Source organism: Cydia fagiglandana, chromosome 5, assembly GCF_963556715.1.
Source record: "Cydia fagiglandana chromosome 5, ilCydFagi1.1, whole genome shotgun sequence".
Classification (NCBI taxonomy): domain Eukaryota; kingdom Metazoa; phylum Arthropoda; class Insecta; order Lepidoptera; family Tortricidae; genus Cydia; species Cydia fagiglandana.
Window position 1 is genome coordinate 4,254,403 of NC_085936.1, and position 509,550 is coordinate 4,763,952.

General features: G+C 38.4%; 10 protein-coding genes and 1 long non-coding RNA gene across 13 annotated transcripts; 8 read left to right on the forward strand and 3 right to left on the reverse strand.

The window, feature by feature from the left end:
• The first annotated feature begins 4,181 nt into the window (after window positions 1-4,181).
• Window positions 4,182-8,669, forward strand: LOC134664789 (uncharacterized). Its single transcript, XM_063521529.1, has 6 exons — window positions 4,182-4,256; window positions 4,602-4,653; window positions 5,574-5,689; window positions 6,224-6,319; window positions 7,084-7,184; window positions 7,555-8,669. The coding sequence occupies exons 1-6, from the start codon at window positions 4,230-4,232 to the stop codon at window positions 7,754-7,756; spliced, it is 594 nt and encodes a 197-aa protein (XP_063377599.1). The 5' UTR covers window positions 4,182-4,229; the 3' UTR covers window positions 7,757-8,669.
• Window positions 8,670-9,868: 1,199 nt separating this feature from the next.
• On the forward strand, window positions 9,869-14,694 carry LOC134664717 (uncharacterized). Its single transcript, XM_063521463.1, has 5 exons — window positions 9,869-9,892; window positions 11,256-11,372; window positions 11,823-11,879; window positions 13,237-13,331; window positions 14,507-14,694. The coding sequence occupies exons 1-5, from the start codon at window positions 9,869-9,871 to the stop codon at window positions 14,664-14,666; spliced, it is 453 nt and encodes a 150-aa protein (XP_063377533.1). The 3' UTR covers window positions 14,667-14,694.
• A 1,031-nt stretch (window positions 14,695-15,725) lies between these two features.
• Window positions 15,726-28,151, reverse strand: LOC134664790 (uncharacterized). The gene is made up of 6 exons (XM_063521530.1): window positions 28,072-28,151; window positions 26,085-26,124; window positions 25,346-25,449; window positions 24,803-24,904; window positions 23,532-23,650; window positions 15,726-16,558 (listed from the first exon to the last, which is right to left on the reverse strand). The coding sequence occupies exons 1-6, from the start codon at window positions 28,099-28,101 to the stop codon at window positions 16,384-16,386; spliced, it is 570 nt and encodes a 189-aa protein (XP_063377600.1). The 5' UTR covers window positions 28,102-28,151; the 3' UTR covers window positions 15,726-16,383.
• A 5,136-nt stretch (window positions 28,152-33,287) lies between these two features.
• Window positions 33,288-37,521, forward strand: LOC134664791 (uncharacterized). Its single transcript, XM_063521531.1, has 6 exons — window positions 33,288-33,379; window positions 34,139-34,181; window positions 34,453-34,553; window positions 35,089-35,169; window positions 35,568-35,668; window positions 37,202-37,521. The coding sequence occupies exons 1-6, from the start codon at window positions 33,350-33,352 to the stop codon at window positions 37,386-37,388; spliced, it is 543 nt and encodes a 180-aa protein (XP_063377601.1). The 5' UTR covers window positions 33,288-33,349; the 3' UTR covers window positions 37,389-37,521.
• A 7,989-nt stretch (window positions 37,522-45,510) lies between these two features.
• LOC134664792 (uncharacterized) lies at window positions 45,511-48,761 on the forward strand. Its single transcript, XM_063521532.1, has 5 exons — window positions 45,511-45,608; window positions 46,061-46,213; window positions 47,297-47,377; window positions 47,677-47,783; window positions 48,585-48,761. Exons 1-5 carry the CDS (start codon window positions 45,579-45,581, stop codon window positions 48,748-48,750), a joined length of 537 nt encoding a protein of 178 aa, XP_063377602.1. The 5' UTR covers window positions 45,511-45,578; the 3' UTR covers window positions 48,751-48,761.
• Window positions 48,762-80,858: 32,097 nt separating this feature from the next.
• On the forward strand, window positions 80,859-202,097 carry LOC134664270 (uncharacterized). 3 transcript variants are annotated; one of them, XM_063520818.1, is made up of 5 exons: window positions 80,859-81,011; window positions 136,329-136,421; window positions 196,662-196,958; window positions 197,299-197,418; window positions 197,647-202,097. In XM_063520818.1, the coding sequence occupies exons 1-5, from the start codon at window positions 80,859-80,861 to the stop codon at window positions 201,835-201,837; spliced, it is 4,854 nt and encodes a 1,617-aa protein (XP_063376888.1). In that variant the 3' UTR covers window positions 201,838-202,097. The 3 variants fall into 3 exon arrangements, with proteins under 3 accessions (XP_063376888.1, XP_063376890.1, XP_063376889.1); XM_063520820.1 differs by lacking the exon at window positions 80,859-81,011 and adding an exon at window positions 121,317-121,470; XM_063520819.1 differs by lacking the exons at window positions 80,859-81,011; window positions 136,329-136,421 and adding an exon at window positions 168,994-169,258.
• A 5,050-nt stretch (window positions 202,098-207,147) lies between these two features.
• LOC134664318 (mannosyl-oligosaccharide alpha-1,2-mannosidase IA) lies at window positions 207,148-350,010 on the forward strand. Its single transcript, XM_063520888.1, has 10 exons — window positions 207,148-207,885; window positions 331,262-331,480; window positions 337,842-338,021; window positions 342,376-342,478; window positions 343,550-343,657; window positions 345,188-345,415; window positions 346,169-346,307; window positions 347,348-347,492; window positions 348,221-348,337; window positions 349,132-350,010. Exons 1-10 carry the CDS (start codon window positions 207,277-207,279, stop codon window positions 349,279-349,281), a joined length of 1,998 nt encoding a protein of 665 aa, XP_063376958.1. The 5' UTR covers window positions 207,148-207,276; the 3' UTR covers window positions 349,282-350,010.
• Window positions 350,011-358,730: 8,720 nt separating this feature from the next.
• On the forward strand, window positions 358,731-424,830 carry LOC134664718 (xaa-Pro aminopeptidase 1). The gene is made up of 12 exons (XM_063521464.1): window positions 358,731-358,973; window positions 403,309-403,538; window positions 404,349-404,555; window positions 406,761-406,977; window positions 407,391-407,559; window positions 407,992-408,090; window positions 409,828-410,089; window positions 418,679-418,883; window positions 419,884-420,117; window positions 422,692-422,763; window positions 423,625-423,779; window positions 424,609-424,830. Exons 1-12 carry the CDS (start codon window positions 358,928-358,930, stop codon window positions 424,828-424,830), a joined length of 2,118 nt encoding a protein of 705 aa, XP_063377534.1. The 5' UTR covers window positions 358,731-358,927.
• Window positions 424,831-437,103: 12,273 nt separating this feature from the next.
• On the reverse strand, window positions 437,104-447,516 carry LOC134664271 (STAM-binding protein-like A). Its single transcript, XM_063520821.1, has 9 exons — window positions 447,260-447,516; window positions 445,293-445,560; window positions 444,452-444,568; window positions 443,710-443,843; window positions 443,142-443,289; window positions 442,547-442,684; window positions 438,992-439,104; window positions 438,147-438,249; window positions 437,104-437,362 (listed from the first exon to the last, which is right to left on the reverse strand). The coding sequence occupies exons 1-9, from the start codon at window positions 447,382-447,384 to the stop codon at window positions 437,300-437,302; spliced, it is 1,209 nt and encodes a 402-aa protein (XP_063376891.1). The 5' UTR covers window positions 447,385-447,516; the 3' UTR covers window positions 437,104-437,299.
• Window positions 447,517-495,997: 48,481 nt separating this feature from the next.
• LOC134664793 (uncharacterized) lies at window positions 495,998-497,406 on the reverse strand. The gene is made up of 2 exons (XM_063521533.1): window positions 497,294-497,406; window positions 495,998-497,244 (listed from the first exon to the last, which is right to left on the reverse strand). Coding segments are annotated over exons 1-2 (1,074 nt in total). The 5' UTR covers window positions 497,296-497,406; the 3' UTR covers window positions 495,998-496,172.
• Window positions 497,407-503,854: 6,448 nt separating this feature from the next.
• On the forward strand, window positions 503,855-504,627 carry LOC134664794 (uncharacterized). Its single transcript, XR_010098285.1, has 2 exons — window positions 503,855-504,116; window positions 504,434-504,627. It is a non-coding gene; the product is annotated as an uncharacterized LOC134664794 (long non-coding RNA).
• Window positions 504,628-509,550: the final 4,923 nt, after the last annotated feature.

Here is a 509,550-nt window from a genome sequence, read left to right on the forward strand (position 1 = left end):
CTTTCTCATAGTCCACAAACGCTAAGCATAATGGCAAGTTATACTCTTCGGTCTTCTGTATAACTTGCCGCAGCGTATGGATGTGGTCTATGGTACTATAGCCTTTTCGGAAACCGGCTTGTTCGGGAGGCTGGAATTCATCAAGTCTGTGTTCGAGACGGTTCGTGATGACCCTTGAAAACAGCTTATAGACATGGCTCAGAAGCGTGATGGGTCTGTAGTTCTTCAATAGGTTGTTATCACCTTTTTTGAAGAACAGCACCACCTCGCCTCTATTCTGAAAAATATGCCTCCAGGCCAGGATAGGGAGTGAGCTGATGACACCAAGGAAACACGTCCGTTCGGCATAGGATTTATTAAAAGAGAGAAAAATAAACCTACCCACATTCAGTCGGCGCCTGATTACTTAATCTACCCACATATGTCACACCCCCCCACTAAATCTATATTTACAGTTATGCGTACATAGCTTAATAGGGATTAAATCATTAAACACTAATCGAAGTCGAACCCGTACCTTTTAACGGGTTTCCTACTGCGGATCGGTTTGGGGCCCTCCACGGGAACCGGCAATGTAGGGGGCGCGGCCGGTGCAACCGGCAACGGTGGAGCATTCACGGCCCTTAACTCCGAATTGCTTGTTACCGGTTCTGGTACCCCTCCCGCCGTCGTACCTGTAGGGAATTCGTTTGGTGGTTCTACCGCAATCGGAGAGTTTGGTACTGACACATCAATCGTGCTAGCCCACTTAGTTTTGAGCTGATCGATATGTCGTTTGATGGGTGGACCATTTTCCCTACCTACAATATAGTTGCGAGATCCTACTTTTTGTTCAATTTTCCCTCCTATCCATTTTTCCCCTCCTGTATAATTACGTGCCCACACCTTCTCTCCGATATCGAACTGTCTAGACGTACCTCCCGCATACTCGACTTGTTTACGTTGACTCTGAATAACCTTCTCTTCTACTTGCCTCCTACATTTCAATAGATCAAGACGAGACCTTAATGTCCTACGCTGTAAAAGAACCGCTGGTGACGTACCGGTTGTACTGTGGTCTACATTTCGGTAAGACAATATATATGACTGTAACGCTGCGTCTACAACAACGCCGTCGCGCAAAGCTTTCCGAACTACTCGTTTGCACAGTTTAACTGCCCCCTCTGCGGCCCCATTCGACGAGGGATGGTATACTGGTGCAAATGTCATTTTAACACCGTTAAAAGTCATAAAACGCTCATACTCCTTACTAGAAAACGGGGGCCCGTTATCTGATACAATCTCTTTTGGTAGCCCAAAACGCGCAAATGTTTCCCGTAACACGCGAATAACTTCAGCGGCAGTAGTTTTATACATTTTAAAAACTTCAATCCATTTCGAGGTCGAATCAATTAACACCAAAAATGAGGCACCTTGAATAGGACCCATGAAATCGAGATGAAGTCGTGACCAAACCTCTGACTCGTATGGCCAGGGTTGTGGCACCGCCCTAGCCGGAGACGTACTCTCTGCTGTACACGCGGTACACGCTTTACAGACGCTTTCAATTGCCGCATCGATGTCCGGCCACCACACAATGCTCCGCGCGATACTCTTCATCTTAACTATCCCCATGTGTCCGCTGTGCACCTCTTTCAACAACGAATCCTGCAATTTTTTTGGAATAACTAATCTATAACCCCATACTATACATCCTGCATCGATGTATAATTCGTTGCGTCGTGAAAAATAAGGTTTAATCTGTTCATCGTTACAAACTGTTGGCCAACCGGATTGTATAAACAACATTACTTTCCTAAGAACGTCGTCCTTACTAATTTCTTGACACAAAGTCTTCCTTGTAATTGGCATGAAATTTTGAACAAAATTCAAGTAAGTGATTTCGCGTGTATTACCTTTATCGTTTTCCTGTTCGGAACGTAATCCTACTGGCAAACGAGATAGTGCGTCGGCCGCGTTTTTCTCGCTACGCACCTATTCGATGTCATAATCGTAACCCGCGAGGATGACCGCCCAACGCTGCATCCTACTCGCTGCCATTACCGGTATGCCTGACTTATCGCCAAAAATGGAGACTAAAGGTTTATGATCAGTTCTTAATGTGAACCTTCTACCATAGAGATATTGATGGAATTTTTTAATACCATATATTATTGACAAAGCTTCGCGTTCAATCTGGGAATACGCCTTCTCCGCCGAATTCAATACCCGTGATGCATACGCAATCGGCCGCTCGCCCTCTGGCGTCAAATGGGAGATAACCGCGCCTACCCCTACGCTGCTAGCATCTGTGGTAAGAACTATGCCCAAATGTGGCGAGTAATGAGCTAAAATGGGACTTGAAATTAACATTTGTTTGATTTTGTTGAACGCTGACCTACAATTTTCGTCCCATGCAAAATTAACATTTTTTTGTAAAAGCCTGTATAGTGGTGCTAAAATAGTACTCACGTTAGGTACAAATTTGGCATAATACATAATGAGACCTAAAAACGAGCGAAGTTCCGACACATTACTTGGTTCACATTTCTTGGTTGGGTCTTGGTTATAGATTTAGTGGGGGGGTGTGACATATGTGGGTAGATTAAGTAATCAGGCGCCGACTGAATGTGGGTAGGTTTATTTTTCTCTCTTTTAATTACATACAGATCTAATTCTTTGTTTACTTTACCATATTGTACATTCACGCATAATTTACCTACGGGTATTACCCTTTCCCCGGTATAATATCGCATTGAGACATCACTCGGCTGTAATTTAAAATTTCCTAAAGTTTTTATGTACTCCCTATCCCATCCTCGTCGCCACTGAAAAATATGCCTCCAGGCCAGGATAGGGAGTGAGCTGATGACACCAAGGAAACACGTCCGTTCGGCATAGGATTTATTAAAAGAGAGAAAAATAAACCTACCCACATTCAGTCGGCGCCTGATTACTTAATCTACCCACATATGTCACATATTCCATGTTTCAGGCGTTATGCCCTCGGACAAGACGGAATTAAAGAGCTTCTGGAGGACTTTAAGTACCGGTGTTCCACCCGCTCTCAGAAGGTCTGAAGTGATTCCGTCTTTGCCCGGCGCCTTGTTGTTCTTAAGCTGCTTCAGGGCCATCCTAATCTCGTACAGACTGATGTCCGGGATATCTTCGGTATAATGTCGGGACAGCTTGGCTCTTGGATCTCCTACCAAGCTGTCAACGGGCTTTGCGATCGAAGTGTATAACTGTCCATAGAACCTCTCGATCTCACCTAAAACCTCCGCTTTGCTCGACGCTATGCTGCCATCTTCCCGTTTCAGCTTTGTCAGCTGGCTTTGCCCAATAGACTTGTCCTTTGCGAACACTTTGGAGCCTTGGTTTCGCTCAATAGTCTCTTTAATACGGTTAGTATTAAAGAGACGCAGATCATGTCGCAAGGACTTAGATATACGTCTATTGAGCTGCCTAAGTATATGACTCCGCGTCATCGGGAGACTGCAACTGTAGCGAGCGTCGTTCAGCCATGAGGTTTAAGGTTTGCTCGGTCAGTTTCTGAGGTCTATCTTTACGGCGGGGTCTAAAAAAACTTATACCCTACTGTGTGGACAGTTTCCACTAGCCCGTCGTTGATTTCGTCCACTGAAGCCAAGTTCTCTAGGCAAGCAAAGCGGTTTCATGCCAACCAGTAGAATAATAGTAAGCCAAAGGTTGGACCTTAAGCATTGACCATGACATTATTTCCGGTGATATAACGTAATGCAATTTAAATAATTGTACTAAAAAACAAAATACTTTCCATTTTTACCATGACGACCGGTCTCGCATAGTGAAGCCGACGGTCCTGGGTTCGAATCCCGGTAAGGGCATTTATTTGTGTGATGAACACAAATATTTGTTTCTGAGTCGTGGGTGTTTTCTAAGTAGGTATATTCTATAAGTAAGTATTTATCTATATAAGTATGTATATCGTCGCCTAGTAGCCATAGTACAAGCTTTGCCTAGTTTGGGGCAGGGTTGGTCTGTGTAAGATGTCCCCAGATTTATTTATTTTAATGACGATATCTCAATAACGTAATATTCAATTTAATTGCGTAATGTTACATGAGCGTTATCACGGTACCTTTATCCTGTGACGCACTGTATAGGGAAAACTGTGCGCCTATATAAGATTAGTTAACTCGTCTGGTCGGCATCAGTTACCGTTTGTAACTCATTAACTGCACTGAAGAACTAATTATTTTACAAAAAAAATGGCTCCAGTGATATTCCTGTTCGCGGTAAGTTTATTTCTTATAATTTCATCTTTTACGTGTTTTTTAATGTTTAGCTACCATATTTATCTACCATATTTATCTACCTTTGGATTAATTATTTGAGCGTTGATTCCAAACCATTTTCATTGTTATTTTTATCAAAATGGCTGTAGATTTGGAACTGACATGAAGAAGAGTGGGCAATAGTGGGCACAACTGAAATAAGCGGTCGCGCTCCCATACAAAATTTGTATTAGCGCTTATGTGTGGAGTCTTCGATTGTCTTATGTAATTTATGGACAGTGACGACAACTTTATCACCATCGTTTATATATTTAACGAATTAATATTTTGTATCGTTAATTTTAGCTTGCCGTTCTGACGAAACTTTCTGAAGCCTACTCTCTCCCATACCTTCCTGGTAAGTAACTATTATTTTAAGGTGTAGTCTTAATTTGTAATCAGACTTTGTAATTACAAAGTGTGGTAGTGTCAGGACAAATGACGTTTATTTTAGCACTTCCATATTTTGTCGAAGAGTTAAGGTGGGCTCTAAAAAGAACACAGAGAATTTAATAACGGTGCACTATATTTTTTCTATAGATTTTATAGCCTTTTATTAGGGTTCCGTACCCAAAGGGTGAAACGGGACCCTATTACTAAGACTTCGCTGTCCGTCCGTCCGTCTGTCACCAGGCTGTATCTCACGAACCGTGATAGCTAGACAGTTGAAATTTTCACAGATGATGTATTTCTGTTGCCGCTATAACAACAAATACTAAAAACAGAATAAAATAAAGATTTAAATGGGGCTCCCATACAACAAACGTGATTTTTGACCAAAGTTAAGCAACGTCGGGAGTGGTCAGTACTTGGATGGGTGACCGTTTTTTTTTTTGCTTTTTTTTCGTTTTTTTTTTGCATTATGGTACGGAACCCTTCATGCGCGAGTCCGACTCGCACTTGCCCGGTTTTTCACTTTTGTTAGTAATAACACTAATAACATGTAATCCAATCTTATAGCATTCCACGAATTTGTCCTGTACAAACGTGATTTTCTGAAGTTTTGCACAATTTGCAAAACTAGTTAGTAGGAGTTATTATATTTAGAAATAAAACGTGTTTGTACGGGACAGCCCATAGAATGCTTCTATTGCAAGTATAACTTACTTCAGCTTGAATCTTTAATGGCTCAGCGATCAAATTTAGCTTGGATCCTAAAGTGATTAAAGCCCGTGACTATACTACCAACTATTACTATCTTAGTTATTAATTATGATTTTACTACTATATGGAATTATACAAATGCCAATCGTTTCTCACGAAATTGTTGTTAAACAGGTAATGAAATTGAAGATTCCTGGCCACATGATTGCGAGGGCAGAAATTACTGTTGGATAAAAACCGACGCTTACCGAAAACAACAAAATATATTCGACAAGGTTTTGAGTGGACAGGTAAGTTTGTTTAAAAACCTACAATATTTAGAGTAAGGGCACTTGCGCATTCCAGGGTTACCCAACTAACTTAATTATGTTACTTCTTTTTGTTTATCAGATTAGGGCCCGAGCCGCAAAAGATCATCTCAATAAATTCATATTTTTTAACGAGCCTATAAGGTGTCCCACTGCTGGACTAAGGCCTCCCCCTAGAATTCCAACCCTCCCGATTAACCGCAGCATCCGTCCAGTTGTTGAGAAATATGTCCAGGTCGTCCCGCCATTTCCTCTTAGGCCGACCCTGCCGGCGTTCACATTGTGGAACCCACACCGTGGCTAGTTTAGCCCACCTCTGTAGGTGCATACGTCGTACAAGGTGGAACAACCAATTGGGTCCCACATCAAACCCGGGGTCGCGGCTAACTTCGACGGCGTTGGCCTTTGATAGGAACTGGTGGGAAACGGGTCAAGACCGGGATATGTGGAAAGGGAGGAGGGAGGCCTTTCCCCAGCAGTGGGACAATGTAGGCTCATATAAATAATGTATTTCAGGTCATGAACTACAGGCTAGGTGAGGAAGTGAGCAACCGAGACGGCGAAGGTAGTGAGGTGAAAGATATTGGCAACTGCGGGCCATCCACAACCGAGGTGAGATGTTGGAACTTTATGAACCAATTCCTAAGTGTCACTCAAAAAACGACCTTAAAAGTTCATGTTTAGAATTGAATTTTCATGGTGGATGACCCAATCACGCAATACTAAGTCGGGAGTAAACGAGGGATAGTGGCATAGGCATGTATCAGTTGTTATTGCATCATCGAATCCTTGATGATGATACTCATAGTTCCTCTTTATATCGGCTTTTCAATGTTCAAGCTATCTCTGGTTCATTTTAGTAATCTTTTGAGATGTTTAGTTGAATTAGTCTGTGAACAGCTTGAGCTTGAAATAAAGTAAACATTCATTTTGGAACTGGAAAATTTGAATTCCCATACAAATATTATATAATGATTTTGAATTTTTTCGTAGCGTGGAATTTTGGAAACATTCCGACGGCATTGATGACGATCCTGCCGGCCGATTTCGACAAAGGCCGGAAGGATCAGGATCATCATCAGTGCCGTATGAAAGAATGTTTCCATGTGGGAAATTTTGTAAACTTTTCGACGGCACAATAGTACCGATCAAAACGAAACAATTCACAGCTCTTGACATTATAAATGTAATATTTATTCTAAGAATCACATTCCGGCTGATGTGATTTCCGTGGAACAGTCAATTTGTTTTCGCGATGTCGGCATTAGTCCCATAGAAAAAAATATTCAGTATAACCTACGCTGAGTATGGCTGGTGAATAAAGTTTCATCCTGGATAACAATTAGTACTAATTTAATATTTATTTGTAATTTCAGCTCAAAACGATATACATGATCAAAGATGAGGAAGGCACGGTCTGGTACGTCCCACAAACCACCAATTACACCATTCGGGTCCAAATCGAGGAATGCGGCAAGTAAGTTTTCATTACTTTTCATTATCTATGTATATAATAATCACCTGCAATAATATGTTACCAGAAATATAATTAATAAGAACCTCCCTCTCCTTCTGAGTCCCAGAGGCCCTTATAAAGGCTTTATTTCAAAACGTAATTTTAACTTTGATCAAATAAGTCAAGGTTCTAAATTCAAAAACGAAACTAACGATTTTTGGAATTAGGAGGCTATTTTGAAACTGTTCTAAAAACTGGATCGACATAAAATCTATTTAATCCTTGATCGTGCTTACAAAATTTCACGAGAATCGGTTGAGCAATGTGATCTGTAGGACTGCCATTGACGCTTGGTCATTTGGTCAATACTTATGTTTTTATAACTTTTCAGGAAGCTTGGCCCCATAACGGAATCTGAACACACTGGTTTGGAAAGATTTTTCTTGAAAGAATATCAAGTGCACTGCGTCGAGCAAAGAGTCGAGTTTACATTCCCTGTACTGCACCAGAACGGCAACAAATACTACATCAAGTTAATGTCACCTGCGAAAGGGCTTCCCCTGAGTTGCTCAGCTAAAATACTTAAACAATAACTTCACTCTCCCTTGTCACTGGTGATTGATCATACCGTGAGTCTGCGCGCGTACTACCACGGTACTATTATGGTAACATTCTATTTCCAACGACAGCTGCACTACTGTCAATTTTACTATGGATATTGACAATGACAGCGACGCCTTCAGTACTACGATTGCAGCTGCGGTTAGAAATGGAATGTTACCATTAGGCTCCGACAGAATACCAGCGCTGCGGCAGCAATCCTGCAGCTGCAGCACATAGTACTGAGTCAGCGCCTTTTCGCGAGTACACGGTCGTCACAAAATAAAATCCTAGTAGTTAGTAATTAAGTTTAGTATAGTACTTAGACCTAAGTTTTATTTTTATTATAAGTTCTTTATTTTTCTTTGTCACGATAATGTTTTGCAATAAAGTTTTTATTGAAGTATCTATCACTGTAGATGAAATAATGGAATATCTTTTGGACGCTATGATAAAAGCGCGCAAAAAACTCGTACTTAAGAGATTACCAGTTTAAGATCCGAATGTAAACTTTAGGCACAGACTATATACAAACAGACATCACATTGGTCCGCGTTCATTGCTACTAACCAAGAATTTCCACATTGCACGGTTGTGCGCTGGTTTCATACTATATCTTGACCTGTAGCCTTACCACGACTGCCTTAAGTAGCAGTGTCAAATACACATATTCGCTCGCACTAAATGCGAGTACAAGCGAGATGCGTAGAAAGTAAGTTACGCACACGCTATAGTAAATTATGTATGTCAGTGTCAAGCTGGTGTTACCTTACTATGTACTTACATGTAAAAATTCTCACATCTGGCATATAGAGTTGTGCTTTAAGTACTTTTTGTGTATGTGTTTTTATATATAGTTACCTATTATTTTATACTGAAGATGTAACGTTGTGTTTAAAATATGTACAAGCTTGTGAAAATAAATATGAAATAAAGTACCTAAAGGTATGAGATAAAAATCGCAGTGTATCAATTAAATTTACCCATCCCCCTTCTTACCATCTCTTTGGAAAAATTTGGGTCTCTTTGAAATTTTTTTAGTGCCATATCATAGAAATTGTTTCAGCAAAGCATAGGTATGAAGTTTAAAGCCAGACGATCCAAAGAAACATAAATCATTTAACATATTTGGTTGAGGTCTGGCAATCTTACCGGCAGGAACGCATTACACAACACATAAAATATAACATATAAAATAAATATATTAAGTATTTGAATTGCAATTAAGTATTATCATTACTTTGTAACTAAATGTAATGATTTAATCCTAACCTTATGTATAGGTAACTCTGTTACAGGTATTACAAAACCACATGACACATAAGTATACGGCTACCACCAGTTTTGACATTGACAGATACGCTCGCGTCTACGTAAATTACTTTCTATACATCTCGCTTGCACTAATATGCGAGTACGAGCAAGATGCATAGAAAGCAAGTTACTTAGACGCGCGAGCGTATTTGTCAATGTCAAAACTGGTGGTAGTGGTTCTAGACAAGAATGATTTAATACCTAATGTAACGGCCAATCCAACCCTATCGTCAAATAAGCGCGTGAATATGGCTTCAAGTCGTACTGATTGATTGTAATTGTTGCCATTTTGTAATTGTATACTTATACTTATTACCCATTATCAGTGACATCTTAACTGGCAGGTCACTAGTAGTATCGCCTCAATTCGTTGGTATAATGTGCGTTTTTATATACATTTGTGTGTGTGAGGAATGTAGCGATTAAATGGGCTAGTAAGGCATTTCCAAAATGAGATGAAACTAATATCAAATCGTTAAAACAGAATCAGCCCCCCCCCCCTTAAATTGTCTATCGAAATAGAAAAAATCTTAACTGTCTATAGATCGACATGCCACTGGCAAATTAATCCATAAAAAATCTTAACTTTGCTCGCAGTTAAGGTGCATCATACCGCAGTCAACTTTAGTTACTGTTGCACAGTTTCGCTTCACAAGAGCTTGACATTGTGGTGTGGATGCACCTTTAGAGTCATGCGCTATCACTACTACTCGTAATTATGAATGGATTATTCGCTAAAAATCAGTTTGCTTCTTCAGTTTCTTGAGATCAGTGGTGTGTGCTGTGTTACCATGTATTTGTTTCAATTGTTAATGGTAAGTTTTTATTTTGTTATCGTCTCATAAAACTACATAATTAATATAGGTATATGCTATAATAGTTATTTACGATACACATGAAAAGTGCTCTTTCCGGCACTAGTGCGGGAAAGTAGGACCATATATTATGTACTGTACAAGTACTTTATAAACTATGCCTACGGTGACTGCTTAACATCAGGCGGGCCGTATGTAAACGTTAAACGTAATAAACTGGATTTTTATAGTTGACGTATTTTTTACGATAAATGTTTTATTTGTAGATAGTTGTGATAACTTCCTGCAGCAACGCCTCTCTATCAGGTAAATACTTTAAATAATTAGCTTCATTCACAATATGTGGCTGAAGCCAAAAATCGCAAAAAAAAACGATCAAAATTTTATTGTAGCTAGTAACACACAGATATAAGTATAAGCTACTTGAATTTTCATATCAAATCATGTTATATCAGCCGGCGTATTAAGGATAGCATTATCCACGCGACAAAATAATTGTCACTTTTTAACACTGTGAACAAGTGACGGACACCGTTTTATCACGCTGTCACGTAGACAAGAACGACCATCATATCCGTACTGACCAGAAAGTCGTTTTAAATGTGGTGATCGATGAGTCATGCTGATATTTATAAGCTAAAGTTTAGACATTCCCTTGTATCATATCACGCTTATCAGCTGTGTTGGACAGGGTATTATATGATCTGTGGACAGGGTTAATAGGTCTCTCAAACAAGAATCATAACTGGAAAAAGTTATCTGTGTTTACATTTTAATAGATCGAATAAAACAGAAAAATAACTAAAGTTAGACCAAGAAAAGTCTGCATCGATTTGTGTATTTTATTTTGTTTAATTAAGTTGTGCGATAGGTGGCTCTGCTAGTTGAGGAATTCACTCAATAATTATGGCTTTGTTACAAGGGTGTTATCTCATAATTATGTGCTTTAAGCGGAGGCACCTATGAAATTTATGTTTTCTCTTTTTTGTTGATTGTTTTGTAACCTAACGCCGATTACGATTAGAAAGAAGATGGTTTTTCAAAAAAAAATGTAAACAGTAACCTCTTGTCTGTGTATGGCAAGGATCCTGACCGAATTTTTAGTCATATAAAAAAAAATATGATGATATTTTTCTGCTCTAAGCAACAAAACCACTTTCTTCTCATGACCAACACACACATATGAAAGGTCACACACATGTGAAAGGAAAATAGAAACATTAATGGCTCCTCTACAGACACGATGGGCCAGCGCCGGCCACTCCAAGGGACGCAGCCATGCGGTAGAATGAGATAGCAATATCACTTGCTCTAACGCATAAATGCGTCCCTTGGAGTGGCCGGCGTTGGCCCAATCATGTAGAGGCGAGCCATAACAAGTGAAGCATTTATTCCTCTTACAGAATCCAAATATAAATGCGAAGGAAATATTCCCTGCGATATTGAAAGCCCTGACCCCCAGGAAGAGATCAACAATTCGGTGAGATAAGGATGAATCACGCTAGACCGGACCGTGCCCGGGCCGTAGCGTCCGACATGTTATTTTCTGTGACGGATGATCGGTGATCACGTGGTGCTTTCCATAGAAAATGTACCGTCGGAAGCTGCGGCCCGGCCCCGGCACGGTCTAGCGTGATTCATCCTTAATTATTAAGTAGGTATTATACATATTCATAAACGTTTACTAAAGTTGACAAGCCGATAATAATCGTTTGTCCCTTTCCGACGTATTGGTATGATGGAAAGGGGCGAACGATTATTATCGGCTTGTTAACTTTAGTAAATGTTTATGAATAAGGGGGTTAATAATTAAGGATGAATGGTTGGGGAAGACCTGAATTATTATAAAGTTTTTTTTATTTTCATTTGACTTGTTGTTTTCGTTTTTTTTTTTGTTTATGTTTAGTTATTTATTATGTTTTTATTTCAGCATTATCAACGTACGCGACGGTCTTCTGAAACTGATCCCTGTGTTTCCATTACCGAGGTTTGGCCTTAAATTAAGTACCTATTTATTTACCCTTATGTTAATACTAATATATAATTGTAACTTAATGTATGTATTTCGAAATATAAAACATAATATGGTCACTAAACTTTGCTTATAAGTATCTGTTAGGTACCTACCATAAAATCCCGTTTTCAGTGAAAACGCGTTTTCCCTAGTTAAAATTAGTTTTCCGTATCGCTTCAGAGACACGCGTTTTCACTGGTTAAAACTTATTTTCGCAAGGTGCCCCGGTGTAAAGCTAGTTTCAAGTAGGATTTTTCAGTCAAAATAGTTTTCACAAAGTGCCTAGATGAAAACTAGTTTTGACTAAAAGATACACAATATACACATATCGCAAATAAGATTTTTTTCTTAATTGATATTATAAAATATTTATATTGAGTCACGGTCAACGTCGCTTCGCTCGTCGTCGCATCTATCATTTAACTCTGGTAGAATATCGTCAAAACTAGCGATGGGCGAGTCGAGTTATCTGATTCGAATAATCCGAATCAACCTACAGATGAGTTGATTCGAATCAAGACTATTGGCAATCCGAATCAACTCGGCCACTAAACTGACTGGTAACTTGGTATCCGATCCGCTGACTCGGCGAATGAATCGCCAATTCACCAACTCTCCGAGCCGAGTCAACGCTACGCTAAGGCCATTCAAAAATAAATCTTAATTCGATAGCCCGAAGGTTCTTTTTACAACAACTGCCGCTTGATTCGCCGTTTCAATCCGAGTTGACTGGTACTGTGACCATTCAAAAATAAACCTTAATTCCGTAGCTCGAAGGTTCTTTTTACAACAACTGCCGCTTGATTCGCCATCCCGAGTCGAGTTCACTGGTAGTATGGCCATTGAAAAATAAACCTTAATTCGGTGTCCTGAAGGTTCTGTTTACAACAACTGCCGCTTGACTCGTTTGCGGCTCCGCGGCCCGTGACCTTGTCGCGAACCACGCAAACCGTCGAGTCGAGTCAGTTCGAATTTCAACTCGGATCAGTGGCCGAATCGATTCGAATGATTCGAATCGAAAAAAAGTGGACTCGTCACATCGCTAGTCAAAACTATTATTATATAATTATACATATAATTAGCGCTCTTTCACGGACATTTACCTATTTTATTTATAGATTTTTTTTAAAGTGTAATGCTCTTACGGTATATATCGCTAAAGTTTCTTTCCACCATATGGGGTAGATGGTGGAAAGATTGGGTATAGTTATAGACGAGGTCTTGGTGACTCAGATGGCAGAGCGCTTGAGTATCGAATCAGAGGCCGTGAGTTCAAGTCTCACCCAAGACAATTTTTTCCACTTTTATATTTATTTTTTAACTATTATAGGAGGAGCCACTTACATACGAGGTTCCTGGTGCCCCGAAAACCCTTCTGAATGAGATCCTTACTCAGAAAATAAAGCAGACTCGTTGCTCGAATGAGTAAGTTTTTAAATCATACGGCATGATTCGAACTTCAAGATACATCTAAAATTTGCCTTTAACAAATTTTTGAGATATCTTTAATTTCGAATCAGGCCAAGCTTTAGGTATTGTATTGACTGAATCAAAAAATATTTCCTCAAACTGATATCGATTTATTCTTATTCCTGTTTTTAAACATCAGGGGACCTAGCAAAGACAGAACAAAGATGACAATCGTACATTGACACAAGCTAAACGAAAAGAAAAAACCGGGCAAGTGCGAGTCGGACTCGCGCACGAAGGGTTCCGTACCATAATGCAAAAAAAAAAAACAAAAAAAAGCAAAAAGAAAACGGTCACCCATCCAAGTACTGACCCCTCCCGACGTTGCTTAACTTTGCTCAAAAATCACGTTTGTTGTATGGGAGCCCCATTTAAATCTTTATTTTATTCTGTTTTTAGTATTTGTTGTTATAGCGGCAACAGAAATACATCATCTGTGAAAATTTCAACTATCGCGGTTCGTGAGATACAGCCTGGTGACAGACGGACGGACGGACGGAAGTCTTAGTAATAGGGTCCCGTTTTACCCTTTGGGTACGGAACCCTAAAAATATATCGGGTTGACAGATGCTATAAAAAGTCAAAGTATTTCCATATACCTATCATCTAGTGCAGTGGTCGGCAACCAGCGGCCCGCGGGCCGCATGCGGCCCGCCAACCTCTCGCTTGCGGCCCGCGAGCCTCCCTGGCTATTTTGTATGCAGTACTGACGATCGACAATATCTTCTAAAGTCACAAATATTACCAAAGCGCGGCCCGCGTCTTCTTCGTTAACTACTATGTGGCCCTTGGCTGCTAAAAGGTTGCCGACCGCTGATCTAGTGCATAATTATGTGTCTTGTCTATTTTAGTCAGTCTCGGTACAAAAAGTAAGTACTGCGGTAGACTGAAATATCATGACAAATACGAACGTTTCCGAGAACATACGAAGGAAAACAATTATGCACTAGATCTGTATTTAAGTTTTAATTGACCTCTTAAATCAACAATTGTCATCTTAGCTAGGCCCCCATCTTATTTAGAGTGCAGACAGATTCAAGCGCTTTTGTAACGCGCTGAAAAAGATCTAGTGGTTAAGGGCCCTAAAATCAACGTGATGTACATAAAAACGACTTTTTTCTTTTATTCAGAGGAGCAAAATGTCAAGAAACGTGGTCCATTCTAATGGGATATTCCTACATCTGCGAGACTAAAACTTCTTCAACTGCGTTGAATTTCAAGACTGACACAAATGAGTCTATTGCAATTACAGTTCCCATAAATGTAGCTTGTGAATGTGTTAGACAATGAAAACATCGTTATTTTTCACAATACATATGTATAATATGTAATTATCCATAAACTGATAATAAAGTTGCATTTTAATTTCATCCACAGTCCACCGCAAGAGTAGCAAAATAGGTTGATGCGAAATTTTGAGTGGTTTCCATGTTGACTGATAAAATTGATTCTTTTTAATGTTGATTTTGAATGATAAATAAGTATTTACAGTACTGCAATTGACATCCGAATTTCACCTTTTCGGTAGATGTTGCTATGCGCCTCCCTAAAATGCGCCTTGTAAATCTTGTAAAATGTGGTATCGTATCTTTAGAGTTAGGGCCGCCATACATGGACTGCTTTGAGCAGTTAGTGCCAACAGCTTCAAGCGGTCGCCGTTGGGTGATCTGCAGTTTCAATACAAAAACATCATTCGCAATACACGAACCGCTCAAGCAGTTGCAACTGCTTCGGGCGGTTGCTTGCGCGGTGAAATTTTATCATGCGGTCAAGATGCAAAAGCAGTCCGTGTATGTTGATCACTGGGTTACTGCTCGAGCAGTCCGTGTATGGCGGCTCTTAGACCAAGAAAAGTCTGTAGCGACTTTGATAGCCCATGCAGCGCAACTATTATTTATACGTCATAATTTCATAGAAGTTTGACATTTAAAATAACACTTGCACTGCGTGGGCTATCAAAATCGCTGCAGACTTTTCTCTGTCTAACTATAGCAAATTTTTGACATAAAGTTCTAATCAGAAGGCTAATTATGGTCGCCTTTTTATCAACTGTCACCATGCCTGTCACGTTCTAACAAGTATGAAACGAAAGAGTAGATGACATGACAAGTGATGAAAACGCGACCATGTTACTATCCGTGCAGGTCGAAGGAATGGAATCAATAAATGGTGGTCGCGAAGGAGAAAACCGGGATTGTTATAAAATCCGAGTAATAATAAAATTACACCTGAATTCAGTAATGAAATGCTTTATTAATACAGAGGTGGGTACAGTCACCAGTAATAATATGTTATACAATGAAGGCCGCAAAAATATCTGACACGATCTTATTTGTAGAGCCATAAGAACGCGTCACATATTTTTGCGGCCTTCGAAGAGTAACATATTATTGCAGGTGACTGTACAATGATCATAATAGTATTAAAGTCACTCCACACTAGCGTCTCCCGAGCGTCTGCTCGACGCTTTGTCGGTGTTTTTGTTAGGTTTATAAATAAATAATAAAATAATTTCGGATATCAATTCATAAACATACTTGAACAAAGATATATGAAATAAATAAATGTTTAAGGATACTCTTACACTTCGACCTAGCCCCAAACTAAGCAAAGCTTATATTATAATGGGTACTACTACTAAGCGACGACATACTTACATACATATTTATTAGTATTTATTACAAAGAGTTTATTTTGGACCAGAGTTAGGAGATTTTGGACTTTTATCCACTTTCCATCATAAGGTAAACGTACTGGTGCTCGACGCGGTCCCAGTAAGGTTTACTCGGGTAATTCCGAATGTCGAAAACTGTCGGATAATTCCGAAAAGAGACTTTTATTATGATGGAATTAAGGCTGATTTTCATCTGAATTATCCGACATTCGGTATTACCCGAATACACCTTACATGTCGTCTTGAAACTTTAGTCATTGTCAATAGAAGTGACAGTAAGGTGTCATCTATTAGGCATTAGCATGTCGAGCACTAGTAGGTGCGTTTACCTTACTAGTACGCATCAGTAGCATCACAGATGCAATCAACGTTAATTATTCCATCAATTTCTTCCATTTTCTGTTTTTCACGATCATATACGACGAGCCTATGCTTGCGGGTTTTTTGTATGCACTGGGTCCTCTTGTTATTTTGTACTAAGGCGCCGAAGCACTGATTCTCGTTTTTTCTGCAAAAATAAAACACTTATTATTGAAAGGACTGAAAGGTGGTAGGTAATTTGATTTTTCTTAACATGTTTAGCATTATGCTGAGACGGAAGTATTTATACTCTGTATATTTAGGTACCTATTTCGATATAAGTAAACAAATTTGTACATTTTCGGGTAGTTATAATATAACATTTATTGGTTAACCAACCAAATACAAAAGCGCATGGATCTGCCACTGGACGACCTGACTTTAAGGGCCCCCCCACATCTAGCGTCTTTCGAGCATCGGGTCTACAACTCTATGGCCGCTGCTCGACGCAACGTCGACGCAACTGCGCAGCGACGTCATTTTCCATAGCGCTGACCAGACGCCGACGCTCGAAAGACGCTAGATATGGGGAGGGCCCTAACCTACATTATCGGATCATGTAATGTTTTCATCTACCCTCAACTGGCTTAAGGAGCCATTTGATGGTAGATTATGTTTACTTTTATTTGAATAGGTACCTAAAAATACAGACGTGGTAGTTGTCTGTGGAAAGAAAAGTACAATCATTGATAAAAGCTGGTATCAAAAATAAATGTTCTTTGCAATTTTTTTTCAAATAGGTAATGACATATTATATGACATCTTATCTTATCTTAAGGTGGATGTCTAGGGATGGGATGCCGATTATCAGCCAAAAGATGGCGTCACTGTGCACGAATTGTGGATTTTCACTATTTCTCCCAAAATACAAAGTTTCATAAGATGTGTTGATATGTCCGAAAACTATAAAAAAATACTACATCCAAATCGAGACATGTTCAACTCAATATTGTCTCATTTCGTTATTATCGGAATCCAACTGCAAAATATTGCAATTTCTTGCATTCACGCACACTTACGTACTTAAAGTCACCTTAAAGTCAGTGTCAAATGTCAGCAGATTCGTAATGTTACAGTAAAGTAACCTAGAGGGCGCAGCGGATGAAATGTTTATTGTTGAAAAAAGATTGGAAATTAAATAATAAATTCTTGTTTGAGCAACGATGAAGAATTACAAGGCATTCAGAAGCAACTAATGTTTTCGACCATCAACTGTCATGTGCTCGTGGCACCCGTAGCCTCTATTTTGAAAAAAATCTGATTGTAGCTAAGATACATGGTTCAAACCCCGACATAGCCAATTTTTTTTCATATTATAATTTTAGCATTCTCTTTTGAATCATTTTAAGCGTATGTTATTCTTCGAAACTAAACTTACGTGAGTAAAATATTCTCAGTATTTTAATTATTTTTTAAAAATATTATGGGAATATTTATAGAAAAAATTATTTTCCGGTTTTCAAAGGATATAAATACTGATTAAAATTATTTAAAAAAAGTCATGCATGAGGCTAATTAGGATCGCAGAATATGTACATAAGAAGTCAACTATCGACGAAGTATAGCTGGTCAAGCAGATCTTGTCAGTAGAAAAAGGCGGCAAATTTGAAAAATGTAGGCGCGAAGGGATATCGTTCATAGAACATTTGGATTTCGCGCCTTTTTTTACTGACAAGATTTGCTTGACCAGGTATAAAATAAAAGTTTCCAAAATTTTATTGAAATGATATACCTACATGAAATAATCAAATACAACACATTTACTTAAAATAACTTTTAAAATAAGGCATATAAAATTACCAAAAAGATGAAATAAAATAAATAAATAAATACAAAAAGAAACGAGTCTTTGTTCGTGGTTTGAACCCTGTCATGCTGTTCAACTTGTTAGACTTATACTCAATAGCTAAAAGCCACTAGACCATTTGACCATAGTAGACCCGGGCGAAAAATGCCTTCTTATTTAAGTAACCCATTACTGTCAAAAATATCAAGTTTGAATTGATTTGAAATATAATTTTTCATTGTCGACTTATTGACATCCAAACGTTGCGAGCATGTTGTACTTTAAACCATTTGGCAACGTCGCACGGGGAAATCTTCTGAAAATGTATGTCCTTTTATATTTTGATATTTATGGATATATGAGGATTCTTCTACTTATGTTGCAAATTGATTAAATTATCGAGAGAAAAATGCTAATGCAAAGAAAACAAGAAATATCCGTTTCATTTCTCATGCTATTGATTCGGTTAAATTGTGTTCTAATGTATGGGGAAGACAAACTAATTATAGCCAGCCTTTTATGAATGTAGTATGATACCTTAGGGAATGGTGCTTTACGCACACTAGCGTCCCTTCCCCTCCCCCTGACGCAACCCCCCCTTTTTGCATGAAATATGTCCCGGTTCACAGTTTTGTACATTTTTTGAGGAAAGTATACATTTAAGGAAAAAGTGCCAATGAAAGAAATAATCCTTAATAAATTCTTAATAAAAAAGGTCATATTCATTTTTTTTTACATGATGCACCATATTCATGTATTAGCTTGTTAAAATTCGAAATAACATAGTTTTTACTTAGGATTCGAAACTCATTAATTATACACGGTGTAACACGAGGAAACCGAATAATTATGACAGCGTATTCCTGATCATATTTAGAGACAAAAATGTCCTATAAACTTTTTTGAAATGCGGCTAGTTTCAGAGTTAATACCAATAAAAAATAAATCAAGTTTCTATTGTTATATAGTTCAAAACGCCTTTTTGATGGCAATGTTGTTACTATGGGATTTAGTCTAAATGTGACGTTGCACGGCAAAAGGCGGATGGCGCTTACGTCGCATATCGCCGCAATAATTATTGGAGCAACGTTAATAATAGCGTAAGCGCCAACCGCCGTAAGGTACCTTTACCCGTAGGACGTCACAAATATCTTTATTGATATGTCAAAAAGTGACAATTAAGTAACACGTTGCAAAAACTATGTTTTACGAAAAAAAAGTAAAAATCCATGTTAACTGACAAGTTTACCAATAACATTTACTTTTTATGTACATACATATATATTCAAAAAATTAAAAAAAAGCGGCCAAGTGCGAGGCGGACTCGCGTTCCAAGGGTTCCGTATATAACACAATTTTTAACAATGTATTTTTTATTTGATTTATTTATTTATTTATTTAGATATTTAATTCAGGGAACAAGGCCCATATTACAAATACCTTACAGACTAACATACATATGTATTTTATAAACTTAAAACTAAACATTATTTATGCAAAACGTGAGTGAAATCTTTAAAAAATCCGTAGGAGTCGGATCAAAAACTGTAATTAAGTCCGACTCACGCTTGACTGTACATTTCTAATAGGTTTTCCTGTCATCTATAGGTATAGACCTATTTTATGTATTTTTTCAAAATTTTAAACCTTGTAGTTTCGGAGATAAAGGGGGGGGGGAATAGTCATTTTTTGCCTATTTTCTTGAATAACTTCTAAACTGTTTATTCGAAAATTATAAAAAATATATATTTGAGATCCTTACAATAAGCTCTTTCATTTGAAATGTAACATGATATAGTTTGAAAATTTTTATTTTTGAATTTTTTCATTTACCCCCCAAAAGTGGCCCCCATGTTTAAAATTCATTTGTTTACAAACTTACATATGTGTATCAGATTTCAACTTGATTGGTCCAGTAGTTCCGGAGAAAATAGGCTGTGACAGACGGACAGACAGACGCACGAGTGATCCTATAAGGGTTCCGTTTTTTCCTTTTGAGGTACGGAACCCTAAAAACAATAAAAAAAATTGTTTTCGGCGAAATTGACCTAAACTCATACATACATTTTTTCCTTCTTTTGACCTCAGAAATAAAATCTTTCGCATTTCTTGAGGACACCTTGTATAATAAGTGTTATAAAATGAATATTTTTTACTAAGAATTTAATAAGGAACTATTTCTTTCATTGACACTTTTATCCTAAAATGTATATATGAGGTCAAAAAAAGGAAAAGATGTAATATGTGTTTAGGTAAATTTCGCCAAAAAAAAATTTTTGTTTGGTTTTTTATTTTATTTTATGAATGAATTTGTACATAAAAATTAAATGATATTGGTAAACTTGTCACTTAAAATGTTTTTTTTCGTAATACTTAGTTTTTGCAAAGTGTTACTTGTCACTTTTTGACATATCAATAAGGATATTTAGACTAAATCCCATAGTAGCAACATCGCCATCAAAAAGGCGTTTTGAACTATGTAACAATAGAAACTTGTTTTTTTTTAATTAGTATTAACTCTGAAACTAGGCGAATTTCAAAAAGTTTATAGGACATTTTTGTCTCTAAATGTGATCAGGAATACGCTGTTAAAATTATTCGGTTTCCTCATGTTACACCGTGTATAATAAATGAGTTTCGAACCCTAAGTAAAAACTATGTTATTTCGAATTTTTACAAGCTAATACATGAATTAGGTGCATCATATAAAAAAAATGAATATGACCTTTTTTATTAAGAATTTATTAAGGATTATTTGGGGTCATCCATTAATTACGTCACGCCAATTTCTAGGTTTTTTGACCCCCCCCCCCCCCCCCCCCCCCTTGTCACACATGGTCACATTTGGCAAACCCCTCCCCCCCTAGTGTGACGTCACATTTTTTCTACGAAATCGCCAAATCGAATTAAGTAAGTAGGTACCTAAGTATTATTAATATTTTATCAAAATATTTTTGACGATATAAATATTAGTAATTTTATAACCCAAAACTGCTTAGGAAAGAAAATTAAACGATTAAAAACTATTTTCGTTTTAAAAACTTGTTATTTAAATGTACAGCGAACTAAATAATTTAAATAAATTTTCGGTTACTGATGAAGTTAAAGTGACGTCACAAAGTTTGTGTCTCCCCCCTCCCCCATGTCACAATATGTCACATTTTCTTGACCCCCTCCCTCCACCTAAACGTGTGACGTAATTAATGGATGACCCCTTTCTTTCATTGACACTTTTTTTCCTAAAATGAATACTTTCCTCAAAAAATGTAAAAAACTGTGAACCGGGACATATTTCATGCAAAAAGGGGGGGTTGCGTCAGGGGGAGGGGAAGGGACGCTAGTGTGCGTAAAGCACCATACCCTAAGGTATCATACTACATTCATAAAAGGCTGGCTATAATTAGTTTTTCAAAAAGCACAATTTGACCGAATATATTAAAGAGGGTCATTGTTGTTGTAAAAGGTGTGCAGGAAATGATACGTTTCTGCACTAGAGCAGTTTAGGTTCCAATTCCAAGTACGATTTTATTATTCTTTTTACAATAAGCAATTGAAATTTGGGTATAAATGGATTTGTTATACAATTTCCATTCTGATATTTGACTCCCCATTCCATAAATAACGATACTTATGGCCAAATTGGTAATTGAAAATACCTACTCTCAAAAATACCTACTATAAAAATGTATTTAAAAAAACACATGCATTTTACTTTCCTCGTATGCGAAATGAAAAGTAGAGTGTTTTAACTCGGGTGAAAGGCAGCATTTTTGAAAAAAACCAGGCAAGTGCGAGTCGGACTCGCGCACGAAGGGTTCCGTACCATAATGCAAAAAAAAAAACAAAAAAAAAGCAAAAAAAAAACGGTCACCCATCCAAGTACTGACCACTCCCGACGTTGCTTAACTTTGGTCATAAATCACGTTTGTTGTATGGGAGCCCCATTTAAATCTTTATTTTATTCTGTTTTTAGTATTTGTTGTTATAGCGGCAACAGAAATACATCATCTGTGAAAATTTCAACTGTCTAGCTCTCATGGTTCGTGAGATACAGCCTGGTGACAGACAGACGGACAGACGGACGGACAGCGAAGTCTTAGTAATAGGGTCCCATTTTACCCTTTGGGTACGGAACCCTAAAAATATCATCTACTAATGTTATTGTTATGCACAAGCAGAAGATATTATAGAATCTAGATGACATTTTTCTCCACATACCTATATATTTTTGAGAAAAATATAGCTAGGTATTTTAGTTTAAAATTCATTGTTACAATAAATATAGGCTTTTCCAGAGAACATTTATATTTCTACCGAAACGAAGGAGAATTCACAAGGGTTTTCGGTGGACGACCGTAACGCGAATGATTGTTTGGACTGACCTTTCTATAAATATATAAATGTATTTTATTGTGTAATAATCATAATAATTATTAAGTTATATTAAATCTGGGAATGAACTTATATCAGAAAGGAGATTCTTAAATGAGTAGGTATACTCGTAACATGCTTTGTGCATTAAATATACCTCCATCTATTGAGTGAAAATAAAACAAAATACACAGGTAATCTGTGTTGCGGTTTTAAAGTGCCATCTGTTACACCTTTGACAAATTAAAAATGATTGCTTGTCAAATGAAGTCGCCATGTTAGAATTACACCGATACTATAAGCATCACTCACACAAACAAGCAATGAGGCAAAATTTTACCAATATTCAAAGGCTTTTTCCTTAATAATTTTAATCAAAATCTAGTATTTTTTACGTTAAGCGAAGACAGAAATATATATACTACCCAAACATTACATATACAAGTGAAGAAACCCTATATAATAGGAGCTAGGGTGCCAAGAAAGTTGTATGAAAATCGAGCAAGGAGAACCACCTTAAGAGCTAGCAGGAGTGGTCATTTCTTCATACAAACGTACTCGACTGTTTCCTCCGTGGGTTTTGATGCTAGAGCAATGATTTTTTCAACACAGATTAATATTGTCAATATCTGTATCGGACGGCTATAACCCTTCAAAAATGGCCAAAATGGCCTAATTGACTATGCCGCAATGAGAGGAGTAGTATTCAAAACTGATATCAATTAGCCAAAAAAGCAAAACGGTCCGACACAGATAATTTCATAATCATTTAGATTTCCAAGTTTAGTTAGGATTGGTCAAGTTTTGAAGGAGGAAACAGTCGAGAACGAAACCTCTATTTTTGAGATTTTCACGCAGGATTTTTCGCCTTGTCCTTAGACTCAGCACCTGTTTCGCCTTAAGTAAGTAGTAGGCTGTTATGTTATGACTAGTAGAGTAGAATACAAGGAGTGGAGATACTTACTTAACATTCGAAGATGTAACGCATGTTACTTGTTGTATTTTCTGTTGGTAATACTGAGATTGCACGATTACTCTGGGAAGCTTGCTTGGATCAGTGACCTTCTGGTATGGTGTAGTAAACTGTAAGTAAAAGGAAATATTGCCGTATTCGAACTTCAAGATATTCACAAGAGACGACATGTTCTAGATCCATTCTAGATACGTTATGGTTTAGATATCAACTCTTTTGCAGCGCAATTCGGGCAACCAATGTCACTTTTATTATAGATAGAGTAAGATATCTATTAGATGTGAATTCATATCCCGTGGAAATCGTTCAAGAGTATCTCCAGAACCGCAAATGTCAAATTTGACAGGTTAGATCTTAAACATATCGTTATCGTATCTTGGTGATGTCTAATAGATGTCTATTTCAAAATCCAAATCGGGCCCATAGAATTTGTTACGTTTTATAAAGTTGGGGCCCTAAAGGTGACGGATGAAAAGAAATCGCACGTGGCGGAGATGAGAATGTTGAGATAGATGTGTGGCGTGACGAGAATGGATAAAATAAGAATGGATAATGGATGAGTCATGGGTGTTTTCTATGTATTTAAGTATTTGCATATTATATATATCGTTGTCTGAGTACCCACAACACAAGCCTTCTTGAGCTTAGGTACTGTGGGACTTAGTCAATCTGTGTAAGAATGTCCTATAATATTTATTTATTTTATTTATAAGGAATGAATATACTCGTACTAGTGGCTCTATGAGCTAGAGCTCGCGAGTATAGCTTAAAACTTAATTTATATGGCTCTACCGCACCGTTGAGAAAAAAACCGGTCAAGTGCGAGTTGGACTCGCGCGCGAAGGATTCCCTACCATTACGCAGAAAACGCCAAAAAAATCACGTTTGTTGTATGGGAGCCCCACTTAAATATTTATTATATTCTGTTTATAGTCAAGAAATACTAAAAACAGAATATAATAAATTATAGTGGCAACAGAAATACGTCATTTGTAAAAATTTCAACTGCCTAGCTATCACGATTCATGAGATACAGCCTGGTGACAGACAGACAGAGAGCAGACAAACAGACGGACAGACAGACCGACAGCGGAGTCTTAATACTAGGGTCCCGTTTTTACCCTTTGGGTACGGAACCCTAAAAACGATAAACTGAATTGACAAAATGCCGGACAAGTGCGAGTCGGACTCGCCCACCGAGGGTTCCGTACTTTTTAGTAGGTATTTAATGTTATAGTGGCTACAGAAGGTTTTATACGTACCGTCACATTTGTTTTACAGTTCCCTTTAGTGCTTCCCTCAGCAAGCGACACCGCGTTAAGATTTTTACCAAGGAACTCCCTCTTTAGCCGTTTATGGAAATCCTAGAAAAAGATAGTTGGTAAAAAATTCACGGTTTCGAAAATAATAACTTCTATATTAGTGTATTTACATAAAGTTACACCTAAAAACAAATTAGGACTAACAATTTTTTTTTAAATTATGAATGGGCTTACTCATGGCCACAGACTAGCCGAGGCGTAGACGAGGCCTACGATGGAGCGAGCTCGCCCAGACGACTAAAACCACGAACTAAGAACTAAACAGACTAAACTAAAACTACCTAAAATTAATAGGTACTACAAATAGAAAATAGGCACCAGGTCTGTGCCGCCCGGTAGGGAGCCCAGAAAGCTGGCAGCGTTATTATACCGCGCTGAATGGCAACGCCAATACGTATTGATAGATCTTAAAGTAACAGGTGAAAACGATGAACTAAAATGTTGGACTAAGGAATAAAATATTAGTCAGGTTAGTATAATTACCGGGTTATTGATCAAGTAACTATCGATCTCCTCCTGCGGGTAATCAGCTGGTTTAATGTCACAGAGCGTCTCTCCCTCACATCCTGGCGGAATTATAGGGCCGTCTGAAATATATTATTTTCAGAAATATTAACTGTTTTATATTAACATGTCGCTAAGCTTAGGTAAATGTGACTGAGCTGCACACTTCTGCCGTATGCCAAACGAGTTGTGGGCAAACCCTTTTCAACCGTTTTCAGTGAACCGCAACATTGATATAGCAGAGATATATATAACTCCGTATAAGATAAATAAAGTCTAAGAAAAAAACGTTCCTCGGAAATCAAGAAAAAGTCATTCTCGAATAGATGGCGCACACACCTTTCGCTTATATCGCGTTCACGACACCGTTTGATAGGTATTTAACAATTTTAACACATATCAGTGAAAGAACATGGGTCAGTATGGAACAATAAAAATTAAAAATCATTTATCCGTAAACATATTTTGATTAATTTCTACATTTTCAATTTTATTTTAAGTTTTAATCGTGTGTCGATAGATGGCAATAAATGTACCGTGACTATAAAATTTACTTTGGCAATAGCCCTCTATACTGTCTATTCTCTTTGGATATAGTCTGTGCGGAAAGAAAAGAATTATAGAATGTATTGGTTCCCTTACATTTCACGACTATTTTTCACATATAATCTACTCTAACGGGGTGTGATTCTAAATATAATTATAAGTAATTAGGTACCTGTAGACATTTCTTTCCCGTGGACTGCAAGTGTTGACAACTGAAATAAAACGAAGCCTTACGTAATTGATTGTGAACCCACACATAGTATACTAGGTACCTACTACCGTATTCGAACTTCAAGATATTCACAAGATACGACACGTACTAGATCCATTCTAGATACGTTATAGTTTAGATATCATGCAACTATATAGTTCTCTTTTGCAGCGCAATTCGGGCAACCAATGTCACTTTTACGTTAGATAGAGTAAGATATCTATTATTAGATGCGAGTTAGATCTCTAAGTCATATCCTGTGGAAATCGTTCAAGAGTATCGAGCAAATGTCAAATTTGACAGGTTAGATCTTAAACATATCGTTATCGTATCATGGTGATGTCTAAAAGATGTCTAATAGATGTCTATTTCAAAATCCGAATCGGGCCCCTATTATCTATTAGGGAAGCCCAAGACCATTGTTCGTAGTAATTCGAGCATATCGAATTAAGTTTTAAGTACGAGTATCATAAATATTGCTACTCCAGGAGAATAATAGCTTTGCCACTTTTAGCCATTCATATTGGTGGGCTAGTTGGTGGCAGTTAAAAAATCTTTAAGTAGATTGTGGGTTTTGTCATTTTGGTCCAAGTTAATGCTATAATTTGTGCTATTACTTAATGTGACAATTATTTGTAAGCATTTTTTTAATCTGATGAATAGATAAAGTAAAAAAAAGTAGTGAGAGAACAATTGAATAGATAAATATTGATGATTGAGACCTATACAGAGTGTTTGGTACATCGTTTGCCAAATTAAAATGGCAGATAGGTTGAGTCATTTGCTATCTTCTCAGGCCTAGAAATTTTTAAATTGGTGCAAAAAAAATTTTTCACTTCTATAACAATTTTTCGTAAATTTCAAATTTTTACTTGCGTAGTAGTAAAAAAAACCATGGCCAATTTTGTTTTTCTAGGCATGAGAAGATAGCAAATGACTCAAGCTATCTGCCGTTTTAATTTGGCAAACGATATACCAAACACCCTGTATTATTAGATTTATTAGGTAGGTAGATACTGGCTATTTATTATTAGGGGATTTATTAGGTAGATAGATTTAAGTCGTGAGCCATACTAACATTTCACGTGAATGGCTAAAAAGTTGCACTGCAAAATTAATACGAGTACTATACAAGAATTTTTAGAAATGTTTTTCTTACTTACACGACTTTTAAATTAGATATCTTGAAAATATTGTCTTTTAGCTTTGATTATTTGATACATAAACACAAACGTTTGGTAAAGTTATCAAAAAAATGCTGAAGTAAAAAAAATCCAACGTAGATATTTTAAGGCCACTCGGTATTACTGATATGATCGATTATTTTCATTATTTCTTAGCGATGGGCGAGTCGAGTTATCTGATTCGAATAATCCGAATCAACCTACAGATGAGTTGATTCGAATCAAGACTATTGGCAATCCGAATCAACTCGGCCACTAAACTGACTGGTAACTTGCTATCCGATCCGCTGACTCGGCGAATGAATCGCCAATTCACCAACTCTCCGAGCCGAGTCAACGCTACGCTAAGGCCATTCAAAAATAAACCTTAATTCCGTAGCCCGAAGGTTCTTTTTACAACAACTGCCGCTTGATTCGGCATCCCGAGTCGAGTTCACTGGTAGTATGGCCATTGAAAAATAAACCTTAATTCGGTGTCCTGAAGGTTCTGTTTACAACAACTGCCGCTTGACTCGTTTGCGGCTCCGCGGCCCGTGACCTTGTCGCGAACCACGCAAACCGTCGAGTCGAGTCAGTTCGAATTTCAACTCGGATCAGTGGCCGAATCGATTCGAATGATTCGAATCGAAAAAAAGTGGACTCGTCACATCGCTATTATTTCTCCGTCTAATAAAAAATCTTAAACTGTCAAAGTACCTACAAAAATTACTAAATAAAATTAAAAAAATCTTTGTCAAACTACAAAAAAAAAGTTTTATAGTTACCGTGAGAAGCACCAGAGCTGCGGACACCATATTTGGTTTTTGCACGGCTCCTGTCACACTTGGCCACTCCTGAAGGAGACCCGTCCCCGAATGCACAGCGGGTGGCCGGGCGACACTTATATATCGCTAACTTACGTCAATGGTCTCCATATTAGGCTTAACAACCTTATCATGGCCTGAATTTTCAGTATAAATCTAATCCAAATCCAATTCCATTAGGGAAAATTATTATATCAAGCATAACTCTGTGTAGGCGTGCTACTAGCATAAACAGAGAGCCTACCGCGAAACACGAAAATAGAAAGGTAGAGAACAAAATTTTGGTGTGCCCTCTGTAAACAAACCTTAATGCAATGTCATATTTATTTAGTTCATATTATCAGTGAAAACTTTTGAAAAAACTGTTGGGCATACCGCCCGATTCGAACATTAAGATTTTCTTCTTGATCGGGACACTCTTTACAGAGCGGTCGTGGTCATCATTGGAAGTCTTCCTTTGTGACACATTTGACGGCTCGCCTCCACTCCTCCCTGACGGCTCGGCTGCGCGTTTAGCGCATTCGTGCAAGGGGCCGTCCATTGCTGCCTTTATTTGGTCCGTCCACCTCATGGGCGACCTTCCTCGCGCTCGGGTACCTTCTATACTCTGATCTGAACTTTAAGATACGTCAATTAATAGATCTAGAAACGATAATATGGATTAGGTATGTGGGTGTCAAATGTGACGTTTCTTCAAACAAAAACGTCGTCTATGTCGTCTAAACATCTAATCCATATCGTTTCTAGATCTATTAATTGGCGTATCTTAAAGTTCGTCTCGGGCAGATAAATAAATAAATAAATAATAATAAATAAATATTATAGGACATTCTTACACAGATTGACTAAGTCCCACAGTAAGCTCAAGAAGGCTTGTGTTGTGGGTACTCAGACAACGATATATATAATACACAAATACTTAAATACATAGAAAACAACCATGACTCAGGAACAAATATCTGTATCATCATACAAATAAATGCCCTTACTGGGATTCGAACCCAGGACCATCGGCTTCGCAGGCAGGGTCACTAGGCCAGACCGGTCGTCAAAAGTATAGTATGTATAAGTTACTGGTTTACGATAAGTGCTAGTGCTGCACTCTGGCGGCAGCGGCAGAACATTGCAGTAACATCCCCTATTCAATAAACCATACTTTTCATACAAATGGGTGAGACATTGTAGAAAAAGTGCACTTCTATGGGCAAATAAAACACAATACAAGGTGTAAAAAAAATGGGGGAATGGTAATTTTTTGGCTAAAAAGGCTGTGACAGACGGACAGACAGACGCATGAGTGATCCTATAAGGGTTCCGTTTTTTTTTCTTTTGAGTTATGTGTTGAAAGATGTGATTGCGCACGACTAAAACGATTTCAATTTAATACGAGTACACAATAATGTTACATTATATTTTTTTGAATTTTCCTTATGTGCCCGAGTTAATTAGTACCTAAATGACAGGAAACTCTGACGGAAATGGCGATAACTGTAAGTATTATCGGTCAAGAAAAAAATGATTTAGTTATTGCAACATTGTTTGCATAATGAAATAAAAATAAATGTCTGGGGACTTCTTACACAGATCAACCTAGCCCCAAACTAAGCAAAGCTTGTACTATGGCTGCTAGGCGACGATATACATACTTATTTGTATAGATAAATAGGTACATACTTATATACGTAGAAAACACCCATGACTCAGGAACAAATTATTTATTTATTAGTAGGTATTTGCATTATTTTTCAAAGATCATCTGGAAGAGGTCGCTTTTTAGTCGCTATAGTTATAATTTTCTTTATTAATCTTTGTAATTTTACATGTAAAATGTAATTAAATGTTAGTGGTGCAAAGATATTACCTATAGTTGGTCAAACCAAATTGTCAGTAAATAAGAACAAAAAAACTATCCTCCTAAGGCCTAAGGTCCTACCTATAGTAGGTACTTCTTTAGTTCGATGAAGTCTAAATCATATTCAATTGGAACAGAGTCGCTTTTGCTTTGTTTCGTTCAATTTCCAAACAACGCAAAATCAACTCTATGTCCTACAGTATACGTTCAAATTTCAGTGGCAAATTTCGAATTTTTCATTTGTATGGCTGGGCCTTAGGAGGCTATACTCATCCTTTTCTTTTGGGTGCTAGTAGGTACTAGTGTAAGACAGATATTATAATTCTCTCATCTATGTTTAAAATGAGACTGTCCTTTGACAAACTATTATAGTTCCTAGTTCGGTATAACTGCACTCGACGCACTTCTTGAACATATTGGAATTGGGCTTGTTATTGCCTTGTATAGTCCGTTTTTTAGCATTAGAAAGAACTTTGCAGAAGTAAGCTTGTGGTTCCAAATCCGGCACTTTTAGCGGTAATAATTTGAAGTAAATTATATGTATTGACCATGCTAATGCTACATTAGATAATTCAATAATTATTAACAAATAACGAGGCTGATAAAAACTGCACGCTTACTTCTGTGGAGTTCTTTCTAATGCTAAAAAAACGAACTATACTTAAGTCGTTTACCGTTTTTGCATGCTACCCTCTCCTATTGAGATTGAAGCAAAATGATTGTTTTGTCAGTAAGTGATTTATGTAAATCTTTCGAGAAATGAATGTTTTATACCATAAACCATATTACTTACAGGCAGTAAGAAAGAAATGTTATATGAGGCTTTCTTATTTACTGATCGAAGTGTGCATACTTTTAAAACTATCCATTGCCATCATCATTGATTCATTGATGATCATCAATCATCATCATTATAATTGATTTGGTGAAAAAATTTGTGTTTGTGTCATTTGTGATCAAAGTTTCTTTGAAACCCTCGCAATACTTAAGATACCCCTTCCAAACCACTCACTACGCTTGTGGTTCAATTTTGGCATATTTCACATGCTCGGATATCAATATTAGCAGTATTAGCACAAGGGGATAAACAATAACTTTCTGTCTGTTTCTGTTCTGCCTGTCAATATAATTATGCACTATATTATGCTTCAGTTCAATTGCTCATGTATATTTTACAGGCGTTTCTTACCTAGTTGTTTTATAAGAACGTGGTTTTTCAAGAATAGGGTATTCTGCTACTAGTTAAATCAGCTTATTTTTTAGAACTGTCAAAAGGATCTTATATGGAATTTAAATGAAACATTACATATTGACGTCACGGTCAACTTACCTACTTTTTTATTTCTATCCGGTTTATTATAAGAACTTATAAACTTCATTAAAACCTTGCAATCTGTTTCCAAAAACAGTACTACTTATATTATAATAAATAACAACTTTTAAAATAAAATAATTGACTAGGTACATAATTCAAAGTATTGCATAACAGGCAAATATTACTTAATTAAAACAGTGGAATTCATGTAAAACTAACCACAAAATCCATATTTGTATTATCCTGTTGACGTAAAACACTGTCTGTGCGTAAAGGAACTTCTAAGTGCATTACGAACGTAAGCGACACTTGAAAACGTGCTCAATTGTGGACCGTATTGTCATGCAATAAGTTCCAAATTTGAACTGGTTTTCTGATGTCAGTTAAGGTGGTGGAGCAAAAGGTCGACCGTCAGTTACTACTGAAATTCTGATGTAATACTGAAGCTTTTGTGAGTCATGTATTATTTCATACTTAGTTGCTAAGCAAGGTTTTATCGGTTTTTTAACCAACTTAAAAAAGAAAAAGATAGCTAGACGGATTTGGAAAATCCTTTTTTTTTCTACTATGTAAAATATTCTTTATTGGTTAAAAAATACACATTAAGCGACATACGAGTACCTACAAGCTTATGACTAGGTAACAACAGGCTAGGCTAGGTAACTTTACAGTTGGTCACATTGTACATCTTCAAATATTATAGGTACGCCTATTAGGGATTAGTTGCCTAAGCGATTCCATGGCTCCGATTAGCTGTGGCAAAAAGCTGGGATGAGCGTAAGTAGAAAGGTTTTAAATAGGGTTGATATGTAGGTCATACTGAACAACTCTTACGAGAGATCGAAAAAAAATCTGCGGTCTCAAACATTTTGGTGAATCACATGTCAATGCTTTGTGTGGAATAGCTGAATTTTTTTGCGATATCAGGGTTGGCCCCATAGTTTATTTATTTAGTCGTATGGCCCAAGTTAGTACATAAAATATAGGCAGTCTATTAACAATTAAAATTACAACATAATAATTATAAAGTCAGTGTGTTAAGCCATGCGGCTGCATGGGTTGTGAGATGAAGGAGGTCTTCCGGTGGTCCAGAGTATAAATGCAGAGGACAGTTAGGCCCCCAGTAGGTAGTTGGCCCCATAGTAAAAGTTGTTCAGTATGACCCACATATTCAGTATATTCACCTCACAGCGTATGGTCAAACATAACAATTTAACCCTGTACTGTAAGTATTTTCTCTCAAAAAGCGCCATCTTCTGAAGTGGAACATACACATCTAATTCGAATTTAACAATTAGTTTTTGTTTTGATACGATCATGACGATCATAATTATTAATGGCGCGCCTCTTGCGCACGACTAAGGGCTCATTTAGACGGCCGGCTCCTCAGTCAGCAGTTACGTCAACCAGTTAGACGCTTCAAGATTTCTGCGGACAACTTATGCGCTGGGACCCCATGGACCTAGAGTTTAAATCTGATTTATACCGGGTGTAACATGAGCAAAAAATTAAATTGTAGGCTGTACTCCTCATACTAACCAACATTTGTTCAGCAACTTTTAAAAATAACTTGTGGTTTGATTTTTAATACACTTTAAAGTTTAATCTAAGACGCAATGTATTGCGAATTTTGTTATGTTTAAGGCATGACAAGCAACGTCAGTCACAAATGATATGGCATGGCGATGGCGTCCATTGAAAATAATATTTATTTTGTATGAAAAATAGGAAGTCTAAATACTTCATAATTTTAAACCGTTGTTTAACAAAAGTTTCAACGTTTGAGGAGTATAATCTATGTTTTAATTATTTGCTTATGTTACAGGCCACACCCGGTATGTGTGTATATGTAGATACAAAAGAGTAAAAATTAGTAAAAACACGTCAAAACTTCCCCGTGTCCGTTCTGACGCAGGTTATGACACCAAACAATACGTAATTCTTTCGGGGAAAATCATGAAATAATAGTAAGTATAAATATTCCTCGGTATTAATTACAGCAAGTAGTACAGGTGATCTAAGAAACCGAAGTGCTTGTGTTTTAAATCAATTATTATTATTAAATACTCAAAATGGTTTCTGTCAACTTTTTCATTGCTGTGGTATATGTTTTACATTTTTAATATTTTAAATATTAAGTTATTTTTCAACTGGGGAACCTTTAAGAGTTGGTCAAACGAGTTTGGGTTTTGAAATTACATCACGAAAATATGAAAAATAACCGGACAAGTGCGAGTCGGACTCGCCCACCGAGAGTTCCGTACTTTTTAGTGTTTGTTGTTATAGCGGCAAGAGAAATACATCATCTATGAAAATGTCAACAGTCTAGCTATCACGGTTCATTGAGATACAGCCTGGTGACAGACGGAAAGTGGAGTCATAGTAATTAAAATAAAAAAAATTAAATTACTTAAATAATTATTTAATTCAGGCAAGACCCATATAAGTGTTAGTAACAGAACTTAAATACTTACTAATGTTAGAGTACAATTAACGGGTAGGTAGTAATAGGGTCCCGTTTTTAGCCTTTGGGTACGGAACCCTAAAAATGACTTTTCCAAAAGCTATTACGGCTGTTATGCCGGGTGAAAGACTCTTAACTCTAACTTGACTAAATATACAAAGATTGAAATACAATTAAAACATAAATAACAATCCGAACGTTAATTGGAAATAACAATGACGGAAGGAAGGAAAATCTAGAAATTAATTTTAGGCGCGGGGCAAATCCTGATGTCATTGTAGAAGTCATTTAATTAGACCGTGTAAGGTAAAAATAAATTCAACACATAAAACTAATTTATCTATTTTACCAATATGTACCTACACATATGTAACTTTTGAAAAACTAAAATTTTCAGATGTTGTTTCTGATGGGACTGGCAATAAACCACGCATATCCAAGTAAGTTAATATATTTAACTACATATTAAAGTTAAACTGTATATAGCATAGCCGAAATTCCTTTACAGGTCGCAATTCTTAACCGAATCTCTTACGAACCTTATCTTGTTGATTATCACCTACTGTACCCTGTACCTTAACATCCTGTACTTCATGTTGTTTTAAGTATCCTAGCAAATAAAATAATTCTGATTCTGATTCTGTGAAATTTCGTGACCAGATTTTAACTTATGCTTAAATAGTATTTTCAAATCATTTGTTTTGTTTTCAGCTAAAGAAGCCTGGCCCGAACAGTGTAAAGGGAGGTCCTACTGCCACGTGCAACCAGATTACTACCCAAAGGAGACGTTTGCGAAAATTTTGGATGGAGTGGTAAGCTTACGGAATGGTTTTAGGTCATGTGGTCCTTTTTGTAACCAAGGAATTATTAATATGTACTTCAAATTACTTTTACATTATGAAAATGTTATACCGTAGCAGTACAGTCACCTGCAATAGTATGTTACTCTTCGAAGGCCGCAAAAATATGTGACACGCTCTTACGGCTCTACAAATAAGATCGTGTCAGATATTTTTGCGGCCTTCGTTGTGTAATATATGATTGCAGGTGACTGTACCAACAAAACATGCACTATCAAAATATAACTATTGCTAATAATTATGTGACGAAATAATAATAATAAAATAAAAAACAAATTCACCATAAGGGGACTGCTGTGTACAAGTCTTAATGTCGCGAAGTAGCGACATCTACTGTGATATTTGACAACTATAAAACTAAACACATTTAACACACGCCTTAGTTAATCTTTGAAGTCCATTTGTTTTAAGATATCCACTCAATAATAAAGTTTGTCCCAAATATTAATAATATTAAATTTATATTATTGTTTTATTTATTTCTCAGAAACTGCAGTTCCAGCAAGGGGGAGAGATCGCCAACCGCAGCAGTGAAGATGACGTCGCCAGCTGCAGTACTATTAAACTGGTAAGTTTACACTTATTTCAATACTAATCACATGAAAAACCGGCCAAGTGCGAGTCGAACTCGCGCACGAAGGGTTCCGTACCATTACGCAAAAAACGGCATAAAAATCACGTTACTTGTATAGCCCCACTTAAATATTTAATTTATTCTGTTTTTAGTATTTGACGACAACGGCATAAAGTTAGAACAAGAAAAGTCTGCATCGATTTTGATAGCCCACGCAGTGCAAGTATTTATAACGTCATATAATTTAATTTAATAGAAGTGTGACGTTTAAAAATAACACAACTCTATTTGCGGTGTTTGAAGCTTTCGGCCGAGAATGTTGCAGTACACTTGCTTATTGATCCATGCTCTTCTGTCTATATGTATATTTAAAAATGTTATATTATTTCCAGTTTGACAAAATTTACCTGATCTTGGACGATAGCGACACGATCCGGTTCGTCGCCCAGAATGATGATATTTTCTCATTCACGATTCAAATCGAAGAATGCAGGTAAAGCATTAATTTATTTAGATTAAAACATTTCTAATTTATATATAAATATACTAAAAAATATAATAGGGGGCGTGCATGAACAAGAGAACAACATAGGAGCCGTCAGATATTTTGGCGCGAGGCGTAAATGTGACGTTTATGCTTCCGATGTAGCCCACATTCAAAATGTCAGAACCTACTATGCTCAAGGAAACCTACCAACGAGAACGATAGATTGTAGCACTTGCTTTGGCAATGTACATTGTACAATATGCGCATGTTTCCGATTCAACCTACAAGATGCCAGACCCTATTTTAACTAAAATACTCTTAGTTTGAACGCCTAATATACATTTGAATACTATTTTACCACGCTATTGCTAGAGTCCAATACATAGGAGAAAAATATGAATAAATCAGTTTTGCATTGCAACTTTCGGTTAATTATTTATGTTTTACTTATTGAAAGGAAGTAATAAAAATTAGGAGAATATGCGACTTGAATAGATATAGATGTAGATCATAATTGTTTTCCATCGTACATTCTCGGAAACGTTCGTATTTATCATATTACTTCAGTCAACGTCAGTACTTTTTGTACCGAGACTGACTGAAATAGCAACAAATGAACACACGTTCGTACGTTTCCGTGAAAATACGATGGAAAATAATGATGCACTACAACTCTACAGCAAAATCCTTTGAACACCAAACCTATCGTGTGCTGCGTCATCGTAAACTAAACTTTGTTTGAATGCACGAAGGTTGATGTTGGTCTGTAGACGCGAACGGCAGTTGAGGTGTTAGGGAGTTCAAAGGTTAATCAGATAATAGACAACCATATTAACTTCTCACGAACCTTCTGAGGTAAGTGGTAAAAGCACAGAATAATAGGTAAGTACTACCGTACAGAAAAACCACTTGCTACAAAATCGAAGTTTGACAGCGATTCAGGGACGAATCATGGTGTCCCTTTCTAAGTGTATCGCACTATCCCTTTCGGCTATTTAGGGTTGTCAAAATTAAAGTCATTGTCTTTTGTAGTGTGTTTTCTGTAACAGGAGCAATAAATTAAACTGTAGACTCCTCAAACTGACCAACATTTGTTCAGCAACTTTTGAAAATAACACATGGTTTGATTTTTATTACACTTTAAAGTTTATTCTAAGACGCAATGTAAGTATTGCAAATTTTGTTATGTTAAAAGCGTGACAAGTAACGTCAAACACACCGATATCAGCGTACATTGAAGGCAATATTTATTTTGTATGAAAAGGAGGAAGTCTAAAGGATTCATAATTTTTAAAAGTTACTGAACAAATGTTGGTCAGTTTGAGGAGTACAACCTTTAGTTAGTTTAATTTACTGCTCCTTTTACAGGAAGCACCCTGTATATTATGTGGTTTTGCACGAAAAGGGACGTCAAGTTGTGTCAACCCTAATAATTTCTCGTAGCAATGCTGCGCCGAACTGAGCCGAGAATGCCCGAAAGGAGGATGTTACCACTGGTAAAAGTAAGATTAATGTGAATGTGTATTACCTTTATTCTAGTTCTCCTGGCCAAACACATTCTTCTGCGTTAGACGAAGATCACCTTCGAGAACAGAGAGTAGACTGCTACGAGACCAGACTACCTTTCATGTTCCCCGTGCTCTCGCTAGATGGCGCTAAACTGGAATCTGTGGCGCCTAAGGGCGGAGTTCCTGTAAGCTGTTCTGCCAAAGTGATAGCGACGTAGTTAATATTATTTTTAAGAGTATATTTTTGTTTATGTAATTTTAAAATTATATTATAAACTGTAAATAATAGGATTGAATTGATTGATTGTCAAAGACGTGTAGAAATAAGTTTGAAAATTGTGACCTGTAATACCTACCTTATTCTTATTACCAATAAATGATGTCTATGTCTATCATTTTTTTTTACAGATTGTAGTCTACATTCCAAACAAACCGATAGTTATAATTTTTTTAACAAATGTATTTGTCGTTTGATATTAGGTACCTACTAAGGGTTTTTCATAGTTTTTTATTTAGCAAGCTGTTTCTTTATATATGAAAAGTAATATGAAATAGATAAAGATAAGCATAATTTTTAAGAAAAAAAAACCGACTTCTTTGGGGGCTGGTGAAAAATTATTGTAGATAGTACACTATGTAGAAACGGAGGTAAAACCACCCACTTTTCTACTAGCATTTCGCTTCTGTAATGGCTCCTCTACAGGATGGGCCAACGCCGGCCACTCCAAGGGACGCAGCCTTGCGGTAGAATGAGATAGCAATATTACTTGCTCCCTCTAACGCATAAATGCGTCCCTTGGAGTGGCCGGCGTTGGCCCATCGTGTAGAGGAGCCATAAGGGTCGTAGTTCTAGCCTAACCTAACCCACTTCTCAGATAGCAGTTCGGTTCTGTGAGGATCGCAGTTCGAACCTAATCAAACCCACTTTTCAAGTAGCATTCCGTTTCTGTAAGGCTCGCAGTTTCAACCTAACCTAACCCTTGTTAGGTTCTGTGAGGATCGCAGTTCAAACCTAACCTAACCCACTTAATGGCGCATGCGGTGCGGTTTACGGGGTTTTAAGCGGGAGGGGTTAGTAAGATTGGCATCATCATACTTTATACCTACATTTTATGGTAAGTAATCATAGTGGTTTATTTAGTTAAGGTATCATAGTGGTTTTCCGGGCCAAGGTCCGGGTCCGAGTCCGGGTCCGAGTCCGAGTCCGAGTCCGAGTCCGAGTCCGAGTCCGAGTCCGAGTCCGAGTCCGAGTCCGAGTCCGAGTCCGAGTCCGAGTCCGGGTCCGAGCCCGGGTCCGGGTCCGAGTCCAGGTCCGAGTCCGGGTCCGAGTTCGGGTCCGAGTCCGGGTCCGAGTCCGGGTCCGAGTCTGGGTCCGAGTCCGGGTCCGAGGCCGGGTCCGTGTCCGGATCCCAGACCGGATCCGAGTCCGGTTCCGAGTCAGGATCCGACTCCGGGTCCGAGTCCGGGTCAGAATCTGGATCCGTGTCCAGGTCCGGGTCCGGGTATGAGTCCGAGTCCGGGTCCCAGTCCAAGTCAAAATCGAAATTCGTTATCACCAGACGTGTACCATGCGTCGTTGAAGAGTTCTGTTCTGGTCACCATCAGCAGTTCCACTTCATCAAATGCGACAGTTTTTAATGTAAATGCTTGATTTTATGATGAAAATACAGAAAATTCTATACGTATGCCTTTAAGATTTGAGGAGTTCCCTCGATTCCTTATGGATCCCATCATCAGAACTCGAGCTTGACAAAAGTGTGGCTTAAAAACTTAACTTGCTTAACGAACATAACGAAGAGGAAAAATCGCCAAACGTGAACTATGCGTCGTTGAAGAGTTCTGTTCTGATCATCATCAGCAGTTCCACTTCATCAAATGCGACAGTTTTTAATGAAAATGCTTGATTTTCTGATGTAAATACAAAAATCTCTATACGCATGCCTTTAAGATTTGAGGAGTTCCCTTGATTCCTCATGGATCCCATCATCAGAACTCGAGCTTGACAAAAATGTGGCTTAAAAACGTAACTTGCTTAACAAACATAACGAAGAGGACAAATCGCCAACCGTGAACTATGCGTCGTTGAAGAGTTCCGTTCTGATCATCATCAGCAGTTCCACTTCATCAAATGTCACTTTTTTGGATGTATATGCTTGATTCGTTGATAAAAATCCAAAAATCACTATGTGTATGTCTTTAAGATTTGAGGAGTTCCCTCGATTCCTCATGGATCCCATCATCAGAACTGGATTTTGACAAAAACGGGACCAATCTGTATGCATATACATTCAATCAAAAAAAGAATTTTCAAAATCGGTCCAGTAATGACGGAGTTATGGAGTAACAAACATAAAAAAAAATAAAAATAAAAAAAATAAAAAAAAAAACATACAACCGAATTGATAACCTCCTTCTTTGAGATTTGGAAGTCGGTTAAAAATAGACATATTATATAACTAATTATCTTGTGTCATTCTATATAACCTAACCACATAAGCCACATAGGCTTTTTATTTTAAGTTTATTTAGTTTAGAGATAGTTTGTATTATTATTTGTAAGCTAATTTAATGTTTTATATTTACTTAATTATTTGTGAATTAAAATTTTTAAATGTTTTAAATAAATACCAATATAAAGCCACTGATAAAGATGTAATGTATTTGTTGTCTGAAAACAATTGGTCGTACAGTATTACCATAAAAGGAGTGATTATATAATTATAATATATAGCATATATTATGTACGTTTCGTCGTCCAGAAATAAAATAATGAGCAATGTTTTTCCCCAACTTCAGCTATTCCAGAGCTACTTGACAGACCGGAAACAATGTGTTAAGATAGGTGATCGCACAAGTAGTGAGCTGGTAATCGAATACGGGGTACCTCAAGGGAGTATTCTTGGACCGACTCTCTTTTTGTTGTATGTTAATGATATGTGTAATATCGATCTACCTAACGGAAAAATAGTGGCTTTTGCAGATGACACGGCACTTGTTTTTTCAAGTCATTCATGGGAAGATACATTCCGCAAAGCACAGTCAGGCTTTGATAAAGTGAACTCTTGGCTCTTAAATAATTCGTTATCTCTCAATGTTGACAAAACAAAATACCTGGCTTTTTCTATAACGGCAAGTGGTGTCAAATGCCTTAATGACCATACTATTACCGCACACAATCACCAAACGGACATTGAACAGAAATGCAACTGTCCTACGCTCAGTCGAACTGATACTGTGAAGTACTTAGGCATAATATTAGATGATAGATTAAACTTTAAACCGCACATAGACGTCCTATCTGGCAGAGTACGAAAATTAATTTTCATTTTTAAACACCTACGACATGTTGCTGGCCCCAAAATTATAAAAATGCTCTATTTTGCCTTAGCACAATCATTGATAGGATACTGCATACTCACGTGGGGAGGTGCTGCCAAGAGCCACCTTATCAAACTGGAGCGTGCTCAAAGAGCCTTGTTAAAGGTAGCTTATTGTAAACCTTTTCGTTATTCCATCGTGGAACTGTATAAAACATGTGAGGTACTCACAGTCCGGCAACTATTTGTACTCCAAATAGTATTGAAGAAACACTCCGAATCTTTTTCTTCCACAGTTACCAATATCCACAGAACACATCGAGGTAGGCGAAAAGAAATGATTCCACGACATGCTATTTGTAGAACAGCATTTAGTAAGAGATTTTATTATTTTCTAGGTAGCTTCTTGTATAATAAGTTTAATTCGTCCCTAAACATTTATGGCCTTAATAAATACACCTGCAAACAGACATTGACAGAATATTTATTGAACAAATCATACATAGACACTGAAATTCTTTTGCATCCTATGACATAACTATTACTGTTTCAATTTAGTGTACTTTAAAAAAGACACGCACACACACACTCACGCACGCACACACACACACACACACACACACACACACACACATACACACATTTTGGAGCTCTTGAAAAAACTTTTTCTTTTTTTTTAATAATTCTTTTTGCTATCTTTATAGATAACTTCTAATATTTCCTCATTGTTATAGATTTTGTTATAGATTTTGCATAAGTTTCTTAACAGTATGTAGCTAGTTATAAATAATACTCGCCTGTACAATATACATGTAAATTACATAGAGACAAATGGAAGGTAGCTGGTACTTATAGCACAGGTTTATACCTAATTTAAGTACCAACGAAAGAGATTAGACAAATATACCTATGTAACATAACTTATGAAATTATGTATGAATGTAACCTTTTGAGCTTAATAAACTTTATCTTTATCTTATCTTATCTTAATGTTTTTCTTATATTGTTAATATTCTCCAACACTTTTTTCAAATTTTTCTGTCAATTTCCAATAAAATTTCAATGAACTGCACAGATTTGAAAATAGATTTACTATGGCGTACTTGATCTTAAAAAAGCGGACAGACTATACACAAACAAACAAATGCCCTTAGTGGAATTCGAATCCAGCTTCGTACAGGCCTCCTTTATGCGCTATAGTCCCCACGCTAGCCCAATGCGGATTGGGGACTTCACATATACCTTTGATTTCTTCGCAGATGTATGCAGGTTTCCTCACGATGTTTTCCTTCACCCAAAAGCTAGTGGTAAATATCAAATGATATTCCGTACTTACATAAGTTCCGAAAAACTCATTGGTACGCGGGTTCAAACCCTTATTGAGATTAGTGTTTGAACCCGCGACCTTCGGATTGAAAGTCGAACGTCATATCCACTCTGCCACCACCGCTTCTCATGATAGAAATTAGGGGCCCGAATGGGATTATGAAATAGACATCTATTAGACATCTTTTAGACATCACCAAGATACGATAACGATATGTTTAAGAGCTAACCTGTCAAATTTGACATTTGCGCGATTCTGGCGATACTCTTGAACGATTTCCACAGGATATGACTAAGAGATCTAATTCACATCTAATAGATATCTTACTCTATCTAACGTAAAAGTGACATTGGTTGCCCGAATTGCGCTGCAAAAGAGAACTAGTTGATGAACGATTTCCACAGGATATGACTAAGAGATCTAATTCACATCTAATAGATATCTTACTCTATCTAACGTAAAAGTGACATTGGTTGCCCGAATTGCGCTGCAAAAGAGAACTAGTTGATATCTAAACTATAACGTATCTAGAATGGATCTAGTACGTGTCGTCTCTTGTCTAAAGTCTCTCGAATATCTTGAAGTTCGAATACGGCAGTATGTAGTAATTACCTGTGACTTACACGTATACCTCACAGAGTATGGCCAGATACCGGACGACCTACCAGGTATGATTTAGGAGGAAATATAAATAATGTATAATTAATCATCTGTAGTTTAATACTAAATGACATAAAATTAATTAAGATAATTTAATTGCCCATTAGTAAACATTTACGGGAAATAAACACGATGGTAGGTTTTTGTCTGTGGGTAATTAAATTATTTAATTTTCCGTATTGCAATTGCGTAACATTTTGGACTAATGTGTGTCCTTATAATGCAATCCGACTTTTGTGTTTCTTATAAGTTTACGCCGGGAAATATTTCATGTTAGAATTTTATACGACTTTCAATATGCTCATTTGATAACAAAGTTATACTTGCCAGGCTTCGAGTATTAGCATATAATGAAGCTTACGTATATCTGTATCTTTAGGTATTTAAATAAAAGTAAACAAACAATTTACTACCGGGCACCGGGTATTAGTTATAACATTTATTGGTTAACCAACCAAATACAAAATCAAAATCACCTGGATCAGTCACTGGATGACTTGACTTTAACCTACATTATTTTATCATTTCACACATTACCTACATTATTATTTAATCATGTAATGTTTTCATCTACCCTCAACTGGCTTAAGGAGCCATTTGAGGGTAGAATTTGTTTTATTTTATTTAAATAGGCACCTAAAGATAAAGAGTGTACTAAGGTACCTCTACTACTTTACTTACTATACCTAAAGTCAAAAGTTAAAAATTTCCACCATTACAGAGAGATGGCAGGGGCGCTTCCAGGAGCACTGGAACCGTTTGCATTGCTCACTAGGTTATGTATGATTGTGTTTTGTCTGTGATAATAATTTAGTTATGTGTGTATTAATTAATTGTACTAACGCTAGCTCTAAGTTATTTTTTGTTACTAACAACTATGGACATAAATTATTCCGAAATAAATTATTTGAATTGAACTGAATTGAATTGAATTGAATTGAATTGAATAAGCTTTAATTGATCTCCTAGAATAGTGCTCTCTCATGTATGAGAAGTCTGGGGTTTCCCAACTTTTCCCAGTGCGGGCGAGGGACTTCACAGAAGCATCTAGGATTCTAGGAATGTCTTTGCTGAATGTGTGCTGTGATGATTCCACGCACTGTGTTTCTTTATAAGTAATTATATGAGTAGTTTTTGTCTTTCTGCTAAGATTTGAAATCTAATAGCGTTATATTTCGTTTTGTGGCACTATTCTTGATAAGCAATACAGGTATAATTTAAATCCTTTTATACCTGTGCTGCGCGAAACTTGTACGGTCAACTATAAAAATATGGGTGTAGCCAACTTATTCAAAAATATGTCCCATAGTTCACTGACATAAGAGCTATGAGACATATTTTTGAGATGACTTGTGCACCCATATTTATACAGTTGACTGTACCTTGTACCCCTTTTCACTGGTGCCACAAGCATACGTTAGTAAGGTCAATGTGGCTAATACCGTCATAGGGACTATTCCGTCCACAAGCATATATTTCTTTTATTTTCAATCGTAGGAAATAAACCATTTGCTTTTGATTGCTGAAACCAAAAAGAATAGTATAGAGGGGTCCTGTCATAGTAAATGTTGTAGTCACTGTAAATTTATTGCCATCTATCGACACACGACTATTACTCAAAATAAACACGTATAAAATTATCAAAAAATGAATATATGTATATGGATAAATGATTTTATTATTTTTATATCATTTTTACCCATGTTCATTCACTGATGTCTATGTGTTAAAATTGTTAAATATGAAACGGTGTCGTCGCGCCATCTAGCCGAGAATAACCTAAAGGTGTGTGCGCCATCTATCCGAGAATGACTTTTTCTTAATCCGAGGCACGTTTTTTTCTTAGACTTTATTCATCTTATACGAAGTTACATATGTCCTTGCTGAAACTAAAAGCAATCGCTGCTTCGTCGATGAAATTTTCAATTTCGTTCGGAAGGGGAGAGAATAGTAACGTATGACGGAATTTAGCACATGCTGGACCTTACCGTAGGTTATAACTTTTTCCATTCATTCAATTCGTCATAAAATAACAATAACATAAGGAAGTCCATAGTTTAAAAGAGTGAAGTCTTCAATGGGTGCTTCCCATTCGTTTTACGCGCTTGGAAAACGCTTAGAAATATAATTTATGTTCAGATTGTCTCTTCCACAAAGCTTCTTGTACAAGCAAGTATCGCGATTTGTACTTTATATTTGAATCTCAGAAGTCAATAGATTAGTAATTTTAGGTCAATTTTTATACCAATGTCATTACTTTTGTAAAATATAATAATTATATAAATAGTGTTTAAATAGTGTTTAGTTTTATAAGTTTATAAAAATGCATATACATGTTAGTCTGTAAGGTATTTGTAATATGGGACTTGTTGCCTGATTTAAAATGTTGAATAAATAAAACATATGAATAAATTACTTTTTTATCTCTCCTGTTCGGAAAGTCCACTTTTCATAGGCTGATAACCGGGTGGAAAATTGCATTTCCCACCCTAGGGTGGAAAGTATTTTTTTTTAATTTTTAGTTCTAGCAATGGCTAACAGCCATATATGCCATATTATTCAGTTAAAAGCTTTCATATTAGCTTCCGCGTGACTGAAATTGGCGCCGTTTACATTTTAAAGTGATTCGAGTGACTTATAGTTATGTGGTTTACCTATGTATGTATCTGTTAATAATTTGTTCTAAAGAAATATACTTACCAATAATAAACCTACATTTCACGTGTTTGACTTTCCTCATAGTCGAAATGAAAAGTAGAGTGTTTAACTCGGGTAAAAGTAACCATCTCACCCTCGAACTATTGGCGCTCCCTCTTCGTTCGAGCGCCAAAATATCTCGGGTGAAATGGTTCACTTTCCACCCTTGATTAACAATCTACTATTGCCTGGATATGTTACATCAAAAATAGTCGATCTTTCATATTATTTGCATGTGGGTAAATAACCGCAATGCATGCGTCAATTGGCATATGTAGCCGTCTATTGGAAGCTAGCAGGAAAAAGGTTACCTACTATAAAAGGGCCACATTTGTAACCGAACCACATTGTCTAGACATCCGTCCGCGGTACACCACCACCACCAACCTGAACAATAACCGTATAAAATGGACTTCGTGCCATTTACGTTATTATTCGTAAGTAAAATTGTATACTTTTAAACGAGCAATTCTTGTATATTTATATATATATTTCTTTGAATTTTTTATGTTTTAGGTCTCCCATAATATCATAATATTATTATTAAAACTACACGACAGCTTCTACAATCGTAGTCCCAATTTTCCTCACTGGATCTTGACAACATAGAAAAATTTTTTTACAATTTATTGTATATGAAACATAGCTATGCTCCTCCGTTTTATTTTTTTCGAATTTCTTGATGGTTGTTATTGTTACAATAGGTACGTAGCGTTTTTTGCCAGCTCCTAACTATTACAATGATTCAAAAATAAATAAAAAATACTTACGAAGATTAAGAAAACATTGTATTATTTATTTATGATTTATATTTATTTCTTTGTACGTATATAAATAAAATCTCCCCAACAAAAAAATGCATTGACCTGACTGTAACTTTTATTTTCAGATGGTTTCTCTGCTGAGCTTCCAATTAAGTGTTGGAAAACCAGCGATTACGAGAGAAAGCAATATATGGCCTGAAAACTGCACAGGGAAAGCCATTTGCGAAGTGAGACCCGACGACTACCCCCCGCTAGATAAATTGATACAGCTGTTTAACGTAAGTTATCTATCTTGAGCCGAGTAAGTAGATTTACAGATTTTTTAAGACATTTTTTGACTTGAACAAAAAATACCATTTTTAGCGTTCCGTACCCAAAGGGTAAAACGGGACCCTATTACTAAGACTTCGCTGTCCGTCCGTCCATCCGTCCGTCCGTCCGTCCGTCCGTCTGTCTGTCACCAGGCTGTATCTCACGAACCGTGATAGCTAGACAGTTGAAATTTTCACAGATGATGTATTTCTGTTGCCGCTATAACAACAAATACTAAAAACAGAATAAAAATAAAGATTTAATTGGGGCTCCCATACAGCAAACGTGATTTTTGACCAAAGTTAAGCAACGTCGGGCGTGGTCAGTACTTGGATGGGTGACCGTTTTCTTTTTGCATTTTTTCCGTTTTTTTTTTCTTTATGGTACGGAACCCTTCGTGCGCGAGTCCGACTCGCACTTCCCCGGTTTTTTTTTCAATGGTGCCACTGCCATCCAACCCAGGGAAAAAACTATAACTATGCTCCACTTCTGTAAAGTGATTTAACTTCGCAATCAAATATTTTACTAATATCAGCTAATATTATACGAGTACTAACAGTGCACTAATTTCTCTTTTGGCGTGCGTCAATTTACTTGACAACTTTGCGCCACAAACCGTCGGTAGGAATAAAGATACCCCAAACAATGGGTATCATTCGCTTGTTCATTACTTCAGATATTTCATATTTCATAATGTCGATTTTCCGATAAAAATATTTTATATATTGTTTTTCATAATATCAATACAATAAGTATTCATATAAATTGGAGCAACCATTGGAGGACCATTTTAAAGTACTAGAATTAGTAGTAGTAGTAGTAGTAGTAATCACTTTATTGTACACAACACAGGTTTACAAAAATAAATTACAGTAATGGAAGTACAAAGGCGAACTTATCCCTATAAGGAGAATTAGCATTAACCAACCTACTTACCCGTCTTGCTCACTGTTTGTTTTCGTGTTTTACGTTTTTTCCGGATATTTGATATTATATATTAGATAAACTCTATAAAAACCCAGCTTAAAACGTCGAAACACTTTTTTCAGATTTATAAAGATAAGGCTCCGAAATTGAATCAAACCAGTGATCGTAGTGGAAGTGATTGTTCCCCTTTCTTTGATTATACGGTAAGTGATAAACCTCTATATAATATAATTAATAATTATGTAGGTACAATTAAGGCTCAGACACATACGCGCCGCGACGTGAAATTTGTAAAATGTCAAAAAGTATCGCCATCTAGTCGAGGATAGGCCAAAGGTATAGTGTCATCTTTTCGAGCGATGGCACCATGCCTTTGGCCAAACGTTAACGCTTCTTGTGTATTTGAGTGTCAAAGCCGAAAACTAATATTTTCTATAATAAAACGTAGCCAAGAATTATAGGTAAGTACATACATATATTAAATTCCCTTTTTTGTTGACAGGTGGAAGAGTACTACATGATCATTGACGAGAATAAAGAAATAAGATACGCTCTCTATATTCCTGGACACTATTCTTTTCCACTGAATATCGTACGATGCAATCCAAAGTAAGTATTATTGCCAAAAGTGAGCCAAAAACTACAATTACAAATCATCAGAGCGCCGTCATGGTGTCCAAAAATTACCCTAATCAGAATGACTAAACCCGTTTTGACGACCGGTCTGATTTAGTCAGCACCAAAAGCCGGCAGTAACCCTGCATGAGCCGATTGGTCCTGGGTGCGAATCCCGGTAAGGGAATAAAATTTATTTGTGTGATAAGCACAGTTTTATTTGTTCCTGAGTCATGGGTGGTTTGTAATGGTTTGTATGTAGGTACCAGTGTTTATAATAATGTAATTATTTATATAGCTGACCACATAGTAAATGTCGTGGCACTTTCTCCTTGTGTTATGTTTTATTATTTACTTTGTGTAGGTACTTATTTATTAGGATATTTTTCTTAGTTGTTAATACAAGGTGTCCAGAAAGGGTATCGGGTATTTGTTTTAGCGCCATATTCGAAACGGGGCCACGAAAGGGAGCGGGGAGGGGTTCGTGGCGTGCGCCATTTAGTGGAGTTTTAGCCACGATGGAACAGTACTCGGGGACGCATCGCGCATTTTGCGTACGAGCGTATTATCGTAACGGCGATTCAATAGTGACTGCTCAACGTCTGTATCGTGCGGAATATCATACACGCCACGCGCCAAGTGACGATAGCATTAGGAAACGGATCAGGATGTTCGAGAATACAGGTGCGACGATTAAAATTCAAAACTGTATTCTCGAACATCCTGATCCATTTCGTTATATTATTTGAAAAATTACATTTGTTCTAAAACGCGTTTAATTTTAATTCATTTCAGTACGCCAGAAAAATACGAGCTAAAATTGACGAACAGAAGATGTGAAACAGGTTACACGGATCGTAGTTTCTTCGTGCTGACCCACGATCTGGAGGGACTGGAAACAGTAAAGTCAGCCACAGAAATACCTTCAAGTTGTACCGCTGTTCCATATGAAGACTATTAAAAACAATGATTATCAGTAATGTGTTTTACCTTTGGATAACCCTGCGGATTTCCTGATAAAGAAGACTGAAGTTGTATATTCTTCGTTCACAATTTAATCATAGATGTATAGTTTGCTTAATCTTAGGAACTTAAGGGGCCCACTGATTAACAGTCCGCCGGACGGTATCGGCCTGTCAGTTGTTCGGAACTGTCAAAATTTTGATCTGACAGGCAGTTACCATCCGGCGGACTGTTAATCAGTGGGCCCCTTTAGAAAAGAGTGATACTAATTAAATTTGGTACTAGGTCGCTCGCAAGTTTTAAGGACGTGAATATTGTGGAAAAAGGGAAATATTGTTTTTTTTATAACAAAATAGTGTAACTTTATAAAAAAAAATACATTGAAAGCAAATCTCGGTGCATCGATATTGTGTGAAGGTAACGCCTTCTATTACCCTGATTCACATCATATCTTCCGCTATGTAATGACAAAGACTTTTCCATCAGGCGTCATGTAAATTTAATAATATGTGAATAAAAATATAGAATTATTACTGCAACCACAGCAAATTATATTATGATAGTAAGTAGGAATTATGTATAAACTCAATGTTGTGTTCAATCATGTTGTTGTACAGTCGCCATCAGATATATCGGAGCGGTCAAGGTGCTCACAAATATCTGAACACGCCTCTATTGTCAGGGCGTTAGAGTGCGTGTTCAGATATTGTGAACACCTTGGCCGCTCCGATATATTTGATGGTGACTGTAGTAGCGAGTTCGTAGTTCCATCATTATTATAAGTAAGCCAAGGCGTAATGATTATTTATACAACAGCTCACTAGATGGCGTTGCGATGCCGAATTTAGCTTGATTCAGTATTACGGGCGGTAGGTGCAGTAGCTGCGAAATTGCATGGAGAAATTAATAATTATTTATGAATTCATTGGTAACATGCAGTTTTACGGTTATTGGTACTAGTTATTGTTTGTTTATTTGTTTAAAAAAATACGCAGCAGAGTAGGTAAATAGGATAGACTGAGACCAATTGGATCACACCTGATTCGCCCTCTGAATCCTGTGATCATCACAGGATTCAGAGGGCGAATCAGATCACGATAAAAATCCGATGATGTCTGAAATATTGCATTGACAAAAATATCACCTTACATCTCTTCTCTTAGCCTGCGACGTCAGTCGTAAGAAATATTTTAACCCACTAGGTAATGCACTGTGAATTTAATAAAAGAGTACAGAAAAATACGTTGAGAAATAACTTTTAGGTGACGAGATTGTGAAGTAATGAAGGTAAATTAGATTGTTTACATTATTTACCTTCTTATTTACATTATTTCTATGGAACTCTTGTTTACATTATTTCTATTGAACTCTACTTTAGGGGCCCTGTCAATTACATTTTATTACCTATTTATTATCAACAGGAATATTTTGACGCACAACGACGCACCGCTACTGAAAGCTACCTCCAAATTGTAAAACAATGTGAATATAACTCTATAGGTACATCCTCTGTCGTTAACTAGACACTAAAATTCATCTAAAGACAACAATACCGAATTAATTATCATCCTAATTACTCCCCGTGTCGAAATGAGAAAAAAACTCATGTCATAGACCCTTGACGATCGAGATTGCGGCCAACAGTCCAGCTTTATTTTTTTAATGCACCTTGGACAAAGGGTTGGCTTTGAAATCCTTTTTTTTAATTTTCTTGCGGCCACTTGTAAGGCTCGCGAGCGCGCGTTGGAAACAAAACAACATCGAGCAGCGTCTAACCGGCTCCGGTCGAGGTAAGACGCGTTTCGTTGCTCTGTGTTACCGGTGTTTAGAATAAAACCGTTGGCGGGCAAACTTTTTTAAATGAACTCTCTGATTTATTGTGTGAAATAAGTGTTTTAGTAGATTTGTTGTAGAATAAGTTTTAAGTGAAGTGGACAAAGGATTGTTTTGGACCTTAGTGCTTTTAGTTAACGTTGTGGTGTGGAAGGTGTAAACTTGAGACGAAGACTGGAACGGCTCTGTTTTTAATTTGGATGGAATAAAACAATACAGGAACTGCTGATTAGTATTAAATTTACGGTAAGTAGAAAAAAATAGACATGCTTCATGTATATGTATTTTAATAGATAGTAGGACTGTACTACTATAGGTTACCTACTATAGGTACCTGCAGTCCTACACATTAATCGTAGCTTAACAGAGGTATCTATAGATGTAGATATACTAATCTTTATTTTTCGATACAGGGCTATAACCGCAAAAATCGAAGTTCGCAAATTGCGGGGATTTTTCTCTATCACTCTAATTAGGCCTTCATTGGAGTAAAAGAGAAAGATCCCCGCAATTTGCGAATTTCGGTTTTCGCGGTAGCCGCTCAGGTTGGCCCATAACTACTGTTTTTACTGCGGCATAATATTGTTCATGTTTAACAAACGTTTGCGCTTAGTTTAAAACTTAGCTTAATAAGTAAATAAATGCTAAAAACCTAGTGTTGATTTATAGTTTTATCAATTCTTAACTGGGTGACTTAATAATTGTAAACCGTGGTGAACTGCATGAAAACATTAAGAAATAGTCACAGCACGCGCGTATGGTGTGAGCTATTCTTATCGGTAGCGAAGTAATCACCAATTTGCACGGATTTGAAACAGCAGCCTGGCTTGGATTTTGCTCGTTATTTCAGCGTTTATAGAATAATTAAATAAAACAAAATAAATATTATAGGAAAATTTTACACACATCCCTGGGATTAGGTCGATGTGTGTAAATAAGGCTGTAAGCTCAATAAGGCTTGTGATGTGGGTACTAGACGACGATAGGTACATGTATTGCTTAATGTATAACATATGGTAAACATAAAAAAATATCCATAACTCAAGAACAAATATAAAGGCCCTTATCAGGATTCAAACCCAGGACCTTTTGCTACTAGGCAGGGTCACTATTGACTAACCACCTTATTCATAAACGCGCTACAAACCTCAATTAGCTAATAATCGTTTGTCTTTATCTGTCATTTTGAGTTATGTATTTGTAAGAAAGGGATAAAACATAATTTAACAAAATCAGGCCCGTAAAGTTATATGAATAAGGGGGTAAGTTAAGTAGGAGGCCGTCAAGAATATGATATTAAAGACTGCCGTATTCGAACTTCAAGATATTCACAAGAGACGACAAGTACTAGATCCATTCTAGATACGTTATAGTTTAGATATCAACTAGTTCTCTTTTGTCGCGCAATTCGGGCAACCAATGTCACTTTTACGTTAGATAGAGTAAGATATCTATTAGATGTGAATTGGATCTCTAAGTCGTATCCTGTGGAAATCGTTCAAGAGTATCTCCAGAATCGCGCAAATGTCAAATTTGACAGGTTAGATCTTAAACATATCGTTATCGTATCTTGGTGATGTCTAAAAGATATCTATTTCAAAATCCGAATCGGGCCCAGAGACGAATGCCACCAACTTTTTCAGACAGGACAGGAGTAACTCAATCATTTCAAATCAACCTACATAGATGGGGCCTTTCTGCGACTATGTGAACATTCTCTCATGGCCCACATTTTTTATGTGTCTCGTACAGAGATCTTGATCATGTTGCTGTAGTTGAAATTATTTGTGATTTTGTACCTGGGTCATACACATTTTTTAGCAAACTCGTTCGCATCTTTCCTGTAGACATCGTTAAGGGAACCTAAAGCTTTATTATTACGCGGCACCTTTATAGGGATAAGTACATTTTTTCAGTACTTGAGACTCAAATAAGAAAAACGGGATATCTATGTACCAGAGTCGTTAACTTTTATTGTATTGTCGACAGAAGTGACTTTTTTCTAAAATGTGTTTGACCCTCCTAACAACTGTAAGCAGTACTCTATGTAGACAATTTGGTTTAATCATAAATCATTTATTTTGCTTAAAACGTGGTACAATAGATAGTCAACAATTATAACTACTTATTATAAGTGAACACACACACAATTCACCAGTAGCTGGCATGCAAAATTTATACTTACAATATCTGAAACTAACAAAGTCATAACAAAAAATTAGAATCAATGGAATCGCATAAAAATAATAAAATACATTAGTAATAAATATTACACATTAGTCACAACACATAAAACGCAGTACGAGTACCTAGTAGGGATTAATTTCAATAATTAAGAGATTCGAAAAATGTTAAGAATATAAAAGAACTTAAAGCTACATACCAATTTAACAATTATATTATAATAATCTAAACGTTATGTTTTGCAATAACGTTTACCAATTGTCAGTTAACAGTGTCAAGTGTCAACTACGGTTTCTGTATGCAAACCGAACGACAATAGAGGTCAAATAAGTAGTTTATTTGCTGTCGCCGTCGACTAATGTTTTCCCTATGTTTCACACCTAACAGAAATCCTACACACACGCCCCCATACTATCAAATAGAAAAGTATGTTGTGTCCGGTAGAATGGCAGCTTATTCGCCCAAAAAGGGCGATGAAGTAATACTTCCCACATATGTTTAGATTTAGGCCTATTGGGTGTTAGTTTATTTTTTACTGTGGATGTACACAATACGCAATATGTAGTCAATAGTTCAACAAATGCCATGGGAAAGATGAGTCAGAAAAGATGTTGACTCGGTCAGATATATTACTTACATATATCGGGTGGGGCACACCCCACACATAACAGGAGCAATAAACTAAATTGTAGGCTGTAATCCTCAAACTGACCAGTAAGATTTTCCTTTTTTATCGTCTGTTATCGTTGCCATCGTTTTAAGTACAACTATCATACTCATACTGTTTCTAATGATACTCTACTTAAATAAGACTTCAAGTAGGTCACTTCTGGTTTGCTTCCATCTCCTTCAAAGCCTATTATTAGAGTGCTTCTAAGTAATAACAGGTTAGTTGATTGTTATACCGTTGGACAAAAAATAATGGTGTAGTAGGCACGAGCGCATGAGACGCTATTTATGAAACAGACAGGTGAATTCAGGGGATATTACAATGTTTATATTGTGCTTTGCCTCAGTCCAACCAGCCTTGCGTGCTATTTGACTAAGCGGTATTATTGAGTAATGAAAATATGCATTTTGCACGGAGAACTATATAAAGTGTACCTTTTCAATTTCTCTTGAGTGTAAAGACTACACCGAACCAATCAACGAGGCCATTATTTGAGAAAAGTGCAGAAATGGTTATTGTTATGACTCTTGGAGAGAAGTTATTATTCAGCAACGGGTGTCTTTCGACTGATAAGTATGAGGATAATGTTGTTGGCGATCCAGAGCAGGCAAAAATCACAAATGAATCTTAGCTCCACTTGCACTGCAGCTGCGTGCATCTTCCTACAAACCCGGGGTTAACCGGTTAAACCTAGAGTTATCATAGTTACCAGTGCAATTGGACATTACGGTTAAACCTAGAGTTACCATAGTTACCAGTGCAATTGGACATTAGACACTGGGTTAACGGTTTAACGGGTTAGTGAGATGGTGCAAGTGGGGGTAATTAATGAGCAACCTATATGTTTGGTACAGCATCAAACAGTAAACGAGATATGTAATATTTCTCCACTTTGACTATCACTCAATCACTGTTGCTTTGTCTACTATGATCTATTCAGGTGAGACTAAATAAGATTATGAGATCAATGCACAAATGGCCAATGGCGCTTTCGAAATGTAATAGTGCATTGTGAATACACGCGCACGTGCCAGAGTCAGGTGGGTCGTTCTTTTTCTGTTTGACGTATAATTATCTCAATGCAGATTAATGGTATTCGTGCAGCCCTGCATGTGAAACTAGTACATGAGTTTAACAAGTACGTAACATTATAGGCAAGAACTTGTTTATGCTTCTTACCTTATTTCAGTCGTTTTGTATACATTGTAATCCGAGTTTAAAGCTGTAAGTGAACATATTCAGTTCGCGTATGATAGTAGGTATATGTGAATCCAGGGATTCGGAGGAAGCGGAGCGGAGGGGGCAAAGTAAAGTAATAAGCCTTAACAAAACAAACATTTCGATTAAATTCGATATTTTCTGTGACAGTCAATCTAACCCTCAACTGTGCGTTTCTCAAGGAACTTCCTGCCTTGCACTGCTAAACTGTGTGTGTATTTAGCTGTGATATTTCCAGACCGATATGACCTTCAAACCTTCAACAAAAGAGCATACTTCCATCTTCAATGCGAGGAACGCACTGGCAATCCTTCTGGTGTTGCAGGTGACCATGGGCGACGGTTGCTTACCATTTGGAGATTAGTTTGCTTGTTTGCCTCTTATATCATAAAAAAGTTCGTGATTTCGGGTTTGGTCCCATAGAACATTAGGTGTATACTTAATCGTAGTTCTAGTGACTCTTAACCATACTATAGAAGATAATTAGGTATTTAGGTACACATTGACCTGGCAAGTCATGTGAAGTCCCCAATCCGCATTGGGCTAGCGTGGGGACTATAGCCCAAGCCCTCTCGCGCATGAGAGGAGGCCTGTGCTCAGCAGTGGGACGTATATAGGCTGAAATGATGATGATGATGATGACCTGGCAAGCGTTAAAACATCCTGTATTATGGTCATAACTCATGACAGACACATAGTATTTTTAAAGCTTCCACACTTCAAGACACGCTAAAATGCTACTAGGCCATAACACGATTCTCACACAACCCGTCTTATTGCCTAGGTCCATTACCCGGTAGGTTAAACATAGCTTCACGCGGAATTCCAATGTGTTGCGGCCAATATTTACTAGCTTATTGGCACTAATCGGTCTCTACAACTCTTGCGCAGCGGACGCGTCACCGTTACTTAAATATGTAGTTAATTGACGCTGACATTGGGTATGTGAACGTATTAACTGTTATTTGTTACAGATAGAACATATAATTAGTTACCGATTTTCAACGGTCAGAAGGTAAGGTAAAGTAAGCTTAGCAAAGTAGGTACTGAGATGTTAAATCATGGCGTGAGCATTTGAGCAACGGATATTATGACCCTAAAACTCCTGTCATTTCCTGGATAGTAATTTATTTCAATAACTCGCCCCCAAATTCTAATAACTTTCGTGGGCTGTTAACTCCCCACAATACGCTGTAGCTACAGTATAACCATCCCTTTCCTCTGTCCAACTCAAATTTTAGCTAGCTTCAATTGGTTTGTTAAGGTTTCTAAAAACCTTACACTCTCCAAGTCGGGGGGACTTGGAGATAGCAATCCTGACAAAAGACCAAAAATTCTGACATATGTCAGGACAAATCTTGACATATGGCAACCCTCACAGATGTGAGAAGCAACAAGATATTCTTATTGATATTGCAATAAAGTACCCAGAATCCTTCGATAATATCTGGCACAGTTTTAAACGTCATCTTAAAACAGTACGTGTGACAAAGTGTCCCAGCAATAATCGTGATTGCTTTCATCGAGATACGGTCCACATCACGAGCCAGTAATCTAACAATCTACTTATGGAGACAACGAGAGAAATATAGCCTTATGAGATTTAGAATTTTGGATGATGATGATGATGTTTCAATCAGGGTCTGTAAATGGTACAGTACATATAAGAGAAATATGTATTATCGAGGAAAGCATATATTTTTTTAAAATATAACAGTTAATTCTGATTAAAATATTTGTGATGACCTTAGTGTATATGTATAAAGGTCATATTGCCTTATACGGGCATGATCACGGATCTTATAAAGTACTTAGGAATTTCCTTTAGGAATCCTCTGTCCTTTAGGAATTTCCAATTCATGCAGCAATTAGGCACAAAAATATATATAGACTAATAATATGATCGGTAAGGCTTACGGCTTCTAAATCTGAGGTCATGGATTCAAACCCTGGCTGGCAACTAAGGGCCACTTGCACCATTTACTAACCCGGGGTTACCCAGTTAAATCTGGAGTTATGGTTACCAGCACAATTTGGCACTGGGTTAACGGCTTAACCGGTTAACCTCAGTTTAGTGGGATGGTGCAAGTGGCGCTCAGATTTCTTCGTACTTAGGTATGGACTAATGTATATTATTTAATGTGTTATCCTGTAAAAATGGTACCGAATGGCTAAAATTAACATATTTTGCTCATCCAGTGAGACCAGTGTCCAGTAGACGTATATTTTAATATTGGTGATGATGATTATCCATAACCACGAAAGCGTCAATTTTACACGTCAAAGGTTGTCGCCATAAGGCTTTAGAGCTTATCGGTTTAAACTTGCGTCACCGTGACCTCTGAAAGGCTCCATTGTGAGGCTGGACGTCGCTCGGACCTTTGTCGTCTCGACATTGACGGATGACCGCCATTAATGAGAAGTAAACTGTCATATTGTCACCAGTGCGCTCGTAATGTTGTCATATACAGGATGATGAAGGTCAAGGGAAGAGAAATCTGGAACTATAAAAGATGGACTTTGTTCTAAGGTTAAGGTCATCAAACTACGGCTCAATAAGAGTGCCAAAATCCATATAATCCTTTTGAAAAAAGTCTGAAATTCATTATTTTTATTTTATTTATTTATTTATAATCCGGGCTGAGAAGAAAATAGAAGGTTGGGAAAAACTGAAAGGCCCTTGGTAAAAAAATTTGGACATCAGGACATCACTTGGAACCAAATTTATTTAAGATATTATATATTTTTTTAGAAATAAACTACTAAGCGCGACTTGCCACCATCACCATAACCCGGGGTTAACCGGTTGAGCCTTTAATGCAGTGTCAAATTGTACTGGTAACCAAAGTACTCGTATTTAAAAAAAATTGTGAATGGGCTTACTCATGGCCACAGACTAGCCGAGGCGTATGGTATGGCCAGGCGTGGCTCACTCCGCGATTTCGTCGCGTCGCTACAAGTACATGCGGCCTACACCAATTTTGGTGTCTAGCCATATTAGTTGCCGCGCCCCGCTACGGAACGGACGCCTGCTCGCGCTTGCGCCACCTAGCGCTCATATCTGTCGTAATAGACGCGTTTTGTTAGAGAGTGAACCTTCTGTACCTAGTACTATTAGAGTGGCATTCCATTTCCAACTGCAGCTGCAATACTGTTCATTTTACTATGGAAATTGACAATGACAGCGACGCGTTTCCATAGTAAAATGAACAGTATTGCAGCTGCAGTTGGAAATGGAATGTCACTTTTATTTATTCTGTAGTATAGCGCAGTAATTTTAACGCCAGTTAGCCACGCTTACTTTACTACGGTGAATTCAATTTCCAGTCCGAGATGTGCCCAATTTGATGTATAGCGTGATCGTTGGTGGTCCCGTGCCTAGGGGAAAGGTTTTGTTTATTTATTTATGCTTCTATTAATCGATGCTATAAAACACACTTGTCTATGATGCCTTCGTTAAATTAGTTTACGGTAACATTATTGGTAGTCGCAGAAGTTTAAACTTTTTCTAGGCAAAAAAAAAGTTCAAGCCTCTCAGGAGCCTGGGTAGGAGATCAAAAAACAGCTCTTTAAAAAATACGAGAGGGTGTATAATTATGTAACTTTAAGATACATTGCCAAGAAAAGGGTCATTTTTAGAGTTCCGTACCCAAAGGGTAAAACGGGACCCTATTACTAAGACTTCGCTGTCCGTCCGTCCGTCCGTCTGTCTGTCACCAGGCTGTATCTCACGAACCGTGATAGCTAGACAGTTGAAATTTTCACAGATGATGTATTTCTGTTGCCGCTATAACAACAAATACTAAAAACAGAATAAATAAAGATTTATTTAGGCTCCCAGACAGCAAACGTGATTTTTGACCAAAGTTAAGCAACGTCGGGCGTGGTCAGTACTTGGATGGGTGACCGTCTTTTTGCATTTTTTTCCATTTTTTTTTGCTTTATGGTACGGAACCCTTCGTGCGCGAGTCCGACTCGCACTTGCCCGGTTTTTTAATTTGGTAAAATACATTTATTTACCTACAAAGATATATACTCGTACAGTGGTATTACTAAAAAAAATTATAACTAGCTTAATTCTAAAATAGACCCTTGCTTGAGGCATCATACCAAGGAAGCTGGCGGCATTTCCTCGCTGTAAGGGTTAATGTTATTTCATTGTTTCTAACGCTATACTCCCTGTGATTATCCTATAAAAAGAATGAGAGAAAATTGCGCTTTTCATTATGCTCAACTTATCTCATAATATCGCACGAACACACTTCGTGATGGTCTCGTGTGTCAAGTAGTTGTATGGTAGTTAGGTACGGTACCATTGTGTCGCACGATGTTGCCTAACATGTCAAGCAATGTCTAGCGATTTCATCAGACATCGGCTGTCTCCTGGAGTGGGTACCTAGTATTTTGCTCCTTTAGTGAATTGGACTATGGGTTTGAGTCAGTTTAGTTAAGTGTAAGAATACCTAAGACAGAAAGGAACCACTGGAGGAACATAATTAGAACAAGTATAAATATTATATTATTAATAGGAATTCCGATGCTGCAATAAAATTATCGGAGATTCCAAAGTCACAGTGAATCCGAAAGATTGTTGTAGAAAGCGTAAATATACAGACAATAAAAAATAAATAAATAATTTATACCTACACTACATACTTTAGAATCCTAGTGGCTAGTGGCCTAAATTGCGCTACCTACATACACTTAAGACACAAAGATAGCTACCTACATACACTTAAGGCACAAAGATACCTACCTACATACACTTAAGGCACAAAGATACCTACCTACATACACTTAAGGCACAAAGATACCTACCTACATACACTTAAGGCACAAAGATACCTACCTACATACAATTAAGGCACAAAGATACCTACCTACATACACTTAAGGCACATAGATACCTACCTACATACACTTAAGGCACAAAGATACCTACCTACCTACATACACTTAAGGCACAAAGATACCTACCTACATACACTTAAGGCACAAAGATACCTACCTACATACACTTAAGGCACAAAGATACCTATAATACTTACCTATAGGTTATTACATTTATCCTTTCGCCGGACACTTTCTGCTATCTCGTCGCTGATGCCATGGATGACAGTGACACAACATGTACATATAATATACAGGGTGGAAAGATAAGTCGGGCCCTGAAGCGAAACTACCTTAAATCCTTAAGCTAGCTCATTTTACTTAAAGGAGACATTCCTTTATTTTTAAAAAGAAACAATACTGCATTCAAAGATTTTCTAAAACTCGCTTGCCTCGCCCGGGTCTCGAACCGACCAAAAATTTCGAAAAATAATAACTCGCAATTTTATTCTACTAGTCGATACAGTTAATGTTAATGATAATATTTCTCCAAGAAACATTAGGTCTTACACTCGTCTGTCGTACAAAATATCCATAAAATCGAATATTTAGTACTTAAGATTTTTTTTAGACAAGCCAAATTGAAAAAAAAAAGAAAAATACTTTGAATGCAGTTTTGTTTCTTTTTAAAAATAAAGGAATGTCTCCTTTATGTAAAATGAGCCAGCTTAAAGATTTAACGTAGTTTCCCTCCAGGGCCCGACTTATCTTTCCACCCTGTATATATTAGCTGAAAGTGTCCTGAAAACGGTATATAATAACCCCTTGTATCCTTAGTGCTTGGATGTTAACGCAGTAGGTCTGACTCGTGCCGTCGGGTCGCCGCACGCGCAGCCTCCGCTATGCTCCTTTTGTGACACGTACGTAACACACTGTATATGGCCACAGCAGGAGCGATTTACAAATTGGTCTCGCAAGTCGCAAGGCATTTCTCTCAGATTTACGAGTCTCGCAAACCTTGACCCCTATTCGACAAGCGACGTTTGACGTATCGTGTTGATCTCCCGTTGATGTGGGAAAAATCATTAGTTCTCGAATACGTACAATGTCAAAATTTGACATTAACAATCCACAGTTAGGGTGACAAGCAAACCAAACCGAACCACCCTTAGTTTAGAGTTGAGTTTAGGTTGTACCAAATGATATTATCCACCGTTGATGGAATCAACACTCAGTATGCAATAAAATCAACTGTTGATTTGACGTGGATGCGAAATCTGACAGTTATACATGTCGAATTTGGCCCTTTGTCACCGCCAATACAATCGATGTTACGCTGTCATATTAAAACGACATTCTAAAATAACATGAATATTCAAGTACCATATGTCTATGTATGGTACTAGTTTTCGTTGCCATAAATTGTAATACATACAAATAAATTAGAGCGAGTAGAAATTTACATATAAAACTTCTATTACATGACGGTATTTTTTTAACTTCTGACAAACATTCTAAGAAGCCGACATCGACATTACGAGTAGGCATGCATAAATATCATGATAACGTTTGATAAATTAGCTTTAAATTCAACGCTATAGTAGGTCTAGGTCTAACGCTAAGTAGATCTTTTTGTGGAATACCCTAAAAGAAAAATTCGGAAAAAATATTAAATAAGTAGAGATAGATTATGTTCTTGTTGATATTTTTTTCGCATTGTATTGTTTGTATACACTTTGTACTCGTTCGGTCTAAGGCGTCAATTCTGACCGCACCTACTGTTACCTTTATCTTCTGTGCATACAATCAACATCGTGCCATTCACACACGTGCGTTTCTTTTCTTAGTGTTGCACACTTACACGGATTTGCCCATGTGTGCGGCTTAAAGTTGCCATGTGTGCACGGACTACGTAAGTACATTTATAAGGCTATAGTTATGGCTGCTAGTTAAAAATAGAAAAACAGTAAGTACCTGAGTAAGAAATGATGTTAGAGCTTTAGAGAAGTTGCGTAGGTGTTTAAAATTAACCTGTTAAATTTGCTTAAGTATGTAGCTGTTGAATAAGATGCTCACTTTTATTATATTTAAGATGTTGTTGCAATCCTACCGATGTTTATAAACATACCTACGTAACAAAATTAGATAAATATCATCAAAGTGACTAAAGAAATTGACTTTTTAGTGTTTTGCTGAGACTAAGCATCAACATCGATAACAAAAGATGTCCTTATGGCCAGGATGTCCGTCATTAACAACGTCCTTAAGCCCAAATAGATGCTAGACCTCTCGACGACCCAGAACAAATAAATACGCCTCGCAACGAATGACGAGGAGAGCCGACTCCAAATGATTTGAGAAAAGGCTAGGTTAATGGCTCCTCTACACGATGGGCCAACGCCAGCCACTCCAAGGGACGCAGCCATGCGGTAGAATGAGATAGCAATATCACTTGTTCCCTCTAACGCATAAATGCGTCCCTTGGAGTGGCCGGCGTTGGCCCATCGTGTAGAGGAGCCATAAGAGGAGTGGTTTACCTACTGAGGATTTTACGATCAAAACATAAACTGAAGGCTGACCGCGAACCACGTTCGACGTGTTGCCTCTCTGTCTCACTTGTAAATTCATACGTAAGTGTGACAGGGAGGCGACCAGTCGAACGTGGTTCGCGGTATGCCTTCTGGAACATAGCAAGACCGGCAGACACTCCTGACTTCGGGCAAACTCGGCTCCGTTCGGCTCAGCATTGCTCCGAGCAATTATTAGGGTTGACACCACTTGACGTCCCTTTGCGTGCACGACCACAGAGAAAATAATGACTTGAATTTTGACAACCCTAAATAGTGCCATAAGTTAGAAAGGAACAGCATGATTCGACGCTAAATCGCTGTCAAACTTCGGTTTTGTAGGAAGTGTCCATTCTGTACGGTACCTACTGTACCTAGTATTATTATTGTGTGGCAAGGCTACGAGTATAGTTCGTTTTTTTAGCATTAGAAAGAACTTCAAAGAAGGTAAGCGATCTTGACATGTCTTTTAATGGAAAAACGCTTTTTAAAAATCAATAACTATTACTTATTATATTTAATATGTAACAATTATGAATCTAATACGATCATTTATATTCTTCTGCTTTCACAAGTAATAGTTATTAATTTCTAAAAAGCGTTTTTCCATTAAAAGACATGTCAAGATCGCTTACTCTTTTTAAAAATAAGTTACGGCAAAATTTGCTGTAACTTATTTTTGAAATGTGTTTTTCAATTCAATTCAATTCAATTCAATACTTTATTTCCAAGAATATGGTACATACAATGTTGGTTAGTAAAAGGTGTTAGGTCAGCATATTCTGCCGGCATGCATCGGCGTAGAAATATTTACATAGCTATGTACATGAGGAGTAAAATTAAATACAAAATTAAAATTCAGTCAGTATAAGATAAGCAAAATTAATTAACAATTTATAATGTCATTTAAAAAATTCATCTAAGAGTAAAAACAGTTTCCAAGTAACCACTGAAACATTTTTTTTTCAAATTTACATATCGGTAGAGTTTTGAGGTCATCTGGCACTCTATTAAATATTTTTACAGCCATATTACAGACATTTGACTGGGACACTTTCAGCTTCTGCGCAGGTTGATGTAGCTGCAGTGGCTTCCTGCTAGGCCTTTGCTTATTGACCACTTCATCGTGAAGTGGAAAAAGCTGAGGCTGTTTTTTGACAAATTTAGTAATTTCTAAAATGTACTGACAAGGCAATGGTAGAATTTTAAGTTCTTGGAATATTGGTTTACAGTGGGCGAAATATTCACTTCCGCTTACAGCTCTGATGCAAGCTTTTTGGGTCACAAATGCTCTTTGGATATCCGTACTATTACCCCAAATGATAAGCCCGTAACGCAAGATTGAGGCGACATAACCATGATAGGCCGACATTGCAGCTTCTCTTGATGCTATAGATCTAAGCCGCCGCAATGCAAAAACAAATCTATCCAATCTGGAACACACATTTTCAACGTGTGCTTTCCAATTTAAATTTTCATCTAGAGTAATACCAAGAAACGTGGTTGAATCAACAAGTTCTACATTAGAATTGTTACAGTTAACATTTAGGTTAGTATTAGTAGAGTTACGAGTTTTAAACTTAATAATTTTAGTCTTAGCCAAATTTAATTTAAGACAATTATTTTCCAACCATCTAGTCGTATTATGCAGTTCATTAATTGCTTCGTTTTCTAGGTCACTATTATTGCTAGACTTTATGATTAGGGTAGCATCATCAGCAAACAAAATGCATGTATGTTTTAGTATGTTTGGCAGGTCATTAATATATGTTAAAAATAACAGAGGACCGAGTATGCTTCCCTGTGGGACGCCACAATTACTTGTTTTTGATAAAGACTTGTAGGTAATTTTCTTTTTCTGGACTATTTTAGTAATTTCTGTGTATTGTTTTCGCTCAGACAGATAGCTTTTGAGCCAGTCATTAGCCTTTCCCCTAATGCCATATTTTTCTAGTTTTGTTAATAAAATTTTGTGGCAGACGCTATCGAAGGCTTTGCTCATATCTAGGAAAACTGCTAAGATAGGTTGGTTGTCATTAAGCGATTGGGTAATATGTCTAACTAAAGCAAAGCAAGCATGAGATGTAGAAGTACCCTTTCTAAAGCCAAACTGATTTGGATGGATAACATTAGCCCTGTCGAAGAAATTATTAATTTTATTGTACAAAGCTTTTTCGAAGACCTTAGATAGTACCGGTATTAGTGCGATTGGGCGATAGTTATTTATCAGACTCGGGTCACCCTTTTTGAAAAGGGGTTTTATAATGGTTAATTTTAAGCGATCAGGAAAGCAGCCTTGCTCCAAAGATAAGTTAATCAAGTAGCTGAGAGGTGATGCTATTTGGACTGCACATTGTTTTAATAACTTAGTTGGAATTTCATCATAACCGGTTGAGTTAGTGTCATTTAAAGATTTAATAATTTTTATTACGTCATACTGATCTAAGGGAGAAAGAAAAATGCTATTATTAACAGTTTTTATGTCTAGAATTTCATTATAAGAATTTGCATTTACATAGGAATTATTGATGTAAAAGTCGTTAAATATCTCACACATTTCCAAAGGGTCATCTAATACTTTGTCATCAATTTTAATGTTTATAATGTCAGATTTGTTAATATTTAAGTTAAGATTATCTTTTATTACATTCCATGCTGCTTTACCCTTATTTTTGGAGTTATTTATATAAGAAATATTATTAAGTTGCTGGGCCTTGTGAATGCACTTTTTTAGTAACTTCGAATATGCTAAATATTTGTGTTTGTTATACTTTTTGTTTGTGTGCTCTTTATGGTATTTAAAGTATAAATTTCTTTTTTTAACACATGATTGCTTTAGCCCTTTCGTAATCCATTTATTTTTTATAGGTTTATTTTTTACTACTTTATTTATAATTGGAAAGCATAAGTTGAAAAACAAGATGATTAAGTCATGAAATTCAATTAAAAGCTACATCAAGATTGTTTACCTTATTTCTAATGCTAAAAAAACGAACTATAGCAAGCAATGCTTCATACCGTTAATGTGAATGCAGATTCAATTAACTTATAATAGTGGGCCTGGTTTTTTGTACTGGTATTTTTAGCAATCATATTTTGGCCTGAGGCTTCGGTTGATCGCAAGTTGAATGTTAGTCATTCCATTACTTAGCGGTAGCTTGAGCCAAGTATTTGTACCATCTTCTGTACAATTTAACTATAGTTCGTTTTTTTAGCATTAGAAAGAACTTCGCAGAAGTAAAAGCTTGTGGTTCCAAATCCGGCACTTTTAGCGGTAATAATTTGAAGTAAATTATACGTATTGACCGTGCTACATTAGATAATTCAATAATTATTAACAATTAAAGAGCCTGATAAAAACTGCACAATTGCTTCTGTGGAGTTCTTTCTAATGCTAAAAAAAACGAACATAAGTGTAGGTATAGGTAGTAGGGTTTCTGGTTTCTCGACCTTTTTAATTTCTCGAGGCACGGGAATTCTCGAGTTTCTCGAGTATCTCGAGAAATTTTGAAAGCTCCAAAAAACACCATGTTATTTTTTTTTTTGCTTTTTTACAAATCAGACTCGTAGGAATCGTAGGTGAGATCAATAATCAAACATATGGTACATTTTTAGTTACCATAAATTGCACTTAATAATCTAAAATACAACAAAAAAAACTATAGGTGCAGGCATGCGCACCGGCGATGTGTTATGCTATAGTGTATTACTTTAGGTATTCAACAAAATGTAAACAAACCACAATATGGTATTTTATTAGGCAGCAATATTCAAGTCAATCAATTTAACTCGATGTGACAAAACTTACAGAAGTTTTACTAGGTAATTTTAATTACTCGTACTTACTCAACGTAACAATAAAGCTGCTAAAATTGTAATATTTTGCTAATAGGAATATATCGGGATGATTTGATTTATCAATAGCAATTTAGTTTTGTTAGTACACTTATTACATGGTCCTGTAATTCGTTACAGTTTTTTTTAAAGCGTTTTTCAATTAAAAGACACTACATGAATGTCATGAATCATGGTAGGTCAAAAGTTTCAAAACATGGAAATCGGTTAAAGCTAGAACGATAGGGGACGGATCAAGGTAGTTTTTTATTTGGTTGGTAATAAATGTTTTAAGTAGGTTCCTGCCTGAAAATGTAAAAAAAAACATTGTTCATATTTATTTAAGTACCTAAAGAAATACATTATAGACACATCATGTGTTATACGCGTGTTTTCTTTTTACTTATCACAAGAGATTTATTTCTCGAGTTCTCGAGGCATTGAATATTTTTTTCCCGTCTCGACTTAGGACAAATTTCTCGAGATTTCTCGCCTCGGGAATTCTCGAGCAGAAACCCTAGTAGGTAGTAGTAGTATAGTAGTAGTATAGTAGTAAAATACTTTATTGTACAAAAATCGAAACAAAACAGGAAAAATAACATTCGCCCTAACGCGTTAATACAAAGTACACCCAGTACCCAGTAGTAGTAGTGTAGTAGCAGGCGTGGCTCACTCCGCGATTTGGTCGCTTTGCTACAGGTATCTAAAAGTACATCCGTTCGACCCCAATTTTGGGGTTTTCCATAAGCCGCGCGTGGCGCTGTTGCCATCTAGCGGCCATATCTGTGCTGATCGTGACAGACACGTTTTGTTAGAGAGAGAGTCTTCTGTACATAGTTAGTACTATTATTTATTCTGTGGTGTAGCTAGGTAGTACCTATAAACTGACGCAAAATCCGTCGCATGCGTCTGCGCCAGCTACGATGATAATTCAAAAAATACGAAGATGTGATATTACATATTCATTTACTGCCCATAACGGGTCCAATAGCTCATACATTTATAAGATTTGGAAAGAAAAGCTGAACCGCTTTGACGGCAGATAATGAAGTCTTTATGTTGAAACACTACTTCGAACTTTCGCTCTAAAACGTGCACTATGAATAACACTGTGTAAACCCTTCAGTCTTACTCCTTTGTAATACAGATCATTATCGATTGGCAGAAGCGTCACGTTGGGATAACCACTTGAACCGTCGCCATAGACCTTTTACGGTTATCAGTCTACATTATTTATTACTAATGGAACTCTTGAACTTGAAGCACTTCTTTTTAGGGTTCCGTACCCAAAGGGTAAAACGGGACCCTATTACTAAGACTTCGCTGTCCGTCCGTCCGTCCGTCCGTCCGTCCGTCCGTCTGTCACCAGGCTGTATCTCACGAACCGTGATAGCTAGACAGTTGAAATTTTCACAGATGATGTATTTCTGTTGCCGCTATAACAACAAATACTAAAAACAGAATAAAATAAAGATTTAAATGGGGCTCCCATACAACAAACGTGATTTTTGACCAAAGTTAAGCAACGTCGGGAGGGGTCAGTACTTGGATGGGTGACCGTTTTTTTTTTGCTTTTTGTTCGTTTTTTTTTTTAATTATGGTACGGAACCCTTCGTGCGCGAGTCCGACTCGCACTTGCCCGGTTTTTTTTAATGGTCGAGAGTAACCTTTCTATTTCCCATACCAATATGGAACCACTTGACATTAGTGGGATAGTTTTTTGCAAGTATTTGAGGGTGACAGTGTTAACGATTGGGAGTTTGTGTGGTCGGTAAATTTAATATTTACGTTGTCAGGTTTTGCAATAATGGTATATTAAGAATAGGTTTATTTACTGGTTAAAAGGTTAATTACTGGTTAAGGTAGCTCAAATTCATTGGTAGCCATAGCCGCTAACAAGGTAGGCATGTGTAATCTCTGCCTTGTTTGCCACCCACTGGGTATAAATATGCATGCGTACAGTACAATACTTAATACTAAACGGCGTCCTAGCCTATGACCAGGAGGTCCTGGGTTCGAATCCTGCGAAGGATATTTATTACATGTTGATTACAGATATTTGTTTCCGATTTATAGATGTTTTCTGTGTTAAATACGCGTATTTATCTATATTTATTTATTAAATAGGCCGTAGGCCCGACGTGAGGTTGTCAAGACACTTTTACTATATCGTCGTCTAATACCCGAAAGGCCGAAACACTAGCCTTAGGGCTGATTAAGACGGCGCGCTATCTCGCATGCGATTTTAGTTACATTGCGGACTCTTGATTACGTTCTAATTCAACCGACCGTGCGATGCAAGTTCTCGCATCGTCTAAATCAGCCCTTATTGAAGCTTTCTGTGGGACTAAGTCGACTCGTGTAAGATTGTCCCATAAACAAGTGCGAGTCGGACTCGCGCACGAAGGGTTCCGTACCAAAATGCAAAAAAAAAAAAACAAAAAAAAAGCAAAAAAAAAAACGGTCACCCATCCAAGTACTGACCACTCCCGACGTTGCTTAACTTTGGTCAAAAATCACGTTTGTTGTATGGGAGCCCCATTTAAATCTTTATTTTATTCAGTTTTTAGTATTTGTTGTTATGGCGGCAACAGAAATACATCATCTGTGAAAATTTCAACTGTCTAGCTATCACGGTTCGTGAGATACAGCCTGGTGACAGACGGACGGACGGACAGCGAAGTCTTAGTAATAGAGTCCCGTTTTACCCTTTGGGTACGGAACCCTAAAAAAAGTACCTAACCCGAAAATTTAACCATTTAACCCCGTCAATCGATGTGCCGTGTACCCCGTAATCATCCATCATGACCATCATAGCTACAAACAACATTATAGGATTAAAACTTACAAGTCACGTCACCCATGACGATGACTAGCGTTAAATAAATAGCCCATCTTTCTATTGCCGTCCAAACACGGCTATTAAGCTTTTATAAAACGTTTAGAGTAGTGACAAAACACGTCACGATTTGTGTCTTTTTAATCCTAATTCACCAATCATATTTTATTATTGATAACTATTAGTTAGTCTTCATCGTTTCGTTATTTTGACGTTTTGTTATTTAATTATAATCTGATTGAATGTTTGTTTTATTATTAACAAAGTTTATTTTACTCAGCTTATAAGCAGGTTAATGTACCCGCGGTAGAAAATTTATCTCGTAATGACTGTAACACTTATGATAAATCATTGCTTAGTTTGTAATCTTTGGTTTTTAATTAGTGCGTTACATCACATTGAAACTATCATTATCATATATTATCAGCACAAAATGACTACAGGGCATGGGAGTTACTCAAGGAGCTCCACTAAGGCTGCCTTTCCATTGAAGCGGAGATGGGAGGAGAACATTTGAGAATCAACCAATAGCATTGATTAATCCATATCTCTTCTCCGATCCGCTGGATTGCAAGCAATGGAATTAGTTCAGTCAGTGGAAAGGCAGCCTAACACCGACATACAAGGCAAACAGGAACCATGTAGTGAATTACGTACATCACGATGCACCAATACCAATGTAACGCTACGGGACAGTTGCTTTAAGGTCCTTTTTTGTACGAAGCACACAAATCTGTATCCTTAAAACGAAACGAGAGCGTGACGAGGAATGCGGAGACGCTACCCGATTATTTCGGTCATTATGATGATATTATTATTGCCAGATTATGATACTCACTAACTTCGACACACTACAAGTGCACTAATAAATCATCTTCAATCTCATATGTTAAACCAAAGAGTAAAGTAAGTACCTATTGTTAAATAGTCGCCCGTGTTTAGTACAGGTCGACTTGGAAAACATTAAAATTTTATCAGCAAAAAATATGAAACATTTGAATATGATAGAATTTCGAAGTTTGTCCTATTTTTTTTTAATTACTTAGCTATATTGATTTAATTTAACACCACTGACTTGAAAAAAACACCCTTGAAATTAATATGTGCTCCTAGTTTTGGTTGCCACTAAAAAGAGCTAATACAAAGCTGACTAAAGTTTTGTGGCTCTAAAACTCATGAGTTTTATCAAAAGGAACCAAAAGTGAATTCTTAAAAGGATGAAACCTTCCTAATAAAGAAAGCTTGTAAAATTGTAATCGGTCTGTAGATAAATGACAAAGTTCTTTATGGTTTTTTGTCTAAGTCGTTTAACAGAAATCGATAAACAAAAAAATTACGGCTACCGGACTGTGTTGGTCACAGGGACTACTGTATATCGCATTTGCAGACTACCTCGTATAGATAACGCATTATGGAGCGTTCACGAATCTCGTTTCGCCCTCATCACAAATCGTAGGCCATGAAGCATTTACGAATCACGCTTCTCCCTCCTCCGAAATCGTAGGCAATAAAACCTAGGTTAACACTTTTAATTAGTGGTTTGTTTTGTAGGCGCATAACGCACATAGCTAGTCGTAGTACTCGTCTATGCGTAAAATACCTGCATCGTCTCATGCTTACCATTCAGATGCAAACTACAGAATGTTTTACAACAACCTATGTTTGAATTCACTTATTTATTGTTGAAACATTTATGACAAACATATATGCATAATTTCTTTTTTAATCTCATCCTTATAATTCGGATATAAACTCCATCTAGTAGGTAGGTAGGCGATCTGTGACCATGTGTAATCAAGGAAACGTATAAATCACACTTTAGACCCCTTTACGAGTTTTAAGCCGATTTGTGACGACGAGGACATACCAAAGATTAAACCAAGGATTTCTAAGTTAACATAATAATCGTGTGACTGACAAATCCTGAATAATAGTAAATTATTAAGAAGCCACATCTGAGGCAGTAAAAACTTAAATATTATCTAGTTGCTTGTAGCCTACTACCAATTTCAGTAGACGGCGCTTATCCTGCTAGGACTTAACAAACGCGGACGCGTAACTAGGACGCGACAAAAATGTGCTGCGATCATAGTTTAATCTGCATACTAATGTAAATTCCTACTCTTTTAATGAGAATGTTTATTAGGCATGCTCAATTATCCCGTGGGCATACAGGAACTGATTTAAATTTAAAAGCTTTGATGAGGTTTTCACCCTAACCAGATTCTGATATTCCTGATCAGTATCGAATATCAAACAACGCATATTAGCTTCTAACAAACCACTGTAATGAGATCTCTGAATCAGCGCAGTTGTTACACAGATAGAGTAACTGGGTTTTTTTAAGACTAATGCTGAATAAATGCACACGGAACTGTTTCTGGCTAATAATGTAAGATTATATAATATTTATAATCAAATTGATTATATCGCCGATAAATTGACCAATTTGATCCCAAGATAAATGCTTCCCTTACGTAATCATAGTTTACAAAAAATAGGATGCTGAGGTTTTGGGTTGGCATAATCAGCCTCGTCCAGGTCAAAGCGTCAATTATATTATTATGCTGTTTTTTGGAAATATGTAGAATAAAAAGAAGCTGCTTGTATTTAGCCGGTAAAAAAATAGGTGCATGTTAGGTAAGTACATGGCTATACTTTTTTTTTGTATATTGTATAACTACTCAATACTATTTTATTTTGTCCCAACAAAATGGCGTATATATTATTCATACATGATAGACTGTATATATTTACATATCCGAAATGTTTTTTTCTAAATTTAAAAATTTTTAATAAATCACCCAATTAAGACAATCAAGTGTAGGGGTGCCCAAACCATCCTTAGTCCATCATATTAATAAAAATCATATTAAACAGAATCGGAAATAAATGATTAGCACATAAATAATCGATTAATAAAGCCTTTGACTCCAATAAGAAAGACATACGATGATGTAAAGTCGATCGCCCGTAACACCATTATAATTAAAACACAAATACAGGTAATTAATGAAGCTGTATACGTTACAGTTACGTTAGATCTCGGGGTTAGACCGCGGTAACACAAGACGGTGGGAAATTATAACTAGATACGCTCGCGTCACCCTCGTGTGATTGCTGGAGCCTGTAGAACAACTTCATACAAACGTCTATTACTTAACTTAGTCCACTTTAGCACTTTTTTAGCAAGGTGCATGACGTGGGTTTCGTCATTGTGAAACTAAAATGGAATTGGGCAGGACATGTTGCTAGGCAGAGTGATGGCAGGTGGATTAAAATGTTAACAGAAGAGTGGCCGCTTTCAAATGAAAGAAGCGCCTGGCGTCCGTTCTCTTATGAATGGTGTCTTTGGTTTTGGTAATCCTTGGTATTTTCGTGCATCTATCAATTCCTAATCATCCAAAATGAAACCTTTGCATCATAAAATCAGTTTCCCTCTCGCTGTTCGCACACAGTCAACATTATGGGACAAATTAGCTCTATAAACTTACACATAGTATATACATAGTAGCGTCTAATATGAAATTTATTCTGTTTGTCAAATTTTTTCGACAATATATAAATAATATAAACGATTTCAATAAAGTAGAAACCTCAAATGCGGTCAGCATTACATGCGTTGTAATTTAATTCTAAATAACGAGCGGTTATTTCAGTCCGCCATTTCCGATCCGATCGATAATTTAACAAAATCGGGTTAATTCCTGGATCGGTTGCGCAAACGCACATTTATTCTGAATCGTTGTTACTATAGCTTAGCGAGCGAGCGAAAAATGTTTTTTCCATACTTGTAAGTATACATATTTTGGCTGATCAGATTCTGATGTATGTTTTCTATGGGATATCTTCGGGATATACATATTACACTACGGTGGCCGCAAAAATATCTGACACGATCTTATTTGTAGAGCTATAAGAGCGTGTCACATATTTTTCGGTTTTCGAAGAGTAACATAATTATTATTGCAGGTGACTGTACCTACATATTCATTATGAGAAAAGAATATGAGGTCTTACGAACAACGTTATACGTTTACTAAGGGTTCCCCCAAATATGTCAACGCTGAATCGGCAAAATCCGATGGAAAAAAGCTTTATGTCTGCGCAATAAGAGCGAAAAAGTCGTCGTTCGGCTCGGCTCGAATCGGCCGGCGGCGCCGGCCGACGCGTCGTCGGCTTCTTCGCTCTTATTGCGTGGACATAAAGCTTTTTCCTATCGGCTTTTGCCGAATGCGCGTCGATATATCTGGGGAGACCCTGATAGGCCTCAGCCCAACCCTGAATCGTAAGAATTGTCAGCCTCACATTGTAAGTGAGCCTTCAGCCATAGCTATAATTCGTTTTTTTTGCATTAGAAATTAGGTAAACAATCTTGATGTGTCTTTTAATAGAAAAACACATTTTAAAAATAAGTTACCTACGGCAAATATGTAACAATTATGAATCTAATACGATCATTTATATTCTTCTGCTTTCATAAGTAATAGTTTTATATTTTTATAAAGCGTTTTTCAATTAAATGACATGTCAAGATCGCTTACCTTCTTGCAAGTTCTTTCTAATGCTAAAAAAACGAACTAGAACTATAGATGTTGAAAACCCATTCAGTACCTATTTATTCTATACCATAGGTACCTCCTCAATACGAGTCTTGAAACTACTTTTCTGCGTTAAGATATTAAATATGGCTTATTTTATATCCCTGCATCTGTACAGGTGTAGTCAGCAAATAATTAATAGGTAATTTGAAATTACCAATAATTATGTTAAATATTTCGACCACAATTTTTAACGAGTTCTAGAATACGGGCGTAGTTTGACAGCTCGTTTGTTTTGCCGACTGTACCACGTGTTTACGGTAACGGGAAATGTTTATTATACACTTGTACAGTCGAAGCATAAATAGAAAGGCACGTGCGTGTACTACATTTTTTGGACTGAAAAATGTATAATGGAATTTAAAACGTGCACTACTGAGCAGAACCATTAAATAGTCGCGGTTTTACGTTTGACGATATTTGACAACATTATACCGGGTGTGGCCTGTAACATGAGTAAATAATTAAAACATAGATTGTACTCCTCAAACGGTGACACTTTTGTTCAACAACTTTTAAAAATTATGATGTATTTAGATACCAAATAAATACAAAATTTCATACAAAATAAATATTATCTTCAATGGACGCCATCGCCACGCCATATCATTGTGATTGACGTTGCTTGTCACGCCTTAAACATAACAAAATTCGCAATACATTGCGTCTTAGAATAAACTTTAAAGTGTATTAAAAATCAAACAAGTTATTTATAAAAGTTGCTGAACAAATGTTGGGCAGTATGAGGAGTACAGCCTACAGTTTAGTTTTTTGCTCGTATTACAGGCCACACCCGGTATAGGTAGTTACCTACCTAGGAAGATTTTTTTATTTGCATTGGAATGAAAAACTCCACGTAGAAATTACTTTTGTTAAATACAAAACGAAATATGTAATTGAGCAAATAGAGCTCTAGAATACCACTATTTTTATGTATACGTAATTATAATTATTAATTATGAGTATAGTGCGACATAAAATAGTAGAAATTAAATAAAATGGAACTAGAGTTAGACCAAGAGAAGTCTGCAACGATTTTGAAAGCACACGCAGTGCAAGTGTTATTTGAAACGTCAAAATTAAATTCTATGAAATTACGATGTAAGTAATAACACTTGCACTGCGTGTGCTATCAAAACCATTGCAGACTTCTCTTGGCCTAACGCTAAAAACATTCCATACTAAATTGTTGCCATGTTTCAGAATTTTACGTCAAAAATGTGACAGTTACATTAGGAAGTGGCGCCCTCAATAATTTTCTGCAATTTCTTATCGGACTATACCAATTATAACCATTACATCATTGCGTGCGTTTTGCATATTACTGCATTATTGCATATAACGCCACGTCTACGCCTCGGCTAGTCTGTGGCCATGAGCAAGCCCATTCATAATAAAAAAAAAAAAAACGGCTCTCCCACTATCATATTTTCCCATCTATCCATCATATTCATATCATATTTTAAAAAAATGTGTGAACCGACAGCGTATATCAATACACAACGTTCGTTTGACTTACTGCCATTTCTGGGTACAACGCCTTGAGACCGCAATTTCACGCCTGTAAAGTAAAGGTCAAATGTTTTAAGTGCCATAATGCCACAGTAGTCCCATAAATCATTACTGAGAAGTCATTTTTAAGCTCCAGTCCCGTGGCTTTAAAAATATATTGCTTCTGATAAATTCCACCAATGCAAACCATGAGGATATTTTATTAGGGTTCCGTACCCAAAGGGTAAAACGGGACCCTATTACTAAGACTTCGCTGTCCGTCCGTCCGTCCGTCCGTCCGTCCGTCCGTCTGTCACCAGGCTGTATCTCACGAACCGTGATAGCTAGATAGTTGAAATTTTCACAGATGATGTATTTCTGTTGCCGCTATAACAACAAATACTAAAAACAGAATAAAATAAAGATTTAAATGGAGCTCCCATACAACAAACGTGATTTTTGACCAAAGTTAAGCAACGTCGGGAGTGGTCAGTAGTTGGATGGGTGACCGTTTATTTTTTGCTTTTTTTTTGCATTATGGTACGGAACCCTTCGTGCGCGAGTCCGACTCGCACTTGCCCGGTTTTTTTACAAACATGTTAAAGTATGTAAATGTAAAGTACTTTTTTTAAGATGTCCGAGTGTTACTAATAAAATAATAATAACTCTTTATACATTGCAGACATCTTAGTCTGCTGAAAACTTTCCTTGGGGTCACTCGCACCATTCACTAACCCGGGGTTATTACCAGTACATTTTGATACTGGGTTAACGGATTAACCGATTAACCCCGGGTTAGTGGGATGATGCTAGTATTAAAGTATGTAAATGTAAAGTACTTTTTTTAAGATGTCCGAGTGTTACTAATCCCACCAAAAACATAAATGTAAAAAAGGAGAGCCAAGTTCAATACAAAAATTGTGCTTGGCTGTGGGGCTCGCCGCAAAAAGAATGGAGATCTAAATGAGTGCCACTGCCAAGTTCTATGCAAAATCCAAATATGTATTTATAGGAACAAAATAACATTATAAACAAGTATTAAACTCTATTTCTTTGCTTTATTGGATACCTATAAGAATTGCTGTTATTTAAAAAAATGTGAGATCTTAAAGTAGGTTAGATTTGACTTGGCCAGTTTTCATTATATCAATCATTTTATATATATTGTAATTCTGATAAAACCTGGCCAAGCCAAATCTAACCTACTTTAAGATCTCACATTTTTTTAAATAACAGCAATTCTTATAGGTATCCAATAAAGCAAAGAAATAGAGTTTAATACTTGTTTATAATGTTATTTTGTTCCTATAAATACATATTTGGATTTTGCATAGAACTTGGCAGTGGCACTCATTTAGATCTCCATTCTTTTTGCGGCGAGCCCCACAGCCAAGCACAATTTTTGTATTGAACTTGGCTCTCCTTTTTTACATTTATGTTTTTGGTGGGATATCAATACTTTTTGTAAAGAAAACTAGGCAGGTATTGAGATTTAATGTTTTTTCTTGTGTTTCCGCTGTATGGTTTTTACTTCTGTTCTTTGTATAATTATGTGGTGCCGCGCGCCGCCGACGACACACCATTGGCCGGTTGTTTAGAGCGTATTACAAGTTTTTTGTATGGGGACACCACTTATTTTTTGACTAAACTTTATTTTAATATAGCAAATATAATAATACATATATTGGGGTAGTTTCAAATATCTGCTTGTAACGGTTCCAACGCTACAATAAAAAAATATTTTTTTGTATGGGGACCCCCCCTATTTTTTAACTTTTTTTTATTTTTAGATTTTTTCCTACGCTTACACACAATAACCGAGCTGGATTCCAAATTTCATCCTTCTAGGTCATCTGGAAGTAGGTTAGGTTTAGGTACTTATATGTCAGTCCCAATAAAAAATGGTTTTTTTGTATGGGGACCCCCCCTATTTTTAAACTTTATTTTATTTTTAGATTTTTTCCTACGGTTACACACAATAACCGAGCTGGATTCCAAATTTCATCCTTCTAGGTCATCTGGAAGTAGGTTAGGTTTAGGTACTTATATGTCAGTCCCAATAAAAAGTGGTTTTTTTGTATGGGGACCCCCCCTATTTTTTAACTTTATTTTATTTTTAGATTTTTTCCTACGGTTACACACAATAACCAAGCTGGATTCCAAATTTCATCCTTCTAGGTCATCTGGAAGTAGGTTAGGTTTAGGTACTATAAGTCATAAGTCAGTCTTAAAATTTACGACTTTTTGACCTTCATACCTTTATAACCGTTTGAGCTAGCTTCATGAAATTTGGGCTTCTAGATATCCTTATGGATATAATTAAACACACGTAGTTTTATGTGTTTACGTCAAAGATGTTTTGAGTTATAGAAGGGTCAAAAGTGGCACCAAGTGGTTCGTGTAATATTACACTCGGCGCTGGCTAGCCAGTTCCTTTGCTTGAACTTGGCTTGACACGCTGCCGCGTGTCTAGATAATAATAACTCTTTCTACATTGCAGACATCTTAGTCTGCTGAAAACTTTCCTTGGGGTCACTCGCACCATTCCCTAACCCGGGGTTATTACCAGTACATTTTGATACTGGGTTAATGGATTAACCGGTTAACCCCGGGTTAGTGGGATGATGCCAGTGGCCCCTAGTGACTTTGTCCGTAACATAAGTATTTAAAATAAGTAGTGGATAAAAATGTCAAAATCAAAAAAAGATTCAAGTATTTGACAAAGTCCTGGTCTGGTGGGCTTTGGAGGTAGGCATCTTGAATTTAACAAGAGTATTTCATCTCTGCATATTATGTAATATATAAAAACCGACAGAGTACTAATTAAATGGGTCAACTATAAAAATCCTAACTATATAGGTACCTACAGCAGCTTTTGTATTATATGGAAATTAATTACCTAATCTTATATTACTTACGTGTTATGCATTTAGGTCAATGTAGCCCGTTTGTACGTTATGAGAGGTGACAGTAACATAATATTTCTAATGAAGCAATGACTTTCATATTATTTTCAAATTGTCATGTGTCAGGGACAAGAGACCCAGCCTAAAGTTCATATTGGTTGTCTGTACAGTCACCTGCAATAATATGTTACTCTTTGAAGGCCGCAAAAATATCTGACACGATCTTATTTGTAGAGCAATAAAAGCGTGTCACATATTTCTGCGGCCTTCGAAGAGTGACGTATTATTGCAGGTTGCAGGTGACTGTACAGTTTCCAATTATCATAATCATCACACATCGTAACTTTTACAGCATTTTTGGTGCAGCGGAATGGTGTTAACGGAATTGGTATAGATAATTCCAACTGAAATGGTAAATTAAGGTTAATATTAACGTAATTAATGATAATTAATCATTAGGGTTGAAATTGTTTATACCTTTTTTTTTTAATTGTTTATACCTACTTTAACCCTTGTTTTACCTACCTTGTTTAATTTTTAATTGTTTATTGTTTGTTGTTTTAATTGTTTGTACTATTGTACCTACTTATTTTGCAAATAAATACTTATACTTATATACCGATTCCGTTAACACCACTCCGCTGCACCAAAAATGCTGTAAAAATTGCGATGTTTGATTATCATACATAGGTAATTAGGTATGTACTATGTATTAATCAAAGCATTAAACATCTTCCCATTAGTTTAGCGACGTGTTATTTAATAACAAGAGGCATGTCACTGACGTGCCGGGTGGAATGTAGCCCTAGCATGTCATTAACTCATTATAACAACTTAGAGGTATGTAACTTTTGCTTCCTTACCTCTTCCTACGTTTTACTGGATTCTTAGACAGTTATTTTTGTATTACCGTAATAACAGTAGAAATAACTGGATTTTTCGAAGGTTGTCTACATGTGTTAGATGAAGTAGGTTTGTTATTACATATCACATAGTTATGTTATACGAATTATTATGAATAAATATATGAAGTATGAGAAAATAAACAGTTATTTAGGTACCTACTACTTAAGTTACTTACTTATTTCTAAATCACTAGGTATTTTTATTTGAACCCAACATGCTATAAGAATAATAAAATTATCTGCTAAAGTACAGCAAAAATATAACATCAGATCAGATTGCTTAACCTTGTGACCGCTGTAGTCTTACAATATCCATATACAAGACTTACAATATCCAGCTAATTTCGCCGCAGTCGGATAAATAACAGAAAACTTCGTGTTGGTTATATTATACCGACACAGAATAAAGCACACCATAAGTGTTGTGGGCCCCATGTAAGACTTCTAGCGACGCGATGAAATCGCGGAGTGAGCCACGCCTGGTACTGTCGGCGACACGGACACGAAAACTTCTAAATATTCTTCGTCGAAAAATTCTAAGCGGTTAAAAGGTTAATGGAATGTTGATTTTCTATGAATTCTATGATTCTCCAGCAATGTCAGGAACTGTCGTTCCACTGATCAGTGCACTCGTAACAACGAATCGATTATCCACTTAGCTTAAAACAAGCTATGAATTCTATGATTCTCCAGCAATGTCAGGAACTGTCGTTCCACTGATCAGTGCACTCGTAGCAACGAATCGATTATCCACTTAGCTTAAAACAAGCTATGCCTATAGCTATGTCTCCATTGTGGAACTAGACAAAACAGTTCATTGTTTAACTTTGTCGCAATCCTATCACAATGCTTGAGCAGTGAAAGGAATCTACTAATGAATCATTGTGTTAATATGAAATCTTAGTAATGAAATTATAAGGAAATTGGATAATTGATACTGTTTCCGTTCGCTGGTTTTAGTTGTTGTTTCCGTTTGGCGTAAGAAATTTATTGCTTTTAACGCCAATGCGATAATGATTATCTAATCGTTCATTCAATACTTTCAATAGTAGCGTAATTGTTGAAGCCTGAAATATTGCAATTCCACAGACAGACATGTACAATGATTATAGGGCCCGATTCGGATGTTGAAATAGACATATTAGATATCTTTTAGACATCACTAAGATACGATAACGATATGTTTAAGATCTAACCTGTCAAATTTGACATTTGCGCGATTCTGGAGATATTCTTGAACGATTTCCACAGGATACGACTTAGAGATCCAATTCACATCTAATAGATATCTTACTCTATCTAACGTAAAAGTGACATTGGTTGCCCGAATTGCGCTGGAAAAGTGAACTAGTTGATATCTAAACTATAACGTATCTAGAATGGATCTAGTACGTGTCGTCTCTTGTGAATATCTTGTAAACGCTATGTTGTGCTGTGATATGATGGTAAACGATCTGATCCTTTTGACTGCCAATAAGAAGGTCAAGCACTTTTTTAGTCTTACTGTATGGATGTGATGGTCGTTCTTGTATACGTGACAGCGTGATAAAACGGTGTCCGTCACTTTCTATCCCACGGTGTTAAAAAGTGACAGTTATTTTATCACGTGGATGCAAATGGATAAAGCTATATATAATAAGCCGGCTGGATCCATATAGGCACGTTCATACCTTCTACTTCTTTGATCTTATCAAAATGTGGCGAAATTGTTTAATTTTGTGACCACAAAGAAAACCACCAGTTTCCCTGTATTCACCCATAATTGCTCTACAAAAAATGTAAAACAAACTCACTTAAATTTTTTGTCGCTATTGGCGACATGTTTCGGGTCCTTCAGGGTCCTTCCTCAGGCTCGAGTGCTCACGACTGTTACACTGCAAAACATGTCGCCAATAGCGACTAAAAATTCAAGTGAGTGAAACCGTTGTCGTCTAAATAGTTTAAAATATGTCTGACGAAAGTTTAATTTCGATTAAATCAAACTACTGAAGAGCTGGCGGCTACTTTGCACAACGTATCAGCATTGCGATACAGCGAGGAAATGCCGCCGGCATCCTTGGTACAATGCCTCAGGAGCCTATTTTAGATTTAAGCTTGTTATTTAATTTCGTTTAGTTAGTACCACTGTATATATATAACATTGTATGTAAATACATGTTTTTAACAAACTACTTAATTTCAGTGACCATGAAGACACGTGACTGCTGCCACGACTTAAGCGCCCGGTGATGGCGACCGCCGGGATGGCGGCCGTATACCACGAGGAGTTGCGGCCGCAGCACTCGCGAGATAACTCCCGCGACTCTGGCATCTTCCACACCACCAAGGGGCTGTGGAACGCTCCGGGGGAGAACAACTGCTTCTTGAATAGTGCTGTGCAGGTGAGTGTCTGAAAGTAATGTTCTGGCACAGAATAAATAATAGTACTGCCGTTCAGAAAAGAAACTCCCTATAAAACCGAAGTTTGACAGCGGTTCAGGGTCGAATTATGATGTCCCTATCTAAATGGCACTGTCCCTTTCGGCTATTTAGGGTTGTCAAAATTCAAGCCATTATCTTATCTGTGGTCGTGTACGCAAAGGGACGTCAAGTTATGTCAACCCTAATAATAGCTCGGAGCAATGGTGAGCCGAGCGGAGCCGAGTTTGGCCGAAGTCAGGAGTTTCGCACCCCTGGTTCTGGGTAAAATTGGGTTCACTTTAATTTTTGCACTACGAAACGCTTCTGGGAAAAGCTACATCTAAAACAACGCTGTACGCTGGGCTGTGTACTGTCTACATTGTTTTCAATTACGTTTCTGTATGTTGGTATTTCTCACCAGTTAAAATTGGCAGCCTACTTTGTTATGTGAGATTCACCGATACCATTGTTGATGTGATGGCATTGGCATCTTCAAAAAACAACTATTAGTACCTACCTATTGTCCTTGGTTTTATTTTTAGCTCAGAGTGCAAAACTTTTGACTAAAATTTTTGTTTCATTAATTTTAAAATGTTTACATTTGATAACGAGGTCATGACATCTACTCTAACCTAAATTAGTGCGAGTAGGTAGGTACTCAAATAGACGGAAAGCAGTACAACAATTTAATTTAATTACTATCTTGATTGGGCCGACATCTCGTGATGAGAGCGGAAATGTTCAACTATGAATCAGCCGGTGTGAACTTAATCTCGAGAAAAGTGTGATAATTACTCACTTGAACGAATAAATGGAATGTTTTGACTTAGTTGACCCCTTAAGAGGTTTTAGAAAAGTGTTCACTTGAGTTGAGTGACGCCCTGACGCCAAGAAAAGTACCTATCGACTTTGCCCATGACGACTGTCTTTAATTTATCCTTATGGGGCCCACTGATTACCAGTTCGTCGGACGATATCAGCCTGTCAGTTAAATGCAAAATTTGACAGCTCCCGACAAGACAGGCTGATATCGTTCAGCGAACTGGTAATTTGTGGACCTCTTAACATCTTTCAAAGCCACATAGCTGCGCATAAAACCGAAAGAACATGAAAAAAAACCGGGCAAGTGCGAGTCGGACTCGTCAGACAGACGGACAGACGGACGGACAGCGAAGTCTAAGGCCCGGGTCTCCTATTTTATGCTGTACGCGGCGTCTGGCGTCAGCGTCAACGTTTTTGAACAAAAAAGACGCTGACGTCGACGTCTAAAACAGACCACAACAGTACATCTCTATAGTAAGCATCGTGACGCAGACGCTGTAAGCGGCCGATGGCGTTTATAGGAGACCCGGGCCTTAGTAATAGGGTCCCGTTTTACCCTTTGGGTACGGAACCCTAAAAAAGGTTGGTATAAAATGTTTACGCAGCACTCGCGAAATTCTTTGAGGTGTTGATTAAATAAGCAATGGCTAAAGCCGATGGATTCGCAAACTGTTGGCTCTCGTAATGGGCGCGCGTGGGCGGGACTTGTGTTCACACTTTAAAAGCCGCGTACGTGAGTTTACAACGTAAAAAACTTGGGCTAAGTAGCTTATTGTTGACTTAAATTTATAGTTTTAAAATAATCATTAAGCAATTAATTTAAATCTTTAATAAATCGTGTGACGTAACCTAACAAAATTAGATTTCGATATTTCTAACTAACAGTCTGAATTTAATAAAAAAACAGGTTTCCGAATCATTGCCTGTTGTAGAAGAAGTATTTTTAGGGTTCCGTACCCAAAGAGTAAAAACTACTCAGACTCCACTGGTCTGTCACCAGGCTGTATCTCATGAACCGTGATAGCTAGACAGTTGAAATTTGCACAGAAGATGATGTATTTTGATGCCGCTATAACAACAAATACCTAGTAATAAACGGAATAAAATAAATATTTAAGTGCAAACAACAAACGTTTTTTTTGCAGGGTTTGCGTAATGGTACGGAACCCTTCGTGCGCGAGTCCAACTCGCACTAGGTCGGTTTTTTATTAAAAATAGCATCGTACTTTAGATAAAACTTAAACAAACAACACATTACCGCGAAGCGCTTAGAACATGAAAGTTTTTATATACTTCACACCATCACAATCCGTGGACCGGTTTAAAAGCTTCCAATAATCCGAAGGTACCTAATACTCAGTGATAAATACCGGTATAGAGGGCATTAGAGGCGACGATGGGCATTATTCAAATATCGGGTAAGCCAGTCCCGCTAGAATAAATAATCTTCGATTAACAATCACGATTAATGATTACTCACACATGCCTTTGGCAGATTAACCTCTAGCCGCCCAGAGACCTATAAAAAGTCTCCTATTCCATTCTAATTTGAACTTTGTGTTGACAAACTCAAAATTTCATTTTGCTTGGCAAGGTTTGACGTATGGGCGGCTAGAGTTTAAAATTATTCAAGCTACCCACGTTTGACACTCGTAGGGGAGTCACGATAGAGATACAGTGATTGCAAATGTGTACAGATATTTAAATTATGTATGTTTATTTATCATTTAGACGGAACTTGATTGGTTAAGAATTTTTAATTACAAGTATACATATTTTATGGTAGTCTAAAATGCTTTATAATATTATGTTGTGTACGTTCGGTAATTAAAAGATAAAGTGACGTTGATTTGTTTATATAGTGGCAGCAGAAGCAGATATACATCATTCTGTGAAAATTCAACTGTCTAGCTATCACGGTTCATGAGATACAGCCTGGTGACAGAAAGACAGACGGACAGTCCAATCTTTTTTACCCTTTGGGTACTGAAAACCTACACATAATTGTTTTGAACACCGGCTGTTTAATATTGACATGACACGACATCTTCATCATAATTCATAACAGTCCTAAGAATTCCAACCCGTTTTGTTTTGGGTACATAAATACAATAGAAATTATTTCATCATCACCAGATCGAAGTTTCCACTTAGCAAAGTCTATTATCTTTGCATACGTACAAACAACTCGAGGCAGTACCATGAAGTCATATTATTTTTACGGTCAAAAGCAAACATATAATAGTGGTCACGCCCGGCTGGACAATTTAGTTTGGCGACACTCGTAACGGTGTGTACTCATTTACATTTATTCTCGACGGTTCTCTAAATAGAGCTTTACAACCCACAATTAAAGCTTAAATTTGCATGCAGTTGTGTGATGACGGGTTAAGGCTTACAGGGGTCGTCTGTTGACGTGACTTTTGTACCAATAAGTGTTAAAAACTGTAGAATAAACTCGTTGGATTAAACCTTCCTGCTTAAGCAGTAACTGCATCTTATGAACATAAAAGACGCACGTATAATGTTTTAATTTACTCAGACAGACATGAAAATCTGCGAGCAGATTTCATAGTAACTTTTAAGACAATGCATTATGATTCCCACACTAAGGTCTACTTTCGCAATGCGCACACATAACTTACGTTACTTATAGGTTACGTTTTATATATTTTTTTGTAAACAATTATAAGCCTCATTACAAGGATAGTAACAAGATGAAAACGGTTCACAGAAATATATTAACAACATTCCTGCTTGTAGCGACTTGATAAATCTGATACAATTTACATACACGTAATTACGACACGGGCGAGGCAAAAAAAACAAGATGGCGGGCGAGGAAGCTGCATCAAACTCTCATTAAAATGCCTGCACCTATGATACTGCGGTGATGGACAATGGGACCCGTAATAGTACGAGGCACCTTAGCGGTGGTTTAGTATTTTTTAAGGTAATAACAACATTTTATGTTAGTCATTATGTTTATAAAGACAGTAGCTAAGTAACTGAACATTTCAATACGAGTAACAGCTAATAGAAGATATAGGTACTTAGGAACTGTTTCATCATTACACTACCTACCTATTATTTTTGTTTTACTTTGGCAAAGCAGCTTATAGACTCTGCCTATCGTATCGTATAAGTGCCTACCATGTTCACTGTAGTATACTTCAACTTTGAGATAACGTTTTATTTTGATTTTATCTCCGTTGGAAGTGTTGAAACTTACCTTAATAGTCCAGATAACAGAGGAGACGAAATAGTTCTATCTTAAGATAAAAAACCGGTTTTGTTTATGCCGGTTATGGTATTGACTCCAACACAGTCAGGAAAGGTTTTACCTTTTTGCATGCTTAAATATGTCTAAGTTAGACCTTTCATATATATGCCTGTTCTAAAACAGCACTTGATTTCTTAAGAGGAGGGGTAACGCAAAACTGTAGTTTTTATATTAAATTTTGACACACATAAACGTATACTTATACAAAAATACTACTTACGATAGAAAGAAGTCAATCAAGAAGAATCAAGAAGTCAGTCGTGTCTAATTTTCCTTTATTTTCAGCTACAATATATTAATTACCTACTATGGTTATCCTACATACCATACAATAAATTTTTTGATTTTGGTATAATGTAGCTGGGGTGATATAGCCGAGGGATTTGACGAGAAAAATCTTAAACAGAATTAGATTTTCAGAGTAATTGACATTTTAAAATTTTAAAAATCCCGTGCAATGGCCATATCTTCCGTTGAAATTTTCGCGCGGTGATCCATATCTTTCGTTCCTAATTTCCTGGTTATATGCTCCCCCTTAAGTGTCCTCATCATCATCATCATCTCAGCCATAAGACGTCCACTGCTGAACATAGGCCTCCCCCTTGGACCTCCTAAGTGTCCTGTCCTAAGCTTAATGTTTTCTTATTCTTACCTTGTCTTAAACCTTAAATGGTGTGAACGTGGCTCGTGCCAGGAATGCAAGAAAAAGCCAAAGCATTCACATTCGTCTCGACGCGACTGCAGTAATGAGTGATGGCCGGTGAAAGGCCTAATGGATTATATATTATGCACATGCTGATGATGCGAAATGCATGGCTTTAAAAGGACATTAGTATATTCAAGTGAGCCTTAAAGGTCACAAATCATACGATACATAAGTAGGGAGAGGGAGTCAATAGTCTGGGTATCGTCTTGGGTCATCCCATTAGTTTTTCGTCAAGTTCTTAAATTAGTCCTATTCTGCTTTCGTCACTCATTCTACATTGAAAGCCACCGACGATTGTGACAAATGTAGAATGGGTGACGAAAGCAGAATAGGACTAATTTAAGAACTTGACGAAAAACGAATGGGAAGACCCAAGACGATACCATCGTCTGAAATGTCTGAATATAATATTTTAATATTTCACTAACACTTATAATTCGTCATACTCCGAACTTGAGAAGTACCTTCACATATAAAAATTGAAAAAATATATATATAAAAGTAGATATCAATAATATTTTCAATTATTTTACGTCGTCGGTCGCAGCAAATTCAGGTAGAGCAACATTAAAAGCAAAAGTCTTCAGATTTCGTGACAATCTAATCACACAATGATATGGTAGTAAATTAACCTAATATTACATTAAGAAAATTAAACAAAAACAATCACAGGAACTGAATAAACCATGATGTGACTCCAGTTAAAAACGGTACAAGTTCCATAAAATTTGTATGAAACTATTGAAACTTATACCGTTTTTCACTAGAGCCACTATTTTGATACATTTAATAGCGTCCTCGTTCTCATAAAAGTCACTCCCACTATTTAATTGGAGCACGCTATAGCCCTATCAATCTCTCTAAAAGAATACATTCACTATTAACTTTCTCAAGCTCTTACCTGACTTTCAGTGTTTCCAAAAAGGAACTCTATTTAAAAGACGCCACGGTTCATATTAGGAGGAATAAGGAAGAAAGATGGGATGTCCATGAAGTTAGGATTACATCATTGTATCGTAAGTGTCCGGTCTCAAGGTGTCTGATTTAATTAGAATCACGCGGGCGATGACCTCCGAAAAAACTCAAATCCGCGTCTGGGGTGTTGGCAGTTCATGCAACTTTTACGTGTACGGCTTTTAATTAATTTCTGTATTAACCATGACCCTGTTTCTGCTATCGTCGTGGAGAAACTGCCGGCCTAGCCAAGTTTACAATCGCTATCGCTTCGACAACTAAAAGCATTATGTCTCTCTTTCACTCTTTCATATTAGTCTGACAGTGACAGTTGCGTTTCGATCGCTACGGAGCGTAAGCGATTGGCACCTTGGCTACGTGGTCTGTTTTCTTATAGAAGATATCTCATTAACTCATTATTTTAGATTACGGTTAGGTGGGATAAATATAAGACACGGGTAAAAATAAAGACTTACCTAGTTCTTAATAAACACTCAAAAACGTAATTTACTTTTTTTTTAAATGGAATAGGGATGAAATATAATAAGTTTTTAGCCTTATTTGTACCCTTGTATTATATTTACCCCACCTGACCCTACAGAATACTTCAGATGTGCAAGTTCGGAAAGGTGGAAAAGTGCTCGAAAATTTCAGAGCATTTTCTTAGGAAATAAAGCAAACTTTCGTTTTGGAAACTGAAAATTTCGATCCCCATAAGACTGAAGTCACTAATAGAAATAGAAATAAGTATACCTACGTTATTTTATCCATCCTAGAAGCATTCCATATTAATCCATATCTCTCTTGCATAAAATGAACGTTTTATTTTATCACTTAGGTTCTAGGTGGTTCTGGTTCCTTTAGTGGCCATCTCGACCATAAAATAGAAACAAGCAATTGCTTTAACACACTGGGTGTTTGCGGTATGCTCTTACCTCATACCGGTACTATAAACTGAAGTACTTATGAGCATCGCTCTTTACGAATTAAGTAAAGAACAAAAACTGTTAACAAAAATTAAAAATCAAAACAGATTATAGCAGTCAATTAATATAACCAGTAGTTGCCCACAGATCAAAAACTGCCACGACAAAATGCAAGTTTCATTCGTCAAAATATACAATGGAATGGTAGGCCTTTTTATAGGCCTCTGGGCGATTGTTCATCCAAAATCTCTTAGCAGTCATCTCGACGTCGACGAACGTGCGCGTGCGATTGCCTCATATGTGTTTGCGCACCTGTGTCGCGCTGAGCCCTTCATTGTTTGCCGAGCCCTTATCTCTTCCTTATAGCTAACAGTACTGCGGTAGATTACGGTCGTTGAAGTTGCTTTACATTTTAACGTACGTAGAAAACAATTATGGTAAACTTTGATAGATTTACCTTAGCTAGTTGAAATGTTTTACGTGTATTACATAATCTTACTCCAGACGGGACCGACTTGCTAATTAAATAATTTGGTACCTACTAAGTATCCTTAGCACACTCCGCTGTAGGTAAGGTACTCAGAATAGGTGCCCAAATTGGTCCTTTAGTTTAGACCAAGTACTGTTGAGGAAATAAAGAAAATTTTATGGCTCTTCTACACGATGGGCCAACGTCGGCCACTCCAAGGGACGCATTTATGCGTTAGAGGGAGCAAGTGATATTGCTATCTCATTCTACCACATGGCTGCGTCCCTTGGAGTGGCCGGCGTAGGCCCATCGTGTAGAGGAGCCATTACGTTCGTTTGAACCGAACGGTTGAAGGATTAATCGCTAAAAGGACGCCAAAGGAGGTGATGATGTAGAACAGCTTTTTTAGCGGTAGCAGCGGTAGCAGACCGTTCATAAAACAACATGTCGTGGGTCTCTATTGTAGGTATTTTATATGTCCGGTAATAAAATGTCTTAAACAATGTTGTTGATCACATCAGGGTTATTACTCCCTACATTACAAATCTGTGTGTATTTCCCTGTTTGTAAACTCGATCCGACCGGCGTTTACCTTAACTTCAGTCACTGTTCTCTATAAACTTTTGTTATGACAACTTGCCCTCGTTACAACGCTTTGTATAATCGAGCTAACTATAGATTCGTAAACGCTTTTGATCGGACGTAGTTCGAATACGATTAGTTCGAGCGAGATGAAAGTATCGGTATCGTTAGCATTTAAGACGAAAGTTGATGACCGCCCCGTAACCGCCTTACATACAAACGAAGTCCCCGTTTTTGATGTATATCAACCACAGATACGACCCATCGTTTGATTTTTTTCTAATTTTCAGTTATTATAAGAGTTTGGAGCATTTAAAAATTGGATGGGATTTGTTTTTCGCTCCTAACTTTTATAATAATCTCTTTGGTCGGTCCCTCATGTCTGAGGATCGTGTTCAGTATCAGGGTTGCATCTGGAGCGGATGATCCGCCTCCACCAGTGTTTGTCCAACGCGTCTCTGTAGAAAACGACCGTGTAGAAAGCAGAGGATGACGAGTCTTTAACTTTATAATAATCAATCTAAAAAAGTCAAGGGGCACAGCTATGGTTAATATATGTACTTATAATAAAATGTGCAGAAATATTTTCCATAAAGTTAATATCCAGGAAGGAAAATGGGGACTACGTTTGTGTGGAGAAGCGGTCGTTCACTATCCTCTACAACGTTCTTTGAACAGGTGCGCGTATACAGAAGTTATTTTACTAACTGTCGGGCACTCTCCTCACGAGCTGAGTGTTTACACGAAGCGCACGTGAAAGGCTTTTATGGAAACTGTCTAATGGAGTTTAATTGCTCTTACTATACTACGAATTGATTTTAATAGTCCCCGAATGGTTCATATTTTTGATGATTAGAAAATTACAGAACCTTCCATTCGAAGTCAATTTATCTAACGAAATTTTCATATCAAGTATCATAAAGCGGTGGTGGCCTGGTTGCTGAGTGCATCTGACGTCCAACTTTCAATCCGGAGGGTGTGAGGTCAAATCCTGGCTCGTATCAATAAGTTTTTCTGAACTTTCGTGCGGAATATCATTTCAAATGTAGCTTTTTGGTGAAGGAAAACATCGCGAGGAAACCCGCATATATCCGCGAAGAAATTCAAAGGCATAGTATGTGAAATCCCCAACCCGCATTGGGCCAGTGCAGTGTGGGGATAAAGCCCAAGCCCTCTCACGTAGGAGGAGAGGAAGCCTGTGCCCAACAAGAGGAATAACAGGCTGGATTACTATATGCAGATGTCATGTGGAATTGTGGAAACTAGCCTCATCCCACTCTTCAACTATGCCTGGATACCTCAGGCATGTTTGTATAAACCACTAAGTTGTACCGCAGCGCAAGTCCCCAACTCCCCACGCTGGTTCAATGCGGGCTGGGGACTTCACATACACCTTTGTTTGTGGATGTAAGCAGATTTCCTCACGATGCTTTTCTTTCACCAAAAATCTAGGGGTAAATATCAAATGATATTTCGTACTGACGACTTTAGACCGCAACCAGCAAACGCTAAAATGAAACAACAGCAGATTAATCGTAGCAAGTAATCAACGTTGGTATCGAAATGAAAAATGCTGGCAATGATCTTGGAGGCAATTTGAGGAACAATAATCCGGCGCAGTGATAAATGCGGTCTCGTTAGTTTGATGGAGCACGCGCATTCCGTGGGGATTAATACACGCGCGCGATCCACGGTAGTTTATCGCACTTATTCATTCTTTAATCTACATTTCGGTGTCAGAGGTAAAACTGGTATTTTTGCCAATATGACATTCAGTTGCTTATTGCATATGTATGTTTAAAAAAATGGTAAAGGTGAGCAGACTCATCTTCTCAAGCTCGGGACATCTCAGGATTGAGAGACTGATGAAGTGATGAGGTGGTAATTATTGTAGTGTATGCGACACCCAGCTGCTGATTTACATAAATCTGAACATCGTTTCGACCATGTGGTATACAATAATGCAGATAATAAACTAAAGATACAAGTTTTTTATACTTTTTTGTCCCTTACTCAATATTTGACCAGTGTTTTATCCATTCATAAAAATATATGTATGAGTAAAATGTGATACAAACGAATGTGCAAAAGTATTCATTTATTTCGTTTATAGTCCTGAGACCATCATTCTATAGTGCTCTATTAAGAGGCAATATATATGCAATTATGTTGATTATGTGCCGTAAAATATAAACGAGATATAATACATATTTTTACGAGATCGTAATCTGATTTGGATTAGAATTTTGAGCACGTGTTAGCATGTGTGACGTGCTATAAAATTGGACACCATGTGGATACAGAATTACTAATAAGTGATATGGAACAATTGTTGAATATAAAACTATTTTACAACACCTTTGGTAAATTTAAATTACCTAATATACTAAGTATTGTGGTAACCGGTGGGAAATGGACATAGAATCACATATTCATGATATATACATAACGGTACCTACTTAGGTGAGATTAGAATGCCATAGCAACTCTGTTATATTGTAAAACTACTTAATAGTGACATTTGTTATTCAAATGAAATAGTTTCTTAACATGTATCATACTTAATCGTAACATACCTGACCTACCAATAACGGCGTGCCATAAATGTTCACTAGGTAAGCCGAAGTTTATTTGGCTTGCTATTTCTAGAATAAAGTTCTCAGATGTCTCTAAATAGGCAAGCCAATGGGAATCGAGTTCTATAGACGCTCCGCCACTCTCGCCACTGTAACATACACATTATTTTCAAGAAATAATAATTCACGGTACGAAACGAAAGGTACAACAAAACTGATAGGTACACTCCATAATTAGTCTATTCACGATGACACCTGTAATTTCAATAAAAAATCTCATCATCTCAGCCATAAGACGTCCACTGCTGAACATAGGCCTCCCCCTTTTTTGGGGGGTGAATGCCATAATCGCCACGCTTACACGAGTACACCGAATTTGAGGGACGCTGCTGCCCGTCCACCGGTGGTCTTGGACGTGGTTTAAGGACATACCCGGGTCCTGGACGTAGTTTAAGGACATACCCGGGTCCATTAAATAATTCCATTAATAAAAAATCTACTAAATAATTATACTGACATAAAACTAACCCAACCATCGCCACCTGAACATCTATTTTCACTCACAAGGGTGCTACAAAATTAATCGATAAAAAAATGCTGCTATAAAAAAAGTCGGTCGTGACGATAACACTTGAATATCCATACCATTCCGTTCTAGTCTTGTATACTTATAACTGGAGGCTTATTCTGATTGTATTAACAAGTTATGAATTTGATCGCGATTTATTAGAGCCCGTCTAAGGGTAACATTCCATTTCTAACCGCAGCTGCATTACTGTCAATTTTACTATGGAAATTGACAATGACAGCGACGCGTTCAGTACCGGTAGTGCAGCTGCGGTTAGAAATGGAATGTTACCATAAGATAACTTATTTGCACCAGGTGAGGGAGTATCATTCTAAACGTCATAATTTCATAAAAAAATTACATTATTGATGACATTCCCATGTCATTGCAAATGCCATGCAGAGTTAACTTGGTCTGACTCTATGGACGTGATCTGACAGTGTCAAAAGAGACGTTTCTGGGTGGAGAAATGTCACTTAACATTTCCATAATAAATCTAAATCAAGTTCATAACCCCTCATTACAATCAGAATACCCCTCCTAGTCTTTCTTACTAATAACTTGACAATTTTTTCTACGACACCTGTTGAAACATCTGTCGATATCGGGTCGATATTTCACGCAGCCTGTTAGGCGCGTGCGCAGATGAATTCAAATTCGCCTTTAATTAAATGTCAACCATGTAATTAACATTTGTAAGCAAAGGTGTTCTTCATATAGTTTTCTTTAGATCTTGTGAATACATATGTATTTTTTTGTTATTGAAGCAATTTTTTGTAATAGTCTGCATGCAAATTATGTTACATATTAGTTCGATACTTTCGATAACGCATATTTCAACGGAAAAATCAAAAAAATCGGATCAACAATGTTTGTCTTATAGCGGCAATCAACATTTTAACCATTACAAAATTACGGTAGATATAACCTCTATTATGGACGCAATTACAAAATTAAAATGAATTCCGTGTAACTTTTAATTATTATTGCCTCTGCTGCAAGCCACAAGTGTATAAGAACAATAAAATACCAGTAATATGGCTTATAATACAATGTTTCTTTTTTCGCGAGGCTTTCATGAGATACGCGGTTTTTCTCGCGCGCAGCTGCGCTGTTACTGTCATCACTACCTCTATCATCTTACTCAGGCAAACCAGCGAAAATATGGTCTCTAATTTCAAGCAATGTTCACGAATCAAAAGGCCCCAATAATACTGGTTTCTCTGAGGCATTATTAAGTAAAACCTATGGGAGTAAGAGTTGTGCGCGGGACATTCCGTCGTGTGCCGATATCCAGATATTTCCGTGCACACTTCTTCATTGATTCTTCCACTAACTATAAATATTTATGTCTGACAGGTCGTCTGTTTCCTTGATGGTTATCGCCGTTAATTTTATGTTGGTGTTATAGCTCTATCGTGACGGACCTTTTTAAGGTACACAGTAGCTGTGTCTAAATAGAGACTGTTTCTTTAAAAATATTTAAATAGTTATACCTAGCAATACAGGAAGCATATTATGTATAAGACTTGTGATAACATGGCGCGGAAAATGAATTAGAGAATCACTAGATATGTGACGTTCCACTGCAAAAGGCACCTTATGGCGGTTGGCGCTTACGCTATTATTAACGCCGCTTCAATATTATTGCGGCCGCCATAAGGTACACTTTGTCGTGGAACGTCACATATCTTTACTAAGTATTTCATATCTAATGAGTTCTAATTCATTTCCCGAATCGCGCCGACAGTCCGTTGTCGCTAGTGGATATTAGGTACCTAATACAGTGGCACAACGTACAACACAGAATATTTTAAAAATGCGTTTCGGACTTAAAATATGTATGTACTTACAACTTTCAAAAGTGTTGTAGCTAAGTTGTTAGTAAATATACAGTTTGGCAAAAAAGGGTATAAATTAAAAAGTGGGAACACTGTAGTGTCGTCAGTTTCAAACCAATTAATATAAGAGAACGGAACGACACTACAGTGTTGCCACTTTTTAATTACTACTCTTTTTTGCCAAGACATTTACGTTAGCAAAATTTCCGTGCATCTACGGTTGAAATGGTTGTTTCATGACAATCATGACCGCCATCAAAAGTTTAGATTGCCGCCGTTACTTAAGTTGGGATCGTGATTCAGTTTTAATGCAATATAGACTTAATTGCCTTAAGAGCCCGTCGTGTCGTAAAAGATAAAGTGCAGTAAAAGAGCTAGAACCCTGCTGTATTTAATTATTTAGTTCATAAAATATTTTACGGTCTCGTTTTAATTTATCACCACTCGTTAAGAATTTCCTATTTTTCGCCCTTGTATCGTAATGTAGAGTTAGACCAAAAAAAGTCTGCAGCAATTTTGATAACCCACGCAGTGCAAGTGTTATTTTAACCGTCAAACTTCTATGAAATTATTTCATTTAAATAACACTTGCACTGCGTGACAAAAATATAACAAAATCTGTTAAGTACTACTCTAGGATATCAATTAAAACACTGTTGATGTTTTCGCACTTCATACATTGAATACGCACATTTAACCCATCTCCTCGTAAAATCTAGAACAAATCGTTTTCTGGCCTCATAAAAAACAACTCAATATTATAATTATATGAATTTGTAAGCGTCCCGGACGGTTGAACACAAATTGTTATTCAAATAGCGGTTGGAGGCTATGCGATAATTCGGTCCAACTTTTTAAGCCAACACAGATACGTGTTTTTAAGTTCAACGGACAACACAGTACCACCACCAAACCACCAGCGGACCAGACATAGAATTTTTCGTCGCAAAAACGAGTGCTTGACAAAATAAACCATCGATAGGACTAAAGCTCTGGTTTCCTAGGATGTCGGTGCCATCATATAGCGGCCGAATACTCAATCCATAAATATTTAGACGTATTATTTTGTATGAAAACGGCAGCTAGATAAATGACGGCACCGCTATACTAGGAAAACAGAGCTTTAACACAATAATTTTTAAGAAAAAAAAACGGACTTCCATGGGGGCCGATGAAAGATTATTGTAGATGGTACACTATGTAGAAAAGGAGGTAAAACCACCCACTTTTCTACTAGCATTTCGCTTCTGTATAATGGCTCCTCTACAGGATGGGCCAACGCCGCCCACTCCAAGGGACGCAGCCATGCGGTAGAATGAGATAGCAATATCACTTGCTCCCTCTAACGCATAAATGCGTCCCTTGGAGTGGCCGGCGTTGGCCCATCGTGAAGAGGAGCCATGAGGGTCGTAGTTCTAGCCTAACCTAACCCACTCCTCAGACAGCAGTTTGGTTCTGTGCGGATCGCAGTTCGAACCTAATCAAACCCACTTTTCAAGTAGCATTTCGTTTCTGTAAGGCTCGCAGTTCTAACCTAACCTAATCCTTGTTCGGTTCTGTGAGGATCGCAGTTCAAACCTAACCTAACCCACTTAATGGCGCATGCCGTAGTTTAAGCGGGAGGGGCTAGTAAGATTGGCATCATCGTACTTTATACCTACATTAATTTTATGGTAGGTAATCATAGTTGTTTATTTAGTTAAGGTATCATAGTGGTTTTCTGGGTCAAGGTCCGGGTCCGAGACCGGGTCCGAGTCCGGGTCCGAGTCCGGGTCCGAGTCCGGGTCCGAGTCCGGGTCCGAGTCCGGGTCCGAGTCTGCGTCCGAGTCCGGGTCCGAGTCCGGGTCCGAGTCCGGGTCCGAGTCCGGGTCCGAGTCCGGGTCCGGGTCCGAGTCCGGTTCCGAGTCCGGGTCCGAGACCGGGTCCGAGTCCGGATCCGAGGCCGGGTCCGAGTCCGGGTCCGAATCCGGATCCGAGTCCAGGTCCGGGTCCGAACCGGATCCGGGTATGAGTCCGAGTCCGGGTCCCAGTCCAAGTCAAAATCGAAATTCGTAATCACCAAACGTGTACCATGCGTCATTGAAGAGTTCTGTTCTGATTAGAGATGGGCGGCGGGTAAATACCCGGGATAGATATCGGGTATTTATCGGGTATTTACCCAATCTACCCGGTATTTACCTTTTCTACCCAAATGAGTGGGTATAAATAAAAGTTGGAAACGGAGTTGTAAATTGAATGGAGATATTGCAAATAACAGTTTTTTTGATACTCATGTAGTTATATAAAACGTATAATATTTGTATTGACTAAGAAAATTGACAAATGTTTAATATCTTAAACATACGTTCTACAATACGTGTGTTTGTCACTCTACTCCTCCTAAACGGCTGGAACGATAACGATAAAATTTTGTGTGTATATTTCAATGGGTTCCTGAAGGGTTGGGAAAAACAATTAAACCCGGTAGGTGGCGCTGCTATCGGTATATAGCCAAATTCGATTTACTGAAACCGATTTGGGTGAAATTTTGTGTATATGACTATTATATATGTATATTTCAACGGGTATCTGGTTGGTTTGAAAAACTATTGGACCCGGTAGGTGGCGTTGCTGTCAGTATATCACCTAATATTAAATTACTGACTGAAACCGATTTGGATGAAATTTTGTGTATATATTTCAACCGGTACCTGTATTGTTTGAAAACACTATTGGACCCGGTTGGTGGCGCTGCTGTTGGTATATCACCTAATATTATTTACTGAAACCGATTTGGATGAAATTTTGTATAAGTATATTTCAACCGGTACCTGGATTGTTTAAAAACACTATTGGCTATATATATACCGATAGCAGTGCCACCTACTGGGTCATATTGTATTCTCATCATCATCATCATCATCATCAGCCTACTCTCGTCCACTGCTGGACATAGGCATCTCCTATTGCACGCCATTGAGCACGATTTCCGGCAACTTTGATCCAGCTCTTGCTGGCCGCCTTGCGAAGATCATCGCTCCATCTAGTCTGAGGGCGTCCTACTCTACGTTTGCCGATGCGCGGTCTCCACTCGAGAACTCGTCAACCCCAACGGTTATCGGTTCTACGGCTAATATGACCGGCCCACTGCCACTTCAGCTTGCTAATCCGGTGGGCTATGTCGACGACTTTAGTTCTCTGACGGATGACTTCATTTCGAATACGATCCCTCAGAGAGACTCCGAGCATAGCCCTTTCCATTGCTCGCTGAGCGACTTTGAATTTATGGACTGACCCTACCGTGAGTGTCCACGTTTCGACTCCGTATGTCATCACGGGTAGGACGCACTGATTGAAGACTTTTGTCTTCAGGCTCTGTGGGATTGACGACGTGAAGACTCGACGCAGCTTCCCATATGCTGCCCAGCCCAGCTGTATCCTTCTATTCGACTCTTTCTCGAAGTTGTTCCTTCCTAACTGCAGTATTTGCCCGAGGTAGACGTATTCCTGAACAACCTCGAGAACAGCCCCTTGTACTGAAATAGGTCCCGGAGCAACACATTTCTTGAACATAACTTTCGTTTTGTCCAAATTCATCCGGAGACCTATACGTTGAAAAGAATCAGCTAGACCGGTCAGCATATGCTCTAAATCCTGCAACGTCTCAGCCATGGTGACGATGTCGTCCGCAAATTGCAAGTGTGAGATGTATTCGCCATTAATGTTAATACCATGTTCCTTCCAGTCAAGCGTTTTAAACATATCCTCCAATGCATTTGTAAACAATTTGGGGGAAATCACATCCCCTTGTCTCACACCACGATGCATGGGGATAAGCTTAGTCTGCTGGTTTTGGACTTGGACGGCCATGGTAGCTGCGTTGTACAGACGTCTTGGATATATCACTAGTCGACTTGGCATCGCTGCAGGGAATCCAGAACAGCCCAGACTTCAATGGAGTCAAAGGCTTTCTCATAGTCCACAAATGCTAAGCACAGGGGCCGATTATACTCTTCAGTCTTCTGTATAATCTGCCGCACTATGAAGATGTGGTCTATGGTGCCGTATCCTCCTCGAAATCCGGCCTGCTCCGGTGGCTGAAATTCGCCGAGTCTTCGTGCTAGGCGGTTCGTGATGACCCTCGAAAACAGCTTGTAGATGTGGCTTAGGAGCGAAATGGGTCGGTAGTTCTTCAATAGGGCCTTATTTCCCTTTTTGAAGAACAGCACGACTACACTCCTACTCCACACCTCTGGAGTTCTCCCATCGAAAAGAACGGCGTTAAAGATGTTCTGGAGCTCCTTCAGTGCAGGTTTGCCTCCCGCTTTCAGAAGCTCGTAACGCCGCCCTCGCCTGGGGCTCTTCCATTTTTAAGCTGCCTGAGGGGCATCTTGATTTCGTCAGTGTTAATTTCTGGCAAGTTTTCGGTAAAGTGGCGGATTAATGAGGCTCTCGAATCCTCATTTTCGGGATCTGGTTGAGATCAAACAATTTAGATACACACAAAATTTCATCCAAACTGGTTATAGTAAATCAAATTTGGCCATATACCTAACGAAAAAATTACTGTATTAAACGATAAATAAAATAAAATGTAGAAATATCAAAACCAAAATATGACAACACTTAAAAAATAGTAGGTATATAGGTATAAAAAAAAAAATCACGAAAAAAAAAAATTGTGTACAAAAAAGTTGTGAGATTGTGATTTGTATACTTTATTTTAACTTATTTTAATATCTATACGATAATAATATTGATATATCTTAGTTATATAATGAATTTCTTCAATTATACGAACAAATTTTAAATACCCAACAATTTGGGTAGATACGGGTAAATATCGGGTAGATTGGGTAGTTTTGGGTATTTTCCCGGTATTTACCCGCTGGCGCCCATCTCTAGTTCTGATCATCATCAGCAGTTCCACTTCATCAAATGCAACAGTTTTTAATGAAAATGCTTGATTTTCTGATGTAAATACAAAAATCTCTATACGCATGCCTTTAAGATTTGAGGAGTTCCCTTGATTCCTCATGGATCCCATCATCAGAACTCGAGCTTGACAAAAATGTGGCTTAAAAACTTAACTTGCTTAACAAACATAACGAAGAGGACAAATCGCCAACCGTGAACTATGCGTCGTTAAAGAGTTCCGTTCTGATCATCATCAGCAGTTCCACTTCATCAAATGTCACTTTTTTGGGTGTATATGCTTGATTTGTTGCCTTGTTGTATATGTATGCCTTTAAGATTTGAGGAGTTCCCTCGATTCCTCATGGATCCCATCATCAGAACTGGGTTTTGACAAAAACGGGACCAATCTGTATGCATATACATTCAATCAAAAAAATAATTTTCAAAATCGGCCCAGTAATGACGGAGATATGGAGTAACAAACATAAAAAAAAATAAAAAAAATAAAAAAAAAAACATACAACCGAATTGATAACCTCCTCCTTTTAGATTTGGAAGTCGGTTAATAAAACTGGCCATTTAGGCATTCGCGTTCGATGTTCAAATTTTGGATGGACCGACCGATTATTGTCGATTATGGTAGCATCTACCGTCACTTGTTTTTTGCAAGGCCCAACCGTGGCCCTTTGAAGATTTACAGGTACAGTCAGCCTAACACTATAAAAGTACACAACACACAGCACACACACACACACACACAGTAACACACAGTATAAAACAAACAAACAGTATAAAAGTCCTCTATCATTCCTACCTCTATCACTCTTTCACAATTAGTCTTCGCACAGAGCAGGATGTTGAGGAGATGGCTGTGTGTCAAATGTTGGAACCAATATATGTAAGTCAGTCGTGTAACAATAGAGGCGCGAGGAGGGCGCCCAGCAGCGCCAAGACGGTAGCGTCACGGGTCGCCGCCTCAGGAAGGAACTTATCGTGGGAACCCCGTGGGAACACACTAGACGCCCTTCCACCTGCGCTTAATTACGACGTAATTACGAGTATCATTGTATTCTAAGGAACCCGTGTGCCGAAAGCTGAAATGGTCCTTTGGTGTTTGCTGGACCAAACTATAGGCACAGAATAAATAATAGTACTAAGTACAGAAGACTCACTCTCTAACAAAACGCTTCTGTTACGATCAGCACAGATATGGCCGCTAGGTGGCGACAGCGCCACGTGCGGCTTATGGCAAACCCCAAAATTGGGGCCGAACGGATGTACTTTTAGCTACCTGTAGCAAAGCGACGAAATCGCGGAGTGAGACACGCCTGCTATAGGTCACAATTCTGGCTGTTGGTAGAGGCTAGAAGCTACGCAAAGGTTTTCTAGTAGAAGGTAGCTTAGTTTCGGGGATTTAATAGACTAAATCTAGTTTTAGTCATTACCTACTAGTACATAATATGTCGCCTGCAACCTAGGTCGAGTCTATTCGGAAAAGAAGAATCGTGCAATATATTGGGCTCCATACATTCTACGATTCTTTCCGCACACACTCTATTATCTGGTATTTAACTACAACTTCCTACTAACCGCCTCAGGTAAGTGGCGATCGGTTAACAAAAAGTTTATTCTTTCTGGCACAATTTGACATAACTAGTACTTTATGTCTAACTTAATGATTTTTTGATTTTAGGTATAACTTGAATTGTCTATACCTTGAAAAAAGCTATTATTTAAAAGTTTTAATAGAATTCGTGTATTTTATTGTAATCATTTCAGTAGAGTGTAAATTCAAATCCCACGCGGCCATAATTTCGACTTCACGTTGTGGGTCATTTTATTGCATTTTTAATAAGCGGTTTTGTGGGTGCCCGTCACGGTGCATGATTTAATTGTTTCATTCTGTACGTCTTGAAGAACTTGTGCTGGTCATCTACTTTACTGTCTGTGATCTTAGAATACCTTCAACGGTATTTTAATTTGAATTTTGACGCTTTACATACATAATAAAAATAATAATTGACAAAACATGAAATGCGTCTCTGAAGTCTTATAACTTCGAGTTACATAGGCACGTGCGATGATGCGATGAACAATTGTGCGATAGGTCACTATTTGTGACAGCCCTAATGTATAGTAGGTATTCATCAGATATATCAGAACGAACAAAGTGCTTACAAATACTTGATAAATGGTTTAGTAAAATGAATGTTTAGTTAGATAGATATTACTACGACTACCCCCAACACCCTACAACTGGGCCCCATTTCTCGAACGATATTAGACTAATATTATAAGTCCACGAACTGTCAAATCGTATGGGTGGCCATGACAACACACTAATAATATTAGACTAATATCGTTTGAGAAATGGGACCCTGTTATCAAACACGCACTAGTAAAGTGACATTCCATTTCCAACTGCAGCTGCAATACTGTTCATTTTACTATGGAAACGCGTCGCTGTCATTTGTAAATTTCCATAGTAAAATAAACAGTATTGCAGCTGCAGTTGGAAATGGAATGTCACTCTTATGTTAATAAGAGTGTACTCATATCTTCGTCAGTCAATTCTGAAACTATTGGCGGAAAATCGCTAAAGAAAGAATAATCTGTTGAAATCAAGGAAGTTGCAATGGTCTTTAGGATTTGAATTGGCATTATTGTTAGCCAAATTGTCCATTGTAGCAGCGATTACGGTAATAAAACTTTCTAACCCTAGGCATTAACCTCAAATGTCTCAGACCTGAGTCGTTTTGTGGCGGAGACTAACCTAGTCAGATCAATTAATGTTTTTTTGGCATATGACACAAGAATCTAGAAGTACTTAATATATACAGCACGATCCGATTCCGCGGGTGACAAAAAAACTAAATAATTGTATGCCTACTCTAATGCGATTAAGTCTGTAATATTGTCTTTTTGCACGGCGGCATCCTTTAATCATTCTCTCCGGCCAGCGAACATCAATAACGGTAAAACTACGATCACGTCATGGCGATTTGTTTGACTAAAATTACGTCATCATATAATTTTGTATCAATTTCGGTGGCGACGTGTGTGTCCGGAAATGTGCTATCAGGCGTTTCCACGGAGCTGTGATTTCATTGGCTGCACTGCACAGACGCAGGCGCATCTTGAGTCTTCAATTACCAGTGAAATGTGACTTCGAGTTTCTTCACAACTATGCGTAATGGAAGGTAGTTATATGCTGGACCCTTAGATTCGGATGTGCTGTAGTTATGTGGTTAAAATGATAGCTCCTACCTTCCATTTAAACGTTTTTCTAAGTCAGCCGGAAACACTCTAATGCTTAAATAATTTAGAGCATAATTTTAGCTCCGGTGTTTACAATAGATTTCGTAAACCGTATATTATTTTGAATTTATGTCACAGAAGATAAAAACAATTTGTAAATCTTTTGAGACCACCAACAAACTACCAATAAATGACATGTTAGACACTAGACTGTGGCAAAAAGCAGTTAAGCTCCTATTTTACAAATCTCCGTCCACCTATTTATCAAGCGGAGCTTTTTCCTTATGAACCACGTAAAATCCAAAGAACAAATCCTTTAATTTTATCGGTATATTTAGCCCCATAATAAGTATAACAGGAATATCCGATGATTCTAATGGTTAATTAACCGAGATCAGTTTAAACTTGATTACCTACACAACCTGTTAATGATAGACCCTTTACTTACACCTGATACTTAATAAAATAAATAGACGTGTAATTAAACGTGTACTAGTTCCTGATAAAGTGCCGTCTGTCTGAGTCGTATTACTCGCTCCATTGGCTCCTTCGCCACACCGGGTCACTGCGACAGTTGAATACGGTGTATTTTTTCCTTTTTTTAAACCTGGTGTCAAGTAGGTCAGGAGACGCGAAAGTGATTAGAATAAAGACAATCATTCCAAGCACATGAATCTAGCTAACCAACATCATGTGGGACTAGGTCGAATTATATGGAATAGGTAGTAGGTAAATACCTCATAATATTTATTTAGTGGATCGAGTGGAGAAAACGAGAGGAGGCCTTGGCCCAGCAGCAGTGGGACACCAAAGTAGGCTAATAAAAGGAAAAAAAAAATGATTTCATATCTTACATAGTAATTTTAAGTCAGCCCCTCTCGAAAACATGCAAACAGAAATGGAGAGTAAGTACCTTAAATTAATTTAAAAGTTTTGTCAAATTAAACTTTATTCCGTTCGACAGACATCTACAAAGATGTCTTCCACTTTTTAAAATAATTAGTTATAAAAAGAACAGGACACTTGCAATAAATATCTAATGACACTCCCACACTTTGTTCTGTCAATGTCGGTGACAGAATTATTTAGAGTGAGTTAGTGAGATGTCTTCCACTTGTCTTCAGCAGTTGATTTTCAATAGAAGTCTCCTGCTTCGTGTGTATTAAAAGAAACAGAATAGATATTTTTTGACATTGAATTGTCTATCTCTTTAAGCTTTGACTTCTATTTTATCATTCACTGGTCATATTTCATTTTGTTTTACATTATAACTGAATTTCTAATATGTAACTTTAAAAAAACTGATTTGAAAGACCGAAGTGATCCCATAAGTGTTCCGTGAACAAAGTTTTGCACGGAACACTAAAAATCATACTTTGTTTTATATGCACTGACTAAAATGTTGGCGAATAAGAATATAAGGGGCATAAAAGTTGAACCGTAACAAGGCAGGCTATATTGTCAGTTCCATCGTGCTCTCTGAACCACGACCTGCTGACTCACCCTTCCGTCTGCAAGGATTCGGGCCTCCTGTGACTAACCGCCACAAAAACCACCATTGTTCCATCGCCCACATTTAAATGACTTTATGTAGTCCTTATTTCAAGGACATAGGGTCCACTGATGATAAGTTAAATGCTGTAGATCATTGTGCATTGTGAAACATTACTTACGGTTGTTACGAACACGCTTCTTTCATTTTATGGCTCCCTAAAATGTAGCTTAGGCTTACGGCTTACTGTGACTTTTATTGATGTCAACGTTACCTAATACAGCTTTGGAAAGGCGTATCACACGTAGGCTGTTTTTTAAGACTTAACTCATCAGAGGAATTTAAATTAACTTATGGCTTGTAAATCTTGTAATATATTGTCTCTTTCGCCTGCTGTTTTGATTTAAAAAAGAACAAACCTCTTAACAAACCTTGTCTAAAAAGGCTTCCACAATTTAAGCATCATACAAACTTCTTCGTTCGTCTATTCTATCCTAAGATCAAAGTCATCAGCAATACAGGAATATAATAAGCTTTTTGCTTCTAACATTTCCTTCTCTTTTGCATGCAAACCAGAAAAACGTCTTCAATTTCAAAAGCCCCAGGCCACGAGCCGTGTGGGAACACAGCCGAGCCATGACGCCTCGCCCGATCTAATTGCTACATTTTACAAGCCCGGTCATAGGCTAATCGCGTTATGAATAAAGAAACCCACCAACTGCCCATAGTTGTCAAAGGGTAGGCTGTAATAAGGAAGAGACGTAAAAGCTGCAGCAATTTTATTGTTTCTGATGTCTTTATAAAAGATTGAGGGTGCATGTCGGTAATTTGGTCCAGTTAGATAATGCTATGTGATTGTGGTCAAACAGGGTTGACCATTGGCGCCCATAGTTAGCTGGACTAGGCAGTATAAGTTATTATTATAGAACTTGTATTCACAAGATTGAATAGCTAAATGTTCTATAAGACTTCGCGAAGGTTTTAGTGTATTTTTAGAGAATGTAGTGTAATTATATTAACCAAAGAAACGAAAATTTATCGTGCAGGTTTTTAAAGCTCGACAAATTCGTAGGTAACTACCTAACCTTTGAGGTACAAGTTCAAGCCCTGCTAAATGTTTTTTTAATTTCTACCTATTCGATGTCAAAAGAAAAATTCTAACCAGACATTTATCTTTCGCGGATCAAAATATACCTAACTCTTATTTTAAATCTTATTTTAAAATTTTTTGTACTATTTATGAACGATTTGATACCATACATAATAAATTCACAACCTCATACCAAGTTAGCTGTTTTCGCAGATGACACTAATGCTATTATAACTGCTGAAAATATGACGCAGTTAAATGTAAGGGGGAATGCTGCAGTATTAGCTTTTAATGAGTGGTTCTCAATAAATAATCTAAGACTAAACAGCAACAAAACCAGTGTCATACTATTTTCAGCGACAGCAAAAAAATCTGATAGTTTGGAAATAAGTTTAAACGGTAACAAAATTATGCAAGCTGATGTTGTTAAATTGTTGGGGGTCTATATTGACGCACAACTTAACTGGAAGCACGAAATACAGGCACTGAGCAATACCATTAGTTCCTCTTGTTATGCCTTACGCTGTCTGCGAGACTCTATAAATACCGCACAACTAAAAATGGTATATCACGCTCTTATAGAAGCAAAGCTTCGTTATAGCATCAAATTATGGGGCAACAGCTATAACTATAATGTAAATGCTGCCTTTATATTACAAAAAAGGGCAATCAGAACTATTGTACGCATACCTCAAATGGCTTCTTGCAGAGACCATTTCATCAAACTCAGAATCCTTACCGCACCGTGTCTTTACATTCTTGTACTTTTAACGGACTTAGTAAAACACCTACACAAGTATGAGAGCACGACCGAGAGGGAAACCAGGCTGTCTACTAGGCGAAAAGACATTAAAAATTCTGTAGTCCCGAGGCTTAACGTTATGAAGCACGCCACAAGTTATCAGGCCGTTTTTCTCTACAATAAATTACCAACTGAGTTTAAAACAATTAGTAACAGTAAAATTTTCAATGCAAGACTCAAAAATTATCTACTAAAAAAGTCGTACTATTGTATAACTGACTTTATAGCCGATAGCTGTTAATAGTAGTTTGTTATACTGATATACATATTTTTCATTGATTTTATGTTTTAATGTGACTTATTTTCTAAGACGATACCAAAGTGATGATATTATTTAATTTGCTCATATCTTAGTTAGTAATTTTAAATTTTTAATATATTTATTTTCATTTACATTTTATTCCTTGACCTGATACAATTTTAATTAAAACAATTTGAATTTTAATATATATACTTTTATTAATATCACCAGCTTGGGATCACTTAATTGAGCTTTAATTTAATGTAATTTAATTTAATGTAGTGTTAATTTTTAATTTTAAGCTTATGTTCAACACAATAATTTTATTGTTATGAATAAATAAATAAAGAATAAAGAATAACGAATCTTCTTAAAAACAGCGTGATTACTACTCGTTATTCGCTAGGAGTTCTGCGAAAATTATGGTCTCATCATTTCGTTCAACTTTTTTGCCCCGAGATATACCGATTTGCAGTTCCACGAAAGTCTATCGCGCTGAGTCGTGTTTCCTACGTAATTGTAACAATTGTTTTCTAATAGAGTTTATTGATATATTGAGCAACGGCCACAAAGTGTGGGATAACTGTGGGAGCGCGGTGGCTGGTCGCTTCCCGGTTACGTTGAAACTTGGTGCAGCTTTTATGTTTTTGCGGTTAAAAAACACGAGTTTTCTCACAGGTTTATGACATGGACTTAAGTGTTAAAAAACAACAAACAAGTTTAGATAATTTATACTGGCAATACTATGGAGCTACTATGGGAGCTTTGTATTTCGATATATATTATTTAATAGCTAAGAGTACCTTAGATATTTTTACCCTTTTAAGATTAAAAAGCCTCCGAGAAAAATTAAACATAATAGCGGCCTTTGACAATCCGTCTTGAGTATAAAATTAAATATGTAGGAATATACCAACATCATGTCCCCAAACCAATCCCCAAACCAACACACAAACAACTATGACTATGACTGCATAGGTATACCAGTTTTCGATCCGTCGTGAGTGCCACGCTTTTTCTTTAGCCACACTGACCTTAAATAGGTTTTTCTATGCAGTACTATAAATAGGTGTGAGATTGGCTAGGTAAGTACTAATCTTATTGATCCGTGGGTCCATCAATAGGACATAGCACTTGACCTTACGGATGTAATAGGAGACTAACGGGATGTCCAAATACGTCATATCAATAAGATCCCTCTCCCACATCGCCGCCATCTTTGATTTTTCCGTGCGTGCGCGCAGACCGCGATCGCCGTGAGAATACGTCGCGGTTCACGGATTCCTTATTTAAAATACTTACTTAATATGTACATCACTAGACTCGTTTATTGTTTTATTACGCCTCTCCTTCTACCTTTTGTTGAATGGATTGAGGCTGTAAATTGACATGCTCTTTTGCGTTTTTAATGATGTTGCGTACGTTGACTCGTTTTAGTTTTACTTGTTGTTATTTAAGAAATCGTTAACGTTTTTTTTTATTTAGCAAATTTTTATGGTATAGGAGGCATACGAACAGACGAATCCCTTGATGGTAAGCGATTACCGTCACCCATGGCCACCTGCAACACCAGGGGGCGTGCCATCGTTGCTGACCTTCTCAAATTACTCTAAGCGTAGGTACTTTTGCATAAGGTTAAAACTTGTCGGGGGTACAACGATAACTTCTAAGGGCCAAATTCGGATTTTGAAATAGACATCTATTAGATATCTTTTAGACATCACCAAGATACGATAACGATATGCTTAAGATCTAACCTGTCAAATTTGACATTTGCGCGATTCTGGAGATATTCTTGTACGATTTCCACAAGATATGACTTAGAGATCCAATTCACATCTACTAGATATATTATCTTACTCTATCTAACGTAAAAGTGACATTGGTTGCCCGAATTGCGATGCAAAAGACAACTATGTAGTTGATATCTAAACTATAACGTATCTAGAATGGATCTAGTACGTGTCGTCTCTTGTGAATATCTTGAAGTTCGAATACGGCAGTAAGTCGTTCTATCGGTATTATTTGTACTATTGTTGGTTTGCGAGAATTTATATCATTATATACTACACATGAAAAATAAACTACTTACTTAGTTATTTTTAATGGTCTACGACCAATCCTTGTTATTATGTTAGCGGGCCTTTTTGGGTGCCACGTCGACCAAGCAGTGATTAATTGTGACGGCCCTTTAAAGTTCATTACTTATGCCCGTTGAATCTAATACAAAATCCCATACCAATCCTTAGCTATAACGACATAGTTGGCAGAATAGTAGCCTCCACAGTACCTACATTACATGTGTAACAACAAGATCTTATTTAAAATTACCTTTGTTACGGTACGGTCGACAAGATCAAGTGTTATTGTCGACATTTCTCATCCACAAATTAGATAGTTTGGTTGCCCAATAAGCATACCTTTGTGGTGACATTCCTTCACGCTCACTTTCTTAATTTGAGGCGACAGTGTTTTTACAAACATTCGTTATTTTTTGAACAACTCGTTTTTTATACCTCTCGAAGAAACGTATTGAAATCCAGCCTCGAGTGAAACTTGAGTTTGTGAATTATGATGTCATTTATAATCTCGACGTTTAGAACGTCCAACAAACCAATGAGTACAATAGCTAATAACAATAGCTGACAGATAAAAGAATCTAAGGCATAATAACATTTATTAACAACTCCAATTCCCGTCAATATTGACACCTCAGCTATTTAGATAAAAGCTTTTAGAACAATGGATTAGCATAAAACATTGATGGAACGATCAGTTAAGAGTGGCCATAAAATGCAAATAGGCCGGACTATAGTTTGGGCGTTAAGCTGTCCTCGGTGATCATAAACTCAGACTATAAATAACTCTAAACTTAGAGTGCTTGTAGCGATGGTTGGTGCTCGAAATGGTCGCGTCTTGGGAGCATCTTAAAAAAGTATTGATAATGTGCCTGTGGTTTGTTAATATTTATTTGAATATTAATAGTTTGTGTTGTGTTGTCCATCTATAAATCAATCAAGAAACGAAAATCATAAATTCGGGAAACAAATACGAAAATCTAGTGCGCTGTAGGCTGACATACTAGCTTCTATAATTATCATAGACCCTCGACATAATCTGTATTTGAATTCCCAAATAATAACATGTATACTCTTAAGTGCTGTATGATTAAAATTTGAATAATTATTCCCTTTTTATCACATTAACTAATGCCTTAACGGAATAATTTGACCGATTAACCTCCAAAACGCTCGGGCTAATCAGAAGATACCAGCTCGTCTGCTTCATTATCAAAACGGTTACGAGAGAAAACACCATAAGGCACGGCTCGAGACAAACAGGTTCCCGTATTCTGGAGAAATCTCGTGCGATACTCGTTCTTTCTAGTGCGAAACCAAAACGCAGTCAAAACGCTCGTCAAAGCGCTTGACATACGCTTTTTTTAAGTTTTTCGGACCATATCTTCCGAGCATCATGCAAATTGATTCAGATAAATTATCTCCGTGACATTTGTGTGTTTATTGGTTACTTATACCGCCTCTTTCGGATTGGATTCTGTTATTCACATATTCAAATGTGTTCTCATAGGGCATCTCCAACAATGGCCGGTGCTGATGAAGGTTATAATTATAGAAACAGTTATAGCTGTTAAAGTGGACAGATATCACGGAGTGGTTTGAAAGTGTTATTAATATTTTCGTTGCGACGTGTGAATTGCTTTAATTGCAACAGATGATTGATTATAAACGTAAATTGAAAGTTTATAAATGAGACTATAATTTTTTTCTCTTCAACTCATGTTTTTCCGGACCCCTGTATGGATATGATGGTCGTTCTTGTCTACGTGACAACGTGATAAAACGGTGTCCGTCACTTTCTATCCTACGGTGTTAAAAAGTGACAGTTGTTTTATCACGTGGATAAAGATGGATAAAGCCATCCATAATACGCCGGCTGGTATCTTCTCGGCTACCTAACCAGACATACTTACGCACTGTTTTTTTTTTTTTCAAAAGATGTTATCTTCTAAAAGTTCTAATGTAAAAGAGAAATTGAATCTTATTATTAGGATGACGCTTTATTAAGGTAAGAAGTGGTTAATTATTGTCTCTCTACAATGGATATGGGAATATTTCTGGATAAGTAGCAGATGTAGAAATATTACAAGTATATTCACCAATTCAGCATAGCAATAAAATTTTAATAAAATGAAGGACTTGACCATAGTTGTATAGTGAAAGATGTTTAGGGTTATCATTAGCAACGTTTGTACTTAACTACTTCCATTAACTAATTAATTAAGGTTTGGTAGGATTTGGTAGGAATTTGGTAGGTTTGGGGCGCTCGAGAGGAGGCCTGTGCCCAGCAGTGGGACGTATATAGGCTGAGATGATGATGATGATTTGGTAGGACATATTTCACTACTGTTTGTCCTAATTCCTTAAGTTAAACTGTAGAAAGGATCACGGCATTAGACAACCGGCAGACGAGCATTCTCCACGTAGGTTCGTAACTGCCGTTGTTATGAATGACCAGCGTGAGAACCGCATGTTCAGACTCATATTCGGCACGCTACTCCACCGAGCAAGCTACACGCAGTACGCAGTATCTAGACAAATGCCTGTATTCGGATTTCGAGATAATCACAAGATCTAGAAACGATATAGAGATCAACTAGATTTACAGTAGATCTCTATATCGTTTCTATCTCCTCCTTGTCGTGGTATTAAATATACTTAATAAAATAAATAAATATTATAGGACATTCTAATAAGGGTTGTCTCAGTAATCTCAAGAAGGCTTGTGTTGTGGGTACTCAGACAATAAAAATAAATAAAATAAAATAATAAATAAAATTCACAAACACACAACACAATTACAATGATATATATAATAATACTGAAATACATAGAAAACACATGAATTAAGTTCAAGTTAAAGTACTCTATGTACTGTTTATGTTTGTACTGTGCTATGGGACCACGATGAGCGAAGAAAGTTTACAAACCGCGGATTATGACGATGAGAACAATGGGTGAAGCACCGTGTTGTGTAAATAGGAGGCCATTCAACCAAGACGGTTTAGGACACCTCAGGGCCTACCGCCAACCACGTTCGACGTGTTGCCTGCCCTGTCACGCTTACGTACGAATTTACAAGTGCAACAGAGAGGCAACATATCGAATGTTGTTCGCGGCAGGGGTGCGAAACTCCTGAGATCGGACAAACTCGGCTCCGCTCGGCTCAGCATTGCTCCGAGCAATTATTAGGGTTGGCACCACTTGACTTCCTTTTGCGTGCACGACCACAGATAAGATAATCACTTGAATTTTGACAACCCTAAATAGCCGAAAGGGATAGTGACCCTGAACCGCTGTCAAACTTCGGTTTTGTAGGAAGTTTCCTTTCTGTACGATAGTCATCATCATAATCATCTCAGCCATAAGACGTCCACTGCTGAACATAGGCCACCCCCTTTTTTGGGGGGTGAATGCCATAATCGCCACGCTTGGCAGGCGGGTTGGCGATCGCAGTCGAGTACACCGAATTTGAGGGACGCTGCTGCCCGTCCACCGGTGGTCTTGGGCGTGGTTTAAGAACATACCCGGGTCCTGGACGTAGTTTAAGGACATACCCGGGTCCTGGACGTAGTTTAAGGACATACCCGGGTCCCGGGACATACCTGTACGATAGTACTAACTATTATTTATTCTGTGTTCGCGGTAAGCCCTCTGAGCCGCTAGCGACGCGGATTCACATGGCATAAATGGAGATTGGAGAATTTAAATATCATATACAAATAAACATTTTATTTCATAAATAAAATGTATGTTGTATATAACTGTGAGACCAAACTTGTTTCTAACATCTGTAATTCAGAATTTAAATCACCTTAATTTACAAGATGATTAAATGTCAAATTAACATCGAAATATTCATCCGTTCATAATTAACCTGTCTACATTACGTCTACTTATAGGTGTGAGGAAATTGACAGCTACAATCGTCTGCGTTTCGTTCATTTATCGTATTGACAGGTTGTTAAAATATTTTTTATGGGAGGTAAAGGTAAGGAAAACAATCTCCATGTATCAAAAAGTTACCGTCAAAAACCTTAAATAGGTGGCGCTACAATACCTAGAATATAATTATAAAAAAATCAAATCATTGTCAGCGCACTTCATTCCGTCACGTCCTTAGCTACTCTAGCGCTACTCTGGAGAGATTTGGAACTATTATTTACTAACTGCTGGACACTTTTACAATTAACTGTTCTACCATAAGAGATTTCGCTCCTTTTACCAATAGTACTAGGTACAGAAGACTCACTCTCTAACAAAACGCGTCTGTCACGATCAGCACAGATATGGCCGCTAGGTGGCGACAGCGCCACGCGCGGCTTATGGCAAACCCCAAAATTGGTGCCGAACGGATGTACTTTTAGCTACCTGTAGCAAAGCGATGAAATCGCGGAGTGAGACACGCCTGCTTTTACTCTATACTTCATGGTATTTTTGTAGAGGCGTATGCCTGCGGTTAGATGACGGCAATGATGCACAACGGACTTAACAACTTTGCTCGTACCTTTGATTCAGGCGCTAGATCAAACAGCTTTTATGTGATACTTTGGTTGAAGCTTCATCTGATGTTAGATTAGTATAATTAGACGTAGATATCTTATTTAAATCTTGTAAAATAAATCTATAACGACAAATATTCGTTGAGCTGTAATAAACTATATACCCATATATGTCAAATTCCTGTATACCTTTAAAGACATTAATTAATTCATAATTTTCATAAAGTGGCCATGCCATTTTGCGGCTGGTTGTAATTCAGTTCAAAATAACGTTCTTATTTTATGACGCCTTAAATGTGTCTATAAATTTTAATTGTTTTACGAGGAATACTGGTAGTAGTATCCTTCCTTCCATGTTTTGCACTCGCGTCAGTCTATATTCGGAGTCCGTTTAACGGTAAACTACTTTTGAGCTGAGTTTGCACGTCCACTTAGCACAGAGTTACCGCGAACCACGTTTAACGACTTGCCTCCCTGTCACACTTACGTAGGAATTTACAAGTGCGACAGAGAAGAAACACGTCGAACGTGGTTCGCGGTAGGTCCTCGGAACCCGTTTCAATTTACTACGAGTTACTATAACTCAAACATTACCGGCGGACAATGGAAAATAACACTTGTGTCTTTTATAATAAGGTTTGTCGTAAAAATTGTGTAATAAGAACCCTCAGGCGACTAAAGAGAGATGGATTTATAAGCAGTGTTCGTGTGTAAGTGTGAAACAGAAAACCGGTTGTAGCAGTTGTAAATGGACACACGTGTAGAAAGATTGTGTTAGTTAACAAAAAATACATATAAAGTTTAATGGAGAATATCGATAGCCGTATAATCGGGTAGGTACTTGACCCCAATCGTTTTAAAGGAATGCATTTATGTTGAATCTAAGAAGCGTGAGCAGGCTATATTATATGTAGGTACCTACGTCATAAATTAAAATAGAAAATAATAATATTTTTATTTGTTTCCTAGTTGGCAAAGTGTCCAATCCGTAATAGCTAAAGCCGACCACTGACTAACAGGCCGCCGGACGATATCGGCCTGTCAGTTAGAACAAAAATTTGACAGCTCCGAACAACTGACCGGCCGATATCGTCCGGCGGACTGTTAGTCAGTGGTCGGCTTAAGTCCGTATAACAGAAACCTTCACTACTCCTTTGAGACGAACTTGATTTTTTTACCGATAGGAACCATAAATATGTAGAGATATTATAGATAAACTCAAATAGGTCTCAATAATTATTGTATTTATAGGTAGTCTGTGTTTTTTTGTACAAGACTATACTAAGATTGTACTAGATCTTATAATGAAAACAAATTCCGCAATGACATACAAATCTTTTTAGTATTCTATGTAGATAAGTATGGAAAAATAATTCCGAAATTCAGATGAAAATCACCCTTAATTCCATCATAATAAAAGTCTCTTTTCGGAATTATCCGACAGTTTTAGACATTCGGAATTACCCGAGTAAACCTTACCTAACCTACATAAGTTCTTCTTGAATGCAAGAGTCGAGTACGTAACGACGAATTCAAAGTATCTTTGACCAAAACTATGTTTATAATAGTCGAATTAAAGTTTACGATACCCAATATACGATGTAAACGTAACGATGTAACTATATCCAATTTATAATTGCGTCTAGCGTCTCTACCTTCAGAAAAAAACGATAACACTCCTTTTTTTGGGCGGTCGAGTAAAAAACAGAACTGGTTTTCTTATGGTGATCGAAGGGCTGAAAGGGGTAGCGTGAAATCTTTTGTATCCAAGATCATTTTAATAGATCTTGACAAGAAGGCTACTATGCGTACAAAATGATTTATAGATATTCTTATTAGCCTTAGAATAAAATTGAGCTCAAAATATTGTATTGCACGTCCGTGGAGCTATTAATAACAGTTTGTAATATGATTAATGATGGTTTTGATTAAGTAATGGTAAATAATATGACTGGGTTATCAGAGATCTATGATAGTTTATAGTTTTGCAATTATGAAGAATATAAAGATAATAAGTGTTCCGTAAACAAAGTTTTGTACGGAACACTAAAAATAACAATAGCTTAGGAATGTGAGCCACGGTAGAAGAGGCTCTACAAACCAGAAAGTATCAATAAGAATGACATTACTCTTACATTTTTATTGGCAGTATTATAGTGATACTAAGTTAGAAATAACCACATATTAGCTATTCTTATTCTGTCATTTTAAAACTTTATGCTTTAAATTGGTACACGAAACTGTGCTTAAACTAATCCGTAAACTCTAATCTAACATATATCTATGTCAGATACCTGCTAGTTTTCATTGCTAGAAATTGTAAAACAAAGAAATTTACGTAAAATGTTATTTCAGAATGTCGTTAAACGAGAATGTAACTTGGATTGTATGGCGGCGGCTAGGGTTTGGAAATCCTTCTGAAGTTTACTAACGTTACATATTTTGAAGGTTCTCAAAAGTTTAACAAGACATTATTCAGTGAAGTGATAAATGCCAGCAATCGAGATTCCGAGGCACTTTTAACACATTCTTTTAATTACACACCCCGCTGGGTTAAGTGCAGGTTACTAATCCCATATTGCTTGTCAGCGAGCTTGGTGATTATTTATAATCTTGGGTATTTGGATATAGTGCTCTCAGATTTAACTGCGTTTGTGAACGTAAGTTAAGGATTGTAATTAGTAATATGGATAAGTGAAAGCTGATTAAGAATATTAAGATATGCACATTAATATTTGGTGCATATTTTTTGGCTTTGTGAGCTGTAGACTTGGCGATTCCCCATGGCTCCGCCATTTTTATATAGGTAGGTATTTACAAAAGTTTACTCGATAAATATACTCTGTATAATTTCGGAACTTGCTCACAAAATGGTTCTCTCTCGGTTGAGAATGCGTCGTAGATGAGAATACCAGGCGAAAGCATTTTTGCACAACCTGAAACAGAGAACGTTGCTTTCGCTCAGTCAATCACTAGAAAAATGGTCAGGTACCCGACTTTTCTGGAATGCCCTAAATATGTAAATAGGTACTACCCTTGTATTGTAAGTTACATACGTATGTCATAGCACAAGTAACTTCAGAAGGTATTTTTGTAACATTCCATAAGGGCCATGTGAGTCACGAAGGTATTCTCTGCATCGGCTCGACATACGGCTTCTAGTGATTCACTCCCCATTGTAATAACACATTAATATTATAATTAATAACTATTTCATTATATTATATCGAGAGAGTCAGATTATTTTCTAACTAACTTGACGTATGCGCGGTAATGTATCGGCGAGATTACTTCATGTGCAGTAATTTGACCTTGTTTCTAACGGAAATCGGTAAAATGTGTCGTTTTAAAATAACGGTCATTGATAAACTAGCTGAGACGTTTATTACCAAATAAACGTCTGTCAAAAGAAATCATTACAGATTAGGTACTGGAATTACAGGACAAACTAAAGGTGACAGTCCATTTCCAACGACAGCTGCATTACTGTTCTTTTTACTATGGAAATTGACAATGACAGCGACGCGTTCAGTACCGGTAGTGCAGCTGCGGTTAGAAATGGAATGTTACGTATTGATGAACTCACAACATCCATTGGAGTAATTGAAATAATTAAATCTGGATAGATGAGTCGAACATGTTTGGGGAAACCGGCGTCTTTTCTGTAGGCATTGCTAAAACAATTTGGATACATTTTCCTAAGACATGCCGATAAGGATTAAAGTACGAAAATTTGGCTTTTAAGGCCGTTTATTTTATAATGTCTACAGGAAAGTCGCGTAACCTTAACTCATACTAAAAACATTCTGACCCATATTAATATTTAATCAGATTAAGTTAAAAAAACTAATTCGGCTATCGCTATGTTCCTACAATCTGATCTTTTTTGCTTTTAGATATTTAAACCGTAATCAAGGTACTCTTGTAGTTTATTTTAAAACAGAGCTAATAAACACTTAGGGCCCAATTCGGATTTTGAAATAGACATCTATTAGACATTTTTTAGACATCACCAAGATACGATAACGATATGTTTAAGATCTAACCTGTCAAATTTCACATTTGCGCGATTTTGGGGATACTCTTGAACGATTTCCACAGGATATGACTTAGAGATCTAATTCACATCTAATAGGTATTTTTATCTAACGTAAGTGACATTGGTTGCCCGAATTGCGCTGCAAAAGAAAACTAGTTGATAGATATCTAAACTATAACGTATCGTATCTGGAATGGATCTAGTACGTGTCGTCTCTTGAAGTGAATATCTTGAAGTTCGAATAAATACGGCAGTTAGTTCTTACTATAGGTAGTGTTTAAGTAGTCATTCCAACTGAAACAAAATTCCAAATCACTACTTACAGCAGCGAAAGTGCTGATTAAAGTAATTGCTAGGTACTTATTATCCTTGGCTAACACAGTTTTGGAATGAACTCGCATCTGTTTCTGCTATGATTGGTCTTAAGTGTTGCTGCACTACTTCTCTCTCTCTCTCTGTCTGTCTTTATTACTTGTATTGTTTATTTACAATGCACAAATACAATTAAAATAAACAACAACAATTATAATGAACTAATGACATTTAACCTTTAGCCTTGCCACGACTGCCTTAGCAGTGTCAAACTGACATACCTATTCGCTAACGTCTGATGCGTAACTTATTTTCTATACATCTCGCTCAGTATGCTTACAGAGTGGATTTTTCAATTAGTCAGTGAGGGCAACAGTCATATACTGTATAATGATTTATAAATAACGGGTGTGGCCTGTAACATGAGCCAATAATTAAAACATAGATTGTACTCCTCAAACGGTGACGCTATTGTGGAACAACTTTAAGTATTTAGACTCCCTATTTTTCATACAAAATAAATATTATCTTCAATGTACGCCATCGCCACGCCATATCATTGTGATTGACGTTGCTTGTCAAGCCTTAAACATAACAAAACTCGCAATACATTGCGTTTTTGAATAACCTTTAAAATGTATTAAAAATCAGAGTACAGGTTATTTTCCAAGGGTGTCATTCTGAATCCCTAACAACGATTGTCCTAAAGTCACTTGCCCTAACTGGTTTGTCCTAATGGGCACATGCCCTAACGATCAATTGTCATAACGATTATTTTCCATAATGTAATGGTTAGCCTAAGACTCATTTGTCCTAAGCATTTGTACCATAACTATCAAGATTCCTAATGTTTTTTACCATATTCTTCGAAATCCCTAACAATGTTTGGCATAAAGTAACATACTCTAATTGTTTTGACCTAATGGCTATTGCCCTAATGATCAATTGTCATAACAGTTACTTTTCCTATTGATCAATTATCATAACAATTACTTTCCATAACGAATGGTAACGAGCTGTTGACCCACAAAAGTGGGTTAGGTTAGGTTAGAACTGTGATGCTTGCAAAAACGAACTGTTGCCACTAAAGTGGGTTAGGTTAGGTTAGAACTGTGATCCTCGAAAAACGAACTGCTGCCACAATAGTGGGTTAGGTTAGGTTAGAACTGCGATCCTTGCAAAAACGAACTGTTGCCATAAAAGTGGGTTAGGTTAGGTTAGAACTGTGATCCTCGCAAAAATGAACTGCTGCCACTAAAGTGGGTTAGGTTAGGTTAGAACTGTGATCCTCGCAAAAATGAACTGCTGCCACAAAAGTGGGTTAGGTTAGGTTAGAACTATGATCCTCGCAAAAACGAACTGATGCCACAAAAGTGGGTTAGGTTAGGTTAGAACTGCGACCATTGCAAAAACGAAACGAAATAGGGAAATCAAAATTAGGGCATATGAGTGTTAGGTCAAGCAACGATAGGCTAAGTAAAATTAGGTAACATGATGATTAGGATATATAATTTTTAGGCCTAACAATAATTAGGCAAAAAAAGAATTATGCTACATAACATTAGGATAAATACTCAATATGGAAAGTGCCATTAGGGAAAAACATATTAGGACAAAAAAAAATCGGCCATTCGATAATAGGGAAATCAAAATTAGGGTATACCAGTGTTAGGACAACTGATCATTATGACAAACGATATAAGGGAATGCAAAGATAGGAGAAAAGATTCGACTTTAGGGATTCAGATATAGATCCATTTTCCAAAGTCGCTGAACTAATGTTGATCTGTATGAGGAGTACAGCCTACAGTTAAATTTTTTGCTCATATTACAAGTCACACCCGGTATATGTATTGCCTATATTTTTTAACTTAAAGTCTATTGTCATTAAAAGATGTAGGAAAACATTGAATTAGTGTAAGCTTGAACAAAATTTTAAAAACCTTGAACAAAATTTTAAAAACTAAAATATCGTCAATCTTTATCTATATTTTAATCTCTGTACCACGTTGTATTTGTGGCTGACTGTACTAACGATAACGTAGGAATGAAAATAAGTAATAGACTCGCTACTTATAGTCGGGAATCTCGCTCGGTTTTTTACTCGTTTATACCCGGACCTCGGGATTAAGCGTGAAATTAGATTATTCTGAAGGGAGCTTTTGAGCTTACCTTTGTGGTGTTTTCCGTTTAGGAATTAAGCTTATTAGTAGTTTAACGTGTCACGTCATGGAAATGTGTTCTTATACTTATACCTACCTTAACAGACCTTAAACTTCCAGTCGTCCGTAAACTTCGCGGGGACCGGAGCCGAAATTATAAATGCCTAAAAAAACATATACCTATTTGCATGTGAAAATTTTACGGTTTCGATATCATATCACTATTATATTCTATTCTATTCACAGTGTAAGTGGTGGTAGTTGCTATAACTTTTCCAAATTTTAGGTATCTACGTCAAACGATCTGTGAGAATAACGCATTTAACCGATTTGGAAGACCGAAGTGATCCCAGAAATGCTGCGAAACAAAGTTTTGTACGGAGCACTAAACACGAGTTGCTACATTTAATACGTACGTAGTACCTATCAATGTAGTAAGTAAATAAGTACCTAAGTAAAACTTTATTGCAAACCATGGTACCTAAATAGGTGTTACAAATGTAAATAGTTTCACACGAACCCCGGTAGGGTGTAGCAATTGTCCTTTTAACTGGTTATACAATCTAAACTAAACTAACTGTTATGTTAATTCACACTGTATCAAATTAAACGTACTTTTACTAGCATGATCTGGGTGTAATAGTGTATAGGTGTACATTTAGTAAGCAGTTTTAAAGAGGCTTAATTGCTCGCACGTGTGCTGAGACAAAAGACTATCTGTCGAGGCTTTTATTGAAAAGCTGAGCTGAATATTGTCTATCATGTGGCCTAATAATACAGTCAGTGTGGAAGCCTGTAGAACATTAAGTATATATTTAAGACATGTAATAATTGCTTTATTAAAGAATCAATCAACTTTTTGATGTATGTAGATATTATACAGGTTAAAAAAGTTTAAGTATCTCTGAGAATTATAATTTTAAAACAAGAATGACCTATAAACTCAAATTTTTGACTTTTTTTTTAACAAGCAGAAATGCATTATGCAAATACAAGGCAAAAAATATTTGGCAGAGCACTGGATTATCGATCCAGAGGCCGTAAGTTCAAGTCTCAACTCAACCAAGGCAGTATTTTTCCACTTTTAAATTAAGTAACTAATTATGTGTATTAGTAATTAAGTATGTGTTACAACAGCATTGTATATTGATACCTATGTATTTTATTTTCTTTGATTTTGACTATCCACTATTCCACAGATAATTACCTAATTAAAATTCTCGCAAGTATATAAATTAAAAAAATAAACCTCTAACTTAGACTTAATAATAACAACGTCGACTTAAATAAGGGATCACTGGATCACCTTAGCCCTCACTTTAACGAACCTTTTTTGCCCTTCCCACCTGCTCGCGTCCAAAAAAACTCAGGGCAGGTTATACCATACGAAATATTATTATTTCTGATTGAATCCCTTGCACAATAATACGATCTCCGACCGTCTTTTGTGACGTGCGTACGGTAGACGGATTATGTTTTGGTTTGCTACCTAGACTTGTATTTATGTAGAAGGCAATAAATAAGGCCCCTTTGTGGAGGGTCAATAATATGTATAGAGCTACGGTTATAATATTGACTTGGGTCAAACACATCCGGGAAAACTGGCGTCTTTTCTGTGGATATGACAAAAGTTATTTAGATGCATTTATCTAAAACTTTTATCATAAAATTTTATGCATAAAGTAAGAAAATTAGGCTTTAACGTCGCTGTCAATTTATGATGTCCACAAAAAAGACGCACCACCAGACCCACTCATACTGGAAAAAGTTTTTAACCCACCTAACCTAAGCAAATTTTCTGGATTCCCCGTTGCTAATCAAAGTATGTAGATATGTACATAATTATATCTAGCAACATGTCTGTATTTGTTAGAAGCATCAGAACAAATAAAATTAGTTTCAGAACATTTTTTTTCAAGTAGAAACACTGCTATGCAGTTTATCTGTATTTGTGAAGGTTGTATAAAACTGGTTGTAGGTAATTTGTATATTTTACTCAATCTAAGATTGAACAGCCACTCTGCGATATTAAAAACATTGAAAAACACTAGACAATCTTTCACATCCTTTTCAAAAAAATCTAATGACCTATCCTTCTCATATTCCCATAATTATCCTTATTTTTATGTCATCAGTGTTCCCGCGCTCCCGCGGGCGCTGTGACGTCTCGAAAATCAAAATGGCCGCTTAAAACAAAAGCCTTACGCCAACTTTTTCTTGAAATCTATATGAAATTTCTTAAGACAACGTCGTAAAGCTCATTTTCGCTTGGATCCTAGACAAACTGGAAACCCAGAGTGGACCACATCTATTCCGAATGTTTTTTGCCTCGCATTCGCGCTCTACGATTATCAAATTGGAGTAAAAGAGACGCCACAATTATATATTCCTTTCCGTTTTTCTTATTTTCCACTGTTTTCTTTTATAGCCGCACGCGGCGCTAGTGTACCTGCTACAAAACTTCGCTCACTTACAAAATTCACTGTTTATATCTTACAAATAACCTGAAAGTAACCTTTTCGTTCAAAATTTAGGGTTCCAAATTGTAGCCTTCGAATATTTTGATCATGGGAGGCTACATACGAGGTCGGGAAAGTCAGTTCCATGTTGATTAGTTCTCGTATTCGCCGCAGAAGGCGCGGCGATCGTCGGCGCGTACGCAGCGCCACACTCCCACGTCCGAGCTCCCATAGTAAACACCGCGTTCGCGTTTCACTCCGTTTTCCCATGGACACAAATGGATTGTCAACATGAAAGTTCATGAAGTGTTGTGATGAGAACTGTGTGACAATGACAAAGGCTAAGATGACGAGGAATAGTGCCCTGTACCATAGTGCTAAGGTAAGTTTAACTTTATCGTAAACAACTATGTACATAGATGCATGTTGCACTTGTCTACTTTACTGCCCTTCGTGCGTGTACTTAAAAGTAAACAGTAGAGAAAATTTGCATTTCACATTGAAATTTTTTATTGTGATTTTGGTATTGTAATTTTATGATTTATAGAAAGCATAATTATTTTGCTATTAAGCACTTATACACCATTTAAAGTTTATATACCTATCTCATTTAAAACTAAAGTTTTGATACGCCCATGCATGATTTTTATTATATTATTAGCGTCTATTGTTAAATTCGGACAATAGGCAGAATTAAGGCTTCAATGAGTTCAATGTCCATCAAATGCAAATCACTCTTGATCTGTAATGTAAACAATACTTTCATACTTTCATTTTGTAAATGGAAAAGCGCCTATTTTTCGTATATAAAAGTTAAAATTTTATTGAAAGAGCCGGTTCCGCGCCCGCGCCACAATCTTGATCCCCTCTCCCCCCTCCCTCCCCCCTCGAACTCCTCTCCTGTTCCTCCCGGCCCTCTACAGCCTTTGATTTAAAATAAACGACTGAATCGTGCAGTATACGGGAAGAATCAACATGCTTTCTGAGTCTTTAGTAGAAAGTTCGTGGTATTTTTTTCGGATTGTGTGGTATTTATTATTTATTCAGCCGTAGACATACCTATAGTCTCGGTAATCGTTGAAATATTTTTATTGGAGTTAAATATTAGGTACTTACTTAGTATTCCGAAAAGCCTTTAGATTATTTATAATTATTATGCCTATCATTAATAGTTGTACATTAAGTTTTTGAATCATTATTGCATTAAAAATGATAAGCATTGCGATATTAGTCATATTTAATAACTAATTACGTATTTATTTATTACCTACTAACGGTATCAATAAATGATATGAATGATATCAACACATTTAGTCCTCATTTAGGACATCAACTTTAAGTTTGTTCCATACAATATTACCTATTAGGTATATCGAATATTATTTAATTTTCATTAAGTATTAAACGTTTTGTCTCTCATCTTCTTAACACCCTACATATTATTGTAATTTTCATATTTATACTTAGGACACCCTCAAAAATGTTTTCTCTGCAGTTTTGCTTTTCCTACAATTCCCTTCTCGTGCAAACGACATCAACGCGTTCGAGTAAAAGAGAAAGCATAATAAACCCGTCGTTTTCCCCTTCGAGGAAGCGAGACGGACGCGTTGTTTATATGTATATAAATACAGGGATTTTGTACAGGTACGCAGGTACACCGGCGTTCAAAAGTGCATGGAGATCCAACCGTAATATTAAGGCAGTACGGTCGACATCTATCCATGCACTTTTGAACGCCAGTGTAGAAAAAAACGAAGTGACCATCGTTTCGGATGGTCGCTCTCCCTATTTTAAAATAGGGATGTTCGTTAAAATGAGTTAGGGTAATTTTTGAGTGCGTGTTTTGGACGGTGCCTTAGGGCAAAGTTCGTCTCGGGTAGTGACCACTAATGATGCGTGAATGGAACGATTTCTTGGACTTTTAATGTAAGATTCATTACACTTGACCCTAATGGGGTCGGTTTTTATACGTTGGTAAAGGAAGATCGAATACCTATTAGAAAAAGAGTTTTTGTGTCATAATTATCAAATGTTAAATTAGTAATTCTTAATTATTTTCTTCCTGGTAATAGGTACAGTCAGCAGCAGAAGTTGTTAAGCGGGCGAGATGTTTAAAATTACCTTGACACGCTCTTATAAAGTCGCGTCAAGATCATATTGAACACCAGGCCCGCTTAGCAACTTCTGCTGCTGACTGTATAGGTATATCGCTACTTTTGATAAGCAAAACGGGACTTAACATAATGATCAATTATTTTCGAACGCGAATATTTTGGTGTCTTATCAATTTTGTTACTTATGAAGCAACATTAAATGAATAATGGATTGTTCTTGAGATAACGTATGAAGGAACACGTCTGTTTTGAGTACTCTTAATATCTTGTATGTATTTTCAAGATACATTACGTGCTTTAACTCTAAAGATATAACAATACTGAGAAATGAGAGCACAAGATACCTAATACCAGTGTTCAAATGACGGCGTCTGTATTGGGTCGCATAATAATCATTGATTGTCTTAACGTAATACGCACAAAACTGATTTCGCATAAATGTTACTGGTGCTGAAACTACCCTATTCTACACGTATGCTACTGTACGCTAGGTATCTATAAAGTATAAAACTCACTCTATTGTTATTAGTGTTTTTACCCGACTTCAGAAATAATGCTTTTGTACATAAGGTAAGGTAGGGTAAGACTAACATAGTTTATTTTGCTCAGGGCAAGACAAACAGTATGAGGATTCCATACAAGTGGTTGTCTTACCCCGGTGTTAGTCTTACCCCACCCTACCTTCGTGTATGTAATAAAATGTTAGGTAATTAAGTTAGTAGGTCTGTGTTAGAAGGTACCTATATATACCTAAGTGTTAATAGATACCTATATCATTAAGTCAGTAGGTATGTGTTAGAAGGTACCTATAGACCTAAGTGTTAATAGATACCTATATCATTAAGTCAGTAGGTATGTGTTAGAAGGTACCTATATATACCTAAGTGTTAATAGATACCTATATCATTAAGTCAGTAGGTATGTATTAGAAGGTACCTATAGACCTAAGTGTTAATAGATACCTATATCATTAAGTCAGTAGGTCTGTGTTAGAAGGTACCTATAGACCTAAGTGTTAATAGATACCTATATCATTAAGTCAGTAGGTCTGTGTTAGAAGGTACCTATATATACCTAAGTGTTAATAGATACCTATATCATTAAGTCAGTAGGTATGTATTAGAAGGTACCTATAGACCTAAGTGTTAATAGATACCTATATCATTAAGTCAGTAGGTATGTGTTAGAAGGTACCTATAGACCTAAGTGTTAATAGATACCTATATCATTAAGTCAGTAGGTATGTGTTAGAAGGTACCTATATACCTAAGTGTTAATAGCTATATATACCTATATCATTAAGCATCTAACGACTTGCGTGTCACAAACGATGACCTTTACCAGGAATCAGCAGATTTGTGGAGGCACTAATTTTGTTTTAATGGTCGTAGAAACTCGTTCATTACTGTGATACGTATAAAAAGTAAATTGGCCGTTTTCGGCGACCGAAACCGGCCGCTTGCGGTTCTTTCGGCTTATACATATGTATGGTGAGCATGTGGCGCGGGCGCGGCTCAGATTTATAAATAGCAGATAAATTGCATATTTTATTCTTATTTTTTATGCACGTATTCATTTTTTCATAAAAGTGGGGGTTATTTCAAGAACTAAGGTGCAGGGGGGGGACATTTAGACTGCGGGGTAATTGAAACTAATCAAAATATCTTCCATGTTTTACAATTTACATTATTAACTACAGTGCCATATCATATACCTACATATTATGTCCAGATAGCGAAAAGCTGTGTCGTGTGTGTTGTAGGACTGTAGTTAATAAACTTATACAAAATATAATGTTATGGCGGTTAAACTTTAATAGATAAAAAAGCAAGAAAATGGGGTTTTTAATTTTTATAGTAGCAAAAGCCTTAATAAGTATGTGTATGTACTTAGTAAAATTGCGGTACCAATAGGTAATCGTAAAATATGAAAGATATGTTACCCTTTAACTTATGGTAACATTCCATTTCTAACCGCAGCTGCACTACCGGTACTGAACGCGTCGCTGTCATTGTCAATTTCCATAATAAAATGAACAGTAATGCGGCTGTCGTTGGAAATGGACTGTCACCTTTAGGTAAATATATCTATAAACGATTCAGATACAAAAATAATGCACAGTTACTTTACAAAGTTTTATTTGTAAACTATTGTTACCATTACTGTCGGAAGTGTGATAATTGATAACAATAGAATATTTCTTTCTATTCTAATTAACTTATCATAACCTTATTTGAGTTTGATAACATTTAACCCCTTTGATATTGTTTTTAATTATTGGTCAATATTTATTGTATAAATAAACTCTTGTTACACTTTATATAATAAAGCAGAGCTCAATTTGTAAATTGAAAAAAATTAGGCACGATAACATACCACCTTGGTTTTGCATGATGAGTTCTTAAATACATTTGTAAGTTAAAAAAGCCAGGTTAAATCTACATTTAAAAAATGAGAAGAAAAAAGATGTTTATTTCGGCCAAAATAATCCATATGAGTGTTAGTAACATGCATAATCTTAATTGCCTAAAGGTTACACAAAGAAAAACAATGCAGAGAAAAAAATAAACATAAACAGATTTCACAAAAGGTTGTTTATATCTACGCTTACATAATCAATGAGCTTAGTAATAATCGTAACAGTATCCGTAATTTGATTCGATAAAGTCATTATTCGCCGATTAACTTATGACCAGAAACGTTTTACTTTCTTTCATAAAATTAAGAAAAATAATCGATTACAAGTCGGATTGAATACCGTTACCTTTCTTTCTTTATCTCTTTTAGTAGTGTAGTAGTCTACTATAGGTAAGGTAAACGTACTAGTGGTCGACATGCTAATGCCCAATAGATGACACCTTGCTGTCACCTCTACTGACAAGGTGACATGTACTAGGACCGCGTCGAGCACCAGTACCACCATCTTATACAAGTTTTTGTTGTACAGTAAATTTTTAAGTTACTTTAATGTCCCAGAGCTTGAGCTGTCCCACTAGTTGCTACCTTCAATCGTAGCAAAATAAGTGACCCACTGTCAATTATAAGAATCTGAATTGCTGTCAACTATAGAATTTGGGGGAATCAACTTTTAGAGCGGCACTTTTCACGTCTCTGGCGTTACCAATAATATCCCTGGAGTTACCAAGAAGTCATGGTTTCAATTTAATATTGGTCTTAATTTTAGGTCTAGTTAACAGTGTATAAATTATAATAATATAACAGTAGGTAATTTATAAACGATTTTCGATTGCCGTTTAGGTATCGCCCATTTAACAGTCGAATATAGAGTATTTACCATACCTACCTAGTGCCAATTATTTTATCAAATATATGTGAACCAACCTAAACTTTTTTGTAAGTAGCCTCTCGTCCATACTATAATTTCCATTTTGCCTGAAATAAATTCGACCGCATCGTAACCGGGCCGACAAAATTGTCGGGTGTCCACAAAACCAGCTATTACCGAGCATTTACCCCGCTCTGTTATTGCTCTTATTTAGCTGTCGAACGAGTTTACCAACTATGACAAAATTGCGTTAAATATCCATATATTGGACAAGTTTAACTTAAACTGTTTAAGTACACCAACGGTTTTGATTTTAAGACCAAAATATGTCCTCCGGTGTGACCCTCCGGTTTTAGGAGTAACAAAACAAATAAAATATTTGAAATGAAGGTAAGCAGCTTTTCCATTTGTTAACGAAAAACTAATTAAAATAGTTATTAGGATCTAAAAAAAAACATGCAAGCGAATTGAAAGCCTCCTCTTTTTGAAATTTCTAGTCGGTTAAAAAGATAAGGTTCTAGTTGATGGCGTAAGATTAAAATGATCTTACAAAATTGCACGGTTCGATTTATTCGAAAGCATTTCACAATAGGGCTTGCCCTATAACGAGACAAGATTGTATTATCGATAACGCTAGTAAAGCCGTACAAAATATATGATACATACGAGAGAAAAGAACAGCTACATCTTTCTTTCTTGCTCCTACGACCGGTATTTTATATGTAAGCAATTGTCACACAGGTGCTGATTCTACATAAAAATACCAAGGCCAAAAGACAAAGTCCAACAACAATATAACAATAAGAATATGTAGGTTTGATTTTGATCTTCTGGCACGATTCTGCCTCGTCAATGGTCAAGACAGAAAGTAGTTATTAATTAATTAAGTGAATAATAAACCTTTCATATGTGTGTGGTGGTCTAACCTCTTGGATTGAAACCTAGGTTCTGCTGTATAGAGCGGAAAAAAATTGTTCTCGGAAAAATGCACAAAAATTCGGTAGGATAGTTATAAATATCATACCTACACAGAGTAATTACTAATTAGATAAACTTTGTTGAGATATTTTCGCAAAGTGCAAAGCCAATTTGTTTTATCTTATTAGAGTTTGCATTAATTATGTTTTAAAACAAGATTTGTTACGCATACTTTTATCAAATTCAATTGAATCTACTTTTTAATCGATGTCGGTCAATTATACCAAGACTATTCGGTCATTTACGCACACGACAATGACGACATATTTTATCAATAACTACTAGCTATTAATTATAACAGTTATAAAACTATTGGCATATTTTTGTCGTAATAGTTGCCCAATTTTTATCGCCAGTAAAATGCGCTGTCGGACGTAAAAGTGCAGGCGCGGCTTCCGCAGGGGAAGTCTATATTTTGATTCAAATCTACTTCCGTCTGCGATGCGCGGGCGACGCTGTTATTTGTTATTAAACGTTCTGTTTATCGATTTTTTAATAACAAATTGTTGCTGTAACAAACTTTACAATATGCTTTTACTTATTACTAACTGCTGCAACATTCTTTAATTTTTTTTAAAATTAATAGTAGGTAACTGGCCCATCAATCGACGCAAACCTCAATTGATGATGATAGATAGGAAAGTGGTCTACATTCATCTTACTAGTTCAATACTGGTAATAAATAATGCACTCCTTCCTCTATGAGTATTTTTTTGTTAGTGAGAAACATTTTCACAAATAAAACTATAGGTAACTCGCATATTAAAAAAGGAGTATAAAGAATTGGTTAACCAGGAGAGAATGTAACGTCCATTGTATTTTTAAAATTGAAAGAACCTTTCGCTGTCTTGTAAATTGTATAAAAAGATTAGAATCAATAATAATGAAAAACATCATCATCAATATCATTTGATATTTACCAGTCGCTTTTCGGTGAAGGAAAAACCGGACTAATCCCAATAAGGCCTAGTTTACCCTCTGGGTTGGAACGTCACGGCAGTCGCTTTCGTAAAAACTAGTGCCTACGTCAAATCATGGGATTAGTTGTCAAGCGGACCCCAGACTCTCATGAGCCGTGGCGAAATGCCGGGATAACGTGAGGAAGAAGAATAACGAAAAACTTGACCAACTATTTGAGTTAAAAACTTTAAAACCTATTTCTTAAATTTTTAAACTCAGCTACTAAATATAAATTTTACGATGTCAGTCTTAGCGAAATGTATCCAAATAACAGAACATACGCCGGTTTTTCCGACTATTCAGTTTCTCAACACCACATTCAAAAGAAAGATCCAAACGTCTAGTTTGACTTAAGACAGATTACTGGGCGATTAGTACGATAAATCTTACTCTGTACGCTCCCACGAAACTCACAAGGCGTCAAATCGTAGTTTTTACATTATACATATTATACATTCAACGTGGGACGCATCACTGCTCTCCCTCGCACAAAAACGTGTAAACTGACCCTTACGTGATTCATTTATCGAAAAAACCGCCAACAAGCGAAGATTACACGGTAATAGTACATTGTGTATTAAGGGCGGGAAATAAGAAATTACGAACGAGTGTCAATTTTAAGCCCGACGCGAAGCGAGGGCTTAAAATGTTCACGAGTTCGGAATTTCTTTACCGCCCGTGGCACACACAATGTTTTTCATCACACTTGTAAGGAAAAAAAGGAGAATTAATAAAAACAAACTTCTGTATAAAACACTTTTCCGCCCTAGGGCGAAAATTTCAATTTCCCGCCCGCAAGCCCTACGTGTAAATAAGTGTTTTTCATCACACTTGCTCGGAAAAGATTTTTTCCGCCCTAGGGCGAAAATTTCAATTTCCCGCCCGCAAGCCCTACGTGTAAATACATCTTTTCCGAGCAAGTGTGATGAAAAAAGTTATTAATGTCGGTATTAATAGTGTTCACATATGAACCGCTTATTAGATTTCTTTAATCGGCGTTTATATGCTTTTAACTTTTTATTGCAAAATATTGACCTCTCTTAGTAAGTAAGGGTCAAGATAAAGAATGACTCACGCTAGACCGGACCGGGCTTGGGCTGAGGCGTCCGACATGCCATTTTCTCTGACGCCAAACGAAGAATAAAAACGGCCAAGTTCTTTGCTTACCCTACCCCTGTAGGGTAAGCAAAAACGGCAAAATTACGTTTGTTGTATGAGAGCCCCACTTAAATATTTATTTTACTATCTTTTTAGGATTTGTTGTTATAGCGGCATTGTAAACAGCATTTCGAAAAAGTGCTGCGATTTATCTTCATAGTTCAAATAGGTAGGAAAGGTCAAATAGGTACCCATAAATAACATGAGAGTGGAAATAAATTTGTTTTTTGTCTGGTGATGTTAAGTGGCCATAGCGCCATTTACCGAGTTTTACCGAGAAACAGCCCTTATCCCGATACCGAAGCAAAAAAGCAGTTTCGCTAAACTCAAGTGCTTACTTATCATCTCTATTGTTTTATTTTGCTAATAAACAACACGTGTTTACAGTAAACTTAAAGCTCCCTTCATTCCATGATGAAAAACCTACTCTATGCCATTTACATTAGATTGAATATACAATAACAATGTCTTTAAGATGGCACAACACATACACATGATTACGAACTTGTGGCCGTCGTCCCGTTATATGCGCTGGCGCCTACCGCAATCCAAAAGGTCGTAAGTCTAAGTAAATTGAATCTACATACGCCCTTTTATTGTTGTGACAGTCCTCGTTAAGGCTTCACATAGATATGAATACTTGTAGCTACTAGGTTTTCATTCGCATCGCTACAAACCAATATAATGGCTCCTCTACACGATGGGCCAGCGCCGGCCACTCCAAGGGACGCAGCCATGTGGTAGAATGAAATAGTAATATCACTGGGAGCAAGTAATATTGCTATCTCATTCTACCACATTCTAACGCATAAATACGTCCCTTGGAATGGCCGTCGCTGGCCCATCGTGTCCTCGTCCTCCTTGTATCGTATTCCTCATAGCTGAGGGCCGTGACCTCTATAAATTACTTTTCGAACGATTGCTTTCCAAGTGTTTCGGTCTTCGGCAGTGTGAATCGCCTCGTGAACTTTCTTGCCGGATTTGTCACTGATTTGATCAGTTCCTCGCATAGGACTTCTTCCTCTTCGATATCCCTCTTTTTTTCCTGTCACCAGCATTTTCTCCAGAGCCCATCCCATCCCATCGTGTAGAGGAGCCATAAAAGCCCTTGAGAGTAACAACTTGTATAAAGGCTTCTCTTCACGTTGGGCCAACGCCAACGCCAACGAGGGACGCATTTATGCGTTAGAGGGAGCAAGTGATATTGCTATCTCATTCTACCGCATGGCTGGGTCCCTTGTTGGCGTTGGCGTTGGCCCAACGTGAAGATGAACCTTAACAATCAGAGACCAAACATATAAGGTGTTTTTAAAAGAAATACGATTATGGATTATGTACGTACTAGGGTAAAGTAGTATATAAGGATGTGGATATGTTTCAAATTTACTCAATTACTCATACATGTTATGGGTCCTGAGCAAGTGCCATCTTGCCAAGATTAATAAGAGGTGTATACTTTTAATCAGTAACCACATAAATTTCAATACGAGTACATTTACTTTTAAGTATTTTTGCATTTAGCACTTTAAGTACGCTATGAATATTTTAACTTTGCGCCTTATACCGCGTAATTATGTTTTATCTTTACGCCCATCAAATGTTATTAGAAACGAATTAAAAGCGGTCGCTCAAAGGCGTGTGCCGGCTATATTCCTAATTTTTATAACCCTTTACTTTTGGTACTAATTAAAATGCCAATGTAAGAGTAATTAATTCAAAATTGCTAACATTTATTTGAAGCACCTGCAATTTGTAAAGGTTCTTATCAATATTGACTGGTACATATTTCTAATCTTATTTTTGTCGTCTTCCATTTGTGAGATATTTTTATCTGTCTGTCACGCGCTAAAGCTAAAAGTACACCGGTTTTCTGGACCACTTAGCGCTTCTTGACGAAAAATGGCTTCAGCATTTCACAATGCATGTGTGCGTAAGGGTTTAGAGGATTGTTGAGTGATAGTGTCGTTATTTACAGTATTTTACGAAATACAATACACGGAATACGGTCACTCTTTTAAAAATATTCGATATTACAACAACTCTCATAAGGTCAGGGCAATTGCAAAATACAAAAAGTCTAAGGCTAGAGCAACTTGTATTAATGGTACATCTTCGCCAGACATAAAAGAGAGCTCACCCATGGTATAGCTGGTTCTAGGTCTAGACTCACTTCTCGTATTTTTAGAGATGTTGCATTTGCCCCTTGGTTGCAAATGCGCTGGCTGACTTTACTAAAAACTAGCGACCCGCTTCTCACGGATTAACAAATTAGAATCACTCTATTGATAGGTGAAAACCGTATGAAAATCCGTTCAGTATCTTTTGAGTTTATCATGAACAAACATACAAACACACAGACAGACGCGGCGAGGGACTTTGCTTTATAAGGTGTAGTGATATTAGATTGACTCGCTTGTGTTAATCCTAGCCTAAATACCTTAGGGTGCGCCGACTACCATATTTGATCTTTTTTGTTTAATTAACGTTTCAGCAACAATCAAGCCATAAAACACCGATTTAAAATACCGCTCCTATTCTCGTCTGTACACTGCACAGCATCCTAGTTACGCGAGTGAAAAAGTGTTTTAGCGACTTCTCGGAAATGTTGATGGTTGGCGCGAGCATCTGTCATTCCTTGCGCGTAATCAGACCTCGCCATATTCCCTTTATATTTTTCCACATAACCAGCGTAAAGTGATCTTGAGATCTTAACAGCTATGCTTTAGCGAAGAACAGATTTATAATGGTTAATCAGATACAATTGTATTGCATAGGCATGCAATAGCAGTCACGTACGTAGATTGCATAGCCAAGGAAGTACCGTAAACTTAGGGCACTTGGTGACCCTGCCTGTTGAACGTTGATCATATGTCGTACGTCGTACTTTGACACAAGTAGGCACATCGGACCTAACATTAGCAATTTTATGACCCGTTATGTAAATGTCACAATAAAAAGAAAAGAATAATCATGTATGTACCGTATTTATTTACCTGATTACTAAATGTTTAATTGACTATGATTACTTGGTTGCTTAATGGGCCGGCCTAATAGCCTTAGCCACAGCTGAAGCTAAAAATAAACCTAGTGGTTCATGCTAGATTCTCTTCTTCTTTTCATTCTATTACCAGTATTACCCTCTCTCGGGTTGTAGGCCTATAGGGCTCGAATTATAATCTTCCACTGACCCCGATTTTTAAATCCTCTCTCAACCCAATATACTTTATATTTAGGTTCAAAATTGCAGTAAACACGTGTATACAAGCTCCCATAAATTTCTTCAACCTATTACTAAAACACGAACTAAAAAAAATAATGATGCACTGTATGGGATTAAGGCAGTTCGCGCATCTGCGCGCGCACCTGCCTTCAGACAATCGCGAATATCGTATAATTTACCTGTACAGGTGAACACTGGTGCTATTCCAACTTTCAACAAGTGTTCAAGGTTCAGAAATCCAGTATAAGTGATCCCTGATAACATATAATTGTTATGGGTCTCCAGGTCACGATACACTGGTGCATGTGCTGGGATAACTTAGTGAACTACACGGACAGAGGGCGCTGCAAGGGACTCCCCTTCTTAATAAAAACTAAAAAGAAGTAGATGCCGTTTTGTTTTAAGACATACGCTTTTCTGGAATAACAAGCTATGCTCCTAATCTGGTCAAATAATGTGCATAGCAAAAACGTATTGACAGTTAGACTGACAGATGTGCATCTTTGGTCTTGTAATTAATACGAGCAAAACAAATTGATTCTATTAATCTTGTAATCAATTACAAGAGGCAGATGCTTGCTGGATTCTGTAATTGTGTATGAGAAGTTCTCCTAGGTAGGTACCCTTTATTTATAATCGGAGCACAAGTAATATTAAATAATATTGAAAGTTTTTCGTCCCCATAGGCAAATATGTACGTTGCTCTGAAATATAGAATTTCAATAGATAGGCAGCATAGACAAGGAGGTTTAACACTTATATGGCTCATTTTTATTGACACGATCAAGTCAAATTCTCATTTTATAACGGCACATTAACTTTCTTCATTATTACCAAATCTCTGATTAAAAATAGTATTTATTACACTATTTTTCCTCTAATAATGACATTTCTCACTAGACATTAACTGCGGCAGGTAATTAAAATGATACGTGATTAGCTATTAGCGTCTAATGTGTACTTACGTGTTCAATAATAGCCTATCATTAGGGCTTCCATAAATCGTAGGCAGTTATACACTGTTAACCAAACCATATCGACACTTCATCATACCTATAATAACCTTAGATATGCCACTACAACCAGCTTAAATAGCCACATTGATGCTACATCTATTAATGCTCAAAAAGATCTATTTAAGCTGGTTTTATATGACAACGTCAAGACGTACTTTGGAGTTTTGGAGTAACCGCTATAAGTAGCCCCTTCAATACTACGTCAAGTTTAGCTGAAAAAGGTCTATATAAAGTGGAGCCATGTTTAGCTGAAATACATCTATATAAAGTGGTATTATCAACCGGAGAGTGAAATGATGCCTTCATCAATAGTAACCAATTTAATCAGCCACTTGAATACTGATTTCTTTTTATCTACAGTGGGTCTTTTTAAGCTGGTTAATACTATATTATGACAATAAATACATCAATTTCGTAGGTTGCAACAGGAAATGTGTTGGCGTCGTGTGATCATTATTTTTGTAACCGATAGCTTCGCCTCGTTTTAAGAGGTCTATAATAAATAATAATAACGAACAGGTTTTTAATATTATATTTAGCTATAAAATGTGTTCATGGGTAATAATAGTAATAAGAATATTAACTTATTGCTTCCGATGTGAAGCGAATTGTGAATAGTGTATAGTTGTTTAAAAGTTTTGAATAAATGAGAAACCACTGCTCCGGAAACCTATTCAGACAGTATTTCTTGTTATAAAACGGCTATGGATAGAATCTGTCAGCTGTCAAAAGTGTAATTTCTAGATAACTTTTCGAATCACCCTCCTGTACTATATCTGCCTAGAACTGTCTTCGTTGAAACAAAGTTGCCAACCTAGCATAAAAATACAAGCGACTGCTAATAAAATCAAATTTAGATACACGGGTTATGCCTCATGGTAGTTTATTAGAAGCAGAATATATACAATCGTCGTCGTCGTCGTTATCGTCTTCTGATTTTAAGGCCATTCTTGAAAAAAAAATTGGATCGTAAATCTAATTTAATTTTAATTTAATATTCAATCTTGAAATTACACGTATCCATCTGTGTTACTACTGATACGGACACAGTCTATAAAATGATAAGTTCATCAAGACACTCGTATTTTATTAAATAGGTAAAGCGCCTTACTTAGCGCCTTATGTAGCTACTCGTATTGTCGAGGGCGATCGCCATTTTTTGCGACGTCACATGTCATCCTGCACCTGACGCTCGCCACGCGCACCGAACTGCATCTAACGTCACAATCAGGAGAAAAACACCTCAAAACCAACCACCGTTCTGCCGAAAAATACAAAGATGACGCGGCGTTTCTTCAAGCAACTGCCGCATGATTAATTTAAAACCCAATCATGCACTTAATATGAAACGCAATGTGTTTATCTACGATCGGCATATGCTTCGAGCGAAAACAAAATATAAATAGCATTTTAAGACTTAATAGCCAAGGCGTTGAATTATAAGATGTTTTATACTTTGGAACGATGCAGCTGCTTTTGACACGTGTGCAGAACTACTAGATTATCTACTAAATGTTCATTTTTCGATACGAAAAAGCTGCAAACTTTATTACATCCACAGATGGGAAAATATAACTTAATCAGCTGTACCGCTATTTTTGTACTAGCAGTGTTTACGTCCGGATCTTCATGTTCGTTTAATTAGAAACTGAGGAAGATTTTCGTAAACAATGGTAGAGAAATATCTCACGTCACTCAAACTATTTAAACGTAACTTTGAATCGACAACGAGTCACGCAAATTGCGCGCGGTAATTTACGACCCAATGAAGTAACGTAACTTTATTATTTAGTCAAACAGGAGGAAATCGACTTTTTAGGGACTAGGGAAGGCAAACAGCTAGAATTTCCTGAAACGACTTAACACGCGACTTTAAATAAAATGCAATTACAATTGTGAAGCTTAAGTATTCTAACGGCGCATCATATCGTGTTTATCGCGTGATAAATCAGTTTGAATGACACTTTCTGTCAGATGCTGAAATAGATACTTTGAGAAAGCGAAGAATACTTTATTCTGCTTGCGTTTTTACCATTTGCTGCTCTATTTATCTACTTATAAATCCATCTACCCAAAATAAAACCAGGAACCCAAAGAAGTAACAGAATGTTTATCTAATTTTATAGGGTTTATTGTGAATGACTCGCAAATGTAACAATTTGGTGCCGTAACCAGGATATTTTTTATTTATTTTTAAATTATTTATTTACGTTGTTATAACTGGTTTGGACCAATAACAATATTGCAGGTTTTACAAGGCACTCGTAACTTGCCTATGTACATCCATTAAGACATTTGCATTGATAGCTTATCCAACTTGTTTAACCTTAACCTCTAGCCGCCCGTACGTCAAAACCTTGCCAAGCAAAATGAAATTTTATTTTGTCAACACAAAGTCCAAATTAGAATGTAACAAGAGACCTTTTTATAGCTCTCTGGGCAGCTAGTGGTTAATACAACTGTTCTTACCCAGCATGGTGTTAAGTTAATCCATTCGTTTGTCCGCAGGTGCTGTGGCATCTGGACATATTCCGGCGCAGCTTCCGCGAGCTCTCTGGCCACGCTTGCCTCGGCCCGTCCTGCATTTTTTGCGCACTTAAGGTAAGTCTCATTAAGCCACTAGTTTAATTTGTTTTGCAGCTGCCTACGTGATGCCTTGCAAAATAACTGTTTACGATGGCTAGGTACTTGTTGAAAGACTGTCGCGCGATGATTATGTGAAATTTATGGCCGATTAAAATAATAAATTGCTAGTGTAAAATATCGATAAAAGTACCTATACTTCATTGGCGCGTAGTTTATACTTGGACAAAAATTAAAAATATTTTGTTTACATACATGATCTATACAGTGGTACTAATAAACGAAATTAATAACCAGCTTCAATCTAAAATAGGCCCTTGAGGCATTGTACCAAGGATGCTGTGCAGTATCGCAATGCTGAAAACGCTTGGACAAAAAATAACAAGTGCGAGTCGGACTCGCGCACGAAGGGTTCCGTACCATAATGCAAAAAAAAAAACAAAAAAAGCAAAAAGAAAACGGTCACCCATCCAAGTACTGACCCCTCCCGACGTTGCTTAACTTTGGTCAAAAATCACGTTTGTTGTATGGGAGCCCCATTTAAATCTTTATTTTATTCTGTTTTTAGTATTTGTTGTTATAGCGGCAACAGAAATACATCATCTGTGAAAATTTCAACTGTCTAGCTATCACGGTTCGTGAGATACAGCCTGGTGACAGACGGACGGACGGACGGACGGACAGCGAAGTCTTAGTAATAGGGTCCCGTTTTACCCTTTGGGTACGGAACCCTAATAATAGGGTGCCGTTTTACCCTTTGGGTACGGAACCCTAAAAATGGTAGTTATCTTTGCAGTAAACCCCATCGCTGTGATCGATTAATTATTACTTTTACTCTGATATTGGCAGTACCTGGAACTTGGTTACTTAATAATAAAAGCATGACCATTCTAATTCAGAGAACTTAAAAGGTTTATTTTGGTCTAAATTTGACTTTATCTCAAAGCATTAAAGTCCATATAAGTAGATCAAAGAGTAAAGTTTAAGAGCGCTCGGGCCTCTGCGCGGGCGCTCCATCAAACGTGACCTTTTCGAACAATGCCTCCGTCGGAGCCTTATTCAGGCCGCGGACCCTGAGCTTGAGTTCGAGACCCTCTTCTTGTTACACAAATCTATCGCGTCACGAAGTACTTTTGAGATGAGCAGATCGTATGAAACCTCGGAGTAATTAACAACGGAGACGCCATGTCTAAAATTTTCGGTACAAAATAGTCTGCCGTTTTTTGCGGGGGAGGGGCACATCAAATGTATAGGTACGTCATGTCAGATAAACGTCAGTCCATACATATGGTTGACCATTGGCCGCCTATTTTCCACAGAGGGGAATGCCTGTTAATGGCGGCTCCATTGTTAATTACTCCGGGTATGAAACAGTGAACGTATAAAGAGAATCGACAAAGGTTTTATGCAAATTTATGTTTGTTGTCCTGAAATATGGGTGAATTAAAATTACATCGTGAACCTATGTTCGTGGACATATGTCCACTTTGCAAAAAAGCGTACTTAAAATATCAATTGTCAAGTGTTTTTGAATACCGAAGGACTATTATTGATTCCAAAAGGCAACATTGCGAATTCGTAATGACCATTGGGTGTTCGATTTTGTGTATTTTTTACAGTTATCACTTACAGGAACTCTATAGATTGGAATAGATAGTACTATACGAGAAGATAGCCTTCCTGGTACGCTAGAAAATTACTTTCAGTAAGGACTAAACCTTTAACTTGGGTTCGAGAACAATTTGCAAGGTGAGAGGGCAAACGGTGTTTGTTTCACACTATAACGTTATGATTTTGTAAAAGGATTTATTTTCCAACTACACAGCAATACCTGAATTCTAAGAAATGTAACCTAAAGTTAAATCAATTGTCACAAGTAAGTACTAAATATTGAAAATACAAGTACTGGATAAAAAAGAGTACGAAGCTCCAGTAAACAAAAAAATGAACCTCTCAATCCATCCATTTTTGTTAAATGAATAAACGGAACTAGTGTTTTTACAGTTTTCAAAGAAGCCATTGCTACGTGTTGCACGCTCAAAATAGCTACTTTATTACGCGGCTAAACCCCGGAACAGGACAGACTGGTTCCTTCCTACGGAATAGGCCCTGGTCGTGATTTAAGTCTAGCTCTACCTGTGAGCTCTACGCTGTACTATAGCTATAGATAGAGCGCTTTGCTTTATAGCTCTTTGTCTTAGCGATCTGATATTGTAACGGATAATTAGTTGCAGTCTGCGTTCAAATTAATAAAACTGTGCATACAGTTACGACAAACAAGCGTATTATGTTAGTTTGCTGACGATGAGGTGCATATAAAAATATAAAGTCGTTGAAATAAATGATAAATATCAACCATTTTTTTTTATTTGAGTTGTTATCAGCTAGTTTTAATGTTACAAGTTATTCCTAGTATAAGTAACTTACATTAAATTTATCTTAAAATTATTATTAAAACTACAAACAAACAAACCAAAAAAAATTAAAGAAATACTAAACAATACCGTTTAATTTATGAAGACAATGTCTATAAAAATGAAATTGAAGGCTCTATTCTTCAATAGCTCAAACGAACACACAACAGCGATTCGTTTCATTACATTCGAAACAAACTTTCTATTGCTCCAAGCACGACTACAACAACGTAGGTATAGTACTATCGCACGTGTACGAGCTTACGTTTCCATTTTCAAATCAGGTATTCGTAAGTTGGCGCGCTTTTCGGCGAATGGGGTGCGCGCGGGAGTTCGTGGAACTCTTGGCCTCGACGCTGATTGGCTGAGCGGGCGACGCCGCGCATGCGCCGAGTTGCCCAACTTGAGTCTAACTTGATACGGGTTTATAACGAAAGCTTTTACTGTTTGACTTTAATTTAAAGATTAACCCCCTTATTCATAAATCTTTACGGGCCTGATTTAGTTAAATTATGTTTTATCCCTTTCTTACAAATACATAAGTCAAAATGACAGATAAGGACAAACGATTGAGGTTTTTAGCGCGTTTTGAATAAGGGGGTTATTCTAAAAAACCTTACAAAGAATTTTTAAAATAGAAATGTGTCAAGTTATAATGCAAATTATTTACCTGTTTAAAACTGTTTACTTACTTTCAGATTAAAGTTCTCGAAAGCGAAATCTAATGATTGACTTTCAACAAAAATATCTTAAAAACATTATTAAATAGTATCATAAAAAACAATTAGCTCAGGTGATTAATAAAACAAAAAAAACGCGGCTCTCTCTTTTTCTTCGACGTTATGCCAAAAAAGTTAAAAAACAATTTGATAACTCATTCTTGGGAGTTTGAAATTGAATTGGCTGTGGTTCGCAGAGTCAGCCGACCTTAACACCGTCTGACTATAGGTACCATCTTCAACACAGTTTACTGACAAATTGTCAACCTTATTGGGAAGACATAAGGTGCAACTTTGGTTAGTTAAGAGTTTGCTGTCAGGCACTGCAGTTACTCAACCGCTGTCACCGTTTAGTTACACTGGAGACAATTTATAGTAAAGACTGCTAATCCACATGTCATGGACAGATTTTAGAATCAGTCATTTCATGATGTGGCAATCATTTTCAAGAAAATGATCGGATGGCCACGTCATGAAAAAGTTAAACCTAACCTAACTAACCAATAACCAATTTAAAATTAGTAATGATCATATCAAATTCTATGATCTGGCCACGACCTACATACTTACAATTACAATGTAGGATTTATAGATAGCTTCACTTGACAGTTCTCCATAATTCGTGTGGTTTATGCGGCTTTCAAGAGTTTTGTTTATTTTATTATTTGAATGATTTCAATCACTTTAGACCGCTAATTGGCGTTATGTATACAAAATAAGTAAGTACATATACATATTATTTCTGTACAACAGACTCCGAGTCAAGAGACGTCATTTGTCTGTCGTTTTAAGTAACTCGTCTTTCTAGTTATTTTACACAGAAATACCGTTAATTTACAAGTAACTTGTTTCTCAAACATTACGTTGTGTAAGATTTTTGTTTATGTGAAGAATGTAGACGGAATACTCAATGAAGTGTTTATTAACAATGGGTAAAGTAATGTTTTGCTCGTTAGTTTAAAGTGAAGTCATTTATTTTAGTTCAGTATGGTGAACACCAATTACAGAAAAAAGTAATAATGGCTGTCATTAATATTTATTTAGATGTTATAATTAATATATTTATGTTGGTAAAAATCTTTCTTACAACAAGGCATTTCGAAAGATGCCTCTAAGTATTGTAGTTGTTGTAAAATTGATAGGTTATTAAGCACTAAAAACAAGTTTGTGAATCGGGTACGTACCTATTTAAAGATACAAAACTATACGTATACATATATATAATATAAACACACTTTAAGTAATTATTTCCTCAACCATACTGGAAGGCATTGATTGACGTTATGTCAATCAAAGTATTAAACCAATAACAATCAATAATCAAAGTATTAAACTAATCCGACAATGACAGCTACTTACCTGATTTAAAATCGTCATTAAAACCGTCAAAATCAATATTTTACTTTGTCAAATCATGTCCAAGTTACGGAAGAATGGATTGAAGAGTCACTATACAAAATTACAGAGTACTTTTAGTGAATTGAGAGGGCCCGGTGTTATCTGTAATTCGTTTTATTGAAACAAATAGAACAAATTACTTGATCGTAATTGATAGCGTGACTGTTCAAAGTCATCGTTGATCACTATAACAAAGAGATATTATTTCTATCCTTTTAGGGTTCCGTACCCAAAGGGTAAAACGGGACCCTATTACTAAGACTTCGCTGTCCGTCCGTCCGTCCGTCCGTCCGTCTGTCACCAGGCTGTATCTCACGAACCGTGATAGCTAGACAGTTGAAATTTTCACAGATGATGTATTCCTGTTGCCGCTATAACGACAAATACTAAAAACAGAATAAAATAAAGATTTAAATGGGGCTCCCATACAACAAACGTGATTTTTGTCCAAAGTTAAGCAACGTCGGGAGTGGTCAGTACCTACTTGAATGGGTCACCGTTTTTCTTTGCTTTTTTTTTTGCATTATGGTACGGAACCCTTCGTGCGCGAGTCCGACTCGCACATGCCCGGTTTTTTTATTGACATATCTTTTGATTGTGTTGTTGAATTTGATATATGACGAAGCGCTTTTCACTTTGGAGTACAAAATATCTTTTCTCGAATTAGAATTTGATCATATTAGCATTTAATTGCAATTTAATTGGTTTGTGTGTATTTGTCTCTGGTGACACGAAGTTAAATCTGTTTGTGGTTAAACGTGGAAAATATTAAAAGTAAATGAAACTTAGAATTAATTTATTACACACAGAAAACAGGGTATGTTCTTTACGAGTCGGTATCTAAATTAATATCTACACTACTACAGCAAATATTCCTTTGGTTGTTCTTTCTGGTTATATTTTAGTTGATACTTTTTTAAGCTTCGTAATCTAAAAATTCACAGAAACAAATATTGTTCATAAATTAATTTACACCAAAATATACAGTGAGAGCTCGTTCATTCAAAACGCGTTCATGCAAATTTGCATCACGATGTAGATTAATGTGTTGAAACTGAGAGAAAATTTAGATATGCGCTACTACATAAACTTGCCAAGTTATTCAGGTACTAATATCTCTGCATAAAGTAACTCGAGACAATCGCAGATATTTCGCACCGTCTCGCCACCTCGACAATTACTGTCTGCTTTCTTCCACGGTACGCGATCTTTAATAACTTTTTCTGTAAGTAAATTAAAACATATAAAGAACGGATTGCACACTTACTTTTGAATGTGGGTGTTACTATTGAGGTAAATGGAGCTTTTTTTTTATTATGAATGGGCTTACTCATGGCCACAGACTAGCCGAGGCGTAGACGTGGCCTACGACGGAGCGAGCTCGCCCAGATGGTGCCTGTTCACTCTTGATTTGAAGGTATAGGAAATAGGTAGGTAGGAAGTAGGTATAGGAAGGAATAGGTATTCTTTCTTTAAGTGAACTAAAACAGAATGAGCTTACAAATGATAAAGATGCACTGTTTTACTTTTTAAGATAATATAAATTTAATTGTTAGCATGATAAGCATCCATCCTTATCACTGTGGATTTGGTTGTAAGAAACGGATGCTCTTATCTTATGAATAAATTGTGTAAAGTATAACTAGGTACACTGTTAGGATGGATAAAAAAAGATGATCATTTGTTTAATCACAGAAACTAATTAAAAGATAATAAAGTAAACTGCCACAGTTTCGTGGATATATTTTTTGATAAATAGTGTTTAGATTTGGAATATCCCTTATTTGTTAGTGGTCCTGTACTGTTATTAGTGTACTTATACCACTTCCAAGGGAATAAATAGGTACAAAACGGTTAAAATATGATTGAGTTCATCTGCTATGATATGCACTTCTTTGTATAATTAATATTATTTTGTCACGAACCAGGATCTAGCAAAAACTTAAGGTTATATACATACGAGTAGGTATCTATGAATTATTTTAGTTATTTGTATAGTAATAGAACAATAATAGTCAATGGTCTAGGCACGTTCGTCTGAGCCGTGTCGCTACGTGCTGCTGAACTAGGCCAACCTATTAGGACTGGCGATACAGCAACTGTTGCACCCGTTTGATATAGTTTACACAACAATATTGAATTACTGCTCTATTATTGGTAAAACAAAGTAAATTTAATTAATGAAGAGTGTATCTTCCATATAAAATAACGTTGCACGTTAATTAATTAACAGTGAGAAGAACAATTACCGAAAGTTCTTTGAAATCTTGTGACAATTGTTATCATTATCATCATAAACATCGCAAGAGAAATACCTGTTTTTTGCCGATATAATAAAGTTTTTTTAAATAATACAATGATGATGACAAACAAGAATACGGCCCGCCCGATTGTAAGCGATAACCGTAGCCCATGGATGCCTGTCACGTCAGCAATAATGAGACTTGTCGAATTGTCGCACCTGTCACGTTGGTGAAACACAAGAGGGTCTGTTATCTCGGCAGCTTACTGTAAGTTTAAATCATATTTGTAGTACGATTTTGTTAAGTTTAGTACATTTAACAAATTTCATCAGTCTTTTTGTAATCAGGAAATGATTACACTTACAAAACAGTGAATACGATACTATCAATAGGTATTCAATACATAGGTACTAGCTAAAATAAAGTTTATTCATATTGGCCCTATGTTTATACAAGGAAGTGTTCAAGTACCAGTCAGAGTTAACAACATTCCATGGCTATCTTAAGACCTAAGTACTTAAGATGCATTATGTAGATATAAATTACCCATGACATTTCACATAAAACAAAATCCTATTTCAATTACAAATTGTGATTGCTCGTCGTTAATGATTCAATATAAAATTCAATATCAATGTAAATAAATATTGTTTCGTTAGCATAATCAATTATAAAAATAATCATAGTGTAATATAATTTCAACTCGTGAAATCAGTGACTTGAAATCATCACATTTTAGTATCAATTCGATTGAGTATGACTTGCTAAGTGAGCTTTTTGCCACAGGACGGCTCCCAACAAAAATCCCATAGCATCAGTTGTTCATTGCACTTGCACGTGATGTACCGATATTTAAATGAAATTGGTATCATATTTTACCTCTCCGAATATGTCTCGAAGCCTTCACAATCTCAAAAGCGAGTTCGTTCCACTCCATCTATTGCCACAGCTTTAATATTTAAAGTAGTTAGTTACCAAGCAAATGGTTTTGGTTTATACTGACTGATTCGTCGGAGTAATAAGCTTACTAATTGGGCCAATAATTCATCCCATAATGATTTGCTCGCTTGCGATCCGATTAATTACTTTGAGATTATAGAATTTATGTAAAAGTACTTAGGATATACGAGCTGAACATAAAATGTGGAGGTAAATAGTCGTAAATAGTACTGTTTTACTCGCAGTCGTAATTTTAAGTCAGGTAAAATAACTAAACGAACGTCAATGAATATCAATGATGAGAATATGTTCGTTTTCCAACGATTATTATATTAGAGAGAGCAGGTCAGAAATTGAAGGAGATAATAAATTGTAATCTGTTTTTAAAACAGGTACCTATGTAATTCGAGGACTTCATTTTAACAATATTTAATTTCCAACTTTCATGGAAAATACGTGTGGGTTTAGAAACTTTCGAAAGAGATTTTTAATCCTAAATCTAGCTGTTTTTTGGCGCTCCCCTTTAATTTCAAAAGCTAGTTTATTCCAGCTTAGCTAATGGAAAGTATGAAAGTAACCATTTACTTTCCTTATATTCATCTATCCATCTTTGGCACCTAAACCTTGATGCAAAGATACAAGGTCCACCGATGGCCAGTTAAGAGTGTTCATTCTAATTCTAACATTCATTCATTCCAAGATTTTATTTTATGTGCCTGTCGAAATTGTCGAATAAATTTTGTTTCAAATGACTGTAGAAAACTCGTGGGAAAGTTGTAACATGCAGTTCAACATGTGGAAATATTATGTTAGAAAATATATCGGTTGTAATTGTGATAAATGTTATAAATGGACCTTACATAATCTAGCGCTTTAGGCATTTCACGTAGCACAGTCGTGCCTTATTACACATATCTAGTTATAATATCCATATCTAACTTACTTGTAGACTAAATCTAGGCGCCACTCCATACAAAGCTGTAATTTAATGCCTTTGTTTGGTCTGGATTGCGTTGTGTTCATGTTAGGCAACGGTCTATGTTAATATGTGTCAATGTTACGAACGTCAATAAAATTAGTATTGATTGTTTTATTTTATTGGGCTTTATGTTTTTATTGTTATTGTTTATAATGTTAAAGCAGATGCAATACTGACCTTACTTTATTATTTATTTTAGTTATCGCTAGTACACAGTCTGTATTGTTAAAATTTTTTGAACTGATCTTGTTCACTTACCTGTACTAACAATGGCATTGTTCTATTACAATCCTATTATCTGCTTTTGTTCTCGTAGGCGCCAACCAATTTACTTACAAAATAAGTTAGAAGTACATTGCATGTATATTGAATTTTAAACCTTATTTCTTGTTGAATGGGGTTAAAATGGTCTAAAAAGATAACATCATATTCAATCTTTTGGAAAGTCACATGCACCTTAGCCACGACAGGGACGTATTCTGGTGTTAAATAAAATATGCAGAAAGATAAAAATGTATAATTATTATACATATTAGTTACCTAAAATAATCATATTTAATCAAAATCAACAAGTTCTTATACAAATATATATCAATCTTCAATCTGCAGAATGTTTTACATACTACTAGAGCCAGAAAAAAGTTACGTCAGTGTATATATAAAAAAATAATCCCATGTGTCCAAAATCAACAGATTCTTATACAAAAATAATCTTATACAATGTGATAAGAGGCCAGGTCATTTTTTTTATTGGTGTCTCGCTCGCTCTTTAATTACAATTGTAGTTAGGTATAGGTCAGAAAAAATTACCACTAAATAACATTCCGACATAAACAGATAAACCACGTGCTTATCAATTGCAACAATGCGAGTACGACCCTGGCGGCACATCTGTTATCTCTAAATGCAAAACGTTTGAAGTGTTATCCTTATCTTCAAAGCATTTTTATCCTTATGATAAGACTATAGAGCCGATAATATAATGAAATATTATGGTATCTCATAGCTGTTTTTCTACTGAGTGAATTCTTTTTGAGTGTCGATGGTTGTTAAATGCAAAAAAAGTTAGGTTAGCCATTATTTAGTTAGTGTATTTTGTAGTCTATTATTTAAAGAAATAGAGTCGTTAATCTATACTAACATTTCAAGGCGGTTATAATCTGCTTTTACTACGAGGTGATTATCCTAATTTGTGGTTTACCACTCAATGGTATTGTATTCTTGAGACTCTTTGAGTAAACTAGATCAGATCGCCTGATTCAGACTATACTTGTACAGAGATATAAAATCAGAAGCTGTTTTTGTAGTTCTTTAAAGCTTAATCAGAAACTAGAGCTTTTTGTAATTCCTACCTAAATTATGATAATTATGATTAATAAGTATGGCAGAATAACCCGCCTACTACTACTATGTTTAGTCTGTGCCAAAATAGAGGACATATTATTGCATTTGAATCTAGGTATATATAACCCTTAGGTACATGTACTGTATTCTCCTCACATTTCTTAGATTCCAACATGTGATGACCAGAACCAAATTTAATCAAAGTCCATTTCCTCTTAACAACTTTATGACAACGACATAAAGTCGCTTTTGATTTTTTACACCAAAATGCATTCATACTCGTGACTTGAATTTGATTGAAGCTTACGAGGTCTGATTTCCTAACGAATTAGGGCCCGATTCGGATTTTGAAATAAACATCTATTAGATATCTTTTAAACATCACCAAGATACGATAACGACATGTTTAAGATCTAACCTGTCAAATTTGACATTTGCGCGATTCTGGAGATACTCTTGAACGATTTCCACAGGATATGACTTAGAGATCCAATTCACATCTAATAGATATCTTACTCTATATATCTAACGTAAAAGTGACATTGGTTTGATATTTAAACTATAACGTATCTAGAATGGATCTAGTACGTGTCGTCTCTTGTGAATATCTTGAAATCCGAATACGGCAGAGCCCCGTACACGTAACTGGAACGTAAGGCCGATCGACCCGATACGGGGAAAGTATCGCGTTACTCGCAGGCGATGGACTGAGCGATAATGCGCAGATTAAAGTACAGATTACACTGGCTCCGTACAGAGCAATCACTCACTACCTATTAGATGTTTTATAGTAAAATGATATAAACCCAGTGATGTATTTGCCCTTTGTAAGTCCTAAAATGGATATCAATGTCTAAGTTTTCTATTTTCACTCGTTTTGTCAAGATCTACCTACTTACTTCTTGTAAGATAAAAATCACGTCGGAAGGAAATGCGTTTGTATGAAATGATAGTAAATTTAATTTCGATTCTGAAAAATGTATTAAAAAGATTGTACATAGATATCTACCTACTCTATGTTTTTATGGGACCTTTGCGGGCGCAGCATGGTTCCATTTTTATCGCTTGTCACTATGCCTATCACGTTCTAACAAGTATGTAAGTGCGAAAGTGACAGGCATAGTGACAGGCGATAAAAATGGAACCATGCTGTTCTCGCTGCTCTGGCTTATTTCACTGCAAGATATACTATATCCTATACCGTTCCTGTTTTTTTTATGTTTTTCGTATACTAAACTTTCTTTTCTGTGTTTGTTCTTACGAATAAATATTTTCTATTTCAATATATGTAAGTACATATATAGGTAGCAACGTTCGAAAAATTGGCCTAACAAAATGTTTTGCGCTTAACAAAAACTTTTTGCTACTCGATACGTGCAGGCACTTTTAACATGCTTTGCTGCAGGCGTCACCGGAACATCCCAATTTGAGGTTCCCATGAATTTCATCCTTTTAAATTCACATAAAGATTATTTTTTAAGCCTTTATATAACGATGCGTGACCATCCTTTGGTATAGTTTTGATAATTCGTTTCGATTGTCCGTTCGATGGGGGTAGTCACGCGAGAGACACGTGCTTGGATTAATTGCGGTAATATTATACCGATAGATCACCGTAGACTGAAGTCATGTTTAATATTATACAAGCGACTTGGAACCTTATGCTCTTGAACGTAAGTCCTATAATATTATAGCGGTTATAATCGTGTCGAACGCAGCTGCAGGACCGGTTAGGCTTCTCGTTTAAACGTTCTGCGTCGTCATGATCAGAGCCTGCGTTTAGAGTTGAAAATATTACCTCAATCTTATACGCGACTAGGGATCCGCCCCAGCTTCGCACGGGTTAACAAATTATACACGTAAACCTTCCTCAAGAATAACTCTATTAATAGCGAAAACATCATGAAAATTCGTTCAGTAGGTTTTGAGTTTATCGCGAACATACAAACACACACACAAACAGACAGACGCGGTAGGGAACTTCGTTTTATAAGGTGTAGTGATATGTAAGTCGCCCTCTTACCTACCTATAGGCTGTGTAACGTAATCAGAGGGCCTGCCACGAACCCGTTCGACGTGTTGCCTCCTTGTCAAACTTACACGTACGAATTTACAAGTGTGGCAGAGAGGCAACACGTGGAACGTGGTTCGCGGTTCGATTCCGCTATCGTCTCACCACCAATTCTTAGCAAAATTTAAGAAAAATTCGTTAAATATAAACTATTCGTTCGTCAAGCTATATAAACAAAAACGGGGCGCCAAATTATGTAAAATTATATTGTCAAGTTAAAAGCGATTATAGGACGGTTTATTTTTAGTAATAAATCTACGCAATAAGTCAATCAATACGATTAGGGTTTGCACGACGGATCCGAAATGTATGGGAAGATCCGCGGATCCGGATCCAGATCCGGATAATTTCATACATTTCGGATCCGGATTGCAAACCCTAAATACGATTCAAACGTCAATATGCCAGTTTCCGAATAGTGCCCCAGTGACTTAAGGTAATGATCAAAAATTCAAGTGCGTATAGATTTGCATTTGCATAGCCTGAAGGTTAGAAGAACAAATGCGAATAACATTATCGAACATAAATGTATATTGTCTTCACATTGAACTTTCATTAAAAGTTCCCACTTTCTTGGATCTAAACAAAAGTCCGTAGTCTGTATTTTATGTTTCCTTGGAGTTTTCATATCTGTATAAGTTTTTCTAACAATTGCAGCGTTCAACTTTGTACTTTCTTTCTCCTGTTTTAGGAAAATATTAATAAATGTATATTTCTTGCTAATAACTTTATTCCACACCAGAAAAAAAACATTTCATGTCTCTACAACACTTTTATCAAATTATCAAGTCATATTTTAATGTCAAACGAACTCTTAAAACACCTTGCTTTACCGATCTCAATTTAATCGCGCCTCCAACGTTCCCCTCAATTATCCGTATCTGCAAAACGATCACAATTCCATACTCTCGATTTGTCCACCCTCCATTGTAGAAGCAAAAAAACACGCGTTTACCTGCATTACTGCATCCTGTGCATTGTGCGATGCACCTCAACAATACAGGTATTGTCAATACGCGTATAGAACGGTTTTTAGGACATGTATTCTGTGGCCCGTGGCCGTCAGGTTATTGCTATTTTTTGAACACAATGAGATTTATGAACTCTATAGACTTTACGAACCGTTTCAATTTCACAGCATGCACAGAAACGTTGATATTCTTAACAAAACCAGATCAAATTCTTATCCTGTTATTACAATCAGAATACGCCTCCTGCTGTCTATTAGTTCTTGAGATTAGTTTTAACACCGACTGTTTTATTTAATAGGCGTATGAAATAAAAGTAAAATTCACTACTTTATTGCAAATGTAGAGAAAATGCAAAGATATGATAAACTCACTCCTACATTATTAGAAGCAAGGCTATCGCCCACCGTTCGCAATTAGCGCCGCGATAATCAGATCGACAGTTTAGTACACCTACTAATCGTTGAACCCATTCCCTACCTTACGTAGGTAGTGGTAGGTAGTGGGTAGGTAGTCCGGTAGGCGTCGCGTCGAGCCACGTGCGCCGGCGCCGACGCCCCCGCCGTCCGTCCATAAACCATCAACAAATCACTTACTTAATCGTCCAAAATATAAATGACTATTTGTAAACCTTACGGGAAAGACAATAAGGTCTACTGAGGGTTAGTTAAAATTGTTGTTATTTTACCAACATTAATCTAGCCAGATTTATAGTATAATCCGCTTCTGATACTTTCCTGTCAAAGTTCATCGTAGGAAGACCGTGGGCGGTCGCATCTTTAAAACTGTCAATGGGCCATCGATTTTATCAAAACTTCATTAGTAGTTTCCTAAAAAAACCGGCCAAGTGCTAGTCGGACTCGAGTTCCAAGGGTTCTAGGGTACATTATGTCCGACTCACGCTTGACTGCACATTTCTAATATGTTTTCCTGTCATCTATAGGTAAAAACTATTTTTTGTATTTTTTTTTTCAAAATTGTAGACCCAGTAAGTATGTAGTTTTGAAGATAAAGGTGGAAGGAATGGTAATTTTATGTCTATTTTCTTAAATAACTTCTAATCTACGTATTTTAAAATTATAAAAAAATGATTTGAAATTCTAAAAATGAGCTCTTTCGTTTGATATATAACACAATATCTTTTGAAAAACTTTATTTTTTAACTTTCTCATTTACCCCCCAAAAGTGGCCCCATGTTTAAAATTCATTTGTTTACGTTACATGTCCATCTTTGGGTCACTAATTTACATACATGTACTAAATTTCAACCTAATTGGTCCAGTAGTTTCCGAGAAAATAAGGGTTCCGTTTTTTCCTTTTGAGGTACGGAACTCTAAAAAGTAATTTTGATTAGTGTTAAGTCTTCGTATGGCATAGGTTGTGTGTCAATACGGCATTAGCTGCACGAAGTCATTAGTCGGTATCTGATTGATTACTGTGTTGATTACGGTGAATACATTATTATAATGACGGATACTTGGAAATTATACCGTATGGTGTAATACTGGAAAGCTGGTAAGGCTAAGTGGTTCTTTGATTTTTATTGAACTTGACATGTTTGCACATAATCCAGTTATACTGGTATTTTTATAAAAGGTTTTTTCTACTTATCAATCAATCAATCAATCAAATAATTTATTTGCCAGAATACAGTTTTTGATTAGTTGGTAATACAGTTTTTTTTTTTTTTTTGCTTAATAAAATATTTTAAACCATTGTAATAACAATTGAATTTATTATTGAAATGTTTGAGCGATGGCGTTTCTAGAGAATCTATCCGTGTTGTGATCCGGGTTATACATATGTTAACATAGGTATGTATGTTTAATTAATTCGCGTCTTTCCTGTACCTACTAAGTTAGTATGTAGTAGCAATATTATGTAGGGACGTGCTTATGTATTACATGTGTTAAAAATAATAAAAATTATAAGAACTCGTCAAACATTTCTGACTTGAATAGACCCACGAAATGTCAATGTCAAACCACACGTACCTCAAGAGCCAGCAATCAGCGGGGACATCGTAGGCGCAAGCGCATGTCAATCATACACATGTCATTGCCGCCTGACGCACGCGCGCCCCGTACATGACCCGCTGCGGTTACATAGTGTACAGTCGCCGTCAAATATATCGGAAAGGCTAAGGTGCTCACAAATATCTGAACACGTCTATATTGTCAAGGCGTTAGAGCGCGTGTTCAGATATTGTGAACACCTTAATCGCTCCGATATATCTGATGGCAACTGTATAGTCGGCATGTCGGCATGTATATGCCATGACTTAATAACAGTAGCCAATATGATACCCATCAAGTACTATTAACACTATATAATAATATGTACATATTGTATTGATTGTATTGAAGATACTTGTAATGCAATTTTAATACACTCGCACGTATTAAGCATTTTATTGCATACTAGAAATGTGCTGGTAATATTAAGCCATCGCAAATTAGATACAAATAACCTTTTACTGATATTAAATGGTATGATAAAAAGAGAGATACTAAACTGAGACATATCAGAAGAATTGCTGGGAAAAATATGTATAGTCGCAGAGAAAAGGGACCGGAAAATGGGAGAATATCGGAAACGAGGAGTAACTTTTCACAGCAATTTTTCGCTTTGCACTGTACCTATATAGTTAAAGGAATGGCGCTAAGATTAGTAGTTCAAGATGTAAACAGTGTAAATAATACAGACTTTTAAAATATACTTTTATTATTTAATGAACAGAAAGTCTGTTCATTTTGTAACTAGCATAACTGACAGAATGATTTTACGGCAGAGTACTTCAAGCTTGTTGTAGGGACTGCAAACTTCCCATACAATGAATAGGAAACGCAAAGTGTAACTAATTGCAGGTGCTTCTAAAAGCAAACTTCACCGTGATACGTGATCGTAAATCCAAGTTGATTCTTAGCTGGCGCTTTTGTAAAGAATCACGGGGCGTCTTTAATAATATCTTCTAACTATAAAACGATACAAGTCACGTCATAATCTTAGTGAAAAAAGCCCTTTCTTGTATGAAACGATCCAACCTGAACCAACAGTAACAAAAGCACCTGAGTTTGGGAGATTCACACGGCGATAAAGTATTAGTTAAATACTGCCGCGGTCAGTCGAATAGGCACGAAGAATCACGCAATTAGCGTCGACGTTAAACTAAATATTGTAACGATTTAACGGTCTTGCTCTGCTGAAAAGCAGTTAACTTATGTGATTGTTTGCTAACTTTAAAATGTCGTCATGGGTCAAAAAGGCGTCTTTTCTATGAACATTACAAAAGTTAACCATTTGGATACATTTTTCATTAATATACAATTTTATTTCATTAAGAAGTAGAAGGTTTCAACGTGCCGATAAAAAGTACGAATAATAGTAAGGCCCTCTTGCACCATTCCACTAACCCGGGGTTAAGCGGTTAAACTGTTAACCTAGTGTCAAACTGTATGGCTAACCATGGCAACTCCTGGTTTAACCGGTTAACCCCGGGTTAGTGGAATGGTGCAAGTGGGTCTAAGTCGCATAACCTTAACTCGTTCTAAGAAAGTTATTAACGCTCATGTCAGAACACTTAATATTTATTAGGTATTAGGTACTTATTTTTAGTATTATAAATTAATGTGTTTTGATTATCATAAGTATAATTTTCAAAAAGCTGTTATACATGAAAAAATACCGAAATTCTTACGCTGTCTCAACCTGTTATCTCCAATAATTATTTCAGCCTCCAGGTCATATTATGTTCAGTTTACAGTAATCACATGTGATTTACTGCTCACAACTCACTCACACATTAAACCTACATATAAGATGCGTGCAAACTGCATTACAACAAATTGGTTTTGACGCTGGATGGAAACCAATTTTCTATGTCAATTGACTAGTTAATGCAACAGTAGACAAACCATAACACAGTAACTTCCAACACATGATATTTTAGAGCAATAGTGAGGTAAACGTACTGGTGCTCGACGCGGTCCCAGTACCTACATGTCATCTTGAAACTTAAGTCATTTTCAATAGAGGTATTGGGCATTTGAATCTCGAGTACTAGTACGTTTACCTTACCTATTAGATAACTTAACTTAATACGGATTTACGGATATCTCTTTATTTTTGATCGAGCGTGCTCGTGTCGCCACCGACGGTAATTGTACCACGCAGAGTAAGGTTGGCATAGTTACGGGAGTTATAAATGTGCTGTGAAAACCAAATCAGAGCTTTGTCTTATTTATCAGACTGTGGCGAAATGAGCTGGATATCTTATGTCTTATATATTAGACTCTGGCGGTTAAAGGGTTAAAGATTAATTTATTAAAAATGTCTTCCGAAAGAAAGTGTAATCACTTTATCACACGTGTGAGCGTCTGGGTGTACGCTGATGACACACTTACCCCAAAACGCATCCACTTGTCCGTTTCACTAGACCTGTTACGCCCAAGCAACGAAACTTGTATTCGCCTGATAATTTAATCTCACTTGACATTTCAATATTAATTGGACTGGTTTTAATCCTATTACTTGTAGCGAGATGAAATTGTAACAACATTGATCTAATAATAGTTTATACTTTCGAACGAATATTGACGTAGATGAAATGAGAGTTAGTAGACTTGGACACTTCAGAAGAATCAAATAGGTATAGGTACATGGAATATGTATAATGAAATTGTGTAATGGCAGAGAAAAGGGTCCTGGAGATATGCAGTACAGTAAATCCGCCTGGCACATTAAAGTTCTTTTAAACTCCAGAATTAATATAGACACGTGTAAAGAATACTTAGAGGTAACGGCAAAAATATGTACAAAGTTATTGTAGGTAGCTTCTTCTGAACTTATTTTATTTAAAGATTGCAAGGAACGTAAACTGCTTGCAATCTAAACAATACTGCACAACAGCAGCGAATTGTAATTACTACAGACAGCTCTTGACTGAGATAATAGTTCCAATCCACATTCCAACCTGCTGACCATTCTCCTCCGAAGGTTGAGATGGCCCGTTACTTATTGTTTTCCAGACGCACAATCAATACCATTGAAAAAACAACAGTTATTGTGTGCGTCTTTTTCCATATGCTTAATAAATAGACAGATGTTATGAACACATGGTGGTTAAAATTTACGATAGCAGAATCGTGAAATACGAATAAGTAGGTAATTCTACAGGTGTCTATCTATATGTAAACAAGCCTAGTAAGAAATATGCTACACACCTGCGAAAGATGTTCTAGGCACGATAAAAACACGATATTGATGCCACACTAGCAAGTAATAATCAACTATACCCACTTGTGTTGATATGTTATATAGTGTATAATAATGATCAAATGCTTGTTGAGTTACATCAAGTGTCCTTCATTCTAAATGCCATGCCATAACTTGAAATTTACTGCTTGCTTAAGACTGGTTAGCATAAATACCAACATTAAACCCTGCAGGCCTGCAGAAATATCCTTTTTAAAAGCTTGGCCTTTAGTAGGTACCTACTAAAAGAATATTGTCAATTTTATTAACAGAAACTACTTGTCTACTGGACTTATAATAGCCAAAACAACTACGGCATTATATAAATTGCCTTTAAATTATAAGCTCAATAACATAAAGAGAACTAAGTGCCCGTGCTCTTTCTGAGAGTTGAAAGAAAAGGTTCTAACTTTCAATAATTATCTTTTATGGTACGCCAACATTTGGTAACCAGGTGCGCTGCGTTACGATCTGATCTTACAAAATAAATAGTTGTACACATGTAGGTAACTAGTGCATAATTGTTTTCCATCGTATTTTCTCGGAAACGTTCGTATATTTCAGGCTAGTTCAGTCAAATCAACTACTTTTTGTACCGAGCTACCGAGACTAACTGAAATAGTAATCATAACTAGTCATTTATAGTCATAGTAATTTATTCATAGAACAATATACATTGCGTTTGAATTTTACATTATAATATAAATATAATATTATAAATAAAAATTAAAAATTAAAGTATTATAAATTATCTATCATAATAACAAATTGAACAATAATATGAAGTAAGACACGTTCGTAAGTTTCCATGAAAATACGATAGAAAATAATTATGCATTACATCTGTGGTACATAGCTGTCGCGAAAGCGTAAGGGTCACCCCACATTTAGCGTCTTTCGAGCGTCGGCGTCTGGTCAGCGCTATGGAAAATGACGTTGCTGCGCAGTTGCGTCGACGTTGCGTCGAGCAGCGGCCATAGAGTTGTAGACGCCGACGCTCGAAAGACTCTAAATGTGGGGTGGCCCTAATCGGGACACACGACTCCACCAATCACAATCCATAATCATAACTTATAGTAAGCACATACTAGCGGATTAAGCCACAGGAGATTCTTAAGCACTTCCTCACTTAGAATGCATGAACTAACCTAGCGTTTTTCCTGGGAAACTGGTCCCATAGCCGACATCTCTATAAGGAAATTGCTACACCTAAACTTGCATATAATCGCTTGAACTCTCTAAGCAAAAACATCATTGTGCTCGAGTTCACACGGTGCAACACTGGGAGGACTTACTTTCAACTAACTATTAATTATATGCTGTTTTAACTTGATGAGATTGTGTGGTTAATTGCTCGGTTCTACTTTACGTGTGACTTGTTTTTGTTTTTACCGAATTAGAGATTGAATGGCTTTCTATTTGCGAAAATGTATATCCATATAGTTTGTTATGGCTGATGTAGAATTTGTGATTTACAGGTACAGTCAGCTCAGCATCAAAAGACACGGATCAGATCTCTTATAGCGTAACTAAAAGATATACCGGGTGTGGCCTGTAATGTAACATGAGCAAAAAATTAAACTGTATGCTGTACTCCTCATACTGACCAACATTTGCTCAGCTACTTTAAAAAAAAATTGTGGTTTTATTTTTAATACACTTTAAAGTTTATTCTAAGATGCAATGTATTGCGAATTCTGTTATGTTTAAGGCGTGACAAGCAACGTCAATCACAATGATATGGCGTGGCGATGGCGTCCATTGAAGATAATATTTATTTTCTATGAAAAATAGGGAGTCTAAATACTTCATAATTTTTAAAAGTTGTTGAACAAAAGTGTCATCGTTTGAGGAGTACAATCTATGTTATAATTATTTGCTCGTGTTACAGGCCACACCCGGTAAATAAGTCGCTATCTGTAGAACTATTTCATTGGTATACTTTAGAATAATTCCAGGATGGTATAGATACTTTTGGAGCGTTTATTCATCGGCTACTATTGATACTGACTGTACTGTTACACTTCTAACTTAGGTAACTATATAAAGTACAAAAACTCTTAACATGCAGCTGATGAAGCTTGTAGTCATCGTCTTATCTTATTTAGAGCTACCTCCTTTACGTCCTTATCATAACTTGTCTTCCACCTCCTTACTTTCTTTCTATGACAAATTATCCATGGAGATTGTCTATTTATCGCTTGCCTAATTATTTCTTGAACTGGTTGTAGCTCTAGATTTTAAAGAGCAATATTTTATTTAGCTGCCAGTTATACACAGTTATAATAATATATGTAGTATCTGACGCGATTGCTAAACCCCATCATACATTGACGGGGTTTGCGAGACGTAAACTCTTGACATTTTGTGGTGTCCGCGGCACAGATTCGTATCCACAACTATTACTAACAAAAACTGACCATCACCAGACCTTATACCATTGTGATAAGGTATACAAATGGTCAAAGGAGTTAACGAGCCGCTTGTTAATGCAGCCTCGGACTGAAGATGTACAAGCGTTTAATCGGCGTTGCAAAATAATTGAACAATGCACAGTCACGGTCATAAACATGTATACGTTTTCATCTTATTTCAACGGTATAAGTTATAAAACACGTCGTACTTCTAGTCTTCAACTTTTTATGTTTAGTTTAGAGCTTCGTAATGGCATGATCGTCGATATTTAATGATGTAGTTGTAGCGTAACTAACGTACAAGAAATATTATTCGTTTAGCGATAAGTATTTAAATAAGTGATGTCATTTATAATTAAGGATAAACGGTGAGTATTTTTTGCAACGAGGTTGGCAACTGTCAAAGGTTGCATAGATAGCGCCAGCATAGGTTTTCACTGTCTCTAGTTTTGTTCAATGAGATTTGTCATGTCATAAAACTACAAATAAAAACACAAATATGACATCATTCTAGGGATTGACAGGAAAACCTATGCCTTCTGTAAAATACTTCGACTGACCAAACTCATTATGACCATTGGCCATCTTTAAAATAATATTACAACGAACAATTAAAGTAATCTTTTCTTTATTAATAAACCTTCATCTACTTAATTATTCGGTGGCGAAATTCGATTAAGCGTATCATCCCCTCGCTTACCAAGCACAAGTGAGTCCCGGATAAACCACCAGTATAAACTAGCTCTCCGAAAACCTATAGTAATTGTGGAGCTAGAGATCAAGTTTCTCTAGCGCCTGATAAATTTAGCAGCCGTTTGCGCACCTAATGACAATAGACAGGCCAATTCGACTTTTTAATTATTCATACTGTTTCCGATATGATACTGATCTTAGTGTCGAAAATGACATTTCTTCAACCAAAAACGTCACATAACACAGACTGATCAGTACCATATCGAAAACAGATTAGAGGTGCCACGAATATTCGGCAACTATTCGGTATTCGGCCTATTCGGCCACTTTGCCGAGGTAGGTAGGCTTTTGCTTTAGGTAGGTGCAACACAGATATTCGGTATTCAGCCGAATAGTAAGCAACATTCGTTTTGTTGGCGAACAGTTTTCATAATAATTGTGACTCAAAATGTTCGCATGTCATGCCGAATATTCGGTATTCGGCCGAGAAAGGGGGCGAATATTCGGTATTCGGTATTCTGCCAAATTCACTATTCGGGGCATCTCTAAAACAGATCAAATAACTAAAACTCGAATTGGCTTAAGATATGAATGTGCAGCTGTAAGTTCATGGTCTTAATGCTCGAAGCTTGCTGACCTTTTTGGGTCCTTTCTAGTTTCGGTACAAGGATAACAATTAGGTACTTTAGCTCTAATTATACGGTTGAATTAAGCAAAAATGACAGTTTTCTTTGTTTTACTTGGTGGGGCAAAAGGCTGTACAGTCGCCATCATATATATTGGAGCGGCCAAGGTGTTCACAATATCTGAACAAGCACTCTAACGCTCTAACAATAGAGGCGTGCTCAGATATTTGTGAGCACCTTGGCCGCTCCGATATATATGATGGCGACTGTACAAGTTACAATTTACTTTGTCCTTAAGCTGATCTTTAAGTTAACATGACCATGCTTGTGACTTAAAATATGCCTAATAAAAATTATATTAAACTGCTCCTATATGATTAAGTTTTTGACTGACGCTCTACCTCATATCAGGAAGATTATAGCTGCTGGGAAAATTATTTTCGATTCTTACTGGTTCTCTTCATGTAATTAAGAATAGATACCTAGGTACTAGTTACTAGTAGTAGTACCCGGAACCCGAAAAAGAGCTGTTTAGTTTTGCTTAGAATGAACGTGAAATAGCGAAGACAGCATTTGTTTAAGACTGCATTTTAATTAGACACTTATGCCTATGCTCAACGCTTCCTGTTATTAGTTCATTGCATTCTGACATTTATTGGCATGTAAATAAGGTATAATAAACACAGGATATGATAAGAAGTGTCGGGTTACGAAGCGTTACGTTTAGTGTTATCGTTACGCGAAATGAGGATGTTGTCGTGTTGGAGAACCGGTGTAGCGACGGGTTTTAGAGTTCATTTGTATATGTACAGTCAGCTAAAAAGCATCTACCCATACATTGTTGTGAATTGTGATGGGAATTATGGATGGCTTTATCCATCTTTATCCACGTGATAAAATAACTGTCACTTTTTACAACGTGGGATAGAAAGTGACGGACACTGTTTTATCACGCTGTCACTTACTTACCTTGTAAGAACGGCCATCATATTCGTACTGAAAGACAAGTATATAGGACAACGTAACTTGTCACATACAGCACTGCAAATAACATTAACATAATAACAAAGAAAACTATCATTATTATTAACAATTTGATGACTTTTTGAATATTGCCGTAGTTTTTGCACTTGCTGTCGCTGTGTCAGTTGCATTGTGGCATAATTTGCTATGCAATATTTTTTCTACCAGCACATTAAAATAATTTTGAGGGCTTCATCATCATCATATATTTAAGAGTATGACTCTTGTCGGTGGAGCAATTTCCATGTTTGGCGGTCCTCCGCCTTCTCTTTGACAGCCCGATACGACACGACGTTGATCTTTTCCTTTATTTGATCCATGTACGCTCTCCTTGGTCTTCCCCTCTTCCTGTTTGCTTCAACTTTCCCTTCTATGATATTTTTGATGAATTTTTGAGGGCTTAAGTAGCGTAAAAAAAAAATAAACTGTATATTTTCATAAGAATTAACATACTATTAACTTAGAACTAATCTTACATTTTTAAGATGTAAATGTTGACTGTACGTGCAAATACGTATGTTGTGATTAAATCCAGCACCAATCTTCAATTAACAATAACAACCTATCATCAATTAACAATAGCATTCTAGAAAGATAAGTACCACAAATAGAACGCGCCAAAGCGCATAACTTAAATAGGAGTCGTTTATAATCATATGTGACGTCCCACGGGTAAAGGTACCTTATGGCGGTTGGCGCTTAAGCTATTATTAACGCCGCTCCAATATTATTGCGGCGCTATTCTACGTAAGCGCCCACCACCATAAGGTACCTTTTGCCGTGGAACGTCACATATACAATTGAAGTCTTGCAGCCGGTTGCTTTATAAATATATCATTATTAAATACACCTGTGGATCACAATACGGCAATAACAAAATGAACCTATGTTTGGTTTATGTACACACCTGCACAAATATATACGCTGTAGACTTAATCAAAACAGTCTTGAAAATGACTCTACTTTCAGTAAAGTAGAGCCGTAAACTTGTCGCTCTGCTAGAGTCTGGGGAGCTACCGCGAAAACCGAAATTCGCAAATTGCGGGGATCTTTCTCTTTTACTCCAATGAAGGTGCAATTTGCGAACTTCGATTTTCGCGGTTATAGCCCTGTGCGGAAAGAGAACAGTCGTGAAATGTATTATTTATTGGGCCCCATACACGGGAGTTTATACAGATTTTGGAAAAGCGGACTGAAAACTATACATAATGTTTTTATTTTTTCAAATCTGACAGTTCGACACACAACTGATAAGTAATTTCTAGTGCGTTCCCCGAATAATTTTGCTTATTTGAACACAATTTGCTTCGTGCAATAACCCGACTTGGTCTAACTTATGAAACTTGCAGTATGATCGTGATCCCAGATTTCAATACTCTAAGTGATTTATCTACACGAATAATTATTTAAAGCAAATTATTCAGAGCTTTTCCCTGGAAATTATATCTTAACGGTCCAATAATTAGGTTCAATTTACCAGGTCTTGGAAATATAGACTGGGCGCGATTAGCTCACCACACTGGTCGGATTACTCACGGTACTTTGGTCTAATCAGCGACAGGACGCTATTATTAAAGTCTTTCTGAATTAATTTTAGAAATCAGCGGTGTCAAATTTCAATGTCATTTTGACTGGGCTTCATTGTCAGCGTCGGCGTTTTCTTTAAGAAATCAAATTACATTTACTATGCCAGCTAATTAGTTCAATGATATATTATCGTTGTTTCTAACAAAAGTGTCTCTGAAATACCTGCGGCGAATTTCTTTATTTTTTCAAATAAAAAGTTTACAATTTTAAATTCACTATTTCAGATAGGTACCTACTCTAAATATTGTCTTTTAATATTAGGTAATATTGGTATGAAAATATTTCAGGAAGTAATACATTTAAACATGTTATGTATTATTAAATATATTAAGAACGGGTCACTCACGTATTTTAAGTCGAAAAATACGTGAGTGACCCGTTCTTAATATATTTAATATGTCTGTGTCTCACGGAAGTTTTGTTATTAAAAATGTTATGTATTGTCGTATGTAATGTCAATGTCATGTCATGTCACTTTCATAGTGACTGTTTTGTTTGAAGAAACGTCACATTTGACACTGACATGTCTAAGTCATATCGTTTCTAGATCTATTAATTGACGTATGTTAAAGTTCGAATCGGGCCGATGTCTTTAAATAAAAAAGGTAACATAATTATTAGCCGGTAGTTTAGAAATAAAAGACGATTAAAGTATTCTCTACATTAGATTTAGGTACTTCCATTGATGTTCTGTTATTGTTATTACTACTTAGTATGACGGAGTATAAAGATTTTTCCACAAGGCTTTCCGCTACCGCAATTAAACATAATGGTATAAGCTTCCGTCACTTCTGAATAGATAATTCATTAAACATCTATTTCAAACCATACAAAGCTCGCAACCAGCTTATACGTAACCGGACTCCCGCGCAAGCCTCTCTGCTGTCTCTCTCGCTTGTATGAAAACCGGCGCCGGCGTCTTGGATTATCGTTGCTTGCGCGATAAGAGATTTTCCGGCGCCCAGTTTATCGTGACCTCTATATATATGCTTAATTAAAGAGCACGCTTATGCTGGTTTGACAGAGCCTTTATTTGTCTGTGCTTGGTATGCGATTGAAATGATACTCCAAAGCCTCCATGCTTCGTCCTCGTCGCTCGCGCCTGTCACTGCGCGATATCTGCGCCGCACGCGCAGTATATTGTAACTATCGCGCCGTGTAGACGCGCGCATACGTGAAACAAAAAAAAACATTATGTTGTGATTGTGTAGGTTGTTATAACCTAAAGTTATACCACACAATGTGTATTCGTAAGTGAAGTGTCAAATTGATGTGTAGCGAAGTGAATGTGCTGGAAATGGAATCTGCAGTGCTTGGACTTGTTAGCCTTGTGTGTTACCACGGCGAAACAAATTCACTGTCTACTTACGATTAATATTTAAATGTTGCGATAGAATACGGACCACACGCTTCAGGGTCAACATTTACCGATAGGTGCTTGTTTTAGTTAGGCAATATCAATACGTAATAGCTTGTAGTTCTACAAGTAAAAAAATGGTTGTCTGTAAAGTCGGTTTACGGATGATAATTTTGCGATAACGTCATAAGAAAACATTGATGAAAAATTGCATACTTTGGCCGTAACGTTACCGTGGAGATCTGTCCACAACGTTACCATGGAGATCTGTCCACAACGTGACACTTTTTCGTGCATGCTACAGGTCTTCATCGATTTATAAGACGTTATCACGTCAACAAAAATGAAATATTGTTCATACAAAGCATAAGTGAACACATCTAAAAACGCTGTTTAACTTAAAAAGCTTTGTTATCTAATCTTATCAGGCTTCACGCAACGTACTTAAAACATAACTCTCCAACCCATTAAGACTACACGTTTTTCTGGCAGTTGGTGTAATGCGTCACTAATTACATGTCATTATTTGGCCCCATTGTTCAACGCTGCACTTGCGGCCGTGCAAACCTCAATACTTACCAAATAGGATATATGAGCGCTTACTTCGTATGTCTGCCCTTTTGTTACCTTATTCGCAAAACAAACCCACTCGTGTATTTATACTCTCATTGTCCTCGTGACCAATTGCAAATTACTCCCACTCAAACAAGTTTTAGGTACGACAAATTTGATATAAGTCCTGTGTAAAAGAACTTGTTTTAGTTTTGCATTTGATGGCTTCAGCATGGCCGCGGTTTGTCGTGAGTTGCAGGCGACCTATTTGGAAAGGGGCAATTGGCAAACAGTGTAGTAGGAGCTGATTTGGCTCACTTTCACTCGCGTTCCCTTTAAAATTACACCGTTTATTATTACTCCAATATGTAGACGCTTTGAGATAGACTATCAAAACCTTACTTACCCAAAACATAATTATAATAACTTCACTTACATCAAGCTTGCAAACTAAGAAACAATCTTTGTGGGAAAGTAATTTTGCTCGTGTAAATATAAGCTTTAACTTTGTACAGTCACCTGCAATTATATTATACTCTTCGAAGGCCGCAAAAATATGTGACGCGCTCTTATGGCTCTAGAAATAAGATCGCGACATATATTTTAGGGACTTTGTTGTGTAATAATATATTACTGCAGGTAACTGTACTTACCTAGTAAAAACTTTTACAAAGTATCTAAAGGGCACTCTTCTGGTACCCATTGCGCATGCGCAAAGGCTGATGAGAATTTGTTGAACAATTTAATACAATTATGACTTCCAGTTCATAAAATAAATTCATTTATACAATACACGCATGTTCCTTATCAGTGAACATTAGTTAATCACTTTTCTATATTTCACACTGCTATTCAATCTTTGATTACTCAATTTGTAATTGCTTCTACATAATTGTATTGTACGTAGGAATACAAATCGATTCAACCGATATTCGTTCAATAGAAACTATTAAAACATGAGTTCATCACACTGCCTGTTAGATAAGGAATCGTTTTGCTACACGTAATAGTTGGCGGTATCTATTAGTCTATGTCTTGCAAAGGGTTGCGAAGGCATTGCTTAATTTCTGCTATGATAGCAATGCTGAAGCAAGGAATGTAGAATAAATCTTACCGCAGTTAGCATTGCCATAACTGGAATATTTTAATTAATTATAAACTACGAGTAATTTCATCCTTAGAAACGGTAACTGTCTTTCTACGATTTATCAACTATGACTTAAGTGCGCTGAGTTTCCGTTTGTAAAGACGTTTATAGGAATCGTTTTAAAAAAAGTTGTGCGTGCTAAAAATCCTGTCAATATCCGTTCAATAATTGTATAAGCATTGCACACGGCTATTAAGCAATGAAAATAGATTTACAACGATAGCTTGAGATCTGATTAGATCCGTGGCGATAGCTTTATACGTAAGTACTTAGTCTTGTTGAAATGCTTAATTCCATATTATGAAGAGTTCTGGTGCAATTGGCATTGTTCACGTCTCAAGTCGAGGTTGTTTCTTACACATGCTCTATTGATTTGCGCACACAATTCACACTTCAGATCGTAACGTAGCGGGTTCCAGAAACCCCATTGTTTCTCTGAATCTGCGGATGTTTTGATCGAACGATTATCTTCGTATAGTGAGTAAAAGAACCTTTAAATCGAGCCAATTTGGCAATAAGTTACGAAAACTAGCCAACCTGGCTATGTATAAATAGTAAATCTAGTTGTGGTTTATAAAGCCATTTTTGTAAACTAAGTTGCAGCTATCTTTCAAATCAACATGTTGCCCTAGATGGTTCGGTGCGTGGACATTTTGTAAGAGTTTCTAAGAAAGAAATGGCCTTATGCGGACAAGGACTGTTGGGCAATCGCTGAGTAACGAGAGATTCGTCCGAAGTAGTCTGATTCACTGTTGACGACATTATTAACTCACAAAAGTTTTAAGTTAGGTAACAATCGTAATCGATAACGTATGTTAATATTTCAACGAATTCTCGTAAAATATTTAGAATGAGTAGTTACTGATTCACAAGGACCATGAGAAATCTGGCACTTTTCAAGTTAAGTTAGGTTAAGTACTCGAAACTAATCATCACTTAGGCTATCAAACTAGTAACTCTCTGTGTGTAAATCTCACTCAATGTGTAAACTATACGTACTCGTAAATCACTAACAGGTTCATATTTACGTTTTAAATGTGGAGAACTCGCCGATTCTAATTTCTTACTAAAAAGAAATAGCTGGAACCTAACCTAGTTTTACTCATAAATACATAGTAGTTATACTCTCGTTGCATCTGGGTTTCCTTATTAAAAGCACGTTTAATATTGCTCCAGTGCCTACCAAGTTGTCACTGCACTGTGATTAGCTCACGGGGCCGTTACGCTGGTTATTGCTGGAAACTAGATCGCGACCTATCACATGGGAACCTCTCACGGCGCCATTTATAAAAAATATCGATTCGCGTATGTGAAAGCGGTAATTTATATTTATAAGCAGTATGAAGATAAAGGATTAAATGTTGCCTATATAAGTCAAATTAAACCTTTAGAAAGCTACCTGATAGCAAAAAGTCCAAAAATAATCTATTTGCCAACACAGAATAAATAATAGTACTAAGTACAGAAGACTCACTCTCTAACAAAACGCGTCTGTTACGATCAGCACAGATATGGCCGCTAGCTGGCGACAGCGCCACGCGCGGCTTATGGCAAACCCCAAAACGGATGTGCTTTTAGCTACCTGTAGCAAAGCGACGAAATCGCGGAGTGAGCCACGCCTGTTGCCAGTTCAAAGTTCAAATTTGTAACGTAGACCTGCATATGAAGACATGCAAAAAAACTATAATTATGTATGATAGGGTGGTCATTTTTAAAACTTACAAATCTTACAATACCTATAGATTGTATTCAGATACATACATATATCGATATTTAAAATAGTATTTGTGTTAGAATAATTTCTAAATTATAGCTAGTTACATATTCACTATCAATCAAAAAAACTAGTGAAATGTTGAAATGATTATCATTTGCTTTAGGTGATATTTTGTAATTATTTTTGGAGGCACGCTCGTGACTTTTGGTTGAAACTGTCGAATTTATTTTAGGTAGGTTAAAGTTGCGATAATAGATAAAATAACAAAATTATCGGACTAACATTCCATAAGTTGCTCATGACTATAGAATTGTTATTGAAACCAGTAATGTAGAAAGTGATTATCTCATAAATAAATACTGTAACACTTTTATATCTTGCAATAAAATTGAATAATGTCCAAATAAAAATAAATTTTGGATCAGCCAGCGGAAGTAGAAGAATGTAGACAACATTATGTGTAGGCGTTCTGCTTTAATCATTTTCCTTAAAAGGCGGTAGGCTTTTAAGCATGCGTGTTTCCAAGAATAGCCATAGCCAGAGGCTGAACTGAAAGGATCTCGATCGACCACAACTAAAATCACTAAGACGTTGATGACTAATAAGCCACTGATTAATGGACCATTTTATTCTCAACGACATAAATTATTAGTGGCAAAGGATGATTATTTATTAATAGCTTAAATAACCTTACAGGTTAAGTTTGATCAACTTTAGTGACTTTAAAACCACTTGATTTTACAAATGAACAAGCGATTAGTTTTAACAATGTGAAGAACAATTATAGAATATGACATCACGATGACTATATAAATAATCTTACGTGGAAGTCATTACAAAAACTAATAATAAACGCAAATCGATTTCGTCAGTTTTTAAGCTAATAGCAACAACAATATTCTACTCTATTGTATTGGGGATATAACTCTGCTTATTGGTGATATCCTCCTCCTCAGTAGGCGTTCACTCTTGACAAAGTCGTCAAGATTGGATGGATAAGGTGATTGGTTATATAGCTAACGTAAGCCCATTTGCACCATTCCACTAACCCGGGGTTAACCGGTTAAATCTAAAGTTACCATGGTTACCAGTACAATTTGACAATGGGTTGACCGCTAAACCGCTTAACCCCGGGTTAGTGGGATGGTGCAAGTGGGCCTTAAATTTTAAGTCAAAAAGTATCACACGTTCGAAAAGAAAACTGGTCATCAAACAACTCGACACACTTATGACTCAACGTGAACATAAATTCATAAAATAAATACGATCAGTTGACTGATGCATGACTTTTTATTATGTTTGTTGTTTTACTTATGTTTTTGTACAGTTCGGGAGTAAGTTGTCAAAAATGTTTACACATTCATCCCTCCGGACATTCCTTGGATGTGTGGAGTGTGAGTCATACATAAAGAGCCAATAAAGGCCACAATGCATCTTGAGTTTTGTTATTTTTGTAGTAACAAATTCTTTAGTACTTTTTGCGTGTAGTTAATTTACTTTGTAGTACTTTATGACACATTTTACATAGCAGAAATATGTATATATGCAAGTTTGTTATCTGTTTACGTCTTTAAGATAAGACTAAACATCATGGAGAATAAACATCTGTTTAAATGAGACACTTGATACTACCTACCTATAATACTTATACCTAATAGTAGGAAATACTTAAAGCAACATAATCAACGGTTATACATCAGCAACAGTGTATTAAATAGGTATATACAATTATAAAATTGTAGTCATATATGTATGTATTTTATTTATACTCTTATATTTATATACAGAACTTGCAATTATGTACATTTGAATTGACTGGTAGAAAAGCCAAGGTAGGCAAATTATTACACTACACCTTTAAGTGATTATTACACGATTTAATAAAGATATTATGTACATACATATATACATACATATGTATATTAGTTAAGTATTGATGTAGGTCCGTAATTATAATATTTTATTTTAAACTTTCGCGTTTTGATTTGAACACATATTAACTCACATTTATAGACGAGTCTAACGCGAATTTTATTCAATATTTTACCTTGATTTACCGACGTTTCGACACAGGTTTCACTGTGTGGGTGTGTGTGGGGGTGTGTGTGTGTGGTTTCAGGTTTCGTCTATAAATGTGAGTTAGGTACATAATTGTTGGTAAAAGTTATTAAAAAAACAAGCCTGTCAATAAGTGATCAAATTCTAGAATATGGGTCCAATCCCACACAAAAAGGTATTCAGAATAAAATAACAAAGCGCTAAGCCATCTCATTCAGATATTCCGCCATTTTAACAATCATTTTATGATAAGTAAAGAAACCTATAGTCAGACCAAGAAAAGTCTGCAGCGGATTTTGTAACTCAGGCAGTGCAAGTGTTATTTTAAATGTCAAACTTCTATAAAATTATGACGTAAAAAATAATATTTGCACTGCGTGGGCTATTAAATCCGCTGCAGACTTTTCTTGGTCCGACTCTATTTTGGCTATTGTTAGATAATTACATTAATAACTAGTCAAATATCAACATGCACACGTGCACTTCAGGTGGTGTACGTGGTGTGCAAACATCTTTTAAACAACCTAACTTAACGCCCCAACTTATCGCCTTAGAAATATAAACAAAGCTTCGTGTAGCCGTAAAAAATAGAGATAGCGTTATCAAGCGCGACTAGAGGGAGAGAGACGGAATCCACGTGAGTTAAGTTAACAATAGGCTTCGAAAAAAAGTTTACCTGGAAGGTAGCTTGGGTCCGGAGTCCCGCCAGTCTGTTTCAAAGCCTTTAACTGTGATGTGCGTTTCAGTTTGTAGAAAATGTAATTTTATTTTAATCAGGGATCGTTAAGTGTGATTTGTGGGTGTGTAATACTTATGTATACCTAGGTAAAGTGGTGTGACTGTTAAGTAACTGAACTCAAAAGAGTGTGTAGACCATTTTAAACACCCGCGAAAGTGACACCCTAAGTATTTTACGGTAAATGCTTGAGGTGGGCCAATAAAATAAAAACTGTAAAGGAAAAATCACGCATAGACGCATATAGGTACATAGCAATAAAAATTCACGCATATAGCAATAAAAAACTAGCATAGTTAAACGTACTCATTTGAATATAAACGTATCGAACGTGGTCCGTATTCTTATCGCTACATATAAAATCTATACGTATAGCATTGTTCGCGATGAACTTAGAATGACAATGAGATAAAATGATAAAGTTCAGATACAAACGTAAAGAGCCCAGCGATGGGAAGGCGAAGATCGACGTTCTGAAGGACCGGGAGTTGCTGCCGCCTAAAGACATGGTGGTAGTGGGTTCGATGCCGGTGAAGCATAATACCCTGCCGAGGACCAGAAGGAGGGATTCGCCGGAACGCGCGCCGCTGAGTCAGACGACTATAGCGCTTTTTAGAGTAAGTTTTATTAGTAATTAAGTTTAGATACTATAGGGGTTAGGGGGTCTAAGGGTGGAATCACATCTGTCAGTATCCAGCCGCATTTTATATATGAGAAATTGCTCGTTGGTATGAAGATGCGTACGCATCGGAAAGCTGAAAGCATGCGTACGCATCTTCATATTCATTCCACCCTAATCCCAATAAGGCTTAGTTTTCCCTCTGGGTTGGAAGGTCAGATGGCAGTCGCTTTCGTAAAAAGTGCCTACTTACGTCAAATCTTGGGATTAGTTGTCAAGCGGACCCCAGGCTTTCATGATACGTGGCAAAATGCCGGGATAACGCGAGGAAGAAGAGGATAATTGACTTGTAATGTATTTTAGTCTCAAGTGTCTACAACTTTACAGGTAAACAAGCATGAATTAAACGAACGATTTATTCCAAAGTTCATTCAATAATTGTAGTGTCTATGACTGTTTCCTAACCAATGATTTTTAGCTGTCCATGTCCGTTTCATAAACTGTTGTGAGGACTAATATAAGTACCTATAATATGAATACACACATACAGCATAAATAAATCAATACAGTCGTTAGTTGTTATAAATTATAATAATATAAGAACTGTTCAAGTTATTGAACACGCTCGTTTCTTGTGCAAAAGACATCAACGAACTCGTACTGCTGTCAGACTCTTTCGTCCGTTATTCAAAGTTTAAATACTCGTAGAAATAAATGATTATTACCTACTTGACTAGTAATTATTTAATAATCTAGTCAATTATTTAATAAGGTGTTACCATTTAAAAGGATAATAAGGCCCGTTCATGACACCATGTAAGGGCACACAGTAGTAGATACATACTTATTTACAGTTTGATACGATTTAGACAAGTGTGTATGGTGCTATTATAATAATTTAAACTTATTAATTACTAAAATGTCAGCTAGTCACATAAATTAATTTAGGATTCTATAATGACTTGTTGTCGAACAATAGTTAAGATTTTCCTATTTGTAATTGCATCAATTTCTGAAGATTTCTTTGTGTTTGTAAATCCAGTATCACGTACTCCTTAGTAGTAACTTTTGAGCGTTAAAAATCAAGCCTTCCCAGTACAGCACTATGTACTACATATGTAAGTACATGTACAAAACAAGTACTTGTGATGTACGGCGAGTAACCGACCTCCCTTACGGCCATTGTGTCCTCTAAAGGTAATTTGTCGAGAATACTAACGAAAGAGACGATTTAGTATGCGCCAGCGCAAAGCCTCCTCCGGCACGGCCTGCCAACTTACCTGCTACACCATCCAAGTTAAAATAAACCTTACTGTTTAATAAATAAGGAAGTAAATGATAGTAAAGTTATCTTGGTAGGTTGTTGGTCGCTTCAATCGTGTATTGTTTCAAAAAGTTTGTGACGATAGTTTATTATGCATGCTATTTATATTCATGATTCAGCTAAGCTTTTGTGCTGGTATTAATGAGCTTCTGTGGGCTTTCAAGTTGCGTTGGCGATTAATTATGAAGTATGGAAGGAAAAGCTGTATACAAATGTGAAAATTATAATAGACATTCGCAATAGAGCCTTTTGATTGTCCAAGTTCTTATCTAAAGATAAATTGATGTAGAGTCCGTCTAAGAGCCACAACAGGCGTTATTTGAGCGTCGGCGTTTAATCAGCGCTATGGAAAATAGCGTCGCTGCCATAGAGTTGTCTAGACGCCGACGCTAGGGAGACGCTAGTGTGGGGTGGCCCTAAGCATACTTTAAACAGAATAAGTGAGGGAGAGTCATAATAAACATGATATTTTGACAATGTCTCACACCACTCTGGTCCTATGTAGTTTTCGTTGCTAAAAATTGCTAAACAAAGAAAATAGAGCCAGTAGAAGGTTTGATATGTAAAAGTTTTACTTGAATTTCTTTGTCTTGCAATTTCATTTGTCGTTCTAAAACCATAAGATTTCATCAACACATTAACATTAACAACTTCATCAGATAAAAGTTACATTTTGTACGGTAACACAGGAAAAAAGTTTGCTCCTAGTTATACAAAAAAGGTGTGTAGGTACTACAGCTATAGCTCAACAACACGCCACTAGAGACAGCACATCTTGAGGCGGCAGAGCAGAGGCGGTATGTGTGAAATTGAGAGCGTAATTTCGATTGTATCTCTCTCTCTCCTCAGCATTATTATTCCCATCTGATTGTGGGGTATGCTTTTCTGGTCTTTTCTCTCCACTTCGCGCGATCGGACGTGTCGTCTACTGAAACGTCGCAGGCCCTCATGTAATTTCGATTGTATAATAGCAGCTATTTAGTCTGCATGTCTGTACTCAACATGATCCTCTTAAACTGATATAATCTTAGATAACAGACTTATCAAGCTCCCAGCTTTTCCCTAAGTCGGTCTAGTCTAGCCTCGAGTACTGAAACCGCAAGCCAGGTCATGCGCATGGGAGCTTCCCACACAACAATGCCCCACAAATGTCGTCATGTTTGATGCATTACTTCCGGGTCATATCGAGATCTTAAGGGCGGTGCAGGCATTGTTCTTTGAAGGTTGAAAGGTTACGAACTGCATACCTAAAAGAAAGCACGGGAGAATTATTCGATTGATTTCAAATTGATCTCGTTTTGATAGCGCAATGCTCTCTCTCTCTCTTCCTAGCTATCCATCCCACATGGTGGCGGGGTCAGCTTTCCTGCTTAACCTTCTCCACTTCGCCCTGTCCACGACATCGTCCTCGGATAACTTGCACTCACTCATGTCCTTTAGCACTGCATCCTTCCATCTTGTTCTGGGTCTGCCCCTAGATCTTCGACCTGGGATGGAAAGTTGTAGTGCCAAGGATAAATACAGAATGATTTTGTTATGTTTTACTATAGGCCTAACCCCGAAATCTCAAAATAAATCCTGCGGTTCCATAGAAAATTTCGTTTTTGGAGAGTCATCCGTGAAAAAGTATCTACGTAGTACTATAGGTATCGTAAAAGTTGTTCAGCATAACTGTAAAAATAAATTAAGTAGGTACTTTCAGTTACAAGTATTATGTAGAGACTGTAGACCCATTTACGAATTTAGGCAGTCTGCAAATAGGTAGTTACTGGTCTTCTTCTGTCTAACGATATAAGCCCTTTAAAAAAGTGAAATAACATAATTAACTTTCAATACAGAAACGTATTGTATTTATTATCGTTATGTAAAGACACAGACAATATAAACCAACAAGAATAACAATTTTCATTGCTCGTAACTAACTATACAACAAATCCAATATGCTGCAATCAAATTCGCGCCACAGATAACTAAATCAAAAATCATCATTCGAATTTCAATCTTATGTAGTTTGTAATAAGATTGAAAACGGTCAAGTTGAACATAGTCATACGAATTCGATTGATATATCCCTAACGGAATCGTATAAAGCCTTTGCAAACTATTGTAATTTCAACTGTAATAGCATAAAACTAAGTCTCGTTTTCCTCCAATTTAACGAATGAAATGCGAGCTTAGGAAAGTTACTTTTAGAAATGTTTTAAAACAATAGTGAGAGAGCTTGCGATTCGCGTGATAGTGGTTAATTGATGGCAAACAAGAGTGTCTATTGCTTTAGCGGAAGAGTGGGCTCGTACGAGCAGATTAACCTCATTGAAACACATATAGGTATTTGTCTACCTGTAGTTAGTTCTACTTGGCTTACAATGGCTAAGAAGGAAAGGTTAAAACACAAAGGAAAGTGTAAAAATCGAAATTACTTAACAATTACCATGCTGTTCTTAAATTAGGTACGCGAAAATGATATCATAACGTAAAAACATCCCTTGGTCAAGATAACGTGCAAAAAATGGCTGCAATTTGCTAGCAAATGGGATCAATTATACGGCTATTATATCTTAGGGCACTATTAATTAAAGAATTAGCAAGTATCTCAAGTATTTTCAGAAGGCATTCCCGCTTATTAAACGTAACTGAAACCAAGCCTCTTAACCTAATTACGTTAATATTTACCCAAAATAACTTCAGTTTGACTTTAACTCTCAACTTTACTGTTTTTTGCGCACCGTTTCTGTTTTCTTCCTGTACGTAATCGTTGATATAATTAACTGAGTTTTTGTGAACCTTATTACAACGAGATAAAGCATATTTGATATCAGTTGATGTTGTACGCGGCGGAAGACACGACGCAAGCTGCGTGCTCATCCGGCGGATGGTCGTAGCCATCTTGTATAAGCCTTATGTTCGTGTTATGATATAAGATCTGTCTTTCCGATCTTTGTACTAAAAAGGCAGTGTATCTTTGTAGTTAGTTAATAAGCAAAATAATTAAATATTGTTATTAGAAGCAAAATAAATGTTTCCCTTTTTTACCCGACAGGGTCAAACACTATGTCTTCTTTGGACACCTTTAGGACGAAGTATTGGGACATTTATATGTTTGTTGTCTGGTAGAAATCCCTCAGTGGAAGATATTATAAAGACACTTCGTCAATAAGTTTCCAAATATATTAGGCGACTGAGTTTTTTTACTTAAAAAGACACATCTTACTGTTGAACCCGGTTGCGCCAGCTAGTGTTTCAGAGCCCAGGGTCCGCTTTTCAACTTTTTCTCCTCATGCATGGTATTTCGTAGTTATCTGTTTTGGGAAACCATCATCTTTAGCAACGTCAATCCGGCAGTTGCAAGGGGAGAATAGGAGTTGGGTACATACTTCTCTTTCCTTTGGTTAAAATGTAGTCTTTATAGAAATGAATCAATTGACGCGTCATTTTACTAAAATTGGCTCAATAGTTATATATGATGATTGATGCTGCGGTGAAACACAACAATTACTTAATCATTAATTTAATCAACTTAATCATTCGATATACATATGTGTAAGTATATGTATAGTAAGTGCAGACAAAAATCTACTTAAGTAGGTACATAAAGTTAACTGTCATTCGAGTAGCCAGCGAGTACCTACAACTAACAAGCGTTGAACACGTGCGACTATTGTCCAAAAGCGTCAGACCGTATGAAATGTTTGTTGAGCGTATAGTCAAGTTCCTAAGTACTCTTAGTTGGGTACGTACTTATTTATTGGTAGGTATACGAAAACTCAAGGTGCAGTAAGTTAAAAAATAAGTTTCTGGCAAAAATTTAATTTTTGGTACAAAAGCTTTTATCGCCGACTGTACTTATTTTCCACAGGCAACTAACGCTACGTCTTACGTAGGCGAACAACGCGCGAACGCGGCGCGGCGCGGCGCGGCGAAAGCGGCCGCCGCCGCGCCGCGCCGCGCCGCGCCGCCTGACATTCGCGTGCAAATCGCGCCGCACCGCGTTCGCAACGAGATCGCTTACGTAGGACACTTCTATGGGCATCAAAGGATTGATTTCGCCGCGCCGCGCCGCGCCGCGTTCGCGCGTTGTTCGCCTACGTAAGACGTAGCGTAATACTCATCGAGACAATTCTAAGAACCCCAAACACAATTAGGTGTCGTTGTTTTATCACAGAGTTCCTATGGCCACCTCCGGTCTCCATCATCAGATCAGCTCGATAACACCATAATATTGCATTGTCACCCGACTTACATATGTACCTATGCAAAATTTCAGCTCAATCGGAAACCGGGAAGTGGATCGAATTTAACTTGCAAGATTTGATTACACACATACAGCGGTGGTGAAACTAAATAAAAGCTTGTAAAAACTCTAGCTTCTACACTTTACACAGTCTATGAAAATTTTTGTGAGTAGGTACTGAGCACCTCTCTAGTCGTGATTCTGTAAGTAATTAACAGATTTCTTACGTCTTCTGAACAGTCGACCTTTACGCTGGAGACTGACTTGAAAGTGCCTAACCCTAAAATAAAACCGCTCAAAGTGTTAAGACAAGGCAAGTTTGTACATCAAAACATCATCTCGGGGTCACGGCGTATTTGTGACCTATACCTTCACCTGGCTAAACCCAAAACAACGTATGAACATTTGATATTCAAATGGTTATACGTACATACGCCTTTTTATCAACTTACGGTAAAGTCGTAGTTGCCTTCTCGTGTTCGTGCCGTACCGGTTTTCGACCAGCCTTATCCAACAAACCAAACGAAATCCCACCCTTTACTTAGATACTTAAAGTTCGTTTTCAATTACGCGCTGATCCGGTCAAGACTTTCTTTATGGAGGGCCAGTTACAGACCTCGAAGTTTTTTACGCACGTAAGCATTTATAGTAGAAGAGCCGGCCGCAAATTTTCTAACCGACTTGATACCACGATCAAATACACAATGGGAAACCATAAAAGTGATGCTAAGTCCGAATTCGATAGTCTGCCACGGCGGAACTTGCCGAAAGTACGAAAAAGAAGGCCACTTCCGGTGCGAAAAAAGGGGGCTGATTTAACCCATCTGATACCGAAATAATAGTTATGGCAGCAGTTAGAAATTTACATGTAGACACATAAAAGCGAAGTCTGCCAGTATTTTTTTTGCCGGAAGTGCTTGGCAGACGCTCTCAAAGGTGGCCAGCGGGACCCCTAATTTAACCCATCTGATACCACCATGAAACCAATTCCAGTCGGTAGGTATGAACCCTCATGTCAGGAATATATAAGTCTGCCAAGGCTTTTCCTGCCGAAACACCTTGGCAGACGAGATTATGTAAGCAAGGTCGGCATCGGTTACCCTACACTAACCCATCTGATACCACCATGAAACCAATTCCAGTCGGTAGGTACGAACCCCCATTTTAGGAATATATAAGTCTGCCAAGGTTTTTCCTGCCGAAACACCTTGGCAGACGAGATTATAAACAAGATGACCATCGGTTACCGTACACTAACCCATCTGATACCGCCATGAAACCAATTCCAGTCGGTAGGTATGAACCCTCATTTCAGGAATATATAAGTCTGCCAAGGCTTTTCCTGCCGTAACACCATGGCAGACGAGATTATGTAAGCAGCATCCACATACGAGGGATCCGTATTTTGGGATTATACAGATTACGGACATTATTAATAGCTGTAGGCTTATTTATTACTTTATGCTTATACATATTTGTATATTATTATGTTATTAATAAAATATATTTATAATTTATTAAACCTAAACTTAATACATTGGGAATTCATTACCTGCTTACGGCAGTAGTAGGGATAAGTGGGTCAGTTCTGGCTCACTGAGCCAGGCCAACAGTCCCTCCCCCTTTTTTCCCTTGTTGAGGCCCTGCAACCTTGCCTTGAACCCAAACTAATGTCATTGTAGCTCGAATCTAACCTAATCTATTTTTATTGCTTTTAGAATATTTCAATTATCTACTTTTGCAAAGTTAAAGGTTGAAATCTCTATTTCGCAAAATGGAATTTTAATGTGACTTTAATGTATGTGCAGTCTACTTAGTAATTGGGTTTAAAGATATAGAAACACACATTTATTTCCTATCCTAAGTATCCTATCCTAAGTTTATTCAAATAATATTCTGAACATATATAGTAATTAGACTGGTCATATTTTTCATAAAATCTATTTCGACTGGCAAAGCATATAACTTTTTGGCAACCGGGTTTTTTAACCTAATTAGATCCCGCTGAATCCGAATTTGCCGGTTGCTCGATCGAAATCTTGACCGGAAGTGAGATATTTGACATTAAAGGTCCCTTTTTTTCGTTTTTCGTAAATAACTCTTAAACGGTGGCACATAGCAAAAAATGTTCTATAACATAAGTATTCTGCATAAAATTGCCTACAAGAAAGATTCAGTACAATTTTTCGCTAGGATCAATATTCAAAGAGATTTTAACGCGGGAAATTTAATTATAATCACTTCTAAGGTCCCGTTTTTTAGGTTTTCGTAAATAACTCATAAACGGTGGCCAATATCAAAAAATGTTGTTAGACGTTAATAATCTACACAAAATTTTGAACAAAAAAGATTCAGTATACTTTTCGCAGGGATCAATATTTAAAAAGATAATAAAGAGGGAAAGTTAATTATAATAAATTCTAAGGTTCCTTGTTTTTATTTTTTCGTTAATAATTTGAAAAGTATGACTCATAGCAAAATAAAAACTTATACATAAATAATAAACGTAAAATTTCCTACAAGAAACATGCAGAACACTTTTCGCTAGGATCAATATTTAAAAAGACAAAGCAGCGGGTAAGTTAATTATAATCAATTTTAAAGTCCCTTTTTAGTTTTTTGTAAATAACTCGTAAACGGTGTCCCATAGCGAAATAGGTTTTTAAGAATAAATTATCTACATAAAATTTCCTCCAAAAAACATCTAGAACACTTTTCTCTAGGATCATTATTTCAAGCGATATTAAAGGAAGAAAGTTAATTACAATCAGTTCACAGGTCACTTTTTTTAGTTTTTCGTAAATAACTCGTAAACGGTGGCCCGTTACAAAACAATATTCTACATAAAATTGTCCACAAAAAAGGTTCTGTACACTTTTTCGCTACGATCAATATTTAAAGAGATATTAAAGGGGGTAAGTTAATTATAATCAATTTCCAGGTCCCTATTTTTAGGATTTCGCAAATGACTCGTAAAATAAGCCTCATAGCAAAATAAGTTCTTAATGTTCTTGTAAATAAATAATCGATATAAAAATTTCTACGAAAGACATATGGAACGCTTTTCTCTTTTTAGGGTTCCGTACCTCAAAATGAATAAAAACCGGCCAAGCGCGAGTCGGACTCGCCTTGCAAGGGTTCCGTACATTACCCAATTTTTAACAGTGTATTTTATATGTTAAACGCGAGTGAATTGCCTTTAAAAAACCTGTAGGGATCGGTTCAAAAACTAAGTAATGTCCGACTCGCGCTTGACTACATAATTCTAATAGGTTTTTCTGTCATCTATAGATTCTATTCTGTATATCTTTTCAAAATTTTAGACCCAGTAGTATCGGTGATAAAGCCCCCTTCCCCAAAATAAAACATTAAAATACAAAAAAATACCCCCCCCTTTATCTCCGAAACTACTGGGTCTAAATTTTGAAAATAAAATAAAATAAAATAGTTCTTTACCTATATAGACGTAAACCTAAAAATAGGGACCTGGAAATTGATTATAATTAACTTACCCCCTTTAATACCTCTTTAAATATTGATCGTAGCGAAAAAGTGTAAAGAACCTTTTTTGTGGACAATTTTATGTTTAATATTTATGTAGAATATTGTTTTGCAACGGGCCACCGTTTACGAGTTATTTACGAAAAACTAAAAAAAAGTGACCTGTGAACTGATTGTAATTAACTTTCTTCCTTTAATATCGCTTGAAATATTGATCCTAGAGAAAAGTGTTCTAGATGTTTTTTGGAGGAAATTTTATGTAGATAATTTATTCTTAAAAACCTATTTCGCTATGGGACACCGTTTACGAGTTATTTACAAAAAACTAAAAAGGGACTTTAAAATTGATTATAATTAACTTACCCGCTGCTTTGTCTTTTTGAATATTGATCCTAGCGAAAAGTGTACTGCATGTTTCTTGTAGGAAATTTTACGTTTATTATTTATGTATAAGATTTTTTTTTCTATGAGTCATACTTTTCAAATTATTTACGAAAAAATAAAAACAAGGAACCTTAGAATTTAGTATAATTAACTTTCCCTCTTTATTATCTTTTTAAATATTGATCCCTGCAAAAAGTGTACTGAATCTTTTTTGTTCAAAATTTTGTGTAGATTATTATCGTCTAACAACATTTTTTGATATTGGCCACCGTTTATGAGTTATTTACGAAAACCTAAAAAACTGGACCTTAGAAGTGATTATAATTAAATTTCCCGCGTTAAAATCTCTTTTAATATTGATCCTAGCGAAAAATTGTACTGAATCTTTCTTGTAGGCAATTTTATGCATATTACTTATGTAATAGAACATTTTTTGCTATACACCACCGTTTAAGAGTTATTTACGAAAAACGAAAAAAACGGACCTTTAATGTCAAATATCTCACTTCCGGTCAAGATTTCGATCGAGCAACCGGATCGGATTCAGCGGGGTCTAATTAGGTTAAAAAACCCGGTTTCCAAAAAGTAATATGATTTGCCAGTCGCATCAAGAAGGAGAGCGATTTTGAATTTTTTTGTCTAGTCTAAATATCATTACTTATTCTGTGTACAGTGGAGAAAACGAATCAAATTATGCAATTTGATTTTGCTATTTTTAAATAAAGAGTAACTAAACAGTATTTTCCACAGTTGTTGGTAATGATACCATCTCTTACAATTTCTCTTCATGAACATTTTATGATACCTAACCTTCCAGTTTTCGCCCGAATTGATCAAAAAATTCACCAACTCCATTTACACCAACCAAATAGAAAACGGGTCCGTATCCGAATTCGTGATCTCGAGTCCGGGTCCGCGTCCGGGTCCAGGTTCAGGTAGAAGTCGAATTCAAAATCTTGCTTGTTTTGCCAGTGGGGTAACTTGCTTAACAATCAATTAGAAAAAGACAAGTCGTCGAGGAGTTCCGTTCTGATCACCATCAGCAATACCACTTCATCAAATGCCACTGTTCTTAATGTAAATCCTTGTTTGCCTGATGAAAATACAAGAGTCACTATACAATGCCATTAAGATTTGTAGAGTTCCCTCGATTCCTTATGGATCCCATCATCAGAACTTGAGCTTCACGAAAATATGACTTAAAAATCTAACGTGCTTAACAAACATAACGAAGACACATCCCCAAACATGAGCTATGCGTCGTTGAAGAGTTCCATTCTGATCATCATCAGCAGTTTCACTTCATCAAATGTCACAATTCTGAATGTAAATGCTTGGTTTGTTTAAAATACACCAGTATCACTATATGTTAGGGTGGTTCAAAAAACATTTTTTTTTCCTAAGGGGCACCCCCTTATTTTGTTAGACTTATTATGTTGATAAATTGAGATTATAGTTGAGATAAATTAAGAAACTTGGTGTAAAAGTTTCTTAATTTATCTCAACTTTACTTCGTTTTTTTTAGCATTAGAAATTAGGTAAACAATCTTGATGTGTCGTCTGCTTTCATAAGTAATAGTTTTTGAATTTTGAAAAGCGTTTTTCAATTAAAAGACATGCTAAGATCGCTTACCTTCTTGCAAGTTCTTTCTAATGCTAAAAAAACGGACTATACAATGGGTAGGACATCAATTTTAAATGAGTTTGTATGAGTACCTCATTTTCTAAAATGAGGTGTTACAATGTCTTACTTCAAATGAGGTGAGGTACTAGCATATTTTCAGCGTCGACTATTCTATTAATCCAACGGGCCAATGGTGACAAAAATATTTAATAAATATACATATTAATGTATTCATCACTTCCTTTGTAAATTAATAAATAATAATAATTAAGGAGTGCAATTCTGGAGGTAGAAGGTAAGAATAGAACTTATAGGAGAAAGATCCCACATAGTAACTTAATTTGCTGCTTTTATGAAACTTTTTCTAATTTAGCTCTTTAGATTGTTAGATTGTTTTGTCCTCCTCCTTGCTACTTGATATAGTTTTAAGTATAATAATCACTAGCGAGAGCGACCCGCTCCGGCTTCGCACGGGTTAACAAATTATACATACACCTAAACCTTCCTGAAGAATCACTCTATTGATAGGTGAAAACCGCATGAAAATCCGTCCAGTCGTTTTTGAGTTTATCGCGAACATACAAACAAACACACATACAGACAGACGCGGCGGGGGACTTTGTTTCATAATATGTAGTGATATATTTCATAACCATAAAACTACCACATTTTTAACAAACTAAGGAGAACAAATTCAATATTTTCACAAGTCATTATTATATAGAAGTGACTAACTTACCACTTCAGATAATTTAACAGTAATATCATCAATATGATATTAAACAAAGCACCATTCGCTCCGGCCGCCGCCGGCTACATTTACATTTCATTTTTTCATGCAAAAGGCACCAAGGAAGATCCGCGGGTAAATTTAATGGCGAAAACGATGTGCATATTTTGTTATTTTGGTATAATTATAAGAATTATCACTAGGTATTAGGTATTAGAGAACTAAAATTAGCTACAGCGACGTACGAACGAACAAAATAAATAAAAATATGTCACAATCATAATTTGTCAGTCCGAAGTCGTTTACAAATAATGTTAATAAAAAGTATTGCAAATTCAAATCGTTATAATTTACATCTACATGTTTATTTTACCTATGCAAATTATACTTACTTTTTATTTAATAAACTTGAAACTTATTGAAATGATCATATATTGTGTACGCTACAGTATTATATTTCAATAATATTTTAGTCACTAAAGGATTACTGTTTATAAGCAAGCTTCGTAAATGCCTGTCTGGTATACAGAGTGCGTACCGCGATCCATGTTCGTCATGTTGCCTCCCTGTCACACTTACGTACAAATTTACAAGTGCAACAGAGAAGCAACACGACGAACTTCCTTTTGGTGACTGATTTCTCGCGCCATTTTGACAAGTAAGTTAGGATCAAAAAGGCTTAAGATGTATGAAAGCTTGCAGCGCTTACGCTTGTTGTCTTTCGTGTTTAATTTTTAACGTATTTTCGGTGGTGACGCGAGGCGATATTGAAGTACGGCGCGTGTCTGTCTTACTCCCTCTTTGGGTATTTCTAATTCATTGTTTCATTTTGAAAGGATTTTTGAGGTGTTGACGTCACAGCGAGGCAGTGAATGGTACAAACTCAACGCATTTCTCGGTGGACCTTTTGTCGTTGCAATAAGGTTTGTAGTTCGGCAGTTGACAGTGTGGGCCATTACTCGTTTCTTCATTTGAGACATTTTGAATTTTGTATGTCGGCGAGCAGGCGAGCACCTAGCGCCTCGTGCCATCCAGGGACTCTTTTGCAAGTTGTGAGGAGCGTTGAGTTTTTGAGGTTCGCGAGTGAATTTGAAAGGATAAGAGTTTTTTGAAATTTGAAGTGTGTGAATGATTTGTGTGGCAAGAGGTGTTTGTGATGCGCGCGAGTAAATGAGTAAAATGAATAGAGGAGTGAAGTAAGACATTTTTGCGGTATGAAGTACTGCGACAAATTAACAAAATGAGTGGTACAAATGAGGTGCCTCGCGAGTGAGCGACTCAACACTAATTTCAACGTGGTTAAGCACCACCTTGTATAGTATACAAGGTGGTGCTTAACCACGTTGAAATTTTGTATGTTGTTTGAAACCCAACAAAAAGAGTAATTATGATTCAGAATTTTATTTAAAATATCTGGTTTCACACTATTTGCACATGTGATGTATAAGTTTTGAAGTAGAAAAACATTTTCTTTCAAAATAATATCTTTTAAATCACACTTTCAAATAATGTGAAAACTACTACTTACATGTTTCCGGTTCCGGTGACAGATCAAGTTATACGTACGGCAATTCGCTCCGGCAACTATTATTGAATTTCGGTGGAAAAAACAAGTTTCGGAAGAAAAGACTTAATTGGTGCGAGTGTTAAACCATAAAAAGTGATCCCCGCTATAAATTTCCTTTACTTTTCTGGTTCGAAATAATATCTATATATCTATTTATATTATATGTTGAGTATTTATTTATTTTTATTTATACCTATATATATTATATGTATATGTACTCTTGTATTGTTATATTTCTATTTATGTATATTTGGAGTAATGTGTATTCAAAACGTGCATTTTATTTATTTTAGGGATTGTACACTTTTGCTTTGTTTGTCATTCATCGTTACTTCTGTTCTACTCATTTCCTCAAAGGTTAACTGGAAGAGATCCCATTCAGGGATAAGTTCGCCTTTGTTGTATTTAATTGACTCTGTAACTGTGTTTCTCGTGTTTATATTTCTATGTACAATAAAGTAAATACATACATACATACATACATAAATCGTCAAGAAGTAACAGTGAAAAAACCATTTAAAAGAGAATTTCGGATCGTATTTAGAGGTTAAGTTACTCATAGACAGCGAAAACAATACGGTAACCTAACAGACCGATTGGTAACGTTCACGAAGTGTGATATTCATTGTGCGCTCAACTTCATCGTGCATTGCTGTCAAATAATATAGGTGTGTTCGGAAACTGCAAAGCAAAATGTCTCTGGAGTTGTCAAACGAAATGTCACTCTTACTTGACAAGATCGCCGAAAAAATGAAGGCAGAACTTGATATACAAACTAAACAGATTACCGAAAACATTACGGCGACGGTTCTCCATAAAGTTGACGAGAAAATTAACCCAATAATCGAAGAAAATGAAAAACTCCGGAAGGAAATATCTATACTCAATAAAAGAATGGAATTCTTCGACTCGAATGCGAGAAAAAACAACATCATAATACACGGAATTGCCGAACAACCCAACGAAAAAACGGAAGATCTAAGTAGAAAAGTGTCAGAAATAATACATTCATTAGACGTTACTCTAACTGACGGTGATATAAATAGATTGCATCGACTGGGAAAAAATGAACCAAGTGGAAAAATTAGACCTATTCTCCTATGTACCTCAACACTGCAGAAAAAAATAGATATCCTTAGAAATAAGAAGAAAATGAAGGAAAACACCTATATAACACATGACATCACAAAACAACAGTTGGAAAACAGAAAAGAGCAGGCAAAACAAAGAGGGGAGCGGGAGAAAAGGAAGAGATCAGACACCAAAACACCGAGCCCAAACAGCAGCTTCCCTAACAGAAATAACCTCAAGATTCAAAGGACAGAAGAACTGCATCAAACACACGACGAGTATGAAACAGAAAATCACTCTAGACCACAAAGCCCAGGAAAAGACAACGCTTCAAGTCAACCTAGGGGACCGATCCTCAATGCATTTCAAATCATGCGAGAAAAATCATATTCACTGTCCGAAAAGAACACTTGGCAAAACTGAAACTACTACAACTAACCACAAAAAAGAAACAAAAACTAACCAGAACGGAATGAATAAACAACAACAAAAACAACAAGAACACAAGCAACATAATCCTCCCCCAAGCCGGCTGGTCCCCGTGGGGGAAAACGACCAACACCCTCCATCAAGGAAAAATAAACAACAACAACAACAACAACTTAAAAATAAAAACAACATAGAATTAACTCTACCCAAAGTAAAAGATACCATCGAGCCCCCATCTAAAAAACATACAAAAAAATATAGCTGCACTAAATGTACTAACATTAAGACTAGATGAGAACCTATCAGAATTAACACATGCATTACAAAATATCAACTGGGATATCCTCGGCTTGAGCGAGGTAAGAAGAATGGGAGAAAATATTGTCGCACACTCCAACTTCATACTCTACTATATAGGAGAGACTCCAGGACAACATGGAGTGGGATTCTTGGTCAAAAAATGCCTAGCAAAATATATCGACGGAATTTATGGTGTATCAGAGCGCATAGCACTATTGAACATAAAACTACCAGATTATGAAGACCCATGGACTATTATACAGATATATTCACCCACAGAACAAGCAAATACCTACACAATTAATAAGTTTTACCAAGATTTGAACAAAATAATACAGACCCATGCGCATAAAAACTTGATAGTGATGGGCGACTTCAATGGCCAAATCGGAGAATGCAAATGGGATGAAGAAACAACTATAGGACCTTATACATACAGCTCAAAAACCAGGAGCAGGAATGGAGAAATGCTAGTAAACTTTGCAATGGGAAATAAACTGAACATACTAAACTCTATGTATAAGAAAAAAAAAGACAAAATGTGGACATGGTTGTCACCCAATGGCAAATCAAAAAATCAGATTGATTTTATAATGAGCAATAAACCTAAATATTTCCTAAATATGGATGTCATTAATAACTTAAACTTCAACACAAACCACCGCATGGTCCGAGCTGAACTGAGATCATCCCAACCCAAGAAGCCGAGACCAAGAATAAATCCAGAGAATAAAAAGCCTAACCAGCAATTAATAGACGAAATAGCCAGCTTGCTAAACTCAAAGCTCAAAGAATACGAAAGAGAAACAAAAGATGCCAACATACAAGAAAAATACAACTGGTTGGAAAGTGCAATCACAAACACTACCAATCAATATAACAACAAGAAAGAAGATACAAATAATTGGATGTCAACAAAAACTAAGAATCTCCTGGATCAAAGAGCCGCTTTAATAAATGCAAAAACCACAGACAATCGAAGAGAAATAGCCAGAATTAGTAAAGAAATAAACGAAAACATAAGAAAAGATAGGAGACAACGGCGAATGGAAACAATAGAGAGACATATCAAGCAAACAGGAGGAATAAAAAAGGCGTACAAAGAATTGACCAACAAAAAGAAATGGATTGTTAAGATGGAAAACAATAGTGGGACCGAGAAGACTGACCGACAAGAAATACTAAAGATTGCTACAGTTTACTACACTGAACTATATAAAAACAACACACTAGAAAGAGAAATAGACTTGATAGAGGAATCTCCAATGCCTTCTATCATGCAAGAAGAAATTGAAAAAGCTATTGACACCCAAAAAAAGGATAAAGCACCTGGACCAGATGGAATATGTAACGAAACACTAAAACGAATAAAACCTGTAATAACACCCATACTTACCGAAATATTCGATACTGTTATAAATACTGAAATTATCCCAAAACAATGGACTGAATCTAACATAATCCTCCTGTTTAAAAAGGGGAACCATTGTGATATTGGAAACTACCGACCCATCAGTCTAATGTCCAATATATACAAGATCTTTGCAAAGATTATACTGAAGCGAATAGAAAGAAAACTGGACGAAAATCAGCCTATCGAACAGGCAGGTTTCCGGAAGGATTTCTCAGTACTAGACCACATCCATACAGTAAGGCAAATTATAGAGAAATATACTGAGTACCAGCTAACATATTACATAGCCTTTATTGACTACAGTAAAGCATTTGACTCTTTAATACATTCAAAAATCTGGGAAGCCTTAAAAGATCAGGGAATAGAACACAAATATATAAGGATTATAAGAAATATTTACAAACACAGCTCAGCATGCATTCAACTAGAAAAGAAAGGCAATATGTTTCAAATACAAAAAGGCGTGAGGCAAGGGGACCCCCTATCACCAGCACTTTTCCTAGCTGTATTAGAAATGATCTTCAGAAATATGGAATGGGATGATCTAGGAATAACAGTAAGTGGTCGCACACTAACGCATTTGCGATTCGCGGATGACATTGTGTTATTCGCAAGAACATCTGGTGACCTAAACAAGATGGTTAATGATCTAGCATCGGAAAGTGAAAGAGCTGGACTGAAGTTAAACCCTGAAAAAACTAAAATTATGACTAATGGCAAGAAGGATCCAGTAATCGTGGACCAGAATCAAATCTCTTATGTGGAAGAATACATATATCTTGGGCAATTGATGTCTCCAGAAAACAGTATAAAGAAAGAAATTCAAAGAAGAATAGCGAACAGCTGGAATAAATACTGGGGACTAAAAGAAATAATGAAGGACAAAAACTTACACATATCAACTAAAAGCAAGCTATTCGACACATGCGTCCTACCTGTACTAACATACGGAAGCGAAACATGGGCTCTAACAAAAGCCATGTCAGGTAAACTTTCCATATGCCAGCATGCGATGGAAAGAAGTATGATAGGAATCAAGAGAACGGACGAACGACGGAGAACGGATATCGATCCCAAAATGACGGAGATATCAAACATTAAAAAACCGAATTAATATCTCCTTTTTAGGGTTCCGTAGCCAAATGGCAAAAAACGGAACCCTTATAGATTTGTCATGTCTGTCTGTCTGTCCGTCCGTATGTCACAGCCACTTTTTTCCGAAACTATAAGAACTGTTGAAACTTGGTAAGTAGATGTATTCTGTGAACCGCATTAAGATTTAAACACAAAAATAGAAAAAAAAAACAATAAATTTATTTTAGAAGTTAAAGGGGGAGAGGGTGCACACATTTTACCACTTTGGAAGTGTCTCTCGCGCAAACTATTCAGTTTAGAAATAAATGATATTAGAAACAATACATACAGATTGGTTCCGTCTTTGTCAAAACCCAGTTCTGATGGTGAGATTTATGAGGAATCGAGGGCACTCTTCAAATCTTGTAAGGGTGGTTCACGTTTGTATGGGAAAAATTCAAACTCTAGCTACTTAGAAGAAGCGGCACCCCCTCATTTTGTTACACTTATTATGTTGACAAAATACGCCAAGCATCTTGCAATCTTAACTACAAGGGGGTGCTCAAACACAAACATATCAAAAGTCCCCGGCTGTAGCCCCGCTGCTGGGGGGTAGAGGGGGGTAAGAAGGTCGAATTTTTCGGTTTTTCATTGATATCTTGGAAACTTTGCGTCTTAGCGACATGACTACTAAGACAAACCGAAAGCTGATAAAATTAGTTACAAGTTTTATCCAGTCAAGTTTTTCGATATCATGAATAGTTTTTGAGATACCCGCTCTTGAAAGTTTATTTAGGGATTTTAATTTTATCTTGATATCTACGTCAGTGAAGCTGTTAGGCCATGTTTGGTATCATTTTCGTATAAATCGGGGGTGCTGAATTCATTTATGGTATCACATTGACACTATTCCGAAGTAAAACCAAAATTTAAAAAAATATATATTTTTTAAATCCCTCTTCACGCTTAAACTGCTGAACCAATTTCGTTGAAATTTGCTATAGAAATAGTTTCAGTCTCGACATAGAACATAGGATAGTTTTAATAACCAAAAGCATCTTTTGAGGGTGTGAAAAGTGGGGGTGGAAGTTTGTATGGGGAGTCAATAACCGCTGAACCGGTTTAGATGAAACTTAGGACGGAATACATCTGTGATTTAGATGAAAATCATACCAAACATGACTTTAAACCTTACCTTGAGCAATATTAACCTCAGGAATTCAGTTTCGTCGACGAAGCTGAATTCCCCCCATACTCCATTTCATAACTTTAAAGGATGATTATTGAGATAAAAAGTATCTTATGTCCTGTCTTGGCACTCGAAATATCTGTATACCAAATTTCAATTAAATCGGTTGAGCGGTTTAAGCGTGAAGAGGAATTTTAAAAAAAAGGTATCTGTTTAAAGTTTATATGTTTTTCTTAGGAATGGTGTCAATGAGATACCAAAACTGAATTCAGCACCCCCGATTTATACGAAAATGATACCAAACACGGTCTAGCAGCGTCACTAATGTAGATATCAAGATAATATTGAAAGCCCTAAATAAACTTTCAAGAGCGGATATCTCAAAAACTATTCAAGTTATCGAAAAACTTGACTGAATAAAACTTGTAACAAATTTTATCAGCTTTTGGTTTGTCTTAGTAGTCATGTCGCTAAGACGCAAAGTTTCCAAGATATAAGTGAAAAACCGAAAAATGAGACCTTCTTTCCCCCCTCTACCCCCCAGCACCGGGGCTACGGCCGGGGACTTTTGATATGTTCACCTCCTAACTAGTCCAAACAAAGTTACGTAGTCAAAAATTGTGTTCCTAGCATTTCCCTCTATAACTTCTTATTGCTTGGCCTAGTAGTAGTTTTCACATTATTTGAAAGTGTGATTTAAAAGATATTATTTTGAAAGAAAATGTTTTTCTACTTCAAAACTTATTCATCACATGTGCAAATAGTGTGAAACCAGATATTTTAAATAAAATTCTGAATCATAATTACTCTTTTTGTTGGGTTTCAAACAACATACAAAATTTCAACGTGGTTAAGCACCACCTTGTATACTATACAAGGTGGTGCTTAACCACGTTGAAATTAGTGTTGAGTCGCTCACTCGCGAGGCACCTCATTTGTACCACTCATTTTGTTAATTTGTCGCAGTACTTCATACCGCAAAAATGTCTTACTTCACTCCTCTATTCATTTTACTCATTTACTCGCGCGCATCACAAACACCTCTTGCCACACAAATCATTCACACACTTCAAATTTCAAAAAAACTCTTATCCTTTCAAATTCACTCGCGAACCTCAAAAACTCAACGCTCCTCACAACTTGCAAAAGAGTCCCTGGATGGCACGAGGCGCTAGGTGCTCGCCTGCTCGCCGACATACAAAATTCAAAATGTCTCAAATGAAGAAACGAGTAATGGCCCACACTGTCAACTGCCGAACTACAAACCTTATTGCAACGACAAAAGGTCCACCGAGAAATGCGTTGAGTTTGTACCATTCACTGCCTCGCTGTGACGTCAACACCTCAAAAATCCTTTCAAAATGAAACAATGAATTAGAAATACCCAAAGAGGGAGTAAGACAGACACGCGCCGTACTTCAATATCGCCTCGCGTCACCACCGAAAATACGTTAAAAATTAAACACGAAAGACAACAAGCGTAAGCGCTGCAAGCTTTCATACATCTTAAGCCTTTTTGATCCTAACTTACTTGTCAAAATGGCGCGAGAAATCAGTCACCAAAAGGAAGTTCGTCGTGTTGCTTCTCTGTTGCACTTGTAAATTTGTACGTAAGTGTGACAGGGAGGCAACATGACGAACATGGATCGCGGTACGCACTCTGTATACCAGACAGGCATTTACGAAGCTTGCTTATAAACAGTAATCCTTTAGTGACTAAAATATTATTGAAATATAATACTGTAGCGTACACAATATATGATCATTTCAATAAGTTTCAAGTTTATTAAATAAAAAGTAAGTATAATTTGCATAGGTAAAATAAACATGTAGATGTAAATTATAACGATTTGAATTTGCAATACTTTTTATTAACATTATTTGTAAACGACTTCGGACTGACAAATTATGATTGTGACATATTTTTATTTATTTTGTTCGTTCGTACGTCGCTGTAGCTAATTTTAGTTCTCTAATACCTAATACCTAGTGATAATTCTTATAATTATACCAAAATAACAAAATATGCACATCGTTTTCGCCATTAAATTTACCCGCGGATCTTCCTTGGTGCCTTTTGCATGAAAAAATGAAATGTAAATGTAGCCGGCGGCGGCCGGAGCGAATGGTGCTTTGTTTAATATCATATTGATGATATTACTGTTAAATTATCTGAAGTGGTAAGTTAGTCACTTCTATATAATAATGACTTGTGAAAATATTGAATTTGTTCTCCTTAGTTTGTTAAAAATGTGGTAGTTTTATGGTTATGAAATATATCACTACATATTATGAAACAAAGTCCCCCGCCGCGTCTGTCTGTATGTGTGTTTGTTTGTATGTTCGCGATAAACTCAAAAACGACTGGACGGATTTTCATGCGGTTTTCACCTATCAATAGAGTGATTCTTCAGGAAGGTTTAGGTGTATGTATAATTTGTTAACCCGTGCGAAGCCGGAGCGGGTCGCTCTCGCTGGTGATTATTATACTTAAAACTATATCAAGTAGCAAGGAGGAGGACAAAACAATCTAACAATCTAAAGAGCTAAATTAGAAAAAGTTTCATAAAAGCAGCAAATTAAGTTACTATGTGGGATCTTTCTCCTATAAGTTCTATTCTTACCTTCTACCTCCAGAATTGCACTCCTTAATTATTATTATTTATTAATTTACAAAGGAAGTGATGAATACATTAATATGTATATTTATTAAATATTTTTGTCACCATTGGCCCGTTGGATTAATAGAATAGTCGACGCTGAAAATATGCTAGTACCTCACCTCATTTGAAGTAAGACATTGTAACACCTCATTTTAGAAAATGAGGTACTCATACAAACTCATTTAAAATTGATGTCCTACCCATTGTATAGTCCGTTTTTTTAGCATTAGAAAGAACTTGCAAGAAGGTAAGCGATCTTAGCATGTCTTTTAATTGAAAAACGCTTTTCAAAATTCAAAAACTATTACTTATGAAAGCAGACGACACATCAAGATTGTTTACCTAATTTCTAATGCTAAAAAAAACGAAGTAAAGTTGAGATAAATTAAGAAACTTTTACACCAAGTTTCTTAATTTATCTCAACTATAATCTCAATTTATCAACATAATAAGTCTAACAAAATAAGGGGGTGCCCCTTAGGAAAAAAAAATGTTTTTTGAACCACCCTAACATATAGTGATACTGGTGTATTTTAAACAAACCAAGCATTTACATTCAGAATTGTGACATTTGATGAAGTGAAACTGCTGATGATGATCAGAATGGAACTCTTCAACGACGCATAGCTCATGTTTGGGGATGTGTCTTCGTTATGTTTGTTAAGCACGTTAGATTTTTAAGTCATATTTTCGTGAAGCTCAAGTTCTGATGATGGGATCCATAAGGAATCGAGGGAACTCTACAAATCTTAATGGCATTGTATAGTGACTCTTGTATTTTCATCAGGCAAACAAGGATTTACATTAAGAACAGTGGCATTTGATGAAGTGGTATTGCTGATGGTGATCAGAACGGAACTCCTCGACGACTTGTCTTTTTCTAATTGATTGTTAAGCAAGTTACCCCACTGGCAAAACAAGCAAGATTTTGAATTCGACTTCTACCTGAACCTGGACCCGGACGCGGACCCGGACTCGAGATCACGAATTCGGATACGGACCCGTTTTCTATTTGGTTGGTGTAAATGGAGTTGGTGAATTTTTTGATCAATTCGGGCGAAAACTGGAAGGTTAGGTATCATAAAATGTTCATGAAGAGAAATTGTAAGAGATGGTATCATTACCAACAACTGTGGAAAATACTGTTTAGTTACTCTTTATTTAAAAATAGCAAAATCAAATTGCATAATTTGATTCGTTTTCTCCACTGTACACAGAATAAGTAATGATATTTAGACTAGACAAAAAAATTCAAAATCGCTCTCCTTCTTGATGCGACTGGCAAATCATATTACTTTTTGGAAACCGGGTTTTTTAACCTAATTAGACCCCGCTGAATCCGATCCGGTTGCTCGATCGAAATCTTGACCGGAAGTGAGATATTTGACATTAAAGGTCCGTTTTTTTCGTTTTTCGTAAATAACTCTTAAACGGTGGTGTATAGCAAAAAATGTTCTATTACATAAGTAATATGCATAAAATTGCCTACAAGAAAGATTCAGTACAATTTTTCGCTAGGATCAATATTAAAAGAGATTTTAACGCGGGAAATTTAATTATAATCACTTCTAAGGTCCAGTTTTTTAGGTTTTCGTAAATAACTCATAAACGGTGGCCAATATCAAAAAATGTTGTTAGACGATAATAATCTACACAAAATTTTGAACAAAAAAGATTCAGTACACTTTTTGCAGGGATCAATATTTAAAAAGATAATAAAGAGGGAAAGTTAATTATACTAAATTCTAAGGTTCCTTGTTTTTATTTTTTCGTAAATAATTTGAAAAGTATGACTCATAGAAAAAAAAATCTTATACATAAATAATAAACGTAAAATTTCCTACAAGAAACATGCAGTACACTTTTCGCTAGGATCAATATTCAAAAAGACAAAGCAGCGGGTAAGTTAATTATAATCAATTTTAAAGTCCCTTTTTAGTTTTTTGTAAATAACTCGTAAACGGTGTCCCATAGCGAAATAGGTTTTTAAGAATAAATTATCTACATAAAATTTCCTCCAAAAAACATCTAGAACACTTTTCTCTAGGATCAATATTTCAAGCGATATTAAAGGAAGAAAGTTAATTACAATCAGTTCACAGGTCACTTTTTTTTAGTTTTTCGTAAATAACTCGTAAACGGTGGCCCGTTGCAAAACAATATTCTACATAAATATTAAACATAAAATTGTCCACAAAAAAGGTTCTTTACACTTTTTCGCTACGATCAATATTTAAAGAGGTATTAAAGGGGGTAAGTTAATTATAATCAATTTCCAGGTCCCTATTTTTAGGTTTACGTCTATATAGGTAAAGAACTATTTTATTTTATTTTATTTTCAAAATTTAGACCCAGTAGTTTCGGAGATAAAGGGGGGGGTATTTTTTTGTATTTTAATGTTTTATTTTGGGGAAGGGGGCTTTATCACCGATACTACTGGGTCTAAAATTTTGAAAAGATATACAGAATAGAATCTATAGATGACAGAAAAACCTATTAGAATTATGTAGTCAAGCGCGAGTCGGACATTACTTAGTTTTTGAACCGATCCCTACAGGTTTTTTAAAGGCAATTCACTCGCGTTTAACATATAAAATACACTGTTAAAAATTGGGTAATGTACGGAACCCTTGCAAGGCGAGTCCGACTCGCGCTTGGCCGGTTTTTATTCATTTTGAGGTACGGAACCCTAAAAAGAGAAAAGCGTTCCATATGTCTTTCGTAGAAATTTTTATATCGATTATTTATTTACAAGAACATTAAGAACTTATTTTGCTATGAGGCTTATTTTACGAGTCATTTGCGAAATCCTAAAAATAGGGACCTGGAAATTGATTATAATTAACTTACCCCCTTTAATATCTCTTTAAATATTGATCGTAGCGAAAAAGTGTACAGAACCTTTTTTGTGGACAATTTTATGTAGAATATTGTTTTGTAACGGGCCACCGTTTACGAGTTATTTACGAAAAACTAAAAAAAGTGACCTGTGAACTGATTGTAATTAACTTTCTTCCTTTAATATCGCTTGAAATAATGATCCTAGAGAAAAGTGTTCTAGATGTTTTTTGGAGGAAATTTTATGTAGATAATTTATTCTTAAAAACCTATTTCGCTATGGGACACCGTTTACGAGTTATTTACAAAAAACTAAAAAGGGACTTTAAAATTGATTATAATTAACTTACCCGCTGCTTTGTCTTTTTAAATATTGATCCTAGCGAAAAGTGTTCTGCATGTTTCTTGTAGGAAATTTTACGTTTATTATTTATGTATAAGTTTTTATTTTGCTATGAGTCATACTTTTCAAATTATTAACGAAAAAATAAAAACAAGGAACCTTAGAATTTATTATAATTAACTTTCCCTCTTTATTATCTTTTTAAATATTGATCCCTGCGAAAAGTATACTGAATCTTTTTTGTTCAAAATTTTGTGTAGATTATTAACGTCTAACAACATTTTTTGATATTGGCCACCGTTTATGAGTTATTTACGAAAACCTAAAAAACGGGACCTTAGAAGTGATTATAATTAAATTTCCCGCGTTAAAATCTCTTTGAATATTGATCCTAGCGAAAAATTGTACTGAATCTTTCTTGTAGGCAATTTTATGCAGAATACTTATGTTATAGAACATTTTTTGCTATGTGCCACCGTTTAAGAGTTATTTACGAAAAACGAAAAAAAGGGACCTTTAATGTCAAATATCTCACTTCCGGTCAAGATTTCGATCGAGCAACCGGCAAATTCGGATTCAGCGGGATCTAATTAGGTTAAAAAACCCGGTTGCCAAAAAGTTATATGCTTTGCCAGTCGAAATAGATTTTATGAAAAATATGACCAGTCTAATTACTATATATGTTCAGAATATTATTTGAATAAACTTAGGATAGGATACTTAGGATAGGAAATAAATGTGTGTTTCTATATCTTTAAACCCAATTACTAAGTAGACTGCACATACATTAAAGTCACATTAAAATTCCATTTTGCGAAATAGAGATTTCAACCTTTAACTTTGCAAAAGTAGATAATTGAAATATTCTAAAAGCAATAAAAATAGATTAGGTTAGATTCGAGCTACAATGACATTAGTTTGGGTTCAAGGCAAGGTTGCAGGGCCTCAACAAGGGAAAAAAGGGGGAGGGACTGTTGGCCTGGCTCAGTGAGCCAGAACTGACCCACTTATCCCTACTACTGCCGTAAGCAGGTAATGAATTCCCAATGTATTAAGTTTAGGTTTAATAAATTATAAATATATTTTATTAATAACATAATAATATACAAATATGTATAAGCATAAAGTAATAAATAAGCCTACAGCTATTAATAATGTCCGTAATCTGTATAATCCCAAAATACGGATCCCTCGTATGTGGATGCTGCTTACATAATCTCGTCTGTCAAGGTGTTTCGGCAGGAAAGGCCTTGGCAGACTTATAAATTCCTGAAATGAGGGTTCATACCTACCGACTAGAATTGGTTTCATGGTGGTATCAGATGGGTTACTGTACGGTAACCGATGGTCATCTTGCTTATAATCTCGTCTGCCAAGGTGTTTCGGCAGGAAAAACCTTGGCAGACTTATATATTTCTAAAATGGGGGTTCATATCTACCAACTGGAATTGGTTTCATGGTGGTATCAGATGGGTTAGTGTAGGGTAACCGATGCCGACCTTGCTTACATAATCTCGTCTGCCATGGTGTTACGGCAGGAAAAGCCTTGGCAGACTTATATATTCCTGAAATGAGGGTTCATACCTACCGACTGGAATTGGTTTCATGGCGGTATCACATGGGTTAGTGTACGGTAACCGATGGTCATCTTGTTTATAATCTCGTCTGCCAAGGTGTTTCGGCAGGAAAAACCTTGGCAGACTTATATATTCCTAAAATGGGGGTTCGTACCTACCGACTGGAATTGGTTTCATGGTGGTATCAGATGGGTTAGTGTAGGGTAACCGATGCCGACCTTGCTTACATAATCTCGTCTGCCAAGGTGTTTCGGCAGGAAAAGCCTTGGCAGACTTATATATTCCTGACATGAGGGTTCATACCTACCGACTGGAATTGGTTTCATGGTGGTATCAGATGGGTTAAATTAGGGGTCCCGCTGGCCACCTTTGAGAGCGTCTGCCAAGCACTTCCGGCAAAAAAAATACTGGCAGACTTCGCTTTTATGTGTCTACATGTAAATTTCTAACTGCTGCCATAACTATTATTTCGGTATCAGATGGGTTAAATCAGCCCCCTTTTTTCGCACCGGAAGTGGCCTTCTTTTTCGTACTTTCGGCAAGTTCCGCCGTGGCAGACTATCGAATTCGGACTTAGCATCACTTTTATGGTTTCCCATTGTGTATTTCATCGTGGTATCAAGTCGGTTAGAAAATTTGCGGCCGGCTCTTCTACTATTAGCAGAGTCAATATTAACACGTTTCCGGTACCAGTTTGGCTATAAAAGGGTTTTACTGTTTGACGTCCCGATTTGCATATTTTTTTGCGAATTGGCCGCTTCGAAACCTGCTCAAGAGCTCACAAACCTGATTAAAAAAGACACAAAAAACCTTGTCTTCAGATAATAGAGTCCTTCGGGCTTTGTGTAACAAGGATTTTAGATGGGATCTAAGTAATTAATGACATTGAAAACGCAGAAAATACCTTACATCAGTAGTTTAATCTATACATGTTTCTTTCAAATTTGGCCATTGAAAAACTTATTTCACACAACGGAGTAAAACACAATGGTTAACACTATAGGTAGACGGAAAAAAACAGCAAAAAAAAATATTTCGCGAGAGACGGATATGTCGGACATCATGAATTTATGATCTTGACACTAGCACATATCATACGCTATCAAAAACTCTTCTTTAACATTAGTCTCCTCTTGTTGCAGGAACTCTTCGCCCAACTGCAATGGTCTGCAGAACGCGCGCCGGCAGCCGACAGCCTCCGCCGCGCGCTCGGCGGCGGCGGCGCCCGCTTCCAGCTCGGCTGCATGGCGGACGCTAGCGAGTGCTTCGAGCACCTACTCCTGAGGGTCCATGCTCATGTAGCGGCGGGGGATAGAAGGGATGATGATGCGTGCAGAGCGCCGCATTGTGTCCCCCATCGGAAATTTGCGATGATGCTGGTGGAACAGTCGGTGTGTGGCGCGTGCCAGGCTACGTCGGAACCGCTGCCGTTTACTCAGGTAACTACCGTGTTTTTACTGATGTAATTTAATCGCGACAGGATTAAATCGCTTGTTCAGAACAATTATGTGCAATTTAGATCACACACGTTTCTAACATTAAACAGTCTCTGAAAGAATACATAAGTAGATTTGTAGTTCTGTGTGGATTTGGATTGAAGACGAGAAATGAATAACATTAATTCTCCTTCACTCATTTTGGTGTGCATTTACACTTACACTATAAGTTACAAGTGTGACAACAGGTGATAGGTACCTAATGAAATTAAATATAGAAGTGCACCACCAAACCAGCGATCTGATGAAATAAACTAACATGTAGGTTTATTTTGATTTACAGATGGTACACTACGTGTCAGCAACAGCACTGACTGCGCAGGCGGCGCTCGGAGAACATGGCGACAGCTTCGGCTTGCTGCTGCGAAAGGCTGGCGGCATGGGCGACATCAGAGATTGCCCGGTAAGTTCAGAACATTTCTAGCTGATGTCTGAGTTGCTCTCCATGGTTATCGTGTTGTAGAATCTGCTTTTAGCAACTCCCTTTGTTATGACTTGTTTTCCTCTACGATCCCCACACGATCCCGATCACGATCACGATCTAATTGTAATAAGCATTCGCAACATGATAAGAATTATATATATAGATTAGATTTTACGATTACTGATTTCTTGTTATTTTTGCTTACAGAATGCATGTGGAGCCAAGATTCAAATCTGCCGAACTTTGATGAACCGACCTGAGGTAGTCTCCATCGGAATGGTCTGGGACTCTGAACGGCCTAATGCCGACCACGTGGCGGCCGTATACGCCGCCCTGGGGACAGAGCTCCGCCCCACCGACGCCTTCCACGCATGCGTCGACCGCGCCTGGGCAGCCCGAGCCACACACCGCCTAGTAGGCCTCGTCACCTACTACGGAAAGCACTATTCCACCTTCTTCTTCCATAGCAAACTACGACTATGGATATACTTCGACGACGCCGACGTCAAAGAAATCGGACCGGAATGGTCACACGTTGTCGATAAGTGCCGGAGAGGGCGATTCCAACCCCTACTGCTTCTGTATGCTGCGGTAGATGGAACGCCGTGTGACACCCGCCATGCTCCTAAAGATGTAGTGCCATTCCCTGCCCCAGAACCTCGCCGAGCAGTGACCCCGGCCCCTGAAAGAAACAGCACCGGCTTTGCGCGACGAGCCGTCACGCCAGGCCCTGACAATGAGTCAGACTATGTTAGTCGAAAAGCTGTAGAAAATATGCTCGAAGTCCAAGCGAATAGAAGAGCCCAATTAGCTCGAAGTCTGAGTACTGGATCGGCTTCTGATACACAAGACCGTCCGCGAGCGAGACGAGACTCGGGCAACTGGAGCGGCGACCGAAACAGCGCTTCGTCTGCTTCCTCGTCTACTGTTGAGAGTCCCTACATGTATACTAGAGGCCGTGGCCCTGGCAGCGTGCCAAGCAGCCCTACCCGCAAAGGAGAACTATCTAGTGGCGGCTCATGTGACGCGGGCTACGATTCCTACTCTCTATCATCAACTGACAGTTTACCCCTCCAACAAGGCCTGCGACACAACCTGCAGTTGGCTCAAATTCCTGAACTGACGACCCGAGGCGACTGCGAAGCCTTATGTCTAGAAGCAGACAGACTGCTTGAGAAATCTCGACATGCCGAAGATGCGGCTGATTATGAAACCGCTCTCGTTCTATGCGATGCGGCAGCATCTAAAGCCAGAGCTGCAATGGATGCTCCGTACAACAACCCGCATACTATGACATTCGCTCGAATGAAGCATAACACATGTGTTATGCGCGCCCGAAGTCTTCAGCGACGAATGGCTGGAATGACCAGAGTTACGGAAGTTCCACAAGCCGCTCCCATTCGTAACACCAAGGGAGGGCTAGAAAGCACAACTACGCCGATCGAAATTTACGCCACGTTGCCCAAAAAGAAAGGATCTTCAAAAAAGTCACCCAAATGCATAGACGATGACTTGGATAACTCTCCGCGAGAACGCCCACCGAGACATAAGTCGAGGGACGAAGAAAAAGTTAGGGAAAAGCGCTCAAGAAGTGAAGATCGAGGACGCGCGAGAAAAGAAATAACAGTGGCGACGGAAAAGAAAGAAGAGCCAGTAGAAGATAAGAAAGCAAATAAAAAACAACACAAGATTCGCAGAAAATTATTGATGGGTGGTCTAATTCGAAGGAAAAACCGATCAATGCCTGATCTTACTGAGGGTGCCGACGGCAATAATGAACCAACCAATAAGGAAAAACGCGTCTCATCCGTTGATGACGGAGATGTAGGAAGGAAAAAGACTGACGACAAATCGAATTTGAGTGGGTACTTGTCTGAAGGACATTTGGAGTATTCGGCAGCAAGCGGCACGAACCCCAACCTCGAGAGGAGTAAGTTGATGAGAAAGAGTTTCCACGGCAGTGCTGGCAAGATGCTAACCGCGGCCAAAGTGCCTCCGCCGCCCCCGCTGCGAACCACTTCTCAGCTTAGCGGGCCTAAGTTCGAGTCCGAAGTGATAGAGCACAACTTACAGTCGAGGCCACCACCACCAGTGCCAATGGCGGGCCGTGGAGATTATCCTTACCCTCACGACGACCCGGAAGACGGTGGTTTCTCGGAACAGTACGGGGACGAGCCGCAATCGCTGCCATTCTTGCCGTCAAGCTACGATGGAAATTCTCATTACAACCGGCTTGAAGATTCTCCCTCCCAAAACTTCCACACAGTCATTACGAAAGCTATGATTCACCAAGAACAAAGTCCTATTAAGAGAGAGACAATGCCACCGATTCAGCCATCTCGCAGCCATATGCAAAATCTTAGCCACGCGTTTGACAATGGCGTTGATGTGGTCGACTGCGCCCTTCCCATGCGCAGATCTCCTCAAATGCTTGACCTGCCGCCTTATCCCAGCCCGATGAACTCGGTCAATCACTCTCGGCAACCTAGTGAGGAATTCCCACCACCTCCTCCGCCTATTGATTTGACACCTCTTCAAGATGAGTTGAACTGCATTCAAAACTCCAGCCATAATGGAATCACCGCACAAACCGATGAAGAACGAGACGTTCCTAAAGGTTCTCTGTTGGCCCAGTTGCAGGAAAAGAGAAGTCAAATTCTAAGAAACGAAGAATGTCTATCGCAAATGAACCAGATTGAGACAAATAACAACAGCAGCGCTGATATTTGGCTTAAAGAGCTGCAGGCTAAACAGGCGGCATTTAAATTGAAAAGGTCTGGTTCCCTCGAGGGACAACTTTCAAGCCCAAATGAAGCTATTTCACTTAACAGCAACAATGTGAGAAACATTGCCTCTAGATTTGAGAATAGCGCACAAAATTCTTCAGATGGAGAAAGATCTCATATAGGATTTGTAGGTATGAGTGCCAATAGAGATGTAATTAACTGTTCGAACCTGTCCAACGCCGGTATATATAATCGACGTGCTTCCGCTTCATCTATCGATCCTAAACAGATGGAAGACGACTATAGCGAGCAGAAGACTAGCAACAATAATATCTACAACGACCGGACTAAACCGAAGAAGAAGTCGGTATCCTTCTGCGATCAAGTTATTTTAGTGGCTACTGCTGAAGACCAAGAGGATGATAGCTACATTCCAAACCCAATTCTGGAACGTGTGCTAAAATCCGCCATGAACAAGCCTGAATTGACAACGATGCCACTACAGTCAGAAAAGCCTTCGTTGCAGAGAACAGAATCATTCGACAGCCAGTCCTCTCGATCAACAATATCCTCCCTCTCCCAGAACTCTTTTGTGCCAAATGATAACTCGCACGCCGACTATATCAGAGTACAAAACGGCTATCCACAGTATCAGGTCGCGCAAACCAGGCCTCAACAACAGTTCAATACTCAAAAGAGTACAGGAGTGTACCGCACTGACTCACCCGTGCAACCTCCTCACAATCAAAGCCCTGGAAACAACCAGATATATCAAGCACTGCCAAACAACCCTCAGAACACGTCAAACCCCATACCATATACTCAGCCGCCTGCAGTCTACGCGAACAACAACTCAAGCCCACCGAACTTTAGTCAAAATCCCGCGAACAGACTCACGCCGACGCACAACCCCGCTTATGCCACCAAGCAACTGCCAAGAACCGTTCCTAACACCTTCCCACCGACGCAGATGCACCAGAATCAGCCACCGAACAACGCTTACTACCACCGCTTACCGCAGCACTCCACCACTCCACTGCCTACCAATAACTACAACACAAACCGCCAGTTTCCTCAGAACTCACCGTATCAAAGCGTGCCCACCAACTCGCCAGCTTACCAAAGCTACCACAGCCCACCGACTAGCTACGCGAACTCTGACTACTCCAGTCGATACCCGCAGAACAGTACAAATACAAACCATTACTCGCAATCGCCTTACCAACGCGTCCCGCCGCCTCATGGGGAAACACCTCTAGACTACAACGCCACGTATCAGAAGAACTACTATCCTGATGGCAACCAGAGCAGAGGCGCTGATGTAAGGCACTACGCCAACACGCAGCAACAGAGGATGTATCCCATGAACGATAACTCTCCTGTTAATGGCGAACAGCAATTTCAGTATCCCCAAAGCGGTTACAATCCTTACCAGCATCTGCCGCCGCCAAAGCAGATCCAGAAGAAATCTGTATCGTTTGAACCTGGCACGAAGGGTGGAACGGAGTCTCCAATACCTCCGCAGATGAATGGAAATGGATATGGAGACAACCAAGGGCTTATAGGACAGAAGGCTCTTTGTAACCTGTGTCGTAAAAAGCCAATAAACTCTCCGGCCATGTACTGCCCTGACTGCGACTTTTACATGTCGAGGTTCAAACCCCGCTCATAGCATTGTAGTTAATACTGTAGATAAATAATCAACTCATCTTTAATTAAAGTCATCAGACAATGTAAATTATCAACGAATAGAATTTTAAAATAAGATTGACTGATCTCACTCGAGAATATGAAATCCGTAATTATAACTTAGATTAACTGATCTACTTAATTTTGATTAGAATGTTAATTATAGAAATTTTAAACAATATAAAAATGTATTTTTGTTACGATGAAATTAAAATTCATGAAAATAAACAATTTCATAGCTTATGATTGCAGTTTGATTTTTCGACGTATAGTAGGTACCTACCCTAGCATTTTAATCTCACTAAACACTTACTTACTTACTCATTGATGTATGTATAATTATCTCATGACCGGCCTTACGGCCACTAAAAATGGCACTAGTTTAGCGAATAGCTATAAGCTCACGAATTCGAGCCAATCGTGCAGTCTAACGCAACCACAGGCGGTTTTCTGTGAACGCAACTAGTTGCGACCATGCGCGTGATGCTCTCATCAACCAATCGCGTTGAGGCGGTGTCACACCGCGGTACTGGCCCCATTCATGCCCCATTCTTATTTCCCGTAAGGCCAGTCCTGAGATATACGTTAATGTACTTACTACTTAACTAGGGCCAGAGGCCAGTTGCACTAACCGGAATTTAGCGAACTAATCAATGCCACTCACAGTATTTTTGAAAGACGATGAGTACGGTGACACACGTCACCTGAAACCTGAATACAATTTTGGGAGATTTAGCGTTTTAAGATTATAAAAAAAATTGATAATACCCATCGCGTCGTGTTTGTAAATACTGTAATCTGTAATGTAATGTGGCACTTCCCATCTACCGAACGTACGGTGTGCACGGACGTAGAGAGTAAACTGGATGGCGGACATTGGCCAAAAAGTGTGTCCACATGAGAAGTCAAGGTTGGCCGTTGCATCTCTTTCTAATTAGGGTGACCATACGTCTTATGTATGTGGGATATTAGGATAACTTTGAATATAAATGGATAGTTTGGCCAAGATTTTTTCTTAATCGTGCATAGTTATATTAGTAATAGAAATCTTACTGTCTTTTCGCCTAAAAAGGGATGGATATAGTTTTTTTCTCTTCTGTAAAACGCTTCACACAACCTTAGGTACTTAATTTAGTTGTTCTAAAAGCTGTTCTAAATGGTGTGCTCAAATTACGGCACATATGCAATTAAAACTGCACGAGGCCATGCGCTTGGCGGGGAAGAGAACCCTATGGAGGAATCTGGTCTTCAACAGAAGGATATGATGTCACGATCCTCAGTATTGAGGGACCAACTGAAGAAGAAGAAAAGCTGTTACTAGTAGGCGTAGGTCTAGAGAGGCTACCTCGAAACCAGAAATTCGCAATTTGCGGGGATCTTTCTCTTTTACTCCAATGAAGGCGTAATTAGAGTGACAGAGAAAAATGCCCGCAATTCACGATTTTTGATTTTCACGGTAGCCGTTCAGTGACCACGAACATGGTCGATCGTCTGGAAGATGGTCCGCCGTAACGTCTGTCAAGAACACAGGTATGAGTGAGAGAGATAGAGAGACAGATATGGTGACAGAACCAGAGGGTCTACTGTCTACTGCGAACCATGTTCGACGTGTTGCCTCTCTGTCACACTTACGTACGAATTTACAAGTGCGACAAAGACGCAACATGTCGAAAGTGGTTCGGGGTAGGCTCTCAGGACAGTGGGGGAATTACATACAGTCTTTGCCGCCTTAGGCCCCAAGCCCTACATAGCATCATATAGACTGCTGCCCAAAATATCTGGCCGCCCTAGGCCCGGGCCTACTCGGGCTTAGGGCAAATTCGCAACTGCCTCAGGGCTACAACCGCGAAAATCGAAGTTCGCAAATTGCGGGGATCTTTCTCTGTCACTCTTATCACGCCTTCATTGGAGTAAAAGAGAAAGATCCCCTCAGGGTCGCGTGGGTCCGCTACGCCTGCTTGCTATAGTTTTTAACTAGGACGCTTGTCACTGGACCATAGACACCGAAGTTTGCAAATTGCGAGCATCTTTCTCTGTCACTGTAATTACTCCTTTATAGGAGTAAAAGAGAAAGATGTCCGTAATTTCCGAACTTCGGTGTTCACGGTGCTAGGCCATCTGTGCGAAAAGAGAAGAATCGTGAAATGTAAAGAAACTAGTGATGTGCCGTTCCTAGCAAATTTTCCAATGAGGTTAAATTCCCAGTAACGTTTCTGGTATCGTCCCAAAAGTCAGTAAATTACTATTTATATAAATATATAGATTATATAGATAAAGTTCTATTTTTCTTTTATTATCAATGTGTTTTTTTTATTATTATAACAATGCATAAATGTGTCTGTATTGTTTAAGGACTTTGGATTTCAATTTTGGCAATTATTTATTCAGTATTGGCTCTCATTTCACCAATTTAAACATGCCGAAATAAATACATACCTATTTATATAAACTTACTTAAGTACCTAATAAGAATTGTGTAACACTGGTCCTCATCGTTCCGACATCATAGTCACCCTAATGAGTTTGACAATGTTGTCTTGTATTTTTATCGCAAAATGTAATAATTGTGTCTTCCTTGTGAAACAATATTCCACAATTAGAAATTCTTTCACTCCCACAACCTTTAACGCAACATTTATTCACTATTTTTAAGAAATTTTGCATTCACGTGTTTTGATAACATGTCATGACGTTAGGGATACCAATTAACATTCAAAGTTTCTACAATGTCTACCATACCAAAATTAATGTTCTTTTTTTGTTGTGCACATGCTTGGTTAAATCAGTTAATAATATTGACATCATACTTATTTACAAATTTCTTAAAAGATATCAGAACCTTACTCAGAATATAGCACTTAAATAATATAAGAAATTAATTAATTTGAGTAGTATATTGATATAAATACTACCACAGTGGTATATTTTTAACATTGGCAACATGTGCGAGTGAGACACCGCGACCCACCTTTGCTATCTCAAGTGGACCGTTTTCTCTAGTCTGGTACGAACGTCTTTCTGACTCGGTGATAAAGTTCAATTTAGTATGGCAAAAAAAGTGACAGCGCAGTCCATCTTATAAGTCCATGACGGTGTGCCTAATTTAACAGTAGAGCCATCTGTTGAATAACTATTGAACTAAAACCATTTTTAATTACCGCGCCATCTGGCGGTGTTTGTATAAACTTATAGCCTTGCGCATCACACTGCATTGCAATTGACAAATGAACTACCCAGACGTTTCAATCGAGTTCATAGTAAAACAGATAGATGGCACTGTAGACGCCAGTTCGAAGAATGTTGCCGCAGGTAAAACTTTCTTGGTTTTAGTAGAATTTTTAATTTAATTTAAAATTATCACTGGATTTGTTACAAAAACCGGCCAAGTGCGAGTCGGACTCGCGTTCCAAGGGTTCCGTATATTACACAATTTTTAACAATGTATTTTTTATGTGAATCGTGAGTGAAATCTCTTTAAAAAATCCGTAGGGGTCGGATCAAAAACTGTAATTAAGTCCGACTCACGCTTGACTGTACATTTCTAATAGGTTTTCCTGTCATTTATAGGTTAAGACCTATTTTATGTATTTTTTTCAAAATTTTAGACCTAGTAGTTTCGGAGATAAAGGGGGGGGGGGGAATGGTAATTTTTTGCCTATTTTCTTGAATAACATCTAAACTGTTTATTCGAAAATTATCAAAAAAATATATTTGAGATCCTTATAATAAGCTCTTTCATTTGAAATGTAACATGATATAGTTTGAAATTTTTTATTTTTTTATTTTTTCATTTACCCCCCAAAAGTGGCCCCCATGTTTAAAATTAATTTGTTTACGTTATATATCCGTATTCGGGTCACAAACTTACATATGTCTATCAAATTTCAACTTGATTGGTCCAGTAGTTCCGGAGAAAATCGGCTGTGACAGACGGACAGACAGACAGACAGACAGACGCACGAGTGATCCTATAAGGGTTCCGTTTTTTTCCTTTTGAGGTACGGAACCCTAAAAAATGCCAAAATAATAAAAATCAAATTGAATTTTAAACTTTATAATGAAATTAAACCAAATTCAAAACAGCAAAAATGACTCTGGGACTTCCTATTTAGGAAGTTTTCTTTGACTAACGAGTTATAAGTTGATGAACTCCTGAGTTGAGTCTCCTATTTCACTGGCAACGTAGTGCCAGAAGATTGTAACAAATGGCGTTAACACGTTCTATAGTTTCTATATTGCGCTTACGAAGTGGAGTTCCGATTGTCAATTCAACTCTCAGTGGACTTCGATCTGCAGGTATAAAAGCCGCCTGGAGAGAGTACTCTTTCGGCCCGTAGGTACGTCAGTGTTAAAAGTGAAGTTTTTGTTTGAAGAAACGTTACATTTGACACTGACCTATCTTATCCATATCGATTCCAGATCTATTACAGCTTGGCAAAAAAGAGTAGAAATTAAAAAGTGGCAACACTGTAGTGTCGTCCCTTTTAAACCAATCTATATAAGAAAACGAGACGACACTACAGTGTTGCCAATTTTTAATTTCTACTCTTTTTGCCAATAAAGTTCGAATTGGATAGTTTATTGCCCTCTCTCTATTTTGTACACCGCACTGGTGACCCCGACGGTGCCCCGACCCGACGTAATTTTTAGCGTCTTCTCTCTGTCACTGGCAACGTTGTAATGACAGTTGGCTTACAAGTTACAAAATAAATAATTTGGGTTAATTACTAGGAAACTAGAGTTAGACCAAGCTAAGTTGGCAGCGATTTTCATAGCACAGATTGTGCAAGTGTTGCTTTAAACGCCATAATTTCATAGAAGTTTGACGTTTAATATAACACTAGCACAGTCTATGCTTTCAAAATCGCTGCTAACTTAGAGTCAGACCAAGAATAGTCTGCAGCGGATTTGAAAGCCCACGCAGTGAAAGTGTTATTTAAAACGTCAAACTTCTATGAAATTATGACGTATAAATGACACTTGCACTGCGTGGGCTATCAAATCCGCTGCAGACTTTTTATGGTCTGATTCTAGCATGGTCTAACTTTACCACTGAACTCTACTACTCTCTACTACTACGTGAACTCTACTACTATTTGGTAGAAATTAAAGTAGTTGCTATGGTATCCCACTAAAATATAACTTATCTGTATAACACTTTCTACCATTCTACCAAACCGGTTTTGATGACACTGTGTTCTATTGTGTACCTTTTCTGGCGATCCGGTCCGCTTTACAACGACGAGAACACTGTCAAACACTGTGTACGGTATTCCGTTGTTGGAAAAGCGCACTGTGTTCCTTCAACTCTGTTGGCAGCTTGGCAGATGTTTAATGGCGACCGCTAGTGACGGGTCGCCTGCATGACCTGTCATCCACGAACTATTTACCGTAGAACCTTAGGGCATTTGTTTACGTAAATATGACGGGCATATTACCATCGTACCAACGCTTTGTTAACGGGGTTCCAGTGCCGTCCATATCTCGGCGGTCGTTCCGCCTTCGGGAGAAATATTTGATTGTTTCTGTACTTTTGACATTCGGAATCGTGTGGCTAGGAGCGCTGTTCTATTTGCCGGAATTCAAAAGTTCCACGAGTGTGAACGATAGTGTGTATAATGTGTACAAGCGTATTCAGAAAGCGGGGCCGGAGCTGCTGATGCCGCCTCCGCTGGCGCAGAATGAGTTGGGAGACTTCCCTGCGGCTGCTCACCACGGGGAGTCGGACGGGGAGGATCCTCACGTGGCCGAGGACAGGAACCGTCTGCGTGCTAAGATAGAGGAGGATATGGGCATGAAAGTGCTGGAGAGGCCTCAGTTTGAGGCTGTAGCGTCTGCCTCCTCATCTAAAGGCACAAGTAAGAGGCCTGTGGATGCTCTTGAGGAGCCCGCTGCGGGTAATAATGCTGCAAGCAAAAATGTGTCCCCGTCTGAGCCTAAATTGGAAGGCTCTGAGAACCAGTATGCAGTTGTGGCGCTGAGTTCAAATGCTGATCCGGACATCAAGCATAAACTAGGAGTTGTTAAAGAGGTAAGTCATTTACAAATTCAATTTTTTTTTAAACAATAATGGCCTGCATGCAATTTGTTTAAGCCAACAAATTCAATTTAATTTAGTGGTGATTTTGTGTAACTACACAAATTAATTATCCTCATTTGTCATAATATTCAAACAGAATGCAAATATTGAATTAGCAAGATAAATAGATTATGTAAATGAGACAGATGTTATGTTAAAGTTGTATTGAATTGAATTGTTGTTTGCGTTGTATTCGGGGCACAGACCTCTTAATAAACTGTCACTGCAACAATCATCTGTCAAGATGCTGTGGCCAATGATGATGATGATGATTCAATTGAACAACTGTAGTCACATTTTAATTTAGATTATTACTTGATAGTAGTTTTATGTAATTGAAAAATAATACCAACTTATCAGGCTGATAACATTTGAGTATTTATATCCTTAGCTTAGTTTAGCTTTATCAAACCATATCAAATAGTTAAAATAGTAATTTTCTATGCTCTGTATCATTTTAATCGGGGTGACTCCATTAAATCGTCTGGTCTTGTGCCGGCCGGATACGGCAGAACAAATATTTGTTCAAGCTGCTGCATAATATTATCAATTAGGTTATAATGCCACAAGTGTTATTAAGGCCTATTATTTACCATTACCTACATAAACTTACCTGCCTATTCTCAAGCTATTTATAGCCAGTCACGGTTTTTACTTGGCTATTGTTTCAAGCTGCTGTGGACCATGCTAGTTTTCTATTGTGTCGTAAATTGGTAAATTGTCTGGATACAATTATCTCACAGGGCAAGTTTTTGGTGGTCTAGACTTATAGACTGCATGGTTGTCAATTTTGCTATACGATTTTCATAGTTAAATGTTACATTTAAGGATGATATTTTACAGTTTAAAAAACAGAAATTGATTCAAATAATTGATTTAGATTTAGGTAAGTTATTAAACTTAATTTTGAATTGGATTCGTTGATATTATTTTTCTTGATTTTTATTTGGACACTCATAAATACAAAGTTTATAAGATCAATATACAATAGTGGGTTGTCCTGTGATGTATCAGGACATTTTTCACGTTACACTCGCCTAATTGGTATAATTATTACCTATCCAAATCCCATTAGAGTACTTATTGGTACACGGCCCAATTCAACCCGATGCTGTGACATCTTATAAACATTGTTGGAATTGGGCAGACAGTCACTTCATCAATATAATAAAGCTTTAAGGAAAAAGTCATCTGAATTAGCTGCGTGTGTGTTGTTTTATCTAAAAAAGTAAAAAACGTGTTTGACGCTACGGCCATGACCATCAGTTTTCTATTTATTTTGCATAATTTTACCTCATTCACGCAAAATCCTATTTTAGTAATACTAATACCCTATCTTAGTTTTGGTTATTATAGTCTTCAGTTGTTATTTTGTACTGCATTGAGATGTTTATATTTATTCTTTATTCAAACACAAGTATATGTTAACAGCAACCTATGCCAAGACATAGTCAGTATCATAAACATGTATACATTTTTCGAACTATCTTTGAAATAATCTTAGTTCTTAGTTCTCATGCATTTTAGCACACACTTTTTATTGTTTTTTTACTGCAATATAATATCAAGGTCAACATGATCTAGACACGCGGCAGCGTGTCAAGCCAAGTTCAAGCAAAGGAACTGGCTAGCCAGCGCCAAGTGTAATATTACACGAACCACTTGGTGCCACTTTTGACCCTTCTATAACTCAAAACATCTTTAACGTAAACACATAAAACTACGTGTGTTTAATTATATCCATAAGGACATCTAGAAGCCCAAATTTCATGAAGCTAGCTCAAACGGTTATAAAGATATGAAGGTCAAAAAGTCGTAAATTTTAAGACTGACTGACATACCTATAGTACCTAAACCTAACCTACTTCCAGATGACCTAGAAGGATGAAATTTGGAATCCAGCTCAGTTATTGTGTGAAAGCGTAGGAAAAAATCTAAAAATTAAAAAAAGTTATAAAATAGGGGGGGTCCCCATACAAAAAAAACCATTTTTTATTGTGACTGACATATAAGTACCTAAACCTAACCTACTTCCAGATGACCTAGAAGGATGAAATTTGGAATCCAGCTCAGTTATGGTGTGAAAGCGTAGGAAAAAATCTAAAAATTAAAAAAAGTTATAAAATAGGGGGGGTCCCCATACAAAAAAAACCATTTTTTATTGTGACTGACATATAAGTACCTAAACCTAACCTACTTCCAGATGACCTAGAAGGATGAAATTTGGAATCCAGCTCGGTTATTGTGTGTAAGCGTAGGAAAAAATCTAAAAACAAAAAAAAGTTAATAAATAGGGGGGGTTCCCATACAAATTTCTTTTTTATTGTGACTGGCATATAGTACCTAAACCTAACCTACTTCCAGATGACCTAGAAGGATGAAATTTGGTATCCAGCTCGGTAATTGTGTGTAAGCGTAGGAAAAAATCTAAAAATAAAAAAGTTAAAAAATAGGGGGGGTCCCCATACAAAAAACCTGTAATACGCGCTAAACAACCGGCCAACGGTGTGTCGTTGGCGGCGCGCGGCACCACATAATTAATACAAAGAACAGAAGTAAAAAACATGCAGCGGAAACACAAGAAAAAACATTAAATCTCAATACCTGCCTAGTTTTCTTTACAAAAAGTATTGATATCCCATCAAAAACATAAATGTAAAAAAGGAGAGCCAAGTTCAATACAAAAATTATGCTTGGCTGTGGGGTTCGCCGCAAAAAGAATGGAGATTTAAATGAGTGCCAAGTTCTATGCAAAATCCAAATATGTATTTATAGGAACAAAATAACATTATAAACAAGTATTAAACTCTATTTCTTTGCTTTATTGGATACCTATAACAATTGCTGTTATTTAAAAAAAATGTGAGATCTTAAAGTAGGTTAGATTTGGCTTGGCCAGTTTTTATCAGAATTACAAAATATATATGTTGAATAACTTTATAAAATGACTGATGTAATGAAAACTGGCCAAGTCAAATCTAACCTACTTTAAGATCTCACATTTTTTTTAAATAACAGCAATTGTTATAGGTATCCAATAAAGCAAAGAAATTGAGTTTAATACTTGTTTATAATGTTATTTTGTTCCTATAAATACATATTTGAATTTTGCATAGAACTTGGCACTCATTTAAATCTCCATTCTTTTTGCGGCGAACCCCACAGCCAAGCATAATTTTTGTATTGAACTTGGCTCTCCTTTTTTACATTTATGTTTTTGATGGGATTATAAATGCTTAATGTCAAGTGTCTGTCTTATCATATTTAATATAAACGTCTGTGACGTACCTACATTTTTAAGACCAGACGCAGACGCGGATAAAAACTTTGGGTTCACATGTAAGTGATCCTAAAAAATATATCTAGACTGTAAAAGTCAGTACTTATTAAAAAAATATATGCCTACCTAAGTGTAGGTTTCGTGCCCGTCACGCAGCGTCGTCTCACATCAAACAAAATATTGGGTAGGTATATAAACTCTTAAACAGTTTGGAACACGAATAACGAATATTAAGCCATGTAGCTACATCGCTACACCTGCGTGCAAAAACACGCTGCCGTCATTAGTCATTAGCGATTCGCCTGCGCCCGTCAAATCGCAACGGACAACGCGGTTATCGCACTGATGCGGATCCGCGTGCCGCTGCGGTGGGTGAGCGAGACAGCTATACACGTATACAGCGTGGCAAATAAATACATAACTGCATTCCCTTTACCAGGGAGGTTTTGGGATTATACTGAGCAACTTTTACTATCGGACCAATCCCGTAATCGCGAAAAAAAAATGGGCTGTTTCATACATTTTGGCTGGTCCATTTTGTATGAGGGTGTTAATATTTGTTTTGCAATTTCGGGGTTGCTCAGTATAATCCCAAAACCTCCCTGGCAACGGGAATGCAGTTATTTTTTAGCCACCGTGTATAGCGGCGTCCCGTTTGCACAATGTAGACCGCCTAACGGCCCTATTTGAAGTTTTATGGGGTCTACGGGGCTTGTCACGCACCGTCTTGGCGAACAGGTGGGACACATGTGAGGTGAGACAGTCGTAAACTCTTTATAGGCGGAGGTATGAGCTAAGGGTACACTTTCGTGCAAAAATACTACCTTTAGATATTTCCGCTTGCGGTATTGTGAACAGTTAGTTACCCAAGTCCCCAATTTGACCCTTTGATCTGCGACTACGTTGTAGGAGACATCCCCTCACTCCCCGCACACATCTCACAACTCGCCTGGACAACTCCATTGCGCGTCGTGTGACCGCATCTTCAAGACAAAGTTTGGTTTTGCGAGACCCATAAGGGCATTTCATAATCCGGATAAGAATTGTTGATGGAGTCGCCATTGCCGGATACGGCAAGGAAGAAGAAGAGAGAGAGAGGAGACATATAAAGTTTATCACTTTATCAGTCTTATCACGCAAAAGCAAGACAAATAATTATTTAGACACACTAGTGTCCGCCAGTGTACTCAGACTCAGTGTAAAGAAGTAAGTAAACAAAGTCAAGGCTCTACTTTTCTCGCGGTTTGCCGCTAATTCTTCGGCCGACAACCCCGGGTATTATTATTGTAACAAACATTCATATCACGCAAAACCTTTAGTTAATTTTGCCCGCCAATGTATTCCGTACAAAGAAGTAACAAGTCAAGGCTTTTCTCGCGTCTCGGCTCTAACTCGTCGGCCGTCGACCCCGCGACGTGCGACATATGTAAGTTGTAAGTTGTAACATATCACGCAAAACAAATTAGATACATATATAATTTTGGCCGCCAGTGTACACTGTACAGTCGCAATCTGATCTGATATATCGGAGTTGCCAAGGCGCTCACAAATATCTGAACACGCCTTTATTGTCAAGGCGTTAGAGCGCGTGTTCAGATATTTTTGAGCACCTCGGCCGCTCCGATATATCTGATGGCGACTGTACTTCGTATGAAGAACGTATACAACGTTAAGGCTTTCCTCAAGTAATGCTCAACTCAAGTAACTTTATGCGTAACAAGCATGCACGCATGCATATCACGCAGAATCGCTTTGACCCACATGTGCGGAACAAAGTCACTTCTTGAGTCTTGACGTAAATTGTACCGCTGACTTGGGAAATTCCTATCACGCCAGGGGTCAGCAATCTGCGGCTCGGTTCAATTTTATAAAACATTTATAGATAATAAACTGATGAATTCGATTGCATTGCGGTTCGGTCTTGTCCTTAAAGGTCCGGATAAAAAAAGAAACCAGCCAAGTGCGAGTTGGACTATGGTACGGAACCTCCGTACTATTTATTACGCAAGAAACGGCAACAATCACGTTTGTTGTATGGTAGCCCGACTTAAATAAGTATACCTATTATGTTTTTAGTATTTCTTGTTATAGCGGCAACAGAAATACATCATCTGTGAAAATTTCAGCTGCCTAGCTATCACGGTTCATAAGATACAGCCTGGTGACAGACAGACGGATAGCGGTCTGAATAATAGGGTCCCGTTTTTACCCTTCGGGTAGGAAATCTAAAAAAGTTTCAAGCCTCGTCGTCTCTTGAAATGCAAAATGATGATTTTATAGGGTAGTAATTTTTGCCATTATTACGGTTTGAATTTCAGTAAATAGAGCGTGATTAAGATGAAAACTGCCTCGTTTATTGCTGAAACTATGAAACCTCGACGTTACGAAACTTTCGACACTTACAAAACTCAAACACTTAGCAGTTTCGAATGTTTCGATTATCAAGTGCTTTGTTTATAGGCACTCGAGCACCGTTGATTTACGTCAAAAATCTCTTGTAAATATTTAGGTAGAAGTGCCCGCCTATAAGAAGATTCTTGGCATCGATCTTTTGTTTTTTAAAGTTCATTCAACTCGTTGTGCCGTTGGCTTTATCGAATTTACGAGCTCCTCGCCTTTTGAGTTTCAATCCCTGAAGAAGACTTAAGTGCTTATTCTATTTATTTCAAGTAGTATATGTACCTGGATTGATTCTTCGAATCAATTCCCTTATCAAATGGCAATCGGATTGAACGGGACCTTAATTGTAAAGGCTATAAAACGAGAAAGCATTTAACCTATTTAGTAGTGACCCCTGGGTTCAAATTCAAATCCCGGTTAGGGCAAATGTTTGTGGCATCGGATGTTTTTTTTGTCTTGGTAGTCTGACGCTTTCGACATAGGTATTTTAATTATTGTCTGAAAGTTAATTTTATTTTTTAAGGAGTACCAACAGCTGCAAAAATATTATAGACACAGATAGAAATGACATAGACAATATCAACCTTTCCGCGCAATTTCACACAAAAAAAAAGAAAAATGAAAAGGTCGATGAAAAAACTATGAAATAATACGTACGGCAATTACACGTACTCGTTGCTATTATCTCATTGGTCAAGGAGATCAAAAGGTTTATGACACCTGACCGTAGATACTTAGGGAAATATTTTCATACGTTCGTTTCGGCTAAGTGAAATATATCTGACTCAATATATTGCAAACCTACTTTAACACGTATGTACCGCGTATGTATGTCAATTCGAATGTAACTTTATGCAAAAGTGTAACCGATACAGATGTCAACGGCAGTGGGAATTGGATTCCAATGTCTGCTGTCTGAGACCGATGTTCTACTTTTGTAGATTGAAAACGCAACACGGAATACAATACTAGATAATCACTTTTTATAAAAGATTTCTCGCGTAATACTCCTTTTTATTCTCCCCGCAACTTGTTTTTCATACATGTTTCACTGTCAATGCAATAGGAAACGATTAGAGGCATTTGAGATGTGGTTCTGGACTTGTGGAGAAGAATGGATAGTATAAGTTGGACTTGGAAAAAAACAAACGAGGAAGTGTTGCGCTGCGAATTATTGGAGAGAAACCTACTGAGGACCATAGAGAATAGACGAGACAAAATGATAGTTCACTTGATAAGACACTAACTACATTAGCAGGCAAGATCGAAGAAGAGGAAGAGGAAAACCACGAGCAAGCTATACACAACAACTAAAAGCAAAAGCAAATGTCGAGTCTTAAAGGGACCCAAAAGAACCTGGCCGAGGACCGCGAAAACTGGCGCCACCAACGACAAGAGCCATGCTCTTAAATTATGATGATGATGTCAATACGTTTTCCCGGTAATATTCCTTCCTTTCCTTGCACAGCTAAACTGTCAAACAGTGGCGTGCAGTGCATACAAAAAAAGGTAGGCACTAGGGTAGGCAGTCCATACAAAATGACCAAAAAAAAAGTTGCCGATTTTTATAGTTTGCGTTACATTCCTTCAAGAATGACTCTTCTAGAGCCCGATTTAAGTCTTATCTCCACTGCACGCCACTGCTGTCAAATGAACTGTCGCTCGTGGTATTTCCATCGACGCATACAAAAAAGAAAATAAGTAAGGATTAAGCCGTCACCCGTCCTTAACCAAACAGCACCCAATCAGTCACGTATTATTCCTAGCGATTGCAAATCCGTGAACATTTTTTCAAATCCGGATTTTCGGATTTTGGTTTGACCGAAATCCGAAGTTCGGATTCAATCCGGATTTTAAGAAAGGAATATTTGGCATAAAAGCAAAGTGAAACAAACAATCAAATTAAGTTGTTTTTATTAAAAATAACAAAAACAGAATGCGTACACTGCTACGCCAATAAAGAAATATCATCGCATCAAGAGATTCGTCACTTAACCTCGTCCTCATACGGTTACAGAACACTCCTGCTGTCGAAATTCTCTTTCCGATTCCACACTTGTTGGTGGTATTGATAATAGCTGGTTGTCTACGGAGGATAAAATGCTACCGATTTTTCCTCCGCCCTCGTGGACGGCCATTTCTATGTGGATTCATCATCATCATCTCAACCATAAGACGTCCACTGCTGAACATAGGCCCTTGGACCTCCATTCGTACCGGTTGTAAGCGACCCGCATCCAGCGTCTTCCGGCGGCCTTAACAAGGTCGTCCGTCCATCTTGTGGGTGGACGTCCTATGCTGCGCTTGCTAGTCCGTGGTCTCCACTCGAGCACTTTTCGACCTCATCGGCCATCTTCTCTGCGCGCAATGTGGCCTGCCCATTGCCACTTCAGCTTGTCCGGTAGGCTATGTCGGTGACTTTAGTTCGTCTACGGATCTCCTCATTTCTGATTCGATCACGCAGAGAAACTGCGAGCATAGCCTTCTCCATAGCTCGTTGAGCGACTTTGAATTTTGAGATGAGGCCGATAGTGAAAGACCACGTTTCGGAGCCGTAAGTCATCACTGGTAACACACATTGATTAAAGACTTTCCTCTTGAGGCACTGAGGTATGTCGGACGAAAAGACATTGCGTAGTTTCCCGAACGCTGCCCAACCGAATTGGATTCGGCGGTTGACCTCCTTCTCGAAGTTGGACCTACCTAATTGGACTACTTGTCCTAGGTAGATGTACGAGTCAACAACTTCGAGTACCGAGTTCCCAACAGAAAGTGGGATGGGCATAACATTGGCATTTGACATAAGTTTCGTCTTGTCCATGTTCATTTTCAAGCCCACCCGTTGTAAAACTCGGTTGAGGTCATCGAGCATCATGCTGAGTTCCTCCATCGACTTTGCCATGACTACTATATCGTCGGCAAACCGAACGTGAGTGATGTATTCGCCGTTGATGTTGATGCCAAGTCCTTGCCATTCTAGGAGCTTGAAGGCGTCTTCCATTACGGCAGTAAACAGTTTCGGAGAGATAACGTCTCCCTGCCTTACGCCTCTTTGCAATGGAATCGCCTTCGTGCTCTATGTGGATTAGAGTAGCTAATCCGGGGCATCTGGTGAGGCAATCTGGGCAACTCCTGTATTATTTTGGTCGAGCAAAGACAGCTACTCATTTAATTGCTCTTTAAAACTTAGCTCTCGTTGGTCTTGTCTCTGTAGTTTACCATTAACAGTTGTCATTGCACTCGTGGAAGCCACCGAGGAAAGAGGAGAAGTCGGAGTCGATGTCGCGGCCATGGTGCAGATGACGGTGACTTGGCGGGTAGCGGGCGGCAGGGGCGGCGGACGCGGGGCAAGCATACAGGTGCGAGCGAGTGCGCGACGCGCAATGCCCGGCTGGCAATAGCTCTCCCGCGTTACCGCTTCATGTGCACCGCTTTTTATTTCGCATTAGCATTAATTTTGAGCAAATTAGTACTGGTGGGAAAAAATCCGAAAAACCGGTTTTTTCTTTTCAAAATCCGGATTTTAAAACGGATTTTTAAACGCTCCGAAATCCGGATTTTTGAACTTCGAATAATCCGGATTGCAATCACTAATTATTCCTGCTTGTGTTATGTGTAAACATTCGACAAAGCCTGTCCACAAACATGGCCGACTCCATTTCGTGCTTTTGCTTTGTTAGATGGAGACACACTGTTTTACTATCTCGTGTGTAGGTATAGAACATTTCTATTCAAGATATCTGCACATGAACGTCAATTTAGGAACGTTAATTGAAAAACCCATTAATTCCATTTTAATCAGTAAACGAATATATAGGCACTACTTTGAAAGAAACTCGTGTATTTTCTTCTGTAAATCAAAAGAAAAATGTGGTATATAAGTATGGGATGCATACAGAGTTACTGTCTTTCAACTTTGAGTAGCAGTGTGACATACGAGATTTTATCAAAGTAGTGATATGGACTTTCAATTTTAATGCTACTGTTTGACTACTGATTGATTTTTTTTCTGGATTATTATTTGTTATCTTTATTGTTCCTAGTTTTCAATGTGACGATCGTTGTGAGATTCCTTTTAATTTTTACGTCTGTCAAGATTTATTAAGTTTAATTATTTTATGATTTTTTTTAAATGACAAATTGGTCGGACAAACTGGATAATCAAAGCTCATAGGTCTATTCGAAATTTAAAATAATTATGGAACTCCGATTGACAATCACTTAAATCGGGGGTTGTAAACTCGGAGCCGCTTCAATTCCATGGGTGCGCTTTTGTCGCTACACTTTTAGAATCAACAAAGCGCACCTGACATTCAAAAGAAAAGCAAAAACCAGCGAAGCGCATAAAAGAACTGTCAATCTTAGCGTGGTGTTGGTGAACCCATTTCCTGAGTTGGATTTAATCCGGTTATTGAATGAAAAATGCATTGAATTTTTAGTAAATCTTGTCAATTACGCCGTTGCGAATATCATCAGTTCGTCATCTAGCCTCACACTTCACACCACTAGCCTATTTGAGGTTGGCGGGGTTAGGTCGTTGTGTAAAGGGGGGCCCCAGATTACCATGCAGTTCGCCGGACGATATCAACTTGTCAGTTGTTCAGAACTGTCACCTTTTGTGTTTAACTGACAGGCTGATATCGTCCGGCGAACTAGTAATCTGTGGGTCCCTTAAGATTGTCCCGTAACATTAATTTATTTATAACTTGGTTTTTACTTTTTAATGACAGCTTCTAAAACCTAGGTCTTCGGCTCACTCACTTCCTTTCCGCTCGCCGTTTGGAGACCTCCTAACCTAATTCATCAAAGACACCGTTTTTAAAAAACAATGAATCAAACCAATATAAAAACAAAACAAGATATCAAGTTCCCATTAGGCAAGGTTAGTAACCATACCGCTAAGACCCACTTCGGTTTATCGCGGCACGCTTACGGCATTACTATTAGTACCTCTAACGGTACCTCTCTTGCTAACGTAACGTCGTATGCGCCGGTCGGCTCCCGTCGCTTACGACGTTCTGGTTATGTGGTTCGTGTTGACCCGATATACATTTACCGCAAAAAGTTGTCGGAGACGAGTGATGTTGAAGACTGGTAGTCTTGGTAGCGCCATAATTTTCATAGATACCGTCATATTCCAAAACCACTAAACAGACACCGCAATCCACTACCAATACAGCTCTTACTGAAACAAAGAGCAAACGGCCGCCCGTATCTCTAGCGAGGATCGTTTGACTCAAATCATTACTCAATTACAAAAAAAAAAGATACCGTCATATGAACGGTGTTGTAATTTTATTACATAGGTACGTATCCAGTTCTTTTTTGTTTATTCGCCCGATTCAGGCATTACATATTTTCCTTCCTTTATCAACACACCATTTATTTGCACGGTTTGCCTTATCCTACTACCAATTCAGTTAGAGAATGAATTTGCTAAATACTATTAGAATACATTTATGATATAGAATTGTAATGATCTCCTACTACCAGCTCTTTGGTTAGACAATGGAATTTGCTACTGTATGATAGAGTAGAGAATACATAGATAATATGAATTAAAGCATCTTCAAAACAAAATTCAAATAGGATGTCACTGCACTTAATGAGATTTATTTTGCCCTGACATCACTATAATTTCGCGTTATAAGGTTAAAAAAATGTATAGAGATTACAGCTGTCACCGTACCCGAGCTAAGTAAAAAGTATTATAATTTTCAGGTGACCGATCTTTGATTAATCTGTAATAAAAATAATAAATTTATTGTAATTGTAACTCTTTCAGATTGTTCACTTATAAGCTATGTTACAGTACTAACCTGCAAAAATTACTTTGTTTAAAGATTAACAGTCTTGACTATTTAATTGTCTTTGGTTGAGAACTATCGCGAAGTTAACAGCTATTGACACTTTCCGAAGCCAATACTTTCTTGTTAAACTTAGTTTCGGGTACATATATATTCATTACTATCTTAACGACAGGGGATCCCTAATGTCCCTATCCCTATATAGAGTATATAGTCGTTCTATTGCCTGTAAATGTCAGTATTGCTAAGTTCGCAAATTTGGTGCCAGATTTGGCAACTTTTGTGACTAAATGGCAACTTTTTCGCATCCCGTCTGGCATCTTAATATTCCAAGTTGGCAACACCGTTAAAGGGAATGGCCCAGATTTCACTTTTCTCTGTGTGATGACTTGCGTAATGGTCGAAAAGATTAGGGCCGTTGTTTTAGAAAATTTAGATTAGCACCGTCATACAGTTTTCGTGATCTATGGTTTGTTGTCTATTGAAACGAAGTAAGTAATTTTCTAATGTTGGTGTTACGTAGTTTCCTCAAATAAACATAGTCGTGTCCTAGCTTGTAAACTACATATTTCCAAAGATGTACGCTTATTACACCGCGTGGGGTGTACTTTGTGTAGTTGAAGACCAATACAGTGGTATCTACATCTACAATTTATTATAAGTAGGTACAAAAGCATAATTCTTAATGGACTATCTGGACATCCTATTCCTATAGTATGTCTTGCAATAAAAATAAAAGAAATCTCATTTATACACGCCTGCAAACCTCATGTTACTCTATCTAATTTTGTAGAGCTACCGTATCACGATTGCATAAATTTAATCAATCGGATAACGCCAAGTCGAGCAAAACTAACAAAGCAGGATATATATAAAGCTGTGAGTCTGAATTATTTTCAGAGAGCTAATGAAAATTATTTAAAAAAAAATGTATTTTAAAAACCTCTATTCTCTTCTTCTCCCTGCCCTTATCCCACGTTGTGTGGGGTCGGCACAACATGTTTTTCTCTTCCATTCTCCTCTGTCTTTCGTCACCCCAGCACTGACTCCTTTCTTTCTCATATCCTCTTGGCTCTTTCACACAATCCATCCATCGTGTTTTGGGTCTACCATCCGCGCTCCGCCCATCCACATTCATCCCAAACATTCTTTTGCCTATATGTATAGCATCCATCCCTCCTCATTACATGCCCATACCATGCTAACCTACTACTCCCTACTACTACTTTAAATACCTCTATTATATCATCCATAGGTACAAAAAAAATAAGATTTAATAGTTACCGGACATACGCACCTGCTGTGCTGTGATTACGTGCCATCATTGATGAAACAGTAGCATGACCATTCGTGTACCCTATGGTAACGTAATAAGGTCCACCACCTATAACTTGTTTTTGCTAATACGCAGCACAACCATCTCACACGATTGACTGACCGAGAAAGTAAAAGTATGATATACAGTCAGCATTATCTTCTACCGTGTTTGCTGTTGTTGACTATAAAAAAATAATTTGGCCAAGTCCGAGATAGCTCGAGGCATTTAGTGTTCCGTACGGCTACCATCAGTTTGCAATTGACATAAACGATATCGTGAACGTAATTTACTTCCTATAGGTATATCTCTTTCGCACTAATATATCAGTACGAGCGAGATGCATAGAAAGTAAATTACGTTCACGCCCACGGTAGCGTTTATGTCAATGCCAAACTGATGGTAGCCGTACCGCTCGCATCGTTACATTTTACAGAGGTTGTTTGCCTGTTTTTAGGATACCGTATTCAACTACACACACAGAACAATAGTACAAAGTGTCTAAGTGCGAAGGCCGAAGGCCGAGCTTTAGCAAAAGGTCATCGCTTTAGCACAGAGCAATAGTACAAGTGTCTAAATGCGAAAGCCGAAGGCCGAGCTCCGCGTAGGGCCGAAGGCCCGAAGCGTCCAGGATGTTAGTGCTTAAACACAGAACAATAGTACAAGTATCTAAATGCGAAGGCCGAAGGCCGAGCTCCGCGTAGGGCCGAAGGCCCGAAGCGTCCAGGCTGTCAGTTCTGTGTTTAACCACTGACATCTTGCAGGCTTCAGGCCTTCGGCCCTACGCGGAGCTCGGACTCCAGCCTTCGCATTTAGACACTTGTATTAATTACCTGTGTTTAGAACTGACCTCCTGGATGCTTCGGGCTTTCGGCCCAATGCGACTTCAGCCTTTGGATCTTGCGACTTAGACACTTGTACTTAAAAATACTTGGAAAAGTTACGGGAGACGCGCGTCTGTCGGACGCTTCGGATCTTCGAATCGCTCCTTCGGCCTTTGCATTTAGTTAGATTCTTGTACTATTGCTTTGTGTTTGAATACCGAAGTCGAGCATCTCGCGAATGCTTGATGTATTATAATAATTTAGAGTAAGGCCAAGCGCGCACCACGATTTTTTGTCCTGCGATAATTTTGTCGCAGAAATGCAACGTATGTGTTTATATGTTAGTGCGCGCAGATGCGACAAAAAAATCGCAGCGATTTTAAAATTGTGATTTGTCACATTTTTCCGCGATTGTTCGCGACGCGATTGTCGCAAAGTGAATTGCAGCATGCGGAGTTATATGGCCCCGCGCGCACTATGATAATAAAATCGCACCCCGGCCGGACCTCAGTCGGCATTTCGCTCTCCAAACCCCAACATCTCGGCACCTGCATCTCAAAATGAGACGCTAGATGTTGACCATTTAATTATGGAAATAGAAGGGGATCACCTTTGTGTTATAAATGCTCAAAGTCATACAGCAATTGCACATTAAAGATACGTTTCATGACAAGCGACTGGTACGAAATCCATGTTGAGAATGAACAAATCGTCGACTTTTTCATCGCAGTGCGCGCAGTGAATTTTCTGCGATATATTACAGCGCGATTCTAAAATCGTGTCGCAAAAATTAATATCGTGGTGCGCGCTTGGCCTATAATACCTTAAATGTATACTCCTTCAATTTGAATTTAGAACTCATTATTATTTTTTATTTGATTTTGTTTCTAGTTCTACGCCATATATATAGACTTTAATATTATTTAGAACTGCTAAAAAACAAGATCGGCTTACTTTAAATATTTCGTCAATTTTACCTTTGTTTCTAAAAACTGTGATATTTAACTGTCATATACTATTAATGTCTTCCAAAATTATTTTCTCGTAACAGGACTGAGGGGCTACCGCGAAAACCGAAATTCGCAATTTGCGGGGATCTTTCTCTTTTACTCCAATGAAGGCGTAATTAGAGTCACAGAGAAAAATGCTCGCAATTTGCGAACTTCTATTTTCGCGGTTATAGCCCTGGATCTTGTTGCTCACCGATCCGTTCAAAAATATACATAAGTACTGAATATAATTAATAGATATTATAATTATTCAATTAATACAGAAATGTAATGGTACTTATTCAATTACACAAACGGGTCTACCGCGATATAATTTCATTGTTTTTACCTTTAATTCCGACGTTTCAGCTGAGTTGCATCACACCACCACCGTGACCACAGCTGATGCAACTCAGCTGAAACGTCGGAATTAAAGGTAAAAACAATGAAATTATATCGCGGTAGACCCGTTTGTGTAATTGAATATGTGTACAAAACGCGAGAGTTTAAAGTGTTGTAATGGTACTTAATGAAAAGGAATATTGTGTATATTGTTTCGACGAATCAGATACTCTCAATAAAATCAATACATGAGGCCAAAGCTGTTCATAAATATTAAATGACTTTATTATCTCTATACGCCTTACTAACTCTATGTGTCCTATTGTGGAAAAAAAAAACACAACGACAGTCAAGAACGGAATTCTTAATTTGAATTTTTCACATTTTTGAGATGCCTAGTCCATTGGTTGGAAAGCCCGTTCGAAATTGAAACTTATGTGCAATATAATAAGGTCGTATTTTGTAGATCTCTCTCATACTTACAGTAGGCTATTGAGATAAAATTAAATATCCCACAAAATAAGCAAGCAGAATTAAACTTTGTGTCAAAGACATAAGTCATAAATTTCAATGCCAAAGTTTTAACTAAGGATGTTTCTCGCCTAATACGAATTGACCAGTGTAAGCATCAGTTAGCTAGCCCTAAGCAACCAAAGGTCAAGCTGCAGTTGAAAAACTAATAAAGATAAAGTTAAGCTGATAATTTTCCCGCCGTCTCCATGCTTCTTTAAGTTGGGTATTGACTGGTCAGCTGCCTGTTAGCTATAGTTTTCGCGAAAATCGCCAGGACAGAGGTGAAAATTTTTGTATGAAAACTTGCAACTTTAAATGCATTTTTTGACGAAACTATTGCAGTCTAAAATGAAGTCAAAATCAGTCCATCGACTCAATTTTTTGCAAGCTTTCTAATGGTACCCCACACGATTCTTACAAATGAAAAAAGTTTCAGCCTACCCCTCTCAACCCCCTAAATTTCCCCCTTTAATAGGAAATAAGCAGTTTTGACTTATTTACAATATGAGTGGTGGTAATTGCTATAACTGTTCCAAATTTTAGGTATCTATGTCAAACGGTCTCTGAGAAAAACGTATTTAACTGATTTGCAAGACCGAAGTGATCCCATAAGTGTTCCGTAAACAAAGTTTTGTACGGAACACTAAAAACGAATGCGATAAACCGGGCAAGTGCGAGTCGGACTCGCGCACGAAGGGTTCCGCACCACAATGCAAAAAAAAAAACAAAAAAGCAAAAAAAAAAAACGGTCACCCATCCAAGTACTGACCCCTCCCGACGTTGCTTAACTTTGATCAAAAATCACGTTTGTTGTATGGAAGCCCCATTTAAATCTTTATTTTATTCTGTTTTTAGTATTTGTTGTTATAGCGGCAACAGAAATACATCATCTGTGAAAATTTCAACTATCTAGCTATCACGGTTCGTGAGATACAGCCTGGTGACGGACGGACGGACAGCGAAGTCTTAGTAATAGGGTCCCGTTTTACTCTTTGGGTACGGAACCCTAATAAGTACTCACGCTAAAGAAGTAATGATATACCATAGTCCGCAGTAACTGACAGTTTGTAAACCTTTTTCTTAGATATGTATAAGGTCCACTGGGGATGAGTTCATTATTTTGGTAAAAACCTACCAACTTGTAAACTTTTTTGACTAACTACGACTAAGAGTAAGAGTTTTTCAAGCCAACATTTATAGTCCGTACAAAGAACCCAAATAAATCCCTCTTCGTTTACCACTTACTACTTGCTGTACTTAAACAAAATGAGGGCCTTGCAGGCATCTTTCTCCGTCACTCTAATTACGTCTTAGAACGCCCGCAATTGCCAATTCGGTATTCGCGGTAGGCCCCCTGACTTCAAACGTCCTCGAAGACATCCCTTTGTTTGTGTTGCATTGTACTTTCCGTAGAAAGTGGAGCGCCTCCGTTGCGTGACGGCGACAGTTTCACTAATATGAATAACATGGTGGTATCGGTTACTGCATTACGACGCCGATGTCCTAGACACAGATAGTACTGGTATAAGTACAGAAAGTCCGCTTTCTTAATAACAGCTAGGTTAGTCTTGCCGTTTTCTTACTGACATAAAATGAGCATTTCTCTATTCTTTTCAGCCTTTTACATCTAGTTTTCGACAGCTGACTAGAAATAGATTTGGACAGTGACTGGAGCCAACGCCGGTCATCTATAATCCGAAGTCCAAAAGTCGAACCTACTAAGGTTGAGTTCGGCTTAGACACTCAGTTGCTCAAGTTTTTAAATTCAAGTTCCTTTATTTGGCCAAGTAATAAAAGAAAATATCAAGTCGAAATGCATGTCATTGCTGTATAAAACTCAACATGCAATGTCTTAAAGGGGCAAGCGAAGGGGCCACAGATTACCAGTACGCCGGACGATATCAGCCTGTCTTGTTCGGAGCTGTCAAATTTTGCGTTTAACTGACAGGCTGATATCGTCCGGCGAACTGGTAATCAGTGGGCCCCTTGATAGATCAAATTAAATGAAACGAAATAAACGGTAAATAAGCAAAAACGTCAATGTCATATAGTAAAAGTATGCTTACAATTATTTTGTATGATCGTGGACTATCATCCTACACTTCACTTTAATAGAGTGGTAATACCTATAATAAATAGAGTGATACCTCGTTCGTGGCACGATCCGCACGATTTAGTCTCAACATTCGACGTTAACATTCAAGAATAGTCTAACCCGCAAATATTTTAGTATTTTTATTTAGATAGTCGATCTTCTGCACATGTGAAGTACATATAGCTATACTATTAATAAGTTTGCGCCTTCGTTTCTGTCCAGGCCCCGTAGACAACATGCTCGCTAACGCTACGTAGCGCACAAAACGCAGCTGTCACTGTCACACTAATATGGAAGAGTGATAGAGAGACACAAAGCGATTCGATGGCGAAGCGCAAGCGATTGTCACCTTGGCTAGGCCGCCTGCTAGTTATTTCTAGTAGTTACAATCGTGCAGGCTTGTAATTTTACGATGTGTAGTTATCGGCAAGATCGTCGCCCCATTACGCTGCTGTATGTGGAAATGTTTGCACGATCATTTGTAGCAGGTTGCATGGTTATAGCTAAATAATTGCTTTGCAAAAAAGTGTTCCGTGAACAAAGTTTTGTACGGAACACTAAAAACCAGAGCTCGGATAGGGTGAGCTATTTGCCTTATATATGACATAAGACATGTCAAATTATAAGGCAAATAGCTCACCCTATCCGAGCTCTGCTAAAAACTTAAGTAAAACCCCTCTTGCATGTTGTGTACAGCTTACAAATACCAATTTAGTACATTACTGGACATTGACAACTATTCAGGTGAGGGTGAGACTGTAATCTGTACGTATAATGCTCAATTAAGACGAAACAGGAGCCGAGTTTTAAATATTTTAGGTAAATATACCCGTCTCGCTAACGGAAGCGGCTCCTAAAACTAGGACTGCGATAAGGACAAGGCGAAAAATCCTGCGTAAAAATCTCAAAAATCGAGGTTTCGTACTAGACTGTTTCCTCCTCCAAAACTTAACCAATCGTAACCAAATTTGGAAATCTAAATGATTATGAAATTATCTGTGTCGGGCCGTTTTGCTTTTTTGGCTAATTGATATCAGTTTTGAACTGGTTTTGAATACTACGCCTCTCATTGCGGCATAGTCAATGAGGCCATTTTTGAAGGGCTCTAGCGCCTTAAAAAACAAAAATAAAAAAAAGCAAAACACAGATATTGATAATATTAATCTGTGTTGAAAAAATCATTGCTCTAGCATCAAAAATCAAAATCCACGGAGGAAACAGTCGAGAACTTTTGTACTCTTATGGAGAAATGACCACTCCTGTTGGCTCTTAATATATCCCCGTGAATCATGTACATGCTAATACTTTTATGAAGAGCTTGGTTCTGGATAGCATCTGGGAAAAAGTATTTTTAATGCAATATTTTTAGATCATCTCAATCGTACAGCAACGGTAAATGGGTCAAATTTTACTCATTAAATTACAGAATACAGCGGCCAGGGGAAACTAAATAAATGTTTGTTAAAATCTAAATTTTTTGAAAAAGATGATAAACCTGTATTCTTTTTTAGTCAGATTCTCTACATAAATTAGCTACATATACACACGTAAATGAGCCTATTCGTTTGATCTCTAGCTAGTTTGCCGCAAAGGAACATAGATATACAAAGATTGATAAACACATTACCCTCCTTCGCGTCATGCAGTCGGATAGAAAAGGCGTCATCATCGTAAAAGTTTAGGTTACGTCCGGGATTCCCTGATATAAGTTATAGCGACCGCACGAACAAGTCTGTCGACATCGGTGAGTGAAGCATAAGCACAAAACTAGACCAATTTTTCTTCAACTTCTAGCGTTTTCCCGGCCTAGCGCCAAGGTCCGCTTTCCTGCCCAATCTTCTCCACTTCCCGGTCTTCGGCATCCTCAGCTGTGGGATTGTTCTCTTCCATGTCTACATTAAACTATACTAAACCATTACCCTTCCGTCATCGTCAATTGGGCAGAAGGAGTTATTTATTTAAGAATGTAGGTTACGTACGGGAATCTCCGCCATAAGTTTGCGACAACACAAACAACTCTGTTGACATCGGCGGAGTGAAGGATTCGCACAAAACTGGCCCAATTAGTTAACCCCGGGCCCACGAATAACGGGAATCAAGTTTATGAAGTACCATATAAATATAAAGACCACCTTATCGCTTGAATGAATCATTATTCGTCAAGATGTCGCAAAAATACCTACGTAAACCGCCATAATTATAAACCTATCCCTGGACTTGGAGTCTTGATTACTTTTATCGCTGACCTATATCGCGCTTTGTTAGATTTCTGCTATAGTCAAAGAATATTATTTTCTTTCCAGTTTCGTACAGTGACAATCAAATAGAACTCGATTTCCACCGGTTTGCTTAGTTTTCAGACATAATTTTTTTAGCACTTCAAGGTGGAAAGGAATATAGCTCCGGCTTGCCAACAAATACTTTACAAATACAAATCGTTTATTGACCAAATGTTTTTACGATTGGCATCACAGATTGAACTTAGCAGAAAATTTGATTTTACAATTAAACTAATATCCATCGGCCCCAAACTAGGCACAGCCTAGGCATAGGCTAGGTTCTCGGGAAACGGAAAAATAGTTATTTACGATACAAGTGCGAAAAAGAGGAAATTCGAAACGAGTGGCGATAAATTAAAACACGACCGAAGGGAGTGTTTTAAATCGACACGAGTTGCGAATTACCTATTCGCACGTGTATCGTACAACGTTTTACAGTACATATGGCCCTTTAAACTTTTGACATCGCACGAAAAGTGCTATTTTACGCACTAGTGCGGAAAAATAGGACCATATGTACTGTAAATAGTTTTTACTGAGAGACTTTAACAAAACTGAATGTACACTGATTTAGATACACTGCCTGATGTTTACCTACAATCAAAGGCTATATCCGTCGCTGTAAATAACATAATTGGCAATAATTCTGTTTTTCCAGATTTAAAGGTCACTCTAAGACTAAATTGACTATAATAATTATATTTATATAATTATGTACGATAAAATCTGAGTATCACGTCAGCCATGCACGAAGGTCACAACAATGCAGTTCCGAACTACAGGCTGGCCAAAAAATAAGTGCATTCCCGTTGCCAGGGAGGTTTTGGGATTATACTGAGCAACTTTTATTATGTGACCAACTCCGAAATCGCAAAAAAAAATTTTACCCTCCCCTAGAAAATGGACCAGCAAAATGTATCAGCCAAATTAATTTTTCGCGATTGTTAATTTTTACCTCAAGAGGTATCATTGTTAAGTAGGAGCATAAGCTCTGGTTGCAATAGTCAATTTCCCCCGGGTTTATACAATAGTGTGCAATACATGCTATGTCGTATTGAATAGTGTTTGTTTATTGTATATGTTGCGTTCGTGCATAAAAAAGTCGTGCGGTGTATGATTTTTATCTGAGATTACAATGGGATTGTTCAACGTATGTGGTAACGTATTTGTATGAAATTACATAAATTGGAAACAAAAAAAAATTACAGTAGGTACTGTGTGATGATTATATTAGATATACTGGTCATTCTGAGAGATGGCATTCAGTTGCGCCCGGTCGAAAACGTCATCACTATCTTCATGAATGGTAAAAAGTGATATACTTTGCACTTCGAAAACTGATAGCAAAGATGCATTTTATTCACATGTGAGACAAAGTAATCAAATGAAAATTTTGAGTTAGTTTCTTATGTTTGCTGGTAGAATTGACTTTTAAATGATGATTTTCGATGACAAATATTTAATAACATTGATTTGGATTTGATTTGGTTTGATTTTGTTTGATATTTTACATTTAAGTAATATCTGCTTCAGGTTGATGTGGTGAAAAATTTTGTGTTTCACTCGGGGGCAAAGTTGTTGTTTAACCCTCGTGCTTTGAAACCCTCGCAACGCTCAAGATTCCATTTTTTGAACCACTCGCTACGCTCTTGGTTCAATTTTGGAATCTTTCGCTTGCTCGGGTATCAATATTAGCACGAGCGGTTAAACAACAACTTTGCCCCCTTGTAAAACAAATAACTATTAACAGTGGCCGTTTGTTTAGGTTATTTTCTATTTGCAACAAAATTACTGCAGAAAACTTTTATTGATATTGATATTTCCCGCAGCAATGTGTCGTCATTAGAGATGCCCCGAATAGTGGGTTTGGCCGAATACCGAATAACGAATATTCGGCCTCCCATCTCGGCCGAATACCGAATATTCGGCGACCGAATATTCGGCATGACATGCAGGTATCGTCTTGGGTCGTCCCATTCGTTTTTCGTCAAGTTCTTAAATTAGTCCTATTCTGCTTTCGTTACTCATTCTACATTGAAAGCCACCGACGATTGTGACGAATGTAGAATGGGTGACGAAAGCAGAATAGGACTAATTTAAGAACTTGACGAAAAACGAATGGGACGACCCAAGACGATACCGACATGCATACATTTTGAGTCACAATTATTACGAAAACTGTTCGCGAACAAAGCACAACGTTTGCTAAGATATATTTTTATGTTGAACAGAATTAATGAATGTACTTAATTAGCGTCAGTCAAATCAGACCCATGATAAAAATAAAATATTTAAGAATCAACTAATGCTCAAAAACGTGCCTTCGTATTTAACCACTTTCCAAGAAAACATTTTAAATATTAAATATACCTAATTTTTGGTAATTTTTTTGTGAGATTTTTCTTTTTAGGTAGGTCCAACAGATATTCGGTATTCGGCCGAATAGTAGGCAACATTCGGCCGAATACCGAATATTCGGCAAAGTGGCCGAATAGGCCGAATACCGAATAGTTGCCGAATATTCGTGGCATCTCTAGTCGTCATAAATGCTTTGCTGTAATAATGTAATTTTATGAAATTGAAATTAGGACTTTTATGGCTGATTGTACTTCTTATTGGCATGTCTATCAAGTATTTTTTTAAACAGTTCGAATGAGCCTTTAATTAACCTACTCGATGTGTTTGTCTTTTTCCATCGAGGAGTTTAGTTTGCTACCGTCCGTTTGCATCATATCGGCTCGATGTCAGCATATTATTGCATGGTCATCGGAATTAAGGTATTACTCCAAATTTCCCCTGAATCCTATAGGTACCAGGAAGTGGTACAGTCACCTGCAATAATATATTACACAACTAAGGCCGCAAAAATATCTGACACGATCTTATTTGTAGAGCCATAAGAGCGTGTCACATATTTTTGCGGCCTTCGTTGTGTAATAAATTATTACTATATATTAGTACATATTTAAGTTACAAAATTGAATTCCGTATACGCAGTGAAGCTAAATAAGATGTATTGTATGTGCAATTGTGCATATCACGCTGTATTAATCCATCTGATACGTGTATTTTTTATAAATCAATGAAACCAACAGCGTACAAAAATAAAATAAACCATAAAAAATTTCCCTATAACATTCCAATAGTAAATTGATTTATTAAAACTAGTGTCAAAATATTTTCGGTCGGCTTTTCGGTTTGGAGGTATAAAAGCATTAAATGTATCGACATATTTATTTTATACAAAAGTGGACGGAGTTCATTGACCTGGACTATTTTTAGCAAGTTTTTTGTGTACCGTTTTCATGAATCGATAGTCAATAGGGCTGTTAAAGTGTAAAAGTTAGGACTTATGATACTGAACAGACACACCATATATAATTTTCAACAAATGTATTTGATCAAACGTGATACCAATAACTCATAATAATTATTATTTAGGCCATATCAGATAATTCTGAGCATATTACCCTAGATATGAAATATAATTAAACTTACAAATTCTCAAAGCATTATCCATTCTGTGTATAGCAGCAAACTTCCTAACTCTTAATTTGGGGCAAAAGGTGGAATGTTGTGAGTTCAAAAACCTCGAAGCTCAATACTCTCAATAGTGCTAATGACTCTGTTTCGGAAAAAAGGCAAAAAGACGGTCAAAAGTAATGGCACCTCCTATCTCCCATTGCTGGCGTTGGTTAGTGGCCGATATAAGCCTTATTTCTGTACATCTTGATATCTTCTTCTTCCTCGCGTTATCCCTGCATTTTGGCACGGCTCACATAGGAGTCCGCGTCCCTGGGGTCCGCTTGACAACTAATCCCATGATTTGACGTAGGCACTAGTTTTTACGAAAGCGACTGCCATCTGACCTTCCAACCCAGAGGGGAAACTGGCCTAGTTTGTTGGGATTAGTCCGGTTTCCTCACGATGTTTTTCCTTCACCGAAAAGCGACTAGTAAATAAATATCATATGATATTTCGTACATAAGTTCCGAAAACTCATTGGTACAGTCACCTGCAATAATATGTTACACAACGAAGGCCGCAAAAATAACTGACACGATCTTATTTGTAGAGCCATTAGAGCGTGTCACATATTTTTGCGGCCTTGGAAGAGTAACATATTATTGCAGGTGACTGTACGAGCCGGGGTTTGAACCCGCGACCTCCGGATTGCAAGTCGCACGCTCTTACCGCTAGGCCACCAGCGCTTCGAATTATAAAAGTCGATGTGTGTCAGTGTCACGCTGCACGCAAGCCCAATCTGATTATTACTCCAATTTGCACACCCGGGAAAGACCGAGATTAAATTTCATGCCACCATTCATTTAGTCACGTTGCTGGAAATACGTAGTAGGTATTATTTGCCTACATTAGATTTGAGCTTATTAGGTATTATGTATTTGCCTTTTTGCATAAAGCCTAATGTTCAGTTAGTGTTGCTGCTGACAGGCGACTGCAAAGAAATCTCTCTCTCTGATTCTCTTCAATAATTGTTCAGTTGGACATTTCGAGAGCCGGCGTTATTATTTCTTATCTTCCGTATAATATTTGTATTAATCTTATGTGTCTTTCACAGGTACGTATTTTCGAGAGAGATGGATCATACACTATACGCAAGTAACAAATGTCACAATCGGAACAGTCTAATCATGTCACAAATTAACGATTACATTCATCATAATAACATAATTTACAACAACTCAACATAAACATTGGTTAACTCAGCCAACATAAATAATAAATAAATAAAAACAAACATAACAAATAACAGTAATATGATACATACAATTAGAAAAATAAATAATCTAAACAAACTAGTATGTATTGAAACACTACAAAGTATAAAGTATCGCAGCAAATAAAATCTCGGATAGATATCCGGGAATTGAAGAAGTACGTAGAAATAAAAGCTACCAGCTAAATTAAGTTTGGCAGATAAGTGCAATAATTACACTGTATTTTTTGTTTGGATTAAATAAATTAAATAAATTAAAAAAAAAACACGTGTCATTAAGGGTCTGTAAATTTAAGACAAGTGCATGGAATCTTGTGTGTGGCGTTTTCAAGTCTTCACCTAAATTTGAATATAGGTATAGATTTCGCCAAACTTGCACATTGCACATTATCACTTTGGCAGCTCAGTCCTTGTTAGTGTTGGATAGGTGTGGAGTCCTTTGAGTCCTCTGCTTAAGGACTCAACTCAGTTTTTCACTCTTTTAATTAAGTCTAAATTAGAGTTATTTTCAACTTGACAGACACTCGAGTCTTATGTAGAGACTTAAGTCCTTTTCAGAGAACACTCAATTTTTTTATAATCAATTTCGAAATGTATTGCCTCTTGTATAATTTGTGGATTAGGTACACAAATCATACAATAACGCCAAATTTATTTACTGTTATTTAGGAAAAACCCATACAATTTTTCACGCAGTCTTTAAGATACCCACTGATTACTAGTCCACCGGACGATATCGTGCCGAACAACTGACAGACTGATATCGTCCGGCGAACTGGCAATCTGTTGGACCCTTTATTCGGAGGCTCGAGTCATTTTGAGGTGCTCCTGAAAATGACTTGACAAACGACTCGGCTTTTTAAGCAGTTTCGTAAAAACGAGCTGAGTTTTCAAATTCAAACTCAAAGGACTCGGGTTCCTACCAACACTAGTCCTTGTCTGATGTCTCCTAATGCGTAGTGTAATTAGCAGAGCGCCGGAACTCTTTTATTGGCCTTAATGTCCGGACGGGCTCACTATGGAGCACGGAGTTATTTCCTCGTAAAAATGATAATTTCGACATCCAGCGAACGACATTAGTCATTTGCGTCTAGCCATGTGTGACACATCAGACATACCTTTGCTAAGAATATGTTAATGTACTCAGGTTCATTGTACTTTATTTTGTCTAAAAAATATAGACAAGTAGGTCTTGTATTACATGTACCGTACCGGTCAAAAGTTAAAGTTCACCCCTTGTTTTCGGTACAAATGTACTCATTTGCTTTTGTGCGATATTTTTTTTCGCATTTCAGATGTCTTAATTTGTTTCCAAAAGATCCGTTATTGTTTCTTGAGATGTTTTTGATTAGTCAGACACAATTTACGTAAATTTCTAAACAGCTCATTCCCTAAAATCTTCTAGGCATGGTTTTATGCTTACTATATAAAGCAAACTCCTAACTGAACAATTAAAGTCTTTGACCTTACGACACGGGCTTCGAACCCAAGATCCCTGGCTTGGAGTTGCACGCGTAGATCAATTGGCAACCACAGCTTATGTAATCATTTAATGGACCATGAACATTATTGGCATTTATTTACCAAAACAAAACGGAATCGTAAAATTCGTAGTCACATAAATTACCTTTATTGAGCTTTAAATTATCGTGATTAGCGTGAATTTGGCATGCACTTTCATTTAATTTCATTTCCTCGACTGTTTTTTTCTAAACCAATGATAATATGGCGAGGAACAGCTAACGACACCAGTCTAACTGGCATCGAGAAAGCGAATGGCTTTCGACACTATCGACTATTTTCTCGCGCAGGAAACGTTACGTGTGGATCCCGTGTGAATAAGATATTATATTTATGTATGTAATTCTTCTAAACGTACTTGTAAACAGTAGTTCGAAAAGAAAAAAAGCTCTACGCTATTAGCCGTCGGTGGAACATATCGTCAATACTTTGAAAAAAATCTCTTTTCCACACTGCTACTCACAGTTGAAAGGCAGTAACTCGAGGCATCCCATATCACATTTTTCTTTTGGCAGAACAAGATACGAGTAAGCAGCAGGGAAAGGTCGAAGGCACCAGGCCACGTGGTAGATCACCAATGAGATGGACAGACCAGATAAAGGCCGCAACTAAGTGCTCGGTTTACGAATGTACCCGGAAAGCTGCAGTCCGCGACGAATAGCGCCGTATTAGCAAGATCATCACTCATCGAGATTTACAATGATGACCACGACCACTCTGGCAAGAGTGTACCGACTAAGAAGAAGAAGAAGGATGGAAACCGGCCGTGCGGCTAAAAGTCCGATGGTAGAATGGGGACGGTGGAATAAGCTCGTGTAGCTCTTGGGCACACTCCCCGAAGTGCAACCTGTAGAATACCGACAGGCTGGCGACTTTCCGCCGATGGGCCAAAGACTGAAGCTTAGCCGTTAGCTTCTTGTCGCCAATCATCCTCCTGGCTCTGCACTCCTCTTCTGGAGTCTGAGACATATGTCTTCTAGAGACAATAACAGGCGGATCAATGTACAAAATTCATCATGCTTAGTGTCTTTACTTTAATATCAAGTGATAATACACTATTACCGTCTTAAAGCATTTACCGCAATTAGGACTGAAGTAGTATTAAAGATTCATCGTTCATCCTTGACTCCGTGCATAATTTAACGCGCTCGCGCCGCCGTTTAGCCGGGCCGCGGGCCCCTACTACTCATTGAAAATTTAACGGTAATTTGTTTATGTCCATACTAATAACAAGTGAATTACGTCCATTCTGTCATTCAAAAATTTATATTTAAAAGCCCCGCGCAATGAAACACAGCGCATGTCGAAGGAACACAGCTAAAAAGCCAAAATGATGCCAATCAAATAAAAACTGCATCCAAATCGGTTCATCCGTTTAAGAGCATCGGTACCACAGACAGACTGACACACAAACATAACGGGGCAACTTAAAAATAGTTCTCAGCTTGTGTAGTAGTACTCTAATAACGGGTCAAATCATGTAAGTTAAATTTTGACCCACTTCCCGGTTTCACATGTTTCCCGGCAAAGTTATAACATATTAATTATACATATGTAAATTGGATATACCATCGAGCTGATCTGATGATGGAATCAGGTGGCCATATGAACCCTATGATAAAACAACGCAACCTAATTGTGTTTAGGCTTTTTAGAATTGTCTCGATGAGTTCTAGATCCCTGTTAAGAGAAAAGTACAGTTAGCGATAAAAAACTTGTAAAAAAACTTATTCTGTATGGTCAATTGACAAGAAGTAACACAGGACCGAGAAAAGTGGCGTTGTCTTGTGTCGGATGCCAAGTCTCTTTTGGGTCACTGAGCCAACGGAATAAGCAAGTGTAATACCTGTATAAGGTCGCCTCCATAAACTCGCGAACTAAATTGACATGAGTTTGACAAATAAAATGATACCAGGAATAGCAAAGAAAAAATAGTCACGGGTATATGTCGATAAAATGATATCGATAAGTAAAATATTGCACTTACTACCCATGTCATAATTATAAAGGGGTCACAAACGATTTCGATTAATATGAATGTGACGAGAAAAGTGGTTAATTCGATTGTAAGATTGTGTCGTTACCAATCAAATCAGGAGGTGCGGATGAGAAACTGACAAATTTCAGTGTCATGTTAGTGTGCAACAACTTGCCGTTCTTTATTTCAAGAGCTCGGTTGTCGCCATAAATCTAAAATTTATACATGTGATTTAATTTTATACATGTGGCCGGTAGATGAGATAGATCCATAATTATTTATACTTGGTCAAGCAGATCTTGTCAGTAAAAAAGGCGGCAAATTTGAAAAATGAAGGCGCGATGGGATATCGTCTCAAAGTAAATTTGAATTTCGCGCCTTTGTCTACTGACAAGATTTGCTTGATATTGACCTAATTGTCAACTTAAACGTCAAGTTTAGGGACTGGTCTTCACAATCGAAGCCATAGGGATACCGAGGTGATTTAATTTTTGCGTCCCCACCACTCGAATTAAATGAGAAATTAATCACATTATACGAAATATTTCCCCGTCTGGGCCGGCCTTTTTTGTATTTTGAGCCAAAATCACTTTTTCTATGTTATCACCTACAACTTAATTGTTACTCTAGCTGTAAGTTTTCCTAACAAATAAAACAAAATAAATATAATAAAATATTTATTTAATTACAATATGTTTATTAAATATCCTTGTCTCTATTAGGTACTATAAAATTGCACAATTTTGGAAATACCGACATTCTCTAATTCAAACTTTTTTGAAAATATCGATATGAACAACACTGGCCAAACTGTGGTATCATTTGTGCACATTGACCTGTCAATTTAGTTCGCGAGTTTCTGGAGGCAACTGTAGTACTAACAGCAACACACATAAGTAACTGAACCTGGCTAGGCCTTATCTCGTTGCAATACGATTGAGAAATGTTCAATTGTGTCGATCTACGACTCCGTGCATAATTGAATGCCACCGTTTAGCCGGCCCGTTAATACTCATTGAAAATTAAACGGTGATTGTTAATGTCCATCGGGATATCCCGTAACAACCGCCTTCCGTCCCTGCTGCCATTCAAAGTTCTTCAGCTGGTGTCCATTGTAATTTGACCTCGATGTCAGTTAAAATTGTATAGGCAGAAAGAACATCTTAAACTGGTGCAAATGAGACAACGCTCTGTAATCTGTATGTTGTGATTGTGACCAGCCCTGGGATGTTGCTCCAATTGCTTATACCGCAAGCGAATGTTTGCTACATGCCCAGTTTAAGACCCGTACCTACATCAGTGGTAAAGGATTCAGGTGTGCGACTCGGACCAGAAATTAAGTAACGAAAAAGATGGATAAGACGATATGTGGCCCTCAAGCATCGATTTTGCTAGACATATATGAGACAGACACACATGAGACAGACACACACTTGAAAATTTTGTATGTTATGACATATAACACTATGGTAAAACGTGAGGTGGTAGTGTTAAGTCACGCTTAATCTTACTAATACAGCTTGGACCTATCCGGGAAGTTGAGTTTGAAGCGAACGTTTTACAAGCGATGGAAATATAGTAGTTGACCGCAACCGCACTGACTCGGACCCTTTGATACCGGCGGAAATGACGGTAAACTTACACCGGATAAGGGCTCGGGTCCGAAATAAATGAACGAAATAAAGTTTCCATCCGGTGTTGATATTCCTTCAGTCGAATCTAGGTGTTGGTTAAAACTCGAGTCCTTTAAGCTTTGTGCTTTAAGACTAGACTGAGTTTTTCAGACTATTATAAGTCGAAACGAAACAAGCCAGAGACTGGATCCCACAGGATGGATCCCGGGGCAGAGAAAGACCAAAAAGGAGATCGCTGGACGACCTAGACACATATGGTGAAGAGTGTCGGAAGTGATGTGCATTGGACAGGACCAAATGGCGGGAAAGAGGGGAGGCCTTTGCCCAGCAGTGGGACATTCTTATGTGTTAATAATACACATTCAGATATCAAAGAAACGCGAAATGGTCAAAGAATTTGCCTTATCGATTTAGTCATTTTGCCGTAGTTGTCTGAGGGCGTTCTAAACTAATGAATACTTAATAACGTCTGAAGAATCAATTTGCAAAAGAAATAACATAACTGTCACAGCGATGTTCAAATGAGAAGCAATAAAAGGTTCAGCCAAATTCCCGGGTAACGAATTTGAAAACGAAGCATTTATCCAGTACAAAGTAAGCATACGAATGTCCTTAGGCTAGGGTTCTTATTTACAACGACTTAATACCGCGTCGTTTCTGACAGAGACAGGTACCTAAAACCGATCTACGCTTATTGAAGCTAGTAACAGTTATTAGTTATTTTATATTCAATATGTACATATTATTATTGAAAATAAAATATATCTCCCTTAAAAAAAAAAGTAACAGTTTAGAGGACTTGTTTATATTGGTTCTTCTGTGAAGATATGCTTGCTAAGCGATAGGAATTTTAAGAGCATGGGGTGTCATTCCAAACGCTAGTCAAACTTGAGCATGTTTAACCTTTAGTATACTTCTTATTTTAGGCAGTACACCTCTATATTCCTCTAAATGTATCTTAATCGCTGTGTAGTGTAGGTAAATGGCAATTTTATACAACAGCATACGAAAGGTTAAATCCTTAGGTGACTCAGTATAAAAACGGTTTCCGATTACACATTTCTAATCGTCTCGAGGTCACATCACGCTGGTTGGGTCGAAAACTGGATTTGCGAATTTGAATACCGTGGCCAGGAGGCGAATGCCATCCGTCATACAGATACTGAGGCGTTACCCTTGCTGGTCGCGTCTTTTGATGTCTGGCTAATGTGCAATAAATGTATAGGACGCGGACTAAGTGGGTGAGGGTAGGGGTATCCCTGGAATGTAATTGAAAGCACCTGATGGACGGTTTTTCTCGTGTCATATATACGAGCAGTACCTACCGAAACCGATTTGCACAGATTTTCATACCATATTCTCAAACCGAGAGATATCCGTATCCGTGTCAATAAATTCTCGCTGTTACAAAGTTGTGAGAAATTGTGCCTGCAACAGACCAGGATAAAATTTTTTGATTAATGCAGGCTTCGAGCTTCAGCTTTCAAAACATACATCGTTATACCTACCTACTTTCAATAGAATCACACTGCAGAAAGAGATCAAAAAACTGCATTCAGGCTACTAGACGGAATGTCCAGTTGGGATGTAAAGTTCCTTGAGACTACATTTTCATGCAGTTTCATTTGACAAATGTCATCCTCAAATATACTGTATGTGGCTTACGTTCGCCGACGGTCCGTTATTGATTGTAATGCCACCCCCTGATTAGGTTACCGTCACATATATGTTTCTACGTCACACTTCTGTGAATGTGACTTCTTGCGAAAATGCGTTCGTGACTGATGAATAGTATTTTATGTCAGACAAGTCACGGAACGCGCCTTCGTGATGATTAATATAATATCCTTCATAAAATAAGAAATTCAGTGTCCCAAAGAACGCTGCATTCAAACATATTTTTCTCTCTATCTCGCAAGTCATACAAAACAATTTTCACTATAGTACCTAGGCGAAAAAAAATCGGTTTCATACTATCTCGTTTGATCAGATGTCAAGTTTTTATGTGTCGGCCATATTATTATCGCGTTTTTGGGGTTTTTCCTGTAACTCCTGTAGGTGAAGGTTATTCAGTCTGGATTACATATAAATTTACAGCAACCTGTATGCCATGATTGTCGTAAGACGAATGGATTATTGATAAGTTGAAGAGATATGCCTGGTGTGGCATTAAGAGCCAGGTTAAACTTAACTAGTCGATCTAGTCATTAGCTAATCCATTACTAGACTTGACACTTCAAACTATCATCTTATAAGTTTTATAACACATAACAAACTAAACAAAGATTTACTCGAGCATGCATCATTAATATTTATAGTGTCCCTGGATGCTCCAAGAAAATTGTACAACTGCAACAAAACTAAAACGTCTTATAAGCTTTGAAGCGAAACCGTTCACAGGCTTTCTCTACCTTAGCGTGGTGAACTGTGGTGCCGAAAGACTCCGCCAAGTAAGTAACTTAATTTTATTGACGTGACGTTGTAGGTTTTCACCAATAAACGTATACAAACAGCGACACTTCTAACTGTGCATCAGTGGACCTTATTACAAAAGGCATAAGGTCCAGCGATGTACAGTTAACAGTGTGGGCGATGGTACACTATACGTGTGTGTACATCGTAGGCCTGATAACCAGACAGGCTTTAATCATGTTATTCGGATGGCATTATGGAGTTAATTGTGTTCGATATTATCCATTTATTTTCGAAAACGCTTTAATTTGGGACTTGCTTGTGGCTTGAGTAGGTACTTGCTGTGGCCTGTGGCTAGCTGGTACCAATGATAATAATACATACCTACATACATACATATGTATAATCACGCCTATTTCCCGGAGGGGTAGGCAGAGACCACGGATTTCCACTTGCCACGATCCTGACATACCTCTTTCGCTTCCTTCACATTCATAACATTCTCATACACGCTCGCCGGTAGGGTGCTCTTGACCTGGCCAATGATAGTAACGTGTAATGAAATTCGGTGAAAAGGTTAAATTCAATGTTTACTGGAACCAAACAAAGCAATTCCTTTTCTTATGAACTGCACCTTGTCAGCCGTGCTCCTAAATATTCGTAAACTAGGGAATTTTCGTCGAGTTCGTACGTCTGTGCATAAAAGTTGTTTAAGTTTACAGTTGAAGTTTTTCCAGCTATTCGAGCCCACGGTGTATAGGCAGGTTCGAGTATCGAGGTACCGGTGACGTAAGATAAGAAAACGGCGATGCGTTGACAAGAAAACTTGTTATGCAATAAGGTTCGATGTTATCTTAAGGGGGGCAACTTGCTCGGGAAGCGCTGGTACTGAGTTACTGACTGATAAGTGATAATGAAAATTAATGTTAGTTTAAACCAGCCTTTTAGCAGCCAAGGGCCACATAGTGGTTAACGGAGGTGATGCGGGCCGTACTTTGTTAATATTTATGACTAAAGTCATAAGACATTGTCGTTTGTCACTATTACATACAAAATAGCCAAGGCGGCACTCGGGCCGCAAGTGACAGGTTCACGAGCCGCATGCGGCCCGCGGCCCGCAGGTTGCCGACCGCTGCTTTAAACGATTACGCGGTTCGTCATTTAAGCATGTGCATTTTACGCTATCGTCTTGGGTCGTCCCATTCGTTTTTCGTCAAGTTCTTAAATTAGTCCTAATCTGCTTTCGTCACTCATTCTACATTCGTCACAATCGTCGGTGGCTTTCAATGTAGAATGAGTGACGAAAGCAGAATAGGACTAATTTAAGAACTTGACGAAAAACGAATGGGACGACCCAAGACGATACCCATTTTACGAGTGGCCTAACGCAAAATTGTAGTTTTAATATTGAATTCTTACATGTTCGAATCAAGTCAAGGGCAATATCTTTTGTTTCATTGCTTTACCTTGTAAATAGCCCCCTCAAGTTTAAAGTTTTGCTAATTTTGTGTGGACTTTCTTATTGGGGAATCACCGGTGGGTAGGAATTGCATGTTTAATGTTTATATCGTGCACGTATTCCACAGTAGCGTCAAAAAGTAGTTCTAATTTAACATTTTGGTTGTGGTGTGAAAAAATTGAAGTTTGAATGAGTAATTATTCTACATTTAACAGAATATATGGGATGACTGACTGTATGCTACATACATGTACATGGATGTGTTTTTTTACGTGATTGATCGAAATTTGAGTTTCTTTCTATAGAAAACTAGCTACATTTCCACTCTTTGAAAAGTGATTGATGATGCTTGCAACAGTGCCAAAATATTGTAAAATAAGGATACAAATCTCAATAAACAAACAGACACCTTATAAAATACGATTGAAATAACGATTCATTGTTTTGTTTGTATTCGTTCACTTCCTTAATTTAACTCAATTACGGAGATTTCGTTAAGCGCCGCCCGAGGCGCTCGAGAATTACGAAAGCTTTGCAAAGCGATGTTTATGACAAGCCAATTTATTAGACAGCTTGCTATTCTCTGTAACTGGGAAGACTTGCACCTTTCCCTGGGTCTACATTCTTATTGGACGATTTCGGGCGATTGTCACCAATGACCAGGGTAACCTGGCCCCTGTTTCACATGCTGACAATTGTCTGAGATTAACAATTCACCCTACATTTGTCTGACATTAACAATTCACTCCGAATCGCTAAACCTAAGTGGCAGTGGGAGGGCACATCGCCCGTAGAACCCATGGCCATGGAACCGGAAAGCGCAGCGTGGATAGAGACCCCCCACAAGGTGATGGACTGATGATCTGGTAAAGGTCGCGGGAGTCCGCTGGATGCGGGTGGCGCAAGACCGGTCATTGTGGCACTCTTTGGGGGAGGCCTATGACCAGCAGTCGACGTCGCTCAAATTCAAAAACATGAACTCTGTATTTTTGGGAAGGTAGTTCTTGGGCTAGATAGGGTATGATGACCTCGAGGCTATAAGAAAGGTCTTAGAATTTTGCGCTATTTTCTGGAATAGGGAAGACTTTTGCACCTTTCCCTTACCTCTGATTGGTTGCACGATTTCGGGGGATAGTTTTCGGGCTAGCCAGAGTAACCTGACCTGACCTCAGGGTTAGTTACTTTGCATTTTGCGCTCAAACTCATAAACTTGCACTCTTGCTCTGTATTTTCTGATTCCGGAATCCCGGTATTCCCTGCCTTTCGCTCGTGAGTCGCGAGCTGCGACTGCGAGTAATATCAAATCAAGTTCCTCGAGATTATATTATGTTCCACTCGCGAAATGTCTTGGTATTCACAAAACGTCTCTTTTATGTCCATTTCGCGGGTCAGATTCTTTCGTAAAATGTTTACGTATACTTACATATTTGGTTCAAGTTGAGTTGAAGGCAAACTCGCTTTAGCGATTGGAACTGATCCAAGTACAATGCTAACTAATTAAAATGGATAACGAGCAACTTTAATGCTTGGTCCGATCGGTGTAAATTATGATGATTGTTATATGTGGATTTACGCGTTAGTGGACATATGCAGCTGCGTCTGCTAATAAAGATGTTCTAAATTGGCTGCGAAGAAAAAGTTGCGAGTCTGAATGCAGGTGAATTTATTTAACTCACAGAAAAGTTAGCTAAACCTCCTCCATCCTATTTCTGTATGTGGTATAGATACTAATCCCCAATTCGAATATTCAGTTCGAATTTGATTGGCCTGCGACTGTCAAAAATGCTTTCGTGTGTTCGGATGTTCTCTACAAGTCTGACACAGCTCACAGAGCCAGTTTATTTATAGGCTACTGTTTCAGAATTGTTATGCTTTTGTCTAAAACAAAACAGTAGAAAGTTTATACTTATAGCATATAACAAAATAGCTTGTGCCCGCGACTTCATCTGCGTAGAATGTTGATGATTAATAAAAACTTTCCCATGTCCTTCCCCAGGTCTCAACACAAACTATCCAAATATAGTCTAAATATTAGACCCAGCGGTTTAAGCGTGAAGAGGTAACAGTGAGTGACTATCGCTTTTATAATATTAGTAGGAATTAAAAAGTACATCAGGGTTTATTAAAATAAAATGACCACAAACACGTACCTAAACTCCTAAATTTAATATCAAAGTTACCTAGCCATCAATGAAGGTTAAATTGGGCGAATTTTATGTTGTAATTTGATTGGGCCTGTAGAAGGGGCGTAGAGTAAACAACTTCAGGTTTAATTTTTTATCTCGTATCTCATTTGTGGGGGTGAGTTGGGTTATTTGTTTCCGGGGATGATTTGCACGAAATGCAAAATAATTTTTGGGCGCTTTGATACTTATAAAGGGGTTTTCTTTGTGCAGAAGGATAGTAGACATTCAATTAAGGGCATATCACAGCAGGGGAGAGCAGATTTCGTATAGGGGAGGTATTTACCTACTTTAAAATATGTACCTAAATCATTCATCATTTCATTCTAAGTATCTTTTTGTCGTTGTGATTAATGACGCTATACATTTTAAATTACTATTTCTAATACTAACTGCAGTATCTGAGCTAAGATGAACTAATATGGCAAAATTATAAAGCTTCTTGCTGACTTCATAATCCTAAAGCAGGATATCTCAGTTTCCGCGTTCACAAGCGTGCAAAGCGATTTCCCTCATGCGGTAATGTTTTAGTCCTGGCCTGGTTGCTGTTGATACCCGAGCTTACAAGAGAGCTCGGCTCATGCTAGCCAGTTTAATGGGGAACTTCAAAAAAATACTTCGTATGTATGTCGGCATAATTAGTACGTTTGTCGTATACCCCTGCCAAGTAATCACTGTTTAGTACCTACTAAGATTCTCTGAGCGAAACTTACAAACAGGCGGGCAAAAATTGCGTAATTGCCAAACTTCCCTGTTGATATTTCGCGCCCTGTTCGGGTTCCTTCGCGTTTACGCGGTTATTCTCGGTACCATCTAGTTTACCATTAGGTTTAAGTCTTCTCGTGTTTTGTGTTATTTTTCGTGGTTCCATTACTTGCATTTCAAAGCGCAATCCTTTAATCCCTAGATCGAGATGCTATTAACAGTGTTGATTGTATTGTCTTCACAAATGTCTTGAACTTTATTATGAACATTTCCTCTTATAAAAACAACGCTCGGCGCTTGGTGACGCTTGTGAACCTCACTGGTCGGGTGCTTAGCACTTTGGGCGGGGTCTTATCTAGCTCGTTTGTCCTCCTCTTTAGCCGATACGCCCGAGCGAGCTCAACGCTTTTAATATTTTCGATACGAGATAACTTGCACTTTACGGCTTGGCGAATTTTTGACTGTTTTTTATTACATGCACCCGAGTACGAGACAATTCCAGAAGCATAAAGTATAACTTTTATATCGTTATCTTGAAGTCTAATTGTTATTGCGTTTTTAATTACTTGCCTTGCCTTATCAAGGTCGTTAGTTTCGATAAATGTTGCCTTGGTAAAGCCGTAAACAGTCGCGTTTTTAATATTTCTACGATATTCGAATTTAAACTATTGTGAGACATACTTACATTGAATAATTTTACGGTTTAGACTCACTGGTCATGTCACTCGCGCGATATGTTTCGGAGAGCATAGTTAGTGCTTGAGAAAGTAGACCTAGAACTCCGAAACATGTTGCGCGAAACGAGCGAGTCTAAACCGTAAAATTATTCAATTTCTACGATATGATTAGTATTCTATTTCGTAATAAAATATTTAAACTATAAAGACTAGTCGGTAAGAGCTTCTTTATATCTACTAGGGAACAGAAACAGTGGTAACACCTAATATCCGTAGGGATACATCCAGGTTAATTTAACTATGACTGAGACCATACCTTGACGGATGAATGAATTTGAAGGTAAGCTGAGCAACTTTTACCGTAGGGCCAACCCTCAAAACCCGAAAAATAATCAGATTTTCCGTAAAAAACACCGCCACGCGATTCGCCAAAATGTATAAAACGGCCGTTTTCTCATTTTCGGGGTTGACCCCATTGTAATAGTTGATCAGTTTGACCTACATACCCACCTCTTAGAGTTGGTCAGTCATATCAAAATCACTCCGTCGGGATTCTTTCAAGGACCATTATTGTAAGGGTCACAAGCGAAATCCAAGCAAACTTTTTACACGGATCGAAAATATAAGTACCTAATAATAACATACTGAGAAATCGAAAGGAGTCCATAATACTTCAGATGTCTCGAGTGGTCCTTGTCGTGTTATTTCTTTGGAATATTTTTGGAAACATTTTCCCGGGTAGTTATGACGTTCGTATATTACACACATACGGGTTGATATGTCTTCAAAGCGTTTGCCGAAGGCGAAGAAACTCGTACTCGTTTTAACTTGAATTCGAAAGTACGACAAAAGTACTAACTTAAACAAGTATTTGCCTTTTTCTTGTACAATCGGCATCTGATATTGGTAGTGTGAGTAACCCAACTATTATTTATCCGAACGTTTGGACTGCGGCCTTAAAAAATACTGGGTAGAGGTGGTGATAGGCAGGGCTAAACAATCCATCTTGCCCCGTGTACCTCTCTGCACGCAGTAATGTTAATGTAGTTAATAGTTAGTTAGTCGTAGTTAATAGTAAGTGTTTTCATGTAAGTACTAACATAGGATGTAATTTTTCATAGGATTAATCTCATGATCTGAAATAAACAATGTTTTTTTAGTCTTCTGATTATAGGTACTTATTTGTCGAAACTCATTGCTCTTGCAAATAACGCTAGAGGGAAAGTCCATTGTAAAACTGTCGCCTGTCCTTTAACTATCTTGTCATGCTAATGAGCCATTGGTATGGATGATAGTTATTATTGCAATTCAAAAGCCTAATGGACACTTTCTGTGAGCCATATGTCTTGTTTCCTAGAAACTATTCTTTGAATCCTTGAGAAAATTCAAAATGGTTTTCTAATCTCATTTCATTTGTGATGCAGTATATAGTTACGTCTTCGTAATATCAGGTTACTATTTTAAAAACCGGGCAAGTGCGAGTCAGACTCGCGCACGAAGGGTTCCGTACCATAAAGCAAAAAAAAAACCGGGCAAGTGCGAGTCGGACTCGCGCACGAAGGGTTCCGTATCATAATGCAAAAAAAAAAAACAAAAAAAAGCAAAAAAAGAAACGGTCACCCATCCAAGTACTGACCACTCCCGACGTTGCTTAACTTTGGTCAAAAATCACGTTTGTTGTATGGGAGCCCCATTTAAATCTTTATTTTATTCTGTTTTTAGTATTTGTTGTTATAGCGGCAACAGAAATACATCATCTGTGAAAATTTCAACTGTCTAGCTATCACGGTTCGTGAGATACAGCCCGGTGACAGACGGACGGACGGACGGACGGACAGCGAAGTCTTAGTAATAGGGTCCCGTTTTACCCTTTGGGTACGGAACCCTAAAAACCAACATCCCGACAAGATTGGAAATCTTGAAGTCGGTGAAAAAATATTCTCGTAATGTCAATTAGATAAATGGCTTAAAACAAATAAACCAATCCGGTATCGTATTCCATAAACTAATTGAAATGTTTTCTTTGTTTCAGGTATGTACGCGATGTACTGAGGTATCTGCGATTACACAATTGTTTTACACCCCAAATTATTCCCTTTGCCCCTATAATTGCGGCACTCGATCCGCCCGCGGCAGTATTTTGATACGCTTTTTACGAGCAGATAAAAAACAACCCGAACCACCGCTGAATCTCAGACAAAGCAGGCTCCACTTGAAATATGAAACGCTGCGTTACCTAATTCCTTCGTCCATTTTCCGAATGGAAAAATTCACTCAGCCAGCAGCCGCAAGCGATTACTCCTCTTTACGGAGTGACACGAGGGTCGGGGGCCACATAAATAATCGAGGGCTTAGAGCGCGGGTAATACGTCAAGTGAAACGCTGAAACGCAAATTGATCACGGGACGTGGCTCTTAATTGCGGAGTTTTTCCTTTCCACTGGGCTGTGGTTCGCTTTGTAAGTTTTGATTCTATTATTTAGCACTTACCCTATCGGGCCCTTAAGGTATTTTGTTTGTTTTTGTCTTAAAACCATTGAGTTTAAAGTGTGAATTTGAGTAAATAATCGAGGGCTTAGAGCGCTGGTAATACGACAAGTGAACGCTGAAACGCAGATTGATGACAGGACGTCGATCTTAATTGCGGAGTTTTTCCTTTTCACTGGGCTGTAGCCACTCACTTTGTAACTTTTGATTTTATTTAGCCCTTCGAACGGGTTTTAGGTATTTTCGTTGTTTTTGTCGTAAAACCACTGAGTTGAAAGTGTGAATTTGCTTAAATAATCGAGGGCTTAGAGCGCGGGTAATACGTCAAGTGAACGCGAAACGCAAATTGATCACGGGACGTGGCTCTTAATTGCGGAGTTTTTCCTTTCCACTGGGCTGTGGTTCGCTTTGTAAGTTTTGATTCTATTATTTAGCACTTACCCTATCGGGCCCTTAAGGTATTTTGTTTGTTTTTGTCTTAATACCACTGAGTTGAAAGTGTGAATTTGCGTAAATAATCGAGGGGCTTAGAGCACTGGTAATACGACAAGTGAACGCTGAAACGCAAATTGATGACAGGACGTGGATCTTCATTACGGAGTTTTTCCTTTCCACTGGGCTGTAGCCACTCACTTTGTAACTTTTGATTTTATTTAGCCCTTCGAACGGGTTTTAGGTATTTTCGTTGTTATTGTCGTAAAACCACTGAGTTGAAAGTGTGAATTTGCGTAAATAATCGAGGGGTAAGCGGGTAATACGTCAAGTGAACGCTGAAACGCAAATTGATCACGGGACGTGGCTCTTAATTGCGGAGTTTTTCCTTTCCACTGAGCTGTAGCCGCTCATTTTGTAACTTTTGATTCTATTAGCACTTCGAACAGGTTTTTCCAGATATTTTCTTTGTTTTTGTCGTAAAACCACTGAGTTCAAAGTGTGAATTTACATAAATAATCGAGGGCTTAGAGCGCGGGTAATACGACAAGTGAACGCTGAAAGACAAATTGATGACAGGACGTGGATCTTCATTACGGAGTTTTTCCTTTCCACTGGGCTGTAGCCACTCACTTTGTAACTTTTGATTTTATTTAGCCCTTCGAACGGGTTTTAGGTATTTTCGTTGTTATTGTCGTAAAACCACTGAGTTGAAAGTGTGAATTTGCATACATATAGTTCGTTTTTTTTAGCATTAGAAAGAACTCCGCAGAAGCAGGCGTGCAGTTTTTATCAGGCTCGTTAATTATTAATAATTATTGAATTATCTAATGTAGCATGGTCAATACATAAAAATTAATTCAAATTGTTACCGCTAAAAGTGCCAGATTTAGAACCACAAGCGAACTTCTGCGGAGTTCTTTCTAATGCTAAAAAATACGGACTATAATCGAGGGCTTAGCGGCTAATACGTCAAGTGAACGCGAAACGCAAATTGATCACGGGACGTGGCTCTTAATTGCGGAGTTTTTCCTTTCCACTGAGTTGTAGCCGCTCGCTTTGTAACTTTTGATTCTATTAGCACTTCGCTATTGTTCTATTGGGACCTTTGTTTTTGTCGTAAAGCCACCGAGTTGAAAGTGTGAACTTCTGAAGCTGTTCTCACAAAGGCAACTAAATATAAAATTATTCTGACTTATATTGCTCACAGCTTTTAATTGCGCAGTTTTTCCTTTCCACCGCCCTTTGCACGCTTTGTAACTTTGATTCTATAAGTTCGAGTGGTACGCCATTTTTTTGAGGCTGAGAGCGGCTTTTTCAGGTGTTTTTTCCATTGTTTTTTGTCGTAAAGCTACCGACTTGAAAGCGTGAAGCCATAAATTCGCAGACATTGCTAAGCAACGAAATACAGGGTGGGCTGGTAACAGGACCAATAATTCAGACGGAGTATGTCGAAATTATCTAGCTAATCCAAAGCTATCATATACATTTCTAACAGTAGTCACAGTAGTGATTCGAATAGTAAAATTATTATAATTTGAGTACCCTTAATATCAAAAAGTTAACGTTGAATGCTGTTAAACTCGTTTAGTACCCATTAATTTCGATTAGAAAAACGTAACAATATAATTCAATTCTGTGGCATAATGTCCGATGATTCCTCAAAACTGACCATATGGTGATCCAAGAAGCAAGTAGACTACCACTTCTCCGTACAAACGTAGTCCCCATTTTCCTCTCTAGATGTTCACGCTATCGCCATTTGGCAATTACAATTGCCAGTGACAATATCAATTAGAGTACCTACAGCTTAAGATTAATTGGAATGATTGTTTTTGTTTCTTACAACTGAAGATAGTCTACTTAAGTATTATTCGTTCGTTTTAATAATAGGTATTTTACAAGGCCACCCGGTATAAGATTCTTAAGGGATTGGTCTGGATTTGGGAGGCCTAACCGGCCCGGCGGTCAGGTCATAAATCGGGGTCTGCGGATCCCGTGCGCATAAATCGACAATTGTCCTGTCAGAGTGGGCGCCGCCGCACGGTGTATATTAGCCCCCGTTATTTCGTATCTTAAAATTTATTCACATATAATTCAGTTATCGTTTCTTTTCAATAAACCGATGTTTAATTTATTTCCGCAATGCATTTTTAATGTTTGGGTGGTGAGGGTTTAGCAGTATTTTTTGGCCACCGTGAACCTCGAGTTTGTGTCCTGAGGTTTACATTTGCACGTGTTATTTTTGTTTGAATTTTATTCTACATTGCGGAACGTTAAAAAAGTAGGGAATGAAGGAATCTTTTATTTTGGAAACGGAATATTTCAGTGCACATACAAAAACATGACATGTTTCCGATTATTTCAATGTGAAACTTTCCGACGACACATTAGATATAACTCGACCTAACCATAGGTATCTACTAAATTAACCTACACTGGACATGACTGTACCTACATAAATAACTGGTCATGATTTTACTTAGCTGTCACAGTTTCTTTTGTGTGTGTGTATTTTATGTAGGTTTTTTTTTCATTATCCTGTCTGTATAAATAAATTAAATAGGTACATATTTCATACCTTCTTTTTTTCTCGTCTTAGCGCATACACCCCGGGCCAAAAGTATGAAAACCACGTTGTTTTCTTCAATATCCGATACGTAGTAACTAAATTTTAGTCATAAGTCTACTTGTCATATGCATAGGTGCAGTATACAATCTTCGAGTAAATCAGCAAATGCTGTGTCTCCGCTTGTGCGTTTGTACATTATTTGTTAGATGGGTTTGGGCATATTTGTACGCTGAGACTTGGCTAGTATTTACACTCCACTTCTGTGCTTATTCTGATTACTTTTATTTCAAACGTATTTATTCTACAAGGCGTACAAACTCGATCTCGTATCAAAATTAACGTTAATTAATTGCACAGCGAACATCAATTAGTATACGGCGCACGGCAACATCGTAATTCGGAACTTTTTCCCGAAACAAGAAACAAACTGGTTGTGTTCTCGTGTACATTTTGGGAATTCCAATTTGATATCGGGGTTTCTTAAACTCTTGACCACCGTTGTGGACAGTTGACACAACGCAGCTAGTTTATGACTAGCCGTAACACAATTTGGACTATACTTAAGATTCACACGATCCCGTGGCCGAAAATCGCTCTCATACGATTGATATTACGTTTTAAATTTAAAACGACATGCTTAAATTAGATAAATTCGACTACCCAATTTGCCCATCTGTCATTTTAGTATCCGGAATGAAAAACAATTCAAAGATGGCAACAGCAAATTGTTATTAAGCATCAATCGTCGTAAAAGGCTCATAATTTCATAATGCGGTATCTACAGAAGGCAATCCATTGGTCTGGGCCTATGGGCGACTAAATTAAAAAAGGTCATAAATCCGTAACACCTCTACTAACACAACTTCTTTCCGCTCTTGCAGTAATAATAGCTCCCGGCCTCGCAGTTGAGAATCTTCATTCTACACTGATTCTCATCAAGTATCTTTATTCTTAGTGTGACAGCGCTAGTAGCGCTACCCAAGCCTCGCAAAATATTTCATAATGGGCTGTCTTCAGAAGGCAATCCATGTTCTGGGTCTATGGGCGGCTGAATGCTACTTAAGAAAGGTCATAAATCCGTAACAGCCCCTACTAACGTAACTCCTTTCCGCTCTTGCAGTAATATTAGCTCCCGGCCTCGCAGTTGAGAATCTTCATTCTACACTGATTCTCGTCAAGTATCTTTATTCTTAGTGTGACAGCGCTAGTAGCGCTACCCAAGCCTTGCAAAATATTTCATAATGGGCTGTCTACAGAAGGCAATCCATGGTCTGGGCCTATAGGCGGCTGAATGCTACTTAAGAAAGGTCATAAATCCGTAACAACCCCTACTAACGTAACTCCTTTCCGCTCTTGCAGTAATATTAGCTCCCGGCCTCGCAGTTGAGAATCTTCATTCTACACTGATTCTCACCTATATTCTTTGTGTGACAGCGCTTGTAGCGCTACCCAAGCAAAATATTTCATAATGGGCTATCTACAGAAGGCAATCCATGGTCTGGACGACTGAATAGCACCTAAAAAAGGCCATAAATCCGTAACAACCCCTAATACCGTAACTCCTTTTCGCTCTTGCAGTAACATTAGCCCCCGGCCTCGCAGTTGTTTGCGTCAGTCTGTGCGCCGAGTGCAAACATCCCCGACTATTGCGACGTTTCCGTGCAAACAGTAAACACAGAATATGAATCACTGACATTAGGAATGTATAGCAAACGTATACCTACAATATAGCGCGTCTTTAGAAGTTCAATAAACTTGATTATTTGCTTGATGACTTGATTTTTCATGAGAATCAATTGCATTAATAGGACCTACTGCATCAAAGTTACTAAAGCAAGAAGTAATTTACTAGCAACGAATACTAGTAGGTTCCAGACGTAGATCGAGACGCCAAGACGAGAAAGCGAAGCGCAAGGGCACTACCTAGATGTTCTAGATTTTTTCAAAGCGCTTCGTAGTTTTTTTGAACCCTCATGACTTGGGTATACTCGTATGTCTTATACTTTAGATTTTACTGTAGTAAAAAGATTGAGCAGCAAATTATGTCATTTAAGTACATATATAGGGTGTAAAAATATAGTTTAATTAGCTTCTACTCGCTACGATGATGATGATTAATAAAAAGTCCTTTCCGGGCCTCAACTTGTTTACAAAATCTTCATAAAAAATGTTATCTAAATTGTTTCAACGATTTAAGCGTGAAAAGGTAAAAGACAGACAGACAGAGTTACTTTCATATTTATAATATTAGTAATGAAAACCAAAACGGAGATGTCGGGACGACCTTGACACATTTTGTAAAGAGTTGCGGGCATCGGATAGGACCAAATGGCGGGAAAGAGGGGAGGCCTTTGCCCACCAGTGGGACACTTCTATAGCCTAATAAAAAATGGTGATCAGTAGCACAAGTCGTGTTATTTGCTCCATCTAGGGCTGAGTGGTCTGCGACCCAACCTAACCTCTTCAATCGACGTTTAAGACCCGTAACTCTGCCACCGCCGTACTATAGCTTCTTCACCGATCCTATCTACTTCATTTACATTTAAATAAACCTGGCTATGGCTCAATCTAATTTACCACTTTATTGTTGGCGCGGGGCCTATGTTTACCTGAATACAAACGTTTGTGTCTGAAATGTGAAATTAAGTTAGGTTTACACGAGCTTAGGGCTTTGTGCTAAAACGCTAAAGCGTTTGCACTAAAGTGCAAACCCGCATTATTACACGAGTACCTAGCAAACATTAGTACGAGGTATCTTAACACTTTCGGTATCGTCTTGGGTCGTACCATTCGTTTTTCGTCAAGTTCCTAAATTAGTCCTATTCTGCTTTCGTCACTCATTCTACATTGAAAGCCTCCGACGATTGTGACGAATGTAGAATGAGTAACGAAAGCAGAATAGGACTAATTTAAGAACTTGACGAAAAACAAAAAATAAAAAATCATTAATATTTTTACTTTAATAGTCCTCATTTTGTTACTTGTTAATTAGTATCTTTGTTACTTTCAATTTATCTTTATTATTAGATATAATTTGTGTTGGCTTTGTTCACATATGTGCTTGCGATAGTGCATAACCTTAGTATAAGTAGTACCTGTTAGTTTAGTATTATGTTACCTGTGAGTTCCTTTAATTGGCTTTCTGTATCCACTATAATTTCTATGGTATTGTCATAGCTGTTGGTTCTCCACATAAATAAAATAAAATAATAAAATAAATAAATAAAAACGAATGGGACGACCCAAGACGATACCACACTTTCGGTGCCAGGCGTTCAGGCGAACAGGTATACGTGTTCTTGGCAGTCAATGTAGTAAAGATGCAGGGAAGACCGTCATAGTGCAAACTCTCGTATACTTTTCCATATAGGTCGTCGCTCAAACACATTCCGAAAGCTAAGTGGAGTATGTGTGTCTGTGTAATCGCAAGAGTTAAAAGCGACGAAATAGCTTGTAGATAGACGGCAAGCCGTTATCAAAACCAAATCAAATTGACACCGATTGACCTTTTGATGGAGTGAGAATTTTATTTCCATATCAATTGTCAATGTTTTCTGGCATTTAGGTACATATGCATATGTGTCGCTTAACTTCAAACTCGGTTAAATCCATTGGACCCTCTCAGCAAATATCTACCCTATCCACTCGCTTGATATTTTTCAGTGACCTCTATTATTATAATAAAATAAGGGTGACAGCTGGTAGCTACAGTTACCAAAAGCATGTGAGTGGCTATTACGTTTTCTTAATACCAAAATCGCATAATCTGATAGATGGATTTACCCGAGTTTGAAGTTAAGCGACTCATGTGTAATTTCAGCCTGGCTTGTGAAAATTTCACTAGAACTGCATCGGGTGACGTCTTCATTGCCGCAATAGGGATTACAGATGTAGTGCATAATTATTTCCCATCGTATTTTCACGGAAATGTACCAGCGTGTCTTGCTATTTCAATCAGTCGCGGCACAAAGAGTACTGAGGTTGACTGAAGTAGCATGACAATTACCTACGAACGTTTCCGAGTAACTACGATGGATGTAGTTATGCACTACATCTGTACAGTTTGTTTACATTTCCATACAGTTTTCTTTACAGCCTAATATCGCTAACGATAAATACATAAATAAATACTTGAGCTCATGTAAATTCAGCATTATTTAATGTTCCCGTGTTTTTGTAAAAGCCATTCAGTCTCTGTGCCATCCACTTTGTAGTAATGTTATTACTAATTCATTCGCTGGATGTTTCTTCTTCGTTTTTTTCCCTACAAATACTTATTCGCCTTTGAAGTGCGCGAGTTCGCTTTAAATTAATAAAGTAGCTATTTGCAGAAATTTTTAAAATTTTCCTGTTTTTACGAAGGTCTTCCAATTTTCATTAGCGAAGAGGTGCTTACGAAAAAAGCTTTAGGGATAAAAGAGAAAAAGGACTTTACTTATTTACTACTTACCTATTTACCTACATCTTACATTTCACACATTATCTCAAAAGTTTATTTGGTTACCTACCAGTTTTTGTGATTTTATGTTGGAACCTACCTTTGTAACCAAACAATAACTATCTAAACTTAACGTAATTTAAATAAGCGTAGAAGAAAAGCAAGATGGTTTCTACATTTTCCCACCATATCACAATTAAATAACACTTATTAATTTCGTAGTTTTATCATCCCATCGCACCTCAGGTACTTAATAACATCAAGCTTATTAAAGCTTATCTGCCCAAATCCTGTAAGCAAGTCACGTATCACACAGTTCATAAAGAGCTTCGAAATGATACGGCACGCACCTTTGCCCAATACCCTCCCTATGGAAACGCCGCGAAAATCGCGATAAGCGTTTTCAACGCACATGTAGGTTTCGTCCGAGACGATTCAGCGTAACGTTCCGAGAAATCCCGATCTCGTTACGATAGTTTTCATGTTCGGCCCCAGGCTGGGAACTTTAGCGTTTCTATTCTATTCGCTTATCAGACAAAAGCGAGTTAAAAGCTCGTAAAAACCAGTGTAACTGCGCCTCTCTTATTACTACGATCTTAGAGGTCATGGTTAGACTGGATGGTAAAAACTTTGATTTTCGTGTGCTCTGTAAGCGTTGGTAATACACGCTCTTATCGCGGGAGATAGCCACCGCATACACTATCAACATCGTATCAGCCGTCAGCGTACATTGAAATCTGGATTCTATTTGGCACGTATCAAGGTTGCTTCACCAATGTTACTATCTTTGTAAGTACGTGGTTGTGAACGCTATCTGTCGATATCCCGAGGATGCCTTCGTGCGATGAATTAATTTCGCCCACCGCTATTATATAAACTAGATCGTAATAAAGATACCGCCAGCTCTTGGTTTTCTCTACAACATCTGTTATTTTGGGTGGTACCCGCTAATTTTCGGTTGGTTTAAAATTTAAGTAATTTGTGTAAATTTTTGCGATCGCGATAGTGGAAACATGATTCGATTACTGACCCGCAACTCGTTATATTCAGTGTTATAGCACCTAATAATGTTATATTGCCAATAATTGATCTAAATTACTGATAGAGTTGGTCCAAAAAAAGGCTGCAGCGGATTTGATAGCCCACGCAGTGCAAGTGTCATTTATACGTCATAATTTTATAGAAGTTTGACGTTTAAAATAATACTTTCACTGCGTGAGCTATCAAATCCGCTGCAGACTATTCATGGTCTGACTCTATGTGATGTCACAATGCTTATTCCAGCCGGCGATACTTTCAACATCATGTTCCATAGATAAGTTTGCAAGGTTTTAAGTAACATTAGATTTTAAGCAGAAATTTTAAAAGCTATTCTAAAACGTATCAACTTCACAGAATTTTCAGAATGAATTGAGAGTATATTTCATATAGGCGACACTGGTTGAATGCTATCACCATACGTCGGACTCCAGCGGGCATTTTCGTGGCATGTCAGAATAATAGGTAAGGTTCGCAAATCAATCAATTCACTTTCGAGTATTTGTACTAATCTTTCTATTGATTAGACGGCACTCTACCAACAAATATAAGTATGAACAACAGTCATAATGACGCATGTCAGCTATTTATTTGTTTTTTAAGTGCCCACTTCAGTGGGCTATCAGTCATCACTTCAAAGAGTATTTACACATTAAAGATGAATAAATGATAACGGGTAACTAATTTAATTAACTATGTTACAAATACTAGGTACATTATAATACTCGTAAGTTAAGATTTTTTTGTAAACCTTACCTTGCCCTCAAACTGCCCCCTATAGTCCGACGTTTGGCTATCACTACTATTGCGTGGTCCTCATGACCATAATATCATGAATAAATCATTGTGTACAAAGCCCAAAACGAAACAAAGGCATAACTAACTGCATCCAAAGCAGTTAGTCTTGTCAGTGTCTGCAATTTGAGACATCGGCATTATCGTAGTTTCCACCATTGGTCTCCAGCACCCGCGGGGGCGTGAAACGGGACGCCATACTTGGGCTTCATTCCAATAGCCAACGCACGGGCTAGAATTTCCATACGTCAGGATTTTCCCTGACATGTCAGGAATGTCAGGATTTTCGGTACTTTGTCAGGATTGCGTGGGGACTTTGGAAGTTTTTTAGAAACCTGAACTGTCCTCTAGAAGCTAGCTAAATTTCTGGACTTGGGTCTTGGACATAGGAAAGGGAAGGTTAATATGCTGTAGCTACAGCGTATGGTGGCGAGTTAGGGGACTAGTGGGAATTAATAGGCGATAGTATAAAATGTATAACTTATTAAACCGACTGTATAATATAATAAATTATATACAATCCCATAAATGTATATCCCCTGTTTTATCGTGACGATAAATCGACGTTGCCGTGGATGTTGACGTTGGAGATATGACCGTCCAGGAAATGTCAGGATTTTCAGGATGACGTCCGACTTTTGTCAGCATATTCCATTTTTTCTTATGGCAATCCAACACGGGGCGGATACCCCGTAGTACGGAAATAATTTTAGTGTTTACTGTGCGCACGGCTTGATATGCATAAATGTGTGTGTAAGTGCTTAACTACCGCCATACTGGTCGACGTGAGGCCAACGATCGCCTGAAAATCAGAATAACAGGCCTAAATTTACGGTCCTGGCAACAAAGGGAATATCTAAGTTGGTGTCGAGATAGGCTCATGTGGTCCAATCAATCAAACGCTAAGCCCCGTCGCGCTGGTGTGGAGAGGACTTTACAAGCACTTGTTTCCGTTATCTGTTACGAGTTGTGAAAATACCTACTGGGTAGGTATGGGTTCGTGTGGTGGTCGAAAATCGTGGATTCAAACCTCGGTAGGTATAGATAGAGCAGCGGTTCTCAAACTTTTTTGGTGCCAGAACCCTTTCGGCAAGCGAAATATTTGACGGAACCCCAAATTAAAAATTTTCGTTCATCATTGTGGACTAGATATACCTATAGAAGAGCTGGTTTTTTTCTTATTATTACAAGTATATTTTCGCGGAACCCCAACAGAGGCTTTGCGGAACCCTAGGGTTCCGAGAACACACTTTGAGAATGGCTGAGATAGAGCATTAATAAAAAAACGAAACTGTAAAAATTACTTAAATTTCGGTCAGTATCCTTATCATACATAGACAAGAAGTAGGTAAAAATTTATATAAATGGTTATTTTATACCACGTCGGTGACAAACAAGCATGCGACCCGCGTGATTGTAAGCGGTTACTGTAGCTTAAGGGACGCGTGTAACATGCGCCGTTGCTAACCATTGAAAAAAACTGTACGCTCCTTTTTTTAAAGCCCCAAACAGAAGGTAGTTTATTAAAAACCCCTGCTGGAAATTCAATAGAATTTAATAAAAAAAAAATTCTTTACACAGTTTCAAAATTTCCGTATTTTACGCGCTGACTAGCCCTTAGTCAGTTACGGGTTGCGTAAAACAGCTTGTAAATATCGTAATTACGCTCAATAAAATTTTGTTGTAACAGGAAGTTACATAGTTTTCCACTGAACTAAGTTGCTCGGTCAGTCGATTGGGATTGGTGCAACCGGATCTTTGTGTAATAATTGTTGTTTTTTTTACAGGTGTAGTTGGGATTCGTGAGCTATCGTCGAAAAAATACAAAAATATAATTTTTTTATTGGACGTTATTTAGTGAAAAGGATCCATCCTCTATATTTGCGTCCAATTATGCGACAGAAGTAAACTGCTTGTTTTAGAAAAATATAAATAAAGGCAAAGAACCCTCTGATTCTAGAGCCACGCGAAACTTTTGATAATTCCACATTTTTGATACTAAACGACAATGTTTTCAAGTCATATGAGGCTTTCCATCAGAGAAGGGTCCTTATGCACATGGAGTTGGAGCATAAGAACACTTTAAGCATGGAATGGCACATAATTATGACCATATTTGAAATTGGAATATACTGGATTGGTTAATAGTGTCACTATCCATACGGGTTTGCATACCCATTTTATGTATAGTCAGAGTATCTAGAACGCACAAATGCACTCTGCGGTAATCGGCGTTATTTGATTGATCATTTTGTAGCTAGAAATCATGCATGCAGTAATGTACCTGATATTAAATTCGTCTGGGAGTGTATTACCTATTTGATTATACCTGCCATCTCGTAGCGAAAATCTGCCGTGTCACATCAGGTCTCGTTGTATATAACTTTTTTCAAATTCACTCTTAGTTCTAAAATATACGAGTAGAAGTAGGAAATATCATGCTATTTGAAATTCGAGGACATTCACTGATGACAGCCTCTATTCCCCAAAGAACGCAAAACGTCACCAGTGTCACCATACTCGAATACCGCAAATATTTCGACTTAAACTTCATAATCGTAGCAGAAAATTGTTTCAACGCTTTTTAAAAAGCAAATTCTTTGATTCGTTAGAAAAGCTATTAATGCCAACGTTCAGGAGCAAAACCAATAAGACTTTTAGAAGTGCTATCCCATTCCGTCCGCTCGTCAGTTTTACGGCGGAGGGAAACCGCGCGCTAGGTGAATGGAAACTAGGCGAATAAAAACCGTTACGAGTGTCGCCGTGACAGAAACAATGTAAAATCCAATTTACCGAATTCCCCGGGCGATCAGTCTGTGCTTTTATCTTTTTCACTAACGCAAAAGGCCATATATATGCGTCTTTTCAACCTACGAAGTAGTTATAAGCCTTAGCTACCCGGAACGGGGTTTCCTTGCGGTTTAACTTTACACAATCAATCAGTGTTTTGAAGTTGAGACCGATCAGCCGCAGTACTCTCTGGTACTACTATATCATTCTCACTGTAACAAATGTTGGAATTGAATACGGTTAGTCGTAATGATAGTTATTGGTTTACAGCGCACGAGCGGCGTGGGTGAATAAGGTCAAAATACAACGGGTATGTCAAGAGTCTTGACTATCTCGGAATGTCATCCCGTGGAAAATCGCTGGGTAGTGGAGGGAATTTTTGCTCAGTCGGAAATTATAGGCGTATAATCAAAATGATTGCTTTGGAATGTTAGAAAGACCATCATAGGTGCGATTACCACAACCCACATTAGTATTTAATTGCACAATAAGAGCATAAAATATCTTGCCCTCAAGCAGGGCAAGCAAAGATGCAATTAGGTAGTAAAAAGTCTGCGATTAGTGATGGCTTTCATGAATTCCAATAATGTTTCGATAAGGCGAAATGAAGCTCTAATTATTGAATTATGTTTTGTAATGTCGTATAATGGGCTGCAAAAGAGGGACACGTTGGACGGACGAAGGTACGACAGCAAAAAGAGAGTACGTGGTCCAGTGGCTTTATTCCTAAAGCTTACCAAGCATGAAGGCTAAATAGAACCAGTATAAGCGCTCTCATGTAACGTATTAGTTATCACAGATCTTTTTAAAGTGGCCACCAACACAACTCTCACACGCTAATCTATTGTGAATGCAAGGAGAGCGTGTCATCTGACGACCACCGAGGACAATCGAACACAACATGCAACATGATTAATGTGGAACGTTTCATCCCACTTTCCTTACAAAAGTTTTTGCTCCCATTTGGCGTGTTTGCAAAATATTTTCATGTTATTTTTTTTTGTTAAACATTTTACCTTTTTACTTTTTACCACAATTACAAGAACATGGGCAATTTTATAGTCTCATAAAAATAATCTTTGTGGAAACAATAATGTTAATGGACGTTCCTTGACAATTGACATAATATTTTATAATGTCATTGATGCGAAATACTGCAAAAATAATATGAATAGTTCTAATATTAATAAAATAAAATCGGATAATCGTGTCTAGATTCTGTTCGGAAAGAGAAGTCGTGGAATGTATTGGGCCCCATACATTCCGCACAGACTCTATAAGAAAATTTAGAAAATTACGTGCCATGAAATTATCTTTTTTTTTAAATTATGAATGGGCTTATTCATAGCTACAGACTAGCCGAGGCGTAGACGTGGCCTACGATGGAGCGAGCTCGCCCAGAAGCCTCAAGCAGCCAAGAAGCCAGAAGCAGATCTTATCTCAGCCTGGTACTAGCGTTGACGAAAAATGATTTTCGACAACACAATCGGGTGAAAATTCACGTCGGTTAACATGCTATGTTTTGTAACTAGGCCAATTTATCAAAAGAAACTTTTGAACCGGAAATGGCCTGAAACATTTCACCTTATTGTCACGGAACCCTACATATGATTTAACAATGCTGAGACCGCAAAAACAGCGCGTTTATTCAATCCACACCGAGCTCTGTGAGGGCTTTCCGCTAAAAACATAATGTTAACGAGGAGATAAAAGGCAAATTAGAAATGCAGACTTATTCGATAAAGATAAATGTGAAAGGAAAGACGACGGGAGGTAATGTTTTATGTAAGGTGCAGTATTTCATTAGGTTTGATGTCAAAGGAGCCGCCGACGTGGTATCAGAGTGTATCGTGTTCAGGACAAATTGGATAAATCCGAAGATGCTAGTGACGTATTTAAAGTGAAGCGCTCCCTACTCCCTAAAACAAGCCCCTTCTATAAGTCGAATTTCTACTCTAGAATTTGCTTTGACAGAACACACATCCACGCAAAGATAACCCGTCAGTTCTGATTGAAAGAGCCTAGGGGCGAAACTGTAATTTCATGGCGAGAAACAATCAGTTGATCAGCCTTTGCAAGGCAATTCCCTGCATTGACAGTTTTGCCCGCTAGGCACGACTATCAGGCATATGTGACGGGTAAATCTGTGTGTGTGTCTAAGACATTGACGTCTCCAGTTTCTGTTTCTTTAGAAAACCCTATCGGACAAAACTCGGACATTTTCTTGGTTAGACTAAAATATGTATCAGGAAAAAGGGCGTTGTTATTTCGCGCGCGTGCAGCCAAATGTATTGTTAAGCATGTGAAGATTTATCTACTCGCATCGGCTGAGTGATGTACAATGAAATGTCTGCAAAAACCCGGGCCGGCATCCTTCGTCCGCGCGGCATCTCGCCGATGACGTATCGGGCACTCGGGCGGCATCCATCACGCGCCTTCGCCTGTCCGGCAACATAAACGTTGCCCTTATACTGATAATAACTGACGGCGTTCGGGGAAAAAACTGCATAAGCATGGTTTTGATTGACAAGCATATCCGGAAAACCAGTTTTTTTACTAGGACGGCGAAGCGTGTGACTTACGGACGCCGTAACCTATGGACGCAACCACCAATCTCTCAAGCTCAAAAACACACTTCGGAATTTTTCTATTAAGACATTTACATAAAGAAAAATAGGTAACTTATCGTACTAGAGTTAACCAAGAGCAGTCTGCAACGATTTTGATAGCACACGCAGTGCAAGTGTCATTTATACGTCATAATTTCATAGAAGTTTAATGTTTAAAATAACACTTACACCGCGCGCTATAAGTCGTTAGAGTTACTATCAAATCAAACGGCCTCCCTGAATGGCCCTTTATCTTATGAATATTATTTGTAAATACTCGCCATTAACCTCATTTACAAACTAAACGTCTAAAGCGCGTACTTGACACTGAAATAACGTCGTTATCAAGCATCTCAACCATTTTAAACCATGAATAAAACAGCACTTACGCCTAACGAAGCATTCTCACGCTTAGCATTAGCATAGAGAAATATAGTAAGAATAGAGTGCTCACTCCATACATCAGTTTTTGGTATCAAAACGACTAGGTATTATTTTCGCAGTCGACATCTAGCATCGAGTAGCGGAATTATCAGTACCGCTACTTGATCTTGATACTAGAATTCTCTAGTGTCGCGACTCGCGACTCACGAAAATTGTATTGAAGAACAATTTACAACTAATATTTAAAGCAGAAGGAGTTGAAAATATTAGCTGAATCCGGTTATAATATTAGCTGAAAATTGTTGAGCATTAGACTTTTTGGTCGTTGCAACAACTATAACTATTGTCAAGTAGCAGTACTGATAATTCCGTATCTCGATTCTAGATGTCGACTACGAAAATAATAGTCGTTTTGGTACAAAACTGATGTATGGAGTGAGCACTCTATGTATTTTTTTTCTCTATGGCATTAGCAGCCAAGCGCCGTTTTAGGTCATTTCGTATAAAGTGTAATTTTACAAACATTGTTAACACTAGATCACAGCGAGTGATCTTGATACATCTATTAATGACCTTACGTAGTGCTGTCTTAAATTAGATATTGTAGCCTACTGTTTAGTCTGTGATTCTAAAATAACGAGGGTATACATAAGGACTGAATCCAAATAAAGCCAAAAAAAAGATCTTCATAATTAGAGGATAAACTTTGTGATTGAACATTATGCATACTTAGTTTGATAGTTTTCGTACGACTTAAGTTTGCTTCTAAGGATTTATTAAACTAACCAGACCGGGATTCAAGTCTAGGTCCGCACCAACAATAAGAATCGAGTTTTTACTAAAATAAATCTCCTTGTCGACTTTTAGAATTAAAAATCGATTTACAGAAAATAACTATCGGGGTCAGATTTGTTTAATGTGCGGATCACCAAAAGGCCCATCCTTTTTCCAAGTGCTACTTATTTATTAAAATGTAAGTTTAACTTAGCCACACCGTATATGAATGTGTTTGATGTTGTGTGGGAAGGGATCACATGTCGACAGCAGTAGCCGGCGGGTGTTTGCCAAGAATTCAATCTTTCCGGAGGTCTATTGAAATAGGTCTCTATTTCTAAGGCCAGGGTACTAATGGAATAATATCACAAATCACAAATCAAGCTACGAACTACTGACTGGGTTGAGGTTTGTTTAATGTGTTTTTAAAATAGTAAGTCGGAAAATTTCTAGAGCTCGCGAAAGCCAAACTTTTTCCTAACACTAATTATTTCCAATAGCTATTTAAAACATCGTTTATTTCCGAAAAATGTTCACTTGGATACATTTTAACTGACCTCCACACTAGGCAATGCCTGTCCCGTGAAAAAGAGATTAATAATCTTGATGATCGTAATCTTTCATTTGCCTGTCGTTGTCAAAAATCCTGAGTTCTAATTTCGATCATGCTGTATAAAGCTGAAAAAATTGTTCTAGAAAAAAATCCAAAAGATGACTGAATTTTTTGGTCAGGGTCCTTATCACACACAGACAAGGTTAAGTAGAAGTTAAGGCACACCGTAGGATATAAATGTGTTTTATGTAGTGTGGGGAAGGATCAGGATTGTTTGCTAAGAATTCAATCATTCCGGTATTCTGCTGAAATAGGTCTCTACTTTTATGCTTAGGCTTCTCAATGATTCTCTCAGAACTCTCTTCCTTGACTTTTGGGGCTTAAATAAAGCTACTGATATGCATTTGCCAAAAGAGCGGTTGTTTTGAAAAATAGTATGCTGAAAAATTGTTAATGTCAAGGACTAGGCTTTTTAAAAACCAAAACATATATTATTTGTAAAGTAGTCTGCAATTGTGACGTACTTGATCATAAGGTACCACTTTTCCGCTTACCATAAAGACGAAATTTGCTCGTATCTTTATACAAATAACCTGTTAGAGCATCCTATGGCAAACGACAATGTGGTACCTTTTGATTAAGAACGTGACTTTTTTTTAGGTCGCTAGAAATCCAAATCACACTTAGGTAATTATCGACTTGTTATATAAGCATTTACCACCAACGCTTAGCGTAAAAAATGTAATCGACTGACGATTAACGATTAAAATTAACCGACTTAATCGCGAGCAACGATTAAAAGTGACGATTAATTAATTTTAGTCGAAAAGCTCCGACTAATATTGTCACGATTAAATTAATCGTCGACTAATTACCGGCGATTAATTTTTTTAATCGATTAATTAGTTCGATTAATTTTCTCTCGGTTAATTTTAGCAATAAATATGGTCTTTTTAACCGACTTTAAAAAAAGAACGAGGTGCCTAATTCGTCTGAAACATTTATAAATAATATAAGTAACAGACGAATTTTTATGTATGTTCACTTGGAGACTATTAATTTCGACCGTCTTCGAATTTTGTTTTTGTTTGAAAAGGGATGTTTTAGAGTTCGTCCCATTTTGTTATCAATAAAATACTGAAATCGCTATAGGCATACCTAAAGCAAAATTATCATTTTTTTAAACAAACACGTGCATTTGCTCTCGAAAGTTACTTACTATTGTGCGAATTATATAGACCGGCTGACGAAGATATAATAATGGCATTTTAAGCTCTGTAGGCAATTTTTTTTGTTAAAGGTTCTTATCTCGGGTTATGTTGACAGTTTTTAAGGTCGTATAACAATGGCAAATTATGGATAAACGGATTGTTATCTATTTTGCAATTTCTAGTCCTGTGTAAACAATAAAACAAACCGACAAAGAGTACGTATGCTTAGTATTTTATGTCACTGTATTATATGCCACGTGTTATTAGTTTCTCAACTTACCCAGGTGTTAAACCCTTAAATGCATGATTTTGTCTTTTTGCCGGAAATTAATATATGTATCACATAATTATTTCCAGATTCTAGGAAAAATGGTAAAAAAAATATAGCATCGATTTTTACTGCGAAATCAGTGTTGGAAGTTGCATAGGCTAAATCATATTTTATGTAAATATATAATTACATAGTAGTAAGAGATATAGGAAAAATCTTACTGCAATCAGAAAGGTATACTATTTGTGATATTCCTATGATAAATTCTTGAAATATAAAATTATTACAAACCCCGAAAAATGTGCCCAAAATCACGTACTAAAAATCATCAACTTCCGGGTTTTTCCAAGGTTTTCGACATTTCGTCTGATGGCACTCATTTTCACAAAATTTAAATCCGTGTCGCAAAAGGTTTGGAGTGTAAGTGTAGCGTTCGATGTAAGTAGTAAGTAATTACTGCATTGACAAGTTGAAACCTTATAGAAAACAACTGATAAGAGGTAAGTAATGTGTTTGCTCTTTCATACACATACGTCGTTCTCTTTCTAATTTTTATACCTGCGCTACAAGCCCTAAACCCTTACCTATAGTTCGTTTTTTTAGCATTAGAAATTAGGTAAACAATCTTGATGTGTCTTTTAATTGAAAAACACATTTTAAAAATAAGTTACGGCAAATATGAAACAATTATGAATCTAATACGATCATCTATATTCTTCTGCTTTCGTAAGTAATAGTTACTGATTTTTAAAAAGCGTTTTTCAATTAAAAGACATGTCAAGATCGCTTACCTTCTTGCAAGTTCTTTCTAATGCTAAAAAAATGAACTATAGAGATGCCGCGCTAAGTTATCCGCATTATTATAGTAACCAATGTAACCATCTTATATTATTGAAGCACATTTATAACACTGGAATGGTTTTTAATGTGTACGCGAGATGTTTTGATTTTTAGTTACATACAAAAATGACCACCTGTCTACTTTCAATCGAGAGTTAATCGAGAAATTTAATCGATTAATATTAAGATTAATTCAATTTCAATCGTATGTTAGGTCGACTAAATCAATCGCGATTAAATTAATCGCCGATTAATTTTGACGATTAACTTTTTTAATCGATTGATTAGTCGATTAAAAAGTTAATCGATTAATGCCCATCTCTGAGCGTAACTATATGTATTATCCCAGTAATATTAATTTGCCGCCTGGGGTGCTATTCATTTCCTCAGTCCAAGGGGCAGCCTCTTTATTGACCATCCAACTCTGCCTACAATTTGACTTACTTGCCAACTCCCAACTCGGTAAGAGCTATGGCCGGCTCTTTCCGGTTTTTATTGCTAAAGTTCGCCTTTCATACGTGTGTTAGAAAGTTTAAATTGTTTTTCGTGTTAAACTCTTATTGTGCTAATTTTCCTTGTTATTAACAATCGCTTTTCTTAGAGTTTAAGTGAGAAATCGAATAAAGTGCAAGTTAGGTAAAAGGTCTTAATAACAAAAATAAGATTAGTCTAGATCTAGAAGATCCATTTGCTTTTATAATGTAAGTTATACCTAATCAAAGTTCAAACGAAATAATGTCTGATGCAATCTCATAATAGTGATAAAGCTAACAAACAACACACAGAATGGGATACTTTACCTTATACACACTATAAAGCAAACTCAACTGTATTTACAAAAGGTCTCTAGTATCTACAAGATTAAGCTGTAAGTACATAAAACAAGGACAAAGGAAGTAAATTATTCACCAAAAAAGAAAGGCGGAATACTAGGTAAATTAGAGCATTAGTCTGCAGGTCGAGTAAAAAACAACGTAGCTAGTGCCTTTGGCAGTGTGCCCGTAGAACTGTTGGTTCCACGGCGTGTATTACTTAGTTCCAGCGAGCGCTGGCGAATCGTGTTCATGGGCCTGCCAGTGTAATGTGACCTTAAATAAAACCCATCATCATACAAGCCGGAAGACGTCCACCGCCGAGCATAGGCCTCGCCGAGAATCTTTACAATACACGGTGGCGCTCTGCCATTATTCGACGGTTCCCTGCTATCTTAAACACATCTTCGGATTACCTTGTGGCTTCTCACTTGCTGCCTCCACCTCCATCCCATTGCAACTAGATTCTGACAAACCTTTGTGATATATCAACTTCCTTAGTACTTATTCTTGCGAATCTATTATGAACTTTGCTTAACAGAAGGTGGTCTTAGACTGGTGGTTTGAGATCTTCGGCCGGCTGTGCTTGTTGCAATCGGAATGCTATCTCCAGCATCTGTGAGCACTTCGCACCACTTCAGGTGTTATGCCAGCTGGTTTGAATTAAAATTTAAAGTTAGGTTTAAACTAGTCGTTGTGGAACGTGTTTGCGATTTTGGTTTTTGTTTATGACAACACACAACTTTTTCAATACACCTTTGCTGCTGGTAGCTTTAGTTAGAAGTTCAAATCAAATGCTTATTTCTCGTATTACTGCATTTTTATTGCGATATGTTAATAATCTCAAAACCTATGCTTTTCATTGTTCTACTTGGGAATATTGACAGATGAGATCTGAGGTTTTTGTTTTTTATTTCCTATGGCTTGTACAACATTTTACACGTTTCCCTGGCCAGCCAATTTGAACTACATTCCAATACCGCCACGAAACGTCAAATTCTTATGCATGAATTGGGATTTAACAACTCCTCTTAATGCAAGAATGCCACATTAACAACTACTTAACTCCAGCAAAAACCCTCTATTCTCACGATCGATGTCGCCGAGATCTTTGAAAGCCTTTTCACTAACACTGGCCAAGAAAATAAAAAGAAAACTTTAGAGCAACTTTAGCTTGGAACTCTGAGAGCGCTAAATACCTCAAAGGGGATTTTTTTTTCAAGAATCATTGCGTAAATTGGAACTGTTATAACTCCTTGTTCAATCCAAAGACTTTTAAAAACAGGGTGTTTGATCCGGCTTCATGGCTCGGAGGCGAAGTTGCTCGTTTTATATGCAAATTTTTCACGTCCTTATGAATATGAAAATTTTCTATTAGAGCGTGTCGTTGTCAGCTCCCTTGATGTACTGCTGAGGCTTTGTCTCCACGAGTATAGTTTTTCGCCGCATCAGCTTTTTGTTGAGCCTCGAGTGCTGAAACTGAGTCGGACTGGGGTGAAGCGAACTATTTACAGCCATAAAGCACTAAAGTATATAATGTCCACTAACTTACAGATCGCGCTTGACATACGGTCACAATAAATGACGTTTCTCCGAACGACGCAGTAGAAGTATTTGGAGGTAAAGGGAGTGATAATTTTGGAGTGTGTATTTAAGCATGTTATAATTTATGTCACATGCCATGCTCTGCATAAAACACCAAAACGTGTGAATTTTAAGGCTTTTCATAATATCCTTGAATTTAAGAGCCTCAAAAATTTGATTTGCGCCAAAATCAAGAGCTACCTAGTTATAGCAACACGGCCATGACGCGTGAATCTTATTCCTTGACCATAAGTTCTAAAACGTATACATACAGAAGTGTAGATATAAACGTGGGCCCGCGGGCATGCAAGCACGTAATCACACCCTTGGGACTTTGACGTTCGCTGAATATCTTAGGGCCAGACACATCTAGGGTTGTCAGACGTCAGTTTTCCTGGTATGAGAAGAATTTCGATTGGGAATGCAATAACAAAACTGAAATGTCTGGGAATGTTCAATTTTAAATGAAATAGACTGTCTATTGAAAAGCATAAGGACTTGCAATGGGACCGTTTCCTGCCGCATGCTTCGTTGCTTCACACCATCTCGCTCGTTCACCACCGGAATTTAACCCTTAATGTTAGGTTTATAGAAATTTGAAATTATTTCAGGACATTGCAATTTTTTACCACCTGTGTGGGCTGTGTGTGTACCACAAGTTTGACACTGACATAAACGCCAGCGTGAACGTAACTTACTTTTTTATCCGTATCGCTCGTACTGACATTAGTGCGAGCGAAATGTATATAAAGTAAATTACGTAAAAGACGTTAGCATATATGTCAACACTGACACTACTGACAGTGAGTGAAAGGTACTGGTAGCCCTACGTAGCAATACGGCAGTCGAATGTGCAAGTAACAGAAATGCCGATGAGATCGCTGCACTGAACTAACGTTTTATTAACTATTAGGCAGTAAATCCAATACGATTGAATATTAACAGGCTTATTTCAATGCAAATTCAGCAGAGTTATTGCCAATATTAAATTAGGTTATAAAATCGAAATATTTGAGAATAATAACTATAATAAATATTATAGTGATAGCTGCTAGATCATAAATAAGTAATACGATCAAATGGTTGTGGTTTAAATAAGATACCTGAAACTTTATTTTTATTTTTTTAAGCTTCTACCCACCTATCAACAATGAGTTCGTTGTCAGTGATCCTCAAACCATCGTAATTAATAACTAGCTTAAATCTAATAAAATAGGCCCCTGAGGCATTGTACCAAGGATGCTGGCGGCATTTCCCCGCTGTATCGCAATACTGATACGTTGTGCGAGGTAGCCGCCAGCTCTTCGGTCACCAGTTATGTCAACCAGACGCTTCGCGATTTCTGCGAACAACTTATGCGCGCTGGGACCCCATGGAATTTCGTTTAGTTGTACCACTGTATATATATTGTATGTAAATAAATGATTGTAACCATCGTTGGCCTCTAGAATATCGTAAAACGAAACCTTCAGGCTCACCTGCGCCCCGAACCACGAATAAACAACAATTTATTTATCCTGAGCGCGTACGAAAAATCTATCGCAATTTATATTTTATCGCTCCGTAGACAGTACAACGTTGTGTTTCCCTCCATTTTGTTTACTCTTTTTTGTGTAATTTGCGGTTTTGTGTATTTAACTGTAACATTAAATGTGGACTTCGTTAGTGGGAAAATGTGAAAAATATTATGCCTTTACTTTCAAAATACTGTAAAGGGATGCCACCTTTACAGCATTCGTAGTCAACGGACACTACGGACAGTGACTGACAGTAGATTTATTTAAATTTAGAATTGGCTGTCGGTGTCATCCTGAAAGGAAAATGGCAATCTAGAAGAGGCAGTCATCATTAGGTAGGTATAAGTAGGTAGAATTGGTACATAAACAATATATTGGTAGTAAATAAGCCCATATGGCGACCTAGTAATCGATAAATTGTACACTCATTTAGGTACTTAACGAGTTCAACTCGAGCATCATCGCGGGTATTTAATAATTCTGCACGCAATTTAAACATAAATCTGCACATAAACTTACTTCATATTTTATTGCATACTTTAGTACTACGTTTCTAACCTCAAAACTTTTTCTATTATCTCCATGTCAATGTGTAGAAACAGATTGCCAGAAGTTCGCTCCAAACTTTGAAATTAAGAAAATTAGACACCTTTGTATATTCCCATCCGGGAGCTCTAATGCTCAAATTTAATGCCCCTCATAATCTTCGCGGTAGAAAAACTTTGATGACTTAATTTCAACTTGGTTTCACTTCTAAGTGAGTTTTTTTTTGCCAATAAGTTTTTTACAACTTGTCATATCGTATTATCTTAATAAATCTCCTGTCTTCTTTACAGGTACGTTCGAGAGATGGATCGTCCACCTTATTTATCGCAGTAAGTCACAACAAAACACACTACATGCCTATCAGTGACGGTGTGTGAAAATTTTCACTATGTACCTAAACCCAAGCGAAAAAGAAAAAGAAATATGTTTTTGGTACGTAGGAAGAAATGCTTGGTCAACCGATGGGATTCGAGTTCTAATACTACCGCTACGAAAGCCTATAATGGGGCCCTATCGTTAGGGCTACCCCACACTAGCGTCTCCCGAGTGTCGGCGTCTAGTCAACTCTAACCAAATACATATGTGGCACTAAAGCTTATATAGCTCTACCGTTTAATTACTAAAACGTTGATAGAATGGTGGCCGCTTTTGGATGAAAGAAGCGCCTGGTGTCCGTTGCTCGTTGGGTGGACGACATCCGGAAAATTGCGGGTCACTTCTGGATGAGATTAGCTCAGAACCGGGACAAGTGGCGTACTAGGATAATGACCTATGCTCGGCAGTTGGGGGATAAATGCATGATATGATGATGATGATGAATATTTAATGCCGGTATTGAGAATCGTTGGATATTGGATGATGGTTGATGATTGGTATAGCGTGATACCTAATCGCAAGGAGTGTAATGTTGTGTCATATCATTATTGAACGTTGAATTGAATGTTTTATTTATAACATGATAAAAGAGGCCATAACCAGCCTGGTCGATAATCTAGGGGTTAATCCATAATCATTACGCCTCCACCGAGATTTTGGTGCAAACACGAGATTAGAATATTAATAGCAACCTGATCCGCCCTTGTAATCGAAAAAATACGCGTCTACCCTTGATATGTTTTTAGATTGGCGTTTGTCGATTGTCATCTTGGCTACGGTCTCTAGTCCATAATAATTTGATCGTCAGCATCCCAAACAACCCATATCACTTGGAAATGTGAAATAGCCACTAAAAATGGCGACCACGGAACGAGAAACCAAGCATGCACTTGAATTGAAATGAATTGTTTGGGAGTACTCACGGGAATGCGGACTCGCCACTCACGTTCAACTTTAGTCTGTAACATCAAGAAAAATCTTTGAATTGCATCATGGACCTGACAAATACCGTAATATTGCTTAACGTCTAGTAGACATAGTAGAACGACGACCGTTATTTTGAAAATCTAGTATTTAATATATTTTCATGCAATTTAACCATAAATCTGCACATAAATATAAACTTACTTCATATTTCATTGCATACTTTAATTACGTTTATAAATAACCTCGAAACTTTTTCTATCATCTCCTTGTCAATATTTAGAAACAAATTGCCAGAGGTTCGGTTTAACTTAGAAATTAATAAGTTAGTAATCCCATCCCCTGAACGGCGAATATTATTAGGAATTAGATATCGACAACCGCTTGGTAGAATCCCTGCTTTTTCACAATGTTTACAATATTGACAAAATCTGATTTATAACATGAATATGAAAAATTTTAATATATGAAAATATTTTAGAATAGGTATATAAAAAGAGCTATTAACAACCTTCGCTAAAGAGGAGTTTTGGTAGAAGGGGGTCAAATTCCTGTGGGTCTGCGGTCGGCTCTCTAGCCTCTTTTACACTGCGTAATGGGTTGCGTTTTTTATATTATAGGATACGAGTACGTAGCTTTAAGGTAAATCATCATCATCATCATCATCTCAGCCATAAGAAGTCCACTGCTGAACATAGGCCTCCCCCTTGGACCTCCACTCGTACCGGTTGGAAGCGATCCGCATCCAGCGTCTTCCGGCGGCCTTAACAAGGTCGTCCGTCCATCTTGTGTGTGGACGTCCTACGCTGCGTTTGCTAGTCCGTGGTCTCCACTCGAGCACTTTTCGACCCCATCGGCCATCTTCTCTGCGCGCAATGTGGCCTGCGCAATTAAGGTAAATACCTAAGCAATTTTGCCTGAAAATATAGATGTTTCATTAAAGTAATTTCAAATTCTAGTTAAACTACTCTAGGGTGATTCACTTTTGTATGGAGAAAAAAAAGTTGTAATATTTTTCCTGACTTTGCTCACCAATGGAGTCTCCACACACTAAAAACTATCTAATTCAATTTTCAAAAGAATCGAATAACGTTTAGAGGTTGCACAAGTTGAAACGGTAGAGTGAGAACCCCATACATTGCGTGAAAATGAACTATGTTCTAAAATGACAAAATATAATGAACTGATACTGAAATCGAATGAGAAAATTGAATTTTGCGTCTAAAACACGATAAAAGCACTTTTCCTTTGGCAAAAGGTGGAAAAAACTGAAAAATCTTGATTAGAACATTGATCGAGTAACATTAATCGAAGTTTACTACTAATTTTAAAATTTATTTATATGTAGAAGGTTCAGTACTACTCTCCGCTTTGATGATAGCCGCTTAAACCATTTTCTACCTTCCGATATAGAGTCGTTGGTTATTTGAAAAATCTTTGTTGATGATGTGCAACCTCTAAATGTTAACCGATTTTAATTTTTTTTAACGTATAATTGTTTTTTATCAGTTAGAACAAGGATTCGAGCAAAGTCAGATGAAAATCGAAAATTCGGAAAAATGAAACTACTCTTATCAGAGTGCAAAACTGTGCACCACTGCGAATGAACCGCGAAACCAACGTGCAATGCAATTGAAATTGAAATGAATTGTTTGCGCCGAGTCTCGCGAGTCTCCCCCCACTGACGTAAATTGGATCCCGAATGAGATGTCTTTTTCCCGATCCGAATGCATTCCGACCACCTTTGACTCTAGAATAGATTGGCTATTGATTGTTGGTCTTTGTAACAGTATACGGCGAATGGACAGTTAATTTAATCTGGTTCGTGTGTTGTTGTGATGTGTGCTGGTGTGTGTTTTCCTTACCTTAAAGAAAGACTTACTTCTAACGGTTTTTGTGTTTGCGTTTTTTTTTCTCAATTTACTTCGTTGATCCAGAGTAAAGTAAAGCTCTTTTTGTTATATGTGTGTGTCTGTATGTGGCACCGTAGCTCTTAAACGGGTGAACCGATTTGGATACTTTTTTTATTTGACACAGTTGAACCAACCTAAATCGGTTCAACAGTTTCATTGCGTTGCTTTTTTGTTTTAATTTATTTAAAATTTTATTTTGTTCCTTAATTGGGCAATGGCAAAGATCCATATTTTCAGGAATTGGTTTCTTATTTCGTTTCTTTTCTAATAGCTTTTGTTATAACTTTGACATATTGTCAGTATCTTTAGGTACTTATTTAAATAAAAGTAAACAAAACCCTCAAGCCAGTTAACGGTAGATGAAAACATTAAGGGGCCCACTGATTCACAGTCCGCCGGACGGTATCGGCCTGTCAATTAGAACAAAATTTTGACAGTTCCGAACAACTGATAGGCCGATACCGTCCGGCGGACTGTTAATCAGTGGGCCCCTTTACAATTATTACATGATCAAATAATTTAGGTTAAAGTCAGGTCGTTCAGTGACTGATCCAGGCGGTATTGTATTTGGTTGGTTAACCAATAAATGTTATGTTTAACTACCCGAAAATGTATAAATATTTCTTTACTTTTATTTTGTATTCTTATTAAACAAATTTTCATAGTCAAGGCTACATTAGCAAAACAAAACAGTTTTAAGTAAGTTATCTATTAAGGTTCACAAGGTCAATATAAAGACGCAGATGTTCATAAATAATGATGTCTAGACTGCGTATTTTGAATAGCCAGCGCGAAGCTAAATATTTTATCAGGTACGGCATTTCACTGTATCCAGCGAAGTTTAGATGGATGTAACGATTCCGTCTTAGAAAACTTTAATGTTTCATCATCATCAACATTATTTACTTTTATTTGTTTTTAATTTGCTTCGCCGTATATTTCTATATCGTTCGATATACGTTCGCGAATTCGATAATAATGCAATAATACCTACGCTATTAAGCTGATCTGATGATGGATGATGCATGTCAGAAGGAGCAGAGACTCCTCTAATTTTGAAGTTATGATGTATTTAGAAAGAGATACAGTCGACATTAAAAGCATGCGTACAAACAACAACACTCGTAACTGTACATCGGTGGATCTTATTACAAAAGGCATAAGGTCTAACGATGTACAGCAGTTAACAGTGTGGGCGATGGTACCTATCAAAAATACATGTGTGTATTTTTGACAAAAGTGACATTTCCACAAATACATTTTACGACAGACAATTCTGAACAGTGCTATCCACTTCTATCTTTTCTACATTTCCACGACCACTTTTCAGCGTATCGCATAAATTGCATATCACTACATTTATCTACAAAACTTTGTTCCCTCCGTGATCTACGTTTAATTTCCTTAACTGTATCCAAGTTAAAATCCCGATCGAGTTTAACGAGTATTTTGAAGACTCTGCTAATGGCGGCCCGCAAACGGCACACGATTGGCTAAGTTAGCATTTGGCACGGACATTACCCATTCAGCACCAATCAGAGTCAAGTGCCCTCAAACGCTCTATTCTGCATTCAACTAATAAGCTTTGTTTACTCCGTTGCAGTTTGCGATTCTTTTCTTACTTATTATTGTGATATTTCTCTTTGTGCTCGCTTATTTATTTAACTGTGCAACTGAGTGCAATTCTCAATGTTAAAACAGGTGTTCTTTTCACGTGCAAACTGCGTTGTTCTGTGCAACAATAGTAAAACTTAACAAACAGAACCCTTGTATTGGGTAAAAGAATATGCTAGAGCTTATTTCAAAAAAGGCATCTTTTATGGAAAATTTACAAGTTTCTATAGATTTTATCATTCGCTGAATATTGTTTGTGTAGTAATAATCACATGGAAAAGTACAGTCACTTCATTGCATTATGTTGTTCACATTTTACTATTTTTTACAGAATTTAAACTGTTGTGAGACATACTAACATTGAATAATTTTACAGTGTATTTTTAGTGTTCCGTACAATGATTTGTTCACGGAACACTTATGGGATCACCTCGGACTTGCAAATCAGTTAAATGCGCTTTTTTTAAATTTATAAGGGAAAAAGGGAGTAGGGAGTGGGACCTATGGGTATTTTTAATAGAACCGAGTACATTGCATTTAGTCTTATAGAACATAACTTCCGAGAACAATATTTTTGTAGTTACATAAATAAAGTTCGGATCGCTAGATTCCCTTTCTCTATCGATGTAATAAATACTAGGGAATTTATGTCATTGCATTAATCGGGAGGTATGATCGCGGGCCGAGTCACGCTTGCATTGAACCGATAGGATAAGCACTTATTCAGAAACTTGCAATTTTATAGCAAACCTATTACTTTTAAAATTAAAAAACCCCGTGCAAAAAAAATAACGATTCTAGCGGCCCATACATAAATACCTTAAAACTAGCATACATATTATAAAAATCACATTATGGTTGCGTTGCATTACGCAACCCGCGCAGTGTGTGTGTGTGTGTGTGTGTGTGTGTGTGTGTTTTATGCCAAATAGCTTCTCCTCGTGATAACAGTCTACTCGTAACTCTGTCTATGAGTTAGTTGCTTTCGCATCAATTTTTTTCTCGCTTGTGTATTAGGTACATACGAGGGGCGGCTGAATAGTAATCTACCTAAGTATGAAATAAAAGACTGTAGTGTCCAGTTTTATTTTATTTTTCTATGTAGTCCCCTTCGAGGGAAATGCACTTATTACATTTGTCAAATAATGACATTAACCCATGAAAAAAAAAATCTTTTGGTTTGTCGTCAAAAAAGTCCGTTACAGCAGCCTTCATCTCATCATCAGTAGAAAATTTTCTGCCTCGGAGGTCTTTCTTCAGATTTCGGAAGAGAAAATAGTCGCAGGGGGCTAGGTCTGGACTATACGGTGGGTGGTCAATGGTACAGAAGCCTAATTCTTTCATAACCAGCTGCGTTGTGCGGGCAGTATGGACAGGTGCGTTATCGTGTAACATCAAAATTCCTTTGCTTAATTTGCCTCTCCTTTTTTCTTTTATTGCATCCCTTAACTGGCGTAGCAGGTTAGAATAATATTCGGCATTCATGGTAGTTCTTTTTGGTAAATAATCAATCATTAATATTCCTTCTATATCCCAGAACACCGTAGCCATAAGTTTGCCAGCTGACGGTCGAACTTTAAACTTCCTAGGAGGCTTCTCGTCTTTGAACTTCCATTGTAAAGACTCTTGCTTACTTTCTGGGTCCCACTGTCTGATCCAGGTCTCATCACACGTCACTACTTTTGACATAATTTCTTCTTCTTTCCCCCGACTCATGTTCAAAAAGTCCTTACAACATTTCACCCGTCTGTCCATGTCAAAAGGCGTTAACATTCTGGGGACCCAGCGCGCACTCACCTTAGACATGTTCAAATGTGTATGAATTATTTCATTAACTCTCTCTTTACTTATGCCCACATCTCGGGCTATCTCCCACTGCTTCACCCGTCGGTCTTCTAGAATTATTTTTTTTACTTTGGCTACATTTTCCTCCGTAACCGCAAAAATCGGCCTTCCACTACGGGGGTCATCCTCCAAGCTTTCACGACCAATTTTAAATTGCTTGGACCAAAATTTTATAGTGAATTCTGAAGGGCACGAATCACCAAACACACGCAACATACGCTCTCGGATATGCGAGGGCGTATTTCCTTCTTTTGTTAAGAATTTGATCACTGCACGGTGCTCAATTTTAACTATTTTGATTTTTTCACCCGACATCTTGCATAAATTCGAAAATTGTACACAAATGGCATTTACGGAAACAAATGAATGTCACAAAATTTGAAAAAAGAATAAATAACGAATAAAATTGCATTGCAACCAGTAACATATTTTAATATTTTTTTGACCAAGGAGATTACTATTCAGCCGCCCCTCGTATGTGTGCGAGAGAGATTACCATATTGGTGTTATATTGGTATTACATTTTCAAACGTTGAATAGACCCCTAGGATTCACACGGTCCTAGAGTGCATTCATCGCTACCAACATCATAAAGCATCCTTTACGTATTACAATAATTCTATCTTGATGCTGTGATAAAATGAGCTTTTAGCAATACGCGACCTTAGAAAAGTTTTCACATTGAGCAAGAGCATTTATACAGATGGGTTTCTAAGTAAAAAATCTTAATCGCGCCTGATATGTATACAAATCAAATTAAAATATTTCAGGTGCAATGTAGCGCAAAAGCGCATCAGTTAGGTACGTGCACCCTGAAAATATGCTCATTCTTTTTTTTCAGGATTATGCGAATTATGTCTGGTTGTAGCATGACGCTATGTAGGATGTAGGTATAGTGATAGTGGTTGTATTACTTATGTACCTATGCGAAATCACTCCACTATAGTTATTTTACCTCGATAATAATTAGTCAGGCATTCATTTACAACTGAGGAATCTCCGCAAAAAGGTTCCGAACCTCTGCATTAGAATGTCCACAAAACTCCCAACACCGATCCTGGCATTTAATGTGCCTGTACGCCATACAATGCCAGGGGTACAGGACTCTAAAGAATCTCGGTTTAAAAACCTTGTGTGTTATACACCTATCTAAATATCTACCGGCCATTTTGTGTGTTGGCCCGCGATCTCGGCCGCCGGACCCTTTGACGCGTTCTGTACAAGCAATTAGTTTCTTGTAGGCCACACGATCGCCAATCGTGTCGTCCTTGATTATGGTTCCCGTCAATTGTTAGGGTTCCGTGTGGGGAACTGGAATCTTGTTAATCAGCGGTCTGTTCTTTTTAACCCCCGACGCAAAAAGAGGGGTTGTTACCTATAACTTATAAGTTTGTGTCTGTGATACCGTAGTTCTCAATCGGATAAACCGATATGGATGCGGTTATTTTAAAAGCATGTTTTCTGGACGTGGCTCTTAGAAATTATTTTTCAAACTTAATTCATTCGTATCAATTCGTAGGTTCAAAAAAAAATTAATAATATAAAGTTATAGCGAAGTGAATTTTTTTACGGTAAAAACCTATTTTCAGTATACATTAGTCAAAAAATATTCGACTTAGGTCCTTGTTTCGTATTGACATCAGGCACGAGCACGACTTAAAACTTAATTCAATTACGCCCATAGGAGAAATATAAGCCATCACTCCCTATTAGGCCTTGTTTATACACGTTGATTAGTGTTTAGTGCAAGTTTATACATTTGTTACCAAAACGCAAGTAGCAAATGTCGCACTAAACCATAATCAATGTGTATACAAGCCCTTTCTTAGCCAACGTGGAACTACCTTAAAAGTGTGACGGAAAGTAACATGAAGTAAATCAGCTATTTCTTCTCTTGGCTACGGAGCGCATTTTAACTTGCAGGCCAACTCGAACGTGCACCCGACATCAAACCGATATCTGAATGATACTGGAATTGTATCAGGTAATGTAGACTCGAGAGTTGTTAACCCAGCACATCGACATGCCGGTTTTGATCTTCCTAGACAGCAATGGTGTCGCTTGAACAGACTTAGAACGGGACACGGCCGATGCAACTATACTGTATGCAATATTATTTGCGTTATTTGACACATTGTGACTGACGTATATAGAGATGTAACTAACCCAAATCGATTGTCACAGCAAGCGATTACGATTGGATGGCACGTAGACTGAGGTATCGAATTGTGACGTATAATTAATTTTTATTTGAGATTTAAATAAAGCTAGAATTATATGGTTTTCCCGCAAGGTAAATGCATTTAATACACCGACCGAGTAGGTCGCACCCATCGTCAAAATCTAAACTAACTGGGGATCTATTTTAAAGTTTATTTATGTTATTTCTGTGTCAAATTTGTTGTCTGTTAGGTGACGATAAATATATCCATATTTACAGTTAATTATCCACCTTTTCCTTACTTTTATTAAAAGAAAAATTAAAATTCATATCGATTTACTTAGACTACTACCGATTCATAACGGTGGTGTCCGGCCAACCCTAAAATTAAAAAAAAAAAAGACGTAGAACGTAAAGGTTCGCAGTGCATTTGTTTTCCTTTGTGATTTTGATGTGCAAGACATTTTACGTTGTATTGCTGTTGTGAGTGACAGATGTCAAATAACGCAAATAACGATGAACACAGTATACCTCTTGCACAGGTGGGGATGGAAGGACTCAGCCTTGTGTGAATGTGGTGAAGAGGCCCAAACCATGGAACACATTATCCAGCGCTGCCCTCTGCATTCATACTCTGGACCACCGGAAGACCATGCAGCCGCATGTGCAGCTGAATGTTGACATCTGACTTAATAATTGTTTTGTTGTAATTTTAATTGTTTATTTATTGCCTATATTATGTACTTTGTGCCATACGACTAAATAAATAAATAAATCACGTAAGGGAAGGCCCCAGATATGTGGACGCGCAATCGTCAAGAGCCGATAAGAAAAAGTTTTATGTTCGCGCAATAAGCGCGAAACTGATTGCGCGACGATATATGTGGGGAGACCCTTGGCGTCATTCTCGCTCGCAATAATACAAGTACGGACAATTCATCAGAACGAAATGAACGCAAATCATTCAAATATTCGAAGTCAGGTGCACGTTCGAATTGGCCTGTTATAACTTATAAGACACCGGATCCGACTTTGAAGTAACATTGCCTTTTGAGAACCCACCTCGCTCGCCGTCTCTATTTATTCCCACGAGAATTTCAAAAGAATAAATACAAGTTGTTGGAATTATTTTTCTTAAGCATACTGCTGAAAAACCGCCGCACAAAATAATACCTACTTCCGAAATATTGATATTGAGAGCGTAACTTCAATTGTATGGCGGCGGCTTTTGGCATGTGTTAACCAGCCACTGTGGTGTTGCCAAAACCTCACAAGTTTTATAAAGGCCCGCATAACACTCCGGGTTTCAGTTCGCATTTAACTCTATTGTTTCACATACTCAGTTCAGTGAACAGAGCTTTGCACTACAATATCTAATATGTTTATATTTAGATGCATATATGTAGGCACCTTAGCATCTGCAGATGGAATAAAAGTTTTATATGGACATAAAGAAATATGTAAGCTTAGAGTGCTTACTCCACATCCCTTAACTACTTAATAATAATAAGTTATATAGGAGGTATGGTAAAACTTTATTCATCATTTTTCTTAGGCTAGGGTTTTTATAATATGAATATAAAAGTAAAATATAAAAACACTTACAAAACAATAAAAAATACATATAAACACATTATAAAAAACCTAACCTAGGGTGCCGCCAGCAGCGGGGCAAGGCCCAAGCTACCGGTGGTCAGGGCTGCAGAGAGAGGAACCGACGTACTATCCGCGCCGTGTCCAAGATCACCGCCTTCTGCATCTGTCCCTTGATCCAACCACCTAGCGAGAGTCTCTCGAGATGTAAAACTTATTATTAATAAGTATGAAACAAACTCGCTTAAAACTTATTACTTTGGTAGCTTAAATCTTATTTATTATATATTTTTACTATTAATAATCAGTTGTCGGCCATCCGACAAATATTGGTTTAATCAAAATTACTCTTAAGAAACCACAGGCGCTCTTAAGAAACCAATTAAGTAAACCTGACTTCGCGACCCGTCCCATAACTTCACCTAATGGTTTTTTTTTAATGAAAATGATTCTTTAACTTATTCCAAATCCCCAATTCGCCTTAAAATTCTGCACAGGGAACAAATAAAAGAACATCAATAAATATCGTGGTGGGTATAGACTCGCCTAAAACCTCACATGGTAACGAAACTAAAAACTATGATTTTCAACAGCCATTCTCCCCGGCTTGTTGAAGCCATTCCATTGTCCCGTGTACTCCCGATAGTCCTCTCGTCATAACCACTCATCTGAAACGTTCCCGCCATTTTGATAAAACGCTCCAAAATTTTGTGCGGGGTATAAGTAAAAACAATCTATAACGTATCGTGGTGAATGTTGTGTTAATAAAACTAATGAAATATGATTTTTTCGAGCCATACTCAGCGCCATCTCGGCTACGGGACTTCAAAAACCGGACAAGTGCGAGTCGGACTCGCCCACCGAGGGTCCCGTACTTTTTAGTATTTGTTGATATAGCGGCAACAGAAATACATCATCTGCGAAAATTTCAAATGTCTATCACGGTTCGTGAGATACAGCCTGGTGACAGACGGACGGACGGACAGCCGAGTATTAGTAATAGGGTCCCGTTTTACTCTTTGGGTACGGAACCCTATAAACGGTGATATATGTTTCTAAATTCTGCGCAGGGCATAAATAAAATGACATAAATCCATGAGTGAATTAGGATATTTGCAGGCTCGTGTAAATCTCCGATTCTCCGCGTCGGTAACAAAACTAAACAAGCATGTTTTTCTCGAGCCGTCTTCATCGCCATTTTGGCTACGGAACCCCAAAAACGGACAAATACCGCTCCAAAATTCTGCGCAGGGCATAAATAAAAGAACATAAATCCATGAGTGAACGCGGATACTCGTAGGCTCGTCTAAATCCCCTCGTGGGTAACAAAACGAACAAAAGATGATTTTCTCGGCACTCCGCCTTTTCCATGTCCTTCCGACTGTCCTCTAGTTACGTCCACTTGGCTCAATCGAATTGCCACATTACTTAGTCGTCATTCGGTTTGCCCGTGCGGGGAATTTCAAACGGTTTTGTCCGCTTAGTCTTTCTATTAGATGTCCGGTTTAGTCCAGGTTTTTTAAACTGGAAATCTGGATTACATTGTGCAGTTTTTAACCTCACCAATCGAGATTGTTTGGACGAGTAATAAACCTAAGGTACAGTTTACATGCGTCTCCTGCAAACGTTATTTTATTTATGCCCTCAGATTTCTTTGAACACAAATCAAGCGCGCTCCCTTAAAAACGACTTTCAAATTTGCAAGGCGTGTAGCAAAACGTTTTGACATTCCAATCGTGATATTCGGAATTGTATCAAAACGCGGGTGCCGGCTAGGAATAAATTTGCACGAAAGAATCGAACTGTGCAGTTAGGAGAGAATACCTCCGCTAGATTCTAGACGATATTAGGCAGCGGTCCTATACGAAGACTCGCGGCTACCGCAAATAGCCACTATTCTAATATGTACTTGTATTTAAACTCCTTATCATCATCATCATCATTTTAGCCTACATTCGCCCACTGCTAAGCATTGGCCTCTCTTAATATAACTGCATGTTATATTAATGATTTAGTATTAGTTTCATAGTTTTGACATTGTAATAAAGGTTGTTTTTTTTAGCTTTAAGTTTGCATGCCATATTTGGCTAAACATGTGATACTAAATTAATTCACTTTTGACATCTGTACGCATTTACCATGTTTAAGCAAATAAATATTTCTATTTCTATTTCAAGGTCAAGCAAATGATGATAATTGCAGTAACTCGTTTACAACTTTCAAAAACTTGCAAAGCCGAATCGAGGTAAAATATAACTTCCGAAACTTCCGAAATGTACGCGACTTAGACAAATATTTTTCGTTCCTTCCATTCCGTTCATCATCATCTCAGCCATAAGACGTCCACTGCTGAACGTAGGCCTCCCCCTTGGACCATACGTGCCGGTTGGAAGCGACCCCCATCCAGCGTCTTCCGTCGACCTTAACAAGGTCGTCTGTCCATCTTGTGGGTGGACGTCATATCCATTCCGTTACCGTCATACAAGTCTATGAAAAATGGTAATGGAGTGGAAGTAAAAATCTTGGCACGTGATAATGTTATGCAAAGTCAAAACACAGATTTTATTTGCGGCAGCTAGTGAGAAAATCAATTTTTCACTTGTTCAGTGAGGGGTGGTAACTCCCAGTGCATCCCGCAGCCGTGCACCGAATCGACTAACTTCCAACTGCCTTATTCATTAGAAACGACCGTTTAAGTACTAAAGCTTGGAGAATGTTAAACTTGCGACTTTTGATCCCGGCGTCCGTTAATGGGAGTCGATGAGGCGCATAATTATCGGCTGGAAGCCTTTCGGTGTAGGCTGCAGGAAGTGACTGTTTTAAATGCAGTAGGTTCGGCCAGTTATTTTTTGAAAAGTCGTAGCGCTCTTTTAGATCACAATTAGGTTGTCAAAAAATTAATTCGCTCGATAATACAACTTGGACTTAATTTTTGTCATGTTCGTTTATTCGTTCATATGTCCCAGGCGTTTTACTGAAACTCTAATATAATTAGAACAAAATGTTTCTACTTATTTAATATCCGAGTATAACTTCATTAATCTCGTTCGTTCGTTTGACCTTTTCTCAAATTCAAAATACATACTAATAATTTCATATAAAGGCCGATTGCCGCCTGAGTGTTCTAAAATTGCTAAAATGATACAAAATTATCAGAACTGTTCGGATTTAAATAACTCGTCCTTTCTAGTCCGGTTCACGTTGGAGTTACTTCCACTGAAATTCCTCTTTCCGATAGAATTGTTTGGAAACCGTTTCCATTGAACTTACTTAATTAATTATGTATAAATTCTATTTCTAACACACACGTGTAGGTCTTTACAGTATATTTTCCACGTTTCTTGCATCAATACGTTTCCTTACATTCGTCAAAATTTATGTTTTCATGGAAATTAATTAGTCGGAATTCTTTTTTTGATGGACATTAATATGATATGACTAATCACTATTCCCACTCTCTGTTAGTACGTATACATAGGTACTTCTGTACTCACTCTATACTATTTCGATCCCTAATGAGAAAAGTATCATATACTCTTAATAGGTATTCTAACTAAACGATGTAGGTAATATTTTTTATTTTAAATCCAAATATGTGTTTAACTTTGCACATTTCTAATATTAGGACACTGAGAGAAAAGTACAACAAAAATACACTTAGAATTACAAAAATAAACTTAATCCGGGGACAGGGAAAGATAACTAATAGGAACAAATTGACTTTTGCAATTTCTATTATCTTTTTGTTGAAATTATATTTGGGATTACTGAGTTGTTTGTAGAAATAAATAAACTTTACAGAAATAGTGAAACGTCCATAATTATTACTAAAACTTCATTTTTTCCCCCAGTACAGAACGTCATAACCTCCTACTAATGCACCCGTTGGTTCCGTCTCCGTCTAGGGCGGTTCCAATGCGCGTCTCCTAGTCTAAGTCTTAAATCCCCGGCTTAGCGCCCCGAATGAAAGTTTACACTAAAGATAAACCGCCTCTGATTCTACTACTTCGCTGCCTGTGCTGTGTTCTTAGTCCTGCACGAGTGTGGGTTGAAGTTAGCTCCCGACCAGTGAAACCTCGAGACCGTGGCTAGATTAATATACTCGCAAAATGTCCTTGTCCCTTGTGTTTGTTTCATTTTGCGACAGACATGCCACTGAGATGAAAGAGCTCAGATGGGCAAGCAGTTTTAAAGTCGCGCATTTAGACAAACTCAATGAAAGCCAATTCCCATGGTACGGACTTGAAATAATTGCTCTTGAATTCGGCAAACCACCATCAGGACGCCCAAAAGCTACCCGGTGGAAAAATCTAGAGAGAAATACCACAGCAACCTACTTTGACAGAGCCAAATGGCGAAATACATATTCAGAGGAACGACCCCAAATGAAATGGGCAGAGGCACGGAGAAAGAAGACATGCTATTGAAGGGACATTTCATCAGGTGACAACCAAAAGTCACTAATTACTAAAAAATAATTAATCAAAAAATTATCTTATTTTGTTACTTATATGGTTCTCTATGGCTATTAACTTGTGGTGGTAATTAGTGAGTTTTGAGCATGAGATTTAGCAAAAGGAACGGTATAATTTTTCGATTGGGTCAGCGCTAGACTTGCTTACAATTGAGGAGTTCCGTTTTACAACCGACTCGCAGTTGTTTTGTAAGTGATTGGAATGGGAAGCCGCTCGCTTTTGTTTCTTATTTCACGCCTTTTCAGACTGGCTGTGAGTAAAACTTTCAGCGAGGCCGTTTTAAAATTCTCCATTTCGACCTGCTGTGTAAATGCTTAAAGTTTTTGTTAGAATGTTTACTTAGCTACGTGGACTGACTATTGAATCATTGCTAGCTGAGCAGGCTTCCAGACCGGAGATCTGGGATTGAAATCCCCACCTATTCCAATGTATTTCTTATGATTGATAATTTACCAACCTTCTTCATACTTTTTCCACGAAGAAAAGGTATGTGCGAAGTTGTCAATCTATATAAGACTAAAGTTTGGACAGCTCAAATCAAATTGTCTCGTATTATAAGAGATAGATCCAGGCGTGTGACTATATTATAAAAATGATGATGACAGACAATTGAACCAATAGACGTGCTAACTCAAAAATAATCATAGTTAATAGAATACCTAGTCATAGTTTCACTCTGTCTCGCTTAAATTGCAAGTACGGTACAGGTAGATATTTTCTTGTGACCCGAGGGCTGGCCAGGACAGCAAGTAACTATCGCCATTCAGCGAAGAAATACGGCCAGCCTTTTGGGCATCTTGCCCGTTGACGGCGATCTGGGAACAATTTTTTACCTGTGCGTTTATGTACTTAGTACGTTTTATTACATATGTTTCTTTTTCTGTAGTAAATGGATAAATGAATCACATTTCTAGAAGGTTTTTTTTTATTATAGTAATAAACCAGCTGCACCTACATTTTACACCACACCGACACGACAGCAATAAATACTCTTATGACTAGGCCGACTTAAATTGTCACATCCCCGACCTCCCTTGCCATTTAAAACCCTCTAAAATACATGTTGGTTTGCTCCAGTATTTCATCGAAGACATTTCTCTGTGCAAATATTTGTAAGCAGCTTTTATTGCAGACATGTTCCAATATTTTACGAAGTCGAGTGCAGTCGAGTTGAACGCTTTGACTAACCAGGATAAATGCGAGTTCTGTTTACCTGCAACCTGATTAAACAACTTGCGCTCGACGGAAAAAAATCACGAACATAGGTCTAAAATTTTATGCGACATCAAAAATATGTAACTATTTTGGCACAAAAGCGGGCATGAAGATTGCTCCTAAAAATACGTGATGTAAGTTTTGATTGAACTTAACGGTTTCTTTTTTATATGTTAAAAATAACAATGATATCCGCGATCACAGGCACGCACAGCCGTCCGCTCAGTGCTCAGCTCTGTGGATCTTTTAGACTGAGATTTTTTTGAATTGATTGAGAACTGGCCCCAATTTCACATCGGTGACAGGTGCGACATTTCTAAAATATCACTGTTGCTAACGTCACAGGCATCCATGGGCTACGGTTACCGCTTACCATCGGGCGGGCCGTATTCCTGTTTGCCACCATCATTGTATTATTAAAAAAAAACTTTATTATATCGAAAAAAAACAGATATTATAATAAACCATAAAAAGCGAGGTACGATGTCACACTTGAAGTTTACGTGATGATATATTGTTTTAAGGCGGGAAACTCGTGCCGTGTAAATGACCCTTAAGGCCGATTACTCAGTACAAGCTCGGCAGCCGCTGCGCTGTGCAATTTACGTGCTCTGCAGGTGCCGCTGAAATTTACTGCTTAGTTACTCTACCTCTTATCTCACCACGGTAAAGGAATGTATACTTTGCTTCACAGAAAATAAGGGTGGTTTTAAAAATTACAAAGTCAAATATGACATTGAGAGAGCAGTGCAAATAATGACGTTGTGTTTTGAACGTGGGGCGTTTTTAATTTACTACATCGGCGTTTAGAAAATACAGTGTTAGTTTACTTTTTTTGTGAGATCGAGGTATTTTGAACTATTTATGTGATGGTTTTGGGCACTCATAATCTTGTAGGGTATATACTAGAGAGTTTAGCAACAAAAACAAGTGCACTGTAACTGATTTTATTGGCTCTACCTGACATATAACAATTTTTAATAAACGACAGTATTTCATCTGTATATCCTACCGACCGTGCCAGTTAAGATATATTATAGTTTATACTTAGTTATCTTTTATCATTATCGCCTCCTTATCCAAGACAAGGGTACCTACATTACCGTGACGCAGTGCAAAAACAACAGGCATACCAAGTGAGTACTGATTATGATGGCAGTATCATGTCGGAAGCGAGGCTCGATCCGCACACAGCACGAACTTCCGACTGCGCTGTCCAGGGCTAGTATTCACAACGCATATGCCTCGTCCACGAATATATTATGAAGTCCCTTACATTACCGTGATGCAGTGCAAAAAAAAAACAAGCAGAAAAAGTGAGTGCTGATTATGATGGCAGTATCATGTCGGAAGCGAGACTCGATCCACGCGCAGCACGAACTTCCGACTGCGCTGTCCAGGGCTGGTATTCACAACGCATATGCCTCGCCCACAAATATATTATGAGGTACCTACATTACAGTGATGCAGTGCAAAACCAACAGGCAAACAAAGTAGCGGCCGAGCCGTGATTTACATGGTTACATTCAACTAATAATTTTCTCTTAAAGGAATCTTTGTCAGCGGTGTATTAACTGTGGTTTTGAGAACGTTTTATTTAATGTTAATTAATAGTACGAGACGCTAGTTGATCGCTCACCCTGGGCTGCAAACTGACCATTCCAGGCTTTTATTTTACTTATCAGCTTTAGCCTGGGTGCGGTGGTCAAGCTGTTGTATTGTACAGTCAGCAGCAGATATACCTGAGCGGGCAAGGTGTCCAAGAAAACATATACACTTCAATCGTCACAAAAATAAGGACATCTAAGTTGTCATTTTCACGTAGGCTTTCAGTTCGTCACATATATTTTAACTCCTGAGTTTTTCTTTAACACATACACCCTTATTTAATCACAATGACAATAACGGTTACAAAGTCAGTGGTAACTAAGCAGTCAAATTCAAGCTGCTGTCATTAATACCTACACGCACTGCCAATTACGTACGTCAGCAGCCAGGGTGCCACCAGTTGCTAAGCAGTTGTTATTTCAATGGTAACTAAGCATCAACATTTTATCTGTTTAACTTTAAAAAAATACTGTAGCAGCTACGAATTGACACCTCCTTTCTTAAAGAAGTATTTTATCGTCAAGTGTCAAACTTAGACAATAAATAAGTAGGTTCTACGAGAATGATCGGTTTTTTTTTTTTACTGTAATAATATGCGGCCGTTCTTCCAAATCGTAAAGCATATTATACATATTATTTATAAGGTAGATACAAACATAATAATAAATTAACTTATACAGGGTGGAAAGATAAGTCGGGCCCTGGAGGGAAACTACCTTAAATCCTTAAGCTGGCTCATTTTACTTAACGAAACAAAACTGCATTCACAGTATTTTTATTTTTTTCTTCAATTTGGCTTGTCTAAAAAAATCTTAAGTACTAAATATTACTTAATGTTAATGATAATGTTTCTTGGAGAAATATTATCATTAACATTAACTGTATCGATTAGTAGAATAAAATTGAGTTTTTTTTTTTGGAATTTTTAGACGGTTCGAGTCCCGGGCGAGGCAAGCGAGGTTTTGAAAATCTTTGAATGCAGTTTTGTTTCTTTTTAAAAATAAAGGAATGTCTCCTTTAAATAAAATGAGCCAGCTTAAGGATTTAAGGTAGTTTCCCTCCAGGGCCGGACTTCTTTCCACCATGTATATAAAATTAAACTAAATTAAAACTAAAAACTGCAAAATTAAATGAAATAAAATTAAAATATGTCTAAAAAATTGGGCCCCTTTGGCATGGTGCCGAGGACGCTGGCAGCGTTTCCCCGCTGTATTACTAAGCTAATACGTTGAGCGAGAATATATGTTAATATATTTATTTAGTACGCTTATTGTACACAGGGTGGCCCATTTAGATCGGCCAGTATGGGAAAATCTGATACTATAAAATATACACTGATCTCTTCTTAGGAACCATGTCATCGATTTTAGTTACACGAAAAACTGCATTCATACATTAAAAAAAAATGTGTACTCAGCTTAGGAATCGAACCCCGAACGTTTTGAAAAATAAAACTAAGACTATTTATATTTAGATATCGATTGTGTAGGTCTTAAGCAGTAAATGTTACTATAAAACATGATGTCTGAAATTAATAAAATGCATTGTTTTCATTTTCCACTGCTGCCGTGCAGTCGTCCACTGCTGAAGGGGGGAGGCTTATGTTCAGCAGTGGACGTCTTATGGCTGAGATGATGATGATGATGATTGTTTTCATATCCTTTAATTTATTTTAGTAAGTTTTCGAAAAGACCACCATGTTTTTCAATACATTTTACATACATTTTTTTAAATGTTTGAATGCAGTTTTTCTTGTTACTAAAATCGATGACATGGTTCCTAAGAAGAGATCGGTGTATGTCTTAGGTATAGTTTTAGATTTTCCCATACTGACCGATCTAAATGGGCCACCCTGTATAGTACTAAAATACGATGCCCCGAATCGATCAAAGCACAAAGGAGAAAATAATTAAATTGAAACGTAACACGTTCACTGTCCCAATCTGACATGTAAACCTTATGGCTTTGTAATAGAGGCTAGCCGTGGCCCCACGTGACGAGCACGGGCAGTAAAGGTGTTAAACATATCCAACCTAGCAGTAAATATCAATTGGCATTTCGCACAGGAGTATGTTTGATGAGTACTTAATCTAAGGAACGCCCACTGCGGGTTCAAACCTACAACGTCTTGTTAAAAAGTCGTACATACGCTACATGTGACACATCTTCAAAAATTATAATTAATTATTATCTAATGCGAAATTAACATAAAACCAGAAGACACGAATTAATAATAGAAATGAAACCCAAAAAAAATAAAAAGCTGTAATCTCTAGGTGCGTACGACTGAGATTTGAACCCGCGGTCTCTGCTTTGAAAAGCAAACGCCTGAAACTGAGACCACAACGTGCCTTGACAATTGGCTCTAAATTCGGCTTCAGTTAGCTTTCGCTATGTGTCATTCGTTTTGACGATTCAGTTAAAAGAAATAGTTTGCAGTAAGTTGACCGAGAGGCTCCTGTCAAATGGTTGAAGGCAGGGACCGTATAACCGGTTTTATTAAATACCTGTATATAAACTGTCAAACGAATACCGGTTAAAATGTTATACCTATATTCGAATTAGAGGTATTGCTGTCATTCTGTTTTTGTCTTTATCGCTAAACTACACTAATTGACATAATGAAATACCGGTATTCATTAATACCTCAATAATAACAGGTATTCAGTATACCGGTAATGGTTATCGTATTTAATACCGGTATTCATTGCACTTGATCAAAGAGTAACCAAAAACTTTGCGACAAGAGGTTAAAGTTGTTGTTAAGTCCTCATGCTAATATTGATCGCAGTACAAGCGAAATATTTCATAATTTAACCACGAGCGTAGCAAGTGGTTCGAAATTGCGACCGTTTCAAAGCACGAGGTTAATGAATGAATTAATGAAAATAATTAACCCCAGAAAACATTTCCATATGAAATATGAGCGCCGCGCCGGCGCGCCGCCGCCGCCATCAAAATTTTCGCGCCGCCGCCGCCGCCAAAATTTTCGCGTCGCCGCTGCCGACACTGCGCTATCGCCGTGGCATCGGCGTGATCTTGTTAGATACTAGAGTCTGTCTAAGCTAACTTTGCACCGATTTGAACAGAACAAAGTGAGGGAGTGTTATTATAATATAAACGTCATATTTTCATAGAAATTTGACATTAACGATGATATTTACACACGTTGTCGTTGCAAATGCTATGCAGATTAGTTTGATCGGGAATTTATTGCTTTTATATAAGGTGCTAACAAATTACAGCTTGGCAAAAAAGAGTAGAAATTAAAAAGTGGCAACACTGTAGTGTCGTCCCGTTTTCTTATATAAATTGGTTTGAAAGGGACGACACTACAATGTTGCCTTTTTTAATTTCTACTCTTTTTTGCCAAGCTGTAGGTACCGATATTTTAAGAGATAGTACTTTATATAAAAACAGTTAACTTTAAATAGAAATCAAGAAAACTTTTCATATCATATTTTTGTTTTATTTACCGAATAAAAAATAAATTAAAATTATATTAAACAAATTAATTAAAAATAATCATTACGTGCATTTAACCACATAAAGAAAAAATACATAGAGTGCTCATGCTCACTCCATACATCAGTTTTGGTACCAAAAATACTATTCTTTTCGTAGTCAACATCTAGTATCGAGTAACGGAATTATCAGTACTGCTACTTGACAATAGATGTTGCACCGACCGAAAAGTCTAATGCTCAACAACTTTCAGCGAATATTAAACAAGGATTAACTGCAACTTATTTTCAACTCCTTCTGCTTTAATATTAGTTGTAAATAGTTGTTCAATACAATTTTCGTGAGTCGCGACATTTGAGACATCTAGTATCAAGTAGCGGTACTGATAATTCCGCTACTCGATGCTAAATGTCAATTACGAAAATAATAGTCTTTTTGGTACCAAAACTGATGTATGGAGTGAGCACTCTATGCTTACTATATTTGTCTATGATTTAACTGACAAGATGTTTAACACTTTCTGTTTTGCCAACAATTGTTTGTGTTAAATGTCATTATCATCAACGTGTCATTTCATTTATCAACGTGAAGTGGCCAGTTAAAAAGAGGTCTCATTTAATTATCTCATTAACAGGGTGTTTTTACGTAGCAAATTTGTTTTCCAATTTTCTCAAAGAACATCATAAAACCTAAATGTTTCATACTTAAATATACTCCAGGAGTCGAGTATTATTAGCTGTAAAAATATTGGTAGCTAATTTGTTAGCACCTTATATTAAGTTCGGATATATAACTTTTTTGGCTAATATATATTAGACTGCATGCTTTCTCTTGTCTATGCTTAAGCTAAACATGTGGCAGTAGTTAGCGATTCGGTGGCCAGGCAATGTCAATGAATAAGAAATAGGTGATATGGAGTCTAACCTAATACGTCTATTCCAGAACATATCCTCAACAATTGAATGTAAAGGTATGAGCACGATAGTTGAAGTCACGCACACAACAACAAAATCATGTAATGACAGTGAGATTTTGAAATTAATATTCTTTTTAGGCTTCCGTATTTCGTACCAATATCAAGTTGATATCAACTGTAAAAAAGTTTCTTGAAGGTTTCTTTTATAGGCTTTTAATATCGTACGTTTAAGTCGCATTCACTCATTGATTCATTCATACTATTTTTGCGATTAGTAGGTACTCTGTGCGAGCAGTGTGTGTAATCATTCACCTCTCCTGGCGATAAGTACATATAATAACTATTATATTTGACTATAGCTACCCGCACTGACTTCGCACGGATAACACAAAACCTTAACAAATTGTACACCTAAACTAAAGCTTCCTCAAAAATCTTTCTATTGATAGCTGAAATCCGCATGAAAATCAGTTGAGTAGGTTTTGAGTTCATCGTGAACATACATTCATATAGTTACAGACAGACGCGGCGGGGGACTTTGTTTTATAAGGTGTAGTGAGTTAGTGATAGATTCAATTAACAGTAACCTCACAATATAAAGATGTTCATTGTGCTGCTTATCTATAGTTCATGGCATGAAAAACTTTTTTCCTACCATAATTCAATAAATAATCCTTGAAATTAAAAGGTTTGAATTCTCTTCGCATAAACCAAGTTTTCAAGGCTACGCCGCCGATTCGCCGCCACCGCCAACCAATTTTGACCGGCGAACCGTCGCCGGCTAAATGCCTATCGGGCGGCGCTAGACGTGCGCGCCGGTCGAAAATAATTGGGCAACGGCGCGCCACCAAAAAATCCACGGCGGCGGCGTGGAATTTTTCAACTTTTCAATATTAAGACGTATAATGAAAAGTCATGCTTAACCCTTAAATCGACAAGGGAAAAAAATCTTAAAAAACTGTGTTAGTATCATTTTTTCGGTGTTATTATCTTATTAGGTATGTTGTTGTTTATTGTAGAAAAATCATGAAAAAAATCTATTTATAATAGTTTCGAAAAAAACATAGGTATGACAAATATGTTGGATGTTGCCAGGTTCGGTGTAAATAAAAAGATACGCTGCATAATGAAAAGACGTCTAGTATTTTGGACGTTGCCGAATATACAGTACTTTATATGCATAAGGTTTTTTTTTGTCAATATCATGTTTTTTTTTTAAAATTAATATAGAATAATTGCTTTTAATTACAAATACACTTACTGATAATGTCAACTTATGTTATGAACTAAAGTAAGACCTATTATTTTTATATTTTTCCAAAAAGTTTATAGCTCGTAGGTGGTAAAATTTTACCAGTCATTGGCGTCATTTTATTAACATTAAATCAAACTTAGCGGGGTATCGTAGGATGCAGCAACATCTGAACAATGGTATACAATAATGCATGTAATTTTATCAATGTTTTCGTAAGAACTTTCTTAAATGAAATCGGGTCTGTCTCTTGATGTCTTGATGAACGCACAGGAAAAAAAATCCGTAATAATATTTTTTTATCTATTTGGTTCATTACGTTGTAATAAGACAAATAATGACTTAGTATGGTGTTGGTGCGACATAAAATAGTAGAAATTCAATTATATATCCAGAAAAATTCCGTAAGTACGTAATTATTGCCATTTTTAAGTAAGTATTTTACGTCAAAAATGTGAGAGTTACGTAGGAAGTGGCGCCCGCAATAATTTTCAACTATTTCTTATCGGACTATAACCTATTACATATTTTAACGCTGCATAATACTGTCTTATAAAAAAATATTCGGCGCGAATTTTAAACTACCGGCGGCGGCGGCGGCGCGCGGACTCCTTATGGCGGCGGCGCGCACGTCTAATCGGCGCTCATATCTTTGAGATTATAAACTACATACATAATAAAATACAATTAAATCAACAATAAAAAACAATTAAAAGAATCAAATGAACGCTATTAAAAATTTATTCGTCAAAATCATCACCCAACAGCTAATTTCACCAGCAACATGAAAACGGGCATTCTAAGATCCGAATCTTAAGTATTTACAACTTTACAAGCGGGCCGGACAACGTCCTTGACGAGTAGCGAAGGAACGAATCGTGGTACTACTACAACCGGTATTGGCACTTACTTATTACCGGTAATAGCTTTAGGAGTAAACTATCAAATAGTGGTATTTGTTGTCAATTGGCTAAACCGATAACAATATTTAATACCGGTATTCGAATACCTCTATTCGGAGCTTAAGTGATATAAATACCCAAATTCAAATTACACCGGTTATACCTCAATAATAACCTGTAGTCAGAATACCGGTAACGGTCCCTGGTTGAAGGATAAAACGTGAGATAGATGTATGTGATGACAAGACTGTACTGCTTTCGATGATTGTCAAAACGCTTTACCTGAAATTAGCATGGCTATCTTTCATTCAATATTCGACCATACTTGTATGCTTTAAAGTCTATTTTTCCATATTGTTCAGATATATTTGACACGTTGACCACTTAGATACCAGTGGTTTTTTGACAGCTAAGGTATCAATGACATGTTGTAAGTGTAGAAATTAATGAATAGTGACTGTTAACATCTTTGTGACACGCTGAGCGCTCACAAGTAAATCCTACCATGACAGTCAACAACTTTTTGACAGTTTAAACGTTTACCTCTCTTTGAGCACCTGGAGTGTATAGCGACTTCTGCTGCTGACTGTACTGTATACAGCAGAAAAACTCGTTCTCGAAAAAAATGCAAAAAGAATAAATGACTAAAAATTCGGTCAGGATCTTTATCATACACAGACATGGGTGATTGTAATCACAATCATCTGTTAAATTTTGGACTTGGTAAACTCAAACCTTACGAAGTCACATTAATTTATTAGAAACGAATTAAAAATGGATCCGACAGAGTCGAGGCAAATGTTTTTGTGCAAACACTCGTAACGTTGCGTTACTGCGGGATCCGGGACACCGCGAGCCCTCCATTGCTCCAACGCATATTAAATTAACTATAGTATGGTTAATTTTACCTCACAATATAATCGCTTCTTTATATTACAAACTAAACTGCACTTCTTGTCTACGTGACAGCGTGATAAAACTGTATAGTTCGCAGGTTTCTAATAGAGCCCGACGGCTAATCCTATTGTCTATTGCTGAGTAAAACCGCTCGTGCCACGTGCCACAACCACTTGCATAAAAAGTACAGTACTTCGGTTACTGAGTGCCGGCGAGTCGAAAGCTACAGAACCATTCTAAAATGTGTCATCGAGATGCGTAACAAAGGCATGTTATCGGAGAGCGCACTTACACTGGTTTTTTGAGCCCGCGCTCAGGTGCCAAATAGAATAATTAAGACCCTTTTTTGCAGTAACCCTTAAGTAGCACGGTTTTATTTATAGGACTAGCCAACGGGCTCTATTAGAAATCTACGAACTATATCCGTCACTTTCAATCGCAGGTAAGGCCTGATTCGAAACAAATTTGACAAATTCAGAGTGATTTTTCTTGGATATTTTCTAGCTTACTTTATATATACACTACGACATTATAATTATCAGAATCACAAAATTATTATACCAAAAAATTTTTTTTTTTATCAATTCTAAGATGATCAAAAAAATCAAATAAACGCCGCCGTCTTTTTAATTAGGCGCCAAATTGCTGTCAAAAACTTGATAAGTATGGAAGAAACTTGCACATAACTAATTTCCAACATAACCTGTTACCTAATATTATACCAATACTGAAAGGTAATTTCATTGCAATATCCATGAAACAATGAGGATCTAGACATATCTTCAAATATCTGGCGTATCAGGAATTTCGTCGATGTGGTGTCAGTTACCGGGCATTGGTTACTTTTCGACAGAGAAATCGACACCAACATCACTAAAAGAAACGGTTCGCAGCTTTAGTTTAATAATGCGGATTTCCAATATTACTTTGATAATATTTGGAGATGATCCACGATGTTTATGAGGCAATCAGCATGCTTAAGCCAGTACCCTCGAAATCGGACCAAAAAACTTGATTCAACAAAGTCCCACAGTATTGACCTATTGAACGGTATGGAGTGGAGTGTCCAAGGAATTAGTTCGTTAAAACAACAAAAACTATATGCAATATAATATTTCAAAATAAACATTGTTCTTGATAGGACTCAAACTAAGAAACTGTCAAAAAACACTGTCGGATGTATGATGGAGGGCATACAACAAAACTAACGACAGGAGCGGGAAGAAATGGAAAATGATGAATTTACTTATAAATAACAATTTTTAAACAAATTTTCAATAAATTATGGAAAAACAAATCTTGATTCAGCTAGCTTCAGTACCATTAATAGGGTTTTCAATTTGGCAGATTGAATTCGAATCAGGCCTTAGTTACGGATATTTTGTCACGTGGAAAAAGCCATCCATAATTAGGGTTGCAGATTTAAATGTATCCAAGCTCTTTTCATAATATTCATTAGCGTTCTCATGATCTAAATATTACCTATATATATAGGTAATTTAATTCGAAATAATGCAACTGATTACTTCGTATTCTCACACAGTTGCTTTATTTCGAATTAATTTAACCGAATTAGTAATTAATCGGTTACCGCTGAATACCTTTTTCCCAAAACTTCAATAACTCCAACGGTCCTATAGACCCTACAGTATAATGTTGGGTTAGCTAAAATGATGAAAGTTGTACAGATTCTGATCACGAACTCGTCCGACGATTAAGCACTTAACAGTCTTGTTTCAAGCAAGTTAGTCGTGATTTAGGGCTCTCCTTTTGTTTTCGCGTTTTCTCGATGGCATCTTTAATGAGCCCAATCATCGTTCAAGTGTGATTTAGATTTTAGACTCCAAAATCTTCTTACATTTTTGGGGCCTTTTACACTAGTATAGGATGATTAGTATTTTATAGGATGATGACAGACATGCAATCTTCTTCATTGTAAGCGATCACCAGTGCCTTCGGGCTTATTACTGTGAGGGGGCAGGTAGAGGAGCCTCACAGGGATGATGGGAATGAAAAGGCAGGATCCAGAGCGATGAGGGGTATTTATTATTTAAATAAAAAGGCACCTGTAACAATACAGGTTACGTGTTAACAGATAGGTATGTATAAAAACACTTTCGTAATTCAGAAGGTTAGAAATCAAATAACTTACAATATGTGCCTTGGTGATGATGTAGATATATATCTGGAAGGTGTGCAGGGCCACAAAACGAGCACTATACTGAACTGCACGCACTTATGAATTATTACGTTTACTAATAAAAATCACACTTAAACGGTCGTGTTTAGAAACTTGGGAAGTACAGTGCGTTAGATAAAATGATGTTTATCGATCAAAGTATGTGATCGAACTGAAAATAAAAATCATTGAATGGAATTTGGAATAGGATTTGAATTTCAAAAAGGAATTTAGAATTTGTATGGTGCCAGAAATAGTATGAAGGTCGATAGTGTAACGCTTCGTTACACGCACCGTTACACTACCGGGGTCGCCCTGGAAGGGAAAATCCTGGGGCTTATGGCCAAAGGATTTTTCCGTAATGTAAATATAATGTAATGAATATGGGTATGAGTGATAAATTTAGAAGGTGGGGATGTTATATACAATGTTTATCATACAAGAGAGGCGATTTAAACATGCATACCAAAGGTCATTCATACATCATCTTATAAAATTTTGGTTAATTGTTTAACCAAAATAAGTTTCAATAGAGTACTCCTTTAAGTAGAGGACGTACTCATTAAATCGCTCTCCATTAGTATTAAGGCTTATTAATCAGTAACCACCCGCTGAATATTAATGAATCTAAATATAATATCTACAATAATGTGTACCTACAAAGAGTACGATTGTTGAAATTTATTCAACAAAATAATGCCGTATGGAATGTAGGATTACTACAAAATATCATAAGATAATTCCTTAATGGAATTAATAAATGTACTGTACGGTACGTATGTACCTAAGTACGTAAATATGAACGTTATGTCAAGGGAAGAAATATATAAATAAGTATTGTTCTAACTCTGGTAGAGTTAGCTTTGAATAACGTTATATGAACGTAATATAACGTTATATAAATTAAATAGTATAAATGAACGTATAAATTCGTACTAAGTAGGTATGTACGAAATGTAATGAGTCCGAAATGTATAATGGGGATGAGATATAATTATAAATGTATAACATTATATACAATATTTTACAAGTTAGGAGCTTAGGAGAAAAGTAGCTGAGTTTGAGCCAAATAAGAATCTAATTAAGGAAAAACAGTATATTATTTATTTTAGAATTTTGGGGAGAGGTTTAAGGTCTCTAATATGCCATCGTCCGAGCATTTTGCCGGACATGTCTTGTAAGACATATACTAAGGGTGATATTTTTTTTAGGATAGAACATTTAATAAACTTGGGTGCAAGTGCAAGTGGACTGGAACAGCTGGTTGCGGTTGTTGGGTAGGAGCAGGTGCTGGCACGGAGGTACTGGAACGGGCTGTTCAGCGTCGTAGGGCGGGTGGGTGTCTTGTCAGGTCCGGGTTTGAGCACGTTGGTGGCGCCAGTGTGAGGGGGCAGGTAGAGGAGCCTCACAGGGATGATGGGAATGAAAAGGCAGGATCCAGAGCGATGAGGGGTATTTATTATTTAAATAAAAAGGCACCTGTAACAATACAGGTTACGTGTTAACAGATAGGTATGTATAAAAACACTTTCGTAATTCAGAAGGTTAGAAATCAAATAACTTACAATATGTGCCTTGGTGATGATGTAGATATATATCTGGAAGGTGTGCAGGGCCACAAAACGAGCACTATACTGAACTGCACGCACTTATGAATTATTACGTTTACTAATAAAAATCACACTTAAACGGTCGTGTTTAGAAACTTGGGAAGTACAGTGCGTTAGATAAAATGATGTTTATCGATCAAAGTATGTGATCGAACTGAAAATAAAAATCATTGAATGGAATTTGGAATAGGATTTGAATTTCAAAAAGGAATTTAGAATTTGTATGGTGCCAGAAATAGTATGAAGGTCGATAGTGTAACGCTTCGTTACACGCACCGTTACAATTACAGTGCGTTTTGATAGAACTAATATGTAAACGATGCAGAAGTTAAGTTATTTTTTAATTGCGATTTTCATATCTTGTGTCCAACCGATATTGCAACTGCATATACCTACTCGTATCACTTTACACGCATTGAACGTAAATGGGTGCGTGACTGAGCCATAAAACTCTATGCGGCAGGCCTTCTGTAGATACGAACAACGCCTGATCATCAGTGGACTTTATGCCTTTGAAATAAGGTTGAAGAATTGTCTGTTAACTGTGTTTGTACCTTTGTCGAGCTGAATGGCCAATTCATTGGCGACATGCAACCACGCGACCAACAAAGTCCACGCGCCGATGGCCCGGCACAATGCCCCTGTGACAAATATGCGGTAATCGATACAAAGGCTGATAGTTGCATCACCGCAATAGTACAATGAGAGATTCGCAATTTTGAAGCCACAGGGAGTGTATTATCCGCAAACCAAACGGCGGTCGTAAAACTTCTCAATCTTCTCATTCATATTTAGCAAGAGTGACAGAGATGATAATATTATCTGTCGTCATTTTGGTTTGCGGGTACATTTCTAGAGTAAAAACGGTTATGTAGGTGCGGACAGAATCTATAACGACTATCGTTATCGGAAACTGCCGGACCGAGACATGAGAAAATTTAGGTGATCAAGCGAAATGGTTTTACCAAGGTATCATTAAACCGGTAAATGTTGCCGTTGTAGTCAGTAGAAAAGTGTATTCGGCCAGTCAAAATATCTAGTTGATCAGCAGCTTATGTCCAGCAAACATTTCCAAATCAGCAATTAAATTAATATGCCTGAAATGGTTTGATTTTACAATGACTGTTTGATTTTATTCCATGCCTACTAAATATATGAGCTGTACGTGTAATAAAATTTTAATAAGCACTCAGATGATCACCTTCTCAGATTGAAATTTCATTTTAGTCTACAAAACAAGGATAAAACTTTATTTTCGCCTTTTACGGTGCTTCGGAAAGCATCGTATCTGCAGCTGCAGACCTCGTGAATCTTAAGAAGAAATTTCCGAATCTCTTAAACTTTAAGATGTTTCCCTACTACTCCATTTGAATATACCCTGTATGTATACACGTACACCCTTCGTCAGGCAAACAGGGGTGTTATAATTTGACATCTGATGTCAGTTTAAGCTGTGTTTGTACTGTAGCTTGGTGACCTATTTCTTTATTCATTCCCATTGTTACCACGCCCCTTCGACCTATTCGTCTGATTTATTGAATATTTATGTGATTATGAATACAGTATTAGGGCACGTGTGCTTGTAAATGCCGGGTAATATTAACTACTTCGTTTAATATTGAAAAATTGGTTCAGAGTATATCCAATTGTCCATGTGACGAAACATTAAATTCAAATACTTTTTCTTTTAAATCTTGTCTTGCGTATACCGCGAAAGTTTACTTGTTGCTTGGAATGTTGCTTGTACGATCAAGGAATTTGACTTCTTTGCCACTTCGTGCCTTATCTCAGTGACAATAATAATGTAATGGATTGGTATCCCAAGCGGCTTTGATTTTTATTGTCACTGTGATAATGTCCAACGCGGCACAGAAAACCAATTCCTGGTCTGTGAAAGTAAATTAGCAAATGTTTGATAAAAGCATTAAATCAAAAACACTTAGTCACTTAATACATCTCCCAGTCTCATCAAATGAGTTGGCGTTAAGTGAACCATTCCCCTCCATCCGAAAAAAAACAGAAGCCTCCATTTATTTACATTGAAAATCAATGCTATTGTCCCTAAATACCGGGTCCTGAATAAAAAGGGGTTTAATCATACAAAAATACTTTCCAAAAAGGTCGTCCATTAAGTGAATTAAAAGCCGATCCATTTCGGTTTGAAATTCAGGTGATCCTGGAGAAGACCCTGGGCTTCTATTACCATCGCTTAGAGACTCGCTTGAGCTAAACCAGTGTTTTTTTTATAATAGGGCCCTTTAAATAAAGCCAAATAAAGAGACAACTAGATGAGACTTCCTACCGGCAACACTTGCGAAAAGGAAGCTCATCATTGATCAGACATTGCAATAGCCTGTTTCCAACTAAAATGGTGACCTGTACTTTTTACTGCAAACAAACTATATCCTCGGGCGAACTGGCCATTTAACTCACAGAGAGCTGTAATGGCAGCACGATCTTCTAGATCAGCTTCAAATCTAATCGACTGATCAACCCTTATCTAACCTTTAAAAAGAAAAGGGAAAAGGCGAGGCCATCTAATCTGCTCCCTAATTTTGTCTACCTGAACTATTAACACACTTTACTTGAGGTGGTGTATCTCTCTAAAATGAGAATGATACACAAACCTTCCCCAAGAATCACTCTATCGATAGGTGAAAACCGCATGAAAATCCGTTCAGTAGTTTTTGAGTTCATCGCGACCATACAAACACACAAACAGACAGACGCGGCGGGGAACTTTGGTTTATAAGGTGTAGTGATTTATACTGTGCTTGAGACCTCTTAATCTGGCTCACTAGAGTCGAAGACCCGCAAAGGGGCTGGAATACACAGTCTGCACGCGTCTGCGGTGTCAAATTGACGCTCTGTCATTGATCGATTGAGGCGAGCGCTCGCACGACACAGACGCAGGGATGGTGTTACAACAGCTTACTGGGCACTGGATAGTCGAATATAAGGTAACCCAGAATCGGTTACTTGCGAATTCGGAGAAAACTATCCAAATTGTCAAAGACAGAAACAGATGAAGTAATATCGTAAGAGAGATAGTGGTACAGAAGGGAGACGCTCACGACCCTCAATATTTAGGAATACGACGCAAGGAGAAAGAGGAGAAAAAGCAAAAATATGAGATTTCGAAGATACACATTTACTATTTGTCCTGAAGACTATGTCCTATCCTCCTGAGACCCAGAAACAGTTGTTTTTTTCTTGAATTTGGAACCTTTAGTTCTTCAATATAAGATCATAATAGAGTGTGGAATATGTACAAATATATGTGCGCGGGGTCTCTGGAGGCATTTAGCGCACACAGAAAATAAACCCATCGCTTGTCTCTTTATCACCGCTGATTGGACAACTGCACTTTTATCTGGGCACACATATCTGGGAACGTTCGCCTCGCCTCCGACCGGTAAGCATTTAGAACACTGCCAGGACAGTAGACGTTAATCTTGATTACAGTGACGTTGACGATACGAAATGCGAACTAGCAATCCGTAAAATTAAAATTTACGAAGATAAAGAGCGAAAACACGAGAGAGGGGACGCATCGATAATGCAAAAACGACGATTCTGTGAGACTTTTTCCTTTTTTTGACGGTTTTTCCTTCGGATTGAGATGGGTGTTTTGATTATGCGGAAGGTATTTGCCCGTTTAGGAAATTATTAAATAGTAGAAAAATGTACCCACAAGATGGACAGACACCTTGTTAAGGTCGCCGGAAGACGCTGAATGCGGGTCGCTTTCAACCGGCACGTATGGAGATCCAAGGGGGAGGCCTATGTTCAGCAGTGGACGTCTTATGGCTGAGATGATGATGATGATGATGATGATGAGAAAAATGTAAAAAACAAACCTCGCCTACCTAAAATGGCTATGTTATTGTCCATACGTGTACGTGTGTACATTCATCATCAATAAACTAAGCGCCAAGAGTATCTGCCACCCTAGATAACTTTTCTTTCTTAAAGAGCCTTCTCCTTAGTGATAAAATGTCGGTTTTAAAACAATTCTCAATCAGTTCTGACAGCTATTATAATATTCAGTAGTCACATAGGAAAGTGGTAATCTTTTGAAGAGCGCCGCCAAGCCAAGTCGCGGGCGCTGTTTGAGTTTCCCACTAATGAAAAATCTGCATAATGGGCCGCGCCCTCCACTGATTCGATTTGTTCAGAACACGTTACCCTCGACCCGCTTCTAGTGGTGGGCTGCGCGAATAGTATCTATCCAGGGAATATTACTTGTCTCGGGAATATTTGCGAGTATACTTAAATATGCAGGGTAAGTACAGAAAAAAAACCGGGCAAGTGCGAGTCGGACTCGCGCACGAAGGGTTCCGTACCATAATGCAAAAAAAAAGCAAAAAAAAAAACGGTCACCCATCCAAGTACTGACCACTCCCGACGTTGCTTAACTTTGGTCAAATACACGTTTGTTGTATGGGAGGCCCATTTAAATCTTTATTTTATTCTGTTTTTAGTATTTGTTGTTATAGCGGCAACAGAAATACATCATCTGTGAAAATTTCAACTGTCTAGCTATCACGGTTCGTGAGATACAGCCTGGTGACAGACAGACGGACGGACGGACAGCGAAGTCTTAGTAATAGGGTCCCGTTTTACCCTTTGGGTACGGAACCCTAAAAACGATAAAAAGAGGATTACTGGAAAAAAAAGTTTGAAAAGAACCTGGCACATTTTTTTATACTTCTGTAGCTTGCAAGCTTTCAAATTAAGTATGTAAGATCTTCTTTCCCCTGAACTTATCCCACGTCATGTGGGGTCGGCACAACATGTTTTTCTCTTCCATTCTCCTCTGTCTTTCGTGTCCTCAGCACTCACTCCTTTTTTTCTCATATCCTCTTTCACACAATCCATCCATCGTTTTTTAGGTCTACCATACGCTCTCCGTCCATCAACATTCATCCCTAACATTCTTTTGCCTATATGGCATTATGTATGTAAATTAAATATGTTATTAAAAAAGAGAAGAACGCTTTACCGTTTTTTGTAACACGGACATAAGAGAAAATTCCAACTAAAATTGGCAATATCTCCAAAACTACCCACGGAAGGTAATGGGTATCATGGGGGACATTCTGATAGCTTATGGGCTGCTCTATCAGCCAATTCAGCTTATCGCCTCTTTCCGAGACAACCTCCATTACTGAATACACGCAAATGTTCAACATAACCTTTTGAAAAGATTTTTCGATAAAACACACAAGCACCTATGTTATTGTATATTAAGAACATCTTCGAAATGTGTAGCATGCATCCGTGGAAAATTAATCAATAATTTCTCAAGTCGCAAATTCCCATGCCTGCAAAAGTGTAATTTCCCGTAACGGCGCATCACTAGCCCCAGCTCTAATGGACTGCCGCTATTTACTCACCGGATGACAGTTTTTGTCGATCTCCTTTGCAGAGTGAACTCGCAAGTGCCTCTTTGTGACTTCCTTTTCACGGGGATGGAACCTTTAGCCCGGGCGGACAAACACGGCCCTTGTAAGCGATATCCAATAACGTAGAAAGGCCCCATATTGTATTTTGACAGCTAGTAACAGCACTAAACTGGTGACTTGGCACTTTTCGGGGTGTCAAATGCACGTTGCTGTTCTTACAAGAGATACCTACTGTAGTCCCTCGAGAAAGCTTCGGCAAGGATTTCATTCTACTGCGCATTCGCTGAAGATATTCAGTACGCCAATGCTATGTCGCCACACTAGTTGTTACCGAAACTGTATACCTCAGTTTCGGTAACAACTAGTGTGTCTGTGTCTAAGCCTTAAAATTAAATGTATATGTTAAAGAATATTTAATTAAATTGTTTGTATGGGGATGTATGTTGTCCTATTAAAGACAGCGAACGGTGCGGTGTGTTGAGGGGCACCTTATGAAACAATTTGACATTTATATATGCGATAGAACAGACAAGGAAACAAAATCTACAGATTACGGGGTATTGTCTATAAAATCTGATCAAAATATATTTTACACTTGTATTGTTAATCCTGGGGCTGAGCTACAGGCTACCAGAGGGGTCCACGGGCGGCGGATAGTGGAATGGCCATCAGATATGGTGGTTGCTACGATTGTAAAAAGGTTGTTACTATACTGGCACTTGAGATTCGAGATAGTTTGACAATAAACGTCAGTCAGAAATAAACCGGCTTTTAATTATTACATTGGCGACAGGATTTCGGATTTTATTTGAGTTTTCAGTTAATTTATCGGGCTATTTAGTATTTCAAAATGCCCTTCGGGAAGTTGGAACCGTTTGACTTGACATCTAAACAGTGGCCGGCATATATCCGCAGAGTGGAACAGTACATTGTATTAAATGAGGTGAAGACCGAACTGAAGGTGCCTCTGCTGATAACAGTTGTCGGGCATGCCACGTATGCTCTTATGTGCGATTTGTGTTCACCGACACTTCCGGAGGCCAAAACATTTGAAGACCTGGTAAAATTATTAACCGATCATCTGGAACCGCAGCGATCCGAGATCGCCGAGCGGCATGTCTTTAGGCTGCGCCGACAGCGAGTCGGCGAGCCGCTCGCAGAATATTTGCAGAACTTAAAGCATTTAGCGAGCACTTGCAGTTTCGGCACCAAGCTCGAAGAAAATCTGCGCGACCAGTTCGTGTCGGGACTGGCAAACGAGGCGATGCGATCTCGGATATTCGCTGAAAAAAAATATTCAATATAAAGAAGCGGTGGAGCTGGCTCTCGCCCTAGAGGCCGCGGAGAAGCACGCGGAGGTGAGCGGCGCATTGGTAGCGCCGGCGAGCACCTCGGGCGGCGACGGCGGCGGCGGCGATGTTGGTGAAGGTTTGCATCACGCGAGTGCTCGGCGCGACAGGCGCGGGCCCAGAGCCGGCGGCGGCGCGGCCGCGGCCCGGGGCGGCACGGCGCGCGGCAACCAGGCGCAGTGCTGGCGGTGCGGGAAGGCGCACCGGCCGGACAAGTGTAAATATATGCATTACAATTGTGATGAATGCAACACGCGCGGTCACTTGAAGGTGATGTGCGGTAAAGGACGCGATCAGGCTCGTCGACAGTTCGGTCGGCAAAACTACATGGACGAAGAATCTGATGAGGATTTATTTAACATTCAAGTTTCACCGCAAGGTAACAAACCTTATTTTATTACATTGAATGTGGACGGACAAGATGTTGTTTGTGAGATCGATACGGGTAGTCGTATTTCGGCTATTAATGAGGACTTTTATAAGCAGAAGTTTGCTCATAAAATAATTAAACCTAATGATAGTTTCTTTAGCGGCTACTCTGGGTCACCAATCCAAGCCCTTGGATACTTATCGGTTGACGTTGCGCTAAACGGTATCAAAGCAACTAACTTGCCATTGTACGTCATTCCAAATGGAGGGCGGCCCCTTTTGGGTCGTGAATGGTTACGTGCTCTTAAGGTCAACCAGATAACTATAAATGAGATAGTAGAGGAGGACAGACTGGTGACCCAGCTGTGTAGTGAGTTCCCAGAGGTATTCACGGATAAATTAGGTACTTGTAAAAAAAGCATTCAATTACAGCTCACAGACCACGACCCTGTTTATGTTCGTGCGAGGCCGGTACCGCTCGCGTTGCGCGAACGGATTGAACGCGAACTTGAACGACTGGAGCGCGACGGAACCCTGTGCCGAGTTGATCATTCTGACTATGGAACTCCAATAGTACCGGTAGTTAAACAAAATGGGGAATTGCGCATTTGTGGTGATTACAAGGTGACGGTGAATCCTAAACTTAAGCGTGATTATTATCCTTTACCTCGCATAGAGGAACTCTTCGCTAATCTCAGCGGGGGGGAGCAATACACTAAACTGGATTTACGTCACGCTTACGAACAGTGTCTGTTGACGGAGGACTCGCAGCCGTACACTGCAATCACCACTCATGTGGGTACTGTTGTGTACCGCCGCACACCGTATGGGCTTTCATGCATTCCGGAGAAGTTCCAAAAGCTTATGGAGGAAACTCTGCGCGGGATTCCTAATTGCGTGGTTTTCCTGGATGACATTTGCGTGACCGGGCCTAATAAACAGGTTCACATGCAAAACTTGCGCGCTGTACTTGAACGCTTACGCATCATGGGAATGACCTTAAAATTAAGCAAATGTAAGTTTTTACAAGATAAAGTGAATTATTTAGGTTTCATTATTAACAAAAACGGTTTACGACCAGATCCGACAAAGCTAGAGGCCATTTCCAGTGCTCCAGAACCGAAAGACGTATCACAACTTAAAAGTTTTCTCGGGATGTTGAATTATTACGGAAAATTTATACCAAATTTAAGCACTTTGTTGCATCCGTTGCATGCGTTGTTAAGAACCGGAGTTGAGTGGAAATGGGATCCCGCTTGCAAGCAGGCCTTTGTAGAGGCGAAACAAGCTTTGTTAGGTAAGCGCGTTTTGGCGCATTATGAAGAGGGACGTGAACTCGTTTTGGCGGTTGATAGCAGCGCCTATGGCCTCGGCGCGGTGCTGGCGCACCGGTATGATGATGGCACCGAGCGGCCCGTTAGCTGTGCGTCGCGGACGCTTAATGTACATGAGCGGAACTACAGCCAACTTGACAAAGAGGCTTTGGCAATATACTACGGGATTACAAAGCATCACCAATACCTTTTCGGAAGACGCTTCACACTCAGAACCGATCATAAGCCGTTAAGTTATATTTTTGGGAAGAAGAGTGGAATTCCTCAGACGGCTGCAAGTCGCTTCACATAGGTCGGAAATCGCGATTTAGGCCGCCAAAAATATTTAATTGCATTTTTGCGCTTTATATACGATTTCGTACTAAGAAAACATATTTTTAGATATTTACAATTATTTTTTTAGTTTATGGCTATTTTTCCAAAAAAAAAATTAATTTTGCTCCTCCTCGCTTGATTATTTTATATATTAATGATATATATTAATAAAACAATGTTAATTATAGTAAATAAATATGTATTTTCATCCATTGGATTTATAAATAATATAATAAACATATATTTATACATATAGGTACATTATATTTAGGTATAAGAGTAACATATGTATTACAGAAACTAATAGAAATATACAAAGGTTTTTATCTAATATTGTTACGACTAATACATTTATCATAAAGGTTAACATAAATAAATAAATCACACACCACATTTAATCATCATCATATCTTAAAGAAAAATCCTCCCCATCGCTTGAGTAGCATTGATCATTCTCCGCTCTCGCCTTATGTGGCTCAGCAGCAATCAATAACTGCATAGTTTCTGGCAGAAATGATTTCACTCGAGGTTTCGCTATCTTTCTCGTACTGCTGATAAGCGGATCGGAGGTCAGAAGCAACCTATGGTAAATGTCCAGATTGCAGTGTTCTCTAGAAAATTTTCGGGCATAGTTCAAACGATATGACCGAAAATGTTTGTTTCGGGCTTCTGCAGCTTCCTCCGAAAGTTGTCCAATGGGAACTATTGAGTTTTCAATAATAATTCTGCCATGGATCAGTATTTTGTGCATTGTCGGTGTCATTGGATGCCACCCATACAAATTTATATACAGCTTTGCTGTTTCCAGAGCGTATGCGTCATACTTTTCGCCATCTATCCTGTGGCCGCTTGAAATTGCTTCCAATATAACCTTTAACCTATAAATTAAATTATAATCGACTCCCGTTATTTCCGCAGCCAGTTCAGGATCATCGAAGAATCTTCTGCTTGTATTCCCATCATTAGTATTTCCAAAGTTGCTTTTTGGCATATCCACTAAAAGGCCAGTTTCTTCTCTGAATCTTTCCTGAATCTCAATTTTTCTTTTGCTTTCTTTTTCTTTTTCTTCTGGGGTCTTTTTTTGGCGGTATTTTTTTACAGGGAGTCTGTAGGCTAAGTGCAAAATGGATTCAAAAAGCCGAATTCTGGCATGCAATACAGAAAGGCCAAATTCGATCGCTTCAGGACACACCTCATGTTTTTTATTTAAATCGTTAAATTCAGTGTTTTTAGCTCCACACACATAACACGCAGAAGTTGATTTGGTGTCTGTAGCCGCATTACAGATCTTTCCGTCCACCATAGTCATTTTGAGACTGTGACCAACTGTAAATGTATTCCCGTTAAGTTCCTTAGTGATTTCAAACTATCTTTAACATAGTTGATTTCTTCCTTGGTTACATCCGTAGACTCTTTCACAAAACGAAATCGGATTGGGCGGCAAAATCGAGGTGATGAAGGTGTCGGGTTTTGCCAAATTATTTTGTTATTTGGTGCTTCCCCGCAGACAACTTGCAGTGGTACAAAGGAGCTTATAAAAATATTAGCGTCTGAGTCGGCGTCACTCTGAAACTTCTGTTTATATTTAGCTTGTTGCGATCCGTCACAACCCCATTTACAAATAATGCACAAAGAATTTCTTTCCTTGTCAGTCAAGGTCAGAAGGACATCTTCCAGGTATATAAATAATCTATTAACAGTATGATCCATTAGGCATTGTAGATTACTTTCAGCGCAGGTAGAGGTGACTCGTAGAGATTCTTTATTTGGGTAACACTTTTCTTTTGCCTTTAATAAAAGTTCATAGGGCGGGTAGATTTTTTTATTCGCTGCGCGTATTAGTTCATATTGCCTTTTAGACAAATCAGCCTCTACGTACAAAGCAAGTGCTTGTTGTGGTGTAAGGCAATATATTCCATTTGAATCCACTTCATGTACTTGAGATCGATTGGGTAAATTCGTAATGTTGTTGAGGACTTTTACCGCATTTCTTTTTCCTTCGTTCTGCAAAATTACTTTAGCTGCGTGTACAATCACTTCTTTGTTTACACTGGAGCGCACTTCTTCAGTTTTCCTAAGTTTCGTTCTTTCACTGGACTCACTGAACGATTTGGACGGCCGACCGCGCCTGTGATGAGTTTTTATGGGAATTTCGAATGTTCCTTCCAACCAAGATTCATTAGTTATCAGAAATTTTTCCACAATATGACGTGATTTATTCCATCTCATTTTAAATTCTGATTTAAAACGTGAAAATTTATGCTTCATGTCCTTTTTTTCTTCATCTCCGTCACCTGAGTGCATAAGGAGATAATTTTCCAAAAAATCCAATTTTTCAGTTATTGACTGAAAATTTTGTTCATTTAACTTATCAAACAGGTATCTTCGAGTCACAACTTTTAAACCCGAGGTATTTGATGAACCTAGAACAAAAGAAAAGACATTTTAACGCTAATGAAAAAAAAACGTAATAATTTGCTATTTCCGGATTTTTTTTTTGAAACTCGATATTTCACAAAGTGCCCAAAAGTGCCCTCCAATTTTTTCATAAAATGTAAAGATATAGTTGATCTATAGAATGACATCAAAAATAAAACCGGGACGAGCCCGGAACCATAGTATTTTCACAATTGAATATGAAAAAATAACAAAATTTTCATCAAGAAAAGGGTCATGTTTAGTGGGTTATATATATATCATAAAATAAATATTTCTAATTCATAATAATTGAAATTAATAGAAACTTACCTGAATTTTCGATATCCATCACTTTCACTGACAAATAAACTCCACAAAAATAAATATTGGCTTAGAAATGTTTGCTTCGGATAAGAGTGCTAAGAACCGCGTGTGCAACGTATGTGATGACTGACTTTTGAGAACCTAGTAGATAACCTACGTAACTGATAAGGGTGGTGGTGGGGTGGGATTAATTCCGTGATAGTGTGGTGTTTTTCGAGAACTAATTAGTTTTGCGATAAGCCGACTTTTAGAAAGTTGACTTTTGGCGGCCTAAATCGCGATTTCCAACCTATGTGCGCTTGCAGAGGTGGGCTGCGCGCCTAGCGGCTTACGATTTTTCAGTAGAGTTTGTGCGTTCCGTAGATAATGGGCCGGCCGATGCTCTCTCCCGCCTGCCACTGCCATGCGAGGGCCGCGCCCGCGCCTCGGAGGCTGTAAGCTATGTTCAATTAGTTGAAGATTCATTACCTGTTAGTTTCAAAGAGGTGGCCAGTGAAACGCAGAAGGATTCCGTGTTAAATAGAATTTTTGGCTATGTTCTGTTTGGGTGGCCGTCTGTCGCGAGCTGTGAGGAAGAGAAGGCTTATTTTTCAAGGAAGAGTGATTTGTTCGCTGATATGGGTTGTTTGGTTTACAAGTATCGTATAGTGATTCCACAGGTTATTCGAAAGCGGGTGTTAGATGAATTGCATGAAGGGCACTTGGGTACACACAAGATGAAAAACATTTCTCGTCATTATGTATACTGGCCGGGTATTGATGGAGATATTGAGGCGATTTGCCGCGCGTGCAGCGCGTGTCGCGCGGTACGGGACGCGCCACCGCACGCGCCGCTGCATCCATGGGAGTACCCGTTGAATCCGTGGAGTAGACTGCATGCGGACTTTGCTGATTGTGGTGGAAAGCGATACTTAATTGTAGTTGATTCACATTCGAAGTGGATAGAAGCTATTTTGATGAGAAACACGGACGCTCGTACAACTATTCTAGCATTCCGAGCCATATTTGCACGGTTTGGCTTTCCTGAGCAGCTCGTGACCGACAATGGTCCGCCATTCTTATCTAATGAGTTTAAGAAATTTTGTGTAGAAAATTGTATTAAACACGTTACGTCAGCACCATACAGGCCACAAGGCAACGGTGCCGCTGAAAATGCGGTAAAAACAATTAAAAAAGCTATCAAAAGAGCTCTGCACGAAGGCGCGGACGTACCTACCGCTATTAATACGTTTCTTTTCCAATATCGTAACTGTGAGCATGCGACTACTGGTGTGTCTCCGGCCGTAGCCCTGATGCGGCGTCGGCTGCGCGGGCGGCTGGACGCCTTACGCCCTGACCGCGCCGCCGGCGTGCAAGCCGCGCAGGAACGTCAGGTGACGTCTGCTGGCGGTACACCACGCTCCGTCAATGTTGGGGACGTGGTTTTCGCGCGTGACTACACTTTAAGAGGGGAGAAATGGTCGGAAGGTAGGATCAAGTCGCAAACTGGTCCGGTTTCTTATACGGTTGATATGGGTCAGGGAATCGAATGGCGAAGGCATGTTGATCAAATAATTCCGGCCAATAAAGACCGATTTTCACTTTCACGTGCAAGTGTTTGTAATCCGGATGAACAATTGAATGCGCGTGTTAATATGCCCGAAGTGGGTGCTGACGAAGCGTTTGAGGATGCATCGGACGGTGAAGTTATGGCAGCACCAGAGCAGCCTCAGACGGAGCACTTTCCCGCTAGCGCGGGTGTCCTGACGCCACCGGTGGATGCTCCGGCCGCGCCACCGCCCGATGCTTCCGCCCGTGCGTTGCGCGCTTGGAAGCGGGCCCAAAGGTCTAGCTAAGTAAGTGTAGCGTTAGTCAGTAAGTAGTACTAGTTGTGTTTATGTTTGTGGTTGTGTTCTATGATGGGAAATCGTTTAATTAGATTTTATTTTATTATACCGGGTAGCTAGCTTAAGGGGGAGAGATGCTACGATTGTAAAAAGGTTGTTACTATACTGGCACTTGAGATTCGAGATAGTTTGACAATAAACGTCAGTCAGAAATAAACCGGCTTTTAATTATTACAGTGGTTAGCTCCGAATACAGTGAATAAGGAGTCCCCGACCAAGCAGCGGCAGGTTTATCAGGATGTAGTGGAAAGTTTTGTGGGAGAAACTTGCCTAAAAAAAGCTACAAATATCTAAAGACGACCCTGTGACATGGCGAATAAATGCCGCCAGTAAATAAGCATTCCCCTGATGCTGGGCAGCAGCAGTGTCAGTATCGGCAAAAGGTCGAAGAAGAGACTTCTGGTAGAGCTTTTGACTGGACATTGAGAAGCAGGACACTGGTTTTCAAACTGCGGTGCAGAAAGTAATGGGAACCTACTGCACAAGCATCCCAATATTGTAGCTGATGGAAATGTCAATAAATGAGAGAAACGTCCTTGACAACGGGCTTCCACGAGGTAACATGCCGTGGCGGTCCGAGTCCGGCAGGGCTAGGGACGCGGCTACCCAAGTCGTCATCCTGCGAAACCCGTGTAAAATTGGAACTTGGAACGTTCGCACCATGTTGGTGCCAGGTAAGTTGGAAGAATTGAAATCGGAAATGAAAAGGTTGGATCTGGATATTTTGGGTCTCAGTGAAGTGAGATGGGAGGGCAGTGGAGACTACTGGACCGAAGACTACAGAGTAATATATACAGGAGAAAAACAGGGTAGAAATGGCACTGCAATAATTTTAAACAAGAAATGGGGGAAATATGTAGAAAAAATACAGTACATCATAGTGATAGGATTACCGCAATAAAAATTAAATCAAAACCAGTAGACATGTTTATAATACAGGTCTACATGCCAACAGAAAGTTACCCAGAAGAAGATATAGACCAGATGTATGAACAACTAGACTCTCTTATGGACATAATAAAGGAAACTGATAACCTTATATTGATGGGAGATTTCAATGCGGTAGTTGGAGTCGTTGGAGAAGGCCAAGATGAAAGTATGGTCGGTAAATATGGCCTGGGTAATAGAAATGAGAGAGGTACCAAATTAGTACAATTTTGTAAGGAACACAACTTGAGTATTACGAACACTCAATTTCAACAACCCAAAAGAAGAAGATATACCTGGAAAATGCCTGGAAATATAGCCAGATATCAATTAGACTTTATAATTGTGAGGGTGAGATATAATGGTTTGGTAACTAATTGTAAAACATACCCAGGAGCAGACCTAAATACAGACCACAACCTACTTGTAAGTACTTGGAACATCAAAATCCAGAAACAGAATAGAAGGCATAAAACCAAAGAAATTGATCTCAAAAAGTTAAGAAACGACTGTGATAGACTGCAATATAGTAATAAATTAAATGAAAAGATAGATTATTATCAATATGAATGTGTAGATATTAATAATGTTAATGAGACATGGTGCAATATTAGAGACGTAATAAAGACAAGCGCAGATAAGACTAAAAAAAAAGAAATTATTAAGCCTCGAAAGAAATGGCTAAGTAAAGATATCGTAGATTTAATCCTTGAAAGACGAAAATACCGTAATAAGGAAGATGAAAAGAGTATTAAAGAGTACCGTAGACTGACAAACCAAATAACATTACGATGTAGAAAACAGAAGGAAATAGATATGGAAAAAGACTGTGATACAATAGACTACTACATCTAAATCAGGCTTACAACCATACCAAAGCATAGTAATAGACCAAACTCCACTCCAAAATATCACTAGTTTTAAATATTTAGGCAGCATCATAACAGCAGACTCAAGATGTACGCCAGACATAAAATCTAGAATAGGCTTAGCAAAACACACTTTTTACAATAAAAAATATTTAATGACTGCAAACATATCGAGGAAAACCAAGAGAAAATTCATTAAAAGTTTTATATGGAGCATAGCGCTGTATGGATGCGAAGCATGGACCATGACACAAAAAGACAGAGAACTACTAGAAGCGTTTGAAATGTGGTGTTGGCGGAGAATGGAAAAGATCAAATGGACAGAAAGAATCACAAATGAAGAAGTGTTAAAAAGAGTAGGAGAGAAAAGGCAATTGTTGAGGACAATAGAGAGTAGGAGAGGGAAAATGATTGGTCATCTTATACGACATGACGCTTTTATAAATAACATAATAGAAGGAAAGATTGCAGGCAAGAGAGGAAGGGGAAGGCCGAGGATAAGCTACATAACACAAATAAAAGAAAAGGTAGCTGTAATGTCGTATAAGGAAATCAAGGAGGCGGCCCTGGATAGAGTCAAATGGAGAGAGCTACACCGACAAGAGTCCAACTCTTAAATTTACGACGACGATTGTTAATTAGATCTAACTATGGATAAACGTAGACGTCTCTAAAACGTCGTCGTAAAACAATGCAAATGCGTCCTGGGTGGCTACGGCAAAAATCGAAAGTCGAAGCAAGTCTACCTATATCTATATCGCTCTTGCATTATCCGTGAGACAAAGACACAGTTAGACAATAAGCTTTCTTTCTCGTATACGAACCCCGGATCACGGGCCGTGACGTTAAATAAATCACAGCTAAAACAGAAATATTAAAAAAGGTGACGAGGCAGAAGCAATTAATTAATGCAAATGTGTAGCCCGGGCTTAAAACTCCATTCGAATTTATACATTTTGTGCGGGTATAATCAGAGACCGAAATTCACGTTAACAATATTTGCGGCTGGCGTAGTGACTTTTCGTTATTGTTTTTGTATAATATACGTACTGTACGATTTTAGAACGTGATCAATCATTTCATTTATGTCTGCCTATTGTTGCCAAAAGTAATGTTTTCGCTATATAAAAAAAACCTTTTGTGTAATACTTATTTTTTCATTTTTCAGGTACGTTGAACCTTGTGCACTCGTTGCTTGACTGATAAGAAGATAATGGTAGCCAGTAAGTATTTCAGGGCTCCCCCACGAAATCAGATCTGTACAATGTACATGGAGTCGCCACTACCACAGAATAAATAATAGTACTAGGTACAGAAGACTCACTCTCAAAACTCTAACAAAACGCGTCTGACACGATCAGCACAGATATGGCCACTAGGTGGCGACAGCGCCACGCGCGGCTTATGGCAAACCCCAAAATTGGGGTCGAACGGATGTACTTTTAGCTACCTGTAGCAAAGCGACGAAATCGCGGAGTGAGCAACGCCTGCTACTACCCAGCTCGCTACAAGCTGTCCTCCGTTGACTGATTGCACTGGTGAATTCAGTTGGCAACGGGGTTGTCACATCGTCACTACGCCATTTTATCTAGTTGAGCTAATATCGCGAACGGCCTCCAAGCCTAGTCGGTAGTAACCCTGCCGCCTATAAAGCAGGAGGTTCCGGGTTCGAACCTTTGTACTGGCATTTATTTGTGTATTTATCACAGATATTTCTTCCTAAGTTATGGATGTTTTCTATATATTAGGTCCTTACATATGAAATTGGCGTTTCATATGGCAGAAATGAAAACGATTTTTTTTTATGAAACTATTTTTTTATTTAGTCAAAGTATGTACCATGGCTATCTATGCACTTTTGCCATCTCGAAGGTAGTTCATTGATTCCTTTACTAAAAAAAGTGTGTGAGCGAGAATCAATAAAATCTTTGAAGGCCGTTTGGACAGCCTCGTGAGAATCGAATTTTTTTCCTTGCATGAAGTTGTCCAAATTCCGAAAAAAATGGTAATCAGTTGGAGCAAGGTCCGGGGAGTATGGTGGGTGTCGAAGACATTCCAGTCGCAGCTCCCTTAGTTTTGCGGCCGTCAAACGTGCCGTATGTGGTCGAGCATTGTCCTGAAGCAGCAGTGGGCTAGATCGATTGACCAGTCTGGGTTGTTTAATGGCTAGCTTTTCCATCATCGTTTGCAATTGTTGACAATACACATCAGCCGTGATTGTTTGCCCAGATCTTAAGAAACTGTAATGGATGACACCGGCACTAGTCCACCAGACACTTACCAGTACCTTTTTCTGAGTCAACTTTCGTTTCGGGCAGAATTTGGCTGGTTCACCTGGGTTCAGCCATTGTGAAGAACGTTTCCGGTTATCGTACAGGATCCATTTTTCATCACAAGTAACGATACGATTCAAAATGCCTTCATTATTGTGCCGGTTGAGAAGTGAAACGCAACACTCGACGCGTGTTTCTTTGTTTGCGTCGCTCAATTCATGCGGTACCCATTTTTCAAGTTTTTTCACTTTTCCAATTTGTTTCAAGTGAATCAAAATGGTTTTATCACTCACACCGAAGCCTGCCGCTAACTCTGACGTGGTTTGCGATGGATCTGCTTTTAATTCTTCGTTATCAACTTCTGTCTCCGGCCGTCCACGGGGCTTGTTCTGTAGGTCAAAATTTCCAGAACGGAAACGTTGGAACCAATAACGTACCGTATTTTCTTTTGCAGTAGCTTCCCCATACGCATTGTTAATCCTACGAGCCGTTTCTGCAGCACTAGTGCCGAGGTGAAACTCATATTCGTAAATATAGCGATATTTTAAGTTCTCCATATTGTGAACAGAACGATGTGAAAGAAAAACAAATGACGCGATAACAAATAAATTTCGTAATTCGAACACAGAAATACATGGTCTTAAATTTGAAATAAATTTGAATTTGGAATTCCTAGCCGAACGCCACATATTTTGAACCAAAGTTGCCAGTTCGCCAAACGCCAATTTCATATGTAAGGACCTAATAGTTATCTATATCTATTTATTATGTATAGTTATCATCGTCTAGTACCCACAACACAAGCTTTATTGAGCTTACTGTGGGACTAGCTAGATTTGTGTAAAATTGTCCCCTAATATTTATTTACTAGGTGAACTTTTTACTCTTCGCGAGCCCATACCGAAAGTTCACCTACTGATACATTATACATTTACAATTCACATTACAATGCAAATCATTTTTGGCGCGGCCCGGAATCGGGAAAAATATCTAATTTGATAGAGGCCACCGGGCAATTTATCAATATCATTTCAACTGACGTTGACAGCCGCACCTTCGCCTAGTGCTTTCATTTTTGTTGTCGAGTTATAGATTACGTTCGCAGTCTTTTTGTCAGTTTTTCTGAGATCAATAGCCATTTGGCCTGAAGATTGATTACCGTCTTCTTGCTCAACATTGCCTATACTATGCTGAACCGCCTGGCGGCCTAGTCGAGTGAATTAGTTGACCGGTTAAATACGTCCCTCTAGAAATTGACCAATAAGCCAATTACGAAATACTTCATTGTACGATGTAAATACGCGCGTGTACCCAAAAATCTTTTTAACTCATTTAAAACGAAAAACATCGCTAAGTGGTTTGTAACAAACTCCATCCAATAAAATATCTTCGAGTTTTTTCTTCGGGTATTTAACAAAGTTTGCTTTACGACCACCGAAATGATTCAATAATAAAGTGGCATGAATAAAAGAAATTCACTTACAGCGTTGAGATCAAAGCAATCAAGCCGTGCCCGCGGCGCCCCGGGCAGTCAACTGTCCCTGTATCAGTAAATAATATAGATATTTATTTATATAGGTAGAGGTACCTAATACTTGTACGCACAGTTTTCCTGACAATTTCACATTTTCTTTGACAATAAGAATGTCACTAGACTTATATCGACCGGGATATGAATCGTGATTATCTTTTGTATTGTTTTCGTGCTCCCACAACAAAAGACAAAACAATACAAAAGGTAATCACGGTTCATATCCCGGTCGATATAAGTCTAGTGAAACTAACCGTGAATCATTCAAAACTGTTATAAGAAAAATGAGAATGTCTTGTATATGTATCAACATAGTTATAATAGGTGTCTGCATTAGAGTTATATATCTATTGCACAAAATAAAAACTTATCGTACAAAAGGTGGACTTAATGCCAAAAGCATGAGAGTTGATGGGAATGAGTACGATTTGCAAAAAAGTTAGTAAATGAATGAATGAGTTAATGTAATTTAGGTACAGGTGATCTTACTTTTCATATTAATATAAAAAATGTGTGTATAATATGATTATAAGACATACAGTACATACGCATTCATAATACATTTTTTTATTATTCTTTAATCACTGTCTATTTACACTCCCAACATGTTTACTAAGATCTAACAAAGATAGAACTAACATCGCCTCTCCCAAATCGCCAGCGGTGTAACAGCCCACTTACCGTAGATGTACGATGGAGCTTGTACAGAGTAATCTTGGTCGGGATAATGAAATAGTCGGTTTACCGCCTTCTGAGGTAATACGGTTACGGGCCGGTTAAATCCAAGTGTAATAAATAGATTTACTACAAGCGGTCTTACTAAGTCACTTAAAGCGCTATTTACTTGCCTACCTCTCAACTGCACAAAAGAAGCAGTATACATATGTGCCTACATACCTTTAGGTGTGGTACCTACTACCTACACCTTACCTAACCTACCTTGTTTGTGTGGAATGTGTGGTACCTTTTCGAAGTGACTAACATCAAAGAGTGCTAGAGTTGCAGCGATAGTAGCATCATAATTTTGCATAGCATTATTCGATCAATAAAGAAATATTTAAACTATTATTAGTACTAAGGGAACTAACCTATGTCCTCTCTTTGTATTATCTGCCTATGTCTGTTTTTTTCCCCAATAAAGAAAATAAAAGTAGGGTACGGAACCCTAAAAAGGTCGGAATGAATGAAAGTTTATTCACACTAACATAATAGTACAGTAGAGTTGGCTATCCTCACTGAACATTACACCGGTCGCAGTTCCATGAAATCTTTACAAGCACTAAATCTTGGTGTAACAGAGCCGTTTCTTCAAAGCGTATATTGTAACCGAAGCTAGGCGGCGCTGTTACCTAATCTCGGTCGTGGTAATTAAATGCTGGCCGGTTTCCCGCCTACGACGCCCGAGTGCTGCAGATTTATAATGTAGAGCTGCTGCCGTGGCCATCCGCACATCCCAGCTGACTTATTGCCGACTTGTACTGTTATTACTCTCTTGCTGCGTTTATTGCAGAGTGATTCTTCAAAGCGTATTGTATCCGAAGCTACCTAATAGGCGGCGCTGGTATCTAATCTCGGTCGTGGTAATTAAATCCTAACCGGTTTCCCGCCCACGGCGCCGAAATACTACAGATTTACTACTGCACAGCTGCTGGCGCCAGCTGACTTATCGCCGTCTTGTGAAGTGTTATTCTCTCTGGCCGCTTTTATTGCATGTCTGTAAGCTTTTGGAATCTGCCTCCCCGCCCTCGCAACGACCACGCGCGATCGGCACATTGTTTATCCACCACTGATAACGCTCTTGGAGTTATGTCTAGTGTCGGTCTGTGTGTGACGTTTCATAAATCTTGAAATTTATAGAAGACTTCCCCTAACAGAAATGTGAAGGAAAACATCATCGCGAGGAAACCGGACTCAATCAATAAGGCCTAGATTCCTATCTGAGTTGGAAGGTAAGATGGTAGTCGCTTTCATAATAACTAGTGTCCGTGCTAATGAATGGGATTAGCTATGGCAAAAAGCCGGGACAACGCTGGTGAACATGTCGGTGATGATCACTTAGCAGAAGATTTTCAGTTAATTTATCACTTTGGTATTAAGAAATTTCCAATAGATATTAATATTTTTTCCAGAAGTAATGTAGTAAGTTGTTTCCTTCACTGATCCACTTTTTACGTTATACTTTTTTGCGTAGCGAATAATCACTTGGATATGTAAGAAAAGTCCATCAAACACCGGGGGTTATTCAATTGATTTACCGATGACACCGGCTGCTCTCCGTACAAGGAGCCAGTAAAAAACTCGTAACAAACCCGTACAAAGTACCTGCCCTAATTCGATATCCCTGTCGCCGGGAATTGATAAACGATCGCGAATCGCCCCGCGGGCGTGGGATTCGGGAAGTTTCCTTGTTTTGTGACTGGATTCGCGTAGCGTAGCGAGCAAGGGCGAAAGCACTCCAACCAGTACCTACATTAGAAAATATAAGACCTTATAAGAGTCCGTCTTTAAGGTGTTGATGATCCTTCCGGCCAATTTCGACCAAGAGCTCGTGCGCCCGAACTTCTTTACATAATATAAGTATTCAACAAGGTGCTGTTATAAAGGTTCAATTAGAAATAAATCTTATATACACAATGATAACGTGGAACTTTCTGTCTAAAGACGTCATAAGCAGATTGGTAGCTACGGCGGCGTACATTCTACAATCCTACTCCTGACCGTAGTAAGGGATTCAAGTTTTAACGAACTGTTGTTACCTCTGATGGAATGGTCCTTATACTAGTTTGCCCTTCTCTCGTTACCCGTTTCGCATGCCCGCAATAAGAATAGCTCCCCGGATTTATCATGTAACCTTTTTCCCGAGGTGTGAAACGCGACTTACCCCTTCAGCACTTCGTTGCACCCGGCCACTCCCACAAACCGGCCTCCGGCTTATATTTTCCTTACTACGTAGGTACGTCCTCTGAGTCCCCACATCATTTTGATGATTCGTTTTTTGTTTGGTAGGACATACAGGAACTTGGTGCAAACCAGCGTCATTGCTTCATCGTCCAGTGTCGTATTCTCACTATTGATTCAGTCAAATTATGTTTTTTGAAAAACAAATTAGAGCCAGAATTTAATGAATATAGTATGATACCTTTGGGAATGCACCCAAATAAAAGAAAAGGTTCAGGTCATGTCATACCAGAAGGTTAAGAAGTTGGCAGAGAACCGAACGAGTTGGAGATTGCTCCACCGACAAGAGCACAAGCTCTTAAATATAAAGAAGGCGAAGTTTTTTTTCTTGGTTTTTTAACCATTTTGAATGATTCACGGTCAGTTTCACTAGACTTATGTATATCGACCGGGATATGAACCGTGATTACCTTTTGTATTGTTTTCGAACAAGATGCATGTAACTGCGTCGAAATATCAAGAGCTCGAAAACACTGCAAAAGGTAACCATGGTTCATATCCCGGTCGATATAAGTCTTTGTTTTTTGCATAAATTTCAACAGAGCGCACTAAGGAGCATGTGGTAGCCTAAACTATTAGTTATTCGAAATGCCCCAATCTCCAACTGTAGGTAATTAAATCCTACATTTTCCCCGCCCAACTAAACTAGGTGCTGGCGTAAATCCTTGCCCAATTTACTGTTACGACCCGCACGGCCGTCCACATATCCTTGCTAATTTAGCGCTGCGCTCGCTAAGACAGTCTTAACCGTACATTTGGTGGAACCGTGATTGTAGCAGTTTATTTGTGAAGTCTAACACTGTGATAAACTGTCCTGTACCATCGCCCACAGTGTTAACTGACAGTTCGTAAACCTTATAGGGTCCACCGATGGACAGTTAAGAGTGTCGCTTTTTGTATAGTAGGATTGTTGCCGTTATGGACGTGACAGGGTGATATTGACAGTGTCTTTCTCGTTCAATCGCGTTGATGTTAAAAAGTGGCATTTTGCTTTATCATGAGGATAGCAGCGGTCATCACATGCCCGCTGTTTACTGCTCTTCACATCGCCGACTTTTCACTTAGGATGCTTTTCCACTGATGCGGAGATAGACGTGCGGGCATCAACCTATAGCATTGGTAGTACGTCTCTTCTCCCCTCCTCTGGATAACAACGATTGCTATTGCTGGATTTCCGCAAGTCTCCTCTTATCTCCACCTGATGGAAATATAGCCTTAAAAGTTCTAACTTTACAACTGTATATTTTCCTTACGATTTTCATATTGATGTGGGCGGCCGATCGTAAGATCAGGCAGATCGTAATGTTCCTGTGTAATGTTTTAACTATTGTCACATTAATCCAATATATAGGTAGGATAGGTTCGTTAGGTTGCTTCAGATGCCGAAGGGCAAACTGTCCAGAAATAGGAGCTCCGCGTAGCGGGGCTCCGTCGGCTCAGGGAACGAGTCAAAGATTTTCACGTTTCACGATATGCCTGAATTTACGATCGGCCGCCGACATTGATATCTCTTTCTCGCTTCGAACAAAGATCTTAAGAAAGCCCAAGCTCGACGACCCAGAACAGAATACGCCTGGCGAAGAATGACGACGAGAGCCGATCCTAAATGATATGGGAAAAGGCTAGGCGAGGAAGAAAATCTCTCTTCCCCTCACTAGCTTGGAAAGCCGTCTTTTTGATAAAAACGTTTTATCCACTAGTGGGGAAAGTAATTTGACCTTGGAGTGTGTTTAAGTAGCTTTTGATAGATAACAAAACGTAAGACGCTCATAATAATGGTTTGTTTGATATTAATTATCATTAAATAAATAGTTTGAGAATTTAATAAAAAATACAAAATTTAGCTTTTGTATTTTACTTCTCGTGTGATGAAACACTTACAGGTAAAATACAACTTTGCACCCTTGTATAACAAATAACTATTCTCGCTTCGCTGGTCAAAAAACGACTCGTCTAACATAAAACAAAACAAAAGGTTCCGGCAGTTCTTCTAGTAATGTTTCATGTATGTGACAGGTACCTGCATCGCAGACACCGCAGTGGCCATATCGTGATAAGTGGAATCTGCTTATGACCGTTACGAATCGCACTGACTGTGCTCCTAGGCCGAAATGCCTTATGTTGTTAGAACTCGTTTGAAGATACGGCGTTTTGAATTAACACGGCGGCATACATCTATAACACTCGCTTTGTCGAGTTTGTTTCGCGGGAAACTGTGCTAACAGCAGCCGTATATGCACTCGCGTGAGATTTTAAACTACACGTTAAATAAAGAATAACTGAAGGAATATTCAACAAACATGAACTAACGATATAGACCACATTTGCGCGAAAACGATTTGGGGTGGTCATTTCAAGGGGTCAGAAAAAAAAACAAGTTTAGGTGATTATGATTAGGTTATCACGTATAATATGACTTCTTTATCTTCATATTTTTTTAATCACAAGCATGATTTGCCGCGCCTGATTAATTCAGCAGTATCACACGTCTTTAGAAACCTTCACACTCCTTTGAACCCCCATATGTAGTCCCTCGAGAAAACGAAGACAACACACATGGCACTTGAAAACAACCGTAACAAGTCCTCGGCACTAAATCTACAACTGAATTTACGGACGGCCCATAGCCCCGTAGACCCCGTAGTCGTAGCGCCGACGGACCTTAATTGCCGTTGCCGAGATTGGGCTCCCAACGCCTCTGAGAGTGATTTCTTGGTGCTAGAGCTTATTCGTGAAATAATAAAAGCGTACAGAAAAAGGCCGACAAAAAACAGCAGGACATAAATAATAGGAATAAAATACAGTCTTGTCACAATATAGAAAAACTAAGGTGCGGTTGGGAGGCGCGATTTCGAGGGGAAATTTCAACTAATCGAAATATCTTCCATGTTTTACATCAAGTATAAACTAGAGTGCCATATATGTCCAGATAGAACATATTTTTCGCTATCTGGTTCTCGCACTCTACTTAATAAGGTTAACACATGGATAATATTTCGATTAGTTGAAAATTTCCCCGCAGTCGAAATTACCCCCTGCACCTTATTTGCGTTTTAATTTTAATAGGTAGCGCTTCTAATTTTAATGTATGGATCAACCGGAAAATAGCATCATATTAGTACCTAAAACTAAATGGCATTTTTTCAATTCAATCATCTCAGCGGGAAGTTTTACTATTCCCGAGCTGTGAGTAGTAAAATATCAGGCATAAGATGCGAAATGTTCAATCGAATTAAAAACGATATCCGACATACATTAGTACATTATTGTCGAGGCTCGGAAGTAGCTACTTGCAGGCTGAGGATTCGTTTTAAACGGACGACCTTGGGAGTCCGTTTAATTGAATCCGAAGCCAGCAAGTAGCCTTCCAGCCGAGTCATATATAGTGCTTTTCTCAAAAATGGTGCAAGAAACATAAATATCATAGAAACATTTTACAAAAGCAACGTTCTTACGTATATATTTTCACAGAGAAAAGCCCTTGCCGCCTTTTTATTTTTTTAATAAAAAAATAGAAGTGTATTTTTCTGCCGAAAATACGCCAACCTATTTGAGACAACTAAATAGTCGCGGTACTAATCATCTGTTTGGCTGTTTAATGGGCCTGTGCCTTCATTTGATATGGCCATTTGAACTTTTAAAAAGTTTGGAACTCGACAAATAATGGAATTTGTATGCAACATTGCAGTCCCAAAATCGAGACTGCAATGTTTTTAACTTTTTAATTTTTGACTGACCATTAACTCCGCGCTTCGCGACCTATTTTTTAAACGGCAAAGTCGACTTTGCCGTCCATTTTTGAGAAAAAATAATTTTCCATACATGACATTTTGCAATCTCTCTTCTAGGAAGACTATCTTCATTTAATTTCATATACATAATGTACCAAATAAAATATCCCCACATAATCTCAGTTATGATAGGTAATGCTTGCGACAGACATTAATTAGAATTTAGGTTAAAGGTTATCCTTTTTCTTGCGAAATATCTGAATGACCGTTCTTGAACCCAAAATATTAGCTTATGATAGATAAAATGTGTTAAGGGCGCTAGAGTCGTTCTTAGGCGGTGTCCATCAGCGTCTGGTCAGGTGTCTTATCAGCGTGTAAAATGAAATATGTAGGATTGTTCAGATTGTTGGTATATCCTATTTCTCTAACCAGAACTGTAGACTTAGCACAAATGCGGTGAGACAATATATCGCTTATGTTCGATTACCTGTCCCTTTCAAATTGATACAGTAAGCAAAAGACTGATGGTAGCATATCTACTACTTCGTGCTAAGCTTACTCATACTGCAGTCCAAACGGTTTTTAAGAGTTGATAGAAATTATATTTATTTAATACAATCGTCATGGTTTATTGTTGTCACAATGCCGCGGGGTTCGGTAAATGATGACCATCGAGACCTTTGCTCTGCAATTTCGTATAATGGTCTTGCTAATCTAATGTGTCTGAAAAGTTTATTGCAGAACTATATATAACTTGCATAGTTTGTTATTGTAGATTTGGGTGTCTATTTGACTTAAAACTTTTATAAAGTTTAATTCTTACAAAGTTTGAAGCCATCGAACTCCTATTTGAATTTCATGATTATTCTAGTCTGAAAACTACAGAGAAATCTAAATGTTATCCCTAACGGTGAACGTCTACATTTTGAGGTCCTTTACCCCCGCCACAAACTTGGTGGAATCCAGACAGAAGGTATTGTGTTTTATGTAATATACATACGTATAACTGAAACATATCGGGTCGTCTGCTTTTAGCGTTATTGTATGTAATAAAATGACTTCAGTGTACGGGATTGTATCATTATTGTTACTTCATGAATGTTTAATCAACATATAACTTAGGAGGTTTACGAATATATATGTGTCGAAAACACATTAAATAGCACTTGAATGTCATCATTATAAAACGGCACTTGTGAAATGTGTACGTCTGAATCTGAATTGGTTGCTGTATCGTTCTTATATGTATTCTTATTATGTACGTTATATTGTTTAATACATTTAAGAATATAATGGGTGGAATTGTCGGTATTCGATGATTGTTTATTCTGTGTCAATGATATAATTGATATATGAGAATCGTCTTTCCCGTTTAGAAACAAAATACGAATATATCGGAATAAGTTGTTAATTACTTATTAGTAACTAGAACATAACTATCGCGGAAACCGAAAACTATACAATTCAAATTTCAAAGTAATGCTGCCCACTTTACCAGGCTGACAGTTCAAAAATTACAATCGAATGTCAGTCTTGTATTCATCGAAAATAGAACACATTTTTGCAGTGCCGTATGTGGGAAATAATATGTATCCCTTAGCCTGGTAAAGGGTTAATATTATGTTACATGTTAAGCTAGCAAAAGCGCTGGTGGCCTAACGGTAAGAGCGTGCGACTTGCAAACTGGAGGTCGCGGGTTCAAACCCTGGCTCGTACCAATGAGTTTTTCGGATCTTATGTACGAAATATCATTTGATATTTACCAGTCGCTTTTCGGTGGAGGAAAACATCGTGAGGAAACCGGACTAATCCCAATAAGGCCTAGAGTTTACCCTCTGGGTTGGAAGGTCAGATCGCAGTCGCTTTCGTAAAAACTAGTGCCTACGTCAAATCATGGGGTTAGTTGTCAAGCGGACCCCACAGGCTCCCATAAGCCGTGGCAAAATGCCGGGATAACGCGAGGAAGAAGGAAGGACATATATGTTAAGCTAATACTTACGGTGAAAGGCGCGGAAACACGGCGTTGTTTAGTCGTAGATAATGCGATAATGCGCTTACATATCGCTAAGGCGACATCTTGATTTACTGATTTGGTGTTATCTGCGTTGGAGACTGTGCAGATTTCCTACTGTTGGTTTATGTTTATACTATCGTAGCTGTTTCCTTAGGGCTGCGAAGTTACCAATAGGGTTGGTAGGAACTCTAGTCTTTTGAGTTTGTGGGGTTGGGCGTTGAGACAAACAACTAGGTTCGAGTATAAACGTATAATGTATGTATGAGTTTAAATTTAAATAATTCGTCTCATTTTTACAAAGCTCAGCGCTTGAAACTTCATAGTCTTTTAAGCCCCGAGTCCCTTTTTGTTTTGTTTAAGCTCAACTCAAAAAGACTCGAGCTTTCGAATAATGGCTCCAGAAATAATTTTATAGGATTTAAATAAATAACAAAAATCAATTAGGGGTCATCCATTAATTACGTCACACGAATTTCTAGGTTTTTTGACCCCTCCCCCCCCTTGTCACATTTGGTCACATTTGGCAAACCCCTCCCCCCTAGTGTGACGTCACATTTTTTCTACGAAATCGCCAAATCGAATTAAGTAAGTACCTAAGTATTATTAATATTTTATCAAAATATTTTTGACGATATAAATATTAGTAATTTTATAACCCAAAACTGCTTAGGAAAGAAAATTAAAAGAATAAAAACGATTATCGTTTTAAAAACTTGTTATTTAAATGTACAGCGAATCAAATAATTTAAAAAAAATTTCGGTTACTGATGAAGTTAAAGTGACGTCACAAAGTTTGTGTCTCCCCCCTCCCCCATCTCACAATATGTCACATTTTCTTGACCCCCTCCCTCCCCCTAAACGTGTGACGTAATTAATGGATGACCCCTTACAGAGTTTTTAATTTGTATGGTCACAAGATCATGCTACAATAAGTTCCGGTAACGAACTGTTACGGCCACAAGCGTTCATATTTCCATTCATTATCCTCTGAACACAAAACTATTTTCGTCCAATAAAATAAAAACATTTATTTCAGAAGACAGGTTCCATAATATGGTTAGTAACTCTTAACTTAACAACTATATTAGACTATTTGTAAAAAGGACACGAGAGAAAAATCACATAAAAATCAAGAAACTAAAATAAAATTAAAAATAAAATAAACTTTAAAATAACAATTAATAAAAAATACACGCGACCACCCCCCCCCCCCCCCCCTCTGCCGCCTCATGCATACCATGATCTCCTCATACCATGAAGCGGCCGAGGACGGGCGCATCCAGCCTGTCCGCGATCATTTGCAGGATACTATTGCAATATTACCTATACTAGGTACTGAATCAAAACAATGTCCCTCATTATAACTTCATACAAATTATGCGAATTGCAAATCTATCCATAGTAATAAAATGACAGTATGTACGCAGCTTACGCAAAGTGTACGTTATTATATTAAGTTGTTATCTCCGCGTGGCAAATGATAACATTAAGCATTTTCCCATATCGCACGTCAGTATCACGCCAACGCTATTCGCGGAGCGACGCGTACGCATCGATGGTTAATTACGATTCAGTTACCAATAAGTTGACATTAATTAGTCAGAACGGGAAAATTCGCGGTATAACTTGGAACAACATAAAGTTCTTGGTATTAAGAACGTGTTATTTAATTTGTGCCAATATCAGTGGCTGTTTTTTTTATTAATCTGTGTCAATTCGATCAAATTTGGTAATACTGACGTTGGCGTTCGACCAAATCGAATTATACAGTTACTGTACTTAATCGTCAAAGATGCGTCTACCATGTCGTTTGGCAATCGCGGGTCTCACATTTATCTGTGCTATGATTTTACTAATACGAGTGTCCAACCTTGGAACCCCGACGGGCCCAATAGTGCACCCTGCAGGACGCGCCGCCCGCGCCGCTCGCTTCCCCGGCGAAGATCCACAAACAACAAATTTGTCGGCTCAGAATAGACTTGACAACATTACGGATCCTTTACAAAGGCGGCAATACGTTGTAGAGGTGATAAAAATCATTTTGTCTTCATGATTATCAATCAATAGCTATGTTCTGTCCACTGCCGAATCTGCAGCACGGTGCATGCGTCATGTTATCAATTATGGGCTTTTCCAATAGGTACATCCAATGTCAACAGTGCGATTATGAATATAATTATGTCAATCCACAATAATATATCGCAATCCACTTGCAATCCACGCTTACTTAAACACATGCTATAAAACTTTATTAGGTAAGAAGTACCTATATAATATGTATATTATTGACATTATTGTGTAAAACATATTTGTAAACCAAATTGCGTAAATATATTTTGCCGTTCATAAGACATTCTATCAACGAGTATATAATATATAATATACTGATTACATTTTCATAAAGCCGAAACGTAACCATAATATGCAGTCATGCTAGGCTACATTCTAATTGGCGTATCTAAACATCATAATCAAGCCTTGTTAAACTAATTGCTTCGCTGCTCATTGACGTTGCATCCGACCCAAGTATTTCACATTCCAACTACTCGCTCACCCAATGAATTCCCACCTCTCAGACGTTTTAAACTGTAATTGGTAAAGTCTCCAGTTTTTCCAAGTCATTGGCGACTTTCTCGCAAAGTTCCAGGTAACAAAAGGTAATAGGGTGGCAGTCCCTTGAAGACACAAATCCCACGAAAATTCTGTCTGAATTATTTAGACAATATCACACCTGAGCCTAAGAAATATATTTTTACCATTTAATCTAATATTGTTTCATTTCAGAGCCACTTTGTAAGTCTGTAATTTCTATGTTTTGTTTTACATCAAAATTGTTTTTTATCTAATAAATCATACCTACTTCATACAAAGTTTTCCTGGAGTGACAACATAAATATCTCAAGTTTTAATTATTTTTAGTCATATGACAACCCCGACAACAGATAAGCATCGAGAGGTGCATCTGAATGCAACAGATTATGCAAAGAAATGCAATCAATGTTGTTATGTTTTGGACACCGTTAAAAACGTTGAAATTAGAAGAGGTATTTTTCTTTTAATAATAAATCGACCCAAAATACTTATTTTAAATTTAGAAAAATGTACTACGTTACAAGACCTAATAATAATTAATGGCCCGACGAAAGTCCGATATCCTTTCATTAGTTCCGTCGGCGAGCAGCCGCCAAGATTAAAACTTGCTCGACGAGGCTTTGCGAGGCTTTTTAAAAGAAGCGCCCGTTCCGGCCTTTGAGATGTGAAATGTGCCATTGGCCTTATGAAAATATTTGTTTATATCCGAGAGACGACGGCTAATCGCCCTCTTAAAAGATTCTTGTCTTAAAGTTTTTATTGTTAAAGTTTTTGATGTAACATTTTGTTTTAAAATGATACGCCACAATTTTAAGCTGCAAAACATTTAAAAGTCGAAACTCGAATTATAAGGATAAGATTCGAGAAGTTTTTTTGCATTGTGGCGAGGGAATTGTTGACAAATTAGACAGTGACGGCCTGTTCCAGTTATCTTCTGTTACACGTTTTTATTTTTTACCTAATCAAATCTCGTAAATAAAATTATACAACATTCCGCTCCAACTGAACATTCAGCAAGTATTTATACATAAACCGGATGGCAATGCATTGTTATTATGACATGGACTTGTTATGATGATGGAACTCAAAGGCGCTTACAAATATATACTTTGTAACAAAACAACGGCACCTCGTCGTGTTTGGATTCGCTTCCTTGATAACAATAACTTAAGTCAAAGAAAATCTGCAAAAAAATCTTGTACCTAAAACAAAAATGTCGATACTTGTGTTGAAATATTTTTTTAGCATTTATCCTTATATTAAAGATTCCTCTTTGTCCTCAGATGATGCGACATGCGTGGAACAACTACAAGCTCTATGCGTGGGGCAAAAACGAGCTGAAGCCGATCTCCAAACGCGCGCACCTCTCCAGCGTGTTTGGTAACGGCGAGCTAGGCGCCACCATCGTCGACGGACTCGACACGCTGTACCTAATGGGGCTGCGGGACGAGTTCCGGGAGGGACGCGAGTGGGTTGCGGAACATCTACATATTGGAGATGTCGTGAGTTTACCTTTCTATTCTTCCTAACTACAAATCTTTCGCTTGGGGCAAGAATGAGCTGAAGCCGATCTCCAAACGCGCGCACCTCTCCAGCGTGTTTGGTAACGGCGAGCTAGGCGCCACCATCGTCGACGGACTCGACACGCTGTACCTAATGGGGCTGCGGGACGAGTTCCGGGAGGGACGCGAGTGGGTTGCGGAACATCTACATATTGGAGATGTCGTGAGTTTACCTTTCTATTCTTCCTAACTACAAATCTTTCGCTTGGGGCAAGAATGAGCTGAAGCCGATCTCCAAACGCGCGCACCTCTCCAGCGTGTTTGGTAACGGCGAGCTAGGCGCCACCATCGTCGACGGACTCGACACGCTGTACCTAATGGGGCTGCGGGACGAGTTCCGGGAGGGACGCGAGTGGGTTGCGGAACATCTACATATTGGAGATGTCGTGAGTTTACCTTTCTATTCTTCCTAACTACAAATCTTTCGCTTGGGGCAAGAATGAGCTGAAGCCGATCTCCAAACGCGCGCACCTCTCCAGCGTGTTTGGTAACGGCGAGCTAGGCGCCACCATCGTCGACGGACTCGACACGCTGTACCTCATGGGGCTGCGGGACGAGTTCCGGGAGGGACGCGAGTGGGTTGCGGAACATCTACATATTGGAGATGTCGTGAGTACCTTTCTAATTACTGACTTCACAGAACACGATCACGAAATGGTTTTACCCTTCTTTCTAAAAAAACGTGAGGGGCAAGAATACTGGTGAATTTCCCGGTATGTCTACATTCACTTTTTTACAACAAGATAAATAAAATTAGAAAATTAAAATCGATCACGGCACGATCTACGGCTAAAAATAAAATCCTTCCAAGGGATCTTTATAAGGTTATCAAAAATCTAGCAACCGAATTGATTCATGCCTTTCACAAACGCTTCGAATGTAACTATAACAGGTCCGTTGTTAAAACGAATATAACTAACCAAACATGAGCCAAGCTATCCCGAGCTCGTCAATCCACGCTCTCTCAATTAAAAACTCGCGAGCAATCCCCAACATTAATAGATACACAGCCTGGCAGCATCCCAGCCGACACCGGAATGAAAACAATTATCACATTGTTCCACTTTTGTTCCAGCGGTGAACTAGTTAAAAGTTCCCGCTTGCAGAACATCTGTTTGTTGCGCGGCTTCGTTGGCCTTAATTGAACTACATAATTCTACGTCAGTTTGGACCGCTAATTAAATGATGTTAATGTGAAGCAGGATGAGTTGCACTTGTTGCGCAGACGGTTTATTTGCGTCTCCAGGCTACCTACGTTCAAAAGTATCGATACAAACAAAGTTGCTGCTTTGAAAAAGTTGCCACCAAAAACTTTTCGGTAGTTACTTGGTCCTCAAAATAAGGCGAACATCCTTACCTGGGGAAAGAAGCACCAACATTGGACTTTGGAATAATAGAATAGTTAATCCGTAATTAGTCCATATTAGCCTTTTCTCCAAACTGTTGGTGTAGTTTCCCAAAAAAAGACATATTAGGTCATCAGTCTACTAAATGTAGGTCCTTTCTCGAGGTAAGTTGCGCCTGACTAACGAAGTTCGATGAGAGTTGCGCGGAAGTTTACGATATGAGTATATTTTGCAACTGACTTAGCAACTTTGAATAGAAAGTCCATAGAGACTCGATACAAATTAAGAGCGATCGCCACTGTTCTCATTAGCGGCATTTGTTGATGTTATGTTATGGAAAATCTAATTAGTTTTCCACATGCAATCATTATTCGATAGAAATATATGTTCTTCTTTTAAAGATGTTCTACCTTTTTCGGTCACTGAGCCAATGACTTGAAAAAATGAAAAATGTACCTATGCCTGATTGGCGGATCGATTGACAGAAATAATTTGAATAGCGTGCGAGTTTCGCCGTGTCATTGAGGAAAGCCTCACGATATTTTCCTTTTGCCGAAAATCTAAAACTTAATCATTGTTGTAATTTCCTACTAACTCCCCCTACAGTTAAACCAAAGCTCTCTCTTAATCGCCGGTAACTTTGTCGGTGTTTCCATCGCAAAACAATCGCGCACCTTACAACTATTTAATGAACTGCCTAGTGCCTAGTCACAACATTAAACATGTTTGAATAAATATATGTCGACTTTGGCACCATGCTAAAATTTTGGGGCAGACTTTTACCGAGTCCCAGTCCCGTCATCGTCATTCCTTTTTCATTGACATTTGAATCAATTCGAAACCGAGACAAAATAACTTAAGCACCATTCACTAACCCGTTAACCGGTTAAACCTGGAGTACCATGGTTACCAGTACAATCTGACACTGGGTTAACGGTTTAACCGCTTAACCCCGGCTTAGTGGGTGGGCAAGTGGCGCTTAATGAAATAATGATCGTCAAGTACATTTGTACTTTCAAAAATCCTGCATTCAGCTCATCCTTTTATCTACTAATGCTTTTAAAGTTAACAGAAAACTGCAGTTTACGGGAACGAGGATAACTGGCTAACGACTACTTAATGAACCGTGTAATCAGCCGTCAGCGCGTATCGCGCGATCTCGACAACCGAACCAAGTGCCTTTTAATTGCTCCTGAGTGTACACGCTTCGAGTGGAGATTACACGTCGATAGTGCAAATGTTATGCGAGGAAACCTGAATATGGAGGCGATACGTAGATTACTATGTTGTTACTTGTAGATGCTACAACTACATCTACATCTGCAGGAAGTGTACATATGGCGGGTGACAGGAGCCTATGGAAGAGACTGGTCAACAATATTAGGACATGATATCACGATCCTCAGCATTGAGGGAACGACTTATGATGATGATGATGACTTGTAGATGAAGGATTGTGTAAATAGAAGGCGCAGTGGAATTTCATCTCGTTGAATATTGGAGTGACTAACTGGGAAGTGGCTCATCTTACACAGGGGTCGGCAAACCGCGGCTAGAGAGCTGCATGCTCTTTGCGTCACCCGTAAAATTAGCCCACCTTGGGAGTTCTTACACCACTGAAAACTTGCGGCTCTTTAAGCTTCCTTAAACCGGTGATATTTACTGCAAAAGGCTCTTCTTCTCAAAAGTTTGGCGACTCCTGAATTCTTATTCTTGCATAAGACCACAACTAGGTTCCACAGTTTTATATTTGTTGCAGTCAGGGCTCGGAACCGGTATTGAAATACCTGTTAATATCGTTCCAAAACCGTTATATTATTTCTTTCATTAAGAAACCGGTTAATTGATGGAATGCGAACTAACAAATTACGTTCTCTCTCCTAACCGGTAAAAAGAGGGAACGGAACTTTATGGTTCGCAAGGAACGATATAATACCGGTTACTCTTGGCTTTCGGAGACTCGGTTAAACTCGTTGTCATTGCGTGAAAGAGATAGCAATACTTGCTCGTTCTATCTCGTTTCGATATTTTCAATTTAACCGGTTAATTTCGTTCCTCAAGAACGAAATGAGAATGTATATGGCATAAACCGTTATCTCGAAAGAACAGTTCTTTAACCGGTAACCGCAAACGGAAACGAAATCCTTTTCGTTCCCGGGCGAATGAACGAAACCGGTTTGACTAATGAGAACGGTTTCCGAGCCCTGGTTGCAGTAAATAAATACGTGGTACATGTACAGACTAATAAGTCTTTACTGTATAACAAAATCGATGTTTCACAGATAATCACGCTGTCTCTCTGCTAATGCATGAGTCGCATGTCGCATTCTCTTTCTCTCTTATTGGACTTTGCAGGCGTGTGAAGTCGAGAACACAGGAGGAAGTAAAATTTATTAAGAAAATGAGCCCCATTTTCAACAGCCTCAGGGAATCCCTTGGTTGATTGTTTCTTTATTATGTAGATTTGAACGCTTATACATGTGAGGCTACTCAAAGTGCTTTCCATGTCTTGAATACTCATTCTTCAAGCCGCTAACACACATGTTATCTTTTATTTCAAGCCTACTTATCATGAGCTAAAGTGGCCGCGGAACATTAAATGTTTCATTATAGTAAATGGCAAATAGTGAGTGAAATATAAATAAATCAAGAAACACGTTACTCGAAAGTAAAAAGTTAATGGCAAATCACGAAGCTTTGAGAAACTACAGTTGCCTCCAGTTGCCTGCAATCTCGCGAACTAAATTGACAGGTCAATGTGCACAAATGATACCACAGTTTGGCCAGTGCTGTTCATATCGATATTTTCAAAAAGTTTGAATTAGAGAATATCGCGATAATTCACCGCTAGTGGCGCTACTGTTGCGCGGTCGGTTAAAATGTATGTTCAAGTTATTTTACAAATGTTACTTGGTATTTCGAAAATTGTGCAATTTTATACAAGGATATTGTAATTGTAATGTACTTAAGCATATTGTAACTAAATAAATATTTTATTTTGTTTTATTTGTTAGTAAAAATTTACAGCTAGAAGTAACAAGTTAGGTGATAACATAGAAATAGTGATTTTGGCTCAAAATACAAAGAAAATGCCGGTCCAAACGGGGAAATTTTTCGTACAATGTGATTAATTTCTCATTTAATTTGTGTCATCTACCGGCCACATGTATAAAATTAAATCACCAATTTTAGATTTATGGCGACAACCGAGCTCTTGAAATATACAACTTGCCCCCAAACCTGCATCTGCATACTAAAATTGAAATTTGTCAGTTTCGCATCGGCACCTCCTGATTTGATTGGTAACGTCACAATCTTACAATCCAATCAACCACTTTTCTCGTCACATTCATATAAATCGAAATCGTTTCGGACCCCTTTATAATTATGACATGGGTAGTAAGTGCAATAACTTACTTACCTACTTATCGATATCATTTTATCGATATATACCCGTGACTATTTTTTCTTTGCTATTCCTGGTATCATTTTATTTGTCAAACTCATGTCAATTTAGTTCGCGAGTTTCTGGAGGCGACCTTAGTACCTACGTGGGAAAATTAGGAATAGCTTAGGAGTTAGGGTACAGCGGTCCAGTGCATAATTAACTCGCATTCAACCATAGCCATCAATCATCACTAACCGGCAAACAATGCTGACGTGTCCTTCACGATGGACTGAGCATTAGCAGTATATGAGGTTATTCAATGGACTTTGGGATGTCCATTAAAATGGACAAAACATCGAAGTATGATCCCAGAAAATGAACGGTCACCGATTTGACTTATGTCCGCTAAATGTTACTTGCTTCTGTCCTTAATTTCATCGTCAAGGACTAAACCAAAGTAGATAATAAAATTGTCAGTCAAGACTTCGTTACCGAGTGTGTAAGTGTGCAATGCTGTAATGCAGAGAATATTACATAGTTACAATTAATTCTAATGTAGGTTCCTACTTGCATTCCGTAAACAACAGCTTGCCTTGTTGCTTGCAACAGCAAAATGGCCGTGTTAGCCAAGTTGCAGTGCTTTTATTGTTTCTGTTGTTTATCGGATATGACAAAGATAAATTTTTGAGCTCCATCATATATCTGTGACGTGACATAAGCCGTGTCTTATACGCCCACTTGTTACAAATACTTGAAAGCGTGTAGGCATTAACATTATACGAAACTACTACACATGCACGATAAGTTTTTGTTATGCTCAATACTGGTACAGTTTGGATTCAGACTGCACCAGTATTAAATTTGACGTTTCCTGCAGTAGCTACTGCAGCCGGTAGCATTACTGCTGCAGCTCAAAATTAACTACTGCCCACTGCATTGTTGGCACTAATGTTAATATCAATGTTGCTGTCTGAATTTTTGACATTTGCAGTAGCAGTGTCGTGCCGTAATACTGCAGTAGTGATGCTGGCGCAGTCTGAATCCGAATGGTACCTTTACATTAAACAAACACTTTGCCGTCATTGGCGCTGTAGTGCCGACCTCATTAAATTTTATGCGAAGTTGGTTAACAAAAAATCGACGGTAATTTATTTTTGCGGTCATAAATTCTAACGATCCTAAACGCGATGGCGTTTAGTTTATTTAAGTATAAAGATTATATTGGTCAACTTAATTACGTCGTAATTTTATACATCCTTCCAACTTGCATTTCATTATAATGATTCATTTAATTATTTCATTGAACCCTATTGAAATTCCCTCCGAAAATTATCCGAAGGATTCGCAAGATTTAGAGCCACCCCATACTAGCGTCTCCCGCCCGAGCGTCGGCGTCTAGTGTTGACTATGGCTGCTGCTCGACGCAACGTTATCGCAACTGCGCAGCGATGCCATTTTCCATAGCGCTGACTAGACGCCGACGCTGAAAGACCTAGCGTCTTGTGTAGCTGTTAAACTCTAACTTTAGCTGTAGAAACTCAAATTAATACAATATTTTGTTCACCAGGATTCCGATCTGTCGGTGTTCGAGACGAACATCCGCTTCGTCGGCGGTCTGCTGTCCTGCTACTCATTAACCGGCGACAGCCTCTTCAAGGACAAGGCGGTGGAGGTCGCCGACGCGCTGTTGCCAGCTTTCGAGACCCCTACCGGCCTGCCGTATGCTCTCATCAATCCCTCAACTAAGGTTCGTTTCTGCTTGTTCTGCTGCGCATTGACTGGGGATAGCGTTTTGAAAAGCAAGGCAGTGGAAGTGGCAGATGCGCTGTTGCCAGCTTTCGAGACCCGTCGGCCTGCCGTATGCTCTCATCAATTCCTCAACTAAGGTTAGTTTCTGCTTGTTCTGCTGCGCATTGACTGGGGATAGCATTCTGAAAAGCTAGGCTGTGGGAGTGGCAGATGCGCTGTTGCCAGCTTTCGAGACCCGTCAGCCTGCCGAATGCTCTCATCAATCCCTCAACTAAGGTGAGTTTCTGCTTGGTCTGCTGCGCATTAACTTCATCCACTTCCACGGCCTCATCTTCATATATAAGGCTGTGGAAGTGGCAGATGCGTTGTTGCCAGCTTTCTGCTGGCTTTCGAGTTTCCCACCAGCCTGCCTTAGGGTCTTACACTGCTTCCACTAGGTTCAGTTGTTTCTAGATATTATATCTTCCTCCTAAAACTTGCTTCCCAGGTGAGAAAAGATATATTGCGTTACAATGTGTTATCGGCTCCTTACAAGAAAAAGCTTGCTGGTATACATGAAGCGTGTTTTTTTCTATTGACTCCAAATATTCTCATGTGAATGAATAAATGTATTCGATTTCTAGTTAAACTAGTCTAGATTATAATAAGTTCAAGTTCATTAGAGGGCTTCCTTTGATACAATCGTGTAAGCCATTAGGCGTAAAAAGATTAGTAAGTACTTAATCAATCCATCGAGTCGTTTCCTATACTATCTGTTCTTGCAGACAAAACAGTCTTAATGAAATAAATTAATGGAAACTTATAAATATTTATCAATGAACTGAAAACTTTCATTATCGTATGATATTTAGAACTCGACTCGTAATTAATAAATTGATAAAGAAAAAAAATTGTAGAATATTACGATTCTTATTGGCTCACGATGAGCCTCACCTTAGGCATAAGGCCTACTAATTAATGAATTATTCATAAAGTGGTCATGCAATTTTGCGGCTGGATGTTTGACTAATGATGACTTTCATAACTAGGTACGTTTTGAATGTTTACCACCATGCAAGCTACTTTAAAAAGTCATTAAGTAAGAGCCTTTTGAAAGGCAGTGTCGCCAGTTCCAGTGTCAAAGGTAAATGGGGCCACTATTTTTAGCCGCAACCCACACACTGATGAATCAGGTCATATTTGACGCATGCATTATTATTTGTATAGTACAGTCGCCTGCAACAATGTGTTACACAACGAGGGCCGCAAAAATATGTGACGCGCTCTTATTGCGCTACAAATTACAAATAAGTTCGTGTCAGATATTTTTGCTGCCTTCGTTGTGTAACATATTATTGCTGGTGACTGTACATTGTTTTATTTTGTGTGTATTTTGTCCATTTGTAACAACCTACATGTATTTTTCGCTATATGAAGGTTATATTTAAAATATAATTTTTAAGCGGTAAGACAGTCTATTGTTTGCCTTTACCAAAGACATGTAACTTCGTATGAGATGAATAAAGTCTACGAAAAAAACGTGCCTCGGAAATCAAGAAAAAGTCATTCTCGGATAGATGGCGCACACGCCGTTGGCCTATGCTCGGCTAGATGGCGTGACGACACCGTTACATATTTAACAATTTCAACATATAGATATCAAAGAATGAACATGGGTCAAAATAATATAGAAATAATAAAATTATTTATCCATTTATATGTTACACTATTTTGATAATTTTATATGTACGTGTTTATTTTGAGTTTTAGTCGTGTGTCGCTAGATGGAAATGAAAATTTACTATGACAGGACCCTTCTATACTATCTATTCTCTTTGCCTTTACTTTAATGGCTGTATTATCGTAGTAATACGTTATTTTCTCTTATTGAGCCGTGCAATACAGAGTAGTCGGCTAGTCTGTGGCCATGAGTAAGCCCATTCATAATAAAAAAAAAAACCTATTGTCAATCCAATGATTTAAAGCATGTTTAAAGCCTCCCTAACATATATTTTTGTGTGTTTACAATAATCCATACAATCAATCACTTGACATTGACAACGATGTATGGTTTCTTACACGACCAATTTTAAATTGACAAGATTAACAAGGAAGGGTACCCAACTGTCCGACGCCGATTTGATTTATTTTGATATATGTTATAGAGTAGTCTAAAATAACGGACACGTATTTTTTTTTAGCTGCCCAAACTCAACCTGTTAGGAGAAAATGGCCTTCAAAGTACTGAAAATTGACCAAACCTTTTAATTTCTATGAAAAACTTAAATTGATAATTAATTACTGGTTTCGTTATATGTTGGAGAAAAAAGAATGGGGACGTGTTTTGTAATTTCACCACAAACTCATTTTTTATATAAAAATATATTTATTATATTTATTTATTATAGGTATATGTAAGTAAGTAAGTAAGGTAAGTAGTATGATTACTTAGGACTAAAACTTCAAAAAAGTAATTGATAAGGTCGCAACGCGTTACAACTGGAAATAAAGCCTTACCAGTAATATATGATTATTGTCAAGAGGGCGCTGTTATTTTCATTGTATAGGGTGACAGTTCAGTATAGTATGAAAAAATTAGTTCCAGTGAAATTCCGCAACATGGCGCGTGATCATATATTCCTGGTCAGGCTTTACATTGCAATATTTACCCGCATACTACACACAAAAGAGTTTTACATAAGTATTTTTCTAATAGCCTGGTATAGTGCCCCACTGCTGGGCAAAGGCCTCCCCTCGCTTCCTTCACTCAACCCTGTCTTTTGTAGTTTCCCGCCAATCCGGATAAAATGGGTTATTCCCACTAGTTACCACCAAGTTCTTACCAGTGGTAACTACTGGGATTTTTTTCCCACCTTTTAGCAGTTGGTGGTGACTAGTGGGAACTTTATTTCCCAGTAGTTACCAGTGGTAAAAGGTGGGAAAAAAATTCCTAGTAGTTACCACTGGTAAGAACTTGGTAGTAACTAGTGGGAATAACCGGATAAAATGCGTCCAAGTGGCCCCGCCATCTCCTTTTCGTTTCTTTACCAACAATAAATTGTAAACGCCATTACGCCAAAACGGCTTGGACCGGGTAACGACCCGGCACGCTATTACTTCGCATGTTTACATCGTTAATCGTTACACATTTACTAAATCTGTCGCCTTAAGTAACAAGTTATCGACAAACTGACAAGTGCCTCGTCTTTTATACAAAATTGTTATAGCCATACCAAATGGAATAGATTGTGTAGAGGGGTCCAGTCATAGTAAATTTTGTAGTCACTGTAAATTTACTGCCATCTATCGACATACGACTAAAACTCAAAATTAACACGTATAAAATTGTCAAAAAAATGTAACTATATATATATGGATAAATGATTTTATTATTTTTATATTGTTTTGATCCATGCTGATTCACTGATATATTATGTGTTAAAATTGTCAAATATGAAAGTGTGTCGTCACGCCATCTAGCCGAGCATAGGCCAAAGGTGTGTGCGCCATGTATGCGAGAATGACTATTTCTTGATTTCCGAGGCACGTTTTTTCCTTAGACTTTATTCAACTTATACGAAGTTACATATGTCTTTGGCCATACTATAAAAGTATAACTACACTGTAAAGGCCAAATATGTATGGGCCCGATTCGGATTTTGATATAGACATCTATAAGATATTTTTTAGACATCACCAAGATACGATAACGATATGTTTAAGATCTAACCTGTCAAATTTGATTTTCGCGATTCTGGAGATACTCTTGAACGATTTCCACAGGATATATGACTTAGAGATCCAATTCACATCTAATAGATATCTTCCTCTATCTAACGTAAAAGTGACATTGGTTGCCCGAATTGCGCTGCAAAAGAGAAATAGTTGATATCTAAACTATAACGTATCTAGAATGGATCTTGTACGTGTCGTCTCTTGTGAATATCTTGAAGTTCGAATACGGCATTATGTCTAAGTACTTATTGACTCGACTTTTAATCGCGAGGACTTTGTTATCGTAGTTATCACCATTTTTAGAGTTCCGTACCTCAAAAGGAAAAAGCGGAACTCTTATAGGATCACTCGTGCGTCTGTCTGTCTGTCCGTCTGTCACAAGCCTATTTTCTCGGAAACTACTGCATACTGGACCAATTAAGTTGAAAGGTACACATATGTAATTACAGTAGTCAGTCAGTAGGTGTGTGATTTGGTCCCTTGATTGATCTTATTTTTGATGGGAATTCATTGATTTTAATACCTAGATACACGATGTCTCTCTTTTAAGTTATCGACGCGCGAATTGCAACTAGCATGTAAGGCCCTTCAGTATCGTAGATAATATAATATTATAATGCTGATTGCATAAATTTCAGGCGAGCCGGCAGTACCACTGGGCGGGACCCAACAGCATTCTGTCAGAGATCGGCACCCTCGATCTTGAATTCAAGTATTTGAGCGACGTCACGGGGAAAGATGGTAAGCGGTGCTATGTGCACATATTTAAATAAACGAATCTCATCTCATCTCATCTCATCTGATCTGTCATGCATACATACATATAATCGCGCCTATTTCCCGCTATTTTTAAGGCCCGGTCAAGAAGACTCTAAACCGGCGAGCGTGTATGAGGAATGTTATGAAAATGAAGGAAGCGAAAGAAGTATGTCAGGACCGTAGCAAGTGGAAATCTGTGGTCTCTGCCTACCCCTCCGCGATGTCAGATTTTTGACAAAGTACATTTGATGAGAACTGTCCACATACGGTCACTATAAATAAAATAAAACAGTAGCCAGACACACCTACAAAAGAAGTATCATGTGTGCCGTTTTAAGAGGAAAGTGAAGCTGAGACCCTTCTCAGATTTGAGAATTTTAGGTGAATATTTCCGTCGCAGGAAATCGTTTTGTTTCTTCGAATGTGGACCGATGTCTCTGTAGACAAATTATGCCTAAATTATGAATACGTACGTAGAAGTTATCTATAATAGCTGACCCATTCACCTCTTAGCCAGATGATTTTCAACTAACAATTTATCAAGAGGAATATTTTGACTGAATTTAGAATAGTTACTTTACAAATAATATTATCCATTTTCCTTGTTTGCATAAACGTTCATTATTCCTAGAATATAGGTTTTTTCTTATACCTCCATATTAATAAATATCGTAAGTGGGGCTGGGGCTATTTGTAACACATAAAACAGTAATAAAATTTAATAATAATAACCCATTTTATTTGCAATACGTAATAATGTAACGCAGGCTTCGTCAGGTGGCACAAACATAAGTGTAGTATGTATTCATAGGTATGGCATTAAGTCCGCCTTTTGTACTATAATTTTTTTCTTTTGTGCAATAAAGATTCAATAAATAATAGGTATTTAAAAAATACCCTCTATGTTTATGCTGAATTATATACTTGTAAATTAAGGTTAACTCAACCCATAATTTAACGACTTCTCCTTTTCTCAAAAATGGCAGTATGTATATTGCTTGGTGGAAATAACGCACTCAATTCTAAAATGATATTTTACATTTTTACTTTCAGTGTACAGAAAAAAGGTGGAGCGCATCCGGGACGTGCTAAACAACATCGAGAAGCCGAGCGGACTGTACCCTAACTTCATCAACCCTCGCACCGGACAGTGGGGACAGAGTGAGTTCCACTTCTATCATCCTAAGGTTTGCAATCCGGATCGGAAATGTATGAGATTATCTGGATCAGCGGATCTTCTCATACATTCGTCGTGCAAACCCTATATCATCCATAAGATACTACACTAGCGCCTTTTAAGCGTCGACGTTTAGTCAGCGCTATGGAAAATGGCGTCACTGCGCAGTTGCGTCAATGTTGCGTCGAGGAGCAGCCATAGAGTTGACTAGACGCTGACGCTTGGGAGACGCTATTGTTGGGTCTTTCTAAAAGCCACTGCTGAATAAATAAATAAATAAAAATCATTTATTTCAGAAGACAGGTCCCATAATATGGTTAGTAACTCTTAACTTAACAACTATATTAGACTATTTGTAAAAAGGACACGAGAGAAAAAGCATATAAAAAACAAAAAAACTAAAATTAAATTAAATTGAAAATAACAATTAATAAAACATACACGCGTAATAAAACAAACATACAAAGAATGGGTACAAATATCATTTTAGTTTACCTGAGTTGTTGATAAACAACTCGAGCGCGCACCTGTACTTGATAACAACATATTTTTTATAATAGATAGATATATGGATATAAAAGAAACGAACGTAAAGGGAACACCTTTGCCTAGTTTGCACCAATTTATTGCGCGTTGGGTGATTTGGATGTCAGATCTTTGAGGGCTTAATGGCTTCAGCGGTAACTAGGACAACCATCTGGACGTAAACAGTAAGCAGTCAATTATTTGATTGTACAAATGAAACATTTTAATGACACAGGTTACAGGGACATGCAAATATTTGAGAATGACGTTACCAGTTGAACGCTCTACTTTTTGTCTCCTCACAATACCGTTGTCTGTCATCTGAAGTAGGATACAGAGCCAGTGGAGACTTTGATTTTGGCGGCACATTATATTCCGCGTATCTCCTACAACTTGCAGAGAAAGTCAGGAAAAATTCAGATAAGTTAATGATGGTTATGGAATGTCGGGGAAAGTCAGGGGAGTTCTTAAGAGGTCAGGGAAAAATAAGAAAAAGTTCAAGGCATGGTTAAAAAATTCGCGCATTATATATAGGCCAAGCAATAAGAAGGTATAGAGGGAAATGCTAGGAACACAATTTTTGACTCCGAAACTTTGTTTGGACTAGTTAGGAGGTGAACATATCAAAAGTCCCCGGCCGTAGCCCCGGTGCTGGGGGGGTAGAGGGGGGTAAGAAGGTCGAATTTTTCGGTTTTTCATTGATATCTTGAAAACTTTGCGTCTTAGCGACATAACTACTAAGACAAACCGAAAGCTGATAAAATTAGTTACAAGTTTTATCCAGTCAAGTTTTTCGTTATCTTGAATAGTTTTCGAGATACCCACTTTTGATATGTTCACCTCCTAACTAGTCCAAACAAAGTTACGGAGTCAAAAATTGTGTTCCTAGCATTTCCCTCTACAACGTTTTTTGAGCATTCATTTCCTGACCTATTAGATGTAACTTGGAGTATTATTACGATTAAATGAATTTATTCTTTCATTTCCAGGGCACATGTCCCTCGGAGCGCTCGGCGACTCCTTCTACGAGTATCTCCTGAAGGCGTGGCTGATGTCCGGACAGACGGACGAGCAGGCACGCGCCATGTTCGACGAAGCCATGCCCGCTGCCTTGGACAAGATGCTGCGGGTGTCGCCTTCTGGGCTCTCGTATCTCGCTGAGATGAAGTATGGAAGAATATTGGAGGAGAAGATGGATCACTTGTCGTGCTTTGCAGGTTTGTAGACTTTATGTATATGAGGATAACCAGCATTTTCCTTTGCACAAGCCCATAAAGACGCAAATAAGGGTGATGTTCGAGGAAGCCCATGCCCGCTGCCTTGGACAAGATGTTGCGGGTGTCTCCTTCCGGGCTCTCGTATCTCGCTGAGATGAAGTATGGAAGAATATTGGAGGAGAAGATGGATCATTTGTCGTGCTTTGCAGGTTTGTAGATTCAAAAATGTTTGGTTGGATATTTCAAGGCAAAAGCAAGCGTGTTAAACAAAGCCATGTCAGCTGCCTTGGACAAGATGTTGCGGGTGTCTCCTTCTGGGCTCTCGTATCTCGCTGATATGAAGTATGGAAGAATATTGGAAGAAAAGATGGATCACTTATCGTGCTTTGCAGGTTTGTAGACTTTATGTATATGAGGGTAACCAACATTTTCCTTTGCACAAGCCCTTAAAGACGCAAATAAGGGTGATGTTCGACGAAGCCATGCCAGCTGCTTTGGACGAGATGTTGCGGGTGTCACCTTCTGGGCTCTCGTATCTCGCTGAGATGAAGTAAGGAAGAATATTGGAGAAGTTGGATCATTTGTCGTGCTTTGCAGGTTTGTAGATTCAAAAATGTTTGGTTGGATATTTCAAGGCAAAAGCAAGCGTGTTAAACAAAGCCATGTCAGCAGCCTTGGACAAGATATTAAGGGTTTCACCATTTGGCCTATTTTACCATAATTGGTGATTAAAAAGACTGATTTATGTTCCAGGTGGCATGTTCGGACTGGCTTCCACGACACTGGAAAACACGCTATCAGAACGGTACATGGACGTGGCCAAGAAGCTGACACACACCTGCCACGAGAGCTACGCGCGCTCCGAGACCAAATTAGGACCCGAGGCCTTCAGGTACTGACAACTAAACAATTATAGCTCTTATGTGGTTGCAATAAGGTTTAACCTTTGAGAACACATTGTCACGGGACATGGATGTGGCCAAGAAGCTGACACACACCTGCCACGAGAGCTACGCGCGCTTCGAAACCAAATTAGGCCCGGAGGCCTTCAGGTACTGACAACTAAACAATTATAGCTCTTATGTGGTTGCAATAAGGTTTAACCTTTGAGAACACATTGTCACGGTACATGGATGTGGCCAAGAAGCTGACACACACCTGCCACGAGAGCTACGCGCGCTCCGAGACCAAATTAGGACCCGAGGCCTTCAGGTACTGACAACTAAACAATTATAGCTCTTATGTGGTTGCAATAAGGTTTAACCTTTGAGAACACATTGTCACGGGACATGGATGTGGCCAAGAAGCTGACACACACCTGCCACGAGAGCTACGCGCGCTTCGAAACCAAATTAGGCCCGGAGGCCTTCAGGTACTGTCCAAAAAATGTCCCTCGTTTTAGGAGTCCAAGGCTCAGTTTGTTTGGTCGATAGGCTCCGCATGCGGGGTACGGAAGATTTCTATAACGCATACCAAAGGCCCGCATTCGGGGAACTGTTTACAATTCGTTTGCTTTGCTTTTTGCTAGACTAAGGGTGGTATACCATCTGTCCAATTGCAAATACAATATTTAATATATTGGTCCAATGTCTGCATCTCACCCTCTCTCTAAGCAAAATGGGAGACGCAAGACACATTGGACAAAGAAATTGGACAAGTGCAATCCCACCCTTAGGTATGATTCCCTCATATAATTGTCGCAACAAACGGTCTGTTGCCATTTTACCAAAAAATAATTAGATGACAAGTTTGAATGCTACTTGCATTACATTCCTCACTTTTAAATCGTAAAAACATTCTTGTTGGTATTTCTGTCTCTAATCTCTAATCAAATAAAAAACACACCAATTAAATTAGGTTCTTAACTTAGTAATCTTTGGACTTTTCCAAACCAAACAAAAGAAAATTATAACACCCAATTCTTGTATTCAGATTTTCAGGTGCAGTTGAAGCTAGAGCGCAAAAGAGCAACGAGAAAGTATACCTACTACGACCGGAGACCTTCGAGAGCTACTTCATCATGTGGCGTCTGACCAAAGACCAGAAATACCGGGATTGGGGTTGGGAGGCTGTGCAGGTAAACGATCACGACTTGATCTCAGACGACCGGTCTGGCCTAGTGGGTAGTGACCCTGCCTGTGAAGCCGATGGTCCTGGGTTCGAATACCAGTAAGGGCATTTATTTGTGTGATGACACAGATAATGTTCCTGAGTCATGGTTGTTTTCTATGTATTTAAGTATTTATATATTATATGTATCGTTGTCTGTGTACCCAAAAAACAAGCCTTCTTGAGCTTACTGTGGGACTTGGTTAATCTGTGTAAGAATGTCCTATAATATTTATTTTATCTCATCTTCCTCACGTTATCATGGCATTTTTCCACGGCTCATGGGAGCCTGGGGTCCGCTTGGCAACTAATCCCGAGAATTGGCGTAGGGACAAATTTTTACGAAAGTGACTGCCATTTGACATTAGGAATGTATGGCTCTATCCCTTTGGCTATTTAGGGTTGTCAAGTTTAAGTATATTGTCTTATTTGTTGTTATGACGCAAGGGAACGTCAAGTTTTGCGAACCCTAATAATTGCTCGTTGCAATGCTGAGTCGAACGGAGCCGAGAGCGCCCGAAAGGTCCAGTGTCACCTCACTGCTGTTGTGTTATAATGTACTCCCATTATTTTTAACCGACTTCCAAATCTCAAAAGGAGGTTATCTTATCAATTCGATTGTATTTTTTATAATGTTTGTAACTCCATATCTCTGTCATTACTGGCCCGATTTTGAATATTATTTTATTTCCATAGGCTTTGGAGAAGCACTGCCGCGTGGAGGGCGGGTACACGGGTCTGGTGAACGTGTACCACAGCAAGCCGCAGGGCGACGACGTGCAACAGAGCTTCTTCCTTGCCGAGACGCTCAAGGTACATATTGTACTTTGTTTAAATATAAAACCCTCCCCGGCTTAGCACGGCCAAACCTTAACGAATTATATACCTAAACCTTCCTCAAGAATCACTCTATTGATAGGTGAAAACCGCATAAAAATCCGTTCAGGAGTTTTTGAGTTTATCGCGAACATACAAACAGACAGACGCGGCAGGGGACTTTGTTTTATAAGCTGTAGTGATATACAAAGCGTAAAATACACTCGCGAGCGAACGCCGCAAGCTGACTTCATAGCTGTATTCGTACTCACACACACGCATTTATCAAATTTGAGCTATTCTCCGCCTTAGATCGTGAATGTGTGCGTGTTGCGCGTAAACACGAGGAAAACGATGGAGGATGAATGGATGGATGGTGTTGGAGGGGTATTCCACCTGTCCAATTTCTTTGTCCAGTATCTTTGCATCTCACTCTCTTTTTAAGCAAAATTTGAGACAAAATATTACACATTGGATAGATGGAATACTATCTTACAGTTTTGTGTAAACGAATCCAACTCTTTCTCTGATTATAAACATTTTCCTATCACTTATTTAAACTTTCACGATTATGAAACATTATTTAATTGCACAACGGGACTTAATCGCGTATTTAAGTTTTAAGATTTACCTCCGACGTTTCGAGGACGGCGTTGTCCCCGTGGTCTCGGAGAAGTCTGGCTAAAGTTGACATCAACATCTTCTAACCGCGCGAGTTTTTAGAACTACCCGCACTTGGTCTTGTTTATCAGTTTGAACGTTTTCACTCAATATGTGTATTATCATTCCAGTATCTGTACCTGCTGTTCGCGGATGACTCGCTGGTTCCGTTGGCCGAATGGGTGTTCAACACAGAGGCGCACCCGCTGCCCGTACGGAACAAGAACCCCCTGTACCGCCCCGCGCACCCCGCCGACGCCAGCATAGACAACCAACTCTAAAACTACGTCACACATTAGGTTGGCTAGTCTATGGTAGAAATATCTCAATTACTGGGATTTTCGGGTAAACGGGTGACATTTTAATGGCAATATGGGACTTTAAAATACCGCTATGGGATTTTGCGCTGGTGGCCTAGCAGTAAGAGCGTGCGACTTGCAATCCGGAGGTTCAAACCCCGGCTCGCACCAATGAGTTTTTCGGAACTTATATACTAAATATCATTTGATATTTACCAGTCGCTTTTCGCTGAAGGAAAACATCGTGAGGAAACCGGACTAATAGCAATAAGGCCTAGTTTCCCCTCTGGGTTGGAAGGTCAGATGGCAGTCGCTTTCGTAAAAACTAGTGCCTACATCAAATCATGGGATTAGTTGCCATGCGGACCCCGTGGCAAAATGCCAGGATAACGCGAGGAATCATATGTTGCCATCAAAATATGACCCGTTTAAAAAGATCTTTAGAATTGAACTGAGCTGAAATGATTGCTAATACAAGGGTACAAACGGCAACACTCCTAACTGTACATCGGTGGACCTTATTACAAAAGGCATAAGGTCCACCGATGTACAATTAACAGTGTGGGCGATGGTACAAGACATGAAAGCACGATTAGTCGACTTTTAGCAGTACTTTTTAAGATTGTGTATGGTCTAAAGGGGCCCACAGATTACCAGTTCGCCGGACGATATCAGCCCGTCAGTTGTACAGAACTGTCACCTTTTGCGTTTAACTGACAGGCTGATATTGTCCGTCGGACTGGTAATCTGTGGGCCCCTTAAATTCGCGGGTCTCCAAGCTTAATGATGGTCACAGCCAGGTCTTCGGTTCTCTCGCTTTCTTTCGAGAGGCCAAAATTTAATTCGCGAGCCATATCTGACCCGCAAGCCGTATTTTGGAGATCCGTGGTCTAAACAAACTGTTTAATTCGTCATTATTAATTGCTGGGACGTTATGTAATGAGAATGACCTAATGACAAGTGTCAGTTTATAGTTGAAACTTCTTTCATTTTATATTTCCTCTTCATTTATTTATTCTAGCAGTTGATGTCTTCTTTATAACTATAACGGCCCGACCACGACATTGCGCGACCGTACTGTTCTGTTTGCTACGGCGGCAACAATAGGTGGGAACGAAAGGCCCGGTCGCTGCGTCTCACTCCAACTTATGGTTGCCGCCGTCGCCGGTCGTGCAATGTCGTGGCCGGCCCATAATCCATCTAAACTAACTGCATCGACTTTGCAGTCTTAAACGAAATATTTTCATAAAATATTGACGTTTATTGTGATACTTCCTCTTGTAAAGTTCTTGTAGAATTAGCTTGGTCCCATTCTGTAGGGTCAAGAAGGGAACAGTGCCTCGGTAGAAAAAAACCGAGTACAGTGGCTCACTCAACCTAATTTCAACACGAAAGAGGCGATGTTTGGGCGACTGAGCCACCATTGACGTATATCTCAGGACGGGCCTTACGGGCACTAAAAATGGTACTAGTTCAGCGGTGTCACTCTCGAATTCGAGCCAATAGTGCAGTCTAACGCAACCAGCTGCGACCAATCGCGCGCGGGATGCGAACTCATCAACCAATCGCGTTGTAGCGTATTGTCCCGTAAAGCCAGTCGAGGGCTTACCGCGAACCACGTTCGACGTGTTGTCTCCCTGTCACACTTACGTACGAATTTACAAGTGCGACAGAGAGGCAACACGTCGAACGTGGTTCGCGGTAGGCCCTCTGAGATATACGTCAATGTGAGCCACCGTTTCCGCCTTGCCCGCTTCGCTAATTTATTTATCAATGATTGAGCTAAGTGATGTTCATGAATCTTATCGTCTGAATTGTGAGAGAATGACTCGTAGCTTATTTTATTACTTTTCAACAACCATGGCCAGTCATAGTGAGTGTTATTGGCCATTAATTTAGTTTCATTTCCTCTATATCATGAAATGAAACAACTATTTCTGCATGATCAATATGATCATACTGTCATTGTTTTCTAAATAATCGTGGGTACGTTTTCTCCTGTACCTATGTACCCTTTAACCGCCAGAGTCTGATATATAAGACATTACATATCCAGCTCATTTCGCCACAGTCTGATAAATAAGACAAAGATCTGATTTGGTTGTTACAGCACATTTATAACTCCCGTAACTATGCCAACTTTACTTTGCGTGGTACAATTACTGTCGGTGGCGACACGAGCACGCTCGATCAAAAATTGCTGGCGGTTAAAAGGTTAAACAGAATGTACAAATTTATTAATATTTCATATGAATTTCAAATAATTATTGCAATTACACTTGAGGAAGTAAAAAGTGCAGCAAGTAGGTCGAATCCTGGCATTCCTTGTATGCAGACCTTTAAGGTTTTTTCATGATACTTTAAGGTCGAATTTAGAATAAAAAGCCCAATCTAAAAATGGCCTGAAGCCTCTTATAAGGCCTGTGCACACCGGACGCGTCTGGGAAGACGTGCACGTGTGCGTTGTAATATTCAGATCTTTATGAGAGACGGCACATCACTTGCGTGACGAGTGCGTGCACGGTTCCAATGTTTTAGCGCACGCGCAGGTGCACGTTTATCTACTTAGTGGTCATTTTTCCTTCCTACAAAATAATATAAAAATATCATACACTACTTAAACCAATACATATTACAATCATACTTCGTAATAGGTATATTCACTCTTCATACTAGCCAATTTTGTATTTGCATCTATAGATCTATACCTTATAAAATGTAGTTTAGAAAATTATACTAAGCTAAGACATTAGCTACAATTTTCTATACATGAATAAATAATATTTGATACTTGAAGCTCGTGATTAGGAAAAGTATCAAGAAGGTTAACATGAGGTGGAAAGTGTATACTGATTTATGACCATGGCTGTCAGTGTAAGTCGCTTTTCAAATTTACATTAGAGTCCGTCTAAGGTAATTTTGCACCGTCATGGAAGTGTTATAAATGACATATTTTCATGGAAAGGACCCCGCAGCAAACATAGGGAAAAAGTGGTTTCAGTTAAATCTCACGAAATTTTAGTATGATGTTAATTTGGCTCTCCTGATAATTTTTTTGTATGGGCACAACTCTCTCAGAAGTATACTTTCAGAAATAATCAATGTAATTGTTTTGTACAAAATATGTGTTTGTTAGCCATTTTTACGTAATTCCTCCTCTTGACACTTGGTGGCTTCACCTTATAACGTTAGTAACTGTCAGTGCGTGTCATAACAATACATCGATTTTAGAAAACATGTCGCGTAAATAGAAAATTATATACTTGATTATTTCTGAAAGTATACTTCCGGGAGAGTTGTGCCCATACAAAAAAATAATCAGGAGAGTCAAATTAACATCATACTAAAATTTCGTAAGATTTAACTGAAACCACTTTTTCCCTATGTTTTCTGTGGGGTCCTTTGACATTAAAGATGACATCGCCACACTGTAATTTGCAATTGCCTCGTAGAGTTAACTTGGACCGACTCTAGCTACAATTTTAAAGTGACTAATTTTTGAGTTAAAATAATACTTTGAGTTAAGTCACTGATATATACTATGGATATACAGAGTGTTTTTTATTTTGACAGTGTGGGGAAAACTAAAAAAAAAATTATTTACACAAAATAATACTCTTTCCTAAGACCCTTCCTATATCCTTCATACTTTAGGATTTTCCATGCTATCACAGTTAAAGAACATTCTGTATTTTTTATACATTGGCAGTGTTGCTCAAGTCAATTAGAATCAAATTTAGTGCTTTTCCGATTCCATTATTCAAATTTGAGTTATTCATAATAACAATAGCTGAATATCTCCCAAGAGCTCATCGAATGCTCAGTAGTAACTATATATGGCCAATAACACGATAAAAATATTACTTACCAGTATTTTAACTCGATACAACCAACTTCGATTTTGTTTGTTTTTTTAATCGAATAAATTCTTTTTATTTATTTGATGGATAAAATCATCATAATGAATGATCATAATAATGAAATCAAATACCTACAATTAGTTACGTTCACAGCGGTAGGGGATTAAAAGACCCCATGCAATGTATGGTTAACTACGAGCTACACTAATTGCCGCAGTGAAGGTGTTATTATTGTTTTTTAAAGTTTGGTTTTAAGCGCAAGCAAAAATTGACTGGTTGATTTTATTAAATTAAACTGTTTATGAAAAATTAAACACACATGTGCTAACTAGGGGCACGAATACAAAAAGTAATGTTTATTATTGAAAATCTTCTATTACTGTAAAGAGGCTCGATATTAAGTATGTCTAATATTTACCCTCTTAAGGTAATAGACTTTAATAATGAACATAACTTTTTTGTTTGTCTACTAGTTAGGACACGTTTGTTTGTAAAATATAATATTTTTGTCGTGTCTTGGCTTTTACCGGGCATTATTTACAACTCGAAGCACAAACACTTACATTTGTGATTTTTGAATTCAGATATTATATTATATAACAATTAAAATGTAATATATAATGTAATATGTAATAATGATCACTCTTAATATTATAGTAGAATAACACTAAACTATGAAATTCAATTTTACTGATATTTAAACGTAACGTTAGGGCTTGATTTATTTATTTAAGTTATTTTTACTTATTATATTTATGAATATGTCAGATCTCGTGCTTAAGAACTTTGAGATTGTTTATTTTTTCATAATAATTCGATATTATATACCAAACATATCTGTGAATTACATTTAATTAATATATTAGTAGATGAATTAATATAAAATGTAGGACCCTTCGGCCTAAATGAGGCTTGGTTGGACCCGAGCCGTTGCGTCCAGGTTCATCGACAACTCGGTGACTATATACATAGTTGTTAACATTATTTTCAATTCATTATACATATTTTTTTCTATTTACTTATTATTTCTATATAATACTGCTATCTAAGTCTTTAAAACAAGAAAAAGAGTCAATTATGTTTTAAAGTAGCAATATAATTCGGTTTTCTCGGTCTTTAATTGATGTAATCTTACATGTAGGTTTATCAAATCAGAATCAGAAAGGTTTATCAAAGCTTGTGTGAATAAAACGAATGAACTAAACTATTAAGTGATAATTTTACGACTAAAATTTTGACCAACTTTTACCTACAGATAAGCATTCTGATGTACACACACAAAAAGATTTTGTAGTTCATACACACCAGCTTTGTTGAATAATCTGCGTTGTCTCAAAATATTTCGTATATCACATTAAAATTGGTGTTTAGTTAATACCTTTCTATGTACGTAAAACTTAAAATTATTAGTGCGGTAATTTCGCTTAAGTCAAAATACTGTTTATGATCTTATAATATTTTTACTGTCCAACAAATATTGAGTTATAAGGAAAGTTATATGTTTTTAATATATTTTTCTGCACCTGTTAACATAGCATGTCCATTGTTTGTCCATCATTGTTAATTTAGTTACTTTTAATGCATTTCTTTTCTCTAAATGTTTAAATGCTATAATAATACTTAATGCAAATTAATTATATAAAATATTTGATAAAAATGATAAAGGTTTGTAAGGTATGTACTCACAGAGATACAGACAACTAGGTAATATGTGTACAATATGTATATAATAGTCATAGACGGAATATTAGGTTAGCACGTTTGGTGTTTAGGTATACTGTTGGTATTTTTTAACTTAAAACGAATGTGTGCGAATGTGAGTGTATATTTTGTTTATTTATTTAATTTAACATGTTCTATGTATTTTCTGCTAGTTTCCGTGTTACTGTTACTTTCTTATATGTAGAAGCAAATCATGTAGGTACAGTCGCTATCAGATATATCGGAGCATCCGAGGCGCTCATAAATATCTGAGCACGCCTCTATTGTCAAGGCGTTAAAGTGCTTGTTCACATATTTTTGAGCACCCAGGCCACTCCGATATACCTAATATCTACGGGCCACTCTGATGTAAAGTGGCAACCGTAGATTAAGTTGGAACATCAAAAGTGTAATATTTTCTTTTAATTTGTTTAACTTTGACTACATACTAATTATACTATATTAAATTATACTTGTCTTATATGTACCATAAAAGGGCTTATCCGAAAATGGCTCCTAAGGCTCACGGTCCTACTTATAGGACTTATTAAAATCGATGAAATTTGTATCATTTTGAATTGGAACTGAGTTGCAATTGTTTTGTTCCGATCAATTTTCAAACAAAACAAAATCAACTCTGTTTCTTACAGTAGATTCAAATTTATTACTGACAAATTTTGTATTTTTCCCTTGTATTGCTGGGCCTTAGGATACAGTACTTATTACCAGTCCAATGATATTAATCTATTAAATATAAGTAAAAGGTCTGGAAGTTCACCTAAACGTTATCCGATTTTCGTTCTTATTCCCTTGTTCTCGGATCAGGACCGTCTGTAACCGCTTTTATTATGTACATTATTTTGTATTTCCGTTATTTGTCTCGCCCGAACTAGAATGCTTGTTTGGGGACCGAGTGTCTCGATCATTTTCTGGTCGATGAGTTTGGACATTGCCACCGCTCGGTCTAGCTAGACAGAGTGGCCAGCACCCCAGTGTACATTTCGTTCGATAGCGTGACGAGCGTTCGCGTTTGCGTTGTTAGGTTTTTGTATGGGATTTTCAACAGCGCGCCAAGCGGGACATTTTAGAAACTCAAAATCCCATACAAAATGACATTAAACGCATAGGTCACGTCACGCTATCGAATGAAAACAATAGGGGTACAGAACCTACTCGTTAGGTGTAGGGGCATTCCAGAATATTCAATACTTAGGTACAGTCGCCATCAGATATATCGGAGCGGCCAAGGTGTTCACAATATCTGAACAAGCACTCTAACTCCTTGACAATAGAGGCGTGCTCAGATATTTGTGAGCACCTTGGCCGCTCCGATATCTCTGATGGCGACTGTACGAGGCAAATAATGCAATGCAAAATTCAACACTCGGCTGTTCTATGTGGAATGAATATACTGCCTGTTATCGTGTAATTTATGTATGAAGTTGTAGTGTTTAAAATAATATTGTACATTTTCGGTTATTAATAAAAAAACATGTTTACAAATTATATCGTTTTATTATCGTTCCTCGGTTAAATAACTTATTATAAGATATCTGGTTACGTAATGCCGAAATGATAAAATTTATCATTCAGTTGGCAAGTCGAAACTCTGGAAACCCAAACAGTGCGTGGGTTAACAGTTAACAGTATACTCAGTTACCTACTTTTTTGATTACTACATAGTTGTCATACATGTCTCATTTCATAGAGAGAATCGTACTGTATTTGTCTTACACTAGTACTAGCACCCAAAAGAAAAGGATGAGTATAGTTTTCCTGGTTCTTACTGACTGACAAATTGGTTTGACCAACTATATAGCCGCAGGTACTTGAAAGCATTTAGGGTTAACGTCAAAGATAACATTGTTTCCTTTTTTTCAAATTATAAATTATATAACCTCAAAAGTAGAGGTAACTTTTTCCTACAAAATTAAATCGGAGTACCGAAGTATGCTCTTAATTATAGTGTCGTTTACATAGAATTGTTCTGCAATATTATATATCATAGGATAGCATTTCGGAAGCAAAACTTAATTATACTACTTTTGAGGTTAGAAAACTTGCTAATCTTTAAAAAACGGGGTACCTAGTATAATTATCCATGCCGTCTATACTCCGTTGCCGTTCCCGATTCATACATCGTCAAACACCGAATGCCAAAACGCTTTTCGCTATATTATCTGTCTACTTCATCAATCTGTCCGTTATTTTCCAACATAAACTCGAAACGTCGTAAGTGCCCAAGAGAATCGACTTCCAAGCCCCCTTTTTCCTCTGGGGTAGTTCGGCCTATAAAGGGGAGGAAAGGTAACGAAGGCCATAACCAGCCAAATGCCGCGGCGATTGTCTCGGGCTAACATTTGCTGCCATCCAATTAGGGCGAGGCCTTGGCTCGGTGGCGGATAGATATGACATTATGGAATGACTTTATTAATTTGTGTTGATGTGGGTTTAAAAATGTTGGTAGTCGTACTGATTTATCGGGGAGTAGTGAGGATGATTCATAACTGGGAAGATAACTAAAAGTAGGTAATAACCTACAGGATTTGCCTCAAATCATTGATAAAACTATTAGGACTTGCTCCACACCTGGTTTTTATGATCCCCAAAATACTTGAGTTAGACCAAGAAAAGTCTGCAGTGATTTTCATAGCCCACGCAGTGCAAGTGTTATAATTTCATAGAAATTTGACGTTTAAAATAACACTTGCACGGCGTGGGCTATCAAAATCGCAGCAGACTTTTCTTGGTCTAACTCTAATGGCGTTATTCGCGTTACTAATAATAGCAGGGGACTTAATTAATTTAATTTAAATAATCATGTAAAAATGGGCACAAATGGGTAGAGCCGGTAACCATGGCCCTGGTAGATAAATCCCTCGTAGTAATTCCCAGGCAAGCAAACATCGTTCCAATCAGCCGAGTGAAGACAATTTTCTTTACGGGCCGGGACGCGCCCTGTCCCCATTTCGCGCACCACTGCCAAAGGGTGGTGGGGTTGGGACTGCCAGGGTTGACCACTACCCACAACTTTTATTTTATTTATTTTATTTTATTTATTTAAGAAACAAACAGTCTTTCATAGTTATATATAACACTGGAACTTTGTATTAAAGAGCCGATTTTTATTTTACTGACGATTTTTTTTACAATTTTGGATAAAATTCGACTGGTTTGAAGAGCTCCGCATTCTGGGCGGAATAAATACAAAATCCCAATGTGGGTTAACAAAAATTACCTATGAAATTTTCCGTGGAGTTACTAATGGGCCTGCCTCTACATATATTCCTAGCAACTTATGTCTTAAAATCACTATCCCTAACGTTTAATCTAATGATCGATTATTATAATGTACCTAGTTGAGGTACGGTCAGCCAAGAAAGTGGTCTACCACTTTTCGACTCTATTAATCAGATGATAGAGTCGAAAAGTGGTAGACCACTTTCTAGGCTGACTTTACTTGCCTTTCTAAAAATTTTGTTTCAAACTAATTTACCTACCTAACTATTTTGGCAGAATAAGCAACCAATTTTATTGTCACTACCACCTAAGACACTATTGTACCTATTTATTCTTTGCAAATAAATACTTACTTACCTATTATAACCCATACGGTAACTTTACTCTAATTTTTAAAGGTTAAGTTCTGAGTTAAGACAAAACATCGAGTTATACAGCGGAATCTACTTTTTTTCTTACAATAAGTACACTAGATTTATTTCAGACTATGTCCACAGTCTTACACCTTACGCCTGTTGAGTACCTACCAACAACTCTTTTTACCCGACTACGGCAACGCAAAAGGAGGGTTATGATACATCAATAAATATATTAAATTTATCCCAGTGGACATTTTGGACAACCCTAGCGTTGGGACTGAAGCGTCCCTGCTGAAACGCCATCCGCGCTCACTTTCAAACCACCACCTCCGGGCTTCGCACCATTCCCACCAAAATTAAATCCACTTGTTTATCCCCCTCTAACTCATAACGATAGTGACCTGACTTTAGGTATAGTTTGGATAACGATGACCGAGTGATTCAGTTAAACGTGCCGGTCTACGCGAGATGCATCTCTGGAAGATACAGCTTTTGTTCATCGTCTGCTTGGCAGGTAAGTGGTTTTAAAATGTTCTTGCGTATTAGGATTCAATGGTACTTCTTTAATCCTTCCGTCATCCTACGAGTTAATTAAGTGATCAGCGAAACTTAACTCGAACCCGCAGCCAACAAGCCGCTCTCGTACAATCGAAACTTGCTCGTTCGTTATTTCTTAAATCGTTACTTGAAACTATATGCGCGGCTAATCTAAGTTCATGTGATATTTCGATCGGCGGTTGATACCTGATTGTTCACTTGGCTATGGCCCCGTAACAATTTAACCCCTCAACTCTGGAAGGCACTTCAAATATCAAAAACCTCTAACTCACCCGTTATTTTCTATAAACTTTGTATGAAAGCGAGTGTGGGATATCGCGGCACGGAGGCACTTTTCTGCCGATGCCATATCTCGACAATGGGAGTTGAGTTGAGGGAGACAATTCTAACGGTTTGGAGATGAAGAATGCCGGCAAAAGAGTAAGGCGCTTATCACACTGCCGTCGCATGTCGTTGCGAAGTGCGATGGTGCGATTTTCTCCGCATCTTCGTCCAACGCACGATCTTCGTGCGTGACCTAAGCAAATTATAGAAAAAACTGCGGAAATAATTCGTGTAGTTTTGAAAATTGGTACAGGTATGCCTTGTGGTGTCCAGTGTATCTGGACACCGGTGCCCCATCCCCCGAGGACCTTTAGTATGTTTATATAGACACCACAAGGTATGCCTGTACCAATTTTCAAAACTACACGAATTATTTCCGCAGATTGCCCAAATTCGGCTTAATTTGACGTAGCTATACCTATCGCGTTTATAAAAAAAAACCGTACGGTACTCCATAGCAATTGACCATTAACCAGTACAAATTGGACCGTCAACTGTAACCGTCCGTTACCGTTTACGGCTCAAGTTGTAATGGTTAATGGTCAATTGTTCGGCCAACACTGCTGCACTCCACAGCTCGGTGTGGCATAGCCGCATAGGTAAATATTAGGTAACTCTCCTGCGGCGAACACCGCATCTCCATTATATCTGAAAGCACGAGTCGCACCTTCGCACAAGCCAATGTGATATACCGTGTGCGGTTTTTGCTTACAAATCGAAATTCTACAGTACAAAAGTTAAAAATCGCAACACCGGTCGCTCCGAAGCGCCTAAAATTCATTTCGTGGCTATTTACTTGTTCTGTTATGTAATGATGTGTTGTAATGTTAAGTGTAATTTTTTATTATCTTTTTCCTCTTTTTTTCTCTTTGTCTGTTACTTACCTATTTTTTTTTATGTCACGAATGAACTATTTCTATTTTCTATTTCTATTTCTAAAAGGGCCCACAGATTACCAGTTCGCCGGACGATATCAGCCTGTCAGTTGTTCAGAGTTTTAAAATTCTGCGTTTAATTGAAAGGCTGACGTCGTCCGGCGAACTGGTGGGCCCCTTAACACCTTTACGAACGCGAGATTTGTTTATTTCGTACGTGGATCGAGTATCGGCTGTGGAAGCACGGATCATGATTACACGGATCATCAGTTTGATTGTGCCAGGTGCCTCCAAGTTTGACGGCTGAAGAAGATGGCGCTGTATAAAACGTCGATGTCAAACGCCAAAGTGTTACCTACCTCATTCATATCATAATACATCGTGCTGAGTGAGCGCCATTTACATGAGCTGTCAAATTCGAGGTATGACTTTGACTATTTCGATTAGGTATCTAGTTAACTTGATTCAGCGTAACGCGTAACGTAACGCTGACGTCATGTGTCACGGACAATGTTATTCACCAAAGAACTTTAGTCATAACGTATCATAATCAGGTCAATTATTTAAAACTGGACTTTTATATTAAGCAATAAAGCTCAATGTTCTAATCTTGTACGGGCTGAAATACGAGGATCTCACAGTTACATTCTAACTTTATATCACTCAAATATAATTCAATAAAGCTACATCTTGATGAAATCGCTAATAAAAGTGAACTCTAGTACTGGTGAATAAAACTCAAAATATCATGACCAAATATATTTAGATGCGAGGTCTGCAAGGTAACTTTACAATTTCTATTCGAATTTTAAACAATCAACGCTACAAATTTAAGCTCACTGGCCAGCAATTCCGGAACTAAAGTTTTTCAATAGAAAGGAGGATGGGTCAATTATACATATTAGTGCTGCAGACATTTTGGACTAGTCATTGTGTTTTCACTTCTGTCGGCACTCCCGGAGTGCAACCCGTTGTTTTTTTTCATAATTTTAGCATCTATTTAAAAAAATTCCTAGGTATCAAATATAACTATAACCTATTTGAAGCTTTTACTAGGCTTTCAGTGATGTAAACGAGTAATAAAACGAAATAAAGCTGAGCGGGGTCGGACGCGCGCTTTTGGGTCACTTCCGATGGCTCATTTACACCGAACAGGGCTACATAATGAAAGGAAAACGTATCGATCACTATACAGAATGGTTTTTAAGTACACACCTACAAAACTAGACCTCAAAAAATACTATAGGTAGGTACTTAGGTACCGTAAAATGGGGTGAGTTGGGTGAAATTTGACTTTCCAACCTCGATAAAATTTTATTTTTACATGTGAAAACTGAATGGTGTATATAATAAGTGGTTCGGACGTATGTATTTTAGTTTGTATTTTATTTTGGGTAGTTTCATTTCATAACTTTGACGATAAAGAGGAAAACCCACCTCACCCCGTAGTGCTTCGTATTTGGGGTGAGAGGGTTTTTCATACAAAGGTGATTTTGGAAGATTGTTGGATCGATTTTTTTTATTATGTGTATTACTATAGCCCCATTTTAAACTGGAATACATTATTTTTGTAGCAGTAGCCTTAAAATCCCTTCTCACCGCCTTCTCAAACATTCTCTCCCCATTCATAACCCAACTCTCCCCGCGAAACCTACTCACCCCGTTTTACGGTATACAGATTGACTTGGTTGGTAATACAGAATCAATGCTTTAGACACATCTTCCCTAAACTAACCGCCTCAATTATTATAAGTGCTTTTAAAATAATAAAAAGTATTTTATTATTAAGTTTTAAGTGATACCATTTGCGATATTTAAATACAGCTAATGTTAACAACGGGGTTGTGTCACAGAATAACTAATAGTACTACGGGGTTGTGTCCTATGTTGATCAATAAACAGGCTGGTTTTAAATGTCTAGTCCTCTGTATAAGTTTAAAAATACAATTATATAGAGATAGTATAGTAGATCAATACAATTTTCTGGTTAGTCTGGCCCCATACCTGCTCATATTATAGGTGTAAGATTTTAACAAAATCTTGAATTTGCGAAGAAAATTGTGTCAGCATTGAAAATGTCGAGATCTAATCTATGATGGTCGTATTTGTCTACGTGACAGCGCGATAAAGGCAGTGTCCGTCGTTGTGACACTCGTTTTATCACTTGGAAATAGCCAACCATACATACCTAATAATTATTCGCCTGTTAAATTGATGAAATAGCATGTAAAGTTACAAGGTAGTAGAAGATTGCGCAGTATTGTAGGAAGATTATCTCATTTATTGTGTTTTAGTAATCGTTAGAATATCAACGACGAAAAATAATTATGTTGAATCAAATTCCACATAGGGTAAAACTGGGATAGATGCCCCGGGGGTATAGTTGCCTTGATTGCAATTACTCTGGTTTCGCGAATGAAACACATGTTATATTATTTATCTATCGAAAGACTCTGCTATTACAACTAAGATGACCGTGTTGCATGTCTCTGTGCAATTGCATGGGACGGCTAGGTGCGATCAAAGTTTTTGTGCGATAAATATCCTCTTTCTCGACGGGGCATCTGTCCTAAACGTAATTTACATGGATTAGGCAACTATCCCCTAAGTCTCAAAATTTAGAGGTCCGCAATAATCGCCAATACTCTGGAAATATCAAAGATAATGTTTATTCCTTTCATAAAATTGAAGATAATATACCAAAGTACGTCTGTTTCACAAATAAGGCCTGTTTTTGTACTAAAAGATAACAAGAAATTTCAAAAAGGGGCATCTAACCCACTTTTACCCTAATTATGACTTTTTTCTTACTTTTTGATTTATCATTAAAACTTTTATCAACCAATAATTCGTTCCTTCCTCTGATCAGTGTTGCATTGACATTTTAACAGCAGGTAAACTATATATAATTGAACCGGTTAAAATGTCGACTAAGCCGTTGAAGGTTCTCACCATACACCCAACGAGTGTGACACGATCCACCCAGGGATAAGAAAGGGACAGCGAAGGCATCCCGGGCTGAGCGTGAGAAAAACGGGACGCCGCGGTTCCTTGGTCATTAGGGGAACAGGGATAACCAGGAGGTGGCTAGGGAATGTAAGGATTCTCCTTTCTTAGGCGTGTTCGGATTCAAGGTCCTTGATACAATTGTTACATTGTTATCTCTCGTACATGCCTACGTACGAGAGAGAACACAGAAAAGAGAGAAAAAGAGATTCATTCATGCAACATGCAACTAGTCATGTAGTGCATATTCGGGTCAAGACAATTTTCTGCATGGCATTTGCGACAAAGTGTGGCAATGTCATCGTTAATGTTAAATTTCAATTAATGGCTATGTTTCAAGTTGCTTCAAACAAAAACGTCACTTTTGACACTGACACATAGTATACAGGGCGTCCCAAGACTATGGGACATCAAGGGAAAGTACTGCTTTTGCTGAAAGAAGACATTATTTTAATTTAAAAAACAATTAAAACTGCATTCATAGATTTTTAAATAATTACATGGTCGAACCGGGAATCGAACCCGCTACACGAGAAAAAAAATCACCTGTAGTTTTATCATACCGATCGAAAGGCTTCATCATAAGGATTTTTTTTTGCTAAATAACATAGTGTCAGAAATAAAAGGAAGACCATGAATTTTAACATTTGATGTGAAATTTAGCGAAATAATCAAAAGAGTGCGACTTTGTAAAATTTAACAGAATGGGACTCATTTTGAGCATTTGATAAAATAAATTGATTAATTTTGAATGAAAAATGTTAAAATTCATGGTCTTCCTTTTATTTCTGACACTATGTTATTTAGCAAAAAATAATCCTTAAATATGACGAATCCTTTCGATCGGTATGATAAAACTACAGGTTGATTTTTTTTCTCGTGTAGCGGGTTCGATTACTTCGATTCCCGGTTCGACCATGGAATTATTTAAAAATATTTTTTTCTCAAACATGCAATGAAATATTGATGTTATGTTCCTTATAATAGGCTGCGAAGTATGACGTTTCAGGTGCGGCTAGGACAAAAGGTCGTTAATGGAATTTCATACACATCTTGCAGGCCTAGGCCGGCAAAGTCCTCTTTTTTAATTTTCAATTCACAGATATTTGTGACACAGCATCGTGGCATTCATCCATTAAAAAAAAACTAGAGGCAGTATTTGCTTTATGGTTCGTAATGACATTCTGCCACTACGCCTATAAAAAAAAACAAAAAACAATGTTTGCTATAATTTGCAGTTTTATTTGTATAAAATCAACATGAACTTAATAAATAATACATTCTATAATTTTATAATTTTAAATTATAAATTTAACTACACAAACAAAAACATTTAAAATATTTCATCTAAACGTTAGCGGTAAAAAGGTCTACTCAAACACGCGTAGTTATATTTTTTTAATTGTTATGGAGGTAAAGTTGAAAAATATTCATTCTGTTTTATTGGATTTATGGTGCGTTGTTGATTTTTTGACTTTAATATGAGTTCCAACGAAATAATGAAATTAATATTAATTGTAATCGTAGGTGTTGGAATTGGCAGCGTAAGCAGAATTGATTTTAAATAAGTCAAAGACGAAGTATGTATATGGTTGCTTATGGCAATTTTATTATTTGAGAAACTAAGAAAAATGGCTTACAGTTTATTAGAAACAGTTTTGTGGCATATTTTAAATGAATGTAACTACAAATTCGTCAACACTGTGGAAATTATACTTATTTACTCCATGCATAAAGCAACGATGTATGTGAAACATGATATCAATATGAAAGACTATGTAAACTTATGTGACGAAAACGACAGTCAGACGGATACAAGGCGAAAAAATCAAAGATACATGAAAATATACGGGTAGTAAAAATACACGACTCGTGTAAAACATACGCGTGATAATGATATAGGTACGTGTTGGTTATATTTTGGGTGTAGTTTACTTTTAGTTTTTTCTATAAATAAAACTTGGGTTTCGTGGATTTTTTATTTTATTTATTTCATTGCATGTTTGAGAAAAGCACTATACATACCTCGGCGGGAAATGGGGTTGCCCGCGCTCAGACCTATCCGGCCTCGCTTCGCTCGGCCGTCTATATGTCTTCGGCCGGCAACCCCTTTCGTCCCGGCCTCTGTAGTAATGTACTATTAAGATGTAAAATTCCTACGTATGAAAATTTAAATATACATTAATTCTTATTAAATCCATAATTATATAATTAAATAAGGTAATACCTTTAAAAATCTATGAATGCAGTTTAAATTGTTTTTTAAATTAAAATAATGTCTTATTTCGGCAAGATATCCTATCTACGATATTTAAGGTACTTTGCCTTGATGTCCTAGTCTTGGGACGCCCTGTATACTATGTGTTAGTGTCAAAAGTTACGTTTTTGTTTGAAGAAACGTTACATTTGACGCTCACATAATATCTAATCCATATCGTTTCTAGATCTATTAATTGACGTATCTTAAAGTTCGAACCGGGCAGCCTGTTCCAAGACCGAACTTTGCACACTCCGCAAAATCACACACCGCACATCATAAAGGCAGTCATAACGCGGCGCGCCCGCGGCGCCCGGCGCTCCCCTGACATTTATCCGTAGCCCATAAAAAGAAACACCCACCAGGGCAGCATGGCCGCCGAGGCGCTACAGCCGCGCCCTGGAAGACGGCCTACTGACCTGCATTGGTGCAACCCTTGTCATTATTCTGCACGATTACTACGATTACACACACGCAACGCAATTCTTGACATGTACGTTTTCTAAAATAAATATTGAAAACCTGATTCTCACAGATCCTGCGGACGCAGCACGGTTCCATTTTTATCGCATGTCGCTTTGCCCGTCCCTTTCGCACTTACATACTTGTTAGAACGTGACAGGCATGGTGACAAGCGATAAAAAGGCCAGTCAGACTCGCGCACTAAGGGTTCCGTACCAAAACATTTTGCGTACAATACGCATAAACGTCCAAAAAAATAACTTTTGTTTTACAGGAGCCCCACATAAATATTTATTTTATAATATTTTGTTTTTAGTCTTTAAAAAACAAGAAGAGCGCTCTTACAAGAAAAGTCGAAATAATGCAAAATTGATGATACTAGTCGACGAAATTCAGGACTTTGTGCTCATTATTAGAAACAATGAGTACTTGTTCCAGTAAAAGCGTCTTCTTATCTTTTTAAATATCGTTGTAAATATTAGAAAAAGGACTTATTAAATTAGTAATGAATTTTTTTCTGATGGTCGTTTCCGAAAAACCCCGTGAAGCACTGAACGGCAAGCTCTTATTTAGAAATGTTGAGAAGTTTACTCTGCTAAACCTGGCTATTTTGTATTACTAATACCCTGTACTTTCGGCATATCAAACGATATTTTTTCTACATACCTTTGAGAAAGAGAAAATCAAAGTAAAACGAACTCAATTTTCTCTCCGAAACAAGTGTCAATTTCTACGAAAATCTACTTAATATCGAAGTCATTTTCATACTCAAGCAATCTGCAACGTTTGCTTATACTGTTGGTATACATTAGTGTTTATGAAATTCTACTATAATTTTTTGGCAATTTTTTGAAAACTACTCTATATTACCGATGACGCGCGCTCGCCAGCTCAGTGCCGCGGCAGAGCTTGTACAGGCAGGACGTGTGTCGGTCGGCTCCGCACATTTTCAACGGCGACGACGAGGTTTTTTATCATTGTGTGCGGCGGGCGCCGTGTAAAACGCTATACTGTGTGCGTGTAAACCGCAACGAGAGACTTTGATCCTAGCACTGTTTTTATAGTATTATAATTTATAATGGTACAGTTTAATAAACTACCGGACAAGATTAAAAATATTTGAAACGACCTGACATTCTATATGTATTTATTTGACTCAAGATAGTACTCAGGGTCTGATGATGGAGCCGGAAGGTGGTCACCGGTACCAATCAACCATGCAACTAAACCACTTCGTGTTTGGGCACGTTTGATTCGGCTCAACAAGATCTTTGACTTAAGATAGTACTCAGGGTCTGATGATGGAGCCGGAAGGTGGTCACCAGTACCAGTCAACCATGCAACTAAACCACTTCGTGTTTGGGCTCGTTTGATTCGTCTCAACAAGATCTTTGACACAAGATAGTACTCAGGGTCTGATGATGGAGCCGGAAGGTGGTCACCGGTACCAATCAACCATGCAACTAAACCACTTCGTGTTTAGGCTCGTTTTATTCGTCTTAACAAGATCTTTGACACAAGATAGTACTCAGGGTCTGATGATGGAGCCGGAAGGTGGTCACCGGTACCAATCAACCATGCAACTAAACCACTTCGTGTTTGGGCTCGTTTGATTCGTCTCAACAAGATCTTTGACACAAGATAGTACTCAGGGTCTGATGATGGAGCCGGAAGGTGGTCACCGGTACCAATCAACCATGCAACTAAACCACTTCGTGTTTAGGCTCGTTTTATTCGTCTCAACAAGATCTTTGACACAAGATAGTACTCAGGGTCTGATGATGGAGCCGGAAGGTGGTCACCGGTACCAATCAACCATGCAACTAAACCACTTCGTGTTTAGGCTCGTTTTATTCGTCTCAACAAGATCTTTGACACAAGATAGTACTCAGGGTCTGATGATGGAGCCGGAAGGTGGTCACCAGTACCAATCAACCATGCAACTAAACCACTTCGTGTTTAGGCTCGTTTTATTCGTCTCAACAAGATCTTTGACACAAGATAGTACTCAGGGTCTGATGATGGAGCCGGAAGGTGGTCACCGGTACCAATCAACCATGCAACTAAACCACTTCGTGTTTAGGCTCGTTTTATTCGTCTCAACAAGATCTTTGACACAAGATAGTACTCAGGGTCTGATGATGGAGCCGGAAGGTGGTCACCGGTACTAATCAACCATGCAAATAAACCACTTCGTGTTTGGGCTCGTTTGATTCGTCTCAACAAGATCTTTGACACAAGATAGTACTCAGGGTCTGATGATGGAGCCGGAAGGTGGTCACCGGTACCAATCAACCATGCAACTAAACCACTTCGTGTTTAGGCTCGTTTTATTCGTCTCAACAAGATCTTTGACACAAGATAGTACTCAGGGTCTGATGATGGAGCCGGAAGGTGGTCACCGGTACCAATCAACCATGCAACTAAACCACTTCGTGTTTAGGCTCGTTTTATTCGTCTCAACAAGATCTTTGACACAAGATAGTACTCAGGGTCTGATGATGGAGCCGGAAGGTGGTCACCAGTACCAATCAACCATGCAACTAAACCACTTCGTGTTTAGGCTCGTTTTATTCGTCTCAACAAGATCTTTGACACAAGATAGTACTCAGGGTCTGATGATGGAGCCGGAAGGTGGTCACCGGTACCAATCAACCATGCAACTAAACCACTTCGTGTTTAGGCTCGTTTTATTCGTCTCAACAAGATCTTTGACACAAGATAGTACTCAGGGTCTGATGATGGAGCCGGAAGGTGGTCACCGGTACTAATCAACCATGCAAATAAACCACTTCGTGTTTGGGCTCGTTTGATTCGTCTCAACAAGATCTTTGACACAAGATAGTACTCAGGGTCTGATGATGGAGCCGGAAGGTGGTCACCGGTACCAATCAACCATGCAACTAAACCACTTCGTGTTTAGGCTCGTTTTATTCGTCTTAACAAGATCTTTGACACAACATAGTTCTCAGGGTCTGATGATGGAGCCGGAAGGTGGTCACCGGTACTAATCAACCATGCAACTAAACCATTTCGTGTTTGGGCTCGTTTGATTCGGCTCAACAAGATCTTTGACTTAAGATAGTACTCAGGGTCTGATGATGGAGCCGGAAGGTGGTCACCAGTACCAATCAACCATGCAACTAAACCACTTCGTGTTTAGGCTCGTTTTATTCGTCTCAACAAGATCTTTGACACAAGATAGTACTCAGGGTCTGATGATGGAGCCGGAAGGTGGTCACCGGTACCAATCAACCATGCAACTAAACCACTTCGTGTTTAGGCTCGTTTTATTCGTCTCAACAAGATCTTTGACACAAGATAGTACTCAGGGTCTGATGATGGAGCCGGAAGGTGGTCACCGGTACTAATCAACCATGCAACTAAACCACTTCGTGTTTGGGCTCGTTTGATTCGTCTCAACAAGATCTTTGACACAAGATAGTACTCAGGGTCTGATGATGGAGCCGGAAGGTGGTCACCGGTACCAATCAACCATGCAACTAAACCACTTCGTGTTTGGGCTCGTTTGATTAGTCTCAACAAGATCTTTGACACTGAAGATACACAAGGTTTGATTATGGAGCTGAAAGGTGGCCACGGGTACCAGTCTATCATGTAACAGTATCATGAGGACAGAAGACGATTGAGGATTGACCGATCAATTCGAATTAACGATTATTAATCGTCAATCTTCAATCAGTAGATTTAGAATTAGTTTCGTCAATCGTCAATTCGAATTGATCGGTCAATTCTCAATCGTCAATCGTCAATTCGAATTGATTTTTTGCCAACACTGCTATCATGTAACTGAACCACTTCATGTTTGGGCTCGTTTGATTCGTCTCAACAAGACCTTGGACACAAGTTAGTACTTAGGGTCTGATGATGGAGCTGGACTGTGGCCACGGGTCCCAGTCTACTATGTAACTGAACCACTTCGTGTTTGGGCTCGTTTGATTCGTCGCAACAAGATCTTTGACACAAGATACTACTCAGGGTCTGATGATGGAGCTCGAAGGTGGCGACGGGTACCAGTCTATCACATAACTGAACCACTTCGTGTTTGGGCTTCGTGTTTGGTTTATCACCTAGTGTCAAAGATCTTGTTGAGACGAATCAAACGAGCCTAAACACGAAGTCGTTTATTTGCATGGTTGATTGGTACCGGTGACCACCTTCCAGCTCCATCATCAGACTCTGAGTATCACCTAGTGTCAAAGATCTTGTTGAGACTAATCAAACGAGCCTAAACATGAAGTGGTTTAGTTGCATGGTTGATTGGTACCGGTGACCACCTTCCGGCTCCATCATCAGACTCTGAGTATCACCTAGTGTCAAAGATCTTGTTGAGACTAGTCAAACGAGCCTAAACATGAAGTGGTTTAGTTGCATGGTTGATTGGTACCGGTGACCACCTTCCAGCTCCATCATCAGACTCTGAGTATCACCTAGTCTCAAAGATCTTGTTGAGACTAGTCAAACGAGCCTAAACATGAAGTGGTTTAGTTGCATGGTTGATTGGTACCGGTAGCCAACTTCCAGCTCCATCATCAGACTCTGAGTACTGTCTTGTGTCAAAGATCTTGTTGAGACGAATCAAACGAGCCCAAACACGAAATTGTTTAGTTACATGAGAGACTGGTACCCGTGGCCACCTTCCAGCTCCATCATCAGACCCTGTGTATCTTCAATGTTAAAGATCTTGTTGAGATGAATCAAACGAGCCCAAACACGAAGTGGTTTAGTTACATGATAGACTGGTACTTGTGGCCACCTTCCAGCTCCATCATCAGACCTTGTGTATCTTCAGTTTCTTGTAACTTGTTTCTTGTAAATAAGCGAGTACCTACAATTTCTTTCGAGTTATATACGTTCATAAGTACGAGTATGGGGCTATTCATAAATTACGTCGTTTCAAATGGGAGGAGGGGGGGAGGGGGTCTGGACATCGGATGATGGTAGCATGACGCAGGAGGAAACAGAGTCATCCGAAGCATGATTGTTGGATGATTTGAGGGATGGGGGGTCAAAAATAGATGACGTAATTTATGAACAGCCCCTATGTACATTTGCACTGCATTTAGTATTTTCGTACTTACCAAATAACAGTTTTAGGACTTTATAAGTTAAGTACAGTTAGTGTTGTTATGGTTGATTTCAATATGCTTCGCGAAGGATCAAGAATGTTTAATCCATCATTGTAGTGCGAGTGTGGTAGAAGGGATCGGAATACTGAGCTCGCACGGCCTGCCGCAGCGCGTAAAATACCTAAACTCGCTCAACCCCGAAATGTAATAGCACTCTTATTAGCAGTCACATAACTATACCTAATACCGGGTGTGGCCTGGAATATGAGCAAAAAATTAAACTGTAGGCTGTACTCCTCATACTGACCAACATTTGTTCAGCGACTTTTAAAAATAACTTGTGGTTTGATTTTTAATGCACTTTAAAGTTTATTCTAAGACGCAATGTATTGCGAATTTTGTTATGTTTAAGTCGTGACAAGCAACGTCAATCACAATGATATGGCGTGGCGATGGGGTCCATTGAAGATAATTTTTAAAAGTTGTAGTACAAAAGTGCCACCGTTTGAGGAGTACAATCTATGTTTTATATAATTATTTGTTCATGTTACAGGCCACACCCGGTATACCCAGTACCTATACGGTACTATACTATACCTAACTTCGTACTTTCTACGAGTATAAAGCTTCTCTTTACAATAATGTCTATATTAAAAACATCTAGACACGCGGCAGCGTGTCAAGCCAAGTTCAAGCAAAGGAACTGGCTAGCCAGCGCCAAGAGTAATATTACACGAACCACTTGGTGCCACTTTTGACCCTTCTATAACTCAAAACATCTTTAACGTAAACACATAAAACTACGTGTGTTTAATTATATCCATAAGGACATCTAGAAGCCCAAATTTCATGAAGCTAGCTCAAACGGTTATAAAGATATGAAGGTCAAAAAGTCGTAAATTTTAAGACTGACTGACATACCTATAGTACCTAAACCTAACCTACTTCCAGATGACCTAGAAGGATGAAATTTGGAATCCAGCTCAGTTATTGTGTGAAAGCGTAGGAAAAAATCTAAAAATTAAAAAAAGTTATAAAATAGGGGGGGTCCCCATACAAAAAAAACCATTTTTTATTGTGACTGACATATAAGTACCTAAACCTAACCTACTTCCAGATGACCTAGAAGGATGAAATTTGGAATCCAGCTCAGTTGTTGTGTGAAAGTGTAGGAAAAAATCTAAAAATAAAAAAAAGTTATAAAATAGGGGGGGTCCCCATACAAAAAAAACCATTTTTTATTGTGACTGACATATAAGTACCTAAACCTAACCTACTTCCAGATGACCTAGAAGGATGAAATTTGGAATCCAGCTCAGTTATTGTGTGAAAGCGTAGGAAAAAATCTAAAAATAAAAAAGAGTTATAAAATAGGGGGGGTCCCCATACAAAAAAAACCATTTTTTATTGTGACTGACATATAAGTACCTAAACCTAACCTACTTCCAGATGACCTAGAAGGATGAAATTTGGAATCCAGCTCGGTTATTGTGTGTAAGCGTAGGAAAAAATCTAAAAGCAAGAAAAAGTTAATAAATAGGGGGGTCCCCATACAAATTTCTTTTTTATTGTGACTGACATATAGTACCTAAACCTAACCTACTTCCAGATGACCTAGAAGGATTAAATTTGGAATACAGCTCGGTAATTGTGTGTAAGCGTAGGAAAAAATCTAAAAATAAAAAAAGTTAAAAAATAGGGCACCACATAATTAATACAAAGAACAGAAGTAAAAAACATGCAGCGGAAACACAAGAAAAAACATTAAATCTCAATACCTGCCTAGTTTTCTTTACAAAAAGTATTGATATCCCATCAAAAACATAAATGTAAAAAAGGAGAGCCAAGTTCAATACAAAAATTATGCTTGGCTGTGGGGTTCGCCGCAAAAAGAATGGAGATCTAAATGAGTGCCAAGTTCTATGCAAAATCCAAATATGTATTTATAGGAACAAAATAACATTATAAACAAGTATTAAACTCTATTTCTTTGCTTTATTGGATACCTATAACAATTGCTGTTATTTGAAAAAAATGTGAGATCTTAAAGTAGGTTAGATTTGGCTTGGCCAGTTTTTATCAGAATTACAAAATATATATGTTGAATAACTTTATAAAATGACTGATGTAATAAAAACTGGCCAAGTCAAATCTAACCTGCTTTAAGATCTCAAATTTTTTTCAAATAACAGCAATTGTTATAGGTATCCAATAAAGCAAAGAAATAGAGTTTAATACTTGTTTATAATGTTATTTTGTTCCTATAAATACATATTTGGATTTTGCATAGAACTTGGCACTCATTTAGATCTCCATTCTTTTTGCGGCGAACCCCACAGCCAAGCATAATTTTTGTATTGAACTTGGCTCTCCTTTTTTACATTTATGTTTTTGATGGGATCAAAATGACAGAACAGATTTGCAAAGCAAGAGTGATGATGTCAAGCGGTCAGTCAGGCAAAGGTAACGGGGTCAGGTGGAGGGGGGTGGGGGGTGACAAATGATGCCCGTTGTCTTTATAGCTCAAGGGAGTGAAGGGCTGCTATAAATACCCTGAGGGTCGCACCGGTGTTCTGTTTTAATACTGATTTGGCAATGTCACGTTTTTGGTTATATTTATATGTGTCTACTTCAACACGATTGTTAAACATTGCCAGTTAAAGTCAGACCGTAAAAAGTCTGCAGCGATTTGGATAGCCCACGCAGTGCAAGTGTAATTTTAAACGTCAAATTTCTATGAAATTATAACGTATAAATAACACTTACGCTGCGTGGGCTATCAAATCCGCTGCAGACTTTTATTGGTGCGACTACAGTTTGATAAAAGCTTCAAAACAGTAATGTTGCCGTGACTTAGGTACGTCTAAAATCGCTATATTAAGAGCTTGCGTGGGAATGTAGATCCAACACGTAGAGGCCCTTGGAGAGCGTTAATGTCATGTCATGTAAAAAGCCTGCTGGAACTCATGAACCAGTCTATGGATTGAAGTTTGGGTGGACAAATGAGACTGCGTTATTGCAAAGACGTCCGGGCACCTGCCATGACAATGTTTTTAATAATAACTTACCTTATTATTGTCTCATATACGTGTGCTATTTAATAGTTATTTGTTTTACAAGGGGGCAAAGTTGTTGTTTAACCGCTCGTGCTAATATTGATGCCCGAGCAAGCGAAAGATTCCAAAATTGAATCACGAGCATAGTGAGTGGTTAAAAAAATAGAATCTTAAGCGTTGCGAGGATTTCAAAGCACGACGGTTAAACAAAATTTGCCCCGAGTGAAACACAAACTTTTTCACCACACCAATCCGAAGCAAATATTAAATGTAAAATATCAAACAAAATCAAACCAAATGAATGTTATTTAATATTTATAATCCAAAATCATCATTTAAAAGTCAATTCTACCAGTAAACATAAGAAAACAACTCAAAATTTGCATTTGATTACTTTGCCTCACATGTGAATAAAATGCAACTTTGCTATCAGTTTATGAAGTGCAAAGTAAGCTTTTCCGAGCTGGTGTGGTGAAAAATTTTGTATATTATCAATTTGTTTTTAGGACTATAATGAATGACAACGGAAGGACGGAACCTACACATTTAATGTAAATAAACGAAATCAAATCCGATATCAGGGCGGCACGCTATGTTTGGTCCGAGCGATAAACAAAAATTTTGGTCAAAACATGCGATAAGCAATATTACCTATAGCACAGAATAAATAATAGTACTAAGTACAGAAGACTCACTCTCTAACAAAACGCGTCTGTTGCGATCAGCACAGATATGGCCGCTAGGTGGCGACAGCGCCACGCGCGGCTTATGGCAAACCCCAAAATTGGGGCCGAACGGATGTACTTTTAGCTACCTGTAGCAAAGCGACGAAATCGCGGAGTGAGACACGCCTGCCTATAGTCACTAAGTAAGTATAGGATGATCGAATCATAAATTGCATTATTTTGCTTATTGCTTTTATTTTTAACTATTGACCCGCCCCGGCTTTGCACCGGGTAACACAAAATCTTATTAAATTATACTTAAACCTTCCTTATACTTAAACCTTCCTTAATAAGGTGAAAACCGCATGAAAATCCGTTTCCGTAGTTTTTGTCATAATCAGACAGACGCGGCGTGTTTTATAAGATGTAGTGATAAATTGCTATAGGTAATTAATCATATCATATCATAAAGATATCTTTTAATGAAGTAAGTACATAATGTACATATACTTAGGTTGAACACATACCCCACTTAAGGACGACTCAATTAGCATCACTCGCAAAACGACGACAAGGCGTTTCAGTACCGTTTTCCGCAAATCTCTCCTGTTAAGCCTGCGGTATTGATCTACCATGCCAGTCTCGCATCGGTCTATTCAGCCACCAAAAACGGTGTCTCTCCAATGTTATTTACACCATAAATCACCTGCAATAGACGCAAAGGCCAATGGTGATGACAAGCATCATATTAGACAAGGACAGATTTAAAAAACCGTCCACAAAAAGCTCACTAAAGAAAGATTCATTTCGTCCTAGACTACGTTCTCATAGCGTACCAAACACATGAAGAAGGTCATAAACCTTCATAATCAGATCTGTGATCCTTCCTAGTCCCCTTACACCTTAAGCTCACCCTTAAACTGGTTTCAACTAAATGGGAATAACCAGTAACCACAAGGGCGGCGTGCGAGCGGAACGAAAAAGGGATTAAAAAGGGATGAAAGATGGAGTCCCGGGATCGTAGGTGCGAGCGTGAGAAAACGGGATGCGGGTGCGCCTTGGTCATTAGGGCGGCATGAATGACTAGGAGGTGGGTAAGGACGAAGGATCTTTGGCGGGCCCTTGTCTTGAGCCCCTGGGGACCCTTTACTGGGAAAATTACCTACGGCTCGATTCTGAAAATGTATTAGATCTCTACTACACCTCAGCAAGTTACGATAAATATATATAATATATATTTATGGATAATTTAAAGATATTTGTAAGATAGATATGTCATATTTGACGTTTCCGCGATTCTGGAGGTCCTCTTGAACGATTTCGACAAGTTATGACTTAGATATCCAAGTCACATCTAGTCGATTTCTAATGTAAATCTAGTTGATCTCTATATCGTTTCTAGATGTTGTGATTATCTCGTTTCCCGAATACGCGTGATAGTGTATACCGGGTGTGGCCTGTAACACGAGCAAATAATTAAAATATAGATTGTACTCCTCAAACGGTGACACTTTTGTTCAACAACTTTTAAAAATTATGAAGTATTTAGACTCTCTGTTTTTCATACAAAATAAATACTATCTTCAATGGACGCCATCGCCACGCCATTATCATTGTGACTGACGTTGCCTGTCACGCCTTAAACATAACAAAATTCGCAATACATTGCGTCTTAGAATAAACTTTAAAGTGCATTAAAAAATAAACTACAAATAATTTTTAAAAGTCGCTGAACAAATGTTGGTCAGTATGAGGAGTACAGCCTACAGTTTAATTTTTTTGCTCATATTACAGGCCACGCCCGGTATATATATTATTATACTACATACAGTCAGAGTTATACCAAGAAAAGTCTGCAGAAATTTTGACAGCACACGCAGTGTATGTTATTTTAAACGTCAAACTTCTATGAAATTATGACGTATAAATAACACTGGCACTGCGTGTGCTGTCAAAATCTCTGCAGACTTTTCTTGGTCTAACTCTATCTAGGTTGATATATGTATAGTTTGTCAAAGGACTGTCTCATTTCAAACATAGACAGAGAGAATCATACTATCTTTGTCTTCCACTAATACTAGCACCCAAAAGTAAAGGATGAGTAAAGTTTTTTTTGTTCTTGTTTCGTGACAATTTGTTTTGACCAACTGTACTCTTCAGTCTTTACGAAACGATAAAACTTTTGAGAGGTGGCAAGTACCTATATCGCAAAACGTTTTTATATTCAGTGTTATTTAGAGCAAATGCCATGAAAAATTAAAAAAAAAATTGCAAAGGCAGACTCCAACCAAAACCTTACAAGGTTGCCTCGATAGAAAAAAAAACAGGAAAACCTGCCTAAGCCTGTGTTGAGTTACTCTTTAAACTGATTGTCCACGATTGACTTGTAAGTAAAATAGCACAGTTTAGTAGTGAGGTGCGGCCTCAGACCGCACCCACTGCGTTTCTGTAGATAACCTTAGTTTAACCGCCTGTCAGGTTCACCTAGGCTATCTGTCTTTTAACTCACCTGTCAGATTTAGCCAGTCTGTCTGTTTTTAACCTACCCGTCATGTATTATAGTCTCTTCCTATTTGGTGCGTGCGTTAATTTGGGGCGTTATATAGATGCACTAAGAAAAGTCTGCAGCGGATTTGATAGCCCACGCAGTGTAAGTGTTATTTATTTTATACGTCATAATTTCATAGAAGTTTGACGTATAAAACGACACTTGCACTGCGTGGGCTATCAAAATCGCTGCAGACTTTTGACGGTCTGACTTTAGTGCGATACAAAATAGTAGAAATTAAATAAAATGGAACTAAAAATTTCAATTCTAAATTGTTGCCATGTTTAAGCAGTTTACGTCAAAAATGTGACAGTTACGTAGAAAGTATTTTATGTCGCACTGTAGAATCTGGCTAGTCAAAAATTGTTGACAGATATTTCGTTGTTGTATCACCAATTGTCTATGATTTGAAAAAAAGCTAAACGTCAGTTGTCAATTTATGTCATTCATTCAAATTGTTTGCGGTTTATAATGGGTTAATTTTAAATAATATTAATAATGTCTACTGAGTGAGGTTCGCAAACTATTATTTAAGCTCGTAAATAATTAAGACAATGTGCGAAGTCGACCTGTAGCGTTGTAAGTATAACGAAAAACTGCAATGTTTACAACTCCTAAACAAATGTACCCAAATTAGAAGGTTGGTGCTCTATAAATATTTTGTTATTTAGCATTTAGCATATTTGGCATAGTACTGTATCTATTTTTTTGGTGATGGATTAATATTAGGTCGTTTCTCAAAAAGTTGGCACCGCCACCTGTAAATAGGTTTATGTTAGAACTTTTTTTTCATTATGTATAATTTTTATATATAAAATTTAACACATATTTAGAGAGACTTTTTACACAGAGGCCTAATACTTTGAAAAAGATTTAATTAATATTGATTACAAAAAAAAATATTGTAACTACGTTTATCCGTTAACCTGCCGTGTCCCAACGCGAGGTACTGATGTTCCGAGCTATGAAAACCACACGAATGATTAACTTAATTTAACGTTATTACCGTATTTTATTAACATATATCCTTAACTTTTAAAGTATTACTATCGCATAATAATATTATACTTATATTTTAAGTTATTCGGCTTCAAAGTTTGTCCAAGGCAATTCTTAACAGTCACCTGGCGCGTCACATTCACGACGATTGTATAACCCCCACCACACCTATCCCGTCTCACTCCGCACGAGCCGAAGCCGTCACTCATCAGCTATCACCTGGTAGGAAGAAGACTTGGTTATTGTGCTTCGCAAATAAAACACAAACGACGAAGTATCGGAAATTGGAGTTTGTAATGGGTAAGTACTCTTTATCCTGGCGTCGATATCTTGCTAATTATGTAACCTATCGCATTACTAAAAGATATGTAACGTAAACAATAGTTTAGTTTTATATGCCTAAGTATGGAGTTCATGAAGCTAATACATTTTGTGTATTTGCGATATAACTGCCATTTTCCCCATCACCTGCATATCGTCCACCTGGCTAAAACTGCCAGGTGGATGAGATTTTGCGGCAGGTTAATGTCACTGATACCACAACTATTACTCGTAACTATACTTGTAACTATAACTACTGTTTAATTATATAGCGGTTATATCGCTTTTGTGTGTTAATTTAGGAATAAAAACTATCCTGTCCGTTAAAGCTGCATATTATTGAAATTTGTGTACTTTTGTCTTAAGTCTCGTTAACCTGTCCAAAAAAGTCAGGTGAATGATGCAGTACCAGGTGATTGAAGCGTCATTCACCTGCCATATGACAGGTGATCGATAACTATTCAAAATCCACGTTACATATACTCAAACTAGATTTGTGACGTCCCACAGGAAAAGGTACCTTATGATGAGGGTTTTTAGTTTCAGACATATTATACAAAAATGTTTTGTAAAAAGGTGAAAACATGCTCATTTTGTTTATTGTGTGATGAGATGACGGACGAGAGAGAGAGAGATATGGATGAAAAGAAAAAGACATGCTGCGTCGACCCCAAACGAATGGGGCAAGGGCAAGCGAATGATGATGATAATCTGAAACCTTAATGCTTAACGTTTGTTTACCTGACCGATTTAGAAATTTTTTTTTTGATTGTATGTATATGCATACAGATTGGTCCCGTTTTTGTCAAAACCCAGTTCTGATGATGGGATCCATGAAGAATCGAGGGAACTCCTCAAATCTTAAAGGCATATATATAGTTATTTTTGTGTTTTTATTTACATATCAAGCATATACATTCACAAAAGTGACATTTGATGAAGTGGAACTGCTGATCAGAACGAAACTCTTCAACGACGCATAGTTCACGTTTGGCGATTTGTCCTCTTCGTTATGTTTGTTAAGCAAGTTAAGTTTTAAGCCACATTTTTGTCAATCTCGAGTTCTATTGATGGGCTCCATGAGAAATCGAGGGAACTCCTCAAATTTTAAAGGCATGCGTATAGTGCCTTTTGGATTTTCATCAGAAAATCAAGCATTTTCATTAAAAACTGTCGCATTTGATGAAGTGGAACTGCTGATGATGATCAGAACAGAACTCTTCAACAACGCATAGTACACACGTTTAGCGATTTAGATTACGACTTGGATTGGGACTGTGACTCGGACCTGGACCTGGATCCCAGCTCTGAACCTGAACCTGGACCTGACCTGACCTGACCTTGCACCAAACCTGAGTTCCACTAGGTACTGCGAGGGTTCAGCATCAGCTCTATCTTGGGTACTGCTCTCCCAAGTGCTCATCAAGACGTGTCGAATGACCAAAACAGCATGTCTCTTTGTTGCATCAAACCTGAGTTCCACTAGATACTGTGAGGGTTCAGCATCAGCTCTATCTTGGGTACTACTTTTCCAAGTGCTCATCAAGACGTGTTGGATGGCCAAAACAGCGCGTGTCTATGTTGCACCAAACCTGAGTTCCACTAGGTGCTGCGAGGGTTCAGCATCAGCTCTATCTCGGGTACTGCTCTCCCAAGTGCTCATCACGATGTGTCGAATGACCAAAACAGCATGTGTCTATGTTGCATCAAACCTGAGTTCCAGTAGGTACTGCGAGGGTTCATCATCAGCTCTATCTTGGGTACTAGTCTCCCAAGTCCTCATGAGGACTTGTCGAATGACCAAAACAGTGTGTGTCTATGTTGCACCAAACCTGAGTTCCACTAGGTACTGCGAGGGTTCAGCATCAGTTCTATCTTGGGTACTGGTCTCCCAAGTCCTCATCAAGACGTGTCGATTGACCAAAACAGCGTGTGCCTATGTTGCATCAAACCTGAGTTCCAGTAGGTACTGCGAGGGTTCAGCATCAGCTCTATCTTTGGTACTGTTATTTTTAGAAGGCATTGAAAATGATGTGGTGGACAGGTGGATGACACTCATTACAGGTGAATGATGACAAGAAACCAGGTTAACGGCAACGGACACAGGTTAATGACGCCTCTCGATAACCTGTCAATATTTTCATTGGAATTTGTACTTATTTCTCGATAACCTGCTTCTACTATCGATAACCTGGAGACAAAATATCTTTCACCTGTCCTTGATATCATTCACCTGAATTTCAAACGCCTATATCTTCTAAAATAATTGAAGGAATTGCTTCCCTTCCACATTTTCTAATAGTTTAAGTTGCCTTTTAACGATCCCAATAAAAAAAAATGTGAAAATGCAAATTTTTTTAAAAACATAAATTTTAACCTGGCGGTGCCAACTTTTTGAGAAACGACCATTACGGTATTATGGAGCTAGGTCTCATTTACACTACACTTAATTTTTCGCCTTGTTACAATGGTATATGGTGAGAAAGTGTTAACATGTGTTTATCGTTGACTGTACTTTAGGTACATAGTGGTAGAAATTATGTGAGCTGACTTTGAGTACACGTCAACGTATATTTAACTTATATCCTTAGGTAAGTACCTTACGTGACGTGTGCACAGAAAATCAAAATTATTTTCTAGTATCAAAACTATAATTCCTAATACACAAATTGTGACCAGCCCAAGATTTTTTGGGTTTAGTATGATATAATAAATTCTTTTTATTTGTAATTATCTTAGCCGCGCACTCTTGGGTCGGTTTCCATTTCCACGAAAGAGGCATTGAGGTATATCCAATCCAAAGGACAAAATAATTGCAGAACATTTTCGGGATCTTCAAGCTCCTGTTTCAAAGAATAATCTCATTGCAAACTGAACTCTATCCCCTTATTTTATATCTTAAATTTTCTTAACTGATACAGACCGCTATATATGAGAGCTTTTGAAAGTTATTTTTTATTATGTATATTCCCCCAACTTCTTTCTGAATGCACAATCTCACTGCAAACTGAACTCTATTCCCATACTTTAAATAAATATACAATTTTCTTACTATCAAATAAAGCTTCGAGAGCTTGTGAAAGTTATCCCTCATATAGTAGAATGTAGAGTACAAAATAGTAACTGAGTACCTAATTCAAAAATTTCTTTCTCAAAGAACAATCTCATTTAAAATTGAACTCTATTCCGCCAACTTAAATCCACTATTCCCTCACTACCATACACCGCAACAAGAGCTTGTGAAAGTTATCAAAAGCAACGACCGCCGAGCGAGCGTGCAGTCAATGCACTGCGGTGTAAAGTGAATGCACTCGGTGCATCTGTCGGTTATTATGTGCGCCTGGTGCCGCGGCCGCGCGCCTCGGGCCGACGGGATGGCCACTTGGCAACGACATACAAACAAACATGTTCACCACACCAACTGGTAATCAAACCACACAAATCACACCAAATGATCTCTTGATTGTTCAAAAGCTGATAGCAAAGTTGCATTTTATACACATGTGAGGCAAAGTAATCAAATGCCAATTTTGAGTTGTTTTAAAATTATGTTTGCTGGTAGAATTGACAAATGATGATTGTGGATGATAAATATTTTTAATAACATTCATTTGGATTTGATTTTGTTTGATACCTTTAATATTTGCTTCGGATTGGTGTGGTGAAAAATTTTATTTCACTCGGGGGCAAATTTTGTTTAGCCCTCGTGCTTTGAAACCCTCGCAACGCTCAAGATTCCATTTTTTGGAATCTTTTGCTTGCTCGGGTATCAATATTAGCACAAGCGGTTAAACAACAACTTTGTCCTCTTGCATAACAACAGTAGATTGTTTTACGACGAGGACGTACATCTACTCCTAAACGAAGCGAAGGATTCTAAAGTAGAATCCTGAGCGTAATGAGGGATTCAAATGTTAACGCCCAAGACGAAATAATTTTGATACCGTGTGACACATACTGCTTTTCACATCAACTATGAGGAAAATAAAAAAATCTTAGTGTTGACAGATCTGATGCTTAAACAGAATACCTATTTAAGCTAAAAAAATAATACGCAAAAAATTTAAAAATAGTGTGCTAGAACATAAAAGTGTTACTTTGATCCCTCCTAGCAGGGGAAAACTTTCAGGGAACTTTGATCCGTCTAAGAAAAAGCCTTTTTCCGAATATGACAATGTGAAAATAATGTATAGCTACTTGGCAAGAGTTAAAATATTTTGAACTTCCCACGATTTCTCTATCTTCATTGACTGCAAAACCAAATCCAGGAGATCTCTCCTCTCCTGGACACAGTATAGGAACTTTCTTCCTTCGACCTTCTCGAACTTATCGTGCGCTAGTAAATGGGCAACGCCGTTTCCATAACGACACCCACGCGCGGCAATCTCTCCGCCTACCCCAGATCCCCGGACTGGGGAGGAACGCTCCGCAACTATGCAACACCCCTGACCAACCCATGTGTTCCTGGTACAAGCAGATTGTAAGCTTTCAGGAAGGGAATTCGTGCGCAGTCCGTGGCGCATATTTGTGCTTCGCGATAATCGCGATCCCCCACATGGCCCTTCCTTGACTTCGTTCCCAGCGCGCTGTCTTCTCTCGAATATGATCTCCTGATACTTCTCCAATCTAATTACGCATATCATTACCATCGTCGGAAGTGGGGTCGTTTGTCACTGGTTCCCCACATTTATTTTTATTCAGAACAACCAAGGAAATAAAAAACTTTCTCTTTTGCTTTAAGCGCGCAGCAAGTCTTTGATTGTTTAGAGATATGTTTTTGTAAAATTTAGAAATACATCAGAATCCCCTGAGTAGACTACGCTACGAGTAACAGTTCGAAACCTCAAAGACAAAAATAGACACCAACGACTTAATAGTTAATACAAAAATTAAAAGCACATAAGCAGAGTTGTTGGTCTGTAGGTGTACTCAGATGATTTTATGCATTCCTTCCGTGCATTCCATAAATCACTTCACGATCATACCATAACGACCAAGATACAGCGCAGGCGCGTTACCGCAGCACGCCCCCTCGTTGCATCCCTTCAAAATCCCGTTCACCTGTCCGATATACCATGCCCTATAACTTCGAACGTATTGGTGGGATATCGATTTCTGGTCAACTTGCCTCCTACGAACTCATGTAGCCTTGGTGCTTTCCGAACGGTTCGACATTATCGGCAATCGCCGATACATTTCCGATAGCTTCGATGCTGTACCAAATTGGAGATTTATCGACAATCGTACTTTAGGTACACCCTTAAGGGCCTTCTGTTATTGCTTATTAATTTGATTAGTACTAAATTCCGCCTAGATGAAATTTCTTAAGTTTACTTTATTTCAATTAATAATTATTTTATTCTTTAATCAATACAAGATAATCTTGATTCGATGATCAATTGATCACATTAAAATAAACGGTTACATGTATTTGCCTATATCTTCCTACATATCTACCCGATATCTACACCGTAAGGGTAGGGCTTTTCCGGACCGGATATTGATTTTACTCAGGAAAATTCGTACACCGTTTCACGTTCCTGTTTTCCTGGCACCGGCTGAAAGCATTTCCGGTTTTGAGCTTTTCACATCCGGGTTTCCCGGAAAATTTACAGGTAAAAAAATGTTTTGGCTTCTGTGGCAACGGGAAAGGCGTTTTTAAGTTTTAAATAGTGGTTGTTAGGGGAAAGTGGGAAAATAGGGAATGGGGTTTGCACCGGACGGGAGCGGCGGTGGCGCCGGTTGCCGGGAGGCGGATCCGCAGCAACACCGCACACAATGCTACCAGGGCCGCATGGAGCGGAAGAGGTCGAACGGAATGGGCTGAAAATACACCTACCGTACCGACCGCCCTCGATAGGCGGTGGTTCGTTTAACAGCCAACAAGAGAGGTTCTTGATAAGAAAATGATAAACGATATGTAAACAGTAGGTAATCAATAATTCTTCAGGCAATATACAATTATTATTTGTACAACAAGAGTCATATAGTTGCACCAAACAAAGTCTGCAGCGGATTTGATAGCCCACGCAGTGTAAGTGTTATGTATACGTCATAATTTCATAGAAGTTTGACGTTTAAAATGACACTTGTACTGCGTAGGCTATCAAAATCGCTGCAGACTTCTGTTGAAGATCTGACTTTAGTTTGATATTTCTTCGAGTGCTTATTTTGATTCCCGTCCCTCCCTTTCAAGCGAAAGATTCTGATAAAAGATAGAATCTAATTTAGAACCTTGAGGGTAAGTAATGGGAAGGGACTCAAAAGCGCACTGTGCGAGTTTGCGCACGCAAAAACTTTCACCTAAGAAGTGAGAACATATTAAACAACCTGTAGGTATCTGAAAAATTTAGGTAATCCTTCTTCTTCACTTATTCACTCATGTTTTCTAAAAATTAAGTTTAAATACCGCAATCAAACGCAAAAACAAATGAGATAAATTAAATTTCAGTGAAATAAGGACTGTTCAGTTTACTAAGCGGACACTCTTACACCTCTTTTAATCGGCGAATTTAAAATCAATTGACGTACAGCTCATAACAATATAATTAACAATCCCTTATTTATCAATTGCTACATATTTGTTCCCATAATAGTCAAATATTTTTCCCGAAGGACCGAACAAATTTGGAACATAGCAAGTTAGTTCTGCAATAAGGATGCACAGGCTAGTATTCACTGCGAAAAATCGTAAATATGTACAAATTTTCCAAGTTAAACGTGAATAAAATTATTAAAACATTTGCAGGGCATCATATGCTTGAAGATTTTACAAAATCCCAGCACAGAAGCGGCCCGGCCAATCCAGAAACAAAAGTATTGTCATGCGGCTGTTAAAATCAATAAATTACTTATCGGTTCGCGAAATTCCTAAGACAGCAGGCGTTAGAGTAGGCACAGATTAAAAAATAAGAAGTATGTACAATAAATGGACCCATAGAAAGAAAAAAATGGACAAAAGAATTACAGAGCAGCGAAAGCAATCGAACAAAAGAAGCGTCAAACTGTACTACATTTTACATTAAGATAAATTTCGTAGCATTTTAATGGACAACGGAAAATGCGTAAAATGTTGCTGTAGTACGTTACCAATGGCCCTGATGCTACCATGCCGTTGTAGAAGATCATATATTCGACGAGGAGAGTAACATCAAAATTGACCAATTCATGAAGAAAGTCCTTGTCTGGCAGGCAATTGGTTCCTGTGGCCTTAAAAAGTTTGTTCTATTTTGCGACATGAACTTTGGTTGCGACATTTACAGAAAATAATGCATCTAATAACGAGTACTTTCCGTCTATCAGACGCATAATGTCACCTCTTCATTTCGGCCTGATTTGGCAAGTGCCCACTATGCTGGTCAGAAAGTGAAGCTACTGAATTTGAAAAACATTGATTTCGTTCAAAAACAAGTCAACTCATCTAATTGCCCGGAGCTCCACTCCATCGAGTGGCACTAGACCAATGTGAAGATGCACTTAAAAAAGGGTAGATGAGAAGCTAAAACATTGAAAGAATTCAAACGAATGTTGTTTACAACTTGTCAAAAAGTGTCAAAAATTTATGTGCAGGCACTTGAACGGCGCAACCGTGTAAAAGTACGAAAATCTTACCGATGTTATTATATTATACTATATTTACATTAAAATGTTTTGCGTTGGTTTCCGTTTTTATTATATTTATCTAAATAAAGCGATTCCAGAATTAGAAAAATGTAATTTATACTTTTTTGTGTGTCCGCTTAATAAAATGAACAGTCCTTAATATGGAAATAACGAACATCTATTGACACTTCTATCAACCACTTTTTTTTTGTAAAAAAAGTTTGTAAGATACGGTCCGAATTGCGGATACTACTATTTGTCAACCATAGTAGAGATTGTTTACAGTAAAATTAATGTTGCGTGATAATTCGTGTATTTTTAATTTCGTTATTTTAATTGTACAATAAAATAAGTAACATATAGGGTTTTTTATCAAACGTTAAAGTTATTTTCATTAATTAATTATTAAGAATTCATACTCGTACGTGTTTGGAACGATGCGTTCTGACGTTTTTCGGGGGTCTATTATAAACCGGCAATATACCTACCGTTGAATGTCGTTTGAACTTTTTATATCTCTTTAGGTAATTCTTTTTGCTAACGACGTCAAAGGGACACATAAAATAGAATCCAAGTACTTCGAACTTAGGGCCTTACATGTGATGTGGAAATGACATATGAATGTCACATGAATGTCATTTTGTCTCACTCAATGTCAATGCGATTTTGCTCACTGTTTTTAAGTAGCAAAGTACCTTTGTTCGAGCTGCTGAGGTGAGAAAATCTTTATTTTTAGGCAAAAGGGAGAGGATCCCCGCTCCGAATCGTTTCTGGTGCAGAGGCTGTCCATATTAGCCATCCAACGGGGTAATGCTGCTGTGAGCATTATGGGCACTTCTGCACCGGAAGCGATAAAGAATGGGTTTGGCTGATAGTTACTTTCTTTGTAATTATTTGTAAAAAAAAACTATATTAATGTCACATAACTGCTGGTATACAGGGTGGTTAAAAAATAAGTGCATTCCCGTTGCCAGAGTTTTGTTTATTTTTTAAAATAAAGGAATGTCTCCTTTAAGTAAAATGAGCCAGCTTAAGGATTTAAGGTAGTTTCCCTCCAGGGCCCGACTTATCTTTCCACCCTGTATACATACATATAATGGATATCTCCAAGTATAAAGTATACCATAGGGGAAATAGTCAAGTTCAGAACGTAGATAGGTAGGTACATATAGGTACCTATTATCGCGACTGTCAAAGAGGTCTTAGGTTGGTGAGCACACAATTGCCTAGCTCTAGCTGGATGCCAAATTTAAACTTGTTAGGTCATCTGGAACTGGGTTAGGTTTTTCACGTTAAGTCAATACTGTCAGTAGGTCAGTCAGTCAGTTAGTGAGAAAAATCCCGATTTTTAAATGTTTGTATGATAAAAACCGTTGAACTATATTCATGAAATTTGGGGTTATAAGTAGTTAACCTTAAGGGTTACTTATAAGTGAACCAAATTTCATATGTTTATATTTACATAGTAGATTTTGAGTTATGTAGGGGTCAAAAGTGGTTCCAAATGGTTCGTGGATATAACACACGGCTGTGCTGCGTCGTCAGTTCTTTTCTTTTGAACTTGGCTTGACACACTGATGCCGCGTGTCTAGTTTTAAGTTTTTCCAGAGTAATATTTCATTTACGAGTACGTATATTAATTTAATTTAATATCTTCACCTACACTTATACCTACGTTCCACGGAATTACGAAGGCGACCTCGTTCGAAGTAAAGGGCCCGACGACAGTGCGTATCTTGCGTAACTCCGCGCTCATTGGCTAAAGAAACCACGCCCTGTGCGTAGCCGAACCTTGAATTTGGACGGGCCCTTACGCTGCCCTTTTTATCTCCTCACGCGCTTTGCTCTCCTAGTAAACTGTGTTATATTATAAATAATTTAAGGGCTCGTCAATAATATTATTTTGACAAAACAACATTTTATTGTGTTATCAAGTGATAAGGTCACTGCCGTTATAGAGAACTTGCAAGACATTTTGGTAAAATCATTGCTGAGTATATAATATGAAGACATACGCATTCCTATTCTTATACATTTCTTAGGCCCTTTGTTTATAATTCAACTAATTAACAGTAATTATAAATGTAAATGAGGAAGGGCTCGCATGTACTCGGGCGCCTTGATGAAGGTGTAAATGAATTCGTAGGGCTTAGTTTGAGCAAGAAATAATGGGCATGTCACTCCCAATGACTTTGGATACCAGGGACGCATGGGTTCGAAGAATACTTCCAAAGAAAGGGCGTTTTCGAGGCACTTCGAAGACTGCCAAGGTTTTTTTATAATAAAAATGCCTACGCACGCAGCGATGCGCCGCCGAAGCCCTTATGGGCGGCGAATATACTCACCCTACATGGCTCATACGGCTGTTATGATGAGTGATCAAAGTGGCACTGTTTTGTTCTAGGACATACCTAACATTTCTATTTTTTGCATTCTAATTTTTTTTTTGAAAAAGATAAATTCCCTCTTAGGAGATATGAAAAGCAGTTATTTTAGCAAAATTATTTCTACCTTGAGCGTTAACACTTGAATCCCAGGGCACTACCTATACGCTCAGGATTCTATTTTAATTTTTATAATCTCTCGCTACTCTCGGGATTCTATCATAGAATCCTTCGCTTCGTTTAGGATTCAATGTAATATGCCATTCATCCACTCGCCGTAATATGTCATTTTGTTATCTTGTGAAGTTGTGACAAAATCAACTATTTCACCCCAGCAGCTCGAACAAGCAAAAGTACTTTGCTGAATAAAACAGTGAGCAAAATCTCATTTTACCCACTGAGTGAAAATAAATGAAACTCAAGTGAAAGAGACAAAATAGTTCAAAGGTCATTCAACGACCCCCGAAAAAAGTCAGAACACATCGTTCCAAAAATAAAACACCTACTCGTATAAATACGCAATAATGAAAAACTTAAGTTTAAAATTTGATAAAACCACAATATTGTTACGTTTATGTATTTTATTACTACAAGAGATCAAAGATTATATACCTCTTGTGCTTTTGATTCCCTTGCTACGCTCTAGCTTCTATTTTATATTCACTCAAGCGTAGCAAGTTCGTGTCAAATGCATTCAAATATTCAAAATCACTGGTTCGCCGGTCCCTTTGCCTCACGGAATCCATAGAACCGCCATCTTGGAAAATGGCGAATAAAAAAAAACAAAAGCCCAACAAAGATGGCCTCACTTGAATCTCGCACACCAGGCGCCCATGAAACCAAAGAGGCTCAATGGAATGTCTCAATGAAAGCTATTGCTTTCTTCACACAGCGCAAGAGAAAGATAGCAGGCGGTGCAATTAGTAGAAAGAGAAAGTCCCATATATATGGACTTATGCCCACGTAAAAGAGTATTTCTAATGTAGTGTCGGGATTTCCTGATTGAGGGCATTGGATGAAAAATGTGTTTGCATATCAAAGATGGTGCATATTATACCTTATCACGTTGCTACAAGGTTTACGAGTTCACTTAACGCTGACTGGTTTGTTCACTAATAGTACACATGAACTATGAAACAATACACATCTTTCTTGATATGAGGAATGAGGGCCAATTTGTTTTCGTATTGCAAATTTTGAAAGAAGGAAACCTATAAACCTAGTTTTTCATTGTGTCAATAACATACAAAAAACCGGGCAAGTGCGACTCGGACTCGTGCACGAAGGGTTCCGTACCATAAAGCAAAAAAAAAAAAACGGAAAAAAATGTAAAAAGAAAACGGTCACCCATCCAAGTACTGACCACGCCCGACGTTGCTTAACTTTGGTCAAGAATCACGTTTGCTGTATGGGAGCCCCACTTAAATCTTTATTTTATTCTGTTTTTAGTATTTGTTGTTATAGCGGCAACAGAAATACATCATCTGTGAAAATTTCAACTGTCTAGCTATCACGGTTCGTGAGATACAGCCTGGTGACAGACGGACGGACAAACGGACAGACGGACGGACGGACAGCGAAGTCTTAGTAATAGGGTCCCGTTTTACCCTTTGGGTACGGAACCCTAAAAAAAGCGTTTAATATACCTACTCTACGTAATTTGATAGAGTTAATCCCTCGTATGCTTAGACACGGATCCGTGCGTGTGAATTTCAGTCTATTGTTTTAAATGTCAAGGTCACTTTTTCAATGATTATATTTGACAGGCCGCATACGAGGGGTTAAGGAAATCAGATTGTGTCACAAGGGAGCAAAATGACATATTTACGGCGAGGGCGTATTTGTAAAAGAAGCGAAGGGTTCTAGAATTGAATCCCGACCGTAGCGAGGGATTCTATAATAGAATTCTGAGCATTTTGTTACCATGTCACACATACTGCTTTTCACATCACCTATTATGAGGAATGGTAGTTTTATGTTACAAGGGATCAAAATGATATATTTCCGTCAAGGGCGTACATTGAATCCTGAATAAAGCGATGGATTCTAAAGTTGAATCCTGAGCGTAATGAGGGATTCAAGTGTTAACGCCCAAGACGAAATAATTTTGATACCGTGTGACACATACCTACTGCTTTTCACATCAACTATGAGGAAAATAAAAAAATCTTAGTGTTGACACAATTTGATGCTTAAACAGATTATTTAAGCTAAAAAAATAATGTGCAACAAAATGTAAAAATAGTGTGTTAGAACAGAAAAGTGTTACTTTGATCCCTCCTAGCAGGGAGGAAAAGCTGGAAAAGTGCCACTTTGAGACCTCCTACCAGGGAAGAAAAAGCTCTTTTCCAAATAGGTGGTGTGAAAAATCCATTTTCTGATTAGGTGATGTGAAACTTATGTTCTAAGTAAGAAGAGGATTCTAATCTAACTAAAGTATTATTAAAGCTATAAAGAAATAAAAATAAATAATATCGTGTCCGTAGGCTTCTAAGCCTAGAACAGAAAATTGTCACTCTGATCTCCTAGCAGGGAAGAAAAGGCCCATTTTGAAATGGGGATGTAAAATTATAATTTCAATTCAGCTCATTAGATACGTGTCGATCGATCATCCGCACACACACAGATCAGCAGATCACAGTTGGTCCAAAATTGAAGCAAAATCTTCTTACCACGAGATGCTATTGTTAGCGGACTTGACAATATTAATAATTATTTATTTGTTAATGTTAATATGCATTATGCATGAAAATTTAACACAACATCCACAATTTAACATAATAAAATTGAAAAATTTGCGCCTTTTAAAAATTTAACCCTTTAAGGGTTGGAAAACAGACATAAAAGAGTATCATAAGCAAATCGCTACGACGTAACCCATACATAGTCCATACAAAAAACCCGTCTCACCCATTTTGTACACACGCACACATACACACGCACACGCGCACGCACCCCTGACCTACGCAAGGGGATCACACACACGAAGCATATGTGACATTCGACCTCCGCGACCCCCATGCGGCTCTGGTACCCGTAGCCCACATGTGCAACCCTTTTCTGACACGTGGCTTATGTGTACGCGACGCATGTGTCAGGTGTATGTGTAATATGTGTATCCATGTGTTTCTAAATCTAAATTATACCGACACTACATCTACACTTGTAAAGTGTAATTAATGACATAATGACATGTCTGCCTGCACACACCAGCTAAGCCTAGTGTAGTTGTGTAGTAAATTAATGTTTATCTGTTTACATATTTACACAGGCGGCACACGGCCATGACGCAGTGACATGCGTCAACGCCGCCCGCTGCACCAGGGCCGCAGCACCGCGAGGCAATGCAGTTATTTACAACCACATAAAAAAGAACTCTATTCCGAGCCCTTCGCGCAGCGTCGTAGAAAAACTGTACCATCGCCGACACTGTTAACTGTACATCGGTGGACCTTATGCCTATTGTAATAAGGTCCAACGATGTGCAGTCAGGAGTGTTGCTGTTTGCACAGTTTCTATGATTTAGTAGATCATGGTAAAATGGTCTTTGGTAGGTGTGATTGGGAAATTGTAACCGTTACCTTCGACGAATTTACAGTTGACCTAAATTGTAATACGGTCGATGTCATGTAATACAATTTGGTATCTTATTCCATTGTAATAAGAGTACCTAATAAGCCAAATCATGGATTGTATAGATATTATTTACATTTGTCGTTTAATTGACTCGTTCAGTCAAGAATTTAATTTCTGACTCATTTTGTACCTTGTCACAGTGAGGTCTCTAAGGACCTTCATCCTTCATATTGATTGTCCTGTGACATATTTTGTGAGGTATTTGTTTTACAAGGGAGCAAAGTTGTTGTTTAACCGCTCGTGCTAATATTGATACCCGAGCAAGCGAAAGATTCCAAAACCGAAAAATGAAATGTTGAGCGTTAAAACGATTTCAAAGCACGAGGGTTTTACAAAATTTGCCCCCGAATGAAACACAAAATTTTTCACCACACAAACCCGAAGCAAATATATTTACATTTAGTAAAATAACAAACAAAATCAAATCCAAATGAATTTTTATTCAATATTTATCATCCATAATCATCATTTAAAAATCAATTCTACCAGCAAACATAAGAAAACAACTCAAAATTTGCAATTTGCTTGATTACTTTGTCTCACAAGTGAATAAGATGCAAGTTTCCTATCAGTTTTTGGAGTGCAAAGTAATATAAGCCTTTCCGAGCTGGTGGGGTGAAAATTAAATTATTTGAGTGTATCTCTTTTTTTCTATGTATTTTGAAATAGGGAATTCTTGAGATAGTCTTTGTTTTAAACTGAAATAAGTACCTAAGTTAATGAAAAAAATACCAAACCGTCTAGAATTGTCTGAAACTGGATTCGAACCGAGCGTCTTCAGTTTCCGCGGCTAACGCCATGACGTTAGTCAAAACTTTTGTGTTTTGCTGTTATGTAATTTTATCATATTTTTATTGATTTATGTAATGTACTATTATGTAGTTACACATGATTTACACAGGTAAAACTACTCTTAGTAGTAGTTATATCTATATAAATGTAAACGTAAACACACACTTGCAACGGTGCAAGTGTGCGTATAGATATCTTCTCACGGCGACTAGCCACCTATTACTTAGTTCGCCGTTCGTCCACCTTCTGCAAGTTAGGTGCTCCTGGTACGTGGAGACCGGGGGCTTTGAACGGGTTACGTGGGTTCTACGTACCCACACAGTTAAACTGAGAGTTGATGTACCTTAGTATGATGATAATAGGGTCTATCGTCAGTTAGGATGTTCCTGTTATTATAACACACGCATAGTCGCATAACCTCATATGCGTCACACTGCTACGGCGCACGCTGCTTAGGTGTGTAAAAGAGACAGGTTGTTGTATGTATGTATAAAGCGATATCCACGCCGGAGTGGCAGTGGTGTGAGGATTCGCATCCAATGTGAAGACATCCATACAGAAGCATAGTGTAGGTAGTTGTGGTGTAAATTGGGAAAACTTTATCAAAGTCTGCAGATTGTTCATAGGTGGATTAGGTGGCTGCTACTTAAGCGCTTTACACATGTTAGGTATTTAATTTAGGATCCTAAATGTGTAACCGCTTTCGTGTCTTACTAGGTACTTGCACTTTCCTAATTACCCGCACTTGAGGTTTAATTAAAAACAGTTTGTCTTCTACGGAAGCAATCTATGTGTGTAGGTACAGGTTATGGACTCAGTTTTAGTTTTCTGTTCCGTTCAATTAAGGAGTTAAGTAAAAAATAAATAGCTTTTTCTTCATGAAGATAGGTAAATCCCTAAGCAAGAGGATGTAAATAGTTATTTGTACAACAAGAGAGCAAAGTTTGATATTTCTTCGAGTGCCTATTTGGAGTCACGTGCAAGCGTCCTCAAAAGCGCACGAGATGCAAATAACTTTAATCTCGTGTAAATAGTACACACAACTTTTCACTTCAGCAGTGAGAACATATTAGACAACCTGAAAATGTAATCCTAAACATGACTTATTCACTTATGTTCTCTTAAGATATTCTAAGAATTCACTCTAATTATAAACACAAAAACAAATATAATAAATTTCAGTAATAATATAATATGAAAATAACAAACATCAATCGACACTTCAATCACCAACTTTTTTTTGTAAAAAAAAACTTATAGGATACGGTCCGAATTGCGGATATTTTGTCTGACTCCGTAAGCAAAATGCGATTTTGCTCACTGTTTTTAAGTAGCAAAGTACCCTTGGTCGAGCTGTTGAGGTGAAAAAACTTTCTGATATTACATCAACAGGATCATGTAGTTTTGTATTTCATACCATAAATATGATATTCCAATACAAACGCGGCGCCCCACGCAGTGACCCATTATAGTTAGTTCGTTTTTAGTGTTCCGTACAAAACATTGTTCACGGAACACTTATGGGATCACTTCGGTCTTGTTTTTTTAGCATTAGAAAAGGACTACGCGAACTTGACGTGTCTTTTAATTGAAAAACGCTTTTTAAAAATCAATAACTATTTAAATATTACTTATAAATGAAAAGACTGTAAATAATTGTATAATTATTAATTATGATTCATAATTGTTACATATTTGCTGTGACTTATTTTTCAAAAGTGTTTTTCAATAAAAAGACACGTCAAGAGTGTTTACCTTTTATCTAATGCTAAAAACCGGGCAAGTGCGAGTCGGACTCGCGCACGAAGGGTTCCGTACCATAAAGCAAAAAAAAAAACGGAAAAAATGCAAAAAGAAAACGGTCACCCATCCAAGTACTGACCACGCCCGACGTTGCTTAACTTTGGTCAAAAATCACGTTTGCTGGATGGGATCTTTATTTTATTCTGTTTTTAGTATTTGTTGTTATAGCGGCATCAGAAATACATCATCTGTGAAAATTTCAACTGTCTAGCTATCACGGTTCGTGAGATACAGCCTGGTGACAGACGGACGGACGGACGGACGGACGGACAGCGAAGTCTTAGTAATAGGGTCCCTTTGGGTACGGAACCCTAAAAAACGAACTATAGCACTCGTTGGTGCTAAACGTCCCTTATTCGGGACGTCCCTTATTTGAATTTTTTTTTTTGAGATATACACCGTGTTTTTTTTATTTCCATAAATTTCAAGGGTGCATTCATGAGCTTACCTAAATCAAGTAACTTTCTCAAAGACACCGATATCGTAATTAACTCCATTTCGGAGATATCAATAATTTATTTCTTTCCTATAAGGCCTTTACAAGCGTGTAAATTTGCCTTAGGGCCGGTATGGTATATTAATTAGTGTTTAGAATGAGTTCATACATTTGCTACTAAACTTAACTACAATCTCGGTCGATCGATGTTCGAAATGATATTTATGTGTCACAGATTTCAATTGTTTGGTTGAGTTAAGTGTACATATAATGCCCGTGTAACAACAACGCTATATCATGCTACATTTAATTACTTTTTAATTAATTCAAAAAGCAAAAAAAAAAAATTTATTCCAAAATTAACTATGCCATTTCGTTCTCTTAAACGTACTTAACCATACTCCGAAGTTACCGGAATTCAATAAAAACACGGTGTATATGTAGCATAGCCGTAGCGTAACCTATGACGAGATTTTACCCTCGCGAATAACGCCTCAGTGCCATGGAGCCCTGGTGACAATTGACGTCACATGACGCAACACCTTCTGCGGGAGCTTAAAGCAGGGTTAAAAGCACAAAACTTGTTAGCGCCACTTGTACCATTCCACTAACCCGGGGTTAACCGGTTAAACCTGGAGTTACCATGGTTACCAGTACAATTTGACACTGGGTTAACGGTTTAACCGCTTAACCCCGCCTTAGTGGGACGGTGCATGTGGGCCTTAGAGTCGGTTCAGAATTGAAAGCTTGAAATAGAAATTTACGTTCACGTTCGTAGGTTTCCGTGAAAATACGAAGGAAAATAACTATGCACTACTTACATCTGTAAATAGGTTTGAGTTTAGGTTTCGGCATAAAAATGATGTTGATATTGTTGATTCGGCCCAAGGTTTGGTTTTGGCCCAATATGTCTTTCTCAAGTTTCTCATTCCGTTCCCAAAAATACCGGCCGAAACCGTACTTTCGGTCCACCTTCGGCCGAACCATGCTGGTATTTGCGATTGCGAAACCGAAACTTCGGTCAGACAAAGGGCGATTGTGCACTACAATAGAGGTTTTGGGATTATACTGAGCAAATTTTACTAAGGGACCATCTGCATCCGGCAACCCCGAAATTACGAAAAAAAAAATTGGCTGTTTCTTCCATTTTGGCTGGTCCATTTTAAAAATAAATTAACCTTTGGATGTATACTTCTACCTTTTTAGGGTTCCGTTTGTCAAAAGGAAAAAACGGAACCCTCATAGAATCACTCGTGCCTCTGTCTGTCTGTCTGTCCGAACATTCCCCCACCCTTATCTCCGAAACTACTAGGGCTAAAATTTGGAAAAAATACAAAAAATAGTTCTTTGCCTATATACGACAGGAAAACCTATTAGGAATGTGCAGTCAAGCGTGAGTCGCACTTAATTATTATTTATTTTTATTGATCATACCCCTACGGGTTTTTTGAAACACATTTTATTCACGTTCCACATAAAAAATACATTGTTAAATCGAGTAAGTACAGAACCCTTGGCACGCGAGTCCGACTCGCACTTGGCCCGTTTTTATTTTTAGTGACGCATCCCGTGACTTCCCGTCCCGCCTACAATGTAACCCCCGCATTGTTTGTCCCCGAAACCTCCGCTCGGCTCATAATGTCCTGGTAGAAAAAGGGGGCAAACCATTGTTCTCACGCACACGCACTTTTTTTATTTACCCATCGTTTTGGTTAATTTTAGTCTTTGTGACTTTCTATTATTTCATTTTCTGAGGTTATAAAAATCTAAGTTTAATCTAGGATCCTAGATCCTTATAAAAATAGATAGGATATCTGATCTGTTTAAAGTATACTAATTAAGAATCAATTTACCTACAAAAATGTACCTAAGCTACAGTTTTGTAGTAAAAAGTTCTAAGCTTATCTTACTTATGATGTAAAAGTGCGTGAAAGAGACACCAATGTTTTGTTGTAATACTCTAAAATGCGTGAGACTGAAAGGGACGTCGATATGTTACAACTCAATTTGAGATAAAGGGAATACAGTGTAGCTTAGTTTACGCATTGATGTTCTTACGCTAATTATAATCTTTATTGCAAAGACATTAAGGGCGAAGATACAAAAGGTTTTACTAACTTTGTAGTTCTACCGTTCATCCCTTTGTAAAGCTAAGGGACCTTGTAATGCGGGTTCCTGTGGGTCATGTGATCCTGGTGGCAAAGTCGGGAAAGTTACAAAACGAAAGTCCGATCGTACCTATTCGTGTAACGACGCCATTTTGGATCGTAAGCTCGATGAAAAGCTTCGACTTTCGCCCGCCCGCAGCTTTTATGGAGTGATGGTTTTACTCGACTCGTTATCACTAGCATTAATAGGTATATAATATTAGGAAAAAAAGCGCCTACTAATGCGTACAATACTGACCTAACTAAGATAACCTACAAAAACTTACCATGTCGAAAAACGAGTATGTAAGGTTTCCCTCTAATCGCCTAAGGACTGGCGTTATTTATAAACGCGTTACTGGCCTGAATTACCTATGAATCGTTTGTCTTTATCTGTCATTTTGACTTATGTACTTGTAAGAAAGGGATAAAACACAGATTTAACATTTAACCAGGCCGGTCAAGTTTTATGAATAAGGGAGTAAAGATCACCGACTCTTTGCAATTAATTAAATTGCATTTGTTTTGTTTTGTTCGATTTTAACGAAAGTATTTGACTCATGTTGTTGACTTTATTATTTCTTACACTATTCTTTTGGTTAAAATAGTAAGGTGCAGGGGGTCAATTTCAAATAAGTAATCGAAATATCTTCCATGTTTTACAAATTTACATCAGTAACTAGAGTCACACACAACCACAATAAATCATTTTCGCTATCTGGCCATATATGGCACTCTAGTTAATAATGTAAAACATGGAAGATATTTCGATTAGTTGAAATTATCCCGCAGTCGAAATTACCCCTCTGCACCTTAGAATATAATTATTATGAGTTATAAATTGCTCTGCTAATTTATCTTGTTTGAACTTTTGGAGGTTAAGGGATCATTTCATGACCCCTGTGATGTGCATGACCACTTTATGAATGAATTAAATTCATAATGTGCTTGCACTTTTGTGGCTCACTGTACCTTACTAAGTAATATAGAGCGTCTAATCCTAATAGGCCAAGCAATAAGAAGTTATAGAGGGAAATGCTAGGAACACAATTTTTGACTACGTAACTTTGTTTGGGCTAGTTAGGAGGTGAACATATCAAAAGTCCCCGGCCGTAGCCCCGGTGCTGGGGGGTAGAGGGGGGAAAGAAGGTCTCATTTTTCGGTTTTTCACTTATATCTTGGAAACTTTGCGTCTTAGCGACATGACTACTAAGACAAACCAAAAGCTGATAAATTTTTTTACAAGTTTTATTCAGTCAAGTTTTTCGATATCTTGAATAGTTTTTGAGATATCCGCTCTTGAAAGTTTATTTAGGGCTTTCAATTTTATCATGATATCTACATTAGTGACGCTGCTAGATCGTGTTTGGTATCATTTTCGTATAAATCGGGGGTGCTGAATTCAGTTTTGGTATCACATTGACACCATTCCTAAGAAAAAACATATAAACTTTAAACAAATACCTTTTTTTTTAATTCCTCTTCACGCTTAAACCGCTCAACCGATTTAATTGAAATTTGGTATACAGATATTTCGAGTCCCAAGACAGGACATAAGATACTTTTTATCTCTATAATCATCCTTTAAAGTTGTGAAATGGAGTATGGGGGGAATTCAACTTCGTCGACGAAACTGAATTCCTGAGGTTAATACTGCTCAAGGTAAGGTTTGAAGTCATGTTTGGTATCATTTTCATCTAAATCACAGATGTATTCCGTCCTAAATTTCATCTAAACCGGTTCACCGGTTATTGACTCCCCATACAAACTTCCACCCCACTTTTCACACCCTCAAAAGATGCTTTTGGTTATTAAAACTATCCTATGTTCTGTGTCGAGACTGAAACTATTTCTATACCAAATTTCAACGAAATTGGTTCAGCAGTTTAAGCGTGAAGAGGGATTAAAAAAAATATGTGTTTTTTAAATGTTGGTTTTACTTCGGAATAGTGTCAATGTGATACCATAAATGAATTCAGCACCCCCAATTTATACGAAAATGATACCAAACATGGCCTAACAGCTTCACTGACGTAGATATCAAGATAAAATTAAAATCCCTAAATAAACTTTCAAGAGCGGGTATCTCAAAAACTATTCATGATATCGAAAAACTTGACTGGATAAAACTTGTAACTAATTTTATCAGCTTTCGGTTTGTCTTAGTAGTTATGTCGCTAAGACGGAAAGTTTCCAAGATATCAATGAAAAACCGAAAAATTCGACCTTCTTACCCCCCTGTACCCCCCAGCAGCGGGGCTACAGCCGGGGACTTTTGATATGTTCACCTCCTAACTAGTCCAAACAAAGTTACGGAGTCAAAAATTGTGTTCCTAGCATTTCCCTCTACAACGTTTTTTGAGCATTCATTTCCTGACCTATAAGGACGGTTTCAGACTAGCGTTTTATACGAGCGTAGGCGTGTAAGCTCGATAAAACTAAATATCGTTGTAGAGGGTCGTCCAGAAATCATGTGATCGTTTAGGGGGTAAGAAAAATATCACATGATCACGATGGGGAAGGGGGGGTCAGAGAATATTACGTATAATTTCAATCATCCGCCATAGCTATCAAAAACGAATGAATATACCTATATGAAAGTATGTATGCAATATACACTTATATTGCATACATACTTTCGTATAGGTATATTCATAGGAGCAAATTTTTACGATCACCAAATATCACCGAGGGGGTGGGAAGGGGGGAGGCAAAAATATGATCACATTATTTCTGGACGACCCGTAGGGAAGTGTAACGCGCGTGTATGGTTGTGAGAATGTGTGAGAATGAGGAGATTTTCGTATAATTATAATTAAGGATGCAACGGTGCAGAGCTAACATAGGTAGAATTACACCAAGAAAAGTTTGCAGCGATTTTGATCGTCAGTTATTTTAAGCGTCAAACTTCTATGAAATGATGACGTATAACTAACACCTGCACTGCGTAGATATAGACCAGCGGTCGGCAACCTTTTAGCAGCCAAGGGCCACATAGCAGTTAACGAAGTGGACGCGGGCCGCACTTTGTTTATATTTGTGACTTTATCAGACATTTTCACTTGTATACTCACTCATACAAAATAGCCAGGGTGGCGCGCGGGCCGCAAGCGAGAGGTTCGCGGGCCGCTGGTTGCCGACCGCTGATATAGACTATAGAGAATACTTGGTAGAGTTCGGTGGTAGAGTAGTAAAATAGAATAAATAAAAGATATGGTTTGTAGTTTTGTTAATATTCGGATATTTCCTTATATAGCATCATTAGGACTAGTTAGTAAGTACAATTCAATATGTATGTGTTGTGCAAAAATTTAACTCGTAAAATTTTCTTAAGAGACATAATTATATAATTTAAAAAAAATCTTCGCAAATCAGTAATAAATAAGGCAGCTGCAAGCGTATAAATGCAAATATACTTGCATTATGCGCTTGTGTGTTATCAGCGGTCGCTGTCACATAATTTATCTCTCTCGCGTATTTGCTACATTCTCCGTCTCACTCTCATGACTCACTGCACTCTAACCTTCAAAACGTCCTATTTCCTCACCAGATACATATCGATATACGGCTTTTGTATTTTTATTGTATTGCGCGTGCATTGCATTGTAACTTTCGAAACGTCCTATCTCCGCACCAGTTTGAAATGCATATACGGCCTTTGTGTTTTTATTGTATTGTGCGTGTATTGCAATGTCGAAGGGGCGGTCGGCGGTCGTTGGCCGTATCCTTGAGTATCCTTGAGGCAGGACTAACAGCCTCTTATATTAATATGATGCCTTGGTAACTCGCAGGATATTTCGTCCCTTTGGGAATACCGTCGGATCTGAGGGCCCACGGAATTTTATTTTTTTATATTTATTTTTGTTTATAAATGACGCACAGTGTAGGGTGTCTTTAATATAAAGTTGCGTTATTTATCATTTATGTATGCATTTTTATGTTATATACGCAGGTCTTTACATAATGATATTGACAAATAAATGCGACAATTGCATGTGAGAAAAAATATCCTTTGTTGAAATTCCAAAATGGTTTCTTTTCATTTATGTTGCCTTAGTGTGTGCCGACGTCACCTCGATGGTTTCAAGGCGCGTGGGAGGATTGCCCCTTACTAAACTTACGATGTAAGGAAGAAAGGACTCCTTACAGCCTCTGAAGTCCTGCTACTTGTTGACGTCATTCCAATAGAATTCACATCCCTTGGGTACCTCTGGGCAATGAACTTTCATCCCATTGCATTTGATTGGTGAAGGATCACATTTTATGATTGTAATAAAATTTTAATTTTATTTTGTTAAGGCAAGGATATCTTCTGTAGCTACATATACAAAACTCAGAAGAAAGCCCAATTTGTTTTGAAATTATCCGCTGATTGACGCGGCTACGCCCCTAACGTAAGGGGAGGAAAAAAAAGGATCACCCAGAGCGAACGAGAGGGAAAGTCGCGCCCGTTGTTATCCTTGTCGCTCGCGCAAGCTTTAGATGAGCTTTCGTCTTGGCGCGCTCCGCTTATTTTATGTTGCCCTGGTAGATTCCCGCGCCAGGAACGCCGCTGTCGCTAGCCGCTTTCTCCTTCTTGAGGGGCTTTTATAGAATTAATGAGGGGGACGGCAATGTCGCGTATTCGAAGCGAGACCCCCACGTATATATTGTTTGTGTAACAAATACGCACGGTGTTTACAAATAGGGCCGAAGGTGGTTTGTAAAAAAAGGACGACGGGAAAAAGCAATAAACACAGGTTCAGGCCGCGTTCGAACGCTGCATGAACTGAGAGAGCTTTTGACACGCTCATTCGATATTTATAGAGTTAGACCAAGAGAAGTCTGCAACGATTTAGATAGCACACGCAGTGCAAGTGAAAGTGTTATTTTAAACGTCCAACTTCTATGAAATTATTACGTACATATAAATAACACTTGCACTTGCACTGTGTGTGCTATCTAAATCGTAATTGCGCGCGTATGCTATCAAAATCGATGCAGACTTTTCTTGGTCTTACGCTATAATTGTGTATTTTTATAATGTATATTTATTAAGTATATAATGTATATTTATTTATAATTTGTTTTTTTTTTATATGTAGGTACCTAGTAAGTAAATTGAATATTTGATGCTGACTGTACTCGCACTATTTTGACACAAATTGTATTAACATGTCAAATCACGAAATTGAGTTTACTGTGGCAACTATTGTACAGTCGCGATCAGATATATCGGAGCGGCCCAGGCGCTCTCAAGTACCTACCCACAACACAAGCCATAGCGAAGCGGCCGACTCCATAGTAAATAATACGGCTAAATATGGATGTCGTAGTATTTGTATGGAGACGGCCGCTATATGACGGCACCGCTATCCTAGGAAACTAGAGCATTACTGAGCTTATTACTATGAACAGTATGAACTAGGTTTGTGTAAGGGTGCATTGCGGTCAACGGTCATACATATCGTAATTCAGTGAATATCCGTGATGGCGTGGCGTCTCTCGCTACCCTAGGAAAATGAAAGAGGCCGAATATTTGCCGAATGCCTTGTCTTGTCTGCATTGTCTGCCCCACAATATTTACCCATGGGGTAAAAACGGGAACCTATTACTAAGACTCCTCTGTCCATCTGTCTGTCTGTCTGTCCGTCCGTCTGTCTATCACCAGGCTGTATCTCATGAACCGTCATAGTAGGCTAGGTATTTAAAATTTTTCACAGATGATGTATTTCTGTTGCCGCTATAACAACAAATACTGAAAACAGAATATAATAAATATTTAAATGGGGCTCCCATATAAGCATATAACAAACGTGATTCCTTTGCTGTTTTTTGCGTAATAGTAACCCTTCGTGCGCGAGTCAGACTCGCACTTGGCCAGTTTTTTATATTTATTTATTTTCCAGCATGTCACGGCGCGCTCCGTACCCCGAACGTGACGAGCACGACCCCCGCGCCGACGCTACCCACCCTACCCCCCGCCCCTACCGAGAACCAGCAACCCTCCATCACGTGCCCTGATGACGTCAGCACGAGTCCGCTGCAGCGGCTGAGGAGAGCCATGCGGGACACAATGTATACGCAGATGAGCAACTTCTTTGATGCGTTCCTGGTGTTCTACAGCGATGAGCATTTGGTACGTACTGTTTAGTGCATTTAGTAACTTGGCAACCTGGTAACTAGCAGAACCCCAGGGGTTTACTCCACTTACTAGTGCTTACCCTGACGACGTCAGCACGAGTCCGCTGCAGCGGCTGAGGAGAGCCATTCGGGACACAATGTATACGCAGATGAGCAACTTCTTTGATGCGTTCCTGGTGTTCTACAGCGATGAGCATTTGGTACGTACTGTTTAGTGCATTTTTGGGGTGCTAAAATGTTGCCAAAGTGGCAAATTTGGTAACTTTAAAAATTGTTAACGTTGGCAACAAACTTGGCAACTTGGTAACTAGCAGAACCCCAGGGGTTTACCCCACTTACTAGTGCTTACCCTGACGACGTCAGCACGAGTCCGCTACAGCGGTTGAGGAGAGCCATGCCGGATACAATGTATACGCAGATGAGCAACTTCTTTGATGCGTTCCTGGTGTTCTATAGCGATGAGAATTTGGTACAGTGTTATTTTTCATTATTAGGGTTCCGTACCCAAAGGGTAAAAACGGGACCCTATTCTATTACTAAGACTGCACTGTCCGTCTGTCTGATACCAAAAAGTACAGAACCCTCGGTGGGCGAGTCCGACTCGCACTTGTCCGGATTTTTTTTTTCTTCTGTCTAATTATTTTCTCGAATTCTGATTCCAATGATTCCACGCCCACTATTCCATTAATTCCAAGTTAATCTAATGGCGGCGTAGAAGTCCCAAGTTTATCCTGTACACCCTAAAATCAAACCAGAACACCTAATCAAACTATTCTCAAGTTTCATACTCTCTAATGTTCTACAGAGCGAGGAACCGCCAGCGGACGAGCGACGCCTTCAATACATCAGCGGATGGGACGGAGCAGGCACGGCCGTGGTCCTTGCACAAGGAGAGGCGGCCGTCTGGGTATCTAGTGGTGATGTGGGAAGAGCAAGAGCTTCGCTGTCCTGCTCGTGGCTGGTCATAGATGCTGATGACCCCGGCCAGCCTAGTATCGCAGAGTGGATTGCGGTGAGTCTCTTCCCACTGTCGAAGACCATGGATCTTCTTCTTCCTCGCGTTATCCCGGCATTTTGCCACGGCTCATGTAAGCCTGGGGTCCGCTTGACAACTAATCCCGAGTAGGCACTAGTTTTCACGAAAGCGACTGCTATCTGACCTTCCAAACCAGAAGGGAAACTAGGCCTTATTGGGATAAGTCCGGTTTCCTCACGATATTTTCCTTCACAAAATAGCGACTAGTAAATATCAAATGATATTCCATACATAAGTTCCGAAAAACTCATTGGTACGAACCGGGGTTTAAACCCGCGACCTCCGAATTGCAAGTCGCGCGATCTTACCGCTAGGCCACCAGCGCTACCGCAGTCAGTCGAAGACCATGGATGATAAAATACGTATATTTAAAATTGTAGCCGCCAGTCTCACACTCACAACTTTGTCAAACATGATAAAAGCACGACCATCTCTGCTGCACTAAATAGTTATGATGGGTGACGTTAAACCCCATCGTTTTATATCCGGAAAAGGGTCGCGCTAAATCTTGATTGCCAATTTAAATGGGTCACGGTTGCGCTCGGGCCATGGCCACCCCATGTCAGACTTTATTGTTTTACTTTCCCTAATGTCATGTGCTAAATAGTCAGTTGATAAGGGCTGTGAAATCAAATTATTATTACCAGAAAATAATAGCAATGGCATAAAAATAAGACTGGTAATAATGGATTCATTCTAACGCTTCGAAACTATTTATTAATATTGGCTGAAAGAGGTTAAATCCGTAGCTCTTAAGGTCCTCTATTGGACCTTGTTTTATACTGAAAATGACTCCGTGTATAGTATAAAATGTGACTTGAAATTTGAGCACACTATGTCTGCGATGGGTAACTCCTGCGTCAGAGCCGGCATCGAGACCGCTGGAACTTGACTCACTTCGGCCAAAGTATTTGCTTGCATAAAGTGCTTGATTATCAAGTGGAACTATCACCACAAAATACCTACAATTCACACTAATGAGACTTAAACGTCACGGCCCTCAGAACGAATCTAGCCTTCTAGTACGATATCTCACTCGTGGCCACTTTTCTGGTCAACCTATCTACGGCAAAATTTCCCGCAGATCACAAAATTTATATTACCTACTTTACAGACCCGCATGACACGTAAGGGGAATTTTTCATGCGGGTAATTTAGCCATATAGTAGTGTACCCTATGATGGGCGTGGAACCAGTAATGGGACAAAAAACCACAAATCCTATAAAATAAGTGTCTAAAAGTAGTTTATAAACACTGCCTGTATATTATCATAAATAAGAGTCCTAGAGCTGTTTCCGTTTGAATTTTTATTAAATTTGGTTGTTTTTTAAGAAATTGGCGTCAACCCAAAAGTTGTCGTGTCACTGAAAAAAAATACCACTACGAATTCTTAACAACTTCGCTAAGAGAGGCGAGTTAATTTATTAAATTTTAATTAATTAATACTTGATGAAAACTAGAATGTGTTTTGTTAATTGAATTTACTATGAGATAAGGTATACAACATACTATGTTGTGACTCCACAGATGTAAAAAAATAGTGGTATTTGGCCCAATCCCATTATAGGAGCTGTAAAACTGCATACTTCCTATAATGGGACAATTTACATAATGATGCTTGCCATGCCATCATTTCATGTTTAAACAATACAGAAGTAAAATGTAGTTACGAAATATGTCAACCAGGAGGCATTGCTCGGACTTCGGATAAATTAATATCGTTTTTTAGTGTGGGTCAAATCTTGGTAGCCGAGTTTGAGCCACTTTCCCGTTTTCCGATTGAGTTGAAATTTTGTATTCGTAATTAAATATGCAAATCGGATGATAATGCAATATTATGATAACATGGACCAGATCTGATGACCTATTTCAATATTTTATACTGATAGAGCAGTGTCCATTACTGGGGGGCCCATTACTGGAGCTTTGGTGTCCATGACTGGAGAAAAATAGCATAGTTTTAATTTGTTAAGTATGTGGAAACTCATTGCAGTATCTTTGATACAACACGCCTGAAACATGAAAGACGGGTAGGACTTTCATCTTTCAATACGCTAAGCGGTAGACCATTCACATGTATTAGGGAAATATCACAAATACTCCAAATTCCCTCTTAAATGTCCCATGACTGGTGCTGTTACTATATATAGGTTAACTACAAAATTAATCTTACTTTACAGACGCGCATCGGCCACACGGGTCGCGTCGGCGCCGACGCGCGCCTCGTCTCCATAACCGAGTGGTCAGCTTTAGCCACTGGCTTGCAACCAAGCGGCATATCTCTGGTCCACGTACCGACGTTGCTGGACCAGCTGTGGAACGAGGAGACCGAGCCGGAGCGACGGAGACCTGAGCCGTCGAGGATCGTGGCTAGCTTGCATCAGAGCGATTGCACAGGTTTACTATTAACACCTTTAAACCTTTATTTCTGTAAAATGTATTCTTTATTTCATTGTAGTCATGTTCATATAACATAATACAGTAAGGTGTTACAAATATAAAACTTTTTATTTAAATCTGTGTTATGTACAATCAAATGATTACTATGAGCTATGTAACACCTTGATAATATGATGTGCCCTTCTCACGTTTATGAATGAAACGAAACTTTTCATTACCTAAATGAAGACTTTCCTTCGTTTATTCCTGTCAAATTTTCCAGAAGTTTACCTACCTAGACTCCAATCACGTTAACGGCTAAAAGTTTGCATCGACTTGACACTCTTGGCAGTGCCAACTTCATGTAAAACTTTGTGAGCAGTTTACAGTCGGAATCAGTTCTGAAAAGTCACTTACTTTTTTTTCTCCAGGGCTCAGTTGGCGAGATAAAGTATCGTTCGTACGTAATGAGCTCCGCGTGCTCGGAGCCGACGCCATGGTGGTGACCGCCCTCGACGAGGTAGCTTGGCTGTTGAACGTGCGTGGAAGGGATCTGCCGTACGCACCGCTGCTGAAGGCCTTCGTCGTTGTCAGCACAAGGTATGTTCACTGGTAACTTTGCAACATTTGGCACTCTTGGCAGTAACAATGTTTGTCCGCGATGTTTCATGTATTGGGAATAAGAATAATTAGTCTCAAGAGCGCAGCTTGCCTATTAGGTAAATGTAGCTTGTATGTAGCTTGTGCCACTTGCGAATGGCATTGACATCTATCTACTCCATCGACATCAAGGAGGTGAAAACTTGTCAAAAAACAGTTTAAGACACAGTATGTATAAGTTACTTTATGGTTTACTAGAGGAGCTAGTGCTGCACTCTGGCAGCAGAACATTGCAGTAATCCCCCGTGTTTAATCGAGGGCATCGAGGCATAACGAGAGTGGTTTCGAAGGCAATAGTTGCCTGAAAATAAATTTTTAAACTATTTTTAACTTTTTTTTATGGGTAATGCTTTTTTTTTCCTTAATCGCCAGGGACCTGAAGGTGTACGTGCCTCAAGGCAAACTGTCCATGCCGGTGCGCGAGGCGCTGGCGGTCTACAACTGCCCGGTTCATAACAACAATTGTACCAGGTTTGTCTATTCACTTGTATTTGTTGGACTCTTATTGTGTATTGGCCGTGTTGCATAATAAACTACAACTAATGCGGAACTCCTTTTCTAATTCCACTTATTAGAAAAGGAGTTCCGCTTGTAATATTAGTTGTAGTTTATTATACAACACGGCCCTGGTCGAAATTTTTAACAAGTAGAAACGTCTGCGAACGATGCTATTAAGCTTAGAATAAATTTAAAAGTGGAAATACTGTCTTGGGTGATACTTGAACTCACGGCCCTTGGATACCAGAGCCAGGGCCAGAGGCCGTGAGTTCAAGTCTCACCCAAGACAGTAATTTTTCGACTTTTAAATTTATTCTGGTTTTAGCGTGAGTCAAACTTAAGGCAGATAAGTCTGTGTCACCAGCAATATCATTTATTTAGCAATAATTGCAATTCATAACTTTTTTATGGCATTTAGGATAGTAACCAGCGTCATGTCTATGTATTAAAATAAAAAGGAGAACCGGTAATTTAGAATGAGAAATCTAAAAAAAATAACTTAAAAACTCTTAAGAGGCCGAAATATTGGTGCGATGCCTCCGCCCAGTTTCCTGGGTTGACAACTAAAATGTAACAGATTTGATCACTGATGCTCTCTACGTAAGATTTACTTTTACTTAATAATTTGAATTGAAATTGTGATGCGAAAAGTTGATCCCGAAAAAGTTTTAAATTAACCTATTCTTATCAGGACGTACGCCTGGGATTCATATTGGACAGTGAACGAGTGTGTAAGAAACGGCTGCCATACGAAGTTCGTAACACTATAACGTGCTTTATATCTGTGGCCGGCTAAATGCGATGGAATATATGTTATCTCCATGTTATACCGTCCAGCTGTACATTGCACAATGTCTGTTCCATGGTTGAGTCGGAAAACGTCTGGATGATAATAACAATCGTTGTCGTAATCCAATACTCGTATTTAAATACGCTAAATGTTTCATGTCATTCATGTGCCAAAAACTGCACCGCACCATGTCTGCTAAGTATTTACTGAAATGAATGTTAAATATGTGAATGTTTTTAACCGAAGTGTTGTGTTGTGCAACTTCTGCATTGTGATTTTAAATTAAGCGATTATGTTGTAAAGTCCAAATTCACAGCCAAGACTTATAAACTCACGCTTCACCGAAAAATAAAAATAAAAATTCTCATTTGGAAGCTTTCGCTTGCTTGTGTATCAATATCAACACGACAAGTTAAACAACAACTTTGCCCCCTTGTGAAACTAACTGCCGTATTCGAACTTCAAGATAGGTATTCACAAGAGAAGACACGTGCTAGTTATAGTTTAGATATCAACTAGTTCTCTTTTGCAGTGCAATTTGGGCTACCAATGTCACTTTTACGTTAGATAGAGTAAGATATCTATTAGATGTGAATTGGATCTCTAAGTCATATCCTGTGGAAATCGTTCAAGAGTATCTCTAGAATCGCGCAAATGTAAAATTTGACAGGTTAGATCTTAAACATATCGTTATCGTATCTTGGTGATGTCTAAAAGATATCTAATAGATGTCTATTTCAAAATCCGAATCGGGCTCAAAGAGGTAACTATTTTGTAACGAACTGAAGCATAACACATTAATTGCCACTAAGTGCTACGGGTTACGCTCGTCTTTGCCGTATGTAGCGCGTAGTCGCTACGAACAATCTACCCGACAGTCGGGTTTTTGGCCCTGAATGTGATAAATAATGTCTTTTCAGCATAAAAGACTACTCCATGATCTACACGGACCTCCGCCGCATCACCGACGCCAAGGTCCTCATCCCCTCCGGAGGGACGTTCCAGAAAGGCGCCTCAGCCGCCATAGCCCAGAGCGTGCCGCGGGCGCGTGGCTTCTACGTGCTGTCGCCAATTATATACCTGAAGGCGCAGAAGACGAACGCCGAAGTGAAGTGTATGAGGAAGGCGCATCTGAGAGATGCTGTCGCGATGTGCACGCTGATCAGTTACCTGCAGGGAACGGTACGGTTTCACAGAAGTAAATTTGATGTTTACAGCTTGGTAAAAAAGAGTAGAAATTAAAAAGCGGCAACACTGTAGTGTCGTCCCTTTCAAACCAGTTGATATAAGAAAACGGGACTACACTACAGTGTTGCCACTTTTTAATTTCTACTCTTTTTTGCCAAGCTGTAATCATTCTCTTGCCCTTATTGTAGTATGCTTAAAATAAAATAAAAATACAGAACCGGCTTCACTAAACAGTATGTTGTCCTGTTCAGCATGATCTTTATTACTAGTACGACTATGAAATGTCGATTTCTGAAGATAACATAGAGTCATAGACGTTCGGGTGGTGCGGGGCTACCGCGAAAACCGAAATTCGAAAATTGCGGGGATCTTTCTCTTTTACTCCAATGAAGGCGTAATTAGAGTGACAGAGAAAAATGCCCGCAATTTGCGAACTTCGATTTTCGCAGTTATAGCCCGTCACCTTCCCAGTTCATGGCGTCTTTAAACTTACCTCACTAATAGAATAGCAATAGAGGTGACACCAGGGCGTCATGCTTTCCTTACTGGTTCATCCAGTCCAGTGCAGTGGCTTTGGTCATTTAGGCTTAAACTCAACTATCCGGGTTATTCCCACTAGTTACCACCAATAGTAGAAGAGCCGGCCGCAAATTTTCTAACCGACTTGATACCACGATGAAATGCACAATGGTTTCCCATAAAAGTGATGCTAAGTCCGAATTCGATAGTCTGCCACGGCGGAACTTGCCGAAAGTACGAAAAAGAAGGCCACTTCCGGTGCGAAAAAAGGGGGCTGATTTAACCCATCTGATACCGAAATAATAGTTATGGCAGCAGTTAGAAATTTACATGTAGACACATAAAAGCGAAGTCTGCCAGTATTTTTTTTGCCGGAAGTGCTTGGCAGACGCTCTCAAAGGTGGCCAACGGGACCCCTAATTTAACCCATCTGATACCACCATGAAACCAATTCCAGTCGGTAGGTATGAACCCTCATGTCAGGAATATATAAGTCTGCCAAGGCTTTTCCTGCCGAAACACCTTGGCAGACGAGATTATGTAAGCAAGGTCGGCATCGGTTACCCTACACTAACCCATCTGATACCACCATGAAACCAATTCCAGTCGGTAGGTACGAACCCCCATTTTAGGAATATATAAGTCTGCCAAGGTTTTTCCTGCCGAAACACCTTGGCAGACGAGATTATAAACAAGATGACCATCGGTTACCGTACACTAACCCATCTGATACCGCCATGAAACCAATTCCAGTCGGTAGGTATGAACCCTCATTTCAGGAATATATAAGTCTGCCAAGGCTTTTCCTGCCGTAACACCACGGCAGACGAGATTATGTAAGCAAGGTCGGCATCGGTTACCCTACACTAACCCATCTGATACCACCATGAAACCAATTCCAGTCGGTAGGTATGAACCCCCATTTTAGAAATATATAAGTCTGCCAAGGCCTTTCCTGCCGAAACACCTTGACAGACGAGATTATGTAAGCAGCATCCACATACGAGGGATCCGTATTTTGGGATTATACAGATTACGGACATTATTAATAGCTGTAGGCTTATTTATTACTTTATGCTTATACATATTTGTATATTATTATGTTATTAATAAAATATATTTATAATTTATTAAACCTAAACTTAATACATTGGGAATTCATTACCTGCTTACGGCAGTAGTAGGGATAAGTGGGTGAGTTCTGGCTCACTGAGCCAGGCCAACAGTCCCTCCCCCTTTTTTCCCTTGTTGAGGCCCTGCAGCCTTGCCTTGAACCCAAACTAATGTCATTGTAGCTCGAATCTAACCTAATTTATTTTTATTGCTTTTAGAATATTTCAATTATCTACTTTTGCAAAGTTAAATGTTGAAATCTCTATTTCGAAAAATGGAATTTTAATGTGACTTTAACACGTTCACTGCGTTACGGGGGCTTTAAGCCCCGTACGATGTCATCATCAGTGCGAAGTTAAATTTATTTTAGAAGTTAAAGGGGGAGGGGAGGGTGCACACATTTTACCACTTTGGAAGTGTCTTTCGCGCAAACTATTCAGTTTAGAAATAAATGATATTAGAAACCTTAATATCATAAGCGATAAGACCGCCTGTTGTTACCTCTATTGTCTTTGTTTATGTTATTGTCCATTTATTGTAAACTAAGTGTATGTGAGGCGTGTAATGAAGAGTATTGTATTGTATTGTATCATTTTTGAAGACCTATCCATAGAAACGCCACACGTATGGGTTTAATGAAAAAGACATTTTAAGTTTCAGTTCTAAGTATGGGGGACCCCCAAAATTTATTGTTTTTTTTTTCTATTTTTGTGTTGAAATCTTAATGCGGTTCACAGAATACATCTACTTACCAAGTTTCAACAGTTCTTATAGTTTCGGAAAAAAGTGGCTGTGACATACGGACGGACAGACAGACAGACATGACGAATCTATAAGGGTTCCGTTTTTTGCCATTTGGCTACGGAACCCTAAAAAGGAGGTATTAATTCGGTTTTTTAATGTTTGATATCTCCGTCATTTCGGGATCGATTTTGAAAATTATTTTTTTAGTTGAGTTGTAACTTGTAAGTATATACATACAGATTGGTTCCGTCTTTGTCAAAAGTTCTGATGGTGAGATTTATGAGGAATCGAGGGCACTCTTCAAATCTTGTAAGGGTGGTTCACGTTTGTATGGGAAAAATTCAAACTCTAGCTAGAAGAAGCGGCACCCCCTCATTTTGTTACACTTATTATGTTGACAAAATACGCCAAGTTTGTAATCTTACAATCTTAACTACAAGGGGGTGCTCAAACACTTTGAAATTTTTCAAATTGTATGAAAAAAAAAAATAAGTTACTATTTTTTTGATTTTTATGTAAGTATTAGTTTTTACATTATTTGAAAGTGTGATTTAAAAGATATTATTATGAAAGAAAATGTTTTTCTACTTCAAAACTTATACATCACATGTGCAAATAGTGTGAAACCAGATATTTAAATAAAATTCTGAATCATAAATACTCTTTTTGTTGGGTTTCAAACAACATACAAAATTTCAACGTGGTTAAGCACCCCCTTGTATAGTTCGTTATTTTTAGCATTAGAAAGAACTTGCAAGAAGGTAAGCGATCTTAGCATGTCTTTTAATTGAAAAACGCTTTTCAAAATTCAAAAACTATTACTTATGAAAGCAGACGAATATAAATGATCGTACTAGATTCATAATTGTTACATACACTCGCGTGCAAAAGTATTGCATCACTTTGCATTTTTTCAACTGCACCCAATAATTTTGTAAACCGGTTATTTTCCATTAATTATTTTAATGGGATCATGTCCCTTGAAGTTTTAGCTTTACGAAAAGTTAAAAAACATGGAAAACGGCCCAGTATTTTTCAAATTATCGGCATTTTCCTAGGGCTTGCAATATCGAATGGTTTCCAATTCCGGAACTGATTTTCGATATTGGGTTCCAATTCCGGAATTCCGGAACTGGTTCCGAAATTAGGGTTTGTAGTAATTTTATAAATTTTTGAGTAAAAAACAATAAAAAATGTGAGATTTTGATAATTTACGTTTATTAAAGTTAGTATTGTTTAAGAGAAATTTAATTTGAAATACTACACATACTTTTTTACCTCTTATTTTATACCACCTTATAAAAATGGTTACTTTTATTCACTTCTATGATACCATTCGATGCATAATTTTAGAATAAAATAGTTAAATATAACAGCTTCCTATTCTTCCTTACATAGTACGTAGTGATGTTGTTTAAGAAGTTGAAGGTCGAAGTTTGGCTTTTTTCTTCCTATTTCCCAATTATGATTCTAAATATAATATGTATATTATATGCTGCTACAGGATCCGAAATCGTTGATAGAGAAAACCTTCTATCTGAGTCGAAAATAAAATGTCTAAATATTTTTAAATTTAAATTCTTAAAATTCGCTTATGTAGGATTCAGACTATTCTGACTATTCTAAGCAAGTACATCGCTTTGCTTTTTTTTACGAGCCCATATTGTCCCACTGCTATACGCACAAACGGAAAAGTAAAATATACCTATACTATAGTTCACTGAATGACTAAGAGGCACTTATTAACAACAAAAAACACCAGTATAGTATAGGGTAGTTTCTTAACAATTTTCAATAATAAACGATTTAAAATCTGAAAGAAGTACTTAAATCCAATTCCGGAATTTTCGATATTCAGTTGTATCAATTCCGGAATTGTAATATCGGAAAATTTGTCCGAGATTCCGGAATTTCGAAATTCCGGAATTCCGGAATGCAAGCCCTACATTTTCCCGATTTGTGAGCGGTTTCGCGTTATCACGCGCACGAGTTGCGCTACCCTTGACCCTATAAAACGGGGGGTAGGGGAGGGGTTGTTATCAGTCACTTATCAAAAGTTGACCGGTACACATCTCCGCATATTTTCCCGTGAAGAAGACCTGTGAAAAATGGAAACCACTGAAGCTGAAGTCCGCCAAGTCGTCCAGCTCCTGCAAGAGGGGCGTAGCCAACGTTCAGTAGCTGCCACGCTGAATTTAAGTCAATCTACAGTTTGCAGAGTTTACCAGAGGTTCCAACGGTCTGGATCCTTTACTTCAAGACCAAGAAGCGGCCGCAAAAAGTGTACATCAGAGAGGGACGACCGCTTCACTGTCACAACATCTCTCCGAGATCGACACCTGACAAGCGTTGCCATCCAGCAGCGTCTGCGTGAGATACGAGGAGTGGCTGCCAGTGAGTGGACAATAAGAAGAAGACTCAAGAAAGCGAACTTGACACCCAGGAGGCCTGCAACAGGGCCCAGATTGCTGGCGCGACACCGTACAGCCCGAAGATAGTTTGCAGAAAATCATATGGACTGGACCATTGAGCAATGGACCCCAGTTCTCTTCTCGGATGAGTGCAGAATATGTTTGAATGGATGTGACCGAAGAGGAAGAGTCTACAGAAGGCCAGAAGAACCTTTCGCCCAATGTTGCTTCTCCGAAAGGGTCGACTATGGCGGTGGATCCGTGATGTTCTGGGGCGGCATTTCCTACGACGCGCGAACAGAGCTGGTTTTCGTGCCTGGCGGGGGCCGTGGCGGTGGACCGCTGCAAAATACATTACTGACATCCTGGAGGAACATGTTGTTCCTTATGCCGGTATTTTTGATGAGGGGTTCATCCTAATGCAGGATAATGCCCGTGTCATACCGCTAGGGCCACCGCAGCCTACCTTCTCGAAGTTGAACACGTGTGGGACTACCTGAAAAGGAGGATTCGGAAGCGGAATCCTGCCCCGGCCAATGTTGAGGAGCTGAAGGGAGCCTTGCTGGAGGAGTGGGACGCTATTCCACAAGATTTCATTATAAAATTAATTAGGTCTATGAAAAACCGCTTGATTTGTGTGAGGAGGGCTAGGGGTGGCAACACCAGGTATTAATTTAATAATAATAATTTATTTTGTATTAAATAAATTACTTTTATTCTTAACTTTCCTAAATTTATATCTCGACCATTATGTCGCAAAATAAAACATTAAAATACAAAAAAATACCACCCCCCCCCCTTTATCTCCGAAACTACTGGGTTTAAATTTTGAAAATAAAATAAAATAGTTCTTTACCTATATAGACGTAAACCTAAAAATAGGGACCTGGAAATTGATTATAATTAACTTACCCCCTTTAATATCTCTTTAAATATTGATCGTAGCGAAAAAGTGTACAGAACCTTTTTTGTGGACAATTTTATGTTTAATATTTATGTAGAATATTGTGTTACGAGTTATTTACGAAAAACTAAAAAAAAGTGACCTGTGAACTGATTGTAATTAACTTTCTTCCTTTAATATCGCTTGAAATATTGATCCTAGAGAAAAGTGTTCTGTATGTTTTTTAGAGGAAATTTTATGTAGATATATTATTCTTAAAAACCTATTTCGCTATGGGACACCGTTTACGAGTTATTTACAAAAAACTAAAAAGGGACTTTAAAATTGATTATAATTAACTTACCCGCTGCTTTGTCTTTTTAAATATTGATCCTAGCGAAAAGTGTTCTGCATGTTTCTTGTAGGAAATTTTACGTTTATTATTTATGTATAAGATTTTTTTTTGCTATGAGTCATACTTTTCAAATTATTAACGAAAAAATAAAAACAAGGAACCTTAGAATTTATTATAATTAAATTTCCCTCTTTATTATCTTTTTAAATATTGATCCCTGCAAAAAGTGTACTGAATCTTTTTTGTTCAAAATTTTGTGTAGATTATTAACGTCTAACAACATTTTTTGATATTGGCCACCGTTTATGAGTTATTTACGGAAACCTAAAAAACGGGACCTTAGAAGTGATTATAATTAAATTTCCCGCGTTTAAATCTCTTTGAATATTGATCCTAGCGAAAAATTGTACTGAATCTTTCTTGTAGGCAATTTTATGCAGAATACTTATGTAATAGAACATTTTTTGCTATGTGCCACCGTTTAAGAGTTATTTACGAAAAACGAAAAAAAGGGACCTTTAATGTCAAATATCTCACTTCCGGTCAAGATTTCGATCGAGCAACCGGCAAATTCGGATTCAGCGGGGTCTAATTAGGTTAAAAAACCCGGTTGCCAAAAAGTAATATGCTTTGCCAGTCGAAATCGATTTTATGAAAAATATGACCAGTCTAATTACTATATATGTTCAGAATATTATTTGAATAAACTTAGGATAGGATACTTAGGATAGGAAATAAAATGTGTGTTTTTATATCTTTAAACCCAATTACTAAGTAGACTGCACATACATTAAAGTCACATTAAAATTCCATTTTGCGAAATAGAGATTTCAACCTTTAACTTTGCAAAAGTAGATAATTGAAATATTCTAAAAGCAATAAAAATAGATTAGGTTAGATTCGAGCTACAATGACATTAGTTTGGGTTCAAGGCAAGGTTGCAGGGCCTCAACAAGGGAAAAAAGGGGGAGGGACTGTTGGCCTGGCTCAGTGAGCCAGAACTCACCCACTTATCCCTACTACTGCCGTAAGCAGGTAATGAATTCCCAATGTATTAAGTTTAGGTTTAATAAATTATAAATATATTTTATTAGTAACGTAATTATATACAAATATGTATAAGCATAAAGTAATAAATAAGCCTACAGCTATCAATAATGTCCGTAATCTGTATAATCCCAAAATACGGATCCCTCGTATGTGGATGCTGCTTACATAATCTCGTCTGTCAAGGTGTTTCGGCAGGAAAGGCCTTGGCAGACTTATAAATTCCTGAAATGAGGGTTCATACCTACCGACTAGAATTGGTTTCATGGTGGTATCAGATGGGTTACTGTACGGTAACCGATGGTCATCTTGCTTATAATCTCGTCTGCCAAGGTGTTTCGGCAGGAAAAACCTTGGCAGACTTATATATTTCTAAAATGGGGGTTCATACCTACCGACTGGAATTGGTTTCATGGTGGTATCAGATGGGTTAGTGTAGGGTAACCGATGCCGACCTTGCTTACATAATCTCGTCTGCCATGGTGTTACGGCAGGAAAAGCCTTGGCAGACTTATATATTCGTGAAATGAGGGTTCATACCTACCGACTGGAATTGGTTTCATGGCGGTATCAGATGGGTTAGTGTACGGTAACCGATGGTCATATTGTTTATAATCTCGTCTGCCAAGGTGTTTCGGCAGGAAAAACCTTGGCAGACTTATATATTCCTAAAATGGGGGTTCGTACCTACCGACTGGAATTGGTTTCATGGTGGTATCAGATGGGTTAGTGTAGGGTAACCGATGCCGACCTTGCTTACATAATCTCGTCTGCCAAGGTGTTTCGGCAGGAAAAGCCTTGGCAGACTTATATATTCCTGACATGAGGGTTCATACCTACCGACTGGAATTGGTTTCATGGTGGTATCAGATGGGTTAAATTAGGGGTCCCGTTGGCCACCTTTGAGAGCGTCTGCCAAGCACTTCCGGCAAAAAAAATACTGGCAGACTTCGCTTTTATGTGTCTACATGTAAATTTCTAACTGCTGCCATAACTATTATTTCGGTATCAGATGGGTTAAATCAGCCCCCTTTTTTCGCACCGGAAGTGGCCTTCTTTTTCGTACTTTCGGCAAGTTCCGCCGTGGCAGACTATCGAATTCGGACTTAGCATCACTTTTATGGGAAACCATTGTGCATTTCATCGTGGTATCAAGTCGGTTAGAAAATTTGCGGCCGGCTCTTCTACTACAAGTTCTTACCAGTGGTAACTACTGGGATTTTTTTTCCCACCTTTTACCACTGGTAACCGCTACATTTATACTATTTGTTTTTATTAGTATTGAATTCTAACAATATTTTGGTGGTAACTACTGGGAAAAATAATTCCCACCTTTTACCAGTGGTACCTAACTACTGGGAATAAAAATAGTTGGTGGTAACTAGAGGGAATTTTTTTCCCAGTAGTTACCAGTGGTAAAAGGTGGGAAAAAAATTCGCAGTCGTTACCACTGGTAAGAACTTGGTGGTAACTAGTGAGAATTATAACCCAAATATCCTTTATTTTTAAAGGTAAAGGGCCAATCCGAGATCTCCGTAGCCATGAAAGTGGACGTAACTCGTGCCACACAGGCCAACTACGTGGGGCCGGCGATGCGCACGCGCGTGGCTTTCGGCGCGAGCGGCGCCGACCCTGATTACCGCGCCACCTTGCAGTCGAACAAACAGGTGTTCAGCAATACTACGCTTGTGATACAGTCCGGCGGACAGTACATAGGTAATTACACTATTATCAACTTCCTCCTTGGATTTCACGGGTCTTTAAATCCCGGTCTTTTGATATGCTCGCGGATATAGATCCAACACGTATAGTTCGTTTTTTTTAGCATTAGAAAGAACTTGAAAGAAGGTAAGCGATCTTGGCATGTCTTTTAATTGAAAAACGCTTTTTAAAAATCAATAACTATTACTTATGAAAGCAGAAGAATATAAATGATCGTATTAGATTCATAATTGTTACATATTTGCCGTAACATATTTTTAAAATGTGTTTTTCAATTAAAAGACACATCAAGATTGTTTACCTAATTTCTAATGCTAAAAAAAACGAAGTATAGGTGCTCATTGGAGAGCTTTAATGTCATGTAGAACGCCTGCTGGAACTCGTCCACAGGTGCAACAATAACAACTGCCTCTATTGTTACAATAGATTTTTTCTCCCGGCTTTTGATGTTGTACTTACGGCAACACCAAGCCTTGCGTTCACAATAGTCCCAAATTAAAATTTTCGATCAGCAAGTAATTTTACTACCAAACCGGCACAAACTCAAACGTATTGTCGACAAAATACGATTGAAAATACAAAAATATATATGGCACTTCAAGTAAACTACGAAATAAATTATAGATACCCGGTTACTATCCGGTATCCGGCCTATCCGGCCATTATTTTTTTATCCGGCCGGATACCGGATAGTAACATTACTTGATTTTGGAGTAAACAAATTGGATTTAAGAATCAGACACGGTCATAATTGTACTTATTTATTATTTTAACACAATTTAAACATTCCACTGACTTGCATGCGCACTCATTTCGAACCTAGAAATGTGTCCGCGCGAACGTTCACTAGGAAACAGGTCAAACCTGCAGAATGCGCACCTGAAACACCGAAATGTAGGTATAGTTCCGCTGGCCGAATATTCGACGGCCGGTATCGGCCAAACAACTATCCGTTGCATCTCTAAAATAAATACATATTTTGTTTTATTTCCAGAGGGCACAACCTTAGTGACCCGCACGCTCCACTACGGCGACCCGAAGCTGAGCGAGCGGCGCGCCTATACAACAGTGCTCCGGTCGCTCGCGGCTCTGTCGACCCTGCAGCCGCCGGCGGCGCTGCCGGCCGCGCACGCCGACCCCGTCGCGCGCGCGCCGCTGTGGGCCGCGCGGCAGGACTACCTGCGGCCCACGGGTTACGGCGTTGGTGCAGCCAATCATCGAAAAGAAGGTATGCTGAGCTATATATAGTTCGTTTTTTTAGCATTAGAAAGAACTTGAAAGAAGGTAAGCGATCTTGACATGTCTTTTAATTGAAAAACGCTTTTTAAAAATCAGTAAGTACTACTTATGAAAGCAGAAGAATATAAATGATCGTATTTGATTCATATTTGTAACATATTTGCCGTAACTTATTTTTAAAATGTGTTTTTCAATTAAACGACACGTCAAAATTGTTTACCTAATTTCTAAGGCTAAAAAAACGAAGTATAGTTTGGCGCTTCAATGAAGGGGGATGTTCTGTTAAAAAAATCGGGCGATGAGCGACGTACGGTGCGGGCTACGTGCGCTCCTATGCTGGGCGCCTACTTAACAAAAATATCGGGCGAAGACGAAGACCGACGTACGAGGCCCGCTGCGTGCCTATTTTTTTTCTTTCATACATTTTTTAGCGCGAGATTTCGATAGTCGGGTTAAAGTTTTTGAACTTAGGTATATTATTATATATTTTTCTCAAAAATGGACGGCAAAGTCGACTTTGCCATCTAAAAAATAGGTCGCGAAGCGCGGAGTTTATGGTCAGCCAAAAATTAAAAAGTTAAAAACATTGCAGTCTCGATTTTAGGACTGCAATGTTGCATACAAATTCCATTATTTGTCGAGTTCCAAACTTTTTAACACGTTCGCGGACGCTCAGTCACACCAGTTGGACACCTAAATTTTGTATGGAAATATTGGGACTGTTATAGCATTCCTGTCACTACAAATATATCTTTTAGGTTTGTATATGACGCGTAATGCTATGCAAGGCGAATGCTATGCAAGCCGCGTCAATATGAAGTATATTTTTTATACGCTATGTGACAACAAATGCTATACAATTCGGATGCATAAGCATGTCTGTCACATGACGTAGTCAAGATGGGATTTTATATGACATCGCATGTTATAGCATTCATACATCGTGCTCGATGGACTTGATGGTTGAGACTTCGGACTTCCTAAGGGCGCGATTTTTGCTCTAAAGACTCATTTGCTGACCTCTTCAAACAATTTTCTTCTTCTGTTTTGTTTCCTCTTTGCTTATCATTGTAATATTGAGTCCATCTCATACATGCCCCATGCCAAGCACGTTCGCTGTTCATTCGACCTCAAATTATGTGATACTACCTACAAATTATGCGTTGGAGACCGGCTCTAATCTAAAGGCCCAGTTATGGGTCTCATAGCATGTTGTAGAGAGCCGAGTTGTAATGTTGAGCTCTCTTAAAATGAGAGGTTTGTTCTTCTAGCTGTCCAAGGTATACGCAGCATTTTACGCCAACACTACTTCTCAAAAGTGTCAATATGTACCGCATTACACTTTTTCAGTTCCCTGTAACGCACCACCGCGTTAAGTTCTGGACGTAAAGCGTCCACCACTTTTCCTGCCAAGCGATGATTCACCCAACTTTATATTCTTTTTCGGATGCATCTGCACCAAATACAAGGCATGAAATATACACAGAATGATACCACAAATGCGTGTCATAAGGTGCTTACGTTGAGGGAGGTGATCATCGAGCGCCAACAGGCTATATTCACAATTATATGACCAAAACTATGACTAGTAACGTAATTATTTCAATAATAGGTATACACATTCATGCCTCACTTTTTCACATTAATCGTTATCAAAATTTTACTGTAGTGTAATTAACAGCAAGTAAACACGTTTGTTTATTAAAACACAATGAAAAACTTAAAGAAATTGTAAGAAAAACATTAATTACGATTTTATAAAAATACGTCAAAATCGCTATCGCGCACGAAATTGACCCAAATTACATGTGTCCACTCCCAGACGCACCTGCCGGGCTACTAAGGGAGCTGCCATACAAAGACGAATGCTATAGCATCCGCGTCACAGAAAGGGGGGCCAATTTGGAGAAGTCACAGGATAATTTTTAACTTCGATAAAACTATGTAATATGGCAGTACGCATTATTTGACTCTGGTGACTGGTAGAGGAAAAGTTGATGAATAATATTATACTGTGGTTAAGCGGATTGATAAGCATTTCAACGAAGAAATTTAAAAAGAATAACGGATGCAATAGCAGGCGCGTCACCAGGAGGAGTACAAAAACGGATGCTATGCAATCCGCGTCCGCGAACGTGTTAAAAGTTGAAATGGCCATATCAAATGAAGGCACAGGCCCATTAAACAGCCAAACAGATGATTCGTACCGCGACTATTTAGCTGTCTCAAATAGGTTGGCGTATTTTCGGCAGAAAAATACACTTCTATTTTTTTATTAAAAAAAAATAAAAAGGCGGCAAGGGCTTTGTTCTGTGAAAACATATACGTAAGAATGTTGTTTTTGTAAAATATTTCTATGATATTTATATTTCTTGCACCATTTTTGAGAAAAGCACTATATATGACTCGGCTGGAAGGCTACTTGCTGGCTTCGGATTCAATTAAACGGACTCCCAAGGTCGTCCGTTTAAAACAAATCCTCAGCCTATAAGTAGCTACTTCCGAGCCTCGACAATAATGTACTATTGAAACTTTTAATATTTTTATTTTTGTTTTTTTACAGACCCCGTGGTCATCGACTACAGACAAGACAAGAACCTGTACACATTGGCGGAAGGATACTTTATCACAGTCGGTTAGTATCTAGAAAAGACATATGTACCTTAGTATAAGATGAATAAAGTCTAGGGAAAAAACGTGCCTCGGAAATCAAAAAATTGTCATTCTCGCATAGATGGCGCACACATCTTTGGCCTATGCTCGGCTAGATGGCGTGATGACACCGTTTCATATTTCACAATTTTAACACAGATATCAGTGAATGAGCATGGGTCAAAACAAATAAAAACTCATAATTAACACGTATAAAAATTATCAAAAAAAATATATATGGATAAATGACTTTATTATTTTTATATAATTTTGATCCATGTTCATTCTCTGATATCTATGTGTTAAAATTGTTAAATATGAAACGGTGTCGTCACGCCATCTTGCCGAGCATGGCTAAAGGTGTGTGCGGCATCTATCCGAGAATGATTTTTTCTTGATTTACGAGGCACGTTTTTTCCTTAGACTTTATTCATCTTATACGAAGTTAGATATATGTCTTTGGTATTGGTATTGTTGATGTGGCTATTGGTTTTCTGGCAATAAAATCATCATCATCATCAGTATTTAAGAGCTATGCTCTTGTCGGTGGAGTAATCGCCACTCTTCTTTTTGCTGGGCCAGCCTTTTAACTCCCTCGTACGACACGACAGAAACTTTTTCTTTTATTTGGCTGAGATATGTGAGCCTGGGCCTTCCTCTGCCTCTTTTCCCCTCAATCTTATGATTCTTATTGTTAGACACAATAGCTAACAGAAGGGGCAAGATGGTTGGCCACTTGATACGGCACGACAGATTCTTTTTAAACATCCTGGAGGGCAATAAAATATGGCTCTAAAATTCTTTTGTTTATTCCTTGTATAAACGTTGTATTGAATATTTCCAGAGCCCGCATGGTACGAGCCGGGCAAGTTCGGGATCTGTCTGGGGAACATACTGGAGGTGGGAGCCAAGTCCAACGAATACTTGTACTTCACTGAGGCCACTTTGGTGCCGTTCGAACGGAAACTTATCGAGACGTCCATGCTCACAGAGTATGAGGTTAGTACAGGCTATTTCATATGATTATATGAACAATTTATGATTAATGATTGTCTTTGAATATTTATTTTACGGAACGTCTATGGTGGGATATGCAAATGCGGTGAGATCACCGAAAAATATTCGTCTAAGTATCTCAGCACTAAGTCTACATTAAGATTGACTCAGGCTAGACTGGGCCAGGGCCAGTGTTGCCAACTTGGCATAAATGATGCCAGATCTGGCATATTTTCATTCGCTTTGGCACCAAAATTTTCCATTTAGCATCTGGCATATTTTTTAGCATAATTTAGTCTAAGCTAAGTTTGCACCAACTTGGCAGTAACAATAATATGCGCCATCGCCTTATGTGGTTCATATTTTCATATGAATTTCGACTTTTGTGGACGGATGGACATCGTCTATATAAAGTTGGTCAAGCAGATCTTGTCAGTAGAAAAAGGCGACAAATTTGAAAAATGTGTTTTAAGTGTCTAATTTCAAGTGATATATTAGCATTTTATTTAGCATATTTCAAAAATCTTTGGCATAATCTAGACATTAGTCTAGCATTTTTTCAAAATCCGAGTTGGCAACACTGGCCAGGGCCGGGCCGGAGCTTCCAGCGCTTCGTTTTCTATGGAAAGCACCACGTGATAACCGATCAGCCGTCATAGAAAATTACATGTCGGACGCCTCTACCCGGGCACGGCCCGGTCTAACGTGAGTCATCCTTAAGGCCTTTTTCTCCATTCATGAAGATTACTCTTGAATGTAGTTAACCTTTAAAGACAAACTTTTAATCTTTTTAAATATTTTTGGTTTTAAAACAATATGTCCATTTGTCCAGCTAATCTGGTTGAACAACTACAACAAGCGTATCCGCGACGTGGTCGGTCCCGAGCTGAAGGCCCAGGGCCTCACCGACGTCTACTACTGGATGATGAACAAGACCATCCCCTACCCGCTGCCCTCTAAACAGACCAAGTGTAAAACCAGCTCTGCGATAAGAAAGCCCGGGCTTTCTCTCGTCATAGGGGGAATTGTTTGTGTTGTTAGTATAATTTTATAATCATTTGTCTTTAAGATTAAAAATCGTCAGGCTCTAAACTGATTTTACAGCGCAAGAAGTAAATGTAATAAATATTCTCTAAGAGCATGCTTTTTATACCCATAAACAGAGCCCGGAATTCTCGTAGCATTTTTGAGCTGTCATAGGGACTTCTCGTTTATCGACTTCCGATTATACATATTACATAAATGTATATCGATAAATACAGAATACAATTATGTAAAATAGGATTACGAGTAGAAGTACACAACATGCAGTCTTATCGCGAATGAGCAATCTCTTCGAGATAATAAAATAAATAAAATAAAAAAATAATCTTTGGATTGGTATAATCGGAAGTCGATAAACGAGAAGTCCCTATGACAGCTCAAAAATGCTACTAGAATTCCGGGCTCTGCCCATAAAGCATGCTCTTACAGAATATTGATTACATAGATATGCCGTTTACAAAACCCCTAATGATTACTTCTGCGGATTTCTTTCTAATGCTATAAATAATGAACTATAAAATAAATTATGGTAGGTACCTAGTAAAATTTGTTCTAATAGTGTTGCTAGCAAACAGGATTCTTGGTCTTTTCACCATAAAATTGGTAATGGCGGAAACCGAATATGCATTTGTCTTGGCGGAAGCACTACCTTGCACCAAGATTACGTAAAGTTAAAGAAGTCTACATCAAATGTTGGTAGCCCCTTTTTTAATAGATTTTCCATATCATTAACATTAATTTCATATACTTTTTTAAAAGGGAGAGGGAAAACGAATAAATGGCCATATTAAGGTTGTACGCGCAAAGTAGTGCAAAATATTTCATACAGTATTTTGCACTACTTTACGTGGCTTAGTTTTCTTTGTATGGGTTTTAGTAATTACCGCTAGATTATGTAGATATTTGTATGATTCCGATATTAGTGTGGCGTTAGTTTGTGAGTTTTGTGACCCAAGTGTTATGTTTGAAGCCCTTTGTGTAAAGTACATATGTATTCATATTATTTCATATTTAAGAAATCAATATTAATATCACCGAGGTAAAACTTACGCACTGTATAGCTAAACAATTAAATATTTAAAATAATTAAGATATTTGTGAAACTTATAAACAAGTAATATAATATATTATAATATTAGATAGGTTAAGATTTTCTTCGAAAAGCAATTATAGTAGAAATATTTTCGTAAGTTTCAGTAAATTTATAGTAAACAACCTTATTGTGCATTTACTTATGGCTCCTCTGCACGATGGACCAACGCCGGCCACTCCAAGGGACGCAGCTATGCGGTAGAATGAGATAGCAATATCACTTGCTCCCTCTAACGCATAAATGCGTCCCTTGGAATGGCCGGCGTTGGCCCATCGTGTAGAGGAGCCGTTACTTTTCGTAGGTAATATTGCCGCCGCAAGTGCTCTTAAATAAAGCTGAACACATGGTTGAACACAAAGAACCGATAAAGATATATGCCTTTTCACCACACCAACTCGGAAAGCCTTACTTTGCACTTCAAAAACTAATAGCAAAGTTGCGTTTTATTCACATGTGAGGCAAAGTAATCAATTGCAAATTTTGAGTTGTTTTCTTATGTTTGCTGGTAGAATTAACTTTTAAATGATGATTTTGGATGAAAAATATTTGATAACATTCATTTGGATTTGATTTGGTTTGATTTTGTTTGATATTTTACATTTAATATTTGCTTCGGGTTGGTGTGGTGAAAAATTTTGTGTTTCACTCGGGGGCAAATTTTGTTTAACCCTCGTGCTTTGAAACCCTCGCAACGCTCAAGATTCCATTTTTCGAACCACTCGCTACGCTCGTGGTTCAATTTTGGAATCTTTCGCTTGCTTGGGTATCAATATGAGCACGAGCGGTTAAACAACAACTTTGCCCCCTTGTAAAACAAATAACTATTAGTACTTACATAAAATAATGATACAAATATTTCAATCAAGCAATACATAAATACAAATAAATTGAGAGATACTACGTAGCTTATTGCCTCAATTATATTACCTATAAGTATACAGTGCCTTTATTGAAGCCTTGCGTACCACATGTTTATATAAATAGGGCTTATTTATTAAAATAGTTCACTAAATTTGTATCTAAAAACTTCAGCAGTAGGTACTGAAATAGTGGTCAACATATATTATCGTCATCATCATGCTTTGTTTAAGGGCCCCCCCACATCTAGCGTCTTTCGAGCGTCGGCGTCTACCAGCCGTATTCGAACAATGAGATACGTCAAATAATAGATATTGAAACGATATGGATTAGATATGTCAGTGTCAAACAAGTGTCAAAATCGACATTTCTTCAAACAAAAACGTCACTTTTGACACTTGTTTGACACTGACATATCTAATCCATATCGTTTCAATATCTAGTATTTGACGTATCTCATTGTTCGAATACGGCTGTACAACTCTATGGCCGCTGCTCGACGCAACGTCGACGCAACTGCGCAGCGACGTCATTTTCCATAGCGCTGACCAGACGCCGACAGACGCCGACGCTCGGAAGACGCTAGATGTGGGGGGGGCCTAAAGATGGTGTACCTAAACAGCGATTGGGTGTACATTAATATTTCAAAAAGCGTTTTCATTGTTGTGTGGCATTATTAAATGTGTTAGTGCAGTATTTTTGTATGTTACATGTATTAAGTTAAGTAAATGCTATAGTTATTATGCAGTTAAATTTAATAAGCTATGCACCGAGTGCCTTACTGATCATGTAGTCTGTATAAAACGCTTTTAGAATAAGTTAGCATTAATATTATTTAATATAGCAAATAGGTATCGTTAAAATAATGCTCCTGTTCAATTATTTTTTCTTCATATGCTTTGGTAACTCGCTTGCGTGTATTGGTATTATTGTCATTAGCGTAGGCACTGTTTTTTGGTTACCACCCCCATAAAAGTGTCTTTTTTGTGTCCTATAAATTTTCAAGTGTTTAACCCTTTAACCGCCAGAGTCTGATATACACGGTGTAACATGAGGAAACCGAATAATTTTAACCACGCATTTCTGAGGTCAAAAGAAGTAAAAAAAGTAATATGAGTATAGGTCAATTTCGCCAAAAAAAAATTTTTCTTTGTTTCGTTTTTTTCAATTTTTTGAATGTATTTGTACATAAATAATAAATGTTATTGGTAAACTTGTCACTTAAAATTGATTTTTACATTATTTTTTCGTAGAACCTACTTTTTGCAAAGTGTTACTTGTCACTTTTTGACATCTATCAATAAGGATATTTAGACTACGTCCCTTAAGCAGCAACATCACCATCAAAAATGCCTTTTACACCATGTAACAATAAAAACTTATTTTTTTTTAAATTAATAATATCTCTGAAACTAGGCGAATATCAAAAAAGTTTATAGGACATTTTTGTCTCTAAATATGATCAGGAATACGCTGTTAAAATTATTCGGTTTACTCATGTTACACCGTGTATAAAAGTGACATTCCATTTCCAACTACAGCTGCAATACTGTTCATTTTACTATGGAAACGCGTCGCTGTCACTGTCAATTTCCATAGTAAAATGAACAGTATTGCAGCTGCAGTTGGAAATGGAATGTCACTCTAAGACAATACATATCCAGCTCATTTCGCCACAGTCTGATAAATAAGACAAAGATCTGATTTGGTTTTTACAGCACATTTATAACTCCCGTAACTATGCCAACCTTACTCTGCGTGGTACAATTACTGTCGGTGGCGACACGAGCACGCTCGATCAAAAATTGCTGGCGGTTAAAAGGTTAAAACTAAATGAATCTATGTATGTATTTTAAATGTCCTATATATAGTTGCATATATAATACCTATACTGTTCCTGTTTTTGAAAGTAATATAAAAACATATCGATACAAATAAGTATCAATCGTACTTGGCAATATATGGAAATGTTTAGAATTCAAGCAATATTTGATTAATTATCTCTTGGAATTGATTGATTCCCATGAGCCGTGACAAAAAGCGAGCAATACGCGAGGAAGATGATTTATTTTATTAATTATATGTATTAATTATCTCAAAGTATTGTCGTCGACTTTTGGTTAAGTTCAGTGTTGCCAACTTGGCATAAATGATGCCAGATCTGGCATATTTTCATTCGCTTTGGCACCAAAATTTTCCATTTAGCATCTGGCATATTTTTTAGCATAATTTAGTCTAAGCTAAGTTTGCACCAACTTGGCAGTAACAATATGCGCCATCGCCTTATGTGGTTCATATTTTCATATGAATCTTGACTTTTGTGGACGGATGGACATCGTTTAACCTCTTGGGGTTCAATGTCCTAATACTAGTACAAATTACCTCCAATGAAATTTAAATCTTAATGAAATGGAATAGAGTTTCTTTTATTTCGTTTCGTTTGATTTTAAAACAAAACAAATTCAACTCTATTTTCTAATACCGTTGATTCAAATTCGATTGCCAATTTTCCGTGTATGGTGGGCCGCTAGAGGCTATATAAAGTTGGTCAAGCAGATCTTGTCAGTAGAAAAAGGCGACAAATTTGAAAAATGTGTTTTAAGTGTCTATAATCAAGTGATACATTAGCATTTTATTTAGCATATTTCAAAAATCTTTGGCATAATCTAAACATTAGTCTAGCATTTTTTCAAAATCCGAGTTGGCAACACTGGTTAAGTTACTTCATAAGTAGATAAGTACTTAAAGCCTAACAAGTTCCTTTTTAGCCCTCGCCACGTTGCGGATTTTCGATGGAACTAATTTATTTTAATGGCAATTATTTTGTTTGACATCCGACATTGAAAGTCATTGAATGTCACCGATGCTTCGAGCAACACGGAAGGGAGGCGGCATTCGCACTATTTCCCCTCTGCCGAGGTACAAGATTAGCGCGTCAATATAATCTACCGCGGGTAATAAAACTAGTTGCACTTGGATTTTTCACTAGACCGAGTCCAGACGCGCGCGTGAACACTGCTGCACAAAAATGCCTGTTTGCTCGGTTTTTTGTTATAAGAAGAGGTCGGGGACGTCAAATTTACAAATTTAAAGAAAGTGTTACATTTCACATGTAATTTTTTTTTTACATATCATACGTTTAATTACATTTAAATACAATTATTATATTTTAGTCTCAAGTAATTGTTGGATTTATCGATTTTGCTCGCTCAGTACAAATTGCGGATCGGTCGAGCGACAAATCCGACTTCTCATCTCTCAGAATACAATGACATACTTCAACGGAAATGTGTTAGTGTGCGTGTTGTGACACTAGTCACTCGTCCGTACACAAAAAGAGATCGAGGTTTGCAAGGTTTGTCTTTGACGTGTGTCATTTTGCATGTATTTGTGTCGTCATTACAGAGGGCCTACCGCGAACCACGTTCGACGTGTTGCCTCCCTGTCACACTTACGTATGAATTTACAAGTGCCATAGAGAGGCAACACGTCGAACGTGGTTCGCGGTAGGGCCTCTGATTGGATTTTGTATGTAAGTGTGTGAGAAGTGCCACTGTGTGCACCTTCCCCCCGCGAAAAATGGCAGAAAGATTTGTACGGTGAGATATCGCTTGGGCCCCTCCCTTCTGACGTGTCGGAAGCCGGTGTTGCTCGAAGCACCGATGTAAACAAATCGAAAATGATTGTAAATATTTCAGGATAATAATAGATTTTGCAATCAAAATGCCCAAAAAAATTCACACCGATGCTAAACAAATAATTTTAAATACATTAAAATACTTGCGACAGAAAAAGGATACGGGATTCAGTAGCATTCCATTAAACAATGTTGTGAAATTATTTGTTGACATGACGGGTACTGATTTTCATAGTGAGTTTGTAATAAACTGGTTAGTTTTGTACTAAATATGAATATTAATTATTAAATTATTATTTTTCTCATTTAAGGCGTCTTTAGTGCTATAATCAAAAATATTTATTATAAGAATGAGCCATTACCACCACGAGTGACTGAATCTGGTAAATATATATACGGAGGTCGAATATTTAGAATCAAATTATGGCGGATAGGTAAATTATTCATACTTAATTATCAACTAAACATGCTCTTTCGATTGGGTTTCGATTGGGAAACATACTTCTACAACTCACATGTACATAATTGTATACCTCACTCGCTCTTGCACGATGCCAATACACACTGTCCCGACTATTCATGACGTACACGTATTGTTGCTATATGTAAGCTGTTTGTAGCGACATTATATCAGGGCTAAAAAAGAACTTGTCAGGCTATACCTAAATCTTGTAATTTGAATTGTACTTGTTTAATAATTATTAAGTATAGGTATGTACCATTCATAAACAAATATAAAAACTCGTAAAGTAGTGACAAACATTTGCGCAAATGACCGCTGAATTAGGTGGCGCTGTAGAGAACCGGTAGGCGAACAGGCCAATTCGAACATACACTGACATTAAAAGGACATCTAAATAATGTCATTCGGTTATTGTGCATTTCGCTGCCACTTGTACATGCATGTATTGATACGAGCGAGACGCACGATAACTAAACGACATCATTCAGATATCGCTCTGAATTTTCAGCATCAATATTGTGCACTACTTCACTCATCTATCCTCGTAAGTCCCCACGTACTTGTGGCACTGGTCCCACCGCGAGCTAGTAAGCTATGAGCTATCGGCTATAAACACGAACAAAAGATAAGCACTCCCGTGTAAATAAAAGAGACACGGCGATATTTATAGTTACTCGCCCAGCGGTGAGCTATAAATATCGCCGTGTCTCTTTTATTTACACGGGAGTGCTTATCTTTTGTTCGTGTTTATAGCCGATAGCTCATAGCTTACTAGATCGCGGTGGGACCAGTGCCTGTACAAGTACAAATTAAATTCTAGTTGTAGAAATAAAAGAAAGTTCCAAATTCAAAAGCGCAAACGTTGTCTTGGGTCTTACGAGGCTATGAGGCCAATTCAAACTTATATTTTGACATCAAAATGATTTAATTTTGTTGTCATTCGCTCATGCGTCTCGCTCACGCCACCAATAAGTACATTATTTTTATTTAATTTCAAACGTACATGTATGGAATATGGAGGTTCTCGGGGGCGAAAGGCTAGCTATACTGCAAAACGTAATTCAAGACCAAAAAAAGTAAGACAATGTTGCCAGTGCAATAATTTGTTTGTAAAATAGTAAATTCCTTTTGATAAATAATCACGCTAAGATAATTTATTTATTAGTAATTTTACTCCTGCGATTTAAAAAAGTAATTTTATTTACTTATTTTTACATAAATACAAGACGCGCTAGTAAAAACGTGGCAACATTTCTTACTTTTTTTTGTCTTGAATTACGTTTTGCAGTTTAGGTCTTTTCCGAGCAAAGCTCGATCTCCCAGACATTGACAACTATGACATTTAGATATCAAAATGTACGTTAAAATTGGCCTCTACATATAACTTTTTGCCATTAGTGTTTGTTTGTAGGTACTTTTACGCATTATGCGCGGCCGCGTAATTATTTGAATGCCTCGTTGTACGCTGAGAGCTAAACAATTTGCTTGTATTATAAATGCATAGTTATGAAAATAAATGTTCAATTGGAATTTGCTTGTTTTTTAACCTCGATCGGTTAAGTTTGCAATTTTTTAATTTTTTTTAGTACTTATGCCCTATTAAGTAGGTATTACTCAATCCGGACCACATCCGGTCTAGTCTAAAGGGTTTATACTTTATAATAACAAAAGTGAGCTTATTTGATAGCAGTTTTATTCACATTGGTCCATACGAATTGTGAATCACATTCAATTATATAACTAATTATTTGGTCACATTTACCAAGTACTCTGGACTTTTATAATAGGGCTAGGTGTCCAAAAACATCTACACACACTGATATTAAAATAACAACAAAATTGTGGTTGATTATTTTGAACACCTCGTCCGCTTGGTTAGATTTAAAGTTGGACACTTATTATTATAGTTTTTCTTAAATTTGGGATTTTAATGTTATTTCTACTCACGATCGAATATGACCTCTTTCGATCGTAATAATAGGAGAAAGAGTCTCAAAATTTCCATACCTTTTTCGTTCCTTCCATTCCGTTACTGTCATACAAAGTCTATGAAAAATAAAATGGTAACGGGATGGAAATAATCATCTGAGAACACTTTTTCTAACACAAAACATATCAGCTTGATGCAGCCAAGCTCTAACAGTCCGTAGCTGACCATAGTAGGTGCATTCCATGAAATTGTCTACCGTTGTCCCGTACAAACGCAAATTTTCTGAAGATTTGCAGGTATAAGAGTTTCCTTTCCTATGACAAATGGTCGAAATATTGCACAGGAAAATAATCGCCAACTTTAAATGCCGAAAAAATAGTCGCAACACAGGAAAAAGAATGCGTTTGTACGGGACAGCCTGTGGAATGCTCCAGTATCTTCTTACCAACAGCCTGGTTAAACAGTAGATCTTTAAGCCTTTGAACGCTTTATGTCATAAACACAAACATCACACAAACGCCAAGGTTCCAGGCGCAAGCGAGCTAATGTAGGTAAACCTTACTCAAAAGTGTGAAGGTTACTTTGACAGCGTCCGCCATAGCACCTAGTTGTCCTTGGCGCTCTGGGCACGACTAGTAACGACTAGAGATGCACCGGATATCCGGTTACTATCCGGTATCCGGCATATTCAGCTATTATTTTACTATCCGGCCGGATACCGGAAAGTGACCTACTATCGGGCCGGATACCGGATAGTAACATTGCTTGATTTCGGAGTAAACAAATTGGATTTAAGAAACAGACACGGTCATAATCGTACGTGTTTATTATTTTAAAACAATTTAATCTTTCCACTGACTTGCACGCGCACTCATTTCGAACCTAGAAATGAGTCCGCGCGAACGTTTACTAGGAAGGTCAAACCTGCAGAATGCGCACCTGAATAACCGAAATGTAGGTATAGTTCCGCTGGCCGAATATTCGGCCTGGAATATCCGGTATCCGACCAAACAACTATCCGTTGCATCTCTAGTAACGACACTTAGGTGTTCTTGGCGTTCAAAAAGTTATGTGTATTTTCCTCGTTTACTTGGTAAGTGTGACCGGACCTTAACATTGCACTCTTTAAATCACTCTTACATAATCTCAATAATTAAATATTTACATAAAATAGTGCTATGTAGCATAAAGCAATATAGTGAGAAATTAATAATTAAATAACAACAGTTAACACTCAGTGCGATAAATAACAGAAAATGCAACATTTATTACTTAATATAATAACGAGTAGAATTTTAGTTATTTGAGATAAACTTTTAATAAAATAATCCGAAATCAACTTTAGTATCTAATTAACCACAAACTTTGTTTCTCAAATAATTTTAAAGATACTGCGACTTACTTTTCAGTAATTCACTTCAAAATCTAACCTTTTGATTATCATAATAAGGTATATCTTCGGTATCGTCTTGGGTCGTCCCATTCGTTTTTCGTCAATTTCTTAAATAAGTCCTATTCTGCTTTCGTCACTCATTCTACATTGGTCACAATCGTAGGTGGCTTTCAATGTTGAATGAGTGACGAAAGCAGAATAGGACTAATTTAAGAACTTGACGAAAAACCAATGGGACGACCCAAGTCGATACCCTATCTTCATAAATACATAAAGAATTCAACCCTTTTAGAAACCCACACATTTTTATAGCTTAGCCACCCATAACAATAAATAGCATCGTGTTTTGCGAATATTTATAAATATAGATATTATGTTATCGTAAGTATTATACAGCGAAAATCCTCACAAATGCATCTCACTATTTCATTTCTAGTTTAAGCTTCAGTCTTCAGGCTAAACCTCTGGTTACATTAAACAATACTGACTAATTCCTTAGATATTTTTAAGTTTAATAAAATACATATATGTAGTAAGTTTAATTAAATACATAGAGGTTTATGTCTGTTTTGCTTTGTCATTGCACAAAAATAAAAAGTCCATAATATAAAGTTCTAGTTGATTATAATAATTATAGTCACAAAAAAAACCCTTTGCCGTGTCAACAACTGAATGCTTAAATTAATTGGAACAATACCTCATACAATACGGCTCATTAATTTTGATGTTGTTATGATAGTCAATATTTATTTCGCGAAATTGGGTTATTTATTACCATAGCGAAAGTTATTTAGTAGGACGAAAAATAATACACTTTTTTTTGGGCAGTCGTGTAAAAACACATTTTTAATTGAACCTAATTAACCCTTTTCCAGGCCCCACCAATCTACAAGGTTTTTCCAAAAAATCCAAATATATTTAAATGAATCCAGCTTTAATGATTAATTTTAAGACAAGTCACATTTTCGGAAAGTCCAATATAATTTGAACCTTAAATCGAATTACTAAGGTCGAAATTCTATTGTCGCGTATGTGGTCTATAAATCGTACTATGCCTGGAAAAGGGTTAATAAATCAGTACTGCGTTGCAAGTAAGAAATATAGGTTAAAACCTATGGACACTTCTAATATGGCACCTTAACTAAAGTGCAAAAGGAAGCTCGCGTGGTTTCAAACGTAAGGTTTTAGATTTATTCATGTAACAACTATAAGTACAGTCGCCATTAGATATATCGGTGCGGTCGAGGCTATCACAAATATCTGAACACGCCTCTATTGTCAAGGCGTTAGAGCGCGTGTACAGATATTTTTGAGAACCTCGGCCGCTCCGATATATCTGATGGCGACTGTACAATTCAATGATGATGAAAACTCTTGTATTGAGTATAAATTTCAAGAATTTGACTCAGTTTTAGGTTCCTATTTGCTCAAATAAAGATTTTAGCTATACGTCATACTAACCACGATTTTTTTTTGTTTTTTAGAAACGTGGTTGATTTTCAAGGATCTTATTGTTTTAAATTTAAGACTTCTCTACAAAGGACTCTACAGTACCAACAGGAGACTTTTAAATAACTGGCGCTTTGAATTATACCTAAAAAATCTGAACCGTAATGAATAGAATCAGGCGTTACTTTGCGGAAATCCATATGAATTAATACCAAAATATTACTTGCTTATCCGCGAAAAGCAAAGTAATATATTGGTATTCATTAATCTGAGTCGTCTCTTAAAACTTTACTCACATATGTATGGTCTACAATACTTGGTTAACTTGTCTGTAAAGGTAATACGTTTTAGTTAAGTCCGTTTATTTTAAGTATGTTTTAGTGAGAGCGTTTAAGGAAGTAAGTGTTCATTTCAATAATATATGTACCTATCAATGTAACCTATTATCCTGTCGCCTACTTCTGTTGTTTCTCCAATAAATAAAAAAAAAAAAAAAAAAAAACTTAGGGCTCCCAGTACTAATAGTCTTTATCAACATTGCTGTAGGTACCTAGTTATCTACTCTCATTTGCAAAGCTCATCCCATAAATAAACTCATAAAAATACAGCCTATCTATGAAATTATTTTTACGACCGTCGGTCTCTTTCGATAATTCGAGGTTAAATAAAACAAGCCTAGCCAAATGACAATCTTTCGTAGAAAACGCCAAACGTAAATTAAATAATGTTTGGAAATTATGATGGGACTTTTCGTCGCATCTGTCATCCCGGCATACTTTCATGGCGGAGTTTCATTGGTCGACAACTCGGTCGATATGTCGGCGGCCGATCGTAAGATCAGGCATATCGTGAAATTCCTAGGCATATCGTGTAACGTGAAAATCTTTGACTCGTTCCCTGAGTCGACGAAGCCCCGCTACGCGGGGTCCTATTTCTGGGCAGTTTGCCCTTCGGGCATCTGAAGCAACCTAACGAACCTATCCTACCTATATATTGGTTTAACGTGACTATCGTTAAAACAATACGCAGGAACATTACGATCTGCCTGATCTTACGATCGGCCGCCGACAGATATAAAGCGTGCGGGGACTCGATAGTTCGGTCGATGTACAGCGAGCGCGTAACTCCCCGCAGGCGGTAAGACGACCAGTGAAACTCATAATGGTATGCGTTTTAGAAATCTCCCGCACCCCGCATGCGGGGCCTATCGACCAATGAAAACAATTCCCCGCATGCGGGCCCTATCGACCAATGAAAACAGTTCCCCGCATGCGGAGCCTATCGACCAATGAAAACAGCCGGCCTAGTCAAGGTTACAATCGCTATCGCTTCGACAACGAAAAGCATTATGTCTCTCTATCACTCTTCCATATTAGTGCGACAGTGACAGTTGCGTTTCGATCGCTACGGAGCGTAAGCGATCGGCATCTTGGCTACGCGGCCAGTTCTCCGAAAGCGGGTTCTATGGCATGCGTTTTCGAAATCTCCTGTACCCCGCACGGGGGCCCAACCAATCAAACTGAGCCGTCAGATTTTTACTTTTCAATTAGCGTTTATTGAAAGTTTGTCGTGTTGGCTACGGCCTTAGATCGATGACGGGATAGTTTTGCGTTCAGGCATATACCTACAGGTACATAAAGCTAAGTGTCGGTGCGTTCATCTCCGGAGGTCCACCATTTCGACGGATGCCGACTGGTCGATGCGAATGTGGTCGACCGTCTGAAAAACAGGTCATTTGTACCTATGTCTCAACACGATGGGCCAACGCCAGCCACTCCAAGGGACGCAGCCATGCGTTAGAGGGAGCAAGTGATATTGCTATCTCATTCTACCGCATGGCTGCGTCCCTTGGAGTGGCTGGCGCTGGCCCATCGTGTAGAGGAGCCATTAACACTTGCACCATTCCACTAACCAGGGTTAACCGGTTAACCCTGGAGTTACCATGGTTACCAGTACAATTTGACACGGGGTTAAAAGGACGGTTGAACCGCTTAAGCCCGGGTTAGTGGGATAGTGCAAGTGGGCCTTACACTTTCATTTTGTCTGTGTAAAATTTGGTCCCACTCTAACAACCATATTAGTTAGAAAGAGAGAGAAAGACTTGCAGCGAACTTGTATCGTCCTAACCATTATTAATAATACTCTTCCTCCATGTTTTATAACAATACGCCATGAATTTGGTATTTAACTAGATCAGTCATCATCAGAGAGAAATGACCTGTATCCAGTAGGAGTAGCAAAGCAAGCGTTATTATTGTTTGTCCTTCTCAGTCTCACTTTTTTTTATTCCCCACCATGAATTTAGTATGGTTCATGGTGGGTAACAATTAACCCGACCAAATTACGTAGGTTATGTTTGGTATGTTGTCAGGAATTTTAAAACATATTTTTGATTTCATCGCATTGCGTATGCGGACGGCCCATAAAATACTACGTCTATTCAATACGTACAAGAAATAAGACGAAGTCGCAAGCAGAGACTAGTTGAAATAATATAACTTACATAAAAGAGCGGCGGGTCTTCGGCGTGCGGGTGAAAGCCGACCTGCCGGCAGTTAGTGATGTACTGCATACCGTGGTCTGGAGTTAGCGCGAAGAATCCAGTCCTACAAATAATGCAATAGTTCAGATTATGAGGCCAAAAAAGCCAAATCAGAGCTTAGATTATATAATGCCTATAAAAGTCGTTCAGTAGAATCCAAGCTACCAAAGGAAGCAATAATTTAATATATTTTTCTTTCGTTCTTTAACCCACCCACGGAGCGGCAGCTGACATACACAAGTCATTATACACACATGTCCCTCAATCGCTTTACGAGTTTTCCCTCGATCATAACAATCTGTTACATATGTAACTAATACCAGGGGTGCGAAACTCCTGACTTCGGTCAAACTCGGCTCCGCTCGGCTTAGCATTGCTCCGAGCAATTATTAGGGTTGGCACCACTTGACTTCCTTTTGCGTGCACGACCACAGATAAGGTAATCACTTGATTTTTGACAACCCTAAATAGCCAAAAGGGATAATGCCATATATTAGAAAGGGACAGCATGATTCGACCCTGAACCGCTGTCAAACTTCGTTTTTGTAGAAAGTTTCCTTTCTGTACGGTAGTACTAATTATTATTCTGTGCTAATACGTGAATGTGAACGCGATAAGTGAGATGTGATAGTGTATGTGTGTGTGTGTGTGTGTGTGTGTGTGTGTGTGTGTGTGTGTGTGTGTGTGTGTGTGTGTGTGTGTGTGTGTGTGTGTGTGTGTGTGTGTGCGTGCGTGCGTGCGTGCGTGCGTGCGTGCGTGCGTGAGTGCATGCGTGCGTGCGTGTGTGTGTGTGTGTGAATGCTCACTCGTTGTATTTGGGCGCACACACGATGGCGATGGCCTCGGGCATCATGAGCTGGTAGGAGCACTGCGTGTGTAGATCCACGGACGACAGGAACGCCGTCTGCGTAGGGTGCGTCTGTAACGACATTACAAAATTAACAATATTCTATCATGATCACAGTTTTGTATTATTGGCTTCGTTCGGTTCAGCATGGCTCCGAACAATTATTAGGGTTGACACAACTTGACGTTCCTTTTGTGCACCACCACAGATAAGATAATGACTTCAATTTTGACAACGCTGAATAGACGAAGCTACGAAAGGGGTAGGCGCCATGCATTAGAAAGGGCATGATTTGTTCCTAAATCGCTGCCAAAATCCGGTTTTGTAGAAAATGTCATTTCTGTACGGTAGTGCTCCTAAAAATTCAAGTGACTGAAACCGTTGTCGTATAAACAATTTAAAATATGTCTCACGAAAGTTTAATATGGTTTATGGTTTAAGACATTTATTATCTCATTAAGAATTTACAAAATTCACTTACATGAGATACACTTATAAAACAACACTTTTTATTTTGGGCTAACGTGCACTAATTAATTTAAATGTAAACAATATTATATACATAATAATTACTACAATTTACACTATAATTTATACTATAATTTTTGTAATGCATGGTAAAGCGGCATGGCTGTGCACACTACAGATGTGGTAAAATATTTGAGTTAAAAGGTAATATTATAGTCTTCTTAGTTATTATTCCGTTTCGATTTTATTTGCTGTTTATAATTTTATTAAAGGTTTTTATATTTTTATTTTTTCATTTTTATTCATCTATTATTATCTCTATTTACCGTATTTACCACATTAATTATAAGGAGATTTTTATATTAAATTGTATAATTATTTATCTATTAATCAATGGATTATTATTATTGGTTTTATTTTTCCAATTTATTAATATCTAAGTAATTTATTTTGTTTGTAATTTTTATTTTAACTAATTTAATTATTATACTTAGTATAACAATTTATTAGCTTATTATTATTTTACAGATTGTAGATTATTGAATATATGGAATTTTAGGTGTTTTTTGAATGTAGTTATAGTTTTAGACTCTTTGATATCTCTCGGTAGCTTGTTGTATATTTGCGCCCCTTCATAGACGATGCTTTTTTTTCCATAATTTGTCCGCGGCGTCTGCAGTATTAAATGATCCGCATTTCGTAATTTCATTTTTTGTACTGTGTGTTTTTTTGTGAAATTTATCTGTGAGTGTATGTCTTTTTGGAGTATTTTACGGACTAGTAAGCATGTATAGTAGATATATGACTGGGTAATATTCATAATTTTAAGAGTTTTGTAAATTTTTTTAGTAGGGGTTCGGGAATTATAGTTAAACAGGGCTTTTATCAGTTTATTTTGGGCTATTTGTATTTTGGATAGATTGGTTTTGGCTACGGTAGTGCTATTATTTATTCTGTGTTATTGATCGTGGTTTGTTATATTTATTTGTGTATCTTTTCTTATTTGGGTAATAGAATGGAAACATCGCCCACACTATTAACGTACATGGGTGGACCTTATGCATCAGTTTATTTTGGGCTATTTGTATTTTGGATAGATTGGTTTTGGCTACGGTAGTGCTATTATTTATTCTGTGTTATTGATCGTGGTTTGTTATATTTATTTGTGTATCTTTTCTTATTTGGGTAATAGAATGGAAACATCGCCCACACTATTAACGTACATGGGTGGACCTTATGCTCTTTGTAATAAGGTCCACCGAAGTACAGTAGGAGTGTTGCTGTTTGTACGAGAAATTTTCTCAAAATATCAGGAGACCTATGTTCAGCTGTGTCATAGCATTTAGCATTACGAGTAATAAAGTAACAACATACCCCTCTTATTCATAAACGTCTATTAAAGTTGACAGGTCGATAATAATCGTTTGTCCCTTTCCGACGTATTTGTATGATGGAAAGGGACTAACGATTATTATCGGCTTGTCAACTTTAGTAGACCTTTATGAATAAGGGGGATAGTTGTTACATGTATCCAGCCCAGCGTGATGAGGTTGTTCTGGTCCTAGTAGAGGAAGATGTCCTCCTCGTTGTTGGTGCTGCACGAGTCCGCGGTGCCGGTCTGCTGCGGGATGATCACGTGCATGATCTTCAGCTGATCACGTTCCTGCAGGACGAGTGAGTAGCTACATAGTTACATGTATCCAGCCCAGCGTGATGAGGTTGTTCTGGTCCTGGTAGAGGAAGATGTCCTCCTCGTTGTTGGTGCTGCACGAGTCCGCGGTGCCGGTCTGCTGCGGGATGATCACGTGCATGATCTTCAGCTGATCACGTTCCTGCAGGACGAGTGAGTAGCTACATAGTTACATGTATCCAGCCCAGCGTGATGAGGTTGTTCTGGTCCTGGTAGAGGAAGATGTCCTCCTCGTTGTTGGTGCTGCACGAGTCCGCGGTGCCGGTCTGCTGCGGGATGATCACGTGCATGATCTTCAGCTGATCACGTTCCTGCAGGACGAGTGAGTAGCTACATAGTTACATGTATCCAGCCCAGCGTGATGAGGTTGTTCTGGTCCTGGTAGAGGAAGATGTCCTCCTCGTTGTTGGTGCTGCACGAGTCCGCGGTGCCGGTCTGCTGCGGGATGATCACGTGCATGATCTTCAGCTGATCACGTTCCTGCAGGACGAGTGAGTAGCTACATAGTTACATGTATCCAGCCCAGCGTGATGAGGTTGTTCTGGTCCTGGTAGAGGAAGATGTCCTCCTCGTTGTTGGTGCTGCACGAGTCCGCGGTGCCGGTCTGCTGCGGGATGATCACGTGCATGATCTTCAGCTGATCACGTTCCTGCAGGACGAGTGAGTAGCTACATAGTTACATGTATCCAGCCCAGCGTGATGAGGTTGTTCTGGTCCTGGTAGAGGAAGATGTCCTCCTCGTTGTTGGTGCTGCACGAGTCCGCGGTGCCGGTCTGCTGCGGGATGATCACGTGCATGATCTTCAGCTGATCACGTTCCTGCAGGACGAGTGAGTAGCTACATAGTTACATGTATCCAGCCCAGCGTGATGAGGTTGTTCTGGTCCTGGTAGAGGAAGATGTCCTCCTCGTTGTTGGTGCTGCACGAGTCCGCGGTGCCGGTCTGCTGCGGGATGATCACGTGCGTGATCTTCAGCTGATCACGTTCCTGCAGGACGAGTGAGTAGCTACATAGTTACATGTATCCAGCCCAGCGTGATGAGGTTGTTCTGGTCTTGGTAGAGGAAGATGTCCTCCTCGTTGTTGGTGCTGCACGAGTCCGCGGTGCCGGTCTGCTGCGGGATGATCACGTGCGTGATCTTCAGCTGATCACGTTCCTGCAGGACGAGTGAGTAGCTACATAGTTACATGTATCCAGCCCAGCGTGATGAGGTTGTTCTGGTCCTGGTAGAGGAAGATGTCCTCCTCGTTGTTGGTGCTGCACGAGTCCGCGGTGCCGGTCTGCTGCGGGATGATCACGTGCGTGATCTTCAGCTGATCACGTTCCTGCAGGACGAGTGAGTAGCTACATAGTTACATGTATCCAGCCCAGCGTGATGAGGTTGTTCTGGTCCTGGTAGAGGAAGATGTCCTCCTCGTTGTTGGTGCTGCACGAGTCCGCGGTGCCGGTCTGCTGCGGGATGATCACGTGCGTGATCTTCAGCTGATCACGTTCCTGTAATGTTCAAAATTATGCATTAATTGAACGTATTACAAACGCGGCGCGCCTCCACGCGAGGCCGAAGACTCATACATAGAACAATTAAGATTGCAGGAACCGCTCAACTGTCGAACTCTCTGGGCTTTTGGCCCTGCGCAGAGCTCGGCGTTCGCATTTAGGTAATTACTTGTACCTTGTTCTGTCTAAGTCCCCAACCCGCATTGGGCCAGCGTGGGGACTATAGCCTAAACCCTCTCATGCTTGAGAGGACTTTGCCCAGCAGTGGGACGTATATAGGCTATTATATATACTATTGTTCTGTGTTTGAGCACTTAACTCTCGCAACTTGGTATTTGGCCTTGCGTGGAAGTGCGCCTCTTTCGGATGCTCCGAGCCTTTGGCCACACGGCGCGCAGGCCCCACAGACCTGACACCATCCGTTGTGGTGCTGTCTCTGCAAATGTGGACTAACCAGTTTGCCAGCCAGGATGCCACAGGTCTCGACGTCTTTGCGAGTGTTGGGCTGGGCAAGCCGCAGGAACTGCGCCATCAGGCCCGCGGGCACCACCACGGCGCGTAGGCCCCACAGGCCTGGCACGAGACCTGTTGTGGTGCTGTCTCTGGAAAGGTAAATATTATGATGTTAATCACAAATTGGAGAGTGGTGTCCAATATAACCATAACACAAATATTTTCATACTTAGAGACACTTCATACTTATGATATGGATAAAAATTGTATTTGCTGATCTATATTCATATGGATAAAGATAGTACTGTCAGGTTTGTATCAAAATGGATAAGAATATTGGCTGGTTTATATCAATATGGATAAATGGGGATTGCTCCGTAGCCCCTCGGCTCAGTGTACCTGCGACACATCAACGCAAACAACGGCACATGGCATCACTGCTCGGAGCAGGATCTGAGGGAACGCCGATGCCTACTGGGCATCCATCGTGTAAAAAAGGAACCTCGACACGAAAAGAAGAATATGGATAAGAATACTGATTGTTTTATATCCGAATGGATAATACTTACTGATGCGAAGGCGGGATCAGTGGTGGCACGGGTTCATAGTGGTGCGGCGGCGCGCGCGGCGGCGTGGCCGCGAAGTCATCTGGATAAAGCACCCCGTCCACCGGCGGCGCGGATGGGGACAATGCCCATTTGTCCTGGGGAAACAGATATGATGCAACTCAGCTGAAACGTCGGAATTTAAGGTAAAAACACAGACAAAACATCCTCCAGACTGAGCATAGTTGCGCTACCCCCTCTGCCACGCATACGGTAATTTTACTCCATGTTCAAGTCGAAAGTGTCTTTGTGTGACGTCCGTGTCTTTGAACGGACCAATCACGGCACGGGACTTCGCTCACCTCAACCCGCGCACCCCAGAATTTTTGGCCTCATCGGTTGCATGAAATAATTGCTCAAAACTCGGTCTAGAGGATTCCTAGTCTAAAGGGTAAAAACAATGAAATTATATCACGGTAGACCCGTTTGTGACACAAACTTTGTGTAATTAAATATGTGTACAAAACGCGAGAAGTATCTAATATCTCAACCGCTCTTGACACAACGTTGCAACAATCATCCGTCAAGAATGCAGTGGCCATTGATATATAATTATTATCCCATCACAACAGATGGAAACCTGAAATGTATAAATTTAATTGATTTTCAAATATCATATAGTATATTATATTATTAATCCATCGAAATACACACGGACACATTGTATTTCACAATCAAAATAGCCAAAATTAAATATGATACATACAGCATCCCTCAAATGTGGGTGATCCCGTCCGTCCTCGTCGGCCTGCAGTCTCTCCGCTAACTTGGCATCATCTTGCTCTTGCTTTCTCCTCTGCTCCTCTGCTAAACGTCTCTTTACCTAAAACAATTCATCATCATCATCATCAATATTTAATAGCTATGCTCTTGTCGGTGGAGTAATTGCTACTTATATTTTTGCTGGGCGAGCCTTTTAACTCCCTCGTACGACACGACAGAAACTCTTTTATTTGGCTGAAATATGTGAGCCTGGGCCTTCCTCTGCCTTAATTTTGTCCTCCAGGATGTTTAAAAAGAATCTGTCGTGCCCTGTCAGGTGCTCAACAATGGCACAGTATGATTTTAGACTGATAATTGTTTAAGTATTACCACTTGATACCTAAAACATTTATCAGTCTAAAATCATACTGTGGCATTAATTTAAATATTTCTGAATACATGTTTGTTTTAACAGGATATGAACTGATATTTCTCTAATAAATCTTGTAGGAGAAAATTTATGTTATAGTAGCATATTTGGTATACGAAGATCTTCCCTATAAGCAAACCAAAATAAACATACAATATTGTAGGTTTTGGCTAAACAAGCAAGGTTACTAAAATTCATGCCTCATTAAAAGTTACATTTGTCTCTGTTTGACCCAATGGTTGACTGGCTAGGACTAGGACTAGGCATTAAGTCCGCGATTTGTACATATTTCCTGTGTTTGTTCAATAAAGTTTAAATAAATAAATAAATAAGAGTTAATTTATATATAGTTGTGTAATGGTTTGAATTTCTTTTAAAGTATTTGGTAAAGATCAAATTCAATGTGAAGACAAACCTCATTCTCCTGATACAGCTTATGATCTTTAGCAAACTGCTCCAACAGTTTCTGCTTCAATTTCTCAGCTTTAGGCATCACTTCCTTCAGCTTGGCCTGGTTCACACTCTTCACCTGCGCCGGCACCGACGCATAGTCCGGGTGCTTCCGCATCTTCTCAAGAAATAGCGTCATGAACTTCATGTATAAGATGTATGCATTCTCAAGGCTGCCTTCTGCTAGGTATACGTTTGCCATACGGACCATTTCCAAGCCTGATCGGTAGTATCTGAAATGAAAAAAATAACTGACTGATTAAATACATATTTTATTTAGCTTTGCCATAGTCCGTTAAACCGAGGTAACTAGGGGTTTTTACAATATTGTCTTTGGTTACCACAATAGTTACTCATGAAATAAAATTATGAAAATGGATTATTGAATTTAAAATAGAATAGAATAGAATGTTTTTATTCGTGACAAAACTTAATAGATAAAATAACAGGTAATACTACCACGGTCACGAAATGGTCCCGACTCAGCAGGTGCTAGCACAAAACATATAAGTACAGAAATCAATCTACATACAAAGCGCGCTCGAGCAACGCACACATAGACACTGCTCACGGACACGATATCTCGGACCGGTTGGGACCACTGCGAGCGCGAGTGCCATTCGCTTGAGACACGCGTCTGTGAACTTTTTTGTGCAATAATGGAGAAACAAAAAAAAAAGTTATTATAACTGTATAGTGGACGGTTGTTTAAATTCAACATTAAACGGTGAATTGTCGTTTTTTAAGCTACCAGTGGTTTTAGAGAGAATGCGAATGCCAATTTATTACATTGTACATGAGAATGCGAATTTATTACACTTTAAAATATAATAATCGTGCATCTCGCCCATCTCGAAATCATCGCAAGATATTTTCTGTGACAAATTTATAATATAACAATGACATTAAAATTAAAATACCTATTTTAGTTATTAAGTGTTATTATTAATTTATATTTCCATTTTTCCCATTTCATACTCAACAATAAATCAAACAATTAGATACGAGATACGATACGATAGATACGAGTGCCACTACCACAATCGTTTTTGTGCATAAGCCATACTTCGCAACCCTAGAGCGACCGCCGAGCGTAGGTATGAAAAGTAAAAGTACATACATGTGATTGACTTCTGTTCCTATCTGTTTTGTGGTGCTAGCCTAAAGGCTAGAGCTGGTCTTCTGTCTTTATATACTTACATCCCAAAGTTTTTTCAGAAAAAAGTGTTATTTTAACTCAGAATCATTAGGACTATTGATTTAAAAAAAATTATCATTTTTTCTTACAAATTTTGGGTGGGAAAAACTAAATGGTACACTTTTTCTAAAAGTGCTCAACTGATACATTTGGATAATATGTTACGTAAAAATGTATTAGGTCCCAATCCACATTGGGACCAAAAGCACCTCAAGAGACCATAGCAAACCTCAGTTTACTCCTTTAGGATTTACATTAAGGTAGTGATTTCCATACAATGATATACGATTAATATGATTAGGTCCCTTGTGACATTGACATTCAGGTAATGAGATGAGAAGACAATTGTAGATGACAATTACGTCCACAAGCATGTATTTCATAGATTTTCAATCATAGGAAAAATAACCATTTGCTTTTGATTGCTGAAACTAAAAGCAATCGCTGCTTTGTCGACGAAATTATCAATGTTGTTCGTTGTTTAAGAAACACATTAGTGGAGAGAATAGCCCCTATAATGGAATTAGTCATATTGACCTTGTGTCATTTAACTAATATATAAATTAAGATACACAGCGCTACTATTAAATAAAGTAAATTTGTATGAAGGATGATTTGATACATCATTCAAACTAGTTATAAACATCAACACAGTATGACTCACAACATGATGCAACTCAAGGACTATTTTTACTGGTCACCTACTCGTCACGACAGTATAATTTCGAACTCACCTCCTCGGAGGCACGTTAGGGTCCACCTCAACCATGGCTCCATAGTTAGCTAGTTGTTTGACTCGCGCCGAGGGATCTAAAGAGGCCAAGTCCACCTGTCTAGAACGCTTGTCCTGTGACTGCATTATGTCTAATAACAACACCCCAAACTATTAGTAGGAAAGTTCACCAATTACAGATTATATTTGAGTAAGGGAAAACTGAGAATAATCGGTGGAAATTCCGATTTGCGCTAGTGATATTGCTTAAAGTTTTCATTCCGTACTGTCACTGTCAAATTGTCAATGTCACCTATGTCACAGTCATTCTTGTCACTGTCAGAAGTCACAGATGGCAGTGCGTTCTGATATTTGCTCCGAGTGCTGTAAATTAAAAATAGTACATTTCGATGCTAGTGCGGAAGGTATGTCATTACTTCACGAGTACCGAGATATCTTGCCACGAGCCGCAGGCGAGTGGCAAGACTCGGGACGAGTGAAGAATGACATTTCCGCACGTGTATCGAACGACGTTTTTTAATACAGTTGCGAAAAAATAAGAAAAACATTGTTAATCGTATACTAAACAAAAGTGGTAACAGTGACAGCTCGGTTAGACGTCGTCTTTAAGTATATTATATCTATGGGCGTTTGGCAGCTATTCCGTTCCATTCAGTCAACTTATTAAGAACGGAATTTTCAATATTGAATATTAAAAAATAAACGTGTTATAATGATGAAGAGGTAAGTAATTAAATATGAAAATGTAATATTTTTCGTATTCTTATATTAACGGTAGGTTTTTATGCTGATTACGACGTTTAAAGGAAACTAATATTAACACTCATCAATAAGTAGTCATGAATTGGAACAAGTATAAATTAAAAAAAATTGGAAAAGTAAAAAGCACTAGTTCGAGATAACCAACTTTCCGCACGCTAAACAGCTACGTAAAGTAGCACTTTTTGAGCAACTGTATTAAAATACTAAAGTTAAAAAATAAACGTGTTATAATGATGAAGAGGTAAGTAATTAAATATGAAAATGTAATATTTTTCGTATTCTTATATTAACGGTAGGTTTTTATGCTGATTACGACGTTTAAAGGAAACTAATATTAACACTCATCAATAAGTAGTCATGAATTGGAACAAGTATAAATTAAAAAAAATTGGAAAAGTAAAAAGCACTAGTTCGAGATAACCAACTTTCCGCACGCTAAACAGCTACGTAAAGTAGCACTTTTTGAGCAACTGTATTAAAAATATATAGCTGCAGTTAATATAAGAATACGAAAAATATTACATTTTCATATTTAATTACTTACCTCTTCATCATTATAACACGTTTATTTTTTAATATTCAATATTGAAAATTCCGTTCTTAATAAGTTGACTGAATGGAACGGAATAGCTGCCAAACGCCCATAGATATAATATACTTAAAGACGACGTCTAACCGAGCTGTCACTGTTACCACTTTTGTTTAGTATACGATTAACAATGTTTTTCTTATTTTTTCGCAACTGTATTAAAAAACGTCGTTCGATACACGTGCGGAAATGTCATTCTTCACTCGTCCCGAGTCTTGCCACTCGCCTGCGGCTCGTGGCAAGATATCTCGGTACTCGTGAAGTAATGACATACCTTCCGCACTAGCATCGAAATGTACTATTATGAGCATGAAAACTTGCATATGGAAAATTTCTATTTACTGTGCCAAAGAGTATATTATACCACAGAATAAATAATAGTACTACCGTACAGAAAGGAAACTTCCTACAAAACCGAAGTTTGACAGCGGTTCAGGGTCGAATCATGCTATCCCTTTCTAATATATGACACTATCCCTTTCGGCTATTTAGGGTTGTCAAAATTCAAGTGATTATCTTATCTGTGGTCGTGCACGCAGAAGGTAGTCAAGTGGTGCCAACCCTAATAATTGCTCGGAGCAATGCTGAGCCGAGCGGAGCCGAGTTTGACCGATCTCAGGAGTTTCGCACCCCTGATTATACTTGGTCAAGTAAATCTGCGTTTCGACGATGATATTGTCCTGTTCTCATCTACAGCTACAGAGCTCCGCGTCATGCTGCAGGACCTAAGCAGGGCAAGCCTTGAGGTTGGATCATAGACTTATAATATATAGAGACGGTGTCTCAGCGAGCTGTCACTGTTGCCACTTTTGTTTAGTGTACGATTAACAATGAGGCCCACGTTGCTGTAGCCATGTCGATAAAGTCATATCGATAAACTATCGACATTTCTTGCAATTTTAATTTTACTTCAAAGGCTTAACGATACCTAAAATGACCAAAAACGCTTTTATTCTTTATTGTAGTTATCAGATCACAATTTTATAGTCACGCCCCAGCAGGGAACCAAGGGAAAGTTCAGATATTTAATTAAAATACATAAATACCTCCTAAAATAGGTGTTCCGCAATAATTGAATTATATTATTATATTATAATATATTCATTATCCATTAGCATTTCAATTATGTTTATGTTTAACGAAGATATTGAAGCTTCAATTAATCGCTATTTCGTTCCGCTGTGTAGCGTTTATCGGTATATAACATGATTAAAATCGACTTTTCACATCCCTAAAAGAGCACACATATACGCTTTTACGCACACATACACAGCCTGGGCGCATCAAGAAAGGCAACACTTGATTTGAAGTCCACCTTGTCAACAGTATGGTTGTCCTTTTTTGACAAACGGCATTTTTAAAAGAGCGAGGAGTGAGAAATGATACTAGTTGCTGCGCCGTGAAAGAGAACAGAAAACATTGGGCCCTTGGGTTGGATTATCAATGAACATGTCAAAGACCAAGCTCATGACCAATAGTGCACCAATAACAGTAGAAGTGGACGGCAGAGAAGTAGGATATGTCCATGAGTATATATACCTGGGCCAAATTGTCTCCTTCCAGGCACGGCAAGACAAAGAAGTCGCAAGACGGACCGAGAATGCCTGGAGGAGCTTTTGGTCCATGAAGGAGCACATGAAGGGAAACCTACCTATATCACTCAAAAGAAAACTGATGGACATGTGCATTCTCCCCATCCTTACCTATGGAGCACAGACTTGGTCTTTGACAAAGGTTCAGAAATCCAAACTCAAGGTTTGTCAGCGAGCCATGGAACGTAGTATTCTGAGCCTGAAATTAACCGATCGCATTAAAAATACAATACTACGTTCCAAAACTGGAATAACTGATGTAGCTGAAACTGCCGCCGAGCTCAAATGGGATTGGGCAGGACACGTCAGCCGTATGCCAGAAGACCTGTGGGCCAAAATAGCCACCCGTTGGGTCCCACAAATTGTAAGGCGTCACGGTAGACCTCGTCGGAGATGGCGGGACGAGCTTGACGCTTTTGACAGAGACTGGTGGGAGACTTCTAAGGATAGGGATACGTGGAAGAATAAGAGGGAGACCTTTGCCCAACAGTGGGACAATATAGGCTAATAATAATAACAAATTTACAACTTTCTGAGACAATGTCTTTCAGATCCATCTCTGAATCAGAAACCTCAGGACTCAGACCGAGCTGGACGCCCTGGATCGGAGGGTCCGGTCACTGCTCACCACACATCGCATGCTACACCCACGCTCGTCAGTTATGAGATTGTACATCCCACGGAAGTGTGGAGGCCGAGGCTTCCTAAACGCCAAGGATCTCCACAACCGCGAGGTGTACAATCTCAGGAATTATTTCTTTAACAACGAGTGTGGGATGCATCGTGATGTGGTGGCAGTAGACAGGAACCTCACGCCGCTCTCCTTGGCAAACGAGAACTGGCGCAAACCTGTGGTACTAAGTACTGCGGGTCGCAAGGCGGCATGGGAGAGTAAGGTGCTACACGGGCGGTTCTACAAGGCCCTCACGGGACCCGATGTGGACCTGCTCGCGTCGGTGAACTGGTTACGATTCGGGGACCTCTTCGGAGAAACCGAGGGTTTTGCCTGTGCAATTGCGGACGAAGTGATGATGACGAACAACTATCGGAAATATATCCTGAAGGACGGTACGGTCGACATTTGTCGGGCATGCCGCCGTCCCGGAGAGTCACTCAGGCATATTATCTCCGGTTGTTCTCATCTTGCTAACGGCGAGTACTTGCACAGACATAACCTCGTAGCCAGAATTATTCACCAGCAGCTTGCCCTCCTATACGGCCTTGTGGACCGCGAAGTGCCGTACTACAAGTACTCACCTGCGCCAGTTCTCGAAAATGGTCGTGCCACGCTCTATTGGGATCGATCTATCATCACTGACAGGACTATTGTTGCCAATAAGCCTGACATCGTGCTGATAGATCGATCGCAGCGCCGGACCGTGCTCGTCGACGTCACCATCCCCCATGATGAGAATCTCGTGAAGGCCGAGAAGGACAAGTCCAGCAAGTACCTAGACTTAGCCCACGAGATAACCGCTATGTGGGATGTTGACTCGACGATCATTGTTCCTATAGTCGTGTCAGCGAACGGTCTCATAGCGAAGAGTCTCGACCAACACCTAGAGAGACTCTCGCTGGGTGGTTGGATCAAGGGTCAGATGCAGAAGGCGGTAATTTTGGACACGGCGCGTATAGTACGTCGATTCCTCACTCTGCGGCCCTGACCACCGGCAGCTTGGACCCTGCCCCGCTGCCGGCGGCACCCTAGGTTAGGTTTTTTATAATGTGTTTATATATTTTTGTTATGTTTTGTAAGTGTTTTTATATTTTACTTTTATACTCACATTGTAAAACCCTAACCTAAGACCCTAATTGAATAAAGAGAATAATAATAAGCCCGCAGGGCAGCTTGTGGCGAGCTGTTGGGGAGTAACGACCCCACGGACCCGAGTGCTCCCGAGAGTCGGTCAGGGTCTCCGTCTCCGGCGTGTCTTCGTGGGTCGGAGTGGACCCCAAGGGGACCCGCAGGACTCTCAGCTCTGGCTTGCCTTCATTGACCGTCCAGAGAGGAGTCGCTTGAGCTATATGCTCCAGGGGTGGAAGTGAAAGATGCATAAAGCCCGCTCCACACTCGTGCGCGAATCGCGGCGCGAAGCCGCGAACGCAAGTCTGGAGTCGATTTCGCATATCAGCGAACTAGACTCCACACTCGCGTTCGCGGCTTCGCTCGCGATTCACGCGCATAGTCTGGAGGGCGCTTAAGACGCGAGTTGGCACAGTGGCTGGTAACAGCCACTGGGTAGAAAGCGGCGCACACCTCTCGACACCCCTGAGCCGCTCACACCGATGTTGCTCCTGGTCGTCTTTACGACGGCAGTTTCAGGGGCCCATCTAGTCAGCGGCGAGTCACCACCTCCCTCGATAACGGTGTTAACATTGTTATGGCAGGTGTCCGGACCTCTTTGCAATAGACCAGTTTCATTGTCCACCCAAACTTCAATCTATAGACCGGAACATTGTTCACTTTTTCTACAATAGTCCCAATGCCTGCTGCGACCGGTTCATGGGTGTCTATTGTTGCGCCTGTGAACGGGTTCCAGCAGGCGTTCTACATGACATTAAAGCTCTCCAAAGGGCCTCTACGTGTTGGATCTGTATCCCTACGCAAGCCTATCAAAAGACCGGGATTTATAGGCCCGTGAAATCCAGAAACGAGATACAAATAATAATAACCCCGCGGGGGCAGCTTGTGGCGAGCTGACGGTGAGTGGCGACACCGCGGACCCCTATTCCAGAGGGCCCTGTCATCTGGCCCTCGCCTCTGTGCTTGCCTTGATTGGCCGGTCAGAGTGCGGGACCTATGCTCCAGGTTGGAAGTGTAAAATGTCATAACGCCGGCGGCCTGCTGAACGGATTACCGGGATCTGGCTACCGCAGACTCATGCACCTCTCGACAACCTTACAGCCGCTCCGAAGTATTGCCCTATTGTCGCACTGTGCGTGGTCGTCCAGAGAGGAGTCGCTAGAGCTATATGCTCCAGGAGTGGAAGTGAAAGATGCATAAGACGCGAGTTGGCACAGTGGCTGGTAACAGCCACTGGGTAGAAAGCGGCGCACACCTCTCGACACTCCTGAGCCGCTCACATCGATGTTGCCCCTGGTCGTCAGCGGCAAGTCACCGCCTGCCTCGATAACTTGTGAAAACATTGTTATGGCAGGTGTCCGTGCGTCTTTGTAATAACCCAGTCTCATAGTCCACCCAAACTTCAATTATAGCGTGTGACAGGGACAGCACGCCCACGCGTGCGTTAGAAAGGGATATCACGCCTTGTGAGCGTCTTCCCAAGAGAACCAATCGCGGTCGACTCCCGGCTCGCTTCTTAACAGATTAAGCCGCGGGTCAACTTCTGATAGGCGCGTGTGCCGCCATGTTGTATCGCGTGATCGCTGAGGGCGCTGCGCGCGAGTCAGTTCGGTAGCCGACACCTTTGTGTACAAACGTATGCGCGTATCCGACCCTACGACCGATCATAGCTTTGTTCAATTGTAACAGTTTTAGTATTTTAATGTGTAGTGGACTGTGTTGTATCGTAATCCGTGTACTTTAAGTTTAATAAACTGCTTTTAACTTCAGTGCCGACTATTACTATACCCACGCCCGCTATATTCTGGCCGCCCAACGTTTTTGGGTCTAGAACATTCGATCAACGCGTTCACAAAGTGTACCTGCCGGCCACGACTTGTTTAAAAGAATGCCTCCACGTCGGCGTCGTAATGGGAGACTCTCGTTGGGTTCACAAGGGAGCACCGAGTCAATCAACGAGAACAGTATCACCATGAACCAGGACGCCCTAACGGCGGTGTTGACCACCTTGCAACAGACTCAGAACGAGTTTTGTCAGCAATTGCTTCGCGAGGTGAGGTCCTCGACTCCGTCCCAGGCCGACGCCACGGCTGCTGCCATCGCTGCGGCTGCTACGTTCGCTGCAGCTAATGGTAACTTCGCACAATGTACGGCGCGTTACAGCGGCAGCAAGGAGGAGCACCTGGAAAGCTTCGTGGATAACGTAGAAAGCTACAAGTCATGCATGCATATTACGGACGAAAATGCGGTTCGCGGTCTGTCGCTACTGCTTACCAAGGATGCAGGAGTTTGGTGGCAAGGTGTAAAGTCACAAGTAAGGACGTGGGAAGATGCGCTCGGCAAGCTGCGAAGTGCTTTCGGCGAGCGACGCCCTCCTTTTGTAATATACACAGAGCTTTTCTCTTTGGTTCAAGGTGAACAAAATACGGAGATTTTTGTTTCGAAAGCCAGAGCGTTGTTAGCTAAACTGCCACCAGAAGACCTTAGTGAGCGAGTCCAAATAGATATGGTATTCGGGCTCTTAGATCGCCGCATAAGAAAAAGATTAAAAAGAGAAAACATAGATACGTTTGATACGTTGTTGAAACATTGTCAAAGTATTGAAGATTCACGCAAAGAGAATCATGTACCCGTTGCGGCAAAGAAGTCGAACGATCGTAAAAATTCTACGACAGCGAGCGTTTCGCCGAATCGCGCAAGGTCGCGCGCCACCGGTACGGGCGGCGTTGCTAAGCAACGCGTTGCGGCCGCCGAAGGTACCTACGCTTCAACGTCGCGTGCGCCGTCTTCTTCCGATCAGGCTGACGTCAAACCTCGCCGTTTGTATTGCGTTTACTGTCGTCGCGGCGGGCGCAGTAAAGACAATTGTGAAAGGTTAAATAAAAGTGAAGATAGTGATAAAACTGATAAGTGCGTAGAAAATAAGGTCGTTGAAAAAGTGAAGTGTTACGGTTGCGGTGCCCCTAATGTTATTCGGTCCAAGTGTCCTAACTGTAACTCTAAATCGGGGCTGTCGTTTTATTCGCTCGACGTAGTATCCTGTCACGTCGACGACGCCGCTAACCCGCGCGAGGGCGGGTCGAGCGGACACGATTCGTCGCAACATGCATCACCGCCGCCGCCCGACGCCGCGAAGGCGCGTGCTTGGCACGGTGAAACTCCCGCCGTACGGCTCGGCGAAAGTCCTGCGCGCGCTCACGAGTGTTCGCAAGAGCGCGATACTTACGCCGCCGGTCGCGGAGCAGCGGCGCGCACCGCGCGCACGGCAAGCGATGCGCCGGTGCCAGGGACAAGCGCCGGCGCCGCGCCGAGCGCTAACCCTTCGCCTGCGCACTGTGGAGGAGGTAACCCTACGCCTGCCGTGGGTGATTTTAGTTACGTACAAGCTTTATTTTGTAATGATGAAAATCAAAGTTTGTTTTGTAATGATGAAAGTCAAAGTCTGTCTTGTAGTAATGTTAACCAAACTTTGTTTTTTAATAGTGAAAGTCAAGTTTGTGATGATAACATTAATGTTTGTCAGGTCAATGTCAAGGTTTCTCCCCGCCCTATTATGATTATAAATATTCTTGGGGCGAGTGGCTCTGCACTTGTTGATCCTGCGGCTAAGGCTAGTGTCGCCGGTCACACGTTATACGCTTTCCTGCGAAGTAAAGGACACCCGTTAGTGTCGTCAACAATGAATGTTAGGTTGGCAGACGGTGTTAGTAGGAATATGACTGTACTCACCGCGGAGGTGGAGGTGACACTGAAACACAAGACAAGAAAAACTAGTTTTGTGATTTTTCCTGATGCTGTCGGTAACGAGTCTCTCTTAGGAATAGATTTCCTTAAGGATTTTGATTTAATCGTAGATTTTCGCGACGATCTCTGGTATTTCGCTGAAAATAGTAAACAAAAGTATGAGTTACAATTTGAAAGCGTGTCACCTCCCGCTCTGTGTGTTGCTGCTTTGGAGGTGCTTCGGGAGGACGAAGCCACGTTGCTCGACGCGCAACAACGCGAGTTGCTTTCTCAGTTGCTCACTGAGAACAAGGACCTGTTTGAGCCAGGGGGAGGGCCAACTCCTTTTGCTGAGCACAGGATCGACACGGGCGACCATGCGCCTATCGCGGTGCCGCCTTATCGTGTCACGCCTGCTAAGAAGGAGGTAATGCGAGCGGAAATAGAGAAGATGCTGGCAGACGATGTAATAGAGGAATGCGAGTCCCCATGGGGCTCCCCAGCACTCTTGGTCCCCAAGGCTAATGGCAAGGTACGTTTTTGTGTGGACTATCGCAAGCTTAATGCTATTACCAAAACGGATTTTTATCCAATGCCTTTGATCGACGAGCTCGTACAGTCAACGAAGAGGAACTGTTACATGAGCACGCTCGATATGCGCAGTGGATTTTGGCAGGTGTCTGTTAGGCCGGAAGACCGCGATAAGACAGCCTTTGTCTCTCCTTTTGGTACGTACCGTTTTAAGCGTATGCCGTTCGGGCTAAAAAATTCGCCGTCCACTTTTCAGCGGCTTATAGACAGGCTCCGCTCAGGCTCTTCTCTCCAACAAGTGACGTTGCTCGCGTATCAAGATGACTTGCTGGTCATTTCTGAAGGTTTCAACCAGCATCTTGCGGATCTTCGAGCAGTCTTTGAAAGGTTGCGTATGTTTGGTCTGCGTGCTAATCGTGAGAAGTGTGTCTTTGCACGTGAAAAGGTAAAATACCTTGGTCATATCATCTCACAAGACGGTATTTCGCCAGATGATGACAAAGTCCGTGCTGTCTTGGACATGAAGGCCCCTTCGACGCTGCGCCACTTGCGGACATTCTTGCAGACCTGCTCTTGGTTCCGTAAGTTTATCCCTAGTTTCTCTGCTGTTGCCGAGCCTTTGACCCGTCTAACAAAGAAGAACCAAGTATGGATGTGGGGTCTGGAACAGGTGAAAGCTTTTGAGGAGTTGAAAAAGCGATTGACTTCAGCTCCTGTTCTTATCCAGGCTGATTATCAGAGGCCGTTCATTTTGAGAACAGACTCGAGCAACTACGCGCTCGGTGGCGTTTTGCTTCAAGGTCAAGGTAAAGATGAACGCCCCATCGAGTACGCCAGTCGTCTGCTCACACCAGCTGAAAGAAACTACAGCACTACAGAACGCGAGGCTCTTGCGGTCGTGTGGGCCGTAGAGCGGTTCAGAGGATACATTGAAGGGCATCCTGTCGTGATAGGGAGCGACCACCAGCCGTTGAAGTGGCTTCTGACCTTAAAGTCGCCTTCAGGTAGGTTAGTTCGGTGGGCCTTAAAACTACAGGCCTTCAACATCCGGTTCGAGTACACTCCAGGTAAGGCAAATGTGGTCGCCGATACTCTCAGTCGTCCTGCGTGTGGAGAGGAAAGTAAGGATCAGTGTGGCATATGTGCGGTCGTCGTGGACTTACCTGCTCGCAGCCCTACAGACCTGCGTCGTGCTCAGCTCGATGACCCGGATCTGGAAAAGATAATAGTAGAATTAGAGAGTACGTCAGACGATACTGCCGTTGGGGCAAGGCGTTGGTCTGAAAGAGGATATTTTTTGCAGCAAGGCGTCTTGTACAGGTACAATCCCGATGTTGATAGCGAAGAACCGCAGCTGGTGGTTCCTGTTTCGCTTCATCTTGACATCTTGAAGGAATGCCACGATTCTCCGTTGTCGGGGCACCAAGGGGTTGAGAGGACCTTTCACAAGATCTCGCAACGCTTTTTCTTCCCAGGTATGCGTCGTATCATCGCTGAATACATAAAAAGTTGTGTATCTTGTCAGCGATACAAAGCGTCTAATGAGAAGCCTTCTGGTCTTCTCCAAACTCCCGTTCTTAGTCAACGCAACGAGGTCGTAGCTATCGATCTTTTTGGTCCTTTACCAGAAGGGGAAAAAGGAGAGCGTTGGATTTTCTTAGTAGAAGATACCGCCACAAGGTGGGTGGAACTATATGCGCTGAAAGAAGCTACGTCCGAAGCTTGCGCGCTTACTCTTGTAGAAGAGTACTTTCTCAGGTACGGTTTCCCTCGCAGGATAGTCTCAGACAATGGTGTACAGTTTGTAGGAGCCGTTATGCAACAATGCATGTATGTCCTCGGAGTCAAACAGAGCCTCCTCCCGCTGTACCATCCTGAAGCGAATCCCGCCGAGCGTAAAAATCGCGATATGAAGACTCAGCTTGGGCAGCTGGTTGGAAACGATCACACATCGTGGCCAACGAAGCTAGGTGTAATCCGGTTTGCCATGAATAGTGCTGTGTGTCAAGCGACTGGTGCTACTCCGGCGTACCTCATGTTTGCACGGCAGATGAGGTCTCCTATAGAGGTTAGTTATGACTTAAGAGCCGTCCTTGATAAAGAAAACTTTGTTCCTCAGATTACGCCATATCTTCACTCGTTTATTAGTTCTCTGTCAGCAGTACGAGATCGGGTTGAAGCTCAGCAGGATAGGCGTAAGGAACATGCTGACAAGTCCCGTCAGCCAGGTGATGTATTTGACGTCGGGGACAATGTCCTCATTAAGTCGCACGTTCTTAGCAATGCGTCAAAGAACGTCTCTGCCAAGTTTGTGCCGAAAAGAGATGGCCCTTACCTGGTCGTTAAGAAGGTTAGTCCGACAACTTACCTGGTCGCTGATCCTAGCTCACCCGGTGAGGTTCTGGGCAAGTATCACTCCTCTCAGCTCGTTCGATTTAATAGTAGAGATGATGTGCTTCCTTCTCCCGTAGTGCCAAAACGAAATAGAGGTCGTCCACGTAACCGAGACCAGAGTGTTGTGCGAGTCCATGGACGTGGGCGTCTTCATGAACTCGAGGGGGAGTCTATAGCGTGTGACAGGGACAGCACGCCCACGCGTGCGTTAGAAAGGGATATCACGCCTTGTGAGCGTCTTCCCAAGAGAACCAATCGCGGTCGACTCCCGGCTCGCTTCTTAACAGATTAAGCCGCGGGTCAACTTCTGATAGGCGCGTGTGCCGCCATGTTGTATCGCGTGATCGCTGAGGGCGCTGCGCGCGAGTCAGTTCGGTAGCCGACACCTTTGTGTACAAACGTATGCGCGTATCCGACCCTACGACCGATCATAGCTTTGTTCAATTGTAACAGTTTTAGTATTTTAATGTGTAGTGGACTGTGTTGTATCGTAATCCGTGTACTTTAAGTTTAATAAACTGCTTTTAACTTCAGTGCCGACTATTACTATACCCACGCCCGCTATACAATCTATATACTTGTTCTCTTTTTCTACAATAGTCCCAATGCCTGCTGAGACCGGTTCATGGGTGTTTATTGTTGCGCCTGTGAACGGGTTCCAGCAGGCGTTCTACATGACATAAAAGCTCTCCAAGGGGCCTCTACGTGTTGGATCTGTGTCCCCACGCAAGCCTATCAAAAAACCGGGATTATGGGCCCGTGATATCTAAGGAGATACAAATAATAATAAGTAAATCTAGTCAGTAGAAAAAGGCGCGAAATTTAAATTTTCTATGGGACGATACTTCGTGCCTACATTTTTTTAATATGCCGCCTTTTTAACCGACTTCCAAATCTCAAAGAAGGAGGTTATCAATTCGGTTGTATGTTTTTTTTTATTTTATTTTTTTTTATGTTTGATACTCCATATCTCCGTCATTACTAGATCGATTTTGAAAATTCTTTTTTTGATTGAATGTATACAGATTGGTCCCGTTTTTGTCAAAACCCAGTTCTGATGATGGGATCCGTGAGGAATCGAGGGAACTCCTCAAACCTTAAAGGCATACATATAGTGATTTTTGGGTTTTTATCAACAAATCAGGCATATACACCCAAAAAAGTGACATTTGTTGAAGTGGAACTGCTGATGATGATCAGAACGGAACTCTTTAACGACGCATAGTTCACGGTTGGCGATTTGTCCTCGTCGTCATGTTTGTTAAGCAAGTTCAGTTTTTAAGCCACATTTTTGTCAAGCTCGAGTTCTGATGATGGGATCCATGAGGAATCAAGGGAACTCCTCAAATCTTAAAGGCATGCGTATAGAGATTTTTGTATTTACATCAGAAAATCAAGCATTTTCATTAAAAACTGTTACATTTGATGAAGTGAAACTGCTGATGATGATCAGAACAGAACTCTTAAACGACGCATAGTTCACGTTTGGCGATTTTTCCTTTTCGTTATGTTCGTTAAGCAAGTTAAGTTTTTAAGCCACATTTTTATCAAGCTTGAGTTCTGATGATGGGATCCATAAGGAATCGAGGGAACTCCTCAAATATTAAAGGCATACGTATAGATTTTTTTGTATTTTCATCATAAAATCAAGCATTTACATTAAAAACTGTCGCATTTGATGAAGTGGAACTGCTGATGATGACCAGAACAGAACTCTTCAATGACGCATGGTACACGTTTGGTGATTACGAATTTCGATTTCGACTCGGACCCGGACTCGGACCCGGACTCGGACCCGGACCCAGAAAACCACTATGATACCTTAACTAAATAAACAACTATGATTACGTACCTACCATAAAATTAATGTAGGTATAAAGTACGATGATGCCAATCTTACTAGCCCCTCCCGCTTAAACCCCCGTACACCCCACGGAATGCGCCATTAAGTGGGTTAGGTTAGGTTTGAACTGCGAGCCTTACAGAAACGAACAAGGATTAGGTTAGGTTAGAACTGCGAGCCTTACAGAAACGAAATGCTACTTGAAAAGTGGGTTTGATTAGGTTCGAACTGCGATCCGCACAGAACCGAACAAGGATTAGGTTAGGTTAGAACTGCGAGCCTTACAGAAACGAAATGCTACTTGAAAAGTGGGTTTGATTAGGTTCGAACTGCGATCCGCACAGAACCGAACTGCTATCTGAGGAGTGGGTTAGGTTAGGCTAGAACTATGACCCTCATGGCTCCTCTTCACGATGGGCCAACGCCGGCCACTCCAAGGGACGCATTTATGCGTTAGAGGGAGCAAGTGATATTGCTATCTCATTCTACCGCATGGCTGCGTCCCTTGGAGTGGCCGGCGTTGGCCCATCCTGTAGAGGAGCCATTATACAGAAGCGAAATGCTAGTAGAAAAGTGTGTGGTTTTACCTCCTTTTCTACATAGTGTACCATCTACAATAATCTTTCATCGGCCCCCATGGAAGTCGGTTTTTTTTTCTTAAAAATTATTGTACTGACATGATTTGCTTGACCAAGTATAGTATGTACAGTACATACAAAGGGACAAACGATTATTATCGGCTTGTCAATTTTAGCAGACGCAAGTAGACGATTATGGGGGGTAAGTAACTAAGTACCGTACCGTACTACTACACTTCCTACAAAACCGAAGTTTGACAGCGATTCATGCTGTCCCTTTTTAATGTATGGCACTATCCCTTTCGGCTATTTAGGGTTGTCAAAATTCAAGTAATTATCTTATCTGTGGTCGTGCACGCAAATGAATGAGTATATAAGAGGAAGTTTGAAAGTAGCACCAGTAGCGAAGAAGATGAGGAGTTAGCGTGGTATAGGCATGTAATGATGAGGAGTGATGAATAACATATAGGCAAAAGAATGTTAGGGATGAATGTTGATGGACGGAAAGCGGATGGTAGACCCTAAAAACGATGGATGGATTGTGTGAGAGAGGATATGAGGAAGAAAGGAGTGAGTGCTGAGATGACGAAAGACAGAGGAGAATGGAAGAGAAAAACATGTTGTACCGACCCCACATAACGTGGGATAAGGGCAGGGAAAAGAAGAAGAGGAGGTTTACGCAATAGGTATACCTTATTATGTTTATAATTATAGTTTAATCGAGTACGAATATGCAAAGGCCCAGGTGCTTAATGTGCTTATACATTAAAAAAAACGTTTATGGACCTTAAAAACACAAATTGCAGATTACACCCTGCAATAAATACACTAACATCACGATGGGGACCCAAACAACAGCGGTTATGCAAAGCATAGAGCACTTGCAACATTGTCCACAAGCGCGGCAGAAGTTTCTACAGCAATTTTCCGGATTGCACGAGGCAATAGGCATGAGGCTGCCAAGGCATGGCAAATTACAATCATCTGCGAAATCACAAGGTGGTGGGCAACGGGTAGTTCCTCGGCAACGACGCCGTCTCCTTGATTTACACCTTTTACGACTACAAGAAGAAAGCTCATATATTCCAAGATCACACCATGCATTATGGCAGCTATTGCAATTACACATTCCACATCTTTTGGGCGGTGAACATCCTTTATCCTTTGTCCGCGAACATTCTGATCTTTTGCGTGAACATTTTTGTCCTCTGCGTGAACACCCAGGTTCTCTGCTTGGACACTGTGGTCCTCTACGTGAACATTCAGGCTCCCTGTGTAAACATTCAGGCTCTCTGTGTAAACATTCAGGCTCCCTGCGTAAACATTCAGGCTTCATGCTTAAACATTGAGGCTCCCTGCGTAAACATTCAGGCTCTCTGCGTAAACATTCTGATCCTCTGCGTGAACATGTTGGTCCTCTGTGTGAACACTCAGGTTCTCTGCTTGGACACTCTGGTCCTCTATGTGAACATTCAGGCTCCCTGTGTAAACATTCAGGCTCTTTGCGTAAACACTCTGATCCTCTGCGTGAAAATGTTAGTCCTCTACGTGAACATTCAGGCTCCCTGCGTAAACATTCAGGCTCTCTGCGTAAACATTCAGGCTCCCTGCGTAAAAATTCAGGCTCTCTGCTTAAACATTGAGGCTCTCTGCGTAAACACCCTGATCCTCTGCGTGAACACTCAGGTTCTCTGCTTGGACACTCTGGTCCTCCACATGAATACTCAGGCTCTTTGCGTACACGCTCTGATCCTTTACGTGTACACTTTGATCCTCTGCGTGAAAATGTTAGTCCTCTGCGTGAACACTCAGGTTCTCTCCTTGGACACTCTGGTCCTCTACGTGAACATTCAGGCTCCCTGCGTAAACATTCAGGCTCTCTGCGTAAACATTCAGGCTCCCTGCGTAAACATTCAGGCTCCCTGCGTAAACATTCAGGCTCTCTGCTTAAACATTGAGGCTCTCTGCGTAAACACTCTGATCCTCTGCGTGAACACTCAGGTTCTCTGCTTGGACACTCTGGTCCTCTACATGAAAACTCAGGCTCTTTGCGTACACACTCTGATCCTTTAAGTGTACACTTTGATCTTCTGCATGACCATTTCGGTTTTCTGCTTGGACACTCTGGTCCTCTGCGTGTACACTTGGTACTTTGTTTTGAACCGGCTTCCTCATCGCGAGAGCAATTTGTTCCACAGTGTAAACACGATGTTCCTTGCCGTGAGCACCCTCTATCACCAGGTGAACACATTTTCCTTTTTCGTTCACGTTTAGAAAAGCAAAAATAAGCCTGAAAATTTCTTTTAAATTTACCTTTATTTTTATCACCACAGCTGGAGGAAAGTACATGTCTTTCAAGGCACTTTTCAGGCACGTGTCTGGATACATTATTCCCATGACTATCTATGCATGATTCGTCATGATTTCTGCCATAATTTATATCTAATTCATTTGTGAGTAAAGTTTTTTGACCGTTTTCTAATAACCCTTTGGAACAAGTACATTTGTGGAAATTTCTAGAACATACATTACATACATATTTACAACATTTATTTTTATCATCACAGCTGGAGGAAAGTACATGTCTTTCAAGGCACTTTTCAGGCACGTGTCTGGATAAATTATTCCCATGACTATCTATGCATGATTCGTCATGATTTCTGCCACAATTTATATCTAATTCATTTGTGAGTAAAGTTTTTTGACAGTTTTCTAATAACCCTTTGGAACAAGTACATTTGTGGAAATTTCTAGAACATTGAGAACCAAACCTTGGTTTATCATATTTATCATTATTTACCGCCGTCAAGTCTATTTGGAGTAGTTCGTCTTCTTCAGTGAGACCCTGTTTTGTTGCGTCGTCGTCAGGACACTCTCGCTTGCGTAGGGGTTTTACCAACCATCCCCGTTCACAGTCATGGTAAAGTAGATATGGCTTTTTTTTGTCCGGCACATAGTCCTGTCTATTTATTATTTTTTGTAGGCAAGTACATCCTCTTTGGGACATTGGTTTTGAATTTTCATTTACCTTACTGGTTCCTTGTAACAGAGGTTGACGGTGATTAATTGCAGTGTCTCTACGAGCTTGTGACCCAGGGTTGACCTGACAAGAGCAATCTGTATACTCTGGAAGAGTCTGTGTCCGGCAACAACGGCGACGTCTCTTAACTGGTTTCCGCAAAATTTGACCCCGTACCGATGACCGCCGCACGCTGAAATTTCTTCGTTGTAACTGACAAAAATAGGTTTGTGTTTTTTTGTTCTTCTTTCGACGTCTTGACCTGCAACATATTAACCATGAATGTTTAAAATAAAACAGTAAATTACAATAGAGAATAAAGTTTGTAGAATACACACTTTTTTGTACTTATACAGTAACATTTTAATTTCTTTTTCTTTTTACACACAAACTTCTTATTCTGCTGAGTTTTGCCGTCACATCTTGGACTATCATCCGTTCGGTGAAGACAATGACATGGAGTACACAATCCATGGAAGAAGTTGTATGGGTTGTTGTATTGAGTACTGTATGAAGTTTGGATGCTTGCATTCTCAATACTTGGGCCGCCTTGATTCCGGATCGGGAAACAACATGTAAACATATTATTGTATGACGTTTGATTATCGACAACATCCTTTCGGAAAGGCTCACCACACAAATAGTTTGTATTGGACGTCTGAGTGCTAGTTAGATCCGCTTGTAGCTTGGACTTGTGGGTGGGAACGTATTCAAGCTTTAGACCAGCTTGTTTTTCTGTATGTGAGCGACCAGCTGCACAATAACGCTTTTTATTTGATGAATTATCATTGGTGAAATCTGTTGTTTGACCGGCTTCTATTTTGTATGCATTTTCGTGATCACTTTTAGTGCTACGTTCCTTTTGCTTGGAGCAACAATAACTACAAAATTTATTGGATGACTGAGCATTGGTATAATCAGTTGTTTGACCGGCTTCTATTTTCTGTGTTAATAAGTTATTCTTGTTATACGTCTGAGCATTGGGATAGTAAGTTTTCGGACCTGCCTCCCTGCCTGCCGCCTGTTGCCAGGGAAAATCACATCGACAGGTCTTTGTGGGCGTGTGGGTGTAGTGATCTGTTTTACGAGCCAGTTCCCTTCCACAAGGGGCACAGAGGCAGCTTATGCTCTTGCATACGACCGAACAAGCTTGATCAGCAAACATCTTCACATCGCGATGTTGAGTGGATTTATTCTCGCGTGGAGATCTCTCCAAATTATATGGACAAGTTGTTTTACAGTACTTAGAGCGATAATCACAATTAAACTTTACATGATTGGGCGGTTTACACACATTTCTACCACAATTCCATGTATTTACTTCTTTTACTCCATGGCCCCTAATATCTGAAAATTCTAAGCTTGAGGTGGTGCTTTCGTTAGCATATTTGGGTATGTGCTGAGGTACTTCTTGAGATAAATTATTAGTACCATAACTGTATAAGACTTGTACGTCTCTATCATAGATGTTAGAATGATCTTTATTATTAACTTTCGTTCTGGAACTTCTTTTTTTACTAGACAGGCCTTTTTCAAAAGAGCTATTATTTTTCCCGAACATTCGTTTTATATCCTCCAGACTAAGTGTTTTGCTGCGTGTGTATCTTCTTAAAATATTACCTAAAAATATAATATATGTGTAATAATAATAATTCTCATTTTGGTGACTAAAGTCATAGGCCTAAACTCTAAACCAACAAAATGGAAATTAATTATATTTGACAGCTGCTCGTATGTACAGTCAGCAGCAGAAGTTGCTAAGCGCGTGAGGCGTTCAAAATGAACTTGGCACGCTCTTATTCTATTAACAATAAAGTCGCGTCAGTATCATTTTGAACACCTGACCCGCTTAGCAACTTCTGCTGCTGACTGTATGACCATTGGTTTATGTGCTGGCTATTGGTTTAACCACTGACCACTCTGTGGAAGAAGGAAGGTGGTACGACTCAAAATGAAGGAGTCCCGTGTGCGCGAAGCCGCAAAAACAGCTAGTGTTACAATGTGGACGAATTAGAGAAGAACTGTTTGGATTTGGATGATTCCCGCTCGTCTCCTCCGCTACCTAACTACAAATTGCCATGAAAGAATGATAATGTGAACAATACGTACTGCTGATAGATTTCAGTGCTATCGCGCTGCCAGATCTACTCTTTTGTACTCCCTTCGAAAACGTGACTGTAGTCGCTACATCTTTCGTCGACAAAGACTGATCTGACGAGCCTTTAAACCACTTCTTTACGGAGCTAAGGTATCCTATTAAAGATGGACTTCTCTGCTCCATGTGGCCATTATCAAAGGTTATGACGCGATACCGTTCGCTGTTATGTTTTGTAGGTTGATTTTTCTTCATATAGACGGTCTCACGTACCAAAGTGATTATAAAGCGTTATGCAATTGCGAATGCCGTTTATTTCATTTAAAACTATATACATGACGTATTAAATAAAATGTTCCTTATTATAAAAATAACGTAAACTATATCAAGTTTCATGATGTTGTGACACTTTTGTCATTTCTGACGTGTGTGAGTGACAGCAGTAACAAAGAGCCTACGGAGCCTACAAAGACACAACAAAGAGTAACTAGTGGAGTAACTACAGAACTACAGTAAGACCACAGAACAAAGTAACCTACTGCTATTCTAAGAGACTAGCACATTGACATTAATAGTCTGTCGGCGCGATTCGGGAAATGAATTAGACATTCACTAGATATGTAAGAGTAACGATATGTGACGTTCCACGGCAAAAGGAACCTTATGGCCGCAATAATATTGGAGCGGCTTTAATAAAAGCGTTTAAGCGCCGACCGTCATAGGGTACCTTTTTCTTGGAACGTCACATATCGTTACTATTTCATATCTAGTGAATGTCTAATCCATTTCCCGAATTGCGCCGTGTATCATAAGCGAGACAGCAATATAATTACGCGCGAACGATAGAGAAAGGAACAGGCAGGTCAACGTACGATATTCCTCGTGCTAATCGTCTTTTCTCTAGTACAAAGTTGCACAATAGAAAGTAATCACGAAGAAAAGTAATTTTCATACTAAAAACTATCCTTGTCCTGCCCGGGAACTTTATTCTATCTCCACAACAAATTTCACGTAGGTAAATTAGTTCAGCAGTTAAGTACCAGACAAACTCAGGCGGTTTTCGTTTTCAAATCGGTTATTTTCGGTTATTTTTTGTATGGAAATAATCGGTTATTAACCGAAACCGCGGTTATTTCCATACAAAAAATAACCGATTTGCATTCCCTAGCCCCAGCGCTTTACTATGAATCTTTCCATTCATAAAAATTTTAGCGAACTCATTAACGATACGAACAGTTTGGTGCAACCGACCCTTAGCCTAGTGCCGTGTGGTGCCGGCATCAGAAAAGAATAGCACCACCCCATCTCGTCCCGTGGCTCTCGTATAAGGCGACTAAGGGAAAACTGGCGACAGATATGCATATGAGCAAGGCTCGCCCGTATCCTTAGCGGGGTCCTTGCTCACAAGAGCTGTGCGCGCGCCACATCGAAAAAAAAAAAACCCTTAGCTTAATTAAATGTAACTGGAATATTATTTTCAATCGTCATACCTACTATAGTTTGTCAATAAAGGACTGTCTCATTTCAATCACAGAGAAATAGTACCTATAGTTTGTGTTACAAGGGAGATCAAAATGATATATTTCTGTCAAGGGCGTACATTGAATTCTGAGCGTAAAGAGGGATTCAAATGTTAACGCCCAAGGCGAAATAATTTTGATACCGTGTGACACATACTGCTTTTCACATCAACTATGAGGAAAACAAAAAAAAACTAAACTAACTATGAGGGAATTATGATGCTTCAACCAAAAACATTGTGCAAAAAAAAATGTAAAAATAGTGTGCTACTTTGATGTGGAAGTGTGGAAGTGTTACTTTGATCCCCTCCTAGCAGGGAAGAAAAGTGCCACTTTGATAGAAGGGCCTCCTGCTAGGAGGGCCTAGCAGGGAAGAAAACGCTATTTTCCGAATAGGTGGTGTGAAAATCATATCGTCGGGTGACAAGCAAACGTCACTAAGTACTATAAAAAAATTAAAGTAACAATGCACTTGTAACACGGTTTATTGTCCAATAATTTCAATGGGGTTAGTGACTTTTGCTTGTCACCCGACGATATTATTATACCACAAAATTGGTTGTCTTAGCACACAAAAGAAAAGGTTGAGTATAGTTTTCCTGGTTCTTACTGACTGACAAATTGGTTTGACCAACTATACGTATATAAAATTTTAGTCCCTCTGATGGTTTTAAATTGATAAGAGGATTTAATGGTAATTGTGCTTTAATTTAACAAGTCTAATCATTGCAAGAAGACAAAAGGAAACATAGGCATAAAAACAAAATACACGGAATACCAATGAGACACCCTGCACAATACACTAGTGTGCGACCAAACCACTTAAAATACTTTGGGAATGAATCTGGGACCAGATCAGAAGGGTACCAAGGACCTCTCATTTTCTCTCTGGAACCATATTCTCTCGGGAATTCATCGTAGTAATCTCCCGATCCGTGTCTACTCCCGTATCCTCTGGGCATTTCGTACCCTTCATCGTCCACTTTTGTTCTGTATCGTTTGGGTATTGTACGTTCGTAATAATCCCTGTTTTTTCTGTATCGTTTGGGTATTGCACGTTCGTAATAATCTCTGCCTTTTCTGTATTTTCTAGGCAATTCAACCTTATCCTCACCGTATTCTTTGTATTTTCTAGGCAATTCAACCTTATCCTCACCGTATTCTTTGTATTTTCTAGGCAATTCAACCTTATCCTCACCGTATTCTTTGTATTTTCTAGGCAATTCAACCTTATCCTCACCGTATTTTCTGTATTTTCTAGGCAATTTAACCTTATCCTCACCGTGTTCTCTGTATTTTCTAGGTACATCATCTTCATATGTTTGGTCTTCCACCCTGGCCTTTAATTTTCTTGATACTGCGGTCTTAACATCTCTAAATATGGTTTTATATTTTTGATGCCTTTCAAATCCGTCATCACCAACGATTCGGTCTTTCCGGCGTTCATCAACGATGGTCTTGGATGTTATTGGGCCTTTGGTTTTGCCTTCCCCAATATATTCTCCGGGCTCGGCTTTCGTTCTCAATTGCTTGGTTGCTTTGGTTGCTCGATCATATAATTTGGTCGTGAAAGTTCCCATTGTGCTTCTAAACTTAGAACCAGGCACTTTGGTCCCCTGTTCAGCACCGAGCCTGGTCTGTGAATGGAAGTATCGGGATTCTTCCGGGCCCTCTCCCTGTATTTTTTTACCAAGTTTAGCATGGGCTACTTTGGTCCCCTGTTCAGCACCGAGCCTGGTCTGTGAATGGAAGTATCGGGATTCTTCCGGGACCTCTCCCTGTATTTTTTTACCAAGTTTAGCATGGGCTACTTTGGTCCCCTGTTCAGCACTGAGCCTGGTCTGTGAATGGAAGTATCGGGATTCTTCCGGGACCTCTCCCTGTATTTTTTTACCAAGTTTAGCATGGGCTACTTTGGTCCCCTGTTCAGCACTGAGCCTGGTCTGTGAATGGAAGTATCGGGATTCTTGCGGGACCTCTCCCTGTATTTTTTTACCAAGTTTAGCATGGGCTACTTTGGTCCCCTGTTCAGCACCGAGCCTGGTCTGTGAATGGAAGACTCGGGATTCTTCCGGGACCTCTCCCTGTATTTTTTTAGGAAGTTTAGCATGGGCTACTTCAGTGTCAAACTTAAGTTCAGCCATTTTAGTCTTGTACGCTTCAAGGCCCTTATGCCCATATGATCTAAGGACTTCAGCCTCCAAAACGTTCAGCTTTTCCTTGGGCGAAGGCCTAATCTTTCCTGGCCTTATCTGACCGATCGTATCAACTCTGTACGATGGAGCAGACTTGGCGGCAGCCTTCGCAGCCTTGATTGCTATAGCCTTTTGCTTTTGATTCCTTTCTTCAATTCTTAATTGTTCTTTAATTGGCGGCGGTTGTTCGAGCTTAGTTGGCACAATGCAACATTTTACATCCGTCTTTGGTAAACCTGGGCTACACCAAGGTAGCATATTCAGAAACCTGCATTTCTCTGGAAGTTCTTTTGGCTTCTTGGCTTTCGGTGGGGCCAAGAAACATGCGGTCATATTGGATGCCAATTTTATAAAACAACAAGGACGTGAACACTTGCGTTTTTGGAGTGCTTTTGCGGAAAGTTTTGTGTCTCGTGATTCCACCGTTGCGATCGGCATCGTCTGACCACGCCCACCTTTCGGGGTAGTAGGGAATTTTTGATATAAGTATTTACAAATACCTGGCGGTTTCTCTTTTTTTTTAATGGGTGCTGGTAAACCTGTACAGCTACACGTGCATTTTAAAACCTCTTGTGTCGTCGGTTTTATAAGTCTTGGATCCGGAGTTTTTTCCAGGTCCATCTTGGCTTTTGCAATACTTTCCTCTCTAAACTTCTGGATCTTCTTATCAATTTCTCTCTCTTTCGCTAAAAGACGGATTTCTTTCATGCGTAGTTGTTTAAAGCAATTGTCACGGTTCTTTCTCCTTATATCTTCTTGTTTCTTCATTCTATTGATTGATGTTTTATTCTTATCTCTACAGCAACTGCAGAAGTTCAAGTTTTTCACATTTATATTCGGGCGAGTCATATTCTTCATTAATGCATGTTCTTTTTTAATAAGTTCTAATTCTTTCTGACGCAGTGCCTTGAAACAGTTGGCACATCTTGCCTTGTCTACTTTTGCCTGAGTATCTAAAGGACTCTTCGCAACAACAGCCATTTTCATCTTTGCTATTTCTTGCTCTTTTTTAAACAACTCGAATTCCTTCTCACGAAGAGCTTTGAAACAATGCTCACAGTTTGTTCCTAGTCCTGCTTGACCGCCACTCTTAGGAAGATTTGTGAAATGTGTCTTAATTTTTAATATTTCTTGTTCTTTCTTTAATAATTGGAGCTCTTTGTCACGTAGTATGTTTATACAATTATCACACTTCCTTTTACCAGGCGGTCCTCCAGGAGGTGTTGCCGTATATGTTACCGTTGGACTCACTCCACTTGCGTCATTTATGCGATTAATTAGATCGAAGTTAGCTATTTTATTTTGATTAAATACCATTTGGTTAGCATTCTCTTTGTGCGCACACCATTTGCAGCAGTCTCCTCGGCTTGTTGGAGAGCGATTGCCGTAGCCCATTCTGTTAACATTCTGATTTAATGGTCTACATATCTTAACAACAATTGGACTTTTGGTTTTACTTGGGAAACATCCCTGACATGTCATGACTGTATTTTCTTTTACAGGTCCAATTTTGCAGTCTCCACCAGGTACGTAAGGCATGGTGATTATTGGTGTTCCTGATGTTTTCTGGTATTAAAATATTCTATGCACTTATAAAAGTGCACAACGTTTTTTGTACTTATAAGCTTTTACCATTTTTTTGCCCTATATAAGATTAAGTTATAAAAAACATTTTGTTTTGACTCTATGAATTTAGCATTTTACTCTGAGATTTTAGTATGTTGACAAATATGGTTGACAATCAACGACATATTTCTTTTTCATATACGCATAGAGAAAAGAGAGGACTATTATTAGACAGCATGAAGATATCTGGCAAGGAGAATATCACCTACATACATTTTTAGGGTTCCGTACCCAGAGGGTAAAACGGGACCATATTACTAAGACTTCGCTGTCCGTCCGTCCGTCCGTCCGTCCGTCCGTCCGTCCGTCCGTCTGTCACCAGGCTGTATCTCACGAACCGTGATAGCTAGACAGTTGAAATTTTCACAGATGATGTATTTCTGTTGCCGCTATAACAACAAATACTAAAAACAGAATAAAATAAAGATTTAAATGGGGCTCCCATACAACAAACGTGATTTTTAACCAAAGTTATGCAACGTCGGGAGTGGTCAGTACTTTGACCGTTTTTTTTTTTTGCTTTTTTATTGTTTTTTTTTGCATTATGGTACGGAACCCTTCGTGCGCGAGTCCGACTCGCACTTGCCCGGTTTTTTTTATTGCTTTTTGGTTTGTTTTACTTTTACAAGCTTTTTTTTAGTTTCATCTATCCCGTTGTTTATCTGTATGTCTGTGATCAAATCTTGCAAATATCTTGCAAGTTAAATTTGACCGGTTAGACCTACTTCCAGCCTACTTCTCAGTTTCCGATTAAGCTAAAAATTTGCATGCATATATAATATGCAAGTCTGGTAACAATGGGATGTTATGATATTATGATACGTAGACGCCCTGCTCGATAGTTAAATGACTCTCTAAGAATAGCCGCATCACACGGTGCGCCGGTGCGTTTGTGAGATGATGATGGTCGATGAGCATGGCTAATGGCCACCATTGCCTAAGTACAGACATCGTAAAATCAATGATGTGATTCACCGTTCGCCAGGCTCTTTCAGTCAACATCCCTTGTGTCTTGAAACCTCCACGATTGTCTCGCACTGATGGCAAAGGCTCACATTGGTTCTTCGGCAAAAGGATTGGTTCCTATTGTGGGACGCCACGCGTAGGTATTGATCAGCACGTTTGCACCGTCCCACCCAAGGCCGTCTTTAACTATGCCTGGGGCCTCTTGGCACTTAAGAATTTGGGGCCCTTTTGAATACTAAAGAAAGCGAATTAAACTAACATGTTTCTACTATGATCATCTATTTAATATAAATAATCAAATATATTGTTACTGTCTGTCCTTCGGGGCCCTCTGAGGATGGGGGCCCTGGGCACGGGCCCCGTGTGCCCTTATGGTGAAGACGGTACGGGTCCCACCTTAGTCTCACGCTTAGGGCTGATTTAGACGACGCGCGAACTCGCATGCGATTTTAGTTACATTGCGGACTGTTGGTTACGTCCAATTCAACCGACCGATCAAAACCCGCAATGTAATGAAACTCGCATGCGAGTTCTGGCATCGTCTAAATGAGCCCTTAGGGTCGCTGGGTCAACCGCTGAATATACAGCTAAACTTAAACACGCTATAAGTACAGCCTGGAACCGATGCACGATTTTGTGCCAGTAAGGCAGCTGAGATTGCGTGACCCTGGGGAACAGAAGCTTAAACTGTTATAAAGGAACTTGGTCGCCGAATTAGGGATAGGGGCTGTACCATTAGTATTAACTCGCTCCAGGGGGCCGATTTTTGAAATTCGACCACTCGATTTCGTGTATTTCGTTAAATGATATCTCCACTACTATGCGTTTAAATGCTACTAATAGAATTGAAATCGAGTGGTCAATACCACTAGATTCCAAATTTCGATCGCTCGTATTTCAAAAATTAGCATTTCGCCGTTATCCACCGATTTTCGAGTGACGAAATCGAGCGATCGAATTTCAAAAATCGGCCTCCAGGTCGTATCTGCAGGAGATTTCATTGGCTATACAACGTGGAAACCTTTGGGGTGGATGAATGTGTTTCAGAATAACCAACATAAGGGAAACGAGGCAGCCAGATTGTCAGGTGAAGCTGATAACCAAAACTCACTAATTACTAAAAAATAAAAATAAAATCTACCTTATTATTTACTAATATGGCTATGAACTTGTGGTGGTAATTAGTGAGTTTTGGTTGTCACCTGATGAAGTGATGAGATAGCTATAGCTGTATTGTGTGTAATGATAACGCCTGTTCCCGATTTGTGTGCCCTCTCCTGACGAAGCCTACGTTGCGGACATAAGTTTGTCAATTATTGATCTTGTTTATTTAGGTACTTTACGTTTCGTTTGATAAACATTGTAAATTCTTTAGATGTGCGTACGCGTACAATCACGCACCTAGCCAGTAGAAAGGTCTCCAATCCAAGGAAAGCTAATTTTGTCAATTAAAACCAAAATCTTACTTTGCTAATCCGCGAAAAGATAACGTGCTAGTCAATCAGTGCTAACCCGTTATACTTACTTGCGTATTTTTTTCATGCAATTAATGTCCCCACCCTCCCACCGCAAATATAAATACGCAAATAAATATAACAAACCACCACCATAAGAATAATAGTCGACACGTGTTTTCCCCGAACTTTCGCGCTTGAATTATTCAAACTTGCCGTCTTTTTCTAAGTACTGAAAAAGCTGACTGACCAAAGTAGGTTTGAAATAACTTAGTCGCGCTTAAAATTATAAAAATGTGTATTGTCAATACGCCCTATCCTATCCATATCCAACCAACTAAAGCTTTGCGAATTCTTCTGCCAGACACATTCGAGCCTTATTTATTTGTTCCATAGTATCACAAGTCCAGAACGGAATGTAGGCCCCAACAGGGAAAAAGATACAAGCCTCTAACAGCTCATAGTGTCGCATTGTCTTTTGAATCTCTTGTATTGCGTTTATTTGTGCGCATTCACACGAACAATCCGTATTAGCATCGAAAATGAGCGGTCTTCGTCTAAATTCTAGTTCTTTATTTAACATAGCCATTTCTTCTTTAAATTTCTTTTCCCTAAGCTTCTCAAGCGCGTGATCAATTTTTTCCTCTCTTTCTTTCAATTCGCGTTCTTTCTTCTCGAGTGCTGTAAAGCAATTTTGTGTTTTTATATTTTCAACTTTATTTTTTATATTTTCAACTTTATTTTTTAAGGTTGTCAGATTTCTTGCAAATATATTCGGACGCCGCCTCTCTAGTTCTAAATCTTTCCATCGTAATTCCATTTGTTTTTGTCGGAGAGCATTGTAGCAAACATCATCGCATGCCTCAATTCTCATTCTCGCTAATTCCTGGTCTTTCTTTAATAATTCATTTTCAATATCTTGCAGCCTTTTATAGTCATGAATAATCTCACCATCATTGTTATACTTTTCTTTACTCTTTGGGATAGTTAATAAATTTGTCATCATTTTAACCATTTCGTGTTCCTTGTCAAATATCTGACGATCTTTTTCGTGTATAATTTTCAAACAATTTTCACATTTCGTTGGATATTCCTTTTTGACTCTAGGATCGCTGGATACTGATGGGATAGTGTGCACATGGCATGGCTTACCACATCCCTGACCTTCATCGTCTTCAAGCCTCGTAACTCTTACCATGATAGGCAATTTATTTCTTGTCATACGACACTTATTACAGGGCTTCTTCCTCTTTGACATGGTGGTAGCCTATTTATCTATCCAACTACTTGCTTAAATAATATTATTAATGTTTCATCGCTTAGTTTTGTCCTAATATTTTTTTTATTTTAACGTTATTTTTTATTTGGAATTTGTAACTCAAATTTGCAAGTACTTTGGCAACCAAAGACATGACGTCTGCCATAAACATTTTTTTAACCGACTTCCATTTCATAGAAGGAGGAGGTTCTGTATTCCGTTGTGGCTTTTTTTTTTTCTATGTACGTTCACCTTACGTTCACCGATTACTCCGACATCCGTAGTCCGATTTGAGTAATTCTTTTTTTGTTTGGAAAGAGTTGCCTCCAAGGTGTTTCCGTATTATTTTTGGTTCCGGTCTGATGATGGAATCCATGAGGAATTGAGGGAACTCCTCAGTTTTTAAAGGCACGTGTAAAGTGATTTCGGTGTTTTCTAAAGTAACTCGAGCATTTGCTTCCACCGCCAATTTGATGTAGTGCAAGTGTAGCCTTACCACGAGTTTGACATTGACATATTCGCTAAGTTAGCGACGCTAACGTCTTCGTAACTTACTTTTTATGCATCTCGCTCGCACTACCCATACAACCATTTCCAGTCGCCGTTACGACGCGGTGTAGACACATCTTGTGTCGACACCGTCTGTTTCGGTCACAATTCCAGTCGCAGAGTCGTCGCCGTGTCGACACAGTTACCAGAAATGGGGAAGGGTCGACACATGACACAAAGTGACATAAAGTGTGGTCGCCGTGTGCACACATTGTTTCGGGTTTGCGACTACTTTATGCCAAAATCATTCGTTCATTCGTTCATTTTGTTCCTGTCAAATGGAAACTGTCAGATGGAAAAATGCTTAAATAAAAATAAGTGACATTAATACGCCATCTCTAAAACGGATTACAAGACGTAATTATATATTGTTTGCATTTATATTACAATAGGACTTAAATTATTATGGGGAATTAAACTGCTCGAGTGATTTGATAAACTAAGTGTAATATAATCAACGCGCCACCACATTGTTTTAGTTTAGCCGGAAATGAAATTGTTTACTTCTCAGTGCTTGTGTTCATAAATATATTATTTGATGCATTTTTAGTACTTCGATGCGTATACTATACTTAAATAACAGAAATAACGCTTTACATACTACGAAACTTGTTAATTATGATGTATAAATATGGTTTAAGGCTGAGAAATATTGCAGTCACAAAGTAGTCGCAAATGTTTCGACTTTGTGTAGACTCTGTGTAGACACATGACACGCGCTGTCAAAAGTAATAACAAAGTTACTGGATTTGCAAAATGGCTCCTTGTGTTCATTTGTTTTCAGATATTCTCAAAGTGTAAAAATGACGTGGTCAGAGATGGGACTTAATACATTAACTGTTTATTCGACTAATTAATGGAATGAAAAAAGTTAATCCTCAAATTTTAATCACGATTAGTTTAGTCGACCTGACATAGATTGAAATTGAATTAATCTGAACATTAATCGAATAAATTATCGATTAAATCTCGGTTGGAAGTTGACAGGGGGCCATTTTTGTACGTAAAAATAATAGAAATGTCTTGCATGCAGATGGTAGCCAAACACTTTGTCATAAAAGTCGAGATGGGTGTCGATTTATAGGTTTTAGGGAGTGCCGATTTCGAAAATGATGACCATTTTGGAATCCAAAATGGCGGCCATGCACTGTGTCATAAAAGTCGTCATGGATGTCGTTTTATACGTTTTAGGGGGCCCCAATTTTGAAAATGATGACCATTTTGGAATCCAAAATGGCGGCCATGCACTATGCCATAAAAGTCGTCAGGGGTGTCGTTTTATAGGTTTTAGGAGGCGCAGATTTGAAAAATGATGACCATTTTGGATTCCAAGATGGCGGCCATGCATTATGTCATAAAAGTCGTCATGGATGTCGTTTTATAGGTTTCAGGGGGCGCAGATTTCGAAAACGATGACCAATTTGGATTCCAAGATGGCGGCCATGCACTATGTCATAAAAGTCGTCATGGATGTCGTTTTATAGGTTTTAGGGGGCGCAGATTTCGAAAACGATGACCAATTTGGATTCCAAGATGGCGGCCATGCACTATGTCATAAAAGTCGTCATGGATGTCGTTTTATAGGTTTTAGGGGGCCCCGATTTAGAAAATGATGACCATTTTGAAAAATGGCGGCCATGCACTGTCATAAAAGTTGTCATGGGTGTCGTTTTATAGGTTTTGGGGGGCGCAGATTTAGAAAATGATGACCATTTTGGATTCCAAAATGGTGGCCATGCACTATGTCATAAAAGTCGTCATGGGTGTCGTTTTATAGGTTTTAGGGGGCGCAGATTTCGAAAACGATGACCATTTTGGATTCCAAGATGGCGGCCATGCACTATGTCATAAAAGTCGTCATGGATGTCGTTTTGTAGGTTTTAGGGGACGCAGATTTCGAAAATGATGGCCATTTTGGAATCCAAAATGGCGGCCATGCACTATGTCATAAAAGTCGTCATGGGTGTCGTTTTATAGGTTTTAGGGGGCGCAGATTTCGAAAACGATGACTATTTTGGATTCCAAGATGGCGGCCATGCACTATGTCATTAAAGTCGTCATGGCTGTCGTTTTATAGGTTTTAGGGAGCGCAGATTTCGAAAATAATAACTATTTTGGAATCGAAGATGGCGGCCATGCACTATGTTAAAAGTCGATATGGATGTCGTTTTGTTGGTCATGGTCATCATTTTCGAAATCTGCTCTTCCTAACACCTACAAATCAACATCTATGACGGCTTATATGACAAAGTGCACGGCAGACATCTTGGAATCCAGAATGGTCATCATTTTCGAATTCTGCACTCCCTAAAACCTATAAAACGATATCCATGACGACTTTTATGACAAAGTGCACGGCACACATCTTGGATTCCAAACTGGTCATCATTTTCGAAATCGGCACTTCCTAAAACCTATAAAACGATATTCATGACGACTTTTATGACAAAATACGTAGCGGCCATCTTGGATTATAAAATGATCATCGTTTTCGAATTCTGCACTCCCTAAAACCTATAAATCGACATCCGTGACGACGCAAGTTATGTTTATTTTCAGATCTAACAAATTGCTACAGAATACAAAGGACAAAAAAAGAAGCGAGGAGGTAATGAAACAAGCAAAAATACAGATGATTCCTCGACGCAATTGGATGCTTCTTAAATTGTGTCCAGATTTTTTTGTCATAAAAGTTTTTATTTTTCACGTATTACTCTTTAGTAAATGTTTTTGTTTATATCTGTGAGGATCTCACTATAGTTCGTTTTTTTAGCATTAGAAAGAACTTGCAAGAAGGTAAACGATCTTGACATGTCTTTTAATTGAAAAACGCTTTTTAAAAATCAATAACTATTACTTATGAAAGCAGACGAATATAAATGATCGTACTAGATTCATAATTGTTACATATTTGCCGTAACTTATTTTTAAAATTTGTTTTTCAATTAAAAGACACGTCAAGATTGTTTACCTAATTTCTAATGCTAAAAAAACGAAGTATAGAATAATATAATCAAGGTATGTTTATATTTGATAATTGAAATAGTAACGAAAAAAAAATTATATTTGTGTCTTATATTCCTGCCGAAGACTTTTATTTTTCCTTTTCCTTCTACACAAGTTTGGTCAAGTAATAAGAATTTAGGGCTCTCAATTTTATTTTGACTTCTACAACAGTAAAGCTACGAGGCCATGTTTGGTATCGTTTTCGTATAAATTCGCAGTACCAAATTTAGTTATGGTATCACATTGACACCATTCCAAAGTAAAAACATATAAACTTACTTTCTTTTAAACTCCTCTTCACGCTTAAACTGCTGAACAGTTTTAATTTAAATTTAGTACACATATATTTTGAGTCCCGAGACAGGACATAATAAGTTATCTAAAATCATCCTTCAAAGGTGTGAAATGAGGTGTAGGGGGGAATTCAGAATTGACTTCTTGAAGTTAATACTGTTTAAGTTTAGGTTTGAAGTCATGTTTTTTTATCATTTTTAACTAAATCAAAGATGTAGACCATCCCAAATTTAATATAAATCGGCTCAGCGGTTATTGATTTCCCGTACAAATTTCCACGCCACTTTTCACACCTTCAAAAGATGATTTTGCTTATAAGATCTATCCTATGTCCTGTTCCGGGACGCAAACTATTTCTATACCAAATTTCAACGAAATCGGTTCAGCGGTTAAGCGTCAAGAGGAGTTTAAAAAAAACCGACCAAGTGCGAGTCGGACTTGCGTATTAAGGGTTCCGTACATTAAGTCCGACTCGCGCTTGACTGCACATTTCTAATAGGTTTTCCTGTCATCTATAGGTAAAGAACTATTTTGTGTATTCAGACAGACAGACATACAGACGCACGAGTGATCCTATAAGGATTCCGTTTTTTGCTTTTGAGGTACGGAACCCTAAAAAGTTTTTTTTAATTTTGTGGAATGGTTTCAATGTGACCTTAAATGGATTCAGCAACCCAGATTTATACGAAAACGATACCATACACGGCCTAGCACCTTCACTGATGTAGATATATCAAGATAAAATTGAGAGCCCTAAATAAACGTTCAAGAGCGGATATCTCAAAAACTATTCAACATATCGAAAAAATTGACTGAATAAACTTGTAACAAATTAAATTAACTTTCATTTTGTATAAGTGGCCATGTCGCTAAGATGCATAGTTTCCGAGATATAATCGAAAAACCGGAAAATGGGACATTCAAAGCCCCCTCTCTTCCCCCCGCTCAAGGGCTACGGCCGGGAACTTTTGATTTGTTCACCTCCTAACTTGTCCACACCAAGTTACAGAGTCAAAAATTGTGTTCCGAGCATTTCCGTCTACAACTTTTTTGAGCATTCGTTGGCTGACCTAAGTAGCTTATTGCATTTCTTTAAAAACTTTTCTGTAAAAGGTTGACGGGTGTTGGGTGTTTATATGGTTTTGGTCGATTATTATCATTTGCATCGCCCATGATGACTTACTAGAATTACTTACGAGCACACGAGACACTAATAGTAGTTTGACAAACCTTGGTTTTCAAGAGGTATTTTATATTGACATTTGCTGTCATAAATTTGCTGTCAGATTTAGTCGCAAACCGCACGCAAAGTGCACACAAATGTGTCGACACCTTGTTACGGAAAAGTGTACACACGGCGACGACACTTTGTTTCGAAACAATTCTAGACACATTGTGTGGACTCTGTTACGACACATCTGACATTTAGTTACCACTTTGATGATTCTGCGACTGGAATGGTTATATGGGTAATATGCCAGTACGAGCGAGATGCAAAGAAAGTAAGTTACACACACGCTAGCGAATAAATCAATGTCAAACTCTTGGTAAGCTGGTAAGGCTACTGATCGGGGGTTAGGGTTAGGAGTTAAGGGGTCGGGTAATGGTGGTTGAAGGGGGGGGGGGGATTGGGTCAGTGGCGGGGGGGGGCGGGGCGGAGGATGGATTTATTGTAGTGACAGGAATTATAATTTCCCAGACGGACTCGAGAAAATTCCAGATTACATATTTATTAAAGTAGATACACGAATTTAGTGTTAATCATGATGTTTTTCATTCACGCGTCGCGCTATTAACAATGCGTTAAAACTAAAAATGGAAAAATAAAAACTTTTTACAAAAAAAAGAAAACCGACTTCAAAAAGGATGAAATAAAATATTACCCATCAAAAACATAAATGTAAAAAAGGAGAGCCAAGTTCAATACAAAAATTATGCTTGGTTGTGGGGTTCGCCGCAAAAAGAATGGAGATCTAAATGAGTGCCAAGTTCTATGCAAAATCCAAATATGTATTTATAGGAACAAAATAACATTATAAACAAGTATTAAACTCTATTTCTTTGCTTTATTGGATACCTATAACAATTGCTGTTATTTAAAAAAAATGCGAGATCTTAAAGCAGGTTAGATTTGACTTGGCCAGTTTTCATTACATCAGTCATTTTATAAAGTTATTCAACATATATATTTTGTAATTCTGATAAAAACTGGCCAAGCCAAATCTAACCTACTTTAAGATCTCACATCTTTTTTAAATAACAGCAATTGTTATAGGTATCCAATAAAGCAAAGAAATAGAGTTTAATACTTGTTTATAATGTTATTTTGTTCCTATAAATACATATTTGGATTTTGCATAGAACTTGGCACTCATTTAGATCTCCATTCTTTTTGCGGCGAACCCCACAACTAAGCATAATTTTTGTATTCAACTTGGCTCTCCTTTTTTACATTTATGTTTTTGATGGGATATCAATACTTTTTGTAAAGAAAACTAGGCAGGTATTGAGATTTAATGTTTTTTCTTGTGTTTCCGCTGCATGTTTTTTACTTCTGTTCTTTGTATTAATTATGTGGTGCCGCGCGCCGCCAACGACACACCATTGGCCGGTTGTTTAGCGCGTATTACAGGTTTTTTGTATGGGGACCCCCCCTATTTTTTAACTTTTTTTATTTTTAGATTTTTTCCTACGCTTACACACAATTACCGAGCTGGATTCCAAATTTCATCCTTCTAGGTCATCTGGAAGTAGGTTAGGTTTAGGTACTATATGTCAGTCACAATAAAAAAGAAATTTGTATGGGGACCCCCCCTATTTATTAACGTTTTTTTGTTTTTAGACTTTTTCCTACGCTTGCACACAATAACCGAGCTGGATTCCAATTTTCATCCTTCTAGGTCATCTGGAAGTAGGTTAGGTTTAGGTACTTATATGTCAGTCACAATAAAAAATGTTTTTTTTGTATGGGGACCCCCCCCCCCCTATTTTATAACTTTTTTTTATTTTTAGATTTTTTCCTACGCTTTCACACAATAACTGAGCTGGATTCCAAATTTCATCCTTCTAGGTCATCTGGAAGTAGGTTAGGTTTAGGTACTTATATGTCAGTCACAATAAAAAATGTTTTTTTTGTATGGGGACCCCCCCTATTTTATAACTTTTTTTATTTTTAGATTTTTTCCTACGCTTTCACACAATAACTGAGCTGGATTCCAAATTTCATCCTTCTAGGTCATCTGGAAGTAGGTTAGGTTTAGGTACTATAAGTCTGTCAGTCAGTCTTAAAATTTACGACTTTTTGACCTTCATATCTTTATAACCGTTTGAGCTAGCTTCATGAAATTTGGGCTTCTAGATGTCCTTATGGATATAATTAAACACACGTAGTTTTATGTGTTTACGTTAAAGATGTTTTGAGTTATAGAAGGGTCAAAAATGGCACCAAGTGGTTCGTGTAATATTACACTTGGCGCTGGCTAGCCAGTTCCTTTGCTTGAACTTGGCTTGACACGCTGCCGCGTGTCTAGATCCTTTTTAAGTCTATGCGTTACCAACTGATATGTTTGAAGTCGTTAGGTATCTTCAAGGCTAAACAGCACAGAATGGGAGCCCCGCGGAAGCGGGGCTCTGTCGACATCGCTATAAAGTAACGAAAAAAATAATGTGGGCATTTTGCGTTCTAGACCGTTTGCGATATAGACAAAATATTAGAGTAGTCGCCTATAACGCATCTATAACGTATCCGATCGTAATAGACCGGGAGATAGTGACACATTTTACTGGGTCATTTGTACCAGTATGGCGGTTCGTCAGGGGTCTAAGTACGTAATGAACGAAATAAAAATGATGGTCATAGCGCTGGTACCGGCGGCCCAATCGCGTGGGCGTTAGTCGAATGTGTCGGATAAAATACGAGTGTCGAACGATTTGTTCCACAAAAATCCTCGTATTTTTCGATAGTCCATAAAAAAGAAGTAGACGGTAGCGTAATGCCATACTTCTCCGGTGTGACTTACAGCCCGCCATACTGAGGCAAACACATTAATTAAAAAAAAACAATTCAATCATTTGTGCCAAGCTAATTTTTGCACAGGTGATCATCGTCGAGCATCCATTCATGGACATCACCATGCCATACTTTTCGGGTGGTTCCAAATGGCCGCCATACCGCCGCAAAGGAGTTAATTTTTTTTTTATTGCTAAACGATTTGTACCATCTTGTAATTTTTTTTCAAGACTTTCTGTATGATCATAAATGGAAATCTCATAATGCCATACTTGTAGGAGGTGGCAAATGTGTACAATATTTTTATTTTATTTCAAGTATGGTGCCTCTTTTTCCCCCTATTAGAAGTATGGCAAATATAATAATGGTCACATTGCATCATATAATTTCCAAAAATCCAAATACCATACTGGTACAAATCGTCAAAAAATTGTTTTTTGTTTTAAGTCTTGGCTTAAGTCTCACAGTCGTCCGCCCCGTAGTTATAATCTGAAATGTGGTATTATCTATGAAAAGGGACCTTATTGTCGATGGCGCTTACGACACTAACATCGATGAGCACAAAACGTAGTAGTTTAAAATTGGAGATTCTGGCCCATTTTAGTTATTTTGATTTCCAATTTAGCAATAAAGTTTCTTTGATTACTGGAACATTAAATGTTTCTGTCTATACAATGCGGAGGTCAATTTATGTTATGTGACGCTGATGAACTGATCAGTCATCGGGTTTAACGGTCCCTTTGTAGTTTTTTATAAATAACTCGTAACCGGTGACCTTGTAGCATTTACCTTGGAATGACCTCCTTCCTCTGTTTATTGTATCCTAATTCCTTCATTTAGCTTTCCAAGTCCGATCGTTCTGACTTGCTTATTATGGCTCCGATCACATTATGATACTTCTTGAATTGTATCTGAAATTTACAGACTCTAATAAGACTCTTAAAGTCCTTTTCAACCCTCAGGATGCATGGGAAGACTGGGACTTCTGCCTGGCTTACTTTGGGCTATTATTTTTATAACTTTTCATATGCAATGCGGCCCTAAGCCACCTAAATACATACCTTTAGGGTTTTCCAACTATTTTATATAAATCTAGGGGATTTTTGTTAATATTATCGCTGTATTTTTCGGGATTCTTTCATTGTTTACATTTTGTAAGATGATTGACGTAACCCGTCAATCGGCTTTCAACTGTTCGGATTTCACCACTAAAAAGACTAGTATGTATACTTTCGGCAAAGGTTATTCAAAATTTTGGTAAAATCATAACTGGTACTCGACTATTTTTAAATTTCAAATCTTGTAAATCTGATTCTTTAGATGTTCTAAAGAATCAGGTATAAAAGCGGAACAACCGTCATTCTGTTCAGTTCTTCGTCAGCTCTCATCCGAGCATTTTCGAAATTAAGGGTCCGTGCGGGGCCAAGTGAGGCCCCGCACCTTCAAGAAACCCTCCTCTTCCTGGCGTAACTTACTATATAAATACTTTCACTATAAATTACAAACGCAAATCTACTACAAGCCTCTGATTTGGTGACCCTCGCTGTGCCGAACGCCTGTGCGCACCCACCTTCACGCCGCGCGCCTGTGCGCGCCCTCCTTCACGCCGCGCGCCTGTGCGCGCCCTCCTTGACGCCGCGCGCCCGTTCGCGCCCTCTTCGACGCCGCGCGCCTGTGCGTGCCTGTGCGCGCCCTCCTCGACGCCGCGCGCCTGTGCGCGCCCTCCTCGACGCCGCGCGCCTGTGCGCGCCCTCCTTGACGCCGCGCGCCTGTTCGCGCCCTCTTCGACGCCGCGCGCCTGTGCGCGCCCTCCTCGACGCCGCGCGCCTGTGCGCGCCCTCTTTGACGCCGCGCGCCTGATCGCGCCCTCCTTGACGCCGCGCGCCTGTGCGTGGGAACGCGTTTCCCAGGCGCTGCACCCCGGAGCACCGTGCTACCACGCTACTACAACTTCCCGGTGTTGTTGGACAATTTAAGTTCCCAGCCGTGCCATATTGACCCACCACCTATACCTGGAAAAATAAACGTTACCTACCCCTGAGTCTTTACTTTTCATTTCTTCACCCTTCATCCTTCCAGCTGCTCAGTTGCGTGCTCTACCAATTCATTGGCAGAGCACGTAACGCGACAGTTTTGGCGCCCAATAGCTATTTTTCCAGACCTTTTTCAAAATTCTAAATTAAAAACAACATCCGTGTTTTAAAATTTTAAACCCTCTGGCCTTATTTTAGAACTCTATATTATTATTTTTTACTACCTGTTAGTCAATATGGCACTTACCTTAACATCTAATCTAAATAACTTAGGCGAGACTCTTTTTTTAACACTTTTATTTATTTATAACTTGTATTTTTTATAGTTCTTTACTTTGTTACTAATCATATTTTTCTTTCTTCAGCCTTCTACTCGGCTCCTTCTTCTCCCCTCTCCCTTCTCCAAGCTCGTTTCATCCTCCATTAATCTTCATTTTCCATGTATTCCATTACGTGTGTGTGTGCTCATCCTGTAAATATTTCTCCATTTCTTAGGGTGGCTTATCCGCCAGGTGCCCCTTTTCTTTCTTTCTTTTTATTTTCTTCATCCAGAGCGGTAGGCCAGCTCTGACAAAAAAATAAGCCTTATGGTCAAATACTTCACTAATTCTACTGTGGTAGGTCTACCCCTACCACAAACTTAAGTAGGCTCTCTAAACCTACTCTCTAATCGGCTCTAAACCGACTAGGGTACTTGTACATATTAACAGAGCGGTTGGCCAACTCTCTAAACAAGCCTTAGGTCATTTCATCTCATCACCCCTTTTCCAGTGGAGCGGCTGACTACTCCCTTCTATAAAAAAGCCTAGGTCATAGCGAGGACTTCTTAGGAGTGTGCGTCATAGAATGTGAACCACATCCCCTTCCTTTGACAGCAGTGGCGTAGCTAGAGGATATGGCGCCCGGGGCAGGCACCAAATTTGCGCCCCCCCCCCCCCCTCCCAAACGAAATAAAGTAACAAAAGGGTTACTTTTTTACTTATTAAAGTTTACTTTTAATTGAGACAAATAAGTGTTTTTTTAGTACATCGGTGGCTAACAAGCTTACGACCCACCTGATAGTAAGCGGTCACCGCATCCTATGGACGTCTATATACACTCCAGAGGCGTTACATGCGCGTTGCCGACCATTTTAAAACTTATACACTTATTTTTTGGAGATCTCCTTAGACTTAAAGGTTCAATATCGCTTGTGAGTTTGGGATCGTAGACTATTCATAGGTACAGCGCACCTTTGAACTGATTTGAAGGGTCCAAGGTGGCATCCAGATGCTCCTGCCCAAAGGTGACAGCAGTACTCAATAAATGGGATCTGTTTACCCCAGAGTAAAGTATCGCCTCCCTTTATTGAGCACACCGAGTTTTTTGGGATACGAGTGCAGCCTACCCAGCAAGGTGGCTACGAAATCATTGGACGTCACTGATAGAGATGTCAACACCGAGGCTCCCAATACTCCCTGACATGGGAAGGCTTGTGCCTTGAAAAATTAGGTTTTCTTAGCGCTAAACGCGCAAAATTGAGTCTTGGTGGGATTGAATTGGACTAAATTGTCCCGATCCCACACCTAAACTCTGGATAGAATGCTCTCAATACCTGACACAGGTTTTTCACGACATTCTAGTATCACAGAACGAGCGATGTTAGCACGGCATGTCTTATACAGGGTGGCCCAAACCTTGACGTCCATAAATTTTTTAAATTTCTCACGCTATCAGAATAAGTATGTATGTTAGCCGACGTTTCGTAGTTTTCGAATTATGATTTTTATTACTTTTAACTTTTGTTAAGAAATTCCGGGGTGAAAATTTAATTTATAAAAAAAACTATTGAACTTTATTAAATGTTCCTTTTTGTAACATAATCCTTGACAAACGGCGCAGTTGCTAAAAAAACAGCATCCTCACTTCGCTGAGTTGGGAAAAAAAGACAAACTTTTACGTTCAAGCATGTCAAGCTTAGATATTGCCCTTACCTAAATAAATAAAAAATACAAGCGATTTCAAGGACTTTTTGTTATTTTAGAAACAGCTAGACCCTAAGTTTTTTAAAAGGTCAAAAAAATGATACTTAATTGTCCAAATTTTTGAGAGTCGCCGGTCAAAGGAACTGAGGTGGAAAGCTTCCAAATTAGTAACTCTTTAAAAAAAGTCCTCTTTTGTGGGGTCACTTCCCCATCGCTATTTCATGTTATCAGTGCAAATACCACGAACAATTATTAGAAGACATAAAAGCAAAGCAAAGCTGCACCCAGGAATTTCTTAACAAACTCGTAAACTACGAAAAATCGGCTAACATACAAGGGAAAGTACCTTAAATATCGTAGATAGGATATTTTGCTGAAAGAAGACTTTATTTTAATTTAAAAAACAATTTAAACTGCATGAATCCTTTCGATCGGTATAATAAAACTACAGGCTGATTTTTTTTTCTCGTGTAGCGGGTTCGATTCCCGGTTCAACCATGTAATTATTTAAAAATCTATGAATGCAGTTTAAATTGTTTTTTAAATTAAAATAAAGTCTTCTTTCAGCAAAATATCCTATCTACGATATTTAAAGTACTTTCCCTTGATGTCCTATAGTCTTGGGACGCCCTGTATTCCGATAAACCCACGACGACGATTCTAAAAAAAATTATTGGAGGTCAAGGTTTGGACCATCCTGTATACAGGGTGGCCAAAAATAACTGCATTTCCGTTGCCAGGGAAAGTCGTGAAAAAAAATTTGGCTGTGTCCTACATTTTGGCTGGTCCATTTTCTATGGGAGGTATTTTGCCCATTTTGGCGCCCCCCCCTTGGACGGCGCCCGGGGCACGTGCCCCCTCCAACCCCCCCCTAGTTACGCCTCTGTTTGACAGAGATTTTTGAATGTGTGATTATGATAGGTGATGTATGAGTGCACAGAAGTTCCTCGGTCTTTTCATTTTCTTCTTCCATTCTATCACTCATTCTCTCACCTCACTTCTCATACTCACTACGAGCTTGCTTTTCCTTCCCTCTCGACACTTCTTCTGACTAACTGACTTACTTTACTTACATACTTTACCTACTTACCCCCAACCTTTAATTTACTCTCTCTCTCTAAACAAAAAAAAAAACTTTGCCTTAAAGACTACGTCAAAGTTTTTTTTTTCCGAGGTTTTTGGGGTAATGTAGCATTTACCTTGGAATGACCTCCTTCCTCTGTTTATTGTATCCTAATTCCTTCATTTAGCTTTCCAAGTCCGATCGTTCTGACTTGCTTATTATGGCTCCGATCACATTATGATACTTCTTGAATTGTATCTGAAATTTACAGACTCTAATAAGACTCTTAAAGTCCTTTTCAACCCTCAGGATGCATGGGAAGACTGGGACTTCTGCCTGGCTTACTTTGGGCTATTATTTTTATAACTTTTCATATGCAATGCGGCCCTAAGCCACCTAAATACATACCTTTAGGGTTTTCCAACTATTTTATATAAATCTAGGGGATTTTTGTTAATATTATCGCTGTATTTTTCGGGATTCTTTCATTGTTTACATTTTGTAAGATGATTGTCGTAACCCGTCAATCGGCTTTCAACTGTTCGGATTTCACCACTAAAAAGACTAGTATGTATACTTTCGGCAAAGGTTATTCAAAATTTTGGTAAAATCATAACTGGTACTCGACTATTTTTAAATTTCAAATCTTGTAAATCTGATTCTTTAGATGTTCTAAAGAATCAGGTATAAAAGCGGAACAACCGTCATTCTGTTCAGTTCTTCGTCAGCTCTCATCCGAGCATTTTCGAAATTAAGGGTCCGTGCGGGGCCAAGTGAGGCCCCGCACCTTCAAGAAACCCTCCTCTTCCTGGCGTAACTTACTATATAAATACTTTCACTATAAATTACAAACGCAAATCTACTACAAGCCTCTGATTTGGTGACCCTCGCTGAACGCCTGTGCGCACCCACCTTCACGCCGCGCGCCTGTGCGCGCCCTCCTTCACGCCGCGCGCCTGTGCGCGCCCTCCTTGACGCCGCGCGCCCGTTCGCGCCCTCTTCGACGCCGCGCGCCTGTGCGTGCCTGTGCGCGCCCTCCTCGACGCCGCGCGCCTGTGCGCGCCCTCCTCGACGCCGCGCGCCTGTGCGCGCCCTCCTTGACGCCGCGCGCCTGTTCGCGCCCTCTTCGACGCCGCGCGCCTGTGCGCGCCCTCCTCGACGCCGCGCGCCTGTGCGCGCCCTCCTTGACGCCGCGCGCCTGATCGCGCCCTCCTTGACGCCGCGCGCCTGTGCGTGGGAACGCGTTTCCCAGGCGCTGCACCCCGGAGCACCGTGCTACCACGCTACTACAACTTCCCGGTGTTGTTGGACAATTTAAGTTCCCAGCCGTGCCATATTGACCCACCACCTATACCTGGAAAAATAAACGTTACCTACCCCTGAGTCTTTACTTTTCATTTCTTCACCCTTCATCCTTCCAGCTGCTCAGTTGCGTGCTCTACCAATTCATTGGCAGAGCACGTAACGCGACAACCTGTAGCAGAAATGTTCTGATACATAAGTAATCGTATTTGCCGAACGTGTGGGCCGACAATCACCACCAACTTCTGAGGCTGGGAACACCCCAAATGTTGCTGGTGGACCCGGTGCTGCAGCGAGCGTGCGTCCACGCCCACTTGTAGTACGACTCGCCCGCCGAGGTCCTCGCACCGAGTTATTGAAAGCTGCGCGTGTTCGCCGTGCAGTCGACACTTCGGACTTTGGTCAGCCGGGTAATCCGAGCAGGTTTTACGTTAATGAACGGTTAACGAAACAAAACAGATCGCTTTTTTACCAGACCTGACAAGAGTGTAAGAGGCTAAACTGGCAATATCACTGGACGAGAGACGGGCGAGTATACGCTCGTCGTAATAAGGATTCTGCCGTACGACGCATTAAGTCGGAAATAGACATCAAACAGGTTTTTACCAGTGTAATTGTTGGCTGAATATTTTGAATAAATATATTGACAAAAACCAAATTAGAAAAATTATATGCTTAAGCGAATGTTGCCGGATGTTTTTATGGTTTTTCATCTATCTCTCATTCTATCATCATCTAGTTATAAAGTCGTAGCCATACATTGTAGTATCCGTAAATCCTGTAGCATAATAATTTTCGCCTCTTTAATGAATACCGATATATATATTACCCATGCTCATTGAACAATCTTAAGCTGCATAGCGAGTGGTTGATAGTTCTTCAAAATAGCGGTCCGACTCCGTATGTATACGAAAGAAATGTCAAAGAGTAATTGTTTGAAGTTTGGTTTGCTAAATGTGAGGTCCCTAAACACAGGTCGGGATGAACTTCTGGGGTTGGTTCTGCGGCAAAAACTGGACATTCTGGCTCTTAATGAAACATGGATAAATAAAGGCGCCGAAAAAACCGCACCGTGCCTACCTGGCTACGTATTAAAGCTCGTTCCGCGATCCGACAATAGAAGCGGTGGCGGTGTAGGTTTTTACGTGCGACGAGGTTTAAAGGTACGAGTGTGCGCACACCCTGAATATTTGACGCACTGAGCGAATCTATAAACTTCTTTTCAGTCTGTAACTTCACATTTCTCTTTACTTTTCTCTTTGTTGATTTAATGCAAACCCAATCGGTCAGCTCACGTAAACTTTTGTCGTTTATTAACCAACATAATATGAAACAATTAGTAAGGAGCCTCTAGAGGAACTGGGTAGAGTGAGTAAAGACACCGTTGACTGGTAATCTTAGACTGATTTATTCAAACATACCTAAGTGTTTTATACATCTTGTTATCTTTACGACACACACAATATCAACTGAATCAACGCGTGCTCAAATCCATACCAAGTTATCGACACGCGTTGATAACATTTTGCTGACCACCATAGTACTCCCCCCTTAGTGAACCGATAGGGTTGACGATCAGGTACTTCGCTGTCCTGAACAAGATTATGATTATAATTTCACTTCCACGACAATATAACTTCAATCACGGTTTCGCGACCGTGAACTTGAAAATAACGCTGACAAAACACATTCCGTCCCGTGCTGTGTTGATAATTCCCGCGCGCGTCGAGTGCCGCGCATTCTGCTTACCTACGTGCATTTCTGAGCGTGGCTTGAAAACAATCAGTCACATTATATTATTAGCTGATGACATGACTTCTTTTAATTTATTTGCAATATGGCGTGAATTCCCTTGAATATGCTCCTTTTGCGTTGGGACAGTCTTTACCGTCGAACTTGCCTAAAACTTGTCGTTCTTGGATGAAACGGAGACGTGCCATAATGTCTTCTTCGTCTGGGCGGACGTTAGAAGAGTGCAGCCAGGGTGCTCAGAGCCATTGTGGCGAGCGAAAATGCTCCCAGCCGACAAGGCGAGCGTAAAGGGCGACGACTAGTAGGGGCGCTGCGTAGAGTAGTCCGTCGCTATTAGGTTTGCTGCGTGCCACATCAGGATTAATCAGGATCTTCTTGCCATAGAGCGTTGCTTGATGCTTGATGTCACGGTGGGTCATGTCACGCTCTTTAAAATTATCTCTTCTTGCTTTTAACGACATTCTGTGGTCCAAGTATCCGGAAACCGGAATATAATGGAAGGTACCGCTGTTCTCCCGCCATGTTACTTGCAGTGTCGGTGATGTCACGTGATGGAAGGGTGGCGAAATCAAATTGAGGCGAGATCACTTTGTCAGTCCTTCTCGACCAGCAATTGAGAGCCGCAATCACTTACTTCCGAGGCTTCTTCACTGGAGCTCTTCGTGTAGACATCTCAGTAGGTGCGTGTTCCTTCGGCGGTTACCACTATAAGGAAAGTGGCAACCGTGCACGTTGGTCCCCGTAGGGACCCCACTCGGGGTCACCACTCTAGAGGAACTGGGTAGAGTGAGTAAAGACACCGTTGACTGGTAATCTTAGACTGATTTATTCAAACATACCTAAGTGTTTTATACATCTTGTTATCGTTACGACACACACAATATCTCAACTGAATCAACGCGTGCTCAAATCCATACCAAGTTATCGACAAGCGTTGATAACATTTTGCTGACCGCCATAGAGCCCAACACGCGTTTCCGATACGTCTCAATCGCTACTAGACTTGGTTATAACTGATTCCCCTAATCGGTTCAGCGACCCGGAAATACATCACAATCCACTTCTAAGCGATCATGCTCTTGTTACAACAAATATAAGTATTAGGAAAATCAAAATTCCCCAGCGGAATTTTATGACTAGAAACTTAAAAGATATTGACATAATAACTCTGGAATCCTATATAGTTTGGACCCCGTGGCATAAGATACTCGAAGAAAGTTATGTAAATAACATGGTTTCAATGTTTAATCATTTTCTTCTTGCAATATTTGATAAGAACAGCCCTCTAAGACGCAAACGTATTGCAGACGAAATATGTCCATAGATAACTGATAATATCAAATTCATGATGTTACTTCGTGATGAAGCATTTAAAAGAGCGCATAATTCTAATTTAGACAAGCATAAAAACTATTATAAACAGTTGAGAAATCTGGTTACCTTAAGCATTGAACGCGAGAAAGAAGCATATTTCACCCACTACGTAAATAAAAACAAAAAAAAACCTAAATTGTTATGGTCACATCACATCTAAAAAAGACGACTATCTTCAATGATATAATATTTAAAACTTACAGTACTAACTAACTTATTTACTTGCTTTTTAATGGGACATCAGTTAGCCGCGACCATGACCAGTGAAACCTGTGTCGAAATGTCGGTAAATAAAGGTAATTGAATAATTTCTTCCAAGAGAAACCTGAGCACCTCATAACCTACACGAGTGGGTTACACTCCACCCATATAGACTATTACCTACTCATAAGTCATGAGTGACTGAGTCATGGGTGTTTTCTATGTATTTAAGTATTTGTACAAGCCTTCTTGAGCTTACTGTGGGACTTAGTCAATCTGTGTAAAAATGTCCTATAATATTTATTTATTTATAGGAAGGAGCCAAATCAGCAAAGTATCTAACTGCAAAGTTATTCGAGAGGTGGCGTAGCTACTTTAACGAGTTACTGAACACGCAACACGCAAATGTGTCACCTCCGGAACTGCCCCCTAATCTTGGACTTGTTGCCCCTATTATACCAGACGAGGTACAAAATTGCCTTCGCAACATGAAAAACCGAGAGGGCCGTAGGCCCTGACGACATACCTATTGAAGTGTGGAAGTCGATAGGTCCTCGTGGTGTGATCATACTTACCGACCTTTTTAATCGCATCCTCATCAGACGCAAGATGCCCAACTAATATAGATTGAGCATTATAACACCAATTTATAAAGGCAAAGGTAGTGTACAGGACTGTGGAAGCTACCGCGGTATTAAGGTCATGTGTCACACCATGAAACTCTTCGAGCGCGTAATCGACTCAAGGCTCTGGCAAGAGTGCACTGTCTCGGAATGTCAGTATGGGTTTCGTCCTGACTGTGGCACTATAGATCCCATTTTTGCCCTAAGAATGCTAGTCGAAGCCTACAGAGAAAAGAAAAAACCCTTGCATATGGCTTTTCTGAATCTACAAAAGGCTTTTGACTGCGTACCGTGCCAGGTAATCTGGTGGGCTTTGAAGGAGAAGAATGTGCCACAAACCTATGTTGACATGATTCGAGACATGTACCACAACTCGGAATCCATAGTAAGGAACGCTAGGTTGAAGAAGAAGAAGATTGATCCTAGCGAAAAACTGTACAGAATACTTAATGTAGAAAATTTTATGTAGATTACTTATGTATCAGAACATTTTTGGTACAAGCCACCGTTTACGAGTTATTTACAAAAACTATTAACAATTGATCATAATTAACTTTCCACCTTAAATATTATTTTAAATATTGAACCTAGCGAAAAAGTGTATAGAATATTTAATGTAGACAATTTGATGTAGATTACTTATGTATCAGAACATTTTTTGCTACAAGTCACCGTATACGAGTTATTTATAAAAAAACTACAAAGGGACATTAAACCCGATGACTGATCAGTTCATCAGTGTCACATAACATAAATTGACCTCCGCATTGGATAGACAGCAACATTCAATGATTCAGTAATCAAAGAAACTTAATTGCTGAATTGGAAATCAAAATAACTAAAATGGGCCAGAATCTCCAATTTTCTACTACTACGTTTTGTGCTCATCGATGTTAGTGTCGTAAGCGCCATCGACAATAAGGTCCCTTTTCATAGATAATACCACAAATATTTTTTTTTAGGTATAATTGTATCCAAACAAACAGAATATGATGATGCCATGCTGTAAAAAATTATTTTACGTATACATAGTCGCATTTTTGAAACGTGTCGATTAAATAAGTTTTTCAAGTATGGCAGCACTTTTTCCCCCTACTATAAGTATGGCAATTATAATAACGGTCACATTTTATCAAATACTTTCCAAAAATTTAAATGCAATACTGGTACAAATCGTTTAGCAAATAAAAAAAAATTAACTCCTTTGCGGCGGTATGGCGGCCATTTGGAACCGTCCGAAAAGTATGGCATGGTGATGTCCATGAATGGCTGCTTGACGATGATCACCTGTGAAAAAATTAGCTTGGCACAAATGGTTGAATTGTTTTTTTTTAATTAATGTGTTCGCCTCAGTATGGCGGGCTGTAAGTCACACCGGAGAAGTATGGCATTACGCTACCGCCTACTTCTTTTTTATGGACTATCGGAAAATACGAGGATTTTTGTGGAACAAATCGTCCGACACTCGTATTTTATCCGACACGTTCGACTAACGCCCACGCGATTGGGCCGCCGGTACCAGCTCTATGACCATCATTTTTCTTTCCTTCATTACGTGCTTAGACCCCTGACGAACCGCCATACTGGTACAAATGACCCAGTAAAATGTGTCACTATCTCCCGGTCTATAAGCGATGTCAGATTGCAGATAAATTGTACGTTCCTAAAAAAAATGTTTGTTACACAACACACAATATATTGCATAGGTATTCTTTGATTTCAGAATAACTGCTGGTAGGTTTAGGTACTTATTTTTAGCCGACTACGTCTGAAGGTGGGTAGTATTTTTTGGGCGCATGTATGTACTTATGTCTTATGTCCATTACTTTGGCACAGCCCACACTGCATTCCTACAGCCCAAACGGCTGGCTGGACGGTTTTTGACATATGAGGTGTCGATGAATTCATCAGAATTGGGGCAGTAACCTATGTTTACATTATGTTTATATAAATTATATAAATTTTGAAAATGACGCTCGCAAATAGAAAAAAGCGGCCAAGTGCGGATCGGACTCGCCCATGAAGGGGAACCCTTCATGGGTGAGTAGCAGCAAGTAACATACATAATAAAATTGCGGTTTACGATTTATGACGTATAAAAAAAACTGTTTAGGTACTTTAAATCTCGTTCAAAGCAATTTTCCGTGGAAGTTTGCATGGTAATGTATACATCATATATTTTTTTTTAGAAGTTACAGAGGGGGGAGGACACACATTTTACCACTTTGGAAGTGACTCTCGCGCAAACTATTCAGTTTAGAAAAAAAATATATTAGAAACCTCAATATAATTTTTGAAGACCTATCCATAGATATCCCACACGTATGGGTTTGATGAAAAAAAAATCTTTTGCGGTTCAGTTAAGTATGGGCAACCCCCAAAATGTATTGTTTTTTTTTTCTATTTTTGTGTGAAATTCTTAATTCGGTTCACGGAATACATCTACTTACCAAGTTTCAACAGTATAGTTCTTATAGTTTCGGAAAAAGTGGCTGTGACGTACGGACGTACAGACAGATATGACGAATCCATAAGGGTTCCGTTTTTTGCCATTTGGCTACGGAACCCTAAAAAGAGAGTTCTTTCTTAACATGGCATGGGTATCAAATGAAAGCTAGTGAAAATACCATCTCAAACATATATTTTAACCACTAAAGAATCTATGTTTTGTAGGCTGGCGTCTGTAGGTACTGGTAGGCATACTTTAACTATAGAAACTGTTTTTAATTTCAACACACATTACTAGTTCACAAATAAAGTATATTTTTTAAAGCTTTGCTCCTTTTAAAGTTAATCTAAAAGCACCTTCGTTTCATAAGTTTCTTGTTCCTGAACACATACCATCTCACTAATCTCATGGGGATACAACATCTCCCCGGAGGTTTCTTCTTCTTGATTATGGGACAGGCGTAGCAGTTAGCCACACTCCCAAGTAACTTCATAACGCAACATTTGGTCGTGCACGCGTGCATGTTGGGACCCATACGCAAGCTGCCGTTCCACGTCGGGAATGGCATGGTGCAGGTAAAAGCATTAGCAGCAGCATTAAAAGCACAAGGATCTACAAACCTTTTGTTCACAATAGCCCTTTTACACGCACATTTGCAATTCAAATACACTTCTTTTATAAACGAATCTGGTGTTTTTTTCATATCCTCCTTCGCTTCTTTAAGATTCCTTTTTCTGAACTCATGAATTTTCTTATCGATTTCTCTCTCTTTCTTTAACAGTTTCTTTTCTTTCTTATTAAGTTCTTTGAAACAGTTTTTTTTGTTCTTTTTCCTGCTCTTTTCATTAATCTGTAGTATAGAGGCGTCTGTGCAGCAAGTGCAGGGGTTCGGGCTTACTTTTATATACGGACTAGCCATTTGCTTGACCACTTCTTGTTCTATCTTTTTTAATTGTTCCTCTTTATGACTTAGATATTTGGAGCACGATGGACAATTAAATCTTTCTAGAGGGGGTGGTATCTTTGTTGTATCATGTTTTGCTATCTCCATATTTAGTATTGCTAGTTCATGTTCTTTCTTCCTGAGCTGAAATTCGACCTGTCGGACGGATCCGTAATCGTGTTTCCGCCCTCCATGTTTTCGTAGGTGCCTCTGGAGTTGGAACAGTTCTTGATCTTTCCTTATTAATTGAATTTCTTTCTCGCGAAGTAGTTTAGCGCATCTTTCACATGGTGTCGCTGCCCTGCCTGCACTTTGGCCTTGCGAACCAGGAGGAAAAAGATGTTCAAAGGTTATCGGTTTATAAGTCGGCCTTTTATATGGAGGGTATTTAGGCTTCTTTTCTATCTGTATCGTAATAGGACTGACTGTTACATTAGGATAGCAGCCATAGCAAAAGTTGGGGGGGAAAGTAGGCCTATCATCACGGCAGCAGCAAGTTTCAGCTACTTTGGGCATTATAACACATTATTTATTTTTATGTACTTATTAAAAAAAAACACTTGATTTTTAATATTTTTTGTTACATTTTACTTAAATTAGTTATTTTTGACAGTACTACTTTGGCAGTCTGAGATTTTTATCCATAGAGAATAATAAACAATAAATAAAATCCATAGATAATATTATAAAATAAATACATATGACAGGACGTAGTGATTATATGCTCTTTGTTAGTCTCGGAGTAAATATCTATGGAGTAGAGACGCGCACTAATTTCTATCTGAAAAATTCTGTCGTTTATGGCGCGGGGGACGAGGTAACGCACACAAATAATGTTAACACTAATGCATTTTTAGCATACGTCGCTACACACGCACACGACAAAATTATCAAACACTAGCAAAAACTATATTCACACAAGTACAAGAACAAACACAGACAACCCTGTCCGTGAACGAGATGACGTCAGTTCTAAGTAAACCTAGATAGTGCGAGGGACGCGTCGATAATATTGTCGATAAAATTGACAATGAATTTTAATTTCTGCTTTTATCAATTATAATAATAATACAATATCAAGTCTTTGTACCAGCATTTTACTAACTTTCAATTCTTGTATTGTTTAGATGTTATTTCTAATAGTTTGTCAATTTGTTTAGGGCCAAACTTGCAAGCTGATATAGAATGATTTTTTATTATCAGTTCATTAGTTAATATTTTACATGTTGGTTTACTTCTGAAAGCAATGCAATATACTATCGAGCATGCAGATCTGCATGATGACAGAGATGGAACGCGGCCATAGGATGTCATTTAAGGGATATTGAGTAGGGGATAATTTTATTAGTATATATATCAGCGGTAGATCGTAAAATCGGGCATATCGAGATATTCCTAGGCATATCATGAAACGCCGCCATTTAATAATCTGCCTTTTGCATTTTTTGCCACTGCTAGTGCTGCATTCTATGTGGCATTTGGAGCAGAATGCGTAGATACTAGGTAGGTACTAAAATCATACGCTACCCAAACACGTACTATAAGTAGGATGTCAAGCTATTTCAATGGTTATCATTTGCTAAAATTGAGGACATCCTACTTATTCGATATGCCTAAATGTTGAGGTTTGAACGGTATGGCTGTGGCCTATTTTATAAATCTACAAATTACAATTTACAAGCGGAAGTCTCGTTCTAACACATAGGGTTAGAAAGAGACATCCGCTTGTAAATTGTAACTTGTAGCTTTATAAAATAGGCCACTGGTGGTCACTAGTCAGATCATGACATGCCGGCGTTTCATGATCTGCTTAGGAATATCACACCTTGAAGTTAGCACGATATGGCTGGTGGTCACTAGGCAGATCATCATCTGCCTAGGAATATCACACCTTGAGGTTTGTACGATATGGCTGGTGTTCGCTAGTCATCATGACCATCTGTATATTATTCATTATGTTTATATCGATTTTACCGATATTCGTTTTTATGGTGTCCCATCACTAATATTGGTACGGTGATACCAGAGTAATAAATTAAAAGTGCCTATTTATGGAAAGTGACAGCCGTAAATACCTTAAATTAATAATATATTTGACATGTTAAATAAAAATATATAGCTGGTCAAGCAAATCTTGTCAGTAAAAAAGGCGCGAAATTCTAATTTTCTATAGGACGATATCCCTTCCCGCCTACATTTTTCAAATTTGCCGCCTTTTTATACTGACAAGATCTCCTTGACCAGCTATATGTAGAAACTAAAGGAAAAATTAATTTTCAAAAAATAGTCTATCGGTAATTTTACGTTATTTAGGGGTTGTGCACAAATCACGCGAGATGTTTTCGACTACTTTTTAATCCCCCGTCTCCCTTTTCTTTATTCTTATAGATCTATTAATTTGATTAAATAGATTAGGTTGATATGAAACTAAGTTGTTATATAAAAATAATGTGTTACATAAATTATATAACAAAAAGCATAGAAAATAGGGCATATTACTGCAATGTTCTGCCGCCAGAGTGTAGCACTAAGCTAGCTAGTAAATTTTCTCTTTTCTCTTTATCGCTCAAATATGCAATAGTGATAGAGAGGTTAGATAACGAAATTTAAATTTTCTTGTTCGGCGGCGGACCCCCAGATTGTGATGGATTGTGGTAGTCGCGCCCCCTACGCAGAGTTTCGCATACTATTTCCTATTAGAAATTCTACTCGTACCTAATTAATATTTATAAAGTCTTCTTTAGAATTACCCTAAATTAGATCTAATATCATATCACTGGTATCACTGTCAGATTGACAATGTTTTTTAGTTATTTGCAAAATTAATGCACTATTTGTTAATATTTAGATGTAATAGTACTTAAATATGATAAGAAACGTGTTCTTTTTGTAGACTAGACGTTTCCGATCTCATTTTGCATGAGAAAACGCTGCAATTCGGCATTTTCGGCTCCTATCATTCCGCTTAGACTGACGTTTGCTGAATGGCGTATGACGTGTGGCAACTAGTTTTATATAACCTCCTTGACCGGCGGCCGCGATCTTTTTGCAGAGGGGAACGCCTGTTAATGGCCGCTCCATAGATATTTACTCCGAGTTGTTAGTTATATATCATATATATTAACTTATACGTTTTTAGTTACCTCAGTACTTAAACAATAATTTTTAAGAAAAAAAAACCGACTTCTATGGGGCCCGGTGAAAGATTATGGTAGATGGTGTAGAAAAGGAGGTAAAACTAGTAAAACTTTCTAGTAGCATTTCGTTTCCGTAAGGGTCGTAGTTCTAGCCTAACTTAACCCACTTCTCTGATAGCAGTTCGGTTCTGTGAGGATCGCAGTTCGAACCTAATCAAACCCACTTTTCTAGTAGCATTTCGTTTCTGTAAGACTCGCAGTTCTAACCAAACCTAACCCACTTTTGTTCGGTTCTGTGAGGATCGCAGTTCAAACCTAACCTAACCCACTTAACGGCGCATGCGGTGCGGTGTACGGGAGTTTGAGCGGGAGGGGTTTGGCATCATCATACCCACATTTTTATGGTAGGTAATCATAGTGGTTTATTTAGTTTAGGTATCATAGTGGTTTTCCGGGTCAAGGTCCGGGTCTCTGAGTGAGAGTCCGGGTCCGAGTCCCGGTCCGAGTCCGGGTCCGGGTCCGGGTCCGGGTCCGGGTCCGAGTCCGGGTCCGAGTCCGGGTCCGAGTCCGAGTCCGAGTCCGGGTCCGAACCGGATCCGGGTATGAGTCCGGGTCCCAGTCCAAGTCAAAATCGAAATTCGAAATCACCAAACATGTATGCGTCGTTGAAGAGTTCTGTTCTGATCATCATCAGCAGTTCCACTTCATCAAATGCGACAGTTTTTAATGTAAATGCTCGATTTTATGATGAAAATACAAAAAATTCTATACGTATGCCTTTAAGATTTGAGGAGTTCCCTCGATTCCTTATGGATCCCATCATCAGAACTCGAGCTTGACAGAAATGTGGTTTAAAAACTAAACTTGCTTAACAAACATAACGAAGAGGACAAATCGCCAAAGGTGAACTATGCGTCGTTGAAGAGTTCCGTTCTGATCATCATCAGCAGTTCCACTTCATCAAATGTCACGTTTTTGAATGTATATGCTTGATTTGTTGATAAAAACACAAAAATCACCATATGTATGCCTTTAAGATTTGAGGAGTTCCGTCGATTCCTCATAGATCCCATCATCACAACTGGATTTTGACAAAAACGGGACCAATCTGTATGCATATACATACAATCAAAAAAATAATTTTCAAAATCGGTCCAGTAATGACGGAGATATGGAGTAACAAACATAAAAAAATATTTAAAAAAAAATTAAAAAAAACATACAACCGAATTGATAACCTCCTTCTTTGAGATTTGGAAGTCGGTTAAAAAACATACAACCGAATTGATAACCTCCTCCTTTGGGATTTGGAAGTCGGTTAAAAAAACGCAATTACGCATCAAGCAAGCGTCAAAGAAAAGATTCTCACTAATTCCGAGGTACGTAGAGGAACCACCCCAAACCCCAACTTCGAGCCAACGAGCAAAGCAAGGTACCACAATGGCGTGCCACGTCGTCAGGAGAATTGCAGGAAATGTTCGATGATAGCCGGGTCCACACAGAGCGAGCATACGCGCTAAGCAATTTCCTCGCGCACGAAACGGCCAGTGTAGACGTACCTCGGCCGAGGCAATGGAGGCTCTCCCTCAAAACCACTCGGATTTGTCACTGGACGACCGACCTGACTTTAACCTACATTATTTGATCATGTAAAGCCGGAGGTTCGCAGGTTTGCGAACCACGTACACAATATATTTTTTGGTTACAGGACATGCAACGATTACGGTTACGGCTCGCTAATGAGTATCCGGCTTAATGTTTTCACCTACACTCAACTGGATTAAGAAGCCATTTGAGGGTAGATTATGTTTACTCTTTTTTAAATACCTAAAGTTACAGACTATAGGTCCAGAGCGTCCTCTTATTTCTGTTACGTATGTAGCTCAACACTGAAAGGAAAAGCTTCACTCCTGCTCCACCGACCTTCTGCAAGTGGACTATGTATACCGTCACCTACAATAATATGTTACTCTTCGAAGGCCGCTAAAATATGGTATTTTTTCGACACATAACACACAACACATAACATATTACTGCAGGTGACTGTACAAACGCAAGAGTTGAAAGTGACGTTGACCTTACATGTACAGTCAACTGTAAAAATATGGGTGTACAAATCATCTCAAAAATATGTCCCATAGCTCTTATGGCAGCGAATTAAGAACTATGAGACATATTTTTGAATAAGTTGGCTACATCCACATTTTTACAGTTGACTGTACCTTGGTAGGTATATGTTTTGCAAAAAGTTAAGTGCTCGTACATTGGGTCCTCACAAATGGCTGCAGGAAGGTAGGTTCCCAGGCACCCGCGGCATCGGGTCAGGGGCCAGGGAATATCTATATTAGCTCTAGCTTCGCAAATGCCAGGATGTGGGAAGCTGGGATGTCTCGCTTTGGATACGTCTATAGCCTGTGTTTACATTAACTAAATAGAACAGTAGAAATTATCATTAGGGTCCAAGTATTTTTACAAGCTTTTATTTACTTTCACCTGACCGTTGTCTGTCTGTCTGTCTGTCTGTCTGTCTGTCTGTAATCAAATCTTGCAACTTAAATTTGATCCACTTCCCGGTTTCCGATTGAGCTGAAATTTTGCATGCATGTATAAATCGGATGACAAGCAATATTATGGTACCATCGAGCTGATCAGATGACGGAGACAGGAGGTGGCCATAGGGACTCTGTGATGAAACAACGCAACCTAATTGTGTTAGGGGTTTTTAGAATTGTCTCGATGAGTATTAGTTGTCTGTCGTAAGAAAAGTACAGTCAGCGATAAAAGCTTGTACCAAAAATTAAATTTTTGCAAAAACTTATTTCCAAGTTGCTTTCTCTGAATTGAAAACAGATATTTTAAATAAAAATAAATAGGCATCAACTACTTACAAGGTGTATACCTGGAGTTCATTCTCCATTCATTCATTCACAAGTTTTTATGAAGGTAGGTTTATTATTACCTATGTAAATTAGCGCATGGCTTCGGTTTACGCCAAATAGTATTTAAGTAAGTACTCGTATTTACCTGTAAAATATTTTCAGCATTTGAAGTAGGTATTCAAAGTAGGTAGGTAGGTAGGTTTGTAGGTAGGTAGGTAGGTATTATGAGGTAAGCCCACGGTAAGCCACACATTTTTAATTGCAGCCTAAAAAACTGCTACTACATAATTTTTAAGAAAAAAAAACCGACTTCCATGGGGGCCGATGAAAGATTATTGTAGATGGTACACTATGTAGAAAAGGGGGTAAAACATGGACATATATATTACTTCGTAAGGACGCGGCTAACGAGCACTAAAAAGGGGGCCGCTACATGGGTGTGATATTTGCATTTATCACACCCCGGCGCTCAGTCGTGTGGCGAATTGCGCAGTAGAAAGTTGTCACGCAGCATAACACAAAAATGCCTTATTGCGTTGTAAAAGGGTGCAAAAACCATTATAGGAAGTATAAGAAAAAAAATGGGATCTCATATCATCGGTAAGTAATTTCCGATTAGGTTTATTTATTGCTTAAAACCAATTTTAAACGATAATTTTTTTTCATTCTCACGAGCAACTGCACCTCTAGCACATCTTGCATCCGCGACTTAGACCGCGACTCGAGTCGCCATTCCCGCGGCTGTCAAATCTGTCGATTTCCGTAGCATAACTTGTACCCGCGACTGCAACAGCCGCGTAGAGAACTCAAAGTCGCGGCGCGACTCGTCAGTGTTACCCGGCGAAATCAAAGTCTAAACAAATCGATATTTGCAAGTGGCAACACTGAATCGGAAACCAGGGATGCGCTAAATCATTCGTTCTTTGGTGGTAAAAAATCTAGTTTTTTGTCGATGGTTAAGTTTTTCCTGTCAAAGTCAAGGTTTTGTCAACATTTAATTACGGGAAAAAATATGAAAAAATGTAAGTAATAGAGCCTTCCTTATATATTTAATATTGATAATATTTCTTAAAATATATATTGTTTAAAAATTTCTGTTTAATATACCTTTTAAATAAAATATTTTTGTAAGTAAATATAATAATGAAATTGCTATTATTGGTTTTGTTCTCATATTCCTGTTGTAAATAGTGTTTTATTTTTCAGAATAAGTTCAGCATTATCCTAGACACGATTGATATCCCAGCACCCAAAGGAAACTATTATTAACAGGAACCTGCCAACGGGACCCGAAGTGGAGATTCAGGAAAAGAAACACACTAGGCAAGCTTGTAGGTTTCAAACGCGGAGCTGTCCCCTTTTCTAAATTAACTAAGATGTGAGAAGCGCTTTAGCTTTAAGAACACCACCGAGGAAGTGAACTATTAATAATAACCCTAATGGTTATGGCGTACCTATCTAAGCTGCCACAGTAACTCTCAAATAAGTTTCATATAGTTTTTCTTGTGCCAATAATGGATGGCATGTTTGTATACTGTGTACCTAACTGTTTATGATTTGACAAATTGATATGAAAAGCTTATTTCATAATAGTCCTCGATGAAGTCATGACCATATTTTATTGTCTACAAATAAATTTTCTTTCCAGGGTGATATTTAATTGTCCTACGCCGCATGTCGAAGAAAAAGGAAGAGAGAAAATACTTTTCAAGGGTAGTAAAGAAGATTCTTACAATTTCTCTATAGTGGTTCTAGATGTTAATATATATTAGGTTTAATAATAAGAATTCGAATATTGCAAGAATATATAAGGCAAAGCAATATACTATTAATTTAAATATATATTGTTTTTTTTTCTCTCCTGTATTTTTACCTGAAAAGAAACAAAAATAAAGTAGGTAGGTAAGTACCTAGAACTCCTAGAAGCCATTATTAATTAGCTCCCCAAGGCCCACTTCATACCTAATGTTGACAGCAACGTATCATAGCATGATCGTATCAGGCCCTGTCAAACATGAAGTGAAACATCTAGAACACGGGTATTATCTAGAGGAGTTTCAATATGGTAGACCATATGATAACCGTACCTATGCTACCTACGCAGACTATGACATGAGCGTAACGATTCCTTCAAAATATTGTTGGTCGGCTCGGTCCAGTCACGTCACGGTATGGTGTTGGCAGGGGACGGAATGGTTTAGTGGGTGTTGACTGATAATATTTCATACAAAGCATTATTTTGAGCCGGACATGATCCTGTTATAGCCACGTATTACATCATTCTGTTACAGTACGATGCAGCGGGCACAGGCCACATGTAGGTATCTTTTGTTGAAGTCGAGGAAGGTTCCAAACGGTACCTAAATAGTAAGAGATTGTTGAAATTAGACATTTAACCGTGATCCTAAATATTACTACTAATACTATGGCTTACTTAATATGTTAGATAGTTTGTTTTGAACATTTGTACCTACCCACCTCATCGGCTTCATTTATGTACAAGCAAGCGGGCTCCGTTGTTAGGTTGATGAAAGTTTTGTGTAAGGAAGTCTTAGGATTACTTTTACAAACTTACGAACCTGAATTGAAATTTAAAAATCCTACATATGTACCTAATTACTTAATTGAGTACCTACAAGCTAGCTGTTTGAAATTAAAGTTGTAAACATGATGGGTGTGTTGTGGTACTTGTAGGTATCACCGTGCATAATCGATATATGAGTGCGTAAAGCGCATTTAGTGATTGTTCCATACTTCCTTATTCCTTAGGGCAATAAGTAATTATACAAATTATATTATTACATAATATATGAAACTTGTTTTTAAGTTATAATTATCATGAGTTTAGTTAAAAAAGTACAAGCAAACCACCCGCGAGAGCGAGTCGCGTTCTAAAGTCGCGTAGACTTCGACTCGCGGATTGACATAAAGACGAGAGAATATTTTGTCTCAAAATAGGCAGTTGTGCTAAGGATTTTAGTTCAAAGTCGCGATAGTTGTCATTTTCTGACAGTGACACCTGATCGCGAGTTTGTCGCGGCTCTCGCGCGTGAGTTGTGCTGCCAACACGCGACAAGCCGCCAAGTCGCGCCGATCTGTCACTTCTCACGCCTGTCGCGGCCAGTTGTGCTAGAGGTGCTGATGTTCGCTCGTACGTCATAGCGCTAATGCATTAACCTTGTAAGGACGTCATTTCTCTTTGGAAGTTATTATGAAGTAGAAATGCATACTGCGTGATTTGTATAGGTAAATTTACTTAAATATGATTAGTTGATTACCTACCGGATATAATTACCGAAATTAAAGTACCTATTGTCTGTCTTACAGAGTTTGTTCCCGTTTCTTTTACATAATTATTAAAAACATTCAAAATAACAAGATCAAGTATTTGTTATTGTTTTATTCGTTGACTTAGGTACCTAGTATATTAATTCTTGTCAGGTATAAGTTTTTAATTAACTGTAGGTAAAACTCAAAAAAAAATTAACAGGTGAGCGCTAGAAACAAAGCGCGCATTTTCAAACACCGATTAATTCACATCGCTGTATTTAATACTTTCCATTACCTACTTATATTTTTGCATCATATTTGTGGACAGGTGGCACGCTCTCGTTTCGGAGGCCAAGATTCTCTTTGGATCACTGAGCCAAAATAGTTAGTTTGTATTGCTGTTTCCTTCTTTTTTACTCTACCTGTTTTGCAAGCAAGAAACTAACAGAAATAGTTGTTCGCCGCATTTTACTCGCGAAAGCTCGGGAGGTACTTATCGAACTGTATTGCTGTAGCTAGTAGCTCGGCCAACTTGTCGACCTTGACAGAGCCGGCTCACACAGGGCGGCACACCGCACGGCGCGAATGTTTAAAATATTGCATTGCCGCCTGAGACGATAATGACATCACGAAATAACGTAGAAGAACGGAAACTTATAAGGATAAGTTCGCCCATTTTAATACAATAAATATGTTAACTAAAGCATTTATTACGAGAATCATAAGTAATACATAGGCAAAGGGTTAGGTTAAGACATATGTAGGTAGGGTAGAAAAGGGGTTTCAGTCGATGTGTGGAAGGGCGGCACCGTCGTCGAACCCAAGCCACCTGGCGGGGGACTTAAACCGGTGGCGTGTGCCTCGGATGCACATGCTGGTGGCACGTATAACGGCGTTACTGATCCTGCATCTCAGCCAGCCCAGTATGGTACTTAGAGAACGGTTCCAACGTTGAGATATGGTTTCTGCCATAATATGTTTTATAACGGAGGACATTTGGGGTGCATAGACGCTGTCAACAGATGTTACAAGTGGTGTGAAAGTTGCATGTCGCATTTCACAGGCCGTGGAATATTTTCTCTGTTTTTCGTCTTCAGCTGATTTTAGTACAGATGTCACGGGTCGTGAGAGGTAAGAAGGAGCGTCAGTGTCGACGACACGGATATCAAACAACGCCAACAAATACAACAAATAATTTTGATTAACCATAAACTTAATCGACGCTCTTCTGATATAAGCCGCGAATAAACTTAACAAGCCTTGTACGCCCGTACAAAGTTATCGCGAGAGTCGAGCTCACGTAGTTGTACGCAGTGTGTAAGAGATGGCGCTTTTTTGCTGACATGAAGATCGCAACGGGCAATTCGTATGCATGCGCTCATCCATAGTTTATATCTATGGGGTAAAACCACCCACTTTTCTACTAGCATTTCGCTTCTGTATAATGGCTCCTCTACAGGATGGGCCAACGCCGGCCACTCCAAGGGACGCAGCCATGCGGTAGAATGAGATAGCAATATCACTTGCTCCCTCTAACGCATAAATGCGTCCCTTGGAGTGGCCGGCGTTGGCCCATCGTGAAGAGGAGCCATGAGGGTCGTAGTTCTAGCCTAACCTAACCCACTCCTCAGATAGCAGTTCGGTAGAACCTAATCAAACCCACTTTTCAAGTAGCATTTCGTTTCTGTAAGGCTCGCAGTTCTAACCTAACCTAATCCTTGTTCGGTTCTGTGAGGATCGCAGTTCAAACCTAACCTAACCCACTTAATGGCGCATGCCGTGCGGTGTACGGGGGTTTAAGCGGGAGGGGCTAGTAAGATTGGCATCATCGTACTTTATACCTACATTAATTTTATGGTAGGTAATCATAGTTGTTTATTTAGTTAAGGTATTATAGTGGTTTTCTGGGTCAAGGTCCGGGTCCGAGTCCGGGTCCGAGTCCGGGTCCGAGTCCGGGTCCGTGTCCGGGTCCAAGACCGGGTCCGAGTCCGGATCCGAGTCCGGTTCCGAGTCCGGGTCCGAATCCGGATCCGAGTCCAGGTCCGGGTCCGAACCGGATCCGGGTCCGAACCGGATCCGGGTATGAGTCCGAGTCCGGGTCCCAGTCCAAGTCAAAATCGAAATTCGTAATCACCAAACGTGTACCATCACCTCTAGCACAACTGGCCGCGACAGGCGCGAGAAGTGACAGATCGGCGCGACTTGGCGGCTTGTCGCGTGTTGGCAGCACAATTCACGCGCGAGAGCCGCGACAAACTCGCGATCAGGTGTCACTGTCAGAAAATGACAACGATCGCGACTTTGAACTAAAATCCGTAGCACAACTGCCTATTTAGAGACAAAATATTCTCTCGTCTTTATGTCAATCCGCGAGTCGAAGTCTACGCGACTTTATAACGCGACTCGCTCTCGCGGGTGGTTTGCTTGTGCTTTTTTAACTAAACTCATGATAATTATAACTTAAAAACACCTTTCATATATTATGTAATAATATAATTTGTATAATTACTTATTGCCCTAAGGAATAAGGAAGTGTGGAACAATCACTAAATGCGCTTTACGCACTCTTATATCGACTATGCACGGTGATACCTACATGTACCACAACACACCCATCATGTTTACAACTTTAATTTCAAACATCTAGCTTGTAGGTACTCAATTAAGTAAATAGCTACATATGTAGGATTTTTAAATTTCAATTCAGGTTCGTAAGTTTATAAAAGTAATCCTTTACGCAAAACTTTCATCAACCTAACAACGGAGCCCGCTTGCTTGTACTTACATAAACGAAGCCGATGAGGTGTGGGTAGGTACAAATGTTCAAAACAAACTATCCAACTTATTAAGTAAGCCATAGTAGTAATATTTCCAATCTTAGTAGTAATATTTAGGATCTAATTAGATTTCTAGATGTCTCATTAGATTTTAGATTAGGTTAGATGTCTAATTTCAACAATCTCTTACTATTTAGGTACCGTTTGGAACCTTCCTCGACTTCAACAAAACATACCTACATGTGGCCTGTGCCCGCTGCATCGTACTGTAACAGAATGATGTAATACGTGGCTATAACAGGATCATGTCCGGCTCAAAATCATGCTTTGTATGAAATATTATCAGTCATCAGCCACTAAACCATTCCATCCCCTACCAACACCATACCGTGACGTGACTGGACCGAGCCGACCAACAATATTTTGAAGGAGTCGTTACGCTCATGTCATAGTCTGCGTAGCATAGGTACGGTTATCATATGGTCTACCATATTGAAACTCCTCTAGATCATACCCGTGTTCTAGATGTTTCACTTCATGTTTGACAGGGCCTGATACGATCATGCTATGATACGTTGTTGTCAGCATTAGGTATGAAGTGGGCCTTGGGGAGCTAATCATGGCTTCTAGGAGTTCTAGGTACCTACCTACTTTATTTTTGTTTCTTTTCAGGTAAAAATACAGGAGAGAAAATAAAAACAATATTTAAATTAATAGT

Coding starts and splice junctions, on each gene's coding strand:
- LOC134664717 (XM_063521463.1), top strand. CDS start 9,869: ATGTATTTGTTTCAATTGTTAATG. Junction 11,373..11,822: donor AGGAAGAGATCAACAATTCG/GTGAGATAAGGA, acceptor TTTTTATTTCAG/CATTATCAACGTACGCGACG. Junction 13,332..14,506: donor CAGACTCGTTGCTCGAATGA/GTAAGTTTTTAA, acceptor TCTTTTATTCAG/AGGAGCAAAATGTCAAGAAA.
- LOC134664318 (XM_063520888.1), top strand. CDS start 207,277: ATGACGGGCATATTACCATCGTACCAACGCTTTGTTAACGGGGTTCCA. Junction 331,481..337,841: donor ATCTACATATTGGAGATGTC/GTGAGTTTACCT, acceptor TTTGTTCACCAG/GATTCCGATCTGTCGGTGTT. Junction 342,479..343,549: donor CGACGTCACGGGGAAAGATG/GTAAGCGGTGCT, acceptor TTTTACTTTCAG/TGTACAGAAAAAAGGTGGAG.
- LOC134664790 (XM_063521530.1), bottom strand. CDS start 28,101: ATGGTGTCCGCAGCTCTGGTGCTTCTCACG. Junction 25,450..26,084: donor CGGGAAAGAAATGTCTACAG/GTACCTAATTAC, acceptor AATATATTTCAG/ACGGCCCTATAATTCCGCCA. Junction 23,651..24,802: donor ACTGTAAAACAAATGTGACG/GTACGTATAAAA, acceptor TTTTACTTACAG/TTTACTACACCATACCAGAA.
- LOC134664789 (XM_063521529.1), top strand. CDS start 4,230: ATGGCTCCAGTGATATTCCTGTTCGCG. Junction 4,654..5,573: donor CTCTCTCCCATACCTTCCTG/GTAAGTAACTAT, acceptor GTTGTTAAACAG/GTAATGAAATTGAAGATTCC. Junction 7,185..7,554: donor CAAATCGAGGAATGCGGCAA/GTAAGTTTTCAT, acceptor ATAACTTTTCAG/GAAGCTTGGCCCCATAACGG.
- LOC134664792 (XM_063521532.1), top strand. CDS start 45,579: ATGGACTTCGTGCCATTTACGTTATTATTC. Junction 46,214..47,296: donor AATTGATACAGCTGTTTAAC/GTAAGTTATCTA, acceptor CACTTTTTTCAG/ATTTATAAAGATAAGGCTCC. Junction 47,784..48,584: donor ATCGTACGATGCAATCCAAA/GTAAGTATTATT, acceptor AATTCATTTCAG/TACGCCAGAAAAATACGAGC.
- LOC134664791 (XM_063521531.1), top strand. CDS start 33,350: ATGGTTTCTGTCAACTTTTTCATTGCTGTG. Junction 34,182..34,452: donor AATAAACCACGCATATCCAA/GTAAGTTAATAT, acceptor TTTTGTTTTCAG/CTAAAGAAGCCTGGCCCGAA. Junction 35,170..35,567: donor GCTGCAGTACTATTAAACTG/GTAAGTTTACAC, acceptor TATTATTTCCAG/TTTGACAAAATTTACCTGAT.
- LOC134664271 (XM_063520821.1), bottom strand. CDS start 447,384: ATGCAGTCACAGGACAAGCGTTCTAGACAGGTGGACTTGGCCTCTTTA. Junction 439,105..442,546: donor TCACGCTGGGCTGGATACAT/GTAACTATGTAG, acceptor ATGTCGTTACAG/ACGCACCCTACGCAGACGGC. Junction 438,250..438,991: donor TGTGCGCCCAAATACAACGA/GTGAGCATTCAC, acceptor CATTATTTGTAG/GACTGGATTCTTCGCGCTAA.
- LOC134664718 (XM_063521464.1), top strand. CDS start 358,928: ATGCATCTCTGGAAGATACAGCTTTTGTTCATCGTCTGCTTGGCAG. Junction 358,974..403,308: donor GTTCATCGTCTGCTTGGCAG/GTAAGTGGTTTT, acceptor TTTATTTTCCAG/CATGTCACGGCGCGCTCCGT. Junction 404,556..406,760: donor GTATCGCAGAGTGGATTGCG/GTGAGTCTCTTC, acceptor CTTACTTTACAG/ACGCGCATCGGCCACACGGG.
- LOC134664270 (XM_063520818.1), top strand. CDS start 80,859: ATGGCGACCGCCGGGATGGCGGCCGTATACCACGAGGAGTTGCGGCCG. Junction 136,422..196,661: donor GCATTTTTTGCGCACTTAAG/GTAAGTCTCATT, acceptor CTCTTGTTGCAG/GAACTCTTCGCCCAACTGCA. Junction 197,419..197,646: donor GCGACATCAGAGATTGCCCG/GTAAGTTCAGAA, acceptor TTTTGCTTACAG/AATGCATGTGGAGCCAAGAT.